Source organism: Cygnus atratus, chromosome 21 (assembly GCF_013377495.2).
Source record: "Cygnus atratus isolate AKBS03 ecotype Queensland, Australia chromosome 21, CAtr_DNAZoo_HiC_assembly, whole genome shotgun sequence".
NCBI lineage: Eukaryota > Metazoa > Chordata > Aves > Anseriformes > Anatidae > Cygnus > Cygnus atratus.
In genome coordinates, this window is record NC_066382.1 from 3,843,659 (window position 1) to 4,395,274 (window position 551,616).

At 47.0% G+C, this 551,616-nt stretch overlaps 7 protein-coding genes and 1 long non-coding RNA gene across 24 annotated transcripts; 3 read left to right on the forward strand and 5 right to left on the reverse strand.

Annotated features, from left to right (window-relative positions):
• Positions 1 to 92,980: 92,980 nt before the first annotated feature.
• RERE (arginine-glutamic acid dipeptide repeats) lies at positions 92,981 to 325,745 on the reverse strand. 5 transcript variants are annotated; one of them, XM_035557534.2, is made up of 22 exons: positions 325,446 to 325,745; positions 252,150 to 252,620; positions 234,363 to 234,433; positions 205,750 to 205,855; positions 204,194 to 204,290; positions 200,511 to 200,615; positions 184,982 to 185,030; positions 181,131 to 181,255; positions 180,317 to 180,416; positions 168,092 to 168,190; positions 143,188 to 143,268; positions 110,394 to 110,556; positions 108,167 to 108,259; positions 107,206 to 107,405; positions 105,888 to 106,049; positions 104,361 to 104,474; positions 102,341 to 103,725; positions 101,312 to 101,534; positions 99,437 to 100,157; positions 97,571 to 97,717; positions 97,135 to 97,315; positions 92,981 to 96,062 (listed from the first exon to the last, which is right to left on the reverse strand). In XM_035557534.2, the coding sequence occupies exons 2-22, from the start codon at positions 252,472 to 252,474 to the stop codon at positions 96,029 to 96,031; spliced, it is 4,581 nt and encodes a 1,526-aa protein (XP_035413427.1). In that variant the 5' UTR covers positions 252,475 to 252,620; positions 325,446 to 325,745; the 3' UTR covers positions 92,981 to 96,028. The 5 variants fall into 5 exon arrangements, with proteins under 5 accessions (XP_035413427.1, XP_035413428.1, XP_050570844.1 ...); XM_050714887.1 differs by having other exon boundaries at positions 92,986 to 96,062; positions 99,437 to 100,160; positions 325,446 to 325,709; XM_035557535.2 differs by lacking the exons at positions 200,511 to 200,615; positions 204,194 to 204,290; positions 205,750 to 205,855; ... (1 more) ...; positions 252,150 to 252,620; positions 325,446 to 325,745 and adding an exon at positions 194,221 to 194,397.
• Positions 325,746 to 339,992: 14,247 nt separating this feature from the next.
• On the reverse strand, positions 339,993 to 353,768 carry ENO1 (enolase 1). The gene is made up of 12 exons (XM_035557408.2): positions 353,686 to 353,768; positions 350,597 to 350,690; positions 348,350 to 348,445; positions 345,765 to 345,823; positions 344,792 to 344,861; positions 344,448 to 344,581; positions 344,076 to 344,298; positions 342,371 to 342,568; positions 341,934 to 342,135; positions 341,436 to 341,544; positions 340,948 to 341,006; positions 339,993 to 340,453 (listed from the first exon to the last, which is right to left on the reverse strand). The coding sequence occupies exons 2-12, from the start codon at positions 350,679 to 350,681 to the stop codon at positions 340,384 to 340,386; spliced, it is 1,305 nt and encodes a 434-aa protein (XP_035413301.1). The 5' UTR covers positions 350,682 to 350,690; positions 353,686 to 353,768; the 3' UTR covers positions 339,993 to 340,383.
• A 7,177-nt stretch (positions 353,769 to 360,945) lies between these two features.
• Positions 360,946 to 369,181, forward strand: CA6 (carbonic anhydrase 6). The gene is made up of 9 exons (XM_050714977.1): positions 360,946 to 361,036; positions 362,392 to 362,574; positions 365,628 to 365,776; positions 365,908 to 366,003; positions 366,191 to 366,257; positions 366,500 to 366,657; positions 367,526 to 367,649; positions 367,921 to 368,019; positions 368,494 to 369,181. The coding sequence occupies exons 1-9, from the start codon at positions 360,946 to 360,948 to the stop codon at positions 369,165 to 369,167; spliced, it is 1,641 nt and encodes a 546-aa protein (XP_050570934.1). The 3' UTR covers positions 369,168 to 369,181.
• Positions 369,182 to 369,230: 49 nt separating this feature from the next.
• On the reverse strand, positions 369,231 to 386,094 carry LOC118253250 (solute carrier family 2, facilitated glucose transporter member 5-like). 2 transcript variants are annotated; one of them, XM_035557407.2, is made up of 12 exons: positions 385,253 to 386,094; positions 378,727 to 378,825; positions 378,088 to 378,248; positions 377,463 to 377,587; positions 375,311 to 375,463; positions 375,098 to 375,223; positions 374,634 to 374,821; positions 374,145 to 374,255; positions 373,842 to 373,943; positions 373,368 to 373,443; positions 372,129 to 372,256; positions 369,231 to 371,478 (listed from the first exon to the last, which is right to left on the reverse strand). In XM_035557407.2, exons 1-12 carry the CDS (start codon positions 385,307 to 385,309, stop codon positions 371,242 to 371,244), a joined length of 1,563 nt encoding a protein of 520 aa, XP_035413300.1. In that variant the 5' UTR covers positions 385,310 to 386,094; the 3' UTR covers positions 369,231 to 371,241. The 2 variants fall into 2 exon arrangements, with proteins under 2 accessions (XP_035413300.1, XP_035413298.1); XM_035557405.2 differs by lacking the exon at positions 385,253 to 386,094 and adding an exon at positions 380,384 to 380,444.
• A 1,484-nt stretch (positions 386,095 to 387,578) lies between these two features.
• On the reverse strand, positions 387,579 to 401,402 carry GPR157 (G protein-coupled receptor 157). Of its 2 annotated transcripts, XM_035557410.2 has the most exons (7): positions 401,189 to 401,402; positions 400,304 to 400,351; positions 399,530 to 399,696; positions 393,310 to 393,523; positions 391,377 to 391,568; positions 390,642 to 390,905; positions 387,579 to 388,447 (listed from the first exon to the last, which is right to left on the reverse strand). In XM_035557410.2, exons 1-6 carry the CDS (start codon positions 401,219 to 401,221, stop codon positions 390,684 to 390,686), a joined length of 876 nt encoding a protein of 291 aa, XP_035413303.1. In that variant the 5' UTR covers positions 401,222 to 401,402; the 3' UTR covers positions 387,579 to 388,447; positions 390,642 to 390,683. The 2 variants fall into 2 exon arrangements, with proteins under 2 accessions (XP_035413303.1, XP_035413302.1); XM_035557409.1 differs by lacking the exons at positions 400,304 to 400,351; positions 401,189 to 401,402 and having other exon boundaries at positions 399,530 to 400,042.
• Positions 401,403 to 405,466: 4,064 nt separating this feature from the next.
• On the reverse strand, positions 405,467 to 415,587 carry LOC126913541 (uncharacterized). The gene is made up of 5 exons (XR_007709067.1): positions 415,450 to 415,587; positions 412,401 to 412,497; positions 407,095 to 407,193; positions 406,317 to 406,523; positions 405,467 to 405,906 (listed from the first exon to the last, which is right to left on the reverse strand). It is a non-coding gene; the product is annotated as an uncharacterized LOC126913541 (long non-coding RNA).
• A 23,829-nt stretch (positions 415,588 to 439,416) lies between these two features.
• H6PD (hexose-6-phosphate dehydrogenase/glucose 1-dehydrogenase) lies at positions 439,417 to 452,281 on the forward strand. Its single transcript, XM_035557740.2, has 6 exons — positions 439,417 to 439,504; positions 441,368 to 441,546; positions 442,708 to 443,364; positions 444,542 to 444,659; positions 446,294 to 446,563; positions 447,235 to 452,281. Exons 3-6 carry the CDS (start codon positions 442,738 to 442,740, stop codon positions 448,590 to 448,592), a joined length of 2,373 nt encoding a protein of 790 aa, XP_035413633.1. The 5' UTR covers positions 439,417 to 439,504; positions 441,368 to 441,546; positions 442,708 to 442,737; the 3' UTR covers positions 448,593 to 452,281.
• A 9,087-nt stretch (positions 452,282 to 461,368) lies between these two features.
• SPSB1 (splA/ryanodine receptor domain and SOCS box containing 1) lies at positions 461,369 to 500,701 on the forward strand. 11 transcript variants are annotated; one of them, XM_035557446.2, is made up of 5 exons: positions 486,128 to 486,569; positions 486,913 to 487,108; positions 487,855 to 488,210; positions 493,345 to 494,173; positions 498,569 to 500,701. In XM_035557446.2, exons 4-5 carry the CDS (start codon positions 493,480 to 493,482, stop codon positions 498,694 to 498,696), a joined length of 822 nt encoding a protein of 273 aa, XP_035413339.1. In that variant the 5' UTR covers positions 486,128 to 486,569; positions 486,913 to 487,108; positions 487,855 to 488,210; positions 493,345 to 493,479; the 3' UTR covers positions 498,697 to 500,701. The 11 variants fall into 11 exon arrangements, with proteins under 11 accessions (XP_035413332.1, XP_035413341.1, XP_035413334.1 ...); XM_035557448.2 differs by lacking the exons at positions 486,128 to 486,569; positions 486,913 to 487,108; positions 487,855 to 488,210 and adding exons at positions 461,384 to 461,508; positions 476,241 to 476,339; XM_035557441.2 differs by lacking the exons at positions 486,128 to 486,569; positions 486,913 to 487,108; positions 487,855 to 488,210 and adding exons at positions 461,401 to 461,508; positions 476,241 to 477,981.
• The last annotated feature ends 50,915 nt before the right edge of the window (positions 500,702 to 551,616 follow it).

The following is a 551,616-nucleotide window of genomic DNA, read 5'->3' on the forward strand; positions in this document are numbered from 1 at the left end:
TAGGGACATTATTCCCCCATTTCCAGCAGCAAGCAGCTCCCATTGACGCTGCTGGCAGTTATTCATGCTCAGCAGCAAAGGATCTGGGGACCATAACCTTGGGTGAAAGCTAGATTTGTAGCCTTGGTACAAGCAAACCAAAAGCCTTTCACTGAAGCCAAGAACTGAGGTTCATTATAGCTCAGAAGAAAAGTTAGACTCACTGCTCAGGGAGAAAGCCACGTTTCTCCCCCTGTGCAGGGATGCCTATCTTCTCGCCATGTGATGCCTTCTGTAAGCTCTTTTGGGGGCAGGGGTATAAATCATAATAGTCGTGGCATGGCAGATAAATCATAATAAAGAATAATGATATGTAATAAGGATGAATAATATTAAGAGGAGAACTGTGAGAGAGACAGAGAGCCTGCACGCATACATACACACAACTGTACAAACAAATACAGAAACGAAGGTTGTTTTACGGCATTTCAAAGTGAACATTTTTTTCTTAGTGGATGTTTTGCTGTCAACAGGTTGACCCCAGCTGCCTTTCACCACCTTCTTTCCCTCCTTTCCCTGCCCTGCTGCACATGGAAGGACAGTGAAAAAGCATGCACAGGTATTATACGACACAGAGGGTCATGAACTAACATCACAGAGGGAGCTGAAAAATACCCGGCTCCCAGGCTCCTCCGTCTGCCTGCACGCAAAGCTTTTTTCCCTCTGGTTTGGGTGGCATTATGTCACGTGAAGAAACCGAGGAGGAGGCATTAAGCAAACCACAACACACGGCTGTCCCTTGCCACTGACACTTCCAAACAACAGGATAACTCACTCGCCACGCCGCCACGACAGAGAGCAGGCTTTGAAGGGCGACAGATCCCAACCTGGTGGTGGGCTGCTTGGCTGTCGAGGCACGATACGGTTCCCTGAAGGCTAGAAGAAACTGGGGGAGATTTTCTGTTGCTTGACCAAGCAGAGCAAGACAGGGAACTCGGCAATACCCCACCCTGTGCTGCTGAGGAAAGAAAACTGGAGAAGAGACACAAATAGTGGGAGAAAGAGACCTCCAGGAACCTGTAACATCTGTAGCAAGAAAACAGGAAAAAATCCTCCGTGTCCAGCAGAATATCCCATTCTTCATGTAAAACCAATACATTTATACATAATGGAGACAGAAAGACAAGCCTATGTCTGTCTGCTGGGTTAGAAGCAAGGAAGGACGAGTAGGTAAAGACAGACAGAGACTGATACCGGGAGAGCTGTGTGTAGGAGTCTCTTTTTCTGACCTGTCTAAAGCACCTGGCAGACTGTTTGAGCCATTTGGAAAGTGGCAAGAAGAGCAGACAGTAGCACTAGGCATTACACTAGTTTTAATACCACGCAGAGTTTGATATACTTCCCAAATCCCAGGATTTATTAAGCATGGCTCTACTGCTCCCACGTCTAAAGCAATAAAGCTGAAAGTGTCAAAGAAACAGGTTCCTCGTTTCATCTCCTTTGTTCTCTGGGACCTTTTTTATTTTTAAATCTAAAGCTGTCAGACTTTAGGAGAGGGTGACAGTCTGCCACCCAGTTTGGGAGTTTTCTTCTCAGCCTTTTTTCATGCTGGCTGTACAGAAGTAACAAAAGCAAGCTGTCCTCTCAGACGAGGGGAACCCTTTGCCCCCACACCCTGCCCAACCTCCGACACTCCCAAGAACCACCGGTAACCTCTGTGCATTGCCGTGTTTTGTTTAACTGCATTTAAAACCAAAGGTGGGTAGAACTGGTTTGGTGAAAGTCTATAAAAGTCTGTAATTACAACAGCATGAATGAGCCTCATAAAAAGTGGGAGAAACCTGACACAAAGGAGAGGCTGGGAAGCCAGGTCCCCACACCGCAGGAAATCCAGACGCGGTGCTGTAACCCATCGGCGTCTGCTAACACACCCCAAGAAGCAGATAAAGCAGCACCACGAGAGGTTCTGCCTCCGCCTGGAAAACATCGGGCACGCTCGTCTGCCACTGCAAGTTCATGCTCAGGAGCTGGGGGGGAGCAATCGCAATTTCAGCATGAATTTAGAGCAGGTGGGAAGGAGTAGACTGGTCAGGCTGGAGAATCCAGGGCCTCTTTCGAATTCTCAGAATTAGGGGAACAACATGGCAAACCTACCCCTGCCTTCAGGGCGTCACCACGAAGGTGTGCGGCTCGGCCAGACGGTGAGAAAGAAGCTTGCTGCCCATCACCCAGGTCTTCAGCTCTCTAGAGGCAGGTGACACAAGTGGCAGTTCTGATTCCAACCTCTGCTAATTGCAGGACTGGACTTCGGGATCCAGATTTATTCTGTACGGGTGTGTTGGCCAGTTCACAGGGGAGGAGGGAAACAAGTATGTGTTAGAGACCTTCAGGGCCGGATGCTAAGATAAGAATAAAATCCTAATTTTCTAATGCTTATAGAGCACAGCAGTCTAACTTTTCCTTTCCAAATCCTTCTCCCTTTGCACATAGATTTGGATTTCTCAGTTCCCTGCAAAAACGAATTAATCTATTACCCACAGGTTAGCCTACGGCTGTTTTGTGTTTGGGTCAACAGATTCTCAAAGAGCCTGACGGTGAAAAAGAAACAAACCCAAAACCAGGGATAGCCGGATCGACGGCATTATCTGATCAGCCAAAAGAAACAGGGTGGATGGGTTGGCGTAACTTTTCGGAGCTGACTGAATTGGGGCTGCTGGTCAAGGAACAGCCAAAACGATTTGCTGGGCCCAGTTAGCCAGTTCCATCTCAGGCACAATGAAGCAGCCTTCCCAGTCACTGAATATTAGCAGCAAACAGTACAAGGAAAAGATTGCTTAGCCAGTTAAGTGTGTATTTAAAATGCAGATAGCCCACACTGAGATCCAAGAAAAAAATATATTTATCATTGTTATTAACAATAATAGAAATAAAGCCAGTTTTAATAGCATGCAGGGTTTGATGCATTTCCCAAATACAAGGATTTATTAGTTTAAAGCCTGGGTATTTATTTGTTTCTCTCTCTCCAGTCCTGCCCCTGCTTCCAACCGTCTTGAATTTTTAATGCACACTGTTTCTAATGTCAGCCGTTTTTCTTGTAAAGGTTTTTTGACATAACTTTATATTGCTACATCCTTTTGTTGTTGCCATTCCCCATCCTTGTTAGAGACTCCACTCCCCTAATGAAGCTCGTCTCCTGCCAGGATAATAAAAGAAAATAGATACAGGGCTGAAGAGAGCCAGTGAGAGGTGTGTGCATGTGTGTGTGTCTGATTAGAAGTAAGGGTGACACAAAATAAGTGCAGTAACAGCCTGTTCTCCGGGAACTCCCGAGGCTGTCCCCCAGATCTGCATGGCTTCTGTACATGGCTCTGTGCGTGTGTGCGTGCGTGTGGATGTATACACGCACAGTACACATCTCATTTCATAGACACACACCAACTATGTGGAAGGACGTGTTCAGGAAGATGTGCGCGGTAGGGGCCAGGAGCATGGGACTTCCAGTCAAATAAGAACACCAGGACTCAAAGCAGTCCAGTGGCTTCTCAGTCCCTAAATTTCTGGGATATCCTTTTTGTGTTTCGCAGCAACAAGCTGCTGATTAAGCTGCTGATTTGGTTGCTTTCTAGCCATTCTCTCTCTTTACTTTCTCCCCCCAGCCATCTTCACGAGTCTCTAATAAATTAGAAGGCACCTTACTCCTGTCACCAGTCGAAAGAACAGAACTCAGAACTATTTTCATAGCCCAGGAAATGCCAAAGATCTCTGCTATCCTGCCTGTAGCCCCCCTTCCCAGCACTGAACTTCCAGAAACACCAGTCTGCTACCGCCATGTACCTACCGGCCTCTTTTAAGCAGCAACAACCACTGCAAAAAACATATTGTGCTAAAGACAAGAACCGCCTCGACTCTTTAATGCCTTCCAGCCTTAGGAACAACCTCTTGTGCTCTTTCAGGGCAATTCACGGTCTCACTATAAGATAGAAAATAAGAAAAACAAAAAACAAACAAACAAACAAAGCCTCTATGATCCTCCTTTCTTTTCTGTCCATTGAGAATAAGAAACGTAATGTTTCTCTGACTTGATATAGGTCCTTGATAACTATGTGTCACAACTCCAGTGCAACATAGGTGGTCAGTGATTGCGCTTTATTACAGACTGACGAAGAAAATTGTTTAAATAAGTCTCCTGGGGATACGGAAAAAGAAAGTGGCAGAAACGGGAAGGTTGGAGGTGTTGTGTATAAGAAAAAAGAAGGACCTGGGTGTCACATCTTGTCTTCAATGTTAGTGCATGCTAAAGGCCATGCAAGGCCTCTCTGGCTAACATCACTTAACAAAAGAAACCTCCAAATTACTCTGAGAAGCTCACTCACTCACTACAGGTCAGTGTTAAATAGCCCAGACCTGTGAAATATCTGGGGGGAGAAAAAGAAAAAGAGAGAAATTTTAAAAAGGCAGTGAAAACCTAAGCTCCTTTACAAAAAGATCAACTGCCATTTCAAAATTTCCTCTTTTCTGTACTCCTGCCTGGTGCAGAATGCCAGCAGTATTATTCCTCTGTTTCCACAGTGGTGCTGCAAGCAGATGCTTTCCAGCGTTGGAGGCGCGGTATCCGTACACTCCACCTGCTGCTGTGAAGACACAGAGAGCCAGCTGTCTCCCCAAAGGTACTGGCAATCAGCTGGCAGGTTTCAGCTCAAGCCTCCAGTTTTCTAGCCCAACAGGCGCTGGGATGCAGCCATGCCGTCAGCACCGGAGAACTGCTAGCTGCTACTTCAGAAATAACACAACTCACGGAAACAGCAAAGCACGGAGGAGCCCACCTCCCTGTTCAGAAATGGGTTAGGTGCTTCGCAGCACAACTCTTATCCACAATGTCTGTAACAACACGGATGATGGGGCTGGCTATCAGCCCCTCTCCATAAAAGAAAGCACAGAGTGAACAGCAGTAATGGGTGAGCCATGGTACCTCTGTAGGAAATGCCTCCCTGCGTGGTGTTCAGTATCAATCAGATATTCGAAAAAGGGTCCAGAGATGCATATGCATGTACTTTGAGCACGCTGTTACAGATTACTAATCCTCTTGGATGCTTTGGAGAACCAGAACCTAGTAGACAAGTGCCACAATATTACCTTGGGAACTAGTTTAGAGCAAGCTCCAACAAACACAAAGACGACCGGGTTTCTAGTTGAAATAACAATGAGTAGAAGAATCTGTTTTGACTGTTTCCGTTGGGATACCCAGCTTTCAGACACAGCAGACAATTTAACGTGAGGAGAACCTCTACATATTTGTGGCTTTCAACATCTGAAATACTTACAGCTATCTATAGCTCTACTTAGCTGTCTGTAGCGCTGCTGTACACTTTTAAACTCTGGAAAGCTCCATCTACTTCTTCCTGACAAACCAATTCTGAAATTCAAAAAACAGAGTCATTCTGTCTAGGTTTGGTTTACGCTGAAATGCTTAATTGAAATTTCAGGTGGAAATGAATCCAGTCACCTCTCGTTCCCTAATGGATTTTGATCTACTCCCCCACACCGTGACAATTTCTGGCATGGTAAGTGATGTCTGTTTTAAAGAAGGCCATAATTATGAAGTCTACAGGGAACTGTAGGTCAAGACAGAGACGCAATGACATAGCTCTTACTAGACCAGAAAAGCAGGAGTGACTAGGACTACTGACAGGCTGTAGGAGCAATGACAGATCAGCAAGGAAAACACATGCAGCATGCAAGATCTGGCTCTGTTTACCCTCTACTATCATACCACCAACTTCTGGAAAGCTAGATTTCCTGACCTAGCCTTCCCTCTATAATTAAACTGCGCGCCTCTGCTGGATCGCCTCTCCATGGTACACACTGGAGCCGGGAGCAGTCACAACTCCCACGACGCCAGCTCACAAGAGACCAGCCTCCAGAAGGTCCCAGGTGCAACGATGCCTGAAAACTTTCTGGGGTTGCTGTCACACTGAAGAATGGCAAAAACACAAAGAGCAAAAGAACGTATTTGTGGTTGCTGATAATCTCTTGAGTCTATTGATAACCAGGACAGAATTGGCTTGGACACTGTGGTATTCCTGAAAGCTGAAATGCTGCATTGCCTTGGCGGCGGTTACAATCTATAATCCAAACCAATCCATCTACCTATTTTTCATCTGGCCTCATCTGTGTTATCCTCTCAAGCTTGGAAGCTAAATACACAAGCATTTCTCAGTGCCCACCCAACAGGCTTCTGTGTGGCATCAGAGCAGGTGAGGCTGTACAGCATCGCTGGTTCACCCCTTTCTCAGGGACATGGCCCTGAGCACAAGCTACGAGGTGAAGCCACAGAAGTGCCCGCTGCGTACTGTGGATCTCGCTCTGGGATCACAATGACCAACACAGGACAAAGCATTAGATCGTACCCTACAATCCCCAGTTAAGAACGCCATTCCCCCGGGGCCATCATTATACACTTCTGCGGAGCTGTGAGCCAGCGCTTGGGAGCATAACGAGCTTTACAGCAGCACCCTAGCACTCCAGACCTCTTCCAGGAGAAGTGGAAGCTACTTTGGTGCTGAATAACCCAGGTACTTCCTGAAGGCTTCAACAGGAATAATGGAGAAGCAGGGAGGCTTATCTAATCAACACAAATTACACAGACCCAGCACTGTGGCCAGTGTGCCTCAACCAGAAAGGAAGATAAAATCCCTGCCACACACAGCCTGCAAGTTACTGCCTGATGCACACCTCTTTTTTCGCACTGCGCCATACAAAACCATGGGCAACTGTTCTCAGAGATGGCAGGGCTCTAGATCTGTGTTCTTGTGAATAATGGAAATAAATGCAAACGTCAGAACAGACTCAGCTCATCAGTTTTCTTTCTCTCCTGACTTTGAACGGGAACCTTAAAGATATATACCACATATGCCTGAAACTTTGGGGATAGGGAGACTACAAGAGAATATGAAAACCGTAAGCAGGACCTATCTGGAGTCTAAAAAAGCACCTCTTCTTTCTAACAGAACTGCACATTTGCTACCTTTCTGGACAGCATCTAACACACCATCAGCTGATGCTGATAGTAAATCACAGTAAGAAATGCCCTCCGTGCCTTCCACATGGCAAGGTGCGTGTGAGCGTGCTCTTGAAAAGCTTTTTCACCATAAAAGTAAAAGACCTACTGAGACCGCCTCCAAATCCAAACCAATATGCCTGTCCTAAGGAAAGTTTTGACCAAGGAGAAGAAAGAGTCACGAAAACCACAATGAAATTAAGACAAAACTATTGGTTTTGCACAGACAGGCTCCAGTGATGGGTGGCAGTATGAAGCCAAGAAGAAAAAGAATGGGTCTTTCATGAAAATAGATGGATCACAGAAGGGGAAAGAGCTACATGACCAACAGTTCTGAAGGGAGGGAAGATGATATATTCCCCTTTGGCTGTCCTCAATAGACAATGGGACCAGCAGTGTTGTGATCTAAGAAAGACAATGGACACAACAGACAGAGCAACGGCTGCACTGTCTACAGACCAATTATTTAAATGGCTGAAATCCATATAATTTTTTGAGGGAATAATTCTTTTTTTTTTTTTTTTTCAAATGGACTTCCACCAGGAGGGCAAAAACCAGCCCTGCTGAAAATATCCCATTCACAGAGATGCTAAAAGATGCCCAGCAGGTTCACAGCCGCTGCATAGCACATCCCAGACATCTATGCTTTTAATGCTTAGGAGGTGAAGGCTGTGCTGTATTAATATGCAAAGTGTGCCTGCCTTCCCAATTAAATGGAAAATGCTATGATTAAAACCAGTCAGAAGATATTAGATGGATAGCGCTGAACTATGGGCTTTATTTCCTAGGCACAGAAGCCCCACAGGAGTGCTGATGGAGTACATGCTGGGGAGATTACCAAAGGCGAAACAGGGCTGGGAAAGGAAAAATGCTTGAATAACGACAAGGGGGAGAAAATGAGGAAGCTGTTTACAGGAGAGCTGAATTAACACAGTGCCTCATCCTGGTCTCTCAGACACGGCCCTCTGGGCCACACGTATCTGGAGGGAACCCGAGCACCACTGCTCCTAGAAGCCGAATCCTGGCACATTATTTGGAGGGGAGAAGACCTCAGAAGCTGAGTAAATCACAGCGTGAGGCCCAGAGAGCTTCACAGTTCGTAGCTGCACAGCCCTGAGGCAAAGCTGAGAGGGGACAGGCCTTCCCCGAGCCTGGCTTCCTTGTTAGCATCAGCACATCCTCCTCTATCACCTCACTGGGACAGCAGAAGAAAACACAGCGGAGCAGCGCAGCACACCAGATAATTCACAATTAAACCCATGAAGACGAGAAGATAAAACATGAACCATTAATAACTGACTGGAGAGTTCCCCTTTGCCTCGCTGGGGAGGGCTCGCTCTAAATCACCTGCGTGGCTTTAACCCTCCTGGCTGTGCTCTGTGTCTCAGCCCCAGGCCACGGAGCTGTTCCCCTCCTTACTCTACCTTCCTGCCTCTGAACGCTGCTGCTCCCTGTCACTGACGCGCTCTGGGCCCGTGTTTCATGACTTGCATTTAATTAACAGTGATGGCAAAGTCAGGTATATTTATGGGGACTTCTAATCCTCACACTTACAGTTTCAGTTGCTATGGGTTTCCTTCCAGAGTTGGCGCTTTCCTCCCCACCCCCACCACGTAACGTGCACCAGAATAAAGTCTAATAAATTCTGCTGTGTAATTGGCTGTATATTTTAGGAGTCCATCTATCCCAGCGCTATGAAAACAGAGGCCCTCAACAAAATACCATGAGGACAGAAAGCCCTAGAGAAGGGAGTCCAAAGTACTTTGTTTCCTCAGATGACTGCTGCTGAATTGTTACGGGGGCAAGGCTGGAATGCTGAGGAGCAGAGCCAGAGCTGGCAGCAGCTGACACACCACAGAACAGCACTCGGAGGGATGCAATTGCCAGAAACTGCACTTTTGTCCAAAGCTTTGCTACCTCAGAGCAACACAACTACCAGTGGGGCTACCTGGAGGCACTGCCTGCCTGCCCAGCGTGCAGCTGCAGTGAGGTGCAGGAGCCTGGAACACGTTAATGCAAGAGCTCTTCAGGTTCTAGTGGTGCTCTCACCTGCCAACACTCCAAGAACACTGAAAAGCCCAGGAAACTCTTTAAATGAGCCACTCCTACCACAGACTCTCCTGGAAAGCTTGGGAGAAGGTCTCCACGTTTTGAGGAATACAGAACTTCAGCTGCTCTTTAGGGAGAATTCTTGGCAGCAACAAGCCCTCAGAGAAGCCACACACAGGAAAGGGCACATTGCCTCCAGACCACCAGCTCGGCTTCAGCACAGGTTGGCAGAGCCACGTGTAACGGTGGTGCACGTTACTGACTTACCTGCTTCACAGCAGAGCGGGTTCTGACGGGTAGGATGCAAAGTACGACGGAGGTAGCTCTGTTCGGGGAAGCCTGCGCTGCTGTCTGCTAGACCCCTTTGGGAGATGCAGACAAAAGATCGGTTCAGCAAGTACAAGGGTATGAAATCATTATTTTCAACATGCGTATTATCTTATGGACTAACACATACGACAGGGGAGCATTAAAAAGGTGATGTCTACGTAAATGAAACACTGAGGATGAATGAGTGTTGTGTGATCTACTGGAGAAGTCCATCACAGGGCTTTCTTCTACAGTGATCTATCAAGAGAAAATGCACATGCAAACCTGTTCTAGCAGCATTTTGGAGGGCACGTTTGTATTGAGGAGAACAGAAGTTGTCCACAGCACTCGCACAGGGGCCTGCTGCACCACCCTGAACACGCTCAGCGCCCAGCAGGATTTCCCTCTTGTAATCTTTCTTCACACAAGGAAATTCTTCTGCATGACTACCCCCAACCTGACAGCAGCACAGCAAAGTCTCCCTGCATATCCAACTTCCCACCAACCCAAAGAAAATTCAAATCCCTCATTCTCTGCTGCATCCAAATAAAACACTGTATGACAAGAAGGAGGGGGAAACTAGATTTCCTCAAGACTGCTCGTTTAGGTAAAAAGAGAAAAAGACATAAGAAAAGAGGAAAGAATTCTATAAAGTTGGTACAAGTGCTCTCCTGCCCCCAGAAAACACACAGAATTATGGCCAAAATTGTGTGTCTGAACACCACTGCACAAACTCTTCTATTTTCCTATCCTTTCTCTATGATGGTGGAAGCTAACACCCCTTAATTCACAATTTTCCACATTCTATGTTTACGTCCAACATTAACGTTATTTAAACGTCACCTTATTTTTTTTCTCTCTCTCTCCTGCGAATTCCATGCTGGGTTTCTGATTTTTTTAAAGAATACTTTATTAAGAAAAGCTGACTGCACCTCCGCTCTGTCTGCTGGAACAGCGCTGACAAATAAAAAACCCACCTCACAGGAGACAGTTTTATTCTGTTGATCGGAAGTCTGCCAGCCCAATTTATGATTGGACATAAGATCTCCAAACTTGGATTTATGTGTTGCAGTATAACGACAGGTCAATGAGATTAAAAGTATGTTCATGAGAGAGCTGTAAGGCAATTTGAGTTTCATGGTTCTGTGGTGATTGGGCATTCAGTCTAAGAAAACCTGCATTAATAAAACACTCGCAGTCCCCGGGAACAATCTGCACATTATTCATTATTGCAGCCCGGCTGTGGTCACCTTCACCAACACCCCCTCGCCAATATAAAAAAAGAGAGAGGGAGAGCAACTCTCCCCCTCCTCCCTATTCAGATGAAGCCATCAGGGAGATAGGGCCGTTGATAACGAATGGGCTGGATTAACAATAGAAACACTTTTCTTCCTTATCATCTGGTTCACACAATCCAAACGGGAAGGGGGAATGGGAGGGGAGAGGAATGTCTAAGCACCACCGTAATTATAAGTCTGTACAGATGGCTGTTCCCCACCAACTGAAAAACACACGGGCCTAACACGGGCCAGCAGCCTCCAACGGCATATGGAGCAACTCCCTCGCCTTCAAGGGATGCTGCTTATGGAAGAAACCTCACCCTAAAAACCTTAAATATTGGGCTTAAATGAGGCCCAGCCAGGTCAGGCCGCTGTGGGTCATCTGAATCAGAGCAAACCCGCCTTGGCTGCAGAGCTGGGCCCCATGGCTGGGCTTGGGGCCGGGGCCAAAAAGCCCCGCGGGTCGGCACTGGGGTCGGGGCGGCAGGGCAGGGCTGCTCTGGCCCACGGCTGGGACGCAGCGAGTCCTGCAAACGTCAGGTTCGGGTTGAGATATCCCCCGGGGTTGGAACCCCGCCTGAGATACGGGTTCAGTGTGTTATCGAGATAACTTTCAAGTGAAGCTTAGATCTCGATCCAAAGCTACCTGTGGGCTCAAAGTTGTTTGCTTCTACCACTCCGGTTCGCTCTGCGCCTCCTGCAAATAGCAACTAGCTTGAGCCCAGATCACATTCCTCAGCTCGCTTTGGCATCACACCCAAGCTCCTCGTTCCTCCCACAGGAACACTGTGCCCCCTCCTTCGGGAGACACACAGAAGGGAGCCTGCAGCCAATCCAAAAGCCATCATCTCTCCTCTTTAAGAGGTTTTGTCTTCCGTCGGTGCCTCTTTTCTTCATTACCATCATATAAAGATTTTAATTCAGGAAAGATCACAGGATGTAATCATTTGCTGGTGGGGAAAATATTCCACGCTTTGTTTCCATATGGACTCTGTCTAAATAAACCCAACTCCTCATGCTCCTTTTACCAGGCAAGTCCGAGGCCCAAAGACTTGATTTTAGGAGGATTGAGGACCCACAACTCTGGTGTATTTTGGCAATTGCTGTCGATGCCCAGCACTGCTGAATGTTAAGCACTAATGCTGAAAAACTAGAGCAGGAGCATATGGAGCACAACACAAACAGCCCCGAGGACAGAGCGAGGATGTGAAGAAAGCAGCCTGAAAAGGGACAGGGCCAAGAGATGACGGAGAGCTGTTGTTTCCCCGTACGTTTCCATACACTGCTGTTTGACTCCCCCGGTCACCACGCGATGCGCTCCCAAGCCAGGGATCCCTACAAAGCTGCTTAGTGCCGAAGGGGCCAGCAAACATCTGTCGGGTAAGCCCATTTCTGATAGGCAATGAGATAGCGAGGCGTTTCTGTTTCGCCGTTTAATCTGTTCTGTTGTCAGGCATGGCGCCGGGCCAGGAAAAGTTCCCGTTGCCTCAGCTTCAGGGGTGGACTGGCTTCAGAATTTATACAAATAAAAGGAGAAACGAAAAGCGCCGGCAGCACCAATCTGATTACAGAGTCATTTATTTTCTGGTCGTTAATAATTTGTGCAATAAAAGATTGCGTGCCTTTCTGAGTTAGTAGGAGTTATTGGCACAAATTTCCCTCCACACTGGTGTGAGTCTGTGCTTGGAACATAAATTATTAGTTTCTTATCACACTCCTCCTCATTTTTCATGCTGCCATGGCTAGATCGCCAGAAGCCAGCCCCTCAGTCTCAGTCTTATTTTATGCTGCATGAGAAAGGCAGCAAAGATGGTTATTCCATCTTTTATTACACAAACTCGCTTTGGTATTGCCCCTCCTCCCAAACCCCCTCCGCACCTGGATACTGGAGGTGTGTGCACCACACTGTGTCTGCGCATATGCCAAAGTCTGCCAAGATATCAGGTACTCTGCCACTCGCCAGCTCCATTTCTAATGAAAGCACTGGTTTTTGACAACACCCAGAGCAAGGAAACACCAGGCTTGCACCACCCTGCCAGCGTCTATCAGGTACCTGGCTGGAATACCTGCAAGAAAGTCGTGTGTGTAAGCATCCTGCTATCCCTGTGCTTGCTCGGCACAGAGACGGTGAGGATAAAAGGAGCAGAAGTGATGCCAGCCTTGAAAGGACAGGAGGAAAGTACTGGCGCAGAATTGGATCCTGTGCACGATGGCCGTATCTTCAGCTGCAGGCTAGGAAGTTGCCTTGGACGTAGCTGAGGAAACATCAAAACATCCTTCTCGTTTCTCAGACACAGTGCTGAAATGCTCTTCAGCGATGCTAATTGCTTTGTTCAATACAGCAGCTCGCTTGTAAACCACTCCAAAATTCTTGGACCTTTCCATATGTCAGCCTCATGGTCTTCTCCATTCGACGGGTCTCTTTCAGTCGTGTCAGGAACATTTGCACCAACATCTGCACAACTTCAAAAGAAGTGCTGACAGATCCAGACGACGGAGCATGTCTGGCATCTACAACCCTACTTGCCAAGGGCTGCGCACACCAGAGCTCTACAGATAAGCGCAGTCAGGAGGCACAGGGCTAGCTTTGCCTTGTCTTCACTGCAGGACAACCACTCACCGACAGGGAGTGCTTTTCTCTGCAGCACCCATTCTAGAGTCACCTTTGTATCCACGTTGCTCTATCCTCTCCTTTAACACTCCACTGGCAAACCCGGCCACCGCTCACAGCCAGAGCCCTCTGCTCTCCCTCCCGGAGTCCTTCCAGGCTGCACACTTGCAGTGCCGAATCCCTGCTGCATCAACTGGGTTGTGCGAGGCAGGAGTGACCCCATGCACTGGAGGTGTCTGTTACAAAGCACACACGTGCAACAAGAGCTGCAGGTTGGGAAGTATTATTCAGCTCTACAGTGTTTTCTCCTGCTGCTAGGGCTAAGCACAAGCCGCCCTGTGGAGGCCTGGAGGTGCCCATCAATAACAGAATGATGTGACACGCTTAGGGCACCCCTGTGTACATACCTGTGTTACAAGGAACACGTGTTCCCCCATTGCAAGAGGATTTATATCGGGGCCTTGGGCAGGCGTAGCACACACTTAAGGGTGCGTTGTCAATTCGAGAGTGATTGACAGCCCGGTGCTTGGCACATCTCCGGTGATTATACTGCACTGGTGACTCACTGATCATTTCACAACCATGTTTATGTCTACAGGGCAACATCCAACATGTCCACAGTTCACGCCATGCTCCAAACCTTCACCCTGAATTCCTGTGATTTGCCGAAGCGCCGTCAGCAGGGCTCTGTGTCACTGGGTTAATCGCTGTCGGAACCAGAGCAGCCTTTTCCTCCACGGCACAGCCAGGATCTCACCTGCCACCAGCGTGTAACAGAGCTGCAGAGGAGCACACCATCCTCACCGAGCGTAGCAGGATGCCCACTGCATGGTAGTTTGGGAAGCCCGTGTGCTGCTGGACATCCTGTAGACCACTATCAAACTGAGGTGCTGCTGACACAAAACCCCAGCCCACCAGTGCTATCTCACCGAGTACCTGGGTTAGAAAACTCCTGCTCAGCCCCACCCAGGGTAAGCGAGCCTGTGTTGAAAATGTTAACGGGGAGGGACTATAGCTGCAGTCATGTTACGGCTGTAATGCACGTATTTAAAGCAAACAAACAAAAGAGAACGTACACAAAGGAATTGCATGTTTTATCACTTATCAGATCTGTCCCTAAAACAATTCTACATCAGGGATACCAGCACACAGAACCCCTTCAGAACAAAGATTTATAGATCATGGCAGCAACCTCTCAGGTCTATCACAGAAATGCACTAACGGACATAAAATATAATCTTTACATCAGCAAAAGCAATAATTTTGTACTGTGTACATTTTCCTGGTTACTGGACACAAATCCTGGGCTTCTCCCTGATTCTCTCCCCACCAGACTCACATATCCCATCACTGCTCTGCTTTGTTTCCTAGCTCCCAGTTTGCGTTTTCCAGTTTAAAGCTGCAGACTAGGCTAGAAAATCCATCTAGTTCCTTTGAAATCAAAGATTGGGATCATGACTGGAGGCAGGTACTGGAGAGATGAGTGAGCAGAAGGTTACTTGGATGCAGAAAGACCCAGAAATAAGGATGAAAGAAAGACACCGGGTTCAAAGCAGGATCAGCCAAGAGGGCACCTGAAACGAGGGCTTCTGATTCATTGCATTTAGAAGAAAGGGTGACTGTCCCTTTGGGACCTAAGGAACCAAAATGCTGAGGAATTTATTTAAGTCCTTGGGTCAGGAAAAGTCCTATCCTTGGAGAGGATATTGAAAGTACTTCATGGAAATCTCAGGCTTTGACCAGGCCCCCAGATTGTCTACCTTGTCTGGTCCAACAGAAGCCAGTCCCTGAGTGCTCCAACAAGCACATTTCGCTCCTTCTGTGACCAAGTGGTTTTCAGATATTTACCGCTCCTTTTTCCACCTCCCAGGAGAACTCCCTTTATCGCAACCCATTCCAAATCCGTTTTGCTGCCATCAACACCTGCAAAAGCCATGCTTTCTGTAAAAGACTTTGGCAGCCTGCCGCAGGCAGGACTTTATCAAAACGCTGTCTCCATGCTGCCTCGTGGAGGACCCACACCTGGCGACACTTCCACACTCCCCGATTCCCTGGTCACATCGCTCGCCGCGACGGCTGGCTGCCTACCACCTCCCATGCAAAAGATGAAACCAAACTGCAGAAGCGTGTGAAATTTCTGGTGACGCAATGACAAGATGTTGAGAGGAGGTTACAAAGGAACCTGTCCAGCAGTTTCCCTGGGTTTAAATACAACAGATACCTTAAGTGGTATTTGACTTCAGCACCCAGTTAAAACCAGGCTGACAATTCCTCAGCTGAGCAGTCTAGTTGCAAACCTTTCTCCAGCAAGCCACTGGAAGTCACAGCAAGTCACTGCATCATTCGCTCAAACTTCGCCAGCTTAATCAGAATAATAACAGAGAAATGGCCCCTGGAAGGCTAAATGCTATCAGCGTAGGTCCAGCCAGGAAGATAAATTGAGCAGTGCGCGTGGCTGAGACCCTTGAAAAGAAACAGCGCACTTCCTATTTTCACATCTTGGAATCCCAGCACTAGAGCAACACGGGCAGGAGTTCCTCAGTCACCCTCTTCCTAAGAGGTCAGCTCTTCAAGCAGCTGTCCTTCTCCAGATCCCTTTCTCTTCTTTTTTTTTCCAGCAAGCCATTGATTTATTTCATGGTGATTCTTTGCACAGCCATAGCAGCCATCACCCAAAGGTCGCAACGCGCTTGGCAAACATTCCTTTCGCAGCTTCCCGGTAGCACCAGGGGCTGCCAGAGAATCACCAAACATGGGCAAATATTAGTTCAATTCCTGATGTAGCAGCAACGCCAAATAAACCACGCTTCAGAAGCAGCATCCCCAAGTACTAAGAACTGCATGCAAACAACTTGCTGTTCAATATTCCTGAATATTTCAATACTTGGTTGAATTTCCACATCAATTTCCTATGAGTATATCTATTCTTTGCTTTTGCTTCAGACCCAATGGATATTTACTGCCTTACGCTTCTGTGCAGAAAGACTCAGAGATATCAACTTATTACCCTGGGCTCATCTGTGGAAAAATGAGGCACAGAGCAAGCATTTGGCGTTTCAGAATCAGGAGCCAGGAACAGCAGACAACTCTGTTCCCTCGTACACAGGCAGCGCCACATAACCAGACTGTGCTAAAACGGATGGTGCGTGTTACTACCTTGTAAGCATACAATAATTAATTTTCTTCCTTATATCTGATACTACTCAACTTCAGTATTTTTGGAAGGGAACTGTTTTCTCCATTTCTCCCACCCCTCCCAGTTTGAGCTCTCTACGTATCTCCCGAAAAATCTGCCATTGTGCACGCTCAGGCTGTACTGCACTTAATGAGGCACTTCAGGTTCAATGAGGTCCTTCATCTTTTCAGTTCTAGCTTTGTGCCTCTCCCTTCCAGGCATCTGAGCTGGCTCCTGCAGGATCTTCATTATGGTACTTCTTTCTCCCTAAGTTACAGCTCCCTGGTTCCCTCCGCCATGCCCAAGGCAGTGGCAGAGGGGTGAGGACCCGGCCGCTGTTCCCAGATCTGTCACCAAGTTGTTGTGACCTTGCCAGCAAGCTGGCACTTTTCAAATGTGGGTGCCTCAATGTTGGCACCTAACGCAACCTGATTCACCAAGGCGATAAGCATCCGCAGCTCTTATTAAAAAAGAGCAATAATTATGACAGCATCCGAAGCCTTGTACTTCTCTCTCCCCTTCCACTTTCACGTTTCATTAACCCCAAACCCGCGTCTCCCCCTTACGTTAACAGCCAAAGCTGATGCAAGCTTTATCTCCCAACCCAGTACAACCCATTCTCCCAGTTCTCCCAGCAGCTGAACTCAACTGGCGACAAAACCTTCACGTGTATGCCTGAAAAGGCCAAACACGAACCCCAGTTGCTGATACGCCCATGGTCCACACAGACCCACCGCCCCGCAACCCCTTCACCGTACGATGCCGCAGGAGGAAACAGAAACCATTGCAATTTTCCTCCTTGGGCTCCACAGCACTTTGAACACGCTCAGCACTGCAACCAGCGAGACTCATGCACACGTCTGGTCCAGGAGCTGTTGCATCTATCTGTGAGAACGTACCGGGCTGTTTAACTGCTCTTGCAACGTGAAGGATAAAAACTAAACCTTCCAAGGAAATCCTTTACATGCAGGCTCACGCAGCTGTAAGCCCCTCATAAAAGGCTTTCTTCTAATCGGTTTGGTTGCAAAGAAAGAAAAATAAATGTACCAAAAAACATGCCATAGACATGTGTCATGTCAAGGCGCGTGCTTGGCAGTGTGCATGAAGGCACATGGGGACAGGGCTTCATTAAACTGTGTGAGTATGGGCAGCACCAGAGGGACCTGGTGAATAATCTGTCTGGGAAATGGGCACAGCTGGGGACAGAGGCTTTCCCCCAGCCCTGGCATCACCAGGATCAGTTCATACCGATGGGGACAGGGATGGGAATGGGAACAGAGAAGAGGATGGGAACGGGAACAGGGACAGGGAAGGGGCTGGGAAGGGGAACAGGGATGGGAACAGGGACGAGGAGGTGGGACGGGGACGAGGGGGTCTTCTCCGCCTCCCCATCCCCTCCACCCCCCGTAGCCGCAGCTCCCACCCCACAGCCCCGGCGGCCGCCCCCAGCCGCGGCTCGGAGCCTCCGGCATCCGCGGGGCGGGGGCGGGAGGAAACCGAGATTAAAAAACCACAAAAAACCCCAAACCCCACGCGAGGACGGGGCCGAGCGGTGCCCTGGGAGCCCTGCCCGGGGCCGGCCCCAGCTGGCGCCGCCAGGTCCCAATTAACCGGGCGGCCCCGGCCGCTGCCTCCCCCGGGGCGCTGCGGCTCGGCACGGCTCGGCTCGGCTCGGCACGCCCCGCAGCCGCCTACGCGCTCCCCGGGCGGCCGGGGATGAGGGTTTCTTGTTTTCTTTCTTTTTTTTCCAGCAGGGCTGATAGCAGAGGAACGCGGAGGCGCGGCCGCACGCAGCCAGGCAGCCGCACAGCCACGGCTCCCGGGGGGGTCCCCGCCCTGCGGGGGGGGGGGGAACGATGAGCTCCGGGGGGCCACAGCCTCGGTGCGAGGAGAGCCGCAGCACGGGTGTCCTGCTGCAGTGCTCACCAACAATCCCCTAAAAGAGCGAAAATAAAACGCAGAAGTCGTGCGCGCAAATACAGCCAGCAGCAGCCCACCGAATGTAGGCACACCAGCGCACCGTTACTGGCCTTTTACACGTCCGCTGTGGTGCTTTTCTGAATGTTTTAGCGACGGACAGCTTCCACGCTGAGGTCTTTGTGTCTGTTTTGACCCTTGGACACCGGTGTTAGACAGGAAAAGTCTAAGTTACCGAGAGCCACGCTCCAGCGGAGGTGGTCTCCAAGCAGCAGCGGTGCAAGAAAGAGGCGAAGTCGCGCTCCAGGCCCCATCCCTTCGAGCTGTGTCTGCCAGAAAATCCTCCACACCTAGCGAGACTTTCCACGGAGGCAGGCTTCGGCTCTAAGCGAATCATTTCGAGATTCAATTTTCCCCCAGTCCGTCCTACAAAGCATGTTCTCAGCTGTAAATTACAGCCGTCCGTCCCAGGCCTCACCGCCACCCTGCAGAAGCTTTGCAGCACCAGATACAGCACAGCACAGCTCCAACTCCTCGCACCCCCTGCCCGTCTCCCTCTCAGCACGATGGATATTTAAGAGAAAGAGGTCTACAGGAGAAGAAACTGGGATGAGCACCTCATTCTCCTGCCCCCTCACATGGAGACGCATTTAGTTTCTGGGAGAGTGAGGAAGACGATGCAAGTTGTTTCCCCGTGCTTCTTTTTCCTTCCGTCAGCATTTCCCTCAACCAGGAGATCTGACACAACCCCACATCAGGCAGCTACTTTAAAAACTGCATTAGGACCAGGACCGCATTTTAATCACCACCATGCCTGACCCGACAGGTCTCGAAGGAGATGTCCTCCTTCTGGCTTTATTTTCAAACACTAAAAAAAACAAACCTTCCTATGTAAGATGAAGGGCTTTTTGTATTTCAACGAGACAGTTAAAAATCTCGCTCATTTATCATTATGGTCCCACTTTCAATTTTGCCTTCCTGGAAATCATTTTGGAATGGGAGAGACAGATTGTATCTGAAGCCATGACATTTCAGTGAAATGCCATCACTCCTCATCACTAGATGATGATGTTTTGCCCCATCTCATCAAGACATATCGAAGACTTTTTTTTCCTCTCTTGAGACGGCATTGATGAGAAAATTAAGCATAGCAATCTCTACAAATTATCGACAAGACTCAGCCTAATACCTATCCAAAAATGGGGCAAAACTTGCCATAGTTACCAAAGACCCTTTCTACCTGATACCGCACGGCTTGAGGATAGTAGCAGCGTGCCACCAGCGATGTTCAGCTCTAGCACAGAGGGACAGGACACCTACAGGAGCAGGGCCGTGTCCTCTTAACTACAGGAGGGCCCTCGACTGTTGTGTCCTTGTTCTGCAGAGCACAGGAACCAGCCGGTGTGGAAGGAGCTCTAACACGTGAAATATTTAACCTTAACTCCAAATACACAACCTGAGCTCAGACCGCTGCAAGTCGCCACTTCAGCAAAGACTTCAGAATAAAGCTAATTTTCAAAATCAGGTCTTTTTGGAGGATAAAAGCGAGATATTTTACATAGATTTTCAGAGCTGCAGAGCCTTTCCACAGGCTCCCATTACCTTCTACTGGGGTTACGAAGGTGTCTGGAGCAGGACCTGTAGGCTCTCCTTGTTTCCATGCCAACCACCACAAAAAACAGTTATTTCAGATACAGAATAGCTAATTTTCAAATGACAAAACTATCTGCCATTTAAATTATGTTTGCTACTCCTAAGTGGCCAAGGGGGCCCTAATCCATATCATGGACTAAATGCCTGCAATATTTTATTACTAAAATTTCAGCTGTTTTGGAATAATGGAAACAGGAGAAAGAGGCTTTGTGTTCATGCCTGCAGACCTGAGGCAGGCAAACTTTCCAGTAGAATCAGTGGTAATTTTACCTGAGTGCATCCCAGTGTAGGAACCTGTTGGCCAGGGACACGATGCTAGCCCTGCCAAAATAGGTGATGAAAAAAAATGGGAATGAGATAGTGGAGCATTTTAGTCATACTGCTGTGCAAGCAGGAGCCAGGAAGGAGTCCTGACAATGCAGATCTGGCAAAAGTCTCGCCGACTTCAATGAAAATCTTGCCTAAGGAGGGGTGGCAAATCTCACACCTCATCACGAAACTCACCTGCTCGGTACAAAGGGCCACATCCGTCACATCGGAGCCGAGACTCCTCTCGGCACTGATAGCACGCTGTTAGCACGCTCCTGGGGCAAGAAGCTGACCGGGAGAGGAAAATAATGCTACAACAAACGCACAGGATTCTGCTCCCCAGCGCATCCCACAGCTTTTCCAGAGGTGGCCCTAACACGGCAGTGAAGTGTTCCCCCAAACTCAGCCCTGTGCTGCACACCAAGTGTGCTCGTTGCAAATCAGCCCCTATATCCGACCCTTTCCTTTGCTGTCATAGTCCAGAAACACTGAAAACCAGAAGGTGAGAGCTAGGCTCATCTCTTAGCTCTGGTATGGCCTTTTCTCCAGCATACTGGTATCATATTCGGGAGAGAAGAATTTGACTTAATCAGAAAAGCTCTATGAGTGCAACCGTTAAAAAGATGCAGCTCTACACCGTCGTGATATGTGCTTCATCTTAGCACGGCTTAGAGAAATTATATGGTTTCAATTATAGTGGTATAGCCAGTGGAGTAAAACCCTCGAGTAAACAGGGTTCATTGCTGATCTAAAATGGAAATTAATTGTCTTAAAGGCATTTTTGTGGGCCCTCTGCAGACATGATTTTAACTAACACATAGGCCGTAGGTACAAAGAGCATTGCACTGCAGAAATTTCTGTTCGGGCCTTTGCATCATTTGTTCTTTCTTTCAGGTAACAAAACCCTGAGAAATGGACTTTTTTTTTTTTTAATTCCAGAAAAATGCAGGGATGAAGCTCCCACTGGGAGAAAAATGGCAGAGCTCGGAGCCCTCGTGAGCAATTGCTCACTGAGAAACTCTGCCAGAAATTGTAACTTGGGGGGGAGCGGGGGGTTGGAGGGGAGGCCGCGGAGCAGAAAAGATCCAAGGTAATGCGAGAAAGCAATCTCTTAAAAAAAAAGAGATGGGAAGGAAAGAGTTGCTCCCCAGATGAGCTTTGAATGCCAAGTTTCAGCAATTTTCAGTGCCACGCTACAAACCCTTGAAAAACGAGATTTAAGGCTGCTTATCAATTAGATGGGCTACCCATTGTGCTCGTAAGTTTTACAGAATTGCAAATGCTTCTCACCCTCTCCTTCTCCTGGAGTCAGGGGGGGAAAAACGAGGAAAATGGTGAGTTCCTTTCAGGGACGAGCTGCTCATTCCTGAGGCAGAAAGCCTGGAAGGCGCTGCGTAGACGCTAAATAAAATGCCGGTGGCGGCCCCACGGATTTGTTCCTAGGGTTAGCGCTCCGCCTGACCCTTCCCCATTCATCATACCAGTGCGGTCACTCATCCTGAATGACACAGCACGACACCACGTGAATTATCTCTGACCTTCAGGAGGAGCGGCTCCTCCAGATCAGGTTGAGGTCAGGAGGAGGGCAGGAGGGAGAAGTTTGTCCACCAGGGCTGGGGAGCAGCAGAAAGCCTCATCCTGCGGAGCACAGCGGCGACGTGTTCAGGGCACGGGCCTGTCTGCCCAGCCAGGTAACAGCTCTGTAATCTCAGCCATCGAGCCCAGGGGTGCTGCGTGAGGCAACGGTGTCTGTAGGATCGTGAGAAGCCCAGGTGAACTGCTTGGGGCAAGTCAGCTGTGGACACGGCCCGAATTCCTGTGCCCTGATCCAGGCTGATTGCACCACAGAAATCCCAACCAGGACGGGTGGCTGGGAACTGGGCGAGCCTGGTGGCTGCTGCTAACCGGTTGGCCACGATGCCAAGGAGCTAACGGATCGCTGGCGTTTCCATTAGTAGCACAGATTATTGGGTGTTTATCATGTGTCTAAAAGTTCTGCTTTGCTTATCGTGGAGGGATGAAGACTTGCCCCTAGATCACATCACTGCTCCAAGGAGTCCAGCTTTCATCCTGCAGGCGGTGCTGGGTGCTCCCAAAGGAAGGCAACGTCCTAAAGCTCATCCAATTTTGGGCCCCATCCTGAAATTCCTACATTCAAAATTTAGACAGTTTTTTCTGTGTTGAATACCAGATCTTGCCTATACAATATTATAAATATAAGCCAGGGAACAAATGTCCTTAAACGCTTGTAGCCATAGAGAATGACTTCGAACAGTGTAGCTTTAGGCATCTTTCACATACAGAAAATTGTATGATGAAATATGTACAAATAAATCTCCTCCTTTCAGATGTTCCTTATCTCATTTAATGCCCAGAATTTTTGGTATTATAGGCGTGCTTAATATGAAAGTAAATGAACCATGCCACAGCATTCTTTAATATCTCGAGTCTCGCAAACGCCTGTGGTTTACAAACAACTCCACCCAGATGAGACCAGAAAACTCAGTCAGCTAATCCCCGAATACAATTACCCATAACCCAACGCCGTCTGCGGGATAAGGGCCTAATAATTTAATCCAGCTAGGAATTACTAACGACTGATGCTCGTGAACACAAAGGGGCCATTCGTGTACAGAACTGCTAGGTGGATTGAGATTTGGAAATAAAATTGGGCGAGCGATTATTGTGTAATACTGATTAAAATTAAACAATGAATCTAATCACGTTTGAAGTTCAGGCAAAAGAATTTGCGATGTTCACATTAAAAGTTTGGCTTTTGGATTTATGGAGTTACATTCTTCCTCAGAAATGTGTTACTAAGTCACAAGAGTGCTCTGTGGCACTGATGGAGCAAATCGCAGGTCCCCTGGGTCCTGACCCTGTAAACACCGCCTGATGTGCACTTTCACTGAGGCCAGGGTCTGTAGAACAGGGCTCCCAAAGAAAGTTGCTGATTGTCTTATAAGTTCTTGATGCAGACTACCAGGAAACCAGAGAAGCTGCACTCCTTTAACACAGTGAACTAATCACATATTTCAGGGCTTACATCTGTCCAGCATTCATTCTTGGAAAATCCAAACTTAAAAATTAATGCTGCCTTTTTTTTTTTTTTAATGCCTTTCTCTTTAGAGGGGGTTATCTACTGCTCTCCAAACCACCGCCTCTTGCCAAGTTATTCTTTCATACTTGTCCAAGACCACAGCATCAATAAAAACTGAAATGACACTGCTCTCAAGTCATTATCTCTAGGGAGATTCCCTTGTCACCAAGACTAGGCACAAAAAAGCAGAAAATCAAGGCTCCAGGAAAATCTAACATGGCAGTTCTTACCCAACATTTACCCAGAATGTTTACTAAAGTGGTGTCTAAGGGAAGGCACGTTATTCTGCATGGGGCACTGGGGAGCTCTACACCGCCTGCATCCCCCAAATCAAACAAACCACAGAGGCTAGCAGAGAAGTTCCAAATATTTCCATCATTCAGCTGCAGCCTGAGAGGGTGTGAGCGCTCCCCAGGATTTTAATTTTTACTCTATTTTCACACAGGCAGAAAATGGAAATAAAGGAACTGCTCTATCTTTTTGGCAGGTGTTTCAGCTTTCTTTCCTGCACCCTGGCAATTAGTTTGCATTATTGCAACTCGGAATTGTAGGAAAAGCTCAGCTCCACCTGCAAGTCTCTGCTGATGAGGGGCGGGGAGGGAAGCTAAAGGAGAACTCGATGCTGGCAGCTGTTCCCCAAGGCCCTGTGCCTGGGGCTAGGCTCCACTCTAGTCTGGGCTGGATTCCCACGGCACCATACGTGTGGAAGAGGAGTTTCAGAGATGGTACCTCTGCCCTGCCCCCTGCACAGAAGCAGCAGGAAAAAAAAAGTTCTTTGCATCCATCTTCTTCCCTGTGCACCTGTACGGGGTTAAGCATATTCAAACCCACTGTCTCCTAATGTATTATGCAAGGACATGACCTTGCAGCTCGGGTACCATCATCAGCTGCTGTCCTAGGAGAATGTCTACATACTGATTCCCTGCAGATGAAGAAGGCAGACTATAGACGGGAGAGAAAAAAAAAAAAAAAGAAAAAAAAAGAAAAAACCCACAACTTTACAGGAAAGAGATGAGCATGTAGATTCCTTACCAGTAATTCTATTAGAGATTATTAAATCTACTACCCCTAAATAAGGTTGTTTTTTTTTTTTTCAGTAGTCTATCCCTCTTTTGCCTGTTTCCTCTGGGCAGGCACCAGCTCCAGGCTGCTTCATACATTATCTGAATCTATTTTCTTTTCAGCAAAGCAGACTCTCAAAAGTAGGCAAATTCCCAGCTTTCTGTTCTGTTGGCTGCAAAGATCAGAGCATGAACTGATCGTGATGTAGGAATCAGGAAGAGGCCTTGTGTTTCCATATATATAGTAATAAACATCCAATTGGGTGTGGAATATAACAGGAGAGACTGTGAGTTGGAGATACCACTAGAAAACAGGAGACAGGATTTATTGTAGATTAAATCTGTAATCCTTTACACAGGAAAAGTCTCTGCCCTTTTTTCAATAGTGACATTGCCCATCGCCTGGCACCTGTGTGCCAAATGAAACGACACATGAACCAAGGCCTTCCCACTCTCTGTTAGTCTACCTTCTGAGTTCACCAAGCATCTAGTTTTGGGTTTTCTGCACCCTTACACGCAATGGTGGTGCTCATGCAGGTAGAAGTTCCCTCTCAAGTCAATGGGATTTTGTGTGAGAGCAATTGCCCCACAGCATGCTGCTGTTGTGCCATCACCCTTTTCCTCAGGTTCTGCTGTGGGAGAAGCAATGTGGACGGGTTGAGGGCAACATCATGCTCAATAACAATGCCACAGCCAAGAGTTATCCACTACAACATCACCAAGAGGTAATTCTGAGAACTGTTAGTTTCAGCTTTGCCATCTGCCCTTCCAACAGGCAAACCAGTTTATGAGGAGACCACCAGTTATCCCATACACTGATGGGTGTCAGATCAATTTAAGGTGTGATTTTAAGCCACTGAAAAAGCTTGCCAGTTTTGAGCCAGAATTATTTTAGTTTATAGCAGAATTTCAAATGGAACTGAAAAAGGAAGTTGGCACACGCTCAGTTTCCAAATGGACTTTGTCTAATTCACTTAATCACTGACCCAATCGCAAAGGCAGAACAGTAGAGCACGTGCACAACTCAGCTGTTTCAGTGTAAAATGCAGTGGTTTAGCATAAACTGTCAGCGAAAACCAGTGTATCTCTGCCGACTGACACAAGATGATAGTTTATCATCTTTCAAATTCAAGATTTCTTCTCCTTCCATAATTATTCTTGTTAATGGTTACAGACACCTTTTCTCCTACGAAGTCACATAGCGGGAATTAATGTCAAAAATCAAAAGTCACATCAGCTAAAAATCCTGCAGCGAGATCTCAGCCTAGAGCAAGAATGGCTAACCATTTATAGACCCACGCACTCCAGCAATGTGCAGCTCAGCCCCTCGTACCCTTTTGGATCTAGGGCTAATAGGAACTGGAAACACAACCCAGCTGGACATTGTTTTTCTTTTCCCTAGTCGCAGTCCTATCCTCCTTTATACCAATGATTAGCAGTATGCAAAAGCTTCACCTGACAGTCTGTAAGATAAAGTACCTCACTATCCTGGGCATGCTTTTTGTTCCTTTTAACTGTACGTATTCAAAGGTATTAAAAAAAAAAGTATATAAAAAAAAAGAGGCAAAGTGCTATAAAAGAGCATTATACCTTCTGCTAGGCTCCTTTCTAGCTATATGGGCAGGGAGGTTGAACCTGGGAATCCTTTAGCCCCTAGCACTTGCTGAGGGACAAAAAAAGGTTTGTAAATTACACGGCATCTGTCTGATATAGATGCTTCATCCTCTTTTTTGCTACACCAACAGAAAAAAAAAAAAAAGAGTACATAGGAGTAGAGAGAAAACAAAAAGATGACTGCCCCATCTCCATCTTTACTCCAGAAGTTAATCAGCTGAGTGAAAGTCCTTCTCCCCCAAGGAAATGGAGTAACTGAATGTCATCTTCTTCCCCTTCTCAGGACAGGTGGCCTCCATTGTTCACATCAAAAGAGCAAGTAAGAAAATCTTCTAATCAATCAAAGAAGATGAGAAAGGAGAAGGTGAGTGACAGGAGGCTGGATGCACAACCAGTCTCTGAAAACTTTACTGTACCTAGGATCTGTTCATTCACCTGGGATAGACTGTACTTAGGATCCAAAATCAAACTCTCCACTTCTTTGCCTATATTCAGATTACTTCCCTATCCTTCTGCAGAAGTTCCATAAAATGTATAGTCCAAGACTGGCCTTGTATTTGGGATATACTTGATTTTATTGTCCTTTAATGCTTCTCCTACACTACCTTTCTCAATGCCTCATTTTCTGCAGGATGAAAATGCCAACACAAATTTGCAGAAAAAAAAAAAGTATTTTCTTAAATGAAATTGAATGGGTTCTGTCTCTCCAGCTATGTTCCTTCTGAGCAGCAGAGAGAGAGATCTTGCAGTTACCTAAGATAATGTGGTCACTGTTACGATGTTTTTTTTCCCCTCAGCTGCTATATTACGCTCAAAGAAAAACAATAGACTGTGCCTTTTTAACATTACAATAGGCATCAAATGGATGCCCTGGGAAGGCAAGTGGCTTGCAGAATGATTTTTTTTATTAGAACTTAGTCCACACAAGTGAGAGATGGAGCAGCTCCGTCCTGCAGACGTATAAAAAATAGCTGACCTGCTTCCAGGCAGTGCTGGGGTTGCCATGATGTGACCTGCTTTTCACATGCTTGAAGGTAGTTTTGAAGATGTCTTGTGATGCCACAGCAGTGCTTTTGTGGGCCTTCACAACATGAGATGGCTTACTAAATTTGGACAGAAAGCAAGTATAAAAATTACAGCCTTTGAGTGTGTAACACATGATGTCAGGAAGAAGGCTTTGACTCAGAACAGTCAACACGTCAACTTACAGCTAGATAAGAGGACCACAGGTATTATGGAAATACCAGCTGCCTGAAAAGAGGTGCACTTGCTAACAGGTCTATCAGAAGTAATGCCAGCCTTGCCTCCTTTTGCACACCCCATCCTCACCACAACAAAGAATATAAATGGAACATTGCTATACCTGTCACAGAAGAAGAGAGCGTGGAGCTGGGGACTCAGAACTGGGGTTAAATGTCAAGCTCCTCAAGGACACAGCAAGGATACGCCATCCCCATCAGTGTATAAGGGAGGAGGGAGGCAATGCAGGAGGAGAGGAAGGGGACAGGGAAGCAAATAAATAAGGACAATGCACAATTTATGAAGACAAGAAGGTAGTAAGTGCTATTCACCCAGAGTGTAAATTGGTATTGATGTCACAACACAGCCCAGCCAAAAAATAATGATGATGATAATTTAGGGCTTGCACTATATCTCACTCAAGCCACAGTCTCATCCAACAGTAACTCCCACCCTGCCGCCTTCTTCCCCTTCTCTATTCATTGGTGTCCTCCTAAATCAAATACACTCAATGTTGATTTGATTATGTTCCCTTATTTTATTTATCATCCATCGCTCACTCTTCCACTCTCCTCACAAGTTCTCAGTGGGCATCTCCGTCATTTTCTGGTGCCTGGCAGTACTCAGAGGAACCAGCCTGCCTTCAAAGGAATTAGAATCCTTAGGCCAGTAAGGATTCATGCATCCTTCCCAGCCCTCATCTGTCATCCTTTAATCTCGCCTGTTTTATGCTCCAGATCCTGGCTACCCAGTCCTGACTTCCCAGGTTTATAGCCCTGACTTACTTCCCTCCTGTAACATTTTACTGCTTGGTTATCGGCCCTTAGGGGCCTCATTTACACAAGCGCTGTTTTCGCTATAGTTAAGACTAATTCACTGGGTTACAGTTTGCTCTTGCATCCTACATTCTGTTCAGCTCCCAGTCTCCTCTCTCCTGCAGGGAGGCAAAGGATTTTTCCTGTCTAATGGACAGGAGATTTATTTTCCTTTTTTTAATTACGGTTATTAATCCCCTTTTGGGTGTTTCAAAGCCTGAATAAAATTCTCCTACACTGTATGGTGTGATTCTGCCTGGTTCTCTTCGACGCACACGTGCCCTCTGGGCTCTTCATAAGGTCTGCGGGACCTTGAGAAGGAGCCTTCATCTGGGGTCTGCTCCCCTCATCCAGGTCAACGTTACAGGCGAATGGCAGGCCACAGTCCTGGGAAAGCCTGGCCCTCTGTTTGCACCTCAGGTCTGGCTGATGATAAACCCCTCCTAGAATATGTTGGTGTGTGTTTTCCTCTTTTTTTTTCCTCTCTTCTTCTTCAATTTTCTCATTAGGTAAAGAAATACCTCTGTTGTCATTTATGTTCATTTCTTCACTAGGACGTTATATGGTTACTGTATGGTCATTAGATTTCTACCTTTCTAACAGACACACGTACAGATACAGAGAAGCATGCACACATATACATACATATTGGTGTGAGTGTATGGCTCATTTCAATAAATCTCCCTATCCGAGGCTCATTTTTCAGTGCTGCTTGCTTTCACAGCTCCAGCTGGGCCTGCAATTTATTTTGTTTATGGACCGATTTCATACAAAAGCAGACCACAGTCAATGCCCTTCTCTCACACTGACTCAGCCAAAACCACAGAATAACCACAGAAAGGCAGAGGACACAGCCAAAAGCCACCTGGTCAGCCTACCTGTGCCCCCAGGGCTGTACCTATCGTGCCTAAACCAGAGAAGACTGATGGCACGGTGTACAACAGGTCGGTGTGATCCATGGAAGCTGTGCGAGCCAGCGTACGTGTCCTGTCTGGGGCTGAATACCCAACATGAATTCAACTGCCTGAGCAAATTAAAGAGAAACTCTAAATTTAGAGTCACATCAGAACCTCCCACAAGCCAGGATCAAAAATCTGTTGAATTCTGTTTCAGATAATTGTTTAGCATCAGCTTAATTCCAAACGGCACAATAAAATTGTCAACTACATGAAAAAATGAAACATGAATTTGTAAATAATACTGTCCTTTGCTGTCCTCTCTTACTTTTACAGGATCAAAAGCTTATTGCCAACATTTTTTTTATTAGATTTCCCAACCTATTGTAAGAAATAAATAGATATTATCCCTACTTTATTGATAGATAAACTGTGGCACTCAGAAATTAAATGAGTTGCCTAAGGTTATACAATGAACAGTTTAGGAACCGGATCAATGGAGTCATTCTTTTCTTCTAATTTCTGTGTTTCTGAACGGCAAACCCTCCAGGGATTTGGCACACACTTGCGAAGTGATTTTCCAAAACTACCAATATTGGCATAACTCCATTCTTGTGGAAGCCAGGATGCCGTGCACAGAATTAGACCAGCTTATGATCTTAAGTGGCAACAAAGCTAGAGCAGCACCAACTGCAGTTCAAAAACTCACCCACGCGCAGAATCAATAGATCTCCAGAGGAACTTCTGACTACTAAGGGGTTGCACATAAATAATAATATTCCACAGCTGCAATCCTGTATTTTTTTCTTAATTTCCTTTGAACCACTGTGTATCAATAAAGTCAGATGCAAAAAATTCCCTTTTTAATAAACAGGGATGCACCTAAAGCACCACCTCACAACAGGTACATATATACCGTGTTCACATGACCCTCGAGAAGTGTGTGATTACCTTCCTCAGAGCTTTCCCTCTTTCTCCTCATTCTCCAAGTGCCCAGCATCCCCTCTCCCACCCTCAGAGACGCGCTCTGTGCTGCAAAGTTTATCCAATGGGGTTTGCCCACGTTCAGGTGAGAGGAAGGAAAAATCACAGGTCTGTTGCTGCACATCTACTTCCTGGCATGCCGCAACAACCCAGCACCAGTGCAGGAAAGGTCTTTGAGAGATAAGATGTGTGCTGCAGGATCCCCTGCAGGCCCAGCTGGTACACAATGAAGAACAATAAATCATCAATTCCTGCAAAACTCTCTTGTTTTAACCCACAGAAATCCACGTCTAACACATTTCGCAGATAAAAATGAAGGAACTTGAAACCTGACACATTTCTGTTCAGTGGGCAAAACTACTGCTCCAGTCTCCTTGCCCAAAACATCGTCAGGTGGGCTAGCAGCAACCACCCGTGGGGTCTGAAAACAGATCCCAGCTCTAAACTGGGCCCACCATTTACAGTACTGGTTTCAGCAGGCCCTGTATCCTGCCATCCAACCTATGGTCAGCAAGGGGCTGGCACAGACGCAGATATCACATGTAGAAGGAACCCCAGAAGGGCTATGCCCTCAGTCAGCACCCAAACCTGAATGTTTCACAGATTACCACTGAAAAAGCATAATGCTCCCCACTGTTCCCATATGTGCAAAATACTGCATCATTCACTTTACATCACTGTAGACTAAGATTGGTAAAACTCTCTCTCTCCCCCTCTCACCAGCAGACCCATTAACATGAGCTATAATTATTTCTCGGAATAAGGGATTCAATCTCCAGCTATGAGACTCTAAGTAAAAGCACAAATGACAGACACTGATCTCTTCAAGTTATAGAAGTAGTTTTTAGATAGTACACGGACCAGCTGGGCAGTTTTATCCAGAAAGTCCCCATCTCGTATCCGGAATGTGTGTGTCTCCCAGAACCCAAACTGACACCTGCAGTGCATGCAGCAGCATGCCCCTCTGTAAATGCTGTCACTGGCAGCACTTCCTAACTCCTTGCAATTCACGTGTAGCAGGTGTGGCTAGAAACTGTCTCCAGCATGAAGACTCTAGGGAGATCTGGAGAGAAGTGTTCAAAGGACAGCATATACGTTGCAGATGACATCCTAGATGGTTTTCAGGGGTACACATACAGGTCTGTGGACTCAAAGGTGGTGAAAAAGCACTTCCTACAAGCCTAGTAATCTCTTCTGTCACCCCATTTATTTGGAGGGAAGAAACCGCAATGTTCTAGCATTGCTGCTTCCAAGGAGAGAGTCTGAACCCCAAATGAGAAAGAAGTGTTGCGTACCTCACTTCTGTTGACGATCCCAGTGACTGTCAGCAATATAGAGGAGCTTTGCTTTGCACATTTTTGGTGCTCCCAGCTGGGGTTTTCCTCACACTGTGTTCAGTGAACCTAGAAGAATAAAGGGAAAACATAAATAAAAAGGTCCTCTTTGGAGGCAGTTGCTGAAGAGCAGTTACTAAATGGGAAGATGTCCAGAGATCCTTCCCCCTTGCAAACTGCAAGTGGTCACAATCTCATGGACTTTCAACAGTTGTTGCTCTTGCTCCAGTTTCTAGGTAGGAGAATGAAAGTAGCAGGGCTCTCCCCGACAGGAGGGGGTGAAAGGAAGGAAAGGAGAATTGAGATCAAGGAGCCATTCCTTCCCAGAAACTCTTCTACCCTTTCCACATGAGGAAAACTCCCTCACCTCTGCACTAACACACCACAATATATCAGTGGGCTGCATTTTTCCAAAAAAACCAAAGACCCAAGGCAGGAGATTGCAGGGGCCAGAATTCAGGGCAGATCTGCTCCAAGACTCATACATCTTAGCACCTTCTGCTCCCCTGATACTGTTGTGATCAGAAAAAAAAAAATCCACAGCTTTTCCTTCATGATTATTGATAAATTCTGATAAATTCTCACCCAAAGATCCTTGAAATTGGTATAATGATTTCTACTGCAAGATGAAGGCCACTCCAAACTCTCTTTCAGAGGACCTAAATCTAATGCAGCAGCCATGCCCTACTCTGAAAGGTTCTCCTATCATTCCATTCTCTAGTAACCAACAGCCCTGCCACCAAAATTCAGCCATTTTTCCCAGCAAGCCTGAGAAGTATTTCTTCACATTGCACAGGCTCCAAGGGGTTAAAAGCCACTGTGTCCAGGATACATTCTGCGCAACCCTTAATTTCTAAAGCACTACATTTTAAGCCATAAACCCGTGTCATTATTTACTTTCTTGAAGATAACACGGAGCCAGCTTCTCCCTGTCTCTCTTTCTCTGTCTGTTTTTGCTGCCTTTTGGAGGCATCCTTTGTGACTGCTGCATGGCTCAGTAATTCCCAAGTCAGTGCATATGTGGAAAATTGCTGTCAAACAATGGCCCAGGAGAGGGAAGGAGGAAAGCTCTGTTCACCCCCAGACTGGGCTTGCTCTCAGCTCCCCCTTCCCCACACCCAGCAGCCTCGGTGGTCACCTTCCCTGCTTCCCTGCGTCTCGTTTTGTGTGCCGAACAGAAGTGGTCACGCTCCACACCCCTTTGGGGGAAATGAAAGGGGGGCGTCGTGTGGCAGAGGGACTGGGGAGGGGGTCACAGGGGAACAGAATGAACTTGTTCTCAGAGAAGCATGGCGTCCAGACTGGCAGGTTTCTTTTATCCTGTTTCAGTTCAGTAAAAGCCTCAATTAACTCCACATTAATTATTAAATCAGAACAATGCGTCTCTGGGTTCCAACAGCTAAATTCTGTTACTGCTGTTTCTTTGGGGAGCTTGGCTAGTTTTACAACTTAGGACATAAATATCTTTCTTCAAGGAGTTTCTGGGCTGTTGTTTTTATTTTCCTCTCTGTGGGTGCATTTTTAATCACAGTATCTTATGCATGCACGGAGGGAAGCATTTCTGGGTCTGTTGTACTTTGAAAACGTTACATCTAACACACGCAGCTCTTACAGGCTCTGACAGGTGCTAGCAACACAACCGTGAGATTTCACCCCCAGAAAGGTCTCAAAAAAGAAGCTGGGAGTATTTGCACAGCCCCTCTAAGAGGGGCTGCTTCCTTGTAAAATGGAGAGGTGAGCTTCCAGGTACACATTGTTAATTCTACAGCTGCTCCCCACCCTTCTCCTCCATGGATAGTCCTAGTAATTTCCCCAGATAAGGCCAGCAAAATATTTGCCTTTTTCTTACCCCATTATTGCTAGATGCACACACTTACTGGATGTTCCGTTCTCAGCTCTTCACTGATAGAGCAAAGCCAGCCATCCCTATACCGTCGTTATCCCTTTTCCTGCCCCAGATATTTTGGTGACAAATGGCTTTCCTATAGGAAATGGTGTCCTGAAGTGCTGAAGGACACCTTGCTGGGAAGGTTCTCTCTGAGTTCCACCCATGAAGCTCTAGGACTTCCCAAGGTATGAATAGCTCCAGTGCTGCAAAATGCTTTTATTTCTTATGTGAATTTAATGTCTTTGGGAAAGAGCCAACCCGACAGAATTGAATGTAAAAGCTTTGTAGGTATCAAACGGGTGCAGCAAGACCTGGCAGAACATCTGCACATTGTCTGAACTGTAGGAAAAAGACTCCAGGGGTCAGAGGACCTTCATTTCCTGAACAGGGAAGTCTCCAGCTTTATGGATAAAGAAAGAAACGTCTCTCTCCTCCCATCCTTTTCTTCCTCTGGCAATTCTCTCCCTTTCTTTCCCCAGCTGAGAGCTTTTGCTACACTACTCATTGTGTGCAGAATGAAAGAAAGTGATTAGAAGCCCCTTGGGCCACATTCACAGCTGGAAGGAGGAGGAATGACTCCACAGGCTTCTCCCTCAGTTGTATGGGGCCCCCGATCTCTCAAGCACCTTGTCTGATGGAGAGGAGTGGCAGGGGAGAAGACAGCAAGGTCACCAGCAGTGCTACAGCACAGGGCAGAGAGCAGAAGGGAAGGGAGAGGAGATATTGGAAGAAGAGATGAAGCAAGGAAAAAAGGTTCTCAGCTGACACCAGCTTTCTCCTTTACACTGCCCCTCCTCTGCCACCTTTTTGGCCAAGGGAAAGACAGATTAAGGGTGCTCCCCGCTCCTTCCCTCCTCCCAGACAGGGTGAAGTCATTGAGCATACGGTAAATGTTTCAAATCTGCACTGAGCTATCTCTGATAAACTGATAAGAAGGACAGGAAAAAAACAGTGTCCAATCTGTGCCACCATGAGGAGAGCTTTGGTGCTGGGCAACGAATTAAACTCCTCATTATAATAACAGAAAACTGGAGAGCTCAGTGCGTTAAGAAATAAAAAAAAGTACAGAAAAAGACATAAAAAGATAAGTAAAATAAACAGGCAGCTCTGAGGGGGTCAGTCAGCCATCTTTTCTGTCTGCCTTCACTGCTTAGATTTCTTTTTCTGTTCAAACTGTGGGAGATGGCACAACTTCATGCTTGACCTGCAATACCACTGACAACATGTGATTTGTTTTGCCTTGTTGGAAAAGACTGCAATATTTGCTGTAGCAAACTTACTGTCTGTCAGCCCATGTGTCCTTCGGAGATGCCATTGACCACAGCAATCCAGAGCTTCTGGCAGAAATCGTGAGGGGGGAGGAAAAACCTAAAACAAATACATTTATATTAGATAAGTTGTTTCCACATCTTTCTAAAAAACAGAATGGGTTAGAACAGGGCCAGCAGTAAAGATTTTCTTGTAATCTCCCAAATGTTTCAAGATACTCTAGATGTCATTGCCTGCCTGCATGCATGCATGACTCGGTGTGAGCAGTGGATTTCCATCATGCTCAGAACCCTTCCAATCCTGCAGTTTTCAGGTGTAAGGTCACCTTGCAAGGCTGCTCCCTAGGAGCTGCGAACACAACCCTCTTGCTCAGAAGCATCCAATCTCTACAACCAGATCTAAGTTTCTAGGAGTACCTGTCTCAAAGATAAGCCTGGAAGACCATACCCAGGGCTCAGGGTCCAATTAAAAAAAAAAGGCAAAAAAGAAAGCACACTGTCAGAAGGATGTTTTGAGACTGCGTGAACTGTGTGGCACAACCAGCCACAAAAATGAGGCACTGGACAGAGCTGCAAGAAGCACGAATTCAATCCCTTTTTGCTACGCGCTCCCCTGTGCACCCCTACGGCAAGTTCTACGCTGTCTGATAAAAATCAAGCCGTTCATCCCCTGCGCTGCAGTTCTGCATTTGCAAAATCCACCTTTCAAAGAGTTTTTAAGATCTTGGATGAAAGCTGCTATTATGCCTCACAGATAATCAGGTAATCATTATTATTTATTACCAAGGGAGTTTCTGGAGAAGTTGCATGAAAGCAGAACAGCAAGCTTGACCTTATGTACTTAGATCTCAATCTGATTCAACAATCAGGCGCTCTTTATCATACAAACCTTTTGCTACCTCAGAAGTTCCTCAGTATAGGGGCCTGTTTGTTCTGCAGGAAGTTTGCAACACTTCAAAATGCCAAGACATAAAATTCTTCAATAAAATATTATCAATAATAATTATCAATAAACATGAAAAATATCAGCAAAGCTGCCTGCCTAAGGATAGCAAAATCCATACGTGATTGCCACTTTGGAAGGGAGTATCAGGGGCAAGTGGAGAAGTCTCTCTAAAACATTTAGCTATGTCTTATTTTAATGCCCACCTCCACTTGCATTTATGGAAGATGCATTTTATGGAGTTAAGTAACGCAAGCAAATAGAAGAAAAAATAAGAGCAAGGACAAAGAGGAAAAAATATGCCTACTGAGGTTGGTCTGCTTGAGGGAAAGTCCACACATTCACCCTGGAAAGTGGAAAATGTCCAATATAGAGCCCCACAATACTCCTGCTTACACTAGATTTATGTCAATGGAAATCCTCTGACACCAGTTGAATTGCTCTTCTGCACCAGCATGACAGCAGAATCAGGGCCAGGTTCTCTGCAGGGGGAGAAGAGAAAAGAAACAAGCTGAACGGTTTTCATTTGTATCTGTGCCTCACACTGTGCCCTATTTAAAGCAAGGCAGCACAGAACTGCTTCTCCCTTCTGTTAGCAGGGCCTAATAAGAGCAGTGAGAACTGTTCCCAGCTACGTCCTTCATCCGAGCATCTCAAAGCACAGGCACCTCTCAATCAAATATTCCTTCCTGCAAGGCAGGTAGGGATGGTTATCCTCACTCTGCAGGTGCACAAACTGAGGCCCATGGGGAGCTGGTGGAGAAGCTGGGAATACAGTCAAGAGACCCTGACTTCACAGGTCCGTGATACAACCTGCAGATAACTTTTTTTTACACCAGATAACCACTGTTTGCTAAGCCAAGAAGAGATGCTTTGCTGCCAGGTGTGAAAACCAGGGATCAACCATAAGATCAGGGCCTAAAATCACAGCCCCAAGGCCAGTCAGGCCGGTCGTTTTGTTCGCTGCTTTTACAGACAGCCCCATAATCTTACTTTAGGAACACCCAAGTACAAAAGGGAGCAACCACCCCACAGGCTGTAGACAAGAGGGAAACTCACACAGCGGGCCTGATCCAGAACTGCCTAGTGACAAAGGGACCATTTCACTGACCCCTGTGCATTTCCACAGGCTTCACCTCCCACAAAATGCCAGCGAGATGCTAGTGGAGCCCACCAGAAATGGACCCACGGGAGCAAGTAAAAGGTCCTGCTATCTTATCCTGCTCCAGGAATCCACTTTCGTATGAATAATTCTTTGTACTGCTAAGCAAACACGAGTGCCTGTGGTGCAGACTGAAGTTGGGCTGCTCCTAATCGAAAACAGCCAGCTTGCTTATTTCTGATTTTTTCCCCATTGTCTATTTGGGTGCTTATAAAAACCAAAGTTGGGAGCTGCACGGCTGTGGCCTCCTCACAGCGGCTGGCCTGCTTGTAAAGCCCCCCAGCAGCCAGCAAGGCACACCAGATCACCAGCTGCATGGCTCACGGAGAAAGCACCCCTTGGTGGGAAGGCCAGGCCAAGGTCTTGTGCCTGCAGCGCACAGAGGTGCTTCCCCAGGCTGCCTGCAAACAGGCCAGCAGGACAGGCTTTGATGCTCCACATGGGTGCTCTTCTTACCCTGCACTGGCTTCCAGCTCCCAGCTACCTGAGAAAGGGTAGATGTCATGAAAATAACCACCCGTTTGCTATACCAATAGCTAGCCTGGTTTTCCGCTGCTCACTTGGACAACCCTCGGCCCATCGTTAAGCAGAGTGGCCATTTAGCCGTAACAAGTACACTGTGTTGGAAAAGTTTCATAGGCTGAGGTTGGTTTCCTTCTATCATCTTTCTTCTCTCACCAAAGCCTTTTCAAGCCACAGAAAGAGTAAGAGAACCCCACCAAAAAAAAAAGAAAAGACTGATCAAGAAGCACAGCACCTCTTATCATGTACATACATCAAACTGATATCTCCTAAAGAAATAAACAAGGCCTAGAAGAGTTAAAAAAAGAACCCTTCTTTAAAGAACACTAAAAAAGTGTTCTAAAAAAGAACACTTCTTTAAATATATCTGTAATATAAGCCATGGGCTAAGCAGCAAAGGAAAGAAAGTCAACAGAAGCTAGGAAGAAGGGGGAAGGAGGCAGAACTGTTACTTTGCAAGGGATCATATAACGCCAGTTACCGATAAGGCATCAGGAAGGTGGTGCAGCAGCCGTGGAGCAGACCACAGGGAAATACCACCGTGCTGGTTGACAGGAATGCAGCTTCTGCTCAGAAATAGCAGACACCTCGTATGCATTTTCCCTCCCCAAAGCAGCTTTAGTTCCTCCTTTATTTTGGAGAAGCTGCTCTGAGCCCTGCTTCCTTCTGCCCATTGCCCTGCTCCATGCTCCTGATGCCCTGGTCCCAAACAGCAGGTCCCAACCCCACAGGAGCACGGTGGGGCAGACGCCCACCTTGCCCCACAGGGAGCAGGGACAGCCTTTACACAAGCACAGCCCATCTTCAAACTGGGCCATTGCCTGCGGGGCTGCGCTGCTGATCAGGGCCCCTCTGGTCCTGTTCCTCCTTTCTGTTCGGACCCCGACACGCTCAGCCACGTGTCACACTCCAAACATCACAGCTAGCCCCCTTTCTTACCAGCCCCATGCGTTACCAGGGGGTGTTGCTCAGTTCTGCTGGGTTTGTGAGGAGCAGAGATGTAAACCTTTAATGGGACACTACTGTAAGTGGGCAAAGCACCGCTATACTGCTGTCCTAAGAGTACTGAGCCATGTAAATTGCCACAAGACAGATTCTGCACGCTCCCAAATCTCAATTTTCCTGTAGAGGGACAGCAGAGCCAGACAGGTTACAGTGGAAAGCAATTAAAACCATCTGAACTTGAGCAATACTGGGCAGCTTGTACTTTTTTTATTCTTCCTTTTTTTTTTTTTTAAGCTGCTTACAATCCCAAATTTTTCTTTTATTTTCCTTTTTGGCACAGGACTGATTACATACCTAATGCCTGAAGAAAAGTGGGAATACTGAAGCATTAGGAATACCTAAATTTATGGCAGGATTAGCTGGAGTTATATCCTCCTTGACAAAAAAAATAAAATGAACATTCAAGAAGGACATTCCAACCCCATTATCTCCTACTCCTGCTGTAAAGAATGCAGAAATAAAGGATTGCACCAAAAAAAAGTTTATGACATTCATTTGAGATATCCCAGTCTGTTCCCAGCAATCACGATTTTTGCTGAATAATTCCACAGCAAAAAATATTTTCTACAAGAATTAAAGAAAAAATAATTATTTCTTCTCTTGCTTACATCGGTTCTGCATAAAACAATGTTAATGAAAGGAGAACCAAGCCCAAAGAAAATATTTGGTTAGATTTCAATCCACCGCCAAAGAAATTCACCGCTGAGCTTAGTGGAGTAGGGCTGGTGCTGGAAATACCTGCATCTTCCATGCGGCCATATCACTCAGGGCTCTGCTCAGATGTTGAAATGCTAATGAAATTAGCATTTCTGTGACCAGAACAAATGATTCAGGTGCTAATCCAGCACAGATTTCCTCGGGTGACCTGAGGCGTGTTTCAGTTTCCTTTCTCCCAAGCAGGGATAATAACAGCCCAACCTACACCTCGGATGGCTCCTGGGGAGACATATGGACAAAAGTTTGCCATGGACTCAGTGACAGAGCCAAGCAAGAACAATGGACAGAGCCTGGGGAAGGGAAAAGACAGGGAAGAATTAGGAGCCAAGTTTTATATGGGAACTGTAGGTTCCCAGCACCACAGAAAGCCACACACATGCTCAATAAAAGGATTTGCTCTTAGAATTAGATTTTTATTTTTTGAGTCTTTGCTCCTCCAGTGGCCTGGCCATTTTAAACACACAGATCTGGCGCTGTAGAGGAGCAGAGGTACCAGCAGCAGTGTTTTCCAGCGGTAAACGCTCACTCATTTCAAGCCCGTGTAACCGCATTAGAGAAACGCTGCCGGAGCAGAACAAGCCCTCTGCCTCCCCTCTTTCCTCCCGCTGGGCTCAAAGCTGGGGCAGGCAGGGGGGGGAATTCAAGGTTTCACCCCAGCCCCTCCTCGCTCTCCCCCCGGCGTGCAGCGGAGGCGTCGGGGACCCCCCCGGGCGGCCGCCCAAAGCTGGGAGAACCGCGGGGGCCTCCCACCGTGGCCGGCAGCCAAGGGCACGGCCGCGGAGCCGCCGGCGGCCCCAGACGGCGCGACGGGGCTGGCTTCCTGGAAGCGGCTGGGTGGCGGGTGGCCGCCGGCGGCCAGAGCCCCAAGGGTGGTGGGGAGGCTCCGCCGCCGCCACCCCGGGGGGCTGGGAGACCTACCGGTGGCTCTGCTGTCCCTTGTGCAGGGCTGGACCTTAGGGGGGGGGTTCAAACAGGAGGCAGAGGAGGCTCAGCTGGGGAGGTCGGCTTGGTTTTTTCCTAAGGGGATCGAGCACCTTTTGGCAGGGTCTCTGTTACCTGCCCTGGTGGCAACCCTGAGCAGAGAGCAGAGCTCCTTGGGTGTACCCAAATCAGCCCAGAAAGCCACCAGGGTGATGGGACAGGCGCTGGAGAGCCGTACCTGTGGGGTAGCCGTGCAGAGCTACATATGCTTGTGCTTCCTCCGCCACTGAACAGTGGGTTTTGCTGGGTCCGTCACAGGTTTGGTTATGCAGAGCTACCAGCAGTGTGCAGTTCGAGCCGCTGGAGGAACAGAGATCTGAGTCATGCGTTTGGCTCCTGGAGTGCACTGTGGGTCCCCTGCAGTACGCGGATAAGGCCGGAGCATCTCGGTACTCCTTAGTAGCAGCAGCCACCCTGAGCTGATGCATCTGGAGCAAAACTTCTCCAAAGGGTACTCGGCCCGATCGGGACACAGCCTGCAAATAACGAGATATGGAAATTACGTTTAGGGAGCTCCAGCCTCCCCAGTGGCTGCATTCTCCTCCCTCCCATTTTTCTTTTCAGCAAGCCAGCACAGTCCCTCCTTCATGATAAGAGAGAGATGATGGTGGAAAGCACTAGGGAAATTCATTCCTCCCTGTTTTTTAGGGAGATAAAGTTGATTTGTTGATATCTTTTTGTTTTTATTATTCCTCCAAAATGGCTTAAGATGTTTAACAATCTAGCTGTGAAATAATGAGGAAGAGGACAGTTTTTGTACTGAGCGTTGATAATGGTTGAAGAATTGTGTCTTAACGGAACTGTGTCTGCTCCAGCAGGTCAAATTTGAAGTGACAATTACTCCTTATTTTCAAAACTGAAAACAGAGCAGGTAGTTTCAACATTACATGAGGATGGTGCATGCAAAAAGAATCAGCAATGCTGCATATTTGAATCCTGTACCAGAAGGTTTTCTGTGAGGGGTCAAGACTATTCTCCACTATGAAATATTTATGTTCATCTTGTACCCTACAATCTCAAATCCCCAGGCCCTTTGATACAGGCTGCTTCCACCAAATTCATTCTCGGACATAAGGGACCTAATTTGTCCTTTAGTCAAACTCTAGTGAAAAGAATTGAGTTATGCTGGAGACATATTTATCATCTGAAATCTCTTGCCACCAGCATCTGAGCTGAACAATTACACTGTTAATAACTTGCACATAATAACTCAATATGCAGAAATTGAGCATTAATGTTTTTTCATCCCAACCTGCAAATTACCGTGTTATGCCTCTTGCATGGCATTTCCATAATCTTACACAATGCAACTTTTTCTCTTCTTTGTTACACGCTCCCTCTGCTGCCACTGATTTAGGCAGAGATTCACCAGGTATGACTCACTGATACAGATTGCAAAAAAGCATTCAGATGCTTCAGCTTTTAAACATGCCACTGATAAAAAATATTTTTGATTTCATTTTAACAGAAACTCTCTGCTGCCTCCTTTTCAAATGCTGGCTACTGCTGGTAATAACATAACAATCCAGATTGGAGATTACTTGAAAATTACAGGTTTGGATGATTAACTCCATTTCACTCAGAGATGTTACATACTGTAACGATCTAAAAAGAGATTGCTGTTGTGATTGGGTCAGTGCTCTTAGTTTTCCTACATACTTTGCATCTGCTTCTTTAAAAAGTTGTGGTTTACAAGGTAAATGACACGCACATATGTGACATCTGACCAACACCAAGGATTCGACTCTGGGAAACCACGAGCATAAAAATCAAGAGCTTTGGTAGCTGAGTGAAAAATGATTTGCTGAGGCTGAGAAACATGGAGCAGGTACGTGATGGGATAGGCAGGACACAGGAGAGTGGATATCTCATAGCAGGGCTAGGTGCAACCCGTTGGTGATGGTAATAACTTTCCCTCATCACTGTGACACAGAGCATAGCAGAAATTAAAGGGTCCCAGCCCCCATTGCCTCCCTATTAAATCTGTGCTCTTAAACACACACAGCCATATGGAACTCATTTCTTTACCTTCATATCACAGTAAAGCATTTTTTTTCTTTTTTATTCGTGACTAGTCACCATTGTCTGGTAGATTTAAGTTGTTGGTTTTTTTTGTTTTGTTTTGTTTTGTTTTTTAAATATGCAGCAACCTCAAAGTCCTGATGCAAGCGGAAATGACACGGTAGTTTCTAAGACATAACTTAGCAAGTAATAAAGATGGGCAACCTCCACCTTCACGAGCATGTGCTGAGATCCCAGTGACTTCAGCAGAGACCACTTACCTGTGTTTGAAAGACGGGCTTCATCTCGGTCATTAACTGAAACTGAAACAAAGATAAGAGGCATCAGGTTATTGTATATTTTCATAGCTGCAGCGGCACAAGCTGTGGAAGTCATTTATTAGATGCATATTAAATATGCATGACAGCAAAAAGAAAACATTGAACATGAATATAAATCCTTCTTCTATGCTAGACAGTCTTGTAGCTAAAGAACAAGCACTGAGATTAGCGTCTACAGGCTCGGTCACCGACTCCACCATCGACTCGCTGAGTCACGTTCATATTTCTGCGCCTCGCTTTCTCCCGCTGTGGGAACGACGATGAAGATTTACTGGAAGAGGTGAAGGAGCTTAGGTGCCTCCTTCAGCCCAGATGTCCCACCACGCTGGCAACGTGCAGGCTCTGGCAATTGGCCTTGGGGTGCTGCCTCTTGCCCGGGGGCTCCTGGAGCGGGGTGGCCACATGCTTGCAGGACCACGCGCACCCCCCAGCTGCAGCCCGGTGACACCGTCCCTCACCCACCCCGTGAGTCAGGCTGGAGGGGTCGACGTGCCCCACGGCACGGCCAACCAGGGTGGGTGGGGGTGCTCCCGCGCTCCTTGATGTGGTCACAGCTGCGCTGCATCTGCCCCTGCAACACCCTGACTCAAGATGACGCATCCGGGTCAGAGGAGAGGTCTGAAATGGTGAAGTCTACGGCTATTTCTTTTGGTGCCTTTCCCCTGAAAATTTTTATCAAAATCAACATGTTTCTGCAAACTCTTTCAGAAAATTTTTGACAGACTTGCACTTTCAGTTGATCATTTCACAATCAGCTTTACTCAGAGCCTCCAAGAACACCCAGCTTTGTATCTCCAACCCACTAGGCCATTAGTTTTGCATTTGAGTTCACCACAGGAGCAGTCCCCTTCACCGTTATGATTTACATATGCAGAAGAGTTAATTAATTTGTCAGATTGCCACTACCCATGTGGAATTTCTTGCTTTTATGTTTTAGTACCTTTCTCTTTCACCTTTGCAACTGTCATCTCTGGTCATTCCCGGCACGTTGTAAAGGGCTGCTGATGCTTCCCACACTCATTCTCCGGTAGTTTGGAGAATTGCAGCTGTGATGGAAAGCAATCCTAAATGGAAACGGACAGAAGGGAAGGGCATATCAGATCTAATTGAAAAAGCATACACACATATGCTTCAAGCAGACAAGGAGGTGATAAACCCCACCTATCTGTGGGTAAGCAAGGACTAAATTAAACCAAGAGGGAGAGAGAAAAAAGAGGGGAAAAAAACAACAAAAAAAACCCACAGACATTAACTTACTGTGAAGTTTGGTCCCCATCATGCCATCAGCTTTAGGAGCACTTGCCTTCCATCTGTGCCAGAAATATGCCGCACCTTCTGCCTCGCTTAGTATTTTTCATTCTAGAAAAATTAACAGAAAATAATAATAATAAAAACCCACTGTGGCTTTCTCAGCTCAGCTTCAAGGAATGGGATCCAGACAAACCGCTGGAGGGAAGGAAGGCTTTTGGATTCTGCATTTTATTTTATTAGGTGTAAGTGAGTTATTTTGATTATGTTGGCAAGAAGTGGGAAAAAAAGCCTTATATAGAAGCAGCTCTGTCCCCTTTCGACCCATTTCTCCTCGCACATGTGGACTCCCCAGCACCCACTGCCACATAACTTGGCCAGCAAAGGCTCACAGGCGCAAGCCTGCACTCATGCCTCTGCATTCTGCAATGTTTGACTGCTTCGAAGGGAGACAAATGCTTTCAATTGGATGGATTTTTTAGGGGGGGGGGGTTGTTTTTGTTTTTAATTTAAGCATGGAGGTAGGGAAGGAGCAACAACATGTGCAAAGCCCCCACAGTTTTTTCTCCCCAGCTTTGGTCATCGCACTCAGGAGATTTCCTATGAATGAGTGGCATTCTTTTCAAGCTGCCACGGAGCTCAACGCGTGTGGTGACAACGTGGCTATGTCGTGCTGCAGTGAAAATGATGGGCAGTATCCGCCAGGCACGGGGCCCCAGGGAAATCAGTGCTCCTTCCTGACATCTCATACCTGCCGCTGGCCAGGCGAAGGGGAGCTGGGGATCCGGGGGTTGATTCTTCCAGCTGTCACTGAACTTTTGTGTGAACCTTGAGTGAGTCATTTAGCTGCTCTGCTCGACAGTTTCCCGATCTGCAAAATATTTAGCAAGGACCTTGCCAGTTGGGACTCTACAACAACCATCGTATTTTACACTATGGCCAATCAGAGCTAAACGGAGGCACCAGGCATGAATGCTCCAGCTTAAAAATAAAGAAATAAATAAAAAGATATTGCTGCACCGTCTGTGCAAGGAGGGGGTAGTAGATACCTAAGATTTGGAGTGCGATGTTGGGACAATTCAGAATATTTCACATTCTTTAAGGCTGACATTTTTCACGGGGTGCAGGTCTCCGAGTGTGGCCGAGGGCCGGGCAGCACACTTTGCAAGCACACTTTGCAAGCCTCTGATGCCGAGTGAATATGTAAATGGGAAACACGAGAGGCAGACTCAAGGCCATTCAAAATTGCATTAAACTGTAACAATGCTCCAGCTGCCTGTGTAGCAACAGCGTCATCTTCCCGGGCACAGTCCCCGTGCCATGGTGTCTGTGTGGTCCAGAACGCCACCAGAGCCGTCACCTACCAGAGAAATCAGGGAAAGCTGAGAGCTGCGGGCTTCACGCTGCCAGGAGGGACCCAAAGCGTGCAACAGAGTTCAAATCTTTTCAAGCCTCATTTTTGCAAAGATTGTCTGGATTGCCTGCCTGGAAGGGGGGTCTTGTGTGCGTATCTGTGTGCATACACACACACACGCACGGAAAAGAGCAGTCAGAACGAGCATATTAAAATGGATATAAAAGCCAAGCACAGAGGCAAGTGTCTGGGGGTCCCTTCTTGCCAAGCTGAGCACCACAAGCACCGAACAAAGCAGGCAGAAATGTTTTTCTGTCTCCCCAGTCCGAAGGGGAGCCAGAGCAAGGGAAGGTGGGAGCCGTGGTGCTGGTCAGACGGGGCCTATTTTTAGCTCCATTTTTGCGTGTTCTTTTCTAACATGGTTTTAGAAGCATTTCCTACTAATGTGCTTACAGCCCCTCATTGCCCTCCTCCCCGTGCTCTGTGGCTCTGGGATCACCCGCTAGGCAGACCTCACATCCACGACGCCTCTCTCCTTTGCCTGACGGTGGCTGGGGAAGCAGGAAGAAGGACGAAACTTTTCCTAGAGTGAAGCCAACCCAAATAAAAACTGAGAAAGGACTTTACCAGCATCTGCCTCCTTTCTTGGCACCACAGGGACAACTTAGATGGCTTTGATACCATGCAGAGAGCCAGAAACGCCGTGTGCCACCACATTCCCTCCCCTCCCCGATACAAACCCTGGGAGAGGAACACAAAACTTGAGCCTACGGGTACGGATAAACACAGCTTAGAGGGAAGAATTCTTCCCGCAGAGCCCTTCACAGGCTCCCAGACACGTTAACCCAAAACCTAGCCCCGCTCCTGTTGAAATGACTAGCAAACCTGTGCTAAAGGTGGTATTGCACTGAGCAGCAGACCTGGAGCTCCCCGCAGAGCAAGGAGAGGAAGGTCAGGCTTTTCCTTGGCCACACTCAGGGGAGGCTGAGGAAGGAGCACAGAGCCTGACCGTGCGGTCTTCCCAAGACCCAGGGAAGAGAGCAAGCGGTCAGAGGGCGAAACGTGGCTGTGAAACGCGGCCCTGCAGCAGCTGTTCAGCACATCAGCTGTCGGGGCGCAGGCTCCTGTCCAAGAGCTTCCAGTCAGAATCCCAGTCCGGCCAGAGACAAACGTCGTGGGATGGGAGTCAGCCCTCGCAGGTCGTAAAGCGACGCAGAGATGTTGCCTCCCTTACCTGGGGACAGCCTGGGTGCAGCTGCGATGGAGAAGGGAGCAGGTTCTCAGCTCCCCTTGCTGGAGGGTGGAAAGGGCTGCAAGGGGGAGAACAGGAAGGCTGGAATACCTTCGGCTTCATGCGAGCCTGCCTACCCACAAAAGGAGGATTTAAGCATTGAGATAGTCCTGGCAGGTGGTCAGGCAGCGCTTTGTCTTCTCATGCAGCCCTCGTAACGGTGACAAGGTTTCCAGGGATGCTGGGACGTGATGGATACAGAGGACACCTGCACCGACTGGCTCTCACAGAGCGCCAGAGGCCTCCACGAGAGAGCAGAGGAGGCATCAGGGTAGGAGAAGAAAACCAACCTGCCCAATGTAAATACCACTGCATCTGCCGAGCTTGCATGCAGCTGTGCATGCGCTGTGGGAGCGAGCAGCCAGAAAAGCTGCACCCTGCTGCCTGAGGGCCCCGGGACTGACCTCTTACTGTGCTCGCGTGCTGCTTGAGCCCAAACACGTTTATTAACAGGGGCTGCAAATCCCAGGAGTGGAGCATTCAGCAACCCCCATCAAAGCCAGCAGGCCCCTCGGGGTGCGTGGCCCACTGCAGCTGAAATGCAACGCTGCATCTCACTTTCCCCGAGGTGAAAGAACAGGGCAATAACACAAGCGGTTCACACCTTCAGGCCATTTATAGAACAACCTTCCTGCTTTCAGGCCTGAGACCCGGTCAAATCTGAAGCAAACAGCTACTCCTTTCGCTGTCTGTAGCCAACAGAGCTCTCAGCCACCACGGGCCCTGCCTCCAACGCCTGAAGCTCAGATCTGAGCCCCGGCAGCAGCAGTGCCTCAGACTGCTCTCGTCTGTCGGGACAAGGATCAAAGGGCTCACTTGCTGCATGACCTACGGGGGCAAGGCACTTGACCTCCAGATGCAAGTCAGCCAACAGAGCTCGAGAAGCATTTGGGGGAAAAAAAAAAAAAAAGAAAAAAGAAAAAAAAAGTAGCATTGCAGAGGCATTTGGAAAACCAGATGTTGAGCTGGAGCGGCGTTCTCCAGGGGAGAGCACTGACCAGCGCTGGTGCGGTGCAGCTCCCTCGCTGAGCACAGCAGTGACGACAGTTCTCTGTACGGCCACTCGGCCCCATCCCACACTGGAAAAACACCTTTTTTTTTTTTTTCCTAACAGGTTCAACACCAGTTCAAGCACATGTGGTTTAAACCACATTCAGTAGCCTCTAAGTAGGCAAGGGTGAAAGCTAGCACTAAGCAAGCCTGAGCCAGTCCCGAGCACAGCACGCACGCCTGCTGTCAGCGAGAGGCAATTGCTCTGCTGCAGACCAAGCCCAGGAGATTTCTTTTCTTGATGCTTCTCTGTATTATGGAAATTAGCTACCTACTCACTAGGTATTTTACTGGAACCACGTTAACCACCAGACATTTCTTTTCAAGAGCAAGCACTTCTGTGAATGAGACATAGGAGATTACCGAGGGCTGCCCGCCCGGTGAGCGGGTGTGTGGGAAGGGGAGTACCCCTTTGTGCACGCTGCGTGTCACAAAGCAGACTCAACTGGGGAGAGGGGGTTGATAGGGCGAGGGAGAAGGCAGCGATGTGAAGGCTTTTCTCACCACTGCGGCAGGAAATGGAAACAGCGCTTTCTGGGCAGGAAGAACCAGAGCGATGGAGCTGCTGGCTGCACCCAGCCTGCAGCAGCAGGAGAGTCAAGCATGAAAAAGCTCCCCCCAGCCTCCTCGAGAGTCCTTGTGCTGCTACAGCAAGGGCTGTTTCTCTGCCTCTGATGTCTGCCCTGGAGGTATGGAGCCCAGTGGTTCTCTCAGAGCTGCTGCAGGCGGTGCTGGGCACACACCAGGGGGTACCACGCTGCTGGCAGTGCTCTCTGGCTGTGCCCACAGCCTGGGGCGGAGCACAGCAGGGTGGTCTGCACCCACTTCACTCTCCTGCAAAGCCTCTGCTCCTCCGCACGCAGACCAAGAGAAGGTCTAGAAATTCAGGTGGCAGGTTTCTCAGCTTACATTCTGAGTTGTTCCTGAAGGGCAAGTCACATCTCACCTCAGATTCACCGGGTTTCAGCTCAGCATTCGTGCTGTGGGTCCAGTGGGCCTTGCGTTTCTGCAGAGCCATTGGGGCAGCACATAAGGCTTCACAGCAGCACAAGCTAGGACTAACCCTGGGCGCAGCAAACACATCCATTTGCAGAGGGATACTGTGCGTTGTCAGCGTCATCAGCTGAAGGAGAAGAATTTTTGCACCAGAAAATACTCAGTGGGTTTGAATTGAGCTTGAGGCAACAGCGCAGGTGAAAGAAAAGCAGGGTGTAATTCCAGCAGAAAAAACAAACAAACATGAGCTAGGGCCTTAACAGAGCTCTGTTTGCACCTTCTCTGGCTAAAGGATGAGCGAGGAAGCCTCCACTTCATGGTACAGAGCCCACCTCCTTCCCTCCAAGACTTCCGATAAGGACGGGTTAAGGTGGAGATATTTATGAGCAGCCCTTTGTTTACGTTGTGATGTTTAATTTATGGGAGAGGTGCACACCTACAGTCCTGCTTGGAAATCTGAAGGAAGAAATAAATAAGTAATGGACGCACACCACCATTCCCCCAGACTTTTGAAGCAGAATTCAAAGAAGAGGCCTATCAAACAGAGCCCTGCTACCTCCTCACATTCAAGCCCTTCGCTCAAATGCCTTCCCGTCCTTTACCCAAATTTGTAGCTGCAGCAACAGAAAACACACAAAACCATACCACCATTCCAACAAAGGTCTGGGTCTGCCCTGAGTTTCATCTCCGTGGGCCCAGCAGCACTGAACATGGCCCAGAAGCTCCAGCCCGCAGCTCACCTGAAGGTCAGTAACAGTGCTTCTTCCACGCCTCTCCCAAATCAGCAAGTTAAATAATAAATGCCTTTCAGGCTCCCTTCTTCAGTCAAAACCAGAACGCACAGACAAACAAGTGGCATCCAGCCCCTTCTGGCAAGTAGACACATCCTTTTTATCGTAATGCCTGTGCCGTGCATGTTCACAAACGTCACTCCACTGGACTTGCTGCCTTCTTCTGAAACAACCACTGACAAAAATAATTTTGGAGCTTTGGCTTGACCAGGACTTCATTTCTTTATCCCTTACAGCACTGTTTCTCCTCTGCTTCTCAAACAAGCTTTTTACCAGTGCAAGGGCAAAACAGGGCCGCTCCAACCCCCCGTCAGACCCGTTAATGAACGAGCTGCCCGAGCACGTAACGCGGCCCGTATGCCCTCTGATATCACTTGTGCTCAGAAAGCTGAAACATGACCGTACAACCTACACCAGACAAAAGGACTGTGTGTATATTTGTTTGTGTGTTTGCTGGGTTTTGTTTATTTTATGTCCATACTCTTACCTTATTACTCATAGCCACGCTTGGGTACATTTTAATTAGCTTATTACTTTTTATCTCAAAAGACATGACTGAAAGAATAAAAATGCCTCAAAACATTCACAAGCTTTTCACCGTCTCCAATGATTAAACTCCACACTGCTCCAGCACCGGGAATTTTATCATGGTTATATTTCCTTTAGATTCATAGTTGCCTTGCAGATCTGATTAATTCTCTACCTTTCTTTCTGAGTATTCAGTGAATTGTTGCATGTCCACGTGCTCTGGATTCTTGCAGACACGTACTGATTTATTTTGATCCCTGCCACTTATTACAGAAAGAAAAAGCTTGGAGAAGTGAGAGGGCTAGTCAGCTGTCTGGATTGGTCCCCTGAAAAATTAGGACTAGAAGGAAAAAACAGCAAGTTATGAAAGACTGAAAGCAGAGAAAAGATGCAAAAAGAGTGACACCTGGAAAGAAATTCTTAACGTCAAACTAATTCATTCTGAAACAGCCAGTACCAAACAGCTTCTCAATACTTTCTCCTCTGCTATGCCTTTCTTTGAGTAGCTCCATGTACTGTTACTAACTTTCTCAAAGGAAGGTCAGGGGCTGGTCCTTCAGTTCGTAGCTCTTTGCAGCATCCTCCCAAGAAGCCCACGACTTACACCTACCTGGGACAGACGGACACAAGTTTATCCCAGCCCTGTAACGCGTACCATGGGGGACACAACCCAGGCTTGCACACAAATTTTTCTCATAGACCCTGATGAAACCTGATTTGTGATCTAACTTGTGAAGAATAGCCCAGAACGTCAGCAGCAGTTCCCTAATCCCACAGAGCCCACACGATAACCGTGCCCAAACGGCCACCCTGTGCCCAAACCCATGAGGACGAGGCATGTTGGTCCAGCAGGCTTGACAAGCCCCAGCCCTGGAAGCATCCTGACCCATCTGCCCCGGCCTTTTCACTTTGTTGGAGGGACCAATGGCAAAAGTAACGCGTGGTACCTTATGAATCAGCAGGGCTTGAAATGCAATCAGTGTGCACAGGCTGTCTAGCTTCCACTCTACCAAAACAGAAGGCTCAGCGAGAACAAAACCTACACTAAGTCAGAGGATGGCATCCTCACAGCAAGAGAGCTTGCGCTGAGGACCCAGCGGGATGGAGCAGTGGCCATGCCAAAAAAGCAAGGCGGGTGCTGGAGGACCACAAGCACCGAGGCTGCGCTCCCTGCAGAGAGCAGCGAGCAGGGCAGGCGGTCCCCGTGGGTACAGGGCACAGAGCGGGACAGGAGGCCACGACCTGAAGGTCGCCTCCGTTTGTGCAAGTCAGACGTTGGACTGCGACCCGTGGGGCTGGCTGGGGGCCCGTCGTACCTGGTATTAATGCTGCCACTGAAACTCCGACGTGTGGCAATGCTGGAGGGAGGTGAACGAACGCAGGAGACGCAGTGATATACCTGGAAAATACCCTTCCAGATGGGATCGCACAATGGGATATCAAACCCTTAGCCAAGCCGTCCAAGCAGGGGTGATTGTTTTTCATCAGCCTTTCTTTAGGCCCCCAAGAAGGCTTAAAAACAGAAAACAAAACACACAAAAACAAAAATAAAAAGAAACAGAACAAGAAAGGCATCAGCAACTACAAAAAAAAAAAAAAAGAAAAGAAAAGAAGGGTGGGGGAATCTACTCAGCATTGACAGCAGATATTCAATGCCGTTTGAACTTCATTGGTGGTATGGTCTCACATTTCCAAGGCTCTTGACACAGGCGTTGGCTCCAGGGGTGAGACCATCTGCATCTCTGTTTTGCTGGGATTGCTTCCATGCAGAGGGCCGGGAAAGGGAGATGGATTTCATCAGAACCGCCGTCTAAAACTCCCACCCTCTCTCCTGCCCCACCCTTTGCCAAGAGGGAGAGATGGGAGGGCTAATGCGATTTCTAATTCTAGCCCCATGTTGCTGCTTTCTAGTACCAGCCAGCAGATGCGTGCCAGCAGCGCTCAGACACAAACACCCTGCTCGGAGCAGGAGAAACCGCACTCACCGCGGCAGCCAACTCTCACCCTACCTCGCAGGGACATGGCAAAGGTGGGGAAATTCAGGATGAGGAAGATATAACGTGGATATCAGGAAGCGATTCCTAACACAAACAAACATTTAAATGAAGAAAAATCCCGCTTATCCATTATAGGCATGAAAGTTCACCGAGGTAAACGACTGCAGAACAAGCTGCAGTTGACAGCCTCAGCCGGGCGGGGAAAGCCCCCCGAAACATCCCTTCATGTCACAGCTATGGTTTAGTGCCTGTCAGCACCGTGTCACGTCAGCGTTCTTTGCTAACGCTGACCAGCAATTAGCCCAAACCACAAAGGCTGGATTTGAAGATGAATGCCCCCTAAGGAGATGCATTTCTGCGGGATTAGAGGCTGAGGGCCACGTTCCTCCTTCCTATCAACTCCGCAAGCAGATCGCGGTCTTTGTCCCCGTTTTAGAGATTAAGCAACACAGGCGGAGTTAAGAGAGGCCAGAGGAAAAGTTTGCAAAAGACATGGGGTCAGAGCTCCTAGCAGAGTGGCATTCATTTCATTGCAGTTGGCTTCTTGTCTCTGTCGGAGGGACACTTGTGGAGATCAGGAGCCCGCTGCATGGAGCGTGGCACCGTGATCCCGAGGCTGGCAGCGCACCGCCCTGCTTGCCATGCGAAAGCAGCTGTCCACATAAACAGAGCCATTAAATCCATCAGCTGCCTGGTGTCTGTCGCTGGGGTTACCTGCTCGGAGCGCTCACGAACAACCCGGTCACTTGTGAAGCAGCAGCACGTTGCCACCCCTGGAGCTGGCTTCACGTGGAAACGTAGCTCTTCGCTTCTACCCTCACCTGCCAGAGCATGGGTGCATTTGGGGTGCGAGCAATGGCAATTCGATGCCCTAACCTGCAGGAGTTGCTTTGGGAGCTCAGTCTGAAGCTCTGGCACCACTTCTCTTCATGAACCCGCACCATTCCTATTTCCCCGTGCCTCAGTTTCCCTGGAAAACTTCTGTTCCTTCACCTTTGAGGTCTCAGTTCAACGGGCTCCTTTCAGACCCTGTCTTCGCCCCGAAGGACAAAACATCACACGCCACATGTTTCCATCACCGCCTCAGCTGGCAAAGACAAACTGTTCTCCTGTTCCACTTGCACACGCAGGCTCCTGAAATCCCAGACCCCAGCCCTGGCCGCAGCCCGTCCCCTCATTTAGAGCTGGAACACGAGGTTATCTCTGTTACCTGCTGCAGTCGCATCTCACCCCCAGGACCTGCAGACCCTCCTGGCACTCCTCGCTGCTCCTAGCGGGTGGCTCAGGGAGCCCTACAGCTACCAGCGTGTCCATGGCTGCCTCCAGCTCGTCCCAGCGGCACCAGAGGAAGAGGATTAAAGCAGAGAGAAATGGCTCTTGGATCCTGACTGTGCCGCTGGTGTTCATCTCCTCCTGTGCCCCCCTGCTCCCGCAGCTCTCGCCGTGCCCCCCGAGCTACTCCCCGGAGCCTGCAGCAGCAGTGGTTGAACATTCAGGGGATGGGAGCTGCTTGTGCATTGCCGGGGTGGGAAATGGGAAGGGAGGCACAAGCTAACACGGGATTTACTGGGAAAAATTGCATTTTGCTTCACTGAAAAATATTGTTGCATGCCTAGAGCCAGAAGCTCTGCTCTATAGACATGCTAATTATCCAGGAGTCACTGGGGGGTGGTGCTAACGCCTGCCTCTCCTTTGGGGGAGCAAACAGACGGCTTTTTATTTGTGCCCCGGGTTTTTTCCCCTCTATCCTTCCCTTTTCGTTCTGGCTGGCGAAGCTGATCTGCCCAAACCTCCCTCTTGCCAGAGGAGCCGCACCAGCAGCCCTTTCCTCAAACACTCTGTGGGTGGAAAAGGCACAACTTGGTTCTGCCCCCAGGCAAAGCCCCCCAGCTCGCAGCACACAGTCTGGAGCCGCAGCAGCCGTGCCGACAGGACAGCGCTGCGGGCTCTCTCTGCTGTTAATGCACCGCGCGAGCCAAAACCCTCTGAGCACCAACCCGTCCAAACCCCGCACGCTCGCCCTCTCCCTCTCCAGCCCTCAAGGAAATCTGCCTCCCGCCTTGCACAAGCTCCCCCCAGGCCTGCCTTCATTCCCACGTTCGGGGCTCTTCCCACCTCTCTCCAAACGCGCCCCAGTCGCTCCTGGCAGACCCCACTCTGCAACCTTGCCACCACTGTTCTCCTTTCTCCGTCTTTTATTTCCATACGCCACGTCCCACAGACCTCTTTCTGTGCACCTTTTCACCCCCACACGTCGTTCAGACACCACTTTCCTCCTCGGGTTCGTATCCACCAGCCCCGCCATACCTTACCCACAACCCTTCCTGCCCATGCTCATTCCATCATCCTAACTAACAGCCTTCTCCCTCGTTCTTCCCTCTTTTCCCTCCCTAGCTGGCTGCCTTCCCCTGCATGTGCCTTATACAAACCCACACAACTTCCCACGTGTAGGGCTCAGGTCGTGGGGCCAAGCCGTCGCTGCCCCTACTGATCCAAACTCCGGGTACTGCGACACTTGCAGAAAAAGCGTATCACAGCTAAACAAGTCAGTCATTTTCCCAAATTCACCAAAGGCTACCGCTACGGGAGCAAGCTTCAGACCAGAAGTCTGAGTTTGGAGAGGGTAAGGAGAGGAGAGGGGAGGGAGGAAGGGAAGGGAGAAAAAAGTTGGAAGGAAAATAAGAAGTTGTCTTGAGGCCAGGCCCCAGACTGGGAACCAGAACCCCCCAGATTCTTCTCCCAGTATTGACATCAGCTCACTGCCAAGGCAAATCTCTTCCTTGTGCCCTGGTTTCCCCATTGAAAATGCCAATGATCATCACTGCTGCCTAAGGCAGAACACGAGTTAATACTTGGAGGTGCTCTAGGCCATTTTTCAAAATATTATTTGCAGTTTCTAGCCCTGATGCCTTTTGGGAAAATTAGGGCCAAGTAGCACATGGAAACTGGATATTCTCAAGAACTAAGACCAGCATCCCTGCTGCTTGGCTTGTCCTCTGTCTGACAGTCCTTGAGTGTGAGCACCTCCCTCGTGCACTGCCCCCTGACACTCAGAACAGGCAGCACATGCACAAAGCATCGCAGCTGAACCGGGTCTCCGAGGCTGTGCCCCAGTGCCTTTCATAATTGTCTGTTGGTTGAGCCCCTAAACCAAAACTTCACTTGCACGCTGACAAGACTGAACCAAACCAAAGCAGAGGAAGAGGAGGAGACCTTCTACCCAGGGACGCGGTGAGCACCACCCCAGCTGGAGGTTTTGTGGTAGCGCAGGGGGGACTTTCAGGAGGGGGTCTAATAAGAACTCTGACTCCCTTGCAAGAGGGGATTTACATTTTACAGAGTCAAAAGTAATGCCGCCCCCCTCCCAAATGCTCTTGCTCGCCCCACCACTGCAAACCACCCCACATAACCACGTTCTCATAACACAGAGCCAAGGTGCTGCTAATGGGAGAGGAACCAAGCACGGGGCACGCAGACGTAGCTCATCTCCGTGCATCAGAGGCTCAAGACTCATCTGAAGAGCCAGCATCCATGCCCACCTCTCAGCTGTAGGAGGAACGGTCTCTGGGCAGCCTCAGGAGGCAGAAGCAGAGGTGGAAGGCACGAGCCGTGCTGGCTCCTGGGATGCCCCCGGCCAGGCCCCTTTCACCGGGGTGGACAGGCCCAGGGAGAAGGGGAGGCCCACGACCTATTTCTGAGACCCTCAGAAAGTGGGAGAGAAGAGACAGCAGCACCTGACGGAGGGCAGCAGCACGCGGCAACGAAACAGAAAAAGAAAGGAGCTGAGCGAGACGTTTTGCTGGCTGCTGCCGATACCGGGGAGTCCTGCCCTACTCGATTTCATGTTCCACGCGCGGCCCCCAGCAGTCTCGGTTTCAGTCACAGGCTTTCCCCCTTTCCCCAGCCCACCCCAGGGTCCCAGCTGCGGCTGGGGGCGACCCGCACAAACAGGAGCCCGCCGCTCCCTGCCTCTGCCCGGAGCTCTCCTCCTTGACACGCATGTTCCGTTCGGAGAAACCCCCTCTCCCCTCCCACGCTCGCACCCGCGCCATCTGGTTACGGTTTGCACCATGACGCGCTTCCTCTGTGGTTTATTTGCTTTTTTTAGCCAAACCCGAGAGAGGGAGCAAAATACCCTGTTTGCTTTGGGGATGAACCACCCACCCCCCCGACGTATTTACTTTATTTGTTAGGGAGGCTTTGTGCGGTGGGCCGGGGGAAGGTTGGCTTTGGGGTTTGTTATTCTTTTTTCCCCCCCGTGAAGCTAATAACTGGCCTCTTGACGGCATCTGCTGTAGATTAGGAAAAGCTTTACGAGGCTGTTGATTTTGAAAAACATTGTCAGGTGATGATAAGGCAATGTGAGCTGGCGGTTTGAGTGGGAGGGAGGCCGGCGAGGGCACAGGCAGAGCACCTGGCACCCGCAGTCACTTGGAGCACGCTGTGCCTCAGTGCCCCCTGCTAAGGGCTGACTGGTGCCTGTCACCGCGGCGTGCCAGGCCTCTGTAAGGTGCTTCACACACAAAGGGATGCTAAGGATTTGTAGTGCTTACAACCCTGAATTAATTAGCAGGCACAGAAAATCAAAGACTCCCAGCTCCTCGGTGGTGCAGGCCAGTAATGCTCACGGATTGCAAGGCTGAAGGGCATCCTGAGGACTGCTTTCCCAGGCTGGCTTAGCATGAGCGACGACACTGACCCCACAGAGCTCCTCCCAAAGTGAGCAGAGCAGGAAAGAGGACCTAAACTTCCTAGCTCCCAGCCCCAAAAGCACGCTGCATTTTACAGCAGGCATGCAAACAGAAGCTTCGAGAGTTGTTTTGTCCCGGGCTTTGACAGCAGACTTGTGCAGCAGCTAAACGTTCCCACTCAGTTCATACTCCAAGTCTCTGCTCTTACACAGCCCGCTGTTTCTCCAGGAACAACACAGATGCTGTTGGCCTTCATCAAATATGTTTATGGCTTATGTAGTCGTTTGCTAAAAGCCTGCCTCTCCCATGGCTTACCCCACCTACACGAGGCCCTTATCGCAGGAAAGAGACTCCTCCTGCACGGATAAACCCTTACACAGCTCAGATGGCTCCTCCAGGAGTCCTCTCCACTTTCACGGGGTGGAAGCTGCTCCCACAGCCCGCTGTATTTCTGTGAAGGGACGCAGGAGCCTCACAGCATTCCCTAGCCCACCTTGTGACCGGCTTTGTTTCCAGCAGGCATTTCAAATTTTGCTTGGGTCATGGCCACTTTGCCAAGCGCGTGCATGTGCGTGCACAGCCCATTAATCCTCTTTACTCCGGGCTTGATTTAATTTATCATTAGGTTTGGATGAGTAACTTTATCCTGCAACACAATTCAAGGTGATAGATGAGACAACGAGCAGGTGAGAGCCCGGGCTTGACTTCCCCCCCTTGCTCCCCCTCCTGACAAAGTGCAGCCTGCCAGGTTGCACCAAGAGATCCACTGCTGCTCTCAAGTGGGGTTCCCCTGCGGGGAGCCACGGAGCAGCCATTTCAGTTGCCACCTCGCTAGCCAACAGGTAACAACACTACCAGAGGGCCAGCTTACCCACACACAAGCCAAAGGTGCCCTCGCTGCAGCAGATAATGGGGAAAAACGAGATGCTTCAGCCTCTCCAGCCTGCAGCAAGGTGGCTTGAATTGCCTTTCCAAATGCCCTTACAGCTGTCAGCATACCTTAGTTTTGTGGGGCCTTTCGGTTCACCCGTGCTTAAATACAGGAAAGCAGTCTGAACTCTAGGCACTCAGGCTTATGAGTGCATATCCGTAGTTTGACTTTAAAGGGGCTATTTATGAAAGGTATTAGAAACAAACAGAAGTTTGTGCATGAAAACTAGGCTGCTGTCTACACCCCCTGCTCTCCGTGCATCGTCAGCACAGAGCGGTGAGGCTGCTCCATTAATGCAGCATTGATCTCTCATTGCACATGGGAGGCAACGATTAAAAAAAAAAAAACACAAACAAAGCAAAAAAAATCCGTCCAAGCTCGCTGTGAAGCAAGAGGCTGGTGTGGGCAGGAACAATGCGAACACCAGGTCTGAAATTCTAAGATTCAGTAACCAACCCCCTTGCTCCCTCCTCTCGCCTTCTCCCCCAGAGAATTAAGATAGTAAACGATGGCACTGACAAAATGATGAAGTGGTCTCCCCTGAACAATGAGGCATTGTATTCGAGAGAAGTCAACATGAAACTGGAGTTGGCGCAGGCCCTGCCTGCTCAAAATGATCTGGCGCAGGAAGGAAGTCCTCCTCACCCCCCAGCACCGCGCGTTATCCTCACAGCACCCTAGCTCATCGATACCTCATCCCAGAGCGCTGCTTGGGCACAGCCTGGCTCAGGTGGCCTTAGGTTGCTTTCTGTGCTTCTTGCCACCTGTTCTCATCAACAAAAAAAAAATGAACCTCGTTCCTTCTAAGGAGATATGCTGCATCCAACGAGCAGTTAGCCAGGACCGTGCTGAAAGCAGTTGGTACTGTTTGATACCACGTATAGATGCCATTCATCAACCGGTTATCTCAGGCAGTCACTCGGTACGCTACCCCATGCAGGTGAGCCGTAGCAGGTGCTTATAATAGCAGCTAGTCCTGTAGTCTCTAGAGAGTGCTCATTCAAACCAAATTAACCAACCTGACTGCCCTCTACAACCTGAATGATATTCCAAGGAGAAAACATCGCCTCTGCAGCAAGACCCTATGTATTCTGGAATCAAAACGTCAATAATGATGCATTCAGCTTTTTTAAAACCCTTTTAAGGCCATGCCTTGGACCATGCATTTCAGTTACGGTTGCCAAAGGAGGTTGCCCTATTGCCTAACATTTAAAAGGTCTTGTTGGACTGCACACAGAGGTATCTGTGCCAGAGTGAACATGGACACTCCAAAATGCAAGTAGGGGTCCCTAAACACGTTCAGAGGCACTCTCATGTGTACTTAGGCACCCGATCATACACGCAGGGGTGAGTACACACACTTATATGTGATTGTACCAGACACACAGAGGTAAGGTAATACAGATGTGTGTAACACGCACACACAAATACACACCTTCAGAGAGCCACTCCCATTAACCTAGACATCCACATCCTCTCATTTGTTTTATGCTTCACAGCTTTTACGCCACAGAATTCTCGGTATGTTGTCATCCGACAGACATCTGCCTCTCAAAAGTCTGTTTGGGAGACAAGAATGATGGCAGTGAGTAAGTGACAGAGACATGCCTCGGTTGCAAAGCTCTTCTCAGATTCCCTCTACGCCCAACGCAGCACACAAACCTGTCCTAACCCAGCTCATGTCACGCCTCACATCCACAAGGCATGGGCAGTGAGACATTTATCTAACTCACCCACAGGCAGGCGAGTGCTGCCCCATTTTACAGGTGAGGAAACTGCTGCAAATAATTTTTAAAGGGTCTCCTCTAAGGTCAGACAGGGAACTGGTAGCACAGACAGCAACGTCACCCACAGCCTAAGCTTCAAACCCCTCTCCTCTGACCACACAGTAGGCTCTCCTCTCCCACCTACAGTGTCACACATTCACCACCGATCCTTTTCATGCATTTTTCAGAGGCAGCCAGACCCTCACACCTTTACTCTAGAAGCGTGTGCACCCATGCTCTTCCTTTGCCCCCACCCAGCGTTCAACCTTTAAGGCTTTATGGACACGGATAGGAGCACCGTCCCTGTCTGTGCCACGCTATGTAAACCCTAAATGCAGACAGCCCTTCAGCCTCACTGGGGATTACTGGTTATGCCCTGTGGCGTCCTCTGAAACCAAACTTACTTTGGGACCAGTGTGGCTGGCCCCATTCCTTACCCTGCAGTGCCCCTCATGGCCACCTTGGGAACGAGTAGTCACAAGTCAGAGTTGCACAAGCAAACCTGGGCTAGCTTATTTGTTCGAGACACCTTCCAAAATGCCATTCCTCCCACCACAAATGAGAACTACAAGATGAGAGATCTCACAGAGGAGACTCTCCCTCCCTTTACACTTAAACAAAACCCTGATACCAGGAGGTTTCCTGCCTCCCCTTCTCCAAGGCAATGGGATTTCTGCCTCCACGGACATAGGACTAGCCTACTTCATCGCTCCAAAGCATTCCAGTGTTTATTCACTAATAATCTTGTGAGGTCTGAAACTGGGAATTCCTGGTTTGGACAGCAGCAAATTCCACCTCTTGACCATCCAGACCCCATTTACAAAGCTTTCAGCATGCCCTATCCATAGCACCTGCTTCACGCCAGAGGTGGGGAAAGAGCAATGGCTCTGCTCCTGTTAAACACATTTTTCACAGAACATCTCATGCTTTTCACGCAACACTCACACAGAGGAGGCCTCTGATTCACCCAATTGGGTCTGAAATGAAAGGTAAGACAGGGTGTAGCCTTCTGGAGCGGGTCCATTGGATTAATAAAACAGCACAGGGAACGAATGAGTCCCTCTTCATGAATATATTCCGGCATACTTTCCCTTTTCCCTTTCTTCTACTGAAGCATATACTATCCTTTACTAAAACCTATTGTAATTCTCGGTGTCTCACACTTTTTGCTGCCAGCCCTGGTGATGCCTAGCAGCAGAGCCATCAGTACGCTCCGTGGTAGCTCTCTTGAGATGAAAGTTACAGGGAAGGGCAAGCTCTGAAGTCCTCAGACACTTCACTTGACCGACACAACACTAATTCTGCAGGAGCCTTACGTTTCATTGTGTGCCATTCTTGGATTCCCAATGCCAGAACCGAACACTTACCAGATCTCTACAAAGCCAATAAAGCAGGAGACCTTTCTGGGTTAAGGGACCCAGATTAGCGGTTGCACAGTTGAGGAACCAAGGTGCAAAGAGGCTTAGGGATGTTTCCTGAAAGGTACCTGGGGAGCTAAGCGTGTTGAAAATCATCAGGATCTGGTGATTGAATGAACACATCCCTGGCACAGAATGGGGAAAGGAAGGAGGAAGTCTTATAAAATGAGATATTATTGATAACACAATGCATAAAAAATGAGACATCATTTGTGTAGTGCAGATCTAGACAGCAACCTTTTTCTAAATAATTGGCTACCAGATAAAATGGCAGATAAAGATAAATTCTGGGCAAATACACGTCCACTTTGTAGCTCTCAGAACAGATGTTAGGGTGTAACATTAGGAGTAAATTAATGAGCTTCCTCTATGGCTTCCTCTCCTTTTCTGTTAAAAGACCTACAATGCCATGTGCCTTAGAGGGATGGCATGCAAATGGGTTCACATTTGCAAAGTGCTTTGAAGATAAAACAGAAGATTTACCCAAAACCTACTCGGAGGCAGAGAGAGGCATTACCAAAAACCTGACAAGACCACACAGCATGGCAGGCAGCCACTGCTACGGAGCAGTCATGGGAAAGCGGAGTCGGTGAGCAGTGGTGAGACGCTGAATGTTGGATCCTCAATGAGCAGCTTTCGGAGTTTCACCTTGGCAGACTTCACAAGAGGCAGGTAGGAAGACAAAACTCTCCTAGTCAAAACACACAGCGAGAGCTACTGAGCTGACACACAGCTCTGCCAGCTCCTGAGTGTTAAGGAGGTCCCGTAGGGAAGAAGAATATTTTGTTAGCAAAGGGAGAGGTGGCATAGACTTGGATGTGGCAAGGGAGAAAGGAGAGCCACAAAACAGTTAAAACACAAAGAACGTAAAGCAGGCAAGACCAGAGGAGAGCCCCAAGAGAAGAGCAGGAAATCCACAGACTGGGGAGTCCTGCTCAGAGAGGCAGAAAGATTCTCTCAGCAGTCATGTTGGCTGCAGGGCAGAGCGCCGTGCAGGCTGCAGGGTTCACACAGGGGAAGGGGTTAATGAGAACGGACGAGAGAACAGCACAGACAAAATCAGAAGTGACATTCTGGCCAGCGGAGCATCGCCAGGCTAGGGGAAAAGCCCAGAGAACTCACTTGCTTCTATTTTCTGTCCCGCCTGAGGATGAGCTCTGCGCTGAAACTTCACCTTTAATCTCCTTCCCGCGTTTGAACAGAGCCGGGATGCCACAGCGAGGGGTCATCTAAAAACCTTTGAATGAACCCACAGTTCTCAAGAGTTAACCGTCCGACACCCTGCACACAACAACTTGCAGCCGGTCATCCCGGGGATGCAGCTTTCAAGCCGATGCACCTGTCCACAGAAGAGAAAGCAGTGCTGCGTGTGGCTAAACCACCGGTAGGAAACGCTGGCTTCGGTCTCCAGCTCTCCCAGAGAATTCCTGGGTGACCTTCAGAGAGTCCCTAATTGCTCTCTGCCTCAGTTCTCCACCCGTAACAAAGAGATCATTAAATAGCCATGAAATCACAGTGAAAGTTAATTAATTCAGCATTCATGAGGTTCTGATACATTAAGGGGATCGCAGAGCACATCTGAATAGAAATCCCAGGGCTAGCCCCACGAGCTCTCCACCCGCACAGCACAAAGCACACCCCGAGCCCAGCTCCGTGCCCAGAAGCTGCACAGTCATGACTGTGGCCATCCGCCCAGGTTAACTAACCCTACTTTTCAGGTAATTAGGTAATTATCTGGGGTGGAGACTCTCTCTAGCAGGCTCCCTCTCTCTTCCAGGTCAGGATTAGCTCACTCAGAGGTGGGTCTCCCACCCACAGCACAGCAGCGACCATCGCACGGCGCATCCAGACCCGACCTTTCAGGTGTTCCCGCAGGAGCTGCCATGGAAGCGCTGGGCCACGCGTGACCAAGAAAGTCCTTGGTTGCTCTTCACAAACAGAAATCTGTGTGGTTTTATTTTCTGTTTCTGGTTGTTGTTATTCTGTTTGGTGCAGGCACTGGAGGGGCACACTTATCCCAGCCAACATAAATAAAAATAGGGGGAGATAAGACGCCAGGATTGTTTAGAAGGGAACGACTTACAGCTGTAGCAGCCACAGGGTTTCTTTATTTATTTAAGGTCCTTTTAGATCCTTAGTTGACTACCCAAAAGAAAAAGGAAGGAAGAAAGAAAATCCAAAACCATCACATTGATTGGTGAGCCAATTTGGGCACTGTGACAGAGCTTGAGCGAATGGGATTCAAGGCAGCTAGAATAAAATCAGGACAGTTCAGAAAATAAGTACAAAATTTCCTCAGCATCCTTGAGAAAGACAATTGCCCCTCTTAAGATACGGGCCACAGAATTCAATCCACACCACAAGTAGCTCAAATAGGAAATCGGAGTCAATAATAAGAAAATATTAGAAGAATATTCCTGAATGATTCTATGAAATACATCTAACAATACTCTCTTAAGCCAGAAGGATACATAAATAAGCGGCAAGAAGGATGTACGCATGATTATAAGCCCTCATTCCACTTAAAAGAAAGTAGTAGGAAAGTTAATTGTACGCCTTGTCTTTTCCTTCCCCATAGAGGACAATGGAGAGATTCCTATTCTGAGAGCCCTTCTCACAGGAAATCAGAACGTGGCCTTAGCAGACACCAAAATCTCCGAGGAGGAAGTTATGACCGAGCAGGGGAACTCACGGGCACTAAATCACCGGGGCCAGATGGTATTCAGCTGCAAGCTCAGAAGGGAATAAAGCCTCCAGTGATGGACTAGCGACACCGCTTCACAGTAACTGCTGCTGGAGGCTATAAAGTCAGTAAAGTGGTGCTGGTCTTTACAATCTCCCTGCATAGTCCCCAAATACCAGCCATTAAACCTCGCAAGGTTGACTTCGGTCGGCTTATTGGAAGTCTGTTTAAGGGTAAAACGGCACAACAGTCGGATAACCCCGTGCTGCTAGTTCAGCAAGACTTCTTTAAGGTAAACGGTTCACAGCCAGACAACGCGCTATTTAAAGTTCTTTATGAGTTGTATAAGTTCAGGAACTTCACCTTGGCCCTTTACAAAATGGTGAATTCAACTTCCATACGCAGCCAAAATAAAAGGGAGAATAGGAAGGGTGTGTTTTCAGTTAGCTTACGAGGTCGGGGTTATAGGAACGGAGTGAAAAGGACTGCCAAGGAACCTGACAGGTATTGGAGTAGGGCTGGCAAGGAGCAGCCCCCCAGACGATGCTAACGGTGCATGCCAGTCCCCGGTGGCAGTCAGGACAGGTTTGCATCCCTCCTTGCTTTCCTCCCACGGACAGAATTGTCCAGCTGGAAAGGAAAACAGCGGTGTGAGTTTCACCTTCCCCAGCAGCACTGCCAGAGCCCTGGGGAGAATACACCTCGGCTGCTGTCAACGCCTGCAATTTAATCCCACAGGTCTTCTGATATTTAGTGGGTTTTATGAAGCCTTCAGTCCCAGAGCCAAGCACTTATGTCCACGACCCATACCTTTAAAGGAGAATTCCTCTAGCCCTCGTGAGTTTTTAGAAAAATGTGAAAGGATAAAAATTAGAGCATCAAAACCAAGAAGTAAAACAACAAAACAAGGTACGAAAACTAACAGGAAATAGTGCCCCCACACACCTGTATTTGATTTTCCTGACTTTCATGCTAATCTCCAAGTTTTGGGTGCCTGACTCCTGAAAACTGGAGCACTTCCAGTTGATGGGGGGTTGGTGTTTTTTTGTTTTTTTTTCAGAAGGAAGTATTGACACTGCCCATCGACAGCTTCCCAGAGGGGTGCAGTGTCAAAGCATATTAGCCTACTGCAAATGAAAAACCAGATGCAAAGTCTGAGGCCTGGGAGCAGCAAAGCTTCAGCAGCGGCCCAAGCTTTCTGCATGCTAATTCAGTTTAGGGGAACACTCCGGCTCTTTGCTTTTCAGCAAACAGGTAGGACTTCTCCCCCCCAGCTCCTTGGAGGAGCAACTTAGAAATAAGCAGAGTATATAGAGTTTTGGTCCAGATTTACGAAGTTATTTAGAGGGCAAAAGGACTGAGAAACATGCTTCAAAAGGACTTAAGAAGAACATCTATAACGAACGAAGTGCCCAACTCCTTTTGGCTTTATAGGATGGTTAGGTGTATAGAAATACTTCCACGTACCTGGTCTATCTCTGGTGGGCAGCCATCCTTTCTCCCTGCACCAGAAACACATTTTTTAAGGATGCACTAAATGAATACAGCTTCTACGGGTCATTTCCTTATATTTGCTCTTCCATTCTGGCTGTGAGAACCAACTAAATCATTTCATTGCAGGGCAACCATCAGAAGGCACTGATCAACAGGACAGGGCAGGAAGATTTTAATGCAAAACAAAACATGGCTGCAAAGGCACCAACGCACCACGAGATGAAGATGGGCAGCAGGTGCTGTCACAGCCCGGGGCTGGAAACAGCACAGAGAGAGCCCAGGGAGAGGCTGGAGTGGCTCTGGAGGCACTAAGCACAGCTGGGGATGAAACCACCGAGCCCGAGGTCCTGCCTCGCACTGCACCCCGCAGGATAACCCACCTGAGCTCTGACGCAGCACGCGTCGTGCCCCGGGGATGGAGCAACCACGGCGACTGCCTGCCAGTGGGGAGCCTGCAGGAGCGGAGACAGCATTATTTTTCTGCCCAACAACACAGGTCTGGGTGGGCAGAGCATTGCCTTTGTCTTGGGTTCAGCTCTGAAGGAATAAAAAGGCAGGGCCGGGAGCTCTAACCACGGTGCTTTGTCTCGCACCGAGACAGAAGGAGCAGAAGTCTCCTGCACGCAGGGTGCCCCAGAGAGTTCCCGGGCTCTGGCTCTGCTGCTCGTGCATAGAGGGAGGCAGAGCTGGCAAGCCTTCCGGCAGAGCCTTGGCCCAGCTGCAGCACAGCAGCGACCTGCCCTTCCATCTGCTCGCTGCGAGCGTTTGCAAAGGACAGGCCAAAAATGCCAGCAGCTCCGGGAGCCGTTCCCCCGTGACTGGATAACACAACGCGGTATGATATAATACGGTAATAAAAACCCCAAGGAAAGTCTCCCAGGTAGATATCATCCCCTTCCGGAGACGGCTCCCCCCATGCCCCTGCACTCCTGTCCCCAGACTCGGATCCCTCCGTGCTTCGGGTGACAAGCAGCAGCGTTCCCACACCGACGCGTGCATGCACAGGACCTATTTCCCATGACCCGGCGCTGACAAGGAAGGAGGGCAGGGCAACATTTTGCCAAGGCTTGCTTCCCCCCTCGCTATGCCTCCCTCCTGCTCCCGTCCGTCCTCACGGTGATAGATGGCTATTGGTTCTGGCTTCATCCGACAGAGAAATCTGTCACCTCATGCCAGGGAGAGGTGACAGCAAATCCATCAGCGTGGAGACAGCAGGCGCTTGCGGATCGCTTTCAAGGCCACTGGGGGCTGGATTCTTCTTTGCCTCCCGCCTCTCCGGTTCCTCTGTCCCCCTCTTTTACACAAGTCTCAGTAAATCATCACAAACCCATTTGGCCCCTACTGCATATCCAAATGCCAACAGCTCTGAATTTGTGCTTTATCGTCTTGCTCTTGCAAAAAACAACTAGGCCTTCCACGAGAGTGGCTCACTAGAGGTTCCTTTTTGGCCCTTCTGATACCTCTAAAGCCTGGGTGCAAACTCAGGTGGTGTCCCTAGGGATTTTGCATGTATAATGGCACTGAGAGGAACCACAGAGGAACACACTCATCAAAACAGCAGCTTCCTATAAGGGATAGTCTCAAGAGTGGAATTGCAGAGGATGCAGTAAGGCAGGACACTGACAAACGAAACCACAGCTGACAAAGTAGGGCAAAATGTGCTCCGTTCTGTGCTTACTGCACACCAACCACCTTGCCCAGCCCTCTGAAATTAATATTAGACTCCTTGCAGGTGGGCTCTCTGCCAGCTGACATCCGGGCAGAGGGTGCCAGCCCCCCCCAAACCGATGCCCACCTCTCCCTTCACCTCTTTGTGCCTCCACCCCCCCAAGACAACAGCACTTATCTTCCTGGGAGCTCAAGGCGAGGCTTTACCCATTGATAAGCACAAGGCTGTTGGAGATCCTCCAACAACAGGCCCCAACGAAGCATCGTGCGCACAGACAAACGCTTTTCCTGCTGCTCCAATACACTAGGACGTGATTATTGTCCTTGTGCCAGCGCTACTTAGAGAGGGAGCCGGAGCCAGCCCTCCTCTTCCAGGGCTCGCCTGGCTCTCCAAAGCCCCTCGTACCTGGGGGTCTGAGCCTGTTTAGCATTCTCCGTTCCTGAGGGCAGCCAGGGGCATCAGCATAATGAACAGCAGCTTCTCCTCCCGCTCTGCCTCCGTGCAAAGGCACAAGGGGACATCCCGGTTGATTGTGAATTGCTTCTGACACGCGCGTTACACACGGGACGTGAAAAAGGCGGCGGTGTGCTGCCGGCAACGCCCCATTCCCCTGCGCCCCCTCCAACACACCTCATTGCCCCGTGGTGGTGGAGAAGGCAGGTGCCTGGGTCCCTGCACAGCCACCCCCCAAGGTGTGTGCAGCCGCACCAAGATCCCTGGTGACAAACTCCTGAACGCTACACGACGTAGTGCGCCGCAGGCTGCTCCAGCATCCCAAAACAACAGGCTGCCGCCACGCGAAAGCGGCTTTAAATTCCACCCGTGAGCCAGCAAAGTGAATTACGCGCTCAGAGCTGCACAAGTTTAAAAACAAAGTGGCCCTTAAAAAAAAAAAAAGCTGGAATTTTTCAGTGCCTTTTTTTACTTTTAAATAAATTTTGCTGCCCTCCGAACCGTGACACAAGACACCAAAATTGCTAAGGATATTAGAGAAATCATGCCCTGCGTTTCTGATGAGCAAAGCGCGAGGCTGCTGGCAAAGCAACTGCATGGTCCTAACGCCGCAGATGAGCCATGTCCTTCAATTTCTCACCATCCCCGATGACGGATCACATCCTCGTTATTTGCACCCCAGTTACACCAAGGAAGGAGCCACTAAGTGCGGATGCTCAAATTCTCAGATCCCCCCCCCCCGTGAAGGGGAGCTGGGCGACATTTGGGGGGTTGAGGCAGTTCGGGTTCGGGCTCTGCAGATCGCTCCCCTCGCAGTTCCCTGCCGGTGCTGGAAGCGAGGGAGGTCTGGCTGCCGGCAGTCAAACTGCAGCTGAGACCTACAGCGGGAGGAACCTGGGCACTGCACGAGGATAAAGGCTGGGGACAAGGGGCTGCCATGGCAGAACGGTGGCAGTAAAACAGAGAGACAAGCTTGGAAGGAGTCCCGCGCTCCGATGGAAGAGGGAAGGCAGCTGGGGAGGGGGGCGACAACCCGCCCGTCCCACCACAACGCAGTTAGGATCTCCTGAGCGCTCAAAGCCAGGGACTCCCGCTGCACTCAGACCCTTTGTGGCGGCAGAGCAGCGGGGCGAAGGCGTCCAAGCTGACTGCAAGTTTCCTGGCCGTGGCTCCCCGTCCATCGCGGGACGCGGCTGGGGAGAAACACACCTGGGTGGCGGCCAAAAGGAGCGCCTGGCCAGGACCCCGGGCTCGCAGCAAACGCCCTGCAGGTTCCAAGCGAGGGCCGGGACACACGGAGACCCTGCTGGACTCCAGACTGCCGAGTGCAGGATGATTTATGGCTCCTTGCAGATGGCATGTTCCAGCCAGAGGGCTTCAGACCAGAAAAATGAGCGCCTCCTGCTTCCTTAAAGGGGCAGCTCGGCTTCAGCGCTGCAAACTTACTGCAAAGTTAACTGCCTTGGCATTTTAATATTTTAAGTGCTGACCCCTCATTGATTGCGTTCAGCCTTTTAAATCTTTAATTTACTTATTTATTTGGGTTTTAAACCTTGCCTGCAATTGCAGCTAATTAAAAAGCTCATTAGTCGGCATCCTGAGCTGATTCCCTGGACTTTATGTACTGTACAGTATGCCTCCCGTGAGCTTAAACCATGGCTGGGACTGCCTGACTTGCTTCCTACCTCCCCAGCTTTATGAGGTGTTCCATATTTTGGAAGACTATTCCCCCTTCCCCTGATTTTTTTTTTAAACTACCACTCGCTGCAGCCTTCAGGAAACCCAGCAGCCGCTCTGGCTACACACGGTAGCTGCGCCACGAAGTTATTCACAGCTGCTCTTACCCCTGCGCAGAGCTCAGGCCTCCCCGTGCCTGCAAAAGGGGCATTACGTGCGGACACCAAAAATCCCGAACAGACGCGTTTCTGGCATCACACCCAGCGGTCGCCTTGCCCAAGCGTGCCGTTAACGCGTTCAACGGGAAATTCCATCCCTGTGAAAGGCAAACCCCAAGGGCTGAGGGCAGAGCTGGGCAAGACGGGCCCTGACCTCGCGCACCACGGGCACGGCCCCAGCCCCACGGCCAGAAACCTTGCCCCGCTGCCCAGCGGGGACCCGGGGAAGGACAGGACGCTTACCTGGCCCTGCCCTACAGCACCTTGCCTCCTGCAGACACACACGTTGACTTTCAGACACCTCTCCGTTCCGCTTACACGGCCGGGAACTGGCTATTCAGTTCACCTAGCAATTAGGCTGTACACCCGTGCTATTTATCGACCCACGGCGATTTATTGATGGTTCTGGCATGTCAGAGCCCCCCGATGGTTGGAGCCATCCAGGAAGGAGCAGGGCTCCTGCTCCCTGTATGGGCAGCAGGGCAAAGGACCAGAGCGCATCTGCTGGCGATGGGGTTTGGCATCAGCTCAGCCGTCATGTTTTCGTTTTACAAGGTCAAAACCAAAACCACCTCTGGTTTGGGTTTTGCATTCCTGCCTACAGAAACACGAGAGGATTTCAGACATCGCAACTCCCCTGCTTCCCCCTGCACACACCCCACATCCCCTGCCTTCCCAGCTCGCTGGCTTGTGACCGGCAGCGTTGAAATAACCCTCTCCTCCTCCCCTGATTCCTGTCTTGCTTCTACAACTGCTAAGAGAATGAAGTAAAAGCAGGTAGACCAAGGCCGCTCTCAGTCCCCTGCCGGCCTAGCACAGTCCAGCCCAGGACTGTGATGAGAAAGGCAAACACGGCTCTGTCCAGCTCATCCCAGACAGGCCAGAGTGAATTCAGAACAGGGTTTGGTTCTACAAAAGTCACGATCTACAAAGGCAATCCTAAATCCTAGAACATCCCTCACTTTCCTCATATGTCCTTGCTAACCCTACAACCCCCCCCCCATTTTGATGCACACCTGTAGGGCTGACTCCCCTTGGCCGCCTTTGCACTGCTGATGCTGCCCTGGACCAAGAACCAGCAGCGAGGAAGGGCTGCGAGAACCCAGGAATGAGTGAGGGAAGGTTACAGACACCCAGAAACCGAAGCGGATTCCCTGCAAGAAATCCAGGGGGTCCGTCAGGAGAGGAGGGGGGAAGCCGGGGTGGGAACAGCAGGAAGCGCGCATCGGGGCCGAGCTGTCTCGTCGGCCTGGAGGAGCCGGGGGAGCAGACCAGGTTGGAAGCATTTCAAAAGGTTCGTGTTTGGCGGAGCCGGCGGCTGGAACAGCAGCCGCCGTTACGGTCAGGACTGAGGTTGCTGGCAAAGCCCGCGGGCTGACTGGGGATAAAAGTGTCTCCAGTGCTCCTCTACGAGCTCCGTGGCCAGAGCCGCGCTGGTGAGCCCCCTGCTTCCCTCGGCACCAGGCAGCCCCTGCCCTGTTTTCCAGGAGAGAAAAAAAAAAACCCTGGAAACCCTTTCCTCCTGCAGAGGCACACACAGACCCCTCTGTCTGCGGCGGGCAGCAGCTTTCCAGCAGCTGCCTTCAGGGGACAAGCCCCTGCACACACGCAGCTCCGCCTCGTGTGCTTTATCGGCGTGTCAACTGGAGGTTACGCGTTGCTGCAGGCACCGCTGAGCCTGCTGAAGGCCAAAAGGGCCTCGGGTCCGTCCGCCCCCCTCCCCTTTCCCACCACGCTGCTTTCTTTGCTCCCTTTCCTTGCTGGAACAGAGCGGGCGAGCTGTTGTTGCCGGTCTGGCCGAGCGCGGTGCTTTTTGGCGGTCACGGGCCTTGGACCTCCGCCAAGGTCCGTCCCGGGGGACGTCGGGAGCGCTTTGAAAATTAAATCTCTCAAGAGCTCCCGGGGCTGCGAATGCCACGATGCTGCCTGACCTTGGGTTAAACTCGGCGGAAGAGGAGCAGAAGCGGCGGCGGCTGGCACGCTGCTGGCCTCAGATAACTCCCGGGAAGAGGAGCCCTGCAGGGAGTCGGGGAAGAGGCGGCGCAGAGCGGGAAGGCGAGCGGGGGGCTGCTGCCCCGCGGGGGGACTGCCGGGGGATGGAGCGCTCCCTGCCAGTGCCGGCGGGTTTTAGCTCCAGACGCTTCGATGCCTCCTGGGAGCAGCACGTAATGTTCTTGCCTGGGTTTGAAATGAGAGTCTGAGCAGCAAGAAAATGGCATCTCGGGGTAGCGCCGGAGCACTCCTCCGAGTGCTGGCCCTGCTCATTAAACACGAGCTTTTGGCAGTAAGGGTCCACCTCGCCACTGGCACACGAAGCTGCACCTCCTCCCTTTTCCAGCGTGCCCTGCGGCAAGGCTCAGCCCTCCGGGTATCTGTCCCTGCTGTATTCTCAGTCCCTGTATCCATCCCTGCTCTATTACCTTCTTCCCCATCCACGGTTATCTCCTGATATCCGGCAGAAACACCAGGGAGGCCTGATCCTGCGGTGCTTCCACATCCTCTAAGAGGAGAGCTCCTTCCTCTTGGGGACGGGGAGATCTAAACCAAACTCAGCACTTAAGGATGCTGCACTTGGGAGGCACCTTCCTTCAGGAGCTTTCCTGAGCAATGTGCGATAGCCCAGCCAGCGGGGAGGGCGAGCAGCACACGGCCTGGCGGCCTCAGGAGTCGGCTGGCTGCAGGGAGGCAGCGGGGAGGCTGCAGGTGCCTTTGTGCACGACTGTGCTTTGTCATGGAAATTCTGCAGGTCTCCAAGGTCTCCGCTGGAAATGCTACAGCTAATGAAACCTCTTCAGCTTCTCCCCTCACCGCGGGCTGCCCAAGATGGGGGGGGCACGAGAGGGATTGATGGATGGACCCCGGGAGATGCTTTGGGTTCAGGTCCACCTGCCCTCTCCAGTGCGGAGCGTGCTGGGCTGGGTGAGGCACGCACACGTCTCCTTGTGCTCTGCTGCAGAGCCTCTGCTCCAGCCACCCTCCCCGCAGCCCCGTGCCCCCCGGAGCTGGCTGATTATTTTTGTCTGGGGCCAGAGGCCTGGAGGCTTCTGAGCACCACGACATTTGTGCAGCATTTCCCCGACGCTCCCTCCCCTTTCGGTACCCCCCGGTGCAGTCCCAGAGAGACGATCCAGATGGAGCTGCCCAGCCGCCCTCTGATCGAGCCGGGGAGATTTGTAATTAGGACTCGGCGGCTATTATCCCGTGACAGCTGAGGGTGGTATCCAGGCAGCCCGGAGGCCGCGGGAGGAATGCGGGGGGTTTAGGGAAGGAGGGAAGATGCCGAGTGCTTTTCAACCGTGCCATATTGCGCCAGCCCCGGTGACAACATCCCACCTGCCAGGCCCGATTCCAAGGGCAGCGTCGGTGCAAAAGGGCAAGGACGGGGGAAGGAGCGGGGGGAGGACGGCGGGGGTGCTGGGGGGGGGGACAGAGAGCAGGGGAAGAGACGTGGAGGCCCAGCGGCGCAGCCAGGACGCCCTGCTGGAGCACGGGGGGAGCCGGGTCCGATTTCAGAGCTTGTCCCCAGGCCAGGGCCGCGGCGGCGCCATCCAGGCTTGGCATCCCGCGGCCCAAATTCCCCTGGGTGACACCCGGCTCTGGAGCGCAGCCACGGCGGCTGGGGCGGCCCGAGAGCGGAGCAGGTGTCACCGCGCTCCCCCACGCTCCCCGGGTTTGCTGCAATCACAGCCCACAGTCCTAAAACAGGGCCCTCCTGCTTGAAAAAGCCACGGCGCCTGGAGCTAGGGGCCCTTCCAAACGTCTGCTTTACTGCCAAGCCTTCGGAGAGGCTGAGAGGATCAGGCTCTCTCTCTCCTCAGCTCCTTTCTCGCTCGCTCTGTCTGCCGTTGCCAGAGCCGTGGCACCTCCGCCTGTCTCTTCTGCTCCAGTAATTCCCATGCCTGCCGGCACGCTGGGAGCAGCAAGGGCTGGAGCAGCAGAGGGCTGGCCGGGTCAGACCCAGCAGATCTGCGCGCACAGGGTGCAGACAGCTTGTGCCACGCACAAACCACGCCCCAGGACCTCGGGATCCGGCGTCTCCAGCTGGGAAGGGCAGTTTGCCTTCCACGGAAAGCCAGGACTCCCGATGCCCTGAGATGCTCCAGCCTTGCCCTTCTCGACTTTGCTCCACCACAGCACATCAGACCTCAAAACAAGCTCTAAATCTGTTAGACAAACTGTAAGGAAAAGTAAAGCCCAGCGCAAGCCATCTCGCAGACAGCCTTTATCGGCTAGGTATCAGCCCTGGGTGGCAGCAGAAAATTAACAGGGGCCAACAAGGGACATGAGCAAACAGTAAATCACCCCCCTAAACCAGGGTGCATGATCAGCAGCCATCTCCCCACGACACACGGCGTTGAGCTCAGCGACGTCCCAGCCAGCACGCTCGTTCCCCCCTTTTCCGACGCGGTTTGCATCGCTGCTGGCTCGAGCGCCCTACAACACGTTGTTCATTTCTGGCTGGAGACCTCTGCGCGGCTTCCCCTCCCGGCCCCGCAGATCAAACACGGGCAGGCTCTGCCCTCGGAGCAGAGCGAGCCAGGTTCAGAAGGGGCAGGGGAGAGGGAAGAAGAGGCCCAGGAGGAGGTTTCATGCCCCAAAGCATCTCCGCCAGCCCTCCCTGCACAGTGCTGCTGCCAAGGCCGGAGGAAGTGAGTCACGGCTGGGGCCGGGGGGGGGCTCGCAGCCCCCCTGGAAAGGCCCGGAGCAGCGGCCGGGCTCTGCCGAGGGATCAGCCAGCGTTCGGTTCCTGTTTGCATCCCAAGCGAATCATTCCCAACAGCTGTCGCCGTGCCTGGCTGCGCTGCTCATGTGCTTTCTATTAGCTGAGAAAACAAGCCGGGCTGCTGCCGAGCGTGGGGGAGTGCAAGGGGGGGAACCTGGGAAACCCGACGGCGCGTTAACCCCACGCACCAGGCGCTGCTTTCCCCGAGCGGGAGCAGCCACCAGGCACGGGGCACTCGGCCCCGCAGCCTGTCCCTCCACTCGGCTTCCCAAACGCGCCTTCGGAGGATGTCCTGCAGCCTGCCCGGCTCCCACACACGCGTGCCACGTTCCTCAAAAGCTCCAGCCCTCCGCCTGGCAGCGCCGGCTTGCCAAGAAGGATTTTGAGAGCGCGCGGAAGGCGCGACCCAGAGACGCCTCCCCGGCCAGGAGCTGCGGCTCCAACAGCCGGGGGAAGCACGGGGCAGGGCAGAGCGGGGTGTGAGGGCCTTCGGCAGCAAAGAGCCGCAGGAAAAAAGCCCAGGCCAAGCGGAAGGCAGGCCGCAGCCTCCCTGCGTGACCTCCTCCGTGCCTCAGTTTCCCCCCTTCCGCCCAGCAGGGGTGAGGGGAAGGCAGGGGGCTGGCAGGACCCTGTAGGCTCCTTGGTGTGCTGGGAGGAAAGGGGCTATAGACATGCAAAGCGTGGCTTTTAATTGAAAGAGCACAAAGAGAACGGCTCAGGCTTCGCTCCCCTCCCGCCCGGGTCACTCCCCTATGGGAAAAATGCTAGGGCTGTGCTTTCCACCTCAGCCAAAAATAATCAGCGAGCTGCAGGGGGCAGAGGGCCTGGGGAGGGAGGGAAAATTTCTCTTCCCAGGCTGCCAGAGCAGAGAGGCTGCAGCTCATAATGAGAAATGCATTCCTTCCCTCCCCGGTCCCTCTCCTGCAGCCACCTCGTCACAGAAAAGGCGTATGGGGCCAGCTCCAAAAGACGCAGGAGCGTGAAGCCTAATCCAGGGCTCCTCTGCTTCCCTGGGAGACACAGAGTCTGCGAACTAAAATAAGATGTTTGTGCAGTAATCCCGCTGCTGCTCTCGGATGGCCTCCAGCCCCCACCAGGCATAGCTTGGGGTGAATGGAAAATACCAAACTGTGCTGAATGGACAAAGGGACGTACGGCTACACGAAGGCGCTGGGCACCCATCCCCTTCCGACGCCTGAGCAGCGCCGTTGGCTCCTCAGCTATTGCAGGAGCCAGCCCAATTACTGCTCTCCTGGCTCTCAAAACCACTCCACGGGCTTCCAGTACACTGACCTAATAGACCTGAAGTAATAATTCAACAGCAGCGAAGTGTTTGTGAGGCTGAAATCCCATTTCTCAAAGAAACATGGCACTTGAGGGACTGAACAGCACTGACTTTTGATGATTTTTAAGCAAAATCTTCCAAAAGTGGAATTTAGCCACCTGAAAAAAAATCACTCCGTCTCACCTCTGCTCATTCATCCACCTTCAGAGCTGCACGCTGTACTACCATAAATAAACAAGCACTCTCCCCTGCAGCTCCGAAACACCTTCCCAAATTTGCTCTTACACCATTCCCTCCTCGTGCCTCTCTAGAGCATCCGTCCCTTGCCAGTGGTCACTATGGAGCTGCCCGGTGGGTGGCTCGGCATGGAGGTTTTTGGAGAGATACTCTGTAAAAAAAAAAAAAGCCTCAGACACTATTCAGCTCATTTTGATTAAATAAAACCGTTTGGTTTTAATCCAGCCACGGAGAAAAGGGAGTTATTCAGTTACGGCTTACAGCCTGGGCCTTTACCATATGATGGGTCTTTGTAACACCTGGGTCTCCGAGCTGTGTCGTGCGCTGCACGGGATGCTTTCCTGACTCCACGCCTCAAGCTCCTCACCTATTTACTGATAGGGGACAACAATACTTTGTCTTAGTAAAAAGAGCAGTAAGAGAATCGTTCTTGGAGATTTAAAATGGAATCACCATGCTTGGGAAGTGCTGAACGCCTCTGCCCTGATACGCCTGCACCCAAGGAATTTTACCTTCTGCTCTCTGGCCAGCTAGCGTCCCGCGCACATTCACAGCACAAACCTACCTGCGTTTGCTTTTGGATTTGACCCATGTACACTGAAACCAATGCCGAGTCTTAGCCCAGTATTCTACTGGAGCCCAGCACACTCTTTCTAGTAAGATCCAGACTAGAGAAGAGCGCAGAAGAGGCCTGCTAACACAGGCAATACAGGTCCTTGTTCAGTATTTACATGCCAGTCACAGCCAGGCAAAAATGAAATTCGCATTGGTTCCACCATCACCTACAGCTGGAAGCACGCCAAACCATTCTCCCATATTTTGTTTTACTGTGGGGAAAAAAGCCAAGAAAAAAAGCCTAAGTTATCAAAGCAGCCATATAGAACAGTGGGAAATGGAATAAAGGGAAAGCAGCAAACTGGTAACTAAACCCAACCCACAGCTCCACACGGGACAGCGGGGCACGTGCAGAACACTTCTCAGTGTCAATGCAAGCTTTTTCTCCAGTCTTAGGTAGGAACTCCTCATCCCACATGTGTCTGCTGAGCAGGGTGTGGGTAACAGACTGTCACGCTTATCGGTGCTGTAGATAACCTCGGGACGTACACAGGAGTTCATTCTCGACATGGTCTCTGTGCTTTCACTGCTAAACAGAACAAGTCTGTGTCCCAGGACAGCTGACGCGCGTGGCATGAAGCACACGGGTGCTTCCACCTCCCCTTTTCCAGGAGCTGGTGCTGGGGCTGCCACGGCCTATATCCTGCAGGAGCGCTGCGGTTTGCTTTCCCCAGGATCCTGTTGCCACCCCTTGTCTGCGATTGTTGTGTTTCAAACCACCACGCGCCCCCCTCCTCCCCGTCAGGAACTTGGCGTCTTTCCAGAGGACGCTCAGGAGAGACATACAGGTCAGAACGACCCTCCACCTTAAGCTCCCCAGCATCTTCTCCTCCGCTGGTCCTTTTCCACATCATTAGCTGCGGGGCTGTAGGATGCCAGGAGCAGAGGAAGGCTTCAGAGGGAGCTGGGGGCTAATTGACATGCCTTTCAGGCAGCAGCGGTGCCAGGAATCGAACCGCCGTCCCCGGGGAGTGGCGGCAGAGGCAGCAAAACCCTTCCTCGGTGGCAGCCGAGTTTTTCCATTTCCTTGGTTTCAAATCGTGCCTCTGTTCTCCCCGGTCTCTGCTGTGGCTCCAGCCGCGAATTCTAGGGAAGCCCAGCTGCCTCAGCAGGTACGGGCTCATTAATGAGCAATTAGCTCCTAGCCTAATTGGGCAGCAGAATGGCTAATGAGCCCAGCCATGGTTGTCTGTGCCCTCATTATCCTGTGCTCAGCCAGTGGTAATACTGAACTTCTGTCCCATTTCCGTCATGCCACGATCAGAGCACTGGCTGGAAGCTCAGATGTGCCAGCGCTCGCTGCCTTTTCGGGCTCCAAAGTCGATGGTTTGTCTTATCTGCTTCCTCTAGCATGCCTGGAAAGGCTCCTTTCGCCTCTGCACTGCACAGCCAGATCCTCCCGGCCTTGGCTGACTTCAAAAACCTGCCGAGTGAAAGAGCAGCTCTCTCTTCCGTGTGTTTTTGTTGTGAGGATAGATAGGTACCAATATAAAGTATCCGTATTCATGTACGTACCTACGTATATAAACATGCGTACAGGGCTGGGGCTTGTGAAAACGAACAAGGGCAGTGCTTACACGCCAAGGAACACAACCAGATAAAAGTGCTCCAGAGCAATGCAGAACACCAACACGCCTCACTTCAGCACGTATCGAGAGGTCTAAGCCAGGCACTCTTAGTACCAAGAGAGGAATCCTTGCCCCAACAATTATACAGTGTTCGAAGGAAGGTCGGCTTAGAATGAAAAAACAAAGATTCAGATTAAGGCACAAACCCTCAGGAGCCCCAAGAACTCCAAGCCGCAATGACACAGGCCTGTTTTGACTCGCTCTGCTTCAGATTCCAAGTCAGGGAGTCCCCAGCTGCTGGATTTTGCCCCAGAAATACCACGGCTATTTTCAATCATTTTAATCCTTGAAATTAACAGTAAGGGCAGAAGCAGAAAAATAAGTTCCTCTGTGACTTCAACGGCCACCGACTAGACTTCACTAGGGAGCTGGGAAATCGTCATGAAGTTGTCAGTCTCGGGTCTGAACAAACCAATTAACAAGAGCCCGCCCTCATACATCTCAAAGCAATCTACAGGAAAAAGACCATTGTGCAGCTACAGCAGTAGCTATGACAGTTCTTAACGGAGAAGCTCGGCATTTTGTGCCAGTTTAACACGATGCATGAAAGACGCGCTACCCAGTTAAATTGCAAAGCTCTCTGTCTGGCAGAGGAACGCATCTTCACCTCCCAGCACTTGGAACCAGAGGTCTCCTGCAAAAAGTGGCACGCGACCCTTCCTGACAGCAGAAAAGTCAAAATTTCCCTTTTCACGCCTTACCCAGCTGCTGGGTTTTGGCCGACCCAAGTCACATTGCTAGGCTGTGAAATATTTTATAGCACTACCTGCTGCAGCAATGAGCTGCGTTCCTTCTAGGATTGATTATTCCATCTTCCTGCTGTTCTTGATAAGGCTTTCCAGTGGCTGCTGATGGTTTTAAACATGGCTTCTTCTGCCTCCAGGGTACTTTCTTATATTAGATTATCTCAACATATCACACCCACTTTTTAGTCGCTTCGCTGCCTTCCTGTTAAGAGCCAAAATGATTTTTTAACTGCTCTTTTGCCCTAGAAGGACTCGTTTGACCTTGCTTTGCCCCACCTAGCGGTTCTCCTCCTAGGAGCTCCACGCAACCAGCCCGCACAAGAGATCCCACACCTCCAAACGGCCGCGCGCTACGACACCGTCCCACCTCAACGTCTCCACCTCCCACGGAGAGTTTCTCCTTCCCCTGAACCGCATGTTTTTAACCTACAGATTGAAAATCAAGACAAAGCTTTCCCCCTTCTCACCCTCTACTACGAATTCCTTACCAGGGCTTTTTCTGACGGTCCTGCATCAGTGGCCAGCCTGTCCACAACAAACCCGCTAGCACAGCAGCAGCTTTCAGCACAAAAGGCACGAGGGGCACCTGCCGCACCAGCGTTAGTGCTGCTGCCAGCACACACCACTCGGAGGCAAAACCAACCACTGAGGTTTTACACGTGGAGAGAGTGGGTTCCAAGGCCCCATTTTAACTAATGAGCTTTTCTTCAGGCCAAGCCTCCTCAACGTTTATGTACTCTTGCCCAAGCTACTAGAAAGCAAAGCAAAATCCAGCACATCTTTCATTTAGGACAGGCTGTTCTCGCCATGGCTTCCCAACGTTATGTCGAGCCCCACCAGATTTTTGCTCCATATCTCAGCGCATTTAAAAATCAGCAATTCAAGCTTCATGCTATTCACGAGTCTACAGACTAGGAAGGTGAAGCACTGAAAAAGACTGAGCAAGCAACGGTAGGAAAGCCTCCTCAGAAGAAACACGCTGTTCATTGAACCATTAACACCCCGTACAGGTATCCTTAACGGGCTAACTTAATGAATGGCACCAATGCCAAAACACAAGCCAGAGAGAAAAGATTCTCCTGTCTTTTCCCAAGCACGTGCTGAAATCCTTCTTTGCCATTGGGAAAAGAGCAGCACAGTCATGTGCATGGGATTGATTTCCCAGAAGCCCGTGTCTGCATATTTCCAGGCATTCCGCAGGGGCAGGCAGCGAGCATCGTACCGTGCGCATTTCTGACAGTCTCTCCTTTCACTGTGGGCTCCCCACAGTGTTTCTTTTTTTAAAAAAAAAAGCTTTTGCACAGCCCTGTTTGTATCTCCTGGCTCACCACCTCCTCTAGCTAATATTTTATTTATTGTATCTTGGTCTTAACAAGTGAGCTTCTTCCCCAATGGCTACTAATTAGATTGGGTGGCTCTCCAGAGATGGTGTGCACATGGATGCGGACAGAACACAGATGTGCTTTGCAATTCATAGGAAGCATTCAGCAGCCATACAGACTGACCAAGGACTGCAACACTTGGATATATTTCACCCCGCAAGTCCAGGCATCTGCAAGCAAAACTAATATTGCATTTCACTGAAATCAGGGGAGGGTAACTAAAGATTGGCGAGCCCTGGGTACTGATGAGGCAAAAGCAGCTCCAGTAAGAGACCTTCTAAAGGTAACTACTTCTCTTCCCCTCTCTCTGGCCTGTTCCAGAAAGCTGGTCACAGGCTCTGGGACGAAGCCTGTTGATCTCAAGGTCTCACCTCTGCCTTAGATGCAGTCAAGAAGCCCTCCTACCCAAAAAGGCAGACTTGGAATTTCATTTTCAGAGCAAATCCATGGTTGGCACTCTCCTTTTGCGTCTTCAAGACAAAAGAGAAGATGAGATAAAGCTGTGAATGTGGACTCGGTGGGACTTACAAGGAGTTAGATAGTGGTTGGGGGCCTGGCAGCAAAAGCGAAATGAAAGAGCATTTCTGGAAGGTAGAAAGATGGAACTGCAGTCCGAGGAGTTTTCTCCAGAAAATAAACTGCAAATCCTGTTCCCTGTACATATGAAATCACTATTAGTATTGGACCAGGGACATCAGAGGTAGCAGAAGGGACTTTCACGCTGAAAAAGGTACTTACAATACAGCAGATCTTAGACAAGTGAAAAATAAAGTTAATAAAGAGCTATATATTTAATCTAGTGAAATCAGCCACTACCCAGAATTAACAGCAGCCATTTCTCATCCATTGCAGCAGAAGGCAAGAATACTTTGGACAACTCCACGTATCAACACGGAAAGAGCAACTCAAAGGAGGCCCTTCTAAGCACGTTTTTTTATATACGGATACACCAGAAAGTAATGCGATGTAAGCAGGCTTGTTCCCAGGGAAACTATTAAAATCCAACCGCTACAAGTTCTGTGTAGGAGCCGGTAGCAAGTCAGGAGTTGCTCAAAGCAGGATTTAAACTTCTGACCTAGCAGCTCCGGGAAGGCGGAGGGGGGAAGGAAAACAGTAGAGGTGGATGGGGAGTAGGGGAGGTGGTCATTCATCTTGTCGTTCCTCCAGAGGCATTCAGAGTGACACGAGAGAGCTGCTCCCCACCAGCAATGCTGCAAAAGACGAGGAGCTGGGCAGGTGGGATGCGGGAGGGACTCCTGAGCAGACCCCACGGAGCGGTTCTTCGCTGGAAACAACAAGTGAGTCATCTGGGGGTCTGCCTCCAGTCAAATCTGCTTCTGCCACCAGAACAACCATGGGGTTGTTAAGGGGAGAAATAGAGGGAAACGTGCTCCTGTGTGCACGGCGGAATGGGGTGCTGTCACTTCCCTCCTCACCAAATATCATATTAAAAATAAAAGCTGAAAAGTCACCAGCTGGATGCCAGGCACATGCTGGGCAGCAGGCCAAGGGTCTCGCTCTTTCTCACTTGACAAATATAGATCCCAGGCACAGGAGATGCTAAATATCAAAGGGCACAGCTTAAGCTGCCCCGCATACTTGGCAGGGCTGATGGGCTGAGGGTTTACACCTGGCTGCGAGGAGGACAAGCAAGCCAAAGAAGGCTCTCAGCAACACACTGGTCCATTCCAAGCTCGCCCCCGGGGCCATCAGGTGGCTCACTTTTGGCCACTTTTCACCACTCACACCTGGCTGGGACTCAGGCAGTCGGACAGGCCACGCCAACGCACCCAGCAGCTCTGCAGCCTTCCCACTCCTTGCCCCAGGCCCGAGGACACCTTTGCAGAAGGACCCTGCACACAGATGGTTCTGCAACTGCAAAGCAGGCCCATGAGATCTCCTCCCACATCCCAGCACATACATTTTTATGCCTTCTGCTGAAGTTCTGGTATTCCGTGCTCACGCGATTCAGCCAGAATAAGTCACGGGTTTGAGCATTCCAGAAGCCAAGCAGGTGCAAACCACATGCATGCCAGGGATTGTCTGGGCCAGGCAGCGACAGAAACAAGGGATGAGTGACAAGGTCTCGGCTTCTCCACATCTGTCTGCGCCTTCCTCTCCTTCCGCCACGCTGATGAGTATCGCCAGAGCTACCTCCAGGGCTGTCAGTGCCCTCTGGCCACAAACCACATACAGGTGCAAGCAGAGGAGGTATAGACGTCCATCCCTCCCAAACTGCTGCAAAACACCCTGACCACTGCTCTAGAGGGGCTGTTTTTAGCAGGAACGTACTTCGAAATGGGGCAGGGGCTGCCTCCTTGATTTTGAGCCACAGAAGGCTAGAAGCAGCCAGAGCTGGTGACCAATTCCGGATCCTGCTGCGGAGTCCTAAACCTCACAGCAAGTTGCTCTAAGACCTAAGAGACACTCCTGGCACTCGATAGCTGGGTTAGTTTGCATCTCTAAGCACCTAAAACACCCAAATGCTTCTACACTCTTACACTATGCAAGGTATGAGTACGCACCAGACTGGTTGTAAAGCTGGCCTTAGCAGCTACAAAAACAGACACCGAGCACTTCAGACGAGGTTAGAGGCTCACTGGGCTCAGCTTCGAGTGCAGCTCAGCCGCAGAACATTTCACCTTGCCTTTGGGCTTGGAACATTTTTTTCCCTCCCTTCAGGGCGTGCTGATGGGTATTTCACTGAGGCAGCACAGGCTGCCTTTCTCCCCTTGGAAGGGAGGTTTGGGATGTGATTTCCCCGCGCCCTTCATCTCACAGGAGCCCCAGCAACAGCTCCAGCAGTGGCTGAAACAAAAACCAGCTGGAGCTTGCCTTTGCCTTCATGAGGCCCGTCAGTATTAAACAGCACTTGGGAGAGCGCGCTGCAGAAGATCCTGGAGAAACGCCCCAGAAATAAGTGCACGGGGAACCGTCACGAAACACTTCCATATGAAGAGCCAGGGCTGCAGACACCGCAGCGAACGACATCTACACAGACAAGTTGGAAGAAATTAAAAAGCCATCAGCCTCAAAGAATTGCGACACTGCTTGCAGAGGGTCAGCGCCCTGGTCTCCAGGAAAGGTGCCAAGCAGGTTGCAACAGCACTCCCCCGCCCGGGGGGACAGATCCTGCCCGCCTTGGAAACCCAGCATCAGACGCTGGCGAAAGCAGCGCAGCCCTCTGTCCGAATAAGCTGAGAGGTAGGACAATAAAAAGGGACAAAAGAAAATGCATTTCCATGCTCGGAACCACCACCCAGCCCACATCCCACGCACGTTTTGCTGGCAGGTTTACATGCCCAAGCAGCGCGGCACACAAACACACACAAATTCAGCACATAGATAAACACACACACGCTCCCCGCATTTATACAGAAACACAGACCACTGAGGGAGGCAGGAGCCGGGCGCCTGCTGTCAGCTCCCCATGCCTCGCCCGGGGACTTCCAGCAACGCTTGGGTGCTCCGAGCTCCTGCTCAATCCCCGATTGTTTTCTGAACGCTGACAAAGTGCTGCTGGTGTTCTCGGCACGGGCAAGGCACCGCTCCTACCCCCAAAGAGCTCGCCACCAGTAATTAGAGCTATTGCCTAACATCGCTAATTACCACCTTAATTAATTTACTTTGAATAATTCTTAGGTATTGTCAGCTCGCCACAATCTCTTCGCAATCTGTACATAAAGGAGAGCCACACAAGGTACTGCTGCCCGTTTCGTGTGCAGACACACAGGCATCGTCTGCAGCCAGAAAATTCGGTTACCAGCGCAAGCTGAGCTGACGCCACAGCCCGACCTCAGCACCACGCACGGAGCGGAGGCAGCAAAGACCTCGGGCTGTGATTTGCAACAAAATGCCCCAGGAGAGCTCCGTGGCTTCTGCGACCACATCGTGCCCTCAGATATTCTCGACTGTGGATGAGGATCAGCACGGCTCACGTTAGAGCAGGTGCCCACACCCCAAACTGAAACACTTGATCCTGTTAGAGGAGCGTGTCCTGGCTTCCAGCCTTGAGGGACGGCCAGCTCTTGGGGAGCTCTGCAACGTCGTCAGGTTCGGAGGGCAGGGAAGGAATGGGGGAGATGGCAGGAACTGTCCGAGCAGGCCCCTGCTATCATCTTCTGTCTTTTAAAATTGATTTTTCACTAAGTATCTGCTGTGCAGAAGTCAAGTCCTCTTCCCACCTGCCTGCCTGACTGCTTTTCTACCTCCTCGCACTGCAGCCCGCTGGCCTCTGCCTTCACTCCTTGGTATCTGCCGCCCAGAGACTTTCCGTGGAGGTGGACATGGACCCCAGCAGAAAACGTCGGAGCCACTGACGGGAGCAGCCAGCCCAGCAAACAAACGCCCTGTCTGATCAAACAGCCTCGGCGCCCTGACCTCCTTTACTGCCTCTTCGCCCTGCAGACGGCCGGGGAGGGAGCGCACACACTGCCCGCGTCAGGACCGCTGCGAGCAGCGCCTGCAGCCAGCCCCGCTCCCTGAGACGGCTCCAGACAAGCCCCGCGGTGGGCAGGCGCCACGTGTGGGATCAATAAGGTCAGGAGCATTTTACGCAGGGCATCCTTTACCGATACAATAAAGGCCGGTCCTTACCAGACCGGTACTGCCTGACGGGACCACTGATCACCGCAGCACACCTCAATGGCATTTATCTTCAGCAGCACCTGACAGCACGCCGCTCTGCCCTCCAGGCAAACACTGGCTCTCGAGGCTGTGACATTCAGAGCAAGGAAGCCAAAAAAGTCTAGAAGAAAACCCCTCCTGTCATCTCCCAGCTGCTGCGTGGTGTGGAAGAGGGCTGTTGCTAGCTGGGGTTGATATGTTAAATATTATTTCATGGCTTGTGTACTTTTCCAGTTCAAGAGTGAGTCCAGAGTAGAGGCCACCTAAAAGAAACAAATCCTCTCCGGGCAGCTGCCTCGTGTTTACATCCCCGTTTCCCTACAAGGGCATCAAAAGCACAGCTCGCAAAGAGGGAAACCAGGGCACCCGGAGGTGCTGGGACTCGTGTGGGGCCACACAGCTGGTCGAGAGTCCAGACGAGGAATCCGAGGCAGCTCTCTGCCACGCTGTAAATATGTACACACACAGAGCGACTCGCTTAAAGAAGGGTCTGTGTCTCCCAGCCTCTGACGGATAACAAGCACAGCAAAAGAACTGCTCTTCACAGACAAAGCCAAAAGGTGCACAGCAGCTTGCACGAGGACGGGAGTAAAAGCAGCAGCTGGGAAATTCGGGTGGCAGAAACTTGTTTTTGCAAAGCCAACGAACCCCGAGGAAAGCCACGGGCACGCAGTGCTGTGTGGCACAGGTGGTGCTGGACCTCACGGGCACGCCGCAGTGTTGGTGGAGGGCTTGCTTTCTGCCCATGACTCTGGTCCAGCAGTTGCTGTGAGATCCTCAAGTTTTCCTGGAAGCACTCGAGGGCTGAAATCCTTTTCCCGAGCATCTGCTGCCATCCGGTGGCAAGCGCTGCAAAGGCACCCGTGGCTGAGAAACATCCCCGGTGGCAACCTGCAGCCTGGCCAGGGCCGTGGGAGCTCAGCCAGAACGCGAAGCAGGCACTCGCCCCCAAATCCATCGCCCCCAGTCCTTCAGGCCGCCCTCCCAGGGAGCTTCCCCACCCCAGGCCAGCGCTCCAGCGGCCACCCGCATCCCCACCGCCCAGCTGGGCACTGCAAGGCATGCCAGGGACGGCGGCCAACTGCTCGTGTTTTCTTATTTGCCATCTTGTAAACAAAAAACAGCCAGCCGAGAGCCCCCGGGGGCCCAGGCAGAAACAGCCGAGGCCCCCGTCATCCGGGAGTCCTGCATGACTCCGAGCTGAGGCTGGCACCCGCAGAAATGCACAGGGCCCTGCAGCAGGCAGGAACGCTGCTCGGCGCCACGCGAGGCTGGCGATAAAGAAGGAAGCAGCCACCACATACCTAGAGGCTCCGAGGGGCAGAGCCAGGGGCCTGCAAGTTGCTGCTCCTCGGGCAGTAAGACGAGCCAGCCATCTGCTTAGGAGACAGACCTTATGCGCTGCAACGGCTTCGACACAACAAGGAATAACCAAATCTCCGCTTCCCCAAGGCTGCAGCAAGGGAAGCAAGGCAAGCTCATCCTCTGGAGCGTCCCAGTGTTCAGAGCTAGCACACCACTGGGCACGGCAGCACACGACAGGGCAAGCAGCGGCTGTCTCACAGGGATTACACACGCAGGCAGAATATCGCAAGCGCTGCTCACAATTACTCCAAGGAAATCTAGCCCTACAACGGCCTCTCTCTTACTGTGTGGTGGTGTAACTACCAGCTCTCGACGCACCACTTCAAAAAGCTGCCTCTGCTCCAAACCATAACTTGTCAGGAGCACTAGGGAAGACCAACGCCTTACTTTACTGCCGGCTCCAGGGCCTCAGGGACCAGACCCACACCACGTAAGTACAGGCACTTATTAGCAGATTAGAAGATGTAAGCAACCCCAGCAACCTATGCTCAAACCCTATCTAGTAATACTTTCTGACTGCAATCATGAATTCTTCTGCAGCCATTAGGATTCAAGGGTCTCCAAAGCTAAGTCCACTTGCATCCATGTTGCGCAAGTATTAGAAATCCATCTGTTCAACACTCTTATGAAAGAGCAAAACACGACTTGTAGCAAGTCAGTATCTCCCTCTCTGTTTTATCAGAGGGACACCGAGACACAGCGTACCACCGCTGGGATGTGTGGCAGAGCCAAACAGAAGCTGGGCAGGCTGGGCAAACCACGGGCCCAGGCCCTGCGGAGCAGATGCATCTTTCAACGGGCTGTTAAGTAATTTGGCACAAATGCCAAAATGCAGTTTGAGAAATTGCAGCCTGGAGTTGCAGAGGGGACCAGGGTGACTGGGAGCCCCTGGCAGAGCAGGTTGCCTCACCGTCAGCACCTGCGTGTGCCCGTTAGCCTCCTGCTGTCAGAACAGCACGGTGAGGTTACCTCAAACTGAAGTCCAAGCCAAAGGACACTGAAATGCCACGCATAGAAGGCACCGCTTGTATGGCTGCTGGCAGGTAACACACACACAATTCACACTCTGCTGTGGAACATGAAATACATAGAGAAAGAGTTTTGTTCTCTGCTTTGGTCTGGCACCTCTTTACCTGCTTTCCCTTTAAGCCAGGACAGGAGTGGGTATGCTGGAGAATTTCAAGCTGACTTTGCCCAAGACGGTCAGCTACAAGCAGACGCTGCTTCACGGTAAGACTGAGTGGCTCAGAAAATCCTCCCGTCCATGCTGGGACTCCGCTGAACTCCCTTCCTCAACCCAAAACCCAAAGCAGATGAGACTGCCCCTGCCCCAGTGCCCACAGAGGAGCACAGGGGCATTCGTGTCCTGGTTATGCCCAGCGCCCGTTGCCCCATGTCCTGTTAGTTCCTACCGTCTGCACTCAGGAGTCCGAGCAGAGCCCTCCCCGAACTGCACGGAGCCTTACACGATTTCTTTTCCCTTTCCTTTATGCTCCCTGATTCTCATTCCATTTGAGCCACCTGCTTAAAAAACAAATGTGGTCCTATCACCCCAGAACAATACATTTCAAATAAGCATATAAAAGACCATTTCTTGACATGAATAAATTGATTGGGACCATTACCTTGTAGCCACTTCCCCCAGAAAAAGCCTCTTAAAGGCAGCCTGAGGCAGGGAAGCAGCATTTACATTTAGATGAAGGTGTTTCTGTCACAGTGTCTCCCCCAACAGCTCCTGGCCCCAGGTATTGTCTCCACAAGAAATTAGTAAAGCCAGGCAGCTCTGCTTTAAACAACACCTAAGGAAAAGGAAAGAAAATATTGCTACAGCCCCGCTGCATGCACACTGTGCCTATAGTCACACCGTCTGTAGCAAAGCAATGGCAACAGGGGAAAGGACAGTGGTATCATCACTTCAGGGAGCAGCAAGGATCTTACATCTTGAAACTGACTTTTCCAGCACAAACTCTGTTAAAATGCCCTGCATTAGGCGTACTGAGCAGTTAGCGAGGCTGCTATCGCCAGGCTCAGAACCGCCCCCTTACACGCTGGCAGTGGACTAGATTCAATGCTGCTGTAAAACACCGTAGCACCACCACAAATTTACACCGTGTAGGCTTAACCTCCAGCCCTTCCTCAGTTCATTACACTCTAAGTCTTCAGGACACCTGACAAATGAAATGCAGGGTACGTGGCTTCAATACTGATGGCGAGGGAGTGCTTTGCATAGGTACCTGTTTTTAGGGGCTTTTTATCCCGGGGAGCACAGATCCCACAAGGATTTTCACTGCCCTCAGCATCCCCAACTAGAGAAATCTCAGTGAGCAATAACCAACCTGCGTTTTTTTGCTGCTGTCACTGAGAGGCTTGTTTATGATTGAAATTTGTCTCATAACACAATAGTTGAAAGAGTAAAAGCAATGGATTCAGGTATTACCAATAAAATTATGCTTTACTGTCTTACCTATCAGAAAGAAATAAATATTTTGCAATCAGCTAGCTTCATTCCAGTACAGCTATTTCCACAGTTGGAAACTGAACCGCTAGAACTACACCAAGGAAGAAAAGGAATTATTTTCACCTCCCTAATCAATACCACCTACAGTAAAACCCAGCACAGGCCAGGCTTTAATGCAGCAGTTTGACAGATGAAGGACAGACATAGATTACAAACCCTCTACGTGCCAAAAAAGTAGATCGAAAGGGGCAAGAAACTGAATAAACCCAATAGTTTCAACGTGATGAAGAGATAAGCCACAGATTCTGAGACAGGATATAGTCAGGATTATTTAAGTATTGTCATCTGCATGAATCAGTACTTGCAGCTCGGTGCCATCCTAGGGACTGAAGCCTCTGCTCAGATTCCAAGTCTGAGGTCAACTCAGAACAAGTTTCAGCCTACACAAATGCAGACAGAGCTTCCCCTATGTGCTGAGGTAGCCACAGACAAACCTGTCTGCTCTCCTGCTGGCATGCCTGCACCTGGAGGGTCCCTGCACGTCAGCACCAAACGTGCACGTAATGGAACATTTAATTAAACGTTGTTTCATTTCGAGTGGGGAGACACTTCACAGTGGCCCTGTGTCAGCCCTAGCATTTTACAAACCCTTTCAGTTCTGTAGCACAAGGCACTTGCACACTCCTCAAACTGTGACAGCAGTTGCAAACGCGCATCTGCTTATCCTACGAGACCAGCACTATATTCGTTTTCTCCTCTCGAGAACTAATATGGTAGCGCTCGGAGCTGAACTAAAGATGTGCCAAGCGAGAAATGTACTGGCACCAAACCACAGTGCGTTATAGGGATCTGCATATGGGCTGCAGAGAAACCCTTCAAAAATACCCAAGGTATAGCTCTGCAGGCTGTCACAACACTTGCCACTCTCCAGCCTTCCTTCTGACATGCTCCTCAAGCTCATCGCCCTGCCTGACACATCAGCTAGAAGGGAGATTTCCCTGTCCCCCAGTACACATCTTTGGTGGCCACATACCTACGCAGTGTCAATAAATCCAAACTGTGACCCTCACTTCACCTTATGTTTCCACTCCCTCAAAGAATGGCTAGAGGAACATTTGCAACATGAAAACGCCTCACTGGAGACACACTGGATACGGTGCCATTTTGTGCACTACAAGATTTAAGGCTGAGTGGACCCTTTCACAGGTTAAAATAAGAGCACCTGGAGAACTCCCGTATTTCAAAATGGACACTTTCCCTGTTAAATTCCCTTTGTTAATCCTCTCCCCCCCACTTCCAATAAATTGTCACAGTGACAAACAAAAACCTCACTATTACGAAGTGCTGAAGCTCACTGGAGCTTCTGGGAGAAACCAAGTAGCATGTTCCTTTACTCCTTTGCTACCGAGCATCCTCTTGTGTTTCATAAAATATTGTTATTGATATCCATTTTATTTGCTACTGCAGAAAAAGCATTAAGTGGTGAAGAAGACTGGAGAGAAGCCAAAAGAAGCATAAAACAATGATGGTTAAATGACAATAAAACAATCCAACACAGAGGGAGGAAAACCCCTTATGTAGCTGTGGCTGCGTGTTTTGAAGGCGTACATTCAACCAAGTTACTAGGCCGTTAATACTAGATTCCTTTACTTGTAATTGCCTAGACTTTGTAATTAGGGTTCATTCAAACAGGCTGCAACACCAGAAAAAAATCCATCTAGCAGATCCGATTAATAGCCTGTTTCAGGAAAACCAAGTCCCCAGGCAAAGTGAAATGCAGCTCCACTGACATCATGCACAGCTATTTTCCAAGGCCAGTGCATCAATTTACTCCGTAATTTCTCTCCCGTACACATGTTCCCTGGTGCAGGAACTCAGCCTTGGAGCTATAGCAAGGGACAAGAGTGTTTATAAGCTAAGTGAGTTCTTTGCAGAGCCTGGTTCCTCCTGGTGACATTGCCACAGGTAAAAACATTGGACAAATATTTAAAGAGCTAGCAAATAATGAGAAAAAACTGCAATATGGGATTTCAGAAGCTAGAAAGACCCAACAAAGTCATTCAGAGTAAAAGAATGGAAATAAGATGCAAAAATAAATCTTTTTCTGGGTCTTTCACTTTTACAACTGTACTTCTGAGTTATGCTAAGAGTTTATGCAGGGAACTTGTGGAAGGAGGATGGCGATTAGGAACAGGGCAGGGAGGAAGGACATTTTTTTACATATATAGAAATAGCTGATTTTGCAGGGGAAAGTTACTGCTTCTAGAGAGATGAGCATTTGTAAAGAACAAAAAATAGCCCAGGTAAGCTGTCCACTTGGAATGTACGGTTTGCATTACGTTTGTTTTCACCTGTTGCTCCAGTTTGTTTTTGCAAAGTCAACACCCTTAAGAAAAATCACGGATAATTATCTTGCATTAAAGGGCGAAACAACAGAACAGTCATTTGTAAAAAACAAACAAACAAACAAACAAACAAAAAGACAAAAAAAAACAACAAAAAAAAACACCAGCAAAACTTTCTCAAGCTTACCTCACACATGTGGAGAGCAAGGCAGGAGAAACATCCAAGATGGCGACGGAGGTGACTGGGACATCTGGAGGGGTGCCTGTCACAGCAACACGGCCTGGACTGAGCTCACAGAACAAGCCAAGGGGCTGCTGCCTCAGGGAAAAAGGGGACACTACCTGGGGAGCCTGGGGGGGACCCAGCTCCAGGCTGAGGGACACTGCCAGGGGGGCACAGGGGCACCACCAGGAGGGTCACGGGGCGACAGATTTCCCTCAGGCTCTCACTTCCCTCCACAGGCAGCCAGCCAGCGTTGCCCTCAGGAAAGAGGCTGGGCCTTCAGGCTCCCTCCACCACCTTTCTGTCACCCTTCTCCCTGCCACAGCAAGGCACAGCTCCTACCTGCACACCACCATGCTGAGGCCTCGCAGCTCCTTCTGGAACCTTCCGGGCCCAGGCCCAGGTGTGGCTCATCAGGTCCTCACAGCCTGCATGGCCCCAGCTGCGAGCAGGGCATCACCCTGTGAGGAAAAATCCCCTCCCCAGCCCCCAAAGTGTCCCACCTGGCGTAGATACAGCTCCCAAAATACCACTTCTATGCCACCCATGCTGTGCCCCAGTTCAGACCTCTAAGCACAAAGAGCTTTAGGGCCCAGGCAAAAGTCCTTCTAGGTGCAGGGCTGGGAATAACAAGTTCAGTTTAATATTTGGGCATAAACCAGGCTTAGTCTCAGGCTTTGAGAGGAGACAGGCAAATAAGCTCACTGCTCCACCACTGAGGGTGGGACGTGCCACAGGACAGGCGAGTGTGCCTTCCTCAGCCATTTTGATGACTGTAAACAAACTTTTTCAAACATTCAATGCATTCATTTCTGCCATCATCAAAAGTAAAGGAAAACTGAGAACTTAATCACTTGCCTAGAGTGCAGATTTTGCTGCTGTTTACTAGAGTGATTATAGCAAACCAAATATTTAATAGTGCATACACATGTAAAAAGCTGTTCTGCTTTCCCTCCCCTTGCTCTCCTTTCCGCCTCCTGCTACTACTGCCTAAAACAAATTCACTTCAACATCTTCAGGGACCAAACCCAATGCACAGAAACTCCTACAAAGAACAGAAATCTCACGCCAGGCAACACAAGCTACCTTTTTTCCCATGTTCAAAGAACAGAACAATCAAATTCCCAAACAAAACACCAGGCTTCACCTTTTCTCCTCAGACCTAAACGAATATATGTTATAAAAAGCTACCCACAGCCTAGACAGGACTGAAACCTCGCTGCCCATGTTACTCTTTACAGTTGACATGCCATTAGAATGAAGTCTGGTAATGTACCTGTAACACAGCCACGTGATGGACGGCTCTCTAGCCTTCAGCCTTGTAACGCCAAGGCATCATTAACACAAGACCAACACTGCAATAGGAACTATATCATTCAATTTATGCAGTAATAAAAATCCTCTTTGGCCTTGTCCCTGTAGGGTTCAACGTTTCAAGTCTGGAAACTCAACAACCTGTAGCAAGGGAGGGCAGCCTCAGCCCATTCAAGTTCTATGTTAACTACAAGAAATTAAAAAAAGAAATAAATAAAATATGTCAAAATAAATACCATGGCACATGTTCAAGCCAGGCTTAGAGAAAGCACTTTCAGAAGCTATTTCCAGTAGACAGAATTGACCTTCCCCTTACAAAATGCCACAGGGTATAAATAGAGCAGACTCTTGAAATATGCAGCTCCAAACTCCTTTGCAATTTGTCTGCAACTGCTCCGTCTGCTCCAAGCACGCTCAAACAACAGGGCTCTCTTTTCTTACCACACTGAGAACACTCATTAAATTGAACTGGAGTCAGGACACCTCACTATTTCTGAAAAATCATTTATCAAATACAAAGGAGGAACAGATCCAGAACGCAGCCTTACTGTCTCCCTTTTGACCAAACATTTATTCTGTAAAGATACTCACCACCTCTCTCTGCAGCAGCACGACGTTTTCCTAAGCTTTGGAGACACCGATTATCACGAACTGCAAATACGGAACACCCAAACAGCTAGCTCATACAAACACATTATAATCCTTGATAGACAGAGGGCAGGGAGCCATTACAAACGTACACAAACACAGAAGTGTATGCAATTTGAAAGCAAATTTTAGCTTTTCAGCAAGCAATGAATAGACAATGAGTTATTGTGCACCCTCCTCTCCACAATTATCATCGCTTTGGAATGCATCTCTCACGAGCCCGGTATCAGTCATATTCAAGAAGACTTCACTGGCACAAAGTAACATCTCTTAGAAAATAAGAGGCACGAAAAATTTCAGCTACTGGATCATCTATAGCATACTATTAATTTAATTTGAAGGTTAACCCTCGTGAGTCATCAAGACTCATTTTCCCTTGTATGTTTTCCAACACCTTTGGTTCATAAGCAAAATTAAAGGAAAATGACAGCATCTACGCTGTTTCAATAGAATAGAATTGAGGGAACTGTCCTGCTTTTCTACTCTTCACTGGTTGATGCAGTGAGAGCTTCTCCACACACTTCATTTTAACTACTTGTTTGTGCTCAAACAGATCAGTGGCTACAACACATTACCATTGTACACAGAAACCCCCTGAAGTCATGACAACCAAAACATCCTTACACATTCATTCTTTTCAATTTGACTTCTCAACTTAAGGGAAAAAAATGCTGAAGTTGCACAGTATGGCCCTAGAGCATAAATGAGCCTCGGGTAGGCAAAATACATTCCAAAGGTGGACATGATGTTGGTGTTCTGTGTATTGTATATTAAAAATGAAATAACCTCACGGAAGGAAAAGTAAAGCCAAGAAAGAGACAAGACAAGCTTTGAAACTGAGAAGATGGCCGTGCCAGCATCCCATATTGCCCCAGATGAAAATACTCTTTTCCCACTAACAACAATCAACAGACACATTTCGCTTGCAGGCAAAACCTGGCTGCTGTAGTGTAGCTTGGTTTTATTTATGTCCACAAATATTTCAAAAAAATTACAAAATACTCAAATGGAGAGAACACAGAAGTCACGATTTCTGGGTTTCTACTCTGTTTACACTGTGTTATCCCATGGCAAACTACTCATATATACATTAAGCTTCAAGATATATATAAATGTAGCAGTCAGAATGTACACTCTGCTTTAACGGTGCAGTGAAACAAGCTCAACCATGACGACATAGAACAAGAGAGACGTTTCAAAAACACTAAAGCAAAATTAAAAAATAAACTTTTAAAACTGAGGAAAAACAAGAGAGATTTCTTAAAGAAAATCAAAAGGTCTGGGTTGTTTTTAACAGGGCATCGAACAGCAAGATGGCTTCAAAAGCCACTGCAAGTAAAGCTGTAGTTAATCACAGGTCTAAAATGGAAGAATTTCAGTGCTTATTGGCTGAATGATGCAAAAAAAATTCCCCAAAATATCAAAATATTTATCTGGAAACAAATAAGCGAGATTGATGAATAGCTTTTGAACTCAGATTGCAAAGCAACGCTTCGTTTGGAAAAAAAAATACAGAGAGAGGAGGGAGCAGTAGAAGGAATTAGCAAATTTTTCTTAAGAATAACTGTAGCTAAAAATAACAGCAGAAGAAAAGATTTGGAAGAAATGGCTGTATGCCCCCAACCTCCCAAATTCCACACAGTAAAAACAGGGAGGGGAGAATTATCTGAAGTATGCCTAATTGGCCCTTTAAAATCAACCAAGGCATGCTGCTGTCTGCTGAGCAAACCCATCTTACCGGCTGCTCCTCTTAGCAAAAGTTAAAAACGTTATTCAAAAGACAACTAGTTCCTAATTGACCTGATCACTGCAGACACAAACTAAAGGCATTCACTGAAGAAAACTTCACCATCCTTGGCTCTAGACTGACCTCATGGCTTCCTTATGTCAGAAATACTAGCTGTTCCTGCTAACGCCTTCAGAGAGTTCACACATAGCAGGTGGAACTGATTAAATGCTACTGCAGTTCCTGAGCACTGAGAAATCTGGAATGGAGAAAACAAAGGTCAGCGTCAATGGAAAAAATCCTCCTCTCCCTCTCTCATATACTCTCGATTTAAAATGGGCTTAGAACACCCTGATGCAAGGTTTTAATTCGTAAATTGATGTTACTGTAATGCCCAACAATAACCTTTGGGCACTAACACCAGGTCTGGATCGAGACCCATGCAGTGGACAAAGCACTGTGCGTGCCATGCCTTCCATTAGAGCGTATGATTAACTACAATTTTATCAAACATGGCTCAGTACAGTCCTATGACACAACCATCACATTTAACAGTCTACGACGGCAGAGATAGAGTGCTCATGAGTTGAGAGAGGGAATGGGGGAAGTTATGCACCAGCAGAAAACATGGCCAACAGATTCAGATGTCCATTGGTTGCATCACCCTCTGCTCTGGAGAAAAAAAAAAAGAGTGGCAAAACAGTAAAAACCAACCAAACAAAACCAAACAAAACCTTTCTGCCTAGACAGTAAGCAGAGCTGTCTCCAGAATAATGCTAACTGGCCTTCTGTGTGCTCCTCTCCTTTCACCACCTACATGGGAACTAGCCAACAGGAGTTATTCTGCATGGACCCATAGGGTTGGGAGTCAGTAAATGTTACTGTCCATGTTTTTGATTAATTTTCATTAATAAGTTCCTGAGATACAGAAAACTGGCGGCAGTTAAAAAGTTTTTGCTTACAAAAAAACAAAATTTCAACAGTCAGAGAAATGCAGACTGGTCTCTGCAAAACAACTTTAAGAACACTGAGTTGCCCAGTCCTCTTTTCTTAAGAGTATATCAAACACAAGAGGCCAGAAAGAGCAAATCCTCCAAAAATATGCACATGCATACAAAATTCTGGCTGTACTAGTTTGTGCCATGGAGCATTTTAAAAAAGATTTTAGAACAGATTATTTCTTTGAACTTTTGCTTATCCTATAAGGGATAATCTAAAACCAATGTAGTTAGACTACGTGTCAAAAAGGTAATAGGAAAGCGGTTTATTATGGCCACACTGAAAATTAACCCTTGAAGTAGGCATCAAAAGGGTAAGCTGGTTCCAAGGGACACCTGTACTGCTGAGAAACCCAACTCAACAGAAACCATCTGCAAAACAGAGAGATGTAACACTAACAAAAACAAAAAACAAAAACCAAGAACAGAAACAGTCATTTGCAACATTATCCCTGCAACTCCCTTTAATGCTTATTGTTGATAGCAAACCAAATTTCAAGCTTTTACCCATTTGAAATTATTGATACCCATCACTCCCTTTAATTAAAGGGATAACTATATATATTTTTTTATTAAAAAATCAACTCTGTATTCTGTCAATACCAGGTAGGAATTCACAACTTGTGATGTTACTGAAAATCAAGATAAACGTTTCTGGAGTTTTGTTTTGTTTTGTTTCTCCCCTCTACCCAAAAAAGTTATTTACAGACTTAAAAAGCCATGCTGCAGAACTGAGCTCTCTTTAAAATTATGAAGATTTCCTACAATGTATTAAAATAAAAGTAGATTTTTATTATTATAGCACTTGGATTCAGAGCTTGTTATGTCACCTACTTGCAATCCTTGTTTTTTTTTAAAATAGCTATAGATGCATTGAGTGTCTCTTCACGCACAGTGACTTGTGTTGTGAACCTGATTCTAGCACCTACTCAAAACAAACTAGTAAGAAAAAAACCAAGATTGCAGGAAGTTCTCTGAATATTCCACACAGTCCTGTATTTTCAATAGGCTTCTGAATACGTTGTCATGCAGGGAGACCCACACCAGTCTTGAGAAATCTTCTCTACAAATGAATGCTATGCTGATAAGTCTCTACTTGTTGGGCGGTTGTTTCTGCTTTAAATATATAAAGAAATCTTTATAAGATATTCTTTTCCTTTTGTAGCTCTTATTGTATGTAAAAATGTTCCACTCCTTCCCAAGGACTGGGGTTTCCATAGCCAGCATTACAAATAAATAATTTATTACAACTGTTTGTCGCCTTCTTTCTTCAGTCGACTGAAAAAGAAAGAAAACTCATTTTAACAAACGAAGGAGGTGTCATGACACTTCAGTGACAGCTTGTCTTCCTGCTAACCTCACCTGGGTGCCCTGAAGGGAACAGAGGTTGCAAGAGGACTTCTGAGCTTTCAGCACAAAATGAGAACCGCTGTAACAGCAGCGATAACACTGTCTGCTGTGGGAGGAAGCGATGACCTTTCGCTACCGAAGTGCTCCTTACATGTGAGCCAGATCACTAGTGCCAGCTCATCAAGCTTTGGCTTTATCTGCAGTTGCAAGTGAAATGTCAGTCAGCTTCAGGCAGGCTGGCTGCCCCCACGGCACAAGGCCAGCAGGTAATTTTGGAGAGCAGAAGCAAGGACGGAAACATCAGAGCGAGGCAGTGCAAGGCAGGTATTTAATACGCTGTTTCCTATATATCCTTACAGCCCACAGACATGCGGAATGACCTTTGCTGGGTGCTGAAGGCTTTTTCTTCTTAGCTGACATATCATTCAGTGGCCATTGCCCACCAGGAAATACGGTGGTGTCAGATAAGGCAGGCCAAGAGAACCACTCTGCTATCAACACTATGTAGCATTCTAGGTAGAAAGTACTCGCGTGATTCACCTAGGCATTCTCAGCTGTTAATTCAGGATTTTATTCACAGATTTCAATCTCCTTTTGCCTTTAGTCATTTCTTAAAATTTACAGATTTACGGAATTCCTCACTGCTTCTCAATCATAAAACTTTTACGCACCTTCCTCCTGCACTGCTCTCAAGAAGAGACAGCAATGTAGAGGCAGCAATCATACTAAAACCACTTGGAGGTAATCCTGCAATAAACGACTCAACTGCTCAAGTACTATGCCAATAATGTGGGCCTAGCTTTCAATCTGCCCTGTCATCTGTGCCCAAATTAGGTTTTACTGCAGCTTCACCATCCTCCCCGCGTGCCTCAGGACAATACCTCAGCACACAGTAAGAAAAGAAGTAATTCAGGAAAAAAAGAAAAAGAAGGAATGTGGAGAAATGTGAAGGAAGCCGTAGCACCTCTTAGTCTCCAAAAGCCTTTGTGGCACCTCTCACCTGTAATAATCTTCCTGACTTGGTAGATGACCACCGTGCATGTGAGGATGCCCGTGCAACCACTGCTGCTCCATTGCCAGTCTTTGCAGCTCTGCTGACTGGGCGTGCATGGCCTGCAGTTGGTGGGCTGCTGACATCGGAGGTGGAATGGCACCAGGCAGATCTCGTGGGTAAGGGGTACCTGAAACAGAGACAGCTGCATCATTTCCAACATTTTTTTTAATTTTTTTTTTGCTATGAGGTCTGCAGAGCTGTCCCACAAAGCCACCCTCTCCCCCCAAACCAACACACCAAAACAAAACCCAACTTCAGCTGTATCTGAGGTTACAGCTCAACTCCACCAACTCCCCCTCCCAGGAAACGCTAAGACCCAGAGGAAAAGATGACAGGTCAGATCAAAGGGCAGCCTCCAAGAAGGACCATAAAATGCTCTCACCAAAGACTGGATGTCGGAGCATTTCATGCTCATGAGGTGGCTGCCCTAGCAATGGGTTGGGGATGGTCCCAGGTGGGTAGGGAAAGCGTGCCAAATGGGGTCCAGCTGCTAAAGGATCCACCAGCGGGTGAACAGGTCCTGCTGAACCTTTAGAAGAAGCAAAGAAAGAAAGCAATCAACTGCTTGGGGAAGCAACACTCACTGTTGGGAGATCAAAAGCCCTGTTACCACTTGAGCTGGATCAGCATTTGGCCTAATTGGCGTGTAATTACCAGGAGTTTAGCTCCATCCAATTCGAAACCCACTTTTCTATCTTTAAGTGTTTGAAGTGACATCTGCTTGCCAAACAGTCTTAATTGTCAAAGCAACAACACAAGGCTTTCAATTTCAACAACAACAAAAAGAAATCCACCAAGTGACAGGGAAAAATCAAACAGAAAAACCATCTAAGCTCTCACTTTCAGACATTGCTTCTGCTGTCCCCATACACACTGCAGCAGTGGTTGTGATGAGACCTGCTCTGACTAACAGAGGCAAATTGAGATGTTGCAGTGAAATCTGTTCAATACTGAAGACTTAAAAAAGTCTGCTCTTGCTTTATTTGGTCTTGCAAGATCTCTCCCCTGTACATTTTTTTTAAATTGCTTACCATAATTACATTTTCCCCATATGTTCAGAGTGTGCTGGTCCTTGGCTAACACCTTAGGCTGACTATGTCTCTGAAAAAACAATCTGCTCTTCAGTCTTTACCTCTCAGCCCCTTGTTCTCCTCTCTACCTACCACTGGATTGTTTCAGAACAAATAACTGGGCAATACCTAGACCTACCTGCAGAGCAGCATTAAATGACTTACCCAACAACAGGATCCTTCCAGAGATACGATCTATGACAAATTTCTTCTTCTATCAAGGGGGTATAGAAACCTGCCTGAAACTGTGCCAGTCCATAATTTGCACAGGCCCAACCAAAGTCCACAGCTGATGGCTTTAAGAAGGCTGATCCTCACAGCTATCATCTCCCACCTGTAACCCTCCCACCACTTCATCTCACAAGACACCGCTGATTGCCTTGCTGTACAACTCAGGTTCTGCACCAGCACTCAAATTCCTTCCCTACTCCAAAAAGCAGACATCCCAGCCATGTTCAATGCATATGCTCCAAGGCAAAGCATGCTGTATTTATTGCACAGACAGTACGTTTGTACCCAGCTGCACCAGGAGCTGCACTCTGAGTACTTGGACTTCCTTCATTTTCTTACTTGGCTGCTACTGCACCTGATGTCTTGCTTGCTATGTTCTCTCCAGTCTACTACCAGAAAACCAGAAAAATTCTGCTTAGTGCCAGACGTGCTCAGAGGAATAACCATGTAGCTTACTTTAGAAATGAACAAGGCACCAATTCATTTTTGACACCATTAAACACCTTGGGAAAAACTTCTCTACACGTAAGTATGCACTGTAACTAAAAGATGCCAACCCATAAATTTAGATGGTTCTTCTGAAAATTGTGACAGGCAATTTCAAATTAACTAAGGCTACGTGGTTGGCATGTCAAACGCCCAGAGATGAAGTCTCTTCTCACTGTGTTTTTAAAAGCTCCTAAACACCAAACCTTTTACAGTGGCAGTGCAGAGTCTCCATGAAGACCACTGTACCATTACCATCAGTAACTTTATCATTGTGTTATCGTCCTGCACCCTTCCAAAAAACCAACGGTTTGCATTTCAGGTATTAGAACCTTAGACTGTTCAAAAGTCACGTCATATCGAAAAATAAAATAAAAAGAGATTTTGTTACAAGGAATTCCAGCTCTACTGCTCACGAGAGGTTCCCTAGGAACCTGCTCAGCCCGGGTCCCGGGGCTCACCTTGATGTAAAGGATCCTGCTGATGTAGGTGTAAATGCGAATGTATGTGTGAGTGTTGGTGATGGTGAGGCGTAACGTTGAACATCTGGAGCCGTGCCAATGGGTCATTTGTCAGCGATGCCATCCGCTCGGCGTGTATTCTCTCTGCTGCTAGTCTGTCAGGGTAGCTCATTTCAGGCCGTAACTGCGGGCCTGCCAGTGCAAGTCTCTCTCTTTCCAGCGGGTTCAAACCCGGGTGGAAGGAAGCAAACGGGTGAGGTCCTGCCGTTGGGGGAATAGTCAGTGCACCATGCCTGGCAAAATGCTCCATGGGGTTAGTTGCTGGGTGCAGCGCGTCGAGCTCTGGGGGCTTCACCTCAAAGCCAGGTTTCATCCTCTCTCTCAACTCCCTTTCCCGGATTTCTCGCTCCCGGATCTCCCGCTCTCGCAGCTCTCGTTCCCGGATGGTGGGGTCCACGTTGTAGAGGCCAGGCATGTGGTAGGCCAAAAGCGGATCGGTGGGGTTCAGGGGGACAAAGAAGGGGTGATTACGGTTTGTTGGTGACATGACGTGAGGACGGGCGTATTCGCTCAGTGTTCGTAAAGCAGGTGTATCTGGACCGATGTATGGTGGCACGGCAGCGATGGTCGTCGGTGGAGGTTCAAATGAAGGTCTCATATGTGCTGGCCCACTGAGCTGAGACTCCCCAAGACGGCCTTCATGGGAAGAGCTGGACACCTTCTGCTGATTTTTAAAAAAAGAGATTTTTAGTTCAACACACCGGGCTTAAGAACACAAGCATGCACTTCCCTTGTTGTGCTTCAAGCTCCAGGAGGGGCTAAGTTCAGCCTGCTGAGCCTTCTGACTCCTGTTACGTGTGCTCACTCCCCTGTGGTTTGGAGAAGAAATGGATTCTGTCCAGCCTGTAAGGCCATAAGATAGCTACTTTGGAGTGGCAGCCTCAAAGCTCACTAACTGCCTTACAGTTAGCAGAGAAGCAGCTCAACGGTACATGTCACAGCTTTGGGCAAAGGCTGCCTGCTGCGTGGCACTGCACACGGCCTGTCTTGTTTGCAGCGTGTTCTTCCTCTGCTCTCCAGACCCACTTGTATCCCAAAACTTACTAAACCCAAGGAAACTCATCTCCACGATGTGCAGCACAACAAATTCCACTCCTTCTACAGGAATTCCTCTGCATCCTGCTCTCCCCACATGTACAAGGGCAGCACAGCACCTCTGCGGAGGGCAATAAGCACAGTTTACCCCTGCGGCCGTCCAAGGATCTGTATCCCCTAAATAAAGCCAGGTTCCCATACGTGACATATCCCTTAATGGACAGATGCTACATCCTCACTTTTACGATTCTACAGAGACACACAGCTATGATTCAGATCTCTGAAAAGCACTTGGGAAGATTGCAGCACCTTGTTTTTCAGCATCAGTAATGCATTACCAACCTCCCAATTCTGCGGGCCCAGATGTAATCATTCCTTTCCAACAGGCCACAAAAAAAAGAAGGATTAGCTGCACTGGCTTTTTATACCGAGACTGGAGTTTGGGTCTTCCCAGGATAAAGAAGTGATGTGCCTTTAATCAAGTTTACTTCAAATTTAAAAAGCTTTCAGATCCCTTTTCAGCAGACAGCAATCTTGTGCCTGCACTGCAAAGGTAGCGGAAGTTACACAAAAGAATTCATTATATCTGCACATGTGGAGGGCTTGCTTTTTGTATCCCAACTCGCACTGCAAGTGATGCAGACGCTTGGCCCAGCTATAACCAGCTGCACTGGCTTCCCGCACGCCAAGAATGGATGGGGAGTAGAAACTCACCATTTCCGTTAAAGAGATCAGATGCCACCACGCCAACCCTCTCCAACAGCTACCAAATAAACTCACCGCAGCTCTTTCTGCTTCTCTTTCTCGCTCTCGCTCTCTCTCTCTTTCCTTCTCCTTTTCTTTCTCTCTTTCCCGTTCTTCTCTCGCTTTCTGCTCTGCTTCCCTTTTGGCCTTTTCAATGGCCTCTTCTCGCTTCTTGGCCAGTTTGGATCCTGCCAGAGGCATGAAGTACAAATCTGTTCTTGAGCATGAGTTGTAGCCACGGTCCAGGTGCTTATAGAACCTGAGAGAAACAAAACAGGAAGAGTTTAACTCTGGCAAGGGTAGAAGAATCTCAGGTTTAAGAGCTTTATGTCACAGAGGGGAAAAAAGTTATCACCCTATGCTTACAAGAGCACTACCTGAAAGCCACGACAGAAATTAACTGTACTATATTACTACATAGACAGAGTATAAAGCCCCTCTCACAAGTACAACCTGTGTTACCCTGTCTGAACACGCTGGCTGAAGCAGCACCTTTCCAGAAAAACAGCAAAATCACGCTCAAAACAAGGGCTACCAAGATGCACATGTAAAATACACTCAACTCTCACAGCAGCTCATTTCTCACACGCATTTAAAATGTTTCTCCCACAGCGTAAATAGCCAAGATTTTGGTTGATTTCCAATAAAAAACTGATCAGCAAACCAAAGGACAACAACTAGTAGACAAAGGAGAATTTAACCATGCAAAATCTCCCCTCACGCAACTCAGGAAGCGTTATTGCAAAAAATACGCATGGGAGGCAGGAAGGTTGGTGTATCTGAATCCTCTGATCTTAGCTATCTTTGGGAAGGGTGGCAGGGAACACAGTCACTGCTTAATGCAGAGTCTGTACAGTAGAAGGAAGCCTTTAAAAAACTATTTTGTTGCCCAAAAGGAAGGCAATTAAATGTGGGGTCTGCTTCCAAGTCAAGGTTAGTGATACCTGAACTTCACTGGAACACCAAGCAAGAGAAACATGGATGTACAAGGACCCAAAAGCATATGTACAAGGAAAGACGGCGCATTAAGGAAGGAATTAAGAAGGTTGCTGACAACCTCCATACCTGGCCGACTGACTGGCGTGACTCGGTGTATCCACCACGGTAGGCTCTGGTGATGGACTGCGGGGTGGAGGAGGAGGGCTCTCCGGTTCCTCAGCCTCATCTGGGACTTCTTCCTTGATCTGAATGGGTGGCAGCGTGCAGGATGTCACCACTGGCACGTTTCCACTAGAAGCTGCTGACGTGGAGATGGAAGTCTGCAGCGGGATGCCGGGCACAGCAGGCGGCGTGGAGGTGGAGGGGCAAGACGGAGGGGTGATGGAAGGCGGGCCCCCGGGGACAAACGGGTGCTGAGAAAAGGGCGGCTGGGAAGATACCTGGTGGAGTCCGGAGGGGGGGTGGCTGGCAGATGGGGGAAGGCTCTGACTCTGTGTCAGGACAGGAGGCTGGGCTTGTGACGACTGCAGCGGCTGGCTCTGAGGCATCAGCTGCAACGGCGGAGGGTGTGCGGATGGAGGGTGATGAGTTGAGAGGGAGCTGAGGGGTTTCAGAGCAGGTGGCGGAGGCAAGTTGGAGTTCATGGAGAACGGAGAAGGGCCGGAGAGATGAGGGGGGTGCTTGTGAGACGGAGGAGTGGGAAGCTGAGGGATTGGGGTGGTAGGGGGAGGCTTGATGTGAGGCATGGCCATGGGGGCAGGGGGCAGCGGCTGCTCCCGCGGAGGCTGAGCCTGCTGCAGCGGGGTCGCGGCCGGCAGGGCGGGCTGCGCCACCTGGACCTGGAGAGCGGAGTGCGAGTGAGACGGCGCTTGGGTCTGGAGGGGAACCTGAGACTGCGACGACTGAGTGGAGAGCGAAAACGGCTGGGGAGGCACGGGATGAGGCAGGAGGGGCTGTGCCTGCAGGCTGTGAGGGGTGGGCTGCGCCTGACCGTGGAGCGGCGGCTGCGAGTGGGGCTGTGAGGAGGCAGGAGGAGGCTGGCTCTGAGACACGCTCAAAGGCTGCAGGGGCGGGTGGGGTGACGGCAGTCTCTGCGGGTGCAAAGCGGGGGCTTGCTGGATGTGAGAATGAGGAGGTGGCGGTGCGGGGGCCTGGGGCTGGCTGGGGGGCTGGGATGCCAACGGCGAGACCTGCGGCGGAGCTGCAGCAGCACTCGAGGCTGCTGGCAGCGCTGCTGGTAGCTGGGCTGATATCGGTGGCGTGGGAGGAGGAGCCTGGCCAGAGCTGCTCTGTGCCTGGAGCACTTGGGGCTGTGCCTGCAGCACTTGCTGCTGAGCGGATGAATCCGAGTCGCTCTCATTGTCTTGAGGGCTGGGGATGCTGGGTGACGTGCTCCGGTTGTCCTGGTCAATGTCCTTGGGATCGCTGCTCCCCTCGTCATTGACGCTGCGGCTGTCAGAGCTCTCGCCTTCGCCCTCGCCCTCCGAGGGAGAGTTTGGCCGGCTGATCTCCTGCAGGAGAGAGGGAAGAGAGACCAGCGTGCATGAGAAAGCTGCACACAGAGCACAACCAGCCTGTGATCTATGCTAAAGAGCAAGTACCACCCTTGGAATCTCACAGGACTTAAAGCAGCAGAGGCAATGCCACTACAGTACTCTGTCAGGTCTGGGCTCCCCGGCACAGGAGAGAGATGGACAGACTGGAGCGTGTGGACATACTCCTATCCATGGAGTGAACCTTGTCAGATAAGTGTTGAAAAGGCAACCTAAAAGTAATTCAGCTGAGCACTGATACCATTAAATTAAAAGAACTCCAGTGCTCGTTTTTCTAACTCATCACAGAAGAGGCAAAGACAAATGCCAATTAAAAAACAACAACTGAGGGGTGTGTGTGTAGAAATAAACCACCTATGTGCCTATATGGCTGATCCTAAAACAAACAAAGACTCCTGAACTTACCCTGTGTTGTTCCACAGTTTTCCAGCAGAAGGAACACGTTACAATACGGGTTGCTTTCCAGTCACAGATTAAGTTAAAATTTGCTGTGGCTTAAATTGATTTTGTGCTTTTGGTTTGTTGGTGGCTTTGCACTCCCTCCCACTCTGAAACTGTTCCCCAAAGTGAAAATACTCTTCTGTGGGACTCACTTGAGTTTTGGATTTTTTGGCACTGGACCTGTCCGGCTCCTCTGTGTCAGACGCTGCCTTCTCCCGCTGCCTCTTGGAATTCTTGAGGGGAGAAGATACCTCTTCCTTGATTTTCTGCCACAAATGAAGCAGAACAGAGCAGTTACCAGTAATGGAAGTGCAAAAGTAAACTGAATGCAAGCCAGCGCTATCATGGTTAGTACAAATCAATGCGAAGGGCTCCTAGGGAGCAGAACTGATCAGAAGTTGGGATTGTCAGTATGTGACACCAACCTAACACATGCACCTCTGTCCAATTACGGGCTGCAGGGGAAGCTGTCCTGGAGCTGCTGCTGCTGCATTCCCTCATCTGCCAGCAGCAGCTCCCAGTAGCCCTTCACCTACATTATGCTCTAACCACTCCCTCTGGAGGTCAAACTTAAGCCAGGACTCAAAACAAGGCTACAATTTCACTTCTGCAGGCAGAAACAGTTTGGGCTGCAGACATTTCTGACACAAACTAGCAGGAACAAGTAACACGTAAAGCATTCCTCGTCACACTGCTGCTGTCTCAAGCTTCGAGTGAGAAGGAATATTTTTTTAAACAAAACAGTTGTCTTTCCACCTTTAGCTTTGCAGAATCGAGTCCATCAAGAACTTGTATCAGATAAACTAGCCCAGTATACTGTAGAGGAGACCAACACCAGCAGTTAACAGAGGATGGAGCAAGAATTTCTGCAGCAGACAGGCACCAGATAAGCCTCTTTCTACTAAATGAGGGTCTTTACTCCTGATATTCTGAGAGGTTTAACCCCCCAGCACAGGGCTACCAGGGAGTATCTATTACAAGATTCCTGCCTTCTTTAATGGCCTGGGATGCGTTTACACACCTTGCAATTACCTAACCTTCCTTCATATTTGCTAAGTTCTCAGTATTGTCAAGTGACAACTTGCCCAACACTCCTCTTTTTTTTTTAAACAAATATTTAACTTGCTACTTTTTAATTTACAGTGCTTAATGCAAGCTTCCCTCTTCATCTAGCTGCGTTTCTTCAGTACTCCCTCGGAAAGGCACTTATTGAAAGAGACTGAACTGTCAGCCTGCTCTGAAAATCAAGCAAATTGCATACAGAAAAACAGTACCAGAAGTAGTCTCAATTACTACATATTCATATTCCTTTATAAATAAAGATTAAGTACTGCTTAAAAAAACACAAAACTGTCTACTTGTCTCAGATATAGCACTTCTGATCTGTATTACCTCCATGAGCCTAATGCTTGCATTTGCATCTGAAAATGAAGGATTAGTTTATCATGAGAGCAGTAAGGTTACGTGGGGATACTTCAACAGCTTTTATCGCTACACATCCATAAGCACAGGAACAAAGCATCAGTCAGATGTACCATTACATCTTTTGCTTATGTACAGAAGTAGGAATTTCTAGGTCACTGACAGATTCCCTGGCCTCCTAGAATCTGCATCGTATTTAGCCAGTTGAAGGGGCCTCAGGTGTCCGGTCCTAACGCAAAAGAAGGGGGAAATTTTACCTTGGTGGACTTCTTCACCGAATCTGCTTTGCTGTCATTACTGGAGGTGCTGGCAGCGCTAGGAGAGTTGCGGCCACTGGAGCGGATGTCTTCATTAATAGGTGAGGCTCTACCATCAGGGCTGGCTGGCTGCTTTTTACGACCACTACGTAGTGTAGACATCTATTTGTGTAACAAGAATAAAAGTTTATCCAAGATAACACTTGCCAACTTCTTATTTTTTCCTGTCTTACAGAAAGGACACAGATGGAGCACTCCTGGTAAGAACTTGAAAGATGACAAACCAAGAGCAGTGAACCTTTCTACAGTTTTTCGCTGAAAGTTCATCTGGGCTTAAAAGTAGAAGAGGCAAATCCTTAATATGCCTCCACTAAGACATTAAATGCTGGTTATTTTATTTAGTAGTGTCTGCTAGAAACGAGAACAGTCTAGAGATGTTCCCACAGATGCTGCTGTTTGCATGCTAAATTTTCTTCATAAAATGTGCACACAGGTTTGTAAGTGTGCATACACACACAGGATGAGGTGGGAGGTGACCCTGATGTTCCATAAAAGAAGTCCATCTGTTGGCATTCAAACAGCCAAGACCAGTTGCTAAAACCAACTTAGTTTCGCTTTGCCCCTGCTATGCAATGGACCTGTCAGGTCCATAGGAATCACAGGTGAGTATGTTCCAGTAATTAACGCTGTTTCCCTCCCAGTGTAGCAGTTCTTTGGATGACAGGCTACCATAAAACCAATGAAGCCAACCTTACCTGATCGTGTAGCCTCTCAAGGTATTTAGAAGCAATGGTCATATCAGCAAGACCAGAACAATGGAGAGGGGAGGGCAAGGAACAAAAGCCATCACCACAAACCCAAAGCAAACATTAAATTAGCCAGAGTTGCCATCCAAGTTCTCACAAGTGACTTGCACACAGGAAGGATCTTGGCATTTCACAGCGAGTAAAACCGCTGTGAGAGCACAATAACCACAGGAGCCAACATCAGCTTTTTGCAGGCAACTGACCAGCTCCAGTGGGACCACATGAATAGCACTGAAGTTTTTTAAGCTCTTCCTTTAAAATAAGCCCAAGGGTTTACCTCTGACAGGACCCAGCTGGAAGGGTAAACTAGTACAAAATCTGTAATGAAAGCCTTGGCCTCATCCTGTGAGCAAATCCCACCCTCACATACACAAACCCAGCAGCAGGCATGTGCCATGGCAAACAGGCACAAAAGAGGAAACAAGGGTCATTTCAGACCACCTTCCTCCAGCTAACACCCCCTCTTTACAGAAGAAGCTGAAATGCGAAGGAACCAAGAGTGTTAAGCCTACCGAGCCTCGACTCCGCCTTGTCCTCATGCTATGCTTTCCACTAAGTCCATCATCTTCCTCTTTGACAGGCTTAAACATAAAGGGTGGAGGGTCTACGGGTTTCTCAATAGGTGGCAGCTCTCCGTATTTTTTGAAGTGAATGCGACAATCGGTACACAGTAAGATGTTTTCTCGACCGCCGTGGTGCCAGTCCTTGGAGGCTTGGGACAGGAAAAGCGACAGATTAGATATACGCAATCTACTAGATATTTAGCACAAGCAAATTACATTATTTGAAGGAAAAAAAGAGAAGAGAAAAAAAGGCACACAACAACTAGAAAAGTATCTGCTTTTCTACAGGCAGCTACGTCCTGGAAACCTCCAGTAAACTTTGTCCTGTTGCAGGCTTAGCCTGTCTTCCAGCACAGATCTCCTTCAGTGCTCCATCTAAATACTATTTGTTTACTTAAGCAACTGCAGCTTTGAAAATAACAAAGAGAAGTCTCATCTGCTCTACCTGGGAACTAACAGGCAGCTACTATTCTCCAAAGCTGTGGCTTCTGAAAGAGAACTGAGCTGCGAACTTCTCGCTTCCTTCCCTTACACTGGGGCTTTCACCACGCCATGCGTGTGCCCAAACATCAGGAATACTTACAGGAATGAAGCTACTGCAGAGGAGCACTGGTGCAGTGTTATTAACTTTTGTATGTGACACTCACAGTTCAATGTCGATTTGCTATATCACAAATGGATTATATAGTAGTAGATTTTACTGTCAAAATGGCTACTTCCCAAGACTCTCCTCTGTCACTGCAATAGTAAATCATGATTAACTCTGCTATGAATGCTGCCTATTTTAGCTGATTCAACCCCATTTTTTGAACTTCTGTACATGCACAAGAACAGCTCTGGCTTGGATGAACCTGGGTTAGATGGGCAGTAGCAGAGGGGAGGGAAATAGAGCTATGAGTCAGGTGCATACTGGTTGTGAAGCAGTGGCGGCAGGCGTAGCCCTTCAGCTCCTGCTCGCTGTCCTCGCTGTCAAAGTCATCTTCGCTGGCTGAGCTCAAGTCCACTGAGTAAGTAAATAAAAAGGGGAGAAGAGGGAAAAAGATTCAGCATGATCTTCTGTTTCTGCCTACCTGGCTGAAATAACCATTAATAAAATGACAGTTCTTGCATAAAGTCTGTGACTTCCTACAAGCGTCCTGCCTTGAATGACCATCCTATCGGATTCTGCAAACTAACAAGGCCAGGGCTGGTCAGCCTACAGATTAAAAAGGCATTCCAGGAACGCACCAAAGGATACAATTCACAGAACTTTTGATTCACTATATGATACTTTTCCAATTAAGTTGTTCAAATACTGTTTGTGCTGCTGGGGGAAGCTGTGTTCTTAAAGCACAGTTTATGAGAGAAAGGAGGTTTGCACCTAAAACCAGTCAAATTTACAACCACACAATATTCTATATCTAAGTCATAGCTTATTAGATTTCTTGGACAGAGACTGTGGTTGCCTTTCTGTTTTTTATTTTGTTTTTAAACTTCAACTTCTAAATCAGATGGGGACTGCTGTTGTACTCTCTTACACAGCAGCTATATTTAACCCAAGAACTCGATGTGTTTAGTGCGTGGATGAGATGATGCTTGCATATAACGTACCAGTTTGCAAAACATATTGTGATTCCTTTGGATGAGAGGTACCATAAGGATACTACCAGCTTTCCAATTCTTACTGCAAGCCTCCTTGAGAGTTGTAACGAGTGGCAAAATTACATTTCAAGAATGTCGTGTTTTGAAGAAGTGGAGAATATGGCCAGGGCCACCTTCCTTTGTGGCAAGCAGCATACAACATGTTATCTGACTACAATGCTGTGAGCTAAAAAGCATCACCTAAACCACTGAAAATCTGCAGTCACCACAAAAACTGTACCCTTCCTCATCTTCTAAAACAACTCGCAACGAAATCCTTCCTTACTGAGAGTGCTGCCTTTTTCTAGCCACTTGCTATAAATTCATAATGTAATGGATCTATAATTTCTCACAAGTACAAAACCCTGTCTAGGATATCATTCTGATGTGTGGCTTCTTTTGTTCGCATCTTTAATTAGGAATGAAGTCCTTGATGCAAGAATAGTGTTTTTCCAAAGGTTTTGAGAGGATATTTTGTCATACACGCACATTACAGGGAGTTATAGTACTTGCCACCAGTGCTTGTCATCAACTCATTACCCTTCTAATCAACGCAAGGTCCATTTAATAACAGCAGCTGCTGGCACTACCACAATTTCTACATTCACTCTCACAGGTGTTTAAACCTTGACTCCAAAATTAGCATCAGGCTGGAACTTGGTTTCTGTTACTAAATTCACTTTTATTCTCATTCTGCAGTCAGCTGCATACGGATGGGACCTTTCAGCCTCATGAAGTGCTGAATGTCTTGGATTGAGCTGGTAAGAGTCAAGATTCGCACTTGTGTGCACAGAAAGCAGCAATAAATCCTATCACCTTCAGCACAGAGCAGCTAATAGCTGTCTCTTACTACCTCACTACTACCCTCTCCACAATTCTCTGTCCTGCCTTACTCACCACATCCTCTGCCTCCCCATATTAATTAGACTGGGCCAACTCCAGACTTCCAGATAGTCCCTGTTCTTTAGAAGGTGCTGGGTTTAGTTCACAGAAAGCCTTAGAAATCAAGAGCTAACCTCACCCTTTTACATAAGGGTATAGGTTGATATATCCATATGGACATTACTAATCATAATCCTCTGCAACACAGCACATTTCACCGGTTTGGGTAATTATTCTTTGTTTAGAACCTTCTGTTTCAATCAAGGCCGAAGTACTTCTCAGACACATTACGATACAGGAGTGCTGACTGCAGCAGAGACCACGATGAAGCAGAAGGTACGGGTCACCAGGTAAGGATGAAAAGGGATAGGACTTCCTTCTTTTTACATTTTCTCATTCCCATTACTCTAATAGGCCTGGAGAAGGTGCAACACAAAGCCAAGACAATTCAATACACAGCACTTGCTGATCAAAGCCGCCTACCACATTCCAGCATAATCGTATAGGAACAGGAGACAGCAGCTGCCTGAACTCCATTTCCTTGCTGCGTTCACTCGAAGGTACAGCACCATTACATTGCTGTTGCTCCCTGCATCTAAACAAAGATGAATGCATTGCTTTTAGCTTCCACTTACAGAATTCGCTGGAGGGGGGCCTGGAGGGAGTGTTGACTGGAGTGGAAGCAGTTCGAGTTTTAATTCTCCGAAACACAGCCTGTCTTCGATGCCTACGGTGGGCTCGAGAACTTGCTGCTTCAGGGGTTTTCTTCCAATAGTAATAGAAGGTGATTAGTTCTCCCTGCAAATACAGAAGGAATATGTTAGAGGGGCATGCAAGCCTGACTTGTCAGCTTTTTTCCTTCCTTTCGCTCTATGGACGTGCACGTGTAGTTTTGTATTTCATGATGCATTTCATCCAGACAAAAGAATTCTTTAGATCCAACAGAAAACCTCTCGATGTTTTTTGCTTGCTTTTGGCAGGGAAGGAACAGAAGTAAGCAAGTACCTCCTCACCCCCCTCTACCTCCTCCTCCTTTACTAGAAAAGACAGGGTGCTGGTCCAGGTCTCCAGCCTGCCCTGGATGCTGCTGGCACTGCTGGGCTCAGCAGTTCAGAAGGGGGTGCCCTTGCTTTGCTGCAGCATCCTGCACACACGGGAGGCTCTGCGTCCACACCGGTACCATCCTTCAGTAGCTGTCAGAACAAAACCCTGATAACTACTACGAATTCCCTGGTATTTACAGAAAGAGTAAGGATTGATGCAAACAGACACGGCCATTTTGCCAACCTACATCCTGCATACAGGTATTTTAACAGATTGCTGCTTAAGGAGCTGAAAGTTAGAATAAAAACACGTTCAACAGAAGTCTGTAACCATAACACTCAACCATACCACAGCAAATCGTGTTTTAATTTGAATATATATGCCCACATCTAAATTAATTAAGCAGTTAAAAGAGCTCACCTAGAGAAATGAGTGATAATTCCATAGCATAATGAACCTGGCTTACATTCAAAAACTGGAGCGGCTGCCATTCAAACTAGCGGATGCAATGCCGAACTAAAGAACAGCATGTGGTTTTAATCTCTTTTCTCTTACTTTGAAACCCCATCATTTCCTGGCGACTTGTCTGCCTCTAAGGTAAAAAGGTGTTGTTTCTTTCAAGTCGCAAGAGGAAATGGAGAAGTTCTAACCAGCCCCTTGAAAATCAACATCAGAACAAACATACCTGAATTGCCCACAAAAAGGGTGCCTTTGAACTGCATTTTATGTGATCTAATAACATAACCTCAGCCTGCTCTCTGTGGGGAAATCCTGCAGCCTTTACTCTGGGCAGATCACTCAAGTTGACTCTAATAAAGACACACCCTTAATCCAAACTCTCCCAAGGGCCTCAAACAAGCAATTACAGCCATAACTAACATCTGTAACACCGAAACACTTGTAAGACAAAAGGAGGATGTTGTTCTAGACGTTAACTGCTGACATTTGAGACACTTAAAGAGTTTTATCAATGCCTAATTTAAAAATAGAAGCACCAGGAAAGAACACAACCGCAGTTCTGATTTCTGGTGACAGGCAGAGAGATGCACTTTTAATCTGCTCCGCCACAGACCGGGACTGATGCTGCTGCTCTCCACTGCAGACCCTGAGTGATATTCACACCAAATCCTACCCAGAGTGGTGCTTGGCGGGGAGGAGTAAGTGATGAAAACAAATCGTTACACCCAGTTCTACACTCTGAAGGACAAAAACCCTAACGAAAAAATCCATCTTTTTCTGAAGATACTCTAAAACCGAGGAGGGAAATGGGTACAGGCTGCAGATGTTCAAAGGCTCCAGCTGGTGACGAGCACTCAAGCCATGGCAGATCGAGGAGGAACGCAGAGTCCTGACACACAGCACCGTGCTGTGCTGCTGCGTGCTCAGCCCCGTGTGTTTGCTTTAGAAATGCCATTTTGCTTCATTAAGAGTGGGCTCAAAGTCCACCAGCACAACTGTTTGTCAAACTGAGGCGACGACCTGTGCCGGGAGGCAGGCGGAGCTCTGCAGAAAAGCTCACGCGGTGATTTTCGGCGGTAGAAAGTCTCTTGGAAACGACTGCAGCCGGTTTATCCATCCATCCATTTCTATCAAATCTCAGGTGTCAGCACCAAGGAACAAGTCAGTAAATCCCCTGTCTGTATGTCAGTGAATTAACGTGTCCTCTGACATATGGCAACGGCAGAGTGCAAGCCAATCTGTTTTCTTCCCATCATAAAATAGGAAATGGGAACCTACTGGAGCTCTATTTACACATCGCAAACCCATCAGGTCCCAAGGGGAGTTTAACAACTTACGCATGCGCTGCATCATAAAACAAGCTTTAAAAAAAAAAAGAGAAAAAGAAATTGTGTATATTTATGAAAAATGCTAGTTTCATCATCACAACACTTTTCTCCCCTGAGACCCTCTCAAAACTGCACTCACAACCACGCCAATAAAGCTGAAACAAAAGTTGAATTCAACAATTAATTTTGCTACATCTAAGAAATCTGGACCCGCTAAATGACCAGAGAATATTTAATTTATCAGACTGCTGCAGCAACGTGAGTCAGTGAATGACTCAACTTTCTGACAAAGCCGGAGGAAGAGAAGCCAAAGAGGAAGCACAGAGAGAAAATGGCAGAGTGATACACACAGGGCAGATGTGCTACGCTGAAAAAACTCCACGCCAGCTCTTCTTAGCTGCCTGGCTATCTGGTACTATATTGTCTACCTACGGGATTAAAGGCTGGAGTGGAGCGAGCCTGGAAGGATTAGAAACGCGTCCTGGTGACTGCATGGGTGGCAGCAGCTCAGCACAAAGGGCTGTGTCGGGAGAGCTTTGGTTCTCCAAACAGGGAGGAAAACAGCTTCCAGCTTCGCTGCAAGGGAAGTCAAATGAACGTTAATCAAACATGCAGAGCGTGCACCGCCCGAAACCCATCGCACATAAATTCAGGGAACAAAAGCTGCTGCAGAAATCAATAGCCTACTGAAACATTAACACAGGCGAGCATTGATCAAAAGGCCCTTTTACAAAAGGCAGCCTTGCAAATTAGCTGCTGTTTTTGCTTGCAAGCAAACAGAGGAGCATAAACGCTGCTGACATGAATGGCCTGTAATGATCATTTGGCTCCTGGCGAGCTCCCCTCACCTCTCCGCGAGGTCTCGCGGCCGACACGTTCAGCACCTCGCAGTGTGCTAAAACCACATGAGGTAAAGTGCACCAAACCATCTCTGCTGCACCAGTACGTCTGCCTGACTTGCCCCCCATTTCCAAATTCTGGAGAGAGATTAAGGAAGGGAGGAGACCACCAAGACTGCTACCTGTGGTGAGGTCTCTTGGCTGATGGAGGAGGAGGAACACGACTTGCACGGGAGGTTGGGGAGGGCTGCACCCGCTGCTCAAAGCAGCGACCCTGAGGGTCATCCCCTGGCCCATTCCAGCAGCCTGAAGGGCGCAGACTGGCCAGAGGAGACCGCTTTTGCAAGAAGGACCGTTTGATTGCTTCCAGTGCCCTCTTCTCCTGCCTGCAAACAATACGTGCCCCTGCTGCATCAAGCTCTGGGACCAACAGCACACTAAAGCAACCCTCAACACAGGTGTAAGTGAGCAACACCAGCGCTCACCTAAGTGCCCTTCAGAGCACCCCCAAACCTTTCCTCCAGCAACGCTCCCGGTGTTGGTGCTGAGACACAAGGGCTCTGCAGGAAGGGGTCCCGTGTCCTGGTATCCCTTCTAGGTACTGATCCGGTATCCAGAAGGAAAACCACCACCAGGTGCCCTGTTAGCCTGCTTCAGCACCACTCCTCAGACGAGCAGCTCCGCGACCTTTCCAGCCAACACTACTCCATTTTTTGGCTTTGAGGTCTGACTGAATGTCCCAAGTGGTTTATTGAACCCACATAAAGCAACGTGGGAAGCCTCACTCAGGACTTTATCACTACCTTCCCCCCAGGACGGCCACTCTCCCGCTCCCGAAGGCTCCCGACAGAGGGGATATGCTCCCCGCCAGGTTCAGCTTTCATCAATTTTGAAACCCATCAGGAGCTCACAGCTCCTCAGATCTCCTGCCTTCTCCTGCCAAGGCCATTCCACCCCACGTTGTAGGTACACAGAAGAAAGTCATGCTTCATCTCCTTTCACATCTGTGCTGGGGATTATATTTAAAGAGAAAGGAACGGTTCAGATCCACTCCGGCAGCGGCACAGCTTCCTCTGCAGTCCGGCACTGGAGCCAGGGTTAATTCCTTGGCACGGGGGCACCCTTCTGACCTCTCCCACCAGTTTCATCCCCTGCCCTCACCTTGCTAAACTGTTCAGCAGCTCAGCCCAGCTCTGCAGCCACGTTGCAGGACACCAGGGCAGCCCTTGTTAACTCTTCCCCACCTTTCACAAACTGCCAGCAGGCAGAGTGCGGCCTGCCCTGCTTTCTCACTTCTTATCAGCAGTTTTCAAATGTAAAATACACAGTACAAGCTGTGCCCTGTGTTTGTGTTTAGTCTTGCCTTAGGTAAACAAAGGATTAACACTGTGTGCTCACTGCTGCTGTGAGAGGCCCCGGCAGCCCCGCTGCAGCAGCCTGCTCCTACGGAGAGATCGGAGCGATCGCAGGAACGCATCAACTTACCTTCAAGTATCTGTTATGGTAGAACAGAGTGAGCAAACATAATAATTGCTGGTTAATTTCCCCAGAGCCTAGCACTGTTAGGAGGAGAAAAAAAAATCGGGGGGGGGGTATAGCTTGACTGTAATTAAACAGAAGAGGTAAACAACAACTCCTTTCAGTGGCCCTACCGGCAGGCACGGCAGAGCAGAGGGGAACAGATTGTCCAGCTGGGGTCTTAATGAATTCCCCATCTTCCTGGAATGCAGCGAGATTTTATTCACTCAGGCCACTTCAACGCAGGTCCCGTGGTGAAAAGAGTCTCCAGCACCTTCCTCGTGCAGTGAGCCCCCCGGGCTTGACCAGCGCTGGTGAGGGCATCTGCTCAAGTGTCTGTGTGCCAGGGGGCAAATCGAGACGGGGGCAAATCAAGACAAGGGGCTACCCATGCCCAAATCTGCGAAATGGCAGCTTCCTAGCAGGCACCTGCAGCCCAGCCCAGCGTCCTGCTGCTTCCTGAACGCTGACACAGCCCAGGAGGGATCGGTCCCACCATCACACACATCTCCGTGCCCCAAAGCTGCGAGGATTAGAGGAGCTCGAGTACAGAAAAACTGCAGCAGGGACGAGGAAGCGCACCGCCGAGGTGCAGTTCAGAAGGGTCGAACCTCGGCGTTTTTACAGCTGTGCGTTCGGTCTGGGTGCCTCTGTCAGCTGTGACAAATGGGTTTGCATATGTTCTAATTAAGCAATAAGTCTCAGCAGCTTGTTCAGTAGCACTGATTAATGCCCACCTTCGGTGCACAGGAGCGCTGCATCATCTGAAACATTACTGAATTTTAAGAGGGACTTTTAAAACCCAAGCAGTATTTTACTGACGCTACAAAGCACGTATTAAAAATCGCGTGGTGCTTTCGAAGGAACATCCCGCAGGTCTCGGTTCTCTTGCACATTTTGAAAGCCTCGGTATTTTATCTGCAGCTTGGTGTTTTATCTTTTGGACGGCAACGCAGCTGGCTCTGCTTGGTCTCTGCTAAGAGCTCTACCTACAGTTTTAGGAGAAGATCGGCTGTCCTAATAATCTGTTTCTTATTCTGCAAACAGCAAGATAAGCTCCTTCGGTTCATTTTGGATTTCAAACTCTTGACAAAACTGGCTAAGTGGGAAGCAGCAGAGGATATCGGTGTATAAGAAACCCAGGATAAGTCTTTGGGATTTTTTGCCAAACTGTCAATTCACCCCAAATAGAGGAACAGCCACAGACTTCCTTGGGAACCCAGCTGAGACTCCATCTGTAGCTTCTGGGTTTCATTTTGTTGTGGAAAAAACCTGCAATCCTATACAGCTTTGTGCTTTCTAATTGTTCCTGCTAGCTGAGCACTGCTACCTTGCTTAGTCCTCTACAGACTGGGAACAGAAAGAGCTTCCATCTCCCACAAATTTGGCTTTTCTTCAGGCAGCTGACGCAGGCCTACGACACAACAGGGCACTGCAGCACTGTGCCGCTCCTGGTAGTGCTGAAACATGTTTCAACCTCAACATTTCACTCCAGAGTTCCCAAAACAGCCAAGAGACTAAAATAATTTCGTTTTTCATGTTACCTAAACACACAGAAATTCTCCCAAGAGAATATACTTCCCCTCATTAACAGATTATAATTAAAAAAAAAAAAAAGTCAGGATAACAGGAGAGGGCAAACTAAACCCAACCCCTACAATAAAATTATGCACGGGAATGGACAAAGAGTAATTGAAGCGAAAGTAGAAAGGAGGCAGTGAACAGGGACTGCAAATTAGGGAAAAGCAACGGAAAGAAATACACCTGGTAGGATGTAAATAATCTCTCATTGGAAAACAGAAACAAACAGCATTTATCTTCAGTAACACAGCAAGACTCCAGCAGTGTAGAGCATCCTCCCTTCGGTGACAAACCAACGAAGTACCTGCAAATTACATCTCAGCACACCCTTTGGTAGCATAGGGTAAGCAAACAAAGAGACAGAAGATTAATAAACGGGCCAAGATCAATCCTTTGTGGGAAGTACAACCGATCAGGCCTCATGCCACATGAAGAGTCCAGTAGTGACCGTCGGGCTCCAAAGTCTTTCAAAACCCAAAACCAGGCTAATTGGGCTAAATTCATCCTTACGAAGCACAGTCCTGGCAGGCTGCTCCTCCAGAGCTCAGCTTTCCTCCTGTCCTCACTACAAGCTGCCTTTTCTTTCCATCTGGTATTCCTACCCCTTGATTGTTGTTTTGGCAAACCCCAGAGAAACCTAAATGTTACTGTCCAAAGCCTGAAAAAAACGTCGGTGCCACAACTCTGTGCCACATCTAACTCGCAGTTTTCACGTAGCTCATTTGCTAACTTTTCCCAGTGTTTGCAATTAAGGTTGTACATACCAGCAGGAAATACAATAATTAGCATATTAAGGAACGTACCCTTGCTACCTGTTCTAGGCGACCAATTCTCTTTTTTTAGGGCTTTAAGTACCAGCTTTAACAGTTCTGCAAAACCAAGTGCAGAGCAAGCCGGTGCATTGTTTTAAACCTCAGCTGCAGGCGAAAGCTGCTGACCCTCTCCAGCTGTACATCAAGCCAGAATGAAAAGAAAGCTTTTGCAATTACAGCTTCTTCCTCCAGAGACTCCTCTTTGTTAATCAACAGAGTCCCTAATCCCCAGAGGAGCTCGCAGGCTGCTGACTGCATCCATTACTAATTATTAGATCCTCTCTGCGATAGCGTCAGCTACAGCCCTCCAGGACCGCGTAGCTGCTGCCAGCGTCACCAGGTATGCTCTGGAGCTTGATCAATTAAGAGGTTATCAAAACAGTGAAAAAGTTAAGCACCTGCTTGCCTTAAACATATCTGTCGAGGATTTGCTTTCTACTCAGCACCCCTTTGCGGTTCCTAACACCAAAGTTTCTGGAAGTCCTCGTTGGTTTGACCACTTTGAGCTCCAGCCATTCCATTTCTGCCCCTCCTCTCCTCACCGACCCCATCCCTCGCGTTTCCCCACGCAGCACCAAGGGTGTCCCATCCTGCAGAGCCCATTTTCCCCTAGCAAATGCAAATATTATTATTTTTTCCCTTTTTCCCTACCCTGATGCTCAAAGCGCCACCCCTAACAACTGTACCCGGGCCAGGTGAACTATGTCCAGCACAGTTCCAAGGAACAGGGATGAGTTGCTTTTGCAAAGCAAAGGTGGGAGAAGTTCCTATTTTCTTGAGCCAGCAATTTTCTTTCCATCTTTCAACCGACAAAGCCCAGAGCCCAGGGCCCAGGGCTGTCCCAAGCGGCACCTTGCCCTGCTTAGCCAGAAGCCCTCAATATCACTGCTTGCACCATCAGGAGGGTAGGAGAAACACCCAGATGAATTAAACACAGGGTATTCGGAAAAGCTTTTGGAGCAGAGCTTACCATAGGTCCTGTATTTCCCCTTCATGCACTTTTCCAGCCCTACTGACCTCGAAAAGCTGACAGTACAACACAAGGAATGGGTTTCCTCGGTGAAGGTGCCAGGCACCGATACGTCAACCCTTTACCTGGCCTTTCTTTTCCCACCAGCTCAATAATTACGTTGCGTGGTTGTGTGCTGCTAGGCTTCAGGTGTTGGACGAAAACCACCTCTCCTCGATGCCTCTAACACTTCACATTTCCACCATCTCAAGCAAAGGGACCGGTGGTGCTTCACGTGGCTGCGCACAGGGGGGAGAACAAGCGCGCATAAGCAAGCCATAAAGCTGTTAAAACGGCCACACTCCATCCCGTAAACATTTTTCTATTTATCTGCCCTTCATTACATGCACAATCTTATTATCTCTGCACATCCTCAAAGCGACAGCCGTCAGGGTCACCCTATAAAATATACATCGGCAATGTTACATTTAATGACTGGAGCGAGGAGAGAAATGAAGGATGGGAGGGGAGGAATACTGCAGGATGGTTTAAAGGGATCATCAGTTATATCTATGCATTTCCTGAGGTGATAATTGAATGACAGTGGCCGGAGGGAAATCCATTTTTGAGCTTAGGAAAAAGACTGTTAAGAAAAAATGCTTTTGTACTGGCAGCACGTAATGGCTGCCGGAGAGTGAAAAAGGTTCCTCCGACCACAGCGGTGCTGCTGGTTTATGGCTTCTGTGTGGGCTGAAAATTATCAGGCACAACGAGCTATTCAAAGCAACCCCAAAATACAGACAGACGTGGGTAATTTTATCTCAAACCAGACTGCTTTCTGTTGTGGTTCACGTGTCAACTTCCATTAATTCAAACCAAAGATCAATTTGCAAATGGGCGTACACGCGTGTAAAGTGACAGCCAAAATGAAGGGACAGCAGCAGTTTGAAATTCCTTAATTTTCTTTTAGCAAAGTATTATAAAAAATAACTGTAATACTCAGCCAAGAACTCAATCCTCCTGCATCTCAGAGAGGTATTCACGTGCTATTTTCGTGTCTTTTTTATTATAATTATTACATCATGACGATTGTACCAACAGAACCAAGCCATGCCATGATTTTTAGCTCTACTCCTTCTGGTGGTTGACTACTTCAGAGCGACTACCACAAATGTGTGTCTAAAAGCAAACCACTCCCAGCTAATTGTCCCCTCTGATCAATACCCTGCATTACTGCAACACCCCACTGGATGCCTCAGGCTCACCGGAGCACTGCTGCCACAGCCCAAGGGCCACCAGAAAATATTGGGTTTGGGCTGCTTGGAACAAGAAAGGTTTTCTCTCACTAGAATACAGGGGAGGGGCACTAAAACCCCACACCCTCGTTAGCTGAAGCAGACACGTGTTCCATAATCAAACAAATTCCTCTCGTGGTCAGCTGGATATTTACACTGAGGTAAGCTGGATGTCATTTTACTCATCTAAAAAGATGGCTCTAAATGGAGAAGTGCTTACATCTCGGTGCAAGTTCCTGGCTCGCCTCACCTGAGGAGCCCCTGGAGCCCAGGCCACATCCCAAGGAAGTTCCAGCTGCCTGCCAGTCCTCACCAGTTTGTCCATGAGCTTTTCAGGCTGAATGGGTGATGTTGCTCAGCACTTTCGGGGCACCCTGGATGGTCTGGAGAGTAAACTTCAGTCCCTGTGGGTTCCCTGCAGCTTCTCCGTACGAGTCAAGACGGGTGAGCCCGATGACTTCTTATGGTCCCCAAGGACTGGCCCCTTGGTCACAGCTGGTACCTCCAGGCCTCCTGTGCCTTCCCTGGGTTAATTCACAACTACCAGGCTTAGAAACCAGACTGCCTCTATTCCACACTCTGTGACCAGACTCCGACACCACTCAGGTGCGGTGCTTCCCCATGATGTAGACAGTTTTTCCCCTTATTTCTCTAGAGAACGTGTTTTTTGCCTCCAGGTAGAGATCACAGATCACTTGCACTGCCAGCCCCACTGCTCCCTTGGGCAGGCAGCGGTCACTGACAAGACATGAACCAGAAAAGCAAGGAAACAAAACCATCCAAAGCAAAAAAAAAAAAAAAAAAAAAGGGAATTCTGAACGTTTGGTGAGATTTTCCTGCTTTAATACTGCAAGAAGAGCTGAACGGTAAATAAAGCATGAGCCACTTGTGTTTCGAATGTCCCACTCCGTAATTCTGCTTTCATTTAAATACAGAAATAAGAACCAAAGGCCCACTTGGTTCTGAGGTTCCCCAGCAAGGCAACCCCGCCGCAGCAGCATGGTTTCAGAGGCTGATGTGTCTGCACGCTGACCTGCATTCCACATCTCCATGTAACAGATGTTTTAGGTTTCCCAAACACATCTGTGATGAATCACACAAGGCTTGGCTTGTCAAACGTGAGCGTTATCTCCACTGACATACAGCTTCCTCCCTTTGCAGCTCGTGACCCATAGGGGAGCTGCTGAGTTTGGACGGTTTATTGAAGTCGTATTTAAACCGACGGCACTCAGAAAATACCAAAAAATGACACAGGAGGCAACAAATTACACAAAATAATCCTGCCCGCTAATGAGGAAAGTGTATATGCAATCACCTGGGAACAGAAGAATGTGCCTGCCCTTTTTTCCTGCAGCTATCCTCACGACGGGCTAGTCCACGGTGAGAACTGCCAGAGCCCCGCTTCCAGGCTGCAGACAGCCCAAATCTGACCTCTTAATAAAAACCTCTGTTGCAGGATGCCCGACGCCTGACCAAGCCAGGCAGAGGAACACAGCCACCCCTTTTACACCTAGAAAGCATCAAATAAAGTAGCCCAGACCACCAAGCCTATCACCAAAAACTTTATCCCAGCACAGCGGTGTGAGACGGGCAGGTTCCTGCCCTCCTCTTCGGGCTGAGCCAGGACAAAAGTACCAAACTTCTTGCAAACAAAAGCTCTCTCAGACAGACATCCCTGTCGTTAAGCCGTGATTTTAAGCAGACTTGGTTTCTCTTGGATCTGATCCCTGAACAGCTGTTTTCCTTTTACTGCTCTCAAAGAACGTTTCTCTGAATCAGTAGATTTTCTAGATTAAGTGCGGAGGGCTGGGGGGTACTCCAAGCGTTTTCCTGTTTATCAGAGCGATATGTGAGGAGATGAATCTTGAGGCAGGACATCAAACACGCGCACACAAAAAGGGCTGCCACATAAGCAGCTTATCTCTCAGTTATTGTTGCTCCTTCCAGTCTCAAATTCTTTCTTTCAAGAAAAAAAAATCCTTAGCAAGCAAAACTTAACTAAAAGACAATGGTAAGAGCTGTAAAGCAATATTAAAAAGACCAATTCATTGCAGCTTACTATAATGCCTATGCAGCGAGCTCAACAGTGAAAGAAATTGCTAATTCCTAACAGTTCTGCTCTGCCCCGCTGTCTCCAGCGAGCATTAAGTCTTGCCGCTCCCTTGGAAAGTGAATTTGATCCCGACTTCACAACTAGGGATAAGAAAAAAGATCAAAACCCCAAAGCCATTAATTTGTGGTATGACTTAGGGCTCTGACTCATGCGGTCTTGCAAATCACGCTACAGTGAGTCCAGAGCTGAGATGTGGCTGCTGCTGCCAGTCCTGTCCTCCCTGCGCAGGGCCAGAGCCCACCCACACAACTCCACGGAGCGTGCCGGCCCAAAACCTCACTCCTTTCAGCTCAGTCGTGCTGAAACAGCGGGCTCCTTTTACGTTGCTGCCATCTCCGCTGCAGGGATGCTCTCCTCCGAGAGAACTGGGGGTGCAGGACAGAAAAGAATTACACTGGAACAAGTTAGTTGAGGCAATGATTTTCATCAACCCCCGAATTAACTGCCATCAGAACCAGGAATAAAAGCCAAGATTCCCACCACCAGGCAGGCTCATCTTCTGACGGCTGTTCCTCAGATTTCAGGTTCTGACCCCGTGGCTGCCACAGAGCAGCTGCAGCGTTGGAAGAGGCACCTTCACGCCGCTGGCTCTGCACAAGACATGTTCCAGAGAACTGCGGCTCCGCGCGCAGGTGGCCCCCTGGGAGATGGCGTGGCCCCAAAAATCCTCCGCTACGGCACTCGGGCTGCGCCAACACACCTCAGGAACCCCAAGAGGCCCTGATCAGGCATCCCAAACGCGCCGAGCGTTTCGCCATTTGTTCCCTGCTAATGTGTCTAACAGGCACAGCGTGGCGATGCTCGCCACTAGGCAGCGTGAGTGATCAGTTTAATTAGCGGCTTGTGTTCACACAGCAACCGAGGTGTCAGGAACCAGAGGAGAAGCACTTATAATTGAGAACTTCAAAAGAACAACAGCAACAAAGAGGTTATAACAATACCTGCCGGCCTCCTTCGAGAAAATGAAGCCTACTGGAATATATTGGTTCTTAAGCACACTCTAGAAGGATACTCGACTGGTAACTGGTAAGCTCTGGCCACGAAGTTTCCCAAATTGCTGGAATTTGATTTGTTGTAAGTTTATCAAAAGGCAAACTATACACTATACCGTTAAAAAAAAAAAACACCACCAACAAACAACACCCCCACACACTACAGAAGCATTCTACATTTCCAACAAGCGCTGGCACTTGGTACACGTACCCTTAATTACAAGGTGCCACACAAGAGGCTCCACTTAAAGGCATGTTAGCATTTCCATCATCAGTCTGAAAAGCATCACAGACAGAATTTAGAAACACCCGAAGAGAAGTACCAAGGTGGCAGCAGCAAGAACTGCTGTACTGAACCTGGTGGTAGCTGGGCTAGCTTGACAATTAGTTTCCCCCAGAAGAATGGAAGAACAGACTTCTCCCCCCAAAACGAAACCCATGGCTCTAGACACAGCATTCAAAGCAATGTCACCTCCTATGTGACTGAGCTGCATTGCATTCTGCATTTGGTTTATGCGCGTTGAGCATTGGGTTTATGACAGCCAAATATTACACTATAAAAAAATCCTTCAGGAAGAGAAGAGACCCAGCGACACAGCGCAGTGCCAAAAAAGCTGCTGGTGGATGTTGAGTGTGCTGACTCCACCGCACGTGCGAGCTGGACGAGGGGAAAGCCGAGCGGCTCCATGTTGGGGACACGTTCCCATCTCTCCTTCCAGCTGGGGACGATTTCCCTTTGTGAAGCAAGGCTGGTATTTAGCGGCGCTTGGGCTCGGGGCCAAGCTCAGCAAACGACCACATGTATTGCACAAGCTAACGCTTCCTGCAGACACCAAACACTTGCAACTTCTGCACAGGGTTTCCCTGCACGCTGCCCCTTCGCATGCAGCCCGCGGTGGGAAGGCCACGCTGCCATCACGTGGCAAAGCAGCCTGGCAACCCTCTGGCTCTTACCTTGTTCTTTTTTTCTTTCCCTGGCCTCTCTGGTGCTTACAAAGCCTCTCCTGCAGCCAAACTTTGGAACAATCTCTCAAAATCTTGAGTGCTTGATTTTCAACAGCACGGTTATGGGATAGGCTGAGATCTCCCATTTTACAGAAGTTGGGGAGAGCCCCAAAAGAGAAGGCGCACAGAAGGACGAGATGAAGTCAGTTCTCCCTTCACAGGGCTTGTCAAACCATCCTTCTGCTTTGCCTTTCGTCCCTCCCTGCAATCCCTCTTGCATCAGAAGGGGAGGGATGCCTGCCAGGGGCAGTGGCTGCACGACGAGGAGCCTGCAGGTCTCCTTGGCAGGGTCTGGGTGATGAGGGAACACAGATGAAGAGATGCTACCCAGCCTGTTTAAGTACCGCTGCTGTAACCCGCTGCTCCTGTCAACTCCTCAGCAGCGCAAGATCAAAGCGGCGTGTCAGAGGAAATCTCACTGGCATGGCACTCACAGAATTTACTTGCTGGGCAATGTTGACAGGTAGTATTTGCTAGGAAGGAGAAGCACAGCTCTGCTCGACACAGGGAACTCGTCTGGTCTGAGTGCTCTGGTGTCCAAAGGGAGTGAAGCAGCTGGGATAAAGCACCGATCTTACTCTCATAAAACCTGCTTTAACTTAGACTAATACTGATTTCCTAAGACAGAAAACTGAATTTCAGCCAAAGGACGCAAAGAAAAACATTTTACACGTGCCCACGTTAGACCTCCACGTTCTTCAGACCACCACGTCCGCAGCGTTTTATCTCCCAGCTTCAAAAAGAAATCTTTTAACAAGCTTCCTTCACCTGTAAGTGACAGTCAAAGAAAACAGTGAGGTGTGAGGGTTTTCCTGCTGCAGTAGGTAGCTGCTTTCGAGGGAGGTTACAAACAGGCTTCGCTGAGACGCACTCGGTCGCTTTGGTCTGGCAGGCACGAAGGAGAAGTACTTTCCAAAGCGATGTGTTAGAGGAAGGTTCTTGGTGGTTGACATCTCCGCAGCCTCTCTAAATGCAGAATCCCTGTGTTTTCCATATGAAATATTCAATAGTCTAAGAATGCTCTCAGCTTTATGTGCAATTAATTAGGAGCAAATCACAGCAGTGACAGCCATCTCAGCTCTTAAATGCATCTGCTGCTTCAAACAATTCATCACCTCAAGTTATTCGACGGCAACGTTATTACCTCCCAACAGCCTTTCTGTTCAGCTTAACTCTTCCCTACCTGTTTGTCCAGTTCTGGGGTTGGCAGCATCCTGCTCTACCAACTGCAACCAGGTTTGGGACAATTCTAACAGAAAACCACACACTTGAGGTGCGAGCTCCTTTCTGATTATGAGTGTGTTCAACCACCCAGCCAGCTGACACAAGTAGCGCAGCAATCTTGCAATAACTGAGATTTGAGACATCATCCAACTCTGGAAAAGACATCATGGAGACCACAAGCGCTGTTTTCTCAGTTAAAAACCACTTTACCATGCTGGATCTAATGACATACATTAAGAGCGTGTTTTGAGTTTCTCGAGCATCATTTTGTAAGTCATCCCTCATCACTCCAACTCTCATTTCTCCCCCACATTAAACTAATCACAATAACACCCCGAAGTCTTATTGTTTATTTTTGGTCCATCCTTGCAGGCACTGCTTGTAAAATAGCAGCATGATTTCTCCACCTATCTGTACGTTCCTATTGCCTAGGTGTCAGCTGAAGTCCCTGCCTGGGCTTCGGGCCGTTCCCGTAGGTGTGAGCCCAGCGAGGATTCCCCAGGACTCCACGCTGCTGCAGCTCGCTGCTACCAACAGCAGGACAAGAAGCGGTGTCTTCAGGTGTGAATAAAACAAAAGCAGCAAATTAAGACAAATACAGATGTTGTTTTCGTGCAAATGGTGCTAACGATAAAAACGAGAGAAAATACAGAAAACGAAGCACTGTAAAAACGGAATCACTTACTGGATTTTTCTGTGGCGGTTTCACAGCAGTGCTATTAGCATCTCTTTAAAACATTTCATGAATCTTTCATGCACAAACACACACAAGAGGCCCAACGAACACCTGACATTTAACTCAGGCGTGTAAGGATTTTTACATTGCTTATTTTATACCATGTAAAAATAACAGCAAGCGCTCAGCGTCCGAGAACGCCAAGCTGTAAGCAGCAGGTGACCGCTACACGCTCATGTCTCCAGAGCAGGCGAGGGGCTCAGCAGCAGTAAGATTTGCAATTCTTCCAGCCCTCCAGTTCAAATTCGACCTGCAGCACTGGCGACAGTAACCAAACACCCGGCAGCATTCCCAAGAAGCCAACAAGCATCTTGAGGGATCAGAATATTTGAAGGAGTCTGAGTCTACTCCCCACCCTTTGGCACGCAGGACGCACAAAACACTGTGAGAGAAAAATAACCAGAGATTGATCTGGACTTTGTGTGAGCTCTGAGCTGCTTCAGGTTCCCCTCTCTGCAGGGCGATGAGGGGCAGCAACACAGCAAAGCTCCAGCCTCCTGTGAAAGGGGTGACTGCGACCTAGACTTGGAGCTAGAGAAGTCCTAAAGCAGAAAAAATAAATGAGCAGGAGCAAAGAAACACCCTCTGCCAATTCCATGCTCCCGAAAAGCCCAGGCAAGCAAACAAATATCCACATTTGAAGACACAAATAACCAATTAATCCTGTTAATTGCCTGTCCAGAGCTCCTTATGAAATTGCACACCCACAGCAGGCCACGGTGGGAACCACTGACCATCCCTTTCAGGAGCTTTCGTTTCCACCCAGCACCACGTATTTATTTATACGCCGTGCCAGCTAAGAGGTCCTCTGACAGAGGATGAGGAGGCAGGAACGAATTATGCTCAGCATTTGTTCAGCCAGCACCAGGGCAAACATCTGCTGCAAGGCTGCGGTGGAAATGTTTCTATCAGCTCAGCCATCTTGTCTGGGAAATTACAAACCCTGGAGGGATGTTTGCTATTAAAGTTTCAGCCGCTCGCAAAGCAGCCTTCTGACTGATGCAAGTGACACAGAATAATGCTGCTGGTATGAATATAATGCAGCACTTCAACTGGCCTCCTCCAGCATTTCTATTTCACAAGGACCCACACAACAATTTCCAGCTGGCGTGGCCTGAAAGTATGCACTGCACAGGGTCTGATAAACACACTGTTTTTGTTTTCCATTTCGTGTGCTTCAGAAAGGCACCATTAACCTGTGAAAACTGAAAAACAAACAAACAAAAATCCCTTCCTAAATAACCCTCCTAAATAATTTTTCTGTGCAGGGTGGAGAGAGCTTGGAAGACCTCACTTATTGTTCAATACAGAGAAACTTCTCAGAAAGGGAACACTTCTCTGTTTGGCACTACTGGATAAACACACTAACCTGGTGCTCTGCACTCAAAGGAAGTTTTCAAGACTTTGCCACAGCCCAACACATCTGCCCATGCACATCAGTAATCCATCTTTTGCCCTCTCTATTATCACAATAGCTTTTTTACGTTTTAATAGCATGCCAAGCTTTTCAAGGACTGCTCACTTCACCAGGTAATACCCTTAAGCAAATTGTTATCTTCAATAGCAACACCACAAATAAGGATCTGAACCAAGGCAGGTTTGCCTATAAAGAGATAGAAAGAGAAGGAGAATCACAGCACAGGACTCTCGGGGCACAAGCCAGAGCAAACCCAACTGCCGCGTAACCCCGAGATAATTGCCTCCATACTTTTAGCATTAAAAGCAGCGCCCTTCCGGATAAAAGGAACTGGGCTGCCCGTAGCGCATTAGGGTATTTAGGGTATAAACTCCAAGAGGCTGACATTAGCTGTGAATTACCTTTGAAAACGACCTTTCAGGAGCAGCAGTGCTGTTGCAAGGCTGCGAGACCCTTTGTGTTTGGAACCTCCGCCCGAACGTCCGCTTGTAGTTTCACGAGGCTCAGGCGATGGATTTGGAGCGATGGGCTTTTCATGCATTTTGACTGTTGTTATAATTTTGTTTTGTGGGAGTTTTGATTTTGCTTGTTGTTGTTTAAAACCACCAAAGCAGCTTTCTCGCACTGCTCTTGTTCTTTCCAATCAACCCTTCGTAGCCTCCCAGGGCGAGGGAACCGGAGAACACACCGATAATGTACCGGCCACGTCCAAGTACAGTCACTTTATCCTGGAACGAGGTTAATGCTTTCTAATAAAATCACACTGTTGCTGTACAAGCGTGCTAGCCAATTTTCCTATGTGGACAAGCTGAGAGTGAGACCACACTGCTTAAAAGCACAATTCATTGCAATTTTAATGCTGCAAAGAGACAACCATGCATATCACTGCTTTCCAGTGGAGAATGGACATGCACTGGTACGAGCAGTGCCAAAAATTAGGAGTAACATGAAACACAGACCTCTCCCCCAACCCCAAGTCATTAACTGGATGGTAGTGTTGTATCCTAGGAGATGGGCTTGTTAACATTAATTCAGTTTTCGAAGGGTAAGCAACTGTATTATCAGATACTTGAGCCCCACCAGCTCTAACTATCCCACGTGGCAGCCAGTGCTGCTGGTCTAGGGAGGAAAAAGTGAGAGAGCTTGGAAACCAAGTGACCTGACCTTCTTGTCTTCTTCTTAAGTTAGTGTAACAAGACACAGCAACAGAAAGAGCCAGGAGGCTTTCAGTAGCATAGTTAGCCTTGGACTCCTGAGTAGCCAAGAGGGAGGAAGCTTTATTACAGTATTTCTGGACCATGTTGATCAGTAATACGTCCATTTATACGGTCATTTTGTGTGACTCTTACCTGCGAGGACTCAGCAAACAAGAGGGCAGCCGCAGGAGGGACAACATCCAGGCTGCTGCCTGAACTAGGACATCCTCCGGGTACTGTGCTTATGGATGTCTGCGTATTTTCATTTACCATGAGAGAAGACAGCCAACACAACAAAGAATTGTATCTAGCAATGCAGAAAAATATCAATCTCCTTTCTGGCTTTAGATGGAGGCGCTAGCTTCAAAAAAAAAAAAAGTTATTTTCTGTACAGGCACAGAGACTTCTGAGGATATTTGAATTATTGAATAGATTAAATGTGGGAAAAGGCTAAAGCATTGCAAGATCCAGCCTAAGTTACTCGTTATGATCGATGTTACAGTCCCACCTGTTCTATACCCATTGCTCTGGAAATTAAAAACAAAAAAACCAGCAGCAAAGCCTAACAAACCCACAATTAACGTCCTTACAGTCACTCCGAGCAGATTACCTTGAGTGCAGGAACACCCATACGGAGAGCTCGACTAGGCACAAATTCCCACAGCAAACTTTCAAATTCAGATTTCCAAAAAGTATCTGAGGGCTTGGTCGTGTAACACCAAATTCAACCAATGGCTTCTTACACTGGCTGTGTGTATTCACGTGGGTTATTTTCTTCCCCAAAAGCACTAAAGGCCTTCATTTGCATTCCCTCTGCAGAAGAAAGCTGCTGCTGGCCCAACAGACACCCTCCCTTCCCAGCAGAGCTGCGAGGCAGCGAGCAGCAGGACAGGTTTTCCATGACTCACGTTTCCCTAACTCATCACACGCATGCTACCGCGCAGCAGTCTCCTAACTGAAACCACTCCAATTGTCAAATACGCGAACAAAGCCTTTTCTGTGGTTCCCCAGCCGCTTCTCAGCGGGGTTCGCTCACTCACTAGGCTCAGAGAAACCTGCGCCACCCGCGGGGACCCAGGGCAGGTGCACAGCCCGCAAGGACCCTGCACCGAGCTGCTCTCCTTCAGAAGGCCTGGGCAGAGAAGGACGAGCTTCCTACAAAAGAGCTTTTAAGGATTTAATTAAGGGATGGGTGTGCGTTGGTTCTGTTTGTAAAAGATGTGGGTACCTGCAACTGATTTTCTCGGTGTCTGCGTCGCAGAGGGCGCGCACCCCGTGGCTAACGGATCCCATGTGGAGCTGGGCAGCAGAGCTGCCAGGAACCCTGCAGCCTTCGAGCAGGCAACGTCAGCTTTAATTACGGCAGAGATGAGGCAAAATAAGGCAGAGGCAAGAAAGCCTTGGCAGCATCTAACTTAACTTTCCCGCTGCCCTTCAACAAGAACTCTTCTAATGAGACAAAATGCAAAGCCCCACTATGAACTGCAGATGAAAGCGACCTTGGGGAGTGAGGGAGAGGAGGAATAAAAGCAGATGGGGGCTCTCGGGATGGTCGGTACCTCGGAAGCCAGCTGAACTCAGCCCCATCCTTCCACTTGCTGACCTGGACAGGTCTCACGGCAGTGCCAGAGCAAAGCACACCCACCAACAGCCGTCTATCCAGCCACCAGCTTCCTGCTCACTGTTTTTCCCCTGCACAGCTCCATCTGTAAAGACCCTGACAGATGTTCATCCAATTACAGGAGCTACCTCTTCTCATTAGCCTTGCTTTTGCCAACGGAGTGCTACAGCTACAGGGAAGTTGCAAAGGCTGGAGGGTGATGAGCAGGCTGTTTGGGAGGGAGGTTACACAATGGGCTCTTTTCAGCGAGGGAGAAAAGACGATGTGTTCCTGGAGAGACAATGAAGCAAGAATACCCAAAAATCAGCAGTCCAAAGAACTTCTTACTCCTAAGATAAGAAGTCCCAGCTAGCCTGGTTTTTCCTCCTGTTTTAACGTGACCTTTATGGAACGACGAAGCAGGACTGAGCAGTACGCCAGAAAGGCTGTTTATCTACAGCCTGCAGGATCCCAGCCACGTCTTCAGCTGCGAGGTGACAACTAGAGAAATCAAACACGACGTGAAGCCCAAAGTTTGAAAAGTTCCCTATCTCTTCTATGTAAGTTGACTTGAAAAGGTTAAAGCTGTGCTTCAGTAACTCAAAAGAACAAAAAGTTAACGCTGGCTTGGCAAAGACGGAAATATATAAATATATGAGAAGTATTCAGTGGGAGTTTACGTAAATTTGTTGCACACTATTTAATTGCTGGAGCAATGAAAACTTGTACAAGCACAATTTCTAAATGTCAGCATGGTGGTTTTTTTTTGAAGAGCGATGACTCAAGATTGTGTAAACACGGGATAAGCACTAGGAAAGAGTAAATGGAGGAGGAGGGAAAATGGTAGGGCAATTTTCACTTAAATGCTTAACAACCCCGTTCATTTGTCTTCGGCAGCACTATCGATACGCTCCAAGGAAAAACATTCAGAAGTCACCGTGGGGCAAGTGGGGTCGTTCATAATGACCATGACCAGCAGCTTATAATAATCTCCATCTCCCTACAGTAGATACACAACTATTAAATAAAACTTGCCAAAATTAAACGCATTTTTCCCAAATATATTTTGGACAGCTACAGGTTAAAACTCTCTGGTTGTTCAAACCTAACCAAGACTTCAGCTTCTTCCTTTTCATCCTTTAGCTGAAAACCATTTGTAGCATTTCTGAAAGGCTTACAAGTGTAAGAAACATACAGATTTCTCAGAAACAAAAACATTACTAACCTTACAAGAATATAAATAATGGAAGGACAGAGAGGAGACCTGTGTGCCCACGGTGAGCAGACAAGTTCTTTTTAGAAGCTCTTATGCTCACAACAAAAGACTGTTCTAAAGCCAGGCAACAAAAATCCATCACATCAAATAGCACAGAATAAGAACATGAGCTGGAATTGTTAAATCAATACAACTTTAACACAGCATTGAAGGTGGAAGGCCTTTGTCCATGTCACTTCATCATAACAAGGTGAAAGTCCAGATACGCAACCCACAGAGTTATTCTACCTGCTGGATCTGATGCAACAGTGGGGACTGGGATGAATGCGCTTTTCCACATGCTCTTTGAGCATCCAGAGCATGCACGGTTTATGGCTCATTTTTAATCACACCTGAACCTGCAAATTATTAAATTCTGCAGAACAAAACCAGGGTCAAAACCAAGAGACTCACTTTTGCAAATTACGTTCTTCCAGTATCTAAGACATTATACACTGCAACTTTTCTGCTCTAGGATGGCAAAAGGAAACCTAAGCAGAAAGCCTAGTCCTCGCTGACATCCAGGTTGCAGAGAAGTCAAGCTCCAGTGAAATACAACGATCGAATGCAAAGGATGCTGCACAGGCAAGAAAGCTGCACCCCAAGCAAGAGCACAATCTCTGATGGGGTAATGATGCTTACAGGACGCACCCTCTCCTCCAGAGGCAACACACGCTGTGCATTTGGGGCTTTCAAAATTAATAAGCGCGCATTTACAATGGCAAAACCTCCCTCTCCTTATCTTGGGCTGCTCAATTGAGAAGCATCACCCCCGAGTATCAAAACTATTGGTGGGCAAAACCTGTAACAAGACAGGCCAACATTAAGGTACAAAGACAATCACAAAGAAAGCAATGCACTAAAATAAGCACAAGTTCGTCTTGCATTAAAGCACTGGCAGGGCTGGGAGTGATTCCAGAATGCAAGATTTAATTGTTGTTGGTGTATGGAATATCTGCACTGTATTTTCTCCTCGAGTGCCCCACAGTCCTCACCAGGTTGTTCCCAGCTCCCTGTGCTACGTGGTCCAGCTGCAGTGACTCCAAGATCACGATAGCCAAGCATGCCCTGGCTTAGGAAAGCCAAGCAACGCAGTTAGCCCCGCACATTTTCTGAATTCATTATCAACACTAAAGGCCTAAAAGAGACTTCAGGGAAGAAAAAGGAATGTACGAAAAGCAGCAGCGGTAGGGCTGCAGGAACAAGAAAAAGAAAAGGGTTGGTTTTACAGTTTAATGGGTTTTCTGTTTTGTGTTTGGCGGTTTGTATTTTTGGGGGTTGGCATGATGTATTTCTGCAGTTCCCTCCTACGGGCAATTCAGGTAATGAAAGATTCAGGCTTTGGCAAGGATCGCTTTCTGAGCCATAAAGAAAAAGAAAAGAAAAAAAAGAACCGTAATTAAGCTTACCGGAAACAAAGCTAATCAAACTCGAACAGTAACAAAGAGCAACACAAACACATTGACTGTATCACATCTTTCTCGCTGGCCAAAAGCCCAGAGTTTTCATTCCCCCCCGAATTTCACAATAGCGCTAACAAGCCCCAGCCCGGGGCGCCCAGCTCCTCTACAGACTAGGTTTGTGTGAGGTCAGCTTTTCAGAAGGTCAAAAACGCAGCATGTGGAAAGTGTTAAGACTTTTATGTAGTAGAGGAGGTTCTTAAAACTACTACTGTTCGACTCAGAAATCTTGGAGCTTCACAGATCATTAGAGGTTTCTGAACCACAGAGAGAAGGGCAGAGTTAGCAAAATAAATCAGGAGTTCCTGTGGGACGTGCTAGTGCTTACACAACAAGAGGCACCAGGCACAAAGCAGGCTCAAGAATTAAACAACAGGGAGGACTTCTCAAATTGCATGAGGAACGAGCTGGTTTCTAACCTGGAATGCACTCTCCCTTTCTTTAAGGGCTAGGATCTAGAGACATCGTACGAAATAATTCAGCCTGTGTCAGGCAAATTCGGAGGCAGGGAAAAAGGCGCACAGAGAGGATGTCTGGGGGAGGGAGGAGAGGACTGAGACAAACTGTTCCATCCAGCGAGAGCGATGCGGCTCGTCACGGCAGCCCGAGTACTTCTCAGCACCTCCTGAACGGCAGATTTCTCTTACTGCTGCACAGGAATTTGGGAGCGTAAAAGAAACAGCATTCCCTGCCAATTTTCGATTTTTCGGGTGACCAGAACCAGTAAGGACTTCCCAACCGTCAGTACCGTCAGCATGTTCGATTTCGTCATTAATCTCAGGGCACTTGGTCCATTTCTGAAGACCCCAAGTTCTTAAACCCCGTGATTACATGGGAACCCCCTCGCCCACTTACATCTCCTGCAAGTTTCTAACTTCATGTTTGCGAAGAAAAGAGGAATTGAAAACTTTCATCTCGACAGATACAACCCAGAAGGAACTCCCTCCGACATTCTAAGATTTTTTAACATACGGGATGTAAAAAGAAAAAGGCTTTCTGTGGAAGCCGCTTTGGCTACTCGATGTCTGATGGCACACCGTGGCTGGGGTCAGATTTGCAGCCCTCCTCCCACCCTGCAGACCGAGCTGACCACCTGGCAGAACACACTGCTTCCCTCAGGGACACGCTGCCGGGACAAAACCAGGTGTTTACCTAAAAGAATAACACCATCACCCCTAAGAACCAGTAGTGGTCTGGGGGCCTGATAAGCATTTTTCTTTCAGAAATATGAAGGGGAAATGGCAATACATGGGATTTCAGCTTCTGATGTTAAGTGACCTGTTATCGTCCCAGACCGCCTTAGTCTCCCCTGCACCACAGCCCCTTGAAACAAAAGCCACTATACTTAACTCCCTGTTCTCAGTTTATTCTACAATCTGTATAATTCCAGGGAGTTTTCCTTGGCAAGGAAAAAAACAAAAACCCCAGCAATCCAGCAATCAAGCACTGCTTCTTTTTTACAGCTGGCTTGAAACAAAACTGACAAAATGAGTGCATCTGTCTGCCCAAGTTATTGTTGTCTTGCTCTCAGTACAGTTATAGCAGCATATTACAGGATATTTACGACTGAATAATGTATTTGGGGGCTGATTTTACGCCAAGAGAACACCAGATACATACAGTTCTTACAGTGCCATCTGGGGCAGGAAGCAACGATTAAGGCCGATGATCTGTTGTATAAGGGGAAAGCGAATTTCATGCCCAGCGGGACAGGCAACACCTGATGGCTTCTTCTGGTGCAATTGTTTGCCCCCAGAGGTTTGCGTGTGCTGTGTTGAGCCAAGCATCCTGGTCCACAACTTTCTGGGTGCCCACGTTAAGGAACCGCCAGCGGCGTTGCACCACCAGCAGCTCCACATTGCCTCGACTCCCCTGTAAGCACGAACCTCACAGCAGGTCAAAACTACTCACATTTGCTTACTTCTTGAGCTGGAACATTCAAAGAAAACTGCTGCAATACCTTTTGAAACGGTAATCTGTCCCTCAGATGGTGAACACACACTTGAGACAACACCTGGGTAGCTCTTCCAAAAACCCTGAGCTAGGTGGGTGTCACCCCGTTATGTCAGCTACAATCTGATTTCTGCTCCCTTGTTCATCAATGGCATATTAGGAATTAAACTTTGTTATCCCTAACTAGGATAAGAAGGCAATGAGGGTGACAAGGAGGAAAAACTCAAGTTGCAAGACAGAGAGCTTGTTCCTCAAACATAAGCAAGGCACCACTCTGGCAAAAATTGTCCTCGAGCAGTCTGCACTGGCCTCCAGCAGAAAATAAGGATAAAATTTGGTCCAAATACGCAAATACACAAACCCCAATTTCACAAAGGCCATATACTTTTAAGTTTAAACACGCAAGTTGAACTAGCTGTAAAAACTGCTTGGGTTTCATTGCAGTTTGTCAACAAACCAGACCTGAGTAATTACCATAAAACTTACCGTTTTTCAACCCAACTCCACATCTTCCGTTACTGGAAGCCCCTTCTAAAAATTCCTGCGTCTGCTCCATACAGGATTTTTTTTTTACAAGTTAGCTTAGATAAGACAAAGGGCCTACCCAGCACCAGGCAGATATCATCTGCAGCACCAATACAATGCTATTCCAACTTGAGGCCCACATTGTGTTCTCCCCTTCAGGGCTTTTTTTCCCCCCAAAAAATGGACAATATCATCTTAGAATACCACATTAATGCTTAAAAATCTAACTTGCCATAAAACAAAGCCACTGAGCCATCTACATCTTCCAGTGACTAAATCAAGTACTTATAGGACACAATTTGTTCAACACCACTTTTATACCAATAATACAGTATAAATATAAATGGTATAAATAGTATTAAGGACATCAGGGCATATTTTCCTGCTTTGCCACAGATGTGTTCTGTTTCCCTGAGCAGGTCACTAGGTTGGCTTCTGCCTCAGCTCTTCACCTGCAAAAACCCAACAGCGCTGCCTTTTAGGTGCAAGACTAAAGATCCTGAGATCCTTAGGTGTCACTTGGGGGTATATAAAGCTAGCACCCCAAGAGGATACTTCTAGAATCTTTCTCTACCAAGCCATTTCAAAAATCAGACACTGGGCAGGATTATACAAATCTCTTCCTGTAGTTACCCAAATTTTGTAACACTAACACTGTTCTAGGACAGGATGTTCCACAAATATCACTGTTGTTTCAAATGACTTGTCTATTTTTGCCCTTCTGACAGCCATCTCGAAGTTTTAGTATCTTCAGTCACTACCTGGATGGGAAACAAACAAGAGTTTGTTTGGTGCACAGCATCCGTGGAAAAGAATCTTGCCAGGATGAAAGACTCCATCCTGAAAATAAACAGTACAATTTCTCAAACAGATACCTATTTTATGTATCTGAGATTCACAGGACCTTAGGATTGATGTCTGCAGATTTGATGCAATCTGACAACTGCTGAAAAAGAAGAAAAACCAACACCTTTCCTCGCAGGGAAAGAAAAATGCAGAATAAAAAGTACACGGTTGTTGATGAACAGAAACAGCATCGATAAAAAAAAAAAAGAGAATTCACAGTAAGAAAATAAACAAAACAATAAAATGCCTTACTTTGGTGAATTATAAACAGAAGGTAAGGAAAATGTGGTGTAACAGGATTACAAAGAGTCACGGAAGCATTGTTCTCTCTCACTTGTGGAGAGAAAGACTCGGACAATATTGTATCAATTTCCCAACTAATCTTGGTTTAGATCTTCAAATACATACTTTTCCCTACAAAGCAGAAATTGTCCTTTTTGGCTCTCTGACAGAACACAATGCAATTGCTTAATGGCCTTCTTTTGCTTGCAACAATATTTTACCTCCACCTACCTCTAAACCTTCAGAGAAAAATAAACAATGGGTTTCAATCTTGTAAAGTAAAATAAAAAAAAAAACAGAGTGAAAACAGAGTTGATTTATTATCCATACTAAATGCAATTCTAGAGTCCAGTTGGCACAGTGAATGCACCTTCTATTTTTATGCTCTTCACCTACAAAGGTTTCTTAGTGAGAAACACAAATAAGCAGCTCAGTTTCTGAGCTGATGACGCTGTAAATTACCTTCACAGCACAAAAGTAAAACGCAATAGAAAATGAAGAAAGCGAGCTTAAGAGATTTAAACCAAAAAAAAAACAAAGCACAGCAGGTACTTTCTATCTCTGGCTTTCCTTGCTGTGAAATTGAGAGCCACAGAGGTATGCAAAAGGGTTTGGGGGCTTTGGAAGATGGAACCCCAGTCCGTGATCGGTGGCCCTGGGTGAGCAGGCAGCAGTCGATGTAAGAAGGCAGCTCACAGTGCAAGGGTTTAGAGAGAAGCAAGATACTCCAGGATATGCTATGTTTAAAGAAGAAACTTGTGAGGAGGAAAGAAAAGGGACAGCAACATGTAAACCACGGGGTAGGAACCACCGCCTGCCCAAAGCACGCAGCTGGCAGCTCTACTCACCTCCGAGACCGAGATCAGCTCTGGAGATGAAGACAACACGGTGTACACCCAAGGTAAACCGCAACTTCACGTCTCTTTAGGACCTTTAGAAACCTTCAGTTTTATTATCCAATAAAATGATGACATTTGCAATAGGTTTAACAGTTAAACTTACAGAAACGAGCCGAATCGCACTGAGCACACACCCCCAGCGCCCCTCAGATGGTCTGGTCATTGTGAACAGCTTTAGGCTCGGCGCCACTTAAATCTAGGAATACCTCCATCTGAGCTCAGCTTCTCAGAAAATCAGCTTTTTCAGCATTTCATAAAATTCTCTGGCTTGCTTATTCTGCTCCTGGTGAGAAGCATGAACTGGATTACTGTATGCCTCCTCGGTACCCTGCTTTATCTTAAAGCCAAACATTCCCGTTTAGAGTCCCCCCCTCAATCAGCTCAGCTAGTCACTCATAAAAAAAAAAAGGGCAAAAAAATAAAAATGGCAACATGTTCCCTACAGAAGTTTGTTATGCAAACGACCCGATGGTTTCACTTAGACAGGAAAAGCAACCAACCGATGCCCCGGCCTGCTTTCAGAGCTGGCTGAGGCCCAGTAGGATATCTGCTGTGACTAAAGAAAAAAAATGTCCTAGGCTATCGTTCTTAAAATGTGAAGCCCATTCCCTGTTTTACCAAGAACAAAACCCTCCGAGTGTAACAGCCATGCGATGGAAGCACTAGCAGCAGCGAGCAGAGCTGAAATGAAAAGAAGCAGTGGCTGTTTATGTTGGCAGTCACTTCAAACCCTAATGGAAAATTTCAGCTCTGCCTGCATCGAGGCTACAGCAAGTTATTAAGGAAAAAAGTTCAGCTTTCAAACAGAAAAGGCTTGCGTAGCTCGTCCCTTTCTGAACGCTCCTGCAGCAAAGACAAGTCAGGAAATAATAGGGCTGGACCACGCAGTGTATTAATATGCTCTCATTAGGGAAATACACCATCAAACAAAACCTAGTTCTTCTGGGAAGGGAGAGCAGCGATAACGCCCGGGCTGCAGCCACAATCCAATTCAGCTACTGGTAAAAGTAAGTTACACCACTATGTGTAAATATTAAAAAGTCAATGTAGGGCTAACTAATCACTTTCTACTAAGGGACCTAAAGATATTCACCTAATTATCCCCCTCTTTATCAAAGGAAAGCTGCGATTTGAGCAATTATGCTGCCGGAGAATGGTTGCCACCCGCGTGCCCCGGGGCATTTTGCACTAGCGCTGCCGGGCTGTTTGCTGACCCGACCAGCACAGCACAGAGCCGCGATGGTCGGAGGACAAACACCTTGCCAGGCTCCACATATGGCAACCGCCGTGACCTTTCAGCCACCGCACATTTGTGCTATATTTAAGAGCTACTCAGGAAGCCAATATTGTGTATTATGTAACACAAGATTAAGCATTAATGAGGCAAGAATAAAATTGTTTATCTAAACTCCAATCTAAAATTAAACAGAAGTTTATGCTGAAAGCTCACATTGCACTCGTGTTGTCTCCTAACATTAACAGAGGACAGCTTATTTAGTCTCAGGGATAAATCCCAAACAGCATTCAGTTGGGCAGGAAGATTTTTACTACCATAACAGAGAATATTTTTCCTAAAGAAGAAATCGGTGCACGTTTAGTCTGTAGGCACATGAGAAAGCACCCTGCAGGTATTTTGATCTAAGGGAGGCAAGTTGATATTCATTACTTTTATTTACACTGTGTTTTAAAGCTAAATACGGAAGCATCCACCCAGAGGTAAGACCTTCAGATCACACTCTGCTGTCTCTTGCCAAGCAGCCAAACCAAAAATCATACACAGCAGAGATGCCTATGTGCTTAACAGAGAAATTCAAAACAAAATTAGACCAAAGCCTGCAAGTCTCCACAAAGGTTCACTGTTCTGTTTTTAGACTTCTCCCTCAGCAAGCAGCTCCACAAGGCTCACCAGGGGAAGAGACAAGCAGACAATTAGACCACAGCCACAATCCCTGTACCATAAACTCCTCTGATGAATGCAGGAGGAGTCATTCGAGAACCTCAAAGCATTCAGGGAGGTGTCAGCCCCACTTTTAAAAACAGGCAGAAGAGGTAATAAGTACTTGGGCCTAGTCCCATGGAAGATATTTCCAAAGCCTGAATTCAACTGCAGCAAATGTGGTGGCCAGTGACTAACACGTGTTATTACGCTTAAGCCTAAGCAGACCTACCAGCAGGAAATTCACATACGTCCCCTCCGCTCCTAGTGGCCAACATGTTGGAGTTCTGCTGGTCAGACAACACATTTAATACAAAGAGGGCTGTGGGAGCTCCAGTGGCAGAAGACCCAGCTCTGAATGCGAGCAAGCTGACACCGTGATGTGGTGTCCTCCTCCTGGACCTGTGTTTCTATTTACCTTCTGCACATCACTGACATATAGCTAAGCTATTTACAAGAACACAGAAAATCATGCCCTGATCTTGTAGGCATTTAAGTCCATTTATCACGTGCCCATCAGTGCTGGTACTTTTGAAACTCTCCAATTCAAGTAGCTCAGCGTAATCACCTGAAGAATTCGGAGTGGGAATCATTAACGCTTTGAGAATCCTGTATATCACCAAGTTTTAGCAAATTAACCCAAAACAGGAAGAAAAAAGCACTGACAAAGCCAAATCAGATAATTACGAAACCTTGCTGCTAGCTGTTTATCTTGCATCTCACAACACAGGAATTTAAATGGAAGTTATTCACGAAAACTGGTCATGTCACAAAGATGTCTCTAAAAGTTCGCCTCTAAAAGTTCATGGCTTACCATAGGGAAGAATCCAAAATGTAAGCATGACCCAAAGGACACAAGAGTACTTCCCAAACTGGGCGACAAGAGAGAGCTACTCAAGAGGAAGAGGAAAGGAAGGACACGAGAGAACGGAGGGACAGATACATACAGTTGAGCGGAAACCCATGGAAGTTTCAGAAGCTTTATTTAAGCCCATCTACATGGAGGCAATTTTTCTCCAGAGCATCACACGGTTAACGCTGATCCAGCCTTAAAGCCACTGGCTTTCCTTAATCAACCTCAGCACTCCCATTTCAGCAGGGGGCATGCTCAGATAAGAGCTGGTTTAGTTCCCGTGTCTCTTGCTCATAAAAGCCTGAAGAGAAAGAATGCTACAGCTATTTACGCTCGTGCCCACTGGGAACCTCTCTTAGACATAATTGCTTTGAAATAAACTGGATGAGGGAAGACCTAAACAAAAATACTGCTTTGATATGAAGTCAATATTTTCTTTCATAAAGATCTTTTCTGGCTGGTTATTCATTCAGAAGTAACTACGTTAAAAACGTTGAAAAAAACGTGTTACATTAGTTAAAACATTCACTGAGGAGCACAGGGGTTTCTTAACAGCTCACATGAACTGCGGAGAGAGAAAAAAAGCAAAGGCACAACTCAAATAGGGCATTTCTTAACGTGCTTGTGAAAACTTCCTACAGTATGGCTCAATTCTCACCTCTCCATGGCCACTGTACACCTTCCAATATTATAAAAGAAAGTGTCACATAAACCTCTAATTTCTGACTTCCTTTACAGTAGCATCAGCTCGATTTAATATAAAATAGGCCTAGTCTTCACAGTAATTTGGTATTTCTATTGTATTACTTATCTTCCACCGCTGCAATGTTCCAACTGCAGGGCTTAAGGAGGCATTAGGAGTTCTTTCCCGGAGAAAGCAGCCTAAGTATCTAGAAAAGGCATGCATTATACAAAAAGCAAGAAAATAAGGAGATTTAACTTTAAGTGGGTTTTCCAGAGAAGAAAAAAGCCTGCCTCCCCTCGCCACAGACTTCAGCGACTGGTTAGGTAAACTCCTAATAAATAAGAAGTGTGTAGGCTGTACTGACCTATAACCTGGTTTCCATTTAGGGCACGTCACTTCAAGAATGTCCCTGTCTCATTTTCAAGCAGCTTTTGCAGGACTTGGGAGTTGCTGTAGTTCCCTCGTGTGCCTATAAAGGCTTTTAGAGTTCTACCTCATGTTAATATGGTGGCTAAACAGGAAAATAAGGCCTGTTTTCTAGCATTTCTGGAATTGCTAGGGGGTTACTTCACATCGCAATAGAAGAATGACAAGCAAAGTCTCTGAAATTATTCTAGTGACCTAAAAATACACAAATTAATTCCAGAACCTTGTAATTTGCAATATTCCTCATACCACTCTAAGAAGGAAAAGCAAAACTGGATAGTCAGATACTATTTACTACAGCCTTTATCCTGTGGGTCTTACTACAGCAAAACTGCTGCAAATTTTGTCTGAAAACAGAGTGGAATTAAAAGAGAGCAGAAGGGAGACCTGTGGGCAAAAATAGGAAACAGAGATTAAACAATCTGTTGTCGGTCAAAGGTTACTTGTAGATCAGTTACCACTAGAGGCTAAAACAGCCTGCTCAAAACCACGAACACACGGCTTCCAGTTGCTCAAACTTAGTAGTTAGTCTTCCCGACAGTAAAAATTTAGACCTAATGAAACAAAAATCTAACACTTGCACAATAATAGCCTGTATCAAATTTCACACCACTTGCAAACCTTTTACAGAGCCTTCGGCCTGATATCCAAACGCAAACAGCAGAAGTCAAGTAGCAGAAAAAGGGTCAGGCACATGCCCCCAGCTCTCAGGTCTTTAGTTTTTCTTTTCTCCTGCAAACTCTTTTTCTCTAGCACAAAGAGACATGTTTTATTTAAAGCTGTATTTCATACTCACTGTAATTCAAACTTTAAAAGAGTACTTTTGCCGCTTGGTAACTTCACTATCACCAGAATGCATTCTAAAGTAAACACAAATTTGTCCTAAATCCATTGCTAGGAGTTGCTCTAAAGCAGAGAGGAAAGGGCTGCTGAAGCTGACTATGTGCTGCTAGGAGCACATTATTTCAGCATTCCTTCTAAGCTGCCATCTTTCCAGCACTGGGCCTTCATGCCTCAAAATCCAACTAAATACCAAAGCAAGGTCTACCTACACTTGCTCGGTAACTAAGTTTTCCTGTCGTTCTCAGTGCAATCGGTGAACAGAGATGCTGGCTGAGGCACCCCAGGAATCGCTTCACCCTCCCCTTCCTATTTGACTCACACACTTATTAGCTATTTACTGATGAAAGACTGATATCACACGGTCACGTCACAAGAACATCTCAGAAGGGGAGAAAGGAAACATCTTACAGTACGCAGGTTTTACACGTTGTAAAATATTTTCACAGCAGTGCTCCTCCTTTTATCCAAGTTCCACACAAACAAACAAAAAGTCTAAACAACCTCTTCTTGGTTATGCTTTAAATAAATATTTTCAGAACCATTAATGCAAGCACACTGAAAATGCTAAAAAACAGTTACTCTGCCTCACTTTTCATGGGGTTATCCCCCTTCTAAATTCAGAACAAACAGGAATGCTGCTTTCTAAAACCGTCCTCCCAGCAGTTAAATGACACCTGCAGAATGGAAACCGAAGCTTCTAGAGAGGCTCGGCAATTAGGACTAATGGAAAACTAACTAGATTCCCAAGGCTTCCCAACCCTTCTTTCCTTTGAAGAAGTCAACCACTCCTCCCTGCCCGCCCTCCTCCTAAGCACTTGCCAGGGTTTTTAACAGAATTTGACAGTTAGGCAGCCTGATGAAGTTCAGATCGATTCAGAAACTGAAGTTCCACCTCTGCTGTCCGCACGCTTCAGGAAGCGAAGAGTTAAAAACGCCACCACGGATGGTGCAGGTCGGAGAGCAGCGGCACACACCTCCTCCTTCTTCCACGTTCAATTAGATTCTGTTTTGTTTTCGGCTTTCTTTAATTACCCGCTGCCATTCGAGCCCAACTTGGTGACATAAATGTATTATCCCATCGCAATGTCAGAATTTAGAATTTGATTTAGCCCCCCAGAAATACACTTCATCCAACCTTAATGACTTGGTCCAGCAACGACGCCGATTTTATGTAACAGCTTTCACGCTAAGACCTAAAAACCGCACTAAAAATTACAGCCACCTTTTCCAGCTGTACGTTTTCTCTTGCATTAATCCGAAAGGGATCAAATTCGGGGTGAAAAGGAAACAGCTCTGCAAGATCAAACACTGAAGCAGCAGGAGAAAAAGCAAATTACATAAAGTCCGAATGTACTCACAGTCTCCTTATTCGGAAGCAACTCCTTTCGGATCCTGAAGAAGTTCTTGCCGTACTGCCTCAACCCCTTAATAAAACGTTTCTGCGATAAAAGATAACAAAAATAGCATGTCAGCAGAGAGGAAAACAAAAAGATCTCGGTAATCAGCACAACTGCCAAACTGTTCAGAGCGCAAGGACTGCCGATGGAAGGAAACGTACACGTACGCAGCGACGGAGCAGGCAGAAAAGGCTTCGAAAAGCCCCCGAAAAAGAGAAAAAAAATCAAGCCAGATCCCTTCCTATGTCAAACTTCCAGCGTTTGAAGCTTTAGAAGAAGAAAGTCAGTACCGCAGCCGCTCCTTCTCCGCGACGGCCGCAATCTTCTGCCGCGCGTCCCTCAGCGCTGCTGCCCGACCGGGAGGAAGGCGGCGGAGGGGAGGAGGAGGAGGAGGAAGAGGAGGATGAGGAGGAGGAGGCTCCGCAGGAGGTGCCGGGGGGCTCAACACCTTCCCCCCGGCTTCGCCCTTCCTGACGCCCGCTCCCGGAGAAGCTCTCCCCGGCGGCTCGGCCGCTTCCCTCCGCCGGCTCCGCAGCCGCTGAGGTGGGCCGGGAGGCTCTGCGGGGAAGCTCCGGGGTCCTCCCGGGACTCGACCCCGGCTCCGGGGGCCGCTGGCAGCGGGGAGAAGGGCGGCGGGAGCCGGGCGGAGCGGCGCGGATCAGCCGCCGGGAGCTGAGGCGAGCCGGGGGCCGGGCGGGAGGCGGCGGCCGCCCAGCGTGTGATGGCGGCGGGGCTGGGCGCCGCGGGCGCGCCGCAAAAGGCGGCCTGGATCGCCCCACACGCACACAACCCCACAAAACACAACCCCACAAAACCCCCCCGGAGCCCCCGGCTGCCCCCCGCGGCTGTCCCCCCCTTCCCGGCACGGCGGCGGGGAGACGAAGGCCCGAGCCCCCAGGGCACGAACCGAGCGCTGCCTGTGAGGGAAGGGGAGCAGGGCACGAAGGAGAGGAGCAGCAGCAGCTCCCCCAGTACAAATGCACGCAGCAGGCTGGCTTAATGCCTTCTGGGCTAGGTCTTCTTGCAAACACCGACGTGGAGGGAGGTGGGCAAGGGTTAGGGGCTTCCACACTGTGTGGTGGCCAGGGAATTTGAGGAAGGGCAATCAGTTTTCTGCTACACCAGCACTCTGCATGCCCCACAAGTGCTCACCACAACATCGAGCCTCCGGCAGATCACTGGGCATACCTGCTCCCACCCGAGGGGATCTTTCATAGAATCATAGAACCATTGCCTCACCTCACCCCGAGGGTTCCCATGGAGACAGCTGGGGGCCCAGGGACATGAACAAACACCCCCTGGTCCATGCTTTGAGATCTCAACCCTATGGGGTTCAAACCTACACCCACTCCCCCTAAATCAGGGTACCCAGCACACAGGAGTCGACAGGAGTTGAGTTCAGCACCTGGGGCACTTGGGATCCCACAGCCGGCCCCTTGGATTAACGGCATGGTCCCAGCCCTGCACACCCAAAGATCACCAGATACCAAGCTGCCCACAGCCTGTGCGCTGATTCGCATGCATACCTCTGGCTGTTTACCATGTGAATGGCGAGGAATTTTCATTACACCGAGGCGGGGGGACACCATGTACACACCTTTGCCACCTTGTGTTTCTGGGCTAGAAAAGACAGCAGTGGCACCATCCTCCTTCAGCCAGCCCCGGCATCCCGAAAGAGCAGTACCATTCCTGTCTACAGCTTATGGCAAAGAATGAAAACCAACTACACGCAGGAGGATTTAAGAGCAGCCAATCCAAAGGGAGCTTGGACTGTTCACACCACTGCCTCCTGGGCGCTATCAGCAGTACGGCACTTCTGTGGCATCAGCTAACAGCATATGGGAGAACTTGACATGAAATGCTGGGGGGGGAAGGAGGAGAAATCAGAGCTGTGACACTCCAGCCATGGGTGAAAGGCACGGGGAACAGGAGAGTACAACGTGGTCCCCATAAAGAGGAAAGGCCTGGTTTCCTATTCCTCATTTTACCTAACACTACGGTGTACCTGAATTCTCAGGGGAGAAGTCTATTTATCTTCTTCAGAAGGTTTCTAACCAAACTCTTACATTTGCTTCATGTTCTTATTCAACTATTAAAAACTAAAGCAAACAAAACCAACCAAACAAACCAACCAGCTATGACAAACTGTTTTCCATTTGACTCAGGAGACGTCAAAAATCCCTACCGGGAACATCAGCCTAGCAGAGCCTGTCTGAGGGAGCCTGAAATGCCGCCCCAGGTTTCCAAACGTGACTGAAGGCCGTCCTTCTGGCGCTCCAAAACCCCGGGCAATTATGCTTCCACCTTTATCAGTGTCATATAAAATGAGCACCAGGCCACAGAGGCAGTGCAAGAAGCTATAAAATAGTTGTGTCTACTCAAAGGCACGAGACAGCCACTCTTCTCAACAACCACACATAAAAAGCAGTTCAATAAACTTAGATAGAAAATCTGAAACTTAAGGCTTGGGTTTTTGTGGTTTTGTTTTTTTTTTTAAAACGTTTTCTCTTCCACATTTTCCTTCCCGTTCTTCCATTAATTCAGGCATTACGTTCAGCTCTTGCTCAGCCCGCAACAAAACCAGCTACCGCTTTTCTCCAAGTCCAGCACAAGAGACCTCTCCTAAATGCATTTAAATATTGAGAACCAAATAGTCACACACCAAATCAGAAGCGACCTGTTGTTCTTCTGTCATAAAACAGGCTGCCTAACACAGTTTGAATTCTCTCTCCTCTGCACAAATGACATGCAACAAATTTTATGGCTGCATTTTAACCATGCAGGAGACATGGCACTCACAGAAGGTATCAGCAAACGACAGCCGACGAATTAAAGTAGCCTCGCAGTACAATGAGCCTTAAACCCATGGATGCATGAGAACGGAGCTCTGGAAAAAAAACCAAGTGGCTCTAGAGCACAATGGTTTGAAAATCCAAATTCTGTATTTTGAAAAATTAAGATAAACATTCCAATTTTACCACTTAAGTAATGTTTTAAAGTTAGACATATGACAGGACTGTCACCATTATTGTTTGTACTGTCACCGAAGACAAACTGTAACACAGCTGACAAAAATACTACGGGTAATTATTGTTGTGAAGCAGCATTAGGAAATCCCATGGCTTGCTAGGTCAGTCAATATTGACAGTCAGAGATATTTTATGAAGTGGTTACCATGGCTATTGACCAGCCAGAACACAAGATCTCCTAATGCCATTTTATAATTTGAGCTTCCCCAGTAAAATTTATTAGGTTCTACAGTATCCTGCTCCAATGTGTAAACAGGGAGCTATAAATAACCAAGGAAGAACAAGGAACAAGCACGTTAATGTTTGCACATGTGTTCCTTGCAGGTCCCATATTTTATCCCGAGAAACAAATATCATGACAAGATACACAAAGCCATTATGTTCTGACTAACAGAGCTCAGATGGCATGTTTATCAATGTGATGATAATGCCATTGCAAAGCTGTAGTTAAGGTTATGCATCAGGGTTTCTATTATCAAGAGACTACAGCTTGGCAGGAAAAATTTGCTGCTGCATGCTGAAATTCAGCACCCCAAGTTTTAACTGGGAACTGAGGCTCCCAGTTTACTTTTCATCTTGTTTACTGCACAAATCGAAGATACGGCTAGCTCTAAAAGCACACAAGAATAACATCTAGTAAAAAATAACCTGTTTAATCAATTTAAGAATTTCAAACGGAAACCTCACGGGCTTCAGAAAGGCAGGACGAGTGATAAAACTGCAAATTTGTAACTCCTACTAATATGTCTCTTCTGAGGTGATGCTTCAATCGGGTTTAGATCAAATGTATTTTCTTTAAGAGAAGCCATGTGTTATTTCTTTCCCTTCCCACGACTCCCACCTGGTTAATTAATGAAAAACATGTTGTAATGCAATACATTTGCAAACACACAAATACAGAGGCTTTTCTGTTCCTTCTTAATCCAAGGAATAAGGATTTTTCCTCAATTTTTCTAAAAAAAAAAAAAATCCCCTCTTTAGACCATGCCCAAGAACAACAAGTTCTTCTCTCAAACATTTCCTTAAATTATGAGTGTATAAAAAAAGGGAAGTTAGAGTGGAAAATACTGTATGATTTTTTTCCAATACAGATTTTATGATCATGAAAGCAATAGGTACAGTGCACGTTTTGAAAGGCCTGAGATTTGCTAGGCAGATGCCAGCTGAAGTTGTCACCATCTTCCACGTTTAATGCACCTTATTAAGTTTTATAGTAAATGTGCTAAGAAGATTTACAGGGCTTTAATAGTTAACAGCAAATAAACACTAAATGCGTAAAAGCATCTTTATTTCTTAAATTTCACAGGATGAAAAATTATGGTAGTTATTCTGGAAAGAAAATGAGATTTGGTTGTATCTGCAAAACTCTTAAATGTTCAGCACATTTATAGATCGCCCCAAACAATTTTTAGCATGCAGACATAGTATACGCACATTGGCTGGATTTCAGCACGCAGAGTACATTTTATTAAAAGCTTGGCTGGTTTTTAACATTATATTTCGCTTATGTGTGTACAGTGCAAATAAAGGCATTTGCTGATAAGGTTAAATGATACATACTGTCCTCCAGGAACAGAAGTATCCTGACAGTTGCCTTAAGACAAGGAGACAGGTTAACCTGAAGACGCCAGGTATCTCCTACAGAACATAACTTCCCTTATTCACAGTTATTGTCCCACCAAATTACACCTGGCTATAGCAGAAAATGATGCTAATATTTACTGTATCATTACCTCAGAGGAGTTGTGTATGCTCAGTAGCAGATAGGACCAAGTACTGCTCAGCAAGTGATTCCAGCAAGAACCAAAAAAGGTGTTTTATGTTACAGGGAACGCAGCCTGGCACCTGGCAGCTGCACGATGGTGAAGCAGACAGAGAGATGGACAGACATTGTCTGGTCACTGAGTCAAACACTTCCATAGCACAACACTAAGAGACTCAAATCCCACCACACGAAGAGGACAGAAAGCTACAGAAGAAAAGAGGGAGAAAAAAAATTTCTAGAGTCACAGGAGAGGGCTGGAGGGAGACTCCAGAGGAATTTCTCAGCCTAAGGACGCCCATCCTTGGGCCACGAAGGGGACTGGTCCCGAGGTAAGAGGATATTGTAAGTTACAACAGTAGAGTACGGAACGAGCATCATGACCCAGCAAAGCTCACCCGAAACCTCTAAAATCAGTCTGCTGGGAAAGGAACTGTCAAGAAAAATCTATATTCAGGCCTCTACTATGTTCCTTTAATATGGCCTGCTGCTGGGAGAACAGGATATGCTTCAACCTCATCTGAACTTCCTTTGTTTTATTGTTTCCTGTCACTACCGTAACTCTGCTTTATGTTTTTTAAATTTAATTTTGAAGTAGCCAGCAATTTTACTGTTCGCAGCAGCACGAGTATCCAGTGCTCGTTACATCAGTTAACAGCAAGCTTGCAAAAATCACCCAGCTGGCAAACTTGTTTAATGTGGAGGCTCCATAAGCCTTCCCTAAGCATCTCTGCATGCCGCTGCCCTGGCCTCAGCGTTGGAGACACCACATCGGAGAGGTGCGAGCACATCTCATGCACGTAAGTGGAAGCTGTAGTAAATCTTTGGAGAAATATCTGCGCCTCTACTGCTTGCTTAGGGCCATCTGCCTTTAGCCTACAGCATGTCTCAGGTTGGGGATAGGACTGCTCTGTCCCACCTCCACCACAGCACTTCTCTGTCCCCTGCAGCACGCAGGGCCGTCACTGACCCGCACGTTTGAGTCTTCTCCCAAGGAGACTGCACTATGGCAGAGGTCGTGATTACAGGGCCTCATTGTTCTTCCCTAACACAATCAAAGGTCGGAGAAATTGCTCACAGGGTGGTTCCAGCAACTGCTTGAAGAGGTCTGCAACCCTGTGCTGTAGTGAGATGGCCTGTGCTCCATGACTGTTGTACACACAAGCACTTCCCGGATCCATCTGGCCTGCAGAAGGTCGTGGAGCAGCGGTGCAGCGATGCTTCACCCTACTTCTGAGCAGCAGCGCACAGCGGCAGCGAAGCACTAGCACTCATACCTGCCAGCCAGCCCCTCAATGCCAGCTGCCGTTGCTCGATCACCAACTACACGCCTTGAAATGACACGTTTTGGGAGAAGTGGTGGTTGTTGTTGGGGGGTTTTGTTGTTTGCTTTTTTAATGTGCCCCTTCCGTGACTCTGAACAGGTAAATGCTTCGTAAATTGGGACACAAATGTGCTTCCAGACTGCCAGGCCAAGAGGGAAGGCACGTGCAGGTGATTGCTCTGCACAGAAGCGCTGGAAGAGGAGAATCTTCCATGTCTGTGGGTGGGTATGGGTACTTTTTGTTGTTGTTAAAAGCATCCTTTACCTCCAAAATATACGTGATTATTTTCTTCATTATGCAGATTGCAACCTCAGTTCACAATACATACTAAAACCAAATTCACCCTTAATAGATAACAGCCTGCTTATTTTTCTTGTGTATTTGTTACAATTAATCTTTTTTTCTTTTCTCCAGGCAAAATTCTCCTTTGAGTTTCATATTCTGAATATCAAGTTCTTTTTTCACCAAGGCCTTTAACTCAAAGATAATATGGAAAAAAAAAAAAAAAACACAACATTTTAATGGTGTTCATTAGATACCCATCTATATTTAAGGGAACCAACATTCTCATAGGATTTTCAAAGCAGCTCTTCAGAGTGCATTGCTGGTCATCTAAATGCCATAAACCCATACACCCCCAGGCGATATGCCTGTAAGATCACCTGTCCTTTACGAGCTGAAAAAGACAAGAAATGTATCAGCGGCAAGACCTAAAAGGTGCTGAGCAATTAGCTTTCCCTCCCGCTGGGGTCACTTTGTATTCCTGCAAAATCACACCCTGCACCTCAACCTGAGCACGAGGGGCTCAGCACCGAAGCCTCGCAGCGATGCGGAGGCGCACAGCACCACCAGAGCCCGTTCCGGATACCCAGAGCCGCGCACACAGACGGAGAGTCATTAAGCAGCCTCCCCCAAGGGAATGCCAAAAGATCCTGAAATGATAATGATCCCCCTGCCATGGTGCTGCACTGGTAGCTTTTGTTTTGAACAATAGATCTCCCATGATACCTCTCGCTCACTGAAAATACTGGTATTAAGTGAGCATGAGCACAGCTGTGTGTAAATTACATATATAAACAGATTAGATTTGTATATTTATACTGGATGCAAACACATTAATAGCACATTTGCATACACAGTTGGCTAAATGAGACTGCATGCAGAGCAGGATTACTGGTTACAAACACATTTATTTAGAATTTTCAATAACGTATTTATGCTGCCATTCCAGAGGTCAGAGTGGATTCATCATCCCTTCTCTCCTCTCTCCCTTCTTACGACAATGCGAAAACGCTCTCGCCGTGGTGCCAGCAGCATGCCTTTGACCCTGAACCATACCTGGTCTGGGAAAAGGGCTCCCAAGCTAGTTGCAGGAACAGCCCGGGTGCTCACTTCAAGGTTTCCCAAATTCATTTATATTTATTTTATCAGGGATGATGCTTTAAGGGGTAAGAGTTCTAAATCGCAGCACAGTGCGAACTACAGCCCAATTGCCAGTTTCTCCATCTCTTCTTTCCTTTCTCAGCTTCATGCCAAGGATCAATGCAGAAACCTGCATCAAAGGCAGCGCGCTATCGAAGGTGACACAACAGCTCCCAGGCGTTTCCAGAGCCGGGGCAGAAATCAACCATTCCTTCACCCCGGGCTCCAAGCTGTCAGGATGCTGCTAACCTCACGCTCTAACCCCTGCTTTCTTTCACCATCTGTATTGCAACAGAGCTATTTTTGTAGAGAGACAGATTTCAGATTCACCCAAAGCAGTTCGCAAGGCTTTTATTTGCTGGTGAATGTTGTACCTGTTTCTGGGCGAGAGCCTAGATGAGAGGAAAGAAAACAGACAGAAAATAAAAATCAATTACCCCTAAATGAGGAGCATTCGGTTTTGCTCCGAGCGCGGCCTCCTTGTTTATCAGGTCTGGGTGTTTCACCACACGTCCCCAGACGACGCTCCCATGATGCTGGAAGCTCATGGCCCTACCAACACCTCTCCCCGTGCCAGAACGTGGCCAGATCCGACCGCGATCGCTGCAGCCCGAGCCAGGGGAAGTCGGTTGTCAGAGCCGAGCGGTGCCGCCGCCCCACCACAGGATCGCAAAATCAGAATCAAAAGGCTATTGTAATGAACACACGCTTCCTGCTCGGTCGCTAATTGTTGAAGAGCTGCGGGGAGGCTGCAATCACACGGCGTATGGCAACAGAAACGCGATCCAGTAAACGAGATAAAGTCAACAGCGCGCCAAGAAACCTGATCTAAGGACAGCCTGCAGTGGCACATCAGATGCTGGTGCACAGATCAAAAAAGGGCTGGATATTAAAGCAGCAGCAGGAGGAAAAAAAGAAAACTGACTTTACTTTTCCCGAGCTCTAGAAAGGGTATTTGATAAACAGCTTCGCCTCGCTGGCAATGCAATTCCTGGATTATCTCAAGCGTTAGGATCCACGGCGGTGCCTGCGACACGTCCGACAGCAAGGCGAGCTGCAGGCACACACGAGAACTGGGTTGAGGGCAGTTCCTTTCACAGCTCACCCCCAGTAAAGCCAGGATGGGGGACAAGATATGGTGTCCCCCATACCCTGGGCAGGCCACAGAACCCCGGCAGCATCACGTCCCACTGAGGGCAGAGTTTCCCCACAGCAGCAAATCTGAGCCGGCCATCAGCTGCGAGCGCCCAGGCCCATGGTATGCACACATTGCAGGCATTTCCCCATGCTACTAAACATAGTCATTTCCATCAGCAAGGAACTGGGTAGGCCAGCTTGCCCACATTTGTATTTAAATGCCCGTGGCAGGCCTTCTGCTGGCAGACACCCACCTGCCCGGCACGATGCCGGCTCCAGACCTGTGCAGCTCTCTGGGACCCACAAAGCCTCCCGCAGCCTCCGTCATCTCCACCCAACTATTTCTCTCTGCACATGTCCATGAACCAGGCTTCTGAGCCCAGCCCTTTCTGTGGGCTTAAAAAAAAACAAAGAAACCACCAAAGCTCGCTATCCATTCCTGGCACCTGAACTTTGTCGTCTCCTGCAATCAACAGTTTCTCACCACCGCAAACAAAGCTGAAAGATTTCAGTGCGTTTTCACCTGATTTTTTTTTAGAGGCATTTGCAGAGTTTAAGAGAAAAAAGGTCTGGCACATTTGTGACCCAGAAAAACAAAACAATTTGCTGCTGCCAAGAGACAACATCGAGCTTTTGATTTTACTTCAGATTATCTTTTTCTATACACAGATTCACTTCTGATTATTTTGAACTGCTGTTAAAAAGTTAGCATACAAAAAAAGTCTTCTGGTAGATCGAAACTAAACAGCAAGTAAAAAAAAGTTGGACAATAACTCTTTCCAAGGACACACTTCCTTTCCCTTATGACATCTGAAAGGATCTCCCTTTAACATGGAGAAGTAGCAGAAATTCAGCTCTTAAATTGCAAATTTCCAGGCGTAAAAAGCTACTTGCTTTTTGTTTCTTAGACTAATGCTCACCCAGAATTGGTGAAAAACACTTAAATCTAAAATTAACAGTTCAATTATTATTTTTTTTAACAGGATGAAAATAGTTGAAATAGAGAATCCAAAAGCATACACAAAATAATACGTATAAGCAACAGGCGCAACATGAAAGAAAATGCAAAAGCCGCCCTTACATGGAACATAAAGTGCCCTACTACACAACATTTCCTCATGCATCGGTTCAGAATACTAACCTTCCCTGCCTCCCATTCTCCACACCTCAAACACCCATACCAAAACCCACAACGCCAGTACGTTTTCAAGCTGTGAATATTTCCTTGAGTAACGCCAACACCGGGATGCACACCGCCATCCACGGGGCTGAAGACGTTGCGTTTCGTCACCTTTATTAGGCAGAAACGAGCCCAGAAGAAAACACCATATATTAGCTTCCTTCTGAATTTCATTCTCCTCTTAGTGTTTTTCTTACCGTGACGTTTACAGAGCTCGGAACACTGTAGGGAACACCTCGCTGCTCCCACAGAGCAGATCTCCGTGAAGTTATCAATAGTAAAATTCCGGCTGTAGGCACGGGGTGAGCACAGACACGCACCCGTCCCAGCCCGGAGCTGCCGCTCAGCACGATCAGACCACCAGGTAATAACTAACCTGAGGCTTAGCATAAGATAAGCCTCCAACTTGAGCTTTCTACTTAAACACCCAAACATTTCCTTCGTTTTTTTCCCCCAGAAAAGACTTATCTTTGTGTTACGTGGATCATACGGAGTTGCAAAAATACATGTCAATTTGCTCAAGTTTAACACCATTATGCAAGCCCAAAGTTCTCCTCTTTCAGTGCCATTTTTTGTCCTTTCACTCGATTTGTAACACTGCAGACAAAAAGCTGCACTCAGACTACTTGAAATGTACTGTACGATCCTTTCAAGACCCGAACGCTGTATTTCTAGTGGAAGTTCCCTATTGCGGAAATATTGTTCCTCTGGGATTTCAGCCATTATTGTCAATTATTCTGGAGGCTGTATTTCTGCCGTCAAACAGTGACTTGCTGCAAATGACAGAAGGAAATGAACAAAACCACTTCAAGAGCTCCCATGCTTTAGAGCAACGAACAGATCCGAGAATAATGAGACAAAATGGTGGCAAGAATCCCCAAGGAAATTATCCATATAGAGAGGCAAATATTTCTGCAGGTGACTCCGCCGAGTAAATAATTAAACAGCGGGGCTGTTTGCAGTTACAGTGCCCACGTTTGAGTTCAAGCACCAAGATAAAAATCCTAGTTTGTGACCCTTACTAAAAAGGCATAAAACAACCGCTACAAGCTTCCTCAACGTGTCTCAGGATTCACCTGCCACTCTGCAGCGTAGTGAACAGATACCTGAGACAGCACATCTGGATTTAAGAAATACTAGCAGTGACAAAATAAATTCCAAGCTAAGAGACTTAGGCTCTGCGTGAGACCTGTATCAAGCAGAAAGCAAGCTCTATCCTGTAAGGCAGGAGTTCTCCATCCTGCTGAAGTGTTCACAACAAAAAGGGGGTGTTCTGATGGTTCAAGAATTTCTAACCTTGCAGTTAGAGAAATGAAAGTTTAGTAGACAGCTTCCATTTCCACCTAGTATGACACAGTATCAGAAAGCCTTCGACACTTGAGACCGACACGAGCACATGCACAACACTCCAGATCTCCTACAGCCCTTCAGAAAGCCATCTTCAGTGCCACACTGCCCAAGGTTGCCACCCGTTTTTGAACCATTTTTTGGTTTGCTGACCATCACCAGTGCTTTTATTATATCAAAGCCCTGCCAGTCAAAAAAAAGTTAGCGATGAGAAATCCCTGAGCTGTCCCCACCAAGAGACAGCAGACAGCATGTCAGCAAGCCCCTCGGCTCCCTTGGCAGAGCTGGAACGGTGCCGCTCACTGTGCAGCTCGTGCCCGAGCACCAAAATCTGCAAGCAGAGTGCTTAAGGCAGAGTGGATACGCCGTCAGCTGAGCTGGCTGATAATTATCAGCTCTGATTTTTTTTTCCCCCCTTTAAAACTAATTTCTACTGCGCGAGGTTTCGGTTCCTTGCAAGCTCCCGTGACACGGGGACCCACGCTACAACCTGCATTGTTCAATTATCCGCTGCTTTTTTGTCCCGCGAACGTAAGATCACAGCGAGTGACTGATGCACTTCCGCAACGCCGCCATCCAATTACCGAGGAAGACGTTGGCTCATACGGTGATCTTGGCAGCAACGCATAAAAGTAGCTTTAAAAAGAAGCAGATGATTCATAAGTTCCCTTTTCTTTTGTGTAAGGGCCTCTGAATCAAAACATCTAGTCAAGGGGCGGGGGGGGGAGAGGGTGCCAAATATGAAAAAGTGAGCCATGAATAGAAGAGGGGGAAAAAAAGAATCGGAAACGAAGGCCCAGAAATGCACGTATAACAAAGGAGAACGGTGGCAAAGGGAATGTGAAAGGTGCGTATTCGGGGAAGAAGTGGTGCTGAGACCTTGAAATCACCTCCCCAGACCTACAGACCCAGACAGTGTCCTCCGTAAAAGGTAAACTCCTTTGTAAAATAAGCACCCTGATAAACCAGAGGTGCCTTCTTTTGCATTCTCCAATTTGTAAGAACTGGAATGGTTGATCTGAGTGCTTGAAATTACTCCAATCCAGGCAAGAAAAATATGCTGGGATGCTTATTTGGGTCCTCTAAATGCATAAGCCCCTGTCTGACCCATCTCCCCATATAGCCTATGAGCTGTATAAATCTGAGAGGATAATATGAATAGGGAGGGTAAGGGAGAAGAGGAAGGGCACGAAGAAAAAAAAAAAACAAGAAAGAAAACGTGGTGGATCGTGCACAAGTGGATAGGGGAGCGAGCGAGATATCGGAGGGCAGTAAAAGCTGAAGCAAAACCACAAACCCAGGAGCGATGTGCACTTTGTATCTTCAAAACCACAGCACACGAAAGCACAAAAGCAGCATCAGACACGGAGCACCAAGTGGTTGTTTTTGATTGCACCCTGAGCAGCACGGCAGAGCCTTTACACAACCCCGAGCGAGGAGGAAGGAAGAGCAGACCCAACCGCACGCCCCTTCCAGCGGAGCTCTGCAGCAGCTCAGCTTATTTACAGGCTGTCCTGGGGAGCTTCCTCTGTGCTGACAACAAACTTTTCAAAAAAGATTGAAAGCCGAGCTGCTTGGCTGCTACAAAACAGGAAACAGGATCCTTCCAAGGCGGCATCTGCACTCCCAAACCCATGGGATCCCCCCCCCGGGTTGCCCCAAGCCCCCCAATTTGCCCCACACACCGCGCAGAGTCCCCAGCTCCCGCAGGCTCCCCAGCACTGGCAGGCACTCAGCATCTCGCTGGATCGAGTCCTTATTTGCTGTCACATTCTTTTTATGGCAGCATAATCATCAGCTTTACTGGCGCTGTTACCCTTCTAACTAATTAGGAATCTTGGATGGATGCAGAAAATGATTAATATTTAGTCGCTCCGCGTCTACTACAGAAGCAGCCTATTATCAAACAAGTGACACCTCCACAAACTTAAATTAAATAATGGCTCCCATAGAGGGTTCGGAGCTGCTGACAGAATGGCAAGTGATTTAAGTAACATAAAGCTGAGCAACTGGTGATGGATCACAGTTTTCTCTCTCGCTCTGTTACAGCCTGTAATAGAACAAATGATCATTTTTCAGCCTAATTGAATATGGCCGCCCCGCTTGTGCACAAAAGGAGACAAAGCTATATAATTTGCTTCATTAAAATGCATTTTTATGTCATCTGAAAGATTAAAAAAAATCAGCGCTGTTGATAGGGAAGATTAGAAAAATAAAATTTATCATGCAAACAGAACTTGCAAATGAGGTGTAGCTTGGCATTCAGACTGCTTACGCTTGTGCAGGAAAGATAAGTCCTGAGCACTAAAGCACACAGAGCATCCATGTTGTGACAGTAATCAGAGTTTCTTAAATAAGAACTATGTCGCTATACCAATTCAAAGAGGAATTCTGTCATTTTCTGCTGTAACATCCCCTGGTCCATAGTAAATAAGTCTCAGATGAGCTGTCAGGCAGGATCACAGCAAATCCAGTGGCATTTGAAAAAGTTACTTTTGTTTTGTCTTGGTTTTTCTCCTCATAGCTATTAGAAAAATCAAAAACCTGTTCAAAATGAGCTTTTACTGACATTAAAATCAAAACTCTAAGAGTGCTTTATTTCCAAAATAACCTTAATTATACTACAACTCCCATTTTGCAGATGCCACCATCGTTTGGTTCGCTATCACTCTCCTTCTGTGAAGCCCTCTGCCATGGAGCTCAAGTTGGCTGTCGCTGAGGTTCACCTGGATGCCAAGTCCCCAGCATCCCGGGCAGTGCTTCTGCTGTTCCCCCACTACAATTTCTGAAGATGGTTTATTTATCTACAGGTGCCTAAACCAGTAAGGGTTCAGCCTCAGACTCCCATTCCTTAGCTGGAGCTGCCAGCCTCCCCGGCATCACGCCGCTCCATCTGGGTTATGGATTGCAATCCTGAAAACGTGTTTCTTCTCCATCCATCAGGCTTAAGCAGTTCAACAGCGCTACCCTACCCTTTGCTGCCCAAACAATCTAAAATATTGAATTACCACTTGCAAGGCAGCAAAACAGATAGCTTTTATTTCCTACGCCTGTAGCTCATGATGGCTCTCGCTGGCAGCACGGCCCAACCAAGGTTCCTCTACAAAAAGAAACTCTGAGTTCGGTAAAAGCCTGGCAATTTCTTGAGACCATGAGACCCTCACCTCACTAGAGAAAACAAACAACATGGACAAACTGGAATAAATATTCCCAGAAATGCAAAGAGGGCATGGAACATCCTTTTGCAAGGACAGCATTCCTTGGGTACAATGGCAAAGACAAAGGAACTGTGCCTGAAATCTTCTGCACCCTTTACACGGAGAAGCACCACCTCGGACACAGCAAGCTGAAGAGCTTTTCATGTGGTGCGAGTCACGGCTAAGACTACGTTCCCAGGTCTCAACAGGAAAAGGCTAGCAGAAAAAAATAATACAATTTCCCATGGTTTAGGTAGCAACCAACGCAAAACAGGGGCTTGCTGTAGCAAGTAACCCATTCCTGGGCTCCGAGCATTGACTGCAGTAACTCTGACGTGGGTAACTATGCACTTTGTACCTGTATCAACTTAGACTAAGCCAAAATTACTTGGAAAGATGATGGGCATTTCTATTGTACACTTGACACGGAAAACAACACAGCACTTCACCATTACTTATTACTATATTAAAATTGCACTTTTAGGTATTATGGAGATAGGGATTCTTTAGACTGATGTGAATTCCTTAATTCCTGCAAGACAGATAAACTCCAACTACTGAAACATGCCGGGGCAACTGACAACATCTGAAATCAAACCAAGAACTGTGGATGTCACTCCCAGTCCATGTGGATGTCCCCCTTCTAGACCATTAGGAAAGGTAAAATTTAAATCACACTCTTTAGAGCATTTCCAAAACAATCAAACAAAAATCTTCTGAAAACAGAGAGCTAAACGCTATTGTATTTAAATTTAAGAACTGTTTTCAAGACCATGAAAATCCTCACGCAATCCTAGACTTTGGGTCAATGTACATCAAGGAATGCAAGCCAGAAAACCTATGGAAGGCCATTTACTAAATTTGTGTTCAGAAGGGGAAGCAAACTGTGACAAGTACCCTATGAAATTTATCAGACTCAGAAGTCCACCATACTATTAACAAATATGGATCTTTAAAAAACTTTGAATTTGGGAATTAAACATGTACAAAAACGGAGAGTAAATAGGTCAGTGAAATGTAAGCAAGAGAGCTTTGATACATGGTATCCTTTCAAAATTAAATTAAAAAAATTAAGAAACCGATGGGAGGGTTAGTGTTACCATGATTACAACATGAACGCTTGCAATTGCTCCTTAGGTCCTGCTCGCTGTGACAAAAGCATTAACCCTAAAAGCTGCCATAATTAGGACAATCCCTGCGCTCGCCTGATGCTCCTACTGTTAATGCCGTGACTCAGTTTCCTTTTGGAGAGAAACGGGACAGAAGATATTATATTTAAATCAGATTCCAGATCTCTTAGCAGACAAAAATCTGAATTAGATGTCTGAGCAGTGCAGACAGTCACTGTGCCCCTGCCCAGAACATCATCTGACAGTGAGAGGAGGAAGACGACGAGCCCGTGCATCGTATGGGTGCGCTGGGCTGATTTTCTTCCCCTGCCCAAGGCTGGGTGAGTGCCCTTTGTTTCAGCCGCAACGCTGCCGAGCTGCACAGCTCGTGCTGCTATACATAGCACTTGTACGGTACGCGCGGACGTTAAACCCGACTCCGGCTCTGTTGCTAAGAAACTACGAAGGACAGCTTTTTTGGCGCTCTTCATTTATAAAATAACCACTCTGCCCGATGGGAGAACAGACGCAATCTCTCAAGTCCCCCAGTGTCTTGTTCTCGTTTTGAAATGAACACGGAAAGATGATCGAGAACGCTACGAAGTGTAAGCGATCTCCATTTTTAAGACGCCCTTGAAAATGAGATGAAAAACATGGTTTCAACAATCAACTGCTAGAGTATTTATTAATCTTCCAGGCAGCAGATTCCTTCCCTCTGGCAACAGCGAACTGTGCTTCTGTCTCCCTATTACAAAGCTATTTTTTTAAGGAAACAAAACCAAAGCCCAACTTGTGAAAGCACCTACAAATTATTTAGTTTATAGAGGAGTTCAGCTCAGAGTTTAGCTTCCTGGCCCCACGCAGAAATAGCCCTCTGAGCCGTGGCAACTGGCCAGTGTAAATATTTGTTGTATTATTTTGGGGGATCAGCAATATGGTAAGTACTTAATAGATAAAAATATTCCACATGAAGGCAGAAAGACGATGAATCAAGAAACATATGGCAGTTAAACAAAGCAAACAAAAACTATAATGATATTGTTAAGAAAAGGCTAACTTATCTGGCAGCTGTGGAAAGATCAAGATTAACGAAAGCAGTGAAATCACCCATTTTGAAGCCAAGGTCACTGACAGGATTTATAGATTTATCCCTGAAGGCAGCCTTTGCTGAACATGAAATGCTGAAATAATTTTTTTTTGAATCTACCCCCACCCCATTTGGGCTATCTCATTTGCTGGAGGCTTTTAAAATTCATTCCTCTTCACAGCTGGTTAAACAATGGAATCTTTCTGCAAACTAAAAGGACAAAATTGATTGCCCTACACAAACTTTTCTGCACGTATAATTGATTTTTAATTCACTGTCTCATTTCCAAAAGGACTTGACGATAAACTCAGTGCTGTATGTGCAATATTGATCCCTTTAACAAGGGCTTGGATCAAAGACTGATGCAAGTTAATCACAACCCAGAAGATGGATATCTTTTGTCTAAAAAGCTGTGTTTAAGCTAAATTCACCTTTCCTAGCCAGATTATACATTATATTTTCTGGCTGTATTACACCTCATAACTTCATGTATCTGTCAACTGCTAAGTAACTGGAGTTTTATGCAACTCTTAAATAATTGATTTTTGTTTTTTTCCTCCCAAGCAGACGAGTCTCATCCTTCATCAGTTACTTTTTACCAGAAGGACTGATGGTTTTTTTTTTTACAGCCTAAGTTCTTAGAATATGCCACAGTCGGGACTGTACATTCCCACCTTTATTCTTAAACTAAAACTTGATTTATTCTTATTAAAATAGAGGACTTACTAGACCATGGCTTGTTTTTCTTTCAATCCTCAGTTAATTTTCAGCTGTTTTTGACTAACGCACTTGCAAACAGCATCGGACGGCTTAATTTCTGAAGTCCAGAAAACATTAACAGGAACTGGTACTCTGCTAAGAAGCTGTAATGTTTACTTTTTATGGATAAAAAATTAAAACCAAGCAGCAAGTGATATCTTAACCTTCTAAGCCCACTCAATTACTCAAACGCAGCCTCGCAATGCCAGCCTCCTTTTCAAATATCCCTTGATGATTTTTTTTCCCTTCTCACCGTTCAAGAGGCTCTGTTTCAATTTTGCTATGAATCACATTTTCTATAGCTGCCATATAAACAGTAAATAAAATTCATGGTATTTTTGCCCCAGTAAGCAGCTCTGTCTTCCAGCATAACTGAAAAGGCTGGCTTCAAAGGACTGAGCAATGAAAACAATGTTTTCATGAGCAGATATTCCGAAAAGGGCAGATGAGAGACATTTGAAGATGATTCCAGGCAGAAAAGCCAGGCAAATAAGTACGTGTGTTTCGCATAAGTAATTTCTTGACCAGCTACACTGGATTACAAACACTGGTAAACACGTTAGGGAATTAGTTTGCTGTATCTTGTCATTTTTGGCAGACAGATCTCCACTTGTATTTTATGACAAATGAGCTTTAAGCTGAAGCCAGGTGTGGATATTTTAAAATTTATGAACTTGTAAATCCATGTACATGGCCAATTAAGGTTTATCGCCAGCAAGGATTAACTATCCCTGCACATAAATTTAAGAGGTTGTTTGAATCTAGGTTGTTTACCTCAACTACTCTACATCAAAAGCAATGTAAAATATTTAAAGGGCAGCATATTTCATGATAAAAGCTAGTTATCAAGGATGTCACAGTGTGTCATCAGCAATTCTGCATGGAGATGCACGAGTAAAACCTCCTTCCTAAGGAACATTTTACATTTTCTTCTTGAGAATTTTAACATCTCTTGAAAGATGGGACAAATGGGAGGAGAAAAAGGAGGAAGAGTCCAAGAAATAATGCGGAAACTACTGCTTCACCCTGATTCTCTTAACTTTGGAAGGCAGCCCTGAATTTTAGAGGTGGTTCAATTAGCCTCACCAATGTTCTTCATAATCAACATCTGAATGCTAATTAGGAGCACAATTCCATGCAGCAAAAGCCTCCCTGTGCAATAAACTGCAACACAGCAGCAGTGAACTCTGCCTTCAGCAAGCATGCATAAATAAACAGAATTAATAACTACCCAAGTGTGGACGGGTGACTTAATCTGTTTCGATTAGATGCAGCTCTGCCTGAGGCCTTTGTGTTATTTAAAATGTGTTCATCATGTTTAATTAAAAACCTAATAAACTAGAGGTTCTCTTTTAGTTCTGATTTGTATTTCTCTCTCCTGTAAGCTGTATTGATTTTGGTGGTACTTTCGATAAAAAGACAAAAAAAGCATGTACTGAATAGAGACCAAAAAAAGAGAACTGTTCTGCGAAGAACAGCTAGAACTGGACTATTTCCTTCACTGTTCCCAATACGTTGGGCAAGCCGGAATTGAAAACTATTTCATTAAATTAAAACTTCAGATGAACATTGTATCTGTTGTAAATGACAGTCATTTGATAGGTTATTTATCTGAAATGGAAGTGTGCAGATACAGCTCATTTTGGGACCAGGAGCAAGCGTAAGCTCAGAATTGTTCTGAACATCACTGAAATTATAAAAGCTGCTTTCAGAGCACGTCTCGTCCCAAGAGAATGGAAATCCCATTAGGACAATTTATCTTGGGAAACATTTCCACTGAAACCACAGCAGAAAATGGGGCTGTTTCAAGTCAAACTAAACTGAAAGCAGCTCAAGATCATTGCTCTGGGTCTGGCACATGGGGAAAGCGAAGCGGCACGTCCTCAAGACAGGCTCCAGAGTTCAAATACAGGTGCTCACAAACGGGGTTAGTTGCAGTCATTCCCAACAGACAAAAAGCTCTAAGTCAGTATGTTTCAAAATACAATTTCAACGTAATTTTTGAAATATTTCCATCTGGAGAAGGTTAATTGACCAGCACCACCCCATCCCTAATAGAGATCACTGATTGTTGCGTCAAAACTGCCCGTACTGTCAGAGACGCAAAGAGCCACTTTTAGAGGTGGCCAGGAGATGCAGAACAGACTACTTCTCTTCCCCTCCAACAATCCTGGCTGAGCTCCAGCAAAGCATTTTTGTTGTCTCAGTGCACTGAAAGGCAAACACTACGTCCCGCCCATGCCACAGCCCATGGCTGCACGCAGGATGAGCAGACCGGAGCGTCACAGAGCCCACGTGCTACCAGGTCCTGGGGACTAGAGAAGACAGCTGAAGAAAATGAAGGGAAATGAGGTTACTCTAACCTCGCACTGGTGAAGGACATCGGCCTGTCAAGTGCACGAGGGGTGAGGTTGGTCCCCCTGCCCCAGAATCATGCCATTCACATCAGGCATGGCATTCATGGTCAAAACAACCTGCTCTGTCCTAACAGCACGCTGCGTGGCTTCTTCCCAAACCAAGCATCCACCTGGAACCTCACTGCTGCTTTCTGGCTGGCCCTGCAGCCCAGCTCTAACAAGCACGATCCCACCAGGTGATGCTGCACAACGTTGGTCTGCGGGGTGCTTGCTTGGAAAGCGCTTCGATGCGGCGTTCTGCACCACAACTGCTCGATGAATTTGTCTGCAGGAGTAAATTTGTCAGCATGGCAAGAGAAACCAAGCCCTGCTCACCAAGTCACGCTGGAGATTGATGCTGTCAGGTGGAGCAGCAGCCTTTATAAACAGGAAGCAGCTGCTCTTAGAGCTGCCTCTAGATGCATCAGTGAAGGAGCTGCTTCAGCTGGTTTTATTAGGCAGTAGGGAAGACTGTGGTTTTCAGTGTGCCCCCGAATATACGTACTGGAATGAGAAAGGTTTAAAAATAGCCATGGGTTTAGAAACACCAGGGAGACAGCAAACCTCCATCTTCATATTTACAGAGCCTTCCGTTTAATTCAATCAGTGGTAAATTTTATCCTCTATTTAATTTGATCTAAACCTCTGTAACCACTTCATCAGTAGTAAAAATAACCTCCATCCTTTATTTTAATCAGTTCTGATCACTGCAAGGCAACTCCTACCGGATAGATCAGTCACAGGCAGCAAAGTGCTTTTAATTAACAAAAAAGGCTTAATCTTTGGGCAACGGATAGTCTTCAGAAAGAGTTAAATGCTAACTACAATAAATTTGAGCTATTCACACAGCATCAGATCAAAAATCCTCCTGAAAACTGCAGAGACCTGTGCTGGACAAAGCCTGGCTATCATAGACACAGAGGAAGGAACTACAGTAACCACCCCAGCACAGTAGAAACTCACTCAAAACACTCACGCAAGTAACACACCAACCAACTCGGAGGATTTTTGACCTAAGGAAGCACAGCATTTGAAGACTGACTTTTGGACCGAGCCAGTTGTTTCCCTCCATCAGTGTGCCCACACTTCCCCTTCGGTTGCTTTTGCCACCTGCTAACCTGACATTGCCCCGGTGCTCCTTTCCCTCTGCCCGGCCATACACCTCACCTCTTCTTACAACAAAGCTTTTCAGACACTGACCTTACAGGGCTGGCAGAAAATTAACTCATAACAACAAAAGGGGGAATGTGTTGTTGTGGGGTCTACAAGGGGGAAGGAGAATATTATAGGATCAGAATCGCAGGAGCGGAAAAAAACGAGACAAGGGAAGCTGTGACTTAGTTTTATTAATTATTTTCTGGTTGTGGTCCTGGCCAACCTGCTCTAGGTGGCCCTGCTTGGGCAGGGGTTGGACCAGGTGGTCCCAGAGGTGCCTCCAGCCTCAGCCATTCTGGGATGGAGCTGGTCATTTACAGAGCCTTTCCCAGTTCAGGAGGTTAACTTGGCAGAGCTTAGTGCCTAGTGTGGCACCTGCCTATTCATACGAATTATAAAAATAACTCAGTAGGTATTTGCTGGGCTGCAAGAGGAGATGAAGCCCAGCACAAACAGGGACATGGTTTGGACCCAGGTCTTCCACCTCCCTCACTAGTGCCACTCTCAGGTCACCAGCCCCACATCACCAGAGGCTCCCTCCTTCTCATTGCTTCCCATCACGACATGGGGGGGACACACTTAACACTAAGGTTTTCCCTGAAATTTAATTATTTTGGCCAGATTTGGGGTTTGACACAGTCTCTTCCTCTGAAAAACACTTGGCTGTGGAGCTCCCGTGCAGCTGCAGCACCCTACGTATGGCGCAGGAGGAGTTTGCTGCAGGTTTGCAGAGCCAACGAGAAGGAAACTTGCCTTGCAAGCCCCAGAAAGGCTCAGGAGTGCAGTGCAGCTGCTTTAATCTGGAGTTTTCTACAAACTGCCGGAGACGAACAAGCTATGAAGTTCTGCAGGTGGAGCTTAGCTGTCTATAAATAAGAGCACAGTTTGATCTTTGGCTCTGCCGAGGCTGGAGGGCTGCCAAGTGTTTCTGGAAACTTGGATGGAACAGAACAGGAACAAATATGATAAAACGAGCTGAGACTGACAATGATTTATAGAGTTAACGATCATTAGTCTGCACTCACAGGGGCTGTACTTTTGGAGTAATGTTTCACTTTTCAGTAAATTTTGCTTTTTCTTGCTCGCAAGGCTCTGTTCTCTACCATTTAACACGGACTGCTGATCAAAAACCCTGAGCTGCAGCAGCTCTGGCATTCTCAGCATAGTGCAGCTGATGGAAAAAACAAGGAGAGTGAAAAAAACACCCTCGGCACAGAAGAAGAGGAGTTGGCAGCGTTCAATTTAACCATTCTACAGAAAGAATGTAGGCAGAGAAAACGGAGGTAATGACAGCGCGAGGACAAACACAGCGAGCACAAGGCACTTGAAGCATTTGTTCCAACAGCCAGCGCCCCAAACCAAATGCCCTTTTGTGACGAGATCGCTGAAAACCTTATTAGGAAAGCATGTTCTAGGCTTTTTACTCACCCTCTACTCGCCTTGCTGCTGTGCTAGCACACACTCTTCTTCCACCCTACCACTTCAGGCACCCTCCTTACCACAAAGGTTCTTTGTTGGGCTTCTGAATAAAGCCGACTTGAACACAGGTTTACACAGCCTGGCCTGCCCTAATCTAGCTCTTGCACAAGGGTATGTATGAGGAGAGAGCAAGTACACACAATTCATTGGAATAAATCCTTGAAAGGCTTTCAGATAAACTAGAGCTAAAAAAAAGTCTCTCCAGCCACTGTCTGAATAATTAAAAAGTGTTAAGAGCCCATAAAAACACCACCTATTACCAGCTCTATTTTACAGCACCAATGCCAGCTTAATTACTTAACAAAAGAACACAAATTGTATTTTTATTTATGTTTCCAAATGTACTTTTACTCTACCAATTAACTACCTTAAAAGTTCATTCATTAAAAAAAAAAAAACAGCAATCCACAAAACTTTGCTCATCTCTTTTACGTGAACCATGTTGTCTTGCCCCGAATCAGATGTTTCATTTAGACACCTGGTAGGTACACGTGACGAGTTGAATTTCTACTTCCATTTAGACCATATTTATTAACATACATGAGAGAAGCAGCTTTTTGGACAGTGAAAGGTAAAAACCACAAGCGAGTCTGAGGTTCTTCTTCGATAAATATTTTATCATAGCTAAATTTCAGCCATCTGATTTTCTATTTTAGTGCGCACCACCACCTAATTATTGAGCTAGGAAATAACCTTTTTCCATTTTCACCAACCCAGACATGCCTAGTCAGCTTGCTAAGGAGGCACCATCTTCTTACACATTACATCTCACATAAATCTATTTTGTTAAGTGCATTTAACAGCAGCATTAAAATGCAAAATATTTTTAGGACTTAATCCAAGTGAACTCGTTCAGCACTTCTCTTCTCCCACATAGCGAAAATGCACAAGTGTCTCCCTGTTTGCAGTCAAGTACTTCTGTGTGAGCTCAAGCTGCAAGGTCTGACAAACAAAGGGTTGTAACAACAGCATTTGGTTTCCACATGCTGCCAGAAAATGCAACTTTTGTGCTGAATGCAACAAATATTGCTATTTATTCAGGAAGAATAAGAATCTGCTTGTTTACTAGCTGTCAGCAAATTAAGAATCTAGAGTTTGCTCCCAACTTCGTGTGATTTATAACCCTACAAAACACTTTAATAAGCACAGTTGCATTATGTCATACACATAAAAATTAAGCCAGCAGCAATCTCACAATTGCAGCAATTAAACTGCAGAACAAACAAACCACAAGGAGAAACCTTTGCCTTTTTAATTTTTGCACAGATATCATCTCCCCCAAATCCTGCAAGAAGACACCGGAATACAAAATGTGGTCCATTTGACTGGGAATGTGGAGTGCTTTCCCAGCACCTTCTCTGGCAATTAGAGCTTTTCTGAAGAGGTGTCTTTCTCAGGTCAGAAGTCCCCCCCCCCCCCCCCCCCATCAGACTGCAGAATCTTTTAATAGGCTAATACTTACTCTTTTAGTAGGCTAATATCAATAGCAGAAATTTCCATCTGAAGCCATATAGACCAAAAACCTCAACCTCTGGCTGAAGGAAGGAATGACATGCTGACATGTTCCTTCACCTCTGGCACTACAGCCCCAACCAGATACCCTAGAGCTCTGTAACTACCTGCACACACCAGAGAAATCACCGTGCTGGTTCCTCCTTACGCTGTGCATGTGGATGAGGCTTGCAGAGTACCAGGATGTTAAACTGTATGGACCCAAATCCAAGTTCCATAACAGCGAGGACATGATGCTGTGCTGTATATTTACTGTACGCCCCACATTCATCATGCCCATACATTATTTTGGGAGCTTTGTTTAAGATGGATGCGCTGTTTTCAGCACGGTTTTGGAGCCTGACGAGTCCTGCATACTTGAGCATGCATGCAGATGGTGTGGCTAAATCCCAGCTTCCCTATTATCCCCTTTTGGTCTGCTCTTTGTCAAAGACTCATCCATCAAGAACAATGCCAGCAAGCAATTTCTAATATCCCGTATGAAGGGAAAAAGAGACTTAAAACTCGGTTTAGGAAAAAACACTGCTATCTAGCTTCCCATTAGCCAACTTGTGCTGACGCTGGGAGCCTCCTCCTACACCAGCAGGTACAAATCCAGGACAATACTTCATGTGCCTTTTTACATCTTGTCCTACTCCAATTAATGGATGGGGCCAGCCTGCCTGGAGGTGAAAGTGGAAGTGAAATTTAGAGCCCAGAGGTTTTCCAGCTGTTCATCTGCTCTACGGAGTCCTCCCAACAACAGTCACTTGATCCTCTCCTCTCATTCTGTGTTAGAAAAATAGCCTAATAAAGTTCTGTACCCTGAATGAGAGTCCACTAACTCAGGAGTGTGCAAAGATGTATCCTGTGCAATAAATTATTTGCGTCTTTTCTTTCCCATAAAAATAACCTCTTTAGGAAAAAAATAAAATGAATGAGAGAAGCAACATGAACTATAAGGCTCAAGGGAATAATTCATTTCCCTACCACTTCATCTTCAGTCCAACACTTCTCAATCAGCTTGGGCACAGGCTTCTTCACCAACCGCTGCAGGGCTTTTCCAGCATCATAGTTACTTTCGTGTAGCTAAAAAATAAAGAAGACAAATAGAACATTCAATGGAATTAGCAGTGATCCGATATTGGAGAAAAAACTAAAGGGGGCCACATGAGATGCTCTACACCTAATTATTTCTACTGTTGAAATATGAAGTGAAATTTAAACAACCTGAAGGTAATTGGAATTTTATTAGTAGCAGAGACAGCATTAAAACAAGTATGGTTTTCCCCCTCCTTCCTGGATTTCTCCCAGATGATGTTTGAGGCCATAAAGCACTGAATATTTTTGGTTATATTTTAAAAATACATCTTTTACATTATAAACTCCAAGGAAATTTTTAAAAAGCTCCAAAGCATTTTTCAAACAAGTTGTATTTTACACAGCAATATTTTGTTCCAATTAGTATAGCCAACCAGAAAAACCTAACATACAGGAGCGATTATAAGCTATGGGATGTCAGATTTACCACCCAGAAATTTCTTTTTACAGGATTCTTACTGCATTGCAAAGATCAACGTGTTATTGAAAAACAAATATGGAAAAGAAACACAAAGCCTCTGCAGATAACTAGAGGAGTACATAAAGGCAAGTAGGAACGACTACATTGACATTACTGTTTCAGATGGTCACAGCCTACACCGTACCTGATTTTCTACCATAAAAGTAGGTAAGTATATGATCAAAAGCTGTCTGAAGTAGACATTTGAATCAGGGTGAGGTAGAAAAACAACTACACTGAGAAAAACATTCAGCAACGAGCCCAGGAGAATCTCCAGCTCTTAACTCTTGATAGAAAACATTTAGCACGCTGTAGATTTATCGCCTGTCCTATCTTCAAAGTACAGTGGGATTTTAAGAACTGGAGGACTAGTCAGGAGCCTGCTCTATATCTTCGGAAAGTGATCTAAAAGAAAAAGACACATTGCTGGGGTGACAGAACTGAATTATCTTCCCATACCCAGAAGGGAGAAGGATTTGCATGCAGACTTCCCTGCACAGACAAGAGCGAGTTTGCTAAACAAGGTGCTACGGACACCACAGCTATTGACTAACATCACAGATTTTTATAGATCCTAAAAATTTTCTTTATAATAGCAATAACCAAACTGTAATTCCATACATTATCGCCTGCTTTTCCTTCCTGCCCTGAACGTATCCCAAGCTCTCTGCATCCCACCCTCTAGAAGCATCTGTGCTGCCAGCCCTACGTCCCATCCCTCTCCAAAAATATTTCAATGAGTACTCCAATTCTTGAACTTGTCCCAGTCTGCAGAACTGAACAGGGATGAAGATACAATTACTGCACAGCAACAAGGTATTAACTACTTTGTCTCTATTAATATGGTTATACCAAACCTGATTATAGGAGGATGGGAAAAAAATCTCATTTTTCTTATGTCAAAAGTGAAATTATTTCTGTGAACGATAGGGCAGAACATTCAACAGGTCTGCAAGGGCCACTGCAGACCGTGGTGAAGGCTGGCAAGGCGGAAGTGGAGCCTTGCACCACCAGCAGGGCTCATGCAGCTGTGAGAACAACGCACATCTGTATGGCCCTCACTTTTACGTCCTGGCTTTTGTCGACTCGGGCCTTTGCAGGTTTTAAATAGCTGGTGAATCTGTACACAAACTGCTTTTTTTTTTTTTTTTTTTTTTTTAATAAAACATGGCTCGCTTTTTCAATAATATTGTAAGTGGGTAGGAAATGTCCCAGGACAGAGTGCCGAGCTCACACAAGGCACCATGGTCCATCATACAGAGGCACTTCACAAAATGGTGGAATTGGGGTACCATGTATCACAGCATGCAATCTTCCCAATTATTTTATTAACATCGCAGCTTTCTGGTCATGGATGCCACAGAACAGACTGTGACAGCCTGCAAAGCCCATCCATCTGCAGTGCAGAGCATGCTAGGAATTACTTTCCTTTGTGAGGTCCCCAAACATACTGAAAGTAACAGCTAATTTATTCTATTTACTGGTGAAATTTCAGTTCCAAGTAATTTGAAGCCTCCTTTGTAACACCTGAATAGCTGAGTTTCCAGAAAACAATTTGATAAACAATCGCTATTGAACACCTGGGAGGTCCAAAACCACCGAGGACTGAAGTTAGCTGTGAAAGCCCAAGTGCACAGCCCTCTAGAGCTGCGCTGCGTACCTCCTTGCTGGTGGGCACAGAGACGTCATCGGCTGTGTTAGAATAGAAATTAGCACGTTACAGGTAACACTTGGTACAAATTGTCTCGAATCTTCCAGGAACAGTAGGAGCAGGCCTTGAACTGATGAAGGTGCTCTTCTACCTCTTGCCCCAAGTCACTGGGGCATCCAGGATTTGTTTGTGTTCGACGGACGTCTTTTAAAGAAAGTTAAGGACTTCTAAGAAGAAAAGGTCACTGCTGAACAAAGACCTCTGATCAGAGCCTGGGATGGAGATTTAGAACAATCACCAGCGTTGCCTTAATCGCATGCCTGAACATTTTTTCCCTTACCACCAGCTGAAGTAACAATCGTGTACAGGGTGTTACTGCAATAAAGCAAGTGCTTGGCTAATATAATGGGAACAAGAAAGAAAACTCTAAGCCAGGACCATTTTCTATTCAGCTTTCTACGTGGTGCCTACAAGAGAGTTACAGAGACTGTGTGCAGTAACTACAACTATCTGGACCTTCACTGAGCAACCAGCTTGCAAAAAGTCATCTCCTCCCCATCTCCTGTCCCAACTCCCATCTCCGCAGGCTGCTGCAAAGGACGCATTAACACGTCAGGGCCATCACAGCACCTCACACTGCTCTAAGTCAGCACGATGCATCACCCGAGATGACTTCATAGGAATCACTGCTTCCAAACGCCTCGCCACAGGTGAAATTTCCTGACATAGAGCAGAGCATCAGCTTACAAACCAGCTCACAAACCAGCCTTGTTGCCCACGTCAGTGCCAGCTCCCAGGACTGCAGCTCCACGCAGGAGGAGCAGTGCTCTCAGCCCACCTCCCACAAGCCAAACGATAAGAGCCGAAAGGCAGACTTGCAGTGCCAGTGCTCAGTGCCAACACTCAAACAACGCGACTGCCTTTAAACAGCTTTCGTAACTTGTTTTTTTTAAGCCTCCTCTGGTATGCAATACCTACTTAAAGGCAGGAAAATAAGATGTCTTTTCTACTGGGCACACAGAGGTTTTTCTCCTTGTTTGCTCTCCAGAACTGGGAACACATCCATCTTCAAGTAAAAAGGACTGTTTGTTTTGCCAGCTCACCTTGCAAATGCTTTTTTCTGTGTGTGCTACCACCTAAAAGATTTTTCATTTTGGAAATTTGACAGCGTGAAGAGAATAGAGCTTCTGTTCCTTCTCCCTCCTTGCTCCCTCCCAAAACACGCAGCCATGCCAAAGCCCCTTTGTAAGGTGGAGGGAACCTGTATTTTGCCTCAAGGAACAACAAGTGTTGTTTTTTTCCCCTGGCTGCCCTATTGCCCAAACCTCTCAGTCTGCAGATAATCAGACAGAGAAAGAAAGGACTGGGCTAACAGGCGACTCTGCCGGTTACCGAAAAATTTCCATGTTTCCAGGCTGCCAGAACTGCCCCAAACCTCCACCAGATGATAGGAGCAGTAGCTTCTGACCAAGTGGTTACATTCAAACCACAAAACCCATGAGCACAGACAGAAGGAAGAAGTCATGTAAGAGAAAACAAACAGAAGTGAAAACAAGAGAACTTGTCCGGGTTTGGAGTCTCCTGAAAAACGTGACTTTGATCAAGGGACAAAATGCTTTTCTAAGTGCCAGGAGCAGGATAATGCAGCAAAAGGAAAAATGTATTTGTGTGTAAGTGCCCAAGTTCAATCTGCTTCTTTCAATCTGGCTGATGGATCATTCTCTGCTTATTGCTTTTGGTCATTTAATATATATAAGCACTTTATTGGCAAGCAACTTGAACATATAAATAATAGCTAATGATGACTGCCTACGGTTTAATTAACTTCTGGTTGAACTTTTCAAGGTATTGCTATAAACACCAGATTACCGTCCTGTCACCTAGAGAATTATTGTTTTTAACATTAACATCTAAATTTTGAACTGCTGTGACATAACGTGTAAGTACGTTTGTCGCAGTTGTTTGCAAACTTGGAATCAGAAAATAAAGCAACTTCTGCATCACTGGGCCGGATTTTAGATTAAAGAAGAATTCTCAATATGCACGTATCCAAAAAGCTCATTTATATTACAACAGTCATTAAACAACTCTAGATCACAGGAAAGCCTTATTAGCATAAAGTCTGCACATTACCACAAGGTTTCAAGTTTCCACCACAGCTTCTCAGCCGAGCTGCCATTTTCTGTCTGCGTGATGTTGCAAATAAATTCTCCTTTTGGCATGGCTCAGCTGTCAGGCACCTCTGCTCAGTAATGAACCCATGAATTACATCTTGCAGCTCTGACATCCCTGGTCTCGCTCATCAAAATATTGTTCTTCAACTGTAATTTATAACTTAATTTAAATGTCCCTTTTACCGTGACCTTTTTCGATCAGACCGGCATTGCATCTGGCAGCTTCTCCTTCAGCGAGGTATCCTTTTGCAATTACAGTCATTACGATCCCCGCTGAAAAGCCTGGCTGAGTTAGGCTGCATTCACGCTACAGTATTAAATAATTGCAGCTCATTAAGAACGCTGCTAGAGTCCAGAGTCCTTTTCTCCGAGGAAAAATTGCAACCGCACTGTAACAGAGCATTGCTCAACTGCTTTGAAACCTACCCAGAAAAGCCAATAAAAGCAGAAGGGATTTTCAGCCAGGCTGTGCTTTCGTGGGGACGCGGACGTGTCCGGCGTCCGTAGGACAGCGCTGGGAGCCGGGAGTCCTCCAGGTCAAGTGCTGGCTCTTCCCCTGAACCACCGCCGGTCAGGGACACATCATGTCACTCGTCAGGGCACAGAGATAGAGAGCCTGCCCTGCCAAACACGAGGTAAATACCACCGCTACTGCGAGAGCGTTTTAAGCCTCGAGTAATACAGCGGAGTCAAAAGACATTTTTCACTGCTGTCAAGCGGGATGCTGCGGTGAATTGTAAAAGAGGCTGGAATTTGCCTGGTACCGCACAGAAAAGGTTTACATAACACCCCCATTTAAGCTCTATTTATTGTAATCTACGCAGGCCTAAGAACACTGATTATTAGCAAGGGATTTGCTCCTCTCACTGAAGCCGACAACGGTCGAGATAGACAACGGCTCTGTAAAACTGCAGCCTGCTTAACAAGGTAGAAAATAGAGAGGAGGGAAAAGAAGACAAGGAAAATGAAAAGAGGAGAGAGAATTACTGCCACGTGGCTCGAGTAGCTAGTTCTGGTGGCATAATTACGCTAATCCAGATAGCTAATTTAATATGAAATGTAATTCAGCCGGCTGCTTTTGGGAGCGCAGCCGAGCGGTTTCAGTTTGAAGCAAGCACTCGTGGCAGCCCCGGCCGGTCGCTAGCAGGGGGACTTGTCTCTGCTGCTGTGCAAGTGGAACATGCTCCCCAGCAAACACTGCACTAGGTGAAAGAGCAAAGCCTATTTCCAAATGTGTAGCCTTCTTTAAAATGCTCGTCCTCCGAAATGGCAAGGTCTGATTTTTATCAGCCATGCCCAGTGCCCAACAAGAGGCTGGCCCCAAATGCTCCTTAATGCCATGGATCCACCCCCGTTTTTTTTAAATTTTAACTCCTCCCCACCTGCTGCACACACACTGAACAATCTGGATCAGAGAAAAAAACACTGCCCTTTTGGACAAGGAAACTATTTTGCTGGGCTCCCTCTGGTGCCCAAGGACAACAAAACCTTGAAGCAATCAAGAACCCAAGCTATCCAACAAAAAGCCTCTGCCTGACAGCCCTTTTTTTTTTTTTTTTTTTTTTTTTTTTGCCAACGAGCTCGCTGGTGAGCGTTGATTTATAACTAGTTGTCTAACAGCTTGGCCTGCAACAAAATTTGAAACTAACAAAAAAAGTTCAGGAGGTGACAGAAATCAATACAGCTGCTTCAGAGGAAAATTATTGCTAGCTCTGGTTTTTAAATATCTGATTTGTGGCATCTGTCAGCTTGGAAAATACAGAAATCAGCCCTCGCTACTTTGGAAAAAAAAATTAAAAATGCAGCAACTTCCATCTCTTACCCCTCGTTCTCATCTATTTTAAGCTTCTATATAGCTCTAATTGCTACAGAGTGATCTAGATGCTAATGATGCAGATTAAAAAGCCAGATGCTTGTGTTGCATCCCCTTGTCACACTGGGTACTGCCAGGCCACCGTGAACAGCTCAAGGCACAGATGCAAAATGCAGAACAGCAGAGGGAGCTCCTTGGGGCAGCTCCTTCCTGGGTCAGCACAACAGCATTGCTAGCACTGCACAAGGGCAAGACCCTGCAAGTTACCCACAGAAGTAGCAACATTAAATGCAAGAGCATTTTAAAGAATTCTTTCCAAAAGTTGAATATTTTATATATTCCAGAACGATTTCTGGAAGTACTTCTGGAAGTACCCATGGCAGTCATTTTCACAGCCCTTTCAGTAGTTTCTTTTGAAAGATCTCCTGACTCATCTTACAAATAAAGCACAGAAGTTTTTTTTTCCCCCTAAGAGCAAGGATAAGGATGAGTGAAAATTCAAAGTGGCAAAACTGTCTCATAGACTTGAAGTGGCTTCATTCTCCAACACGCCCAGGCAGACAGCGATGGCCCCTGAAGTGCTGTGCTACCTCATTTGAACCATGAGAGTAGCTGTTAATGAAGACTCATCCAAAAGGAAAACTAGTAATAATAAGAAATGCTAACATATATTTAAATAATTTTTAATGCTTTCAACCCTGTCTGTAGTTAATGAACAAGAAAATCTTGTCCAAGGGCAAGTTAAAACAGGGAGTAATTTGTCTGGGTGACATGTTACTTCGAACTGAATTTCCTTAAACTGATATTACGCTGTCACATTTGTCACTCATAATGACATGCTCCCGCGTAACAGTGTGTTACGAGAAGTCAGAACAACGCTACTAGTAAGGAGAGATTTGTACAGTATTAGCATATGACTTTCCTCTTCCTTCCGTGCAGCAGTATGCTAGCTTAGGCGGTATTATCTTCTGTTGTAGCATCAAATGCTTCCTTTGATGGTTCAGATCTGCAGGATCTTCCAATTCCTGTAACACCTCAACACATTAAGACATTTAAAAGTCATTTCTTCCAGCCTTTGGATACCTCCATCCTAGGTACGACAACCCAATAGCCTTGCTAGTTGTTGCTTACTCATCTAGGGAAGATGAAGCCATGATTTCGGGAAGATGAAGCCATGATTTCGGGAAGATGAAGCCATGATTTCAGTGCAGGTCTGACATTACCCTTGTGGTGAGATGAGGACAGGGGAAGAAATCCCTAGCAACTCCTCCTTCCTACACACAGCTCCGCCTCAATGAGCTTCTGCAAAACTTCCCATAGAGCTCCCTGGGACACCAGCCACTCTCACACATTCTTCTAATGATGTTCTTTAACCTGTTCTTTAATGCCTCACATGATGTGAGAGTTGTAAAAGCAAAACCCAACGTCATTTCTGCTTCTGAGGCCCTTTTATAGGAATATTTAAACTTCTATTACTTTTTTTCTTAAGGCAATACAAAATCACATGGGAAAACCTTACCCTGAGTTGTCTGACATGGCAAGCCACAGTACAATAACCTGCTTAAATGTTTTGACACTGTTTGCTAGCTGAAGAAAGGACAAGAAGGACATTCTCCATAACCAAACACAGGGTCGTGCCTCCAAAGAGTTCTCAGTCCCACAATGAAGAAATACCCAAGTGCTGAGTTTCCTAAGAGGAGTTCTGCATAACATGATGACAGATTTGGAACCTCTACAGCTATACAGGAGGACAAGGACACACACGTAGGAATATAAATGCAGTTTCACCTGCTTGTCTGAACACACACCAATTTGACCCTGCCACATTTCAGCGCAGGATTTATTGTCATCTGCAAACCAGAACTCTTCACCCCCGGCTCCACATATGTATTACAGATGGGCCAGGCTACACACCAATGCACGTGTTACAAAGAAATTTATCCACAAGTAAAACTTACTGGCACCACAACTGGCCGTTTTTAAAAATCATTCCATGGGATTTTTTCCTTCCTTCTATGGAATAGAAGAAAGCAGCGTGTCAGATGCTTTCCCACACTGAACATGTCATTAGAGCAGGCAATGAGCTTGCAAATAAAGAATGGTGAGCAAAATAAGACAGTTAATTAAGCTGGCCTGACTTGGAAAGGGAATGATTTCTAAGGATTTCCAAATTTCAATTAGCTTGGGACAGGCAAAAAAATATTGGCTAATTAAGTCCTGACCCTCCTGCACGATTTTCAAACTAAGGATCTCCACAGATATCCTGTGCATATAGTCTTTTTGGAGGCTTTTTGGTGGTTTTGTGATTATTAAGAAGCAAAGCCTATCCACACTCAAAGCCCAGAAGGGCTAAAGAAGGCAAAGTGCATTGCTACAGAGGATTAATTACAAAAACCGGCTAACTACGTTGGCTCTCCGAAGGCAGTAATGTTGTCCACAGTGACCCAAAACAAGGTTTGGGACTAACTCAAATTAACATTTCTATTTCCCTTTACACTTAGAAGGGTTCTGACTTGAAGCGATGTGATTCTGCAGCTCACAAGGTAAGAGGAACTGAGTAGCTATAAAAGAAATTGTTTCCATCACCTACCATTTCACCAGTCAAATGGCTTCACACACTCTAGTTCACTTCTGAAACTGGTAAACCAAAAGCCTACTAAATATCATAGAATCATAGAATATCCGAGTTGGAAGGGACCCAGAAATATGCATATTTTCACTTTACGTGACCAATATTTTAAAGGTCTAATGCAATTTTAAGGGCTACAACTACAAACGTGGCACAAAATCTCAAGAGCCCAACCAAGGAGCAGGAGTTGAGGTGTACCTGGAACAGTAAGTGAATGATCACCTCAAGGAGCTGATATATGTGTTGCATTGGGCCTTCCATGATCTTCATTTCTATCTGCTGTAAGTAACAATAAATCATTTGGGGGCTGCAGCATCTGTTATTACATAAATAAAGCACTACCAAAGGAGCTTGTCAAGACTGATTTATATGAAGTGCTGCTCTGAAGTTTATTGGGTTTCCATAATAAGAAATCATACCGTATCAATTCTCTTCCATTAATTTTCTGGGTTACATACCATAATTTCTAAACAAAAACACAACTCAGGGCAGGGTAATGTTCTCAGAATTTATTTATCAGATAAACCTGATATCTGTTTTAAATACACCGTGAACAGAAAGATTAAGAAGAGCACCTTTTGTCAGGACAACAAATCACCCATCTAAACCGTTAAATTAGTCAAAAAGGGTAGGTTCAGAAATAAGTAACTTTCTTAAAACATCCTGCCTGAGCGAACTGTTGTTCATAAGAAAACATTTCTCTAGAAAAAATTCAAAGTGAGCAAGGCAAGTATTTCCACTGCTTTCTAAAAGTTGAGATCCCCAATTGCAGCGCACAGAGAGCTTTGCAGCATTAATAAAATAAACATCAAAGAAGCCTAAGGACTTTTCTGTTCAGGTCAAACCTTCCAGATGGTACGTCCAAGAACATTCAACACTCCACATTCAGGAGCTCTGCTCAGTGGTAACTACTCGGTATCAATACAGGGAGAAAAAGTAGCCTAGAGGGGAACAGAGAGGACGTGAACCACCAAACTTCCAAGAGAAACTTGGAAGAAGAAGGCAAGGTTAACACGAGCTGACTGTAAGAACACCAGTTGCTGTTACACATTAAGATCTGATACGTGGCGGGAGCCATGACAACAACAGTTAGAAGTATTTTTGACACAAAAACAATCCAGCTTCTTCAATGGGTTGCATTAAGAGTTTGCATAGTGCTTTTACTTCACAAGTGTGAAAACCTCCCCCATTCAGAAAATGAATCAGCGCCTATTTTCTAAAATAGATGTGCACCAGAAATACAAAAAGAATCGGAAGAACAGAAAAACGTATCAGGATGAAGCAAGGTCTTGGATGCGAGAAGCCTACAAGTGCAACTACAGGCTCCATAAACTCCCAAGGGATTAAAGGGGCTAATTAAAGTCGATAGCAAAGCAGTGAAATTAAATGAATTTTCTGCAGTAGTCTTTTATTATAGATGACAAGAGGAAAGAAATTCCAATTCCAAAAGCTCTTTGATGATTGCTGGTCTTAGCAGAGATTTGAGTCTCTAGGAAGGATGTCAGGGAACAACTTAGAATACTCCAGAGTGGTAAGACACCAGAACCAGATGGCATTCATCCCAAGGGAAAGGAAGGAAATAACACGTAAAACAGATGAGAAACCGAAGCGGATGCGCAATACAGACTTAACTGCAATTCTTCAACAGCATAAAAATCTTTAACATGCTGGTTTGTCTTAAGTAAAGGGAGCAAAGGAGTAAGATTTATGTATTCATCTCGGTTCTGAAGTGTGCTGCGAAGCTAACTGAGAAATAACACTTGACTTTGCAGATCTGGAAGTGAGAACTAGCATTTAATTTGGGTACAAAATTTCATCTTGGATTTCAGCTGGTTAAACATGTGAGTGTATTGACTTTATCTCAATCATTTTGCAGAATGAAAGTGCTATTGCCATTTATTTTATAAATACTATAGGGGCATATTTTAGGTCTTAATCCCATTCTACTCCTGTGCTGCAGGAAACCAGACAAAAACTGATGCACTCCTTGGAAGGCGTGTAATCAGGCAGAAATGGAAACAAAAACAAAAGGCAAGTGCTTTTGGTAAACTAATCTCACATCAGTAATGATTTTCCCATTAAGAATACAAGAATTTTAACTTTAGTGTGGATATTGAGTTATATATACCTAATCACAGACTGGACCCATTACAAACTGGTCTATAGCTTGCAGAGACCTTCTTTTAATGTTCTGAAGCATTTAAAAGTTTCCTGCAATGAGATGATTTACTGAGAGTAAAGAATCAGTAAACGATATTTAATAGATGTGATTAATTTGATAAGGTCAGTTCCTCTCACTTTAATAAAACCAAAGACCAACATGCCTACAGTACTACCTCTAAACAGATAACCCGCTCTTTGTTGCGATAATCATCACTTAGCTCCTGAACTCAACTGTTCAAGCCCCTGAGATATGTTTTATGCATAAAAGGTGGCTTAAAAAGAGGCAGAACAAAAACTGTTAGTACGGTCAGCAGATCTGTCCCTGTATTTTTTCAGTGTAGCAGATGACCATTTATACTTAATTCCTTTTATTATATTTCAGGAAGGAAACAACAAAGATGCAAAGGTCAGTTTACAGTCACTACCACCACAACTCCCCAGAAGCTGCACACAGGGCTCTGGGGAATACAAAGCCAAGAGATTTCACTCTGCTACTGAGAAAGACGGGATGACAGACAGGTTGTTTCAGCTTGAGCCTTAAATTACCATTCCATGTATCATGATTTACTGGTGTTAGTGACCCCCACCCTTCCCAAAACAGTTACGGTGGCTGCGCTGCAAGCATGTGAACATCTGAACAGACACTCACATCTATATAACCACTCGGTAACACTTTATTTACACACATTATGTTTACACAAGAGAACTGCACATACACGCAGCCAAATACTAATAATGAAGACTGAATTACATGTGGGAAAACTTCAGATGGTCATTACCACATACAGAACACTATATATAGAAGGAAAACTCAGTGCCCTGAGATGAAATAATGATTGCTTTCCTACACGCAGTAGCTAGCTGGACTGAATGAAACCACCTGTGGCCAGGGCAGGTGTCAGCTGGGTGAGCAACCCTTCTAAGCTGGTGGGCTTGACCTGAGCAGCTTGCTACACTGAATGTTCACACATGCTCAAATCTTAAAGGCATCACCCAAAAGTTTGTCATTAAATTTGTAATGAACTTAGAGTGAACAGTGCACGTTTAGGTCTTTGAAACCTAGGTGGTCTTTGAAGCAAAGTTGTTATAGACTAGGCTACAGACTTACTCATGGTGTCATCCCAAAATCAGTTTTACCTCCTAAATATTTTATGCATTTCTGGTTTAAAGCAGCCAAGAATTAAATGTAACGAGTTCATCCATACAGCAGCTCTGTATACTTACTGTATTGAGTGCATTAAGTGTAGTGTCATCACGGGAGGCTGCAACACAACCGTCTTCTGTGGATCCTCCATCACACATGCCTGCAAAAGCTGCCATGCTCCTTTAGAGTTTGAGGGGAAAAAAGTTTAAATCCTTCAGCTTCTGTTTGATGCACACATCATGCAATACAGAAATAGTACATTTACACCTTAAATAATGAATTTCAGGGCCTTGCAAAACTGCAGAAATAAGTAAAATGAGGCACCACATGAACACTGCCATTTTCTACAGACCTGTATCACCTCGGCATATGAAATAACTCCAATGTAAAGTGGATTGTATTAATTAAAAATCTGCACTGCGGTAGTACCATAGCGTGATTGGGACTATGGGAGATGTAACCTACAGGCACAAGGGCACAGTCTTGCCAGAGACAGCAAACTTGTTATTGCAAATTTAGTTTAATTATGTTACAAAGCTGGCTTAAACTGCAGATTCCCAACATCTCTGAATTGTTGCAAGCTAGAATTAATTCATTTACTCACATTCTGAATTATGAGGCCACTAGTGTAAAAGCCTGATATTTCTTTATCTAATTAATCTAGCAAGCATACTAAAATTCTGTATATAACTGAAAAATGATTGTGCTCGCCCAGCATCATCAAACCAGCGCATCCGTGTATCGGACTAAAGGTCTCAGTTTACCCAGCTGACTGCCATGTTAAACCAAAAAAAATACTAAAGGAGTGACCATAGCCAGCTGTTGCACAAGGGGGAAGCCCACATGTCCGCTAGGGCACTCTAAAGATGTGGGGAGTGTCCTGGCTGTAATTACCTTGCTGCCCGGAGGTACATGAGTAAGTCACAGTCGTTGACCCCCGGCATCCACACAAGCTCTTCATGCTGTGTCACCGTGTCACCATCTGGGGAAGGAAATGGCTGCAGATCAGGAAGCTTAGCCTAGGAAAAAAAAAAAAAAAAAGAAGAGTTCGTACGGACATTGGAGTTGTCAATGTTCGGAGGATGCACAAGCATTACTAGTACCAAAGTCTGCAAGCTCTCTGGAATAATCCCAACTCATAGATGGAAGATGTTCATGCAACAGATGACGAAGAGATTAGATCCACATTTTTGAAGTTTATGGAGAAACTGAGTCATGAAGATCTATCCACTTTATCCATCAGTCCTTTTAAAAGGGCAGTTCATTGTCTGCCAGTCACGCGGGATTAAGACCACTTCCCAGTCCACCAGCGTGAAGCCCTTCTACATTTATACCATGTGCAATCCTGCCTGCAGAAATGCCAGTGTGGAATTAAGCCATTTTGAACCACACATATAGTCCTCACCTATACTAAAATCAAATACTGCTGGACAATCTACTGTGAAAGATAGATTTCATTTGTCAAAAAGATGCTGTTACAACTCCTGCTTGCCAGGCTAAAACATACTGCTATAACGATAAAAGACAACAAGAATATGGCTAGCATGTGTTTTATTTTGATACCTCAGTAAAAAAAAAATTATACATTTGACATAAAGTTTTAACAAAATCCTCTGTAAATTATTAAGAATCCAAAGAGAAAAAGAAATTTCCTGAAAGTGAGATAGCTCAGTGAAATGAACCCTGCCTCTAACGAAGCATTGCACTGGATCCAGAGACCCAATTAGCATCTTTAGTCATCTACTGCAATGGGATGAGATAGCTGAGAGCCTCTTCGGAAACAGCTTTTAAGCCCTATAATTACCTCCTATACTTACAACGCTAAACATATTTGAGAGGCAACGTTTATACATAACCAGTAATTACAAGTCGCAGGTTCAGATGTCTTTCATGTTCTGCTCTTTAATCTGTACTTTGTTTTACTTCTTCCCTGGGAAAGCGGCTCTGTCATTGAGCTTCTCTTCGGGAAAAGGATAAGCAAGCATCACACCACGAGGACATCGATTTCTGTGCGAGCTCTGCATGCTAGCAACCTCCTTCTAGCAGCCAAGGGGCTTTCACAACTGATGCTCAGCCTTGCGTGCCCCAGGAACAAGCTCAGCATTACTTGAGTTACTCCTAAGAGCAACTTCCTCTTGAACACCTCTGGTCAGCTGCTAGCCAGAAGTTTCCAGAGGAGAACATTTAGCAGAGGCCTGCTATCCCTCTCCTCTTCTATACATGAACTTTGATAATTGCAATTCTCCAAAGCATTTAGCTCCACTCACATCCCTACTCCCTGTTACGACACAAGCAGTACTTTGACATCTGCATACAAAAAAAAAACAGCAGTCCTGTACCCTCTGCAACATATAATTTAAGGAAAAGGAAGGCAGCAGAAATCATCAGAAAACACCAGTGGGACCTCAGGGTAGTTAAGGGTGTGTTTCTGGATTCTCGTGCATATAACTCATTCTCAGGAAGGCAAAAGCGTGCCCATACCCGGAGCTAACAGAGCTGTGCGTAGAGGGGGCTGTTCACACACCTCCCATTGAATGAATGAGACTGCAACACAACGCGGCAAAAATCTTCAATATGACTTCGTACCTCAGCCAAAGCCTGCAATCCACCATTCGTACCTCGTAAGATTAAACCTTACACTAATTAACAGGATGAGAATACATCTTGTCGGAGGTGACACTAGCCAGAACCACAGATGCTCGGCATAGAATAAAAGAACTGTGCAACTTTAAAACACTGAACTAGTGAGCCAGCAAAAATTAGCAGTGTTCGGTAACTGTGGACCTTCCTTCCTTCTATTTTTCTCCATCCATACTTGCACCTGGCAATTATATCTTCCAGCACAGCTGATTACTACCTGCCAAAACATTACATGACAATTTGAAATGAAGGTTGTTTTGGAAGTATCATTTACAGTGCTCTTATTATGACTAACAGAAAGAATAATACAGGTTTAATTGACAAGAACTCTTTTCCCCTCAATACAAAGCATCCTCGAGGACTAAATTATACAAACGTTGACTATCACCAGTTGTTAAACAAGACTGAAAAAGGAGTCTGAATGAATATTTATCACGTGGATGCAAAAAATCCAGTGGTGGGACGGTACAAAGGCAGCCCCACAGGCAGAGGAGACTGCTCCCAGTGACAGGCCTGGCCTTACAAGCCAGCTATCCACCAAAGATCCACCAGAACAGTTGTTAATGCTGTAAAAGCAGATTATTTCCCAAGCTCATGAAAGACAGAAGGAATATCTTCTACTTCCCACTACTTGAACACATTCGGTATGATTTCTCAAATTTTAACAGCCCAAATGAATTAAGGCACTGATTTTAAGACCTTGCAATTCTTTTTACTTCTCAGAGACAAACAAACAACATTGCTGAGCTCTCCCATCTTTAAAATTGAAGCTTATCCTCTCTTTACAGCATCAGGAAGTTTGTTTTTTTTTTTTTTAATTACATTAAAAACTTCCTGGGAAATACAAATAAAATACTATGCCATGACTTCTATAGTGTATAGATGTAAGAGATATATTTCAATAATAATAATATTTCAATAATAATTCTCCAGCATTACCGTGCCTCCCATTCAAAAAGATTTAAGCTGTTCTGTGTCAAAATTATGCAGGACAAAAGGGCGAGGACCAGCTAGCCTCTTCCTGACAGTAGGAGACTACACGTCATGGTTCTGTTAAAACATGGCAGGGCACAAAGAGGGCATTTAGAAAAAGGTCCATCCCTAGCAGCTGCCAAAATTGCTCTAATTACAAACACTGCTTTCATTTTAAGACAAGTGACGAACGAGTAAATACACAACGGCCCCACTGACTCTTACGCTCAAGTGCCACCGTTGCCCAAACTCTGTTTAACATGTAAAAATATGAAGACAGCATGTACAGGCTGCAAATGAAAGCGTGGGTCAAGGAGGAAATGCAGAGCCACAGACGTGACACCACAAAGAGCACAGTCACAAATGGAAGAGGGAAAACAAATTCACAGCAAATTCCGAATTGGCGACAGCCGTAACAACAGCCACACTCAAACGCGCCATGTCCTGGATTAAGAGATGAACACGTGCATAAAAATACAGGTGTATCTCAACATACTTGCTGTTCAGGAAAATCTTTTGCAGGTTTAAAGTTCCCCTACCTTCTAAGTTTGTCATCTTTTTCTTGGAAACCTGCTGCCTTTTTACTCCTAAGAGAACTCCATTTTGTTCAAACATATTGATTAATGAAAAGGACTTCAAATGCCATAAGTAACATACTACCAGCTTGACAATTTTACCATAAAAAGGGAAGTTAAAACATCTACTTTGACTATAACTGGAAAACAATACCAAACTAGGTTTTTTGTTTTGTTTTGTTTTGATATAGTCAATTAACATACTGTTTGGTAAAAATCAGCTGAGAACGCATTCATTTTTAACTCCAGAATGTGCCCAACAACAGCTGGGGTTTTATCCTCCTTAATTTCCAGTAGTTATTCAGATTCCTTCAATCCAATTCTAGAATCGATCCAATAGCACTTTCACTAGTAAAAATCATTCAAATATCAACATTTGACACATTAATCTCATTAACTAAGCTAAGGAGTTCTAGGGAACTCGTGATTACTCTCAAATTCACAGTATTTGAGCAATTTGAGCAGTATTTGATACAATTTTAAATAAGTGTCCTCTGAACAGATCAAATGCCAAGAACCACGTCCTCTAGCTATTAAAGTACAAACAGAATCCCTTACCTGATGACTGGGTCCAACTCTGATTTCACCTTGGGTACTGTTTAGCCTCCTAATATAAAAAGAAAAACCAGTAATGAGAACGAAGTATGATTAATGAAACTCAGGCTTACGGTCTGCATTTTTTGTCATTGTATTTGCAATGCAAATGGAAGAGAAGCAAAAATTATTTCAAAAAAAAAAAAGTAATACTCAGGATATTACAGGCCACACTGCAAATGATAAAAACCAATGGGACAAGTCTGGAAGGTTTTAGTCACACTGTTGGAGCCAAGAGTAATTCCCTAGTGTGATCTGAAGTCACAGCAGCAGGAAGCACCAGGCAGCTGATGAAGGGATGCACATCGTGCTCTTTTTGAAGCTTAGATGCCACGCAATATAGAAATAACGCTGGCTTCTAATCGAGATCCTTTAAAAGCCCTTTTACAGTTCTCTACAGCTCTGAACTGCTCAGTGCTTGAGTCAGCCAGCTCTAAAGCCTGCTCTGCAGAGCATCGCCTTCCAGCGAGCATCCATCTGACTTTTACGAGGGCGATGATCCATTAATTGCTTATTTCAACACCAGATCTAAAATAATGCACGCAACACACAAAGCGCTAAGCTACAGAAAAATACGAGGGAAATAACACGTTCCTTATGGACACCTTGATGGGCATTTTCATTTGGAAAAAGAAAATATTTTAAAGAAAAAATATTCGTGTTATTAATGTTTGAACAGAGAGCCTCGTGTTACCAGAATCTGCAGCAATAATGCCATTTCTTCCAGGCTATCTGACATGGCTAAAGCTATTTTTCCTATGAGATTTTGACTAACCAAGGATAAATAAAGCTTCTTTATCACTAACGCCTGCCCTTTGACCCTTTTTCTTTATAAAAAGAATTACCATATAATCAGCGAGGCACACCAACAAAATTATTTACTGGAATACTCCCTTCCCAGTGGCTATTTTAAGCCATGGCACTCGTTTGCTGCCATCTCCTTCCTCACCCAGCTCTTGGCAAGAGCCACCTCACCAGTCCACAACGGCATCTGTGCCTCAGCACCAGTACTCGGGGTACTGAACACAGCTACCGCCAAGAAAGCTCCATCACCCTCCAAGATGCCCGTAAAATAAGTATTAAGGACCAGAACCAAACCCGAAGAAATTTAGTGTCAAGACCAACATTGTTCTTTGCCTCCAGGTTGCGTGTATTTAGACATCTTCCATTTAAGAGTATTAACCCACTGGCAAGGAAGAAGGTATGCAGAAGCCTAAAAACTATCCATCTGGCACAGCAAACTTGAGTTCATCTTGCAATTTGCTGTTTTAGGAATAACGACATCATTTGACAAGCAAGCTGCTGCCCTGCAGGATTTCATATTCGCCCCGCTACGCTCATGGTGATTGCAAGCCATCAAGAAAACCACATTTCTTTAAAACATAGAAAGTAGAACCACCACCAGAAACTGCCAGCCCTGTGCCAAGCTACCAAGCAAAGCAGCGAGTGTCATCACAAAATAAAACCAGCGGATTTTCTGACATGACCATTTGCATATCTTTATGAACATTTTCATCTCAACACATCAAACTACGTTGCAAATGTTTATTAAACTGAACTTGACCGTGCTGAGCATTGTGAAATTTTATTCACAAGTGGGGAAACTGCAGCAGCAGATCTGAACGGACCTTAGCCAAGGCAAGGTGACAGTGGGGCCTGTCAGACAGTACTCCAAACAGGTTCTGTGATACCCAGGCTGATGTCCCGATGCCTACACAACGCCGCCTTCCTGGGAAGCCGATCTACGCTGCAGCTGCACGTGCCAAACTCTCCCGAAAGGGAGAACGTGTCAAAGTCCTTTCCTCTCATGGATGCTTCTGCAAGTCGAGCTGACACCATCCTCTGGCTTCCAGGTTATGCAGAGAAATGACTCAACCAGAAACCCCATTTTGTACCTACAACTAAGTTATAAATGAAATACTCTGATGCACGTACTTTTTTTTTTTTATTTTTTTTTTTACAGCTACAGGGTGTCAGGATTTGTCCCTGTAAGGAACAAAGGGGAAGCTGCCACGAAAATGCTGACGCTCTTCCTCGATTCCCAGAATCCATTTTACAGCCGTGCACCTCTCTACTAGTCAGTGCAAGTCACACCTGAAACATGTCCATGCAGCTACAATGCCTCGCATGAGCCAAGCTCTGCACAAATCAGTTGGGTGTTTTACCAGAAAGGTAAAACCACTTTCTGGGTAGGGAGGGGAAAAAAAAAAAATCTAAATATTCCCTGACTTCCATTTCCTTCATTTGCATCACACTGAATATGAATAACAAAGGATTTGAGAATCAAGACCGCACATGCTGTAGCATCCTGTTAGTAGCTGTGAAGATAAAAGCAAAACCTTGGATGGGACCCGTGCTCGTAACGGCGTTGGTGCAGAGTTCGCTGGGAAAACTCGTGGCTGTCCGACCGCGATTCTTCACGTGCAGGTAACGTGTCAGGAGAGAAACAGTTGGGTGTGCCTTTTTATCACTTGTTTCAAATTTCCCGATTATATTCCTGCCCCAAAGTTGCCCCCCAAGGTATGGACCGAGCTGCTGTGCAGGGAGCTCGCTTGGACCACGCTGCCCCGCGCTTCCCGAGGGCACGGAGCCAATGGCTCGGCAAGTGCGCGCGACCTGCAGAGCGCTGTGCAGGCAGCTTCCACCTCCCCAGGAATGGGTTTGCAAATGGGAAGAAATTTCTCCCTCTGGAAACTAAAACGCGCCGTAGACTTGGAAGCTAAATTATCTTGCTGGCGCGCAATTACGAGAATAATGGAGAGGCGCCCCGTGTTTATTCGGCGGGGAAGAAAAAAGAGTACCCAACGCCGAGTATGAAATCTGACACAAAAGGAACGGATGTAACAAAGCAGTATCCATGGCAACAACAACTTAATATTTCAGTCCTCTTCAGCTGCAGTGGATTAAATATAATGACAAGATGTTCCCTTTGAAAAGTAACCTGCTGCCATGGCAACGTTGTGCTCTGCAAAGTAAACAGGGGCTGCTCGGAGAGGAGATGGAAGCCTGCGACTGCATATCAAGAAGGCGAGGAGCCTCCGGAGCAGAGCAGCGGGGCAAAGCTCAGAGATGCTGAGCTCAGGAATGCTTGAGCCTGATCCGAAGCATCGGGGGAGGATGGCAGTTCGAGGCAAAAAGAAGTGCTGCTGAGAGATGGTGGTTCAGAGGTGAGGAAGGGAAAAGAACAGGAGGCAGCACAGGGTGGTGCAGGGCTTTCATTTACCGGTTGCAGAAAGGAGGAGGACAGGAGGCTGCCAACACCAGCTCCTGTGTGGCTTCCAGGAGAGAAGCAAGCTTAGCCCCCCGTTAGTCACCCGCCTTCCTGCCTGTGCCAGGCATCGCTTGCACCGGAGCTGGCTCAGCCCCTGCTCCCGACAGGCAAGGGAGAGGGACTGAGCTACCATGAAACACTTGAGGTTGGCTCTGAGACGACTCAGGATCAGGATCTGCAGCACCAACTGCTCTCACGCTGTCCCCAGAACCGTGCTGAATTCCAGGCTGGAAATTGCCAGCAAAGCTCTGCAGAGTTCAGAGGTGGTATAGATGTGTTTGCAGACCTGTGTGCAGTGCCTCTCTGCACCGTCCTACCTTTGTGCTGCCCCTGACGTGGCTCCAGGGCAGCCCTTGAAGCCAGCAGGCTCGGTGACAGCTCCTGTGGGGAAGGCAGGCTTCTGAAAGGCAGCAGGCAGGGGGTGTGCTGAAGGTGGACCTGCCAGGTCAGGGATCAAGCGCACAAGGTGCAACCTCCGAAATTGAGATACTGCTTCTTTCATGCTTCCCTTTTTTTAAACCACCGAAGTTCAGCAAGACACAAACTATGCAGTAATTGCACGGTTTTGATGCTGAGAAACAGGCCTGAGACGGGGTGAGAGAGGTGGTACTGCCGCAGAGCCACACCAAACCATCTGCAGTCCTCCCCCGGACCTCTCCAGCTGCTTTCACCCGCTCATGGTCCACGGCTCAGCTGCACTTTGCTGCGGCCACCACGCACTCACTGCTCCTCGCCACGCACTGTGCTTCCACTGCCTCTCTGAAACGCCTGCCACCAGCCAGCCACAGCTCAGAGAAGGTGAAAACAGCTTGATATTACTGTTATTTAAAAAAATAAAGTAAAAATCAGCCCAAACTGCACATGTAGGACAGCATTCTGTGCTACCTGTTCAACCACTCTTGGCATAACCATTCCCGATTCTGTATACGAGGTGATCTGTAATTAAGCTAGAGGGATGCTTCAGCAGAAGGCTGTTTATAAACAAGCAGAAATGCTCAGCCACAAATGACCTCCCAAGAAGTTTTTCCCATCCTCTTTGCAGCAGGAAAAACAGCTTAAAAGTAGGATATGCAGATTTTTTTTGTTGGCTTGTGTGGTCTTTTTTTTTTTTAAAGAATACAAATAATTAGCACTAACTACTGAATCTTAGGAGATTTTGGTTTAGTTATTAAGCTCAGCAAAAAAAAATACGTTCTAAAATTCAGAGCCAGATTAGATTACATCTATTTCAGACAGATTAATTATAAATTGCAATCACACACTTCACACTGATGTAACCAAAAAGTCACTGGCAAGATAACCAGTTACATAAACTCAAGTGAGACACAAGAAGGCAATTCCTGGATATTTGTGGTTTCTGTAGAGTAAGTAAAAGTTTGAAGTCATTACGAAAGTCTTAAGGTTTTTTTTGTTTGTTTGTTTGTTTAAATACTTTTAAACAAATGCTCCTATACACCAGATGAAAAAAAATAGTCTTCAGAAGCAGTTTTAAAAACATCTGGCAAGGATCATTCTGCTCCATCTCTAGGGGGACAAAACCAGAGAGAAGGAAGTTACTGCAGGCCAACTTCAGCTGGTTATAAAAGAGCTTAGCGGGGCTTGCAAGGCTGCCTGGCATCCCACTGAAGAGCCCACTCGGCTGGACGTTGTTTCATTTTATTCTGTGCATCCCCACGACAAAACTGAGCTCGCCTTGCCACGCTCCTCCCTCACACAGCAGCACGCAGGCTCTGTCTTTAAAGACACAGAGCTCACCAACATTTGCTTCTCTGCAGCACTAAACCACTCTAACATCTCAGCACAGCGATGCAAAGCAGAAATCAGAGCTGCGTCGTGTTTGTGGGCAGCATCTCACAGCCCTCTTCCTGCTTTCCTGGGCACCTGCGCACGGCCCCTGAGCCGCACGGATCCTCGCTCTGACTCAGACGGGCTCCTCCACCAGCTACGTGTTCACGCCACGCGGTGAAAATACACATGGAACAACCAAGTTCGCGACATTCACACGTTAACCAAAGAACCACAAACCTGTAAGTTGGATGCCTGAGAATAACAGGGGTGGCTTTTTCTTTCCTCCTTCTAAACAAGCAGCAATTCCTGCTTAAAGATTAGGCACATGATTTTGCCCTCATTACACAGGTGCACAATATCTCAACCTGTAAATTAAACAGCTCGCTAACTTGTCCCAACAATTACTTCCTACCATCAGAAATCTGACCTGAAGTTACACAACATGTGCCCAGCTTGCACCTGTGTCTTAACGCAGTTTTATCAAGATTTAAAAATCCCTTTTCTAGATATCTTAGTGCTCAAAAGATATTCTTGTTAGCACTCAGCCTCTAGTAAGCATAAGTTTCCTTTATAACCTATTGTACAGTAATGGGTTATAATAAAAAAATGCAGAAGCAATTTTGTGTTCTGAGTGAAAAAAATTAAACCTGTATTTCTGCCAAATAAACTCATGTGGGAACATCTCTCGAGATTGCTTAATCTAAAGCAGGAATGAATCAACGTGTCCCAACATTTCCATCCCCAGCACAAGCTCCAACCTGCCGGCTGACTGCAGAGGCAGACCTGAAGAAAGCAGAGGACTGGGCTTTCTGCATCCACGCTGCTGTTTGAGGAAGGAAGTACTTGCAGAAGTCTGAGTCAGACAGGGAAAGCTTTTTCAAGATAATGTTATTTTTGCAATGGGTTTCAATTTGAGAAGTGAGACTACGCGCTCCTCCCAACTCTTCTCCTCTGCTGAGAAGGCACGATGGAAGCAATCGGGGCAGAGCCACTGTGACAACGCGTTCTTGCAAGGACACGAGCATTCTCTCCATCGAGGGGTTACCTGCGTGGGTAACACTGTACTTTGAGCACAGAGCCAAAAGAATGAGTTCGTAGAAACCCCTGCATGATCCGAGGTTCTCTTTTAGCTGGTCTGTATGAGATTTCTAAAATTTCATTTCTAAAATTTTGGTTTGTTTTCATGATTTCTAAAACCTCATGCAGAGTTCTGAGTCACCAGAATGTTACTGGCTTACAAGCAACACTTACGCAGAACAAATAAGTATGTAAATGAGTTCAACATCAAATCACGTTGCTTGCAGTGTTTACCTTGAAAGGTTTCTAAAATGGCAGGGCAATACCTTTGCACTTCCCACACCAAATAATTGCCATTGGATCATGCTAAATACCGCATCAGCATCACCCCTGCAGCACAGCCAGTGTATTTGCAGGACAGTGGGACCAGGCAGCAATCTGCCCGTTTAATTTCTTTCCATGAAGCTTCACCGAGGCCAGACCTACTGCTCAGTCTCTCAGCTTGCTGGGAAACACCAAGGTCCAGCTTCTTTGCACAGCAGACACACAAGGAAGCAACAGCACAGGTTAAAGTTGCTGAACATGAAGAATGCAAAGCACAAAGCAAGCTCGAAGATAGCTCTAATTCTGCCTTGCTGACCTGGAAATACAAAGCTCTAATTAAAACAAATCACAGCCTAGAGAACTGGGAGGAAGGGGGGAGAGATCATCTTACTGATCTACAGCCTTGAAAGAAGCAAAAATGAAGCCAGAAAAAAAGAATTCAGGCTATCAAGTACTCAGCCAGCATTTCTTCATCCGAAGGACAGAATACAAGCACTTCCCCTCATAAATTTACATCTTTGACCAGGGTGCGGTGAAAGAGCTGCAGCTCCAAGCAGCTCCCATCACCAGGCTCCCAGCTGGAGAAAATCCTTTGGGCACCCGCAGCCCGAAAATTCACCCTGAGCAGGAGCTGCAGGGCAATCCCACACGCTGAGCAAGGACAGGGGTCTCTGCAGCTCACTGAATACCTTGCCAGCACCACTGGTAACTTAGGTAGAAGTAGGCTGCCTGCTAGTTTTCGGTGGTGGTGTTTTTTTTAACCCAAGTACGCCCTCGCACAGCCCCGCACAACAGGCACACACCTAAGGAGCTGCTTTGACTCCCCGCTTGCTGACCAGCCCCACAAGTGGCACAACTGCTGGAAGACATTTGTGTTGAAGCACGTGGAAAGGAAAGGAAAAACCGAGATCTGAGAAACGCCAAAGATCTGCAGCAAGCAGAGCACAAGGAAAAAAACACCTCTATACATTCACTGGGGGCAGGGACCTCCCGATTCCACACCAACCCAGCGCTGACACCAGGGGTACCGTTCAGCGGGGAGCTCCGGGAGTTGACACAGCCAAGGCTGCATCCACAAGCTCTCCTGTGCAAGTGATTAAGCAAAGGACACCGCATTTGGCCTATCGTTCCAACAGGATTTGCTTTGCCAAATGCAATACTTGGGTTTGACAAACACATTTCGTAACAACCTGGGGGTGTTTCCAGTTTTGCCCACCTGTGCCAATTTAACTTCACCTCATACTCATCAAAAATAAGAGTGACCAAATTTTCTTTTCAAGTTACAAGGGGCATTTTTTCCTTCACATCCTTTTTAAACGTGTGCACAAACGATAGCTGAGGACCAGCACTAAGCAGACTGCTTTGTACGCCCCCCCTTACACATTCACTCCTGCTTGTAAGTGAACGAATAAGATGTTAAAGACATCAGTTCTCATAGCCCCGTGTTCCTGCACAGCAGCAGCATGTTCCCGTATGCACTCCAGCAGCTCCTTTATTAGGAATAAGAATGCTTCCCAGCCTCGGCCTATGGAGACAGCACTTAACTACCAAGCGATTCAGCCAGACAAGTTTAGGGGCACTGGGCACGACTTCGCTCCAACCACTGCCAAAACTCAGCAGCGACCCACGCTGGACAAGCGTCCTGGATCTTTAGGCTCTCTACATACAAATGGAAAAGGGAACGCTATTTCAGGTACCGACACAGCACTGATGTGGGTGCAATTAAGCAGCCTGGTTCATCACCCGCTCTGACGAGGGCAGGAGGGGAAGCCCGGTGACACACACCGCGCGGGTGAAGCGGCAACAGGTCCACCGTGGCTGTTCGGTTGCGGAGATGTCACCGCGCTCAGCAGGGACCAGCCTGACACCTCTGGATGTGCTCCCGTACCAGGAGAACAAGCCCCCTGCCCCAAGCACCCCGTGGGGCAGGTTACGGCATCCCATCATACACAAGGCCGGGGCAGGGGAACGCACTGCGGAGTCGAGTTGGCTCCCACTCATTAACAACGCCCAGCCCTCTCCAACCAAGATACTCAGCAGCAACAAGTCACTGCCGGCTGTAGCTAGCCCACAAGGACCTCGGGCCAGCCGCAGCCGTGCTATCGTTACACAACACAGAGTCCTCATCCTGCTCAGCAGCGGGCTAAAAACATTTTAGCATGCCATCTCGCTGGCCTGGTAAGGCAGCTGTGGCTGCAGCTTCCCCAGCTGCCCTGTGAGAAGCCTCTCCAGGCATAGATGCACAAGTCCTATTTGCATGCAACTGACAAGCAAGGAGAACTATGCTGGCTACCTGGATTTTTAATTCTTCAGGAAAAAACGACTGTTTGGTGCCCCTCAGCCGTGCCCAGAACCACACACCCATGACCAGCCGGGCTCTGAGCCTCCCAAAGCGTTCCCTGCACCGGCTGCTGCGGGCCCAAGCGCTCCCCGGCAGCTGCTTCGGTAACGCTGCATCCTGCAGGCTGCTTCTGCAGCTCCCTCCAGCCCTGCCACAAGGTTGGCATGCAGACAGCACGACCGAAATCAAAACTGCACCACGAAGGGAGGGGAAAAAAATAAAAATAAAACCGTCAGCCCGGAGAGCTTCAGCGTTTTGCCACATGCACCCCTGAGCCAGCGGATCCCCTGCTCAGCGCCCTCATGCACCGCACGAACAGCTGCGCAGCGAAGCCGGTGGGATTACAGGGTCCTGGGGAACATGCACGAGCAATGACATGATTTCATAAACATTGCAGAAGTCACAAACAACAGCAAAAAAAATCATCGTTTGCTTAGGGGAGGCCAGAGCGATGCAGCCTACCTGCAGGGGCTGAATGGATCATCCATGACTATGACAGGCTCTGGTGGGCTTAGCTGTATTCCCGAACCCCCTAGTCAAGAGCTCAAACTCTGCCTTTTCCACTCTACCAACTCAAAATGGAGGCACATGCAGGCTGAGAGACCTCAGCGAGCTTTCACTGAGCTTGTGCTATGACCTAAGCCTGCACGCAGAACGCAGAAACTTCGCCCTCGGACTGCCAGGACTGAGCATGTGCTGTGACCCTCCCTCGGCCGCACGCCGCCTCCCCACGCAAGCAGGCTCGAGCCCGCTGGTTCCGTAAACACGGCGCGGGGACGGGCGCCGCTGCGGCTCCCGCCAGCCAAGCTAGCGTGCAGGGAAGTGGGGCCTTCGCCAGGGGCTCTGGGACAGCCAACGCGGCCGCGCCGCCGCTCCTCCGAGCCCTCCTCCGAGCCGCAGACGCACGGTGCAAAAGCTCTCTGGTTTTAACCCTGAGTTTGCAATCGGCGTCTCAAGAAGTAACGCCGACTACAAGGCTCGGAGGGTTTCGCAGATGCGAAGTGACGGGGAGCTCGGTGTTTTGATGTCCCGGTGGGTTTGCAGGGAAGGGGAGCAGCACCCAGCGGTTTTCCTCGCCTCCACCCGGCCGGAGCGGGTGCGGATCAGCAGCGCCGCGGCACCGCCACGGTGAAGGCAGGGGAGGCCAAACCCACCTGGCTTGTCACATCCTGCACCTTGGGCGTTGCTGTTTATTAGTGCCACTTTCTGCCAAATTCATAGCTGTGCGTTTTTGAGTAACATCCCTGTGCCTTGCAGCATAAAGCGCTTCCCTTAGGACCCCTGCGGCTATTTCGGAGCAGATGCCTGCATTCACTGCAAGGCTACAAGGGCCCAAAAAGTTTCTTATACTTCGAATTTTAAAAAACTAACAAAGGCTAAGCAGAACAGACCAGGCCACAGAACAATCCCAAATTCTCTCTCTCAGGTAGCGATCCAGTGAGAAAGTGTTACCCTAACACAGGCGGACACCCTTCAAACCATCCCAGTGCCACTCTCAAGGATTCCCATTGCCCACCGCATGCCCCCAGCCCCTCCTGGGAGCCTTCAATGACAGTCAGGCTCCTTCCTGGGGCCTGCAAACATAATTTAAACATCAGCATCGCAAGTGTTTCAGCTACCGAGGCTCTGCTGAAACCATCTGATGCTACCAAAGCTCATTCATCAGCCCTTTAAAGGAGCTGTTCCCCGATACATAGGGAAGAGGGACCTGGCTCATTTTTTTTTCTGCCAAAAAAAAAAAGATTTAAAATTTCCTGTAGTTTTTAAATATTAAGCAAGACCATTTATTTCTAACTTCTGGAAACACAATTAGGTTTCATAAGCTGCTTTAAAAAAAAGCACAACATTCTACTAACACACTTCTGTTATAGAAATATTACCGAACTCTAGATGCAAGAGAGGAGGGCAACGAATTCATGAGACTGTCTGATCAAGTTTTACCCAATTACCACCTCGGAAAAACCCAAAAGGTTTTGCACAGCCTTTACCAGCTGACCACTTTTCAGTAAGAACGCTCATCTGTACAAAAGTATTCGGCCTTCATTTTGACTACAGCTGAAATGCACTTGGGGATTCATTTCGTCTTGTTCCAGATCACTTTTTGTTTTCTTGAGGTCACAACACACACCTGAGAAGACCACCTCAGCTTTTGCTACCCTCCAGTTCAGGGGTAAGTCGAAATATGGACGCACAGGAATCATGTGCTGCCAGTGACATCAGTAAGTGTGACAGCAGCCAAAAGCACAACCCAAGGAAGGCACGCAGTGATTTACCTACATGCAGTTCTTGAGGGTCCTGTGTCTGTTTAAGAGGACTCCACCGCCAGGCACTTCTACAGCTGACTGTACCCACCAGCATGATGCAAGGGAGCTCAGCACCTCCCTCATTCTGTCCTGGGTCTATTACACAAGGCTGGCATGAAACAACTTGGCCCTAATTTCTTAAGACATATAGAAGGCATCTGTTCCCTGCACACAGAGCCCCCCATTTTATATATCTTCCTGACAGTATTTAAAATTGCTAACCCCTTTCATTTTTTTAATGGGACTTATGATATGCTGCAGGAATTGTCTTTCTTAAATAAACCATGACCCAAACTGCCATAATGTCCTACCAAGTATAAGCATAATGGGAACTCATTTAAGGCTCTGCTTCGAGACATAAGGGTACATTTCAATGATTATTTCTCCCTCTATCACTGCCCTAGGTGCTGTAACGTGCACAGAACCAGAATATTTTGACTGCTGAAAAGTACCAAGGGAAAAGGATCCAATGGAAAAATAGAGCTCTGCAGTCCTGCCCAGACTCTGTTCACATTTTGGTTGTAGGTATCAATTTCTTAATTATATTCATTTTTCTAAAAGAGAATTTCAGGAGGAAGTTTTGCAAACCCTACTAACACACAACTCCACCGTGGCTTCTTGACTTGCTAACATACACTGTTCGTACCTGTTCCTAGACCTACATGAATGGTGTTTGTAGAAAAATATCTGATTATTTCTAGTTCCAAGCAAAATTCGGGAGCATTCAAATCCATGTCTATTTAAGGATGCCCATGTCAGACGAAGCTCGTAACATGTTCATTCACTCCCGAATGCAGCTGACGGCCTGCCACAGGCCAGCATGCCACAAGAGCGGAACGAATGCTGGCAGGTGGCATGCTTCTACCCGTGAGCCAGAAAGCTCAGAGCTGCTCCTCTCAGTCCATTCGGGATGTCGCAGTACAAAAGGAAGACGAGAAAAAGTTCCTGCCAGCATCTGCACCCTCTGGCACTACACTAGGACAAGAACCCGTGACTGTAGCGAAGGAGGGGGATAAGATGTGAGCTGGTAAAAGGCAGCTCCGAGGTCAGGAGGCAGCGACCGTGCTCCAGAGCCTTGCTGCTCTCTTTCAACAGGCAGAGCTCATTTCTGACTCAGAAGCCAAAACCAACAGCTTGCAAGCTGCTGTGGTTACTGGTTTTCTGATGTGATACATAGGACTGTTGTCTTTTGGCCATGAATGCCTCTCAACGGCAACGCTATATGCCTCAAAATGCTTCTAAACCCACCTGAGCTCCCCGACACAAAGGGCCAGCTCTGCTACCTCCCCAGCCTGCAGGCCAAGCATCCAAGCCCTGATCAAGTAAAGGGGAGGTTCAGAAAGAACAGCTGGCGTTCATTTTTGTCCATCATCCTGTTTTCAAAACCAGAAAAGGAAAATACACATAGAAGAGTAATGACATAAACATACCTCTTGCTAAGTTATCGATAACTTTAATTCCCCCCCAACCTAGCTTTAGGTGTCTACACTGCATTATTGCTCTCCATATTCCAAGGTATGTTTGTACAAGGGTGGGAAACCAGAAGTAAGACATTAATAAAAACTTCTTCTCAGCCAAATCGAATATAACCTCCACCACCACTAAAAATAACACATCAATTATGGAATATAATTATTACAATGCTAAGAAACCTAAGAAACCATTTCTTCTCTGACGAAGTATTGGTCTCCTCCTGCCATTTGGAGAACCAGAAGTTTTGTGGGATTCCCTGTTTGTGGAATAAGCCATTGTCAGATTTACAGGTCCCTGCACTCAGCTCCCTTCTCCAATATACCCCTCACCCAGCAAACACTAATTATTTTTAACGTACTCATCATAAAATGAGTATTCTTTCTCAGCTGGCTACACGTGTTCGGTGGATATATTCCACATTCTGGAGACCCAGGAACTATTTCCATCCTGCTTACTAGCTTGAGTAACACTCAATTCAAGGTGACAACGCTCAGTGTCTAGCTTGAAGATTGTTTTTTTTATGTTCATCTATCAGATTTTTCGCACTGATGCAATAATTACTGAAATGTAGCATGCAATCTTTCCCCAAAATCCATAAAACAAAACCAGCTTCACATACACTGTGAAGACCAAAGTTAACCCAAAGCACACAGGTCGTACAGACGCCTCCGGACCGCGGAACCGTCACCAACAGGATCACGGCAGATATTTCCTGGGCTAAACCCGCAGTCAACAAGCTTTCAAACAGAAAATAAAGGACAAAGCATGCTCTCCTTTACGCTCCCAGAACAAAGGGACCTCCTTCATTACACATGCACCACACCAGGGTTTGAGGATTTGGTTTTATTTGTTTAAACAGAACCCAGGAAAACTGAAAATGGTTGGATTCCCAACACACTAAGCTGCATTTGAGAGTCCTGGCAAAGCACATGAGCATCTTGCAGTGAACACAAATTAAAAGCACTCAAATAGAAATACATCTTTGTAGGCGCAATGCACAGCTCAAGGCTGTTTGCTCCAAGAACAAATCCTACCCCACATTTCTACAGGCCAACTGAGGGGGTCCGAGGCAATACTCAGACCCGTACCTATAACATAGGATTGTAAACCTTAAACATTTTCCATCCTTTCTACGTGAAACAAAACACTAAACTACAAAGTCAGATCAAGTTCAAGACAAACTTTAGTTTTTATAGGCAAGCCATTAGCAGGTCATCCTGAAACGTGGTACAATACTTTTACTTCCAAAAGCCAAATAAATCTTAAGTAGGGAGTCTAGGAAGCAAGCATTGCAATGCAGTAGCAAACACACAGGTCATCATTAACCAAGCAGCCTAAGCTCGGGTCCTTTTTCAAAACCTACTCTACTCAAGACAAAACAAGAGCTAAAAATCAAGAAAATGTGGCTGTAACCAACTGAAGAAAAGCCTACGTTTTGAGAGCTGGCTACTCTGAGCAATTAGCTGATCACTCAGTGCTGTGCTTTGTCATTTCATTGATCTTTTCAGGCTCAGTCACTTTCTAGTAGCCAGGAGAATTAACAGCTACTTCTACACAAAATGCTGGTTTAAAAGTGCCAACAACTCCAGCATAAATGGCATTTCACAAAGAAGTCGTTCATTAAAAAGCAACTTGAACAGCGGTACAAAGAGTTCATTTAATATTCTCTCAAAATCCAAATGCATCAGAGAAAAGTGACGAAGTTAAAACAGGGGTCAGGTGTGATGCTGAGTATCAGAGAGCCAAACTTCATCTGTGCCTCACCTGGTTGGACTGCTCCAGGAAAACACAGATGTTGTTAAAAAAACACTTAAACATAATGTATTTTCAAATATTATAGGATTTCGTGGTATTTGTTTCCCCCCAGAGCTCAGCAGCATGCACTAGCAAGATTGCCTCCTAGACAATCCTAGGAACCTATGCTGACATAACTTGCTATCGATGTAGTCTGAATCAATTAAAAGAGTTTACTTAAATCCAATATCCTGTCTCAAACATACGGACATGTAAAACACTTCAGAATAAGGTACAGGAAACCTCAGAACCAAGCAATTACATATGCCCACACAGCTTCTTCCCAACTGCAAGCAGTTAGTGGTTGCCTATGCCCTGAAGCATGAAGATTTATATCTGTATTAAAAACTGTGAATCTCCAATGTAACAATTAATATAGTTATTATTTGTATGCCTATCTAATCCCCACTTAAAATAACACTAGTTCAACAGTATCTCTATAAATCAAAGGTCCACAAGCTAATTACATTTTCTCTATTGAAGGAAACAATTCTGCATTCAGCCACAGTCCTTGCTGAGCCCTATTCAGCTTTTACTCGAGTGCTCACAGAACTACGCCCCTAGACAGCAAACTCTTCAGGACAGTATTTGTAAGGCTTCTTCTCTGTGTTTATAGAGCTACATAAATGAAAAAGTTGGCATCTGGACTTGAAAAATAATGAAGGTAGTCTAGTATCAGCTGAGTTTGCACTGCAGAGCTGATTGAAGACTGGTGTGGGCATTTACACATGAGAACATGAACTTCCACACTTAAAAGTTTTCAATACTATTTCTTAACTGTCAAAGTTTTGACATCATTTACTAGAAGATGTGTACGTATTTTACGAAGTATTTTCCAAGGTGTGCATTTAATCAATGACACCCCTAAGAATCCCTGCTAATGCCTGTAACTCCTAAAACAAAAAAAAAAAAAAAAATCACATCTTGAAATATGTGTTTTGAAACAGTAAGCTATTTACCCAGAAATGCAACTGAATATCATGACCTGCTGCAGAATTGTCATCTCTTTCTCCTGTATATACACTTTGTGGGAACTGGTAGCTTCTCCTTCAGATTCCCTTCCACCCCGCCTTCTTATCAGCATCCATACTTGATTTTAGCTTTTCTTCCCTTCCAAAGTTTTTCTGTTTCTACAGGCTCAAATATTTCATAAAGGTTGTCTTTAAAAGTCGCTTCGCTTACCTTGTCTCTGGATTATAGCCCAGTATGTAGAAAAATGAATCCACTCGAGCTTTAAACTCTCTAGCAGCAAATATGTCAGAGAAATGGGAGATATTACACTTCCCTCTGAAAGAAAGGAAAAATGGTATTAGAATTCTATCCCGAATAACAGCTATTTTAATTAAACACCATTGCAACCTGTTTATAAAACAGAGATCCTTATGTTCTTGTAAGCGTATAAAATGTCATAAATACAAGCCTGTTCTAACAAACATCCATATAGATTCTTCCCATGGTAGCAAGGGAAGAAGATACAGCTACAGTGTCTCAGATTATATTCTACAGACATTCATTAATTCTTATTCAGCCAGCACACAGTCCCGAGGAGCCCCAAATTAATCAGGTAGACTAACAAACAGTATCTGCCCTAGAATCCTGAAAATGTCTTTTTTTCCAAGGTTTATACAATTTACAGCTTTTTTACAGTTAAAGCTTTAAGGAAACTTCAAAAAATTCTACTATTTATTTTACTTGGGAAGCCAGCTTTTTACTTATAAAGCTATACAAAACTGTAGTTTAGAAAGTTTTGATGCTTTCAAATACAGAAAACAAAGCCATGCTATGCCTTAAGCTAGACTACAGTCCTAATGACGTAAGTTCCAAACATGGAACAGCAAATACGAGTTTCTTCCTTCTACTTGGTTTTCTATAATACATGAAACACTTACAAAATGAGAGAGAGAGAGAGAGAGAGAAAGAGAGAGAGAATAGGAATTTATTAGCTTGTTCTGGAACAGACCGCTAATAATTCTTTTTTAATATAGCATAATAGAGACATTATCCTTGAGGTTGAGCATGAATATTAGCTGCAAGAAGTTGCATCTGACTTCCACAAGGGTTTGCTGGGCTGTCGGGATGCAACAGCTGCCCACGTTCTGTCACCCAACACACTGCAATTCACTGTAGCCAAGTAAACCAGATCAGAGGAGAGCAGAAACAAATGTGCACAAGCCCAAGAGCTTGTGCTTTTTATCTGAACTTGATTCAGTGCAATAAAGTACAAGATTTTGTTCTGTTTGAGCATGTCAAGCTTTCTGGTATTAATACAGATAGCATCTTTTTCACCTGTATTTACTGGATAGTGTTTGCAATTATACATAAGCTGTTGTGGGGCTTATTAAACATTGTAAAAAGGTTTGCCTCTCTTGGTTATACCTGAAAAATGCTACGGCCACCAACACAAGGTGAATATTTATTTTACCCGTAATAATAGTGGATCTGTTTGCCTACTCTTCTCAACAGAGAAGCATATTTCAGTACTGTATATGTGAAAACCTGCCCTAGAAGGTTGGTCAAGATGCTAAGCTTGCTTCCCTTCCTAACCTTTGGAAAAGCTTCCCATCAGCAGTGGCTAAGGACAGCTTGGCTCCACATCATGAGCCCTTGTGCACATCATCACCTACTGCAAGGGAGGGAAAGGCACTAGGAGGACCGGTAAGGTGAGCAAATTGCTGTCCATTGTAAGACCAAATCGATCTGGCTATCCTGAGAGCTGGGGCTGCATAACTGCCCCTGTGATTGCCTAATTCCCAGCCAGTTGCCTTCCTGGCAAACAGAAGAGCAACACACCGAATTGTACACAGGTCACACCAGGTTGGAATGGGACATTAACAAGGTCTGTAATTGAGACCTCACACAGGGAAATCCTGAAAAACAAACTTATTTGCTAGTGTTATTTTCCCTTGGTGTCCTAAACCTAGCTTCCTAGTTTGCTCACTTCGAAAGAGAAGGGATATTTGTTTTGATAGTTCACATGAAATTCTCATTTTAGAAGAATGCTGGGGTAAAAAGATTTAGCTTCCTTCCAATAATTCATCTGACAGTCAGTAACAACTCTTGTCCAGGTAAGCTTGTACTAGCTATTTTCATGAAAGCAATACACAGCTTTTCAGAAAAATAGCACTAGAGGTTACTACAAAGCTTCACCATGTAGGTAAAAAGGCCGTAACTTTTATTACACATTTCCACAGGAATCCACAAGTATCCTCACGTTACTTTTTTCCACTGGTTAGAGCAGAAGATTGGAAGTTACAGTCACTGGTTTTATTTCCTAGTTTGTCATCAACTCATTGTGTGACCAAAGCCATTTGTTTGCAGAGGGCAAAGAAATAATCTCATTTTATAGGAAATTAGAATTTCAAGTTAACCTTTCTTTCAGGCATCACAATGTATTTTGCCTACTGCGTGTTCTCAGACTGGAAGAACACCACATACAGTTACCCTTATGTCTTGTACACTAAAAATTACTTAGCAGCATTAATCACAATTTGCTAAAAACATGAAGCAAAATGAAATCTTTATCCTGCAAAAGTGCATCCTCCCAATTATCAGCATCTTTAGATACCATATAGAAGCCTGTAAGAATTATCCAAAGTATGAAAAATCCAAAAAAGTGAAACCTTATGTCAAAAAAGAAAAATAAAATGAGTCATCTGAGAGGTGCCTATAGTATGCATTTCCAAACAAAAAAGAGAGATAAAACCAAAGAAAGGTTGAGAAAGTGACCAGGTTAGGATGTCAGCAGCCTCCACTCCTTTTAGAAGGGAAGAAGAGAATGTTATTTTTCAAGTCTGCTTGGTACGTGCAAATTTCCATTTGAATCTTTTCTTTAAGAAAGAGAACATAAAATATTCCCATGAAAATTCCACACCCAGAGTTCAAATTCCCCCCGTTTAAGAGGACAATTAGATTTCAGAGTGGTTCCATCAGGCCAGCCCACCTCCGTTAGCTTGTTCCTTAACGCTGGCTACCTTCTGTAACAGAAAAAAGGGCGCTGTGGAATTTCACAGGATTACAGTACACCACTGGAATTTTTCAAGTTTATCACAAACCCTCTAATATGCAAATCAAAGACTTTTTTCCCACCCTTGTAACAGAAGTGGCAGCTAGTTTGTCTTCGAGTGGCTTCAGCAAAGTGACTCTGAACAAAGAAAACGTCTCCAGATGGTTCTGGCGAAACACCATCTGAGCATTATTAGCGGGGAGATTATTCAATTCGCATTTTGACAATCTCCTCGCATGTATGGCATATTGAAAACCTGCTAAAAATAATGCCTCGCTGTACCTATTTTAAAACATGAAGTCACGGTGCATCCCCTCTGCCTGGCCAAAGGTTAGCAACTACAGTTAAGACCTTAGCGGGCAAAGAGAGCGGCAGCCCCCAGGGAAGGGCAGATAGTCCAGAGAACAATACGGGGAGCCCATTACCTCCTGTCTGCACAGCCAGCTTTTAATGGAGCTCTCAGCTGAGCTTCAACAATGACAAGTGCCTCAGAGCAAAGTCTTTAATGCAATTTTATCAGGGCTGCATACTAACAGTCACTTTGCAAAGAGACACTATTGTTAATGGCAAAATCAAACACAGAGGAGGGAAGGGTAGTATTTCTGCAGGAACTAGCAATAATCTAAATTGGCAATGATGGGAAACAATATCTTCTGAGCAACATTGATTAACTGAGATTAAAATGAGATTGCAGAATTACAGCTCCTTTTTGAACGAGAACAGATAACACAAGTTAATTACTGCAGGAGGCGAGGAGAAAGCTGAGCAGTATGCTAATGATCCCCAACAAAACCAGAGAAAAGGCACCTCGCTCTGTTCTCATCCATCTCAGAGACGCTGCACCACATCCTCTGGAGCTTACCTGAGGGCAGCAGCGTGGTAAGTGTCGACATAATCTGAAATGAAGAGCTCTCGATTCTTGATAACTGGGTCTGTAATAACAAGCTCTCGTCCAGAGTCTGCCAGAAAGCAAAAACACAAAACCCCACCAACATGTTAGCTGCAGTCTGAAAGCATCCTCCTTTGCCATTTTGCAGGTATTTCTTACAGGTCGAAGTGGAAGGACGTTTCTCAAACACGCATTGCTCAGCGTTACAATGGCAAATGCTCAAATTGCTTACGTGGCCCGTAAGGTATGGAAACAACGTGGTTATTTCCCATAATTTTTACATGGGAATTCGCCTGCCGTATCTGAAGGCAAGGTGCCTTAGGGGCACTGGATGGCACCTTATGCACTGACCAGTAAACTTCCAGTCCTACATGGGAAGAGTTTAGCGAATTTATCACTGACTTTTGGTTTCTGGGTTAAGGTTCTGGTTTGCATATTTTATTCCCAATCTTCAACTAAATCTTGACAGCACTGCTTAGCGCTCTGCCAGAGAAATACTAGCATTCATGGTCAAATAAAGAAAATTAGTTCTCAGCATTAAATAAAAACTAGAAGACAACTTTTTTCCATTACTTCCTTAATGATACCCTTGACAAAGGCACAAAAATATTTTTCCTCATCTACAAGGGCACCACATAAAAAAGCAGCCACGTTATCAATAGATGTGCACTTTTTGACATCGTGCCTATAACGTATTTATTAATAGTCTCAAATAAATTAGCGACATGTTATTTCTGTGCAGCTTTTGCTAAAGACACAGGCAAAACGTCCATCATGTCTCGGAAAACAAGACTGTATGCCCAGCTTTGTACTGTCATGCACCAAAAAACTGCTGTGTTGCATATGTTAAGCATCAACTTTTGCCATCGCAGTTCACCTTTGAGCATCTTCAGAATCTTAACAGTTGCCTCAAGGAAATTCCCCAATAACAGAAGAAAAGTTATGTCTCCCCTATAGGCAGGAGATAAATGACACTGGAATATGTACTTAAGTTTCCTCCTCTGATGCTATTAAACCCAAGACTACGCTTTTTTTTTTTTTTTTAAAGAGAAAAGGGGGAAACTCAGCTAAAGTGCTTCAGTTACATCACTTACTGCAATATTAATGAAAATGAGCATTCATACGTGCAAGGTAAAGCTTCAAAAAGAGTTCTCATGACAGTACAGCAGAATCAAGAAAAGAGATTCACAATTTCTTTACACAACTTGTCTCCAGATGGTTAGGTATTAGTACACTGTCCAGAAGGGCTACAAAGATTTCAACGTTATTTTTCTTTTCTGTTTTCTCTAAGACATTAGTATAATACCACACAGATTTAAATCATACCTGAAACACATCTGATAATAGCTATGGTTACAGGACAGACTGGTTAGGACAAAGCAAACACTATCATCCATCTTCTGACGCGTTGTTCTCAGCAACAGTCCTTGCTTCACAACCCTACGCGCGAGTTCTTGCTTTCTGGGCTGTTAAAACTTAAAATTCAGAGTACAAGTAAAGAAGGCCTTCCTCTAGAGAGCCTAACTTACCATTCTCATTGTGTCTGTCCTGAACCAAATGCTGATAGACTGAATCTGGGACTTCAGACTGGCGATAGTACCATTTGACATTCATAAGGAGATGGTCCCGTTTACTCTGAAAAAGAAGGTCTAAAGGCATTACTAAAAAGGAAATCAGACCACAGCTGACACAGTCTTCCACAGTACAAAATCACAGAAGAAAATGTGAGGTGAGACCCAGAAGGGAGGAAAGCAGATTTCTGTGGCAATGAACCAAGGGCAGCGTGCTAATGAGACAGACTGACTTTCAACCTTAGAGACAACAGCGATCTACTCCGTTTTCATGCAGCTCTATCCCTGTACCTGACCAGCAAATATAAGGGATTCATTCACAAAAAAACAACCAAGAAAAGAAGAGGAAGGGATCAAAAAAGGACTGGAATTTTTGGCTTCATGCAGCACAATTTTAGTTGGCTAACTTCTACATATAAAACGAATTTACTGCCAAACACAGGAAAAAGAACACCAACACCAGCATAATTCAATGTCATCACTCCTAACCGTTGTAACCAGCAGAAACCAAGGACAGATGGTTTCAGACACAATTGTTAAAGTTCCTTATTACGCTCTCTTTTACAAAAGAGGAGGATGCTGCACTTCAATCCCAGTAATTACAGGCTCTGACTGCTTACATACCCCTCCAAGCCAACAGCAAGATTTACACAAACCTATCTCCCTCAAGGGCTCCTCCTCTATTTGAAAACCCAGCTACCGGTTTGTTGTTCTTAGAAGGAAACCAGAACATAAATACCACTTGAAAATAATTTTTAGATCAAGTTATTACAGAATCTGCTTTGGTTTATCTTTGAAACTTGTGGTAGTTGACTCTTCCTCCTACCCACACACTCAGAGTTCCTCTGATTCTTCCCCCAAGAATGGGAGGAAGGCCGAAAGGGAAACGAGCATTCCTTCGGAGTGACGCAACTGCCAGCACCACTGGGCTTCTGGGCCATGGTCCTCTGCATCCTTCTAAGATCAGCCTTAACGCTCCCATTCAACAGTTAAATCACAGGTTATTGGACCAGAGAGCTCTTATCGTCTCTTCTGACCACATCAGTCTGGTTATTACAACAATTTCCACCATTTACGCTCAGTAGAAAACATGAAAATCCTCCCATTAAAGGCAGTTCTTGAAGCCTTTGACTAAAACCACACGTAATACCACAAAAAAACTGCTAGTGGCAGCATTGTGCCAGAAAAAAGTTTCCTAACTAACCCAGCACGACCACATGTGCTGTGCACAGAACGCCTCAAAAACCACTCCAGACCACACTGAGCATATTTGCACTGTAGGGAAGAAACACCATTTTCTTTTTTTTCTTTTATTTTTTTTAAATAACACATTTGCAGTTAAAGATGACAAACCTGTCTAATGCATGGAAGAAATCAACTGGGCAAGTCTGGGAGGTAACAAGGATTTGTGCTGCCTGCTGTACGAGAAGGCGGCTGCTGAACGTGGGTCTGTGCATCACCACCTCTACGAACAGCCTCCGAATTCTGAAGGCAAAAAAAAAATTCCAAGTGGATGTTTTGTTACCCTCTTGCTAAGAGTTCATAAATTGCATTAGTGCTAACGAGGACTGCGTGTTACAAAGACAGGAAGCATTATCTCAGCATTAGCTTTGCTCTGCAAATTCTCTTTGTGTTTCCTAGCTGAGGAAGAGCACCCAAAGTGTGCTACACAAAGCCACGGGAGCACTCACCAGGCATCACTTCGGGGCTCTAAAAGCACCCAGTTGGGTGCGTGGGGACAGCTTGCAACAAGCACCAAGAGCTAAAGCTTTGGTCCTCTTGGACAGCACAACACTCCAAGGAGCACGGTAAAGGGGAACTAAGTGTCTGTGTGTAAGCAGCCATGAAGAAGGAAGACAACCAATTACATTACTTCATTTTTGCGGTGGTGTTTTTGAATGGGAAATCTTCAGAGGAGAGAAGAGAAGGACCAGAGCTCTACACTGCACTCTGGCAGAGACAGCACGTACTCATGGTTATCTACAAACTGAATCACCACAAGCCTGAGCAACCACCGGCACGCAACAGGAGAGATGTGAGCTGAGGGAAAGAAGACACCACCACATCCTGGCCAACAAGAGCTGGTCATGAAGAGAACAAAGGTAGAGAGTAGTGAATGAATGGCTTCAGCGTCTGATGTACCCTTAGGGTGATTCTGCTACAAGAGAATGGTTTGGGGGAAAAAAAAACAGAAGAGTGACAATGTCGTGTGAAGGCACATCCTTCACTTACAATATGTGAGAACACGTTACAGCAAAGGGAAGGAGCGAGGGAGGGATCAAAACTGTCGGATGCTTTCATCATCTTGACATCCCGTACACAGCTACGAGATGGGAGGTCACGGCTTTAGTTTGGATTAGGCCAAGGCTGTAAAGGAGATGGCGCTGCAATCACTCAACTTCCCTGTCTTGGTTTCTTGGTACGTCACAGAAGAGCACAGGGCTCTGAGCAGCTCGGGGATGAGGCTACGGCCAGCACTTACAAAGCATCCCAATAAACTCAAAGAAAAGAAACGCGTGGCTGAAGCAGGCTTCTCCACTCGTTGCCACAAGGCCCACCTCGTTCTCTCCCCTCTTCCCACGAGACCCTCCCAGTTTGTCATCAACACAAAGAGAAAAGGGTTTGGTGGCTGCTGAAGACACTGGTCATTGTATGTAGCAACTTCCTATGCTGGTAACTTATCAAATATAAAGTTTGTGAAGCAGGTGTTTTAATGAAGTACAAGTTACAAGGAAAGATGGACATGGCCCATCCACATGTGCACACGTTAAATTATCAGATTAAAAACTATCAGATTAATACCCTTCGAAACAGAAGGCAGCACGCCCCACAGCGCTGGCTGCTTCTCACCATCTCCATCACCAATGGCACATGTACGGCACACACCTGGCAGCAGCACAAACACCACCTGCAACTGAGGTGTGCAAGGAACCCTTTGGCTTTTTTAAAAACAAAAATCTCTAGACTGACAGAACTAAAAATACGCTGCCAAAGCAACACGCTGCTCTTTGTGCTCTGCTGGTATCAGTTGGGGCAGCTGGGTGGTGAGGCTTTTTGTTTTTGTTGGGTTTTTCATTTGATTTGTTTGGGGCAGTTCGTTATGCAATCAAAGCTCCTTCCTAAATACCTCTTTTTACCATGATTGCTGCTTTTTGTCCAATTAATTTGAAAGCTTCATTTTGAGAAGTATTTTCTCTACTATCCGCCATGCACGATTGTGGGTTTTTAACCCAAACTTTCAATTTTCCTAAAAACGCAGAACGTCTGTCAGAATCTTGTGCTTCACATTTACATCCTTCCTTGCATTCCTAGACATGCTATTTTGTCAGCCAACTCTCTAAATATGTATGTCATTTACAGAGCAACTATCCTCAGAGGTGTCAGGACGCCAACTTCTGTGATAGACTAGTTATTTTAGAGCGACACGAACACAAAAGAGCAAGTGTCCTCTAGTTTATAAAGTGTTACTATATTTTTTTTTAACACCATTACACGCGGAGACTGCAGATAGTCGCATGTCAAATTCAGACTTGCAGAAATCACAGAAATGACAAGTGCTTTAAAAGTGTCTTTCAGCTCTAAATAGATCCCTGGTGCTACAAAACTCCATTCTCCCCATAAATAAAAACACTGTCTGTCGCTGCAGCGCTCACGAAGTACTCTTTTGGAGGGGTGGTTGATGCTCTTGCCCCCCCCACCCCAACACTTTTTTTATTTTACGGCATGAACCAGTTTTGGACATTCAACTAGATAAAACCTGTAAATGGATTAAAGCATCCCAGTCCGCCGACACCTGGCCACCCATTTCAAAATGAACCTCTTTAAAAGGAAGGGGGGAAAATTAAAAGGAAGTGGGGGGGGAAAGTCCTGCGGGTTCTCTTCCAAGCTACCTCTGTACAGCGTTTTTGACAACTCCAAGGTGCCAATTTCCTTCTAAAGCACTGGAAAACAGAGCTACTGCACATTACGATTCCCCTCTGAAGAGCTTGCCCGTTCTCTTCCCAGGGTTATGACTAACCACATCGTGCACATGGTCACAGATGTCCTGCAGATTCTCGCAGAGGGATTTCAGCAGCATCCTTCATTACTCGCCCTATTTAGATCCCCTGTTCAATCACAGCTAGCTGGGGAAGCAACGCACCAAATGCTGGCGATAACAGATGGGCACGCTGGAGTGGGCGAACGGTGGCTGCTTCAAAGAAGCAAACAGCAAAATGGAAACACAGAAAAGAACATCTTTCCTTGCAAACGTGTTTTCAACAATGAATTTTTTTAATCAGAAAAAAATTATTTTTTCCCTATCAGAAAAAAAATGGTGTGATTAATTCTAAGCTACCGGGGCTCTTTGCATTATTTTAATAGATGTTACATATTTTAACAGTGACTCCACTGCTCAAAATAAATGCCTCACACGCACAGAAACTCCAGCCCCACAAAGCCAGTTCAAATGGAGATATTTCATTTTTAACGCTACAAATTAACCTACTCCTTTGGGACAGCATTTGTCCTCCCCAAAAAATTATTTTCCTGCATGCAAACAGCCCTAATGACGCTCCGTGACACTGCAGCAACCTGCCTCCAATGCCAGCAGTAATGTGACTTGCTCCGGTTATCGATCCTCCCAGCCTTCCCTGCTGAATTGCTACCTGTATTTCTACCACTCACTCACTCCTGACATTTATTATCGGGGTGGGGAGGGGATCAAGAGCAGCCACACAAGATCCCCCGGGAAATAAAACGCGAGGGGACACCCGTGAGACCATTTGGAAAACAGGAGCCACAGCAACACAGCAAGGGTCGGTTCTTCCACTTCGCTGCAGCACATGTAATTTCATGCTCTCAGGATATCTTCTTCTGGGCTGCTTTCTAATTAAATAAGAAGAAATCTGAACAGCTGTCGAAGCCAAGGAAATCCAGCTTGGAAATGCAGAGGTCGTTACTACAACCGAATGTTATTTTTGCAGCCTGATTATTTCATTTAGCTGCATGCATATTAACAGCTATCTGAAGTACTTCTTGCGAACGGGAGCACTGTCCAAGAGTGAGAGCCATCGACGTGCAGCAGGAAACCCAAACGTGGCACAAGAGCAGGGCGATGTGTTCTTTAATCCCCTCCAACACAAGGAGCCGAGGAGGCAGCCCCGCTCGGCTCCTGCCCTCTTAACCCGGACCGACACAAAGCCCGCAACCTTTCCACCCGTTAGTGTTATCTAATGACTGTTCCAGCTACAAGAGCTTTTCTAATAGAAACATGCCTTGATGGCTTATCTCGGCGCACAAGGCAGGCCACAAAGCACCCTCGGCTTGATTGAGCGCAGTAATGGCAGGCAGGAAATGAGAAGGCTTGGTTAAGCCGCGGATAATCGATCAGTGTATTCAGTCAAGTGTGAGCTGAGCTGGGAATAAGCTGCCTGGGGTATCAAATACTGCTGTTTCCAGGGTAAAGTCCCATTTCTGTGATCTATGTAGGAGAAAGAATAATTTATTGACAAAACAATATAGGATTTTTTTTCACCGTGTCTTGCTCTTGACATTTTGCGATTGTTTACAGCAGGAATTTCTCTTGTGCCCCTTTTCTTCACACGTTGAACGGATGAAATGGCTTCTGGGATTCACGAAGTCACCTCCGTGTGCTGGAAATTAATTCAACCTCATGTACAAATAACTCTGGGATGTAGAACAGGGTTCTGGCTCGCCTTCCCCTGAACTGCCCGCCCGCACCCCTGTGCCTTCGGGGACGCGCCGCTCCCGGGGGCTCTGCAAGGAGCGCAGTGCCTGGGCTCCGAGCTGCTCTGCTTCCCCCAGAACATTATTTCTTCTTCAACATTTGAGGCAGAACTGTTTGCAAACACGCTAAGTGGTACAGCCAGGTTATTTGCAGACAGTTGCTTCCTGCAGACGGAGAAGGGAAAGGCAGGAAGTCCTACAAACACACCTGTAAGTCAGCCCCACGCACCCACGTGCGAGTACGAAGCCGCCATCTGCCTGCCTGCACCTTTTAGCACTTGCCCGGCACAGACCTTCCTCTGCAAGGCCCTAAAACACAACTCCTTACTGCACGGTTGTGTTTTGTGCGCCGAGGGGAGATGGATACGTCGCCAGGAACTCCAAATCCAGCTACCGAGGCTGAAGCCGAAGCCTTTTTAAAAACACCAGGTGATGTGTTACTTAGCCGCATGTTAATTCACGGGAGCTGCCATATGTTGTCTCCTAGCGTGGGCGGTTTGGCATTAGAGTTGCTAGACGGTCTTAGAAAAAAAGCTAGACTTGAGATCAGAAGAGGCACGCTATCGAATCCTGCTGTAATACCACCTTAGGGACACAACGGGTTCTGGTGCGATGGCTTTTACAGTCACAGGGCAGCAACACCAGGGCACGTATGGCCCAGTAAGACGAGGAAGATCCACCAGAAATAGCCCACCAACAGCACTAGGGGTTGGCATTGGCCTTAGCGAATTAAGGCTGCCTCGGAAGGATGTAGGTCAGCACGGGATTTTGTTGTGCTCCAGCTAGATGTGCTTTTAAGACAAAAGCTCAACAAACTGAGCTGAATGCATTTCCTCTTCCCTCTCCTGTCTGCTCCTCACAGCCCTGCCCCCCAAAAAAAATTCCTACAAAAATCAATACAGAATAAGAGTTACCAACCAACTCTTGCTTCTTTTTTTAGTGCCACTCATAAGTCTTCCCTTCCCCCACACTCTCTGCTTTCCAGATGCCCAAAACATCCAGAAATATTTCAGCCCAAACCAACCCCGGTCACCCCAGAGCTGATATGCCGTTAATTCAAACCAAAAGGCGACCCGCACCACTCCACCCCGGGGCTCGGCTGCGTCGGGAGGCTCCCCCCGTGCAGTCGGCTCGCCTCCTGCAGGCATCAGCTATGTGCTCACAGCCTGGATATGACCCTAGCTGGGAGATGGGGCACATTGGAGATGCTCTACATGGCCAAAAAGCGCTGCAGAGGAGCAGGGTCAAGAAGGGAGGAGAAGGGTCAAGAAGGAGGCAAGCTGGGCTCTCCAATAGCCAGACCTCAGAGAGGATAACCCCCGCTACCACGCCGGCTCCAGAAGCTGGCTGCAGACCTGCAGAACATGCTCTTTCAGTCCCTCCATCCCGCTTTCTGCTCATTCTTTTCTCACTCTTGAGATCCACATCCTCTCGTCATCTGCTTCCAAGCGAGCCGCAGAGGGGTGCGTGTCGGCAGCTCCCCCCGACACAGAGAGGCCAACATTGCTCGTGCTGAATGCCAGTGACAGGCTATCAATCTGTGGGTTAGGCACCATATGAAAGGGAAACACGAGGAACAAATGAACATACCACGAGGCAAGGAGCCCTTCCTCGCCAGGACCTCAGCCCCAGAGAACAGCTGTTAGAAGCCGCTTGCCACAAGCCACCAAGTTACGCCTGCCTGCACCTGGGAAAAAAAATCTAGAAAGCAACTGAGACATTGTACGCTGAAATGGCATTTTAAGGTTTTACTTGAAATGTTTTTAAAGAACAGGTAACTATCTGAAGTCTTGTCTTTGTACCATATTTCTTAATGGCATAGGGCCATTAAAACATAGCACAAAGCCCCCTGCTGCCTGCTGAGCCTGAAGAACGGACAACCACAGCTCCTTGTTCCCTATGTCCTTGCGATCCCACTCCCCAGCAAACCAACACCATCCTCCCTGAGATTATATACAAGGCCAGCTGGGACCAAGAGAGAAATGACTCTATGCAGTCTTTCCCCAAGTTATTGGTGTTTTCAACCCAAATTCCTGAGCCAATTTCTTCCTCACCTACGACACTCAAAGTGAATCCCACATTCCCTGCTTGTAGCTGGTGGCAGAAACGGAGGACCTAAGCCACCTAAACCTCACAATACATCAAATATCGGAGATTAAACATATATTCAGTCACAGGCCTTCTGCAGTTGAACCACCCAGAAAGCTGAACTGAACCCAGCCTCATCCAGGTTTTCAAGGAGAAAAAAAGGACGTGACTTACTTTAGGTAATGACCACAAGAGATTTGTGCATTTAAAACAAACGGCAGTATTTCTACCATAAACTTTTTAGCTTTACTAGAAACAAAGCTGCTTTCTGTGGCAAGACCCAGCAAGTTCCCTGTTTACATATAAATGAAGCGCACCTAAGCACACCACCACCCTTATAACTCCTCTGCAATTCTAACTGACACAAGATAATCTCATCTCATGGAAAAAAAAAGCAGTTATGCTTTAAAACCGACTTGCTTAAAATCAAACTATCATAAGATCTTTGACGAAGGTTCTGGGTCATTGCTTACTATCTCATTTAAGCCCTCTGTGGTATCTTTCTGCTCCGTTTCCCTTTTATGTTCTTTGAATCCCATCTGCAGTTCACGGTGTCAGAGTAACCGCAGCGCCTCGGCGCACAACTCCCACGAGCAAGCCTGCTTCAGCATAGCTGCTGGGGCTGGAAGGCGGCGTGCCCACCCACCTCACCCCCTTTAGAAAACCCTCTTGGGTTCACAAACCTTCCCCTCCATGCCAAATGCTCCTTTTCGGGGAAAACAAGCAACCACCCGTGCTGCTCCTGTGAGTCCCAGCCAGCCTGGGACGCAGGAGCTGTGCCGAAGAACTCGGCGATGCCCAAGGCACGGCGTGCCTGCACCCAGCCACCACCAAAGCGATGGAGATATCCCCTCTCCACCACCATTTCTACTGGTAGCATGGCAGCCCCATACATAAAACATTTGGCAGGATGGCTGCGACCCCCCTGAACACGCTGCCTGACAGCACGGCTGGTGCTGCGCCACGCAGACACATCGTACATCAAACGCACCCCGCGTCAAGCATAATAAGGCAACAGCTACCTAACAACTAATGGTATTACAGATGCATTTAGCTAATCATTGAATATATGCTCTGGTAATTAAATTCCATTAAGGGTTGTTTTTTTTTTTTTTGGAGCATTAGCCTAAAGAGGAGCAATGGTGAAACGAAGCCACCGTTCAGACCACGCCTGACACTTGCCATGAAGTGTCACTGATAGCACACAGCGCACATCGAACTGCTCAACACCACCAGCAGCAGCATCCGTCCCTTTTCCTAAAACAAGCTGCACGCAGCAGTGGGGCCGTTTGATGTCATCATACACAGCTTAAACAGATTTCTCACCTTTTAAATACCAAGGGGCCGTGTTTTGTTGAACATCTCACTAAGGGGGCTGCCTTTAACGAAGAGATACCGAGAGCTGGGAGGATAAAACAATCAGCAGACAGTTTACTCTGCAAACCCAGCACGGGGCTGGAAGGGTCACCAGGCTGGTAAAATATCACCTCGTCGTCTGGGGAACGTTATGCCAGAGGAAGAATTAAAGCACCCCCGCAAACTGGCCCACTTGGGTTGCAGGCTGGGTTTTAAAAGGATAGAAAAGACAGCAGAAGAGACTGAGCACCAAATTACTGTGGCTTGACTACTTGAGCACACAATCAAACGCTGTTACTGTGAGAAAGCCAAGCGTACCTGGAAGATAAATAGCTGGAAGGTAAATGTTTCCTCGGGCAGCTTCTCAGAGGATGTAACATTTGCCTGCGAAACGCTCGCTTACCGGAATGTTTGCATCCTCTAGGAAACGGCAGCCAACACGTGCTGCTAGAGAAAAAGCTAACATCTTAAACCAGAAAAAAAAAATGTTTTCCACTCATCTCATAGAACAGCGCTCAGGGATTGGCTGCTAAACACGGCCGTGGCACAGCCTTATTAAAAACCACGCTGTCAGGAATTATCGTGAAAGAAACCAGAGCAGCAAGTCAAGGCAACAGAGGAGCAGCCTTAAAAATATTCAAGTTGTAGAAAACAGGACTGTAGCTTACTACACAGGGGTTGTAATACAGAGAGTTGCTGTCTCCACCGTCTCAGTACCTAGCATTAGCAACACTGGATGTGATTTTTTTTTCTTTGTATTTATATGTAAATCAGCACTAAATAAATATACCCCAACCCAGGCCCACAGGCTGCAATCTCATCTAAACCGAGAGATTGGAAAGATGTCCTCCATTCATCTGGAAATAGCCCGATATTGAAAATGCTGAAGTCACAAATAACTACACTGGAGAACAAAACGGATGTGTTTACCCGCTATAAAGGGAAAAGGCTCAAAGGAGAATTTAGGAGGGGGATACAAAGGAGAAAACCCTCCCGCCGGTGCTGGAAGTCATGGGCGACCAGACAGAGGACCGAGATGAAGCACAAGACAGGAGTCATCTGAAACAAAAGCGCACAATTCTTTTTAAACATACGCTACACATAGCAGGGACACCAGCAGCACCCCCATTTGAGTTACGACTGGAGCGAACGCAGCCAGGCACTCTGCAAATCTAGGGCTAATCGTTTGTCTTGGGCAGTACCACGCTCACAGCACTACGGCGTGACTAAATGAAGCTGCTAATAGCTGCCTTTTTCAAGCAGTCCCGGCATTACGTCAGAAGGAAAATGCTTTGGGAGCAACAAGTTCCATAAATACAGTCCTCCTATAGAATTCCCATTAATTTACTTCGTTACCGGAGACACTGGAAGGAGCCCATCTCTGCCGAATGCAAACGTTCAACTCAGAAGTCAGCGTGTACTGGTGGTACTGGATGTTTGCACCTGCCCCATTTTTTCTGGGCACAAGGCTTAATATGAAGGATGTCATCCTAGCCAATTTCTTTTAAAAGACAGTGAAAGCAACAGGCCACCTGATAACGGATTCTGTATGCAACCATTACCTGTAACTGCAGAACCTGGCAGAGTACCTTACAAGGAGAAGAAAGGCACAAAAACAAAACACCCTAACCAAGTGTTACTGAAACTTAAGGAAATTTGTGCAAAACCTTGTTTGACTGTTTTAGCGATAGCTTATTTAGATTACTCTCGTTATTTAGATAACTTTCCTTTTATCAAACACAACTTTCTCAGCCTGACTTGCAAAATTGTTTTGAGAAATCCCCATCAGCTTAGTTCTTCAAATAGCTTAAGATTATATAGCACAACTTGCCACTCTCCCCCTCTTTGAGGCATACATTAGAGGGCAGAGCCTCCTTAAAATCAATATTGAATCATATGTTTGAGAAGCTCGGGCACTTTCCTCCAGTTTTGGCCACAGCACCTCGCCGTTCGCCTGCCCAGGCTGACACAAGGCACGTGTTGCACGCTCTAACACTTGGAGAGCTGTAGGAATGCTGCGAGGAACAGAAGGAAGAAGAGCCCCGGCTCACCGGGAGCCTGACCCCAAAGGTGTGCAGCCACCTGAGCACTCCTTACCTTCGAAGGGAAATCAAATATTCATGCCCTAGCACCAGCTACCCCGCGACGAGCCATTTCCCAGCACTTACATTACTGTGAGCTATAGCACTTGTCCTCCAAGCGATTCGCGATGAGTACAGTAATAAATGAATCTTTAATATGATGCAATATTAGCTCAAATTTAAATATTTACGATGCCGTTAGCATATTTCAAATGCAGACATGCTCCAGCTACTCCCTCAGCTGCTCATTTTCCTGGTCCGCCACCGCCCGTCCAGAAAGATGCTCTGTGGGCTCAGACAAGCACACACAAACCACTTTTGAAATCGGTATACAATTTTCACAGATTTCCTTACAATTTGCTTTAACTAAAGCAGGGAAACACTCAATCACAGTCTACACAGGCCATAATAATATCCTTTGATCATGAGCACAGCGCAGGGAACAAGAATTCTTATGTTTATGAGCAATTTTGCAATACAAATATGCAAAACACCACAACACATCGGGACTAGAAAACCAACGCCTTGAAATAATAGCTTCCTTTTTTTGAAAGCCTATTTCTCAATCTTTTCAGCAACAGACGCTCTGAAAAGCATCCGAGGGAATGCCTTTCTGGGGGTTTCTCGCTATGCATTGCACTCGCTGTGCCATATTATACATTATGCACCTTCTTTCTGTCTCACCAGGTCCTAAGGTTCAAACATATCAAAGCACCTAAAGGACCTAATTGCCTCTTTTTTCTTTTTTTCTTCCTTTTTTTTTTCCTTTAAACATGAAGAATATGAAAGCAGATACTGAAGCTGGTCCTTGTTAGCAGGCCCATTTTCATCTCTTTAAACTCAAAGAGAGTAATTCCCTTGAAAATTGTCACAGCATTTTGGCAATCCATAAAGAGGAAGTTCAACAGCCTTAGGTCACTAATCATAACTACAGCAGATACAGAGCATAAATTATGTCTTAATATTTCACAGTCGTGAATCATGTATATTCTTTTATCTTAATTACTTGATTCTTTCTATAAATCAAATATTCCAGACATGTTTGCAGCCAGTAGGGTGTAAACAGCTGCGGTTCCCTTCTTGAAAGCATTCATGTTCCATCTCCCTTCCTTTCTGCAAGGTTTTGTGCAAGCCTCATCTTAACCATTCCCTCCCATTTTCTTTTATGGATAGATAAAGTGACAAACGCCCAAGTGCCACCTTTATTGCTGCTCCTGTTGCACAGTAAAAAAAAGCCTGGTGAAGTGTCAAGTGGCCTTCCTCTAATCAAGAATCCTTCCCATACATGAAAGCATGGCCTGTACAGATGATACAGATCAAGTTGCAAATGTTTTATGCAACAGACAGAGCTACTCTGGCACTTCTCAGACACTCCGAGCGTTTCACCAAGATGCACTTTACACTATCTCATACGCACGGGATACACGCACACCTCCCAGGCTATTTCACTGCAAAGCAGTAGCCAGCTTTCCCAGCAAAGTGAGGATACAGAGCACAAAGGGCCAAGTGCAAGCACTGTGGGGTTAGGTGTGTGAAGCAAGTCCATCCGAATCACGTCCACTGGAATTCTCAGCTGCAAGCCACTGCAGAAGGGATGAATCATTTTCCCCTCACAGCCATCATCAGCATGAGACATGGCCAGCAACAGCACCTTTAGAATTCAGCGTTGTAAGGAACTAAATTTGTTATTTGACCTGCCAAAACCCTCACGCTGGCTGTGACTAGTAATGAATCCACTTCATGCACATCTTAACTCTAAAAGAGAACAGCACCGCACAGATAGTTAGCTACAAAATTTGCAAGAGCAAGACCCAAGCGTTCAACAGCCCTTGGGATAGGCCTGATAGAAAAGGAAAGGGATTTGTAAACAGAACAGCCTTCCTTACAGCCAGTCAAACCTCATTTACAGTGTATGTCCCCGCGAAGATCCCATGTGCACCCTAAGATTCGGGCATTTCCTCTACCGAGGGTTTTGCCCTGAAGCTCCAACTCTCATCTTGTCCTTAGAGCTCCCAGAGTTTCTGAAGACCTCCAGGACATTCGACTGAACTTAGGGTGCTTCTTTCACCTCTCTCCCTCCTTCAGACACCTCTAACAAGTTCACTGACCTAAGGAAGGAAAAGTTAAGCAGAGCCAGGAAGATTCACATATTCAGACAACTGCAAGACAGGTTAAGAAAATCACAGAACGCGTACTGATAACAAGAGAGAAACTGCCAACGTCTTGTCCCAGCTGCGTGTAAACAGTCCGGTGCTAAGGAGATGGGTTTGACAACAGAAAGCATTTGGAAAGACAAGATGAATCCTTCCAATCTTGGCACCCGTAATTAGGCTTTGTACCCCTTTTTAAGCATGCTTTTTAAGGTGGTCTCTTGTAATGGTTTAATTGCGTCACTCAGTAGATCATTTTATTGTAGAAATTCAGTAGAAAAACGAGCTGTATATCATGCCTAACGCGCTCTTGTCTAGAGACTGCTGCGAAGGCATTGCCACCGTTTAATTCAGTAACAAAGCCAAGGAGTGCTCCCATCTCAAGAAACTCACTGCAAATCACGGTGGCAGGAGCAGACACCACGTCAGGAAGCCCGATCCAGTGCCTGCAGGAGCTCCCAAGTCCTCCCTCATCGCCTCCACCTCAGGAGAATTTCAACTGCTGAAAAACAACTTTCAGAGCATCACTCGTAGAGCTCCTAGTGCCAGAACCTTACCTCTGGGGATCCTTGCATTTAGATGGATTTCTGCTTTATGTTTGGTGCTGTAATTACAAGCAGCATTTTGCTGCTAAAAAAAAAAGTTTTACAAATAAAAGGAAAGCACAGTTCTGTACAGCATCCCTGAGTTGGATCAACAGTACCTACAGATGCGTGGACATTTTACAGAACACCACAGGTAATGGATTTTCCAAAAGGAAAAAGATCTCAAATAAAATTGAAGGTTGGCTCAGCATAAAACTTGTTTTTAATAATTTTGTGTTGCTTTTAACCTTAAGATGTGCCAAGAAACAAGGCCCTAAAAGGAATAAGCCAAGAAAACCCTACCAACAACCAGAAGTTCTGCTTAGAAAGCCGAGGAGGATACTTATGCACTACTAATTTAATTAAAGAGTTATTTTCCTTTTAAATACCCTCTAATGGCCCAAAATGAACGCAGGCTGATTTAAAATCAATCATTTTAATCAAAATTACAAGTTCAAATTCTCCATGGATTGGCGTTCAGCGACTACAGAGTCAAAAACGCACATCCCTGCTCCCTCCTCGCTCCGAGTCCCAAGCCGGGAGAAGAACGGGGTTATCTCATTTATGCAACACACCAGAGTCTCAGGCTGGCGCCGCCAGGCAGGCGGCCAGCCCCCAAGCCCCATTTACGCCTCCGAACAAGCCCTGAGCAGCACGCAGACCTCACGCCTGCCTTCTGGGCAGGATTTGCAGAAGACCTGAAGCTCTGTCAGACCATCACCAGGTGCAGCTGATCCTCAGCATCCCCCTAGGGGGCTCAGCCCCTGCCCTACAGGACCACTCCATCGCCTCTCCTGCTGCTTGGGCACTGTGCGCATCCCAGGCGCGCTCAGAGCATCTCCTGCATTTCTCTTCCACATACCACTATTTCTGCACCTCTCACCCGCAGCCAGGCCGGTTTTAGAAGAGCCATCTTCCCTGGAAATTTGTTTTATCTGCACTACATCACCACCCCGTGACACGGCGTGGCATGCCAGCCTGAGATGTACAGAGGAGAGCCCAAATAATCACCACCTTCACGGCCATACGTGCAAGGGAGGTCACCCAGAACTGGAGATGAACATGTGTGCCAGTAACCTTGGGGCTTTCAGTCCAAGTCCTGAATATCAGGAAATGGCCATGGAAGAGGGAAGGAGGAGCCCAGCCAAGCTGATGTGGGGCAGGGGAGGCCGAGCAGTGGCTTCTGACAACGCTCGTGTCTCTGCATGGGTTCAGGTGGAGAGATTTCTCCGCCAAGACCACCGATGCTTGCCACCTCACCCTGTCAGCCACGCACTGTTGGAAACAACTGCAAATGTAGAGCAGTTAGGACAAAACCTTTAATTAGGCAGCATCAGTGATGTTTCTGTGACGAAACCCCACTGCAACTCCATCGTGCTTCCCCCAGAGTAGCTGGAAAAAAAGGAAAAGGTTTATTTTACATCGTGCATGATTCTTTTCTGCCCACGGCTTATGTCCGAGCATACTTATAGGACTTCTTAGCTTAGAAAGATCCCTGTGCTTCCTGACCACAGCTACGGGGACAGTTTTCACAGCTGGGACAAGACCAAGCAGGGTGGTACCTCTCCATCCATGTCAGGGTCAGCAGCTGCTGGTGGGACCTTCTTCACATGCTCTATCCCTGCAGGCTACGCCGAGCGTGTTCAGAGCCTCGCTGCTGCCTGTAGGAGCAGAGCGAAGCAGGCCAGAGGTGGCCCTACCCCAGCAAAAGGCAGGCAAGCAAACGGGGAGGGATGGGCCACGCTACGATTTAGTGATCGTAACGACATTTCACTTTCCTTAAGGAAAACCATTTTGAAAGTGGGAAAACAAATTTCCTTAATGAATTATCTCCACCGGCTTATGAAGCATAACAATGTATCTTTGGAGACTTAGCACAGACGCAAGAAATCTGACAGTGCTCAAGTACCCCCAGATGACCAGAGAGAAAATTTCAACTTCAATAATCCTAAAGGTCAGAAGCATTATTAAACATGACAGATGCCCTCACTATTCAACACCAGAGGACATGGCTAAATCTGTTCCAGCTCCATTTTCTCTTGCTACATGTAAAGCAGCAAATGTACCATTTAATGCATATTTTAAAAAACTAGAAATAATATTTTTTCTTCTGTTTCCAAGATGACAGCTACTGATTTATTTAGCAGTCAATTATCTCAACCCCAGGTGCCGGAAAGAGCCAGGTTTACTTTGCTAAAAGGAAACAAGACAATACAAAAGCAAAAAAAATTAAAAGGTGCTAAAGACTGCACTGCCATGACAAATGCCTTAAAAATCTAAAAATATGGGTGAATCAAATGTACAGAAGGATGCAAGTGGTTCCTGTATCTCCAGTCAAGCCCCTGCCATTGTACTACGTCCACAGAAGTTCCCACGTACAAATTATCAGCCACATATATCCCTCTTGGTGAGGCACAATGTGAAAAGCAATCCTGATTACATACCACCACAAGCGGTATATTCTTGTTTTCCCCATTTGCAGAATATCTGCTTTTGTCCTTGGCTTGCGGACAGGAACAGGGGTGGGGAGAGCATTAATGGGATTTGTTTCAATTGCTCCTTCCTCCTTTCTTTCTTTTTTAAATTAGGAAAAAATAACACAATAGCAATTCTGCAAAAAACGAGCCTGGGATTTCACAGCGTCCTATTTTTGTCCCCGCAATTCTCAGAATTCCCTTTCCTGTTTTACACACGAGTTGGCTCTCAAAAGCAAACAGCTTCACAAGGAAAGGGAGCGATTCACTGATCTAAATCAAGCTGACAAGCATCAGCAGCTCCTTGGAAAGCACTGCCTGCCATGGTCTCTTTTGGGGGACACGTAAGGCGTGCATGCAGACCAGCCTGGTGCCAGCAGTGCAGGACGAGCAAAGGGCTCCGCTGCCCCAGGAAGGGCTTCAGCAGCCTCACACAGGAGGCAGTGAAGGGCTCCCAGAGCCTCCGCTGGGTGAATCCCCGCCAGCCCGCGGACAGGCGGCCGCTTCCCAGGTGGCAGGAAGCCAGCTCTGCAAACTCCGGTCGCTCCAAATGCCCAGCACTGCAAAACAAACGGGGCGATTGCATGGAAAAATTAAATTGTGGAGTGTTCTGTGGGGTGTCTGCTCCCTTCTTTCCCCCAGATGTAACCCATAAATCATACGGTCTGGGCTTCGGTTGTACAAATCTAGGGCACATGGAGGAAGAGCTGGATTCGAGCCCTAAAATGATGTACATATCGTCCTAACTCCCAGCTGTTTAATCCCTGTTCTTAACAATGCTGCCATCTGTTTTAAACCCCCAAATACGAACGTTGTCTCCGTCTGCAGAAGGCGAGGCGCTATTGTGACACCTCAGCTCCATACAGCTTCGGTTGGTCGCACCGCTGCGTTACGCTGTGAAAGCTACTCAGAAAAAACAAACCAAAGAAAGCCCACAGAAATCCTGAACGCTCTTTACTTGACAAAATAATGTCACGGATGAAGTTACGGATCTCTGCCAGCGCCGGCCAGGTCTGAATGCACCTCCACGCAGCCCTGCGTGCCCTGGGTGTGTGAGATACGCTGCGCTGGCTGCTTCGGGCTTGATGCTTTTTGTCCCTGCCTTCAGAAGAAATACGACAAAATTAGACGAATATTGCTTTATTTTACACCAAGTTGAGCCTAACAACTCCAACACCCAGGTTAACGCAGAAATCCAGAGCAGCCTCAGTCCTCTCTCTACAACTGTGATCTCTCATCTGAAAGACATTCCACATCGCTTGCTAATTTAACACACCAAAGGCAAGCAAATCAATTCAGCGCTTGCAGAGCAGCCTGTTAGCACAGAAGGATTTTTTTTGTTCCACGTACGTGCGAAGCCCTAACCCCACCGCGCACCACAGCTTCATGTCTGCGTGAAAACTCAAAGTGTCATCTGGGCAGAAGGAAATCACAAATCTATCGAGGAGCCTTGTGAAAGGGAAGGGAATTATCAACATGGATTCATATGCATCTGGAATGATTTTAATACAAAATGCGCCCGGCAAATCTCCCTGCGCTGCTGACAAATCACCAGCTGAGGTAAATCCCAGATAATGAAACATTGTAAGAAAGGCTCTATTTAATAATTTAGCCCCTGTCAAGGAGTTTGTATTGATTCTTGTTTTCAGCACAGGGAGAGAATGTTATCTTCAGCCTTACAGCTCGATGACAGCATCAGTGAATTTAATCACTGTGCAGCTCCTGCCATGCAATCCTTAAACTGTCACCTCTGATTCTTCATCATCCCTGCCACTTCCCTCCAAACCCCTCTCTGCCCACATTTTCATACTAATCCCCTGCCCCACGCGTGCCCCACCGTAATCACAGCGGCATTTCAATCTGCTTCGCATTAGACCTAACAGCCAATCTCATTTGCAGGCTAAATTTTTGATTTTAAATAATTCAGCGCTCCTTCAAACGTCTCATTCGTCTCCCTCTTATTAGCGAGTCAGCTCGGGATGCTAATGGCCAACGGAGCTGGGTTGAAGGCAGCCTTGTGCGATCGCAGGACGGCGGCGGCTTGAGCAAAGGGTTGGAGCAGAAAGGAAATCTTTCAGCCTTCCTTGGCCGCAAAGGGGAGACGAAGCTGGAGAAGCCAGGATCTCTATTAATCAGCATTTTTTCCACACCAAAATGGAAAGGTCAAGCTGCCTCGTAACCAGCCAGGAAAAATTAGCCACAAATTAATTCAGCTGCAGTTCAGGAACAGAACATCAATTCATCTACAAACAGAACGAGGCTTTTAAATACATAAATGCTTGTGGCTACAGAAACCTCACCCAGAGATTTGCATTCAAAAGCATCGGCTCCTATAAAAGCGCAGGGAATAGCAGATCCTCGTTTTCACATGTTTCCTAAAACACGAGGCTGCATGCAGGAAGAATACAAAGGAGAGGAAGCATGCGCTGCATAATTTAGAAAAACAGATCTCTTAATTTTTCCCCCCTAATTCCCAGGGAGATGCAATGCTTTCCATTTTATAACCCTTTGGATCACAGTAAAATGATCCCACAGGCCCTCCCAGACAAGGTCACCATACACAGATTTTCTATTACAGGGCACTAGCGGCATTTCACAACTGTCTTTTTATGCACTTCTGCCTTTCCATCCAGACTATAAATTGTTACAAGGCCCTGGGGCAATCCAGCTGTATACTCCATTCAAATCAGGCTTCAAGGAGAAAGCACCACAGTCAAGATGCTTCAATCAAGTAAACATACAGGCACAAAGGGCAACTGCATCACAACTAATAATGTTTTCTTTTATAGGGCAAATGCACCGTTTTTCTGTTTTAAAAGCACCGCAAGTTTCTCTCTGATGCTCAGATTCAAAGTGTAGCCCATTAGCATTTTAAATGTGACACCAAATTAAGTCAAAACGCGATAAATCAGAGGCATGCTGCTAGAATCCATTTGCTGCTTGGGTTCTCCCTCTGAGGGAAAAAAGGAAAACCTTAAAAAGGAAATCTGGACTCATTTATCAAACGCTGGAAATTCATATCAATAAAGGTTTAAATGGGACAGGATTAGAAGGCAGATTTCTTATTACCACTGCTGGAGGCAAGGTGTGTTTTATTTGCACACGTTCGCGTGGATCACGGGCAGTGAGCTCGCTGGGAACACCAACAGCCACGCGGCGGTGCCGGCTGGCAGCGACCACCCTCTGGTATTTCTGGTTGTTTACCCAACTTCTCGCCTCACCTCCAACTGTTATTGCAGAGAAAAAGCACAAACTACTCGCCTGTCAGATCCACTTTCCCCTTCTTTTTGGATGTGGATGTCTTCCCTTTCAACTTAGAAAGTAAGCTGCAATTGCCTTTGTTTCAGTGAATTAAATTATAATCAGAACACTTGTAAATATAATGTCCTGTGATTACCAGTGTTCTTACTGGGGGAAGTTAAAATTGAGGCAGTTCCTCATTCTGTTTTGCTTCTTTCTCCTGAAATACTAGTATTCAGTCATCTCATTTCACCGGTGATCTTGACACACAGAAGAGCATTTCCAGCATCCAACGCTCCTTGCCTGACTCGATTTCAGTACAGACGTAGTAATCAAAGCTGGGTACACACGCTTTTAGGTGCATCACATAATTAAAGCATTCATATTTTAAATGCACCTACCACTGTTGTGTCGTATTTAAGCCAACAGCTGGTTATTTGGGAACGAAGGCATCTCCTAACCCAGAACCACCTCGTCTTTTGGCCATAACCCACTGGAGCAGCTTTGACGCCCCGCTGAGCGGGTGGCTCACACCACTGGGCAGATGGAGAGCTTGGCGCAAGACACCCGCACCTCTGCTCCTCCACACACAGCACCAAACGTTTGCTTTGGAAGTTCTGCTGGGCTCGAAAGCAAAACTCCTGTGGGATTTCTCACTCTCGTAACCTCCCAGCGCTCTCCCTAAAGCAGGCTAGTTCATGTAACTGGGAGGGAGGTTTGCTACGACATGGTTACCTAACGAAGAGCCGGGCACAAGATCCTTGGCTCTACAACGGCAGAGGTTTCCGCCTCAAGTAAAACAACTCCTTGAGAATTTCTAAAATGCCTCCTCCTGCCTCTCTGGCAGACCCACTGGACACAAAGGGCAAATTACTGCCGCTGGCCAGCCCTGCCAGCATATCCTGGGCACCAGTCCTGCAGCCAGCCCGAACATCCTCGCTACTGGAAGCCACTCGCTTTCTGGAAGGGGAAAACAAAGCCAGTACCTCTCCTCTTCCCCTAAACTCTTGAGAGAATAGAGGAAACTGCTGCTGCTCGTACTGCTGAAGGCAAGCCATCTGCATGCCCACTGATACTCGCCGGATTGATTTCTGCCTTTACCAAGACTCGCTTCCGGAAGCAATCCTTTCAGCAGCAGCAGAGCTGGGTTCTTACCTTTCATCAACCTCAAATTACTGATTTCCTTTGCCTTTCCTGCAAGCCACTGATCCGTACCGAAACAAAGCTTTACTTTTCTAGAGATTCTGCACCAGTTACAAGCTGCTGGCTAGCACCACGCATCGCCTCCTCCCTTCAGTCGGCAGGGTTGGACGGAGCATCCTTCCAGCTCACCGAGGTCCTAGTGCTGAGCATCAAAAGCCATCTCAATGACCACCGTGCACGCATATTAATTGAGTGGCTACATATTAATTGGATTTTCTTCCGCAAGTCAGTCATCTAGGTTTTAGTCTTGTATTCATATCATCTGGAAGTAATCACAATCAACATTTTAATTAAGATAAAGGGAATAGACTGAATTTTAGGATTTGTTACCATTAACAAAGATTAAAAGAAACTTCACTTTAGAAAGATTATAACACAAAGAAGAAAACCATTAAATACTATTTCATTAAAAACTACAACTATGAAGCTATATCCTCAATCTGTCGAGAAGCCAAACCCATTTCGTCAAATGGCCTTACCCAAAGGGAATTCAGGGAGAAAGTCTATTTTCAAAACGTAGCCTTTAATTAAAAAAGAAAAACATCTTTAAAGGCCATGGTGGGGGAGTAGGGGGTGAAGAAGCCAAAAATATTGGTGCGCGAAAGAGAAATATGAGTGCCTGAGCAGATCCTTAGCTATGTGCACAAGGAATTCAAGATAATGTTCTTCTGCCAGAAACTTGGAACAAGGAGATCAAATGGATCTGGGCCAGGTCTGACTTGCTCTTGGCAGAGCTTAGACTTCAATTCCCGGACCACAATAGTATTAAGATCTTTTATAGGATAAGTAACTGAAATCAGGCTTAAATCTGAAGGACTACATGAAGTGACTGAAGAGACTGTATCAATTTTGGAAAATTAGCATTTGTGGGACGAAGGAACATTTGACTCCCAGCTACTTATTTCAGAACCACTGAAGTTCAAAACCTTAGGGTCTGAAGACAAATCATCTCTCTTCACTTACTCTGCATTACCAACTAACATACAACCCAGTTGTTATTCTGCTGTCTGTATATTTGTAAAACCAAAGCATGTTTAAGAAATTGTCTGAGAAGGCTGTAGATTATTATTATTATTTTTAATATTTTTGACCTGTGCCAAATTAAACCAAACAAGAAGTATGCTGGAAGAGAGAGCATCTTCCCCTTATCCACGCCCTTTCATAACTTTGTGATGACCAGAAAATTTGTGTTTATGACAGCAATGGGCTGCTTTTGAAACAGCTGCATCATTAGGATTTCAGCGGTACTATTGCAGAGTTCAGTCAAAAGCAGCAGGCTGCTGTACAGGGGACATCTCAACACACAGCCTCGATTGTGGTTTTCACACAGAAGGAAAAACTCATCAGTAAAACATGGGGGAAAGATGTCTTAAAACACGCACCTCAGCATTAATTGCTTCTATTTTATTGACCTGCACATGTAACTTAAGCTCCAAGCTGTACGACTGTTCTAAAACAAAAAATCGGTAAACGAACCCTGAATTAAATGCTAATAGATCCTTTTCTTTTTTATACTGTGCTACCTTGCAACACTTTCCTCCTTAGAGCTGTCCAAATTACGTCAGTGATGCATTAAAGCCACACTCCCGTGCCCTTTTTCAAGCTGTATCCACGCAGTCCAGCTTTCCAGTTGTACTTTGCTGTTTCTCATGAAAAATATCTGCAAAGTAACTGACGCCATAAGATGGCCAAGAGAAGCTTAACAGTAAAAGGATACGGGAGTGTTTCCCAAGGAAGGAATTAATGGTAAGAGAGGTTAAGATGGTGTTTCACATCAATAATTGCACAAAATAACCCAATCAGTAGAGAGGGAAAAACACTGACGACTTATTTTGGTTTAAGTACAGTCAACCATCTCATACTTTTTGACGGACTAAGGAAATTCCAGTTTTAAAACTTAAGTTCAATCACTCAACAGGGATGAACCAAAGCAAACGAGAAGCATTTATACCATATCACCTCCTTTGGCGCAACCTGACACCCCATCACGTTCTCCAAGGAAAGGAGGCAAAAGCTGTGTTTTAAGAGTCAATACCTCCAAGTACAGTAAATGGGAAATTGAGGGGGGAAAAAATACATCAGTAGATTTCCAAAGATCTTGCTCCTCCTAACATTTATCCGCAGCACAGTCCTGGGTGAGCGGCGCGGGTGCTGTGGCACAGCGCAGCATCCGTCACAAAGACGGCTCACGTTCTCTCTAAGCACCCCACATCTTTTTGCTTTGGAGAGTGTGTCTGCTCCAGTGCCGCGTAATTTGTATTTAAGCAACTTGGCTCTGTAAGGAGCTGAAAAAAATCGTCCTTGTCCAAGCAAGACAAGACTCACAGGAAACACTTTCTGTTCCTCTATCAAGGCTCTTCCACCACCTCCTGCTGTTTCCCTTCAACAAAACCGTTAACCAACCAGGTTACTGAATGCTACTGCAGAAATCAAGCCTTCTAGTGAAAGCACGATGCTACGCTCAGGTTTTTAAGTGAAAACACACGTTCCTAGCACACGAGGTCTGTTGTCATCGGTGCACAACACCCATGCCAAACACGCACCTGAATATTTCCAGGATGAAACTTAAATCACATTGTAACCAGTGCTACCTTATCAAAGCTGTATTAACAAGAAAAAAAAGGCCATTAGTGAAGACATCTGGTAGAGTTAAAAAAAAGTTCAAGTAATGGCACTGTCTGGAAACCTGTGGCTGTTTTGTTTCTTGCAGCAGCCCCATTACTGCACTGTATTAGATCTGCGCGTCTCTGGAATTTAATAGATCTCTGCACAGAGGAAGCTTTGCCAACTAGATCTGGTTCAGATCAGGCTACAGTGGGTTTGGCAGCGCTCTCCGCCTCTGAAGAGCAATCAATAAAATTACCTTCATGCTAAGTTCTGCTGCCTGCCAGATTTACAGACTTCCTATAGCATACCTTTCAAGAACAGCCGAGATGGTTTGTCACAGGGCTACCAATCACCCTTACGTTTACATCCCCATGCCTCCATCAGCACCTGATAGATAGCGGTAATCAGTCCCAGGGATGCTGTCACACCGAACGAACATAACGAGGAAGTTTGTCGAAGTTAATGCCGTCGCTAAAATTCGCTATCAATTCAACAGACCCCAGCTAGTGACAACCGAAGATGGAGAAATTGGAGCAAAAATCTCAATTATGCGAAGACAAAACAGATTAGAAGACAAAGGAAAATATGAGCTATGAAAACAGATTTTACTTTATTTATCGAATGGAGTAAGGAAACACACAGGGTTCAATAGGAACCAGACCAATCCTACTCTTCTAATTTGTCAAAAATGGAGCGAGACAAATCTCCGCATGTTTTCCCTGCTATCCCTTCCCCCCTCCATCCCGATGTCCTACCAACTTTTGAAGCTAAAAGGCTCCTACAATGGACAGCTGGTTTTTGAACTCAGCACTCAGATCTCAGCATGCTGCCAGCAGCTGAAACGTGCAAGTGAGTTTTCACTCCCTCCCAGCTCCTGCATGCCATCAGCTTTTTAAAGCAATGCTCAGACAGATAAAAATAACAGGAGAGATCCAAGACATCGTGCCTTAAAAACACTTACCTCACTCGTGACTCCCAACCCTTTGCTGGGGTCCTAAACAAGCACTGCATTTGCTTGGATCCTAAAATAATACCCCACTAGAAAGGAACTGTATCTATTTAGAAGAGGAGCTTTTCAGAGCAATTGTTGTTTTGTGGCCAGACCAAGTACAAGTGCATTTGTACTTGCCGTGGCATCTTCCACTGCAAAAGGCACAAATGAAAGCTTCCCTAAAAACACACCAGTTTGTACCCTGCAGTATCTTTCATATCATATGCCACTCTAAACAACTAAGGGACCTGAAAATTTGACTAGTTTCTTTAAAATGCACCAGTAAAATGAGTTCCAGTTACGTGGCAATGCTACAAGTGGCGCACAGTGCTGTAGCAAAACATCAGGGAATTGCCAGCGGCTACTGAAGTACTTTCCATTCTTATTAACCATACCACCACCAGTAACAAGCCCTCCTGCCTGCATTAACTGCATTTCTCAATCTCAGCCCCGTGACTCCCACCCAGGCAGGGTGCTCGGGAGCTGTCCCTGCAGCCGCTGACGCCTGCCCCACGTCTGAGCTCCATGGAAGCTGTGAGCAACCAGTGGGTCTGCAAACCATCCTTACGAAACGTCTTACTGGGAGCGTTCACGCTGAGCCACAAGGTCCATGCCTGGTCCAAGCCTCTGCAAGCACTACAAAATCAGAGGGGGAAGAAGTGAAGGAACAGGCGATATCTTCTTCTGCCTTCATCTTTGCTCCCCAGCAGTGCTCCCTGGAGTTCCCCAGGCTTCAAATCAACTCCTTTTCAGCGTGACACCAGAGTATTTACAGCACGCCTTAAAAGCATGCCAAGAAGTTCTCCTAGCAGAGCAGATCTGCTATCAGACCTGGTGTTAGGCAACTCCCCAGGAACACAGGAGACAATGAACGCATTGTCCAAGTGCTTGCAATGACGTTCATCCCACACGGAAACCTGCCTGACGGAGCTCCTGCAGCACTGGCAGCCCAGAAGGGACACAGCAATTACTTACAGTGCCACTTTTGCTGACAGCTTCCCTAAGACAACACTTCTAGTTAATTGTATTTTACTTCTCAATTCCACCCAGCTGTTTATACGAATCCCAGCAAGCTGGAAGGAGCCCAGGAACAGAACTGGGGAAGACAAAGGAGGATAAATGTTACCCCTGACAGCTCCTAACCCGGTTAAGCCAAGCTGATCAAATCACTGAACTTCTTCCCACACACAAACCACTTGATTTCCTGACTCAGGAGACAGACCTACAAGACTTGCTTTGGTCCTCCGGTTGTCCCCAACGAGTTTGGGAACCAAATCTGCTGCTCCTCGTCCCAGCCCCGGCTTATCTTAAAACAAGAGCCATTAACTCAAAGGGAACGACCAACCTCGGCAGCATCACAGCTCTGCTTCACGCAAAGCTGCACGGAGCAACAAAAAGCAGGACGGCAGTAGAGACAGCTGACAAATAGCAGTAAGTAAAAAGTAAAGCTTCATCATGAGGATTTTATGGCCACTGGTGGAGCGCAATCGTTCTTCAGGAAAGCAAAAGAACTGCTCCTCTAGTATCAGTTTTAGTAGGCTGGATTCACCTTAATGTCAAGAGAAACCAGGGATGGAAGTGTGAACTAATGCACGAAAAGTAAGCCATTGTACCTGCAATAACTGCTGGAACTGCACAGAGCACATCAGAAAACCAGTTACTAGCTCCTCGGTGCCACCAGATCTAGCCACTGGAATACAAGCTGCTCCGACATTTGTAGCATCTGCACTTGTAACTTGAGGTTGTACTGCTCCACAAGTAATTTCTTCCCCATTTTCTTAAATCACTCTGCTATTTGTAAAAGTGAAGCAGGCAAAACAGCTCTTAAAAGAGATGCGCTTTCTAATACAACTAATAACGTGAGAAGGAACAAGCCCATTCAGAGGCAATATAGCATTATTTCAGTATCTCCTTCTGCTTCCTTTGCCTGCTTCGACCTGTTTGTCAAATGTAGGAAGCTTAAACGCTATGTAGGCGTCATAAAACCAGTTCCTAGCTCTGCAATAAACTTAAACTCATCCAACTATGATTTAAGGTCTTACTGGAAAGAGCAACTTGAACTCCAATTTACTTGAACACAGCTGAACAGCACTCGAGCCTCTTCTCAGGACTGACCCTTTTTACCCTGCAAGAAACTGTGCGTATATATCAGACAGCAGTTGTCATCTCAACTCCTCCCTACACCTTTTTAGCGGTTAAAAATAAAAATAAAACTCCACTTTTGTGTCTGAACTGCACCTAGAGCACTGGGAAGTGTAGGCTAAGACTCATATGTGCAGCCCAAACCTTGTATTTATGATAACCAAAATGATAATGTACTTAATTAGTAGGCGACATTTCAAAGCTGTTGACTTTTTCTTCCCTGCTTCACTTGACATGTTCAGCTGAAGGCAAAACAAGACTGCTTTCCTGTTGGTATCTGGCACTAGGAGAGGAGAAATCAAGTGTCCTTTCCACTGTACATCTTTCCTTTCCCCGGCAGAAAAATCAACAGTGACAAATGCACTGAAAATTCATCTTTGCAAGCATAATCAACATCAAAGGTGGTTTTTTTTTTTTTTGGTTCTGTCATCTCTACAAGTTCCTTTTATGCATTATGTCAGCAAGAAAAATCCAGCAGAAAAAAAAATAAAGACCTCAGAGCAGGCAAAAGTAAACACAAAGCAATGGTACTATTTCCATTTCAAAATACAGAAAATTGCCAGCAACACTGATGTCATATCCTTTGCACATTGAAAACATGAGAAAAGAGAAACCCCGCTATTTATTTTTTTTTTAAAGGCACTAAAACATCATGCAATGCCCTTCCCACAGAGTTTTGCAGTAAGCTTTAACACGTTGCATTAGACCAATGCTGACAAGAGAAGCTTCAGCTGTTGGTGCTGTTAATGCCCTGGGCAAGCACTGCAGCTCAGCAGGACCTGCCCCGAATGGCAACTAGCACCTTGGAATTCCTTTCAAACACAAAAGCACCAGCTGATGGGCAAGAGCAGTACAGTGTTCTAACAACTGAGGCTACATTAACTAAAAAGCCAACATCTCCTTAAAAAACGAGAGGGAGGGAGAGCAGAGAGACATGCACAGGAGGGAGCCCCCAAGTGCCAACCAGTAGCAAGGACATCAACACCGAAGAAAGCCTACGTGTTCTGCTCCACTGTGGTTTCACAAAAAATCAACTTCTAAGGACTGAAATGGAAAATCTGAGTAAGAAAGCCTGGAAGAAGCTGAATTCTGAAGAGAACAGATAGTAGACGAGCTACACCTGTAACTACACATGGATATCTACACTGCTACCCATGGATAGCACGACAGCTTACTACGTATTCCGGGCTCCCCACAAGATGAGCAGTAGGTTGCTTTTATCCAACACCCTGCTCCAGCAGGGCACAGGGCCAAAGGAAGCAGAGGGGCCACGCCTGTCCAACAGGTGGTGGCTTCCTGCTCGGCACCCCAAGCAAGGGCTTCTCTGTGCAGCTCCTGCACACCAAGAAGGAAACGTTTCATGTTTTAATGTACGGATTGGGATAGAAAGGGGCAAACCGCAACTCCAACTCTTTGTTCTGGCACAGGTCCCCAGCTTTCTGCTTTCAAAAGAAGAAAGCACTACATGGTTCTTAAACCTTATGTTATTTCTCATTAACGGACACTGTCACACTGGCCTAGCACCGCTTTGCATCTCCACACAGTCCGTCGATGAGCTGAGATGAACCAGAAGCCAGCCCCCAAGCTTTGCTACCCCAGGTGGGCTATCTGACCTACAGCCAGGGCAAACTGCCCAGGAAAAAACATGAGCTCGGAGCCCCAGCTCGCCAAAAGCGCACCCCACTCCAAGCTCATTTCCCTGGGGATTTATAACAAAGCAGCCCGCAATTCCAGCTCTACAGCCTAGTCAATCAACTACATCTAAACAAGCACAGATCTCGGTCTTAGCAGCAAAACTCCCGCTATTTCAGAAGCTAGGAGGACTACTCGGGAGCTACGGGAAGAGATGCAGGCTCAGAAACATTGCCATCTCACTGGAGAACGGGGCGGGGAAAAGGAGAAGGAGGAGATGTGAAAATTTTTCTTACCAGTTTGAAGTCTTGAATGCTGCAGATGAAATACGGCGTATTCGGCCGGCGACTTTCAATATATACGCAATCTTTAAAAAACAAGATTTTAAAATAATGGAAATTAACTTCTGTGCCTCAAAGACTGACCATAAAAACAGGATAAATTAAAAACAGCCTGTGCTTAGAAAGAGCCACCATTTCATTTGCATACCATGTAATTTATTCCAAGTGTCATCTAAAAATAGCAACTAGATGCTTTATGATGATAAATAAGGGAATTAGCAGCATAAAATAATTTTGATTTGAATAGACATTTTGCTGGAAAAACAAAGGAAGTCATAGCAGCCCACTGTGAAAGCAGTTAATAGAACGACCAGGTCACAACCTATGAACCAGATCAAAATAAGACAGGAAACTAATCAAATCTTTTGTGGTTAAGTTGGTATTAGGAACCTAGCACTAACATATTTTCTCTTCTAATTGTAAAGAAAACCAAGGCAACCAATCACAGATGAAATACAGCAAACTAAATTAGATTTACCACAGGGAAGAGCTGTGCTTTCTCAAATTACATTTGACATGACAGAGACAGAGTAATTATTTTGGTTTGCTTTTGACAACTGGACTCTACGAGGTTGCTGTAAAATAAGGTTTGTTGTATTAAAAACAGTCTCGGCAATAATTGCAACAAAAGCAGTGCCTCGGAATAAAATTACAGCACGATGGGGAGGAACTGCCTGATTAACGATGATACCCCTAGAAATCACCAAGTCCACACACAGCTTGCTAGAAGGCAGAGAGGCTGCTCCCAAAGCCAAGCAGGTATTTAAGGGACAATCATTGTGTTCTCCTGTTATTTTCAGAGAGCTAACTTCTGTTCAAAGAGAGAAGACACAAAGAACACCAGATATTCTGCGAACGATTCTCCATGAACCTACCCACAATTTCTAAAAAAAAAAAAAGAAAGTCAGGTTTTTGTAAGGCACGTTCAAAACACAACTGAAGCCCTGCTTCCTGCCTTGGAAAACCCCGAAGCTACTCAAAACAAGCAGTTTCTAGTTCTTACGCTCCTCGAAGAACACTCCTAAGGATGCAGCATCATTTGTATTTCACCCCCCGTTTTCGGGGATGTTTTTGTTGTTGTTTTGTTGTTGGTTTTGGTGTTTTTTGGGGCAAAGCAAGGAGATGAAGCTTGGAGTTACCCTCCAATACCTCACACCGTAACCAGAAGACGTTTGTTCCCATCTCAGTGGTGAGACCAGAAGGAGAAAAGCAGGCAATAATTCCAGCTTTCTTATCAATCACTTAAAATCAAACTGAAATCATTTCTTTTCCTTCATCCTCATTTTCTATACCTCTACCTTCCTGAGTACTGTTCCAGATCGTCTCCAGGAATTTGCCAGTTGGCCTGCACTGCCTGGATTGCCCCGTGTCAGCAGGACGTCAAGGCATTTTCACCCAGGTCTCTAAAAACGAACCCAAAACTTCCCAGAAGCATTACACCTGGAAGCCAGGCATGCCGTGTTTCAAATCCAAACCGTTCACTTCCATCATCATTATAGACGCTACCCACCAAATTAACACTTCCTTTAATTGCAAAGCCATGCAATCAGAGCAGCAGTAAGTCTTTTCCCTGTAGATCAGAAAATAACCCGTACGTACAGCCTCAATTCAAGTCTGCTGGTGAGGACAGCTGAAGTTGCACGCTCAGTGGCAGCAATTCGAAGACAAAGGTATTTCTCAATTTTACCGACCGGTGTTTCAATCTAGACTGGAAAAGATGCTGGTCTTCAGGAGGTTACAAATCAGGTTGGTGCCAGAGCACGTAAGTATCAAAGTCAGGCAGAAGGTCACCCTGACTCCTGCAGAAAGGAGCTCTCCAGCTGACAAGCACAGCTCGCCGCGGCCCACGTCCCCAGAGAATATGAGAGCTGGCAAACAGCTAAAAGCAATCACTTCAACTGTCACCAGAGCCTTGCTAGGAGAGCTCAAGTAGCATGGGCTTTTAAAAGAGAAACAGGAAAAGGTTACCCAGACCCTCCTCCTCTTCAAAAGAAAATCCGTTTAGCACAGCTGCTACTTAGTGGTGAACACATTGGGCAATTCCTTGAATTAAAAAACCTAAACCCATGGAGCACAGGTTCACGCAACGGATCACAGGGGTGTCTCATGAGTGCATACAGTTGTTGCGAACTGAGGGCGAAGTGACAGCACAGGGAGCTCCTGGGACAGCACCTTCCTCCTCCTCATCGTCATCCCTGCCTTGTCCAGGGACAGCACCTTCCTCCTCCTCCGTGCCCCTGCCCTGTCACAGCCCAAGTGGCCGCCTCCTGCCGGTTTGTCCCGCAGCCACAGCGACCACCCAAGCGATGCCCAAAAAGCCGAGGGTCAGATTTCCACTTATGCCATTCGTTATAAAACGGGCTCCTCCACCCAAACAGCCCCCATCCATCACAAAATGCGCTGCTAATCGCTTCACAACAGCATTTGTGAGGTCCAACAAGCCTGACAAAATGGATTTAAGCTGGAAATACATTGCTTATTTCATTGCAGGAATCAAAGACCCAGGATTAGAATGTGTCGGTTACAGTCCATATGGGGCCTGGCCTGTTTTGGGAACTTCTGTGTGGCTCTTTTGAGCACAAAAATGCCAACAAAATGAAGAATTCTGCTTCAACGTGGCTGTCACCTGCTTACCAGGTGGCAACCCGATGGGAACTTAACCCCAACTGCATTTGGAGGCAATGCTGACAGGCAGAAGGATAACACAACCGACTGCAGAGTGAAACAATCAGCACCAGAAACGCAGCTGCTTGGAAAAAAATGCATTTTAAGCATTAAAGAAGGTTAAGTTTTAGAGCAAAGAATTCTGGCAGTAAAAGGAGATGGCAGGAAAGGGTTCAGGGAAGAGTTAACTCATGCAGAATTTATTGTGAGTCCTTTACACCACCACCACTGGAGCAGAGGAGGAGACACAGTCAGGAGAACACAATGCGAGAGCAACCCAAGGATTTACTGAATTAACCTCTATTAATTACGGGGTCCCAGGAAACTATGCTAGACAGCAAGGCTACGCAGGTACCCACAGAAGCAGCATCAGTTTAAAGTTTTCTGCTGCTTGTTTTTCGTATCGGTGATGTGACAAACCAAATGCCTTGCAGCAAGAGGCTCAAAAGAATTCTGATGGCTGTGAACCACACCACGATGTTTTCTCTTTTTTAATAAGAAAATTATTACAAGCATTCCTATATAACAACCCCCGGTATCTCTGTAGAATTACGCCGAATTACTTCCATTCAGATCGAGCCCAATTTGCCTCTCCCAAATGACCGATTTCAAATTCCACATTTCCTAGCTCGGATCGCAGCAGCTGTCGCAACAGCATGCATATGTGCATTTTAAAAGCTTGAAATAGCATATATGTAATCAACCATCAACACCAGAAGAACTGTAATCTACTCAGCTTGTAACTCATACAGTACTTCTCACCCCAAATCCTCAAAATCCTACAGAATTTGTCAGTGACTCTCTTGGGAGGTAAGCACCAAACGCATCCTCCTTGCCTCTTCACCTTGATGGGCGTGCTTCAGCGTAGTTACTCAGCAGCCACAGCACCTGAGCCATATGAAACCCATGTTTTCCTGACCTTTTTTCCTGTTACCCTGGGTTTCCTTGCCCAATCTTTCCATTTTGACAGCCCTCTGCTCACTCCAACCAGCTGCTCAGGGTCCTGGCTGGTGCAGTTACCTGCTGGAACGGGTTCTCACCCACGCGGGAGAAATTTTTCAGGATGCTCAGGGGAGTCTGGATAAAAAGCTACAAGATTTCAGATACAGGGACCAACTTTAGCAATTCTCTTCCCTTAATGCCTCAGTTCCTCAAGCCTCCCTGTCTGGGTGCTCTCAGGCAGCACGCTGAACAAACGGCTGAGCATCCGCCTGAAACAGTGCAGACAAAAGCAAAGAAACGGAATCTGGCAGCTACCATGGATATAGCAAACACGTCGACTCGCTGGTTTGTTGCGGCAGGGAAAGGCACACCTGGCTGCCTGCCAACGCAAAAAACAAAGATGACATCCAGTTAAGGCGACTGCAAAGCAATGGAGGCCGAAGAGATAAGAAAACAAGTTAATTCGGGTGCAAGGAAATGCCAAGAGAGATAGAAACTGGAAAACCGCCAGAAGGAGGAACAGTTATGGATGCAGCCACATTAGCCGCTCAAAACTCACCTTAAAAAGCAATTACTTCATTTACCAGAGATCCTAAACGCAAATACATCATCTTGAAGAACAGCTACGTGGACCCAGGTGACAAAACACAACTGTGCATTGTTTTCCAAATGCAAACCTACACTGATACGGCTTATGCCCACGAAAAAAAAGGAAGGTGAGTCTACAGGAGTGGCTACTGGAATGTGCTGTTGCACCCTTTTTTTCCCCTGATCACATACTTGTGCAACATTTCAGCTGTATGTGGCTGCAGAGAGCTTTTGCATAGACTTTGACAACTTCAGTCGATTTCTCAGCGCTGTTGTGCGGGCTGCTCTGCCTCTGAGCATCTACCGCCACTTCATGCCGACTGCAGAAGATGCCCCATCCCTCAGAAAGAAACAGCTTAAAAAAAAAAAGAAATCCCAAAATAAAGATGCTCCTCACACAGACAAGTTTACTTGCTTCTGAATTTTTACTGCTTAGCAGTTTTATGTAGCTTGAGTGACACGTACTCCGTGTGCTAAATGGAAAGCTGAAGCCCGAGGCTGTTTGTCAGCCTAAAACACGATGGACCTAAATGCGCTCTCCCTTCAGACAGCCCAAAGAAATTCTGGGCAGTTGTTTCTACATCTATTATTCCTGAAAGGAAACCACAGCACAGGTGTGTTTCAGCCATCTACTTGCTCCTGCAATATTAACATTCACTCCTACCACCAGTCAATCCTCTCCACTTCAAAAAGCCCAACGAAACCCAGACTGACTAGAAATGCTTTTCTGTACGTTTCTTAACTTAAACACAGTTCAGTGCCACATCCACGCAAGTGGACCTTCCCTTCCCGGTCATTTGCTCTTTCCTACCCCGTTACAGCTCCATCAACCGCTGCCACCGTCTGTGCTGGCTGCTTCGCCTCTGCAAGGACTCCTTCAGCAGTGAACGTGGGGACGTGGCTTGCTGGGCACGGCTCAGGAACCTCCAGCGAGGCACTCACACCACTGGCACGAGTGGAACAACACCCACGGCCACTCGGCACCACTGGGGACAGCGTCCCCTGCGACTGGGGAACAGATCCTACGTACCCTACATCAGCACCACCGTGCGACAAGGAAATTGCTGCAAGGTAAGCTACATGATCAGCTACAGAAAGCAAAAAAACGTTGCTCTGAACATCAGCAGAGCAGGTGCAGGACAGGTTACCTGCTTGTGCTGAAGGTCTATCAGCATCCTGCGCTGATGAGTAAGTAGGGGAAGCGTGAGGCCAGCAGGCACCCGGGGAACGGGCTGTGCTACAAACCCACACGCTGCCTTCCTCCACAGCAAGTAACAGCTTCCAAAGCCTCCTCAGCACCAACCTGTTGCACCACAGAGCTTGCTGATAACCCAAACTCTCCAATGTGGAAAAAAACAATGAAAAACCCAGCTTCCCATAACCTTCACCGCTCTAACGGCAATATAAAGAAATCTACGTTCCCCGCACACACTCACTGCATTCTCCACCCCGAGTACGTTCGCTTTCTTTCCTACTCATGTAAAACGTTCCCCTGGAGTCCAAGTATTTCTAGGGCACATGGCAGGGAGCCACAGCTTCTTCAGGCTTTGATGCTCACCACAAGTGCCCTGGTTTGAAGGGTTACATCAGCATGCCCACACGGAGAGCTGCTTTTAAAATCAGAGCTCACACACACGGGCTTCAAGATCTTTTGGTAAAACAAGCCACGACCTCACCGAGCACACGAACCTTCGTCAGCTTAAAGAAAGCAGTTTATTTGGTAACCGTCTTCCCCATTAATCCTTTGGGGTTTTAGCTAATGAGTCAACACTTGCACCACCCAAGCAATAAGGCCTCGGGCGCTCTGCACAGTGCTCGCTTCCAAGACGTTCCTTGAAAGCCACTCACAAGGAGCTGCTTCAGGGCCCAGCTGCAAGCAACCAGCGGTTCAGCACATTTCCCAGTTTTGACATCCCAGTACCTTACATTCTCTCCCTCGTTTTCTTTTTATTCGGATATTCTACATCAGAGTTAGATGTCCTGACAAATGGTATGCCTGCCGGACGTGCAAATGGTCACTTCTGAACGAGTCAGGTACAGCAGTGAAATGAGGACAGGGCTCAGCAGATGGCGAGTTCAAACAGCTCGCGCACAATTCCTGCGCTGTCGCAGCCAAGCAGGCTCATGTAGCCAGTAGTATTGCCGGCTCCTATTCGGCCAGTGTGCTAAAACCATGCTCTGTGAATGTGTACCCTGCCTGTTCCACATCCAGTGCTTCTACCTTAATGTAGAGATAGGCAGGATAGCCTTTTTCTTTTTTTTTTTTTTTTTTTTTTTAAACAAGCACTTATCCCACTTCCTTTAAATCTACAGATTCAGGTGCATGCAGCAGAAATCCCTGTGATGCATCTGAGAAACTAAAGGAAAGTGTCCAGGCAAGCCCTGTGCTTGCTCCACCACTACCAGCCCGGGTTAAAAAAATAGAAAAAGGAAAGCCATCATCGAGATGGTCCCCAACCCTTTGGGAGACAAATACGTAAAAGGTATTTACATCCCATAATAGAGGTGCCTGAAACAGAGAGCTCAGCTGCCCTCGCCCCTAGTGAGGAGTGGTTCCACCCCAATGGTTCCCCCAAATTCTCTGCCGCAGCCAGACCCAGTGTCACAGTACTTACCTGCCCCAACCCTCCACCGCCACCCAGAAAGTTAAATAAATGCAATTAAGAGAAGGACATTAGCAGACACAGGTCATTAACAGCCAAGTGCTACCTTAGACGGGCTCAGAATAACAATTCTCAACATTCAGTGAGCTCTCAGCGCTGAGATCTGAATTTGCCGGTGTTCCAGAAACCAAACCCCAAACCCCTGCAAAGGAAGGTGAGCGCTGGAAGCAGACCTCTAACCCCAGCAACACATCAGGCACGGTGCTTTAATACCAGACTTGAACACGAGGAGGAGTGCATCGGGACCCCTAGATGTGTGGATTTACCTAGCAAAATATTCCTGCTGGCAGGTAGGGAGCTGTGCCGTTACCTCTTCCCCCTCCACGGCTGACAACAAATTGCTGGGCTGATCTGTCGGTGTCACTGCCTGCTGAGCAGATTTCAAGCAACGCTGCTGGCTCCTTGTCAGGAAACAATGTGCTCGAGCCCTGTTCTGCAATAAATGGTTCAAGCAATTTACTGTGTTCATTTGAAACTCACAGGAGTATTCCCGATGCCTGGACTGTAGTTCTTATTTGGCAAATGATTTTATTATAAACTGGTATCATAGCGAATCCATTTTCTTTAAAGGGTTTCTGCTGCTGTTTAATGGACTGTCAGTATAATTTAGATTTCATCTATTTAAACTCATTCAAGCCTAGCTCCTGATTGTACAATAAATGGAACATATTTCTATTCAACAAAATTAATGACAGTTAATTGTAGTCTGCAGCTCCCAATTTTATAAAAGCAACTGTTCTGCAGCTCAGGCACCAAGCTCCAGCATTTCCCACACCAATTATTTTTCCACACTTGCCACGCACGCCCACGACACCGTGCACAGCCTCCTCCTGCAAGATGCGTGCTGCTGCTGCCAAAACACGCCACAACAGAAGGGCTCAGCCCTTCGTTGGAGGGGCTCGGCCACTAATTCATTGTAGGAGATCCTCCTGTCTTAGAGTAGGTTTTCTTTTTCAATTAAATACGTTGAAAGAAAGAATGGTGGCATAATAGTGCAGGCCACTAAAAAAGAAAAGTAATTTCCGAAACACCCATTCAGCCTAAGAGCTGCTTCTTTAGCAGCAGATAAAGGTTTACTGCTCACATCCCATTTAAAACACTCTTCTGCTCTGAGCACTTTTGATAATGACACAATATTTGCTCCTAACACTTCTCGCTGCTGTCTTCCAAATGCCTACCTGGCCACACCTGTCTTGCAGCCCCGACTGGATGCATGTCAACAACTCCTCACGGCCACCTATTTATAAAGCACTGTGCAAGACAAAACACGAGCAGCACCACAAATGGACCACACAGCTACGTGACTCCAGTTTTTATTTCTATTTTTTTCAGACATCCTCATTTGTTTCCAATTCAAATCCTCAGTGTGCAACATACACCACACTCCTAAGGAAGAATGATCGCCATGGAGGATCTCTCCGAGACCTGAGATGCAAGCATTGAATAACACAAAACCAACACAGACGTTAAGGTCTCCCCAGACCACCCGACCGATGTCCGCAACATCCCAGGGCTCAGCACGCAACTGCCTGATGGGCACAAAAACCTCCAGAGGTTTGGGGACAGAGGCTCTGTATCACAGATGCGGGCTGGGATGCTCTCGTGCCCCTTCCACTCCCTCGTCTCCAAGCCCTCTTGACATGGCTCTGAGCTCAAGAAGTTGTTCTGCTGGACCCTGCATAATTATAACCCTGCTCTTACGTGCTAAGCAAGCACACCAAGACGGCTTGGAAGAGAAAACCCACCTATTCCCATGCCTGCCACAAACACTAACTGGTCGCTTAACTTCTCCCCCTTAGCCACCCTTTTGCTAATTACAGCCCAACGCACTACACCACCTCACAAAGATACCTACGGGCTTTATTCGTGCAACCCTCAACTGGAAAAAAAATACAGCCCTTATCACTTCCCTAGCACTGGCCCAACAGTTTGTCTTCCCAAACAAACGGGCAGAAAGTAATCCATTTTATGAGCTGCTGGTGCAGCCCTGAGCAGTAAAACCTGTGCCAAGTAGAGGTGCCATGTGGGTGCAGGTATTCTCACATCATTCTGTGTTCAAAGCCCCGCAGTCCCTTGCCTCAGAGCCTGCTGCGATGCACACGCTGACAGCCAGGTGAGGAAGCTTCAGTGACGTGCTCCCTGTTGGCTGCTAACCTGATGCTCAGCTACCTGCTTTTTATTTTTATTTTTTTTTTTTAAATCGAGACTGGCAGCACTGAAAAAGACATCTGTATTTAAAAAACAATCAAATAACACGTTTTCTGAAATTATTCTCCTATTGTTTAAATTTGTGAACCGCTCCGAGATGCCTTTAACAGAATAAATTAGTGCAGCAGCTGTAAGGCCGATCCTACAGCAGAAGTGTATTCACGTTGTGTCGACATGGTGATGTTACATTTTCTTCCTTCGTTTTAAAGCAAAATAATTAAGCTAGTATGCTAGACAGCTGCTTCAACAAGAAATGCCCACTTCAGGGAGAAAAAAAAAAGATTTCCTTGCTATTAAGGAAAGAAGAGTACAATTACCACAGTAAAAACACAAGCATAACTTCATTTTAAACCAAAGAAAATGAAAATCATGTCTACATTTAGGTATATTCCTTTCCTAAGCAAACAATGCAAATAAAATGTCTAAGCAACCTTCTGCTTGCAGTATGAAGCAAGCTGCATCGCTCCCAGCACAGACATTACGAGGAGCATTAGGAGCACACCTGGCACAGGTATTGCCACTGGAGCTGGTCACGCTCTTATTATTTATCCGGTGGTCAACAGGATACGTGGCAACTTCCACCGGTCAAAAGTAGGAAACGCAGCTGGTAAATTAATACAGTAGAAGTTCAAACTCATAAGTGAAATACATTGAGGACAGGCCATGAGCAATTACTGCAGCCACAGACTCACTTTCCCTCCCTGAAAACCACGACTTCAAGGAATCCCTTCCCTGAGTCCAACTTCCCCCTGTTGCTTCCCACGCCGTGTTTTTATTTCCAGATTGCCATTTGCCTAACTTCAGAACGGCACGCTGCCTTCCCCTAAAGCCTTCCTCTACGGTCAGTCGCCATCCTCCCACACTCCCCCTCTGCAAAAATAATTCCCTAAGCCAGCCTGCAGAACTTCTTGGATCCGTGTCCCACAATTACCTACGGTAATTAAAGCACAAGCTTTCATTAGAGCAGCAGTGGCAGACACAAATAACCACCTTACCAGCAAGGCCGTCAAGGGAAGTTCCTCCTCCACTCCGCGACAGCTCCGCGGCACCCCTGCTTTACCAAACTGGTTTAGTTTTCATTACAAGCTCCTCAGGGAGCACGTTACGGAGATTGCCGCACACGGCACACGTTGCAATGAGCTCACGTGTTACCTTGGATAATATTTCATTCGAGGAGTCAATGGTGATACCGGAGCAGACAAGAACACAGTAACAGTGTCTTACTATTCAGTTCGGCTTGTTTTCTGCTAACAGCCTGTATATAAAAGAATTAGTTAAAAGCAATTAAGTAGCAAACATTTTGCCACGTAAGCCTAATTATTTTCTAGGAATACTAATATTCACCTACTCTATCTTTAAAGAACTTCTTTTTGGAAAATAAAATCTCAAATTTTGAGAATGAAAACAAATTATAGCTGCTGTTATAAATAAAAAGAACCCAGTAGTGAAAAACAAGAACAGCACAAGTTTCAGCTGCACGTGGAAACTGTTCTCTATGGATTTCAACTTCAAAAGAAAAAGTTCCTGTGATGCTTTTACACACTTTGTTAACCCTCCTGATGTTTTATGTCTGACCAACTACTACTCCAAGTCTTTGCTCTAGTTTTTCTGTCTTTTAACTATTGCTGCATTTGTTTCCACTAAAACAGCAAAGACAATCTCTTCTTCTAGCAGGTTGTTAGGAGCTTTCTACATCACCATTGCCACATGCAGCAAGGTTGCAAACACAGCGGCACCAGTGTGCAAAACAAGGGAACTCTTCTAAGCACGTTAAGCAGCGCGGCTCTTCAGGTTATTCCTATTCCCAGCAGCTCAAAGTCTGCCACCAAATACCTGGTTATTTCGGTGCTCTAGCTTCGTCACAATAACAGATTTGCAAACGAGGAGGGAAATACGTTGTGCACCGTGCCAGAATACAGTCTCACTTTAGCTCCAAAGCTTCCGAGGCAAGCAGATGGTGGCAAAGGCGCTGAGCACGCACGCAGGCGTTCAGCAGCACACCTCCATGCAAACCAGGCCAATCCACGCAACAGACAGGAACGCAGGCTGCTCACAGACCTCCCAAAATCACAACGCACAGCTGAACCAAGTACTTCCATTCTATTTCTTCCTTCTGTCCTAGTATGAAACTCAGATTTTTAAAATTTCCCAGAATTCCTTTTTTTCCAGCATTTTAGCAGATCTAAAAAAACTCGCCAGAACTTCAAGGTTGATAGCAAATACATAATTCATACATGCATTTGTGTATTTTAATTCTGGCGTGCCCGCCTCCCTCAGCTGGTGAAGCTGTCAGAATAAATAGAAGGCAGCATCTGGAAGGCTGACAAACGCATGAGTCAATGTCAAATAGAAGCCAATCACTGTCAGGGAGCGAGCCAAATGCCTGCACTGCAATTCCACTGACGTTCTCCAACCCAAATACCAACGTACCACTTAAAACAAAAGTGCTTCCTCCCTCTGTTTACTTGGTTAGCTTTTTTGTTCCGTTTTTATAAAGATGCTGGGGGTTTTCCAGATGAAAACAGCTGTGTCAGCAGTTTGCTCGGTTGCAGTTGTGCTTCCTGAACAGCTCTCGGGACAGAAATCCAACAGAACTGGTGACATCAAGCCACACCTCCAGAACAGTCGGTACTCAAGTTGTATTTTCTGGTAGCTGTATCTCATTTTCAGTCCAGTAACAGCGATTTTGCATACCTTAATGAAAACAGAAGAAGTCCGATAGCTTTCCCGGGGATTGTCCGCACCATCTCCAAGACACGTTCCCTTTGTGTGTGTGCTGGGCCAGGTATGCCAGGATCCACTTAATGCTACTTTAGGGGAGAGAAGGAGCTGCACTGCCATTGCACTGCACACCACCCAGAGCAGCAGCAGCAGCTGGTTTTTAGATCTCAAAGACAGCTCACCGTTTTCTTACCGTAAGATGAAGATCTCAGTATCAGTATCAGAAGAAATAGGGAGCTAAATCAGTCTTCCTGCTCTCCTGTGGCTTCCCTCTGGCAACACCTGCACTACCAGGGCACAAGGCAAGCCAGGTAAGGAGCAGTAGGATGGCACAACTATTATCACTGCTAACAGTCCTAGGACTGTTCCCAAACGTTAGACTGCACCCACCTAGAAACATCCAGACATCTCCTTAGAGCAGCTCAGAAAAGCTATCCCAGACAAAAGGAGAATATCTAGCCTGCTTCTACTTCACCCTTCCAAATACAACAGGATATTTGAGAAGGACATGGTAACTACCTACCATCCTCAGCAGGCAAAAGGAAGCACTTCAGGGTCCTTTGCTTCAATTCATTTTTACACAAAGGTAGGAAGTGCTCAGTGTTTAGACAGGCACTTCCCAAAACCAAAGCACAGAACCCGGGCACTGTCACAGCAGCAACACTCGCAGGTTTTTAAGACGCTTTCTGCTCATTAACAGAGGCCAACATACTGCTGTCCTTTGCGATTTATGGAAATCAAAAACCTCCTGACTACTGAAGCCATTTAAAAGACTAAATGAATGCTGAAACCCGTGATACTGCATTATGGCTACGCTGAGCTGCCGAGCTGCATATTCGAACTGGACCTAAGAGCAGATGCCTGACTACAGCCAGCCCATGTGGAGAAGCATATGGCCAAACCCCAGATGGATGATACGAAGGCATAATATCCTGAGACAGAAGTCTCTTGTCCTTCTTGGAAGCTAATGAAGACAGCGAGGTGTGCCTGGTGTGTCTGCCCTCGCACAGCATCGCTGCCTGTCCCACTCCCAGCGCCTCCAGCCCAGCTTTGTGTCCACCTCTCACCACCTAGGGCAGAGGCTCTCGCCTAACTCCTTGCAAAGCCCTTTGCCGGAGGGCTAGAAAAAGATAAAAATCCTCTCGTGCACTCTCCCAGCAGAGGCATTTCACCTCCCCTCACCTGGCACTGACTCCTCTTGCTGATGTGCTGTTTATATATCTACTGATGTCACTGTAGAGACAGAGCTGCAGAAATCCTTTTAATCCCTGCAGATCCTTTTAAATGTTTCTACGTAGGCAGAGCAAACAGCGCTGTCCTCATCCCCAGGTGACAGAGCAAGTCAGCTTTTTTCCAAATCAACTTCGACTTCCATCCAGCTGAGTTTTCCAGTCCAGGGGCCATCACAGCAGCGTGCTCAGCAGCACCATGACCCCAGAACCGAGCTCTGGGGATCTTCCATGGCTCTGACACAGCCAGGCCCCTTCCTGACTGAACAGGGACAGGGACCACATAACTTCCTCCCCCCAGGAAGGCACGCAAGAGATGGGAGAACAAAAAGGAAGGGGGCAATGAAAGCAGCCACAGAACCAGCTGGTCTTTTGATGCGGATTTTCTTGCTATGTCTGTTTTCTGAAACGTTAACCCATTTACTTCACAAGGACAATTTATTGGAAATTGAAAAGAAAATGCCTATGTTTAAAAACGAGCTGAAGATAAATGATAAACACCTCTGCACACCAGGGTCCTTATAAGACTAAGCATGCTGTTGCCTTGCGTAAGAAGGAGGAAAAAAGGTTCCCAAGAACAGCAGCACCTCTGCGCTTTTGTCCTTCCATTCCTGGGCAGCATCACGGAAGTTACTGCCCCTGCTATTTGTTTTCCAGCACACAGCTCCCTCTCCCAGCCAGCCAACTCAGTCCCTCAACCAGCTATCAAACGCAGGGTCTCCAGGAAATCCACTCTCAGATGTGTGGAGCAGCAGGGCTCCTGGGAAAAGCCTGGACAGTTGTTCTACGAGCTCCTCCGCCGCCGAAGTCCAGTGCGATAGGTTGGCAGCCGTTAGAGGCACTTCAGTATGTTCTTCTATACAGCAAATCCTACAGAGACCAACTGCCTAACCCAAACAACAGATGTAGTTATAAGGTCTGATTTGCACAGCAGAGTAGCAAAGTATTCAAATTTGCTTACAGGCTGCCAATCACGTTCAGGGAACTGCAGAAAACCCTACACAACAAAACCACACAGCCCTGGAGTACACCCACACAGCCAGCAGCCATGTGTTCCCCACGCGGCGTGCGGATACGAGCTGCATGGGAAAGCAAGCCTTTCGAACCACGCCGTAGTTTGGCGAAAGCTGGGAGCATCAGGGGGAGTCAATCCGCACTAGAAATTGAAGGAATTTCAGTATTAGGTAATCTCAAAGGAGGAAAAAAAAAATCTGCCTTGATGCAACGATCCTATACTATCATGACCTCATGCTAAAGAAACCTACAAGCAAATGTGAACGCACATTGTGCAAAGAAGTCATTTATCATAACCATTTTGATAATAAGAACTGTGAGACAAAATTGAAAACAGAATGGACATGAAAGCAACTGGAAGGGAAGCTGTCAAAATGGAGAGGACAGATGGGGAAGTGGGCCAAGAGGTTTTAGCTCTGTGTGCTTTCCAACGCGGTCGAGAAGATTAATTGCAGAGCGTTGTCTCGGAGCTCTACCCAGATTTAAATTAAATGCATGGTTTAAAGCTCCACATACATTCATTATATCTACGTAAATTAATAGGAACAGTATTTATACAGGAACAATACAGCATAACCTTTCATTTGAGAGAAATCCAAGGATCTCGCCTATCTATTTATTTACAGTTACTGTTACTCAAATAAGTGCTGAGCTTAGCACAAAGAAAATCCAGTCTTGGATTAAGTGCTGCACGGCAATGGGACAGAGAGGAAGATTTTAACCAAGAACTTCACAGAAAGAAAATGCAGACCTTTAACATCCATCCATATCAGATAAAAGTATTTAACAGACAGAATCAGACAAATGGAAAGGATTTCCTTTCCTTAAGGCCTAAGAGATGTGAGCTGAAGACAGCTATCCGTTCTGCGCACGCCTTCAACTTTCATCTTTCTAATCCTTGCTGGGCGAGTCTCATTAATTTAAACTCTTAATCCCTCTTAAAATTTCTGTAATTTATACCCTTAGCTACAAATAAATCTCCCTATATCTAACCTAGCCAAAAGACAGAAGTTAACATTTTCTTCTGCGATACGTACTGTAATTCCTTTAGAACACATTATGCACCGAAGCGTGAATTCGAGAGCTCACGCCTGTTAAGAAATAACGTTTTCAATTAAAAACAAAGTACTAAAAAAATTAAGCCAGTCAATTAAGTTCTCATCTAGGCTCCCATCCCTCCAACAATTAGCTAACCAAGAATACATGTTCTCATTGCTCTCTGCAGTTTAAGACAAGAGACAGGTGCAAGGATTTTTTTTTAAAGCACAAAAAGCAAGCAGAGCTGAAATTTTGATGGTACATCTCATGCTAGTCCCTACCAAAACCCATAAAATTCAGTAAGCAGATTTTTAAGTGACAGGTATAAAACCTCTCCAATTAGTGCTTCTGTGGCTTTCCTTGCCCTTCACTCGATACGCACAGACGTAGATACAACCACCTTTGTTGTTTCGCTTGAAAAACCAGAGCTGAAGACGGGCAAGGAAGAGGCAGCTGCCTGTGGCCAGCACTACCCTCAGTCGAGACTGGGCAGCCCAGCTCCCAAACTCGTTCCCAGACCCTACAGCCCCCTCCTGACCCCACCAAGCAGCGCTGATATATGGACACATGCTTCCCCAAGCAGCCAGTTCCCTCAGTTTTGGGTCTGCCACAGCCACAAGAAAGCTTTGAGAGGAGGCTGCTCTCCCTCAGCATCACCCACACGTGCTCCTCGCAGCCTAAGGAGGCCCGAGAGATGCTTGGCCAGTGCTCAGCAGCTCCTGCTGCAGCAGGATGTGAAGTTTCACCTTGCTCTGCAGTGCTTAAATGGAGCCCCCCGGAGCAGGATCACTGGAGAGCAGAAGTTGTGAGCCGCTGCTGGAGCTCCTGCCACCACCGTCTGTGCGTAAAGCCTTCTCTCCTGAATGCAATCTCTCATGGGGAGATAAATCACGGTTGCTGAAGCTCTCCCCGTGCTAGCAGCATTTATCAACTCCTTTGTCAACTCTCTGGCAAAGGTGCAGGTTCTGGATAAAGCCCCAGGAGTGACTCCTGCTGCTCTGCAAACCTACCTCTACCCAGGTGCCGCTACACCACCGCTACTCCAAGCACCGCAGCTATGGGAGAAAAAAGCCAATTCCTCCCCATTCTGCTCCAGAAGGAACTTGAGACCACAGTGATTTTCCATCTTAATTTTCAGCCAAGTCTTTCTGCAGTGGAAGCCAGTGTATCGCATTGTACTGCTGGGCCCACACAACAGCTGTTCCTAACATATTCCTATTTTTCATCTCCTGACACTGGCAGTAAGATTGCTCCAAATCTGATCCTTAGGCAGGCTCCCTGTTGCTGCTGCTCAAGCAACTAATATTAACTCAGCTACAAGTCCTGAACACGAGGAAAATGCCGCCTCAAACCGTTCAAAAGATCCACCTGAGGCGTTTCAATAGGTGAGCTGATGTGACAAACACCTGTCCTTCTGTGTGAAAGCAGACTACACCTTCTGCCCAGGAGAACAAGGATGGAGCAGCATTATTTCAGCCCAGCCTGGATACATACCACCCAGCTGCAGCTGCCCACACGTACAAGTAGCATTTTAGAGAACCTACACCTGGAGAGAGCATTTACAACATTTACATCTGCACCAACACAATGAAATTTTAGTACTTGAGACATGCAGCACCTCAAAGAAAATCAGACAAGATTTTACCTCTTTAGTTTCCATGGTTTTTATTTGGAATTCATCTGTTTCGTTTCAGCAACGTTACTATACCACAGTGATCATTTACAAAAAAGTAATATAGAACTACCAGAGTCCCTAAGCCAGTGCTTTGAACAGCGACGGCAAAGAAAACTATGCCTTGTGGTGGAACAAACAACTGCAATTAACTCCGTTCAGATACAGCATAAACAAACCTAGAAATTTCTACACAAGAATAAAGACTACAGCCAGCTGAATCATCTCTGCAATTTTCAAGTACAACTTCATTTTGAGGAAGGAGTTAGCTGGCAGCAGCTGCAGGTCAGACCTTGAAACCTTACACAAGACTAAAAACCTTATGTGAACTTTGCAGTAATTAAGTGGCACGTCCGAGACGCCCAGAGGACACCGCAAGCTTCTGCTTCTGTCCTCAAAAGACCCAGATACTTGCTGACACCAACCCTGCTGGTTCTGACCAACACATAAGCTGCTGGGCACAGGCGTTAGCTGGCTGTTGGGGGTCAGGGGGGATTAACGAGATGCCAGGTATCTTAAGTCACCTGATTCACATTGCACAAGGAGAAGACAGGAGAGGAGCTCTGCAAATAAATCAGATTTACAGAATAACTGATCAGAAAGGTGGGAAGATAAATCTACATGCCACCGAGTCTAATCTCTAGCAGAGATCAGGTCTAGTTGCAAATTCAGACCAAGCTGCTCAGAGCTTTGCCCAGCTTCATTTTGGAATTAATTGTTGGACACAGATCCCATACAACACACAGATAACGAATAGAAAGAAAAAAGGGCAGCTCATTTTTAAAGAAGGACCTAAGTTCATTCCAATAAATGGGATTTTACACACACGAAGTTTTGCATGTGTATCCACATTTGTCTCCGACGGAAGTGGGGCAGCCTGCCCCCAGTACAATCCCAACTTAGATTAACAGCTAGCACACCGCACTGTCTGCTGAAGCCAGCTAACTGGTAGCTCAGCTGCACAGTTACTTTCAAAAGGAAACGTAACGTAGGAGTTTCTTACCTCCGGGCCTGTATACAACGTCATCCTCGGTGATGAAAGACGTTATTTCACCGTTGTCGGTTCTCTCGTATCGGGACTTCTTCTTGGGTGGTTTCTTCTTGCTTTTCTTCGTGGACTCCTCCGTGGTGGCGCTGTTGTTGTCGTTGTCCTCGTCTTCGCTGTGGTCGCTCTCTGCATAATTCTTGGCACCTCCTTCCAACGTACAGCTCCGCCGAGGACGCGAGTTCTCACTCTCCCTCACCTTGTCTCTCTTGTCTCGCTCCTTGTCCCGGTCTCTATCCCTGTCCTTCTCTTTGTCTTTGTCTTTTTCTTTGTCCGCTGTCATGATTCGCCACGTGCCTTCTTCTGTCCTCTCACGGCTGGGCCTCCGTGAAAGGTAGACAGTGAGCCTGGGCTTCAGTCTTCTGAATTTCTCACTCAAATCCAGGAAAAATTCAACCACTCCAACAACCCCAGCGTTTTAAAAAGGTTCTTGAAGGAGGAAGGGGGAGGAAAGAGGGGAAAAAAGCCCATGTTAATACTCAACATACTTTTAATTTCTGAAAATAAAAATTAAAACACAGAAAACCCCACATCCTAAAGCAATTTAGCAGGGAAAACACCAGACTGCAAAATACAAGACAGCCCTTCTGAAGCATATGCAGAAACGATAGCTTGATAGCTCCAAATAATTTACAGAAACTTCACAAGTTACCTCCACCCTCAAAAAGATCTCCCGGCTTCTTAGAAATTTACAAGTTCTTTTGTTCCCTCCAGAAAGATAATCATTTCCTTCAGAGCCGGCACAAGCAGCTAGGAAGTCCTCCCTCAACCCCAGATGCTTTTCCAAAAACAGCGTTAACCTGTAATCCAGAGATTACAGCAATGAATGAAATGGAAATAAATCACCCAGCAGTTACAAATGCACTCACAAAATTTGTTTTTCCGCATATCAAAGACAACTTTCATGCTTGCTTTACCAATGACAGAGCACACGGAGGTAGATTTTATAACCCATCAACTTTGCACATTCAGTTTCCTGCTGGAGAACAGAATGGGAAGAGATAATCCTGTGCTTTTACCTCTTTGATCGTTTAATCAATACTCGTAATGTCAACTGCATTATTTTTGCCTTCAATGCAAGTTTTAAAAAATTGGACTTGCTGTTGCAAGAGCATTTGCAAGCTTAGACGTGTGGGCCAGGATCCCCGAACCACAGCCCAGTGCCCCGAACAGCTGCCTGCCCATCTCCCTGCCCCAGCACCCTGGACCGAGCCCCCAAGAGACCCCCCTGTTGAGGCCAAACAAAAAGGTTCAAAAGCACCAGCCCCATTTTTCTTTTGGCTCAAAAGGGAGTTTCCTTAAAATGTCCTTTTGGTGCTCGGATCAAGCTGATCTGGACTGACAGGCTGCATGCTGCATCTTTGCGCGCCAGCCAGCAGCACAAACATTTTGGGAACCTTTTCCAGCAAGGTCTCTAACAGGTAAGAGATCGATTTGGCCTAAATCAATTCAGAGTAAGAACTGGGCAACCCATCACTCGGCTTTCAGCAGGAGAAAAAATAAATTAAGTATGACCAAAGAGAGAAGTACTCTATAAATAGTTCTTTGTCCCCCCTCACTTCCACTCCCTCTTTTTTTTTTTTTAAACCCTAAAACCCTGGCAGGGCTTGCAGGAAGCCAGTCACACACCCCTTCAGAAAAGACGTTGGATATCCCGATATTCTAGAATAGAACAAAGCTCTATCTTGTAGCTATGTTTTCCAAGAGACCCCATTACTATTTACTGATGAGATGCTTGAAGGAGTACAGGCCAGAATCATTAGGATAATTCAGGCCCATCTTACACCATGGATTCTACACCATGAGTAAAAACACTATATATGAGGCCTCTGAATTCATGTACAGAAGTACAAACCCCATTTCACTGCCAATGTGCAACTTTGCAGGAACCTGAACGAGCTCTTGTAACTGGAAATGACTCCACTGGACAGAACGCTAGAGCACTTCCCAGCACAGAAGTCAGGGACCTAAGGAGGTTGAATGCTCATCCATTAAGTATTTGAAACCACATTCCAGAAGAAAAAGACTACTTTGATTTTTAATAAGTCAGCCGAGAAGTCAGTGAACCTGTGTATTTGAAATTTCCTTCGGTGCTACCCAAATCCCAGGCTACGATATATTCCTGTCCCTGCTGACTCCTACCTCCAGCAATGGCAATAGCCAGAGAGACAAATTGCTTCTGCTGACACAGCTCGGGCTGGGGCTCAAATCTCTCAGGCATTTCCCGAACGAACCAATCATCCAGGTAAGAAATGATTCTATTTTCTTTCCTCCTCATAGCAGCTGCCATCGTCCCGATAACACACAAGGGGAGCCCACTGCGGCTCCAGGAGAGAAGCCCACAATGAACCTGTCAATTGCCGGAGAAGCTGCAGATAATAGTGATAGCGCCGGTCTACAGGGACGCAATAAGAAGTGCCTTAAATTTCTAGAGGCTACGAAATTCCCCAATAGCAAGCGTATTTTTTTCCCCTGTTGTAGATACAACAAAATTCACTTTAGAGAGTAAATAAATATTGTGAATGAAAGCTAATTACTTCCCCGAGGCAATCTAAAATTACAAGTAGTGTTATCTCAACCTATGTACACGAGATCTTTGTGCGGTCTGTAGAGCCTAGGAACTGAAGACTACAAGATACACCTATTAGGTTATTTCAGTGACCTCCGCGGACGGATAAGATGCAGCCACTTACAGCCACTCTCAGATACTTGCTCCAATTCCCAAAGACTCCATTTGTGAGTTAGGCAGAAAAATCTTCAGAGAATCTGAAGCCTAACAGGAAGTTCTCCTTTGCAGAGCTGTTCCCATCGCCTCTCATCTATCTTGCGGTATATCACTGCTGTCTCCTGTTTAACATGTAACATTCTAGTTTTGGTAATTTTGGAGAACTTGAGAGAAAGAAGCCAAGGAGCTAGTCCTTGTGTTTTGTGTTCAGTGAAATCAAGAACAAAAGTAAAATAAAGCTGATGGTAACTGACAGACAATTCACCCGTGTTAATTTTACCCGCATCTTGAACATCCTGAGGTCCTTCTTGCTTTACGTCTCGAGGAACCAGAAGTAGCGGTGTGAAGGATTTGGGAAAAGCAGACAACTTCCCTGCAAGCTGCCCCTGCCAGCCTCGGCTCTAGAAGAAAATTTTAAGCAAACCTCTGTACAGGAGCAGAGTCCAACCATGTGCCAACACGCCCCGACTGCACCCTGAGCTGCGTCTGGCTGGCAGGCAAATCACTTCCAGAAATAACACACCAAGTGCACTTCCCCTTGCTCTTCTCCCCATCTTCAGCATCACTTTTTGTGGGCATAGGTGAAGGCAAGCTGCTGGCAGGAGGAACAGCCCTGCACAACGCGCCAGGCCAAGTGCCACGGAGAAGCCTCCGGTGCCAGGGGTCAGAGGCGGCGGGGGGATGATTTCCAGCTCCCACCAGTAAAGGCGGGAACAAAGCGACGTGCAGCAGTTAACAGCTCTCCACATAGACTTCCGTCCTTGCTGTTTCTCTCAGATTAAATTCTAAGTACTTCAGTGTTTTTATTACTAGTCCAATTACCATGCTTTGGGTTTTTTTTTTTTTTTTTTTTTTTTTTTCTGCACAACCAAGTTCTGCACGGAAGAGTGACACCGAATACACAGACCAAACACCATGCTTGAGAAATCTCATCACAAGCATGGCTCAACTTCCCTACAGAAATAGTCTAGGAAATGCGATATACTTCATTAAAAAACCTCCATTTTCAAAAACATTACAGGATTAAACCACCGTCATCGTGGAACAGCGACTATTTTTGTCTCTCTAAGAAGAGAGCAGCCATCGAACCCTAGGAGCAGTTGCACAACCACTAGGAAAACCTCCAGCACGTAGCAGGACTGCCAGAAGAGCAAAAAAAACTGTTTTAGCAGCAACCACTAATTAAGTCATCGTTACCACACCAGCATTCAATAATTTATCATTTAAACAATGACCCGAACATGCTTTAAAGATTTCTGGACATATTTTGCCTCCTTGGTGACACGCATCATTTCCCACTCCTACCTGCCCACTTTTTATCCACTAACCCCAGGCCCGAAAACACCAACCTGGCGGACAGAAGCAGGCATCAATACGGAGATCTCCGCATTTAAAAGCTATCCTGCTGCCTGATCACCCCTACCCAAACTGTAAATGCTGTGCATGCTTACCTGCTGGCTCAGCATCCTTCAGAAATCACACACGCTGGGGAGGGTTGAGGACTTTTATCCTTCTATGCATAATTATACACGAATGAGATGGAGCCCATAAAACTAACGCTGTTACAAAAAACTAGGAAAATATTTTGAGCCTTGCTTTTTGTTTTCTAAAGTAAACTGGGACAATACATCACGTATACTGCCAAATACAGTAATTACACAGATGTTTAAATCCGGATCAGGCCATTAGAAGGAAATACATCGAGAATCTCAGTGGTTCTTGGCAAGTTCGGTAGCTTGGGTTTGCAGTAATTTTACTCCTTGGCAGCTCTTTGTTCGCACTGTACCAAACAACCACCAAAGTAGCTGCTGCTGTCATCGTGCTGCAGAAAAAAAATCAGATTACAGCCCCACAGGTTGAAGATTATTAACTGCCTTTGATACTGGTTTACTGCTTCATCCATAGGGAATTTCTTAGAGATAAATCTTGAAGGAAAGAAATAATTTACCTTAGAGGAACATTCACTTCTCAGTGGCTGAGACTGGTATACAAAGGAATGGCAGAACAGCCCTGGCCCCTCAGTTAATACAGTAAAACCTCAGGAAATAACGTTAGCCTCACTGCAATCACACTGTACTTTAATATATTTTTTAAATAATCTTGAGATTCATTCATTTATCCAAATTTATTATGTATGCCATGGGATAACCATCTCCATCTAGTATGCCATCAGTTGTTTCACAAAAGAAAAAGCTCTCCTAATCTGTTCTACATTTACAGAAGATGCCGCATGACAAGCAACAGCATATAAGCATTTAAGAGCAATGACAAGAGAAATAAGAAGCAAGTCCTAAAGTAGAGGAAACCCTTCCTAACAGCTCGTTTCTCTGATTCCAGTTATTAAATAATGTCCAACTGACAACTCATTCAAGATACCATCAAGCTTAGAGAGTGTCATTTCCATAAAATATCTGTGCAAGAACAACCACGATAAGCACTCAAGCACTACTGGAGAATTTTATTTCCTTGTTTCCTTCTGGCAGCAATGCCCCTAACTCCTTACTGCTCTTTGGTTCAGGTACCATAAAGCACACGAGAAACGCTTGGAAAATACAACAAAACGCAAGCAGAACGCACGCATTCAGGCCAATCTAAAAACTAATAAGATGAAGAGGGGGAAATTCTTTGAGAGCTCACAAGTCATTACTGTGCAGCAAGTCTTAAAACTCCTTGTCCTGAAAGAACTTCTTCCACCAGAAAGAGAAGCTGTTTCAATGCGCAGTGCCTTCCTTCCTCCACAAAGTGTCCGGGCTCCATTTAACACAACCCTGACCCAGCCTACACCTGAACCCAAACATTAAAGGTCCTTGTTATCTTCAACTGCTCAGAAGTCAAACACATGCCAGAAGTGTGTTTGCAGAGCCATTTGCTGCAGCTTTGTGCTCTCTGCTCTCCAGCAGCAATGCAGACACCCACAATTTCAGACCCTGACTGTTAAGATGTGCAGTCCTCCAGAAACGAACACAGAAACCAGGATGCTGGTAGGAGACAGGAGCTTTACGGGGGCCAGACACGATGAGGGAAGGTGGCAGTAAGCACCCCAAGCCCAGAAAAGTCCAAAAGCAGCTGCTTCAGCAAGTCGCAGCGCTTCCCCTACGGCATTTTGCTACTTGGTTTGGTACCCCAAACACTTTTTCGGTAGAAAAGGTGTTTAACACCACGCTGGTTTTTCAGACCAGTTAAAATTGTTCCAAGTCTCCAGGATGACTCCTCTGCCTGCACGAGTTCAAGAGCAAGGCTGCAGTGCAGAGGTGGGGAGAACTGCACCACCGTTGTCGTCATTTCAATGTATTTGAAGGCTGACCTGAATACTCACAGCATAGGAGGAAGAGCTTCAATTCCTATCCTGAGCATAAACTAACAGATTTGGAACTTTACAAGGGAGGACAGATGTGTCTCAGAAAGTCTCCTTTAGCTCTAGCAGAATCCAGAAGCAAACTGGATGGAAGCGTTTCCCGCTCTGGCCAGCGTGCCAAGCTTGTGGCTCTACAGAGCCAAGACACAACATAAATAGTACCAAAGTCAGTGGGTGTGCACTCACACTATACAAACACACAAACTGAATGAAAGTTATTGCCAGAGAATCTTACAGGAAGTCAAGCAGGCCCGATTTAGCCTTCATTTAAAGATCTCAAGTGCAGTTTTAATTTTCGCGTGACCACTACCACAAATGCACCCGGTCGAGTTTTTCCAGCATTTTACATCTTTCTAATCCAAGCTCCACTATCTGTCAAGATACAAATGCCTCCACGTCCTCCCACCCGAGCCAGGACAGCACTGCCCCCAAGAACTGAATTATCCCAGCCAGATCTGCAGCCACCCACTACAGGCAGCTCTACACACCTGGAGACCACTGCCAGAGCAACGGGCATACGTAGCACCTCTTTGCACGTTAATACCACTTAAGAGGTTTAAATACTTAAAGAGTCAGGTTTTAAAGATAATGTGAAAGCAAGCCCAACAGAAACGCTGTGAGAGTGAAATAAAAAGGCAACGGAGTACGCAGGGTAAGGAAAACCATGGAGGAGAACTCCTCTTCTTTAAGGCAGCCAGACAGATCAGTCTTTTAACAAGATTTGTTTGGTCATGTGTTGGCGGTCTTAACAAACACAACAGGACCATTCTTCTGGAAGCCTTCAGTCTCATACTGCAAGATAAAAAGGCACTGTGTTCAGCAAATGCCAGATTAAAGGAACTATGTGCTGCAATCGCTGGAACGAGAGCTCCTTCCACGGACTTGTTCGGATTTTCTTCAAGGAAGAATTTTTCAGGTTTATACACTTTTTTTGGTGCAAAGGACTAAATAAATAAGAATCAGCCCACAAAGACTCCCCCGTACATTCAGTAGGTTTGAAGGACTGCTTTAAGAAAAATCTTCAGGATCATTTGTGAAAAGGGAGCCTGACGAGGCAGCACTGGGAAAAGGAAATCTCAGCTGCAACAGCCAAACCAAGCACCCACAGTCACCTATATACAGCTCAAACTTCAAGATCCCACCTTTGGTGATAAAGCTAATTAACTGCATGGGCTCAACCTCCCCGTGGAAGCACACAAGTTTAACCTTTAAGCTCCAGAAAAGGCCAAGCACATCTGTTATCAACTTTCTCCCGCATTCTTCCCCTATCTTCTATTTGCTGTTGAAAATAGGAGTTGCAGACATGGAGGTGACAAAGTATTTTAAGAGTTCATTCCAGATACCCCTCAGAACAAGCATTCCCCCACCCTCACGATCTTTTGTAAGCTCAAGTTGGAGAGCCAGAGCCAGCAGCCCTGTGACAACACCGCACGGGTTGCGAACTCAAGTCAAACTCAATGAGAGGCCAGCATAGGAAGGAGAGAAGGAAAAAAAAAGATGCAGCAAGCTCTCTACCATTATAACCACGCAGCATTTTATGGAGGTTTTCCAGAGAGGTTTTCCCCAAAGATACTTGCCCCAAGTCTTGTAATGCAGATCCCGCTGAGTTTACCTACAGTACTTCCCGTCAGCTGCCACATCCCGAGCCCAAACACAGATAGGCTGCCAAAAAAAATTGAGAGTCAAGCAGTCCTTACTACTGCTGCACTAGCTGTTGTGCTGGTGTAATACCGCTGCTCTGTTAACCCTTTACTATGAGGCTCAACATTTCTTCTGTTCCTGATAATTACACCTGAAAAATTGAAACATGAAAGCTTGAGAGGGATCGAGTTGAGAAAAGGTTATTTCACTAAAAATTCTTCTGGCATGGTGCACAGTGACTTTTTTTTTAACCAGTATTTTGAGAAAACAATCTGGAAGCAGTTTCAAAAGATGTTAAGGAAGACCCGGTTATTAAAGTAAACACAGCCGCGTCACTTCCAGTCCTATTCTAACATCAAATCAAAAAAGAAAAATCCAAGCAACTCAGACAGCCCTGAACCAGCAGAACTCTTCCTGGCTGATGTTACTGAAAGTAAAACAATGTTTAGATAGCTAACATCTGTCCGGCTACCCCAAGCAGCAGCAGCACCTGCAGCAGACCTACCTTCTGTAGAACATGCAAGGCAGAGCCCTCGTCATCTATATTCTGTGAGCCAGGTGAGAAATCTCTTGGGTACAGCTATGCAGGCTTCTTCTATGCCTCTGACAACCTCCACATTACCAATTCCATTTCTGTAATAATTCCAGCACGGCTACAGACCACACAGAGAAGTCAGACTGAACCTAGCCCACAGGGAACATGTTTCTCCACCCCAGCACCCCAAGTGCGACACGTCAATGGTACAACCCTAGCTTGCCCTGCTCTGCCAGAAAGGGCACAGAAAAGCACAAAACACTGCTAACCACAGGGATGGTCAGGTTTTTGGTGCCCCCACCACATACCTTGTGCTCCAAGGCCCTCTCCTCCAAGGACCCTGCCAACGCCGCTGCCTTACCAGCTTTACAGTGGGGTGGGTGACGAGGGGTCCGCTGCCCGCTCCCGAATGCCCATGGGACCAGCCTGCACCCTCCTGCCTGGAAGCAAGTCTGCTACAGGCCTTTTCAGGAGCTCTTCCGAGTCTTTCTCCAATGAATGATACGCCTCTTATCAGTTGTCTTCCCTATCTCCTTCACTGCGCTTTGAGTTTACAATACAAACACAGCTCTGGAACACTTTGGCCAGGAATGGTCATTATGAGTTACATATTTACAGTTCAGAGCCCTTGTAAGTGCATGCAATTAAAAGCGTGTTTGTTCACTTTGAACTGCTCGCCACTAATCATCCCCAAATGGCCGCGGAAGCCAGCGTGCAGAGAAACAAACCGGCACTGCCTTCAGTGGCAGCTCGTGGCTGAGCAGCAGTCGCCACTGGAGGAAGGGCAGAAACCCAAGGTGCTCCTCACCGCAGGCAACGGCCTCATTTCCCCCCTCGCTATTCGCCAGACTTGACCTGCGAAAAGGAGAACAAAAGCTCTCTGAAGGCGTCTCTGAGCTGTGCCTTCCATCGGCTGTGCCCACAGCTTTGAGATCAGAGGCTGTGCAGCGCCACGCTGCAGCGCTCCCCCCGCACACCCCACCTCACACCGACACGACCGAGGTTCTGCAGCATCGTCCCGAGATCCAGGGCGAGGGGCTGTGTGACGGGCGAGTTACAGCTTAGGTAAGAGCCCAGGTCCCTGTCTTCTCAACACGACTGCTGAAGCTCCAAAACTTAAAGGAATGGGAGGAAAAAAAGAAGGAAGAGTGAAGGAGATTCTTCCCAAAAACAAAGCAAGATCTCACGCGACTAGCACGTTAGTTCTCTATTTAGCAACAGAAAGCGATAGTCTACTCTACATAGCTTCAGACTCACGCTTGCAGAGGAGGAACACATTTCACTTCATTTAACTCAAGAACATTTCAGGTACCTTAAAACCCCCTTGCAGAAAACGGCCAGCATCCCCTGGCAACTTCGAGGCTTTTTAAAGGCTGGAGCAGTGAAGGTTTAGGAGAGGAAAGGGAAATTTCACTTTGTGATTCTAAATGGCACAGGACAGGCAGAACAGTTATCTACCTGCAAGAGGTCCTGAATTCAGTGAGGAGTAAGAGCAACATTTTTATAAGACAGTCAGCTTTGACCACAGAGGCGGACTGAAGGACCAGGGGGAAATATAATAATACTCAGGGGGTAAGTCACTGCTCCTACCTCCCCAGCTGCTGTCCCATATTCACAACAGCCGACTGAGAAAGGCCTTCCGAAAACATTGACAGTTTTACACATAGGCTTCCATGAAAGTAATGCAATTCCACATAATTCCGGGGAGAAATGCAATTCCTTTAAGAGCAGCAACCTCAAATCGATAGCGTTAGAAAGTTTCTGTACTCCCAATAACATCTCGCAGGCTCAGATAAATGAGCTCTACTTTCTACCCTCTTTAATTTAGGGCTGTTCAGCTGCCTGCAGACCCCACACTGTGAGAGGCTGCCACCAGTGAAAAGCTCGGCCCGCGATGTTAAAACCGCTGAAGTGAGCCCCCCAGCATCTACCCCCGGTCACCTCACACCCACAGCAAGCAGCAGCAGAGCTGAGCAGACGGGTGAACCCTCGGGTGCCAAAATCCGGGTCCCAGCCCTCTGCATTGATCCACTCTACCAAGCCGTGACGCTCAGAACTCCTCTGGTGATTCAAAAAGGTGCTGGAATGGGTTCTACAGCTGTAATGCATGGCAATAAACAATGATCAACAGACAGTAAATACAGAGCCATGTATCGCTTCCCTTTCTCCAAAGTCATCCAGGCTAATGTAAATGATTATTACAATATAGGTCTGAGTAATGCAAAGTAGTAGTCCCATAACATCATTAAAAAAATAGGACTTCTTAAAGTGTTCCTACAATACAACGTGCTCCCTCACTTTAAAGGGCTGTTCAGGGGAGAAAAGGCCCAGGGGACCTGTAAAGAGCTACTGCTGTAACAAGAACTATTATCCAGGGAACGCAGTGTCGTCTGGAGCCAAGAAAACATCTGCATTGTAAGGCTGCTTAACAATATTTTTAAAGAGTTGAAAAGAATTTGCTGCGAAGCAGAGCAGATTTGGGGGAACATTCTGGTTTTATCAGCCACAGTTGCTCTACTTGCCTTCCAGCAACCAAGCCAGAAGTGGGTTTGTAGAATAACCAGCCAGCCAGCAAAACATAAACTAAAAGAGACAAAAAGTGGGACCAGGGTGGCAAACCTGGACCAGAAGCAGCAGCAGCAGCCACCTGCCATCACGTCACACTAGCCATGGGATCGAGCCATGCACCAAGAAGTACACCACGCCTCCTCCTGATAAATCATCGCGTACTGTAGGAAAATTAAATTGATGAGAGGTTTTGGAACAAGATGACAGATTCTCAGAAGGAAAAAGAAGGGCAGAACTTGAATGCCATTCATATGGATTCCTTGTGAGGCAACTCAGAACAAAAAAAAAAAAAAAAAAGAGATCTCTAGTCTGTTTACTACTATAGGTAAAATACAAGCACTTACAAATGCTGTAAATTCAGAGCAGGGAAGCAGCAAGACAGAAATCAAAGCATACAGAGAAATTCCTGGCACGCAACAGCAACACTGAAGAACACTTCCATGAAGTGGAATCACACCCCCATTTTACAATAGCTCTAATTTTAGAAGGAACACGTGACTGTCGGAGTTGCCAGTACATCACACACCTCTGCCTTCCTGCAAAGTCATTTCTTTTAAGAAAAATATGATGGCACGATACTGAAAACATTCACTGGGGTGTACAGATTTGAGTGAGACCATAACAACAAAGGTAACTGCACGTAGATCTCTACATACCCCAAACTAATTAACTTAAATTTCCATCCTGGTTTTTATTTTGGTACCTTCCTCCCTGACAATTTGGTAGATACATGTTCCAGTGTTGCATTCTCACCATACACCGCCCTGCCTCTTCTCCATGGGATCCTTCTCCCCTCTCCAAACCTCTGCCCTTCCCCAAGCCTTTCATCTTCTAAAAAGCCTCCAGAATATCTTCATTTAAACCACTCAAACTAAAACTAGAGCAGGTTATTTTTGGAAAAACCTTTCTTTGAGCGGCGATCAAAGGCAAAAATTGTGGTCTCGGGCCACATTAGCTGTTTCACTGCACTCCACACAACTGCTTAGCTGAATTACTCAAAATGGAAGAGTAACTGCAGGGTGGGCTGACTGACCGGACGTTTCCACTGAATCGCGGCCGTAATTAAAGCGATTTCCATCTAAAGAAAGCAGCACCCTGAGAGCTGCAGAGACCATCTAAAGGACTAAATAAAGCCCCACCAAATTCCACAACACTGGAATTGCAGGGAAATTCTGCTCTTTCCATCTAAAACAAGGGGGAAAATTGTACAAAGTTATCGCAAAGAGCAATAAACATTAGCAGGCCACGTGTTTGGTTGCCCACTGTTTTAAAACACTTTTACATAGGCATCTAGACAAACGAGCTTTCTGTCAAGAAAAACTGTCTTTCATTTCAGACAGTCTCATTTTCTCTGAGCAGCAGCTTATTGTGCTTAATGACAGCACAGACATCCGAATTTTCTTCCCGACAAAGCCTCTCCTCCCAGCACAGACGCACTGTTGTAATCAGGAGCTTAAGAGTGCTTATTCGCGTGTGAAATGCAGGCTTGATCTCTGCCTCGTGTTAGAGGCTGCCTCCAGCAAACGGTCAGCATATTCCTCATAATTTCGTAATACTTAACAACTGTAATGTATTAAATTACATCTCACTTCCTTTAGTGCATTTACGGAACACGGTAACAAACGCTTAGTATTTAAAGTAGTAAAACCTTCCTAGCGGAAGCGTGACCTTCGATCTCCGCTCGCGGACTCCACGAGCAGGTTCTGCTACGAGGCAGCAGCAACAGCACCCCAGGAGCAAACAGCACGGCGTGCAAGAGCGAACAAGGGCAAGCACAGACAGTTGGGAGACGGGTGGGCTGTTTAAATACAGGCTCACCTGCAGTAAGCCAGTGCAACAGCTCATTAGCGTGGGATATGGAAAGGTAAAGATCTCAAACCACGTGTTAAAAGCTATTTGCCAAGGGGGTCTGTGTCTCAGAGGTCATATGGTAGAGTTTTAAGCGATAAAGAACCAAAGCTGTCCATGTTGGCATCTGACTTCCAGCACAGCTGCACCCCAAAACCTTGCAGACATCCCTAAAGACGGCCAGCTGAGCTTGCCCCAGCTCACACCCAGCCCTGGCAGATCTGCAGTAGCCTCTGGTGCAGACTATACCCCGGAGACCCAGAAAAACAAAGCATACACCCACCTCCTCCCCTCAACTGCATCTCTACCATTTAAAACACAAACCCTACACTGCCTGTGCCTACAGGTCTATCACAGCAAACGTTGTCAGTACCCCAAGTCCCTGACTTTATCTTCTTGCCTCTTCAAACAGTAAGAACTCGAATCACCCCTTAATATTAAGACACGATTCCCTTGTTCAACATTTAATGTACAATTGTAATGATTTCATTTTAATCAAAGGGCCAGCCTCCTCCCACACCGCCATCAGCCAAGGCTGAACGTGTAGGACAGTAATGGCAGTGACCAGCTACTTATGAAATAGTCCATCGCAAAGCTTTAACACAAGACAGGAACCACACAAATCCCACAGACGATCTCAACTAACAGCAAGGAAAATTAACACATGTAGGTTGTCTGAACACAGGGCCATCAGGTAGAACAGATCAACAAAGACCATTGTCTGTAGTCATTTTTGGATGTTAAGTTAAGAAGGAGCAGTGCTTCCTCCAGCACCAGCAGCTCCTGCTTCAACTGCCCTCGCACAGCCGGCAGCTCCAGCCACCAACATGCAGGCACAATGGAGAAGGAGAATCCACTACTGACACCACAACTACACATTATTTTTGTCTTCTTCAGACAGACCACAGTAAGATTGTTTTTAGTTATATCCACCAAATACCAGAAATTACACAAGCAGGATATTCGAAAGGTCAGCCAACTTCTGAACCTGCTTTTCCAAAGCGTTTCAAAGATTAGTTCTCTGAATTCGGCATGCTCCAGAGACAGCAGCAGGCAGCAATACCTTATGGACCTATAGCCTGCAGTAAATGAACTGATTATGAGTCAATTATTGAATTTTTTTTTAAAACCTTTCAAATTCTCTATTAGGTATTTTCTACCCAGCAGCAACTTCATTGCTACGGAGCAGCATCCATTCTCATCTGCATTTAGTTTAACAAAGGGGCTGCTAAAACAGCCACCGAGCTCATTTCACCCCCGAAAACCACAGTAAGGGATCAGCAGCACTCCTGCAGTTGCTGGCTCCTCCTTTCAGTATTTCTCACCAGCATCACCCCGCTGCGGTGCAGACAGTGAAAACGCAGGTGCGCACAGGACCCCACAATGCCCACGCTGTCTCTGGTGAGGTTGGGCAAGGCTGAGCCCGACGTGCAGGTGCAGCAGCAGCTACCACCTGCACCGCCACGCGCTTCTCGGCACGTCCACGCAGGCAAACCCAGGCTGTTTGTAGACCACGTTCAGCAGCCCGGAGAGCTCCGACCTACCGCTGCTCCTGCCGGTTTCGCACTGCACATCACTACCAGGTTTCTATTTACTCAACAGCATCCGATACGACTTCTCACCCTGCAAGCTCGCAGGTGGTTTTTCTCTCAAGTCTTACTCACATTTCTGGAAGTCAGTGAGCGAGCTTGTCTGCTCCCCCTCCCCGCTTCAAACCTCCGCCTTTATGTATATATAGCATCAAATGCAACAGAAAAATTCACTCTCTCTGTAACCCTGTTACTGCTCCTGGGCAATTGGATTTCTCCTTAGGTCCGAAGCACCACACGTTCAGTGCGATGCATTATGGTTCAAATTAACAGCAGCCTCCCCTTGCTGCACGAAGGATTGCATCAGCAGTCTGCTGGCCACCGCTAATAAATCCACTTGAAACGCAGTTCATAACTGGCTGCATCTTTCATGAGAAAAGGATGAAAATATTAAGAAACACTCCGAGTGATTAGCCTGCTTCTAATCTAAAACAAGAGGAAGTGTTTTCAGGCTGCGTGAAATAACTTCTGACTTTGGTCATGCTTTAGACATTAATTTCTACTTCCAGTACTCTCAGTGCAGACTCTTAACTATTGTATGACTGAAGTGATGGCATCTAATGTAACAGGATGAGGCAATATAGTTGGATTAATGTATTTAGGTCTGATCCTGTAAGCTGCTGAGCACAGTGATTTGCAAAATTAGACCATAAACCATTAAGTGTAGAATAACTGAAGCAAACCCTTATTAAGCCACACAAGAATTTGTTGGCCTCGTTCACGTTACACATTACCACCACATCTCATCATTTGCCACCACCAGCAGTCGGGAGATGGCAGATAACACCCTCCCTAAATCTGGAGATACTCATCCTTCGCATACTGAACAACCGTCTCACGAAAGTAAGAGTCCAGAAACACTGAAAGAGAGGAACGAGGATGTGAAAATTAAAAAACTCCATAATTATATACTAACACCATGACATGTAAATCAAGACCACACAAGCCATGCATCATACCGAAAATACTTGCAAAACAGAGGTTGGTTTTTTCCCCCTCCAAACAAATAGGTATGAAATTCCCAACTCTATTTTCAGGGTGAAGTTTTAAGGTTAGACACCATTAACAGCTCCAAAACAACATCAGGTTAAACTGTCCATCTGCAGCCTGTGCTGGACAGGACGCTAGGCTGAGCAGAGCGCCCTAAGCTGCTCACAGCAGTGTTTAATCCATCTGTGACCAGGGCATGCTTTTTTAGACCTTCTTTATTCCACAGTAACAAACCAGGAGCACCATATTCTCCTTGTTCTTCCAAACAAAAACTTGGTGATCCTTTGTTGTACCGTCCTTGGTTCCCAAATCACAGTACGTATTACAAACGTTACAAAACCAAGTTTTATTTGTGACAGCCGACCTTGGAGGACTTGCACCTCTGAAGCTTCCATCACTCAGTGCAGCTGAGCAGCCAGCAGCCCGACAAGCAGGAGCTCAGAAACCATCTTCCACGTCCCAAAGCGCTCTCCTGCAACACCGACCTAGCCAGGAGCTGGCTTCAGAGCCACACTTACAGAACGCTGCAGAAGCGGTCGCACCAAGCGCCAGCAATTGGGACCCAATTAAATCCATCCAGCACCTCGGGGATCAGCCTGTTTTCTCCAGCAGTCCTGCAGCCTCTCCCAGGGGATAACACATACAGCTTAGGTGAGATTTATTACCTGCCAACTAGCTCCCAACACGCACTGAATTATCGTCTGGCCTGTGAATCAGAATGAGTCCTGGTACTAGCAGGCATTTCAAGAACTCTTCTGCACCTATTCTGAATAAAGAATCCGAAACGAGTTTTTGTGGACAGCATTTTGGCCTATCAGTGCATTCGATGCTAAGAAAGAGCAAGAGAAACTCCTACAGAAGGACGTTCATCAAGCCCTCACCCAAGGGGGAAGTGAAAACCTTTTCAGGATTTTACAGTGGCGCCGTGCATATTTCTCTTTCTTCCTTACCTCCTGGATGGGTATAACTCAATGGTATAACTTAAGGTAACTATTAAGGTATAACTTAATTCATGCTGTTCAGAGTTTTAAAAGCTCCAGAAAGGACTGGCTTTTTGGGGAAAATAAAAACCATGTACTCTCTCCCAAAACAAAACAAAAAAACAAGGCAAGAACTCAGAGGAAAGAACACTATAAATTCCAGACAGAACTGTTTTCCTCGCATATTGAGACCTATGTTTCGATATAAAAATCGACTGAAGAAATCACATGCACAATTTAGGCTGTAAGAGACAGGAAAAGGTTTTAAACACGATAACCATGGGGAAAGTTCCTCTTACTCATCATCTATCCACACAGGACTCCATCGCTTGTTTATCAGCTTAAGAAAAGCAGATAACATACTGCACAACTTCCACGGAAGATACTCAAACCAATCTGGAGCTACCAGCACATTTCAAACACACAGAGTGCATTACAAATTCAGTTTTGAAGCAAATGACACCAGTGGTTATGAAGCATGCCTGGCCTGGTTGGAGGCCCCTCGAACTCAGATATCCGTGACAGCAATGCAGCAACCACATTGCAGAATCTCACGTTTAATATTTTCAAGGGGTATTTCAGCCGCATCAGCGGTCTCCAGGAACCTTCATAAAGATGTAAGAGCACAGGAAAAGGTAGCCTTGTGTCTGGCGTGCTCTTCAGTTATTCAGCTGCCAGCTGAAGTGTTCTGAAGCAGCCCGGTAAGGACTTCATTTTTCAAGTTCAATAAAAGCGTGCGACAGAAGCCTAAGATATCAATTTAGCTTAAAGTCATGGCGCTGTGCTATCAGAGAGCCCTCGTGCACCGTTTTGGACACGCTGCGGCACCTGCACGATGCTGAGATCCAGCAGGATGCTCCTGTGACCACCACAGTGCCCAGGAACCTGAGGTCAGCACCAAATCGCCCCACAGCGCTGCACAGGTCGCATGGAAAGGAAAACGGCCTCAGGATTCCATTAACCTGACAGACAGCGTTTGTAAGTTGTCCCCAACAACTCCCTCTATTGAAATGAGCAGAGAGATAAGTACCGAGCAAAGGTTCTGCTGTCAGAAGTGTTGTAGTGCTCTTGAAATTCTAATCCACTGCCGAATTCCCACACGAGCATAAATATAACTATCTTGTTCCTTCACCTCTGGCATCTCAGATACTACAGCATGTCTTCAGAAGGAAACCGCTCAGCCCTAAGCATGGATTCCATAAAACATTATGACAAAGTATAACTTTATATAGCAGCATTTGGAAAAAAAAAAAGTCAAACTCGGTAAGCTAAACATACATCCCTACACTGTTCTGATTTACGTCGCTGTCTCCACGTTTTAAAACCCACACCGGGACTGCTTTTACCAACCCCGTAGAGGTCACACATCTTTCTAGGGGAAACTTCACATCCTCCCGGCCCCCAGATACAGGCTCTGGACCAGCAGGCAGGGGAACAGTGTGCAGGAAGTTACTGCTGGCACCTGCCCACCCTCGTTACCACCCTGGGGGAAGACAACCCCAAGCGGTGCCAGTACTCAGGGTGTGCTGTTAGATGCCAGGAAATCAGCAGCAGCCCCACGTGGAGCTGAACCGGCCCCCTGGCAAGGAGGGGACTGGTAAAAGGTGCACAGGCAACACACGCAATCCCATGGTAAGTCATTCCTAGCTGTGCCTTAGAGATCACAGCTCTGCCTATTTCAACATTGACAATATTTTAGTCATAAATTCTGTTGCTCAAAGCTGCCAGTTTCATTTGTGCACAAGTCACATTAGGCTACGTTTTAAAAAATCTGAAAAATTCAGATTGATATTGGAGCATTTGATCACAGGCTACCTAAATCATAAACAGAGCATCACAAAGGCTTCCTTCCAACCCCCACCTCTCCCTAGGTCGGGGCTGCAGGGCAATGCCCCACCACCAGCTGCCGGAGCTCTGCTCGGTCGCACCCACCAGCTCCACGCATGAAAGGCCTCTTTCAATTCCGACCAGGACGCAATTCGTATTCCCTTAGCAACAGTGGCACGTACTACTGTAAAGAGAACAGACCCAAGGTGAAATATTATCAAGAACTGAGAAACCTCACAGAAACCTACACAAACAGATGGCATAATTTGTTTTTTTAAATGCTATTTAGCATTTACAGCTGGAAGTGACAAATATCTAACGTGCTTTGAATATGTAAATTATAAGAACAACACAAAAGAGGACAATGCAATTCCTTTTAAAGACAGGCAGTCATAATGTTGAAACAGACTGCAACCAATTTTCATACACTATTCATAATTACTTTATTACACTGTGAAAGGGTAATCAGTTTCCAAATGATCTAATAACCTTGGGCTGCTCTTAACTCTTTTATATCAGTCTTAACTACAAACAGGCTGGGTCTCCAGCTTGAAGTCAATTACAATACTCGAATATTAAGCACACGGGTTTGACGTGTTCCTCCTCACACCCGCTCCGCCAAGCCAGCATACGAGATTACCTGGGAGCATTCCGTTAATAAGCAGCAACTGCTACAGCAAAAAAAATCCGTTCCCAGCTCTGATCTCAAAGGAATAGCTTGATTATCAGGAAAGGGAAATCTGATTTTTGGCTCCTTTGTTAGATTTCAATAGGAAACTGAGCAAATACACCATGTTTTGAGTGCCTGCAAAAAGCCAATTCTACAGGGGGCTGTTACCACATCCCATAAGGATGGGGGCTTTATTTTCTTCCAAGTGCCCGAGCTGAACCGAGTCGTGCTCTGGCTCAGTCATTTCCATATCATCTTGCAATTTAACCACCTGCTGAGGCCACTTTTAGTCACCAGCCACTGACTAAACCCCAGAAACTGCACGACACGGAAAGATGCAATGAGCTGAGCTCCCGGGTCCAACCCGTGCTCGGGTTTAAACGCCTCCCCCCCGCCGGGTGCCTTCCCAAGCCACGCACCCCAGGGAGGGAAGCTGGCAGGAGCAAAAGGCTGTGAACTTCCCAAGGTCAGCGGAAGTAACAGATCGGCTCTGCCCGAGGTAAATATATTAATTTTGCAGACGATAAGATTAGGAGGCTGAAACCTCCACAGTCAGGAAGGAGAGAACCTAGAGCTACACCACCAGTGTTACATTTCTGAACTTTTTACTGCTTTTTACTACCTAGATGGATGAGGAATGACAGAGCTATGGATTAAAACATCCAGTGCAATGGCTACACTCTGCACTTTCGCCAGTTCCCAACAACTATCAAAACACAGAGGCCCTGACCTCCTGAAACAAGATTAGCACGCACAAAACCTGACATTCACACCATGAAAGGCTTGAAATTTTAACCATATACACAGAACGGAAGTTTGTCAGACCCCAGAGGCTACAGAAACAGTTACTGCCTATTAACAGAATCTCAGCTTTATCTCAAAAGCAAGTCATTTTGATCTCTCGAAACAAGCAAGTTCACAAAGAAAACATTGCCAAAACCAAAGCATCTTCGGTTTTGAATGTTTTGAGAAAATTCAAATCAGCACCTAAGAAAAAAAACGCATTGCTTGTACAGAACTGGTGCTACAGATGCAACAGTGCAGCTATGCCAAGTTTGGGTGGGTTTAACGAAAGGTCTACCTATCAAACAGCTTTTCAGTGAAGTTATTTTAAAATAACTTTAAAATAAACTAGAAAACCTGCATATATTTAACTAGGAACAAATATTACTGCATTCCAGGATTGCTATTCCACACTTGCTATTACTCAATCAAGCCAAGTCTCTTTCAAAATTTGCTGTTACTTCCCCAAGAGCAAGCGTACAGCTCCGCTGTCCGTACGGCCTTTACAGCCACCATTAATTTCATGCTTTTGCTAACATCAGGGAAAGCCAGAGCTGCAAACCCACCACCACAGAAAAACCACGTGGTTATAAGAAAACTTACACATCGCAATCAAATATTATTTATTGCGGTAGCCGAGTGTTTATCCAATCACTACGGCCTTTTCTTGGCAAAACTTGACCAAAACCGTTTCCTAAAGAAGGCCAGCTTGTTTTAATCATTTACATTTTTCACCGCTATTTGTTCTCACTTTGCATCCAAAGGTCACAACTCAAACCGCCACCCCAGGCTAACTTTGGAATAAATATTATTTTTGTCCTTTCTTCTGGAAAGGGTTTCACCTTTGTTAGGAAAGTTTAAGTATAAAAAACACATTTCCCTTTGATCCTTTTCAAGATGTTTCTTGACATTTTTCATAAACAGAGCTAACTAGCTTATAGGAAGTTTTTCCTGGGTCCTATTCCTCCATTGCCTAACTCAGCGTGTTACACCGACGTGGGCTGTTGCTTTCTTTACCAGTGGCTGACAAATTACTCTGAGGCCTACCCAGCTCAGTTTTGGGCATCTTCTTGCTCAGTTTTGGGCATCTTCACTGCACCAAACACTGCGTGCAGCCCAGTGAGACGTGGGCTCGGGGACCCGCACAACCTCTGCTCCTGCACCAGAGCCGCTCTCGCTGCGCCCTTGGAGCAAACACTTGCAGAGCCACACACCGTGCTCTGCCAGACTGACAGACAACCTGAAACAGACCCATGCAACTGAACATTAGAGATTCACATCAGATTATCGGGAAGCCTTCTAATTTAGGAACAGTGATTATGATAGCATCTCTTATTTACACTTTAAATGAAAAAAAAAAAGGCAATTCAATGTTCCTACAGTCATTTACCGATCTGAGCCTTACCCCACCGGTTGTACGCAGTTTCTGCTCCCTAACACCAAGGAAGCGGTGCCAGTTCTACCTGCTCCTCTGGAGCTCCTCGCTAGGAGCCAAGGAAGCCGAGTCCCTGCAACCCTCACACACCTAAAAGAGAATTGTCTGGCGCACTTGTACCTTAGCTCCTGAGCTGCTTCTGCTTTCTGCAGAGTGTATTCAACTCAACTAGAATTATTACTTAACCAAACCATGGTGGGTCAAAACCACGTCCCACTTACAATCTAAGTATCCTGCTGTGGGGCTGAGCATAACAATGACCACCAGAGAAATCAGGCCAACAGCTGGGACTGTAACAACTCCAGCCGTCGTGTTTTAATCCACTCGTCTGTCACAGGCTGGGCTAATGCTGCAAAGGAATATCCTTAATTTGAAAACCCCTTGGGGGAAAACAGCACTGAATGCATGATGATCATCTCAACACGGCACCTATTTCTGCACCCTCTGTCTTCATGATTGTTTTGGTGTTTTGAAACCAGCGAGTGGATGTCAGGTGTACATTGGCAGTGTGTACCAACAAATGTCAGAACTACTGGTTTTCAGTGTTTTACAAGCTGATTTTACTCCTCATTCAGTAAACAGAGCATTAGCACAACTTCTCTGTACCTGCTGAAAGTCCCAGAACCAAGACCGCTCAGCTTATACACTCTGACCTAACATCCAGGGGCAAACCCATAAAGCTCCCTGCTTTTTACAGAGCCAAACAGATCTCTGAAAGAGACCTTTCCTAAAAAGCTGCAGCACCCTGTGACCAAGATGAAACAAAGTTGCTCGAACAGGGCTTTTTGTACCCATAAACCTCAACCACATCTAACCTAAGCAGCTCATCTAGGCCATCAACACCGGCTGGCTGGACTACAGGCTGTGTGTCAGGCTGGATTTGCAGTCAGAGCCAGGGTAACTCCACAGTCTGCAGAGGTCTAAACTGCAGCAGTAGGACACTAATCTCAGGTGCCAAAGGGGACTGGCTTTGTTTCTATTGTGTTTTTTTTTCCAGATGGAGAGCACAGCAACCCTTTAAGTGCTTCACCTCCATGGAGGTCACTTCCCATGGCAGCGACTCGCAGTACTAACCCCAAGAAACCCGTGCTGGCCCTGCGAGATGACGGTCAGCACTGCCCCCGGCCACGCGATGGGCTGAGGAAGGTCACGCTACCTAACCACAAGGAGGTTTAGCATTAGTTTAATAATAAATAGCTTGTTTTCCTTTCCCTACATGCAAAAATCAAAACAAAAGCCCTCTCACAGATGAGCTATTACCCACTCCCATCAGGAAACAAAAGCCCCATCTCGTCACAGCTACATAAATAAAAGAAAGCCAAAGAGGGGTTGGGAGATGCACCAAGAGACCCTGCAACCTGTAGTAAAACTGCCGACAGACACCGCTTTGTGACAGAACAGCTGTGTACAGCATTATGGTAATTAAAATTAAAGGCTCATCCACTTAACATACAAGCAATTCCCTGAACCTCACTGACAAAGCAAAGGAACCATTTCCTCGCGGAGGCACAATCACGCACAACTTGAACAAGTTGCCTGCTTCTAGCAAAGGCCGCAGCACAAAGGAGATAGAAAGCACTTGAGAAACAGCCAGGGCTATTTTAAGTAAAACAAAGCACTATCAACTATAAAACACACAAAGGAAGCGGTAGGATAGATTACGTCAGTCCTCGCCTCAATTCATAAATCCTGACCGCAAAACAAGACAAAATCTTAACTGCCTTTCTCTGGAAACCTGCTTAGGAAGAATACACACGGTTTAAGTCCTAAAATACGCTATTGACCACCGCTCGCTGATGCATCACTTTCAAACAGCCACAGGGGGGGAAAAATGGTGTAATCCTAGTCCATTCTACCCTGCAGCAAGATCAAATCGCACTTGGAGAAGTGCCTGCCAAGCACCAGCCTGCCAGAGCACAACAAGCGCTCAAGTGCTCCACACTCAAAACCACCTTTCACTGCTCCCAGAGATCTTTATAAAAATAGCTTAAACACTACTAAATTACCGGGTTGGAAAAACAAATAAAAGCATTTAAACGCTGCTCCCACACAATTCTCAACTTGCTGTTAAGCATCTAAAATGTCTGTCTTGTGATATTTACTAGGCACTATAAGTACTCAAAAATGCAATCGCCTGTAAGAACAAAAACTGACAAAAATGCAGAGTTGGTTGCGCGTCTGGAACTAATTGCCTGCAGATTAATGGCTTTACATTGGAATAGTGTTCCTCTGTCTGTAGGGCTTTAAATCCTGTTTACTTTCAACTTGGAGTTCCCAGAAGAACCATACTGGTGGAGCACGGAACATTTCAGGCTGCACCACGCCGCCTCTCTCTTCTCAACTTTCCTCTTTTTCACGCCGAATGCTGATTTTGAGCTTCTCCTCGCCCGGTGGCGCTTCCAGACACGTAAAGGAGGCTGGGAGGAGGCCGATGGGTCTCCAGAGGAGCCCAGACCCAGCCACGCAGAGCGGGACCGGCCGCTGCCACGCAGGGTACCCACCATGGCCTCGCAGCACCTCAAAGCACCGGTGGAGGAGTCACAGCCTGCGCTGAAGCCCTCGCTGATGGGCAGGCACTCCGTGGGGTGAGCTATCTGTCCGGATGAGCCGAATGTGATTATTTATCTTCTTACCGCGTCTGCTCAAAGTAAAAATTAAGCGTAGTACATCTGTTCAGCCTGTTTATATTTAGGGCACAGAAGCAAAGCGTTTGTTATGGAGAGCTGCCCTGTGTCCGAACGCATCCCCAACTCCTCCGGCCTGCCTCACCTACCGATTTGGTACAACTTTTTCTGGAGCAGGCAAGAAAACACCCCCAAATCCCAAACCAGTAACAACAAAAGCACCAAAACCCACATGAAAACTACCTAGAGGAAAACGAGACCAGGAGCAGGGGCCAGCTCTCGGGCCAGGTGCGCTGGCAGCGAGGACGTGAGCTGGGCGAACCCCCCCGAGCAGCACTCGGGGCACAGCCGCCCCCAGCCCCTCACTCACCTCAGCGGCGGGGTCGAGACGAAGAAGAGGAGGAGGAGGCGGCAGCGGCGGCAGCGAGGAGCAGCAGCAGCTGGCAAACAAAAGGAGGCCCCCTCCTCCTCGCCGCCCAGCTGCGGGGCCGGGGCTCGGAGCGAGGAGCGGCGCCCCCCGGGCCCCCCGCCGGGTCCCCCCCTTCCTTCCCTCAGCCGCCCCCTCACGGCGCTGCCGCCGCCGCCGCCACCGGGCCCGGCCCCCGCTCGGCGGCAGCAGGAGGCGGGCACGGCCCCGGCAGGCGGAGCGGGGGAAAACCCGGCGCGGAGCCCGGCCCGAGGCCACCCGGCGGGGCCCCGGGGATGGAGGAGGCGGCAGGGAGCCGGGGGAAGCGAGGGGATGGGGGGTAGAGGGGGCTGAGGGGGGTAATGGAGGGCTAGGAGGGTGTGGTGGGGTGGGGTGTACAGGGGGGCTGGGGGGAGTTAATGGGGAGGTCTAAGGGGGGGTCTAGGAGGAGCCAGGAGGGTGTAGTAGGGGTCTAAGGAGGTGTAGGGGGGTCAGGAGGGAGCCTAAGAGGGTCGGGGGGAGCCTAAGGGGACGGTCTAAGTGGAATTAGGGGGCATAAGAGGTTGTAGTGGGGGTCTGGAGGGGGCTAAGGGGGCCTAGGAGGTTGTAGGAGGGGTCTGGGGGGAGCCTAGGGGGCCACAGGGTGTACAGTGTGGGTCTAAGGGGGAGTAGGAGAGTGTAGTGGAGGTCTGGGAGGGGACGAAGTGGGGGTCTGGGGGGGGGGGGGGGGTCCAGAGGGGTCCCCCAACAAGCAGAGGTGCCTCGCCCAGGCCCCCCTCACACAGGTTTGCTGGAGCAGTGAGCCGTTTTCCTGAGGAGCCTTCCTCCCTCCAGCCCTCCCCGCTCCCCAGCAGCGAGAGGAATTCGTCTGCTCAGCAAAACCTCTTCCTTTTAATTGTACTTAATCGGCCATATTTTATTTTTTTTTTTAATAACGGGTATTTACCTCTAGCCGCGTGTCTGCCCGCGGATGTGGAGGCTGCCTGAATGACACCAAGGAGCACACACGGTTTAGAGCAAAGCTTTGCTATTTCCATCGCAGAGTAAAATGCAAAACAAGCCATCGATGTGATTTATTACCTAAGGGTAATGAATGAACGAGGGCACGCTGCTGCCCTGCCGAGCGCATCCGCTTCCCAGTCCCGCAGTAGTATTTTAACTTACAGAAAGGGAGAACCAAGGTTCACAGAACCACTTAATTTGAGCAACACCCTCAAGTACTGTCTGCTAAGTGATTTTTTTCCTGATGCTGTTTGTTATTTGTAGCTGTGTGTTTCCCCTCCCTTTATCCATAGGTATGCCTCCTGTTTTGTACAAGGAGTCCTTCAGGAGACAAAGGTCCAGCTTCAAAATTATGCTGTACTTTCTGGAAATAGCTACCTAAAACCACTAACACAGCTGAAGCACAAGTAGCTGATTAATTCTAATGCCCTTGCCACCTTGCAAGACTGCTGTGATCGATACAAATTGAAAATGGTGTGCAGCACCAGCTCTGCTCCCGCAATATCCATTGTACAACAGCTTCTCAGCTGGAGCCTGTGCTGGAAAGGCGAGCGGCTTCAAAATAAGCCTCATAACCAAGTAGCTGTGTGATAGCTCCAAACCTGCCAGAGCTGAAATTCAATCCTCAAGTCAGCACAAAGCAACCACTGCATTTATCCTCACTTCAATTTTCTAATCAAATATGGCCTGACATCTGGCAAGCCATGGAAAAGAACTTACTGCTCCAGTGTGCATTTGAGGAAGTATTTACTTCCAATGACTTCCAAGAGCTTTCCAGCAGTAAGTTCATTCAGGCCAAGTTCCATGTATTTAAAAAAAAAAAAATACTGTTTGATGGGATTTGTTCAAAAATACGTTATCACTTTAGGACAGAGTTCCCTGCCACTTCGAACTGCTAATCCTAGAAGTCAGTGTATTTTGGTAAAGTGCACTCAAATTAAAGAAATATGAATCTGTAGAATTTTTTATATCCCATTACAATTAAAGTTGTTCAACAGTGCAAAGTGCAATAACATCCAGCAGTCTGAGCACAGCAGGACTGGATTCGAGCCTCAGACACTGCCTCACAAAGCCAGGGCAAACCAACGTCAGGGTTTGGCAGCGTGGTAGATGGCAGTGCAGCCATCTGAGGTCCCACCTGGTTTTGTACAGCACATCTGAGATCCTTGAATGAACACAACAGCTCCGGCATTCAATCACTGACATCAGAAGCAACTCAACGTTCACTAATTGGCTTTCCTGCGAGATATGTAGATCTGCCCCCGTTTTACAGAGTTAAATTCAAAAAAACCCATGCACTGAGCGCAGCCTCCAGCTCCATTTTGCAATGGAGACTTTTCATCTTTCCTTTTGAAAATGGATTATAAAAGATGAAACTCTCTTCTTGGTCATTAAATACACCTTTGCTAGTCACAGCGTTATAAACTCACAAAAGCATTTCTTTTATCGTCAGCGCTAATAGCACACATGTCTGAGAAAGGGACGAGCCCTGAGTTAGGCGCGCGCACAACCCATCCCAACTACTCACACAAAAACCATCCCAGCTAGTCACACGAAGACCTAGAGCGGGCTCAATCGGAGCTTCACCCAAAGGCAGATTCAGAACGAGCGCTAGCAGCACATCACGCTCGGCATGTGCTGGTTATTTGGGTGCACACAGAGCGTGGCAGTTCCAGCCCGTTTCTCACTGCCACGGTGAGCAGGTAATGAGAGGAGACAGGGGATGTGCAATCAGGGGAGCTCCGTACGCCACGGGCCTCGACGTGTGGCCCAGGAGTTGCCATCAAGTCCATTACGGGCACTAGTTACACAGGGCACCTGGAAGTGAGGATAATCAACAATAAAAGCTGAAAGTGCGGAAAAAAATAAGGTTTTGACTCGCTGTCAGTAACTCTTGACACTGCTTAAAAGCACGTACACACACACACCTCTCCCTACGCAAAGAGCTGGGAAGCACCCATTAACTTCCAGTTTGCTGTTTCAGGGCTTCCCGTGAATAATCTAACGCTTTGTACACCGTACCTACGCACGTCAGCTTAAGAAAGATTGAGCACCGAGAAGTGACAGCGCATCCTCAAAGGACTGCAAAGCGTGGTGCTTTCTAGACATGCCACCCGCAGCGCAATCGCTCATAGCTTCTCACAAGTTCTACCAAATCTGAAGACTGTCACATACAGATACACTAAGCTGAAGACTAGTACACTGATATAACTCCCTCCAAGCCACAGGATCTATCCACCAGCAGCATTCTCCGCTCCCTCCAACAGGATCAGCCATTAAGCACACAAATATTTCACCCACGAGACAAACTGCTCCGAAGGAGCAGACCGAGGTCTACCAGATATGTATACACTGGAAATACAGGCTAACTGTAAACAGACTTAATGAGATTAGACAGATTAAACAGGCAATTTATTTCTTATTTTTTAAGACAACCAAGACAAAGAGGTCTCGTCCCACAAACACTTGAGAGCAGCTCAGAGTTACCACCCGGTTAACCTCTGCCAAAGCAGACTCAAGCACACTGCCCGCCTTACACAAACCATAGCCAAGACGTAAAATGCCTTAAATTCACTTTTAAGAACACATGGAGACATGATTACGACAAGTGCTTTCTAAAAGCTAATATAGCATTGCCTGCCTAAGCTGGGAAGTGTAACACATTAAACCCCTGCTAAGCCGAACCTATTTTTAAAAGGGGATTTAACACTGTTCTCATGGAAATCAGGCTCTCCCTTCGGATTTGGCAATGGGGTGGGGAGAAGAGGAAGGGAATAGGTTCAAGAACCAGCTAACAGCTTCATAGTGTCACAACTCCGCTTTGCTTTTCTGTCACTAATTCCAGTCCTCATCAAAAGTTTCCAGACTGTCACTGACAGTGCATTCATTCCCAGCCAAGACAGCAATGGCATCTCACAGAAATAAGCAGCCTGAAGCAGACAATTTAAACTCCCGAGGCCTGTGAGTACACCTGAACACCCCACAGGAAACATCGATCAAGTCCTAAGCACCTTCGTGCCCCAGCTCTGATTCAGCTACAGCTCATTCCTCAATGAGATGGGGGCACTCATCTGCACTCCTGAAAAGCCATCTCTAAGAGGAAATTCAGTGTAATATTACTATTGCTTCAACATAATCAAAAGGGCATTTCATTCTGTAATCCAAGCCTAAGGAGAATGTAAACTCTGCCGAGTTAAACACAATTAGAGTCTTGCCCACTTCCTCTCCCACAAGTTTACATGTACAGCATGCGATAGTCCTAACAAACCAGAAGATGAAGAATTATTTTAATTTGCTGTGTAACTGCTGAAATTTGAATCAATCTTTTTTTGCCTCTTCTAAATCCCCCAAACGGAATCTGTACTCTTTATGGGCCATGGAACTTCAGAGCGTTCAGGAGGTTTTTTTTTGTAGGTTGTGGCTTAAGCCTGTAGGTATAGGGCATCTAACCTGGATCCCGCTGAAGCGAACTGCCTCTCTATCACGTGTTTTATGGCTCAACAACTAGGATTTCTTTTCCGTACTTACGCAGCATTCAGATTGATATTTCATACGACCTCAAGTCACATCTCAAGCCCTTACAAAGTCAGTGTCAAAATCCAACCTCACCTCAACGCTCTGGAGGAGGACCCCCCAAGCACAGCGAGGGCTGAGGAACCCCAACCCCAACTCCAACCCCTCCAACCACCCCAACGCCTGGCCCCCAGAATTCCAGTACTGCCCTTGCTGTAACTGTCACCAGCAGCCACGTCATCCGTCCCCTTCTGCACCCCAGACAGGGTGCCCGGAATCAGCTGACGCCTTTGGGCCACAATTCTCTTGATGTCAAGAGCAAAGCACAAGCGCAGACAAAATCCTCTGAAGAACAAGAAATAAATTAGCCCTCAAAACCTGTGCACTGGCAGTACTTACTGCTTGTTATTAGGCAAAAATCACAAGTCGCCTCGGGTTCTTTCTCAGCACATCCAGAATCTGTGAGGCAGCCAAGAAATTACTGTTGGTACAGTCAGTGCATCACCTCAGCTGCAGAATGGTGATAGAGACTTCAAGGACATACAGAAAGTCCTGCATAACTCCATTCTACACGCCTGAAAAAAATCTGCTGGGTTATTTTTATACACCATCTTGGATGCATGCAGCATTTCTGTCACAGTAGGGAAGAGAGAAAACAAAAGTTGCTCCCCCAGGGAGCTGTGAAGACTGCTAAAGCAATTTCACATGCTGGAAATCTCAGCATTTCACAGAAAGGCCCAGCTGAAGAAGTGTCGAGGAAAAAAAAAAAGAAAAAATAAACAGTTGTTGTGGAGCCCACTAGGAGCTCTTTGCGATCTCAAGTCTCCACACAATTAAGTGAGTGATCACAACAGTGTCAGCCCATGCCCTCCTCCCTGTTCTCCCCTTTCAAATGCTGAGGACTCGGTTCACCAGCTACATCAACGCTGGAAGCCAGACAGCAGGTGGAGAGCGGATCCTTCCCTTGGCTCAGCACTGCCGGGTCCGCACCTGGAGCACTGGGTCTGGTTCAGGACCATCAGAGAGAGATGGGGGGCTGCTGAGCCTGAAGAGACGGCTCAGGGCAGTGTCATCAGTGCCTATGAATACCTGAAGGGAAGGTACAAGGAGGCAACGGGCACATGCTGGAGCACAGGAGGCTCCCCCCAGACACCAGGGAACACTGCTTCACTGTACAGGCCCCCAGAGGGGCTGTGGAGTCTCGTCCCTCCTGATTCTGTGGCTTCCGCGTGCCTAACGAAGAGAGAAAATGAAGATGAGGATGAGGCAGAGGAGGGGGACAGCGTTCTCTCTTTACAGGTGAAGCTTAACTCAAGGACGGCGCTCCAAAGGAGCTGCACCTCCGAGAGGAGGAAATTCCACCAGGACGGCATGCTTGCTTTGGGAAGAGCCGAGTGAAAAATGAAAAAAGGTCATATGGATGAACGAGTTGAGGAACCCAGCGACTTGGCAGGATGTTTACAATAAAAGCTTTTATGTACTTAGATAAGTATGTAAGTACAAAACGTAATAAGTTCAGCTGGGATACTGCGACCACGCTGCTAAGGAGCAAGCAGCGAGACAAGTAACTTGAAACCCAGCTACGGCTTTCACATCAGGAAATCGAAACAAACCAGGCAAGGCAGAAAGTTAAGCAGAAAAGGAGAGTGTCTGCTAATCACAGAAATCACGTTTTCCAGTATTTTTTCTCTACTCTGTTTTCTCTTATTCTTTATAACCAATAGTTTATTTTTTTTTTGTTAGGGGAGAGGAGGGGTGCAGAAAATCCCTGTCCTGAAAACCTCCAAGTTACAGACTAATGTAAGGTAAACCAAGAATATTAAAGCTAATGCCATTACTGTCTGCCAGCTTGCAGTACACATACAGCAATACATCAACCTGTTCAGCAACTCTTTGAATTTAACTACAAAATGATATACAATGTAGTTTAGAGGATATCTTAAAATAACGAGAACAAAAGGTATTTGTCAAGAAAGGGCCGTATGCAAAAGGAAAAATTAACATATGAAAATTTAAGAAATGGATCAACAAAGCAGGAAAACATTTATTCTCAGCTGTACGTAAAACCAAAGAAAATAAAACCCTCAGCAGGTAGAAGTAGTACTGTTTTTTATACAAAAACCTGTGGTGGGGGCTGTGAGGCTAAAGAGAAACAGGGAAGGAAGAAGTAAGCAAACATCTTTTTCAACTCTATCAAAGCAGTTGTAAAACAATGGAAGCTTGCCCGTTCTTCCCTCCAGTTTCAACTAAAAGTAACTTTGGGAATGGAAAATTTGATACCTCTATCAACAGGCCGTGGTATGTTTAAACTATTATAATATAAAGCATGCTTATACTCACAAGCTAAAGGAAATGACTGCCAAATGCTTCCTTTACAATCTCTCCAGAATAAGACAGATTCTTTACCAAGAGATTTTCTCAACACCCCAAGTACAGCAGACACTGAGCTAACCGACACGTAAAGTTTGCTGTGGATTTACGGTCTTTTATTGAAGTCACAGTGGAGATAGAAAACGTGACTACGGCTCTCAACGTTTTTTGTATAATAATCACTTTCACATTCAAAAGCTTCAGAAAATTCAATAGGCCTTTTTCCCCCCTCCAAGTGACAATAACCACAGGATGTGACCATAGCTATAATAATCTTTCCCTCCAGACGGTCAGATAAGCTCTAAAAACAGGAAGTTTCTACTATAATCTTGAAAATATGTTAGCAGTTTGGAACCACATGACTCCAGCTCCATTAGATGGAGAAGAAACACTTGATTTCCCAAACCTATGGGAGAAGATACCAAGTAGGGAACTGATCCAGGCACCTCGCCCCTCCAAAATCCCCCGTAACATGGAATGATGAGAAGGGACTGAGTTTATTCCCCTTTTCTATTCCCTTTACAAACTCATTTACAAGAGCAAACAAAGACAACTTCTGTCTCATAGGAAGCAATATTATTTTGGTTGAAAATCAATTCTTTTCCCAACCACATGCCCATCCAATTGCTAAGAGCATTAAAAAAATTATACTGGGGTAAGAACTGCAACCCAGTGTTAGCACGCGTCCATCTTCTCCACGCGACCGTTTGCTATCCTAGGAAATGAGACCTTTTGTCCCACTGAGAAAGGTCTCCCTCCACTTTGCAAGACTTGATGAAGACCAATTTAAAGCCGTACTGCTTAGAGAGGAACGTGAGCTGCCTTACAGCACACGAATTCAATAAGCAGCTTGCCGCACTCAGCTCGTTTTGATTTGTTTTTCAAACAGAGCAGGATTAGCTGAAGGAGGAACACCTCTCCTGCAGCAGCCTTCAGCCACCTACACAGAGGCTTCAAGCGAACAAAGCGGAGCAGCAGATTTTTTGATAGCCTTTATCAGCCAATTAACAGCCAAAAGGGCCTTTCAAAATTATTCTCACAATATTTCCCATACCATAGATGAAGAGGTGGCAACGAGTTAAGCGTGCTTTACACTAACTTGTTAAACACCCTCCCCTGAAAATAACAGGGCCTGCTGGAAATTTTAATGTAAATCAGTTCTGGGCTACTTGTCAAAACAAGGCACGTTTTCCTACCGGGATTTAACACAAATCACACAAGGGCTTAAAAAATCCCATTCACATGACTGGATTCTGACTTGAACTTCCTTCAAGCAAAAGCACACCGGTCGTGGCCCCCCGGCACCCTTGGTTTTTCCTGTGCAGGGCAGCTCCTCCAGAAACACCCACATCAGGCTCATTTCAAGGAAGGCTCTCAAGGCAACACGCCAGCTTTTCCCTGCTGCTGTGCTTTCAATGGCCCAGAATTAACGAAGAGTTTAACAGAAGAGGCATCCCAGGTCTCCTGTTTTGGGGTCTCTTCATACAGCATGGAAAGACATCACAGAAGCCAAGACTAAAAAGCTTGAAAGATGTAATCCCGAGACTTGGGCAAACAAATAATTTCAAGGCAAGTTGGTAAGACAGATACAAGTGAGAGCTATCTACATAATTTCTTCAAAGTACTTGCAGAAAACTGCAAACATCAAAGTACGCTTCCCTCCCCCTCCAAATTGTGTTCCAAAAATGACAGCTTTGATGAAATCAACTGCATGCAGATCGCAAATCAAACCCTAACCGAAACACATGCATATGTACCTATCAAAGGACACTTCCAAAAAACAAACATTCACTTAAGAAAATATTTACATGTTCTACATTAAATTTACATGAACAGCTAACGTTTCTGGACAAAAGGAATGCAAGAGTTTCACGCGATGTGAGGCGGGCTTCCCATGTAACAATAAATAAGTGGCTTTAGAGCCACTGCATAGAAACATAAGAAACCTTCAACAAAGAGGGCCCAGAAGTAATCCAGGAGCATTTTTTTTTTTTTAAATCAGCTCATCACCAGCATGGTCAAGCTGCAGCATGCCACCTAGTGTCAGACTCCTAAAACAAATGGTATTTGAAACCAAACAAAAACGCTGCAAATTCAAGTAAGCCACAAAGACCATGTCCAGACTTGATTTTGCAGTTGTAAATTTTAAGCCTTCAGTTTTCCCCTTGGCTGCTGACAGCAGCCCAACTGCAAGCACAAAGAAAAAACAGCGCATGAATGTAAGCAACACCACTGGAAGTTAAAATACGTGGTTTCCACTCCAGCTAACAACTCAATTCATCCCGACATGAACTAAAGGGCAACAAAAAAAGCGTGTGAAGCACATGAAAATCCAGAGGAGCACAGGCAGGTCCTCTAACATAGCACGTATCGCATGTCAAAGGTGTTCTTTCTTCAGCCTCTGAGCTATAATTTCATTCTCTTCTGAACATAACATCTAGTCTTTGATTAGGGTAGCGATAGGGACTGCTGAATTTTAATGCTTGTGTTTTATCAGTAACAAGGATACACGTACACCTCACGCGTTCATTAATAATCCATTAAGACAACTGGCATTAAAGCTTGGCAAGCAACTTCCTCATGAAATAAAGTTTATTTCTTTACTCTAAGATCTGAATGTGCCAAAGGTGGCATATCAAGATGTGAAAGCATAATTTAAAGGTTACACTTGCTATTTCAGTTTCCCTAAAGAATCATTAAGCAGAACATACACCCGGTTATCCATCCCTTCCCGCTTTATAACCTCCAGTCATCGTTCCAGCGTGAAAGCGCTCAAGCCACGTGTGAAAAGGGTCACGCTGCTGTTTCATTTCCACGAGGATGCCAGTGTATAGCAGCACGAGGCATGGCTGGAAAGGGTATTCAACAGGGAATTATCAGAAGTGAGCAGAAAACCATCAACTAAAGTTTAGAGGAGAGGGAACCAGAGAGCTAGGCTACAATCTGAGCCTCTATTTGCAGTCTCAGTGGTAAAGCACAGTTGTTAGCAGTGGTTAAATATTAACAGCGAAAGCAATTTCAAGAAAGCAAAATGCAAGTTTACTCCCTAGCCTCCCCTTACAGGTGTGTAGGAATAGCTGCTTCGTCCATTACCCAATTTACAGGGTCACAAGACAGCAAAAGCAGAACATTTTAAATTCCACCCCCAACACTATCCGGATTTTTTTCCAAAGGAGCGGACGACAAAACATACTGTTGTCACTTACACTGTTCCTCTTCCCCTTGCTTCTTCCTTCTCAAGAAAATCTGTACTTTGGGATACCAATAACCAGATATGCCATAAATTGGTTTTGTTCACTGATGCCTGCTTATTTAAATGGGGTCAAGAGCAAGCCTGAGTGTCCTGTTGGACTCAGGCCCTGGAATGAACTCACCGAGTGCCTTTCATGGCACCAAGAAACCAATAGTTATTTCTCAGTTTTGTCAGTTTATTCAAAGACCAGAGATATAAGCAGCTGGATGGGGTTGTTAAAAAGACATGGAAATCCAGTAGCTCCTAAGAATATCACACTATCTATTTCAAATTAAACCTTTTCCAGTCTTCCTTCCATTAATCTACCTTAAGGCATGAAGTGCCGTGCTTTGCTCTTTAGTTTCCGAGCTTGGGTGGTGGCGGTTTTTCTTTTTTCTTCCTTTTTCTCTTTCTAAAGTAACCTTTAAGATTGCTCTCTGTTGATTAAACCATTTTCATGCTTCAATGAGTTTGATTCCTATTAGTTCAGACTGCAGAGAGCACATTGATTTTTACTATAGTCAGGATCAAGAGAAGTAACAGCTTTGCAAATTAAGCAACTGCTCACCACGTTAACTAGAAAAATACATCCCCGGCAACAACATGCAAGTGTCCAAAGCACTCTTCTATACCAACAAAAGCTAACAAACATGCTTATAATAACTTTAACCTTCGCACTTGAGAAGGAAGGAAAGCTCCTCGCATTACAGACTCTTCAGCTCCTGTTAGCTCTGCTGATAAGGAGCTGTAACACTTAGAAAGGCTCAAAATTAAAGACGGCTCGTCTTCCAGCTCTGAATTACCATCATTATACCACACAAATCACCACGTTGGGCTTCAGTCTACTAAAATAGAAATCACAACCAGAAACACTCTAGTAGGCTGCTTTTTCTTCTCCTCTTAAATGAGCCTTTTATACCAAACAAACCTAAACAGTTCTTGCATTACAGCCTTTCACAGAGTTGCACTGTAAATCAAATATTTTATTCCACAGCCCGCAGCTATTCCCACATTTAATAACTGACATGGGAGACAGGTTTTAATCTTCCATCAGCCTGAAACAATTACTATGCTCATAACCACACAAGTTGGAAGCAAAATTACCAGTTTTGTATACCTGAATGTATATTCAGGGGAGCCATTTTTTCCTTTCCATAGGAAACAGGTGAAGCACACTGAGAACGTGAAAATACAGGACGGCCAACCACCTCGCTCCCTAATTCCAAGCTATCAGGACTTCCTGTTAAGGAGCAAGAGAAACACATCATTCTTGCCACAGAGCAACAAAGGGAAAGCAATGTGAACAGACAGCACATTTGCAATGTAAATATTCTCCAGCCAAGAACCTGAACTACAACCTGATATAAGGCCTGAAATTAGAGAGTGATTCACACATATATTTAGTTATTAGAGAAAATGCTCAGAGAAGATCTGCTGAAAAGCTACCTGCTACCTGGAAGTATGTGCTATATTATGTAATTATTGCCAACATTATGTTTTCAGTTTTTAAAATACTTCTCAGGAGTTCAACTTTTAATTTAGGAAGTTACTCTAAAAGTCAGAGCCGTAACTGAGAATAGCAACGCAGATTCTCTCTGAAATGCCACAGCACTTTCAATACTTGGCCTCGGTCACGTACAGCGGGCCCGTGGATATACATTCCTCAGCAACTGCCAAAACCGAAAGGAAATTGAGATGGAAGCTGCTGCCCTACAACTAAGGGCATTCACATTCACAACTTCAGGCTTTGCAAGCTTCAGGTAGGAAGCAACCTCCCAAGAACAGTTACTGAATTGTTTCGGGAAGGATTGCAAGACTACGGAAATAAAAAGAAAAAAAATATTACAGGGGCAGTTATAAGCAGCAGAAAAAAATCCCTACATGATATCTCAGTGTGGGATTTGCACATAGCATGTTTTATTACCAGTTATTATTAGTTGTTAAAAAGGAATATTAAAAATCACAGCAGGTCAAACCACCTCTTCTTGCTTTTTGAATATCTCGAGGCAAAAATGCAGTATTTTACCTCCTGACCAAGGCAGGGAAAAAAACGCCGTCAAGTTGGAACCATCCATCCTTTTATTTATGCTCTATAAAGGCCTGAAAAGCTACTTCAAACATCCCAATGATTTAAGTCAGCACGACAGCGATGGGCAGGATGCTGGAGCTCACTGTGCCTTGGAAGCCTTGAGGAGGAATCCCCCAGAGCTGAGCAATTCAGATGCATCGGCCTCTCTAAGTCTCCAGCCCAAGCCAATACTCACGCTTCCAGCACGCCGAGATGTCACGCGGTGGTGCGGAGAAAGACAAAAGGGAAGCACGGCGATTTTTATTGCTTTTTTCAGTGAAATGTGGTCTTGGCACATTGGAAGGACGGAGAGCACTGCTGATTCCGAGCGCCCTCTGGAGTCGGCTCCTCCTTAGTGACAGCAAGTCACCAACACCATCCTCATTGGCTTCCGGAATTCACACCCCAATAACTAACCACGGGTTTCTAAAAATTGGTAAGGCTTTTTTTTTTTTTTTTTTTTTTTTTTACACAACGGCTGATAACAGCCATTAAACACAATCATTTTTCAGATGTCATGGGACACGCACTATTTACTAAACTTACCTAAAGCATATACATCACTTAGGTACCCACCACCGCTCCAGGTGGAAGGGAGGTGAGCGAAGCAGCACGGACAGAGGGTGTCTCATTGCATTCAGCACTTTTTGCAATTTTGAACGACCTTTTGAAATTGTTTTGTCACCTTTGAGCAGGTTTTTAGTAGTTCTGCGGGCATTATTCAGTCTGCTCTTGTTCAATATTATACCTCCATGCTGTTGTTTAACCCCCACAATCATTCCACCCCTTTCCCAGAGGCAATAATCCCTCCAATTGTTTTTACGTCACCAGGCATGCACGTGGCTTTGTTTTTAAGCCATAACTTCACTTACAAGTTTTCCCATTCCTATGAAAATACATCTGACATCCCCACAAGCTGTATGCACTGTGAAGCGGGTCTGAAGCAGAAAGAATTTAAATGAAACTGGCTGAAGAGGAAATAAAGACTCCTTTCCTGCTCACTAGAAAGCCAGAGCCAAACATCAATAAGTTTGAAACATGCCCTGATCTAACCAGCGGATACAGACAGCAGCGAACACAGCGATGCACAGGGACGCTGAGGTCTGGATGCCTCTTACAGAGCTCAGAAAGACGCTCAGAAACCCAAACCACCACGGGGCTGAGCTGTGCACGCTGACACTTCTCATTAACACAATTATCAACCACCTTCTGCCGTTTGGCAATAAGACGTAACTGAACTTCCTAAGTTTAATTTATGAAAGAGTGGTGCTTTTACAACACAGGAAATCTTTTTGAAGAGTACAATGTCCACTGGAAGGATGCTCTGCCTGTAAAATTTTACAGTTTTCCTTGTAACGAGCATTTAGAAGAGCTTCTGGTCTAAATATTGCTCAACAACAGACACCGAGCAGCGAAGCTTCTCACTCAGCATGCACGTACGCTTGCACCTTGTCTTCCACCCATTACTGGTGTTTGGATTAAGCATTTTCTCCCCAGCAAAAGCCGTTACTTTTCCTCTGGAATACCAACGCCCAGGAGAATGCTTGGGATGCATAAAGCAGAGACCAGTGTAACAAAGCCTTCTAGTGCTAACCAAACTCCAAAATCATCGCAGCTGACACGTCTCATTTCCAAATGCCCCTCTCAAACTGCCCCTCTGAACTGCTCAGCGTATACAGGGTGACCACATCACAACAGCCTGCCCAGCCCAGCTCCCAGAGATGCCTTCCGCTACCAGAGGACTTGCGACTACTTCCCCTTCTGACAATTTTTCAGCTATGAAAATTTAACGGATAGGGAAAAGGACTGGCAAAGCTAAGAACTGCACTGCGCTGCACTCAAGTCAATTTCGTCATTGGGAAGCCTGTCACAGACCAGGAAAAGCTTAACCAAGGTTTTTTTCTTAGGTTGGAGTTAGCACCTCCCTTCTTTTATTGCGTGCCCCACTGTTGTGGGAACAAAGTTGTGGTGTGTTGGGGGTTGGTTTGGGGTTTTGTGTGTTTTTAAACACAACAGAAACGTCTCCCCCATCCACATACGCACAGCCCAGAATAAATTCTATATTCATGTCATAACAAAATTCCTATCAACAACATAATTCATATTAATGAAAGCTACCAACATACTTTACTAAAACAATGTTGAATTTTTCATGTCACATGCATATTTGTTTCCTGCATTTCTATAGCTCATCTAAATAATTGTTCATGTTTGCAGACAAACACATCATCTTATCTACTGACAGGCACAAAAAAACTTAACAAAAAGAAGCGTCTTACAAAGGAACACAGCCTAACACATGCCCCTTTCAGAACAAATTCCAATAAGCTAACTATTTGATGTGGTTAACTCTTAGAACTACCTTAAGCATAAATCAATCCTGGAGAACACAACTGTTTTTAGGACTCACTTTTCATCGCTTAAAGAGGCATGGCTTTTTCCATCCAGATAAGCCTTTTACCAAAAATACATAATGACATGAGCTACTAATTTTGATGCCCCAAAGCACTGAAGAATTCATAGAAGGGTGTATACTTCCTAACATGAGTTTCTTACCTGGAACTTCAAGGAAAAGAGCATCGCGATCCCTTTTCCTAGGTATGAACCCTTTTGAAAGAAGGCATGCAGGAACACTCTGCATGTACTTCTGGATCTTGTTTCTTCTGGCTCTCAGGTGACTCCTGCCTACCCTTTAAAGACCTAAGCAGCATTAAATCTTTTGATTTTATCAAGTGATGCAGGTGTCCATGTCAGAACGGTTCTTTCTCAGATAGGAAAGCTCAATAGATATGCTACCATTCCCTCAATTAATAGCAAGAAATAGATCCTCTCATTACTGGCCCCATACTGTTGGCAGCTCTGGCTGCCTCCTTCATCGTGAAGCGAATAAAGCTATTAGGTATTTAGGAGAACATGAAAATGCCAGCAAAAAAATCTCCCCCCAAAAATCTGCTATCAGCACACTGATAGGACAAAGTAAGATGCTACCTCCAATTAACATACAAAGCTATTCAAAAAACTGCTGCTTCTCTGTCACTTGGAAAGATAGCTAACTAGCTCACGTTGAATAAAGATGACATTTTGTTTTCAAAGACTTCACGTGTCGCGACCTAATGAAGTGAGCAGGGAAGCTGCTATTGCTCCGATTTACTCCATCAGCCTGACTGTGGAGCGAAGGAGCCATTCTTGCTCTGCTTAACATTGGTCACATCTGTGAGATTACCTCTCACTCATAAGAGCTGGAGTTTTTAATTACTATTTTTAAGTGAAAGATTCTAATGCGTAGGACGTCAGTTACTTAATTAAAAATCCACTTGGTTATTAAACTACTATTAGAAAGCCCAATTGAATCTCAAATGAGTATAAGTTATTGTTGTGTGAAATACATCATTAAATCCTTGCTCATTGATTCTAAGGATTTGCTTAAAGCAGGTACATGCAAATGATAACGCTGATACAAGAAAGGAGCTATGCAGAGAGCATCTAATAAGCAACTATTAATCAATGCACAATTATTAGTGTCTTATTGCATGCAAATCTGAGCCCAGGGTAGCGGGGGAACACGACAAAACAAAACAGGCTGCAGAATGTAATAATGCCTTTTTGTTTTAATGCTACAAATTAAGCTGTTACTGCTAGACACTCAACTGATGACTGAGGATAGCGAGCAAGCTACACAATGCAAGCAATTTCTAGGGAGCTCCAAAAGTAATCTCAGTTCATAACCACAGTTCATAACCCCCCACTCCATTCTTCAGGCCGAGCACCACATTTTCTCCGACAGAGAAGCAGGTAAACACGCAAGGTCATGCTCTTGAGCTTTACTCACATATCTCATACAGCAGACATATCTTCTGTTTCAGAAAATCTATGATTATCCTTCTAATCTTTCTTTGAAGAGGATATTCATCCTTCATCTAAGGGGATTCAGAAAGATCTCTTGAAGACCCTGCTTTTGGACACAGGCAGTAAGTGTAAGAACTCTAAGGGCTGTAAGAATTCAAGGCTATCTTCAAACGACCATTTCCTTTAAAACAAATCACAGGAGAAACGAGGAGTTAAAACAAGGTTTTTTGAACAAGCTCAACAAAGCCAAAGAGGCAGAAGAAAATGGTTTGTCTCTCCCACACACGCAGTCATTGCCAGGAAAACAAACGGGGGGATTTTCTCCCTTCCCCAACAGGAAGATAGAGAAGCAGCCTGCAGAAAGGATATAATAGACTTCCATCACAGGTAATCTTCCCTAGAACTACTAGTTGGAAGAGAAGCGTTCAAAAGTAGCAGCTGCTCCTGCCACTGCCTAAGAAATGCAAGTCCAAATCAACTTCACAGCCACCTCGTCGCTAACAAAACTGGGCTAAGCTACTTGGAGTGCAAGACACATCACTCCAAAACCCTAAGGTGTTTTGTGCAATCTGAAGAGGACTCTGTCTTCCTTCAGAACTCTACACGCATCTTTTTTCTTGGTTTTGATCAAGATAATCAAAATAGCAAGTGCCTGATATGTTTCTTACGAGCAGGACCGTGCTACTCAGCGGGCAACCATGATATACAACAAAAGCAGTTTCTTTACGCTGGTTAAAGCTAAGTTCCCAAGCTTATTATTTAATACCATCATTCTGAATGTCATCTCTACCAATATTCTGATGGAAACAAGTGCCAGACTACCTAACACATTTCCGGATTAATCATTTCGTTTCTAAATAATCTGGCTTTTGAGCCACGACAACTGTAAAACGAGCTTTAAGATCTAAATTAAATGTCATTTACAGCTAACATACCTACTGGACTTCCTGTTCACAGCTCCAAACTTGTGCACACACAAGATTTGCAATTTTATAATAGTCGTTAGCACAAGAAGTGATTGAGAGCTTGTGACCAGTGGCTAACAATAGTATCTATTGAAAGAGACACATCTAGAGTCTTAAATAACTACAAATCTTTAATACATCTCTCAGTACTGATTTCTTTCTCAAAAAGGATCAATAGTCTGGCCACAGTTTTTAGCATAAAGCTTTTTTCTATTATTATTATTTTCCTATAGAGCCACTACTGTTCTGGTTCTGAAAATAAGCAAACCAGCACACAGATAAACACACAGTACCTGCAATTCAAATGTAATCCTGGTAGCTTCCCCCTCTTTTGCGAGAGAGCCTTTCCCAGACCTCGTTTTTCCCTTTCACCTGACCAAAAGTGAACAGTTAAGGCAAGCCATTTACAGCCAGGAAGACTAAGACTTATCACACGTTATTTTTAACTAGCTACACTGAAATTAAAGATGTATTCAGAAATTCCGCCACAGCTTTCAGCAGCAACATTTATGCCTCCCACAGCTGAAGTCTGTGCATCTTCTCCCTCCTTCATATTAATGTGTTTATCCAACCATAATTCCATTAGCATTATGTAACAGACAATCTTCTTAGGCATTTCATCACTATCTCGCACCAAAACCAGCCCACTGCACACATACGCTCTGCCTGTAAAACTGCTGCCTTTCTGGACTTTGCTGACCTACAAAAAAAATGTAGGGTGTAGAACTAAACCGACACCTCCCCTTCGAAGCAGATCTGCCCATATTTTCAGCCGAACCTTCAAAAAAACAGAACCGCAGGCTCACTGGCCAGTACAATCTTTTTTCCCAAGCACACTCAGGGCATACCAACGTAAAGCCGTGACAGCCGTGCTTGGTCCTTTACAGAGAAAAAAGGATCTAAAAAATACTTAGTGTTTGTCAACTGTCCACCTCTCCCGCATGCTGCACAGTAAATACTATTTGCAGTTGTCTGTAATTTGACATTAATTCCTTAATCTTCTTAAGTCAAGACAAGCTTGTGGATCATTATGAGGTTATTTAGAAGAGCACATTTGAAGTATTACATGGTACATATTATGAAGAAATTAAGTTAACTCAAGTTCCGTATTTTGTCATTCATATACCTGAAAAATAAATCAACCATCTTCGGAGAGCAATGAAGAGATACACTATGAACTGTTGCTGCTATGTAATCCTCTTTCCTGTGCTGCAGTATCCGCTAACAAGATTGTGTGGCTTTCACATTGGATCAGCAAGATTGTGACCTCTACTGACAGTTATTATAACTAATATTAATGCTGGAGCGCTGGCCAGTGCAACAATCCTCCGCATTTATGCTCTGCAGTACAGATACCATGCAGATTAGCTTCCCCTGCCTGTCACTGCTCGTTTCTTGCTTGCATCAAAAAGTACATGAATCAAGCCCAGCAATTATTTACATTGCCTGGACAACAGCAGCAAACTACACCACAAGCTGCCTTCACCAAACAAACCCTTACTTCAGGGGTCCTGCTGTGCTGCACCTCCTTTAGAGGACAGAGCAAACAAGGTTTTGGAGTCACTGTGCAGTTTCTTCAAGATACTGACGGGGATTTCTGTAATTCTGAGCATAACGTGAGCGCTTCTGATTAAGTCATTTCTCTTCAAATACACACCAATAGAGGAGGAAATTCCCTCTAGCTAAAACAATTCAGCAGTGGGTGGCTGGCACGAGCATGAGAGCATTACCCTTCTTGAACTCAAAGCTAAAAATACATACACCTATACACACACACACACACACACACAGGAAAACAGGAATAAAACTGCACTTACATACAGAATGCAAAGTAAATTTGATTTACACCTTGATTTACAAGAACTTCGGCATTAAGAAATATGGTTTGGACTTGTCAGCCCTCAGATGTAAGACGACAGAGGAGACGAGCCATTCGCTTCAGGAACCTGAAGGAGGTTTTGTAAAAAGTTAGAAGCACACCTCATTGCCACTGGCAGAAGGCAAAATGATAATTTTCTCATGTAGGGAAGCAGAGAAAGGAACGGAGCCAAAACAGATTAGAACGTTTGGCTTATCTGTATGGACAAATCATTTGGAATAACACTGCAACAGCATGGGATTAAAAAGAAATAAGAAGGAATACCCAGTTAACCTGATCTACTTCTGGGTGCATTAGGTTAACAGCACACAAAGCGCCCTTCACAGAAGTACACACCATAATAGTGCAATCTAACCCCCCCGGGTTTACCTCACTGGAGCTTTCCCAGGAAACAAATTCTTAACCGCTTGAGCAAGAAGAGGGAAAGCAAGGCACCCCACTGGCCTGATCACTCAGCCAAACGAAGCTCAAAAGCTGGCAGTGGTCAACGGGCTGCTTTATTTAGTCAATGAAACTGCCTCTAAATACATCCACGCCTCTTCCCAAGACCTAAAAGCCAACCCACCCTATCTCAGACACCTATCTTCAGGCAACTGTTCTGCTCCGAAGTGTTTGCACTTCTGAAATCCCCCACCCGACTCCCCAAATGAAAAACCACCGGAGTCAGAATCAGCACAGCCTGGTAACTGGCCTTCTCCATCCTGCGCGCAGTCCTTCCCTTCTGACATACAAAGGTCTTCAGCTGTGCCAACAGGCAATTGATGCTCTTACCGGAATTTTAGTTGCTTTAGTTGGAAGTCAAGGGTTTTTGCCTGTAAAAGCAAGTTCAGAAATAGCTTTAAAAAATTACTGAGGCAGAGTCAGCTGCTGAACTGACTTGCCCTGAGATTCTCACTCTACACTCATGAAAGAGAGTGACCTAAACCAGATGTGGAAGCAGAGAGAGAGAAAAAACATAGCAGGCTAAAATGCTTCCTCCAAAATAGCTTCAGCATTCCCAAATGACATCCAAGATAAAGAAAACTCACTAGCTGGCACAGGACACAATGTTTAAAATCTAATTTGCATGCAAGAGTCTAAAGCTATGAGGATTAAAGTTACTTTGCTTGAGTCTAATTTTAAGCAATTTTGCACTGTGCTCATATTTCCAGAGCAAGCTTCATTCTGATGCAAATTTGAGTATTTCACTTGTTCACACACTAACTGCTGAAACTAGTTGATGTTGAAATCCAACTGACCAGCCCTAACCAACAGGATGTGAACCAGCAGCTACATTTATCAACAGAATACTTTTTGCTGGGTTTACAATCACAATGCATTTTGTAATTAAATTGCTAATGTTGCAGAACCCAATTTTAGTCAAATATACATGTAATTACATTAATCAATTACCCTGGAATTGCATTTCACAATTTAATTTTTGACTCGCAAGGCTTAGCTGCGTGAATTTGAAAATCTGATACTCCCTGGCTTTGGTTCCTGGAAGGAGAAAAAATAAAAATCAATAGCACTACGAAACAGTCTGAATTATTTTAAATATCAGTGTGTTTTCAAATTAAAGCCTACCTGGAAAACACAACAAGGCAACTGAAAGTGATTCTACCATGACACTGAAGCAGCAAGTCGGCCTCAAAATGGGAGGCCAGTAGGAGAGCTGAGCACAGGACGAGACTTTCAGCGTGGGATGCTTTACCCATCATAATGGGGCAGAATTTGTGCGACCGGCCATGGTGTGAACAGCTTGAAAGGGCAAAAGCATAAAATCCTACTAGTCTGAGAACTCTGCTGAAGGAAAGTGAGCTTTCCGCCTCTGAAAGGTTTCTTCCCAAATAATTACTGTAATTTCCAGGAGAGAGAAACCAAAAAAAAACAAAGGAAATACAATATCAGAAATTTCGATTTGCATTTTGTGCTCATCTGGTGAAAAGAATGACATTTCGGTGCTTTTTCCCTCAAAGCACCAAGAGGAAGACCATACAGTGAGGAACACCTTGCTTCAGGATTTTGGCCTAACAGGCTCAGGACAGATTGACGGTTTAAAAACACCACACACTCACACCTCAAAATCTGTGCTAAATTGGACTTGTTGTTCTCACGGAAAACTGAACCAAAGGCAAACACCCAGCCTGGCACTGATTACGAGCTGCTTCTCCGTAATATGTAATTAGATATACAGCTTCATTTTCACTAACAAGGCAGAGCTGTATCCATGAAGCAAGGAGCTTCAAATTTGCCAGACCTCCCCATGCTGACAAGTAAGCCAGGGGGTTCGTATCACTGTTTTCCTTCTAAAAATACAGATGCAGAATATCCCCTTACCATCAGTTGTCTGCCATTTCCCCAGGAGAGTCATCAACACACCGGTACTGCACGACTACAAACTTACACCAAAGGGAGAATTATCCCAGTCACATCTGAACAACTACTTCTGGTGAGTTAGAGCCTGGCACAAAACGAAGCCAGAAGAAGTCCCTGAATTTCTGCCATTCTTAAAGATGCATTGTTCAAGCGGATTCCATTACATGTGTGAGATGTTTGGTGCACGCCAACAGGATTTTATTTTAGGCAAGCAGCAGGATCCAGTTCAGGAACAGGTACTGCTCAGCCATCGTAGCCTTGGTCTGCTGCACAGGGCTTCCCAAAATACTACTGGAACCTTTTAAAGCTGATTCCCTAAAAACCATAGGTCATCATGCCTTCAGCTGTGGTAACCTGCAAACCTGTCAGCCCTCACATTCCTAACATCTACATCTCTGCCTTCTCATATTCTGGGGGTTGCTCACACAGCTTCAGTTTAGCAAACAAACGTCCGCTGGCAAGAGCACAGCTGCTATCACGTTTTATTGCCACAGATTGTTTTAAAACATCGAGGTACCTACGCAAATAAGAGGCTTGAACTGCAAGCCTCTTCCAGCAATTGCAGGCAGAATTTTCTTTGTATCAGCTGCAGACACACAGTGGTGTTATGCACAGAATTGCAGGATAGTGTTTTCATCTACCATGACAGCTGAGGTTGTGTAGATACCAAATACACTGTAAATGTAGCAAGTATTTCTTTTAATAAACTGCCACGGAAAGAGTATGAAAAAAAATGATTCAAGCTGAGGACGTATTGATGGGTACAAAATCCTTCAGGCATTATGCAGCTCACACAAGCCCATGGATCAGTATTATTGCAGCAACCAGTACCCGTCAAAGCCAATTACCCCAGGGACTTCCCTGTGTGAGGACTGGGCTCTGTAGCAGCCTTCTGTAACTGTCAGAGGCTGCACGCACCGCAGAGGAGGGAGTGCTGAAAATCTGTCACAGCCAATTACTGCCAATGTTTTATTTATGTCAGGATGCACCTGATCAGTGAACAATAAAGCCATTTTATAAAAGGCGATTACAAAAGCAGAAAGCAAAATGGCAACAACTGGTAGGAAAATTTCGTTTCCAGATAAACACGGCACGTACGCTCGCCACATAGGAACACGTGCAATAAATTCTAGATGCTGAAGCAGTACACACGCAGGTTTTAAAGCCTTTGACTCAAAACGAAGACTGCTTTTCTCTAATGCCCTGACAAAAAGCTGGTTTGCTTTAACTGGTTTCAGAGACAGGAAGATGCACGTCAGTCTGCTGAAATGGACTGAGGGATGGCAGGAAACCAGAAAGGGGAAAGAAGAAAAAACACTGACACGATGTGGGGATAAGTCCACAGAACATCGTCTCTGTGCAGCGTCAGCCTGTATTTCAATTGCCCAACTTGACTGACAGCAGAAAAAAGGGTTATTTACATGAAAAACAGAAGTCCAAAATAAGACTCCAGCTGATCTACAGCCCATTTTTTCTGCATCTTCCAGGACTTGAGAACCTTCTTTGTGTTCATTTGTCTTTAACTTGGAATATACGACATGGATTTTAAAGCAAACAAAAATATTTCACAAATTCCACCTCTGACTTCGAAGCAATCCGAGTTTACATCTCTACAACACTTCCAGTGAACTTGCCAGTTTATAAACAGAACAGAGCAGCAGAACAGACTAGCTCTGGTTTCGGTAGCTTTCTACTATTCAGAAAATGGTACCATATGCGTGAAGAGATATATAGGACTTTCCATGTGTACCAACAAAAAAGCAGTATTTTATTCAGATTAGCATCATTGCTTTTGCTCCTTCTGATGCAAGGCTGCTCTTTCAGTTACCTTACAGAAGGGGAGAGGAGTATTTCCACTTCCTCGGTTTAAACTTCTTAATATTTCTGCAATCAAGAGATCTGCATTTTCAATTCTGCCCGAAATTAACCTCTACCTTTTACCACTTGGAGAATACTTCACAGTTAATAAAAACTTCTGTCACCATCGATGGATTCAGCCTGCCTCAGTTCCTGGAAGAACGACATGGGAAACTTCCAAGCTTGGGAAGATGATGATCTAAAATGCCAAGAACTGAGAGCTCCAGCTCAATCAAGTTCCCCTCTTGCGTTATCCAGAAGCCAGAGTTTTTCTTAGAAAGAGCCTTTCTTCCAAACAACTACAAGCAGACTTACTAGATATGGAACTATTTCGTAAGCTCGTGGACAGCTAAAATTGATGTCACTTACTATGAAGAGCTAACATGGTGCTGGCTAGCGCTTCTCCTGGATTTTATAGGCAGTACCAGATCAGTCTACGGCTTTAAAATAACTTTGACCCAGAAATGTACATAATTAAACAAAATTGTGACAGCCCAAAGAGACAGCTGCACATCGTGGCGCTCAGAACAGCCCAAGAACACAGCTGGCCATCTCCCCCTATCTCAACAGCCGTCCTGAAGATAGATAGAAAGATGAAGAAAGATGGATATTTCACAGCTATGACCCAAAAAATCAAGATTACACGTACCACCTTTAACGGTATCAACACAGACAATACACAATAGTATGTGGGTACGGCCGTCCCTGGGAGCAGACTGGAAAGAGCGCAAGTAAAAGGCATTTCAGACCTGAACTAAAGTATGAAAGGAATGGCTGCGAGGTGCCAAGCTGAGTACCAGGGACTTGGAGTCCCCCTCCCCTTCACATACATAGTGTGCAATACTTCTCAAATGGTCTTTTGTTCGCAGGTCAGACCCTGTGCAAGTACAGCTGCAGGATAAGGCGGCATTTAAGCACAAAAACATACCCTCTATGTAGAGGCGTGTGCATACTTGGGTATAATATATTTTATTTTTTACAAAATCATCTGTCCTGTAGCTATTAGAAGGAGATGCATAGCTTACTGTTTTAATAGAGCTAAGTGAAAGAAGATCAATATTATTTTAATTTTTAAAGGTCTGTTTATGAAATGCAATCATCCTTCATTAAAAATGCAAGCTGTGCTTCACAAGAGGTTAGTGTAAATGATTCATAGTTTGATATCTCTCCAGTATAATCATCCTCTCTCGGGAGGGCCCATCAGATGCTTCAACGCACCACTCAGGCTGCTATTATTAAAAAAGCTTGCCTGTGACAAAAACTAATACATTTTTTTTTTTAAATCTTGTCCCACATATTCTTAGTGCCCGTTACCTACACATGTCCCACGTCTCTATTACCAGATGGCTGCCTATTTGCTTGTGTTCTGTGGTTGAAAAGGAACAATCGATGCAGCCACAGCTCTCCTTTTACTACCTTTGAAATACCCAAACAAACAGAAAACTCACCGCAATAAAAAAGCCCCTACACACACATCGCATATAGGAAACGTATTTTGTTTAAAAAAATTATTAAAAACACCCCAAAACCACACAACCACACTCCACCCTCAGTCCGGTTAAAAAAGAAAAATCAAATAGTTCAAATTCACTTACCTAGCTTGAAATTTCAGTAGGGTTTCTGCCTTTGCTTAGAATAAAAAGAAAATCTGCCTTCAACATTGGACTTCAGTAGGTCCTAAAGAATGAGATCTTTAAAGTCAAAGCCAGGCAGCATTAAATGCGAGACCCTTCTATTTAAAAACGCTAATTGCGGCTAACCATTTCAAAATAGCAGCATCTGGCTAATTATAACATGAGGTTTTAACTAATAAATTTTTAAATTATTAAACTCCAGTGTTCAATTTCCTCCTTCGCATGGAGGAAACACCATTACATTATAACAATTACAAACACTATGGATAGACCAGTTACAAAAATACTCCAGTCACAGAAATCCCCTTCAAAAAGCTCACCAGCTGCTACAGTAAAGCAGAGAATATAATGCTTACATTACAATCATGGCTATAGAAGAAGTGTCCTTATGGTCTATTATACACAGATGCATAAAGCCTTTATCTGGCTAACAGATATTTCACCTTGCTATCTGCTCATGCATAACACACGGCAGCTCTGTTTGTGCCCATTACAAGACTATCAGCCAATAATTTTCATCTTTATTCTTTTCTCTCCAAAAGCACATCTGAGTTTAATATAACTGTGCTACCCTCACCCAGCATATTTATGGATGTGATGCTGGAAATATATTTAATCAAGGCTATATTACACACTGTAGTGTCTACACTCCTCAAGTTCCCCGGAGAAGACATTTGGTTTAGGCTTTAATACCTGACAGGGACACCCCCCCCCCCCCTTAAAAAAAATAAAAATAAATAAAAAATAGAAATATAGCCAGTTCTGACAGAATATTTTACAATGGAGTTGCAGAGTATATGCATTCAATCGCTCCATTTCCCAGAAGATTCATTACAGTTACATTAGAAAGTCAAATCAGGCAATTCTGCAGTCTGGTGAAAGCTAGCATATGAAAGCAGGTTAATACAAAAGAATTTCATTTTAAATAGAGGACATTTAGGACTTTTAAAAGCAACATTACGATAAAAAATTTCAGGGTGTTTGTTCTGGCTTTAGAGCATGCTTTTCAAGCCTTTTTTCAATGATGCAGCTGATTTTCTAAGGAAGGAGGGAGGGGATGTTAGATCTCCAAGGTTTTCCATCTTAATTACCCTGCTGCTTACCCTGCTGCTTCCACACGGAGCTAAGAACCACGCTGCAGATGCACTTCACTCAACAGCCACAGCGTAGTTGGTACCAGCTCCTAGGAGTACGAACTCTACGTGCACGAGTTCAGCAGTTAGAGTCTGTGTATTACACACCAACAAATCGTTGCGGACCACACTTAAGGCAAAGATATTATTAATTACAAAACACAACCCAGCTCAAGTCTTCTTATAAAGAGAATTATTACATCTAATTCTTACCATTTCTAAGTTAGCTGCATTCCACCAAATAAAATGGACAGAGGTAGTGTAATTGCTTATTAAACTATTAAGACAAGAACTGATTGACATGAAGGAACCAAAAATCCTTGATCAAAGCAGTATTAACTTAGGAGTATCAGCTTATCTGAAGGAAGCCAACTAATTTTAGAACAACTTATTATAAGCAAGGCACCTCCTGCAAATACACGTGAACGGACACACAGGCCACACAAGCACAGTTACAATCAATGCAAGAAAAAAAATTGAAAAAAAATGAAAACCACAGAACGCAAAGAGCAGTTGTCAATGGTGCCAGCTTTGGCAGCATTACAGATGGACTTCATGCACCCCTGCTTATGCTTAATTTAATATAAACCTAAACGCAGTCAAAACATCTGGTGCATTATTGATGGTTATCATGATAAACGAAGTTTGACATTTCCCAGGAACACGTTAAATATCCTATTTATACTCCCTATTTACAAAGTGGAAGACCTACATTTGTTGCTGATTTTCACATCTCTTTTGAATACATGCATTGGGTGGCTGAGATCTGTTGAAGATGCAGGAACACGTAGCAGGAACTCTCATTGCTAAACAGACAGAACACAAAAGAAATCCATGCAGCCTTTACGTATGGGGCAGAGGGAAGCAGTGGGACAGCTTTCCATTTCTTCCCCTCTTGCTCACCAGCTACAAGCCATTACATTCACATCACTAAAAGGTGGAGGGAGGCACCTTGATATTTCATCAAAGAGCTGGAACTCTTACGGGAGAGATTAGATGGCAAGACAGATGCGTTTCTTTCTTTCTCATACTCAATTTCAGTAACAGTCTCTTCAGGAAAAAGAAAATATTTTTTTTTATTTATTTTTTGAAGTCCTGACTTTTTTCCCCTTTACTTTCTCTTTGCAGTACTGTAGAAAACCTGTAAGCTAGGTTACCAAGACAGAAGCAAGACAAGCTTTCACTCGAGGTTAACTCAGTAATATTATTTGTATGCACCTGATTAGGTCTGCTACATTCACCATCTCCTAAGCCATTCTGAGGAAAACTAGAATCTCCGAAGAACTCAGAGCCCAGCACACACACTTATTATTGTCTTAACCTGAGAAGAATCAAGACTCAGGAGTTTTCATACCCACCTGCACTGAATCCCAACAGAAGCAAGATCCCATCAGCTCCTGCAGCAGCCCACCAGAGGACAAGCTGTGGATGGTCCCTGCCCTCCTACAGCCAAGGGAGCTGACCTTGCTCAGCTGACTGCTACCACTGAGCTGCTGGTACAACCAGCATTTGATGTACAACTGGTAGCATTTGATGTCAGCCACGTTCCTGTACAGTACAAGGCAGATATCCCTGATCTGGTGAATGAATTTCACCATGGAAGAGGCCAGGAAGCCTTTCCCAACATCTGCTGGCAAGGACAAGTACAGCCCCACAGACCACAGGCTTCCTCCATCCTATCACAATAGCATTGGGGTTAGTTGAGAAAATGGAATTTAAGATAATTTTTATTGTGATTTGCCCCGTTTGAAGGGCAGAGTTCACAAGCAGAACAAATACTGATATAAGGCCAGGCAATTCCTAAACAAAGATTAGATAATGACCTCCCACCTCTGTTACAGCAGCCTTTACCCAGCCTTTTTACGTCTCTGCAAGACAAAGCTGTACATCAGGCATAAATACACTGCAGTCAAACCAAGAGCCATGTTTCCCTTCAATTTCACACATCTTGACTCAAGAGCTGTACAAAAAGTTATTAAAATTAATGCATCAAACTATCATAACTCTGTCTTTTTTATTACCGGTAATATTCCTTCTAAAATATTAGTCTGCTTGGCTGAACCAGCATGTCTTTTTGAAAGTTGTCTTTGAAGATCAGAATCTCTTTAGCATAAAAAGTGAAACATGCAATCATGTTAATTTGACAAGGTAAAAGGGGGAAAAAAAATCACTTCAGCTTCGTATTTCTGGAACTCAACCTACTCTATTAATTTAAGAAAATGCTTTTTTTTTCCCAGCTCCCAATACAGTAATGGGAGTGTGGAAGTAACGAAGGCTTTTACTACTCAAAGCATTTTAAAAAGAGCAGAAAACAGTATCAAACTTGGCAAGTGATGTAAGTAAACACTTCCCATCTTTACCTCAAGAATGTTAGTTGGTTAGGATAAATTGCTACAGCACGCAATTCTTAGTAGTCCAGCGAGTACTCATTTTTCCTTTTTCCATAAAACACACACGTATATGAAAGGTGGGGGGTGACAGCGTACACACGTGTTTTACAAGCAAGAAACAGCTGGAACATCCCACTCCTTCCACAGTTTGAGTCACGTGCCTACCAGTATAACCATCTCATCCAGAACTGTTCTGTCAAAAGTACAGAACCGAACATCCACGCATCCCAAGTTTCTGTACTAAACGAAACCCTCAAGAGCTTCATAAACTGCCAGAAATATCAGTTTTCCAATATTTAAAACCTGTTTACAATAATGCCTCATGCATGTGAACGTTGTTCTGCTCAATCATTTGTTCTTGTTTCATCTGCTTTGCGCCAGGAGACGCCAGGTACTGCACTTGGAAGACCTGGAGCAACCCTTTTCTTGCTAGTTGCTTGCTAGTCCCATGCACCGCTGTGTTTTAGGTGATCCAAGTTACCATTTCTCTTCCTGAATATTTACGGACCCCTCTGCACTTGGCCACGGGTTCCAGACTGCAGGGGGCCAGCCCAGTACAGCTGCCATTATGATGAACACATTGATAATTGCACACTTGTCCAACCCAAGCACCAAAATCCAAGAACAAGACAGATGACGGTACACAATATCTGTACGAAGTTCTACTTTGCAGAGGTAATCCCTTTAAAACCAGAAATTCTACCCCTACGCATACGTTAAGCTTTCTTCAGGGCAAACATCCACATTTCACAGCCGTTCAGAGACGCACCACGTCTGAAATCACAAAATAAATAAATGAACAGGAATTCCGTGATTACCATGACTCCTGACTCCCCAATGCTTCTTCAAACGCTACATACTCAACCCTCTGACAAAAGGAACCACTTACAGAAGTGGTGACTAACCTCCTTTTCATAATTGCTCACTCCATTTTTAAAAGCGCGTTCCTCTCCCTTACAGTTATAGAATTATTTCAAAAGCATGAACCCATTAAACATTTCCTTCAGTCTGCCCTCAACAATAGCCTCGAGAGATACAAGTCCTCATTCGTTTCCACCGAGGCCCCATTGATGCTGCTGTCAGGCTGTGACCATTTTCTCCTTGCGATGCTCCAGAACAGAGCATTCCATCATGGAGCTGGCACCACGCGCAGCGGCTTCGCATTTATTTCCTTCCCTGCTTCTTTAGAGACTTGTTCGCTTCCAACACCACACCACCCTCCTCTATCCCAGCGAATTTGGGGGATGCTCTTCCCTACCACATGTGGGGTTTCACATTATCCAGTAAGAGCACCTGAGAAACCAGGAAACCTTAAGCCAGCTGGAGATAACAAGCCACCCTTACAGAAAGTGCCCTGTGCACCACGCAAATGTTTGTGGTCCTTTAGAAAAAGATGGTCAGAAGACTTATTGCTGGCAATTGTATAAATGTGAAAGTCTCCAGGCACGAAGTCTGGCTGTCACTACAAAACCTGCTAAGTTTCACAGGAATTACCCAGTACTTCCAACACCTCCACAGTTTTAAAAGTTGTTGCTCTTTGCATTAAGAACTGCTAGCTGTGTTACCATGTTATAACTGCGGATTAGTGCATAATTATTGCAGTCTCAACCAAGATTAGACCTAGGCGAAGGGAAAAAAGCATGTGCACGGTTTTTAACTCTAACAGGGACTAACAGCAGTGCACAAGATGACCACACCACAGGAATCACTGACGTCAGTGTCCCACCACTGGGCCAAAACCAATGGACAAAGGCACAGAACTCCTCAAGCCAGGAGTTCTCAGTACGCTTTTACAAGCGGCCGGTTTCAGTTCAGAGTAAGGCCACTTGCTTTTATATCATGAGCCCCATTCAAACCTATCACAGGGACACAAGACAGTACTGTTAAAATGCTCACAAGCCTTCCACTTGCATCCCTCAAAGGGGTGTGTGGGAGGCCAGCCAACACACACTAGGCTGCATTGCAGCCATTTCCTACAGTGCAATTCAAGAGATAATGGTATCAAAACACAACTGAAGAGAGGACCAGATGGGTACTTTTTTTTTTTTTTAAATAAGTGTTCCATCTTCCAGGCCCACTAATGTAATTAGAACTTTTAAGGCAACATAGCTATCTCAAAATTTGCTTTAAGAGACAGTCAATCTGTAATCACAGTCATCAGGCCAGTCCTTTCACTTTAAAAAGGCATCTTTTAATTCATTTTCCTTAGGCAAACTGTCTCTTTTTTCCAGATCTCTAATTATTCTAATAAGGAAATTTCTTTGGCTGGTTGGGAATTACACACACACACGTGCGTATATACAAACAATCTTCTATGTACTCACCAAATATTCAAATAGCAGGCAACTCATCTATTCACATTTAATATAACCCTACCTATTACACACCTAATGATCAAGATATTTGCTCAAACTAACTTTGTGCAGGATTAAAAAGGGCATTCGATCAATTCATATTCATGAAACAGGACCTATCGCATTTTCAAAGGAGCACGGATTACACTGCAAGAAGCCCTGACCTTTCGACAACACAGAACAACTCCTAAACTGCTCTGAGTTCTGCCAGCAGGCTTAAATATAGACCTTCACAAGTGAGTTTTGCTCTCAAACAACACTACATCAGTGAAAAAGTTAAAGTTCTCAAAACCCCAAAGTACATGACAAAAATATAACTCAGTTTCTACTCAATAGTTGACCACCCAGAAGTATTTGCCCATCTTTCCATACCACCAACTAACAAAAAACTAGGTAGACAGATGGGGAAGCTTGCATCAAATCAAACCCAAGAAAAACTATTGATATTTTTTATACAAGCTGCTTGCAGAACAGCAAACAAACTAAGCAGAAAGATCAACAGCCACAAATCAGAGCAGCCCTCCCTGCTGAGCGGCTTTTCAGCGCTCGACACTGAAGTTCAAGCTCTATTACTAGGTTCCACAATAAACAAGGAATTTATTTTGGAACTATGGCCTTACATGGAAACAATGTCACTATTGCTGCAGGTATTTAAATCTGCATCCCACCTCTCCTTTGTGCACTCTAGCCAGGTAGATAAACCACTCTAAAAAAAAAAAAAGAATGAAGTTCTCCAGCATTGATCTTGATTTGGCCTCTATCTATCCAGCAAAGCTTAAAGGCACTCGAGCAAACCCTAACTGCAGCTGAGTTCTCCAATACCCACTTTCCCCACCGCAAGATACAAAGTGAGCAGAACAACAAGGTAGAAAGGGAGAAATGTTTCACAACAGACCAAATATCTCCTATCATTCAATTCACTGCTGTCTCTGAGTCACAGTAAGCTACAACGCACACAGAACGAGCAACCTTCTGTGCATCTTAAACCTTGAACCTTGACTATTCGCTGAGAGACAAAGCTGCAAAAACACAACTATGCATACATCCAAGAGAGCAAACACCACACCAGAAGAGAAAACGCTGAGCTTTCAGTTGTCATCTTAGCGTGTCTGTTTTAACCTGGGGTTGACAACAAGCATTAGGTTTGCTACAGCATTTTCTACAAAAATAAAAAGTAAGGCAATATAACTCAGACCAAGAAAACGGTTTTCTGGGGTTATTTTTGGTCAGCACAGACCAGTCCTAAAACACATTTCCTACTGATTTAATTCTACTGCAAGAAGAACTCAAGAACTTCAGAACTTAGCAGAAAAAAAGTATTTTATATACAAAAACTAGAGTTTATGGCTGGACCTAATCTCACTGTGAGCGATGCTCCAACTCCCCCTTCGGTGAGTGCTGCACAGGGCCACCTTCAGCCCACTGAAAAGCCTCTGTTAAGGAATGTAAAATTTCAGCTTCTTGGATCACGAGGCAAGAGCGTTTACTGAATGCACTCCATAAATACACGTTAGCGCCTAGGTGCGAGATATTTGGGGATGGCCGAGCTCATTCCAAGAGCTGCACAAAGCTGCTTGGTCTCAGAAGCCAACAGTGACGAAGTACAAACCCTCCGTCACCTCGCCACCACGGCCAGGCACTGCCTGCACGCTGCCATCGGAGCAGACGGATTTTCTGTAGTCAGCTGCTCATTGTCCTACTGAATTCAAATGTTTCCAGTCCTAGCAGGATATTCTGACAGCCTTATAAATCTCCTCTTAACCTCTCTACTTTCCTAATCCTCAGGAGAAAGTATAAGAACATGTTTTTTTAGTATCCTGAGCCGTTTCAGTGGTATATAACTCACATTTGAGAGCTAACATATGGTTCAAACAAGCATCAGACTGTTACATGCTTCTCATACCAGCCCTGATAATCCCTGGGTTCCCAACATCTGTCTTTCATTTGTGATGTAATTACACATTTACTTTCCATTTTACTAGATTAATTTCATATATTGTTTACTTGATCCTAGGTATGGTTTTGCTGCAGCCAAGGGACGTCACGCTCCTTATCAAAGATTTCATTTGAGCCTCTGAACTTGCACAGTGCTCTTGTTCACGGACTCACCCATTTATAGAAGAAAACTGCTCACACATTTTTCGCCTACCTAAACCACAAACTCTTAATATTCCATAAAAATCTACACACAAAAATATCTACGTATAGAAGCTCGAACAGTTCTATAAAAAACTTTTTAAAACTGCAGAAGTTTTAAGAGTGTACTGGAGGATGAAGAATAGGAAGAGGTATCAATTTTTAATCTGCTGCTAAAAGTTTAGCATCAGCGCTGCATCAGGGCAGCATAATGTTGCAGCCTCTTCCATTTTCATGTTCCTACATTAAGAAAACAGATTTTCCTTTTGCATTATGTATTAAATATAGTACATATTTCAGAATCTCAGAAAATAATCTCTAAGCCTTGCTAAACCTTTATAATTGAAAAATCACATTGAACATTTTACAGGCTGGAAATTCATGATATACTCAAGCCAAAAGACAGCTGATGCTAATTTTTTATATTCCCTTCTGATATATGCCTCTTCTCAAACTTGCTCCATTTGGAAAACGGAATGATCAATACAATCGATACGCCTAAATTAAAGCACGCTTGCGGTCTTCATGTTTGAGTAAAGAAAGTTCACATTTTCCATCCACACAAATTCCTGTACAGAGGAAATGGCCACCACGTGGTGACTAGCTAGCATGTGTATACGTATATATATATCCCAGCTGTAAGAACAAGGGAAAAAAGTTATGGTTCTAAACACGGTGACACATTCATCAGAAGTTCTGTAGCGAAAGCCTGGTTTTCGAAGGGTTTTGTTTTTTAAACTGACAGGAATTGTGTTTTCACAGCTCAAAGCAGAAGACTACGAATGATCACTGCCTTACGAAGTTTCCAAAGTAAGGCCACACACATCTCACTCAATACATGGCCTCTAAATACGGCCACAACACAAACCAGCAGTCTCTAAATTCAGTCAGCCCAGCACATGGTTAAGCAGACAAGAAACTGCAGCCATCTTCATGGGACAAATAGGAGATCAGATGAAGATGAACTGGATGTACTGCTAACAGAATACACTTTTAGAAACCTAATATTAAGATTAGAATTCCTGATCATTGTAAATGTCTCCAACTTTGAGATAAGTGTATTAGCACGTGGAAGAGCTAGTGCTGATGTCCAGTTTCAAAATCATCATCATTTTGAAGCAGCAGGCCTACAGCTAGCAGCTCACACTGCTGGCATGAGCAGTGATGCACTGACTCCAATCTACCCATGCACAGCTAGGCCTGCCTTCGCCCCCACAAACCCAAAGAGCTACAAGGGGAGTTCTAACTCAAAAGGGGAGGTTTTTTGTTTTAAGATACACAGAGCAGAACAGTGCAATGCATTTCTGTAGCATCACAGAACGCAGAGGAACCTGATTTTGAGATAGCCATTAACAACTTGCTCGACACCAAAATTCATCTCGTACATTACCTTTGTGTGTGTGTGTAATCAGAGGCTATCAAACTTAGTTAGATCATCTCCCCTATTTTTTTTCCTTGTTGTAGCTAAAAACATGCGACTGTAGCTAGAAGTTCTACAACCTGCCTGGTATTCATTATTAAAAGCTAAACAGATGTTCACTCACACTAACATCCCTGTTTGTCTAGCATCTAGGAGCTGTTTATATCGGCACAGAATGGATGCCTTTTACTTCTACTGCTTTAGGATGAACCAGAAACCGTAACAATGAAAGGCATTCAAGCACAGCAAAACTTGTTAATGCGTTTTGATAACAGCAGAGGCACCCACTGCATTCATTATTATTGCCGCAACGCATTTCACAGTTAATACTAAACAGATCTAGATGCGTACAATCATACTAAGCATCCTAGTTCAACACATTATCTAAGCACAGGATTCCTTCTGCCTTCCCTATATTGACTGACCCAAGCAGCAAGGATTTACAAGCCCGCTATAATTGAAGCGATCTTCTCCAGAACATGCTCATTAGTTCTTTATGACCATTTGTGCCCTCCATGCTTTAAGCAGGGCAAGGTTTCCTATTCTTTAATAAAATACTTTCCTGATCACGCCATTAAGACTATCACCGCAAAGCAACTGTACGGAAACACCAAAAACAAGCACATTTTCCCCCTCAATTTTTCTAAGCATCACATAAAAAAATGAAATAGACAATCACTCCAGAAACACAGCTCTCTTTTCTCAGCTACAGTAGACTTAAAATTCAGACGCTTGCATTTTACTCGTCTGCCATTACTGGCAAATTAAAGTTAAGAACAAATACTGCGTAGGCAACAAATAATTCGACTAGCATGCCAACAATCACTTTAATCTCTTCCACTTAACCACTGATGAACCTTTTATGAACATAATCTTCTCGAAGGTAACTGGTAATACAAGATAATCCCAGTACAAGTTTAATTAAAAATACAAACTACATATAGCTCCATGCTTACCAACTCTTTCATGCTGAAAAGGCAAGAGCAGCTATTATTAATAGCTCTGTTAATCTGGCAAACTGAAGTGCACAGAAACGCGGTAAAGAAGCATGCAAAAGACCATTTCACACTGAAAAATTAGTTTCCACAAATTATCATTTGCCTTAACTTGAGCACTAGAGAAACTATTTTTAAATTGCTGAATTGAAGTACGCTTACAGAGTTATAGATCCCAGTCTTTTAAGGAAAATCCACTACCAGATTATTCATTGTTACAGGCCACCATGGAATTAACAGGGGGAGGGGGGAAAGCAATTTTCCTTCCCAAGAAGCATAGAATTTGAGCTGTCAGACCCAAGTCAGCATAGATTTCATTCGAGTTTTGAATGCCAAGAACCTTATTTGACCAGACATAAAATGCATTTGCTATTTTTAAACACACCTCATGCAATCGTTTAACCAGAGCCCTGTAATTCAAGGGGAGCTCTTTTCACATTAAAAACCTAATCAGAAGACAGGTCCATACGGTTTTGTTGAAGTGTTGGTTCTTTTCCATAAATACACAACGCTCCCCTAGTAATTATCGCCACACTTCAATCGGGGTTTAGAAGAAGGTAAAACAAAGCCAAGATTTCAGCCTAGCATCTTACGTGGTGCTGGCAATCGAGCCTCTCACTGGTACCCAAGGGGCACCCAACTGAATCCCAAACCCGATATAAATTTCTCATCTCAAAGATTTCAGCTAATTCTTAGCTTCTTCATTATTTAAAATCACAACAGAAATACTCTTGAACACAAAAGTAAAAATATCTATACTGAACAAACCTAACACAGAGAGTAACGTCACACGTAGGTGAGCGGTGACGTTCATGTTGAGAAGCATGCTGCCCAAACCACCAAGTTTTTCGTACAACCTCCTTTTGGATTAGACTGTGCCCTGACAAAAGGCACTGCATGGGCTCTTGTCACACTGAGAAAACAGCGAGAAATCCCATGCTGAAGAAAAAAATGTATGTACACAAGCTAGCAAAATTAAACCTTGTGATCTAAAGCAGACTTCAAGTGTTTCATCTGTGACATTTCACTGAGAATTAAATGCATAGCAAATATTTTTCCCCTCCTACACGAGATCATCAAGTTTCAGACACAAGTTACCAATACAGAGAAATGTGGGCACCAGTGCTGTCAAAAAAAGCAAACCTTACTGAAAGGCTCTGCCTTTTCAGGAATATAGTCAACAAATGATAACAGACAAGTGTAACTGGGATGGATACACAGCTCCTGAAGGGCTTGGGAGGGGTGCTGTAGCTGGTAGGAAGTTCTTCACACATTGCACTGCAATAGCCCATCTCAGCTATCACTCCTCTTAAATGATTTGCTCCATTTCATTGCCCAGTGCTACCCCCTAATGTCAGGCATTTTGCACACCCTTATCTCTAAGCAGTTTCGCACTAATGTGAAAACCTCCAATACAAGCTTCTGCAATGTTCAGTCCCCAGAGAAGCAGAGGTTTGTTTTGATACCAGTGGTTTAAAAAAAAAAAAAAAAGGAATATAATTGTACTGTGCTATAGAGACAGCACTTATAGCCCACCCTGACAGCCAATTTATCTACAGTCCAAATTCATAGGTAATCAAATCAGTAGAGCAAGCATATCAGCCACATGCCACGCTCTGCAAGCTCTTTCTGACAAACACTTTTAGCATCTGCAGTCCTTTGAAACAGAAGACATTTTTCCACGGCTCCAGGAATCAGACTGTGCTATGGATCACTGGCCCCTGAAGTCCCATTTCGCCAGGCAGGAACTGATGATCCTGAGAATTGTTAGCATCAAGGAACTAAGCGGACAACGATCTCAAAGGGACGTGTAAGTGACACTAGCCAGAGAGGTCTTCTCACAGAAACCCATTACTTTCTCCATTTCAAATACCTTTTATACGAAGATGTTTGCCTGAACACAACCGCTGGAGGGGAAGAAGCAGTCCTTCCCCCAAGGCCTCTCGACAGCCGGTCCGTAAGTTGTTCAGGTGCCTCAGCTCGGACCTGTGGCTCTTCCCAGTGCCACGTTTGTTGATCGACTCTCCTTGCCCTGCATAATTCTTACAGAGTAAAGCAATTTGGATGCAAAATACATACAGTAGTTGGGGGTGTAGGACAAGTTTTTACTGATACAGAGAGCCTCATGTGTCCAGACCCCACCACACGTTCAGGGTAAATTCTGATGCTTTCGAGGAAACCTCTGTTAAAGCTTAAAAAAAAAGTCTAGACCCAAAGCCTTCTACTGCTACATTTACATCAGTAGAGAAGAAAGCAAACAGCAGAGTATCAAACAACAGGGGGCTCAGCCAAGCTGATCTGTTAAATATTATTTTCCTCAATGACATAATTTGATATATTTGAGATTAAGATTTTGTGATGATTTCTTAAAAGACAGATTTGAAATGGACCGCAGCCAGTACCAAAGGAACACAATGAGGACAAAGGCAACACACTGGCTTATCAATTATCTTCAACCCTTGCTGCCATTCAAATCCTTCCCTTTTTTTTTTTTTAAAGCATGTCAAGAATGGAGCAGCTAAAAGCAAGATTCCAAGGGAGATAATTTTAATGGGCAACTAGCTGCACTGAAATGCATCAACGAAGATGACTTTCAGTGGTCCTTCTCTCGCTATTACACAACAAACTAGGAAGCTCTCAGAGTCTTCAGATCTTGTACGGGCAATACACGGCAGCAACGGCTGCAAAGCAACAACCCTGAATGGAATTGCAAGTTACAGGAAAACCCTCAAGTTTCATAAAGTCTTCTGGAAAAAAACCGAACAGAGAGAAAGCAAATAAAAGCCAATAACACCCCCACCCCCCCAAAAAAAAAAATCACTGTAAAGTAAGCACAGAAAAAAATACAGCTAAGACATAGTACAAGCCAGGCACAGCAGAGTAAAGAAAAAAAGGTTAAATGAAATCAAACAGCTCTTTAGTTACAGCATAAAGTTTAGACAGGAAAGCATCAGACCAAGTCCAAGTACAAAAGGAAACTAAGGGCTCTGCTGCCACAGCCAAGTGGTAGTTTTAAGGCATCTTGTCAAGTCTGGTGTCATTCTGTATTGTTGTAGTACAGAACACAAACACAATGGACATCATCTTCCTTTTCTTTCAGTGGACACTAGCAGAGAAAAACCACATTCGACAGCTCATGCCTACGCATGCCTAATACTTTCAGAAAATGAGGGAAAGAGAAAGAAACCCTCTCCCCATCCCTCAGACTTGCTCCATGATAACTGCTTGTATGGCATCGAGTTTTCTTTTAACGAGTATTTCATGTTTAGTTGTCACCAGCTGATCACAACCACCACCTCTTCTCCTAAGCACAGACTGGAGAGAAAGGCTACATGAGCTGAAGGCCACACACCCAGCCACGCAGAGAACAGGCCTGGCTGCACCTCAGGCAGAACGCTGCCCAGATCACAGAAGGGTCTGTTTTGTGCACTGCTAGCATCTCGCCTTCTTCAGTCTCCTCTCTGGAGCCCTTCCCTCCTCTTCACCTTCCCCATCAAAAAGGGCTAGAGAATGAGAATTTCAGGCTTTTCCACACACCCACTGAACCACATACTGATTTTAAAGAACCACATTTAAATGAGATTGAGCTTGCCTTCCTACTAAACTCGTTTCGAAAAAACATCTTCATCAAAAGCAAACGTACGTAGAGAACAACCTCCTGGCTTTCCTTCGCTTACTAATGGGTGACTTCACCTCTTTCCATCTCAGAAAACTCATCCAACATTTATATCTCCACCTCTGTACACCTGAAAGCAAAATCCCAATTTCATATGCTTGAAGGAGGTGGAGGGAATGTTACTCAGAACGTATTTCCAGTATTGATTCAGAACGAGCAAAGAGTCAATTAGCAACAAGAGGGAGACTAAGGAGAGGAGCTCCCCATTAGTAATACCTGAGAGACATCCTGCTCTTACAAAGCACCAAGGCCTGTATTTTCTGCTAAAAACCCAAATAAATAAGCCAGGGAGTATGAAGTTACAGTAATCCATACAAAGCTTATTTTAAATGCCAACTTTATCAGGAAAAGATTTGTGGTATAAAACACTTCTGAGAGCCTCAGCTAGAAATTTTAAAACAATTAAAATCTGGCAGCTAGCAGAACAGTCATTTATAAACCAGGGAGAATAACTTCCCTTCAAGAAGAGAGAACCAGGTGTTTTCTTCAGCTGCTGTTATCAGGAGATCCTCCACTGCTTTGAAACAGACAAGTATCAGTAGGTAACAATGATGCACCAAGATGCAACAAATGCAAGAAAACGTAACTCCCTGCATATTTCATCATTTCAAAGCTTTCTAGTCCTAAAAAAAACTATATACCATAGGCAGAAAGCTAAAGGTTTGCCACAGCACAGATTTGCTTGTTACTGAAATATCAAGCCAAGCCTTTTTCTACTGCTCAGCATCTCTAAAACCTCCTGGTAACACCGACCGTGTATCATCACACCTATTTCAGAAGCAGAAAATAAAAACAAGCGCTGTGAGTTGAGCTCAAGGTCACGCAACAAGTTATTCGAAGTGCCAGGAGCACAACCCAAATACTGCAATACCAACACCATCTAAATCCTTCCTGTGGATTAACAACGTGCAATCTTCCCAGCCTCTCTCGCTGTCTACTTGCAGCACGGCCATTTACCATCTCCAGGAATTAAATATGTGACCTTATTAAAATATCTGTGGAATTTAATACAGGAAGCACGTTAAATTTCCAACAGGATGTTACAAACAAGAGGCCTCATTCATTAACAAGCCCTCCCAGCCTGTCTTTCTATTTCCAACACGTGTACTAGGGCCTCAGAAAAATCCTAGCAAGGAAAAATGTGAATATAATTTATCAGGACTCAGAAGGCTTCACTATACATACACAAAAGTAATTACCTTCCACATAATACTTCCTAAACTTGTACTTTGGGACAAAAAGCTATGCAAGTAGTTATTTGATGAATAATTAGGAAAGAGAACAGGGCTCTCATGAATTGCAGTAAGCCTGCGTGGAGAGCAGCGACATACAATGCGAGTACAAGTGGAGCCAGTTCCATTTGTTTCGTATATTACAGACGTGGAAAGAGAGGCATGCCGTTAGACAATAAAATTCAACAATAAAAGACTAAGTCTATTCAACACAAGGAGAAGTAGGAAATAAGAATCAAATGGACTTTTTCCAAGCAGAAAAATGAGCAGATACGCTGCTCACAGAGCTGCACCTAACAACGCCAGCCGCCGAAGGTAGCAGTAACAGTAACTCAGACGCATGGAAAAGGAGCGTCCTCAAACACACTAACGGCCAAAAAACACTAACAGCAGCTAGAATCCCAAAGTCCACAGCATGGAAATTGGCATAATTATGAAAGAATAAAAGCCATAAAAACAAATATATTGCAAACCATACCAATTGCTAATGGACGTTTGGTATCCAGCAAAGTGTCACTGGTTCTAGCTCCTCCCTATGCATTTCTACCATTAAAAAAGTTGATTTGCCACTACTAGCAGCTCGCACTCCTACAGGGCCTCAAAGCTTGGATGAAAGCATTTGAACAGCAGCCACAAGCGTTTCAGCAGGTCGGAAGAGGACCTGGATGCTGCCTAGCTTCTCTTTCAAGAGCATACGGTAGCAGTTGACTAGCCCTCTTCTAATCCCAACATTATTCAGACCATCATCCAGAAGCACGCGTTGCAGAATCCCCCCTACACCACGACACCGTGTATGAACAAAAGCCCTAAATCCATATTCCCTTTATTCAGACATTATGCTGTTTTATTTTCCTCTGTGGCTTAGGAGAACCACTTGCATTACCGCACCCCACCCACATTTCTTCCTTCAGTGGGTTATCCACATTTTGTCCTTCTCTCTCAATCGCTTTGATTTAGAGCTTAACCTCTGGAACAATATCCTGCTCTAGCTTTGGCCAGCCAACACGAGATCAGCCATAAACCGTGTCTCTACTGTCATCATCTGAAAGCCTTCCAGAGCTTCTGCACAGGGTTCAGTTGAATCAATCAGGGAATATAAAATTTACCATGGAAACTGCTCTGAAGAACAAGAAGGGAGAAGATTACCTTGATTAACCACAGACACCAGGGTCAAATCACAGCAAGTTATCAAAAAAATGGGTTTTACTTCACTAAACACTTGACCATTTCGATTTTGTTTCCAGTAACATCAAATAAACTTGTGTGTGATAATAAGTCTGTAGCTGGAGTCTCAAGAAACAAAATACATCAAAAATTAAAAGCACAGCTCAAAACAGCCCTAAGGTAAGCCGTTTAATCCCCTGATGGCACTTACTAGCTGGGCATTCGACTCTCAGAAATCTTCAGGAGTACAGGTACCTTTAAGTTCATCTTTTATTGAGTAAAGTTTCTCATCTTAAAGGTTCGTGTTAGAGGGCAAGCACCATAATTCAATGGTCAAAGGCAGGTCTATTAAGCTTTGTGAAGTGAAAATGAATGACCTTGGAGACATAAATTAGATTTCTGCATCTCTCTCCCAGTTTGTAAAAATGAGGATTAAGTGTTTAAGTTTCCTGCACCGACCTCATTAGAAGATCTCTAATGGAGGCACAGCATTCATTTTTACGTAAGATGTATCATTCTGGCACAGAGACACGTACCAGAAGAGTTGGTGGCTGAACTACTGTCGGGCGTGTTTTGTTCCCCTTAAAAACCTGTCACCTTTCCCCCATTTTAAAATGAACTAATAATAAGGAGAGAGGCAAAGCTTTCTTTTGCAGAATCTTGTCAGATATTGAGCTTTAACCAGGTAAATTTTAAGCAACTTCACCCACCTAAATTCTCCTATGAAGCAGAAGTTCATGCTAAAGTTCTAAATTACATTAAATTATGATCCCAGTGAAGCTGATGCACCTGAACAAGGAGTGAAGTATCTGCTTTAAGGCTACTGTAGACAGAAAATCAACAGAAGAATTATAAAGCAACACGGGGAGAATTGCAAGAAACAGGTTAAGCCATCGTTGCGGGTGAGAACCTTCCAAAGAACAGATGAGCACCATTATTTCAAACAAACAAGAAAACCCCACACACAGCAGAAAAGCTTAACAGAAAAGCAGTTCAGTTCAACTCCAAGCTCCCCAAGCTCTGAGCCACTCTTCAGTCAGAGATGTGGGAAAAAGTCGTAACTGTGCACGTCCACGCTATCACCATGAAACATTTGCTCTGCAGAACCTTCTCACACGCCCAGAATTCTGAATTCTAAGCAAAGCTGAAGGCCCTGGCTGCCTATGCTCCAGGATTTTCTTTTTCGTGGGGCAGAGTGTCTTGAAGAAACACAGCCCTTATGGCACTTTAAATTCTATGATGTGCTGTCGCTTTCTTCTTTCACATTCATGCCATTTTTCATGTTAACATGCGTGAATGGATGAAGACTCCGAAATCAAGGAAGAAATAAAGAGGTGTTTTCACAACGACACCATGTATTCCAGTCCCTCGTGGTTGCTGGTGTTAGCAGGTTAATGTCACACAAACTTTTTTTTGAAGATTCAAAATTCCTAAATATTTACTAATGTTGACATCCAGCGCTAATCTTCTGATATCTCAATATACTATAACACGTAGTTAATAAATAACTGAACTTGCCATCCCTCTTCAAACCAGGGAATAAGCTGGTTGCCTAAAACGCTGAGCTTCTTACAGGGACTATCAGACAGGTCCAATGGCCTATTCCACCACGCCAGTATTCCCAAGCCTACCTCATCCCACTTTATATTGAGGCACAGCCACGTAGCTATCAGAAGTATTGAGGTTTAAAACAGGGTATATGTAGTCTTACAAGCTCCTGCTAGACTGCAGCGATTTCACAGGCAGCACTGAAGTGACCGATCTCTGGCATCGCAGGTCTGCCTCAACGCCTCCAGCAGCGGCTCGAACACTACGAGGTTACCAGCCACAACACATCGCAGCTCTCCCGCAGCCTACACACGCTTTGAACAGTTTCTCACTTAAAGGAACTTAAAACTTCTCTCCTCTAGAGCTTCTATTGCCAAAACGACAATCATCTTTTGTTAGGATACTACCCAAAACAAGATAACGTGGCAATTCACGTAGCACGTAGGTGGTTACGTGTGAGTAGTATGACACAGACTGCTGACTCAAGGCATAAAGGCACAGCTGAGGTCCCACGGGTCACAGCCACTCTGTGCTAAGTGCCCACAGCCATTTACTGAAGGAAAGAAGTAAACAGGGCTGCCTGAAGTTACCTGTCCTTCAGGGAAAGATAAATGGCACCTCACGGATGCTGCCGTTAAGAGCCAAGGCTTGCTGTAGAGCTGCTAACATTCATTAAGTTCCACCACAACTTATTCTGCGCGAGCTCCTTAATGAGCCCTTACCAGGTCTTGGGCACAAATAGACACAGGTTAAATGTACAGCATGCATGATCATCAGTCCCACCAGGCAGAGATTCCTTCCATCCATTCCCCTACACACATTCAGACTGCCAGGACTCCATGTACAGAAATCCGTCTGTAGGATCAAGAGCTCAATGCATAATATCTGCTTAAGAATTTTATTAAACATCACTTACAAGATAACCGAGATCAAACAGGATCTAGCAACTCTTCATTTTTCTGTCCCCTCAGCTGCATCAGGCTCACAGTAAGTCATTTGTTGGAGAGTTGGTGTAAAAACACACCCAGAGCCACGTCAAACCAAACAAAAGCTTGCTTTTCTGAGATTTTAACAGTGATTTCTCACTAATAAGAAATTCTGCTCCCTATCATTTCCATTATTTTTTAGAGTAATATAACATGAACGTTCCCCCCACGTATCTCAATTAACATTTGTACGAGATGCCTGCTCCCAGACCTGCTGCTCACTAAGAATACTTCCATCTGCAGGAAGATGGGCCAAAGTGCCCAAGAACTTGGCTGTTTCCACCCCAAAATGGTTGACTATCAGAAAAGATGAGCGTAAATGAGAAACTGCCATGGACAGAAATATTTATGAGCATGAGGTGAGACAACTTCCTTTCTCTTTCTTTAACCTGGTCCCTTGGAGGAAAAAAGCCTCCATAATCCCCTCATTTCCTCCCCCTCTTCAAGCCCTTACCCTCCCGTTCCGCGCAAGTAACTTTTGTGCACAATAAATTTCGACCAAGCCTGCCATGACAGTCATCCCAGCAATAACCGACATTCCTCAAAGTTTTGTGCAAACCAGCAAATTGATAGGGAAAAAAAAATCTCTAATTACATCCCTGCTAAGGCATGGCCCGGACTGAACCCGGCATTTTAAGCTTCACTACTCAGTACATGGCACATCGAGGCCGTTGGCCCCTTCAGCTGTTATGAAGGACGGGGAGAGAGAAGAAGGAACTGGTGATGGAGGGGGCAAGCCTCAGGACTTGCAAGCTCTGCCTCCTAAGAAGAATTACTAGGACATGAGCATCATTAGTACTGCCGGTCAGGGAAATAAATTTACACTGCAACCTTCGTTGCACGCGCTAGAAACACCACATCACAGCCACAATTGTGAAAGAAATCTCACAAGTAGTTGAAACAGGCCGAAACTGACTCAGTATCGGGGATAAATACCACCACAGTAACAGGTTTTTTAAAATAGACTCAAGTAGAATACTTAAACTAAGACCTCAGAATTAACAAGCCCTCATTTTCTTCCATTTACCTTCAGTTTTCCAACAGTTAACTAACCTCTCATTCATGCTCTGTAGGAACAAAAGACAACATTACCTGGTTTTCAGTAACTCACTTGTAAAGTTCACTTTTGAATTTAACAAATGCATGCACTACTTACGTTGCTCTAAATTCTGAGCAAAGTGCAGCTCTGAAAATAAAGGTGCCAAAAATCCTTCATGCATACGTTTCAGAGAAGCACCACCAGCGCTGATACAGTGCATTTCACGCACGCTTTTCTAAGAATTCCCCCCAAAAAGGGCCATCGCTGTCCCCGTTAGGCACAGAGAGAAAACTGATGTTTGCACCCACGCGAGTTTCACTTTTCCCCAGGTCAGCGCACTATTCTGGATGCTCAGTGAACTCACTACACAGACATTTGTATCAAAAAAAAAAACTACTGAAATGGGAATAGTCAGCTAATATTTCCATCTGTTTGTTTTTTCAGTTACTTACAGCAATTCTCTGCCTCAGTAGACTCTGAAATCAAAAGGAGCCAGCGCAGTATTCATATCTTGTTTGCTCCTTTGTTCATACATCAGGCCCTCTGAAAAGAGCAGTTGGGCACAGCTACCAGCGTTATAAAAGCTTGTGTAAAATGCTGCTGGCAGCCCAACAGAAAGGGCACAATACTGCCTTGTGGCTCCTGCTCCCCAACGCCTCCCATCGCCCCACGAAGGGGCTACATTTCCTTCCTACCAGCATCACCTCCAAAGCCCACGTAACCACAAGCAGACCTCCTCGTGATGCCTTCTGCACCAGCGCCAGCCTCACGTATTTTCCTACTGCCCTGGTGCAACAGACCAACGCCACATTAGTGGGACACAAGGCTCGTTTCAAGCAGCTCTGAACACACACGCGCACTAAACAAACAGATCTCAGATGAACTGTTTGTGCTCTGTTTGAATTACAAGATAGTTTGGTGTTGATGTTTTGTTTTGATTTATACATGCCTTCTTTTGAGCCTATTGATTTAAATCTCAGCTGCCGTCAGATACCACTTACCCCTTTTAAGTCAAGAAAGATGATTTGTGTGGACTTGATGCAACTGAACCAATTACAATACATTTCCATAGCAGAACCGGAGTGAAAAATAGCTGAAATTTAAAAATAGCCAGCCTAACCAGGCCGCCAGCCTAATAAATAAATAAAAATGGACATCACAAAGTTAGGGAACTGTCTTTTTTTTTTTTTTCAGATGTGTGTAGTTGCTCACTCGTGTCAGTATAACATCCTAAATGTTTCCCAATCATCCTTATTTCTTATAAATTAGAAATTAACTACAAATCCAGCACCGCATTCACATACCAACACCACGGAGCACAGCGTGTCACTGAGGCTTACAGTGTCCTTAAACATGGCAGGTAATGAAATCAAAGCTACCCTCAGGCAATCTTAATGTATGAACAGCTCTGCTGAGAAGATAACACGGGTTCTGCTGTGCTATTACACAGCCAGTAACACGGGCTTGCAAAATTCTATATGCTCATGGCACATTTTTCCCCCTCCCACTCCCAAAAGTAAAATAACTTCTTTATGGGCACACCAACCACCCAGTATGGCTAGGACAGAGAGACGCATTTTGTGGCTATGACTGTAAGTTTACAAATAGCACGTTATTTAAAATACCAGTTAGTAAAATAGCAACAGCAGAATATCATTTTTCTCACCTAAGCTGTAATCAGCATCAAGAATTAAACATAGCACAGCTCTTCGCAACCGTGACTGTTGTTGATTATTAGCCCCGTGCTGCGGCAGCACAGAGCCTCTACCCACAACTCCACCAGAGAGACTTCTGCATGCATACAAAAAACCCCACTACGGTAAAATGAACTCCCAGATTCAAAGAAATCACCATTTTTTAAACCCAGCTACATAATTACTGCTTAAGGCAGGTCTGTCTCTCCCAGCTCCGCTCACCTTTTCTGCCCGAGAAACGCATGCCATTTCGCATAGGGCTATCAAGGGCTTTGTCCAGACGGAGAGTTATCCCCCTCTCGGTCGCTCCAGAGCATAAATCCACATGCCAAAGGAATCATAAAGCCGGAGAGGCAACACAAGTATGCCACTGGACCTCTCCCTGAGCTCAAGCCATAGCATCCGCACAGACAATGACCTACAATCACACTGTAGCCACAACCAAAGCTACGTGAGTGGTACAACAATAAAAAGAAGTGCCCTCAATCCAGGGGCAAGCAGCACGCTGTATTTGGGTAGGGAAGCAGAAGAAAGAAGCCGTTTACCCCAGTCAGACAACAAAGCCTGCTAAAGAGTCAGAAACAACTTAGAAGCTTCACCATTCAGTCAATGCTCCATTGAACTATGACAGTCGCTGCTGCCTACTCTCAGTACACTTTTTCCAAGGGATCTAACACACTGGCATCTATTCCTCACACCCACATGCTATTTCTTTCCCTCTTCTGCATGCCTCGATATCATCAGCCAGTTAAAGTTATCGGGAAGCCGGGGGAGGCTTTACATGAGGCTTGATAACATGATCTGTGGAGCAGCTCAAGCCCTCGCGCAGCAGTCGCTTTTCACAGCTTCAGTACACACCGTAATTGTTTTTGTTTTTACAGATGCTGCTGTAAAAACAGAAGTCATTAAATGATCATCAAGAAAGGAAACTATGTCTACACTGAAATCACCTTCCAGGCTCTGTACGCTCCCTTTTGCTTTCATCATCCCAACGCATTTCTCCAAAGCCTTCTCCCCTTGGCAGCAGTCTCCCTTTACACGTGCCCCCAGACCAAACATCCCAAAGCCAACACACAAACCTCACGAGGAGGGATTTTTATTGCAGGCTAGCTGGGCTTTTCACCGGGGGTGGGGGGAGAAGGCAGAACATGAAAGAAAGTTGAGAGGGGTTCAAAAGAGCGTGCTTCAGAGTCTCACCTCATGTGCTCCCTCTTTCTTTATACGTTCACTTACAGAGAAAGAAGCCGAGCCAGCGCTGGGAGGGGAGGAGGGAAGAACGTACAGAATGTTTTGGCATCCTTTAGCTTCTGATTTACTATTTTGGCTTTCTGCGAGGTTACCAAAAGGCCACTCCGGAGAAGGAGGAAAGGTAGAAAATGCCTCCCATTCTCTGCCTTTCACTGCCCAAGGAAAAAGAGACCGTGTTTGCGTGAGAGCAGAGTCCCAAACACGGCAGAGTATACGGCAAAGAACAATGAGCTCGCAAGCCTGGGCATTGTGTGCATCCACCTCCCTCTCTCCCCTCCAGACCTCATCAACCAACAAGATGGATCTCCCCAATCGCCACTCATCCAAACCAGGCCACCGAACCCAGCCCCGGTTCCTAATTTTACAGGACGAGCTCAGGGAGGAAAGCCAAGATAAGATGCGTTTACCAGAAGTGCTTTTATTATCACAGAGATGCTGCCACCCCCCGCAGCCACCATGGATTTCTCAATTCTAAGGGAGCAGCGTACACAAAACAAATGTTTGCCTGGTAATACTAGGGCTACAAAAAACACCGTACATCACCCATTAATCTGAATATTTGGCATACGCCTTTTACAATACGTACTCCTTTTGACACAGTGTTTGTTTTCATCTGGTTAAAAATTTGCATTTAAGAGGGGGCATACTACGGGAATTGTGTCACTTCAGGTTTGTTCCGAGAGAGCCATAATTCTTACCGAATTATAGCATTAAGGACTGCTGAATGAGGCTTCTCGTTTCAGTTACACCCCTGCGCACGCAAAATAACACCTTTCCTTTCAGTAACTGGTCAGCGAAACTCATGAGTAAACAGACCTCAGACCGTAGCCCGCTGACTGCATAAAAATATTCCGAGCTCCTCGCCCCCAAGAACATCGCCGCTTCCAGGAAAAACTCCGCATAAGAAGTCAGTAAATCAAAAATAACTGCAGCCAGCGTGCGAAAATAAGTCTGAGGGGAAAGCCGCTCCAACAATGAATCACATTGTTTTCTTCCCAGCGATTTCTTGAGCAGCCAGTTTCGGCGGCGACACCTCGACCGCTGCCTGCCTCCCACCACTTCTCCGATCGCGAGCGTCTCCTTTCACACTTGAGAAACGAAAAAAAAAAAAAATAAAGGGAAGAAAAGGCTTCCCCACGGCACCGGGGATGTTGTGACGGGGTCGGGGTGCGCGGTGCCCCCGCTCCGTGGCTCCGCACCTACCCCCCGAGGCAGTTTCCTTTGTGTACCCGGGCGGGCTCAGCGCTCCCTGCCCTCCTTCTCCAGCCACAGCTCTCTCAGCGCCCTTCCTCCACTCGCTGGCAAACCAAAATACGGGCTCAGCGTGCGGACGGAGAGCAAATAATAATTAAAATAAGGGCAAAAAGCGGCCGAGCGGAGCCTCTCCCCCCCCACACGACCCCCGGCTTTACAGCCCCACCGTCCCCCCCCCCGCTCCCCGGGGGGTTCCGCTGTCGGCTTGTCGCGACATATCGCGGCCAAGCAGGGCGGGAAGGGCCTCGCCCCCTCCCCCTCATTCCCCCGGGCTCCCCCCCGTACCTCGGCGGCGCTCACAGCATCCGCGGCGGCTCCGTTCTCGCAGCCGGGACAAAGCGGCGGCGGGGAGCGGCTCCCCTCGGGCTGCCTGGCGGCGGAGATCCCCTCGCGGTGCCTCAGCGGCGGCCCAGGGGCATGGCGGCGGCGGCGGCGGCGGCGGGGAGGGGAAGGAGCGGGGCCGGGGGCTGTGGGGCGCAGCGGCCGGGCGCTGCCTCCTCCCTGCCCTCACACACACACACACGGAGCACGCAGCGAGCGGGCACCCAGCAACGCAGCCAGGCCGGAGCCGCCGCCTGCCAGTATCCGGCGCGCCGATTGGAGGAGGAGCCGCGCCCCGTGACCCGGCAGGAGGCCGAGACCAATGGGAGGAGCGGATGGAAGTGATTTAAAAGAAGAAGGGGAAGGCGGAGCGGGGGGGACGGGCGGGGTTGGGCAAGGCCCGGCCCGCCTGAGGGGGGGGCGGCACAAAAAGCGCCCGGCTCCGGGGCGCCCCGCTGCGACCCCGGGCCCTGAGGGGACTCCCCCCCGCCCCTCTGGGGTCTGCGGGGCCCGGCCCCGCCGCAGCAGCCCCTGGGGGTGGCTCCAGATGATGCCGCGGGGGAGCTGCCATTGGGTGTCCCCTCGGGGGGCAGCGGTGGGCAGAGGATTTGGGGGAGCCCCCACCCATCTTGGAGCCCCCCCAGGCCACCCTGGAGCCCCCCACCCGTTCTGAATCCACCCGCCCCCCCTGGAGCCCCCCAGCCACCCAGGCCACGGTGCCCTCCCACAGCCCTTCCGCCGCGTTTTGTTCTCATCAATAAATAAACGTTTATCAGCATCACCACATAAACGCGTTTCAAGTCTTCTCAGTAGGCGCTAAAGCGATGCGGAGCAAAATTTTACAGCTCTGCCTTTGTCTGCGCCGAGGCTCCGGCACCTCAGAGCTCTCAGGCCACGGTGCTCACGTCGAGCCGCTGGGCTGGCGCAGAAAGTTGGGATTATGTGTAAGTGCAAGGCTAGATAAAAAGCTGAGGCTGCTGCTTATCGCTCGGTGCGGTGAGGATGTTGTCACAACAGCAGAATTCCCAATTACTGGGTGGCAATTAATAAAGCGCTAGGTCACTTAGGAGCTTTTCAAGCTCCTTCAGCCCTGAGCTATCACGCAGTTACGAAAGATAGCACGGAGGTACCTGCGCCATAAATAGAGCAAACTTGTTATTTAACCTTAACCTTAGCTTTCATCTGCAGAACACGGGCCAGCAAAATAAATCACATGGCCGTAAAGAAAGTCACACATTCTTCCTGGGGATCTGAGAAATTTCGTGTGGAATTACATCTCCTTTTTGAAAAAGCACTAGGAGCTGTCAGGACGGATTTTGCCCTCAATTACACTTGTGTAACCCCAACTGTTTGCTGTCTCTATAAACTGCCTTCATGGCTGATTCCAGCGGTATCGCAGGAGATACATTTGAGGCTGTTAACATTATTGCCTTTAGCAGAGGGAAGTGGGAACTGTTTTCACTGAAGAGAAAGGCACACACAAGGAGATTTGAGGTCTGCACATCAGAGGAATTTAGTTCTTTACCCTGAGCATGCAGGACAAATTTATCCCTAGCATAACTTCAGGGACATTATCACCAGAGGTTGAGACACAGAGTTGATTGTGTTCTAATAACTAATTTAGATAAGCGTCTAAAAATGCACATCAGTTAAATGTCTGACACAGCCATTTTGGAGGCTATACTTTAGCTGTCCTTGATAGAGTGTGATTCCATCTCTCCTATTTTCTCTGCTAATTACAATTTCACGTTCCTCAGTCTCTGGATGTATGCCTTAAAAACTGTACAAATTGCCACAACGCGGGCGTGCCTTCAGCTTTCTCCGGTCTCCATCTCTGTGATAGCAAAAATTCTCCACAGCAGCCCCCTCTGTCTCTCCCTCTCCCCTTCCGCTAACCTCCACGTCACCCCACGAGCATTAGAAGCATTTATTCGCAACGTTTTGATGCTGTATTTTGTCATTAACAAAAAACAAGTCCATTTGTGGGGGATTTCCTCTTACGCCATGTAACTAACATCTATATACCTCCTGAAATCTGCACAGCCGGTTGAAGTGCAGAAGCAGGTGATTACTCACAGCCAGTGACAGCAGGCAGCCCCACATCCTCATACCACGCACAAGTGATCCAATTATAAGTTTGCTTCTTAACCATAGGATTGTTGCAGGAATAGCACTTGAAGCGTTTTCTTTGGCAGAGAGGCAGCCCTCCCTGTGGACAATAATAAACAAAGCCACAGACCTTGTCCTGTAATCTTCTACCAGCTAAAGTAGCATGAGGTTGAGTCAACACAGGGGAGATCAAGGAAGACCCAAAAGCTGCAGCGAGAGATCATTGTCCCCCTATCTGGGGACTGCAGACATTCACGGTTCACATCCTGCTGGAGGGAGAGGGACGATGAAATGACTGGGCATGTTCTACAAGTAAAATATTTTATATGCATATGGATTGTCTACTTGATATCCTAGCAGGTCTTTAGCAAGGCATTTTCTGACATGCTTGTGATGTTTCGTGTGTCTGTCCCCCAGCCTTCCTGGGAGGTACAGGAGTGCTGATGCAGAGGAAGGCTAATTGGCTAAATCCACAGAGAGACTTAAATTCCAACGTGCTACAGAAGGTACCTACACAGAAAATGTTAATCCTCAAAATCCTGTTCCTTACCCCTGGACATTTCCAAAGATCTGATGCAGCAACATTTCTGCTGAGTACTCTGGATCCGAAACACTGCTTCTGCAGCCAACTGGAAATGTTTCTGTCTTGGCCACAGGCAGGGTCACAGCACAGCCCCATCACTATTCCCAAAACGATGGCAGGGCCGCATGTCCCCGCTGCACACACAGGGATCCATCCACGCAGCCGCCGCGTTGTGGAGGTCATTTAGCCAAAAGCACACTTCTAGGTGTGCCAGGAGAAGGCTGCAGTGTGCCTTGGGGTTGGCAGAAAATAAATAGTGTTGCTCCTTCCTCATCTGCTGCTTTCCCATCTTCCACGCTCCCACAGACCTGTCCCAATCCATCCTGCCAGCTCCCCTTCGGGCCTCTCAATGCGGAGTCGTGCTCCACCGGTCATGCCTTCGGCTTCTACTGAGGCAAAGGCACGGTAGAAACTACAGATGTTTAGCATTGTCATTCTTATGTTATGGAAAAAACCATGCTCTGCTTTGTCTGTTACTTTTCCATGATCCTAAACAAACATCTTCTTCATTAGGAAAGAAAAATAAAAAAGAGCCAGTGGCAAAATACCTCTTCGCAAAGGGGCAGAAAGCAGGCACTGATGCAAAAGGAAAATCACTTTCAGACAAAATAGGTCATCAATGCGTGAAGAGTTAAAGTGTTTCATGACAATTTTGCTGCCAAATCCAGATAACATTCATGTGGGTGGAGAGAAGTATCTGTAGTGCAGCCAGCAAACCTTAGAAACACTCTGGAAGGGAATAAATACATTTACATAATAATGATGTGAAGCATTTCTGGATTTATTAGGGTGATGCAAGAAGAACTCTTACTCTGGGTAAAGGAGGATTCCACAGACACTTTTGTCTCCTTTCAGATGCTGACCTGTTTCCTGCGTGTGCATAAAACCTTTCTGACACTTCCCTTTTGCTGCAAAGTTTACTGTCAGTGTATTACAGAGAGTTTGAACTTATCTGTTCAGTCAGTAGCCACAGAGGTTTATTACATGGATAATTGACTTAGTTCTGGCCTGGATTGTTTTTTCTTTGCAGTTTTAGATAACATTTCTTTCCTTCTCCCTTTTTTAGTCTTGCATCTGTTATATGTGATATATATTTAACTTTTTAAAAGTATCTCTTTACATGTGTGTTCTAACGTGGCTCTTTTAAAAAAAAAAAAAAACTATTTGCCAACTGAATGAAACAAAAATCTATGAGAAAAAAAATCTCCGACTAGGACCAATCAAGTCAAAAAAATACCAATCCTGAGAAATCTGTCACCACCCTTTCAACCCAGCCAGTTAAAACAAGTGGGAGAGGAGATTTTTTTTTTTATTCCACAGTCATGAAATTACAAACCAGTCCTTGACCGTGACAGATGAGTCAGGTTCTAACCTCAGCAATGCAGTAAAAACCCAGCTCTAATGAAACAGGCGAATGTCAATACAGCGATTAACTTGGAAGATAATATTCTGAGAGGCTTTCACAGATGACCTAACTCCACTTGCAAAACAGGATTAGATTCTTTCTTTCCCTTTTGTAATATCTGAAAACCTGCCCTTTAAATGAAAACTATTTGCTTTGGGGCTTTTTCTGTTTTGTTTTGTTTACTGTAGAAATCTCAGGAATTTCAGATCCCATTTTCATTTATATTAGCAGAGAACTTTTAGGAAGCCTCGTAGTGCTCGAAGGGTGGATGGGTGGGAACCCCTTCCAAGCAGTTACCTCTACTTAAAACTGCCTGCATGGGTTGCAATGAAAGCAGAAGCAAAGTAAATGAGATTTAAATCAATCTGAGCACATTCCCACACATTTGAACACATATAAAATTCCAGCAGCTCAGCAACATCTGTTAAAAGGAATCATTTTATTCATTAATCTGATAAAACTTTATAGAAATGGGTTGTGACTGTCAGTGTTTGCAGTTTGTGGGAGGGAGCGATATGTGCGCAGCCTGTGCCAGCTATCTTCTGTCCCCTGGGTACAAGCTCTTTGGGGCAGGAACTATAGCTCCAATTCAGAAAAAAAAAAAAACCGCTGAATATGGATGAACTGCTGAATCGGGGTCTGTGTCCTGCGCGGCCTTTGTTGAAGCACTTACTACTGTAACAACTGACAAAGTGTTTCCAAAATATTTGCCTGTTAGAAAAATAAAGAATTGAAAACAAACCACTCAAACTCCGTGCTTCCCACTGAGCTCTCCTCGCGTGCCTTTGAAGCCGGCACTCCGTACCACTCCTTGCTGGCCAACCCAGGTCTGTTTCCTAAGCGTCTCTACCCTCATGGATGCCTGAGCCAGAGGATGCATTTGGAAGGGCTGGAGAAGCGAGTGGCCACACGCCGCTGGGGACCACGGGGAGGATGCTCTTGGTGCCTTCAGGGACACTGGAAGAGAAGGAAGCTGCCAGTCAATTATCACAGCAGCAAATCGTTCCCCCCGCAGATCACAGCCGCGGTGGCACGCAGCACGTTCCCAGCCTGCATCCACCTTGGTGGCTTCTTTCCGATTCTTTAACACCAGGCTCTTAAGCCTCCCCTGAACACCTTTCCTGTGATCGACAAAAAGCACCCTGTCTGTATCTCTGCACGTGGCTCAGTCGCTGTGTCTTTGCTGTGAAGTTTTGGAAGCGTTGATAGCACACACGACTCTGAAACGTCTGGTTTTAAATATTCTGAAACATCCCAGAAATGTTAAGTGTTATAAATTAGTTTCCTCGGGGAACAAAATATATATATATATTTCTTTTTATCTGTTAAAGCTTTTCCATTTCCCTGACTCAGACCATTTCCTGGTGGGTTCTGCATAATGAATATTAGCAGAGGTTGGCTTACCACAGTGTCTGGTGAGACTCATTTATCAAAGCCCAGGATGTGCGCCATGCAAAGGGGAAAAAATCCCATTGAAAACGAACAAAAAAAAATTCAGCCCTAACAATCTCTCCTCTCATTTTTGTACACTTGGGCATGTTCCAGTGCATGCAGCGAGAAGACAAAATGGCCATCTGCAGAACATGGGATGTATCTAACGAGAGATTTGTACACCTTGAAAGTCACCGGTGCCGGAGCTGCGGATGACTAATGGCAGCCTTTCCTCCGGAGCAGGATTAATCGCGTCGCCCCTCGGGGCTTGTTGCTGTGTCCTCCTTACACCTGGGGACAGTTACAGGGCAATCTGTTCCATGATTTAATGCTTTTACAAAACCTGGTAAATAAAGGAAATATAACAAACTTACTCTTCACACCGAAGATCTTTTAAATAGCATCCCACCCTGGAAGCGGTCCTTTCAAGCAGAATGCTGCAAAAAGGATCCTAAATAGGATCCACAAAAAAGGATCCACAAATCAGGCTTGGGCATGTTTAGATCCACTTCTCCAGCCCCAGGCAGGAAAGACAGAGGCATACTCGCCCTCTTCTTTCCACCAGGAAAGTGCCCGTTTGGCACAAGGTCAGCACAACGGGACCACAGGCAAAGGGGGAACCCCGGGGAGCCGTGGTGCAGACACCTCTGTGCCTCTAAAAAACCCTCAGAGCCAGGGCAGGGAGGGAGGAAGGGTCCACAAAGCTGCTCGATGCCTCCGCATCCCGAGGCTTTCTGTTTGTTCAAAGGTTTGCTCCGATATTTTTGAGCCATCCTCTACCGCTGATGTGGAACACCTCATCCGTGCCCTCCCTGCGTTTCCACTATAAATTCGCTGCTTCTCCTTCAGTGCAGAAAGTAGTAAACGGATTTACAAGCTTCTCTTCTTGTCCTCAGCCACTGACTTCACTTTGAACTGTTATAAATGGCCAAAGCGTGCGAGGCAGAGGGAGATGGATTGATTTCAGATTTGCATTTTCGCCCTTCCCTCTGCAGACGCGCTCCTCCAGGAGGAGGCTCCGGCTCTCGCCTCCCCGTTGTGGCTGCTCCTTCCCTGGCGTTGCGGGGCCGTTACCTTTGATGGCACGTTTCAATGTGCTTTTCTAAAGGCAGAGAAAAAAATAGTGACGGAAACGGGAAAATTTCCATTTCAAGCACCGTTCCTGCTTCCACCCCCTTTTCCCCTCAGCATTCGATGTCTTCAAAGCGCTGCAGAAAATGGAGGAACGAATCCTGCCCGGCTCGCTGCTCCGTGGTGCCCACCCGGGACAGGTGAGCGATGGGGAGGTGATAAACCCGAGGTCCCAGCACAGGTCCATGAGGATCAGCACCCACGTGGGAATGCAGCCCTGCTCTCAACATCCACCTTTACCCCGTGCCACCGGACAAGAGGCTGCCAGGTTTTGTTAATTAATAAAGAAGTCGCCTTCCTATGGACAGGCACCTCTCCTGCTCAGGCTGGAGATGGGTTCAGGCTGCAGGTACCTCGCACCACCCGCTCTCCGGGTTTTGATGCAACAGTGCACTTTTTAGCCCCAAATTCAGCTGTTCTCACTGCCAGTGGCTTTATAGCCCGAAGAGAAGCCACAATGTGCATCTTTCAGTCACTGCTTATTGCAGCAGACAGGAGCAGAACCTGACAGCAAAGCACAAACCCCCCAGGCAAGGACTTATCTGAGGAATTGCAGCAAAAGGGACCGGTCTTTGCAGCCTAGGAGCTTTTCTTCCCCGGCTGGTGTTCGCAGACCCGCATCAATGAGACAAATTAAAACTAAAATAGCGTGGAGGTAGGAGCGCAGCCTGGAACCTGCCTCCACAAGAGGCTCTGCTCAGTGAGCAGGATTTGTCACCTACCCACCAAGGCACTGGCTTGGGAGCTTTGGCACACACTGCTTTTTGTTTGGTATCTGTTTGGTTTTGCACAAAACTCACAATAATGCCAACCTTGCCCCGTGTGCAGTAGGCTTCTGACACAGAAATCCCCAGCACATTGTGCAGGACCAAGGCAGGGCTGCGTTTGCACATCCTCCAGGCACCGCCTCAGACACCGCCGGGACTCTGGTCACAGTGAGAAGGAAGAAAAAGGCGACACAAATGTCTCAACTGCATCTTGGTTTAATATCCGCATAGTCAGCTGAATAAGCAGCGTCAGCCCTCATTTTTCAGCACCTGCTTAATGCGATATATATTATTCAAGACCCTTCTGCAAAGTTTCGGGGAGATAGGACAAGCACGTACAACGAGGCACGGATGATGCCCACAGCCAGCAGCCGAGGCACATCGGCACCTGGACGTACGAAGTTCTCCGTGCCCTTTGCTTCGAGTAATTTAGCTGCTGCAGGCCCTTGGTGCCTCGCTGAGCGACGCTGTTCATGGGCATGTTGTAAGCAAAGCAGGAGTCAGCTGGTGGGTTTGGATGAGCTGTAGGCTTAAAACCCATCATAAAACACACACTATGGAAAAGAGACCCAACAACAGGGGTGTGAGTGGGTTTTGTGGGCTGAGGGCGTCAGGCAACTCCTGTGCTGCAGTTAAGTGCACACAAAATCCCCGTTCCTGTCCCTCTGCCCATGCACGTCTTGTTCTGGGTCACCCTGAAACCAAGACATTCAGCAATGTGGAACATCAGCAAAGAAAATGTTTTGTCTGGCAGGAAGTGTTTGGTTTCCTTGTTAGTTTGTTTTGAAAGCTTTCTTAAGGAGTTTTCAAAAGCAACATCCCTTCAAAATAAACAAAGTTAGGGCAAGCGTTTTGTTCTCAAAAGGCTGAAACAAAACACACCAGCACGGAAATAATATTTTGAGCTCAAAGCATTTTTGCCAAGTTCGTAACCAGTTCCAGGTGGGCAGAGAGGAGCTCTGCCATCCGCCGCTGCCGGTAGGAGCTGAGCCGCCCAAAGGGCAGCAGCGGGCAGGGAAGGAGCCCTTGCTCCCCAAAAGCCCCTCTCTGGGCAGCACAGAGTGACACGGGGTGACACAGCCCTCGTGGGGCAGAGACACCATGCAGAGCCCTCGTCTTCTTGTGAAAGGCACCAGCCCGGGTGCTCCCGTGGGTGCTGTCAGCGGGCAGGCTGCATCCCCACTGTGGGACTCCCCAGCCTCTTTGGGTGGCTGGGATGTAACGAGGTGTGTCTCGTTTTCTTCCCCGTACCTTCAGCCCGTAAATGCCAACCTGGATCATTAAATGAGTTTCTAGACAGAGCTGAACCTGTGCATTGTATTAGAGGCAGGAGATTTTCCCCACAGGCACACTACAAAAATGAGTCCGGCACGAGGAGGTGACCAGGACCTGGTGCTTTCCTTCCTTGCAGTCCCCACTTGCTCAGAGAGGAGCGCGGGCAGGAAGGCTCCTCGCATTTTGTTCTCACAGCCACCCCCAGCTTGCCTCTACAAGGAAATCATTCTGCCCAGCGATACAAAGAGAGCAGTGACGAACGCTTCGGAGGGAGCGGTGGGACCGAGCCGGTGCCTGGCACGGTTCTTTAAACCCTGCTGTGAAAGGGAGCACGAGGCTGCAGCCCGAGCTGCTGCTGCAGGGCAGGCAGGGCTGGCCGGCTGCCCACTGGGATCCTCTCCCCGCATCCACCAGCCGCCCACGACCGGCATGCAGGGTGAGCCGAACACCCTCCTGAAGGGGAAAAAGTGGCCGCTGTGCTCCCATCACCTGCTCCTGCTGCTCCTTCGCGCTGCAGCGGGGCTTCTCCCGCAGCCGCCGGCTGGCAAGGATGCTGAAACGCGTCTCTGTGGCTGCTGACACACATCTCTGTGCCTGCGAGCTCCTGCAGCTCCTGCACGCAGCCAGAAAGACGTGGCAGGGCTGGCCGAGGTCCCTTAATGGGGACACCGGAGGGCACGGCGCAGGCAGCGCTTGCCACAGGCTCCCCTGGTATGCTCGGGCTGCAGCTGGATGTACAGGATGAGACAGGGACAGCATTGCGTGAGGGCCCGCCAGGTGCAAGCAGCAAGCAAAAAAAAAAAAAAAACATTCACCCATGCTAGAGGTGGTAAAATCACAGTGAGTCTCAGGATTTCACTGAGCCAAGCAGCTCCTGCGGGGAGCGAGATCGATGCGCTGCTCAATTGCAGTTTTGTTTCTTTTTGAAATCAATTGTCTGGGAGGAAAATCTCTCTGACATTTTGGAATGGCACAAAAATTGGGGAGTAAAAGTGACTGGGATGAAGCAGGGGCACTGGGCAATCCAGAGCATCACCCCGGCCAGCACCATGTCCTTGGGCCCCGAGGAAATGCTTGAAGCTGCAACAGGGAAGGGTCAGGCTGGGCGTTATGGAACGGTTCCTCACCCAGGGGATGGCTGGGCACCAGCACTGGCTCCCCAGGGCAGTGGGCACAGCACCGAGCCTGCCAGAGTTCAAGAAGCCTTTGTACAACGCTCTCAGATACATGGTCTGATTTTTTGGCTGGTGCTTTAGGGACGCAGGAGTTGGACTTGATGAGCTTTGTGCGTCCCTTCCATATTCTGTGATTTTGTGTGTCATGGACATGTGTAAAGCCAGTGACATCCCCTGCTGTCCCCACCAGGCAGGGGATCGGGCAGTCAGCACCCAGCAGCAGCTGCACCAGAAGCGACGCTGTGATTTCTGGATGAATTTAGATGCTGAGCAGGAGCAGGAAGGTTACAGCAGCGCTGCTGGGCCTGACGCTGGTGCTGCAGCTGGCAGGTAGGGCCCTGTTCTGACGCTACAAAACTGGAAAATCAGTAACCAGAGGAGCAGAAGCCATGCCTGGCTCTAACAGCTTCTATTTCTGAGCGTTGTGCTGGCTCCCTAGAGGGGCTAATGTCTAGGGAGAAAGCCAACCCTTAACGCATTTGGCCTCTCGACAATTAAGAGCAGGATGGCACCGTTCCCTCCTGCCCAAACGAGCTCTTTGAGATGGGGCCAGTACAAGAGCCAAAAGTCAAGATATTGGTGGGAAACGAACACTAAGAGCAGGCTGGGCTACAGGGCCAAGCAGCTACCTCCAGGAACCTGGAAACAGAGCCAGCGGGTAACGGGAGAGCTCTCCCTCTCCAGTCCTTTGCATCACTCCATTATGTATCCTGTTACCTGAATAGCTCCCCGAAGTGCCACCTGCCTCTCCTCTCTGCTCATCAGTCATCTCCTCTGCCTGCTTCTCGCTTCAGCTCTGCTTTTAAGGCTGCCTGCTATTCTCAGAATAGCCTCCCAATCCATGTTTGCTAAGCTGACACCTCCTTCTACTCCAAAGAGTGCCAGCCCTGCAAATTATTACAGTAATAAAGACACTGGCTGTGCTACATTTGCACTCCGGTATAAAGCACAGCCTTTCGAGCAGCAGCTCCGTGGGGACAGCGCAGAGAGGTGAGGAGCTGTGCAGCAGGACTCGAGCCCTGATTAAGGAGCAGACACAGCTCTCCGCCTCTCCAGCGCCGTGGGTTTAGGTTTTGATTTTCTGCAATCACATCGTGTTCCCTGTTCGTTTATTCCCCTCACTCCAAACGCGCACACGAAATTACTGATCGTTCCCGTTCCTCTAACGCACTTTACATTCTTATCTACAAACCAGGGCCCCGCATTTCAGCACTTACCTATTCCAGTCTCTTTTCTTCCTTTGCGAGGAACTCCTTTCAACACTGCAGCCTCATTAGGTGGAGCCTGAATTGTCTGCAGCTGGAAGCACCTCTCTGATCTGGCCCAAATACTCTCTATGATTTCACTCGAAAGCTTTACATAGCTCTGGTTTGATGGGACGGGGTGAGCACAGCCCCTGACACCGTGGGACGGTGTTGCTGGTGCAGGCAGGCACGTACAACTCGACAGCATCTGACTGAACAGCTTCTGGCTTCAGAACCTGACTGATTTTCTTCTAACCTTGCCATTTTACGTGCAAATTTTGTGAGTCTATAACTGTACCCGTAGCAGCTCTCCATCACACACCGACAACAAGGTGTGAATGATAATGAATTATTATTACCTGGGCTTCGCTAACAGAAGGCTTTTTGTCAGAGCTGGGACCAACCTATTCACCTGTAGAGAGGATTCCAGCTCGGTGAACTCCCTCTCTTTTTCCCCCCAGTTTGTAACCTCACACCAGGACACCAGTCCTGGTGCCAGCCCCTGCTGGTGCACGGCCCCGTGTCACAGCCAGGCAGGGCTTTGTCACCTTAGAGCGGCCGGTGATCTGCTTTCCAGCTCCTTCCTGCGCTTCTTCTGCTTACTAAAAGAAAATCTCCAGGTGTGAACACAGACTTACCCGCCCAGGTAAGGTGGGTTGAGAATTCAGCCTTCACTTGCTGAAGCACCACGTGAAAACCAACCGTGGCTCTTGCTTCCTGACACAGTTCTGCTAAAAAAAAGCTTTCCAAACCATTTTGCATACATTACAGGCCTGCCTCTTTGACAGAAGAAAAATCCCTTGATAGGATTTGTGTGTAATTAGCTGGTTTATTCATTTAACAGGTCTAATTCAGAGATCAGCTATGTGTGAAAAGTGCACCAGGTTTCAAATCTGCACGGAGTGCAACCAGCTTACGCCAATGCCTCATGAAAGGACAAATTTGTGCAAGAGGAAGCATTTACCACGCGCTGAGTTGGGGCTGGTAAATTTGGTATTTATAGCAAAGCTCTTCTTAAGAAGGGCTTGACAGAGGAGATAAATCTCATAAGGAGCAGCAGTTGCCAGCTGCCCAACAAAGCAGGAATGGTTTCATTGCACCAGTTATTGTCTTTACAGGGAGGTTTGTTCCAGCAGCCAGCTGTGCCTGCATTTACTTTCAGACCCCATCTGCTGAGCTGGCTGCAGGGCCGGGGAGCCGAAGCCACGCCTGGGGGCTGAATTCACCTCACCCCGACGGGTGCTGGTCCATTTTGGTCCATTTGGATGCTGCAAAACACAGCGCTGGCTCCAAACAAACACAGCCTGGGCCGGGGGAGTTCCACATAACTCCACTGAATGCCCGTGTATGAAGAGGGCCGTGGGCCACTGTCCCTGAGATTGGCTTTAGCCTTTTGCACAGGGGCTACTCGCATCAGAAATACACTGCGGCATATATGACCTGTTATTTTCCTCCCTCTGTAGATCCAGTTAGAGCAGATGCCAAAACCTCTCTGCCCCTGTGAGGGGTGTTTGGCAGTCTGGGTGATGCACTTTCCCCAGTCTTTTTATGAGACGAGGTATTATAGAAATGCCAACAACAGCTGAGCCTTTCTAGTTCAAACACATCCATCAAGGGAGACCACAGAAGCCAGGCGTCCCCGTGAACAGGGCCCTGTGTGCTGAAGCCTTTCACAGCTATTGCTCATGCTAGCATGAGGCAGCCCCAGCACCTCCCAGGGGCTCACAGCCTCTCTTGTGGCTTCACTCCTCCCAGGGCACGATCCCACCTCAACCTCCGACGCACAGATTTATTTAGGGATACAACTCAGTCCTCACGCTACTCTGTTATAGCATTATATTTTTTAAATAGGGACTTTTGAAGTAAAGTTTTTTTTTTTTCAGTCTAAAACTGAAGATTTTATTAAAATCCAATTTTTAAAGCACACCCTGCAGCATCACCGGCTTTAATTTCCTGCTTACTGATTTTAGACCATAGCAGATACAAAATCGATTTACAATGCAAGGAACCATTGCAACACAGGCAACAGCCACAGCGGGGCACTGCTGTGCTCCTCACACTACAAATTTCCAGCCATGGGTATTTTAATCTCCTGGAATCGAACGACTAGCAGAACAGCCACTGAAGTGAATCAGGAATTCATCTTTTTCTCACAAAGCAGCCATTACGGGGGAAAAAAACCATAAGCAGTAGGAATTGGCTTAAACCACCCCTCCCTCAATTGTGCAATAATTCGTTTTTCCCTGCTTGGCAAGCATCTAACATCACGCCTCTGCTCCCTTTTAGATGATGCTGCTCTGACAGCAACCCCACAGTGCTGGAGGCAGAACCCTGAACGTGGCTCCTGCTGGTCCCCAGGCCAAGGCGTTCTTCTTTCCTCACCTTCAAGAGCATCAGCACTGACCAGGAACGAGCTGCTTTGCACTTACTGCCTTCCCTTCCTAGCAGAGCTGCAACCTGAACAGAATAAAGGCTTTTGGAAAAACAAGTATTTGCTCATATGCCTTTTGTTTATGGCCATCTGTTCTCACACAGCTGGAAAGCCCCTGAAGTCTCTTCTTCCCCCTCTGTGAAATACAGTACCTGGTTACTAATAGGGCAAAAATTAAGTGCAGCTATCAGAGCAACTTTCAATTACACCTTGTATTAGAGTGCTATTAGTGATGATAAAACAAACACAGCAGTTTTTAATTACGGTTTTGGTTTTAATTCAATATGGCATCCCACTCGTACCAGGGTTCCCTGCGCTGTTACATAAAAGTCTCTGAAAAATATCACAACCTCCTAGAATCGCTGTTACAACAGATTGCAGGGGCTTCCCCTGAGTTTCCTCTTCCGAGCACAAGGGTTTGGGAGCAGTACTGTCCCACAGCTCACATCCTGTTGAAGTACACCATATAGCAGCAGCAGATCAAGATGGAGGCTGCAAATTACCTTCAAGATGGTTAACTGTCAGCTTCTTGCTATACACCAAGGCCAGCACTGTCCCCCCCCCCCGCCCCAGTAATGCTATAGAGACAGAGCAGACATCTGCAATGGTCTACGATAAACATTGATCACAGCACTCGCCCAGACACAGCTTACCTTTGCTGAATTAAGGAGGCCCTGAGCTTCTCTCTTCCCTCAGGGATTGTAACTGATCTCATAGTTCAAAACCTATGTCTCATCCCAGCTTCACACAAACAAAACATCCTTGAAGGCCACTTTTTGATTGCAGGCACATACTTACAGCTAATTATTTGTGTATTTGTCACAAAGCAATTTAAGTCCACCCCCAAACCACAGTGATTAGTCCAACTCTCACTCTGCTGCCTGAAACAGGACACGCTTATGCAGACACAGGTACCCCTCCTCCTCACTCTCCCCCAAAGCAACTCAAAGCCACACTTCGTTGGGTTGTTTGATGCTTTTTATTTATCACATGTAAAAACACTACTATCTCTGTTTGTAGGTACCTCTTGCTGTCCTGCAAGTCAAACAGCTCCAAACATCAAAGACCAGACAGGCAGAGAAGGGAATTGCTTATGCCCAGTGTCAACGGGTCATGGTTCCGGAGCATGTTTAACACAAAACCTCACTGGGATTGTTCCACAAAAGCAGATTGTTACAAGTAACAGATCAGAGCTGGTGGAAACACTAGGTGAAGGAGTCATCTAGGGAGGGAGAGGACCTGCAAACTCGTCTTTTTCCTTCAGCTGCCCTCATCTTTCTAATACAGGAATTGTGATCTAAGTAGGTGACTAGTGCTTTAAACCAGAACAGGGGTGTCAGATCCACGCAGCTTAGTTGATACGAGGGTTCCTGAAGTTTCTTCCAGCAAAGCGGGCCTTGCTGCCAAGCTCCTCTTCAATTCTGAAGACAAAGGAAGAAAATGCTGAGTGAGCAGAACTGCATTGGCACAGCCACTGACCTTACACCAAACCACCTGACCTAACAGGTACTGAGGGTACCATCAGGGTCACCAGTCAGTTTCCCCAAGCAACTTGAACGGTCGCATATTTAGCTGCCCTGGTCAGTAACCCTCATCTTACCCAACTCTGCTCAAACATTTGAAATGCTTGCCCAAGGCAACTGCATCATGCAGTCAGAAGGACAACTTCACAGAGACAACGTCACTGAACACTGTGTGAGGCTCCCCTTTTGTGTCTCCATTATGACCATAACCCCTTCAACTCATTCATCCCACTGCCAGCTCTGCAAGCAGGGCACCAGCCCAAAAGCATTTCTACTAGCGTCAGTTTGTCCTTAAGCTGCACAGAAGAGCAAGCTGTGCCCTGAATGCATTAGTGGAGCATCCATTTTATGTCAGACCCAGCCTGTATCCCTTTTCCCATCTCAAGTCTCACCTCAGCAGCTGGTTGTACTTGGCTAGGCGCTCAGATCGGCAGGGGGCACCAGTTTTGATCTGGAAGGGAAATCAGAAGGCTGGTCAGGAACTATAGCAGAAGTAAGGCCATGAATGCAACTACAAAACTACTCTATTTGGAGTAATAAGCGCAATTACAAGCTTGACTTCAGCACCAAGCTTTGAATACCCGTACACTCAAACATGATAGTGCTCAGGAGCAATAAGGAATGTTCACTTTGGAACAGCTTCCGTATCAAATCCTGACATACCCAATGGAGTTCACTTTCAGAAGTTTAATTGATGGCTAAAGGTGAGTTTACACAAGATAACATGCTCCCATGTCACAGTCCCATTAGACAGATCAGCTTCCTGTACGTACGAGCAGGAAGCCTTCATGCCTTAAGTCACAGCAGACCCCACCTGCTATGCCTCATGGCACTGTCTAATCAGACAAGGAAGCAAACTACAGCAGGTACAGACACCAACCTGACCAGTGCAGAGACCGACCACCAGGTCAGCAATGAAGGTATCTTCTGTTTCTCCAGAGCGGTGACTCACCATCACGCCCCAGCCATTGGACTGGGCAAGCTTGCAGCTGGAAGAGAGACAGGCAAAGCGTCACACCACCCTATTTGCATTACGACCTTCGCTCTAATGCTGCTGCCAAGTGCCAGGTCTTCTCTGCTTTGGCAAGACAGAACTGCCCTTTGGTATGTCAGGGCTAGGATCACGTGAAAACAGTGATAACAAGCTGCTTTTACGCATGCTTATGCAGTGTTCGATGCGCCTATATGACTTCAAGGCCATGAAGGTACAGGTTTGCTTGCCAATAGCCTGTGAGTTAACTTTTAGTCCCCTCACAAATGTCCAATCAGATTTCTATTGCACTGTTCTCTATGTTCATCCCCCTCAATTACACAGTCCCGCTCTCATGCACTAAAGGATCCCCCTCCGTGACATGGCTAAGAAGGGAGAACAACTTACGCTTGTAGGGACTCTGTTACAGATCCGATCTGGTTGACCTTGAGGAGGAGGCAGTTGCAGGATTTCTCCTCCACAGCCTTGGCAATACGCTTCGGGTTGGTCACAGTCAGATCATCACCAACCACTTGGATGCCAACGCTGCCAGTGAACTTCTTCCAGGCAGCCCAGTCATCCTGGTCAAATGGATCCTCGATGGACACCACTGGAGGAAGACAGAAGGAGATTTAACAAAATACCACCATGAAAGTTCAGGCCTGCAGCACATTGCTAACCCTGCTTTCAAACAAGCATTACCCACCCCAAAAAACGTAGCTACAACTCCTAGAAAGCTGGTTTGTTCTGCTTGTGACCTGCAGACAAGGGAGGCTGCATCCTAACTTTTTTCAATCAACCCCTATTTCTCCACAACTTTTTTGCTTCCTTGTTGAAGGACTTACCTGGGTAGTTCTTCACAAAGCCCTTGTACAGGTCAGCCAGCTGGTCAGGAGAAATGTATCTGCTGGGATCATCGGGGGATTTGAAGTCCAGGTCGTACTTTCCATCACGGTAGAACTCTGAGGCAGCCACATCCATGCCAATGACAACCTTGTCAGAGTAGCCAGCCTTACCGATGGCAGTCTTCAGCAGCTCCAGGGCTGAAACACAGTTAGGCACCGGTGAGTTCCTGCTGAACACCTCAACACGAAGCTAATCAGTTGCCAACAACAGTACATTCACTTGGCCAGGGATCTCCATTACCCCCTATAGGAAGCCCAAAGGCCACACAAAATGTTAACGCTCCAGCTTCTGTACTAATTTAAACAGTCTACTACTTCAATACTGCTTTTGGATTGTAATACCCCTGAGACACCTCTACGGCATTTCTGATCTCTTCAGGCAGGACTACAGGTCAGCCAGCAAGCTTGAGACAAGGTGATACTACAGCTTCTTGCTGCTTTATGAACACGGGCAGGAAAGTGACCACACATGAATCCCTTTCAGCTCCAGATCAGGTGCTGACCATGACAGAAGTGAGCACCCAAATCCTGACATGCAATGAGATACAACCTGCTACTGCACGGGGCACCCTCTCTTTGCCTCTCCCTGTTCTCCTCTTGCACATTTATTTAGAGAAGAGGGAATTTAACTACTCAGTAGGAGTCTTGGGATATTACCCACTATGCTACTGTTTGGCAGAGTCCGAACAAGGAAACTCGGTACGTTCACTGCCAGGAAGACTCCCTCAAGCATCCTTGACTCCAAGCCAACCAGCCAGGTCAGCCAGGCTATTTACAGTAGGAAGCTTACATAAAGTGTTTTTTAAAGATGCTCGTGTTGTACAAACTGCAAGAGCAGCTGCTACCAACAACGCAGATTCCTTGGACTGTAATAGTCACCCAAGGTCATCTCCGTTGATGTCTCAGGGTACAGACCTAGCAAAATCTGCATTTAACCGTGCGATACAGGGAACACGTGGATTTCCACTGCTGGCTCATTATCGGAAAAGATATTAGCCTCAGTATCAGAAAAGGCAGCTACAGTTCAGAGGCCAACTTCAACAATACTGTAACTAGCTACTTTCAAGGATGCAAGCAACTTGAGTTTAGCACTGTACTGGCTTATTACCAGCTCCATTTCTGCACAAAAAGGCCATAAAACAGCCCTTCTGGGTACACATCATTTTTGTAGGAACAAGCATTTCACTTCCCACAAGACAGACTGTGCCCCCCCCTTCCCCTGCAGCCTTCTGAACAGAACTGTTGGGCTGTGCAGACAGCAACTGCCTCTGTGTCCCAGGTTGGCCCACACGCACTCCCACACATCAGCAGGCACAGTTCAAACTGTTTTCCTCCTTTGTCAGCAGAAAAATAAGTCCACTAAACTTCGACCGCTGACTTCTAGGAAGCCCAAGATGCACAGACATGCCCAGACCACCCCTTTAACTGGCAGGTGGTAAGATTCCCTCAGAGTGGTACAGAAGCAAAGTACTGATGAGGCACTGAAGTGAAAGCTATCCTGTCAAGCTACATAAATTGATTTCAAGGAGAGTAGCTCTACACTGCACCGCATCACAACAGGATCTTAGAAAGCTTGTCAGGACAGAAGCAGAGCAAAGAAACAGGCGATCAGTTATACCTCCCACCCCACCAAGCTTATTTTTACCTTCTTTATTTTCAAGGATGTTGGGGGCAAAGCCACCCTCGTCACCCACGTTGGTTGCATCCTTCCCATACTTCTCCTTGATGACGTTCTTTAGGTTGTGATAGACCTCTGCACCAATGCGCATCGCCTCCTTGAAGCTGTCAGCACCCACAGGGAGGATCATGAACTCCTGCATAGCCAGCTTATTGCCAGCATGGGAGCCGCCGTTGATCACGTTGAAAGCCTTGGAGTAACCAGAAAGAGAAGTGCTTCAGTGTAGGTGGACAACAGCAAGAGACGCTCCACTATCAAGAAAGCTTGATCCAAGACCAGGAGACATTGTGAAGCACCTGGCCGGATCAAGCCTTTAGCTAGCCTTATCAGGAGACTTACAGGAACAGGCAGGATGACTTCTGGGTTTCCAGCGAGGTCAGCAATGTGACGGTACAAGGGGACGCCCTTCTCAGCAGCACCAGCTTTGCATACAGCCAGAGATACACCCAAGATGGCATTGGCACCAAATTTAGCTGAAATAGGAACAAATTGTTTACAGAAATGCTGAATTTTCCTGCAGAGATTCAGCAGTACCAGCACTATTATGGTCTCAGTTACGTAAGCGCACAGCCTAAGCCGTGCACTGCACACTGTTTGCAGTACACCGTTTCTGATAAGGTAAACAAGCCTTCTGCAAAAACAACCTTTATCTCTTCGTGCCTACCACAACAGAGCCCACTTACATTTGTTCTCCGATCCATCCATGTCCAGCATCAGTTTGTCAATCTTTTCTTGCTCCACTACATTGACGTTCTGCAGAGAAAGAAGCAAAACGTTGATGAAGCAAAACATGGCTCTAAGAACTCTCACCTACCCACTGCATCTTTATTTCGCTGGCAGGCACCAGGAATTGCTTAAATGCAACTCAACTACCCAACAGCAGAGCGGACTACTTCTGGCCATTACCAAACAGCAGCATCTTCTGGTCACTTCCCCAAGGCTGACATAAGTTGGGCACGCCAAAAGCTTGTTTTGTTCTTCAGACAGAAGACATTCGGACAGAGCTGTAAGGCTGCCACGTCCTTTAGCTCCCTGACTACGGGGCCAGTTACACTGCTCTCGGCCTGACATGGAAGAAAGCTCCAATTTACGCCCTCTGCTCCTTCACTTCAAGCTTAAAGACAACCAGCATGCTCAGATCACAAACCCATTTATAGCTCAGCACACAACGTTTGCAATAATGGCTAAGAATGTGCCATCACTTTAGGTATTATCACTGCCTTGCCCCATCCTTTCTAGTGCTCAGTGCCCACAAATGGCATAGGAATCTCACTCAAGCCAACTTCCCTAATATTCCCCTAAGATTCCCCCCAGATTAGCCAGCCTGGAAAAAACCCAGTCCCCCCCTACCATTCAGCCACCCTTTTAAGCATAAGGCAGCTTGCATCTTAGCTGCACTCCACTGAGGTTCCCAGGTGCTTAAGTGTTGCTGCACACAGCAACACTAGGCTGCTGGAGACTGTTTTGATTAAGTGTTAGATACGCAGTCATTAAGGGAAGCAATTACTGTAAGTCAGTTTGTTCTCATGCACTCCGGTACGCATGCTAGCATCCCCCACGTAACACGGTTCCTGTAACTGTCTCTAGAGACAAACATCAGCTAGGATGCACTGGACTGGCATTAGCCGATGTTAGCAGAAGACAGATCACTCCTACCTTGCTAATCAGTGCGGGTGCAATTGTTTTATTGACGTGCTCAACAGCTTTTGAGACACCTGGAAGGAACAAGCAAATCAGACACTGGTCAACCACACTTGTTACGCAGGCATTAGTAGATGATCTCAGTAACAATAAAATCTCAAAAATACCACCTCATGCTATTCAAACCCCAATCCAACCTGAGCTTACTGCTAGATCTGAACACTTACAGACCCTGTCCCAACTGAGTGGAAGTCGCATGAAATAAGCATCATCTAGGAATGCCTGCTGCAATGTTAGTTTGCAAGACCATGCACTGGAGAACTTTGTCCAAGTGACAAGGTTGCACTGAAAGCACATCCATTACCTGTGTACACAATGCTGTCGCCAGGAACTCGTTAACATATTTAACAGCTCTGGATACACCTGACAGAAGCGAAATGGACAAGAGAATCAAGGAAGAGATGAAGGCTCACAGCCAAAGACAAAATCAGTCATGCAAAGACAAGAAAAGGACACAAGTAGGGCAACAGACCTACGGGTTAGCAAGTGTCTGATACTGAGCTGTAGACCAGAAACAAAAGGGTTCAAAGGGTAGAGAAAAACTCTGCAGCTGCCAGCCAGGCTGTGTTTGTTCTTTCCACCCTGGTTTCATGCTGCAAAACTGTGGACCCAAACCTTTAGTGGCTGAATAAATAAAGGTTTTAGGATATGCTACTCCCATCTGCTCATAGGATGGATGAGTAGGGGGAAAGAAAAAGGTTTCCCTGCTAGTTAAGCATGCCACAGCTCTGGCATTTCGCTACGCTGTCATTCTGTAACGCTACTAAAGCATCACCTTAGAGTATGTTTTACACTCAATATAGTGCAGAAAGCCTACGCACTGCCCCTGTACCTGGATGCATGCATTCAGGTTGAATGTTGCCTCACATAGGGAAAAGCATGTGAACACAGCGCCCTTTTTAATCTGTGTGGCCCACCACCAGGTAAACCAGGAGCTGCACTAAGAACTTGCTTCTTCCCCATCAGCAGAGGCCATCATTAGACAGCTACACCGTTAGCCTCAGGAATGCTGTCATCCCTGCAGAGCTTTTAAACATCTCCCAAGACCCATCTCCCAACATCTCTTCAAAACCTGGTGAATGCTAATTAAGTGCACCCTGAGCCACATTAATTGCCTTTCAAATAGTCTAAGTCAGCAGATTTAAATTACAAAAGTCCTTCCAGCTATCTGCAACTCATCCCATGCAGTGATTTTCTTGACTCATGTTATTTGCTGGGTGATAAAAACCTTCAGCTGTAATAGCCTGTTGCAGAAGCTTAGACTACTGTCCGGTTAACTGCCTACAGGATCAGACTTCACAGGTCTAAGCACACAAACCTATTTAGCACACAGAGGTAAGAACGCTTTTACTCTTCTCAAGGAAAAGTGCCCTAAGCGGATAGCCTAAGATCTTCTGTTCTTTGGGATACCGAGTAATCTGAGGTTTATTTTGTATCGAAGTAATAACCACTGTGAATTTTCTCAGACACGGCTTTGCACGTTCAGTTCAGCAGCTATCCACTCTGACCACTTTCTCAATAGGCACAAAATATTTCAGCTTCCTTTCGTCTGACCGACAAAAGTTTGGAGTACTGACAAAATTGCTTCTCTCAGCTGAAAGGTGAATTGATTGCGCATACTTGGAAAGCGCCACCAGTGGTTTTACAGCACCAAGTTAAAAAGCTCTTGGACCTATTGTCCAAGCTCCCAGAGTAGTTTTAACAATTGCTACTAGGGTGTTTATTAGTTAATGGCATCTTGTATGCAACTATTCATTTTCTTCCATGCTTGTTTCCAAGCCAGTCTCATGACTACTGCCAAGTTGCCTTTCAGGACTTAGAATCAGTCCACAGACAATTAAGATAGTATGCCACTAACACAAACTTACGTATTAGGACCATCTGCAATGAAAGACAAAGATCAAGTGCCTTTAGCTACAATGCAGCCTGAAATGAAAGCATTTCAGTGACTGCTACTAGGGTAGTTGCATGTTACCTGTGGTCAGCAGCTGGCATAAACCTCGAGCTCAGGACTTAACATGCTGTGAGCTGAGGAGCGTACAGTGCCACAGCAGATGCACTTAATAGTTCTTGGACAGATTTGGGCTACAAAGAGATCTTGTGACTAGCTGCAGCATCACCAAGCCTTTTGGAACAGGTAGTTCAGATGCTCTTAGGACACTCTACTCTCACATGCACCATGTACAGGGCAACAGAAGTAGAATAACAAAGTGTTTCAGCACACTGTACTAGGCCAGGGTCAGCCAGCTGGCGTGCCTGAGCCCCGCATACAACGCAATGCTGGAGGCAGTCCCTCTCCTCGGTGTCCCTTGGAAAACCCAGCAGGGTGCTGCACCTCTACCACCACACAGCTTACACGTGGGTACGGCACTACCATTTCACTGTTCACCTTCATCCCTTCTGTTTAATTGCCACACCTTGTACAGACTACAGGAGGCAGTAAAAAAAAGCCCATGTCTCCTCTAACGCTGTCTAACTAGCATAGCCACCTGCAGCGACACAGCCACTGTAAGAAGCCAGGCACCAAATTTCAGGTTTACCTTTCCCCATGTAGCGTGTCTTGTCATTGTCACGAAGTTCCAGAGCTTCATAAATTCCAGTTGAGGCACCGCTGGGAACAGCAGCTCTGAACAGACCTGTTTAAACAGAAAAAGAATTCTCTTAGTGCATTCTAACCTGCAAAGCATTCCCCACTCACACAACCCCAGCTTACCACATACTTCCACCCCTAGAGATGGGAGAGGTAAGCTCTAAACCAAACCTCTGGTCACTTAGTGACCCTGAGCGAGCTGTTTGCTCCATTACAGTGTCACCAACACAGCAGCATCTCCCTACAGCAGGTTTTGACTCGCTCACAAGAATATGCCTCTCTTCCAATCCGTATTTCAAGTGTAAGCTTGGAAAGCCATCCGTTCTCCTTCCTAAAAGGTAGCTTTATTCAGTGCATCTGCTTTTCAGCCCCATTTATCTAGCAGGTGAGCTTCTAGGCTCTTGTAAGGTAAAGGCACACAAGGGACAACTCAGAGGCCTGTTTCGTCCATCCGAGCTCTGAGCCCTTCAGACAGCCCATTTTTCCAGCCAAGGGTGCTGAACTTTAAGAACCAATTGGTACGCTGCCTGTGGTTCAGGATGCCAACTTCAATCTCCAGCCTTTCCCTTATCCCACGACAGCGAAGAGCTTAGTGGGGGCAATCTCATTAAATGACTGCATTAATCTTTTGAGGCAGAAAGATCAGCTATTTAGTTAGCATATTACAGCTATTGTGTGTGCTCATTCCACCAAACCACACTGGTATGTGTTTGTACAATGCCTTTGTCAGGTCCCATCAGATATGGGATGAACAACTAACAAAAACCAAAGGAAAGTCCTACAAAAATTAGAAATATAAAATGTTACACGGGAAAACCCAATTAGACAAGTTGTTCAGTCATGCCTGATTACCTATGCAGAGAAGAAACCCTTACCCAGGATTCAGCTCTGCAGCAGAGGACTGTTTCATTACACAAAGCGACCGCTTGAGAAATTCAACTTCCTCAAGTGCAGTCATACAGGGTTTCGTGATCACAGAAAAACTAAGTCCATTAGCAGTTACTTAAGAACAGGAACCAAGGCCTTGTTAACCCCGAGTATGCCAGTGCTATCCCAGTTTGAGCTCAGGACAAGGGAACGAAGGCAGGTTGCACTGTTCGGATTAATACTTTTACAGTTTAGACTGCAAAAAGCAGACAGACACAGACACAGATTTCTAGGTTGGAAGAGACCTCAAGATCATCGAGTCCAACCTCCGACCTAACACTAAGTACTCCACTAAACCATATCGCTAAGCTCTACATCTAAACGTCTTTTAAAGACCTCCAGGGATGGCGACTCCACCACCTCCTTGGGCAGCCCGTTCCAATGCTTAATAACCCTTTCGGTAAAGAAGTACTTCCTAACATCCAACCTAAACCTCCCCTGGCGCAACTTTCGCCCATTCCCCCTCGTCCTGTCACCAGGCACGTGGGAGAACAGACCAACCCCCACCTCACTACAGCCTCCTTTAAGGTAACTGTAGAGAGCGATAAGGTCGCCCCTGAGCCTCCTCTTCTCCAGGCTGAACAAGCCCAGCTCCCTCAGCCGCTCCTCGTAAGACTTGTTCTCCAGACCCCTCACCAGCTTGGTCGCCCTTCTCTGGACTCGCTCGAGCACGTCCATGTCCTTCCTGTAGCGAGGGGCCCAAAACTGAACACAGTACTCGAGGTGCGGCCTCACCAGAGCCGAGTACAGGGGCACAATCACTTCCCTAGACCTGCTGGCCACACTGCTTCTTATACAGGCCAGGATGCTGTTGGCCTTCTTGGCCACCTGAGCACACTGCTGGCTCATATTCAGCCGACTATCAACCAATACTCCCAGGTCCTTCTCGGCCAGGCAGCTTTCCAACCACTCATCTCCCAGCCTGTAGCGCTGCTTGGGGTTGTTGCGCCCCAGGTGCAGGACCCGGCACTTGGCCTTGTTGAACTTCATGCAGTTGACCTCAGCCCATCGCTCCAGCCTATCCAGATCCTCCTGCAGAGCCTTCCTGCCCTCGAGCAGATCGACACACGCACTTAGCTTGGTGTCATCTGCAAACTTACTGAGGGTGCACTGGACGCCCTCATCCAGATCATCGATAAAGATATTAAAGAGGACCTGCCCCAGTACCGAGCCCTGGGGGGCTGCACACTTAAAAATCATTCCATTGTAAAACTGCCTCTCCAGTTCTATCTGAAACAGAAACCAAAACGATTTAGAGCTAAGGACTCACCTTTGTTGGTGTAGAGGTCTACCTCTACGGTGGGATTCCCACGGGAATCAAAGATTTCACGGGCATGGATCTTGAGAATGGACATCTTGAACACCTGAAAAAGAGTGCAGTGTTAGTTTATATTCTGCAGCATCATCTGTAGTTATGAGAACAGGTCAGAAACTTCACTTCACACTATTTCAAGTAAGAAAGCTTTTAATACTTGATTGGAGTCTCACATTAGGAGGACAGGAACCTCAACCTGGGCAGGAAGAGCCATCAAAAAGCAGAAGCCTTGTTTCCAGAGTCTTAAAGGAATGCCACCGCTTACCATATAAAAGCCGCCAAGTAATCCAAATACAGGAAATTTCTGCAGCTAGTTAGAATTCTTTCTGATAAAAGACTCGAGGGCAACAGTTCTTAGTATGCACAGCAGCTGTTCAGAGCCGAATGTAACCTATCTTGAAATAGCAACAGACCGCCACAGCTCTAACTAAGCAGTAAGTTATGCCCTTTCTTGAGAAGAACATCTACAGGAATAGCCTTTCCTCTTAAAGAGAGGAAAAAGTCACCACAGCGCTTTGAATGCTGCCCTCCCTCCCCCCCACCTATATATTTTTACTTAATAAAAGCGCAGTAAGGAATGCCTTACGTAAGCTCAGCTACATTTTAAAAATCAAGTCAGACAAATGCCTGTAAGCCATGGACTAGCACCAAACTAGTTCATCCGCAGAGAAGCGAGCTCAGCCTCAGAAGCAGAACCATCTGGAAGCTGGCTTCTGGCAAGCCCGTGTGGGTGGAAACCCTGCATACGGGAACTGTCACGAATCACTCATTACTGAGAAGTTCCGATGAGAGCCTCTCAGAAACCCTGCTGCTTGCACAGGGGCAGCTTCCTACCCTCATTCCTGCTGCACTGCAAAGTCCTCTCCCCACGTTAAAGGCACGGGCAGCCATTTGTTCGCCCCCTTGGATTCAAAGCGCCCCTTCCAGCTGCCGTGCCTCTTCACAGCAGATCACGCAAGGCAGTCCAGGTATTTCAGGTATCATCTGCTTTACTGTAAGACCCACGTGCTGACAGATGATACGACTGCCACAAGAAGCAGAGCAAGCTAGTTCAATCTGGCCTCCGTGCTGCTGCTGCTTTAATTGGGGAATACGCAAGCTCGCAATAAATCCCTGCAACTCCCCCATTATCAGTCCCATCCACGCAGACATCTCTGCACTTGCTCCAAGCAACACCCAATATGAACAGCCTGCATTTATCTGAAGAGGGCTTTCACAGCTTTTTAGGCTGGCACTTACACCTTACTTTCCTTTTCAGAGCCACAGATTTGCTACAAAGCATGAGCTGCACTACTCTGAGAGCACAGGCAGCTCCCTAGGAAGGCTTAGCACAACGCAGTAATGTTTCCTCACCTTCATACAGGGGTCACTCCAGCAGCACACACTGCTGGAGCTCCCATCCGTACCCCAGGTCTGACACTACCCAAGTGTCCTTGACAAACGACCTCCCCAGCAGTCCCTCCCTTTTCTTTACAGGGAGGCACTTCACAGCACCACACTGTTCCAGAAATTCCTCACACTTTTTTTGGCTCATTTTGCAAGCCCCCTCCCTTCTGTGTTCAAGAAACAGTATTCCCACTGAGTTATTCCTAAACCTGATGGCGTTTAGCTCCTCGCAGGCTGAGCGAGGAGTGTTCTGCCTCCCTCTCTGCAGACAACTCAGCTCTAAAGTGAGAGCTGCCCCTGCACAGGTCTGGCTGTGGAAGTGCTAACTGCACACGAGCTTGAAAAGAGCTCATCAGTAGCACTGCCTGCCCCAGACCTTTGTACTTTGTGATGGAGCAAGCCAAACACAAGCAAATACCAGTGGGGTATTTTATGCACGTACTGCCTCAAACCCTGTTTTGTGCTACAGTCTGCTGGCAAGGTCAGTGTCTCCTTTTGGGTGAGGAGCCACGCACACCGGCTCCCTGCCCTTCCCAAGGGCGTCCACGTTGTTACCTACTGCAAGGGTAAGCTACAGCCCACAGCACCACTCCCAAATCTGAGAACTGCCTTCGCTATCAGCTCGGGTCCAAGAAACCCGCTCCTACCTGATGCTGTGCTCCGCACAGGGAACGCAGCACTAGCGATGCAAAAGCTGATCTCAAAGGAGGTATTTTGCAGCCACACTTCTCTTAGCCATGCGTTAAGAGGGTTGGAATAGAGAATAAAAACCAGCAGTAGTTTGGCCAGAAAGAACTACCCTGGTTAGTTGAGAGGTCTTATTACCCAACTGCCACATGGCTTTCACACAGCTAGCAGCGATATGCTGTAAGACTAAGTCTCGTACCATTACCATGCTGGAAAAATAACCTCAGACCTCGACTTCACTGCATCAGCTCCTAACGTAGTGCAGTAGCACACCTAAAAACCAGGCACGTGTGGACCACCAGAGGCACCTCCTGCTCTCCCCCTCGGTGCTCCACGTGGTGTTAACTCACGCCCGTGCCCTGCAGCACGAAGCAAGGGCAGCAAGGCGTGTGAGACAAGCCCGGGGCGCGCTGCGCCACTTTCCCTCTCCTTCTCCAGCAAGATGGAGGAGGCCTCGCACCGCCTCGCCTCCGCCCGGGGCTCGGATGACCAACTCCGCCGCTTCCTGCCAGGCTCCCGAGCCCCAGCCCTGTGACTCAGCAGCGTGTAACGGCACGGCGGGGCACCCAGAGCCTCCACGCGGCCCCACACGAGGCCAGCCCCCTAAAAATCCATTTTTCCCCCGCTTCACCCCGCTGAGGTGCGCACTGAGCCACGGGGGGCTGCTCCCCGCCCGCTCTCCCTCAATAAAACCACAATTTAACCCCGCCGGGGGACCGAGAGCACCCAGCTCCCAGCGCTGACCCCCAACACCCAACATTTCCCCCCCCGAAGCTGACGGACGCCGCCCGCTGCCGCCGCGGGGAAGGCCCGAACCCGGCCCGGCGGCTGTGTAACGATACAAACACCCACGTTAAACCCTGCCCAGGTCCCGCCGCGCTGCCCGAGCCCCCACAAGACCGGGGACCCCCTGAGAGGGAGCGGGGGGGGGGGGGGGTGGTCCCGTGAGGTGCTGCCACCGCCGCACTCACCCCACACCCTTTCCGCTCCGCCGTTGACTGGGAAGGGACCGTTGCTTCGCCGCCCGCTTATATACTCCCCGTGCCACTGCTCCTCCCTCCCCTCGCCTCCCATTGGCCAGTTTTGCCGCCCACCCGTTTCTTATTGGCCACCGCGCCGCCGAGCCGCTCGCCCATTGGTTGGCACCGCCTCGCGCCAGCGGCGGCGCCGGGCGCGTGCGCTACGTGCCGCGGACGGATGGAAAATCCCGCGGCGAGGGGGGCGGGGCCGCGCGGAGCGAACCACTGAGGGCTGGGGGGAGGGGGGAAGGGGGAAGCGCGGAGCAAACCACGCGGGGCTGCGGGGGGGGAACGGCGGGAGCCCCGGTTTCGGGGCGAGACCCCGGGGTTTTGGTGTCCTCCTGTAGGAGAGCCTTGCAGGTCAGCCACAGGGTTTTTCTGGTTGTTCGGGCGTGCAAGGCAAGGGATTCCTTCCCTTTCTTTGCAGCTTTGCAGCAAGGAGCAGCAAAGAGCAAAAAAGCAGCAAAAAAAGCAAAAGCAGCAAAATGTAAAAAAAAGCAGAAAAAAAAGAAAAGCAGCAAAAAGCAAAAAATAAGCAAAAAAGGCAAAAGCAGCAAAATGAAAAAAAAAAAAGAAAAAAAACCAAAGCAGCAAGCAGCAGCACGTGGTGGACACGGGGAGGGCTGGGCAGAAGGGAATTTTTATTAGGGTACGATCAGTCACACGTACAATAAAATTTTATTGGGTTTTTAAGTGAACGCCCTTCAGATTTCCGGGGGGAAGCGGTGGCAGGAGCACGGATGCCACCGGTACCACTCCTCGGGTACCAGCTCTGAACAAAAGCTTTTCAGCCCAGCTCTGCACAAGGGAACTGGTGCCCCAAGGCACGTGCTTGAACACCACGTTGCATCTAAAATACATATAAATAAAAAAATCGGAGCTCAGCAGCTGGCCTCAACGTTATTTTCCCAAACGGGTGCTGCGATGCATGCTCCTGAAAAGCTCCAATCCCTCCACGGGTGATCTGCAAAGAAAAAAGCATCAGATTATTCACTGATAATTATTTAGGCTGCTGCGTTGCAGTGAGGTGTTAACTTGCTTTATAGGTAAATCTTTCTTTGGGGTGCCGATCCCCCAAACCTGCGTGTTATTGCCTTTGTGTTGGGGGTCATGGCGGCGGCAACTGACCACCCCGAGGCCTTATCCTGCCTGGTGCTGGGTGCAGGAGGGTAGAAGTCCTTGCAAAAAAAGCTCCTGAGTGGCTTTGTAAAAGTGCCTTGAAAATCATGCTGAGTGTTGTAATAGAGCTGGAGCATAGGGAATCCTAATCCTAAAAGCAAGGGAAATTCATCATTGCAGTAGTTGAGCCTGACAGCGGAGCATGGCAGGGGCTCTCTGGAAGTAAAAACATATAGCAGGAGAGGTCGTGATTAGCCTGGGGCACGCAGAAAAGCAAACCCTCCAGCACCCCCTGTGCACCCAAACCCTGCCAGAAGACAGAGCTCTGCCACTCGTCCTGTGGCCAGGCTCTTCTTTCCTTGCAAATGCAAAACCCGTGCAAAGCAGGCAAATTGACCCCAGCAGCGTGCAAGCAACAAGCTTAGCACAGCATCCCCTTTGTGCAGTAGCTGGAGGCGGCACTGGCCTGGCACTGTTCAGATGTTGGTATAGCCTTCCCCGGGTCAGCAGATTTTTTCAAGTTGTTCTGTGCCACAAGGAATCAAACAGAAGTCCGAGCTGGTATGAAGAGTGCCCCTGCTCACTCGTGTGTCTTTTCATCCTCTCTTTCTTTAAAGAAAGAGTTGAGCATCCCTGAGGCTATGAGATATCTGGCTGGCACGAGTTCCTGTGGGAGTCTGGGCTTGTTACCAGTTAATCAAATACTCAAATATAATTTTTGGCAGGGGGGCATGTGGCTAATGGGGCAGACACTGGGAACAGAGAGTTTCAGGAAGCATAAAGCCGCTGCAGCTGTAATCCGGTTTGACAGCCCAGAGAGCCACACAAACACATCGGTGCAGCACGCTGATGGAGCAGCTGGAGAAAAAAACCACGGACACGGCTCTGACTTATGGGCACCCCCAGCCAGCAGCAGAAAGCAAAGCCCACCTTCCATTGCAAGGCCTGCTCGTGCCCTGTGCTTTGCTGGTCATGGTAAAATTAAAAGTGTGCTCCATGCAGCTCGTTTCATTGCTTGCAATAACTCATGAGCAGTGTGAAGCTGCTGGTTCAAACCACCAAGGATGCCAGGGGAGCAGAGCCTCTGCAGATCAGGACTTGTTCACCAGGGCATTAAAACACCTAAAAACCACGGAGCAGAGCAGGCTGCCTTCCAGGGCGTGCGCTTTTGTTCTGTGCATGCATTTCCTTAAGGCTGCAGGGATTTCTCTTCCTTCCCCAGAGCACAGCTGAAGAGCAAGTGTCTGGTGCTGGCTGCGCACCACCCACCTCTGCTCAGTCCCGCAGCTCCTGCAAGCCAGCCTTTTCCACGGGTTCCTTATTTCCACGGGTTTCCTCCGAAAAGCAGTCCTGGGCACGAGTGGCCTCGTGACGGAGGCTTCTGACCGCGGCGAGGGCTCTGGGGAAGGTCGGAGGCAGGAGACATTCCCACTTCTCCCCGTGGGCTCTGCAGGTCCTGGTGGCTTTGAGGAACGGTCCTTGGAAAGGTAACGGCAGAGTCTGACTAATGCTGTCTCTGGGCACCTATTACAATTGTTGCATGCCTTCGTAGGATGTTCTCTTCCAGGCAATCAAAACTTCCTCTGATTTTCCAAGCTTCTCAGCCCCCTTTTGTCTTGCGGCCTCTGTGTGATTGAACACCACAGATTTTAGGCATGGGAATAATGAAATGAGTGGAGTTGACAGACCTGATGGCTTTCTCAAAGCTTGTAGCTTCCTCCTCTTCTCCTAATTCTCCCGTCTGGTTAGTGTCCTGGAAACTATCTAAACCATCTGCCTTTAGAAAGGCAGGTTCTCCAACCCAAGCTGGCCTCAGGCATGGGTCTGTGTACCTGGTGGTCTCTTGAAGGGTGCCTGGCAACTGTGCAGTCCCAAGGAGGTGTCACGGCTGCTGAAGGTACGGGTAGTGTTAGACTGACTACCCGTGTCTGGGGAGGGGATGCTGTGGGCACTGGGTTGTGTGGAGCTGTGTAACGTGGCGTGGAGCCATCATCAGCCCCCACGAGTGCACAGGAGTGTGTCAGGCACGTAATGCTCTGAACAGATTATATTTAAAATACAACATCACTCTACAACAACCATGACAACATCAAAAAAAACCAAACATATAGAATGGCTGAAACAGGGAAAATACATACTGTTTTTTAACTACTGTAGATGCCGACCTGCCTGTAAACCACCACATCCACTTCCCGGTGGTGGTAGAGGTTTATTTGGATGTGGACCAGCACGCGAGGCAGGGTGCTGCTACCAAAGAGTGCCTTTCGCAACAGCTACCGTGATCCGAGGGGAAACCGAAAGCTTTTAATGCAGCTGGATATTAATTGCCAAGCTCTGTGGCCACTGCTGCTCGCCCAAACCACGAAGTAACCCCCCTTCGTGGAGGCCTGTGGGCCTCGCGGTGCCTCCGTGCCGAGCAGGCCTCACCCCCTCACTTGGACACATTGCTAGCAGGGCGAGCGGTCAGTCAGCCATCCAGAAATTACGTTTGGTATTTAGGGGGGTTGAGAATAGAAACCAAAAAACAGGGGTGAAACAAATAATGACTCGTTTGTTTTCTTAACGAGTGAATAAGACTTATGCAAAGCACGAGGGTTATCAAGCAGGCTTCTCTTGCCGCAGAACAGGTACGGCACAGACAGCAGGGTTTTATATTTCCTTCTTGTTGTCTTCCTGCCCTAAAAATCAACTTTGTTCTCGTGGGAAACACTTTCAGCTCCTACTCCTGCCCCCTGCGGTGCATGTGGTCTTGCTGTTGCTGAGCATCCCTGCACGACTGATCTCAATGATACCCATACAACATGCAGCAGCTACATCAAGGCTGCTTCTCTGCAGGGGCTGGAAAGGAAGCTTAAGGCGATGAATTCATACGTAGACACACAACTTGTCCTCCCGGATCCTATACCCTATGGCATATGGAGTAGCTGCAGCCATAACTCCCACCAAAAACAAGCTCCCATGGGCTGGAAGCATTGGTTGTTGCTCACATGGAGCAGTTTGGACAGCAGCAATTGTGCACCTCCGAGTCCCTCTGCAGATGCACTCTGCCCTCCCACCTGTGCCTCTGGGCAGGCAGCACGCTGAGCAAGCCTGAAACGCACTCACCGCTGTGACTAAGCCTCTGTTGGAGACTTCATGCCCACAGTTCCTCCCCGTTAACGTGAAGCTGTGGAAAACCCCTCTCTTGGTCTGTTTCTTTCTTTTCTCCTGGAACAGACAGACGTTTGCCAGCTTCCGTGTGCTGCTCCATGGGGGAGCCCCAGCTCCCCGTTCTCACCCGTTGGTTCTCTAGTTTCCTCTATCTCCCTGTTCACCTATCACAGCAACAGCAATCCCAGTTAACCACCGGAGTCCCTTTACTCAGAGGACATCATTACAGTCCTGTTTCTCTGATTTCACCCCTGTACTTCATAACCCAAATCCACATCCATGCTGCCTTCCTTACCTCTCACATCTACCAACAAAAGCTTCCCATACCTTCAGAAAATCCCCCTGAAGCCTTTTCCTTTAGCCAGGCTCTGATGAAACATCTCCAGACCAGCTCTGGTTCCTCCCATACAGCTCCCCAACCCCTGACCACAGCCATTCTGCCCTGGGGAGGATAAGCACAGCCCTCAGCTGTGCCCTCACCATCAGAGGCCAAATGAGCTGCAGCTTCCTGATAGCCCCACCACAGCTGGTGCTGAGGGTCCTGCACTCAGGCCTTAGGGTGGGCTCATCCCCCCCACGGAGAGCTGGCCAGCTGATTTCCATGCTTCGTTATTGCTTATGGATAGAGTGATGTTTCCCCTTCTCGCGTGTGCTGTTGGCATCACTACGTTCATCTGCCCCGCTGAGCCGTGCAGGGTTAACGAATTAATGTTTGCACAGCCCTTTGAAGACGTGAAGGGGCTCTGTTTTTCTTGCTATGCAGGATAGGTTCTGCACCAAACCCCACTGTATTGTGTTTGGCCGCTGGATGTCACAGCTGCTCAACGCACCGTGCAGCAGAAAGGAGGAAGGAAAAGTGCTTGCACAGCGATGGGCAGCGGCCGCCTTGCCAGAGCTGCTCCATGGAGAGTGCTTTTTTGTTAAGGGGCTCGGGGTCTTTGCGAGTGTCTACACCACACTAATATTGATTTCCAGAGAGACCGAGCAGCAAACGTGCTTCCTCTGCATGGTATAACATCAGGAAATCAGGAGCACAGCCAGTGTTTTTAAGGAAGGAGGTGCAGATACGTATAAAATATTAATAACGCAGCGTCTCTGAAGATGAGCAGGCATTTGCACACACTGCCAAGCTGTCTTGTCACCGAATGGTTCCTTCTTTATCCCACCCTCAGCACCTTTGTGTGCCTTGCTGGAGGCCTGACGCTGACTCCATCGGGCTGTGCCACGGGCCCTGGTGCGATGGAAACGCTCCTGCCAGCACCCTTCAGGCCCGTGCCCAGGTCACGTCCCTGCCTGCCTCCCACTAAAGGCAGGGGGAAGATACAACACTGGACACTGAAAAGGAGAAAGTATTTCAAGATAACACAAAGACTACAGCTAAGAGTAATTTGGTGAACAAAAGAAAATTTAGGCTGAATGAACTGCAGGTAGTGCCGAGAGCTGTTAGGCCATGAAATGGAGACCTCTCTGCTCTTCAAGTGACAGACCCCACTTTGAGGAGCTCAGGTGGGGACCTCTGGCCACCTCAAAGCCCGTTTCTGTCACAGAGCTTCAGCAGAAGCAGCCAGCGTGCCTGGATGGATGCTGGAGAAAGGCAGGTTTCACCAAGCACACCAAAATGTTGTACAAGAGGAACGAGGCCTTGAGGGAGCGTGTGGAGAAAAGGGATCCTGGCTTTTCTGCCTCCGACTCCCGCGATGCCTAATCTGAGATAACAGAGATGTGGTGTGGGGATGTGCTGAGCACCCGCAGCCCCTGCTGATGTCAAGTGAAATGTCCTAATTGCAGCGTGTCGCAAAGGCTCCATTAAAAATTAATTCATTGCCATCTCCATCTCGCTGGCACCAGCACGCTATCAGGAGGATTTTATTTCAACCCCTTAGCACAGGCTGCTGTGATTGAAGTGCAGGCAAGGGACAAAGCCTGTCCCCAATGCCACCCATGCAGGCAGGGTGACAGGCGGCTGCAGGGGCCACCATCGGTTCCTGATGCCTGTTCACACCCTTGTGTGCTGCTGTCTGGAATCCGTGTGCGCAAACAGCTCTAAACCCCCAAAATTTCTCCCTCAGCTAATTTCAAGGCTTATTTACCCAACTGGATCCACACGGATTATGGAGTGCATTGCAGGGCATGTTTGGTTAGCTCAGTCCTGCCACAGTTCAGTGCAGCTGTCAGGATAAATGACTTCTTCGGGGAAGAGAAGGAGAAATATGCATTTGCTTAATTAACTCAATATTACAGCAGTTCCCAAACATTAAACACACACTGCACAAAACAACAAACCAGGAAAGGCCTTCTAAGGCTGGTATTTCTTGGCCAATTCATAGGTTGGGACACATTTTCAAGGAAATCAAGCGTCTGATGATGTATAGAGCAGCTACAAAAACCCACGAGAGCCTTCAGACATCTGACACCTCTTAGCTCTGAAGTGAATTCCTGTAAGTTTTCTAAAAATCAGGGCTTCAGGATCTTGCATCCTGCCTGCGTCTTTCAGCAGAGTAAATAGCTTTTCAGAGCTCTGATTTTTCCAAAGGTTTCAAATCTCACACCCAAACCCAGGTTTTCAGAGATGAGGGAAGGTGTTGAAAGCAAAACACCTGAAATCCTAGACCAGTGGGTGTGGAGCTTCTTGAAATCTGGCCTCAGAAGCCTGACTTTCAAAGGAGCCAAGTGTCTACAGTTCTGACTTCTAATAAGACTGGGAAAGCTCAGCACTTCGGAAAACTGGTCCCTAAACACTGTGTGCCTTGGCTCATTTGTGCATAGAGCAGAGCGCCCACACAAAATATCCCTGTGGCATTGTTAGCTATAGCTTTTGATGGGTGAAGAGCAGGGCAGGATGGGTGCTGGAGAGACCAGACCAAGAGAAAATTGGTATTCATGCCTCCTGAGGGTTTTTAAAGAAATGTGCTCCCTGCTTTGGTCCTGCAGGTGCAGCGAGAGATGCGCGTCCTGGCTGCCCCATTGCGCCTGCTGCTGCTGCTGCTGCTGCTGCAGCTGAGCTGCTCTCACACCGTGCACTGGACATACAAAGGTAACAAAAATGAGGCTGCTTTGGGACTGCTGCTGCCTGCCAAGTTGCTGAGACGTTCGCATTCTTTCCGTGCTGCAGAGGCAACACTCAGCTGGACGCTGCTTTTGTTAGTGAGAGGTCTCCACCGAGCAGCTAATTTATTCCCCTTTATTGATGGCTGCGTATCTTGGAAATGGTTTTCCCCAATGCCACCCCTTTGTGCTCCCCTGTGCAGTGAGGACACATTGTCAGGGCTGGCAGACCCAAAAGGTTTGAACAATGGAGAAAATCTTTGCAATGTCTTAGAATAAAAGCTGCCCTTTGGATGATCCTGAAAGGAAAACCTTTAAATACTGCTTGTCCATTATTTTATTGTCGCATCCTATTCAGAACAGGTCACAAAAAAAGTGCTCATCTATGTATTTATAGATCTCATGAAACTTTATTTGATTTGTAATTGTTTCAGGAGTTGTTTGCAGAACTTGCTGAAGTAAATGGCAGTCCTTTTACACTCTTCAGTGGGCTGGAACTCTGGCTGAAGGAAAGGCTGTTGCTGAGTGGATGCAATCCTGCAATTAGCCCACCAAGCTGTTTGCAGAACTCCTTGCTGGATTTCCTTCTGCCTCGCCTAAGCCCTCCATATTTAATCAATGTCAGGAAACAAAATTCCTGCAAACTTTCATTTCTTAAATAAAATAAAAAGAATTGGCAAATGGTAACAAATCCCCAGCTGTGGCTGTGATTATAGTAATTAGAAAATTAGGGGGCTGATGAAATAGCTTTGATCTACTTTCTTTTTAAAACACTCACCTCTCCTTCCAAACCATCTCTGCAGGGTTTGCACTCAGCAAGTGCAACAGTCACGTGCTGGTTATTCCTCAGCTCTAGCTTTGTTTGTCTCAGGCAGACAAGTCTCCGTTGATCAATATATTGCAGTTTGAGGGGAATGTAAAAAGAAGAAAAGGTTTCCATAGTGACTGTCAGTCACAGCCATGGCAGAGATGGCATCAAAATTTCTACTTAGCCTTAAAGTTGTAAATATAGCACTAGGGAGAGTGCAAATAGCCTTGATGGGTTCAAGCAGCAATTAGCAGTTTCAGGAGCACTCAGACCTCTGCAGGAAAGATTCAAATTGGGGTTAAGTGGTTTAAAGCCATTGGAAAAAGGACAGTATCCAGCATGCCAGGTGTCCTCTGCATTTGCTTCCTCCACAGACAGGCACAGGAGGTGAATGCAGTGGGCTATTACTGCAATGCAGGTCTCATGTTTTGCAGCACAGTTGTCCTGCAGACAAAATAATGTGTATTTTCTGACTGCTGAGCTAGCAGCAGCTCCCGCCCCATCCTAATGACCTGGTTTGCTTCTCCTCCGCACAGAGGGCGAGCTGGATGAAGAGCACTGGGGGCAGCACTTTGCTGCCTGCGCTGGCAAGCGCCAGTCCCCCATTGACATCCAGAGGAAAAAAGTGGTGCACAACCCCCAGCTGCTGCAGCTGGAGCTGAGTGGCTACGATGAGCCCTTGCAGGGGGACTTCACGATGACCAACAACGGCCATTCAGGTAAGGCTGGGGGGAGCCTGCTCATCTCCTGCCTAAAAAGAGGAGCTCGTTGCTGGCAAAGGAGCAGACATACAGCTCATACAGCCCCCTTCAGCCCCATTTTGCAGGCTTCAGTGGTCCCTGACCCACGGCACGGTGCATGCACCATCCTTGCTCATGCAGCATCAGGACCCCACGCACTGCTGCCATGACCATGGGCGATGCTGGCAGCAAAGCCAAGCCTCACATTTTTGAAGTGCAGACGTTGGTAATGGTAGGTCTGGCCTGAAACCCCAGCCTTTTGTCCATGCCTCTTTGTTAGCACCCTGCACCAACCCACAGTGCATTCAGTGGAGTAATAAAAACCTGAGAGCATCCTGCTTTTAAGCTGTAAAGCAGGCTGTGGTCTGTCTTCTGGAGGGTTTGTCTGGGCAGCGCAGCATGTACTCATTACCGGAGTACAAAGGAGACTTTATGAGTTCAGATATGTATTTTCCCAGCACACGCAGGGTACAGGAATACCTCCCACGTGTCCATCTCTGCACTCTGCCATTATCACATACCCCTCCACCAAGTCAAGGCCAGTGCCACCAGTGGGGGTGAATGAGCCAGCATTGCCTTAGGGGTAGAAAGTTTTTTTCTTCCCTGGCTGAGCAGTTGCCCTGAGAGGATGTCAAACTCATGCCATGGCAGGAATAGATTATTGGGTTTAGCTGATTGAAATGCTGTTCACAGACAATGTCCTTTTTACTTTCCGAACTTGACACACTTTGCTTTGCCATCTCACTTCATTCTGCTCTCCTGGTTGTTCTATTTTCCCCAATCACACAGAAAGGCTTTTCAGAAACCCATATGTAAACCAGAAAAATAAGAATTAGTTACATTTCTGCAAGATATTTTCTCTGTTAGACATTGAAAAGGGATGAAAGGCAGCAGGAGCATGACAGATTGGCTCCTTTTTCAGCGTACTTGACGACTGCAGGACTGTAGGAGCAAGTGACGTTTGAGGCATATTGACTCGTCTCTGCATTCACAAAATGCATCTTTTGCCCCTGTGCAGTGAGAACCAGAAGTGATGGGATGGGAGAACTGTAGCTCAGTAGTGAGCTGGCAGCCGATGGTTGGTTAGCTGTAGTCACACAAGGCAGAGGATGAGCCCTCCTTACAGCCCTCAGGAAGGAAAGCTGAAGCACAGCCCGAGTTAAACGCCTTGCCTTTGGCTGCACAGCCTCAGAGCAAGGCTTCTCCTTTAGGAGGTCCTGGATGCTCCTGCTGCAGTGTAATTCATTATCTAAATAATTCATCAGCTGGTGCTGCTGGGATAATGCTTGTAGACTACAGATGAGCAGCAAGAGAAGAATTTCCCAATAACTGCTGCAGGGGGATGAGTATTTTCAGGGCATTTGGAACACGAAGAGCCTGGTTGCTCTCTAATCCCCCACACCAGTCCTTTCGTCTCTCTGCAGCAGAGAGAAAAGAATATAGAGCAACAAATAGGAACTGAAGCGATGAGAAACATGCTGTCTTCAGAGAGAGAGTGCTGTGATTGTATTTCTAAAAATCATCATGAATAAGCACTCCTGTTTGTCCCCCACGTAAGCCTGACGTTCAGCTGGAAGCTGTCATATCAGCGCTGCCACCCCGACAGCCTGCACACCAATTCCTGCAGGTTTAGCTTTCATGTCTCTGCACGTGTGCCTTTCCCTATTCTCTTGTCAACATCAAAACAGCCATGCTCTAACGCGGGGCATTTTAATAAAGCACAAAGGCAAAACGACAGCCTGCATTCACAGCTCCTGCAAAGACAGGCGCAGTTTTCCCACTGATTTCAGGGGGCTGGCACAGGGTGCCAATACCCCACGAGGAAAATCTCCCACTGCGCCACATCTAAAGGAGGTTAGCCTATGTGAAAGGCACAGCAAATGGATTAATCCACAGGGATCTCTGCTCGGGCTCTCATGTGCTGAAGAACAAGTTTCTCACCTAAGAAACCAGCCGTGCTTTTGGCACCTGATGTACAGCCTCCATTAACTCCTTACCTCAACCCCTTGGAGGCCAGAGGTGGGAGAAGACCCCGGCCCCGTGTGCTGTTGTTCCCTTGCAGAATCCACGTTGTGGGGCCACAAGGCAGGTCCAGTCAGAGCAGTAACTCTCTCCCCCTTTACATGGAGATCCAGGGCAAGAAGCAGAAAGAAGCTGGGCTGTTAGCAGCAAAGCAATTACACAAAATGCCTTTCGGAAGATTTAACCTTCCTCTAGACTCAGAACACACCTCGCTGGCTGTGTTTTGCAGAAGGTAGAGGCCATAATGAGGTACTTGAGGCAAATAATCCTAATTATGGAAGGCAGTCAGCAGGGATCTTACATAAAAAGTAAGGTAGGTGTTTATTTCCCACTGTAGATGCTTTGGGATATCACAAGGAAACATGTTCTCATCTTGTCTGGCTGTCAACACTTTACAAACAAAAGAAACTCTCTCCTCTAACCCAAGCTCTGACTAATGAATCACACACGGTGCTACCTTTAGCAATGAGAGTTGCTATTTTATTTTCCAACATGCTCTGGGCTTTCACTAGGATGAAGCAATTCTCCATTTTAAGCCCTAAATTCAGTATATTTACTACCCTAATATATAATCTGTGGCAGTACACCAGCAGGAGGACCCACGTTTCATTGCCCTGGTGTGAATGCTACCAGCAAAGCGAGACAAAGGGCTCTGTCTCTCAGCCCCCCCAGCACAAACGCAGCCATTTCAGATTCGCAGGGCTCTGGCCCAGCACGCCCATCCCTAGCAGCCACAGAGCCCAGAACATGGAAAATAATGGTGAAGAGTTAGGTGAGGCTAGTCACTTCGTTATTTCTGACCCCCTCCTTTCCTCCCTGGAAATAATGAGATGAACAAATGCATGCAGAGCCCTGCAAGATGTGATGTGCCGTGCCAGGCACAAGCATTAAACCATTTTTATTGGTGCCTAAGGAAAAAGCCAGAGCTGCCCAGCTGGGAAAAACGCTACAGACAGTGCTAGCACAATCAGCTCTGCACTCACTGCTGTCTCCAATCCTGCTTTTTTCAGTCCAGATCGATTTGCCACCCACCCTGCGCATCGCCCGAGGGCTCCCAGGCCTCTACACGGCAGTGCAGATGCATCTGCACTGGGGGGGCCTGGACCTGGAGACCAGCGGCTCTGAGCACACACTGGACGGGATGAGATACGTCGCAGAGGTACCTGCGAAGGCGGGCTGGAGGGAGGAAGGGGGACTCTGCCTTCAGCTGGAATTAAGTCCTTTAGGGTGCTGAGGGTGTGGAAGGCACTTGTCACCTGTCGCTCAATGGCCCTGTCTCTCTCCTGGCAGCTGCACATTGTCCATTACAACTCTGCCGAGTACTCGAGCTTTGAAGATGCCAAAGACAAGCCGAATGGACTGGCTGTGCTTGCATTCTTGTATGCGGTAGGTTTTACCTCTGAGCAAGGCCAGTGTGTGGTCAGTTTGTCCCACAGCCATGTTCTGGTCCCCTCTAGGGCTGCACGTCCACAGCCTACAGGATAACAAGGCTCAGTCAGTCCCCAGGCTGACCAGTGCTACAGAAGGACAGGCAGGTCACCGACCTTTTTTCTACTCTCTATGCTGTGTTTAGGAGGGACACTTTGAAAATACGTACTACAGTGAATTCATTTCCAAACTGGCAAAGATCAAGTTTGCAGGTAAGTCCTGGGGATGCTTTTCTCCACCCTTGATCGTCCCAAAACCTGTATGCATGTCCTGGGTCTGGGTTCAGCCTTTTTGCCACTGCTTTGCTTGCAGCTACGTGGCCAGGCATCCTCAGCTACTCACATCATGCTGTCCCTGCCTGTACAGCAGCAGCTCCCAGGGCAGGGTGGTGTGCAGGACGCCCCTTCTCTTTGGTCACCGTGAGCTGTTAACACTGCCTCTGTTTCTTTTTGAGGTCAATCAACAAAGCTCACTTCTCTGGACGTCCAAGCCATGCTGCCAGAAAACCTCTCGCACTTCTACAGGTACCAGGGCTCGCTCACCACCCCACCCTGCTCTGAGAGCGTGACCTGGACCATCTTCGACTCTCCCATTGTCCTGTCGCACATGCAGGTATGCATGTGGTGGCTCTTCACCAGCCACAGCAGCTTCTTTCCTTCACGCTGTCCTTCCACACCCATTTCCTTTTCCATTCTCCAGTGATTTGGAGAACAGCCCGGCAGAACAGCTACCAGGGCATTTCTCAGACAGACACCAGAGCTCTGGCAAGCAATAACAAAGCTCTCTGCTCAGTTAAACTCAACCATACAGAAGCACTACATAAAGAAAAAGAGACCAGCCAGAGTCAATAACACAAAAACTACCACAAAGAGAGAGTCAAGAAGAAGAAGAAGAAAAAAAAAAAGACACAAAAGAGCCATTCATAGTGTTGAAATCATTACAGAATATTTGGCAGATTTTTAGAAAAGTGGTTTGAGGGTTGTTTTTTTCTTTTTTCTGTTTGGCTGCATGGCAGAAGGCTCAGCCATGTTCCATAACACTAGTAAAATGAGCTTACCGGTGATTCTTGCAGAGCAGTTCATCTTCCATAACCAAAAAGAACCACGAACTTTCCTTCCATGAGAACACGGTCAAGTGCAGGTTACAGCAGTACAGGATCACCGTGCTTGCATTGGAAAAAAAAGTATACTTTTTGGTGGGGAAGGCACTAGTGGGCGCTTGTGAGAAAGCAGCAAGCCACAGAAGACTTGCATCTATGCATATCAGGGGGTCAGAGTTAAAATAACGTCCTTCAGGCAAAAATATCTTCACCATGACTTAGCTGATAAGAGCCTCGACAGGCTCTTCCCTTCCCTTGCTAATGCTCAGCGAGACACCCTGCAGGGTCCCCCTGTCACAAGCTGCTGGGTTTAACCCCGAGCACTTCTAGGCCAAAGTGCTGACCCTGCTGCCCTCCCTAACACGGCTGCGTTGCTCGCAGATCAGCCTCCTGGAGAACACCTTGCTGGACTGGCACAACCAGACGCTGCGCAACGACTACCGGCACGCTCAGCCCCTGCACGGCCGGCTGGTGGAGGCCTCCTTCCGAGCCAAACCCACCCCAGGTAACGGGGGGCAGCAGGCAGGACCCCCAAACCTTCCCCAGGGGGCAAGAGATCTGTATCCTGCCAACACATCCTGCTTCTCATGGAGCACGGTGGCTGTAGGTCATGCACCAGCACACAACCAGTGCACACAACCAGTGTGTCGGTGTACTGAGATACACCACGTTTTAAAACAAAGCTTTTACCCCAAACCTCCTACAAACCAGAAAGCAGGGGAGCTGCCACGTGCAGGTCCTGGCCTTCGGTAAGTCCAGCTGTCTGATTGCTCTAGAACAATGCCAGCCAGAAGAGCTCAGCCTCAGACTGGAACAGATCCAGACGCAGCTCCAGGACATGAAGAAAGAGTTGCTGAATGGAGTGAGCCACGTGGGTAAGAAAAACGTCTATTCCCAGGTCCAGCTTACCTTCCAAGGATGAAGAGCCCATGCCTGCTGTTCTCCATGGCCTAAATCATTAACAGGTTTGGTGCTGATACATACAAGTAGAATTTTGTTCCATATCAAGGCCAATTGGAGAAGTTCCATGAGCTACAATATCATTACATCCAGCCCAAATCTAGTTACTCTCACAGCAACCGCAGCTTTGTCCTGCAACATGTAAGCACGTTTTTAAAAACAGGGAGGATTTCAAGCTCACTGTTCCCCCAGGATAAGTGTCTCCATTTTACAAAAGACGAGAAAAAAGAAAGGGGGGAAAAAGTGGTTTTCCCAAAACAGTTTGGTGTGGGAGCTGAGCTTTTCATCATTTCAAGCCCCTCTGTTCTTGGTACAACGTGCCAGTAACAGTGGCTTGAGACAGCCAAAGCTGCTACAGCCCTGCCAGCTCCCATGAGTGCACTCTGTAGGGTTTGGGCTGATTTATAAACAAGTAAAAAACGTAACAGCTGGCTTTTTGGTTATTTCAGGTATTAAATCCAGCTCTTTCCCGGCTTTCTACTTCCCCGTGGAAAACATCGAGAGCTTTGTGACTGTTCATCCCCTCCACGATATGTCTCTCCAAGCCTTCACCTTATGCTTCTGGACAAAAGCCCAGCACGCTGGCAGTCAGACCGTTCTTTCCTACTCCACGCAGGAGAGGGATAATGAGCTAGTGCTGACCGTGGGCACAGATGTGGGGCTGTGGATAGGAGGCCACTTCATCAGCTTCCCCCTGTACCACAAGGCACAGGACTGGCTGCACTTCTGCGTGACGTGGGCCTCCCAGTCTGGAATGGCAAATTTATGGCTCAATGGAGCTGCCGGTAAAGCAAAGAGCATCCAGAAAGGGTACATGAGCCAGGCTGGAGGGACGCTTGTCCTTGGGAAAGACAGAGACACTCTTCTCGGGGCCTTCTCCAATGGATTTGCAGGGTGGATGACGCACGTGAACCTGTGGAGCCAAGTCCTCAGTCCCGCAGACATTCGGGCGCTTGCGCTGTGCAGAGCAGGGCACCCCAAGGGAGATATCATAGCATGGGGAGAAACCTCCATGACCCTCTTGGGAGGGGTGGTTCTGGAGTCTGACACCAGCTGTCAGTGACCCCCCCCACACCCCCTTTTTAAAAAACAAACAAACAAAAGAATCCAAACCACTTTCTGGGGAAAATGAGAAAGGAACTTTGCTCCATTTATTGTTTTAGATTGCTTTTTTCTCCTGCTTGCTATAGGTTCACTAGGCACCTTGCTTAGTTTTTCCAAGTAGGCATATAGGGGCAAAGCCTCTATCAATCGGTCGGATAGAGGCAAAAAACAGAGAACAACTCAGCGCAGTCCAATGCCTTGCATCTTCACATCCCTCCTAGGAGTTTGGTTTAGGTCCCCATACGCAGACTTTCTTCTCATATGCCAAAGTGCCACTCTTTGGTTAAAAGAACCCCTTTCTCAGGTAAAACTATTCTCACATCCTTCACCTCACCTCCATGTCTCGCCATCTTCCCTGCACGCATCCTTTATTCCTATTTTCACCATCAAATCACCACCCCTTCCGCTGCAGATGTATCAGACAGTAAAGGGTACACAAAGGACAGCGCAGCTCCTACGCAGTCGTTGCGCTTTGCTCAGTGACGTGTCCTTGCTGTAAATGGATGGTGAGACTGAGCGTGGAAGCAGCTTCTTTTTTGACACGTACACATCACAAGACAAGACTGAGGGCATGTAGGACACTCGTCTCCTGGGGTTAAAGACGTACGTCATGTGAAGGACTATCGCCAGCATCAACACCAAGTCCGTGCCAGGCTGCTGAACAATTCTGCTTTTTTCCATACGGAGGGCAGCAACCTTGCACAACAATCGTGTGAATTTCCACATGTTAAGTTATGCAGCAATTAACCCTTAAACCCCTTAAATAAACACCTTAAGAAATCCTCCATTTTTATCAGCGTGCAATTTGCTTTCTTCTGTGGGCCAGCACCAGTCCTTCAGACTCAGCTTTTTGCAAACCATTTTAGCCTTCAGGTGGAGCTGTGCTCTTAAGAAAAACAACAGAAAGAAACCAGTAGTAGGACCAAGTTCTAAACCCTCTGAAGACTTCTTCAAGAAGGTTCAGGTACCCGAGAGATAAATTTTTTGGAGAACTAACTTTAGCTTCTCGCATTGAGTTGCTTAAAGACAGGTTTGGCCTTAAAGACAGGCTTGGAAGCAGACCCTGCCCTACAGTCATTGCACAGGCCTCCATCGGCCTGAGTCTGACCCCAGGAGCACAGCACCGAGGTTCTCACTGAGCTCAGGACCACCTCTGGGGAGTGAACAAGGTGCACCTGGCTCATGCATACAGAGCATGGATCTGGGGGTTATTAAAAGATTGAGAGAGGGACTGCCACCCTTGGGCAACTGAAGTGTAAGCACCAGAGAGTGAAGTAAGCTATTTCCAAAGACTGGAGTGCCGCTGGAACAAATGGCTATCAACCATCCGTGAATAAGCATCAGACTGCTGGAGGACTCCTAACCTCAAGAATAAGGCTCTGGAAGGACTCATCAGCAACAGCTGAGGGCTGAGATGTGAGGGAGAGTCTGGTGAGCAGGGCGGGGGTGAGATTGAGTGATGTGTATTTCCACTTTTACGGTCCTTTGAAGCACACAGAAGGACAGTAGGGGACAGAATAAACACTGCTATCAACCCATCTAACAAGGCATCTCAGCACAACTGCTTCTCTCCACTCAGAGAACACCAAGCACCGAAGAGCTGCCATCACTCATGCTGGACCCTCAGCTACGTTAAAGAGGGATATGGTGCACTCCTTGCACGTGACTGACCAAAACCCAGCCCAGGTGCTGGTTTGTGTCAGCTGAGATGTGTCAGGACGTGAGGGACATGCATCACACTGTGACATCAGTTCCTTGATGGCAGGAACTGAGCTGGCTGTGGGCATTGCCCTTTCCTTGTGACAAATAACCAGGAATGGGGAATTTTCCTCAGCAGTGCTGGGCCGTGAAGCAGAGCGGTCCTGCTAATCACTCACAATGAGAACACTCTTAAGACACAATAATGGCTTATTTAGAAACTCTTGCTGTGGGAAGTGTGCAGAAAGTCTGGATGAAAGATCAATATCAAGTCACGTTCTCCCACTGAGCAGATCCTGAAAAGTGCCTGGGCCAGGCCAAACGTTAGTTTGTGTTCACAGATCGCTGTTGGAGATTTCTTTCTTCTTCTCTGCCTGCCCAGCTGGGATAGTGTGGATATCCATGAGCTCTTCTTTCTCTGTCTGAATCTCCACCTTGTTCCTCTTGGCCATGATCCTGTTGATTTCCATGAAGGTTTTGTTCTTCGTCTCAGGAACAACAAAGAAGATGTAAACCATGGTGACGAGGCATATGGCACAGAAAATGAGGAAGCTGTAGGCTCCCAGTCCAGCCTGGAGCAAGAAAAGAAGAGTGAGCAAAGACCAGGGCAATACCCCAGATGTATACATTATATGATTTGGACATGCTGAACCCTATATCATCCATGAAAGGTGACCACAGTGGTGTGCACGTACTTTAAGTTGAGCAATTGGAAGCCAGGGGTGGTTCTAGATTCTGTCTTCTGATATCACCACCATGGATTTAATGGAAAAGGTGCATGAGGGTCTGTTACACAAGTCAAAGTAAACTCACCAGCTCCCCCTGCTCAGGCTAAACTCTATCAATTTATGGGTCACTACTACTTGGGATCAGTTTGAACTGGTGACCTGTCAGTCAAAAGCTGAAGTTGGCTCCCTGAGACATCCACCCCACTATGGAAGATGGGGAATTTGCTGTCTTTTCTATGGTCCTGAATTGAGAATCAGACGTTCATATGGAAAAATAACTTTATTTTAAAGTATTGCACAACAGACGTGATCAAAGAACTGCTGATTAACATCAGTTTGTTGCCCTTTATCTGTAATATCTGTAATCCTGCTTGCAGGTACTGGCAACCAACCTGTGCAGGTACAGTGACCAGGCTTAAAAAGGCTCTCTGTAGGAACACAGGGGTGAAGATACTAATTTTAAGCTGAAGGCCTGCCCCATCCCCTGCTCTTACCTCCATGTAGAGGAACAAGAGCCCCACGGCAAAGTTGCACAGCCAGTGCACAGACCCACCGACCATGAAGGCAGCAGGCCGGGACGACTGCAGGAACATCTCGGTGATCATCACAAAGGGGATCGGGCCTGGAAGAGAGTCACACATTTGTAAACCCCAAAGGCAATCCCTCACTCTGAATTCCTAGATTACATCGCTTATTTCAGTAGCTTACTAAACAACTTGTGTTTAGAAATGTCTGATAAATCCAAGAGGGAAATGAAACAAAAACCTGGGCAACTGACTGACTTGCCTAAGCTCACACACAGCAATCAGCCTTTTCTCTCTCCTATGGCTGTACTTTAACCACGAAAAGATTGTCAAGACTGATAAATGTGAAATGCATCTCCAGAGAGCATCCTACAAGCAGCATCTAAGCAAAGCATTGCGTCTTAAAAATAGAAAAAAAACACAACATATGCAGGTGCTGGGAAAACAGGTGCTGGTGGACCAAGCCACCAGGCTCCTTCACAGCACTGCCCCCTCTGTGAGGTGATGAAGCAGATACAGAAAACATTATCACAACAGGGGTCAGGCCACATTTCCAGCTGGCCTGGTGTTCTCCCTCCAGCAACATCCCTCCTGTGGGCACTTCAGTCTGCCTGACGGCATACATGGAGAAAAGAGAGGTTAAATGTAATTCCATCTGCCACTGAAACCTCGACAGGAGTCTCAAAACTGCATTGCTGCATCCACCGAGGATCTGGCCAGGCTTTCCACACTAAGCAGGCAATTCGATCGCTCTAAGAAGCTGCCGGGTCAGGCAACAGCCTTTCCAATATCCTCATCTACCTGCAATACCAACTCCTGTCTGCAAAGTGATCTGTAGTGCCACACGTGTACTTCGAGTTGCTCCTAATTTGATTTGTTGCCCACAAATGCAAGCATGCAGAATCTCTGCCCAGCCGCCAGGGCTCAGCATCTCAGCACAGTTTTGCTCCAGGTCTTACCGGGTGCATCCCAGGTATGATGAGCACAATCGTGCTTTTGTTTTTTTCTCTTGAAAGCTGGATGCTCCCCTGCCCGTGGACAGGGCCCACTGGATCATAAATCTAGCTGACAGTCAGCAAGGTGCATGGCTGCACAGGGGAAATGCAATCTCCTTGGATCAGGCCCACAAAGCTTTTGATGAGAAGTTCAGCATAATACTTGGCTTTACCCAGCTTGCGGAGGAGACTGGACAAAATTGTGTGTACTTACTGGCTCCAATAGCATGTCCGATGATGTAAAGAATGACACACACTATGCTGAGGTAAGACATCCAGGAGACAGTGTTCTGTAAAGAATTTAATCACAGGTTAGAGCTGGGTTCTGCCTGGAAGTCAGCAACACACTCAAGGCACTATTCACAGTGAGATTTGAGGGATTTTCTAAAGTGTCCTCCTCTGTTCCCAGCTACATCCAGGCAGATGTACCTAGCCACATAGCACGTAGTCTGTGTAGAATATTTGTTTCCAACAAATGGGTGCAACAGGTACGAACACAACGTGCTGGGAGAGGTATCCAGCCAAGCAGGACTGTAGCTCTTGCTCGGTTTACTTTAGGTAGATCTTCAAGTACTGAGATCTTCCGTACTGCCCCCCTCCCAGAGTGCAGAAACCAGTTCAAAACACACCAAGGGCCTGTTCCCCAGAAAGTCCCTGGCCAGGCCCACCGAGCCACCCAGCCACACACCTGGAGGTTGAGGGCCAAGGTCAGCACCGCACAGGAGCCACAGCACAAGCCAAAGCCAGCGAGGAGCAGGATTCTCCTCCCTAAGGACTCCACGATGAAAACCTGAAAGAGACAGAAGGGGGTGAGAGACCAGATCCCCGGGGCACAGCACTTCATTCCAGCAAATTCTATTAAAGTGGTATTTAGCAAGGGACAGTGCAGAACATGTACTGCACAAAGCATCTCGCGGTGCAAGTGACAACCTGGGTCACACGTAGTGAGAACAGACAAGTGAGAACTCAAAGAGCCCCAAAAGCAACTTACAGCGAGGCAAGTCATGACGACGTTGATGGCACCTATCGACACGGTGACATACTGCACGTTACTGGTTTCCACACCTGCTGACTGGAAGATCCTGTCCGCGTAGTAGAAGACCTGCAGCAAAACCACAGCTGTGTTTATATGTGGCCAAAGGCAGAGCACAGGAACCCCATTTTGGCTGCTTCTACCTCCTGGAACTGGTGCACAGGAACTCCCACATTATTTCAGTACTGAAGATGTTGGTGTTTAGATCCAGGCACATGCATCTTACTCCAAAAATGTCCAAACCATTCTTGCAGGATGCTGGACTCTGGACCATGTGCGTACTTGGTTTGGTACTGGCCAGGGTGAACTTCCCATAACATCTTACAGAACCAATGTCCCTGATGAAGGGAGACTCGTGTCTCCCAGATTCTAGCTCCCATGTCAGTGCTGTCCCACATCATCCATGCCCCATCCCGTTACTGCTCACCCCACTGCCTTCCCACTCACAGCGTTAACCCCCGAGAGCTGCTGGCCCATCATCATGACGACAATAGAGATGAGCTGCCACCGCAAGCCCCTGAAGGTGCAGAGGGTGAGTACAGACAGCTGTCCTTCTTCCTTTTCTGACTGGTCTTCTAGGCGCATTTCTTCTATCTCATCATCCACATCATCCCAGCCTCTCAGTCTCTGCAGAGCTAGTTGGGAGAGGAAGGTGAGTTACGGACCCCAGAAAGCTCTCCTGCTTCCAAGCAAGATACAACACCATGCAAACCATGGGCAGTAGCAGTGCTCCCAGGATGGGAAGTCAGGGATTCACACAAGCAGAGAAAGGAGCAAGAATCCCATCCACCAGCAACATGTCAGTGAATAATTTCACACGCTCTTGCTTCATTGTTGGCTGCTGCCAGCCACATCCCACATCCAGACCTATCCCATTCCACCTCCCCTTCCAGGAAAGGATGGTGCTATACCTTGTCGTGCTTGCTCTTCATTGCCCTTCTGTATCAGCAGATATCTGGGACTTTCAGGGAAAAATGGCAATGTGAGGAGCTGAATTACTGATGGGATCCCAGTGAGCCCCAGCAGCACAGGCCAGCCTGCAACAAAGGTGACAAGATGATGATGACTGGGAGAGATCTTTCCCCAGCGGAGCCCACAGAAAACTTCCCATGCCAGGGCTTTACCTTCAACATTCCCAAGGATGATGTTGAGACCAAGGATCTGAGCTATGAGGATCCCAATGGTGATGAAAAGCTGGGGCACTACCCCAATAGCACCTCTCAGATTTTTGGGGGCCATTTCTCCCAGGAACATGGGAACCACGTTGGAGGCCAGACCTGGTAGTTAGAGACCAATATTAGTCATGCAGCTGCCCGACCTCAGCACACTGAGCAAAGTGTTTTTAGGAGCCTGAGAAGGCTGGCAGGAGCTCGCCTGCAGAGCTGGCAGACCATTTGTGGGCCCTCAGTGTCCATTCTTCACCTTCCTCAAAGCAGCTCCCTCCCAACACGGCGTGCAAAGGACTTCCATAGAAGACATACAAAGAAACTGTGTGTGCTGCTTCCCATTTGGAAACAAAGTCAAAAGGTAAGGGAGGAATTTCTACTTCCTTTCAGTAAGAAATCAGTACTCAAACAAGCTGATGCAAGGGTAGAGGGATGGGACTCTCACTTGCTCCTAGAAATTCACTGCTCCATTAATCGCTCTGTAACAGTTTGCAGAGAGCATTGATGGGCTGAGATTTCTCTTACAGGTAGCATGTTGGAGTATTTTTATTTTACCAGCACACTGAGGACCGGTTGTTTTATGGAACACAGCACTGTTAGCTGCAGTAACCCCTGCAAGCTGCCAGTTCCCATGCTTAGGCTGTAAATCTTGGCATGCAAACCCCAAACTCCAGAAGTCAAATGACCAAACCACTCTTATCTTACATTGCTAACAAAGTTCCTAGCATTCACACCCTTCGGGTTATAAAGGAGATCAAGATGTTATCTGAAGGCTAAAAGGCATAGAAAGAAATATTAACGCAGGTAGAAAACATCGTAAAACTGACTTCACGAAATGTAGTGTTTGATGTTGGCACTACAACCATCCTTTTAAATTCCCTAAAAAAATAAAATAAAACACGCTAGCAGTGACTTGTAGTCTGGTGCATTCAACTAATGGTGGCTTTCTAAGTGTTCAGACCTATGCTGATCAAGCCCTGCCGCAGAGGGGCTCCCGATGGTGCTCCCAGCACCAGAGCTGCACCTTTTGCTGGGAGGAACCGTGCCTGGATCCTGACAGAGCCCGAAGCTTGCTTGGTTCAGCAGCTTCCCTTCCCTCTCCATATGCATCCTCCACAGTGCAAGGCTGCAAAGCACAGGTCAGGACAGCCAGTCCTAACTCTTCTGTCAGCAATAAACAGCTGAAAGGAGGGATCCCTCTTTGCAGATCCCTCTGTAGCAACTCGGAAAAGCAATGCTAAAAGCAGCTGTCAGGCTTACGAGAGCGAAAAGTCAAAACAAAACCAACCAGACCAGACATTTCCTGCCTTACCTCACCGGTTGCAATCGCGTGTTATAGATAGCATTGTTTTCCTGTGCCAGTTTGTTTTCTCACTTTATCCACACAGGATATCCGAACTCACTAATAAATCATGGAGCACGTCAGTCTCGCTAAGCCAAAGCCAATTACTCGGGTCTGAATGTTGTCAGGACACTTATCAGCCTGCCTTGGCAGGAGCCCAGCACAGCAGTGTGTGGGGCACCAGCCCTTCGGCACTTCTTTGGTCCACGTTACTGCAGCTCCAGCACCTCACAGCCCTCCTCTTGGCTCCCCAGAAGCCTTGCAGTAAATCTTGTGGCCCTGCACCCTTTACCCTCCCCCAAATATTTCTTTTCTCCTGCAGGAAGGACAACCAGTTCCAGGAATGGATCTGGCATTGTCTTCAATGACTTGGGCTTGGAAGGATTACTCTGTTTTCTATTATGTTTGAAGAGAAAAAAAGTGCCAGCCTATCTGCTTTAAGATGTCTGGGAAAACATTATCAGCAGCAGGTTTCCTGGCTGATGGTGCCCTGGAGCCAAGCAGACGCTGACTGTGGAGAGCAGCTGCAGCTACAGACACCTCCTCTGTGCAGCCCAAACCCCAGTCCCACTGCCCTTGCCTATTAGAGATCTCTGCAACTTCTGCAACATGCAGATGAGAACCATTATTCAAGCAAGTACAGAACTGCTATGCAACTGTATGGCTAAAATATGCTACCTGTGAAGACATCTGTTGGGAAAAAACCCTTTACATAGCCAAGAATATCGTATTTGTTGCTCTCCTTTCACTGTCCAACCTCTCACTTACCAGCATAAATCCCCATGATAACACGTGAAAGGATGATTACTTCAAAGGTTTTCGCTATCTCTGAGGTTCCCATAAGGACTGCAGCAACAATGGAGAAGAGGTTGTTTATCAGCAGGGTGCCCTTTCTGCAAAGTCATGGAGACAGAGACAGAAATCAGTTTATTTTTCTATGGAAGCTGCTGGGCCAATAGCAGATAGACCCTCCCCTGGGTTACGCTGCCCAAAACTCAAAGGACTTGCCATCCTAAAGAGTAGGCAAGGGGAAAATGGGGATTGTCTCATTTTCCCTGCAGGGCATGAAGAGCGAGCTCAGGAAACCTGAGCAGCCGGGGCTGGACTTGCACCCAGCTGCACCCAGCTCCCAGGGCTTTCCCTGTGGCTGTCCACCTGGCTCAGGTCCCAGCGTGGCCTTGACCATCCCAAAACCATATCAGTTCTTCTACACGTGAGACAGCACGTTCCCAAGCTGCTAATCACCAGCCCATCTGCTTTAGGACCGGAGTGGCGTGATGCAGCTGAGCTTCTGATGAGCTCAGCAAGCTGGCGTGACCGGTGAGACGAGCCTTATCTGAACCCAGCGCGCTGCCCGAGGAGAACGTTCCCGTTCCCCAGCTCCGTCACGTACCGGCCGCAGTTGTTGACCAGAGGCCCCACCATGAGGGACCCGAAGAAGCCACCCAGAGGGTACATGGACACGGTGAGAGACCAGAGCAGCGTCTGGAAGCTCTCGTCCATAAAGACCCCATGCCTGTCTGTGTACGTTTTGTTGTAGAAGTCTTGCATGTACTGGAACGAAATACAGAGCATATTTAGCAGTATGCAAAACATCCATGTTGTAAAAGCACAGATCAATCAATGTCAAACAATCAATGCCATAAAACCTTAAACAAATGTCTTGATAAAACCAGAAAGGCTGAGCTGGAAAACAAATGCAAGAGAGTGTTGCAACGGAGAAGCCTGGATTAGATAAAAGTTAATGCAAGTTATCCTGCCTTATTAGATTTTAGACAAATTAACCTGCCTGATTGGATTTGTCTGCTTCCTAGAAGGGAAGACATTCCTCGTGCCCCATCACTGCTGGGCACGGATCCCTACCAGCCATGTTACAGCCTTAACACACCCACTTCCACATGGTTCAACGTGTGGAGAAGTGTGAGCACCTTAGACATTGGGCATTTGCCCACAAAACACCTGTAATCTAGTTCCTCTTCCACTTTGCTGTTTATAAACCTTCTCCTAGGTCATGGTCCACAGTCCAACCTACCGGGGCTGGAGAATTGATCACAGACACGTTGTAGCCGTACTGGAAAGATGATCCGAAGGCAGAGATCAGTGTTACCAGCGCAAGTGAAAGTGTCATTTTCTGCAGAGAGACACGAGAACACACAAACAGCACCTCAGAATCAGGTTTGGCTTTCAGGCATAAACGTCCCTCTGTAAACATACAGCAATACCTTCAGACCTGTCTTCTGTGTTTTTGGCTTCGTGTTACCATACAAAGAAAGCCCAATGGGTTGTTTTTGTTATAACTCGCTTTGTTCTGCTTGATTTGCACAGTCATTACAGTAATTCATTCTACCGCTCTTTCCCAGCATTGATGGATCATTTGGATAATAAATAATTTTGACGTTATCGTGCTTAAAATACCACCCCGCAGGGAAAAAAAGAAATTGCATGCAATTATTCTTGTTTGCAACATGCAAATTGGTTAGTGACATAAAGCAGGATGCTGGCTCAGGAAAGCTTTAAAAAGGTGGGGTTTCGCATGAAGTGGCAAAAATCCCTTTCCTAGTCATTTGCTCTGCTTTCACACGCTGGATTGCTCTGCCTCCCATGTTTCAGGATTGAGCTGGTTATCCAGCCGCCACTGAAGCCAATGACAACTTGGCCAAGTAGCTCGGTGAGGGCTTGGCAGCCAAACAGAAGGGCGAAATCGCCACCCCAAGCAGAACTGCACACCAGCCACGCCTGTAGACACACAGTCCTCAGGGTTACAAGCCGTGCGAGCTTCCTGCAGCAATTTAGTTGTAATTCCATCCTCGGGCTGGAGCTGGCCCTACTTTATTGACTAAGCTGTTTTTTTTTCATTTTATAGCTCACTAACGTGTCTCATATCTGCTGCAGCAATAAAACTGCTTTTCGTTCAGACACATACCATTTTCTGGCAACATTTGCAGGTTTTTAAATGTCCCAGCACTCAGCCCGGCTCCCACATGGGGGATCTGACATGGCTCTAACCATGACAGCTATGTCCAAATAGCTGCCGGTACTCCTTATAGCCCCCAAATTCTCCAGAAGCTCTAGCAGCTCCCCTGCAGAGATCTGCATGTTAAGGGACTGCAGGAGACTGAAATTCAAGTCAGGATCAGGAGAAAGCTGAGGCTTCCAGCAACACTTTCTAGTACCAGACTGTTGACACTCTTGCAACAGCAATGAAAAGCAGACTGCCTTGCTGTCGTTAAACAAATCCCCAGAGGTTGGAAGAGCCACTGGTGTTAATTATACACATGCAGCACTTTTAGGAAAGCCCCTGGCACGCAGGAGCACCGTGTTGTGCAAGAACCCACAGACACGCTGCTGTGGGAGGCAGCCCTACGCAGAAACATCCGCAGCCTGAAAGTGATTGGAAAGTAGGATAGAAAACTTGCAAAAGTAGGACAGAAAAGTTGCACACAGAAAGGGAATTTCACCCCAAAGTTGCACAGCAGGTCAGCTGCAAGGAGCAAGTCAGGGGAGCAGTGCTACACTGCAGACAAACTGGGTTCGGGAACATAAACATCCCTGCTCGCCCTATGAGACCAGCTGCGGATATGTAGCCCAGTAGATCCCGGTCTTCTCCTTCCACCACAAACCCTCACTTCTCCAAACCCGTTCTGCATCTCCAGGGAAGGCAGCAGTGGAAGCAGAGTCCGCTCACTTACCCCCTTCGAGCCTCCCTCCGAGTCGGAGCTCTCCTGCTTATCTTTGCTCGGCTCCATGTTGGGCTTTGAACCACAGATGCTGAGTACGGACTTTTATAGTCAAAACAGATGACACAGGGGATGGAAACGCCCTGCTTGGACAGAAAATCCCTCCCGTGACTTTCAAGGAAGTATCCAATCCACGGCCAGCAACATCAGCCCAAGTCCAAGCTGACTGCTGGGTTTCCAATCCTGCGCGTCTCCTTTTTGTCTCCTCTCCCTTCCCTCGTTCAAGTCTGTCACCACTCTCAGGTGTTCCTGTGCCAGCTCCAGACTCAAAATAGAGCCCAGCTACAGGGGAAACATCCTCATCTGCCCAATGAGGAGGAGCAGGCTTATCGCCAAAGCTGCTAGAGGAGCTGTTCGCTGCAGCGCAGGTATGTGGAACAGATGGGGCTGTGGCAGGAGAGCCGCTGCTGCTCCACGCTACAGCTCCAGCACAGTTGTAGCCGCACCACTGCCTGGTGACCACCGCGTTCCGTAAAAAAGAAAATCGGTGTTCCATGGGAGCAGGGCCCCCAGAGAGGGCTTTTGCCATAGGACAGTGATAAACCTGGACTGCACGAGCCCTCCTGCAGCCGCTATTGCACATCTACCCCTGAGCAGAAACACCATGCCTGGTCCCACCTCACCCAGCCCAGCTCCCTCGGGGCACTCCTGCAGGTTGCAGGATCTTGTTTTTCGGGTTTATTTCTGACTGTGCACAGAACATGCTGTTTGTACAGCAAAGCATATCAGTTTTCTTTCTACACACAAGGTGTACACGCTGCCGGCTTAGTATTAACCACCTACACGAGGAGGCTACTTCGAACAGCACAGGACTTAATTAATGATTAACTACAGTTTCTATAGTTGATCAGCAAAATGCAAAGTTCACAGATACCCCTGGCAGCCAGAGCAACTGGAACCAAACTGCACTGTTATTGGTCTGGCTGTCTTCAGCACCCAGCTTAAAAAAAATAATGCATCTCTTGAGTCAATGGTGTTCATGCGACCTGCATGCATGCCTCGGGTGGCTGCAGCCTCCCTCCTGTGCAGTGAAGTCATCACACACAGAACCTACACTCAGCATTTTTTTTCTCTTTTGTGTGTCCTTGAATGTGTTTTTGCACCCATTAGTAATTTTTCCCAGGAAGAAGTTTTGCAGGACAAAGACCATTCGATAGAAATAGAACAGCAAGGTGACAGCTGCTGATAGATTTTGCTTTTTCCACATCCTCCCCCCCAAACCTCAGGGGATCTTTTGCTTTCAAAATCCCTTTGTTATTATTTACTCTGAAATTCTTCCCAATTAATCTAAGTCATGCCCTCAAAGAAAGTAAATGCAGTAAGAGCTTAACCACCAAAAGCCAAGTGCTTCACAAGCAGTTCTATCAAATGCCTTTAGTGTTGGTCATCCTATAACACTGACAGGTAAAATTCACTGAAGTAATCCAATTTATGAGCCACAATGCAAATAATATTTAAAAAATAAAAATAAATCAGGGAGAAACAAGGATTGAAGCAGAGATGGGAAAAGATACCTTCAGCAACTGATTAATGCAGAGACCAGAAGGGAGAGCAGGAATGGATTCAGAGAGAAAAATGCTGCAGGTTCTTGTTGAGCATCACAAGAACCTGCAGCTCACATCCACCTCCGCCAGAGGAATCCTGGTCAGGACCAAAAATAGAACACCTTTAAGGAACACCTTTAAGCATGCGATTTTAAAAGTGCTAACACTGCTCACTGAGCCAGAGTGAGCATAATAAAGCACCGCAGTGAATAACATCAAGGTTGGCCAGGGCTGGTAATTGCTTTGGCTCATTAGAGAACAAGATGAGAGAAAACATTGAAGAATTCCACATTAAAACCTGGATTTGTGGGCACTGTGTATATGAGAGGAGAGCACAAAGGCTTCTTCTCCACATTACTGGATCACACAGGAGGTCCCTATGGGAAGGATGTCTGCCCTGACAGGCTCACACAGACGTCCTGTTTTTGCAGTTACACCAAGTTATGTGGATGCCACCAGGTGTACTGCCCTTCCTCGAGCCCAGAAGCTTTGTCTTCCAGGAGCTCCGCACCCAGCAAGGCAGCCAGGGCAATGCGCGCTCAGTGAGGGCTACGAACAATGCCAGGCACTGACATTAGGAACATTCAGTTTTACACAAACCTTGACTGATACCAGTTAAAATCACACATAGTCGTTATAAAAACAGAACAACCCATTACCACTGAACAGTGGCTGAATAGTACTGGCTGCTATTTACATGTATTATTTCATATTTTTTTGCTGGGGCAAGAGAAATCAAAGGCAGCTAAACACATACTTTTTTTTTTTTCCCTCTCCCCATGGCCAAAAGAGCAGATTTAAGGTTCTTCCTGTTCAGCTTTATTTCTGACAGTGTACAGAACATATCATTTTTACAGCAAATCATATTAGTTTTCTTTCCACACATGGTGTACCATGCTGCCAGCTAAGTATTAACCACCTACACGAGGAGGCTACTTCGAACAGCACAGGACTTAGTTAACAATTAACTACAATTCCTAGAGTTTATCAGCAAAATGCAAAGTTCACAGATACCTCTGGCAGCAAGAACAACTAGAACGAAACCACATTGTTATTGGTCTGTCTTCAGCACCCAGCTTAAAAAAATGCATCTCTTGAGTCAGAGGTGTTCACGCGACCTGCATGCATGCCTCAAGTGGCCACAGCCTCCCTCCTGTGTGGTGAAGTCATCCTATGCTCAGCATTTTGTTGGTTTTTTTTTAGTCCTTGAATGTCTTTCACTTTTTTTATATGAGGTGTTGTAAAAGATGAGATGAATCAGAGCAGAAAGTGCTGGTCAGGAATGGTCCAGCTGCTCAGATGATGCTGGTCAGGTTCCCACTGTGGGCTTCCACAACTACTTGCTACAGCTACTTATGTGAAAGCTACGATGCTGTTGGCAGCAGGAATTGATCTGTGTAGCCATTTGCAGGGGCGGACACACTAACTAGGTGCCAGCTCAAACTGCAAGCACAGCTTGCAAAGCCTGTCATAAGACAAATTGGCAAGAGAGCCTGCCCTAAATATAGGAAGGGGAACAGAGCCCTGCTGCTTCAGGGCAGTGCAACTTGGTCCCTAGTCTTGTCATTTGTCCCTTCCTGGATTTGGTGTAAGCCAACAACCTCAAAGACACTGTTTGCTTGGATATCGTGACAAATTGGAACCTACAGGACTCACACAACCCACTCAGTAGTTTTCTTGTGGAAACTATTTCAGTGGCTCACACCCCGTTCTCCCAAAAGGTTGCTCCTGCATCATGGCCCTACCTATCCCTTGGGGTCTTAACTGAACAGAGATGCAAACCAGAATATTCATTAGCTCAAAAACCCTCACCCTACCTCAGCATTCCCGTTGAGGGATTGCAGCTAGCTGGCATCAACAGAGGCACTTGGAGCTAACTCAGCTTTTCATGTTGCCTTCAAAACCCTTCAAAGTACCCCAAAATAAATGGGACAGATTATAGCTCACTCATAGATCTTGGGTCAGAAGAGGGAAAAAGCTTCATACGTGACTTGCTCTGCCCCACAGGTGGGGAATTCTGAAGGACAAGCTTCTCATGAAAAATCCCTGCTTTTTAAAGCCAGTGTCATTCTTCCGGGAGCTCTTGGCAGGCAGGCAGCCACTCCAATATTCAGTAATCATAAGAAAGAAGACATCTGTCACGGTTTATAAACTCTTTCCCCGAGTTTGAAGAAATAACCTTGTTATAGACAGAAATCAAACAGGACACATATTTGCCATCAGAAATCCTCCATCAGAGAACAAATATTTGCTTATGACAGTAGAACACTTTGAATATTTGCCAATCACAGCAAGAGTCTGGCAACAACCTCCCTAAGGTGGTAATTGGCCCTGAGCTTGAGAGATATCAATGAAGGAAGACAGGATTTTGAACAAACTTCTCCTTGAACTTTCGCAGTAATTGCAGGGGAATAACTATTGCCTCCAATTGCTCAGATCCCGTTGGACTTGAGCAAAGAGCAGAGCCAACTTCACAGGAATTTTACAGGCACTTTTCTCATTTCAGCTGCAGCACATATTAAGCTTCTTACATCTGCTAGAGCACGGAGTGCGTTTGCCTGGAGGCATTAACCCAGCTTTGTTATCTTCTCTCCTCTGCACTTGTCCACTGCACGATGAGTTCCCATGCAAGCATAATTTAGAGGTGAGGCTTTGTTTCCAGGAGAGTAAATCTGCTGGAGACAGATGCAGCTGAGAGCATCAGCAGCGAGCAGTGGAAAAGCTGTGGTTAGGTTAGGGGCTGACGGTGATGCTGGTGGCAATGCCTGCAGTGAGGAGACTCATTAGCAGACACCCCGCAGCACAACACATCCAGGGACTGACACTGGCAGCCTTTTCACCTGCAACTTGGGAAGGAACTGCATGTGTAGCAAGGCTAAATCGATATCAAATGCAGCCCTGAGCTACCACTGGTGAGACCGTAATTTAGGTAACAAGTGATTTGCCTGCAAACGAGATGTATAAAGGCACTGCTTTATTAGCTGCATCAATGGCTTCCAGGCAATTAAGCAAGAGGCAGACATGGCAGCCTGAATGCCTACCCAGAGTAGAGGGGGGTGCTGGATTAAACAGGCACATCTTGCAGATAAACAGTGACACCCAAGAAGCTCTACTACTCAGAGGTCATCAAGACCCTGGTTTTGCTGCACAAAGGCAATACTGGGTAGCATCCTTCTTCCTTTTCCATAGCTACTGTCAAAGACCATCCCAGAAAAGCTGCAGTCACACACACATCCCCCAAATAAGCACAGAGGAGCAGGCAGGTCTGTAAACTTACCATATCACGCCCTGATAAGTTGGGCTGGGAACTGTCCAGTCCCTTCTCCATTGGCATGGTTGTGTGATGCAGCAGATGCTTCGGGAAGCGCTGGAATGCTCGGACATTAAAGCTCCATCTGCACTTTGTTCAGAAGAAGCACCCGACCATTCAAAATACCCACACTGCCCTCTTGGACCTCAGTGGGTTCACTTTTCCATCCAGAAGTACTGACTATGCCAGCCAAGACCTGCCTTTTGCCAGCTCATGCCACCCTGCATCCTTTTCTGTGGTTCCCTCTGGGTTTGCACGGGCTACAAGACTTGGGGAATTCAGCACAGCACAAGAGACATTCTTGCTGCTTCTGAGTAGCAGAAGTGATTTGTACAATACAAATGTTCGGTTTGGCAGCATTAGAGCACTCTGGTCTCATCTCCAGAACAGTTCTTCCTCTTGAGGAGAGGAGATAGCAGTGACACAGCCAGAAATTAGTTTTCCAAGCTCTTCTGCTTTCAGCAACAAGAGGATTCATCCTCTTCTTGCAAGCAGATGGTTCGTGAAACCCACAAGCTCCACGTTTCACAAAGTAAAAGACTGCCTAAATCCTCCCACACTACAGAGCTCTGGCTCACTCCTGGAGCCAGGGATCACCTTGCACTGATAGACTCAAGTCTCGTGAAAAGAAGAAAAATAAAAGGAGGAATGGTATTTTGCAATGACCAAACCAGTATCAGCAGATGAATGTAACGGTGAGTGGTGAATTCACGAAGTTCTAACTCACTCCTGCCTCGGGAAACAGGGTGGGCAAGCACCCTGCAGCCACTACAGCCTTTTGCTCTTTATTGCCCTCATTTCAAAGCTTGCTCTCTCATTCCATCCGATTTGTCCCTGCATCCCACGCCTGCCTCCTCCACACAGACCACTCTCCTCCACTCTGAGGGTTCATTGCAGGCTAGTTCTTTTCTAACCAGTTAGTCTTAACATTTTGTTAAGAGCTTTTTGTCCTCCCCTTCCAACCACCTCAAGTCACTTTCATCTTTCCTGCCTGGTTGCCCTTCAGCTCTGTCGGTCTAACAAGCTCTGCTCTTTGCAGCCCCAACTTTTCTTTCTTCCCCTCCTCTGGCTCCCCTCTTACAGTCCATAACAGGCAGCCAACACCCTCCCCACAGCTCCTTCCATCTTGATATCCTTCGAACCTCTGTGAGCTTCAAAGACCCCCCAGGATGGTTGCTGGAAGCCAGCACACAGCTCCTGCCCTTCATTCTGCCACAACCCCAGCTCCATGCACTGGAGCACACTGAGCACAGGAGCTCCAAGGGGCAAAAAAGACATTGTAGTATATAGGATAAACTAAAAGACAACCCTTGACATACAAGATAACTTTTTTTTCAAAGGCTTGTAATGCAGACACAAGGCAGGGCACTGATGCAAACCCCCCTGACAGAGCAACCAAAATACCTCAAGGGGCTTTCAGTCACTTCTAACACTGCAGAACAAACACCTTTCCCTCTGCTTGCTCTCTGCAGCATCCAGGCTCATTTCCTTGCCTGCGGTGCAGCTGGCCTCCAGCAGAGGACATTTTAGGATCAACCACTTAAATACGGGGCACAGTTATAAGCCACAGAAAAGCAGATATCTCACATGGGAAGCCTTGTGCAATCAGTAACAGACACTGTTGCTCAATCAGTTCTGAATATAGCCATGGGCCAGCACCACTCCTTGCTCCAGGGCCCCGGCTGCTTCTAGCCCTATAAAATGGCCAAAGTTTTAATCTGAGTAAAGTTCATTCACAGCTGTGAATGCACGGCATCTTACACAGCACTACTCTGTTGTCACCCTGCCCATTTTTTCCATAAAGACTTGAATTTTCTCTATTTGGGCAAGTCCTGGGAAAGCTCCAGCTCTGCCCAGCATTAGTACCACCTACCTTACAGCGTGGCCTCATCTGGAGAAAATTCAATTGGTAATCTCATGATTAGGTAACATTTGTAATCTCACACAGCTGAGGCACCACAGTCCATAAGGTCAACAGAACCTATGAGAAACAAGCCCCACACACTGTTCTTTTCACAGATCATAGCAATGGGCCAGGGAGAACTGGACATAATAATGCAAACCGGTGAACAGATTTGCTCAAACTCATCAAAAGTTTACATTTCTATATATATAAAATGATAGGAAGAGATACTAATCTACGTATCAGTAGAAGAGATTTGTCTTCTGGCACATGCCTTGGCCAGTCTTTACGCCAGACACACAAGAAACCTGAAAACTGACCTCGCAACAGTTCCCCATCCAAATTCTTCAAGGCGCCAATGGGCCCATCACAACATGCTTGAACAACATCTCGGTAAAGAAACTGAACTTTATTTTGTAGAAGTCGGAGAAAATATTAAAAAAACACAAGCAAGTGAGGAGCTGTAAATAAATTAACACAGTATCTCCAACCAACAAACTGTCCCCTCCCCAGCCCTGATACAACACTCCCGGGACAAACACTCCCAGGACAGGGGCAGGCCGTGGGCTGTGCTTTGGCAGAGGCTGGCTGGAGGCCAGCACGAGGCCAGCACGTGCCAGGCACCCTCCTGTGGACGGTGAGGGCCGCCCTTGCTGAAGGCCGGGCTGGTGAGCCCAGGTGCCCCTCAGCACCAGGAGTCTGCGGAGTTGAGATATCCCCAGGAGGCAATAAGCATGCAGCCACCACGCACCCTGATGGTGATGATGACCCCTGACCACCAAGGAGGAATAAAACGTGAAGAGGAACCATCCATCGCCACCAAACAAGTGTGTCTGCACACTGTTGTCCGTATTCAAGTGAAGAACGGGAGCCAGGCCAGAGCTCCCCGGGAGGCCTCACACCTCAGGACTGAAACCCATGCCCAGGACAGTCCTATCCAGCAGCTACTAAAGTTTCCCTATCCCCGTATTTGTTGACCCCAGAACTCACAACAACATCTTTGCCCTGTCAGACAGAAAAGCAAAACCCCAAACAATTTTAAAATTTATGGTGGAAGGAGAGGAGAAGGAGGGAAGAAACCCAGGAGGCTGGAGTGCAGCCAAACAGTATCTTCCAGAAGGTCCTGAGCAAAGTTCATGACCACCGCAGCTGGGATCTGCACGCCCAGGACTGGGACATCTTCATTTTCCTCGGCCACTGCAGCGGTGCTTCTCCCCAGCCTTTAGCTCCCTCTGTGGGACTCTGGGATGATCCTGCACCTGCACAACATGAAGCACAGTTAAAATCCCAAACCGTCCCCTCTTCCTGCACCAGGGCGCACGGACTTGCTCTGGGACAGGACAAGAGGCCTGCTGAAGCCTGAGCTGCAGGGGGCATCACCCTGCAGAAGCTGAAAAGAGGCATGGGGGGAAAACAGGCTCAGAATCCAACTGCTCCAGCACATGCCTGACAGGGAAGACTTCAGACATCTTCACAGACAGCTGATGCTGCAGGGAGCACTGTGCTCCTGCACTTCATGCCAGAGACTGAAGGGGACCTGCCAGGAGCAGCCACACATTTCTGCAGCCCGTCACAGACCCTTCCTCTCCCATTATCCCATCCCTGCTTCTATTTAGGCTGTGATCAGCTGCAGCGTTAGAAACCAAAGACAATTCTAGGAACTTCTCTGTTGGCTGTTTTTACTTCCCTGGCCTTGCCTTCATGAAGGCTTCTGTCATCAGAGATTTTTCCACTTGTATCAGCACAGGTGCTGTTGCCAATAGCTGATCTTCACGAACCAGCACGCTTCCCTGAACCCCAAGGAACAAGGAATGTTATTCTGTAAAGCTGCACATTGTTCCAAAAGCGTTTCTCAGCACTCTGCTGTTATGGAAAAAGGGAAATTGAGAATAAGGAGTCTATTTTGATTTTGTTTGCTTTGCTTTCCCCTGCTCCTTTAGCCAAGTTGGTGACAATTCTACTGTCTCTTCAGGGCTGGCTCTAAAAAAATGAACACAGCACAATTCTAAGTCTTGTAACATTTAAGATTTACTATCCTGCCTTTCTGCAAGAACAGTTTTTAATATAGCTCCTCTTTTAAAGCCACATGGGGTTAACACAAGGTTGAGCTACCAAGGTTGCTACTTAGCTGTTAGAAGTTTTAAAAGAGAAAAAAAAAAACAACTTCTGAAAGCAGGCAAAACTTCTTGAAGTCATCTATACCAGAGATAAAAGATGCTTGCATCTATCCTTCAAAGGCTCTGGGGATGCTAAAGAACTGAGCCCCTTTCCAGCCCCATGAAATGGGTTAATGAGCCCTTGAGGACTCCACCTTCCCAAGCCTACACAGCTCTTGTACAAGAGGGCTTAGATGTATTAATATCTTAATAAAGTTATTCCCTGAAGTGAAGACTTGGCATTAAGAGGACTTGCCTCTGCCTAGTCCCATGAGGTCACCGTACCATGCAGTTTGTTCTGCGTGTTGTTAAGGTGACTAAAATTAAAGTAGTATGAGCAGGTTTGGAACAGCTGGGTGCCTGGAGCAGTGGGAACCTGACAGCTGCCCTCTCTCCCCAAGCAATTCCTGAGCCTTCTCCTCTTTCTGCAAAAGCTTGTTATACAGATTAAAAAGAATTGTTTATTGATTTAAAAAAATCTGCCCTTTTTTTTTTTTTTCCCCTTCAGGCTTTGTGGTCTGGGAGGACCAAACCAGAAGTACGTGAGAGAGGTACAAAGACCTGCAGTACATCCCCCTAAGCCTCCTCTCCAAGCTGTTCAGCCCCTGCTGCAGCCCGCGCCCCAGAGCAGCTCGCTGCCTTCCAGGCTTGGCCCTTTCACTCAGCATGGCCTGCAGGCTAAGCACAACTGTGGGAGGACACGGGGCTTCATACCCTTCCTGGAGAGACTGCAGTTCCCAGCACATTTACATTTACCTAAGCTGCCAGGACAGCTGGGCTTGGACTACCTTTAGCTACACAAGAGCGCTATCAGAATCTGCCTCAGGCAGAAGCCCACACAGAGCCCCAGCCCCAGGGGCTCCTGCATGGATTAAATCCAAAACTCCTGCATGTTCTGCAATTATCACTCATTAAGTCAAGCCCAAGGAATCAAGGCACACAGATGAAATCAGGTACATCATCCAGTGTCAAACCTTGTACCTGAAGCCACAAAGAACTGATGCTACGCTTGGGCTCCTGCAGATTTCCTACATAAACCTGCATGAGTCACCAACCCCCAGGCGCCTGTTGTGATAAATGGCAGCAGGGGCTGCATTACGATACGAGGAACACTTTGGGCACTAAATGCATCTGAACTGTGCAGTACCGAAGAGATGTACATGTCATCCCTGCAGTCAGACAGGGAATGCACGCAGCAGGAGCAGAACCCTACCCCACAGGGGAGCCCTTCCACCCCAGCCCTCCCCAGCTGCAGCTCCCCAGTTCTGGCAGTGGGTCACGAAGCCAGGCAGTTTACCCAGAGAGATGAAGTCAGTGCAGAGCCGTGGGCAGCGCAGGCTCAGGTGCTGGAAAGCAGAGGTTTCGTCCGCTCAGGGTCTGGCACGTTCTCGCTCTCAGCGGGGTCTGGGCACTGCCGGTTGCTGCTTGACCTTGGTGAAGGCCAACCCGAGTCATCATAGCGGCAACAGCACAGAGAGGAAAGCAGCCGAGCCCGGACCACGCGCGTACAGAGGACAAACATAATGCAGTTGGCACCTCCTTGGAACGTGTTACCGATCCCCTGCAAGGGGGCAAGAAAGGAATTAACCAGTGCTGTTTGTACCAACACCCCCACACCCAAACCAGCAAACGTCAAGTCAGACCAGCTCTAGTGCTGTCAGCAACTCCCACCTAAGTGAGGAAAACAGAGGAAAAAACAGTCTCACACCCCAAAACGGCACAGGCTGCTGTTGTGCCACTCCTGCAGCCTGGTCTGGGTGTGGAGCAGGCTGACCCTGCTCCAGGACAGGCACCCAGCTTCTCCTACAAGCAGCTTGCCTATAGCCAGCACTCCCACTGCAGTTATTTTCAGTGTCCGCTAGATGATGCTGGAACAGCACTGCTGAGCATCCCAGGGAGCTGATGCTCTTGCAAGGCGCATGTGTTGTGCCAGCCTGAGCTGCATCCTGGCACAGAAAGTGATGTTGAGAGCAACAAGGCTCCATCTCCCTTCCAGACCTTCCTTCTAACGCACTGCCTGGCCAATACTTACATGCAGGACAACCAGGACTGAGTTTTGCACTACAGGGGAGTTGCAGAGTGTCAGAATGAATCGCACAGTGCTCCAGATGCGGAGGATGATGAAGATGACAGGGATGAGAATCAGCTTTTTATCTGCTATGGAAGTCCGGGGCTGAAGCGGTGTTCTTGAGAGAATGGGGCGATACTCTGAGAGCGCTGCGTGCTTCCATGGAGATGGAGGAGAGACAAAAATGTGAACAAAAAGGCTACACACTCCGGACATTGAGCTCTAGGGATTCTTTCCAAAGCCAACCCAGTTTTTGCATCCTGTGGGCAGTTGATGGACACAGTTACACAGCACTGGTCTTGAGACACATTCTGCCCTCACTATTGCAAACATTCCTGCTAAAGCCAAGGAGTTGCAAATAAAGGAGATCCAGCCCTTCTTAGAGCTTTATTATGCCCTACATAGCTGGGTCAGACAAACAAATCACTGCTGCAGGAACCTGCTCTCCCGGTGCCTGGCTGGGCACTTTTACAGATCCAGCAATCCCACCAGCCTCCAGCAGTCCCTGAGAGGGACCTGGTGCTTGATTTCTGACAGTATACTGTTAACAACGGGCTTCCATAGGTTTAACAAGCCGGCAAGCCTCTGTAACACTACAGGCAGAAAAAAGTTTCTGGGATCTATGCCCTGGATAAGGGCAGTTGGAGGTACAAGGCCCCGGGACCTTTCCATGCTGGAAGCTGCTGGATGGACGCAGCATCCTGGATGGGGGAGAGCAGGTCACCACAACCCATGGAGCACCTGTGGGGACAGCATGATCATGAATACCAGGATGGCAATATAGGTGAAGAGATTAAAACTCAGGACAGCTGACCTGCTGAAAACTATTTCTCCTGCCATCAGGGCTACTGAGCACACACAGCTTTCATGCAGTGTCTTCCTGTGCTCTGGTACTCCCAGCCCTGACTCCTCAGCTCTCATTTAGAAAGACCCTCGCATGCACCCAGCCCCACGTGCTGCTCCTCTGACCCTGCTACGAGCATCGAGTGGCTCTCAGCAGGACGGGAGAGCAGAGCAGCCACGTGTCCCTGGCAGAGCAGGAGGGCGATCAGCTTTCCAGGCAGTCACGTAGCTATCTTCAACAGCTGCTGGAACATTGAGTCCTGTCTGCCTTGTGTCCGTAGTGGTGACAGGCACGAGCAAACCCTTCCCGGCTTCCCTTCCCCGGGTCCCTTGGGACTTGTACGGACTGTGCTGTTTTTCCAGCTCATCTGGGGAAACCCTGCCCTCACCAGAGTTGTGTTTATCCACTACTACTACTGCCATAGCTTCACCACAGCAAGCAGGTGCGCATGGCAACACTTTCCAGAAGGACATTTATCCGGATTTCTTTTTCTAATACAACTAACTAGGTGTTGTTCTTTCTGCCAATCTCATAACTTAGATTTCATTTCTATTATGCAAGTACTGTCCAATACGTCTGGATTCTTTGTGTTCACCATAAACAGCAGCAAAGAAACCTCTGAAGCCTGCAAGTACAAATGGGACTCAGACACAAGCTGTCATTAGCGATCCTAAAATGACTGTGGTTAGGTAAGTCAGATCAGAGGCCAAATTCAGGCTTGGTACAAGCGGAACTGTATGGATGACTGATAAAAGCTGAATTTTGTCCTTCACACACTGTCTCAATTCCTAGTGCAGGACTCACATTTCATCTCGTAACCCCTTAAGTTTTCAAGAGGCTTTTACATTCTTCTGGTGCTAAGTCATTGTGCAATGATGCTACGGGCTGCTGACTCAGCGGTACTGCTTCTCCCAGCAGTTGGACGTATTTCAGCAGTTTATGAAGCAATTCCTGCCTGTGTAGCTGCTAATACACAGCGAAATCTTCAGAGAGTGGGAGGATACAATCACACAGCAAGCCTGTAATGTGATCTGAAAGCAGCAAAGTACTCACCGCTCTGTTAATGTGCTTCTTGATGAGGATGTAGAGCACCGGCAAAGTCACATAGGCCAGGATCTCCCAAACTTTCCCCGTTAGCAGCATCCACAAGACCCGATCCTCTGCATCCAAGTTGACCCAGCACCAGCCCACAGAAACATTGGAGGCATCGTAGCCAATCTTCTTCAGAGCAACAGCCGCAACCGTAATGCAAAGGGGGACTCCCCAGCTGAGGAAAGAACAAAAGAAGCAAGTTTAAGCTGAGAACACGCTCAGTTTAGTCCCCCCAACTCCCTGGGAGAAACGTGTGACAGATGAAGGGATCTTTCATTACACAGGATGCCAATTCCTCCTGCAGGATGCCAGCATTCCTGCACCAGGCCTAAGGGAAGCGGCTGTGACAAGCAGGCCTCTGACAGCACCCAGTGGGGAACACAAACCCATGCAGACCCCACTTCAATTCCCAGGGATCCACTCTAGGAACTTGGGATCTCAGGCCTGGAGGACACACAAAGGACAGACAGATAATGATACGCCAACCTGAGCACAGAACTGGAACCTGGCCTGCACACCTAACAGGAGAGGTCCAGGATTTGGCAGGCCACAGCACAGTACAACGTGCCCATCCTGCAGGAACCTGCCATTCGAGGGCAGGCTGGCCCGTTCACAGCTTTCAAAACACACGCAGCCAAACCCTCACACTGATTCCTACGTGACACTTTGCACAGGTGACACAAAGAAATCCACAATTTCATTGCATCATTTCTGTTTTTGCAGTTGATGGTGGTGCTAGTAGTAGTGGTGGTTTGCTTTTTTTGTTGTTTAGATGGAGACGTAGTCAATATTTGGGGAGCAAGAGTCATTTCTCAAGGACCAAGGGAAAGTTTCTTCCCAAGGAAAAGCACTGGTGGTAACAGCATTAAAACTGGGGTAGCAAAGAGGAGCCAGTTTCACATCATTTGGAGCTGTGTTTTGACTTCAGCTTCTGTCCTGCAGCAGAGGCATATATAGGGAAGCACCTAGCAGAAAAATAACTGCGGTGACACACGTGGACTAAGTCGCTCAGCAGCTCGGGCTGCCCACAAAAAGCCATGAGCAAGAACTGAAAGATTCCCCCAACCCAGATGTAAAAACACCCAGCCCCTTCCCGTTGGCTGTGAATACCCAGGACTTCACAGAGCTGCCCCAGCCCACAATGTACAGCTCACACGTCACTCTGTGGCTGAAACACTGGAGCTAAACACATCACCTGCCCTTCCCACATTCACCCTCAGAAAATGTTTCTGAGGAAGCTTACAAGGGACAGTTCCTCTAAAAATGTCAAATGCCTCAGAGAGCTGAGATTGAGTTTCCAGCGTGAACGCCCTGCTCTCTCCAGATGCAAAGAAAACAAAGCTGCTACTGTACCGGTCTCATCACCTTCCTGATTCATACTTATATTGCTGGTGGCCTGGAGGAGCTGCAGAGAACTTGGACAGGATCATGCTCCTAACATCAGTTACACATACACAAAACGAATGTAAATGGAAGGGTATAAGAAATTTGGAGTCAAATTTTCAGCTTTTTTACTTGGAACATCCTGTTGCCCTCTTCTGTTCAGAATGGCTAGTGCTAACCCAAGCTGGTGGTGGTGTTTAAGGGCAGTTCTGCTGCAGGGAGTCCTCCTTGTGCTGTTATCAGAGCCTTCTGAACACACACCAGGCATAACCACCACCATGAAAATTCCTACTACGCCTCTCAAAGCCTTCTTATTCTGGTAAAAATGGTGAAGTGGCCCAAGAACAAGGATTCTAGGCTCACAGGTTCACATTTCAATGCCTGGAAGAACTGACCACTAAGGTAAGGATAAGCACTCAGGAGAACTGGCCCTTCCTTAAGGAACCATATTAAAGGACATAAGCACAAATGAGTCCAGCACCAGGACAAAGGAAATGTATTAAGAAACTAATTTGCCTAAATAATGATCTCCACAGTGACCTGAAACTGAAAGAGAATGATACGAGAAGATCAAACTGGGTCAAATTACTAGTTATAAATATAAAAGAACAGTGTGAGGACATACAGCCACACAAGGAGAGGCTACAGTATGAAGTAACAGCTCACTAGCAAGGGACTAAAAAAAAAAGAAATCTTCAAGTACCTAACCAATAAAGGAAAGAATGGGGAAGAAGACTGCCACACATCAGGAGCTTAATTTATGCTTCAGTTTTCACAGAAAGAGTGTATTGCGATCAGAAGGTTATCACAACTAACATTAAGCACAAAGGATTACAAACCCAAAGTGAAATTGGAAAGAATCTAGAAAATAATCAGACATTTCAAGGAACTTCATCAGTTCCAGCTTATTTGAAAATGTTTTAGAAAAGGGGAAAGGAGAACTGAGACTCATGATTAAATTATTTTTTAAGAACCCCTAGAGAACAGATTACCAAGGACTGGAAAATACCAATGCTTCATACTTATCTAGAAGAGCCAGAAAATAATACATTATATACACCCAAAGCAAGTTTGAAGACTGGAATAAAAGGGATCCAAGACAGCATGAAGAGGCAGAAATTTTCCTTTGAGCCCCACAGTGTAATTATGTAGGTTGGGCCTCTCAGATCTAAATGCCATCAGTGCAGGAGATAAAAGGAGGCAATCCCATCCCTCAGGCAGATACAACCGTACTTATTTCCCTAATAGAGCACCCAGCAATCTATTAATACAAATTTATCCAATCCAGCACGTCACTCCAGATTAACACAAGCGCTGCATTTATATGAGGACTCATGAGCAAGGACTCATGCTGTGCTGGTTTTCTTGTCCTCAGTGTGCCTGAGGTCGGATTGCTTACTTTGATTTACTCTGGACAGGTGCTTCCTCCCCCACTGGCTCCTGCAAGCAGGGAAGATTTGCAGTTGTTGGCCTGCACAGGTCAGACAAGCAGCCATCCTACAAGCCAACCGGCAGGTGCTTCCTGATGGGAACTGGAATTTTTACTCTTCAAGAGAAATATCAGGCTTCTGGAGATCCAAGCCAGCTTGAAAGAGTTTCAAGCACATGCCATAAGCAGAACTCCAGACCAAATCTACTCCCAGTTTAATTTCTGCATTTTCTTACCCAAACATTAACTGAGTCTGCAGTACCCAAGCACCAAGCTGCTGGTACCACACAGAGATTCCTCCCAGAGAATTTAAAAGCTGAGACACCAGCAGCCAGGTCGTTTCCCTTGGCTTGGCCTGACCTACAGCCTTTTCTGAACAGAGAGGTAAAGCTACAGCAACATCCAAGAGATCCCTGCACCTCACAGGCAAGGCTTAGGGACTTCGACTGTCCAGTTCTGAAGTGCATCACTGGCACAGTCGTGACAGTACAGATGTACTTGAGTCTCAGATGTACAATACAATAAATAGTACATGAAAGGGTCTCAAGTATTCCATATATATGCTTATATTCCATATATATATATATGCTTATAAACATCTGCACAGCCTTTCGTGAAATGCAAACACTTCAGAGGTCAACATCAACCACTATCAAATACAAAGCAAGAAGCAATCCCTTGGTGGGATCTGGCCCACTTCTTGCCCTGAGTTTGGATCAGCTGCTCTCAGAGCAAAGAAGCCATTGCCTGACCAAATGATGCTTGACATTTAGAAACCCAGAACAAGTGAGGTAGCCTGGAAACTTACACTACCAATGCCAGAACTTGCAGCTTACAAGTACTACAAATATTTTCAAAGCTAGCTGCAAGCTTGTTTTCAAAGCTCATCTGAGCTCAACAAACATTTAGAAACAAACCAGGGCCCGCAGTTGCCCAGTCTAGCTCTAAAAGAGGTGCATGTGTTACCATGACTCAACTTGATGAGGAACAAACCCGTTCATCAGGTTTCATCCCCTGCAATGTCCTGATTTCCCTAAAAACAAAATTCCAGGTAGTAACTTCCAACATAGGCTTAGCCAGCTCTGCTCAGCTAAGGAACAGAGTCTCTGGTTATGCTCAATGTTAAAGGAGTATGCGTTGCTACAAACACTCGCCCCAGATGAGCAGCTGCTTGAGAGGGCTGGAAAACTCGTGCACGACCAAACCCCGTCCTGCCTTCCATCCCTGCCAGACGCACATCTCAGCACAGCTCTTCGCATGGCAGTCACTGCATGACCGCGTCAGCAACCTGTGAAGTGATAAAAGGAGAAAAAAGAAGCCCCAGGTTCTTGCCTAGACAAAAACACATAAACTTATCTCTAAATCCTTAGAGCATTACCTGTCTTTTGCCTCCTTTTATTTTGCCCCTGGCTGCTCTCCCTCACCCATCCCCTGCAGCTAACGCACACACTGGAATCTTTCCATACTAGTTGCAAAAATTCCTACATGTATGGCACAAGATTTTTCTGGCCAAAGCACAGCAGACAGCCAGGACTCTGAAGCACTGAAAAGTGTTGAGGGGGGAGCCCCTGCCAAGCACAAGGTCCAGAACTTGTGCTTATGATGGAGTTCTCAGGTAGCAACAGAAATGCAGGGAAGGAGGATGTGTCAGGAGGGGCTGGGCAGAGGACAGGTCCTCACTTGTTCTCCCTGCTTTGCACACAGGTTGTAAAGCAAGAAGATGCTTTGAGCACAGAATGGGAGTCACCACTTATGAAGCAGAACCTGGAAATAGGACTTAGATGAAAGCTATCTACACTGCCCTTTAAACAGGGCAAGCAGAGCTGAGCAACACCTAGAGCAGAAGATCGCATTTGATTTTGACTGCAGAGCCCTGAAAATAAACCTAGCAAATTCACCCGGAGGAAGTTGAGTTTGAACACTCCCTTCCTCTCTCGCAACGCCACAGTGCTCTCGGGATTTGACTGCTGTGAAGGAGCGCACAGATTAGGGCCAGCAGCAGTTCGCTGAGCTTCCTTCTGCACCCTGTATCTGATGAGGCTGAGCAGCATTAAACCAGGCAGAGATGTTTAAGTACAGACCAAGCTCACGCTCAGAGCAATTAGCAGACAGGGAAATTACAAGTGGGGCAGGTTTGCAGCAGCTCTTTGACGCAGCCTGATGCAAACAGCATGCCCGTGAAGAAGTCAGGCTCCTTGTCTCTGTTCCCTCAGCCCCATGCAGCTCTTCACCAGCAATTCCTCTTCTCCACAAGTCACCCAGAGCAACATCATCCTCAACTGAAAGGAAAAAAAGAAAACAAGCTGCCTCCTGTCTCATTGCATTTCACTTCATCTCCTGCACCCAGTGCTGGTGCAGCCAGCCACATGTGCAGGCGCCTCAGGCTTGCTCGCAGGCAGACCTACCTGGCCATCAAGCAGCAATTAAAAGAGATGGGGCAGGATTCCTGTCCTCCCTGATTCCCTCTTAACCTTAATGTCTTTCACTGCCCCATCTTCACTTAGCTCTAATTCAATCATCTCCCAAGTCACGCTGTTGACAATAAGAGGTGACAAATATTTCACTGAGAAACAGACCAAATAAAAACCATTCCTTTGCTTGCCCTGATGCTTTTTTTTTTTTTTTTTTTTTTTTTAAGAAATCATTCCTCATATAATTTAGTGCAAAAGCCTGGCAGCCCAGAGCACTAAGGGATCACTGTTTTGCTCGGTGTGGAGGTAGCACATGATCACACAAGCTCAAATTGCATAATGAAGGCTTTTACTAAACATGATGTGGAAAATCAGCTCACTAACCAACAGCAACCAAGACATCGAGCTACACTGTGGGCTGCTTTGTCTTGCTTTCAATCAAACATGCCAAAACAACCTTCAGAGCGCTTTTCTCGCAGCCTCCTCACTTGTGGTCTGGGTTCCCCTAGGAGCGCTGGGTTACAGCAACCTGCTAAGAAAGTGTAGGACAAACAGACCCGACTGACACGGGAAATCCGGGAAACGGATCCCAAACGCGGGAGCTTGGGCAGCAGCAGGCAGGGAGTGCAAACACAAGTTTCGGGTTATTATTGCTAGGATATCAGAGCAGGCTGCGGAGGGGGAGAAGCCACGATTTTGAGTCACCGGCACATTTTTTTTTGCAACTTAAGCAATCTGTTTTAACTTTTCCACGTCTCTATTTCTTCTCAAGGGCGCGGCGGGGGGGGGGGAAAACAAGCAAGGCTGGTTAGTCCCAAAGCAGCAAAACCCCTGGTCACAAGGAACTCGAGAAGGGCACGGCATCCCCAAGGAGCGAGCGGGCACCGTGAGCGCAGCGTGCTGCACGCGGGGCACCCACGGGCTCCGCGCCTCGCCGGGGGTGGCCGGCAGCACCCACCTCACCGCGTGGAAGCAGCAGAGCAAGCCGGCCCCCGTGGACGAGCCCCTCACGATGGTGAGGTAGAGGTAGAGGGCAATGGCCATGGTCCAGAAGAAGGAGCTGGTGTTGGAGAAGGTGGACAGGGCGCCCTGCAGCACGCAGTCCCACGACGTCCTGTCGAAGTCCTGCAGCACCCCGTAGAAGTAGGAGAGGGCTGAGAGGAGGTCGGCCAAGGAGAGGTAGAGCAGGAGCTGCCTGGGACGCGTCCGCAGCTCCGGCCACAGGGCGTGGGTGCAGAGCAGGAGGCTGGAGCCCAGGCAGGACAGCAGGCAGGAGGCCAGCACCACCGCCCGCTCCGCCGCGTACAGTTCCGTGGGGGGCAGCGGCCGGGGCATTGCGGGGAGCCAGGCGAACACCCAGCCGGCGAAGGGTCGGAGGGGAAGGGAAGGGATGGGAAAAGAAGGGAAGGGAAGGGCCGGGAGCGGCGGAGCTCCCTCCGCAGCCCCGCTGCCGCCGCCCCGCCCCGGACACCCCGGCGGCGCCCCCCCAGCCCGCAGCCGGCTCTGCTCGCAGGGAGAGGCGCACAGCTGCCGGCAGGGAAGGGGAAGGGCCGGCTCGATGCCCTTCAATTTATTTTCTCTAAATATTTTTTTTTTATTTTAAACTGTCGTCCCGAAGCCATGCTTGCTTCCTTTCCTCTGCAAACAGCAAGCGCAGCTTGCCCGCAGCCCAGGCAGAGCCCCCCAAACTCAGCGGGAACCCCCCGACCCCTTTTGCTTTCCCCATCTTTACCTTTTCTTCGCTCCACAACACCCTCGACTCACACCGTACCTTGTGGACCTGCAAGGCAGACACCCCTAAGCAGGCACTAAAATGGGGTTCACTACCACGTTAAGCACATCTCATATTTCTGTCGTTAATAAGCTGTGTCCTTGTTCGCTTTGCTGATACTTCCTTGGCTTCCCCGCAGGTAACTCGTATCTCTCAGCTTTGAGTCTGGTACTGATGTGCTCAGTTTCCAGTGGAGTTTGTTGTTGGTTCAGGTGTCTCATTCCCTAAAACAGCTTAATCCTTCCCCCAGCAGGAGCAACAGAGGATGCCAGCTGAGCTCAGATTTTAGCAAGGTTTATCTGACCCACAAAACCAGGTGCCTTATCCCGCACCTCACCTTCTCCTAGGAACCTGAAGCCATCCAACACACCCCAGAAACCCCATTTCTAACAGAAACGTCTTCTATTTGCACAGTGCTTTTTGCCACAACGCTGTTTCAGTTTTACATCCCCATCTTCCAAATGGAGAAGGGGGTCCTCAACATTTTAAATCACGTATTTTTGCCACCTTACACTAAGACCACACTGGTTTACAACCAAGTTTTTCAGGATAACCAGTACTTAACTCTATTTTTTTCCCACTATTACTATTTTACTGCAAACCATCTCGAAGCTGCTTCTGCTGTGCTGTCCAAACCCATCCCTTCTGCCCCAGATCCACATCCAAGTACAAGCCACACCAGCACTTTCCAAGAAGTTACTGGATGGAATTTCAGCACATTTTAAAATTCAATTTGCTGATTCTCCTGCAATATACAGGCTTGGCATACTTCTTGGTCACCTTGATGCATCTGTCATTTGCCCTGTGTTAAAAGTCACCGTTTAGAAACAAGATCTTTCTACGTACCTTTTTGACCTTTGACACTGAGTTAACTTCCATCAAGCAGGCTTCTACATTTAGAAGTACATTTAGAAGTTTATTGTGGAGCCTGATGCCTTCTGTATGTTCTTTATAGGAAAAGGAAGCTGCAGCAACTTGTGTTTCCCCTGCACACAATCTGACACTAATAGCACTAACTAATCATTATTCCAGGCCTGCTTTAGCCACCATCTGACCTTCCAAAAAAAAAAATTATTTTTTTTTTGGTCAAGACTGCATTCCCAGTGCTCGCTCTTCTGTTCTTGGCTTCTTCCTTGTTCCTTGGTTTCCCTTCCCCCACTTTTATAGCACAAAAGAAAGGAGACAGGCTCACCCACCTAGCACAAACATCCGGACAAACCACTTCATCTCCAGCCCTGGATCCTGAAAGTTGCTTTTTGGGAGGGAGGGAGGGTGTGTGTGTGACTGATGTAGCTCTACAATACAGCTCAATTCTGAAGCCTTGCAAGACAATTTATTTCCACAGCTTATGGCCTGACTTAAACTCGTTTAGAATTGGATAGCAGGGAACACCTGACTTGCAACCACAAGTTAGTAGAGCTGCAAATTTTGGTGTTGTCCAGTTTTACAGAGATATATTTTGCCCTTGGCAATCAGAAAGTAATAGGACAGGCACAGGATCTCTTCCTGCTTCCCGAAAATAGGAGTATGGTTAATTTGCACACACAAGTCATCATTCAGCAGCAGGGCATGCAGAGATAATGCTGCATAACCGAGTAATAAAAGGCAGATAACTTCAAGACTTTCACTACCTTCTATTTTTTGACTTCTGCATGTGCAAGGCATCCATCCACCGCCAGCATCTCTGTGGCATTCCTGTAATCTTGGTGTCGTTACCTTTAATCGCAGGGCAGCGGTGCAGCTGTCTGCCTGTCAGTCTCAGGGAATCCGCAGCTGTCCAGAGAACAGAAAGATTTGCAAACTGCCTAAAAATACACGACAATTCTAAGAAAGTATTGTGTGTAGCTCACAGCAGGGAGAAGTCAAAGTCACAGGGTGGTGAAGTAATCTGCTACTTGGTGGAAGGACAATTCCTTTTTTTTTTTTTTTAGCTACTTAGAAAGCTTTCTGACACACAGGCTGCCCCCCGCATCTTATAAAACATCAATTGAGCTGTAACGACAAATTCACTTCCACTAACCAAGACGTAGTGTACTGACATTTGCAAAAAAGGCTTCAACAAGATTTTAGTTTTTGTTTTAACTTTGCCTTTGCAGCTGGCCAGGAAGCTGGGCTGAGGCATAGTCCTCTATTAACTGGGAACCTGTTTTATGCCTCAGGGTTTTTAAGTGATTACTAGGGGCTGAGACCCCCCAGCCCTTCTTGCATATCACAACCACGATGCTGGCATAGTACTTCATAACTCTCAATTTTGTGCCAGAGCAGTGAGACAGCTTTTGGCAGAAACAAGGAGATGTCATGGAAAAGGTACCTGCACACAAGTCCTGCTCTCATTCCTTCCTGCTCCTCTGGTGGGCTCGGAAGCCAGCTCTGGGTTCACCAAGGGGAGAGAAGAGTCTGAATTGCTCCCCAACCATTCAGACACCACCACATCACAGCTTCAGCACGGCAAGAGACTGACACCAGGTATAGCTGTGCGTTTCCAACACCCAGACAAGAAAATCCAAACTCCCTTCCCCACCTTTGCATTCATTACAACAGAGAACTGGCTGCTGACACCCAGGCAGCCCCGCCACCCACAAGAGGTCACTGCTGGTCCAGGCAGAGAAGTTTTCCTATCGCCACTGCCCCGATCTAACAGATGGCTGCATGCTGATCCCCCCATGGCTGCAGCTCTGGGGCTCCAGCCCCAGCAGGCTGCCACCTGCACCCCAAAAACAGCCCTGCAGCTGGGATAGGAGATAGCAAGGAGGAGCGTGCACACAACTGCTGAAACAGGGCACACCTGTTACCCACCCACATCATGCTGTACTGGGTCTAACCAGCAACCCCATGGCTTTCCTTTCCTTTCATCGGGGAGAGATGCTTAGTCATTTCTAGCAGTTTTCCACTTGCATTAAAAACGCGTAGTCAGGCTGCGGAGACCGCACAAGAATTCGAGCCAACAACCCACAAAAAAAAGCCACCAGAAGCAAGGAGAATGTAATGCAGACAGAATGGAATTAGTTACACTGCTGGAATCCAGCCAGCACAATCAATGAATTGTGTTCCCAGCGTTGGGATAGTTTTTTTCATTTCAAATTTAAATTAGGAGATTAATATGGGATGTTCCTTCATGCTGTGGTTGCACAGATTAAAATAAAGGTGTTAATATTATACGTTCACAGTTGAACAGTATGCTGCAAACAATACTACATTTAAGATCTGGTCTAAGAAAAATGTAGGGACTGCATCTCTTACAGTTAGTAACAGGAAAATAGGCCAAATAATTGTATTTTGGGGTGCAGCTTTTACACTGTACTTTGCAACACAAAGCTCTGCCTACATCCCACAGTTTTAACGCAGATGAGACAGGAACATAAAAGCTAATAATGAGACCCCTCGAGCAGGAGAAGTCATGAAGTTTGCTGGCTTCCCTGGTCACTGAGCCAGAAACCTCACGTTTTCACACAAGTCATTTGAAACAGATGAAGTGCAAAGCAGCAGAGACAATTCTCCTTCCTGGAAAGGGTGTAACAGAGCCCAAGAGATTAATTCTTTCATTGATATGAGGACACTTAACCCCTAATGTCCAGAAACCAAAGATCACCCTGAAAACGTGCAGTAAAACACCATGCCATACACTTCACCCTCCCTCAGTGAGTACAGACAAAATGTCTGCATTTAAACAATTCACAAATTCTCTCTCCACGTGCAGATGCTGACTGCTCAGGTCCCAGCAGACTTGTGCACAGCTACTACAATTTGCCCAACCAAGGGGTCAGCCATGGCCACATCCCCACTGGTATCACTTGGCGTTGCATTGTTTGCATCATATGGTTCCTTCCCAGGTAGCAAAGAGCACATTTAACAGAACTATTTGAAATACAAGGCCCACATTTTCTGACAATCACTGCTACCCATCCTGGTTTTAGCACTGGCACACCAAGGTTATATACAGAACATTGCAATAGACAGGAATTCAAGCCCGCTGACTTCATTAACACAAGTGAAGTTGCTCAGGAATTATATGGTGAGACAGGTCGAGGCCCATGTATTTGACCCAGCCACATTCCAGCCACTCATTGCATCACTCCCACCCAGCCAACACCCAGCTCAGACAATAAGGAGCAGTGACACTTTGGGACAGGGCACTTGAGCAGGGTACTGAGAGGAACTCTTTGCAGCAACCTTCATTGCAATCCTTCAGTACTTTTTTTTTTTTTTTTAAGCTGCCCTTATTACCTGTAATGAGTTAAGTTAAAAAGCAAAACAACCCTCTTATTCTCCCAAAAATCCTAGGACTGATGGCTACCTTTGCTCTATGAAGAATAAACCTAGAAGTGAAAAGCCATCAAAAGTAGTAGTTTATCAGGAAAGCTGATGTACTTGCTCAAAACATTTGTCTCATGACAAATACCCTACAAAGGCCTGAGATGAAGTTTCAGAAGACTTGCAACGGAAGGATACTCTGCTCCCTTCTGGCCATCCATTATCTTCTGAGTGCAGAGCTTTGCCAGACAGTTCATAGATTTTCATAACCCCCTGCAACCAGTGCAATTATGTTTCTGTCTGGAAAAAAAGAAGGTATACAGAAGCGTGGGCAAAGTCAGTGTTTTAAGAAGGGTTGTAGTTGCGATGCCCCTGGATCACGACACTCAGGCAAGTCAGTGAGGGCCACAGAGCATAAAACAAAGCCAACCTAATTTAATCAAAACTAATGAAAGCTTATCCTCTACATGAATACAGGAATTTTAAAACAAGGTTTGGGTGAGGTCTTTCCCTCTTCCAAGGTGGATGTGCTCTTACATTCCCTTCTACAGAACTGATCAGATATCCTTGACTCGCTTCCCCTCCGCCCCCCCCCCCCAAATCCTCCTTCTCTCCCTCCTACTCAGAGGATGCAAGATCAAATGTCTCATTGCATCATTAAAACCTAATTAACTCTTCCCCAGAAAGATCAGCTACATTTCTGGGCTCCTGAATGCATGTACTTGCAACACAGCTGCCGACCAGCAGCCAGGAGAGAGTGACGACAGGTGAGTTTTCCCCATGCTGGGCTTAAAGCCAGCTTGTCATTACTCAGATGAGTTCTTCCTATAAGCAGGCTCTTCTCCCAGTACCTAATGTTGTATTTCTGCAGCATTACTAATGACAGTTGGAATTTTATTTAAAGAAAATACATGTGGAAAGGACAAAGGAAGAAAAAAGCAACTTGCAACGTGTTCATCTTCTTTTCTTCATCTCATCTCTGATGCAGTCACCACATTAAGCATCCCGCAGCATTTTTCATGTTAGCTCTTTGCTCCATCAGGCAACCCAAGCTCCAATGCAACACAGTACATCTGGGCAGCATCCCAGCCTGGATCCCCATCCACCTCGCAAGCCAGGGAGATATGAAGCAGGCCCAACAATGTGTAGCACTTCTAGGGCAGTATACTTGCTGATTGCTTCCTTAACTATTGCTCACAACAACCAGCTAAGACACTGCCAAAGAAACACTCACAGCTGGCATCACACAAGGAGAGAAGTTAGGGTGGGCTGTTCCGTCTCCTCCTTTCTTCTCATTCACAGAAGGCAAGAGTCTGGGGACAAACAAGGAGTCAATGAAGTAACTGCAGCAGTACTAAAGGAAACAGCTCTCCAGGGAGAAGAGTCTCAAAGCCATGAATTGACAGATACCCTGTTCTTTAACCACAGTCTTGATTAAAACCTCTAAGCATTACAAATATTAACAAGATAAACCCAGCTTACGTGTCTGCATTCCTTATCTCAAATAGTTCCCAAGTTTCACACAACACTGTTCAGGCAAGACAATGGGCCACTAGAGTGTTTCCAGATGCTTAATAGTTTAGGGACACAGGACTGCTTAGACTCTAGGTGGGTTCACCTGAATGCACAGCTCTGCTCTTAGGTCATGCATGGTATTAGGGGAAGAATTCCCTGGAGAAACAACCATCTGCAAAACAAAAGAAAAAAGGGAACCAATACTCACTTGTATTAAAGCCATTTGACTTTCCTATTATACATGTGGAACAGCCTGAGATGCACCAGACCTGGTGTTATCTAGCATTCCTGCAGTCCTCAGTTCCTGGAAACATGTGAACATGTTGGAAGGCTGCCTTCAGGGCAAAGCAATTCCTCAACTCTTGCATCATAGCCTCAAAAGCAGGTTATTACTCCTAGGGTCTCTTGTGCAACACTGCAATATAAAGGTAAAGCATGCTGCATGACTAGAAGCTCACTGGCTTTCATCAGCCTCTAACATGGTCCAAGACATCTAAGCCTTCCCTCCTTCCTAATGTATCTGGTTAGGAACACCAGAAATTCAAACAAGACAGGTTTGTGTTTGGATAGCAAGATAGAGCACCAAGAAACTAAATTCTGTCTTGTTCTCATTTCATCTTCCAACAGCTATCACAAAGCTGCCGTCTTGCAAAGGAAGGCAGCATCAGCTGAAAGGCAAGGATCAGAAATGCCTACAAGTGAGAAACAGACGTTAAAACCCTGAACTCCTGGCTATTGCTGAGTCTTCAGAATGTCCAGAATTTGCAGTACATGGTCTTCCAGGAAAGCATACAGTAACTCAGGACAGACCAGTTGGGTTTATTGCAAGAGTCGCTGCATGAAGTTCAGTGGCTTCTGTTGTACAATACAGCAGTGGAGGTAACGGAGAGCTCAAGCCCTCTATATGCTATCAGAGATGACCGACAAAGGTGAAATGAAGTGCAGTAACTGCACACCAAACGCCACGGCAGAGAACAGATACCCACCAGGCATCATGATAACAGAACAAGGACTCCGTTCCCTGCTTCCCAGGAGATGGCAACGATTAATTAACAAATCACTTCTTGACTGTAAACCTTTTAACCCTGAGGAAAAAAGCAAACAATTCTAAAACATCAAAATCAAGAGTTGACAGCAGTCCCTACCTTCTTGCCCTGAAAACGCATCCGTCCCACTCTGGAACTAGCTATCTTGTTTAAACAATAACCTAATCGTCCCTCCAACATTTCCCACCAGGATCAAAACAAACCAGACTATCTCAAAGGCAATTACCAGGTCAGGGACAAGCACAGCTACAGGAGACCAAAGCAATCAGGTACAGAAGAGGAAGATAACACATCTCATCCTCCTCCGGGGAGAAATGAGACTGCAGAATTACCTGATCCGGGGACTGTAAAACCCTTTTCAGCCGCTAAAAATTAAGCGCAACAGGGCCAGTGAAAGATGCTTTGGGGCCAGCATCTTAGATACAAATTTCTCAGGTCTAACCCACTGAGTCCTGCTCCTGGCACCCAGAGATCTCAGCCTGGGGTTGTCCTGCTATCTCCAGCTTCTCCTAAGGGGTTTTTCCCTTTAGAGAAGATAACACAAGACCTGTTTCAGTTCACAGTGATCTCACTGTCACCATGCGGGTGACAAAGCAGCAAGAAATGAGTTTGGTGGATCACATAACAGTACACGGAGTTAGCCCACACAGAAAGCTCTGCTATAAAAACAAGCTGATGGGTGGGGAGGACAGAAATTCCCCCCTGTTACGGAAATACTGCATTCCAAGAAAGGTAAAGAGTCCTGTCAGGTAAGATCTGCAGAAATCATTGTCATCACTGAACTATGTGATACCATAAGCTGCATTTCACCAGGCACATTTATTTCACGTTCACTCCCAGCATTGTCATCCTCCTTTTGTCAAGGGGAGTTTTAAGCAGCAACTGACCCGCTCACAAGCCTTGAGCTACTACTTGAAGAATTACACAAGGTTTCTCTGAAGTTTGAAACCCCTCCTGCTGGCAGCTTGATGCAAGGAGATCCTATCACTGGGGGATTCGAGTGCTTCCTGTTTTAAGGCAAAGCACAGCTGAAGCTTCGTCTGCGAAATTGGTGGGTGAAACCCAGCAACAGGAAAAAAAAAAAAAAAGATTAAATGACAGTTTCCAAACTTCGAAACGATTTAGGTTAGAAGACACTCCTGGATATCAGCCAGTTCAGCTGCCTATTTAAAGAAAGCCTAAGTTAAAACTAGATCAGGATGCTCACTTTTGTGCAGGCTCTTCTAATCAACCTTGCCCATTTCTACACCACAGAATCAGAAGTTATGTCTAGCTGAGTCTGCTCTGCTTACTAGGGTGAACTGGCATGCCAGAGAAAAATCTTAAAGCTATATATAAAGCACTATAGCAGTGGCTGCAGAACAAGAACAATTTCTCTCCTTTCTCCCAAAGCTGTTTGGATTTCTTATTACGAATCTTCAGGTACGGGAGGAACTATCTTGCTTCTCTAAGTAGTTTTCCTGACTTGTAACCTAAAGGTTTTCCCTTTTTAAGATAACACATTTGATAAATTCAGTCTGATTTGTGTCCTACAATATGCAGATCCTGGCTTTTGGGTTAGTGTCAAATTTTCCAAACTACTGTTGATTATCTTATCTCCTACTGCAACACCTGGGGTATGCCAACAAGTTGGCCAGAAAAGGGTTCTAGACGGAGTCCCCACAATGCTTATTCAGCATTATCATATATTTCTTGTCACTTCCTTCTCCTCCCATCCTCAAACACCCCATAGGAAGCTAATCTCCCAAGTTCAAAAACTGCTTAACAGCCACCATTTGACTTTAATAAAAAAAAAAAAAAGCACAGAGCAAAAACTTTCCTTATGAAATGCACTGATAGGACCCTAGGTAGGAGAGAGATTTACCGACTCCTTGCAGTTCTGCAGTAGGTGGTCCAGCTGGCAGTGGCACACACAGTCCATCTGAGCTCCCGAGTGACTCCAGCTTCCCGATGCCGGGGCTGGTACACCGCAAGCACGGTGAGCACGGGTCCCAGGGAGGTGCGAGCACCTGCTTCATAATTCTGACTCGCTGCAAACTCCGACTGTTCCGGCTTTCTGATATAGCTGCGACTCCACCCCACCTCCTGCCACCACTCCTGCAGGCCAGCCTCGCTGCTAATAAAGACATGGGACAATACCTCTGCAGTGAGTCACGAGCTGTCTGAAAGAAAGCAGAACTAAGGGAAAAAGAAGAGGCAAACACTACCAGCTCCTTTCTGTAAAACACAGTAGGACAGGCAAAAATTGCACAAGATAGGTAAGCAGCAGATAAAGTGACAGGAATAAAGTAGTCCGAGCCTGCTGCATGCCTGACCCTCCTAATTTCAGCTCAGAGGAACAGTTTTTGGGGTTGCAGGCTTGGCCTTACTGCAGATGACAAGTGGAAAAGCAGTAGCTTTGTAGCCCCAGGATCACGTTGCAGACAGAAGCCAGATCTGCTCTCAGCATCTCCTTTCCACAAACCTCTCTGCACTCCAAGAAGTGCGAAAACTCTCACATATAGCAGGGAAAATTGAGGCAGCAGTCCAGGTTATTACATTACCAAGACCTACAGGACAGCTGCGTCTGTCGGCCAAAATCACCTCATCCATCACGAAATACAGACACAAATGCTGTAAAACAGTGCAGTTAAGGATAGTCTGAAGAAAATCTAGTAGTAACCATCTCCTCCCACACATTACGAAACATGACATCTAAAATCTACCACATCTCACCCAAATGAATCTTTATTTGCAGTTCTCACCGGGCCGGGCTAATCCCACTGGCTCATGCAATATTAAACCTTCACATCAAAACAAGATAAAGCCATGGAATTAACACATACCTCACTTACTGAACTTTTCTACATAATGTGCAGTGGAACCCCTCTCACCCTATCCACACACAATACCGTAGACTTGTGCCTTCCTTCACAACAGAGGCAAACAATTCATTCTTTGCTTAAAGACAGACCTTATAGCAGCCTTCTGGTACCTAAAGGGGGCCTACAAGGAAGTTGGAGAGTGACCCTTTATCAGGGAGTGTCGTGACGGGGCAAAGGGTAACAGTTTTAATCTCAAAACAGGTAAGTTTAGATTAAATATTAGGAAGAAATTATTCACTCAGAGGGTGGTGAAGTGCTAGAACAGGTTACCCAGAGAAGCTGTGGGTGCCCCATCCCTGGCAGTGCCCAAGGCCAGGCTGGACGGGGCTTTGAGGAACCTGGTTTAGTTGGAGGGGTCCCTGCCCATGGCAGGGGGTTGGGACTGGATGGGCTTTACGGTTCCTTCCAAGCCAAACCACTCTGTGATTCATTACAGCTTCCCTTTGATTTCAATCTTTACATGAAGCAAAAAAGCTCAATGATTTCTGCCTTCTAGTATATCCTGTTCTTCCCCCCGCAAATAACGTTTAATGAAGCTTTCATTACCTTTTTTCCCCACCTCCTCTTTCCCAAACAAGCTCAGAGATGAGCAACAGCCACATCTTAGCTTTGACTGCAAGCTCTTCAAAGCAGTCCAGCCTCACCGGTCAGAAGAGCAGCTAGCAATTGTTACCAGAAGAGCAGATGCACCTTCATGTTTCACTCATTAAACTTTCTGCATATTATCTGACTGCTTTCCTTTAAACAATGCTCCCCCCAAAGCTTATCTAACTTAAACAAAACCCTTACAAATTGAACCTCATCACCCAAAGGCTTAAGCAGAAGCACTGTTAACGGCAGAAGTGTTCTGTTAAACCTGCTCTGCAGTCATTTGTCAAATGCAATTAACATCCCTGTCTAGCATCTTCGAGAAGGGCTTTAGGAAGTTGTCATTCTGGAGCTTACACAAACAGTTCACAGCTCTGCTAGCAGCTGTGTCAGCTCCCACATCTACATGAGCCGCATTAATCTCTGTGGAGACATGTCACAGAAGGTGTTCGATGGTGACTTGGACAAAATAGCTCTGTCCAACACTGCCATAGCTCCTGGAAGCGAGTTTATTACTTTCCCTAACTGGCTCCATTCTGCAGCAGCTAAGCATAGCAGGCTGTTCAGGGGTCTTGCTGATTCAGTACCGCAGGAGAAACCTGGGCAGAGTCCAGTGCACCGCAGCTCTCAGGACTGTACACCACACCTAAGCATGTATGCATGAGTCATTAACCAAGCAGTGCACAAACATTAGCCATAGATCATAAACCTGGAGTCAACAGCCATCTGCAGCCCCATGTCTACCCCAGCACTGCCACTCAAAAAAGCCTGTGGCTTTACAGCCCAGATGGGCCTGGGAAAGACGAGGTTATTGAACCCAAGAACTTCCTGACCTGCCCCTCCTCTGCAATTCAATCTGCTGGGACAGAGGGGACACTGCCAGCATGATTCATAGCAGATTTTACTGTCGCAGCAGTTCTGCCTTTCTTGCTTGTTAAGCTCCTCCTCTATCAGGATTTTGAGGGATCTTTAAAGAAACTCCTTCTGGACTTGCCTTTTTACTTTCTTCAGGTCTAGGCAGAGATTTGCGTATCTTTGCCTCAGGGCAAGATGCTGAGTGTCAGAACAGGGTCTGCTGCCCGCACTGCTTCTCACCTTGCCCGGCCACATTAGGAAAATTCAGATTTTGATGAGCATGGCCAGTCAGCTGCTCACCACAACAGCCAGAGGACTCCAGAAGAGTCCCATGCGCTGGCTGCTGCTGCCATCATCCTCTGTGCTGAGAGGTGCTCCCCACGCACCGCCAAAGCATGGGGGGCAGAGGGGAGGAAGATGTGAATTTCAGGATTATATTCAGCACATTTTCTGGCCCTCCCATCTGCACAAGCAGATGAGATGCATGCTGACACCAAGGCTGGTGAAAGGGCAGTTACCTTCAGCATGCTCCCCAGCAGCACATCCTCCCGCCCCACATTTCCTCCACCCAGGGCTTAAAGGCACTGAAGCAGTGCCAGACACTGCTCCTGCATCGAGCTTCGTCCTCAGGTGGCTTCTGAGATAAATATAGCCTGCATTTAGCAGCACTTGGCATGGACTATCTGGAATTAACACAGTTGCACTAAAGACCATCATCCCTTATAAGACGCATGTCAATCACAAATGCACTGCAATGTTCTGTGCAAGGTATGAGTCTTGCATCTCAGCTGCTTCCCTTGTAAAGGAAATAACACCAGACACATATCACTAACAGAGAACACCTACAGAAAGGCTCCAGTGAAAGATTCAGACTCACTTTTCAGCAATATATTGTTGTTATTGTTGTTCAGCAGCAAAATTGCGTACAATAATTCTTACCAAAGCCTTCTCTTGTTATCTGGGTAAAGGAATCTTGTTTCAGGCAGAAAATGGCTTCAGATGGACTGGGCTTAGTTTTGATGTCTGGTCACTGCTCCTACAACGCATTCAAACACAAATAGAAAAAAGCACATAAACTGAAGGCTGGGATTAGAGCCCCACAGTCGTGTAAGCCCCTTCAGCTGAGTCCCTTTGGAAACAAACAATGGCTCGTGTGTTATTAATTTGTTTCCAGTAAGAGATGGTCTGTACCAGTCACTGGAAGATTACTGGTATTCTACCTTCCACATGCAAGGAAACACTGATGTGCCTATATAATGGACTAGCAAGTTTCTTCATATACTCAAAAAGATCCCCAGTCACACACGGAATTCTGCTGAGAAGTCTTCTCCACCCAGCTGTAGAGAGCATATAGAAATAACCTTGTTTTAATATAAAGGACGGTTGAAATCTCACCAAGAAAGCAGTTTTATTTCTCATTTAACCAATGCCAGAGTGAGTGCAAGGAAAAGATTTTTCAAAAATCTATACTAAAGCAAATTCTCTAGTTCCCCCATGCTTCAAAACAAGAAAATATGTGCTGTGTTTCTGGCCTGGCCTGTTGACATCCCATTCTCTTCTCATTGACAGTATGATCCTGTCATTTGCATTACAAGCTTGTCCATCCTCCATGATACAAAAGAGTTCGAAACAGAACAGAGTACTAGAGAACACAACTGGTCAGTTAGCAGCAATAGACAATTCATAAGCTATTGTTTCCAAATGAGTTTTATCAGAATAGGTAAGGAGAGATTTTTCATAGTTTCAAACTCCCTACATAAAGCCTATCTGTAGTTCTGTGTCTACATAGACATTTTTGTCAGACTAAGTGAAGAATGGTAAAGAGTCCCACAAACCCACAAAACTAGTTCTAGAGAATCTCCATCTGAAGTCAAAAGGACAAAGCAATAAGCATCCCTCGCATTTCTCCATCGAAGTCAGTGCAGTTTCCCAGGCAGTGCTTTTAACCTCATGTTACTGCTCCAACATCATTCATCCCTCAATTGTTTTTTTTCCTTGGTGCCTCAGCTTTCTGAAGCTACTTGAAATAAGTGAACCAGCTTTCTCTTGCTGACAAGTCACTGAAATGACTAGAGTGCAGTGTGGCCACTAGAGCTGTCTGCACTCAGCATCCTTGGGTCAGGTGCAGAGGCAGCAAGTGGCCGAGAGAAAAGGAGCCTCCTAGTATTATTATATTAGGAGCCTAAGAGTCCTTTACCACTGCCCCATTTGGGATTTAGGCTGAGTAGGTCAATTCACAAAGCCAACACAGTTTCACAGTGCATGTGGCTTTGCTAAGCTTGAAGCAGAGCCCTAGATTCCCCCCTCCCGAGATATATTATACTGCTCAACTACAAGCTCCTCAAGAAACAAGAGAGCTGCATGGATTATGTATCACCAACATCCCCACCAGTACTGCCAGTGTCAGAGGGTTACAAGGACCATTCTGAAGCTCCCTGCAGTTCCCTGCCTGCGTATGTTAGTCTGCACGCAAACTAACTTTGCTGGGATGATTCATTTTTAACATTACTGGTTGCCAATGTAAGAAGCAGAGCAGTCACTAGAAAAGAATGGCAATCATAACCAAATATTACGTGTTTACTTTCAGGTCCTGAAAAATAATCCTTACCTCTAGTCTACTTAGGAAAAAAATTAAAAAGCACCTAACATAAAAGTTTTGAAGTCAATAATCACCCTCAGTAACACTCTCCCTCAGTAAGTAGAAACTCCAAAACACTGGCATTTACAGCATAAAATATCAAAACAGACTGTAAGTACGTATGAGGGGCTAAGTCATTTACAAATTAATAAATTTTATATCATAGATGAAAAAGGTAAGCATGATCCTGTCTTCAAAATACAGAGGAAAACTTCACACCCATCCACCCCACCTAAGGTGCCCCTGACAGGCAGAAGGGGAAAACACCAACCCCTGGAGCCCAGGTCTGGGCTGGTGCAGACGGGTGTACTTTGAATTAGCTCTAATGGACTGGTACTGGCTTACCTCTGATCTGAAATGACTCCGTGTCTTCTTCAACTCTTATGTGAGCTAGCACTTTCAGACATGCATTCACCTCCCATGTAACATAATCGCTACCTGGATACTGGACAACACCCTGGCAGTTCACACAGACACCTGAAACCTCACGGTAAGCAGGTGAGGGATGCGCAGGGCACCCAGGCACAGGTACAGCCCAGCTTCACTTTGTCAGTGTTCAGGAGGCGTGAACAGGGAGAAACAAAATTAGACAGCAGAACGGAGCTTTCTTCCCCCACATATTTATCCTTTCCGTTACAAAATGAATGGAGACAACCTTTTGAGCCAGGTAACAGCACTGGAAATAGGACGGAGAGGACAGTTTGTGCTAAGTGGAAGGGACACAGCTGCCAGCACCTTGCAGACAGCAAAAATCACTTGCAGAAAGCACTCAGCTTCCTTGTTCCCCCATGTAAGTGCTGGGCAAACCACAGGCAGCTCAAGCAGCTCGTCCCCCACAAACTCAGCTACCTTGCCACCTGGATGCAGAGGCCAGGCAACTTCCCAGACCCCCTGCTTGCTCATGCCTCACGTCCAGTCCTCTGCGTGCTATGGAGCATCCTCAGCTTCCCCTGCACAGCCGCAGCACGCAGGCAGCGCGAGCACACGGCTGCTTTTTGGGGTGCTGGATCTTCCTGTGGGATCCCTCAGACCCCAGGCACTCACCAGCATCCCCAGCTCCAACCTACATGCCTGCAGGAAGGAAGGGGGCTACGGAAGGGGAAACGGGAGAAGTTAAAGGAAACACCCCCACACCCCGATAACAAAGCAGCGAGGGCATTTCCTAAAAGTGCTCCCGTGTAGCCCGAGGACCTCTGGACACTGAACTCAGGTTATTTTTGCACAGACCACCACCACCACCTCCCCACCACCCCACACAGCCACAGGCAGGCTGCACACAACAGCAGGCAGCCAGCACCGGAGGACAGACAGACAGACACAATGCACAAACAGACATGGGGCTGCGCTCACCTGAGGAAAGGAGACGGTCAGGAGGGCAGAGATGTAGCAGGGCACTGCTCTCCGGGCCTGCTGCAAGCTTTGGGGGCAGATCCGTGATCTAGGATCCTGTAATCACACAGCTAGAGGCAGGCTCAGGCCTGGACAAGCCCAGACAAGCCCCAAGGAAGCCTCTCCCCGAGCCTGCCCAGCCTCAGCAGCCCCACACGCTGCGGCAGGGCTCCGTGGGACCAGGTGGGGCCTGGATCCCCCATCGCAGCATCGTCCATCGCCGCCAACACGGATCGTGCCCGTCGGCAGCGCTGCGAGGGCTGCATTTCATCTCTCTCTGGCGGAAGCCCACGTGAGGAAGAACGCAGGATTTCTCCGGGATTCTCCCTGGCAAAGGAATGTAACCCACAACTTCAGTCACGTCGGAGGCTCCAGCGTTTGGGGAAAAAATACTGAGATGCGTGCTGCGGCAGTGACACCAGAAAGTCAGGTCTGAAGCACGCAAACCCAGCTGTCGGGGTCTGGAGGCTTTCCTCATGCCAGCCCACCCACCCCAAAATGTGTCCCCTCACCCCCAGCACCGATTTGGGCACCAGCAGGGAGGCTGTGGAAGGAGGCCTGGGTACCTTGCTCCCTCTCCAGAGAAGCCTGTGCTGTGCACACACCTAATTAATAACGAGCCCTTCAGAGACAACTGCAGCAGCCTCCTCCCCTCTCACATCATGCAGATTTTTTTATTTTTTTTTTTTTAAAAACTCTCCTTCGTATCAGTGGGTGATCACATTTACTTTTCTGTATTAGTAAAGCTGCAGGGCCAGATCCTGACTTCAGGGCAGCACAAGCCCAGGAAGGCAGCAGGGCTGCTGCGAGCGACTCCGTCACTTATTCCCACCTTACTCGAACTACCAAGGTGAGCACTCTCAAATAAGAAACAACTGAACAGCCTCTTTTCCTTAGAAGGTGAGAGAGGAGAGCTCTTTGCAGCCCAGGAAATAACATTGCTTTTCCACCCACCACCCCTCACAACCACAGCTTTATTCTTCTGCAGAGGGAGACCTTCAGCATGATTTTCCAGGGAGGCTAATAAATCTCCATGCAACACATAATAGCTTTACCAAGATGTATATAACTATATATTGAAAAGAACACTACCTTGTTGATTTTATCCTACTAAACACTGCTCAGAGGCACTCACATTCTCCCACTTCCTGATATTCAGAGCGATACAAAGGTGGGCTCATTTAGTACAATTTAGCAATATTTCAAGTCTCCAGTCAAAGATTCCCCCCCAGCCACATCCTATAAAAATAGTTCAACTCCCTCAGCTGTAACTCACTGAGACAGAGCTACTGGAAACAAAAATCAAATTAGAAAGAGCTCAGTCACTAGAAATACAGTTTATAATATGATATACAGTATAAAAAATAGGTATAAGTGGAAATTGTAATTAGAGGGTCTGGAGAAATTCACCTTCAACATACATTCTAGGTCAAAGAAAATGACAGGAGCAAGAAGGATGTTTTATGAGTCTATAAACGCTACCAAGATGAAGAAGGGAATTGTTCAGCTTTCAAAGAGAAAAGCCAGGCCACAAAGAACAGATCTAATAAGTCAAAGCACTAGGGTGACAAGACAGACTTGGAAAGGGAGATGAGCAGGGGGGAAAAAAACATTTCATGACCACAAAAAAGAAAGAAGTCTTAAAAGGCCACACAATTACTGTGCTCACTATAACATTAGTGGAGCTTCTTGGTTTGGAGAAGTGTTTTGAACACTAAAAACATAGAACTATTTTAGATTTAAGATGATCTAGGGGAATTTCAGTGTCTGACCCAGCTGGGATATAACTTTGATACCCAAGTGATGCCTACAGAGATCACTCATGATGCAAATTTGATTGTAATTAGATCTAATGACAAATGGAGCAATTATCTCTGAGATGTGTCATGCAGCCATTTGAACTCTGAGCTTTTGTCAGGAAACTCAAAATTTGCTGTAGTTTTGAAGAAGCTGTAGACATGATTGTAGTTGCTCAAAAAAATGCAAAGGCTTGGAGATCTCAGAAGCATTCAGAGAAACAGTGTGCAGTGTCCTTAGCAAGCTAAACTAAAACTTCATCAAGCTTAAGTGAGCTACTACTTCCCCAACACTAGAGAATACAGTGCTGCCCAGCCTCCTTGCCTGTATCTGAAAGTTAGGAAAAACGTTGGGAAGTTGCCTACTCTGAGAACAGAAGCAGGAATAAAGTTTAGAAAACAGGCTGCAGCCTGGACATTTACTACTGTCCTTTAGATTCATCTGTCTCCTCTTAGCTGGAGTGACAAGGATGGGAAAACACTTCTGTTCTGGGTGCAGGAAAAAGGATGGATGTAGAAGGAAAAGGAGGCTTCTGCCTGGATTACCAGAGATAACCAGTGTCTCATTTTTACCAAGGCTATGGTTTGCCAAAGCATGAAAAATCTGTCATTATTTGCTGGCATATTCACAAACAGCAATTGACTGTATCCCCAACTTAGGAAGTGCTACAAACTCCTAAGCTTCCACCAGATATCAAGGGCCCCCACTCAGCAAGAGAGCCCAGCCAGGGCTGGCTTTGATAACCCAACCAACCAAAGGTTTAAAGAAGGGAGCAATAACTAGGAAGATGAAAAGTGGCCTAAGGGAGCCGTGCTGCGTAGAGACAGCCTGGACGAATTTCTACCCTTGTGTGCATGAAGTGACTTTTCCCCATTCATTCTGTGCTCTGGATCCCCCCATCCCTTCAGAGCAGCCGTACACCCCTGCAGCACAACGCACAGCTGTTCGCCTGACTCGGGACACTCCCCAGCATGCAGGCTGCAGCTCGAGAGGAGCATCCCCAGGTGCACGTCTGTGGCTGTGCCAGCTCCACACTGCACATCAGTTCCTTTGGGTTGGTCTTATGGTAACACCACAGGTTAGGGCAGGCCTGGAAATTCTCTCTAAACATGAGGTTTGAGCCAAATGCTTAAGATTTGGCAAGCACAGGTGGGTATTCCTCTGACATACCCCAAGGAGATTAACGGCTGTAAATACACACCTATTCACAACTACTGCAGGGACAAGGGAATTCTGGGCACTGCCCAGACAGTTGAGACTTGATAGTTGAATGGAAAAATTAAACTGAGCAACCTCATTAAAGGGCTCATATCTGGAAGCCAACAATCCAAGGCTTCCCACAGGCATGCTGGCACCATGACTGAACAGTTTTTGAAGACAGACTGGCACCCTGCCACACAAGGGGCAACTGCTGCCTCTACATCACGTGAGCCGTCACCACTTCAGAACCATGATTACACCTAAAGTTCATTAAGGATGGGTCTCGCTGATGAAAGCTCTCCAGAGCACAGGAAAAGCAACTAACAGCTGAGCTATTCTTGCTGCAGTTTCAGCCCTGCTTACTCTTGTTGAGAGTTCAGGGCTCTTCTGACACTTGGGGAGCACTTGAGGACATCCCACTGACAGTGCCCTTATTGCCAAACCAAGCTACCTTCAGACATAACTGGATTACAGCACAGGACCCTCTTCCCAGTGAGAAGCACTGGACGCTGCTGCAGCCACCAGCTGAAGGCCAACTCCAAAGATCCAGCTTAAACTAAACAGAAAATTTAACAGGACATTAGGGACTGAAATTCAGTAATGGGGGGCTTATTTTTATCTTCAAATCAAGGTGTTTCACCTTTCTGGCATTCTGGTTCAGCCCAGCAAGCTATTAGAGTAACTGAATGAATTATTGCTGCTCAGTGGTCAGATTACCTCAGTGGATCCCTTCCATCCTCAAACTCCAGGGAACTATGATCTGAACGTGGATTTGTTTAAACTCATATTTTGCCTTCAGTTATCCTTGGTCACAGTATCATGCATTAATTAAAAACTGGTATTGTGTACAGACATTGGCAATAGGTTTTAACGCCAGGTGAGAAAAATATACATGTACAGGGAAGTTACTTACCCTCTCTGCTGAGTGCCAGCTTGTTGATCTCCATCCTACATCCGAGACATCATAGTGCACTATATTACCACTTCACCTACCAAGGGTAAAACAATATCATCAGATAGTGTGGAGGATTACAGCAATTTCAGTGTATCCTTTAAAGTCCCAACCACTCCCCATCCATTCCCACCAACAGTACCACTATGGAGACAGATCCACAGACACTGATGCAAATTGTCTGTCGCAAGTCACTAATATGTGATTTCTCTCCCCTTAAATAAACATCACTAACATATAGGTGGCAAATTCCTTGAGAAAGAGATAAAAGAATCCAGAGAAGGAGATAAAAGAATCCAGACTTTCCCCAGATTATGTGTTTCCAGGTCTCCTTTGCAAGAGCAGCTGAGCAGTGCGGGCAAGTGCAGCTGTCCACTTGTGCCAAGCAGAGAGACCAGCTTCCTTAATTGCAGCAGAGGCTTGGGAATGGACATAAATACTCTATATACAGCAGCATTTATTGTATTCACAGCTGTATTTGTTATATAAAGAGTTTGTGCCTACTCAACAAGCCCTTTGGCCTTATCTCATGAGCATTTCCCAGAGGCTAAGTGAAACACGGCTAAGCATAGCCAGAGGTCTTCATACAAACCTGACAAACCTCAATAACCTGTTTTACATCTTCCTTTGGGGAAATAGCTTGGTTGGAGCCTAAGTCAGGAACCTTCAGCAGCAAGTAAGTGTGGAAGGCATCTAACTAGAGTCATATATTTGAACAAGTTCCCTCAGCTTAGCTCGCCACGCTTCAGAGCTGCATTAGCTGCCTGTGAGCACGGGCTCCAAGCCTGCATTCACAGGAGTTACCAATGAGTGTCAGCTCGGAGAGGGAGTGCTAGCCTGAGTCAGGTGCCTCTTATTTGCCATAGTCTGCAAGTACAAAGGCACTTTTCATCTACCATCTGAACTTGAAGCGAGACAACTAGAGTCTAAGCATGTCATTACTTCACTCTTGCAGTGATCTCACTGCTAAAGTTATTACCTAGGCAGCTAGATGGATAAGGGCTGGTGACTAAGACACATTAACCACCTGGAACTTGAACACAAGCCAAAGCAGCTCTCAGGCTGCCAGAGCAATGCAAGCCGTCATGGACTCAGTGTCTTGAAAACTCAGACGTCCAGCTCTCCTCAGCTCCTTTGCAGATAACTTCTCCGTAAGCTGTCTTCTAGTAAGGCTGCCACAGATGCACACGCCTGTATATGCATACTTTGTAGAGGCTAATTATAGCTAATGAGATGGGGACAAAGTCCCTTCAGTTGCATAGGCATAAATCCAGAGCGAAGTGAGTGGCATCAGTGAGCATGCTGCCACTCAGCAAGTGTGCTGCAGGCACAGCCTCCACCACTACCCTTGAAACACTGCAAATGTGAAGTCTACTTTAAGCTGAGGAAACATTTAGTAACCCTTTCAATCTACAAAGAGCATCTGTTGGGGATGTTAGAGGTCTGTTCAAAGTGAAGCTATCTGCTACACTGCAGCACAAAGCTAAGCTAGCATAGCAGAAAAAGCATGGGGGTAGCACAACGATCGGTTCTACTTAGACCATCACATCTCCTGCAAGCTTAAAGAAACCTTTCCCACAAGCCATCACATATACTTCCCATCCCCATACCTTTATACCTTTTTGCAGAATGACAGCTAAAAAAAACAAAAACAAAAACAAACAAAAAAAACCAAACACTACAGAAACTACATTCAGGATTAGGAAGATCTGGGTCCTTCCTGTGGCTGCAAAATTGCTAATTCAGATTTACAGTATGAATAACTGCATGGAAAAAACAATAGTTTAGCAACCCAATCACTGCTTACAGGTGCAGAGACGGAAAAGAGGATAAAGTAGGTGACCAGAGACTGCATTTTACAAGGGTCTGGAGATAAAGCAAGGCTGGGAGAACTTGGTGCAGTTTAAGGAACACTTAGAAGTCTCCAGAGGGGATCACATGTACCTACAGACTGGATACATTCCCATGTCCTGTGCATAAAAACACATTCTTATTTGCCATTCATTGAAGAATGGAGTGGAAAACAAACCAGATGAAAAGCCTGGAGAGCTAACAGTGAGTCTGACATAAGAAGCAAACACCTCAGTCAGCTGGTTACTGAGTGGAGAAGGGCAGCCCCTAAAGAAGTCAGTTCTCTGCTTTTCCCCCTTCTAGCACTCAGGCCATCCCTGCTTTTCTGTCACCCTGAGAGCATCACATCCAGCCACAGTTTTGCTGTAAGTTTTAAGTTCACGTTCCAGGTCTCTGCAAGTTTTAGCTGTATACCAACAGACAAAAACATGCCAGCAACTGTCGAGTTCTCAGTACTTTCAGGGCTAGTAAGTATTTTCTTAAAAGACTAAGTTATGCAGAAAACGAACACAACTTCCAGCTACTGCCCTGGAACAAAGCCATCATGAAACAACTTAAGTCTTCAGAGCAGAGGAGAAAAGTCACATAGAACAAATACACCTGCTAACTCTGGGTTTTCTCTTGCCTCACATTTAAGGAGAAAGTAACTAAACAAGCTGCTGGAGCTCTGGCAAGAAGAACAGAAAAGCCATGGGGAGGCAGGAGCCTGCAGAGCTCAGCGAGCCTTCCCAACCCCTGCGTGGCTGGCAGAGTGTCCTGGCTGGCAGCACTCTGGCTGTGCTCATGGTTCCACAATTGCCAGAGGCGCTGGGTTTGAAGGGACGAGCAGCCAATGAAGGTGGTGGAGAGAGATATATCTATAGATATCTCAGTATTCATTTGTGCAGGCATATTTTGCCTAAGAGGGGAGAAATATAATATTTGAGATTTCTTTTTGAATAAACACCTCGCAGATAGTCTAATACCAACCACCACTGCAAGCCACGTGCCAATTAGCCTTCCCCATCATTGTGCAGCAGCTCAGGTCCATTCCAGCCATGCACTGTCTCATTATATAGCTAAAAACCTGTTTAGACATCACCAGGAGCACCATCTCCCAGAAGCTTCTGGTCTCCAAGGATGCCGGTAAACTCTCTCCCAGCACATTTTGTAGGTAATTAGGCCTCGCAACAGCCTGTGAACATTTCCCTTTTTTGACAGAAACAGGAAACGGAGGCAGAGCGATTAGCAGAAGGAACTGTACTAATTCAAGCACAGAGCAAGGGATGAAGTTCTGGGCCACTGAGCATTCCCAGTGACGACTGAAGCATCTGACCTCTCAAGCTCCCCATCCACCCTGACAGTCTCATTGGCCTTGCTCAGACATGTACCAGCTGCAAGATAAGCATTTTCCTCTAAGATTTTTTCTCTCCCTCCTGAACTAAAGCAAGGACACACACACACACCAGCTCGCCATATGCTGCACATGGCAAGGCATGCAGAAATAAGTGCCAGGTGCAGGTACGCCTCAACACACTGACATGGTTTGCATCTTCCCTGTTAGAAAGGACTTGTACCAGATGGACTGAGACACTGAAGCTCCCAGCCAGGCAAAAGACCAGTGTTGAAGCACTTTGACATATTCTACTTTTCTGCAATGCAAAATCCTGTCCCTGCAGACTCAGAAGAGAGAGCTACAAAGGACGCAGCCACGTTACTCCTCTGAGAAGCAGACACCTCTTCAAACAGCCTCTAATCTCCTCCAGGACCATCTCCCCTCCCCAGTGTTGCACCCACGCACAAGGGCAGTGCCTGGATGGCTCAGGGATCCTGCACGATAGCTGATGGAGCAAATGAAGAGCAGCAAGCCAGGGTCGCAGCAATAGAATAAAAAAAAAAAAAGCAGGGTGCCAAAAGGCAGAATTTTGTCCCAAAGTCATGAGAGCAGAGTTGCAAGAAACTTAAGTTATTCGATCAGCTCCCTTGGACAGGGTTAGAGCTAACTGCAGGCTGCTGAGTTCATTAGTATTTCCACCACTTTCTCAGTGTACACATCGATATCTGACTTACCTCCCTCAGAAAAGGAGGAGAGTAGGGTCTCCATCAATCTCCTGCGTGCCTTTGCCTCTTAAAGAGATGGAAGATGCTTCCAAATTCACTCATTCAATTAATCTTTCCAAAGGCACAGACCAAGCCTGAGCTTTTGCTCTGTCAAACATCCTACAGGGACTGAATTAAGAGCAGTAGCTGAGGTGAAGGACGGAGCTTGCTGGTAGGATTAGCCGGAGCAATTACAGGTAGCAAATCCCTGCTATTCAAAGGCTTTATCGTTAAGCAGCAAGAGAAATGCCTTTCTCAGTGAGTGATTTTTTTTTTTTTTAATTAGACGAAGGCTGACTGAGCACAGAGCAGCTGATGGCTGCATGCCTGTGACTCGGTGTGCTGCTGCCTCCCTCTGCCGGGGGACAGGCAGCCAGCAGCCCCCGAGGTGTCACCACGTCCTGGGGACACGGCGCCCTGCCCTCCTCCAGCAATGTCCTCCAGCAGGGTCCCTGCAGGCACCAGGGGCACAGGGCTGCAGCAGGATGGGTGCAGATGCAAAAGTCCTTCAGAGGCAGCGGGGAGAAGCTCACCACTTCTTTCCTACCAGTACACAGGTAGAGACAACGGGTCACTTATCCCACGCAGTTCAACAGTGAGCATTTTGCCATCAGTTTTTCTTTTCTCCCCCTTTTTAAGATAACCAGATCGCAGGTATTAATTCTTTTCTTGCGTGCCTCAGAACTGTAGAGCCAATGAAGCTTCCAGCCAGGAAGGGTCCAGTTCAGGTGCCTGGCACACAGAGCTGCTTAAGGAGGGAAGCCCATGCAGCAGCAGCAAGGATCTGCCTTCGCACACAGGGAACAAACAGCACAGGGTCAGCGGTGAGAACAGACAGCTCTTCAGCCTCGCCACACTTCCTCTATCGCTGCTGCAGCCCTGTGATTCCTCTTGACACAACTGCCACAGAAGAAATGCTTTTCCTAATCAATCCTGCTCCAAATTCCCCTCCCATTCCTGCCGAGTGAAAAGCAGCTCTGAACAGCTGACATTCAGACAGCACTGCACACAGCAGTCATCGAGACCAGAACTGCAGCAAAGCTTTGGAAAGCATGCAAGCAGAGGTCTCCCCATCCTCCTGGCTGCTACTGCAGCCCCTCAGGACATAAAGAGCCCTCCTTTAAATCAAGCTGCACAGGCACACGAATGCCAATGCCACGTTCACAGTTCAAGTGGCTGTTTTTAGATATCGTGCCATGCAAGTTGTTTAGACAACAAACACACCAACACTGCCAGTAACCGCGCTCTGCATTAATAGCTTTGTTACCAGAAGCACTCATCACATGTAAAGCTGAGTAAGTGTCTTAAAATAAAGAGCCTGAAAATAAACATCAGCTAAGCGTTAATATCGTGAATGCTACCTACCAGCAGAAATACATTCATCCTGTGATGTGTTCCACTCGGGTGTTGTACAGGAACAGTCAGAATTAACAAAATTTACCACTGCAAGTTTTCTCACAGCTAAAGTCTCCTCCAAGCTTTGGTTTTCCCATGACAAAAAGTTTACTTGTGTCACCAGAAACTCCACACAAGGTCATCTAAGCAAACATCCCCCCGCCTCTACCATATTATGAGCATAGTATAAGGAGTTAAGCCCTTACCACACTCTCTTGCAACTCCTTCCAGAGCAAGGTGGCCAAACACTGCTCAGTTAGCAGGTTATGCTGCCGAGGGGTCCAGCGTGGAAGCAGCACTGTAGGATATCTCACATCTCCTTCAGGAGCACTTCAGAGCCCTTGTCAGACAGCAGCCAGCCAACAGAGCATTGGGGTCTTCTTCCACCCTTGGGTTGCTGCTCCGGGTGCAGTTCTCCTAAGAGGGGCAGAACAGATCATCTGGTAGCATGGCCTGCAGGCTCCCACCTCCCCTGCAGCAGCCATATATTTGTTGGGGTGGGGGGGTGGGGTGTCTGAAAAAAGCTATTACCACTTGAAGAGATTCAATCCCTAGCAGATAAGACGCATGAATTGCCATTTATCTTCCTGTTTGTCTCGGTGCAGTCCAGACACCCTGCGCATGCTGCAGCAACACTAGTCCAAATATCACCTGCACTGCATCAGCAGTTATCCGTTCCCCTGCTCCACACTCATTCTCCATCAGCACTGCTGCTACGTAACGCGCCACATCCGTCACTTCAGTCCCCAGAACCTTGTAACATCCTGGCTCAGGCAGTCGCGGAGCAGATGCTGCAGTGGTGGCTCGTCACCCAAGTTCAGTTCACCTACTGGAGCCTTGCTGCTTCCTCATCCCGGCTGTTACCCGAATTGTTAAAATAAAACCCCTAGGACATGCCTACAGGCAGGACCATCCCTCGTTGCAATTGAAGGACATCCAGGGAAAGGACACTGCATCCTGCTCAGACACAGGGCAACGGACTTGGCCAACTCAATTGCTAAATGACTGCGAGGGGAGCAGAGGACAGGGGTTGGCTGTCACAGTGCTGGCAGCAGCATCTTTCAGTCCTCCCACCCCCCCTTCCCTGCAATGTCCTTCGCTGAAGAGTTTTCAGATAGGGCTTTTGCTGCAGTGCATCAAAGAGCGGGTGACTTGCCAGCAAACCACCAAGTGCTCCCTCCTCTCCGCTTCTCCCCCAGCTACCCAGGGCCCTGGAGCTGATCCTCAGTAATTGGAGACTGACAGACTGCCTCGCCTGTCCATAGGACCGAGCCTCCAAGGAGGAGCTGGTCTCAATTGCACCACCCCTCCTTTAAACCAGGTGTACACAAGGATCCTGCTCAGTTTTACCCTCGGTATGCCGTAACCTCATTTACGCAGCTTCTCTGCAGAGCACTTTTGCCCTGAGGGATGCTGATTTTACTGGCTCTGTAAGAAGGCCTCAAGCTAGGAGCATGTCCTGTTATGCACCCCGAGGTCCATCCCCTCAAGGCTGTGACCCGCTGTTCTAACTTACAAGCCTGTCCACAGCCCAGGTTAATCCAGAGAGAGGTCTCAGTGCCCAGCCTCCTCCTGCCCTCCAGCTCAAGGACATTTGCTCCAAGCCCCTCTTTGCCTGGAGCCACGCAAACGTTGCTCTGAAGCACAGCAAGCACTCTCAAGCTCCTCCAGAAACTGCTCAAAGGAGACACAGGCTCATGCTGCATGCCCTGCCGCTGACAGCACTGCTGCGGTAGCACAGCAGTGACTTCTACCAAAAAAAGTGTGTTCATCACTATGTGTAAAGTTGCAGTCGGGCATCCCCTGGGAGCAGGGATGCGTGAGGAAGCATTTCTGGGCCTGGGAGCTCCACAGGAGCCAAAGCAGCACTTTGGGGACGACCCCAACCAGGAACTTTCCCCCTGTTCTGACAGTGACCTTCAAAGCTGAAGATGTCTCTCCACTTAATCCCCCCCTTTTAATCAAAGTGTATTTAATCAGCTGACTCCCCATCTTTTAACAAAGGTATTGACAAGTTATGACTGGTGCTAAATTACAATCCATGTATTTTAGGCCTCAAATTTTTCACCAACAATTCAAGGTCAGCAGCTCATTCAATGCCAATTCCATGCTTCTCTTGAATATAATATGCTCTCAACTGAGTTTTATGGGGCAGGGACCTTATTTTTTTCCACAGGATTCAATACAAACACTGCTGAGCCAAATGAAGGGCATCTTCAGTAAGTACAACCTTTCTCGATTTTGATCTTAATACAAGAACAGAGTACTTTCTGTTCATCACACGTAAGCTTTTAAGATGAGGTAAGCTTTGCCCTCAGTTTATAAACAGTTACTTGCAGCAGAATATTGATGCAAATTAAAACCCATTTAGGTTTGCCAAATTTCAGTTCTTGCTCACTCAGCAGCAGGGACTCTTCCTTCTCAAAAGATCAGTTGTCTGAGAAGCAGGGGAAAGGCACAAGGAGGGCAGCCGAATGGCAAGCCTGCTGCAGCTCTGATCTCGTAGCATAATTAGAAATTCGAAGGGTTTAGCTGGAAAAATTGCATCTTAAGGACATTTATGCCCAGGCACAGAAGTAGAGGAAAAACCATTAAGATTCCTGGCACATGGGAATTCTTGTGTTCACATGTCAGATGGGGATGGGCAGAAAGCAATTTACAGCAGCTGGTAAGGCTTTTTAATACACTGGTGCATCACATTGCACAACAGAGACAGCCAACACTTCCCTCCGCCCCCTGCATTCCCCATCGCTCCGGGTTCTGCAGTGCAAGAGCCAACTGGAAGAATCTGCAGAGGTTTTGCAAGCAGCAGCCTCTCTCCCTTGCCCCACTCCAAGCCTTTCAGGTCAGTGGGAAAATGGGCAGAAGAGCAAAGTGCTTGACACAGTTATTTGGGAAGGGCAAGTGTATCTCCCATATTCCTCACCGAAACCAGCATTACCAGTGGCTCTCCAGTTGGGGTCCGGTAGCAATTATTAAATCCCCCTTAGTAAAATACAGCGGGCCCTTCCTCACAACACTTCAGTTTCTTCGCTCCAACCCAGACCTCTTGGAAGGCAATAATTTACAGCAAGTTTGCTGCAGTGCCACATAATACCCGGGAAGTATATCATTAATTAGGGGGCCCGGGGGAAGAAGCACATACAGCTTGGAAATAAGCAACATTTGTCCTATACTGCATTTAACTTAATGGCACCATCAAGAGTGAGAGTTAAAATGTAGACATTTCCAATTATTTAAATGATGTGTGCTTTCTGCAGTGGGGCACCGCTCAGAACCCATGACCTTCTCCTCCAAAAATACCTGCTGTCATTTGACTCAGTCTTTAACTATTGTGATACCAGCCACTGCAAATAGATAATGGGGAATCGGTATCCACAAGCAAACCATCATTTAAGTCCCGCTCATTAAGCATGTAGTAGAGCAGAGCAATCCGATGCTCCAGTAGCAAAGCTGGCCTTAACCACAAAGAATTTGGTATGACATCTTTATGCAAGCTCATGAGCCCTAGGAGCAAGCACTGGGAATAATCTTCCTTACATTTTATAATGCCAGTACTTTCTCAAAACACTTTATGCTCCTATAAAGACACCTCTAGCAGTGGCAAATACCCCAGGCAGCCCAAAATGTGAAAACCCATTCCAGCATCAACATGGCAGTCAAAAAAATAGAGCTGCTTTCCAGAAGAGAGACCAGCATTAAAGGAGGAAAGCAACCAAAGCAGTCTTTCACTAGCTGCAGCTGAGTTCAGATTTCCAGAAGCACAATCTAGACACTGAGTCAGGCTCTTCACTACATTGACTTGTTATAGTCATTTTTTTTAGGTATCTATCCTGTGCTATGCCCATAGCAACCCAGCATAAGTCTAGGGTGGTGCTCGAGGTGCTGTGAGCTCCAGATAAGACTTACTGTGTGCTGAGGATCCCTCCCCAGGTGTGTAAAGCAAAAGCTGCTGGAGCAGCATAGGACGTAGTAGGACAGAGCATCAAGCACATCCCCCTTCCTTTCCCCTCCTCTTGGTTCATCTTTTGCAACTTCTCCTCCCATTGCTCAGCACTGAAGGTTCTTTGCCCTTAACTTACTTTTGGCAGTATGCAATCAGTTACACTTCACCTGAATAGAAGCACCAGTAGGATGGCACTTCAGAACAGGGACTCCTACTTGAAAGGCACAAGCCTCAATTTGGCTCATTTTTGTCCCCTATGATCACTCTTATTTTCTATATCTGGTACAGTTATCGTGCCAAGTTTGCAAGGAATCAATGCAAGCCCTTCCAATAGGCTCTTGTGCCTATTGGAGTCTTTCTTGACTTCCAGAAAGCCAAACTCCAGAAAATTTAGCTGCGTGCCTGCAGTTCTCATGCTTTTGTCACTTGTACCAACTCTGGTGAAGCCAGTTCTCCTGTTCAGTTCCAGAGCACTTCACTGTTTTTTAAGCAGCAGTTTTAAAGGCAGAGAATGATTTGATTTTTTGCCATATGCCCTCACAGTGCCCATATTTTGGAACACCCCACCAGTCGTTATCCCTTGGCAATTTACACCAAGCCTGATGTTAGCTCAGCTATTTTGGTTTTGGTCCCGTTCTACCAATTTGAGTGGTCCTTTATAAATGCCAAACTTATGCATAAGTACTTCGAAAACGACGTGAAGTCTCTTTGCTCATTAATGTGATGACATAAGGAAAATAAGTAACAGCCTTAGCAGGGTGCAAAAAGTCCCTGCATCGCAGCCATTTGAGGCTTTCAGTTACTTTAGAGCTTGATTTACATCATGCAAAGTTAAAGGCTTGGTCCTTACGTCATCTGTGACTCTTCTTGGGTCTTCAGGACCGAGGCCAGAGAGCTCTGACAGAAGATCTGCAGGTTTCATTGAATATAAAAAAGCCTCTGCAGCTGAGGGTGGCGAGGGGCTCGCCTCTACCACCACCTTGCGTTGCTTGACCTTGAGAGATCGAGCTCTGGTCCCAGCTTCCCTCCTCTGCGACGAGGGCAACGCTCACCTTTCCTACTGATCTGGCTGACTTTTCCCAGTCCTTGTGCAAGCACAAGATAAAAAACCCACCCCAGTTATAGATCTAATCAACATAAACATACACGACTACTCAAACAGAACCGCAGACACCAGTAATTGCCTCTGCCCCAGTGGGGACAAGAACACCCCTCCTGTTGTCAGGAGACATCACTAAAAAAAAGGGGAAGTCAAATATTTGGCCATTCCAGACCCAGCTAATGTCATCCAGCGGCAGCAAGGATCTGACTCGGGCTGAGCAGCTCCCCCCCAATGCGGGGCACGAGCTGAAATCCGGACCTACAGGGACTTCAGCCCCGCTGACTTCACTGCTATTTCAACAGATTCAGCAATTGCACAAACTGCAGTTTTTCCCCCTTGCCCCATTCATTCATTCAGTTACCAAGCCTGCGGAGCGGGCAGGAAGGCACATTTCGGTTAAGAACGTGTGTTTTTATACAAGGAAAACCCAAGTTGCCACCAAACGTTTGCATCCAGGTGAACTTTTGTGCTTCACGGCTGCACAATCACAGCCCGCACCGCTAACAAGCGGCGTTGGGGCCTCCAAAAAATAAAAGTAAAAAAATAAAAACACAAGTTCTGCTCGGGTAGGGAGAGTAAAGGCTGCACTGAGCCTCCCCCGTCGGACTCCGGGAGGCCGTGGGAAGGCGATAGCGCCCGCGGGCTCGGGAGCGCGCATCCCGGGGGCGCGCAGGGGGAGCTGGGGGGGGAGGCTGCGGGGAGGCGAGGCCCGAGCTCGGACACCCCCAAAACCCCCCCAGGAGGCCGGGGGAGGCCCCGTTGAGGGCGGGGAGGCCGCTGTCGAGGCCGGGCTCCGCAGGAGGCTAAAAGCGGAGAGCGCAGCGCCCTTAAAGCCGCAGGGTTTCATTTCTCCGCCGGCCTCCCCGGGAGGCTCCCCCAAAGGTCCGGGGGGGTGACGGTGGGGTGCTGGGGGGGTTTGGGGAGCGCTGAGAGGGGTGGGAGGTGCTGGAGGGGGGGCTGCAGAAGTTTCCCTTGCCGAGGCACTGCACCAGCAGCAGCAGCAGCAGGTCGACGCGTCCTGATGCGCTCCTGCAAAGGCTCTGCAGCTCAGCACAGGGCTCGGACTGCAGCACAACTGCACCAGCCCGGCGGCACGAGAGCCCTGCACCTGCCTGGAACAGCTTTCAGAAGAGAGGATGCAAAAACGCAGCTCCCGACGAGTCATTTCAGGGGGGTCGGTCTGCCTTTTTTGCCCCCCACCCCCCCCCCTTCTCGTTATCATTTAAAAAAACAGATCAAAAAAGACTTGGTTCTGATTCAGCCTCCCTCATGCAGGTCCCAGGGAGAATTAAAAACGCAGAAAGGACACAAACTGGATGAAGTTTAATTAGCAAATCACCCACCAGAAGTTGGACTTCTTTTCATCTTTTATCAATTATAAAAGACAGCCCTGCGGGGGGGTGGGGGGTGGGGGGCGGAAAGGACCACAGCCTCCCTTTAAAATGCCTCCTTCCTAAAAAAGCATGCAGAGAACAAGCTTCCATTAAAGCAGGCTAGGAAACCCTCCCTCCCTCAGAAGTTGCCTCTCTTACCCCAAATCCACTCTGCAGAGCGCTGCTTGCTCAGAGATGAAGTGCTGCCTGGAGCAGCAAAAGTTGCAGACTGCTTCTCCTGCGCGGGAGGCAGGACCTGGCATAAGTAGTGTCAGACGGGTCCTTGCGCTGAAGTGATGCCGGGGGAGCCCAGAGCTGCTCAGACAGGCAGGGAAAAAAAGGGGGGGGGGGGGATGGGGAGATCAAAAATCTTAAATCCCTGACACTGCAAGAACCCTGATCCTATAGGATCGTGTCTAAAAAGCAAGCGCTCGCTCTCGGTGCAGCCTTGTTTCCCGACAAGGTGGAGGCTGAGCCGTTTGATTGCCTGCTGGGTTTTCTCACCTGGTGATGTTGCTCTTAGCAAGGGAAGAAATGAAAAGCAAGTCAGACATCTGCAGAAGCCTCTCTAACAGGCTCTGCTCCCACCTAAGCCAGCCTAAATTTGGGGGGGCAGGCTGGAACTTGCTCACAAGTCAGCACGCCTGCTCAGGCGAACACAAGCTGGAGAGATGCAGGGAGAACACACCTGAACTGGGATCAGTAAGGACAGGAGATGTCAAAACACAGGGAGAAATCTCACTCTCCGTGGTATTGCATTGGAAAAAAGCACACACCTTACACAAACGTCAAACTAGTCTGATTTTCTTCCTGAGACACAGGACAGTGCAAAGCCTGATCCGAAGACCTACCGCTAACTTCAGCAAAGCCACGCTGCCTTCAGCTAGCTCAGGCCCAGGAAAGGTTTTTACCCTGTGTACAAGAGGCATTTAATTCCTGCCTCTTACTGCTTTGACAGATTGCAGTTCCTCCCTCAACTACTCCCCTGATGAAGCCAGCAGAGGGGTACATCCAATGGAGCTGTGCAGACCCCTGCTTCACAGCGGATCCAGCCCCCTGTTTTCATTGCAGAGACTCAATGAGTTGCAGAGACAAGACGCACTGCTCCATTCTCCTCTGTTGCTTGGATGGGAAAGTCAGCCCTGTAGCTCAAAAGAAACAGTGTCCAGAGAAGAGACTTCACTTTGCATCCTGGAGGTACCAGTTACAGTGATTTCTGGTTCTGCTATTCCAGGCTCCAGTGTGTAGTGAGACAGAGAAAATCCAAACTCGAGGTTATTGCAGGATTTTGCTGGGGGACACAACTAAACCAGGCGGCGTTTGTAATACGTGGGCACGAGCCCTACAGCAAGCTGGCCCTGGAACCAACAGTTGCAGACTGATAGTTTTGAAACATGTTAATTTTTCATCCACATACTCCAATGTACCATAGCAGAATGCCAAGTGTACATCAGGGTCAAACTAAATATATTGTTGCCTTTTGATACCACCCTTGAAAGCTTTTGGATCAAGTTTTCAGATACGCTGATTATTTGCATCCAAAAGAGTCCTGGCACTGACAGAAAAGCCTTTCCCTTCCCTTTCACCATCACTGCTCTTCCATTTGGAGATTAGTTTTGGACTGGGCCACTTACACCTGCCTATCAGTTGCATAACCCAAAAGCACAGGGTACCTGTGCTTTGCCAGGTGAGACGTACTGCATGCAGAGGGAGATTTGCATCCAGCACGCTAGGAGTCATTGAGCCCTAGGATTCAGGGGACTGGGTCCCATTCCACTTCTTATACTGCCAGCATAAAGCAACATGCTCAGTTCTCCAGGGTTTACAGCAGAAGGGCAAAGAGACAAAGCTGGGTACTCAGCCTGGTATTTGTAGTTACTTATGCCTTGCTATCAGTATTTACTACTGCATGGCAGAGTTGGCATTAACAGGGAGGAGATCCTGAGTGTAAAGAAGCCCAAGGAAGGCCTTCAGAGAGACCCAAGGGAAAGCTAAAACCAGCAGCAAGAGCCTCCCCTGACTGTCCAACTCTTTTACTGAAATTTTACATGGCACTGCCAAGGCTTTGAAAGTATTGATTTACTGAAGCATTTCACAATACTTCAAGGCCACTCACTCTGCAAGCCAGAAACACATAGTTAATCTGTAGCGGATAAGATGAGAGAAAGCACAGCTCTAATGAAATAAAGCTCCAATTGCAAGATGCCAAGGAATGCACCAAACAGCATACATCATCCCAAACCCTGCACCAATTTTCTGCTGCAACACAGCCCATTAATAGAACCATGGTTGTGCATTTTGGTGCATTTCACTTCGGTACGGGAGGACAAAGATGTCATAACCAAGAAGGATTTCGCTGTTAAACTTTATCAATCCTAATCTACTCTTAATGTTGCATTCAGATAAGAGCATAGGGGTATCTTTTAGACTTGCTTTCCCATGCAGCTTTCAGATACTCAGAGACAACCTTTGGCTTTCCTCAGCCGTATTCCTGCAGCTCAGCTGTTCTGAGTACAGCAGTGCTGGGCTGATCAGCATTTTGACATGCAGTGCAGCACAGCTCCCCTGCTGTACTGTACTGTCAGATGCTGCCTGGGCCACTACTTGTATTAGACCATAAAAGTAGTTCATAGATAGCAGGGTTTTCTTGCCTTGATTAAACTGCTTCCAAAGCCTCCTGGATGGGAGAAATATCCCTCCTGCTATGGTTAGGCCTGTGTCACTCAGTAAGAAATCGATACCAGAGGGGACACTGGTATAAGCGTTGGGCTGTGCTAAGCTCTGCCTAGACTAGGAAGCCTCCATGCAGATAGAGGTTTCTTCTCATAAGAGATGAGCTACTTTTATAATACTCCTTTTGCGATTTTTTTTTAACCTGACACAGTGTTGAATACTAATTAGTCAGGAAACTGATTACCAGCACAATTATATCCATTACTGATTTCAGAAGGTCAGTGTCTAAGTCTTTATCAACCATTCAATATTTACTTCCGTTACCTTAACTATTAAACCCTAACCAAGTACATTTTGGGGATCTTTGGCAGCCCAGCGATTACAGTGCTCTCTATGTGCCAGTCATCTGTCCGTGTTTTACATCACAAGCCACAAAGTGTCATTTCTCTGCCACTCAGCCCTGACGAGTCTGGAGAACACCAGCAGACAGCGGACAAAGCATTGCCACAGCACAGCCAGGTCTTCAGATGTTCGGAGTTTCAGGAAGCACCCCAGAAGCTCTCAGGGACAGCAGACACCTAGTACTTCTTTCTGAAGTATTTTCACCCATTAGGATACAGACCCAAAACCACTAGGGCTCTGAATCACAAGGAAAGATGTTTACTCTTACCACCTAGCACAGAAAGGAGGGAATCATTTCATCAGTAAGCTTCCTTTGTTCATTTTAGCAGACAGACTTTCGTCCATCTTCACCTTTGATGCCTGCAACAATAGGAATCTGTAGTGATTGTAAGATATTTTTGGGGACTCAGATAGCAGATTGAAAGGCAGTCCTTTAGTTAAAGCACAAACACATCCTTGGGAGCCACGGAGGAAGTTGTCTACTGCTGAAAGCTCTAAGTGAAACTGCCTCACTTCCTCTGTCCGCATGCACAAGAGGAAGTTAATACTCGCCTACGTTACAATGAAAAAAAAAATGTTTGGGCTATAAATTCAGATCTCCATTTCCCTCCTCATTTAGCTCAAGACCAAACATGGGACTGAAGGCAGCTTGTCCCAGCGCAGGGATTCCTGGGGAAGCTGCCAGCACTTTTTCATCTGATGGCCAAGGTGATGAGAGCGTCACTTTGTCAGAACAAAAGGCAGCAAGTAGGCACAGCTTGACTGATCGATCGGCTCGGTTCCAACTCACTTAGAGCATTTGGTGGAGATGAGCTCTCCCCATCCCCACCCCTGACTCTTTTCCCCTTGCCATGGCTGCTGTGGAGCACTCCTATTGCAGTTGTGCCATGGCTGCTGAGGGATGCAGACCGCATCTTCGCTGCAGCAGTGCTGCATCGCTGCCGGAGGACTCGCCAGTCTCTGTGACAGAGGCTTACAGAGGGGCATTAAATCGTATTTTATCCCCACGGCTGCTCGGGGACAGCAGCAGCGAGGTAATTGCATTAGCTAGTAATGCCATTTACTCAAGCCTCACAGCAAGTCAGCAGTGTTAAGGCACTTCCCTGCCCCACTCAAGCAGCACACCTGTGAGCCATACACTGGACCTGATTTCTATGGCTTAAAAGCCACAGTTAAAAAAGGAAAGCAGACAAGCAATAGAAACAGGAGCTTTTAGGAGGCAGTGTTACTCTAATGCTCTTTCACCTTGGAGTGTCTCAGCTTTATTTGATTATAAGCTCTTTAGGAGCCAAGCTCTCCAGGCAGGACACCAGAGCAGTGAGGCCTTTGGGAACATCACCTGCCCTCACTGCAACGGGGCTCCTGGGAGCAGCGCTAGAGCAGCCCTCCAGCCTCTCAGCATAGCTTTGATTAATATCAAACATTTCCATCCAAACTTCTTCTTAAAGCAGAATTTGGGGATTTCTCTTTCTCAGGGATATCCAAGGCTTTAAGTCAGCACATTTAATCACACGCCAACTCCAAGAGCAAGTGCAGCGCCAGGACTCGTGAAGCAGGGAAGTCACTGACCTGCCCCTGTAGCCATAACAAACCTCTTTTTTCTTACTCTTTCCCACACCAGTTAGGGAACTGCTGTTATGATTTTTACCTTAAATCTGGTTTTCCAGAAGCCAGTTTAATTTTATTTTCTAATAAGAACCCCAGCTGCTATACAACTGTTCTTTATTGCTTTACAGCAGCAGTTAACCGCCTTTCTCAAAATCATAGGATCTCGATGGTCCAGAACTTCTGAGCTTTCCTGAAGCTTAGCACCCCCAGCCCAAAGGGGGATGAAGCTGCATCAGGCTCTGCAGCAGCATGACCAAGCAGGGCTCCTGGCTTGGGAAGAAGAACCGATGGAGGATAAAGCATCCACAGAAATTACTCAATCATTTATAGCCATATCAGTAGGTCAGTAGCAGTAGGCATCTTTGCAGAAGTTAATCAATGGGGCAAATTTCAAGTCTATTTCCAGACGACAGCACCAGGTTTACAAAGCTTTACAAAGCAGTACCCACGCCACGCTAGACCAGGTTTGCTTCTCTGCATCCTGAAACTGGCCTGTGAACACCAAAAGGCAAAGTCCCAGTATATCAAACTCTCATTTTAAATTATTTTCCCTGCTCCTAAATAAAAAGCCACTTTCAAATGCTATACCAAAACACAGCCTTTACCTATAGCGCATAGGTACGACCTTCTCAACTAAAAGGCCACTCCTTTCAGCTTAATGGTTCCTCCTCCACAACACCTCCTTCCCTACAGAACTGTTATTTGCTTGTACAACATCCGGCTCCTTAATACTTCATCCCTTGCTAACAACCTTTTATTCCTTTATTGGCATCACATGTCTCAGCTGTCACACTGGACCTACTTCCCTTCAGGGAGCATGCAGCTGAGCACATCTGAAAAGGCACTGACAAAAGCACACTTTTTCTGACAAAAGTACATTCTGATCCAAACCATCATCCTGATAAAATCTTCCTTGCCCCAAATTATGAGATGTTAGAGCTCCTTAACGAAACAGCTGAGATATTTTTAACGTGGTCAAAAAACCTATTTTATCTTGCCCTCCAGCTCAGAAATAGCTTCGCCATTTTTTTTTTCAGATTTAACAAAAAAAAAAAAAAAGTGGCTGTATAAAGCAGACCCCCCATATACAATTTCAGCTTCAATACTTAAAGTTTGTCATCATGTAACTAGTTAGAGACAGGGTCTCTCAACAGAGGATGTTAAACAACTGTCACTACTCCCAACTTCCAGCTCTATCTATAATAACAGGCTCAAGTGACCAAGGCCTCAGCTGTTCATCTCATTCAGTGTGCCAGAAACATGCAGCAGGGAGATTTACACTTCAATCATTTCTGCCAGAGTACGTAGCAACCCCTCTTTATTCTTCCAGGGCAGAAAGCAGACTGTAAAGGGGACTCCCATTTGCCTCTTCCCACCATCTGCTATACCCAGGTTCAGATTAGCTTCTGCAAGCTAAGTAAGCTTTGTCGTCAGGCCATCGATGGGTTAAACACACAGCTATGGGATATAGCACTGATTCCCCTAAGCTTCTTGCTAAATGCTCCGTGTAGTAACATTGCACAAAGTGGTAAGGGGAGATCTCTGGAGCTGGATTATTTTGTCTAGCTGGCTCTTTCGGATGAGTTATTTACCCCCTCACCAAGTTTAATTTGTGAAATTTCACCACTTGAGTTATGCCTGTGATCCACCCTCTGCTGGGTTTCAGAAATAGGGCCACCGCTAGAGGCATTCAGGCTCTACCCAGTCCAAAGCTGCATCAGTGATGTGGAGGGAATCATAAAGAAATACACAACATGAAGCAGGGCAGACTGCTGTCCCCCTCATCCACAATTCGGACCTGCATCTTACAGACAAACCTAGGTGCTAACTCTGTCACTCCAACACCTTTGCAATACTATAAAGGGTCTTTATGGGATCGGGCATGCATGCAGAAGGATGGACAAACCTCCAGAACACGAGGATAAAGAAGGCTATGGCACCAAGAAGTTATAATGTAAGCATGATTCAGAGTTGTATCACAAATAGAAAGCAAGGTTTGCCTTATATGTAACACAATTGCCAGATTGTTGGCCTGAGCAGCAACATATTCAAGATCTGTTCTCAGTTCTGCCAATGTGACTATGTTTCCCCACCTGTAAATTAGTTGTGGTAAAGTGTGTCTACTTGCATAACATAATTTGAGACCTTTGAGTGAAAAAGGCAATAGGAAAATTTGTGTGCTCAGTGGAGCCAACTAGGGAAATGATCTCTACAACATCGTTCACCCACGTGGATCTGAAGACAACAGCTGAGCTCCAGTGCAAGCTTTGCATTGCACCAGGACAGTTTATAAGAGCTCTCTGCTGTGTGACCCATTGGATGGGGCATTTCACAGAATCATTAATCATAGAATCATTAGGGTTGGGAAAGACCTCCAAGAGCATCGAGTGTGCAGAGTTTTGCTCCTCTTCGCTTGCCTCTCCTCCTTCCCAAAACCTGATGTGTCCAAAAGCACGGCCAAGCTGAGCTGCAATGTACCCCAGGAGGTCCACAACAGACTTTGTTCAGAAAACACGGGACTGGAGGTGTGGGTGCACTTGTGGTTAGAAGGAGGGACACTGCAGTCACGAGCGTTTCAGGACACAAAGTAATGTAGTCTTTAGGTAAACATGTGTCTGGCAGTGTGTTCAGGTGGCCAAGAAGGCCAACGGCACCGTGGCTGGTATCAGGAATAGTTCAGCCAACAGGAGCAGGGAGGTGATCATCCCCCTGTACTCAGCTCTGGTGAGGCTGCACCTCGAGTACTGTGTTCAGCTTTGGGCCCCTCACTACAAGAAGGACATTGAGGCCCTGGAGCGTGTCCAGAGAAGGGCTACGAGGCTGATGAAGGGCCTGGGACACAAGTCCTGTGAGGAGTGGCTGAGGGCACTGGGGGTGTTTGGTCTGGAGAAGAGGAGGCTCAGGGCAGACCTCATTGCTCTCTGCAACTGCCTGAAAGGAAGGTGTGGGGAGCTGGGGGTCGGCCTCTTCTCACAGGTAACTAGTGATAGGACTAGAGGGAATGGCCTCAAGTTGCAGCAGGGGAGGTTTAGGTTAGAAGCGAGGAGACATTTCTTCTCAGAAAGAGCAGTCAGGCGTTGGGACAGGTTGCCCAGGGAGGTGGTGGAGTCACCGAACCTGGGGGTGTTCAAGGAAAGGTTGGACGTGGTGTTTGGGGATATGGTTTAGTGGGTGACAGGGGTTGTAGGGTGATGGTTGGACCAGATGATCTTGGAGGCCTTTTCTAACCTTAATGACTTTAGGATTCTATTGTATGAAATCCAGATACATGTAGGTATGCATACGCATGTAACTAGACCGGCCAGCACAACTGGAGAAAACAGAGGAGTTTTCCTTTGGTTCCTGAGGCTCCCGCCCTCAGTAAAAGCCCTGGTCTCAGGGTGCGTCAGGAACCTCTCCAGGGATCGCCTGCACCCCCAAAACCCTCTCTAGGCCCCCAACCCCCCCCCCCCCGCACCCCGACCCCTCTCGGCGCCACGATTTCCCTCCCTCCCTCGCGATACAACGCGGGCGAGAGCGTCCGCCAACCACAAGCTCCGGGGGCGGCTCCGAGGCGGGGCGCTGTGCCGGGCCCGCCCGCAGCCGCTTTGCCGCCGCCGCCGCCGGGCCCCGTTCGCTGCCCGGGTGGGGGGCGGGAGGTGAGTGGGGGGCGGCCCCGGGGGGGCGGCCCCGGCGGGGGGGTGGGGGCGGCAACAGGCGGCGCTTGCTGGGCTTCCCCGGGCACCGGGGGGGCCTCGGTGTTGTTACCGGGTTGGATCCACCCTCCGGTACCGGAGGGAGCCCTCCGCTGGCTAGGGGGTGGGCTGCGAGCCTGGCTCCGACGCCCCCCCAGCCCCCCCCCCCCCCCCGTGTCCCTCTCCCCCTCAGTGTAACCCCTCCGGACCCGGGGTTGTGGATGTGGGGTGCCCCAAAAAGCACGGGGGTGACAGCGGGGGGCGAGCCTGGGGCTGGCAGCGGGGTTGTAGGGTCACTGGGTGGACTGGAGACCCCCCCCGTGGGGCTCGGGGTGCCCGTGCCCCCGTACCCCAAGGTCTCACATCCCCGGGGGGAGCACCCCGGTGCTGCCCCCCATAACCACTACCACCGTCAGGTCCCCGGTAAGGTGCCGAGGAGGTCCCCAGATTTGGTTGTGCATCTCTTGTTATTTTTTTTTTTAATAAGGGGTGGAGGGGGGGGGGGCGTGCAGCAGGACCAAAAAAAGAGCTTTTCCCCTTTTCCGTGCAGCAGGGGCTGAAAGTTGCTCCTGGCCAGCTGCAGGGGATGCCCTGGGTGAAGCTCTCCCCGTGTTTGGTAGGAACGGGGAAAGCTGATGGAGTTCTCTTTGGTTGGGAAACTTGTAAAGAATAATCCTTTTTAATAGGAATCCTGGTGATTAGGGGCTATAAGAGCGGCAAACAAACAGCCCTGGCTTTGCTGTGCTTCTCCTGGGCACTCTGTTTTGCAACTGGGAGCGTTGTGAAACCAGTTTCGAGTTGGCTTGGAAATGCGTGTGACTGTAGCTGAGTTTGCCAGCAAGCCGCTTGGCTAATTCACTCATTTCCTTGGTTAGGTAGAAAAGAACGGCCCGCCCAAATCCTTCCCTGCCCTGGGAGGCTCCTGCTCTCAGCTGGGGTCTCTGCAGCATCTTGGTACCTGCAGCCCCCCGTGCCCAGCGGGCAGCGTGCCCAACCTCCCGGGTTCCTGGAACAAAGGTTGCTTAAGCAAGTGTAAATATTACCTTATTATGCTGAGAAAGTGTCATCTGCGCCGTAGTGCCACAGTGGGGGAAAGAAAACCAAACCTGTGCTTGAGATGATAATTATTTCTAGTGCGGGTAAAACTTGGGAGCCCCGCTGCTGCTCCTGTGCAATTGCCAGTGCTTTTTTCTGGGTTTGGTAAGTGGGTACTTGGAGGTTAAATAAAGTAAGGAGGCAGGGAGGGGAGGCAGACACAGCAGAGGGCTGGGCAGAGATGAGCATTACATTGACCAGCTGCAATATGGAGCTTTGCGGTGGATCCTGGAGTCTCCTGAGAGGGTGATGTGCCCTGTGGGAGCACCAAGGCCCTCTCACCCAACAGCAGGGCAGGGCGAGCTGCAGGTGTGCGCAGGTGTTGTGGCATCATCCCTATCCCCGTGCAGGAAAAGGGGAAGGAAAAGGCAGGGAGCACCAGTGCAAACCAGCCTTTAAGAGCTGCAGCACGCAAGCGCCATCCTGCTGCCCTAGGGGGCTCATTAAAACCACCCCCTGCTCACTGTAGGCTTGGGAAGCTGGGGACTGGGGTCAGGGCTGCTGCGAGGGACGTGCACCAGGGTCTTGGTGGCCAAACTCCATCGCGGAGCTGCGCTGACGTGCGTGGCAGAGGAGTCAGGAGTTGCCACAAAGCGCCCACGTTTTGCCTGCTCGCAAACAGCAGCCAGAACTTTTAGCACAGGCAGTATGGATGGGCCGAGAGCCGGGATGTTGCTGGCACAGGCAGTCATTTTTTCTCTGCTGTTATTTGGTCTTTCCTCTCATTTACAGAAAGGGAACAACCTGCCTTATCTTGGTTGCAAAATCTTGCTCACCTGACCATTGATCAGCGACTCTGCAGTGTGCTCAGTCACAGGAGAAGAGAGATCTGAACCCAGGGGGCTGTGAAGAAGACAACTTTCCAGCTACTTTCGCCTCTGCAGCTTTTGTAAAGCTTCTGTGTTACTTAGGTGAGTGCTGGGGAGAGAAATGTACGAGTTACTACAACCAGTTCAAGCTGCAGGTAGGGAGAGATGTTCAGGAGTTCCTTGTTTTTAGTTATCTTCATCCTTTAGCTGGTTTAGATTCACTGTTTATGATGGAGTAGTGACTTTTTGGGAGCTTTCCAGTGGGAGAACCAGTCAGAGCTCAGGCAGCACCCTTTCTCCATTCTAGAGATTCTGGATTATTTTTCGTGATCTAAGATCTTTGTCCTGTTTCTAGATATAAGAACCAGGTGTGTTATTACTCTTAAAAACAGCCTTCTTTCAGATTAGCGAAACAAGGCTAAATAAGAACAAGGAGAGGGTTTTTTTGGCTAAGGAGACCAGCTGTTGCTGGCTGCAGCAGTGAGTGGGTGCCCCCACGCTCTCCTCACTGATGGAAAGCTGCAGTCGGCAGAGCACAAGCCCCGCATTGTCTCCTGGCCGCGTACACAACCATCATGAGACAGCATCTCGACTGGCTTATGTCTGGATTTGATTTTAAGGACTAAACTTCTTCTTCCCCTGTGTTGTTTTATCAGACCATTTGTCTCCCGGTAGCTTGTTAGAACCTAATTCAGCTGTGTTCACGAGAGTGGTGGTGCACACGAGTCATTAAAGTGCAGTGTATTAAAGAAGAGCCTGTGAGCTGAAACTGCCAGTGGTCGTGCTTGTCTCTGAGCTGCTGTGACAATATTGACATGAAGCAGTGCCAAGACAGCATAATACCACTTGAGCAAAGTCCCAAACGGGAGGTTGCTGAAAGCAGCAGCCTGAATTTGCCAGCACGTGTTCGATTGTAGCCAGCTCTGAAATTTGCATTAAAATGGATTTCAGTTTCACAATCTAAAGACATTGACATCCCCTCATTAACTCAGCCTTGGGAGCAATTCCTGTGCTACTGAAAGACCTTACGCGAGCTGTCTTCCAGTTCCTGTTTTGCACAAGGCAGCTGCAGTCTTCTCCAGAAAGAGAAGCCCTAGTTCCTACCATGACTCAAATCATGGAGGGTAGAGGGATCGTGGTTGGATGGAGGATCCAGGCAGAAATCTCAGGTTTGAGTCATGGCAGAGCAGGCACCTTGGGCTGTGTTTTGCAGTGTTACTACATGGATTGACAGATTTTCTTTCTTAATCCTGCCTTCTGTAGTGTTCCTGGGTCTGCCTCCTCTCTCCCAAGATGCTGAGAAGAGTCCTGTGTACCATGTTGTTCATGGGAGCCTTGCCATCACCAGCTGAGATGTCCCAGGGCCACATCTCCGTGGTCTTGCTGGGAGCCACAGGTGACTTGGCCAAGAAGTATTTGTGGCAGGGCCTATTCCAGCTCTACATGGACCAAGTGAGCAGTGGCCACAGCTTCACTTTCCACGGGGCTGCACTGACAGCTCTGGAACCAGGGCAGAAGCTGATGTTTGACGTGCTGAAGAAGCTGGCCTGTCCCCGAGATGAGGCTCCAGACAGGTGTGCTGTGCTGAAGGACCAATTCTTGAAGCTGAGCCAATACCACCAGCTGAAGACCGCCGAGAACTATACTGTGCTCAACAGGGAGATTGAGGTGCTGCTTCGCCAGGAGGGCCTGAAGGAGGCTGGAAGAATCTTCTACTTCTCGGTACCACCGTTTGCCTACACGGAGATCGCCCGCCACATCAACAGCAGCTGCAGACCCCCTCCGGGTGCCTGGCTGCGTGTTGTGCTGGAGAAACCTTTTGGCCACGACCTGGAGTCGGCCCAGCAGCTGGCCGCAGAGCTGACGAGCTTCTTCAGGGAAGAGGAGATGTACCGGGTGGACCACTACCTGGGCAAGCAGGTAAGCAGCTTGCAGTGCGCAGCCTCCTGCCAGGTTGAGGGACTCGGTGGCTGGGAGAGCGCTGGGTGTCAGCCCTGCATCTGACGCGGGTGTTGTTCCCAAATCCGGGCAGTGCTCCTGGTTATGTCCCAAGCCTCCATTTGCTTACGGGGCCCTTGTGCTGTTCATGCCCTGTGCTGTGCTGGTGTCCATCCTCTTGCAGAGCAGGGGAGATGTGCAGCTGGACCTTCTCCTGCTGGTGACGAGGGTCCCCTCTCTCGAGGGAAGCCAGGGTGTAGGGGTGAGTGGTGTGCTTGCACGAGGGAGAGGTGCAGATTCATCTGGTCTTCCTGCCAAGGTCAGGGGTCTGATTTCGCTGAGTAAGCAATGCCCTTTCCCTCTCACCGTTCTCCCCTCTCATTACACGCAGGCCTTTCTGCTAGCAGTGGCTTCTAGAAGCGGTTTTCAATGTGATACGATACAGAGCTGATGAGAAGTTAGATTTGTGGGATGCTGGGGAGAAGGTTTCCTCCTGCCCTGCACTGCAGGCAGGGTGTGGGGCCTGGCTGCTGCAGGGGCAGCTCGGGACATGCAGCAGCTGCATTGTCCCAGAGGGAATGCATTCAAGGACGTGCCGTCCTTGCCTTAGAGCAATGTAATACCACATTTTGAGAGCAGCCTGTTCCAGCCATGGCACCGTGGCCAGGTTTTACTCAGAAAGGTGCATGTCCAGCTGTAAGGAGAGCGTCTCTGCCAAGAGGGGGGGATTTCTTCCTTGCCTTTTTTCCCTCCCCAAAAGCAGATGGCTTTAGTAGTGTAAGCATCTGATCTGATCTGTTTAAGCACTTCAGAGCTGTATGTTAATCCCAGGACGGTCTGACTCAGACCTTTGTCTTTTGAGGGACATAAACTAAGTGCCTTGTAGTTTGCATTTCAGCCTTTTTCATATGAAACCTCAAAGTGCTTCAGCAAGGCCTTTAATGTACAGTCAGTGGAGACTCCACTGTGTATCATAACGGGCTCTTGCAGATTTTTCTCTTCTCTTACCCACTCTGCTCTCTGCTATGTGGCATGCCTGCTAGCACTCCAGTGTGGCCACTCGCTGGCCACATCCCAGTGCTGGAGGGGGAAGTGAGGAGAAGATACCATAGAAATATGGTGAGGTTTTTCTTGGATCTTTTGAACTTTCCCTTCACAGGCTGTAGCCCATATCCTGCCTTTTCGAGACCAGAACCAGCAGTTTCTGGATCCAATCTGGAACCGACATCATGTGGAAAGAGTGGAGATTGTCCTGAAGGAGACTGTGGATGCTAAAGGTTGGTGAAGCAAGTGTACAGAACTGGGGTGAATAGGTGAGAGGGAGAACTGGCAGGCTTAGTAATTATGAGGAAGTGGCCCTTGAGCCGGTGCTGGTGTGGAAACAAAAAAGTGCAAGTGGATGGTATGCTGCTCCCTGGAAATGGAGAGGGACTGTCTTATGCTTCCCATGCTGGGTACTGAATCACCTTCCAGGTAGTGTTACTGCTTCCAAGAAAAGATTCCCATTGGATTCAACTGGGAGTGGGGGTAGAAGCCCCACCTTTTTCTGCTATAGAGCTTTGGAGGCATTTCGTTAAGCTTTTTGAAGTTCAGAGATGCCAGGTCTTGGTAAGAGGCACTGCATTTGGAGTTGGTGCAGTCTAAGGCCACCTCGCTTCAGTGCTGTGACAATCTGGCCATTTTATTGGAGTCCCCTTCTTATTCCTGTCCTGTTAGCTACCAAGCTTGCAATGAGTATACACTGCGGTATTCTTTGGAAGATGCTCTTGTATCTTTTGCTTGGACATTACTCAAACTGGCCAGTCAGTGTCTGTCCAGGTACCCAGGTGAGTCTGTGTTGGCCAGTTTCATTCCCTTCCTCTCAGTACTAAAAGCCTTGCAGAGAGAAAAATCCAAGCCCAGAGTTGCTAGCATGGGTCTCCTGCTGAAGGACACGGCTGCAATCTCTCCCTGCAATGCTGCAGCATCCGCTCTGCAGTGCTCAGCATAAAGCACTTGGGCTGGACTGCCACCCGCAGCACTTCTCGGGATGTCAGGCGCCCTCAGTTCTGCAACATCAGGGCTGCTGCTCCACTCCCTTAACCTCCTCTTCTCCCTCCCTCCCACTCCCGCCCCCAGCTACCACAAACTCAATTAATGCAATTTTACCAAGCTTTTTGTAATTCTTGGTTTGGCAGCCCAGACCTCAGCTGGACCTGATTTTGGGAGAGGGAGTTACTGCAGAGAGGTCTGGGGAGAACGGTGCTGTCTGCGCATAATCCCAGCTGCTCCCTGTGCCCTCCCCTCTCTGAAAAACTTTGTCATTTTTCATTTGACATCTTCCTTCCCCTGTGCGGCTTCAGCTGCAGCCTGGCTCCCAGCAAGTCTGCAGCATTGATTACACTAATGAATGTGCCTTTGGATTAGAGCAAAGGAGATAAATGTATCAATCAATAGGGGAAGCCTACGGCCATGATGTAGTCTGCAGTGTGCAGCCTGCTGCTGCTGGACTACGGAAAGGCATCTGTTAGAGTCACTTTCTTAATAAGTGGATTGTCCACCTCCCACACACACACCCCTGCGTGAGAAGTCAGGCAAGCAGAGCAGCAGGGCTCTGTGCACAAAATTTTGTCTCTCAAGGGCATGGCCCAGCCAGAGCCTCCCAAGGACAGAAAACTGGGGGAAAAGAGGCAGAGAAGAGCAGTGCTTGCTGCCGGGGCTAAGTGTTGATTTTAGGAGCAGAGACATTTCAGAAGCCCTTCTGGAGGGAGGGGAGAGGCTTGATAGGTTCACAGTAACCGTTGGGCCAGGAGAAGGGAAGAGCAGTGCAAACCAATTTGGTCTTCTTGGCACATGCGTTACACAAGCAGAAGACAGGGCTGCAAGGACACCACATCAGTTTATCAGTCTCTCACCTCCTCTTTGTCTGCAGGCCGCACCAGCTTCTACGAGCAGTACGGAGTCATCCGGGATGTGCTGCAGAACCACCTCACTGAGGCCCTGATGTTCCTGACCATGGAGCTCCCAGCCAACCTGAGCAGGACCGAAGAAGTCTTGCGGTGCAAGCTGCAGGCCCTCCGGTCCTTGCAGGGCCTGGAGAAACACAGTGCTGTGTTGGGTCAGTATCAGGCATATGCCAGCCACGTGCAGGAGGAACTGAAGAAGGGACAGGACTACGTCAGCACGACACCAACCTTCGCAGGTGAGATTTTGGGTCTGGGCCCTGGTGAGGGGGAGTAGCCTACAGCCAAGGAGAGCACGAGATGGGAGTCCTCACGCCGTGATGCTGGACGTCACTGCTGACACAGGGATGTTTCCAGGCATCCATCAGCATGGTAGCTGGGAGCTGTAACAAAATAATACTGGTGTCATGTCTGGTAATTAATGATCCTATAGATGGAAAGCGTTGCATAAGATTTAAGCCCCATTATTCTTGCTAAGGCCTGTGCACTATTTTCAGGAGTGGCCTGTAAACTCCTTCACCTTTTCATAAAGTTGAGTTGCTCTCTGTATCTGGAGGATAAAGCATGGGGAGTTCTCTGTGGTTGATAGATGACAAGGCGATCTCTGGCTCTGCTGTGTTTTCTGAACATCAAAGGTTTTGTCTGAATGATATTCATGCTTAGAAACTGGTTTCTTGTGAGAAGAAAGGCGGTTAAGCAAGCAGGATACCTGGGAGGAAGCACAGCAGGGTAGCTAAAGAGCAGTTAGTCCTGTGCTGTCATGAAAGAGCAAAATGTGGAGCAAGAGACACAGCGAATGTCAAGATTTCTGAAGAACGAGAGTGATGGCTAGATGACAGTTCCCCTCAAGTCTGCTTGCTGTTCAGGCTCCAGGTTGAATTTGGTAGCCGAGATCACTTTGTCGTTTCAGGTGTGCTTGTTCAGAGTGACAGCCTACGTTGGGAAGGGGTCCCTTTCCTCCTCACTTCTGGAAAAGCCCTGGATGAACGGGTAGGTTACGTCCGTGTTCTCTTCAAGAACCGGGCCTACTGCACACAGAGCGAGACACTGCGGGATGCAGGGCACAGCCAGTGTAAAGCCAAGCAGATCATCTTCTACATTGGACATGGCGCACTCAACACCCCTGCAGTGCTTGTGAGCAGGAACCTTTTCAGGCCTGTCATGCCAAAAAGCAGTTGGAGAGAAGTTGTGGGTCAGCCAGACCTGCATGTTTTTGGACAACCGCTGTCTGATTACTATGTGTACAGCCCTGTGAAGGAGAGAGATGCTTATTCTGTCCTTATTTCCAACATATACCATGGCAGGAAGGACTTCTTCATCACCACTGAGAACTTGCTGGCCTCCTGGGCCTTCTGGACACCGCTGCTCAACAGCATTTCTCACCAGCCCCCACGCCTCTACCCTGGTGGGGTGGAGAACCAGAACCTCTTGGACTTTGAAATGGTGAGCGGGGAGCTGGTGTTCACAGCAGCAGAGCCGGTGGAACTGCTGAACCCCGACAGGTCGATGCCAAGTGATTTCAAGACAATCCAGTCCAAATTTCGGCAAAGCCCCCTGGTGTCAGCGTGGTCTGAGGACCTGATTTCCCAGCTGGCTTCTGATGTTGAGAAGGCAGCAAACAGGGCTGTGGCAGGCTTTGGGCAGTTCCACCTGGCCCTGTCCGGTGGCTCAAGCCCCGTGGCCCTATTCCAGCGGCTGGCAAGACACCATTATGCCTTCCCGTGGAGGCACACCCACATCTGGCTGGTGGATGAGCGGTGCGTCCCGCTCACTGACCCGGAGTCCAACTTCTTCAACCTGCACAACCACCTCCTGCAGAGCATCAGGGTGCCCTACTTCAACGTCCACCCCATGCCCGTGCACCTGAACCAGCGGCTCTGTGTGGAAGAGGATGGAGGCACGGAGCTGTATGCCAAGGAGATCGTGGCCCTGGTGGCCAATTCCAGCTTTGACCTGGTGCTGCTGGGGCTGGGCACTGACGGGCACACCGCCTCGCTCTTCCCGGACTCTGAAAACGGCCTGGAAGGGACTCGGGCCGTGGTGCTGACCGAAAGTCCCGTCAAACCTCACCAAAGGATGAGCTTCAGCCTATTCCTCATCAACAAGGCCAGGCAGGTGTTTGTGCTGGTTGTGGGGAAGGGCAAGCACGATATCACCACCCAGATCAGCAGGGTGGGCCGTCAGCCAAGGAAGTGGCCTATTTCAGGTGTCAGCCCCAGCTCTGGCCAGCTGGTGTGGTATGTGGATTATGAAGCTCTGCTTGGGTGATGTCCTCCGTGTCCCTCCTCCCTCGTCTGCCTGGATTTTCCTACACAATGTCCATGTTTTCCTGTTACCAGCAGCAGCTTCATCTCTGACGGGCTCCTGTAACCTTCTGGGAAACGGGTGGCCTGTGGTGCCTCTGACACTTGAGCTCGGCTCAGTGTGCAGAGCTAAGCAGGAGCCCAGGCAGCATTGCTGGCTCTGCCAGACTCTGACTGTGGCTTTGGACATGTTACCTCACCTTGAAGTGCCTCAGTTTCCCCTCTCAGGACTTTATGGTTATTAATGTTGAACTACCTCGCAGGCACAATGGGAGACTTGTTAAATTAAGTACCTGCCATTTTTTTTGTTGTTTTTTGATTCTCAGGTTTGAAGACAGTAATGACATCTCCGTCCTCTGCCCGGCTCTGCCTGGGACACTCATGGCCTCGGCAAAATGAGTCTCATGTGCACGTGGGTCTGCAGTCTTGTCCGTGCAGCCTGTTGTGCTGTCAGCCAGCCACTGGCCTTGGCTGGGCTCTCTTGGAGCTTTTGTGGCTTGTGGCCCCTAAATGCTGACACCAATTTGTGAGCTCGCTGTAGTCCTGGGTCTTCACCAATTGCCAAGCAGCAGGGGCTGAGTCTATACACAGTAATTTGCTGCTTTCCTTAAGTGGATAGCTGGTATCATGGGGGATGGAGAAGGAAACCACACTGCTTTTTAGGCTGTTAGAATAATGGGGGCAGGCTGAGGAACATGGCAGTTCACAAAGCTGTTAGTTGCCTGCAGTGCAATAATTACTGAGGGAAAAGCTTGTTGTTCAGGGTAGTTGTTTGTGTTTAGCCAGCAAAGGAATGGTCTTTTCCTTAATTGTCCTCTGTCTTTGTTTCATTCTCTGAAACAATTTTTCTCTGTCCACAGAATTGAAGCTTGCAGTGCCATTCAGAGGCTTATAAAATTTCTGAGGGAAGCAGCTTTAAAAACTACCCATGTGTCCCTTGTTACAGCACACATTAAGGTAGTTATGGTGTTTGGGGATGGTGGTCTTGGGGTTTCAGCTCAAGGACGCTGACTTACAAGGAGAGGGAATTTTCTCCGAACATCTATTTTGGGCACACAGAACTAACATGCTGCATCTCTGTGTAGACAGGACAAGGTTAAGTGATTATAGAAATGTGTAGTGCAGCTGCTCATGGGAAGGAGGGTTGGAGACATCCAGTCCTACCTAGAGACCGTGCTCTTTTCGTCCTAATTTTTACTTTCCCAGAATGCTGCCACAAACAAAGGCTGTCTCTGCTTTCATGATATACCCAAGTACTCCGTGACCTTCTCTAATGGGTAAGTTGCTGCAGCATGCCAGAGTGCAGCTTGTAGAAAGGAAATCAAGATGGGAGGACGTGGGCTGATGATCCATGTGGAGGCTTGGAGACAAACTTGCTCACACGGAGTGGCCCCACGAAGAAGCTGGAGCTTGGATGTGGTCCTGGCTCCCAGCAGCAAGGATGCGGCATAGGAGCAGAGGCCACTTCCAAAGGGATCTTTGCCTTCCTCCTGTGAATGCTGGATTTGCTTCCACAGAGAAGGAGCTGCTGGATGGGTTGGGGGTGACTCAGGGACTGAGATGCTGACACGAGGTGGCGCCCCGACCCCAAGGAGCAGCAGTAAGCTGTGTGGTCTGGGGTGGCGCCAGGCCTGGCCGCCCTTCCAGGCCCCTGAGGTAAAGTAGGGTCCTCAGGAGCTGGGCCCGCGGGCCTGGTGACCCTTCAGGGACCTGCAAGTCTGCAGGATGGGGAAGGAAGGGGACTTTGCTTTAGACAGCTGGGCATTGGCCTCAAATCTCCCACACAGGGGATCTGCTGAATCCTAGTGATGAGGATGGAAATCAAGGTGCAAATAGCTGCTGTGGCCTGGCAGCACGTGAAGCAAGGCGGACAGGTCCATCCAACCTGTGCTCCTCCCAGGTTCTCAAGACCTTGCCTTTCAGTTTAATGCAGAGAAATCAGAATTTTTATTTGCTACTAATTGCGCAGATAAAAGTGCAGTGAGCAAGCCCCAGAGAGCCTGCTACTTGTCAGCAGTCCCTAGGAAAGCAGGGCCAGGGAGATACAAGCTGACAGAAGCTACGGGCAGCAGGAAAAGGGCAGGTTCTCAGGGACTAGCTGCGATTTCTGGCAGCCCCCAGCCCCACAAGGTTCAGATGGTCTAGCAAAACTGCATTTTGCATACTGTATCTGACTAAGCTGAGCTGAGTTGCACTGATGCACATCGCTTTGCATGGGAAGAAATGGGACTTGTGGTGGTGTAGCTGCCGCAAAAGCTCACATAGAGAAGAGGCACGAGTGCCTGAACCGGTTATCCATTTTTACGTGTGTGCTTATGAATAAGTTCATTGCTGCCTGTTTCTCAGTTGCAGGCAGGCTTAATTACCAGCACAAACACCCAAGGGTGAAAATAAATAGCAGGGGAAGAAGGTGGCATGGGAAAGCAGGAGGAAGGCGAGCCCTGCAGGCTCCTTGGAGCAGGACTTGCTGGATAAGTGGAGTCTGGAATAAGAGCACGTGCCTGAGGAGTTAACTGCAATAACTCTTCTGGAATAACTCTTTTTGTAGACGAGTGCTAGCAGACACTGGCTCCAAAATATACCACAGTGGCTGAAACAGCTGTGCAGAGGAAGATGTTTTAGGTCTGGTATGTCCATAAATTTAAACAGCATTTTTCTTCTTTAAACAAAAGTAGCCATGTAAACTTCAATCTGGTTCTTGGGTGTTTGGGGTGAGGGAACAAGTTTTAAGGAAAAACTGACCTACGTGAGAATAAGCTTATTGTTACACATGACAGCTTGTTCCTACCTTACAGATAACTGTGGCATTGGTATTTTCTTGTTTCTGCACACTGTTTTTAATAATTGTCCAGCACCTTTTGAAATAAACACTTTTTTTTTTTTTTAGAAGGGGGTTGTTTGCACTCTTAAATAAGCTTTTTCTTTTTTCCTCAGAGAGCAGCTGTTCTTTACAGCAAAAAAAAGGGTTCGTTTGGGAAGTCTCTAATAGATCACCCCCAAATTCATCCTGGATTTTATGAAAACCCAGTTAAAACGTACATGTTTTCCTCATTGAACATAGCTGACTGGGTTGTTTGTGTTTTTCTAGCACTGTATATTTATTCTTTTTTCCTCAGACATTCCTTTTAAACTCTTTAATACTTAGCACTTGCCAAATGAGAAATAACTATTTTGTAATGTATAAAAATTGTGACTGGTACAGGGAGAGACTGCGGATGGGAAGAAGGGTGAAATTATTAACAAATCTGTTGGAGAAGAATGGTAGAAATCCACTGGGCTGTAGGCCAGGGAAGCAGTGCTATTTTTATTTTCTAAAAGCTATTAATAGGAGATGTGCACCTTCTTGAGAGCTTGAGTATTAACCTTTCTTTGCAGAAGCAAGTCCATGGAGTAACTACTTATTGTTTGTTTCCCATAAGTGATTATTGATAACAAATTTATTTTATTTTTTTTGAAATGGCAAATAATTTCTTCATTGCATTCCTGTAATTCAATGGTGTGATATTTACTGTTTTACAGAAAACTAACACTGGAATTCACTTTTTCTCACTTTTATAAATCGAGCTGTAAAATCTTATTTTTCCATGAGTAAATTTTGTGATTCCTTTTGTTTTGTGTAATGAATAGAGAATTATATTTATAAAAATATTTTTTAACAATAGTGTGTTGTAATTTCTTTCAAAGATTGGTGGTTATTCTGTGGGTTTGTTCCCCCCCGCTTCCTTTGGGTGAGTGAAGCTCTAGGGGTACAAAGATGACCATGTTGAATTTTCTGTAGTTTAAAACCAGGAGCCTAAAATGTTTATTCGTACTGGTCACTGAGTCTTTTTGGTGTGTGCATCACCTGAACACCAGGGCTTTTCAGAGCAGCCAAAGCCCTTTCCAGGTGGAATCGCCTAGCACAATGCTGGGTGCTGGAATGGCCGCCCCGAGGGGTGCTGGAATGGCCGCCCCGAGGGCGCCTTGGGGAAGTCTCCGTTGCATTTCCGTAGATACTATCACCGTAGTACAGAGCTGCTTAATAACATAAACCTTGTAAAGCCATAGTTTTAACTAATCGACTCAAGATCTGCCAGCTGCAGTGATGCTGCTGAACTCCAGCACGATGCTGGCGTCACAGGCGGGGCCACGTCTCCTGTTTGGCCAGATCCATCCCACTCCCCAGGGAAAGGAAATCTCACCTCGCGCCACCCCGACACAAAACATGCGGGCACAGTGTGTGCCCTGGGCAAGGGAAGCTAGCAATTCTGTCCCACTGCCCTGGGGCAGTAGGTGAGGCCTCATTCCCCTTCCCTGACAAGAGGATTTAAATGAGATGTTTTCCTGCTGATGCACAAAGGCTCCTTCCTCCGACTGCATTTGAAATGTGCTGCTGTTTGCAGACTCCTGTGGGTTTTCAGTGGAGTCTCTGGGCTGCTAACGTAGCAGGATTTCTGAAGCACCAAGCCATGGGGGTGTTTTCATTGTCCAAATCCTCTCCAGTGCTCTCAGGGATATCTGGGTGCATTGCTATGGCATATGCATGGTGCTGCGAGATGTTCTTAGGGAGTGATGATGAACTGCCTAAGCAGCCCATGCATTTGGAGATGATGTGCAGGTGAGGAGGCTTACCAGTCATGTCATAGGGCTGTGACAATGTTTTCCTACCCAGGTCAGAAATGCTTTAATTCTAGTTTAGAGAAAGTTTTGTTCTAGTTCAGAGATCCGTGCACGTCACTGAAGAGAGAGACTCACAGAGCAGTTACAGCGTCACTGAATCCTCCCCAGACACAGTGAGCAGGGGCAGGGGTTTTAATGCTTTTCAAAACAAAATTTTTGGTGCTGTGCTTGACTTCTCCTTTGGCCGCAGTTAAAGGCAACCCTTAGAAGGATTTGTGCCTGCCTTAGCAGGGACTTGTTTTATTGCCTTCCTTACACCAAACAGGTGACCTTAAAAGGGGCAGTAAGGGAGATGGTGGGGAGTGAAAAACAGTACATTTCAGGAGGCAGAGCAATCCTGAGGCAAGCTGCCTTGTGAGATGTCTGTGGGTAATGTGAATCGATGCAGCTCGCTCCAGCCGCTCCCCTGCAGAGGGCTGGCACGCCGTCCTGTAGCAATGCAGCACTGGGCTCTCCCGCAAGCATTGCTGCAGACTGCGCCCGGCCGTGCCCTCACGCTGCTCCCTGCGGCGGGACACGCTGGCTCTGTTTGACAAATTGCTCTACCGAGAGGAATTTCCCGCAGAAACTATGTCCTGGTGGCGCTCCGAGCAGACATCGCCTCATTTTTTCCTTAAACAGGGCTCCCTTTTTGTATAGGCATCTCCTTATCCACAAAACAATCTGGGGCTTGTGTGAATGGTGTTTGGCTCTGAGCGGTGTTGCTGAAATGAGACCTGCGCACACAGAGACAAACTGTCGAGCAGGTTCTCTTCGGTGGATCCCAGCCTATTTTTAACAGGGTTCGGGCAATTTTTTTTTTGTACATTGCTTTTCTTACATCGGGCATATTTTACGAGCTGACGCAGTACTGTGTGCTTGAAGATTTGGGGAAGCTCCCCCCTGCTGCCTGCAGAAAGGAAAAGGATTGTGAGATGGAGGGGATGTGGGAGGTCAGATTTATGTCCCTTGCTGAGCCAGGGGCCATGGACATGGGGGACTGGGGCTGCAGCTGGCACCACGCAGCTTACCTTCCCTGAAGGAGGGAAACGTGGGGTCAGATGCTAGGGAAAAGGGCAGCAGGCATGCAGGGAGAGGGAGGAAATACGAGGACGAGCCCCAGTGCTCTCAGTCTGCCTGGGGCGTGCGCATCCCACCTGGGATTGTGCCTGCGGAATGGAGCTGATGTTAAGCAGCTTGAGCTGGGAAAAACAAAAAGCAAAAAGGAAGGAAAAACCGTAGGTGACTAGGATTCTCGTGACTGCGTGGCTCCCGCGTGGTCCCGCTGGTCCACGGTTGGCAGCGGGGAGCCGCCGCGGGCAGCGCTCTGCCCTGACTCACTGCGGGTGAGTCACCTCGCTTGCCCGAGTTCCCCTTCCCTCTCGCTGTGCAGCAGTAGTAAATCAGCTGCCCCGTGGGGATACGAGATGTTTGGAAGAGGCTGGAGGAAGGCTGCTGGAGGAACGGAGAGCTGACAGGGTCCCTGTTGTGCGTGTCGAGTCACTTTCATCAAATAATATCAGGCAGAGTACTTGCCAGGGAGCAGCAGCAGTCAAAATCTTTTCAGCACGAAGCCAGGGCCTGTCCTCATCGCTATTATCTGCTGCAAGCAGATGCTGCCTGGCATCGCCTTTCCCAACAGCAGCATGACCGAAGCGTCTGACAAACAAACCACCCACATGCTGCAGTGTTTTGACTTGCAGGAGGATATTTCTGTGGATGCTTTTCTTGAGCTTCCCTCTGGAAGCATGTAGGTGTTGGAAAAAAAAAAAAAAAACAAAGAAGGGTGCTTTGGAGGTAAGCGTGCCAGCAGCAGAGGGTGCTGCTCGCTCAGGCTGCGGAGCTGCAGGCACTGGGGCTCCAGCCTTGGAGCTGCTGCAGGGCACAAGCACCCAGAGGAGACCTCTGAGCTGGGGCACAGCCAGCTCTGGCAGCCTGCTCACCCCCCAAGCTGCTCCACAGCTCCTGCTCCTCTCTTATCCCAGGTGCTTCCAGTTTTGGTTTGTGGCTCCCTTTCTTTTCCCCATCAAATTGGCTAGGCACTAATTTTTCTGCTTCCCCGCTCCCACTGGCTTCTTGTGCACGGGCTCTGGCCGTGCGCTCGGCCTCCCACATGCAGGAGGCTGCAGCGCAATAAGCAGAAGGAGCGCTATGCTGTGCCCTTTTTACTGCTAGCAGTTGTGTCAGCCCATGAAGTTCCTGTGATTTTGGGAGCGAGCTCGGGGCACGTGTTCTCATTAAGAGGTAGAGCCACGTCTGTAGGACAGGTACCCCAGAGCCAGGCAGCCAGCTGCTGTTGTAAGGGTTGCTCCAAATAAAACTGGAGATTTGGAGAACTGGGATGTTTGCAGAGCATCTTCTGCAGCCAAGTGCTCCAGAGCGGTACGTATCCTGTTCTTTAAGGCAGGTACTTCGCACCCAGCACCCTGCGCTGAAGCTGAAAGGCGGAGGGGCAGTGACAGGAGACATCACAGCAGGCCCCTGCTCACCCAGTGAACATGAAACACTCTGTAGGCTTTCTGCAAAATACCTGGATTCTGGTTTGTTTTTGAGAAAGGGTTTCCTTTCTTTCCACAGCCTCATTTATTTGTGTTATAGTGGGCAAAGTGTTGTGTTGACTGAGATATGCACTCACAAAAAGAGATTAATGAAAAGGAAGATAACTTTTTTTTTTTTTTCTTCTGTAAAAGGGCCCCTTGGGGATGCCTCTTTTTCCTTCCTCCATCCCACTCTTTTACTCCTTTTTCCACCGCACTGAGCCATCTTCCAGCTGAGGAGGGCCCGTTGATTGTCCTCTCAGCAGGCTTGGCAGGATTTCTACCTCATGGGGTTGCTGTTTTCACAGTCTCCTCTGTTCTGCAGCACACTGGGTTACTTTGGCTTTGTTGCTGTACATTACAGACACTCATTGTTCCCTATCTGTCACATTGTCTCCCTTAATTCCCACAGGCAGAGCCTGCATGCAGCACGTACATGTTTCCGGGCAGTGTTTAGTCTCTCTCTGTCTCTCCAGGGCACAGAAAGCTGCATATTTGCTGCCTGCCTGTCTTTATACTCACCCCAAAATGCAAAGCAATTGGATCCCCTTTTTTTGATGCAGTTTGCCAGCCTGCTGCTGCAAGGTTAATATCAGTCAGGCATAAAGCATGCCTACAAAGCCCGCACCAGCCCGGGTCTGTGCTCTTAAGAAGGATTTTGATGCTTAACTTCAGACCTTCAAAGGGTTCCCTTTACTGGGAGGCGGATGCTCGCCCACTTCCAGACCCCATGGCTAACCTACGACACTGAAGGCTGAGCACCAAAAAGGAGACACGCCAAGTCATGTCTTCCCCCCACCTCCCCTTTAAATAATCTTAGCATAAATTCACAGGGATGAGAGCTGGGAAAGTCTCTTCTAATCCAGACTTCATCCCCAGTTAGTTTTCCAAACAAGCTTAGAGGGATTCCATTTGCAGGCCATAAACACCAGCGTTTGTCAGCTACCCCCCTCCGCCACTGTTTGCACTGCTGTTTGAAACATAGAGGGTATTCAAAGCAAGCACGCGAAGATTAGCAATTCCTGCTTCTTAAGGAAGCAGGAGTCAAATATTAAGGAAATAAAGGGAGACAAGATTCTGCAGGAGCTGTGATCTCATCTGGCCAGGAGCCACCGCATAGCTGAAAAGTTCTGCTTCAGCACTTGTCACATCTGGTTTCCTCCGACCTCCCTGCTGCCGTTATCCCCCTTCACCACCCTACCTACCCTTCCTTCTTTAAAGGACAGGGATCTCTGTTAGGGCAGGAAACCTTTGCACAAGCGAATGTAAGACTGTGAGATAGCCCTCAGACAAACATCAAGCTGGCAGTGGCAAGGTGCTCGGGGAGGGGTAATGCCCCTTTGGGGTCATCTGCCCCGCATCTTAAAATAGCACGTCGGCTCTTCTTGCCAGCAGTCAGGGGACATCCTCACTTGCTGAGGGTAAAGCCGCAGTGTGGGCTGTCAAATCTGACTCTTTTCGGTGCCGAGATGTGTTTCAAACAAGATTTCTTGGAAAGCCACCTTCTCCTTTGATTTGTCCACAGGATTTACGTGATGCTGGTGCTAACAGGCTGTACTTCCACAGTGATTCAGCGGAGTGGACACAGCAGCTTTGGGTAAACTAAAACTGGCTTCTATTTACAGGATGGGTCAATAAAGGATCCGTGCAGCCATATGGCACTTGTAAACCTGCTGTTTTGCCAAGCTTCGATGTGGTTGCCTCAGTATGAACGGGAGATGAACTTAAGCAGTGTTAGCTGTGGAACAAAATACGCTGTTGCCATGGGTTTGTTCTCATGCGCTTGTGTCCATAATTGGAAGTCACATAAAGAAAAGAGGATAAGATAATCCTGAGCAAAGCAGCACTCACCGCCTTGGAAGTGACAAGATGATTGCTTCCCGTGGGAGAGGAGCTGCAGACTCACCTGGAAGGGCAGCTTAGTTTTTCTCCCCTTGGTTTAACATTCCTCTTGGGAAAAGGGCCTAAATTGCTGCAATATTTCCTTTTCAGGCTCGCTCTGGTGTCTGGAGGAGGCTGTCTGCTGAGGCCTGGATGGGTTAACGGGTATTACAAAACCAGCCCGAGTCCCAGGAGAGCTGTCTCCCATTCCTTAGGCTGTCACAGGTCCCCTGCCTGTGACCTTGGACAAGTCGCCTCTCAGTTCGAAAACAATAATACTCCTCTACTTGCGAGGGATGTAATGTGCTCTTGGCAAGATAAGTGAGTGCATAATGCACCACATTTTTTTTTCTGAAGATATTTAAAGAAGTTTCACATGGAGTGCAGAGCCATACTGTAATCTCACAGTTGGAAAAAGCAATTGTCCGAGGTCACTGAAAGCCAGTGGACTAAGCAGAATGGGCCCGGCCCTGCCATGCCTGTCCCTTTTTGGTTGATACTGGCCTATGTTTTATGGGCAGCTTTAATAATTTAAGCCTTAGATGCCTTAGAAGACCTTGCTTTTCGTGCAACACTGAGATACTTTTGCCCTTTGAAAAACGCTTGGACACCCAAAATCCCAGTTGGGTTTTTTTTTTGACATTTCAAACACAAAACTCGCTGTCTGTGAGGAAGAGGTGGAGTGAAATCACATTGTGCCTTTTCCAGCTCATCCGATCCCGATCTCTTCCTGCAGAAGAAATGTATGACAGCTCATAGATCCTTCCTTTTTGTCCTGAGTAGCCCTGTATGGATTTAGCTGAACGTAATTGTTCCCACCTCAGCTACTACGAGAAGCTGGCCCAGATTTTAGCTCCTTCAGGCTTCTTTCTCTCCACCCTGAACACGGAAAGGTTAGGGGAGCCGACAACCCGGCTGAAGGAATCATGTCACACCTAATGCTTTTCTCCTCGCTCTCCGCTTTTCCTTCTGCCTTGGCAGGGGCCTAACCTTTCTTACTTCGCTTTCACCATTTGGGCCTCGAGAAACCGATACGCGTGGTGCTGGGAGGCAGCTAGCGCCGCTGCGGTGGAGTCAGCGCAGCAGCTGAATTCACAGGCAGACTACAGCCTGCTGCGTTTCCTGTACAGTTCTCAGACCTCATTAACATCTTTCTTGGACTCAGTGATGACATGTCTGTGCTGCTGCAGAAGGTGCTCATGCTGTGCTGACCATTTAATATGCCCTGGGGAGCTGCGGCGAGGTGGGCCAAGGAGAACCTGCTTTCAGAGTCACCACGAGCAAGATCTTGGGCTCCCCTCAAGACCTTGGCCCCAGCCTTTGCTCTGTTATCCCCTGGAGCACAGCAGATGGGCAGGAAAGGTCTTGGGGCAAGAGGAAATTTCCCCATCCACATGTCTAGGCATCAAGAGTCACTGTCAGCCAGCTAATTAGCAACTGCCTTCCTAGATGACGAATCCACCTTAGCCTTTGCCCCACTTCCACCAGTCAGGTTCTCACATTACAGCAGCCTCCCACCTTGGCAGTAAGGAAACAAAGCCTTCAAAGTAGGTGTACTTTAGTAGGTGTAGTAGATTGATTTACCTTAGGGGAGAATCTGGCCCACAGAGCTCTGATTCTGAGGAACTTTGGAGTTTCCCTAGACAACACTCCAGTTTGTCTTGCTCTCCATTTTATGCCTAGGCGATACATTCCTCTAACATTTTTGGCACAGCCAGAGGAGATAGGAGAGGCTTCTAAACAGTGGTGATAACTGGGAAAACTCTCCACAGACAGGGATGGATGCACAAAGAAAGCTGCAGGTGTGACCACAGAAACCACCGGAGCCAGTTTGCAGCATCAAAATCCTTCCTCTGCACACTCCAAGAAATATTTACAGGGTCTGCGGTGAGTACAGGCCCAACTGCCAGAGATCAGGACAGTAACCTGGAGGAAAAGGGGGAGATTTGCACAATACACTTGGGGGACCATTGCTCAGTAACTTCTGCTGAATTTATTGGAGAAAATTGACTGAAATGGCAGCAGGCATAGGTCAAAGCAAAACAGTTTTGAAAAAGCTACTCAAACACCTATCTGTTTACCAGGAAACTTCTCCCATTTCTATCTTGCAGGGTGTGAAAGGGCCTATTTGTGCTGTATCTACCAGCTCCCTGGTGTTTCTGGTCAGCTGGAGTAATAAATTTAATGCAATGTGAATGTGTTATTTAATGAACCACAATAGCTGGCACAGAGCGACAATTCCCCAAGGAGTTCAAAATATGCTTAACAAATTAGTGCCTCCATCCTGCAATGACACGAATGCACACATGAACTACTTCCCCTGCGTGCATTGCCCCATGGAGCACAACGGGATTATTTCCTTGCAATGGCAGGGGTGTTTTTGACTGCATGGCCAGAAAGGGGTGAGGAGGGGGTTGTTCAGCAAGTTACCACACCTCGGCCTTTGCATTGCAAGGTCCTAGGGAAGATGCAGCCTTATTTCTCCTGACAGTTTGGTGGGTTCAGCACCGTTCCCGACGCCATTATAGGTCACTGAATGCCCTGCTGTGAGCACCTTACTGAAGAAGGAAGCTAGCAGTGGGGAGCATACAGTCCCTGGGGCCATGCAATTTCATCTCCACCCATCTGCAGCTACTCGATCTCTTCCTCGTAAGCACTGCTGTTATGTTGCAAGTTGTGCATCGATGCATGGCCCCCAAGATGTGGCAAAAAGCCTGCAGCCTCCCCAGAGATCCAGCACCTCTGTACACCTGGGAATCACCTTCCTCACCGCTCACCTCCTGCAGCCCCTAAGAAGGAGCACGGCAAGGGAAAGAGCGGCTCATTATCCTGATTAGAAGGTAGGGAAGGAGGACACACTTGCACATTTACGGTTAAACCTTGAATTAAGGCCCTGTGCTGCAGAGGAGCTCCAGCAGAGATGAAAGCAAAGCCCTCTGGAAGCAGGGACATACAAATGAGGACGCACAAATGAACCCCGCTCCCTTTTTCAGGTGTGCCCCAAGACCACTAGTGATGAGAAGTGGCCAAGGCCCATTGTTCATGTCCAATCCCCCAGACAATAACCTCGGTCACTGGCAGGGGCACTCGGTGTGTCCCGGCTCGGATGCCACAATGCCGCCCCCCAAATCATTCTCGCCGCTTCCTGCAGCTCTCGGGTGGTCCCTGGAGCTCTCGCCTAATTTGCACCGAGTCACCAGCGTGTAGCTGCCAGCTGTATTGCTACACACTCTTTTTGTCTGGGAATACCGAAAATGAATCATCTCAAAGGGACATCGCTGACTCAAATTTGTCCCAAAACTCGCTTTGTGCACAAAGTCTCCAACGAACAGAGTTGTGCGTTGCGAAGAGACCCAACGGGGTTGTACTTCCTTGATTTACTTCTGTAAACAAATCGATCAGTTTTTTTTTTAAAAAAAACACAGCAGACACGCGTTGCCCGAAGCCTTTGCCATGCAAATATTACAGCTCGGCGTCAACCGAGGCCCGAACCCCCCTCAGAGAGCCGCCGGTCTCCTTCCTGCCCGCCGAGAGGCCGCCGCCTCGCCGCGCCCAGGCCCGGGGACTCCTCACGGGCCCGCAGCCGGCCGGAGCCAGGCCCGGGGCCGGGCCCAAGCGGACCCCGGGGGCCGGTCCCGGGGCCGGGGCGGTCTCGGGGCGGATCGGGGCGGGCTGCGGGCGTTATTTGTGCCATGTGACGGCGGGAGGAGCCGCGGCTGCAGCCTGCCCGCAGCCCGCCCAGCCACGGGCGCTGCGCGGCGCGGCCCCGGGAGCAGGCTCCGGCGGGACCCGGCGCGGCCGCTGCCATGGGGCGGCCTGCGGACGGTAGGAGCCGGCGGCGGTGGGGGGGGGTTTCTTCCCTGGGGTGGCGGCCACCGGGCTGCCGAGGCCTCTCCCCCGCTTCCTTCCCCTCCTTCCCCTTCCCATCCCTCGCAGCGGGGCGCTGCTCCCCGCTCCCCGGCCAGCGCGGGCTGTGTGGAACCGGTGCCAGCTTCCCGAAAGATAAAATAAGAATTAAAAAAAAAAAAAAAAAAAAAAAGCAAGCGCTGGGCTCAAGCCCGGCTTTGTGACCCGGAGGTGCAGCCGGGGGTGGAGGCGATGAGCGAGGCTCAGCTCGGTAAGGAGGTCGGGTTGTTTGCTCGGTGGTTGCGGTGCTGCTTTGGTGGTCTCTGGAGCACGGGCCTAATGGATATCGGCCTTTATCCTACATAAACCCGTGCCAATGTGATAGGAGCCTGTGTAATCCTCCATCCGAAGTGCCGAGCGTTGCTCGAAGAACAACAGAAGCATGCTGTCTGCTCCCGCTGCTACAGGATGGACGTGGGCAGTCAGCGCGGCTGGTGAGCGGCGGTGGCCATGCCTGAGCAGAAATCTATGAAGTGAGCCATTGCTCAAGATAAGGAAGTTTACAAAATGATTATAAAGATGGAAGTTGCTGCGTTGGAGATAGATTGGCTTTTCTTTTCCTGATAGCGATGCAGGAAGAGTTTATGACCTTTTTGTCCCAGAAGCAATCTTTCCTCAGCAAGAGATCTGGATGGGGTCAAAGTACCTATCTCAGCCTAGGAAGAAGGCAATTTCTGTGGTGAGTTGATAGGGAAGCTACTGGGAGCGTGGTGGGGCTGTGCTACTGTTTACCAAGTGAATGGCAGCACTGAGAGGCACTTCACTGGCTTCTGGAGGAGCCCTCCCCGGCCAACCGGCTGCTGGTGCGCCCGTCTCCTCCCTGCTCTGTCAGTGTGCCTGGCCTCCAGCCCTGTCATGGCTCTGGGGCGTTGTGATGATGGTTTCGTAAAGCTGTAATTTATTCTTCCCCCCCCACCCTTAGTTCTGCTGAAGACAAGGGATGAACTTGAGCAGTCCTCTGGGGGGCATTGTGTTGTTGCAGTACATCAGCAGCAGGCTTTTGCAGCCGCTCTCCGGCTGGGGAGGTTGCTGAATCGCACTATAATGTGACTGAAGTTTGTTTGTAAACTTACGTTAGAGATGTGGTTTTGTGTTCCAGGAACTGGCTAGCTGAGATGTGCTGTGTCTGTGTGGAGTCAGATCGCTGCAGCTGGGTCCGGGATGTGGAAAATGTGCTCGGCTTGCTGCTCTCTTGTCTCGCCCTGGCCTCCTGTGTTTCCTTTCCTCAAAGTGAAAGCAGTCTGCAAGGGCTGCTTGTCTCCTCGAGTCCCTCTTGTGAGGGATAATTAAATTCATGAAGTCACCTGAATTATAAATCTGTAGATAGTGAGCCAGTCTGCATGCTATGCCAATCTTTGTGGTCTGAGTGCAGACTGCTGACGGTTAGTCTTCACATTTCAGTGTTTCTGAAGATCATAAGATGTGGAAGAGAGCATGCCCGGTGGCTGAGGTTTGTCTCTGTCAGATTTTGTGGCTGGTGCCACTGAATATGCTGGAACTGGCACCTTATAGCCAGTACAGACTGGCCGGCTCTGATACACCCGTGTGAGGTTGTACTTACAGTTTTGGGTGGAAGTGTACATGTACTGACTTAGTCTGGAGTCAGGGCTTGTGCCGACAAGGGGAGTGAGGATTAACTGGTGTTGGCAGGGAGCATCAATGAGATGACATCAGCTGGGATGTACAGTGATGCTCCACTGGCACAGCTTATCTTGCCGTCCTATGCAGGGAGGCTTCTGTTACCTAGTAGAGTGATGGTAGCATTACAGCAGTAAAGAAACATCTTGTAGACCTGTGTGAATTATACTAACGAGGCCTGTCATGGTACGAGTTGCCTGAACCTTGACCGTGCTAAAGGCTGGTATATGTGGCTAGCTGTGAAACCTGCTGCCCTGCTCCTCTGCGTTTGCAGGCATGTGACACGAGCTAGCAAACTAATCTGCTAGTACAAGATAGGAGTTAGACATCAGTTGCTTCCAGGCAAAGCTGTGTAATGCCTGCAGAATAAAAGTGAGTAAGTGTCTGAGAACCAAGGTTACTGAACTGTGGTCGCTGGATGCTTTGCTGGTGGTCACCATCGATTGGGTTGATGTCAAGGTGTTGACTCACTTCCAGTCACTACACAGCTCTGGGCAACAAAGATCTTCCCTTGAGTTACTCTTCCATGTGAGTAATTGCTACAGCTGCCTCTGTTTCAATAAATAACTGCTGGGGTGGAGGGGAGGGGAGTGCAGTTGTCCTTGGCAGAGATGGGGTATGTGTTACAGGAGATGGCCAAACACTTGGTGAAGTGCAAGTCTGAGGAAAGCCTAGCTTCAAAGTCCTGGTTTCCAAGCTCGTGGGTGCAGGCTGGGGAGACCGCGGTTAACAGGGTTTCCTCATGGACTACTAAAGCAGTGTCACCTTTTTTAAAAAAGAAAAAAAGGGGAAGGGGCATAGATTCACTAGCAGCTCTGCACCACTTAAATCTTGTAGGTTTAGGAGCTCCTGAGCTACAGTAAGTCGGCCTGCTGAGTTGATCGGGAAACTTTCTTCCCCCTGATCATACTGCTGGGTGGAGAAGGGTTATCCAGCACTCTTGTTGGGCAGCTGAGTATGATAGGAGACTGAAGGAAATTCACTCTTGTGAGTTTCCCTCCCAAGGGATGCCCTTGTGAGAGAATTAGTGAGTTGTAAAGCTTAAGTAGACTGTATTAAAGCTCAAAACAGGACAGGAAGCTTGGGGGCTTGCTTTTTAAAAACAAAGTGAAGTCCTGTCAAGTCTAGATGAGAGGTGCAGCAGTGATCTTCAGAGCTTCAGTCTGTCCTAGTGCTGTGTTGGGCCAAAAAAGAACACCTGTTTCTGGCTTATGGGTAAAGGGTGGCTTTCAGCAGTTGAGCTTGTTGATTTGTTCTCGGCACTCCCAGGCTGGGAGCTATTGACTTTCTGTTTAGTAAATGCACATACCTGTCTAGTGCTGTGGACTGTTTATTGTGGCTCAGGGGAAAAAGTGTTGTAACATTTGGGAGGCAACAGAACTGCTTGGTATTGCTGCAGCATCCAAGAAAAAAGCTTTAAAAACAAGCACAAATATTGAGACATCTGAAATTACTTCTGACTCAAGCTGTTCAGGTTATTGACAGCTGTGCGTGTCGGACTAGGCACGCCTTTTTCTTAGACTAGGGGATCAAAGGGGGCGTGGATCAACTCTAAATCAAGCGGAGTCTGCTCCTGTTCAGTCACCCACTGAACTTAGTCCTTGTCCATGTGGATTCTCAAACATGAGATCCTAATGGCTTGCAGATCTTTTTGCAGAACTAAAACTTGCACACATGTCCAGTGACAGGGGAGATGCTGGCTGCTTTGCCCAGGCTGCAGCTGATAGTTTCAGAGCTCTTCTGACTTCCACTTTGGCAACTGCCAGACTTTGCTTAGAGAAGTGTGAGAAGTGCCTGGCTCGGATGGGTTTGTGCTGTCTGCTCAGCGTGCTGTTGATTTATTTGAACTCTTGATACACAAGTGCTGTGTTTTGGGTGGGATTGAGGATTGGGAATAGCTTTAGAAAAAGAGGAGATAAATCCAGCTAAGGATTCTTGCTTACTTCCCTGGGTACAGTATAACTCTTCCCTTCTTGCTGGTCTGGGGATATGGGTATGAACCATCCATGTCTGCTGTTTCTGAGCTTCACAAAACCACATTTCAAGTGGTTAAAGTACCTCAGCTCTGAAAAGACACGCAGCTAGTGATACGGCTTCTGAGCTAGTTCAGAGTTGATCTAACATCTTGAAGTCTAATGTTTCCTTTCTGCAGTCACCTGTGTTACTGCTAGGAAAAATCCCCTCCATTCTCTGGAGCCTGCTCTTGCCTCTAGGCCTGTGCCTGTGTGGAGCGTGGCTTCTGGAAACGGGGCCAGTCACCCAGCGAAAACCCTTCTAGTCCAGCAGAGCAAGGGGAAACTCAGGGATGCTTGCAGTGATGTGTGATGGAGATGTAGCCTCGTTATATACACATGGCTTTGCACCTGGGAGGAGCGTAAACCAAGCTGTCTGAAGGCTACGCGCGTGCTACTGGAAAGCAGGATGTCTGGCGTGGTGCGTACCACGGGGAGAACTCACCCCATGTTCTTGTATGTCTGCTGCTGCTTTTGCTGGCCTCGTAGCTGGGAGGTCAAGAACAGTGCTACCTGCTCCGGTCCTACCCTCCCCCCAAAGGACAGGCTGCAGCACTGGGCTTCTGCTGTGTCTCTGCAGAAACAGCTTCACATAAATGTCACAGGGAAGGTGCTTGAGAGCAAGCGGATGGGTGTCTGTCAGTCTCGCTGTTTCGCTGACCTTGTTCTGTCCAGGTTGTCTTTCCTGACAAACTCGCAGTGCTGTAGTAAACGCTGATGCATGTGTTGGTGAGGTGTTTGCTTAGCAATTCTTTCCTGGCTTAGTTAAAGGCATTGATATTCTTGGTGGCAGTGAAACCTTGCTGCTGGTCAGTGATTGGAATAACTGAGTGCTGAAGCGCCAACGAATCCCTGTGTGTCTTACAGGCAAGGCCTGACTTCCCTCCCTTGCAGTCAGTCCAGCTGGATGCCGCTTGTCCTCCTTAAAATGCGAAGGCGTCTTCATGTCAACCAAAGCATTTGTTGCAGATGCATCCCATTATTGGGGATTTAAAAGCCAGGGACTCTGAGTACTGGCTTCTTAGCTAGTCACTAAACAATCCGTCCCCATCCCCCTGAAACAAGGCTGCAGCGGGAGCTTGAAACAAACCTGCTCTGAGCTCTGGAAGCAGGCAGAGCTTTGATCCCGGAGAGGCTCAGGAGTGACTGGTGCTCTGGAGCTGCCCATCTGGGAACAGCGTGTGGCTGAGGCATGTTTTTGTACTGAGATTGTGGTTTAAATTTTAATTCTGGGCGTTAATTGGGTATGGGAGCTACTCTTTGGCAGCTGTGGGTGACACAAGCTGCCTCAACTCTTTTGTGTAGCATTTCGGGGATGGAAATGCAGGCAGACTCTCCCTGATAAGATTGGTGTGGTGTGAGCTGGATGCTGTCGCGGTGTCCAACCCCCTTGGGGGGTGAACAAGGATCCTGCAGGACATCAGCTGAGCTGGATAACGTCCTGCTCTCGAGTTGTGACTGAGTAAAATTGTCCTAGTGCAGGCAGCCTTTGCAGGTGCCCCTTCTTTGGGCAGAGTATGGAGAGAAGAGCGGTTTCTTAGCCTGTTCATTGTTTGTGCTCTGGGCATGGACCACTGGTACGAGCAGCTGCAGGCCGGTGAGATGGGTCTTGGTGCTATTACATGACTGCTGGGGACAGCCTTCAGTTGCGTGCTGCCCTGCCTGGGATCCAGAGCTTTCCAGCTGGTGCTCGTAGCAGTCTGACAGGGTTACGTGTGCCCCAGGGAGTGTGGTTTAGAGGGATGAGCGCAGGGCTGCGAGCCAGGGACAGCTGTGGGCTAATCCTTTCTATACGTCTGGCTTGATGTGTGGCCTTGCTTCAGTCACTGAATGTTTGGCTTGAGGGTTCTTTAGAAAGGGAGAAAAAGTAACCTTTTTCTTACATGATTACCTTTGGCAGGGATGGCTGCTAATACCAGGTTTTATTTAATGGTTTCTACCCCGTGGCTTATGCAAGCGGTTGGTATTGGGTGGAATTACGATGCTGGGGTGGGGAAGGTGGGAAATGTCTTCCTTATCCACAGTGCAGAAGTGCCCCAGCTGGGAGCAGGGCGCTTAGCGTGCTGCAGGCTTTCTGTTCATCCCCTGATGGCGGGGCCTTGCCTCCCTTCTGTTTTTCTGTGTTGTGTTTAAGCAGGGTTGAACTTCAGCTTTAAGGAAGATTTTTGGATGAACATCTGACCTTACTAGAACAGTCACCTCTCCTTGCCTTACCTATCCTTAACCCTGGAGTCTTTTTCTCTAATGCTTGTCTACTTCTGGCTCTGCTGGTTTTTCTCTGCTAGGAAATGTGAAGACCGACTTCGAACCAGAGCAGTGCTACTACTGTATAACACTAAAGCTCTTAACCTGCAAAACTTCCCCTGGGAGCTGGAAGCTTTTTACTCTTACAGAAAGGAAAACACACAAACATCTGCCTGATTTCAAAGTGAGAGCAACAACTCTTGACATAAGAGCTTGGGGGCAGAAGGTGGTAATGTCTGAATGTGGGGTTACCAAACATGGGCTTTTTCCTTTTAGCCTGGGAGGGGAATTTGATGAAGCTTGTAAGTTGGAGCAGCTGTGTAGATGTTAGGTTCAAACTGCTTTCTTTGGATAGCTGGTATGTTATCATGTCAGGAATCTGTCCTGAGGAGATCCCGGATGGGGCCTTGACACCATAAATGTACAAAGGCACTCGGTTGCACAAAAACTACAGAAACAACTTAGTTCTAAAGAACGTGAGCCACTGATGGTAAACAGCCAAGAAAAGCAAGCAAGGGCTAAGGCCAAGCTGTTCTCTACATGAGCAGGCTACATTGGTCTCAGATGTTTAGAAATCCTTAGTTTAAGCTTTTGGCAACTTCACTGTGGACAACTTCTGGTTTGAATGGCCTGTTGGAAGTTAAACTCTACATTAAGCAGGGATGTGAAAAATGCCTGGATTCCAGCTATGGTGTCCTGAGGCTTGAAGGAAGTCCTGGAGTTTGCCCAAGCGCAGTTCTTTCCTAGACACCCTAATTCATCGTCGCGTTGGGCTTCAGGAGCCCCGGGTTGGTAGGGATGTAGCCTGGTGAGCTGTGCTGCAGGGAAGCAAGCAAAGCTTCTTAGTGAAGGCAACGATAACCCTTGAAATGCTTCCAGTCTTGGCCCATAGAGGAATCGGGACGCTGGGTATGTGGTATGGAGGGGCTGGTGCTGTGTTGTCAGCAGTTCTGCCTGGGGCTGTCTTTGATGGCCAATTTTCCATAGCTATTTAAAGACCAAACATGTCATCTTATTGAACCTGGGTGACAAGGGAGGGATTGCCTTGTCCCATTTCAATGCCAGGGCACTGGTGCATTTGGGACTTGAAGTTTCGGGTGGTGCCCATGTCAATAATTCCCTGTAACTTAAGCTGAACTTCGACAGTTAGCACTGATGCACTAGCTCTGTGTGGCAGTTCCTAGAAGAAACCTGCTGGCATTTCAGCTGAAAGGAGGTTTGGGGTCTGTATGAATACAGAAAGCACCTGGCTTATCAATGTGAGGCTCGCTTGTACAGGCACGGAGTATAGCTGTCTGTTCTGGGGTTACGTGATGGGCAGGAGCCGCTGCAGGTTGATGTGTGCTGCTCTTACCGACGGCTTGCTGTCACAGCTCCGTGGTCATGACTTGAGGGCTTGGCTTCCTCTCCTGATGTCCCACGCAGTCTCACTACTAATGGGCCGGGGTTTTCCATGCGGCGTGTTGTGCACTTCCAGCTGGAACAAAATGGAGCTGGGGGGTGGGAGTGAATCAACCTAATGAATGTTTCTTTTCTGTGAGCCAGCGCGTTGCTTTCCTCCCTACTACATAGCAGCTTTCTTGGAGTGCCGTGTCCCTCTTGCAACAAGGATCAGACAGACATTTATAAGTGGTTTCAGCCTCAGACTTGGCTCTGGGATTGATTCAGGCACATGCACCTCTTAGATCTTGCTAGCATAGCTTAGCTTGCAGCCGAGGAGGAAAAGGGCAGAAGGGCTGCACACATGGCACTGATTCCGGCAGGATATTGCTGTAAGGTTAGGTATGTGGCACGCTGTCTTGCCAATGTTCAGCTGCTGCTTGCATTTGTACAAGTTAAAAAGGGGCTGTTAATCTGATGGGTAGTGGCTGCGAGTGTGGGGAACGGTGAAAAGCCAGGGGAGCAGAGGCAGAGCAACAGCGTGGTGTGCTACTGGTTGTCCAGGCTGTGGGCTTGACTTGCTGTATGTTGGCGTTTGGGAGAAAAAAGGGACAAAGTTTGTATCTTATGTTTATTAAAATGAGTGTACTTCAGTGGCTGAGGATCATCCTGGAATCTGGAGACGCTGTGTTCTTGGTACGTGCCTCAGTTTATCAGCTTCAAGATACTTCGCAGCACGCTGGTCCTTGAGTGTAGTTAAACTTCCTGACCTGTTTGCAAGAAGCAGGCGTCGGAGGAACGGAGCTCCCCTGGAAAGTTGATTCTGCATACTTCCACAGCCGAATCTCTCCGGTCTTACTGAGGTACTGAGGTTCCTCACGTGCTTCTGGTCCCCTGGGGATCAGAGGATGAAAGATGTTGCCTTCCGGAGAGACTTGTGGAGGAGCAGGTCGTATGTGCCCACACAGGCCTGGATCTGCACTTCTGGCATGAATCACATCAAAACTCCAGGCTTGATAGCTGAGAAATCGGGCTGGTGCCCAGCTTGTGGACCCTGAACTGGATCTGCAAGAGGCACAGCTCTGTGTCAACACGTTAAATGGGAGGGGACACCTGACTAGAGTGAGCCTGGAAGGGGCCGTAACCCACATCTGCAAGCAGGCTGCGGTTGTGCAACTCCCCTCGTGCTTGTTCCACAGCCAGGGCAGCGCTGCTCCGCGGCGGGAGGCTTGCCAAGTGTGCTGTGCCTCTCCTGGGTGGCAGAGAGGCCCAGATGTTTACCTGCAAGGAATTCAAGTGAATCTGCGGGGTTAGCAAGGTTGTTGGTCTCAGAAGAGAATTTCGCTGCTAGGTATACTTGTGTAGTCGCTTGGTGGTGCTTTCTAGAAGGGGTTTCTGCTCTTCAGGAATTGATTTAGTGGTGACTTGTGATGTGCCTTCAGCCTTTGCCCTTTGCTGTAGGGATGCAGTTGTCAGTATCCAGTGTTTTCTTCCCAGCCAGATGGCTCTGGGTAGAAGAGCTCAGCTTGCTGCTGTGGGCGCTGTCGTATGGCAGCACGCTGCCATGGGGGTGAACAGAACTTCTGTTGACCGGTGGGACATGTGCAATGCCCCTCAACTAAGCTTAGCAGGTAGAAACAGGTTTGGGCTTTGTGCCAGGGCGGCGGCGTGGCTTCTGGTAGGCATCTAGGAACACGCAAGAGCAAAGTGTATGGCTTAAGCTCAGCTGAACTGTGTTTTTGTGGGATAAGCGCTACAGCACTCTTCTGCGAAATGGGAGCAGGATGACTGGCAATCGTTTCGCTATTGCTGGGAAGACACAGAATTGAAGGGCTCTTAGTTGTAAGTGGGAGTGGGAAGAGGCTTCTTGATGCAGGTGAGACCTCAGGGGGCACTGGATGTGCTGTAGACCATCTATTAAGACAGATGGCAAATACCCCTGCGTGTTTGAGGTCGGAGAATTGCTGTCAATCTAACCGTCATTAAGGTGTACGGGAAGGACAGTTTCGTACCCCAGTACATGTCTGAGTGCATTGCTCCAAACGTTACCAGCATTAGGCTCTCTTCAGACCTTCACCAAAAAAAGACAGCCAGTCCCTGGTCCGGACTGCTCTTGAAAGAGCTCTTGGCCTCGCGGGGATCCTCGTTCCAAGGTGCCAAACAGCACAGCAGGAGGCCCACCACTGGCTTTACTGAGACAGCCTTTGTGCTAACGAAGCTCTCCATACCCTGTTAAGCTCGTTTCGGCATATCTCAGCCCCCCACAAAGCAAGCTGGTCCTGGAGGTCCTGTCTGACCCATGGCTGTGCTGCTGAATGGGCATCGAGTGGAAGTTGTCGTTGTCCCCGAGTGGACAAAGCCAGTGGCCCAGCAGGTGGCAGTGGTGAAAGAAGTGGCTTTGCAGGTGGCTGAATGTCACCCTGTTTGTCTGCAAGCCTGACAGGGCAGCTGGGCGGTCTGGTTAGTACGTGCCTGCATGCATTTAGCTGGGGTTTCCGTAGCCAGCGATTTCGAGCTGTAGGACGGTATCACCAGAGCAGTGGGGTTATCTGCAGGGGATGGCTGGGAGGTGAATTCAGCTCATGGTCTCGCTGAGCATAGGAAGTGGTGGTGAGTGTAACAAACTGATTGTAGAAATGAAGCTGCAAGGTGAGCTTGGTCTGGTGGGAGGCTTTTAAGGCAAAACGCTGGGTGTGGTGGCTGTAGTTGAATTTCTAAGCTTTGGATATCCTAGAGAGCACGCATTTATTCCATGTTTGGGTGGCTGTGGTGCACTGAACAGTGGGTGGCAGTGGCCACCGTATTACTCTTAAATTGGTGCTTGTGCACAGCAAATCAAGGCGAAGCTGTAGGAGCCATCCAGGCTCCTTAAAAGGATCAAGGACTTCAGTGGCAGCTGAAGAACAGGTGAACATGCTTGCTGAGGCTGGTCAGCCTCTGCCAAAAGACGAGCTTAGATGTTGAAGGGATCTAGCAGCTAATACAACGGTTTGTCTCTAGAATTCCGAGTTGCTAAACTCTGAAAATGCAAGGCAGCCTCTCTTTTTCTGCTTGTTCCTAGGTATGCTGCATCTTGAGAACAGATCTCTTGATTGTTCCTGTAAGGTTTCTTCCTCTCTATATATACTTCTTAAGCTCTTTTAATGTGCTTCAAACTTGGTTTCCTAATTGGAAACTTTCCATTGATGTCATGGGAGCTTTCTGTGGCCCACATCAAATAGTTCGGTTCACCAGGAATTAAGTGACTGTACAAATGTTTATATTAAACACTTATTTAGAAGGCATGCTGATTTATGAGGACCTATGATGACTTTGGTATGTTGGAAGGATAGGTTGACTGTGCGGGCTTTTGTGTTGCCTTTGAACTATAAAAGTTCTGGCAGCTGTTTAATGCCCAGATAAGACAACTCAGGCGTGCTTACATCTAATCAACCTGCCCCATCACCGGCTCCTGTGCTGTTTCCTATCTCTGGCACTGGAGAGGCTTTTTTTGAATGGTTAACCTTAATGGAAAGGGCTCAGACAGCCATGTCTGGAATAGTCCGAGCAGAAAGCTAGCTTAATTGCAGGTACTGGAATTTCTGTTTTTGAGAGGAAATCCACAGTTTAGTCTGCTGAGAAGCCCTAGGGAGGGAAGGAAGAGATGGTGAACATGTGTGATCTCCAGACTGCTTACTCAGGCTTCTGTGGTGGGGTCAGGGTGCTTGGAAGCTGGAAACAAAGGATAAATACTGTCTTAGCGTCCCCCCTGACCAGACCTCAGATGCTGAAGAGTGGCCACCTGTGTTCTTCCCTGGAGGAGATTGTGAGGGTCTTTCCTTTAGATTAGGAAGAAGCACAGAGGTGCTTGGGGTGTTAGGGAACTTTCCTGAAATGTTTATGTGCTGGTAGCTACCTTCTTAGCAGTAGATTGTCTTAGCATCTACCTAACAAAACCTGTAACATGTCCATCAGTCAGCTTTGCAAGACTTGCTGGACTTCATTGCCACATGTTCTCCCTGTCGAATGAGCAAGTCCAGTCTGTGCTTCTGAGATGGGCTTTATGGAAAACTTCCCCTTCTTCCCCAAACTCTGCCCTTCCCTTTGCAGAGGGCAGAATACCTTTAAAAACCTTCACGTTTGTACGTAAATTACACGAAGAGTGAGGCTTGATGCGTGGTTTTAATATCTGGAATTGAGCTCAGTGGTGGGCAGAGTCTTCTCAGGGTTGTTGCTGGGCCATGAAAACAGGGTAGCTGCTTCCTGCCTGAAGGAGGAGATTACATTCCCTTTACATGAACTTTCTTTAAGGTATCTTCTGTGAAACTGATACTGTAAGAGTTGTCATGGCTGCTAATTGCAGCCTTTACGTGTTCCAGTGTCATGTTTGATGTAACCGTTGATGATGCTGAGCTAGGAGGTTTTTTTTGGAAAAGGATGATTTAGGAGATCTGTTCTTGTGGCTGGGGCTGAAGATGGACTGCTCTGTACAGGGCTTCATCTTGTGAGTCTGGGTGACGAAACTAAAATGGCCCAGAGTAAAAATTTTCATCTCTTTTCAGATATTATCTTAAAGGGTGACATTTAAAGCTGTTCGTAATCAAAAAGCCTGTCCAAATCTCTCTTCAGACAACGTATGTGTCTCTGTAGTAATATATCCTCTGTATGGTTCAGAGCATGAGTGCTTAACCAGTTGTTCCAGTTGCATGTGGTGAAGCAACTGGTGTGGACTGTTAGTTCATGCCTGCTTTTACCCACGGAGAGGTACTACCACTGCGTAAGCCAGCAGCGTTGGACCTACTCACATGGATTTGCTTCACTGCTTCAATATAAGTGATCAAGGTGCAGCTTAATGTTGGCACGGAGGTGATGAGGAAGCTATTTAAAATATGACTTGATTTACGGAGCCTGAGCAAGTCGAACTGTTTAGGAATGCATTTCGGAGTGTGGCCCAGTAAGACAAATTAAGGGACAAATTCCACTGTAGGCTACTGTGGACGCTAACCAGAAGAGAAGCAACTGTGTGGTGTTGTAGGTACATGTTGCTAGTTTTGACAAAAAAAAAAAAAGGCAATTTGTTGTTTACCATGACTGTTATTTCCAGGAAAAAGTTGTTCTTGGATATCTGGCCACCCTATGGTGCAGATGTCCTCTGAAGGCAGCATTTGTGTTCCTGCAGCCACCGTTTGCACCATGTGCTTTATTCCATTTCAGTTTAGTTCTCTGCTTTCACAATGTGCTTTATTCCGTTTCACTTTGGTTCTCTGCTTTCAGATCGGACTTGTCTAGTTCCAGTCACACAGGGACAAATCTTCAGGCAGCCAGGCTAGAAGAGCTTTCGAAAGTTGCTCTATTACGTGAGGCCTTTCGCAATTCAGAGTGATGTAAAACGCCAGATGAAGCTTTTGGTAACCCTGCTTATCTCAAACACCCATAGCAATTTCCAAGGACCCTTTCAGGTAATGGTGAAAGCAAAACATTGCATCATGTTGAGACCGTGCCCAGCTGCAGCCTTCATTCAGATGTGCGGTGTCTCTCTTCCTAATTATAATTGACCGGGGACATACCATATTTAAACACAGAGTCCAACCATGTCATTAAATTTTTTTGGCTAATGACAAGGCAGAAATCTAGCGAGGCATCATCCCAGAGTGCTCTGCTGTGGGGAGTTGCTGTGTCTGTTCCAGTAAAGCTGGCAGTGTGAGCTGCCTCTTGTGTAATCCGTCTGCCAGGAATATCCTCTTAGTTCAGCACTTTACGGAGAGCTGCTGTGGGATGGCTTTTGCTTGTGTGTACGGTTGTCTTCCTGAGCATGCCGCTGGAGTGGTTTGCTAAATGTTGACAAATGTCTCAGCACTAGCTTGTTGCATATTTATCTGGCTATCTCTTTGAATTTCTGCTCACATAACCCCTGTTTGAGCTGCATAGCTCCTGGCAGCTGCTTCGGGAACGAGGTGAACGCATCTTTCTAGAGACTGGCAGTGAGTTGGGTCAGGCTGAGTGCACTGTGTTGGCTTCTCTTGGCCTGATAGTTTCAAGCAATTTAAAGGTTAGGTAAAAGGTTTCCATGTTAGCTGTAAGCTGATCAGGGAACGGATAAAGATCCATCCTTTCCTTGCAGAAATCCTGAGCTGAAGTAAAACAAGTGTGTGCACGTGGTAGGCAGTGTAGGTAGCCAAAGCACACACGCAGCACTTAGATTCTGCAGCCTGTGTGTTGGCTCTGCATTTCATAGATAGCTTTAATAAGTGAAGCTTTTTGCTACAAAACAGCAGAGGGAAGAAGGCAGCAAACAGTCCTTTCCCACCCAAAACCTCAGGATGGCGGATCAAAGTGGCTCTCAGGAAGGCTGAGTCTGCGTAAGATGTTTGGAGGGACTTGTCTCAGAGGTACTGAGAAGATGACAGAAGAGCAAAGATGCTTGTATGTTCCTCTCGCTATTTAGATGGTGTGAGCAGAACACAAGTCCTCTCTGTCAGGTTTCTTTCCAGTGGAAGCCCATACAACACAGCATGGCTTTACAGCATGGAAAAACACGAGGAAGAAAAGGCTGCCATCCCCTGCCCTGCTGCATGAAGTGCCAATAAATCCAATTAAAGCTTGTGGAGATGCAGAGCACAGTTGACATGCCCTTGATGCACTTCTGTGACAACCCTCAGTGCCTCTGTGTTGCCGTACAGGACTGGACTTGAGCACAATGTCTAAAAATTTGTATTATATAACAAGCTCATGACGATCCTGACTTGACTCTCTGCAAGGAACAGACCGTTCTAGGCAGACAAGAAATGCCAAGGCTTTTTTCCTTTCTCTACTGGCTGGCTTGCAGACCATTTATGCCAAAACATTCGGGAGGCGTTCTGCCATGGTGTGACTCTGCTTCCTTTCTGCCGAGGGAGATCCCTAGGAAACTGCTTTCCCTCTGGAGGCTTGGAGGGGAAGAGGGAACTGAGGGCTGTGACGGGGATGTTGTGGACTTGAGCAAGCCAAGGTGCTTGATTACACGGGGTAGCGAGTTTGGGTTTGTCTGGGCTCTTTGCATCAACTGGCTGTTGCAGCAGTTGGAGACGAAAATTTGCATCTTCCGGCTATGCTGCTGGATTTGGGAAGGGTTTTTCCATAGTTTTTATTATGTTTTACGGCTTGTTGTTGTTCCCAGATCAAACTTGAATAGAAAACATAAGACTGCTGCCAGCTTTCTGTCACAGACACCTTTTATCTTACATTCATCTCTTCCAAGCAGATGCTGCTTTCATTTATTCGACTTTCTTGCTACAAGACTGAAATTAACAGCCCTCTGATGCAGGGGGGAAAAAAACCTGTATTTCAAAGCAAAGTACCTAGTGAACTTTAATAAAACTGTTTCTATTTTGAAGGTAATTCTGCATTCCTTTGAAACAGATCTGGGAGCTGGAAGCTCCTGAACCCTGTCTGCTCAGCGTGCGGATCCCTCCTTGCCTGGGAACACCGGTGACCCTCCTGTTTGGGAGGGAGGCGCAGGTGAAGCTGAGCTCCTTGGGATGAGGCCGTGCCTGGGGAAGAGCTGATGGGATGCGGAGTGCTCTTCCCCACATTGTTTTGCTCCCGGCTGCTGACAAGCTGCAGTGCGTGGCTGCTGTCACAAGGTTGCCAACCACGTAGCTGAAGGTAGAGCACAGCAGGGGGAAGGAGCAGAGGAGAACACAAGTCTGCAGACCCTTCTTGTGGTAGGGAAGCAATTCGTAGCCTCTAGCGAGACAGCCTTCTTCCCAGTCCACCCTGCCCTCCCTAGCCTTCCTGCCTTCAAAGACTTGCATTGAGCGTGAGGTTTGTGTGAACATCCAGCTTCGGGCTTTCATCTTTTCCACTTAAAAAGATGAGCTCTGTTCCTGTAAGGTGGAGCACTTCCTAAAGGGTGGCGTGGCTAAGCTGTGTGCTTTGGGAGCATTGTTTCCAAGGGGCACGTTGGCCCCGCACAGGGAGGGTGCTGGTGGGTAAGGCTGAGCCGCAGCATTGCTCATGGAGCCGGTGACTCTGGGAAACGGAGAACTCCTAAATTTAAGTCTGGATGGCTTGGCTAGCAGTCAGGACACAAGAAAAGATGTTTCTGATGTCATTTACCATGTTGTAAGAGCTATCTGATGCAGCAGAGGCACATCTAATATACAGGTTATGGTTTCAAGACTGAATTTGAGAGTAGAGGCTGGAGAAAATACCTCCTAGAAAACAGCAGAAGTCAGGCATTTTTGGAGATGAATTGTAAAATTAACTTTTCCCAAGTGATTATGCTTTTTGTCTGCCTGGACCAAAAAAGCTTTTTTGCAGATACAGGTGCTGATGGTATTGAAGAATTTGATGGGCTTTCAGGTTAGGAAGCCTCAACTTGATTTAAAGAACCTGTGATAACTTGTGTGAACTCTTGCTTTGGATGCACATGCAGGGGTGTTGACTTCTGAAAACATCCTTTTGCTAAGTGAACAGAACAGTTTTCTAAACAGTATAAAAAATCACTTCCTCAGTGACTCAACTGTCTCCTCTTGTGAGGTTTGTCTTCAACAGTGATACCCTCAGTCTCCACACACCTCAGGACAGGAAAGACCTGAATTTATAGCTTGAGTAAGCTGTGAAAGATCTACAGGGTCTTTATACATCAGGATGTACCTTCATTCTTCTTTTTCAACACTCAGCAAGCCCAGGGTAAAGGAATCTGGGTAAATACTATGGAAGGCTGCGTTTTTTTTTTCTCCATGTGGCAAGGTAAGACAAAGACCTGTGAACTCTTTAAATCTCTGCTTAAATTGCTTAATGATTCACTGTCAATTAAAGGCTGTACTACACGTACTTGTTCACGACCAGAGGATTAACGCGAAGTTCAGCATGAAACTGGCTGATTGAACTGGAAAGACCTGAACAGGGAAGAGGATGTATAGCTCGAAGTGTAAGGAAGAGTTTTCTTCATCATGAAGAGAGTCAAACATTGGAGCTGGTTGCCCAGAGGCTGGGCAGTCTCTAGTTTTGAAGGCTGACCACAGTAAACTGGATAAAGCTCTGATCGTGCTTGGAGGAGGAGATGGGACTGGAGACCTCCTGAGGTCCTGAAATAAGTTTGCGGAGGCCTCTCGCTGGGTGATACCACTGGAAGAAAGTTAACTTTTGGAAGTGGGTAGGCTCTTTTCTTAGTTGACAGACAAGGCTTGTATGTACAGCCAGGCTGTAACCTGGGGGTTTTGATTGTTTATTTCCTGGGGAAGTTGGTCTGAGAACCTCTTACCATACGTTTCTGTCCTATAAATCACACTGAGATACAGATGAGTTACTTTTTTTTCAAATCTCAGCATCGCCACTGCCATTTCTAAACTCTGATTTAAAATATGTATGAAAAGCTTTCTTCCAGTCTTCTCTTAATGTCACAAGTAAGGTACAAAACTTGCTGATTTCACTTCCTAACTACTGGTATTGCTGCACACATAGTGGTGGGCCCTTTCTGCTTGACAGTAGTGTTGTTCCCTTTGGAGCAGGCTGTCCTTGGAAGGATAGCAGTGTTTCTAGGCTCTCAAAACAGCCACAAGCTTGCTGTTTCTCCCTCTGAGTCCATCTATAGTGTCAGGAGGATTTCTATAGTCATCATGTAGGGTTTGCATTGTCACTGCAAGTGTTGGTGCAGTGCTGTGTCTCAGACTCCTTTAGAAGCTCACTGCAGTGCTGTGGGCTGAACAATGCAGCCAGCTCTTACCAGCTGTTCTGTCACCTCGGGAATGCTGGAAAAATATGGTACGAGAGGCAGAACAGATCCTTAGGGAGATGCTTTCTACTCAGTATAGTAGAAAAAGCTCCTGTTTCTTGAATCCAGAGGATGACAGATCTGAATTGCAGGATACAGCAGAGATTAATGTCAGGTGTGCCTTTGGAAGGCATTTCTTCTCCCAAGCAATCCTGCTCAAGGGCTTAACAGCTGTCCTGTCTGCCTTGCGGGTTTCTTACATGACGTTAAACAAGATAATGTGAAATGACTGCTGCTAAACTGCAGGGCTTCTTGGCTGGTTACTTGGTTTGACTGTGACCTTGTGACTATCAGAGGTGAGAGGAGCATGGCTAGCTTCAGCCCGTGACCTGCTGGTGAGAGAAAGGATGGAAGAGAAGCTGCTCCGCGTGCTGAGGCAGGCTGCTGGTGCAATGTACTGCTGGCTGCAGTTTGAGCTGGGTAAAGGAAGGAGTTTGGGGAGAAGTTGTGCTCATTGCACTGCATCCTCTCTCTGCCTTCCTTTTACTTAAAGCTCTGTGGATGATGTTGTGCTGTAGCGCTGGTCACTTGTAAAAGGATGCAGGCAGTAGCTGTGCAGAGATCCTTCATTGTGTATGGTAGTCTCAGTTACAGAACCTCATTCTTGCGTTTTCGTTGTTATGGTGTCTGATAGGGTTAGAAAAACTCTGAAACTTCTGAAAAACTTGTGAAATCCTCAGTCAGAAAGCCCACTACAGACTGAATGCAGACTGGAAAAGGGAGGAAAACAGGGACGAACTTGGAAGTAGGCTGCTGAATGTGAAGAAAGATGTCAGCTGTGTTGGTGAGGATGGTAATGCAAAGAAACTGAAGCTGGAAGAGAAGGAAAATCTAACTGCCTTCATTGTCAGGGATAAAGCAGGTTTTGGTGAGGAGGAGCAGAATGCTGTCCTGCTGGGTATCGTGTGCTGAGCCTTGGAGTTTTGTCTGTAGTGTAGGCAGTTTAGGGCATCCTCTGTGCTCCTGTTTGCCTTCACTTCTAGCCCTACCTCTCTCCCTGTGATGCGGTAGGTGTGCCCTTCTGCTCACTCAGCACTTTCTCCTGCTGGTTACCTGGTAGGTTGGTAGCAGCATCGCTGCCCATCCATGGGGAAGAAAAGCAAGCGAGGAAGTGCTGTGCTGAGGCTCCCCAGGCTGTGCTGCAATGACACGGGGGTGGAATGTGACTTCAGTTTCTCACCAGAAGGAGCTGGCTTTGCTGCTCCTGGATGTGCTGCTCTGTCCCTGTAATTTTACAGAGGACAACATTCTGTTTTTGGTGCCATAGAAGTTCAATGCTTTGCTCAGAGGGAGCAGAGATCCACTCTTGTAATGGACCGAGGTTTTGTTACTGGCGCGTGGCCCAGATTTCAGCTTGTTCCGTACTGCTGCTCATCAGCACCAGACACTTGCACAACTTCCCCTTTGGCATAGATGTATTTGATGTAGATATGTGTACTGAAGCTTCAGACAAAATAAACCTACTTGAGGGCAGCAGGCTGAGTAATCTAGTGCTTGGCAGCTGCTCTGCTGTGGGGATTTTCGCTTTGCTGTTAGCAGTGCTTGTGACATCTTTAAATGAAAAGAGGAAGGAGGAGGCTGTAGCTGGGCAGCCCTCATTAAAATAGCTTAAACTGCAAATGGTTTTCCTGAGGAAAGAGATCCTGCTGGATTCTGTATGTCTGCAGACAGAATAAATGGTATTGCTTTTACGAGCAGGGGCTGATATCCTAATAACCTGCTGTGTACCTTACATTTTGAAGTCACTTCCTTGAGAAAATGCTGCTCTTGAGGTCTGGGATACCTAAGTCTATGTGATGCTAATACAGTAAGAGCTCAGTTCCTGTCCTTGTGCAGGTATGGTACTTGGTGAGTACTAGGCAACTTCCATCAGCTCTTGCTGGGCTCCCGGTGTATAGGGAGGTGTTGTGCTTTGCCTTGTGCTGCCCACTGAAAGCAGCGCAGCAGCTATCCTGGAAGAGAAGACTTCTTCCAACTGCAGGAGGTGCTGGTCTAGACCATGGGTTTACTCTTCAGCCTGACTGACAAGCCCAAGCAAGATAGCAATCATGTTGCTCCCTTCATTCCAAACACAGCATATTTGAGAGAGGCTTTCTAAAAATCTGTCCAGGCTGAGGATAGCTAAAATGGGAGGCTCTAGCTCTGGACTGGGAGTGGGTAGCACAAGATGCAGCTGTGGGAAGTCTTTGTTCTTCCCAGCTGTCACCTAGGAAGGAGACAGATGGGGAGCTCTGATAGGTGATGGCTGAGAACTCTAACATGGATTTCTTCTAACACAGCGGCTGCTGCTAGCATTAAACCACGGTGATTCATTGTTAACTCATATCAGAGGGGAAGGAGTGCTTTGTTACCAAAACCTTTTTCCTGATGGCTTGTTTTGTCCACTCTTGCAGTCTTAGCCAAAAAGAGCTTCCAAGACAGGAACAGAAACTCTGGGCAGAGGTAGAAACAAGCTTCATTCTTGCTGCTCACTGCTGTCTTCCACATCTACTGATTACAAGGCAACACTAATGAATAAAGCTACTTGGATGTGAGGGCTGGACGGTGTGCTAGGTAAAGTGCAAATTAGTAAATGAGGAAATAACTGAAAGAATAGAGCCCTTGTATAAGAGGGTGGCTCATTATGGATTATGTAGCATTTAATGCAAATAGCTTTGGGCATAAACACTGACATTTAAAACTTCTGGTGGCCTAATTGTGGAGGGAATGCCTTTCTAAATGCAGCTTGTCGTGGGATGTTCCAGCTTCAGTGCTGGAGGGAAGGAGGGAGAAACATGAGGCTGATGTGGCAACTTGGCCAGGTGCTGACTCTTTAATACCAGTGCTAAAAAAAAAAAAACTATACAGTTTTACTCCATCTATGGAATGGCTTCTGGAGAGTAGTGCCAGCCAAAATACTGTTGCTTGCTTTGTCCCCTCTTTTGAGCTGGGACAAAGGCTTGCAGCGCCAGGCCGTGAACCAGCCTGGGGAGCAGCACCTTCCTGGATGGGTTCCCAGTTCAGTCTTAGCGTGCTCGCATTGACGCTTGTGCAAGCAGGGTGAGGAATGGGATGGGAAGGGCTGGAGGAGAGGAACTGACTAATGCAGCACTGCTCGTTGTGGCTTTCAGTGCACTGGAATGACCTGTGACTGGACGACAATCCTCTGGTCCATTAGTAACTACAGTGAAGGTATGTGGGTATTCCCGCTTCCCTTTTTGTAATCCCAGTTCAGACTGGCTTTCAACAAAGGCTCCAGAGTAGCTGACCAACCTAGTCAGTTTGAAACCCTTTTGAAAGGGAAACTGAAGCATTGCAGTGTTGTAACTCAGCCTTGTCAGGGCAGGTACCTTCGAGTCCTCTGTCCTTCCTGTTCATTTCCCTGACTCTGCTCAGGCTGTCCTTTGTCTATACCTCTAACTCACATTTTGAGGTGTGGTCTAAATGGCTTACTCTTCTCGTGACTTTCTGTGAAGATGGTCTGAAAAGAGCTCTGGAAGACACCGGCACTTCTTCCTGTGTAGCCTTTTAATCTACAGGTCCTGAGGAGCTCATCAGAGATGCTTCCCTGCTGGTTGCGTTAGCACTTGGAGCTTCCACTTGTCGTAGAGTTTCTAAGATCTTTGCAGAGCTCAAGTCAGCCCCTTGCCCTGAAGGAGCCCTTACGTGAGGGCAGTGCTATATGGTACCTGAGCAGAAGCCTCAGTATAATCCTTGGTTATAGAAAACTTTTTAGAAACTGGGCTGATTAACTTGTGTGGCAGTAGAAAAGCAGCACGGAGGTGGCTGCTAAAGGACGGGGAAGCTGTAAGACAAGCACTGTTCGTGTGCTTGGTGGTTAGTCCCACAAACTAGTCTTTCAAGTGCAGCTTGTTTGTTAAACTGGGGGTTCTGTGTTTGCAGCGTGCCAAGTGGAGACTTCAGCCTTGCTGGGATGGGAGGCATTCTCTGGCAACACCACTAGTTGACGTGCCAAATCTCAGTAACATAAGGAAAGGGCAATTGAGGCGGTCAGACAGGTTCAAAAGTCTACAAAAGGTGATACACGGGGCAAGGTGGAAAAGTTGCATGTGGCCTGCCTTCCTGCTCCCTGTATGACTTATTTCTGTAGTCTGCAGGCAGAGCAGAGCTGTCCCCTGAGACCATGTGAAGAAATCATAATGGTGAAAAGCCTGTGCCTCTTGCAGCTGACTTCTCCTGTTGGGATCTATGCTAGCGTAGTTTTTCTCCTTGAAATAAGCTCTCCCAAGACTCCAGGACATCAGTGCCTTTTGCTTAAGGCAGAGACTTCATTCAATCAACCTGGAAACAGCTTCCAAATGGCCTTAATTTCAATATAAGCAAACCCTATCCCCAGAAAATGTGTTACTGACACAAGCAATGAGGAGAAGAATCACTTGTCGGATGCTTCGAGACTGGAAATGGTACCAGGAGCTTAAAAAAGTGACTTTACCAAATGTGACCGGTGAGACTGCAACCTGGTATGCAGCAAGTATGTCTCGCTTGGTCTGGAAAGCATTTGAGCCAGTGCTTCTGTGTCCTCTAAATAGGTATCTGCGTGCTGAAGCACGTGGAGGACTTGTTGTGCTGGCGGAGCGTGTTGTAGCTGGAGCACTGTAGCCTCCCATAAGTTGCTCAAACAAGTGTCTCAGTGCATCGGCTGGAAACAGCTTGCTCTGCAGAATGACCGTGCTGATGACTAACGTCTGCAGAGCGCTTTGAGCAGGAGTAGGGCTGTAGATAAAAGTACAGCAACTGCACTAACTCGGTTTCTATCTGCAGTAGCTGCATTGCTTTGTAACCTCGCTGCAGTGTTTCCTTGCCCTTCCCTCAGAGGAAGAAGGGAGTTGTCTGGGTCTTTCTTCCTACTGCTATAAAACCATATACAGGTCCTGTCTTGGCTCAGGCACAACTGCCAAGGCACAGCTTCTTTCTATTTCCTCCAAAAGAATCTATCTGGAGCGCAGAGCTGTGGCTCAAAGCTGAACTCCCCGCATCTGATCTTCATCAGCTACAGCATGTCCCCACTCCAGCCTGTCCACAACCTCTGTGTTGGAAAATCAAGGAGTGTCTGCAATCCATTCGTATGTATTGCGAACTGGAGCCACGGGGAGAATATAGCTGGGCTGGTGTCTGAGCATGCGGCAGTCTGTCCTGTGGCACCAAGCACGATGCAGATGCCGAGTTCCACCTGGCGCTGGAGTTGATCAAATCAGTTCCCTAGGCTTGTAGCAGTTGCCAGGAAATAACTTGCTAGAAACTATAGTTCAGTTGCTTCTGGAAAATAGCATTTTGCCAGTTGGCTACGAAGTGCTATTCTAGACCAGCAGGATGTTGGAGAAGAGCAAAGGGGAGAGGTGTAAGGAAGGTCACTGCTGCAGCTGCAGATGTGGGACATGGGAAGGGACGCTGGCTATGTTTCTCAGCCCTTGGCTAAGATGCGGAGCTGTCAGTTGTGTGGGATGGTAAACTTGGGACTATCCTGCCTTTGGGGAAAGAGCTTTAGTCGCTAGCTCTCTGGCCTGTTTGTTCAGCCCCGCTCACTGTGGCTTCTCTCAGGCCCCAGGGTGAACTTAACCGTACTCCTTGTGCCATCCGATGCCGCTTGCCCTGCTGTGCAGGTACTGATGTGCCTCTGTGGCAGTGCTCCGTAGTGGTAAGGATCTGGTTGGAGTCAGGCTTTCTGTTGTACAAGGAGCATGCAGGGAAACCACAGCGAATTGCTCAACTCCTTTTCACATCTGTCTGTTACACCACCAATAAATGAACCACTTCTAGCCAGAGTCTCGCTGTCCTGAGTTGAGCAGTGTTTGCTGTGTAACAGCCCTGGTCTGTGAGTAAGAGCGGAAAGGAAATGGAGACATCGCAGGGCAAGGAGATGAGAAGCAGTGGTGTCTGCAAGGCAGAGGTCCGAAGCCAGCTGTAGAACTGGTTTAAGCTACGCGTCCTTCTGATCCTGCTGGGATACTGAGGGCAATGCATCCTTGAAGCAGCTTCAGGAAAAACTACAAAAGAATTGCTTGAGAGTATTAGAGTGAGTAGCCTCTCTATAGGAAGATGGGCTAACAGCTCTCATGCCAAAAATGTATCGTCTTGCAGGGACTGAGAGCCTCTTAGAGCTGATCCCAGCCTCTGTGGGTACAGATTACGGTGCTCGGGCTGGCTTCCTCTACTTGAGAGGGAGGCAGGGAAACAGAGGTCCTGACGAGATGCCTTGCTACCACTTGTCCTTTCAGGAAGGGAAGTCTCCAGCCCAATGTGTGTTATGAAACAAGGCTGTCTGCAGTCCGTGGGGTAAGCTCAGGCGCGTGGGCTGGATGAAAGGTCATGGATTGTGCTGGTGGACAGGCCCTTATGTCAGTGTGGCGCACTGATCTTAGTGCTGCGCCTGTGAGTACACGTTAGTCGTAAGTGGGAGAGGCTGGGGAAGAACACGTGCTGTTGTGGTTTTGAAGGCTTGTGAAGGACGAGCCTGTCCCTAAGCACAGGGCTCGAGTGCAAGGGAGAGCTTAGCACTGCAAATCTCATCTGTTTTAGGGCTTGATGCCCACCAAAGATGGCATTGCCGGAGCACATAGGTGCAGTCTACTTCTGAGAAGCTATTTTAAACACCAAGCATGGTATCTCTTCAAGGCTCTTTAACTTGCATTAACTGGCATTTGTGCATTCTCTGGGAGCTACCTTAAACAGAGCTGCAAAGAATCTAATGACCTTTCTGACATATCCCCTGAACTTCCTTTGCAAGGGAAATCTGCTTGAGTTCACTTTTTCATTTCAAGAAAATCTTAGTTTTTGTGTAACCAAAATTGCCATTTGTAACCAAGTAACCAATCTTCAATAGCAGAAAGTCTCTGGCAAGAGCTGCAGGACTCTTCCTGCCCGGGTTCCTTCCATTATTGCAAATACTTTGCAGAGCTACCTCTCCTGCTGCTGAGAAGCCCTTTCTGCTAGGATATGCAGCACTGCACTTAGCGGGAGCAGGCTAGGTAGGGGGACAGAGGAGACTTGTTCATGTTGGTTTCTAGTCGGTGGCTTACTTGAGGATGGGTTGTTCCAGGTTTTAGGGTTGTTCCAGATTTAGCTTACTCGGATGTGCCGACTTCTGAGTAACTTCAGTGTTGCGCTGGAGAACCAGCCCCTCCATTCAGCGTGTAAGAAGGCATACTGTCCTCATTGCACTGCCTTTCAACACTGCAAAAATAGCTGGAAAATTCTTCAGAAGCCTCCTTATCCCAAGGAGAGGTTCGTTAGAGTATTGTATTCGTATGGACAAGCTGGTTCAGTGGCTACAAATCCCAGCAATATTGTACAGTGGCAAGTTCTTGGCTTCCTTAAAAGCCTCTCCTGGGTTGTCTCAGGGTGGACGCGCTTATGCCAGCTGCCTAACGTATAGGAGAGCAAAGCTCTTGGTATCTAAGACCGTGAAACTTGCTGCTTAGGAGAACGAGGCTGTTGGCTTAGCAAGGTGGTTTGTTAGCTTTGTAGCCTGAGGAGGTCACTGCCAAACACTAAAATTCTTGTTCTCCCCATCCCCGACATGCTTGTGCAGTTCATGTCAGGGGCCTCCTCCTGCTCAAGGATGTTCCTTTCTGCTCGTTGCTGGGACACGTGCCATCTGAAATGTTCTCGCCCTACCTCTGATGATCTCAGTGACTGCGGTTTCACTTTCTGCGGAGGCCACGCAGCCCTGCCAGCAGCAAAACCTGCTGAGCCAAGCTGCTGCTGCTCCTCGCTAGGTGGGGCTGGGGAAGCTGCCCCCGTGGCACTGCGGCACCCTTCTGCATGTAGAGTGAGATAGCAAGGAGGCTCTCCAGTGCTGCCAAAACCAATGCTATGTAATAAATGTTGCCTGCCCAGCCCTGATCTAAGAACAATTGCACAATTGCAACACTCCGAAACCAGCTCTAGCCACGTTTGGTGCGATCGTTCCTGTCATCTGCTTCGTAGCTGCTCATTCTCTGCTAATGCAGCGCTTGGGAACTTCAGAGTAGGTAAGCTTACTCCCCCTGCAAGGCTTTGCTCAGTATTTAATGGGGTGGGAAGGGTGTTAAAGCTAGAGTGCTGGTGAAATGGTTGCACCAGGGCTGGATGAGGGGATGCCACAGCCTTGCTGTGATCACCTCCTGCAGGAGGCAGAAATGCACGCTGCAAGTGAAGCACTACAATTTTGATGCTAAGAATTAAGGCTAAATAGAACAGGGGGTCCTGATTCTCTGGGACTAAGGCTTGGATGCTGTTTACACTTGAGGCTTGCAAGTTCCTTTCTGCCCCGTGCTTTTAGGATGGTTTTGTAGCATCGATGTTCATTCTTTGCTTTTTCGCTTGGTTTTACAGAAGGCCTGTGTGATCAAGGGATCTGCTCTTAAAAGTGAGGAGAAACTCACTGTGTGTTGAAACATCAAACTGTGGTGTTGAAGCAGATTCTAGAGTTCCCGTCAAAGAAAGGGGGTAGCTCTGTGTGAAGGGCCTTCGGGGGTTGTGTACAAAACTAGCATGTGAGGTACCTGCGAGCACCTTGCACATTCTCCAGGTAAGCTGCTGCCAGCCAACTAATACAAGTAGCAGTAGTGCAGCTCCTGTCAGTTTAGCTGCTTTATCTACTAGCTTGTAGGATGAACATTGAGCCTAAGAATTTTACCAAGTTTACTTAATGTTCTTCTATTAAAATCATGGAAACCTGAGCAAAAGTACATGTGCTTTTTCTGTGTCTCATTTACTAGAGCTGTGTACTTTAGTTCAGCTTTCTAAAGGAGTAAGCAAGTAAATGTGTAGAATATTTTCTGTCGTTACCCTGAGGTTTTCCAGATGGGAAATCTGTAGGGTATGGCTTTGATTCACTGTCTGCGGAGTATGCTGTGTGTGTTTGAAGGCTTGGACTCTTATCTATAGAAGTAGCCTTACAAATATGGGGGGGAAACGTAAGCCACAGTAAACTAGAAGAAATAGGCTTGAAGCAAGACTGGATGGGAGATCAAGGAGTTTCAGGGCTTCCATGTAATTGTGTAACTGATGTCCCAGACAGGTGTTCTGGAGATGTTGAGCTGCAGAGCAAGGGAAGACTGGTGAGGAGCTAAGTGATTTTTGCAGTCACATTCACAAAACTCTTTGTAACTGACTGAAGTGCTTCTGGTCCTTCCTTCTGGTAAAGCTTGTAACCGAAGGAGAATGACTTGCCAGTACTTGACCTAATGAAAACATCTGTTTTCAGTGGCTGAGTGCCTCACAGGTGCATGCATTTTCCAGTAAGTGTTCTTTGCTTTTCATTGTTTTGGATAGGCTGCTCCTAGAACTCGATGCCCTTTGCGTTTTGGGTTGAGCCATCCGTGCTGTGCAGAGGCTTCGGCAGTGCTCTGGCAGCTCAGGAGCTGGCTCGGGGGATGTTAAAGGAACCAGCAGTGACTTTCTGCATGGCTGCTACAAATGCTTTGCCTTGTGTGGAGACATAATTGGGGCTTTGAGGGCTCTCGCTGCTGTGCAAGCTGCTTCCAAATGGAGCTGAAAATCTGTACAGAGCCTGTTAAAATTCCTGTGTCACTTTGAGACGGAGCTACCTGACACAACCTCCCGCCGTGTGAAAAAACTTGCATGGGAACAGCTCTTTGGCTTCAGATGAAACAATGAGGGCTTCTTGGGTGAGTGTTCCTTGGCTTGCATACGCTGCATTGATAGCTGGGATTGCATTTGTGTGCTCAGATGAGGTGAACGGGTTTGAATGCTGGCATAGATAAGAATGAGGCGAATTGTCTTGGAATAATAGCGTTTTAGATTTGGGTGACTTTTTAAGCCTATCTGTGTGAGCCAAGGCACTGCTTAGCCTAATGCATGCAAGGTGTTCCCCAGGTTCTGGGTGACAGGAGGGAAGTGACTGAAACCAAATTCTAGTTACTTGATTCACACCAGGAAACAAAATATCCTGCTGGGGGTAGTCCAGGCTGCTGTCTGCGTGGCATCGGCCTGCGTGGGTTCTTGGTTGTGTTCTGACAGGTTGGCTACGAGCTGAAGGCGCCACGGGCACAGGATGGTCCTGCTCAGTTTTACACAGCATGGTGGTGAACTAAATTATAGTGACTGCTTCAGGAGAGGGCTGTGATAGGCAAATGATGTTCCTAAATAGAAGTTGGAAACCAACTCTGCTCTGACTGCTGTACACATTCTTTTCTTTGCAAAGCCTTGTTTAAAAAGGAAAAAAAAAGCTGTCTTCTTCCATTTAGCAGCTGGAACTTTGACACCATCCATTGAAATGTCTTTGCTATCTCCTCCTACCTTGATCTATTTCCGTCAGGCAGTAGTTTTGAAGGCTGGCATTTCTTTCTAGTATGGCAAATCTCCTTGCTTTGAACAGTTAAACCGAGGGGAGGTCTAACTCCCTGAAAATGACAGTGAGCGTTTTGCTCTGAGACACGCTTACAACTTTGTTCTGAAGCTTTTAAGTCTAGAAATTACCAATAAAAACAGCAAATAGCATGGGAGCAAAATGGAGCATTATGTTGATAAAGTAAAGCAGTATTCCAGCAAGCCTGAGCTGTTGATGCAATAGGTAAAAGCACTTCTACCGCTTGTACTTAATCCTCTAACTTCTCAAAGGTTTTGGAGTAGCTGGCTCCCTAGCGTATCCTTTCATTTATGGCTGTCTGCATCTCATAAAGCTATCCAGAGCATTAATTTGTTCGTTTAGGAGAGTAAGCTTCTCGCTCTGTCCCGCTGAAGGGAAAGTGTCTGTATTGTCTTGTGCATGGCAAAGCTTTTTTAAAAGGTGCGTAATTGTACCTCCTGATTGTAGGGCGAGGTGCTACTCTGCAGTTTTAGACCAGGCAAGGGACAGTGGAGCCAGCTCTGAGTTGAAATCGCTGCCTTGCCCTAATAACGAGCCATGTTGTGCTTGAATCTTGGCATATGGTGCTCAGTGTCTGACCTGCTCTCAGTCTAATTGACCCTTTTGTTGCAATCTTTTTCCCCTTTATTTCTGTTTATTCTGGCTATAGTCCTTCATCTTATGGTATTAGTCTGCCTGGGGAAAGAGTCACAACTAAGGCAAGTGGCGACTGGTGCTTGTGTTGAGGAAAGGCTGCTTGCTTTGTGGAGCAGGCAGTGAGACAGTATCCTACCAAATGTTTCAGAAGTTCCTGTCTTGAACTGTGGTGATTCCCTTTCTGGTGAAGAAAGGGAGAAGAAAAAGCTTCTAGATAAAAGCTGACGTTGGCAGGAGGGAAAGTTACAATGAACGAGGCGTTGTTTTGCTAATGGGGAGCGCAGAGTTGTGTTCCTACTTCTCTCAAGCATTGCACTTGAGAACAGTCTGCATCAGTACTCCTGCAGTCTGGCAGGCTGCTTTGTTTTGGTTGTTGCTTCCTATGCAGTGTTCTCACATGTACTGTACAGCTCTCAGGAAATCTGCCTCTCTCCCTCCTGCCAATGTTTTGTTCCTTTATCCTAATCAATGTTCCAACAGCTGAACTCGCCTGTAGGCTTCCAAGTGCGCTGTAGCCAGTGCCTCGTTGACAGCCCTTGTCCATGTGCCATAAGCCTTGGGAATGCCAGGTAGCTCATCTGGTGCTTTCTGCAGAGCAACACAGCTCAGCCTCAGCAGCCTGATGGTCCTACTCCCAGCCTGAGCAAGTGACTTGCACTGAGACGTTTTAAAATCCTACCTTCCAGCCAGCATTAATGTGCATCTCCCAGGAAAGGGAAGGCTCCTGCTGGAGCAACTTGAGAAATCTCATCCTAACAGAGCTGGTGTCGGCTTTGTGAGCGCTGAAGGCCTCCGTTTCATACCTCAGGCGTGAGGGTTTGAAGATGGGAGAGTGGGGACCACTGGGAAAAACTGCTGTTAAATCCTCAAATAACTCCATGTGGTACATGTGCTGAGTTTAAGTATTGCCAGGCAGCTCCCCGGGTGAGTTTGCGTGACTTGTGATGTTGTGACAATGCGGGTGCTTTTACACCAGCAGCCCGGCTTCTGCCTGTAGCAGCTTGCTCTTGGGATCCCTTGGTTTGATGCTGCAGGCTCCCAGGGTGAGAGAGGCTTTGGCTTTGGAGGCTGGGAGAGCCTCTGCCACCGAGGCACTTGGTCCCAAGTGCCTGTGCTAGGTGGTGGTGGCACTCTGAGCTTTGGGGCAGAAATAAATAACACAGGTATTGTGCCAGGGCGTGCTGGCACCCAGTCACTGCCATTGCTCAAGTTGTTGTGTGGCTTCTTGCCGCTTCTCAGCTGTTGACTCGCTGGCTTCAATAACAGAGGACTTGTTTTGATGCTGTGGATGGTATGTGCTTAACATATACGCTTTTCAGTCATCTTGTCAGCTTGTAACGTGATTGAATCTCATTTAAATGGTATTTGTTTAATGAGCCTTCTGTCCTTCCGTGCCATACGTCCGAGGTCCCTAAATGCTTAGGAAATAGCCATCCTGCTGCTTAGTAATGTGCGCTGGGATGTGACTCTTAAAGAATGTCAAGGATTTTTCCCTTCTGCACTTAACAAATAAAAAAAGGGGGCAAGAAAAGGAGTCATCTCTTAAGAACTACCAGATTCCAGCTGAGTGTTCCCATGGCATACCATGGAGTAGGAATAAGTTGTAGGGAAGCTGGTGAATTGACCTGTAACCCAGGACATACGCGAACCTTCCCTGTCACCTTCTAGCTGAAGCCTTGCTGCTAATGTCCAGTAACCTTATTTTTAAACCAGACCTGATTCATGCTCATTTTCTATGCCAGATGAGGTCCTGGTTGTGAGTAAGTGTTGTGACTGTAGCTGGCAGGAGCCCCGACTGATTGCCTCACTTCAGGAAATGTTAAAATAACACTTTTTTTCTTAGAAAGCCAGTTCACTCCCCTCCCACTTTTAATTCTCCTAATAGCTGCCCCCAGTTTGGCAGCTGCCTTACAGAGGGTTGTTTGTGTTGCTGAGCGAGAGCAGAGCCACTTCGGTGGATGTGGAGCTGGAGGAGAGGCGCACACAGCAAGCTCGTCTCTTCAGGCAAGCTGGCTTCAACTTTTTAGAGGGTTCTCTGAAATTTGGAAGGAAAACTGCTAAACGGAGAAGAATCTCACTCCTCCCCCTGGACTCTGCATCTGAAGCTGGGAATTTTTTCCTCTTGGAGAAGAGGAGCTGCCCCAGCTGAAGCTGCTCACTTGAGCCGAGCCATCTGGGAGGTGTAGCCGCTCTCCGGACGGCAGCGATCCCCTGCAGCCCGTAGTGCCAACGGGTGTCTGCTGGGGCTGGACCCAGCCGCTTTATCTGCTGTTCCTGACTTGCACAGTCAGGCCTTCAGGGTACTTTCCAGAGCTGGAGAGGGGCTGAGCTATGTCCTGAAACCTGTGTCGATGGCTGCTGGCTGCCTTGCCAGCTGATCGGGGAAGGTCTGTAAGGCTCCAGGTGGAGCAGCTTTCATCTTACTGCCTGGTTCCTACCTTGCTTGATCACTGCTGGGGGGAGATGGCTTGTGCTCAGTGCTGTTTCTGTTTCTCTCTTGGAACTGTTTAAACGTTGAGGGAAGCAAACTATTTATGGCTGGATAATGCCACCAGGCAACCCCTGGGTGTGCGTGTCTCTGTGGTATGCGGCCTTTACTCCAGGGGATGCTTGCATTGAAGGGGGTTCTCCAAGAACTCCTACAGCTGTCTGCCAAAAAAAGGCTACAGGTCAGGCTTCCTCATCTAAGGTCTGATCTGGGAGCCCTGTGGAGGAAGCACTCAAGTACCAGCTAGGAGAACACCGAGTGTTCACCTAGCATGTTTGTGAATAAGCTGTTTTGAACCCTGGAAAAATATTGCAGGTACCGGGCTTGTTTGCAGTGTCTGCTCTGCTTGCCAGCCTGTGATCCTCTCCCTGAAACGGAACACAAATATTGCCCTCCTGAAATGCAGCCTGCTCTCCTTTCCCTGGAATGGAGCTATACTTACGAATGCTTTGCATCCCTCTATAGCAGCAGAGGGAGAAGTTAATTCAGTAGTGCCGCCCTTTCCTGTAGGGATAGCTCAGATTAGAGCTTTGCACAGCAGCTCTCTGTACAAACCAAGCCTTTGCTACCGGTCAGCTGCTACAGGGCCCAAACCTGCTAATCGTGGTGTGTTTTAAAATTCACTGAAGCTGTTTGGACTCTTTCTGGGTATTAAAAATGCCTCGTGTGTTTTGGCTCCTTGGTGGATAGCTGTACAGATGGCCTTGGCTGGAGAACCCCAAGGTGGGTGGAAGGAGCTGGAGTAACGAACACCGGTGATCAGCCTGGGCCTTCTCTGGGTGGGTGTCCTGCTCAGCCTGGTCTTGTGGCACCACGTAGAGCTGGTAGGCTGGGCAAAGATAGTCCTGGAGCACTGAAATCTCAGGCATTATTACTGTGTACTGAGTCTTCTGTGTAGAAGAAACCGTTGTCAATTTATCCAGCCTGACTTAGATGTTGTCCATGATTCAAGGCAAACGACAGCTGGAGTCAGTCTGACCACGGACCAGCTCTCAGGGTTTAGTAGTGCAGTAATAAGGGACAGTGCCTTGCAAAGAGGTGAGCTCTGGCCGGATCCACACCTTCTTTAGACAAGAGGAGGAATTTGAGTGCCTCTCTGAAGAGGACAGACTCAGTACCTGTCTGTTTGATCTATATGCTCTCTCTGCTGTGCAGGGTACGCTGTATAGGTGGCATGCATTCCCCGTGCTGGTGGAAAGGAAGGATGAATTGTCAAGATAAATGGATTGAAACTGCTCTGTAAATGTTGCATACAAGGCTGTATGTGGTAATGTTTAACTTGTCTCCTGTTTTTCTTTCCATCCATTAGGCAATACTGACTAGTGTACATCTCGACAAGGTCTCCAAGCAACACTTCCTGTAGGGCTGAATGACAGCAGAAGCAGCCGGGCAAATTGATGAGCTTGCTTTGGGAGCCTACAAGTAGGCAAAACCAGAACGCACGATGGGTCAGAAGGTCACAGGTGGGATAAAGACTGTGGATATGAGGGACCCGGTATACAGGCCTTTGAAACAGGAGCTCCAGGGACTTGACTACAGCAAACCCACACGTCTGGACTTGCTGCTGGACATGCCTCCGGTGTCGTACGAAGTCCAGCTACTGCATTCGTGGAACAACGACGATCGCTCGCTGAATGTATTCGTGAAGGAGGATGACAAACTGATATTTCACCGGCATCCGGTGGCTCAGAGCACAGACGCTATCAGAGGCAAAGTGGGATACACGCGAGGACTGCACGTGTGGCAGATCACGTGGGCGATGCGGCAGCGAGGCACGCATGCTGTGGTAGGGGTGGCAACAGCAGACGCCCCTCTGCACTCCGTAGGGTACACCACGCTCGTAGGAAATAACCATGAGTCGTGGGGATGGGACCTCGGGCGCAACAGATTGTACCACGACGGCAAGAACCAGCCAAGTAAAACCTACCCTGCCTTCCTAGAACCAGATGAAACTTTCATTGTGCCGGATTCCTTCCTGGTGGTTCTGGACATGGACGATGGGACGCTGAGCTTCATTGTGGATGGGCAGTACATGGGTGTTGCCTTTCGGGGACTCAAAGGGAAAAAGCTGTACCCCGTGGTGAGCGCAGTGTGGGGACACTGTGAAATACGGATGCGCTACTTGAATGGACTCGACCGTGAGTATAGCTCTATTTGTTTTAGCAGCACAAATAAAAATCTGCGTGCCGCTTACGTGCGGGCTTAGTACACCATCCTGGAGGGTTTTCACTTTCCTGAAGAGGTGAGGATTTCGTGGCAGCAGTGGGATGTAGAGAAATCTCTGAATCCTTAGTGGCAATTAAAACAGCTTGTCTGGCTGGGTAACGTGTTGTTAATAAGGTGCTGCAGGGAGCAAGTGAAGTCTGGGGAGGCATAGTGGGAGAAGGAGGTGCCAGTCTGTCTGGAGCAATGACAAGCCTTCCTATACGGCCTTCCTATACTGCTACCAAGGTCTCAGCAGGAATGGCCTTTTTGGCCAGTTGTTCTTTGCAGTGTAATCCTGGTGCCTTCTGCAGGGAACAGTCCCTGAGGGACAATCACCTTCCTGCAGTGCCTGATGAAGGGACTTGTTAAAATCCCCTGCAGGAAGGAGTGCGAAGAGCTGTCCCTCTCTGAGGAAAGGGGAATGTCCTATCTTTGAAGAAAGTAGCTTGCTTTGTTTCTCTCAGGGCAGGCTGTGCTGATTTTCAGTGTGGGGCTGGGTATTGCAGCCAGCCCAACTTGCATGCCAGGCCTTTTACTAATAGGGACCTCAATCCCTAGCTAAGCTTAGTAATAAGTTTGGCTGTCCAAATGTGCTAAAGTCTTATCTCTCGTAGTCAGAGGTTCCCACTGGGCCAGACTGTGACTCAGTCCTCTGGGTAGGGTGGAGGAGAGAGGTGAAGGAAGTGGATTAATATCTGGATTTATGTTACTGAAATAAATTTGGCAATATTGATATGAAAAGGGTAGTGTTTCCCCTGCATTCCAGAACGGTGTCTGCCCAAAGGCTGTAGCATACTAGGCTTTTATTTGTGCTTAGAACATGTTTGTTATGACGCTGGGCCAGCCGTGTCAAACCCCTGGCACTGGTGATGTGAGGTATGGAAAGCAGCACTGGCACCTGAAAACTGAGCTGTCAGAACAACCAGGAGAGCCTTGTGAGGGGATAGGTGTAAAATCCACAAGTGCTTTGAGAAATATACCTCAATTTGGCAAGACAGGTATCTATACCAATGCTTGCAGACCTGATGTGTCTTGTGTTCGTGCGGGCAGAAAGCAAGGCATGCTGCTCAGAGCAGAGGGAAAGGGCCAGATAGCATCTCCTGCTGCTTAAGCACCTCTGGTGAACTCCTCTCTTATTCACTGGGTTCATAGGCAACCAATGACACTTCCGAGGAAGCTTCTTTTAGGTTAGAGAAGTCCTGCTTGACTTTGGAAGCAAACACCTGCGTACAACAGGGGCTTCCCAGTGCATTAATAAAGCCTGAGACATGCTGGACCCAGGTGAAAGTCTGCAGAACAACTGCTTGCTGCCTGTTATTGAAAAACAGTTACTGGATTCTTCAGCTCTTGATTCTTTAAACTGGTTTAGAAATGAGGCTGATTGGATGGTCTGGGTGTTCAGCTTATTCTGTCATGGAGTGTGACTAAATTCTTTGCAAAGCAGGTGATCTATCCACTGAGACAGTTGCCTCATAACCTATTTCTATCGTGAGCCACAACATAATTGATCTTTTTCAAGGGAATGCTTAGCTCAGAAAAAATAAGCTGGGGACTGTCCCTCAAGCGGTGTGTTACTCAGACAGTAGCGCCACTATTTTCTTTGCAGCTGGCAAGCATTTCAGTGGCTGCTGAGGCACGATCTCAGCGCTCAGCATAGGTGTATTCCTGTAACTATCCTGGTTTTTCCTATAGTCAGCCTTCTTCCCATCAGCTTTTTAGCAGATGAGCTCAGAGCAGGAAAGGCTGAATAACCCTGGAGAATCGAAATCTTTTGAAGTGAGAGCTTTTGGCAAAGCATTTTCTCACCAACAGAGGGGAACCGAGCTTATCCTGCCACAACAGCTTATAGAATGGCAGCGGCTCCAGCAACCAGGTTTTTGGAAGGGTCAAGGCCAAAGCTTGCAGCTCCCTTCAGAGCCAGCGAGTCTGTGGAGCTGTCTGCACAGAACTGCTCTTAGCAGGGAAACAGCCACCTCCTGTATTGGATTTGGTTGTAGCGTGCTCTCAGCATAGGAGTGAATCATGGGCATGAGGCCAGGAATGACAGGACGCTATTTTGGCACGGACAGAAAGAAGGTGTCTGGCTCTAACCCCTTCTGAGCATTCAATAGCAGCACTGTGTCCAGTGATTGTAGTGCTTGTGAATGGAAGGAGGTCAGATGCGTGTGCTTTCTCTTCTGGTCTATCTTTAGTAAGAGGGGGTTATCAGGGCAGAATAGCTGAGGACAAAGTTCTGCTCTGTGGGAAGAAGATCCTCTCGGCTTTTAAGGCCATTAAATCAGAATATATTATGTTAATGCTAGAGGCTTTGGAAGCCCAGGCCCCTCGTCCTCTGGCTAGACAATACCTCTGCCCAAGCTATCTCCATATGGAGCAAGAGGAGTTGGGACAGACTTGGAATACAGCACGCTTGTACCCCAGAGAGGGTACAAACTTTTGTGTAAGCTACGTTGGGAAGCGCCAGAGGAGTGCTGCCAGTAATAGGTTTCTCCAGTCGTATCGCAGCCAGAGCCAAGACGTGCAGTCCTGCTGTACAGAGATCTGTCCCTGCAGGAGAGGCAGCGTGGATCCTGAAGTAGGTCATGAGCAGCAAGATGGGCAGTGCTGGGGGTATGAGCAACCCTGGGGCTGCTTTCTGGCACAGGACATGGTGACAAATGGTAGGAACAGCACTGCCCTGACAGCTGTTTGGTTGTTCTCCACCCATCTCTCCCCGTGGAAGAGGTGTAGTTAGAGGTGTGATGCCTCAGTAACGATGCTCGAAGCAGTTCTCCGAAGTTCTGGTGCTAGAAAAACATTCCACTGCAGCTTCCCCTGCAGCAGGTAATAGCTTGGGATGCTTAGCAGGGATTGATGGGGGGGGAAATAAGGCATTAGTTCAGCTCTGGCTACTAACTTGAGGAGGAGACGGACCAATTAGAGTGCAATTTCTGACTGTTACCAACCAAGTCTCTACAGCTAACAAACTCTCCTTCCCAGCCTTTTTGCCAAAAAACAGATAAACTGCTTTCTCTGCTTTTCATTAGAGACGTTTTTTACGTGGACTGTTACTGTTTCCAAGGTAGAATCAGGAGTGGCCTGAGCAGAGATGACTGACCTCTTCTGTCTGAGCTTTTCAATGTTAGCTGTTATCTTTGAACTTGGAAGGAAGGGATTTGTGTCCACCTATTGATGGAGAGGCTTCTGGTAAGAAATACAGTAACATGATCGTGCTTAGAAATTAAGCTTTCCCAGTCTCTCAGCTGTTTAAAACAGCTGTATGAACAATCAGATTAATTTGGCTTGTAGCAGTGGAAGCTAGAGCTGTTGGCATCTATCAGAGTTCCTGAAAACTGCAGCTTCTCAGCCAAGCTCTTCTGTTTTTGGGGATGTTTTTAGGTGTCTGTGTTCAGCCTGAGATGTCTCTAAAGAAAGCTTTCTAATGGTGCGTGCTGAGCATCCAGATTATTAGAAGGATGTCTGGTTACCTACTGAATTTGGGATGCCTTTGTTTTAGCTGTCTCTTTGGGGCAGAGGAACCCCTTGGGCTTGTGCAGGTGAGCTTGGAGAGACTCAGCAACAGGAGCCGTGAGAAACTAATCTGTGTTCCTTCTGTGCAGCTGTGATGTGCTCGCCTTGGCTTTGACCTCAGTCCCCTGTATGCTGTCAATGACTGTTCAGCATCAAAGGTCCCCGTATGCCTTGCCTGAAAAAACTAGTATCTTGTTCCTTGTTTGTAAGTACAAGGTGCAAAAATAGCAGAAGACGTGTATTTTTCCCAGGTTTGTAATGTAGGAAGAAATCCTCTGATGGGAAATGTCACAATATGAGTAGTGACACAAAGCTTTGACAGATGGCTTTGCTTTTTTCATGAGAAGTAGCGGCAGAAATGAAAGGGGTGACAGTTCTGTTTCTAGTGGATAAAAACAAATCAGAGTACTTTCTGGGTGCCCATACCATATGATGCTACCAAACTGTCTGCTGCTGTCTCTTACTTCAATAAATCTCTTCCAAAGGTTTTTGGATAGTGCAGCGAGAGGCACAAGCTAGAAGACGTGTTCTTACTTGAATGTTGTTGCAGAGAAGAAACTTCTTTTAGGGATTTTAGTCTCTCTTCCTTCACACGCAACTTTTTAACTTAAGTAACTTCCACAGAAATGTCGTGCCCTGCCCATGTATTTGAGCTGAAGCTGCTGACTTGTGGATGCTGAATGGTTTGGGTTTTGTGAACAAGCCAGGCATCCACTTTTCTTGCTCAATCTCTTTTTCTGGGGGATTTCTAGAACAAACAAGATGAATGTGTAGCTTGTGGCTTGGGATGTTAACGTCTTGGCTCTCTCTCTTTCCAGCTGAACCACTGCCTCTGATGGACTTGTGTCGGCGAGCTGTGAGGCTTGCTCTGGGCAAGGAAAGACTGAATGAGATCCCTACGCTGCCACTGCCAGCTTCCCTCAAGAGTTACCTGCTCTACCAATGACCTTCATGTTCCAGGATCGAGAGTTGGAACCAAGGCAAAATATCCGGAGCTGACCCACTAGGAGATGGGTTTGCCACCCTTGTGTCATCGCTACTGTTGGAACTCCTTGGCCAAAGTACTTCTGTCACTGATACAGCCTCCATGTGCCCTTACTGGCAAGCTCTCAAGTAGTCCTTGTTTCAGAACCGAGTGTTTTTGTTCTTTGGAAGTCACTTCCCCTGCACACTTTAAGGAGGAAAAAAAAAAAAAGGAACACTTAGAAGCTCTGTTCCTCCCTGCTTCTCCTGATAAAAGGCTGTCCTGCATCCTTTGGGTTGTAGAGCCTGGGAGCAAGCTCTCCTGTACCAGCTGAAGGGAAGAACATAGTTTAGGGGAAGGGAAGGCACTAGGAGTGGTCATCTTAAGACCAGGTGCTAAGAACAGAAAGGCATGGGGTGGCCAGCAGAGTTGGGAAGAGTCTGGAATACCAAGAGGAATTCATTGCTGAGTTTTGAAAACCAAAAAAAACCCAAACCCTGAAACACCAAAACCAAGAACCCTTCCACCAGGACACTTAAATTGGAGGAGGTGGTTATGTTGCTGATATCTGTCTCTCTGCTAGGACTCCTTACCATGTTTCATAGACAGTAAACCTTGCTTTCTTGTTTATCACCATCACACTCGGTTCTCCTGTTCCATTCTGTCCTGCCTCCTCTTAGTGGGTGTGACTCGGTTGGTTGAACAGTCACCCCACGTCTTCATCTGCCCTCTTCCTCTTGACTTAAAACTGTAGGTTTTAGTCTGGGACTGAAGGGTTTCTTGCTGATGTAAGGACAGGGAAGGGACAAACTTCTGCAATAAAGTCCCTGGTGAGACAGACTGGATGTCCTCAGACTTGTTACTCAGCTGTAGGTCCTGCCATCTTAGGTCTGCTTTCTGTATAGCCTGTTCCACGTTAAGGTTTTAGAGAAACACAGTAATTCTCTAAGGGCTCTTCCAGGGAATTCTCTTCTTGAATAAGCTGCTTAGTCACCCAAACCAGGCTTTGTTCTGCCATAGACCATCAGCATAATCTCTGTTTAGCGATGCAGCTGAATAGTTCTGTCTGTTGCTTGGGGGTGAGAAGTTGTCCCAGGGAAGGTGGTGGCAGTGTAGCTGCGGAAGTGCCATAAGCAGACCAGAAATCCAGAAGGTGGTTGCTGCAGAATGTAACTTGAGAGACTTCACCAGAGCCCAACGGGGTTGATCTTCAAGCACAGCAAGAAAATAAACCTCTCCAGAGCTGGGGGGTTGGCAGGGGAGAACTGCAATAAACAGGACAAGCAATTCAGGCAAAATCAGCACATCCCAAATAGATTCTTGCCTCAGTAGCCAAGTAAAGAGGATGACACTCCTTTACTAGCAGGAGCTGCTCTCTTGACCTCTCCACAGGTTACTATGCTGCCTTTCTGGGGTTATTTTGCACATTTCTTTGTCTTGAAAAAATGTTTGTGTGGTTGGTTTTTTTTTGCTCTTGAGTTATTCCTTCAGTTCTGTGTAGGTACAAATGAGTTTAGTTGTTGAAAATGTTAATATATATATTTGTGGTGTATGTATAAGAACATGTTTTAAACAGCTGCTGTAGGGTACCTTTTTAAAAATAAACTACTTACATAGTATATTTTTTAAAGCACAGAATTGGTGCCAAGACTGGGTGGGGTATGATGTGCCCCTTTCTTTTTTAATCTAATATTGTATGATTTTTTTAACATAGAGGTTTGTACTAGTTTCTGTTACAGGGTGGGACACAAATTGCACAAAAAATAGTGTGTATGGAGCCCTACTTGGTTGCCTTCGACTAGAACCAGTGTCTTCCTTAACTCCAGGGAAGCCTGTGTTCTCCTCACTTCTAACGCTCTTCATGCTCCCTTGTCTCCATCTCTTCTCACTTCCCCAGTACATTTTGTACAGTTTTAAAACTCTCACTTCCTATTTTATGGCTGTAGATAATACTTGGTAACCTAATAAACTTTATTAAATATTGCTTGATGCTGAGTTTTATTTGCGTGACATGATGAGAATTTTCCATATCTAGCTTCCGCGTGAAGGCTGAGCGTACTTCCAGGAACTCAACCCAAGTAGGTAAAGCAAGGGCTGTTGGGACCTTGCTTCGAAGAATAAAAATTTAAAGCTGGCACCTAAAAGCCGTGTGTAGGTGGAGGGCGAGCTGCAGCTATTGGTAGGCTGTTGGAACCTGTGATTTTGTACATCTGCCATTCATGCCTAAAGATAGCTATTCCTGGTAGAGCTGAATTAAATCTGTTAAGTCAAAGGAGGAAGCTAAAGCTGCCTTGAATTACAACTCATACAACTTGTTCTACACAACTCGTTACACTATACTATTGTTTCTTCAAGTAGATTCAATAGACCAGGGCTTTACCTATCTTTCTAAAATTGATATGTTGGGGAGGTTTGCAAGCATCTCCTAGATTACAGTAGACAAACCTTTTTCTTCCAGAAAAGCATCTTGTGAAAACCAAAAACAAGGCTCCAACCTACCACTTCGTGTTGACACCTGACTTTCTGTCCTTCTTAGGTAAAGAGGTGACAGACAGAAGAAAGCAAAATGAAATGGTAGGGGCTAAAGGAACCCCTGGCCATAGCACAGTGCACTAAGCACAGAAGGGGCTGTAGCAGGCCAAGCTGAGTGGTGGAAATCATTTCTGTATCACGTGCTTGGAAAAATGTCTGATTTCCATGTGTTCTGAACAACTCCATCACCAGCTTGATTTAGCTCGTCACTGAATGTGGGTTTTCAGTCACTCCCTACCTCCTGCTCTGCTTCTGAGGCTTCTGAGAGCTCTATTTGCACAAGAGGCTTTGTTCCTGGGTTGCGAGGAGATGCGGATTGCCTTTTGTGGAGTACAGACTTTCTTGCTTGCTGGTGTAGTGCCTTCAGTCTCCTCTGCTTCCCGCCTGTGTGACAAAGCGGTGCTCTCAAATGCTATCAGCAGGTAGGTTAAGGTTCCCCAAAGTGACCAGGTGCTTTTGCCAGTTATGACAGAGGCTTTACTTCTGCCTCCTGGCCACATACTTCTGTCTTTCCTGCAGCTACCGCCTTGTGCGTGAAAAGCAAATCACTTCATCAGTTCACGTAGACACTACAAAATGTGAGGCTCAACCGAAGCTCAGAGGTATGCTTATGAACTACCTTATAAGGGTACTGGGTGAGGAGAACTTTTTTCTTTAAAAAAAAAAAGAAAAGGCAAGTGCTTTCTTTCCTTGTCCAATCACAGCAAAGATTTTTTTTTGAATTTTGGAAGGCTTCATCCTGTTTGTTTTCCCACGTGTAGAAGACGACTCTGTACATCTGAAGCTGAGCAGTCTGTGTGTTTAGTTATCAGCACGGTTGTGTTCTGCTGCAGCAGGTTTTGGGGCTGGGAGTGAAACTTATTTCTTGCCAGCTTCGGAGGGAAGGCTGCCCCTGCCTTGCTGGGAGTGGGGCTGGAGAGGTGCTGGGAGCACAGCGGGCTGGGGAGGGCCCACAAGGTGGGGCGGGTGCAGAAGACTGAGAAATTAGTTCATGCTCTGCTCCAGACACCCAAACAGGCTTGTGTTCCAGCTGCATGGAATATTTGAAATAAATGACCTGCTCGGGGCTGGGAGTTCGCCGTGTTTATGTACGGTGCCATGGCGACGGCGGAGGAAGTCATGGGATGGGGATCAGAGCTGGTGGAATCAACAAATGATATCACAGATTAGCAAGGCCTAATGAATCAGTGGCTGCTTCCCCTGCTCTTGCCTGCTTTCAGGCACAGGCATGTGGCAGGCAGACCGGCTCCTTTTTCCGAGCAGCGTTGAAAATTACAAGCCCTGCTCGTACCACGGCCGCCTTGAAAGCCAACGCTCTTACGCTGGCCGGCATCTCTCATCTTCCTGCTGTTGCTGGCGCAGCATGTTCGTGCACGTGGGACTGCTCTGCCCCATTTTACAGGAGGCTCCTGGCCTTTGTAGTTTGCTGTTGCCTTGCTGGTGAGACAGAAGTGCTGCGACAAACCTGCAGAGAACCTGGTGTCCTGATGCTCCGTGGGCATAGCTTTTGGGTTTTCCTGAGATTTGAGGCTTTGGTAAAAGTGCTCCGAGTCGAAAGGAAAGTGTGAAGAGGGGAAGCTTTCACTGGATGCCTTTAGCAGCTGATTAGGAAGTCTGTCATTCCTTTAGCAGTCTCGTCGAAATTCCTTGCAAAAGGAAAGCCCGTCTTGGGTGCAGGTTACACTCTCGTGCAGCACGTTGGTGCCGGCATTCCTGCTGTGGGTCTTGACCAAAGCTATGACAACGTCAACGAGACAGAAAAACCTGAGAAGGGGGAGGACAGTTGTTGATTCTCGCCTTTGTCTGCAGCACTGGCACGTTGCTGATGAAATGATTTCTCTCAGCGCAAGCAACCTCCCCAACTGGGTGCAGCCATCGGTCTGTACCTGTCCCGTTCTTACCCCAAATTTTTCAAGGCTGTCATCCCATTCCCTATGCCTGAGATGTACAAACTAGAAGGATTTGTGTTATACTTTCAAGAACCTACTTTGGCAGTTGTGCTTTCTTGCCTGATTAAGTTAAGACAATCATGAAAAACATTTGCTAGCGCGCTCCCCCCTCCTCGCCCATATGCTTCCTATGCAGAGCTAATGCTGTTGATCTCATGCCAAAGACTAAGTTGCATTTGACTGGAGAGGGAAATACGTAGTGATTTATTTAGCAAGGTTTATTAAAATTAAAAACCTAACCCAAAGCGCAGCCTTTCTTGGCATACAAAGCAGTGCTGAAGGGAGCAAAATTCATTCAGCGCTTGCACAAAGCACATTGGAGCATTGATCCTGTCCTTGCACATGTTTTGATTTGAGACTATTGCAGGCTTGTCTGCCCTTCAGACAGAGAACTATTTGAAGCAGCTGCCAGATGTTTTGTCTGACTTGTGTTTTACAACTTGCTTACTGCTTAGCAATGCTCTTCCCACCGGGCGTCCAAGCTGCCCTTGTGCATTCTGTTCCTGTGGCATCTCCGTGCCGGTTTCCTGCCCTTAGCCCCGGTCACATACGCACGTAGCGCAGGGGAGATGCAAGCCTGCGGGTTTTATTCAAAGGCTCGGTGTTGCACGTCTGCTGCCCAATCTGCTGGCCTCATCTGGGACCTTTTCTGGGACTAGCACAGAGCAGCCACATTCCTCTGCTCACATGTTGCCGCAGCGTACAGAAGTTGAGGTGGTTTGCAGGCTCCTAAAAAAGCAGCGATGGCCACACAAACAGCCCTCTGAATTTCAGCATCCTAAATAACCCAACGCTAACCAGCCACGCTGCACGGCTTGGGAGGCCTTTTTGACTGGCTGTAACTTAGCTGAGCTATAAACTGTTTTTTTCCACTATGAGTAAAATGGACAACGATTCCCAAACGCGGCGAAGCAGGGCAAAGCCCTCTGTGTTTTTTTCAGGGCTGTGACAGATGTGAGTCAAGTGAAGGATGCACCAGCCCAGGAGGGATGCCTCACATTTCCCTGGTGTTCAACCTGCTCCAGCAGCGTGCTGTTCATGTCAAGTGGCTCAGCTGGGAGCAGTCCCAAGCGCCTGCAGGTTTAGGAGCACACATCCCTGGCTTTCTGTGTTTCTGCACCACGCACATGTTCCTCCAGACCCTCACAGGCACGAGGACAGTATCTTAAGGCCTTGTCAAATGGGTTTAACCTGCAGTTTCTCACTTTGCTCAGAGTTGCAGCTTTTAGGAGTCGGGGGCTTCTTAGGCACTTAGCCCTGTGCTTTCCTCTAACATCTTGTATGGTTGCTCTGCCGTCTTCCCTTACGGCCCAGGGAAGCCTTGTGGTGCATGGTACTTCGGGGCCACAGGCCAAGACGCTAATTCTGGATAACCTCCTAGGTTGTCCTCGGGGGTTCCAGCACACCTATTCTTACAGGCATCTGTCCATTTCCCCTCTCACAACCTCTTACAAAGCCATTAACCATTATTTAGAAGGGCCTAGCTGAATTTTACTGTCCGAACCCTGCATAAGAAAACATGCTCCCCAGCTTATTACTTTGCAGGGCACACAGGCAGTCAAGAAACACCTGCCTAAACTGGCATCTGGCCAGGACACAGGTGTTGCCTTTTTTTTTTTTTTTTTTTCCCCTTTCCATTTATGACAAAATACTGTGGGTTTCCCACATCAGGCTCTGAAAAACCTTGCTCGCATACTTTCCCCAGAGCAGGCGCCTTTGGGAGCTCAGGACTTCCTTGCAGGCTGAGCAAGCGATTCACTGACCTGAAAGGTAAAGTGCCACCTACTGAATCAATAACTTAATTTCCTGCCACATGCTGGATGTTTCCTTTGGAAGAGGACCACCTAATATCGATAGGGTCTGTACCTACTTAATTTGAGGTCCAGCACAGGGGGACTTGAGGAGTAGCAGCTGTTCCTCCTGAATACAACCTGTATTTTTCAAACTGTCTAGACACCTGGGTGGGTTGCACACATTAGCAGCAGAGCTAGTTAATCATGTCAACCTTTTTCTTTCTATAGAGGCCCTTTTTTGTTTTGTTTTGTTTAATGAGCTATAGAGAAACCCAGGGGAAGACAGTGACTCCCGCAGACAAGTGGGGAAATCTGATCGCTACGGCTGAGATTTTGACATTCTTCATTCTCACCTGGTGTAGACAGTGCCCAGATTTCAGGATTTCAGAAATTATTAGCTGTCGTGTTTGATAACGATACTCTGACACAGTAAACCCTTAAAACAGGAAGATGTATTGATGCCTGATGTGGGCTCTGTGAAATGCTGTTAAATGAGAAGATGAATGAAATGGTGCAGCACAATAGGAAATTACAGCAATGAAAATGAAATTTAGAGAATGCTAAAAATGAAGTTTTTAATTGATTTAGTAAAGAAAAGCTAGAAGGGTGAGCACTCTGAGTCTTTATGAAGCATCCTTCTTAGATAAATATAGGTTTTCAATTGTTCTTAGCTGTTCTCACAAATGCCAAGTATCTATTCCAAAGTGAAGTGCAGTGTGATAAGATCCTCTATCAGAAAGAAAGGAAGGTGACTCTCCATACACAATCTGACACTTCTATTTGTGTTAAAAATAGGAAAAAAAAAAGCAAATAAATCTAGAGATTAAATGGGAGATAGACATTTCTGGATACCCACTCTCAGCAGATGCATCCTGGAGTTAGGACACCTCATGAGATGGGCGTGCAGATCCACAGGCAAGCAATGCCCTAGAGGATGCCTAACATTCAGAGCAAGAGACCCGTGAAACACAGGTCTGTCTTTTCTTGTTTTTATGCCTGTGTTTGCTAAATATGTTTCAAACTTTGTAATCAAGACTGTGACCCTGGCCTTAACTAGAATGTTTTGCTCTTTAAGGTTGCCTGGCACTAGCACTGATCTCAATTGCATTTCAATAAGCACAAGACATGGATGCTTCTCTACCCAGAATAAATGCAAATTAAGTAATATTATGGTCATACAGATAGGATGCCTGCAACCTAAATGAGCATGAGAATCCCTGGGCAAGCTATGGGACATTTCCCAGAAAGTTTAACTTGAGTCTAGGAGAATCAGGCTTCAGCATTAAATACTCTCTCCCCAGATGAGTGTTAAATTGTCCTTTCTGGAAGAGGTGAATACTGAAAGAGCAGGTCCAACTTCAGAAAATAAAACGAGGCAAGAAGAGTCTTGGTCAGGAAAAGCCTATGACACGTTAACCTGTTACCAGATGCATTTGGCAAAGGTCCAGGCTCACCCTTGGGAAATGAAAAGGGGAAAATATTTGGCCTAAGGGCTGGTTCAGTGCTCATGGGCCCAGCTACTTGATGAGGGTAGGTGTAAGCTGGCAACTGGAACTAAACCTGTGACCTTGTAGGATCTGTGGAGTGGCAGCCTGGGTACCTGATCAATGGTTATGGTGGCTTTCTTTGGTTGTTTTCCCAGCGGTCAGCTGCTCCACACGGTGCTAGAAATAGAGTGAGAGATGCAGCACGCTGCAGACTGCTCGGAGTTTCTAAAGCCTCTCAGATATCTTCCTTGCCAAGTTCTCTTGGAGGGAGATTGTGTAATCAAAGCGGGTTGCATGTAAAAACACACTTGTGTATGTCCAGGCATGCAGGGAATTGCCAAAGTGGACAGACTGTCCTACTTGTGCCTGCCAGAAAAGTTGTGTTTTGTCCAGCGGAAAAGAAAACATCCTTTTCTCTCTGCGCTTTGGAATTTGCCTCTTCAGACTCTGATCTCATTAGCAGCGTTTCCATACTATGACAAGTTTGGTCATCTTGGGCCAGGACCATGGTCCAGCAAATTGAGTCCTGCAACAGTAGCCAAAACTCAACTGTTCTCCACCAAATGTGGCCCTCTCGGTAATGTGGCAGATGCTTCAAGATTGCAGGGGGCATGCAAAAAGAGAGGGAGCAGATGAGTATTTTGTAATATGCGTGGGCTCTTGTGCTAGTTGTTTCTTTGCACTATAAAATGCAGTCTCTGCCTCTACGCAGAGTAAACAATATTACAGGGTAGTTTAGTTTCATGACTAACTAGTTTAATCGGTGGATTTTATAACTCCAAGTATGTGAGCTCTGTGTCACAGCTGGAAACCAAGCACGTGCCCCAGCTGTGCTCTGTAACCATCTTCCCTTGCAGGCTGTGCCATATATCTGAAGGGGCTGATTTTTCAAGAACCTGGCACCTGAATAGAGTGATGTTTTTGCTGTGTCTTGATTTAAGCCCTAAGCCTAAAGATTTTTGTTTCCCTCTTTACTGCATGCATTGGATTAAAATGGAGGATTTCCTTGGATTGCATTTAAAACTGAGGCTACCAACATTAATTGGTAGTTTGCTAAAAATGCCTGCTGCTCTGCATTCGTGCCAGAATGGCTGCATGAGAAAAAAACACATTAGACACTAGTGAAGCAAAATAAAAGGTCTTAGCTCTTGTTTTCAACTTCAGGATCACAGAACCCAGAGTTGCTTCTCCCCTCGTAGACCCCTGAGCCAAAATACCTTCAAACTGCTCAGAACTTCTGCCAGTCCTCCCTAGCCCAACTCTTACCCGTGCCAATGCTGCACAAAGACAGCCCATGCCCAGCCTGGTACCGCTGTGCTGTCCTGTAGCTGCTGCCTTATTGACTGAGCTGTCCCCGCGTAGTATGAGCAATATCACACTTCTCTAGCCAAGCAGTTATGCACGAGGTCTAACGGCTCACTTAAATTAATATGAACTTTATGCCTCAACAAGGAGCCAGTGGCTCTTTGTAAAAGGGGGAGGTCCCACACCTTAGAGCAGTTGGTCTTTAAAGTTCACCAGCTGCTGTGTAGAATTACAGGGTGACTCGACCAAACTCCTTTACACACTCCCCTGGGTTATGGCGCACTGCTCATTCAAGGGAAGGGAGCAGATGGAGCCCAGAAGTTTGTTTTGCTCTTTTCCTGCTCAGCTCCATGTCTGGAAACCTCCTAAAGTCTGTCAACTGGCAGTGAAAAATGAGTGCGGTGTGAAGGCCAAACAGATGAGGTGGTCTGCAACGCAGCCATGGCGAACGCAGTAGGCACTGATCGCGACCTGGCGCAGCCTCCCCAGCAGCGGAAGGACAGCTATCCACCCTCCTGCTGTTACTTTTGTGCTGCAAGCAGAAACAAAAACATTGTCAGCGCTGTCAACATGGCATTTTGCTGCAATTGTGACCGCCCCAGAGTCTCTCTGCATGAACGTATAGCAGCTCCCAGGTCCCAGGGTTGTCTTGGGTGGGTAAGAGCTGCCCGTCCAAACCCTCTTTTCAGTTGGGTGACTGGTTTGCTTGGAAGATTCCTTGTTGGGGGCTTGTTTAAAGCAACCAAACAAAGGTGGGAGGAGAAAAAAAAAAAAAAAAAAAAAAAGGAAATGCTTTCCTAAAACCAAATTGTTTTGTTTTGTTTTTTTGGAGGGGGGTGCATCTGGGAGAGGGAAGTTGTTTTGTTTTGTTTTCTGAGAAAACATCACCACAGCCAAGACAAATGAAGATGCCTGCTCTAGATCTTGTTACCTTTGGTCTCTCTGGGCCTCGTGTCAGTTCCCAGATTATTTTTACGAACTGTTTAATCTCATGGCTTTTATTTCCCCTGTAAATAAATGGTATTTCAAATTCCAGGACAGCTTCAGATACTAATACCAGCTGTCTAGACAAAGAGCAGCCCACGGACATGATCATAAATAAAAATAGTCTTGGGGCTTTGGGGTTTTTTCTTCCTTCTCTTAACAAACTAGCTTGCAGACACGGCGTAAAAGGAGAGGCTGGCTGTGTGAAGGCAGACACAGCACTGTTCTCACCTCCCTGGCCATCTCTTGGAGGGGGTTGGTGTTGGCTGGGGCTATGCCAAGGGGTGCCTGGCGTCTCAGAAGTGTTCTGTATCTCTAGATGTAAATAGTTTCCACGTAAGGAAGCAGGGGCTGGAGCTCACAGTCACACAGCACAGCTCCCAGGTTTCACAGGGGAGCACTGGAGATGTTTTCATGCCTATACAGGTCCTCAGTTGGCTTGTCCTGCAGGAAGGGGAAGGTTTCTTTCAGCTTCTGTTCGTTACAGCTGTGCAGAGCCCCTGTGCAGCATGCTCCAGAGCCCACCAGCCCCAAGCTTTGGGAGGATGCAAGAGAGAACAGTGTGCTAAGACCCACATTTATTAATTGTGAAAATCAACAGCCTTTATAACATGTGGACATGTAGCTCAGATCATCAAGGGAAATGATGCATTTCTCCCTTTTTGTCAGCCTTTTCCGTGTGCCCGCAGACCTCTATTCATCCTACTGAGCAGTATTAATTGCCAGCAGCTTCTTTCATGGAGTTTTTCAAAGCAGGTTGCGGTCAGTGAATAATTATTCTCCAGATTTACTGTCCAGTCTCACAAGATTGTTACTAAGATCTGTCTTTCATGGAGCAGGAAAACTGTGGAAGAGAACAAATTCACTGACTAATCTAAACAAAATCTCAGAGTCTGTGACGGAGAGATGAGTATGTCCAAAGAATTCTGGACTGCTCTCCCTTTGCAGAGATGATCTCTCTGACATCAATAGTTGTCTTGTTAAATTTCCTCTTCTGACACTATTAAGGAGGAGTTGACACCCACTTACCTAAGCATGCACTGATCTTTTTTCTAGTGGCTGAGCTGTTGCCAAAGTGCACCCTGGGCTGAAGAAACAGATCATTTATCCCTGCAGCGCTGCTGCAGCTGTTAATAACATTCCTTCACATGCTCCTAGGACGCCCTGCCTATGGCTTCTCTGCGGGCCACACACAGCCTGTCACAGATGGATGGGGACATGCGCATGCCCAGTCAGCTTTTAGGTGCTTGGCCTACCTTCTTATTACCAAAATGCATAAGAAAGGAAGGAGGAGGGAAAGGAGGGGACTTTTAAGAATGGAGATGCACTAGCAGAACTGCCTGATGGCCTGTTGGCCTGTACTGCACTTGCTGCCACACGCCAGTGTTGCCAGTATCTTGTTGCAGAAGAAAATCCCGGTTTTTTCCTCTTAATTGTAGGAATTCTATTTTTAGGAAAAGGCAAACATTTGGAGCTGTCCCCATGTGTCCCACTTTTTGTGTGTTACCTGCTAGGAAGCCTTGGTAAATGTATCCCGGAGGGATCAGGCAGGGCTTTGGTACAGCAATGACTCTTGCGCTGCTAGGAATGGATCAAAGCAAAAAACATGTTCTCGGGACATCTGATGTGAGAGTTCAGTGTTAACAGTCAACAGGAGCGCTGCCTGGAACAAAGATGCAGAGCTGGCAAGAGCTAAGCCCGTAGAAGAACATGCTACATAAATATTATCACAGAACAGTCATCTACAGTAACAGCTCCCACTGAAGCGCTGCCTGCACATTTAAGAATGACAGCACTTAAAAAGAACAAGGAAAAAGAAACCAGGAGTACGCATGTCCTGATTATGGGAAATTCAAGGTGAAAACTCTAAGTTTCAAGTAGCAAACCCAGATTCCTGGCAAGAAAACAGCTATGTATGTGACATATCTTTTACAAGCATACATACATGTTCACTCTCAGCTGTTCAACATTAAGAAATTATGTTCTCTAGCTGCTTGGCAACAGCTGATTTATGTTCTTTGTTTCAAAGTGTGGAGATATGCATAAGGCTATGGGTGAGAAGTGGTCACTCCATTAAGGTCCTTATCTTTTTTTTACTTGGCTCTACTTTCTCGAAGTTATACACAAGGCTCAGTAGTGACCACCCACGCTTCCTTGCAGAAGGTATCGGCTCTAATGCCACGCAGAACTGCTCTCTCAGAGTTGGAAGGATCCTGCCCACCTGCTTATATTTCTCCTTGACAATCCTGGACACTGCTTATGCCTCATGAAGGTCTCTCTGCAGCAGCTGCGACACACAGCTACCAGCTTTGTGGCAGAGACCAGTCTAACCCCCAGCCCAAATCCTGAAATCACACCACGAGAGGTGCACAGAACTGATTCCCTTTCCATCTGCTCAAACAGGAGAGCTTCACTTCTGTCTGTATGATTAAGGGAATGAAAAACACAACATTGCGTGTTTCTTCGACATGTTTCAGTAGCACCTGCAGCACCTCCCCGTGCTGGGCTCTGTGCCCTAAGCAATTACCTTTACTTCATGTGAAGGGGGTAGAACTGGAAGGGAATAAAAATGCAATTGCCACAAAAGAAGTATAATTAGCTGTGAATTCTACATATTTCTACACCTTTCTGATCATTGTCAACAGACTTGTCAGTCATATCTAAAATAATCCCTCATCTTCCAGATAAACACACTGTGCAAGTAGGTATTACATAAGCATTGAAAATAACTGCTCACTTGCTCCCCCCAAACCTCTGAACTTCTATTACAATACAAAGAAAGCAATCATGTCCGAACTGTCAGTAGTATCTCCTTCTACCCAAAAGTTTCATGGAAACATTTATTAATTGAAAGAACAAACATTCCTAAGACAGTGATGGCTGTATCCACTGAGAATTATCTTGCTGTTTGCACCCCAGTCTTACTGATGGGGGCAGAAACAGCCAGATGTCCAGGTGGATTCACACTGTCACGGTCACAGCTGAGCCATAAGCAGCCCATGAAACGAACAGCCTAGCTGCAGGCAGTCTTTGTAGCATAGAAAATGGCTGTGAAGAGCAGATACCCCTGGGGAACAGGACAATATCTTTATCTGAAGAAGGATCTTTACAGATTTTCACAGCAGAAAGCATTACACAGCTCGTCAGGACCCCAAGCAGCACTTTTTTCCAGGGACCTGACCAGAGCTTCCTAAAAGGCCTCCTGCAGCAGGAATAGCAGAACAGAAACCATTTTAAGGGAACATCCATCATTGTCCTCACACCCAGTAATGACTCATATGGCCTTTGCTAAATTGTGTAGAAGGGATGGAATTTATTGCTTGACTCTGGAAGACCGGACGACTGAAGGGAGACCAGGCTAGGAGCCAGAGTGGCATCCGCTTGGAAACTGCTGTGCTCTGAAGTAGACAAGATACTTGTGCGTAGCACACATTCTCCTCTGATCTGAAATAGTAGTTGTCCTTTATAAAAACCAGATGAACAAAGCTACGGTCAAGGGCCTGTGCACTCACATAAACAAGAGATGAATGATGTACAACAGGGCCTAGGTACCAGGAAAATAAGGACTTGCCTTTCAACTGTAAGGACCATTTTAATTTGGAATGGGTTTATGCTAAATCCTTTTGATGTCAGTGGCAAAGCTTGATTTAGTGATCCCGGTCTTGGCCTTTCTTTGGCCTTAGCTCCAGAGCACGGTACATTTGGATTTTTTATATTCTTCGATTTAGACACTCACATAAGTGACCTCTTTAAAGAACACCTGCGTTAACTTTGTCTGTTGTTATCACCAGTTTCAAGCCAGTGTCCCTGAAGGGAGAGTATGGGCAGAAAAAAAGGAGGAGAATCACAAAGCTTAAAAAACTTTCAGTGGTTTGCTTTTCTCTTGGCAAACATATGGGCAGTTATATAGTACAGGGAAAAAAAAAAAAAAAAAAAAGGTTAAAATGTCCATGTTCTCTTCTGTTTATATCTGAAGAATCATGCTCACACAATTGTATTGAACATGGATATTATTTCAAAAGAAGCAAAGTGATACTGTTTGATGGTTCCTGGCCAAAAACAAATTCAAAACTTGCATTTTGTGGGAAATGTCAACATTTCAACATTTTTTCCAATACTGCCGTTTTTAAGAAATCCCCAAATTCCTGCTCCCGACCAGCCTTTCTGGCCAGCAGTATTAGACACAATGCCAAAACCCAGCAGAAAGAGTGTCTTTTAACAGTGTATGCACACTATGTTTACAAAACCTGCACTCTGTTTTTAGTTGACTCTTCAAGAGGATCTACAACTTCCTCAGCATTTCATTTCCAAAGGTTCTCCACAGGCTTGGGGTATTCCAAGCTGGCTGTGGGCCAAAGCAACCATCAATCAACCATGACAAGAAGTTCCCTTCTCCTCTGTGTTTCTTGCCCATGACAGCATTTTGGGGAGCATAATGTTGTCATTGTATGTACACTGCTGGTCTCTGCAGGGTCCTTTCTTCGGGGCTATGATCCCAAGGAGTTTTTTTAAACAACCGTTCTATGGAAAAGGCTTACATACTCCATGTGTACCCATGGAGCCTGCTCTGGCTCTGCTTAGGGAAGTGGTGCTGTGATGTGAGGGCAGTGATGGACATGACAGGGAACTACTTTTTAGCATCATTTTGCTGATGGCCTTTACTAGGATGCAAAATCCAGGTCTAGAGCTTTGCTCTGAACTGGACTGTCCTATGGATAAACCCTGGAATTTATGTGAGAAGACTTGGAAGGGATGTTTACACTGGAGTTGCTGGAGGTGGGGCAGGGAAAAGATTTGGACTTCTTTTTCCACCTATAGAAAAGGCATGGAAGGCCTTGGTATTTCTTGCTTCCTTGTAGGTAATTGTCAGGCCCTCAGCCTTTCCAGAAGGTGCCGGTAGGTAGTGCAAAAGGTATGGTAGAGAGGAAGACAGGGGTATTTCTGTGGGCTGGTCTGGTTTTTAGACCATTACTACAGGGCAACATCTGGCTGGTAAACCCACAAAGCAGATTTCTGTAGGCCAGGAAAGAATGCATAAGTAATGAAATACGTGTCCTACCATGGGATGTGAAGCTTCTGCCAAAAAGTGCCTGTCTCAGGGCTGCCGGGTGCTTCCTCCTCCAGGCATCAGATGAGATCTGCTGATTTTCCTCTAGGAAGGTGAGGCGAGACTGGCCAGGAAGCTGGTGCCATTACAGCTGTCTCAGGAATTTCCCCATTCCCTGAGCAGCCAGGGCAGAGGAATGGGGAAGGGAGGGGGAATGGGCAGATGGATTTTCCAGGTAACACCTGGTGAAAGAGGGACGACAGAGTCTCACTCAGAACAATGAGTTTGTTTTGTGCTGCTTGTCAGGAACTGACCTCTTTCCCCTCTCATCCTCTGAGCAAGTGATCCTCGGGGTCCTTGTTTTCTGTCTGCCCTCCCTCCCTGAGATGACTCTTTCCTCTCACTCGAAGCAGTGACGCACACGGTGTTCATCAGGTCTCCCTGACGTCAACACCTCTAGGCTAGGTCCTTGCTGGTGTCTCTTTGGGTGTTGAAAGACCGTGAGGGTGCACTCTGGTTGCATAGGCCAGGTTAGAGTAACTTCTCTCTTAAAACTAGTGCTCCAGCTGCCTCCTCTTGCAGACAACCCAAGGTTTTGGGCAGATATGGTGGCTATGTGAGGGCAGACAAATTCCTCCTGAGCACTTTCTGCAGGGCATGCGCACTTGGCAGGTCAATTGTCGCTGTTGCTGCAGCAAGGAGAGGAGGTGCAACACTTGCTTGGGTTCTGGAGAAGGAAAATGCAAGTGCAAGCCTGGCGGGGAGGATACAGCTGCATCCTCTTGAGTGTACAGGCTGTAGCGGATACGGCCCTCCCTGTCACGGACCTGTTGCTGTTCCACTGGCTGCTTTCTCCGGAAGCCGTAGCTGTGATACACCCACTAGGAATGAATGTTCCTCACAGCCTCTGTAATCAGAATATGATCTGAACCCACAGTAACAGCATGTCCCCTACCCACAGCCCCTGCGCTGAAATCCCAGACAAAGCAATAAAGCGTGGGTAGATGGAAGGGAGCATGACAAGGACAGGCCTCAGGCCCTGCTGTTCGGACATATGGTTCTGAGAAAGGTCCCGTTGCTGTGTCTACCATTGTGGCATCCACCACACGTCTGCCTCCAGCCTCACAGCATGGATGTGTCTGCTGGGTCCCACAGAGCACGCAACAGCAGTCTATCACTGCTGTGGGATTTCAGTCTGTCAGGTTGGGATCCTACAGGCCAGTCTGCTGGCTGCTAGCCTGGGCTGTTGGATTAAAGCTGCAGTAGCACTCCATTTCATGAGTCCTACCAACATAGTAGCCAGTGCCACATCAACATGATGTTGTTACACCCCGTAGATGTGCCAAAGGGACCAAGTCCAGAGTCTCAGTGCTGCTCTTCACAGCTTGGTGACATCGGCCACCACAGCACGGCTGTGTGGGCAGCATGCCCTCAAGGGAAGGGCTGATGTGGTACTCACCTCCTCACATCCTCCATCATCCGAGTAGCTCCCTCCTGCTCTCACAGCCTTCTTGACAGGCCCTGCTCGTCTCTGCCAGCTGCCTGAGGGAGAAGGACATTTCCCTGCCCGTCCACAACTGCAGCCTGGTGCTGCCGCCATGCTGGGTCCCCTCAGAGGCCCACCCTGGCCACTGAGGGCTGGGGGAACCATGCCCAGCACAGATGGGTGAGGGGCTGTAGACAAGGTGGGCAAACCCCTGTGCTCGCCTTTCCCATAGCATGGGAGATGGGTATGTTCAAAAAGAAGGTGTGTGGGTTTAGCTGTGAGGCTAAATCACCGCTGGAGTAGCTTCCTGGTGGCCCCCTCAAAGAGAGGTCTAAGGGAGAGGTGCAGGTTCAGCCTGCATTGTGTGAGGGCAGGCAAGACGCCTCCATGGTCCCTGCTGGTCAAAGTGCCTGGACATGGCTTCACAAATCATCAGCCTCCTCCCGAAAACTCCTTGCTTTCACACTGTGACTGACAGGCCACTCTGTGCAGCATATCTGCCATGGCTTTCCAGCCCAGGGCTGGCCACTGCTGGGAGCAGATAGAGCTGAGGGCCACCACAACCTGGCACTTGCCAAACCTTCCTTTTCTTGGCCAGTCACATAATTGCCATGAAATTTCATACACCTGGTGGCCTGCAGCCGTGAGAGGCCCCAGGTGGGGTCAGTGGGAGGATATGTAGATAAAGCTGCCTTGTAAATCATAGGTGCTAGAGATTGTGCTTTCACACATTGCAGTACAGTTTGTCAGGTAAGTTGTGAGGGTCTTTGTTACAGGGAGGGGCAACACCAGCCTAAGCACCTGTACTACAGTATGCTTTATTCTGCTTTACAGTAAAGATACAAAAAGAATGAAAATGAAGAGAGGAGGAGGAGGAAAAAAAAATGACTCATCACAATGTCTGTAAAAGCAAAGATTTGCTTCTTGTTCTCTGTGCAGAAAAACAACCCTGAGAATGCCAACAGTAGCCAAAGTGAGAGCTGTTTCACGGTCCTGTTGTGCTTCCTGGTGTTGTGTGTCAGCAGTTCCCACTACGGAGGCAGGAGAATGGGGTACACCTGCCTCTGGGCACTGCTGCAAGGAAGTGACTTGAGCTTTCAACTGTTCTTCATGGCTGAGACCCGCCAGCACAGCCTCTTCGTGGAAATTCTCCTGGGAAGAGGCCTGAAAGGTAGTTTTCAAATTTTATAGTAACTGAAATCACAAAGAAGGGAAAGGGGCTTTTCATTTTCTGTATTTTACTTTTTTTTTTTTTTGGGGGGGGAAACTTGGCTTGGTTCTAATTAGGTGATGCAAATTCTTCAGATGAACTCTGGGTCTGAGGGGGATATAAGGTTTTACAGAGCCCGGCGTGAGGTTGTGTGTTTTGCACCTTGTCTCCTAGCAGCAAAAACCACATGGATGTGAGAGGCTGTTTTATGATCCGCCAGGGCTGTTGTTGGACAGGCTACAGTGAGCAGAGTTATTCCAACCGCATTGGAATTACTGCTCCTTCCCTCCCTCCCTCCTTCTCCCTCTCCCCCCTTCACCTTCATTTTCTTTTTCTTTTTCTTTTTTTTTTGTCACCAGGCAAGTGTGAGAGAGGATGGATGCTTTCACCCTCCTTGTGCCAGAACTCTCTCACTTGGCATCTGTTTTCTTCTCATCTCCCTTGCAAACCCTCTTCCCTTGCTAGCTAGGATTTCACCAGGAATTTCTAAAGAGGCAGTGAACTATGCTGGTTACTCTTTCATTTGCTCATCTCTTCAGTGTTTCAATAAAAAAAACAAAAACCAAACCAAAACAACTGTGTGCTCATGCTGTGCAGCAACTTCCGTCAGAGGATTTCTAAGCAGCTTGGCAAACATTAATGAGTTCAGCCTCACAGTGTCCATGTGTAGGAGGCAAGGGCTGTCATCTCTGTTTCACAGCTGGGGAAACTGAGGTGCGGAGAAGCAAAAACATTTGCCTGGGCACACAGCATCTCAATTCTACCCTGATCTGGGCTGACTCCCTTCCTGGTGCTTTAACCTGCTCACATTCATTCTGTTTTTACACCCACCCCTCCCTCTTATACTCAGACTGCAACTCTTCCTGTCACTCAGTCTGGTGGCTTTACAAGTTGTGATTGCAGAAATAACATCTTCCCATCCCCTCTCTGCTATCCCACTCTCAGCCAGTCCTGGGGAGACCTACTCACTGGACTACCTTACTATTTCCTTTTTGATGGAAAGGAGCTTTGTAACTGCCACTTCCTGAGAGACTAGTTCAGATCTTCATCAGAGCATCACAAGAGTCCTCTGGTATGTTTGTTTCACACCACTCTCCATACAGCGCCTTTGCTCTCCTATTTTCTGCTTGCTAGGCCCACGCAGAAGAACTACTTATTGGCAGATGATCTCACGTTTAGCACCAGTTCTGGTAGAGCCGTTCAGTGTAAGGGCAGTACTGAATTTTCCCCCTGGCCTTGGAAATATCACCTGCTCAGTCATTTCAGCTCACCTGCAGTTCAGTCCAAAGAAAAATGAAAGAACTGTGAGTGTTTCCATGAGCTTTAGAGGGCTTTGGGTCATAATCCAAACCTCATACTGAAAGATTGCAGAGACTCTTGAGTAAGAACCTTTCCTGTCCTTCCCTTCAATTCATGGGCCTTCACAACACAGATAATTCCCAGATTCTTCACTCTTTTGCAAAACATAGAGGAGAAAATTCCCAGCACAGGAAATGCAATTGCTGCGCAACTTCCTCTCCATGGAATGCTTTTGACCTGTTGGATCAGCTGCCACCCACGGTGCTGCAGAAGACTGAAATAATGACTCATGGCAGAAGGGAGCAGAAAGCCAGAGGCATGGACCAGGGGGTGGATTCCTGATTAAAGATGAGACACTGAGATAGGGCACTGGCTCCAGACAATTAGAAATGCAGATGCAGAACACAAATCATGGTTATGAATGAAGAGCTGATAGCATCAGCTGTGAAATACGGATGTCCCTCTAAAGACTATGTGTGACCCAGAAGAGCAGTGATGAAACGTGTTGATTGCAGAGAGAGTCATTTTCATAACTTTTACCACCTTGTTTGTTTTAGCTAGGATTTAGGCCCTTTGACCATCTGTCTGCCCAAGCAACTACTAGCCCATTGCAAATGAGTCTAACAGAGAGCAAGAGGTTGCTAAGTCATCCAATTCTTGCAAGTTTCATTGAAATGTCCTGGTCAAGGACAGAGATCCCTTTTGTGAAAGTCTCTACTGGGAAGAAGTTAATTCGGTTCTCACCAGAAACCCAAGGATTCAGATTTTACCTCAACACAGGAAGAGCTGCACTTCAGTAGACATGAGAGAATCCAATCACGAGACACATCCACAAGAAACCAGGCTTCAATTAGTTCCTCTGCTAGTACAGATATGTCTAGCTGTAGTACAGGATCTTTCACGCCTGGTTTCTGTAAATACAAGGAATGGCTTGCTGCTTATTATATAGAGAAATAGATTTGACTTCTAGGCTAACACACATATCAGTTGGCTGTTAGGTCTCAGCGTGGCATTCTTTGTGTCTGTATGAATCCTGGAGCAGGAAAAAAAAAAAAAAAACAAAAAAAAACAGAAATCAGCTTCTGTCCTTCCTGCCCTTCAGGAGGGGAAACTCTGCATTGCCCGTGCCTTGCTGTAAGTGGAGACAGGCTGCTCATGGAAAGAAAATCTGTTCTGAGATGAAACCATCTGGCTCAGCTCAGTCCTATCCAGCTCAGGCTGGGATTTACACAAGTTGTTATCAGAACTCTCTTGAGTGCTTGTGTCTTCTGCCAAGGGTACCACCAAGCTTTTATTTGTAGTGAGGACTTTATCCACAATGTACGCAACCAGGCAGGGGTGGGAAGGGCTTGACTGATAGTGGTGATGGCTGATTGTAACAACAGCTACGTCCCATTATCAGTAAACTCAAGGCTAAGCTACAACATAACAATCTCTTTCTCAACATTAAATACATGTGGCCTGGAGATACCCTGTTCAGTCCTAGATACAAAGGATATGAGGGTGATGAGGGCTGTCTGTAGAATGAGCTCTTTCCTTAGCTTGTTAGAAGGTTTTGGACCAGAGAAAACATTTTCATCTGTAAATGTCCTGAATGATAGGGTTTTCAGCTCTGCCCCAGGCTAATTTCTGAACAGTGACAATACCGCTTGCATAGAGGGGCTCCTTGTCTCATTGGATCACCCCCCTGTTTGCTAATGGCACGGAATTTGACCAGGATTTATTTGCTGCTGCTGGAGGAAATGTCTATTATGGGCTTTTTTCCCTGCACAGCCAGTTTACTATGTGTGAGACAAGTCAGGTGACAAGTCAGCCAGAGTGGGAGGTTTCCAAAAGACACAGACCCCCAAAAATGTGCCTGTTTTGCTTGTGACCATGAGGATACGCGATTCAACATGTTAGGGGACTGTGACCCAAAGCACTATCTAGGGATATTTTGATTGCAGTGCTGCTCTTGTGCATGCTGGTACAAAGCTGCTGGTTCCTTCCTGGTAATTACAGAAGTACAACTGGCTTTTTTTGGGGGTATGAATAAATCACCAGGGAAGTGAGCTGAGTGATGGAGAGAATCAGCAGAGTTCAAACCCCTACATCTGCTCCTTGTTTTCTGCCAGGGTAAGACCGCTGGATGTACATATGATACCTGTACATAGCTGGTGGCCAAATGCCACCCAAGCTAAAGATCAGAGGCAGAAAAATCAGCTCTGCTTAAAGAGAGAAGGACGAGCATGGAAAATCCCCCTAATTATTGCAAATTGCAGCCAAAACCACTTGAAAGCAGAACAGTTTATACTGGTTAGGCAGACTTCGTAGGTTGAAAATGTCACGTTTAATTAGCAAATCACTTTCTCAGAGTCATACAGACAGAGTGGTATAAAACACAACACACGGCCACAGCAAGAGGTGTAAGTCAAGGTTCCTGGAACCAAGCTTGGATGTGCAGGAACCTCAGTGAAGTTATGTTGTCTTAGGGGCCCTGTAGCAGCTGGTGCTCTAGATTTGGGCAGAAAAGAGACTAGCAAGAGTAGAGGTGACACTGGAAATGTCAGGGGAGCATAACTGGTTTGTCTGTAGGAACTTATCTAGCTCTGGGTCCTTATGGAAAGCCAGCTGGCTAAATTTATAGTGAACAGACATCCACCACCCTTCTCTGACCACATCCTCCCTTCTTGGGACAGTCCCCCACTGGAGATAATCTAGGGTTTGTACTAGAAATTATTCTTAGAACCGCGAATTTGTTCTTGTAGACAGGCTTCCTATGCTTGAACTAAGTGATAGCCGGGCTGGGGTACAGCTATCCCTTGTTCTTTTTTAGATGAGGTTGTCTCTGCGCTTAGGCGTACACATTGCTCTGGAGCAGAATATGTTTCCAGAGGGACAAGCAGCCATGGTTCCTGGTGTAAGAGAGGGCATAAAGTGTGATCAAATCCAACTGCAGGGTATGTCTGTCTGCTGACATCGGTGGATCGATACCACAGATGGAGCTGATCCAGCTCCTTGGACAGCTTCATCTCAGCATCACTGAAGTGATTTACGCTCATTTATGCAGTGATTTATACTAACAGCTGGATTCATTTTTTACTGCCCTGCACCCTTGGTTTTGTTCTTCCTTGCCTCTATTTCCCACTTCATCCTCCTCCTCCCAGTGAAGGTCTCCCCTCTGCCCTCCTCTCTGCCTCCTCTTTTTTTCCATTGCACACAGGGAGGACAACATCCTCCTGCAGCCACTTTGAAGGGCTCAGTCTGTGCTGGAAGCAGCAGGGGCCAGACAGGTCACTGCTTCAGTCCTGCCCTGGCGCTCAGCAGACAGCATTGTGCGAGTGGTGCAGCCCACATGGCTTTGTGGAGACACCAGAAATGCGTTGTAACTAATCAGCATTACACCACAGTTAAATAAAAGGCAAGGAGATGGAGACAGTGTCCTGTGTAAGGAAGGGAAAAAATGGCCACGAGCTCCCTGAGGCCCTAATCTGCACGGAGAAATGCTGTTATAATATTCTACAGCGCCTTTTACCCCCAGGTATTGCACGTATTTTCAGTAAGACCATTATTGCTGCTCTCTCTTAGCAGTTTGTATACGTTCAAGCCCATCTTACACACTCTGCCTACTCAGTAGTGGCCAAAATACCCAAAGTAGCTTGTTTGCATTGCTTTCCGTGCTCTGCCTGCTTACAATTTCTTTTCAGTATTAGAGACAGTTGTATTTATTTTCTGTGTTTGGTTCATGTGCAGCCAGTTACGGAGAAGCAATGGGAAGAAATGTAACCCAATATATGGGTGTTTGTTGAGCACACCAACGTGCTGTGCCTGACACTGTATATCCTGCTAGTTTCTGGAGTGCTCCATAGCACGGGATGTAGTGCCAGGAGAAAGCCTCCCGGCTGTTTAAAGAAACGCATCCTCACTGCTCTACACTGCACCAAAGCAGATGCACTTCTATTTTCTGTCACTGAAAAATAGTGCCTGCGTTCACCTGCATCACACAAGGGAGCAAAAACATTTGTGTGTAGTAAAACAAGACAGAAAGGAGCTTGCTGGGGAGGGAGCAGGAGTGATCTCAATTCCTGTACTGCCAGGAATATTTCATTTGTGTGTGAGGGGGGTATCACTTCTGTGTGAAATCCATTGGCCACCCACAAAGGCAAAGCCCAAAAGGCACCTTTCTGTTACATAATGTCTTTAAATCCTCCCAGTTCCTCGGAGTAAAGAGCCAATGTGAGGCTTGCCATCACCATCTTCTGTGCTAGCGTTCTCTAGCAGCGAGCATGGGGCTGGCCAGCTGGTAGAGCTGCCAGACACATTATATCCGCAGCTATTACGCAGTGTTGGCACCCACAGCGGATACTAGCAAACAGGGCTGGTGTCCATTCCTGGCACTTCCTGGATTGTGTGGGAGAGTTTTCCGTAACTTACTGTCAGGGAAGAATATGCTCGTTAATTGCTACAAATGCAGATAGAGCCCTGTGCTGCCTTTTCTGATTTCATAGCATCCTGCATGTCTGGCATCTGAATCTCCTCTGTGCTCTGCTCTAACTAGGCAGGGAGGACTCAGACCAGAAGTGTGGCTCTCCAGACTGTCAGGCTCTGATTTTACCCCCACCACAACACCTGGACAGATTCTTTGAGCCCAGTGAGCCTCCATGTAGCCATTGTAAAAATCCTGTGATCCGTGATCTCTCTTTGCTAGCAAATTAGAAATGTTTCCTCCTGATTCCACCATATCATCACCTGGTATAGGCTCACCATTTGTCACTGTCCAGACTGGTCACACAAACTGAAGAACAAGAATAAAAAGGCTATGCAGATCCTATATTAATGTTCCCTGTTGGCCTTACTTAGCCCATGCTTCCTTAGGAGGATTAGGAAGAGCGGTAGGTGGTGCTTAACAAGCGGAATTTTTCTACAGCTCCCTTTGTTCCGTCCTCTTTACTTGTTGGAAATAGACTGTATTTTATTCTTCTCCTTGCTGTACTTAAATAGTAGTTTTTAAAGGAATCCATCCAAAAGACAATTTCCAGTCCAAACTCCCACTGATGTCAAGGAAGAGTTTCTGTAATTTCAGAAGGAGAAAGTAGCCGATGGAATTAACTGTAGCTATAGCAGACACTTTGCTTCATATTTTCCTGCTGAAAATGGTTAATTTTGATTACGGGGTCAACCTTTGCTTTTGCAAAAAGTGTAGAATGACCTTATTACTGTCCATTACAGAACTACTCTGGTATACACCTGCAAGAGAGTGTTTATCTGATCTCATTTGTTCCCAGTGATGTCCGTACTTGCCCATTTATCCCCACTCTTTCAGAAAGCTGCTGTGCACAGCTCCTCACACAGTGCATACAGAAGGAATTGCCATATTACAACCTCAAATGCAATACAGTAACTGCTTTACTTTGCTCCTGCAGAAAGATATAAACTATTTTCTGCCATAGGTTTTTTAAAACTAGTCCAAAGTACACCTTCATTTTTTTCTAATACCATGCCCAAGTATCTTAGATTTTGAGGGAGAAACAGCTTTCTCAGTGCTAGCATCCTCAAGCTGAGCCCAGCAGAAACAAAACCTCTCATTTTGCGATAAACCTTGGGTTTGGCCGGGCCATCTGCTGTCAGGTGATGCTGTGGATGATCAGCCACAGAGTCGGGGCAGTTTCCAGTAAACACAGTTTCAGTCTCTCACATATGAGCTCTAGACTAACCACAACCACAGGCAGTGGCAACTGTGGCAGCGGCGGACAGGAAGCAAGGAACATCTGGCCTTTGACTTCCTTTAAAGAGATTTGGGTTTAGGTTGTTTTCTTTTTTTTCTCCCTCTCTGTTGGCTTTCGTTGCTGTTCAGTAGGACCCGGAGGCAGACAGGATTTGAAACCACATACCTCGAGGTGCCAGAGGAGACAGACACTGGGGTTAGCACAGTGTCTGCTGCGCCTTCATGAAGCCGTCATTGAGAAAGGGAGGGCTGACTCGTGGCGTGACCTTGTGAAGGTCATCCTCACATACTGCTTCACCTTCTCCCCAGCTAACGGAGCTCATTTCTGTGCCATTTCCATTAGCCTCTGCTCCCCAGATTGAACACGCTCTCACTGACACAATAACAGCTCCGTTCACAACATGATTTTTGGGCAATTAGGAATTTGCCTGGGCAGGATGTCACCTAGCCAAATGAGTCTCTGTCTGAAAAGCGTTCTGTTTTGTTTTGTTTTGGCTTCCTGGCTGGTGGAGTTGTGGTTTGTTTACTTATTTGTATACATTTTTTGCCTTTTATTCTAAGAAGAAGTGTTTGAAGTACAGGATCCTTTAGAAAGAATGAAGTCTAGTAAGCACGTTAGGAACAGAGCTCACACTGAGGCTGAACTAGGCTGGCTCACTAGCTGCAACTTTTAACGCTTACTGAACAGTTCGGGAGCAGACACCCAAGGATGTCAGTATCATTGCCTGCTACAGAAGTAGGGAAACTGAGGCACGGATCAGTGAATTGACTCATTGAACAGCAGCCAAAAGGACAGCGTGGAGTAAGGAACAGAGCCACAGACTCTTGAATTCCAGCCCAGAGCTCTCTTCACAGGGACACGGTGCTTCTGGGTTTGGGTGTTGCCTAGATTTTATGTTACCCTGTCTGCACAGGAAGCAGTTTACTCAAGTCATGAATAAACGTGAAAAGTGCTCAGAGTTTGATTTTTCTGTTTTCTTTTTAAACGACAGTCTCCCAAAATAAATGTTCCCTTGAGTCAGTTCAAGTTCTGGTAGGAAGAGTTTCCACAGAGAAAGGACCTTTACCATTAGAAGTGTACAAATGGGTGAGTCAAAATTTAAAAAAATAAAAATAAAATAGCCCCGTGATGGTATAAGTTGCTATATTAGGAACTCTTGCAATTGAATCTTCTGCTCAGTGACTTCTGAGAATAGCTGGTACAGATACTTCAGGGGAAAACAGCACATTGTCCTCCCTTCCGTCTGCCCCTCGGTCTCCATAAAATGCAATTATGTAATGCTAATTTCTCTGTAATATCAGCTGAGTCCTTGGAACCAGCACCGTTACCCTCCCAGCTTTTTCTTTTCTTCCTTAAAATGACCTAATCTCAATTTCAGTTTCCCGGCCCCATGGGCTGTGACAAAGGGGCTACTTGACACACGTGCAGCACTGCCCTTTCCTCGATAGATTCACCGATAGTTCTGATATATGTTACCCAGCCCGGGGGAGTTTGTCTGGGGGCAGTTCAGCCTTGTGACTTGCCATCCCTTATTCATTTCTCTCTACTCTGACTCACTACTATGACCTGACTGTAGATTCTTTACTGAACACGGTGCTTTAATTACCTTAATTACTGTCACAAGAGCAGCACTGGTTAGAAATCTTCCTGTTTTATGGCAGAATGCACTTTCCAAACCGTAGTGTCCGGACAGGAGAGGATCCTGATGGGTGGTGTCATCCCTGTAGTGAGTATCTGTGCATCTCGCACCCTGCCACGCTGAGGTAAAGAAAGAGAATGGGAACAGGAAAGGAAGAGAACTTGGAAAGAGAGGTGTTAATACCCTGCGGTGCAGACACCTTTAGGAAGGGAGGAGAGAGTGAGACAGACCAAGAGTGGGAAATGCAGTTTCCTGATGGAAGAATGTTGGCTGACACATCTGCTGTGAGTAACACAGATTCAGCGACCCCAGTCTGATAGCTATTTATAACTTCTCAACAATGATTTCCTTATCACGAGGCCACGGTCAGTGTCTGCACACCAAGCGGGGGGAGAAACCAGGTCAGAAGTTGTGTTTTTGCAACAAGAATAAGCAAATTGCCAAGAACTCTCCTCTCTTCTCCTTTGCAAGTGAGGCCGTGGTCCAGCCGAATAAATACACTCAGAATCACAGAGAGGACCCTCATGGTACCCACATAGCGTGCAGATCAAAGGAATGAAATGCAAGCTATCATGGCTCTTCACCAAAGCACACGGATCCACGACTGCACCTTCTGGGAAGCTGTCCCTAATTACGGGAGCAGAGCACGAGGTGATAAGGTAGCCAGCGAATATCTCAGTAGGACATTGCTGTTCTGTCATATATGGTTTGACATTCACAAGGGCTGCCTAAATAGATAAATGATCCACAGTGTTGAAAGCAAGTTGTCCTTGCTTTACAGTGCCATTTACTGTCTATCTATGGAATCAGACAACCTTTAGCACTGAAAATGAGCAATGTACAAAGCATTGACGTAAAATTCCTAGGAAGATTACAGGAGACAAAAGGGGTTGTGTAAAGCAATTAGCTCTGTCTTCCTTGTGTGCATGTATTAATTTCTCAGGAATCTTTAAAAACAGAAAGTGTGTTGGATCTAGATGCTTTGTATCATTTCCTTTCTACCCAATCCTAAGAATTTCCTAGCAATATTTGCATGCTGCTAAAGTGGTGCTGCTTTATGTGACAGCCTTATGTAAACGTGACATTTCCTCCTTGTTCCTGAGGTACACCTTACACCTGAGTTACTCCTCCAAGGTGCTGTGACGTCGATGTACGTTAGTACAATGCCCTGGAAGTTCCTGATTGTGAAACAAGTGGAATGTACTTAGAAACCTGAAAACTGCTGTGCAATTATCCATGTAGGCTCTACTTTGCTGTTAGCTATTTACATCTATATAGAGATCAAGACCCACCTGTGGTGGTGAGGTTGTGTGAAAGGTCATAAAAAAGGGTTGTGGTAACAGGTGTTGAGATCCAGTGGATATTGAAGTCTAGCTTCAGAGGTAGTGACCAACGGCAATCTTCTAAAGAAAGACCAGGGCAAGGCACGCAATGTAACATGCTAATCCTTTCCTGCAAAGCATTAGCTGCTTCCTAACTCATATATATTTGGAGCTGTTGATCTGCTGTGTAATAAATCTACTGATGGCAACAGTTAAGCAAGAGTCTTCCCTAGCCCAGCTCTCAGGACAGTAGCATGCAGAGGGGAGGAATCTGCTCTCTGGCAGGCAAGGGAGAAATGCAGTGAGAATCACAACACCCAGCATCACTCTGAATTTGCTGTATTTTGAGTCAGAAAAAAATCCGAAGCTAGAATTGCAGATTTTTTTGTTTTTGTCATTTTTATTTCTCTGCTCCACTATTAATGAAATGGGCACGCTAAGAAACTGATGTCTTTACATTAAATGACCAGTGAGGTTGAGTGGAAAAAACTTCACGTCCTCTGCTTGGTTGGTTCTGAGAAGAGGCAAAGGTTCTGGGTCAGCCAAAATGCTGTTGGCAGCTTTGTAGCACTGGAAATGCCGGGGCTGTTTCCACCCCGAGAGGAACAAAAGTTGGGTTTGGTCCGTCACTATTTACCTCATGGATGATGTGATTCCATCAGCTCGGCTGGAGCCATAGCAGAGGAGCTGAGATCCTGCACAGCATGCAGACCGGCCGCGGTGCCACCCATTCCTGCAGTGTCCCACTGCTTCTTTAACCATTTGTAGCTTGCTTTGGGTAGCTGCTCTGGTGTAAATAACACCTTGGCAGGTGTTATTTATCTAAATTGTCACAGGATCCAGAGTGCTCCTCTTGCTCATGGCTAAGGGTGGCTGTTGAAGGTAGGGATGGGTGCACGTGTTCTTGATTAACCTCTGTCTCCTTCTGTCACAGTTTGAGAAGATGGGTTTGGATTCACCGGGGTTTGTTCTCAAGGAAGAATGAAAAAGGGAGGTGAAAAGAAAGGAAAGGAAAAGAAATGAAAATGACAAGTTAAAAGAGAGAAGTCCTACAGCAAAGAACTGAAGTAAAGGCCTCAGTCAAGCTTTGCCAGCCCAGAATGGGTAAGAGATGGCTGCAAATCTCCTCTCCGGGCTCTCTCTTTCCCAGCACCAGCTCCATGCCTGTGAGCTTGCTCACTCCCAGTCCTTGAGTGGCTGCTGCTGTGGGAGGGGAAGGTGTTTTTATTATTAAGCCACACGGCTCTGCTTGTATGGCAAGAGAATGACTCAAAAATGCCTTGGAAGCTGTGGTGAGGGTGATGACATCAGTGGGCAAGTGCGTCACTGCAGTGATCTCAGTGGGCTCGTTAAAAGATAAATCTTCATAATAAGACAGGGAATACAATGATACAGATCTCCAGCAGGGAGCCTGGGGAAGCGCGAGGGCTTTGGGAAGGGATGAAGGGAAAGCATGCGTGGGTACAGCGAGGTTCTGGCTCTGGTGCCCTTGGGCAAGCGTGGGCCACACCTTTAGGCATTTCCCTCACCTGAGCTGAGGGACTGGTGCCAGGGAGGGATGGCCCTCCAGGGAGATCTCATTCCTCTCCAGGTAACAGCGGGCCACTGCAGGAGATGGTGGAAGGGCATTATATAGCCCTGAGAGAGCCGGGTGTGTCACTGATATTCCTGGAAGGGGAATAAGGGAAACCTGAGCACAGCTGCGGGGAACCTGGAGAGTTCAGTGCAGAGCTCTCTGAAATCTAGCTGAACATGGCATCGTGGTCTTGCTGCAGCTGCTAGGACTGTCACCTGCCACCTCCCTGCAAAGCGGCTGGATGCTTTTGTCATCTTTAAAGCCTTGAGGCCAGCTGCTGTCCTGCTGCTCAGGGAGCTGGAAGGAGCAGTGGGGGGAAAACCTCAGCCCTCAGAGTTTCAGGTTTTGATGAGTGCCTCTTCTGCTCACCAGGAAGGAGTCTTGGGGATTGGTAGAACTGAACACAAGCCTTGGGCATTGCATATACAGGCTTCCTCAGCTTGTCCTGGGTGCCTGTCATTTCTCCTCCTCATTTCCACGTACTCATGCTTGGGTTTCGCAGGTCTCTTGGGCCTGCAGGAAAGGGCTGTGGGGAGGAAGCCAGACGTTAGTGGTTTAGGGCACCCCATCCGGTCCTCTCTGCAGAAACAAAGGAGACGTACAGAGAGAGAAACAAGGCCCAGACGTGTCAGATGCACTGCAGCTGGTTGTACAGGGCAGCGTGGGAACACTGCTGCTGCACCCTAACTGCACATCAAAGTGGGAGTCTGCCTTTTGCCCATTCTTTTTCTACACAATCGCTGCTAGGTTACTGGCTCTTTTAAGATGCCCTTCCCACTTCCCTTCCTGGTTGGAAGGGGAAGAAGCCTTTGAAGGCTGCTTTAGTGTCCAAGATCCTCTCTCTTCCCCTGATTTCCTATAATACGTCTCTCACTTTATCCAAGTCCGTGGAGGCCTGAATTGTGTTCATATAGCTGTGGTCTGCATTCATCAAGGAGCTTAGGTGCTCTCAGCTCTACCTGTTTATCAACTTGCCCAGTTTGCTGGACAGAGAAAATGTGTTTAGCATGCTGTCAGACTTCCCAGACCTTTTTACACTGAGCTGTTCATTTGGTATTGATGGCAGAGTGGAAGCAGCATAGAAGCAAGTGTCCATTACTCGGGGTTTCCAGAGAAAACTTGGGCCGAAGGATGCCCAAGTTATAGAGAAAGGGAGAGACCAGAGCCAGCTGTCTGGCTGGAAAGTTTGTGTAATGGACACCTGGAGGAAGGCTGCTGCAGCTTTGCCATCATATCCTTTATGCCACTGTTCTTTAACTGTCTGCCTCCTGGCTTTCAGAGGACCCTCTATCCCTGAACTGTGAGAGGAGTCAAAGCTACAGGCTGGTCTAGAGGGAAATCACCTTTCTAGCAGGACTGCCTGCTTCTCCCAGATGTGCAGCCTCTAGAGGTAAAGTACAACATTCACACAGTTATCTTCCCCTCCTCACTGCTGTGAGGGAAGGAAACCACGAAGGAGAGAACCTTAGCAGGAACTTTCACTGGCTATCCACGTAGCCCTACTGCTTTGTATTTCTGGGTGCCACTGAGCTCCACCCTGATGGTGAAAAACTGAGTAGACAAAGATCACTGTGGGATGACATGTTCATTTCCTTGGCATTACACTCAATCATCCAGCAGGTTACTGTGGGTGCAGGGGTGAGGGTGAGATTGGAACATGGAATTTTTGAGGGTGACTGAAAATCAGGTACTCTGAGAAATAGATTGGTTTTAGTCCTTTTAGTCCTAATTTAGTCCATTTAGTCCTCTTTAAAAATAAAAGCAAAAGTGTGGGTTAGCTTTTTTAGCTAGCTGACGCCTAGAGATATTACAATGAGCAATGTGCCTTGCTTGTTGGAATATTTCCCTGTCTGCCCCCTCCTTGCTTGTTTTCTCTCTGCAACTTCAGAGATGCATATTCAGCTCCTTTCACCTTCACAGATGTTACGTCTGACCTTAGACAAACGCCCTTTCTCTCTACACATGCCAAGGGACAATGCAGTGTCCCACCTCATAGAGGCACTACAAATATAATGCTCTTATAGTACTTGGACACTCAGCTGCTATGGTATTGCAGGCCACTTCAGTTTCTTAGACAGTTTTAAGCTATTTTTGCAATGAAGGAAATGAAAATAGAGCAGGACTAGAGTACAGCTCTAGCTGAACCCAGAAGTGAATCCAAAAAGAAACAGGAAAAAGAGGTTTTAGAAATTACGGAAATAGAAAAATCTATTTCAACCTGCTATTTAACATGCCTGGTGCAGGCAAAAACCCATTGTTAGTTCAGCTGAACAAAGAGCTGCTGAAGCCCAGAACCAGCAGAGGATGGAGAAAGCAGCAATTGCATTTGGAGGTTGCAGAGATACAGGGACACTGGAGAGAGCAAACGGAATTCCAGAGATTTTTCACGTGCAAATGGATATTTCCTTTGAGAGTCTCTAGACTAAATAATACTCCTTGTGTCTCAATGGACAATATATCCTGCTGACCTGGCAGCATCCTCTCAGTCCAGCACAAACCAAGAAATGCCCTGCAGCTGCTTGAGAAGGATAGAAAAGGGGAAGGGGAGGAAGAAGAGGGGGCATGAGGAAGATTGATCTCCTTTATTATTTCTCCCTGCCTCTGTCTCTCTCACACATTTTTTTCTTTCCTATTTTTCATGCCTGCAAAGTTTCAGCACTTTGGTTGATGTTATGCTAGAAGTCAAAAAAGCAATGATCTGTGCCACACAGATGGTCGGCCCAGATAAAGGCAACAGCACTTTCTGGCCTTCACGTGTAAAAGTGCAGATGGGTTGTAGCTTCTCTGAGATGCTCAGATGTTTGCATCTGCTTAAAGCTTTGCAGTGCTGGAAACTGGACACATTGAACACAGTGGGCTCATTCTCTCCCCTACCTGATGATAGTATTGTACAAACACACAACAAATTGCTGATTTAGAGTGGGGGAAATATTCACAAATACATCTGGCCTCATAGATGCAGATGAAATAAGATCTGGAGCTGTAAGATGGGGTTTTAGTTTTAGACAGTATGTAAAATGTCATCCAAGCTGATGAATTTAAGTCATACACCAGTATTTTTTAACCTGAAACCCATAAATCTGCTATCTACTTCTGAGGCATCTGCCAATTTAGCTAAGAAGAAAAGTTAACAGTTAGAAGGATTACTTTTCACTTGTCAGGAGACAGCATTTCCACTGGGAAATTTTTAGGGCATCCTTAAATCAAAAAAAAAGTCGAAATGACTGATCTTCTGTTTATTTATTGATGTATTCATTTTAATCATCTGCTCTGTAATAAGCAAGTAAGAAAAAAATCTCCCATCCTTCCTTTCTGATTGTCTTCCCTTTTCTTTCTTTCACCAGTGATTGAATATAACTAGGAGAAATGTCTCTCTTTGTTAGTCTACCTATCCCATCATAAAAGATTCAACCACAATGAGTTGTTTCATGTTCACAGTCAGGCAACAAAAGTCTGTCCTGATTCCCTTTTCCTTCAGGGATTGCTGTGGCCTTTGTGAGTTAGACAGGAGCTGGGCTGTACAGCACAGAGCCAGCCTGTGGAGTCAACCAGGCTTTAGCTTGCTGCTTCCTAAGGTCATGGTCCAGTGAGTTTTCACATGGGTCTGGCCAATGTTGGCACAAAATATATTTACAGCCAGTGCCCTGATGTGATATGTGATCCTTTCATCTGTCATTCAACCGTCACATAACAGCCCCATAATATGCCAAGAGCAATCCTATCCTCCAAATAAAACACAGAAGTGGGAAGGATTTCATGCAGCGTCCCTTGCACAGGTACAGGTAATCTGGCTGTAAGGTTTCACTGTCCTGTAGCCAAAAAGACATGTTACTACTCACACATTGCATGGTGAGAGACGTTGGTTTTGCTTGTGACACTGTCTTGTGACAGAGGCTACTGCTGCAGCTGTATCAGCTTGGCTTTAACAGGCAGCTAATGCCTGTTTGTTCTTCCTTTCCAGCGTCTTACAGCATTCCCTGCACCCGTGCCTCAGTCTGCCTTGCCAGCCCAAGTCCAGCCTCAGCTTGGATCTGTCTGTGCTAGTGAAGGTGAGTCTGTGATGTTTCGGGCCTCTTGCACTCAATGGTGCATTGAAGCACATCAGGAAAGGATAAGGTCAGGTATTTCCTTTGGGCTGGGTGCCCGGTAGCTTTGGAGCAGGAGAGGAAGAGAGTTTCCAAGGCCCCTTCAGAAAGCAGGGCCAGTGCTGCTCTGGCATGGCAGGAGGAGAGAGTTCCCCTGCCAAGTCCCCTCTGGAACCCTGATCAAACACATTGGGGCACCCCTTTGTGCTAACAGATGAAACTGCTCCTCTCATGAACTTGGGTGCTCAATGCCAAGTTTAGATACAGTCTAGACGCAGTGGTGTATTTATAACCTTGGCACATGACGTGGCAGGCAGTGGGGTATAAACAGCATTCAGACACGATGAGAAGCAAAGTTATTTATACATCAGCGTGCTGAATGTAGGGTACCACAGACCCAAGGGCAGAGGTCACAACTGACTGGAGATAGGAAGAAGTTGTCCGAACGGTGGGAGTAGTGTTTTTGCGAATGGTACATAACAGGAGTTGAGATTGCTGTCTAACCCCATACAATTACTCTAGCAAGGCACAGACTGACTACAGCTCACTGATGACTTTGAGCTGCAGTAGGTTTTTCTTAAAGAATAAATCCTGTTGCTGTAAGAGATTAAAAGAATGAGGAACAGCTGAATGGCTCAGCCAGCGCCTGAGATTTAGGCAAATATCCATTCAATCACAACAGCAAGAATGTCCATATTCAGCAGGTAATACTCACAAGGATACTCTACTGATAGCTTGACCCTGTCCAGTGAATTGAGTGACAGCAGCTCTCTCACAAGCCTAAGAACTGGCAAATTCATAACAGTATCAGAACTCGGAATCTGTATTGCATCTGGAATACCGAAGCACCTAAAGCCTGTAGGTTGCTCAGGCTTTGAGGAAGTTGTTATGAACATACAACCCTAGCAGCCCCTTGCAATTACTTCAATTTCATGCCTCATAGATCCAGTCCACTGTTAAGCGAGGTTTGAGTGACGTTGCCCTGAGCTGACAATGTCACCTAAAGATCTAATTGAGGAGACAGAAGAGTGACAGAATGATGTGTTCCAGAATTCTGGTCTATTTATGTATAAAATTGATTGACTGCAGGGTTAATATCTATGGACCTCTTTGAGCTCTTGGTCTGAAATGGGATGGAAGCACATTGTGTTATTATTTGCCTGGGAGTCTGAGCTTTCAGCCAGCTCTCTGGCTTCCTTTGAAAACTGTACCCTTACAGCAAGTTCATAATATGATTTTGATTCCAGCTTGGCCGTGATGCAGGAATCAGATAGGGGTTTAACTCTTACACACTTCACCAGACAGCAGCTCTCTTATGTTACCGTACTGTGGCCCAGTCATGTCTGGTGGCTCTTCATGAACCAAACCTCTTAGAACATGGAGACCTCATGAGACAGGCTGGCTGAGAGAGCCAGGCAAAGTGACAGGATCAATGTCAACAGGGTGAAGGAAGTCTCCATGTCAAGTCTTCCTCGGGTACTGCCCTTCAGGGAAAGGAGTGTCGCATCAAGAGCTGGACATGACTGTTCTTCCCTCTTCTTTCTTCGTCTTGTTACAGAGGGTTTTAGGTTACTGCCTCGAGGTGGGGGGAACCGGTTCTGCAGGGGATGGTAGGGGAGCAGAAAGGGAAGAGTGAGGTTGGACTCATGTGGCAATAAATATCCATCTGTGTCCTTTGTGTGACTTGCATGTCATGAGACACCTCAACCTTCCATCCCGGAAAGAAATTTTTACAGACATAATTGGCTTTAATAATAGCTTGCACAAACACAGTACTTTCCCCTGAGAATTCCACGCACTGGACAAACATCTGTCGAGTCCTCCAAACCTCTGCCCTTGACACAGAGATGTCACTGTCACTCATAGGTGTAGATGGATTATCCAAGCAGAAAGTATACTGCCCAAATGTTAGCTCAACCTAGAAGTCAGAGAAAGGTCAAAGGACTGAATCCTTAGTGCTTTTGCTAGGAGAATGTCCCTTCTCCCCAGCACGCTTTTAAGGAGGCTGTTTTCCTAATCCATGAGATTAGCCTTACTCAGTTTCTCTCTAGCTATAAACTTGGGCCTCTGATTCTCTGCAGTCCAACACAGGTAAAGTGGGGGGCAAACACCTCCTACTTACAGCTGTAGTTTTGTCTGGTGACTTTGCAAGGGTCCACAGCAAGAGACCATCTTCCATTATGTGCAGTGGAAGGAGGTTCAGCAAGACAAAATTCTCCTGTGTTGCAAGAACATGCCATCTCCCTGTGCTGAGTCCCATTTCACACTGGTACACACGCCAGGGCCCTCTGCTTTTCAGTGTCTGCTGCTTTCTCTGCAATGCGAAGGGGGGACTCAGCAGAGACTGGTTCCTATCTCCTGTCCATCTGACCTGTGGGAAATGTCAGCCCAGGCAACTGAACCGCATTTAGACAGAGAAAGAAGTGGGTAGTGCAGTGAGCCACAGCATTATCTCAGTGGGCCAAATCCCTCATCTGAGAGCCATAAATGCAGCTGTGAGGGGGAGGTGTCAGCGTGGGGGTGCTGAATCATCGCATCCCAGAATAAGCCTTTGAGAGGTCACCTAGTTTATTCTCCTGCACGAAGAGGGGAACAACTACATCAGCACCCTTCCTGGCAGCTTGTGTGCTGCACCCTCCCAAGCTGCAAAGAACCAAAGACTCTCCTTTCTGTTGCTCGCCCCCCTTCTTGGGTTACTACTGAGCACATGGGACAAACATCACATGAATGCCCCACGCTACACCTTATCTGTGTGCCATGTGGGCAAACAGCGCTCCCAACAGACAGCAGGACTGCCAATTAGTCCCTGAAAAATCCCTGGTAATGCATTGGAAACAGTGAACCTTTTACAAACCTCAGGAAGATAAAGTGAGCATGTTCCCATCCAGGGGAGCACTGCAGCTCCTTTGCTTTTATGCCATAACACATCTAGCTGGCCTCTTGCGTGGACCCAAGCAAAATCAACTTGTACCTTGCCACACCAGAGGGTTCTCCATGCTGCTGCATGGAGATGGCAATGGAGTTGTTTTAGCCATGAGAGATGGTCTTTTGGTTATCATCAGAAGGACATAGGAGCAGATTCTTCCCTGCCATGATGCATAGAGAAGGTTGTGGGAGACTTAATTTATTTTTTGGCCCCAGCAAATGAGTTTTCTGACAACGCTGGCTCCTTTTGCATTATTAAGCTGCAAATATTCCAGAAGTCTTTTCTCAATGCTTCTCTTGCTTGCAAGGGGGAAGAAAAGGCAAAGACACGCATGAGAAATCTCCTCTTTCATGGAAAATCACAGTAGATACTGGTACTTTGCTCCCCCCACTGTAACAGTGCCCAGACAACTTGCGTGACCACTCTGAGGTTAGTCTTAAAAAGCAAAGAAAAATCTGAAGCAAACTTAAGTTGCAGTTGTGCTGGCAAAAATCACTCAGCTCTTCAGTAATCTGAAATCTGCTCCCATTCATGGAGTTAAACATTCCCTCATAGCAAGGCTCCCAGCAGGGGGACAGTAAAATGAATTGAATAACAGTTCAAAAACAATATATTTTGGAACCCCACCATCATCTCACGGTATTTAAAGCTATCGAAGAATTCCCAGGGATTGCTTTGCCAGTGCCTGACTGGGAACAAGCATCCAAGCAGCGATTATTTCTGGTGGGGAAAGATTTCCATCTATTCAGTACAAGAAGCCTCACCTTGGATTCCTGTGTACTTTTCTTCAAAATAGCTGATGGGAGCTTTTGATGCCCAGAAGGCGTGAGATCTGGCACATATCAGACGTGATCTGGTGCAGAAGTGCTACCACACTTAAAGTCTCAGGTCTCAGTGTAGCTGGGTGGTAAATCCTCATCTTGTACATCTGCACTGGAGTCTGTAGGGTGCCAAGAAGGAATGTTCTGAGTTTCTCAGGGACTGATCCCTCACTTACTGATTTGGGGAGCAGGGGAGGAGGAATAGGAAAGGAAAGAAAAGAAGTTCTTTGGGGTGCTGGAAGTGCACAGCCAGCACTTAACTAAACTGCAACAGCACGCTTGGGCAGGAAGCATGTCTGTTTGCAGACACAAGCTAAAGTGTGAGCTACAGTGCAACTGCTGCCACGGAGATAACACACACACAAAAACATACCTCTGTGGATTTATGAGCATGGAGGAATTGAAACTGCTAAAATGGCTTTGGTTTCCCTGTTTGGCCTGTTCCCTGCCCCCCATTCCAGCAAGGACTGGCAACACCAGGGGCACAGCACTTAAGAGCCTCCTGCATGCTGTTGCTTGTAACCTGATTGCTCTTTGCTTCCTTGTGCACTCAGCTAGAAACACATGCAAGGCCCCAGCACTTCAAGTCCTGTTCACCCTCATTTGCTCATAATGTTCAAAGCAACATGTGGATGTGTTTATTTCATTTCCTGATAGCAGGTTGAGCTTGCGACACTACAAGAGCTGTGTTTTGACTAGGAAACTGAGCACATTTGATACGAAGGCTGTAGAAGGGACATCAGCCTTGGCGTTACCTACTTTACGTAGAGGATGTTCCTTGTGGCTTCAGTGAGTGAGCTGCCTGCGTTAGCAGTACCGGATTGCTGAGTGCCTGCCACGGTCTTCATTCCAGCTTCTTAACCCCTCGCATGGTCTGAAAGGCTGTGTGTTTGAGTTCACCCACCTCAATTCAGGCTGTGGCTCAGGAGGACAGAGTACGTACTGCAGGATTATACATTCGGCTGTAAGTAATACTAGCGTATGTCAAAGGACGTGTACTTTCTAGAGGATATGTCGTGGGGGCTGCCTTTGCAGGTAGGAGAGAGGTAGCAATGGGAGCGGCATGAGCTGGGCTGGGTTTGCCTCGTGGACTTGCATGTGTTTGGAGATCCTGAAGGGTGTGGGGGGTGCTGTGGGTTTTGTGTCAGGCGCTGTGCGCTGAATGAGGTGCCTGCCCAGGAATCTGGCTGGGGATGTTTCTCCTCCAAGCTCTCCAATGTTTTGGGATGTCCTGGGGAGGCTGCAGAGCTCATTTCCTCTGTGCCTGGCACTAAGTCTGCTTCCCAGCTCTCCAGCAGCCACGCGAAGCTGCAGGGAGGCCATGAGGTGAGGCATGTTTGAGCTGTTACCTGGGCAACAGCTAAACATTGACTTCAAATAATAATTGCAAAATAACTTAGCGTCAGGGAGATGAGGCAGGGGAAAGGGGGCTGCCACTGCCCATTGTCCCAGGGAGCCCCATAAAATCCTCAGTGAAAAGCTACTTGTACAAGCCAAATTGGCTGAAGCTCAACCTGCGCTCAGAGCTCTTGACAAACTACACCCAGGCAGAGGCACCGTGGTGCCCTGGGCCTTTCAGATGGCCTCCTGCTTCATCACACCCAGCCACCTGCTACTGCCTGCCACCTCTTGGAGTTATCTGTGCTCTTAACCAGGTTCTGGATGGCTCCGTTAAACATATACAAGGGGAAAGCTTTGCACGCAGACTGCTTCCCAAGTGTCCTGGTGGTGGTACAGTCTCCTGGCACGCTGCTTACAGTCTCTGAGCAGTAATCTGGGTGCCTTGCACCCAAGAGCTTTGCTAGACTTTAGTCAATGACAGGTTACTTTTTGAGTTCAGCCTTGAAACTAACAGCAAAAGAAATGGAAAGCTCTAGGGCAAGTTGCAACTCTGCCACGTTGGTCCAGGATTGTGGTCAGGTAGGTGGGTCTGAATGCTAGTAACTGGGGACAGAGGATGGCCTTCTGCGTGAAAATAGCCTGGGTACAACATGCATGGCTCAGCCATGGCTTGCGTCTTGCTTTGCTGTGACAAGTTTGGCTCAGAGGAGAAGCAGAAGGCAGCCTCTGGATTTTTAGATGCTGGAGAAATGGGAGGGAGAAGGAAAGAGCAGGAGGCTGTGGAGAAATGGCAGCCTTTCTTCCTTATCTTCTGTGTCCGTGCTCCTGGATAAGAGGGGTTGACACTTTCTGCAGCTCTGCCTTCCTTGCCCAGGTGATGATCTGTGGTGAGCTCTCGTAGAGTTCGTTAGATGCACAGGATGCAACAGGTACTGCTGGGATCGTGGCTGCAATTTGCCCTGCATGTCTGGACTGTGCTCACTGAAGGCATTACACACAAGCCAAACAGCAAATCCAAGGCAGAGATCGTCCTGTTTGTCTGGTTGTGTAGCACATAATACGCTGAGGATCCAGGTCCCTGACTAGGCCTGTAGGCACAATAGCAATGTCATGGTGAAATAAGTTGTTCTGCACAGGGTGTATAGAAATCACATCACAGACTTGCTCCTAAGCACCCAGCCATTCTGCATCACAGACATGTTACAGCACAGGACGTTTGTATTTGTTTGCTGCTCCTAGATTTACTGGAAAATGCCTAGACCAGAGTAGATTGTATAATATATGGTCATTAAAAATTACCAGCACTGTTCTTTCTCTACAGTAAAGCTGGCCCTGGTGCAGCAGGGACTTGCTTCCAGACAGATGGAGCTGTTGCATTAGGTAGTCATGGGAGGGATGGGATTGTGTTTGACAAGCAGCATGAGGTCACTTTCTTTCAGTCCCCTTTGGGTGGGATATATCAACAGGCTGCCATTTGCCTTGAACGCAGTGACTAATTTCTTTTTTAAATCTGCTTATGCTGCTGCCCCTTCCCTGTTAACTCATTCTCATCCTTTGCCTTTCCTCATGGTTTCAGTCAGAGACAAGAAAAGCACGAACTACATCAAATGATAACGTTTGGCACGGGGTCACAGTTTGCCAGTGGGCATGTTCCTCACAGCAGCCAGCACACCATGAGATCAGGCAGTGCCTCACCCTGCAGTCAGCAGCTTGCCAGCTCCTCCAGGCACCTCTTCCCAGCTATAAAACAGGAATAATTATCCTTCTTTTACTTGCCTCATCCCCTTGGACTGTGAACCATGTAGGTCATGGGCTGGGTGCCAGAAGGGTACCCTGCACCATGGGATCAAAATTGCAGTGGCAACCTGAGGATCAGATAAAAAGTTATGACAGCTGTGGTGGCATCTAGAGCCTCTCCAGCATTTCCCTTATGGATTGGCTTGACCAGCACAATAGAAAAAAAGCGTATGGGCTGAAGGACCACATCTGGAAGTGACATGAGTTTCAAGAAAAGCCTAGAGAACTTCCCAGTTTGCCAGCAGGTCCAGGTGCAGAATCCATTTACGGCAAGGTCTAAAGTTAAAAAATGTGTAAGTGGTTCTGAGGGGAAACACCAGCAGATTGCTACCTGCTAGGCCAGGAAAAGCTGAGTGTTAGGGTGGTAGCTTGCACAGTGTAGTGGACAGATGATTTGGTCTGGATACCCATGCCAAAGCCAGAATGACAACCATCAGTGCTGGGAGAAGTGGAAAATGCAACAGCCATTGTATAGTGAGCTGCTAAAGCACATTCCCTCCACCCGCATCCAGCCTTGATCTGAACTGTAGTTTTCTGCGTGGCTCTTACAGACACACAGAGTCATCCCCAGGTTTGTTGCACGCCAAACAGCCATGGTAACAAACCCCAGCTCTCATCCCAGGAGGGCTGGAGCTGAGGTCTGACACAGTCCAGGGCTGATGGTGTAGCTCACCAGCAGGTTGGAGAAGATGGGTATCAGCTGGTGTGGGTCCCCACCCAGTGAGGTGGAGGACACTGGGATAAACCTGACCCAGACTTCTGACTCTGAACAAGATGTTCTCACTGGAGCTTGTCCTACCAGATGTTAAAAAAACAGCAACTTACATTTCTGTGTAAATCAGGCAGGTGTTTTCATTCCCTCTCTGTTTGGATGGCTCCTGGAATTACACTGGATCATTGTTTCTGGTGAGGAGTGCTTGGGGTGGAGGTGGGAAGAGTGGAATGAAACCTGGCTGATCTTGGAAGTTGTTTGCTGCCTGTGACTTCTCTTGTTAGCAAGGAAAGCCTCCCTGCAAGCCTCCATGCTAGCAGTGACAGCATTGCACCCCCTCGAGAGCTTCAGAGGGCTCTGGGACCCTATGGAGCATGGGGATCTTGAGCTGCACGTTTCTCTAGTGGGTTCCTCTCTAACTTCTCTTTAACAGCAAAATTCTCATAGCTAGAAATGTTGGATGTAAACCGTCAGCATCTTTGTTTATCCAACTCCGCTGAAAGTAATGAATAGCATTTATACAGCACTGTGGATGTTCAGGTTCTGTTCAGGCATTAGAGACCTACCCAGAATGTCTACTTAAATAAGTCAGCAGATTCCAGGAGAGAAGTAAATTCTCTGCTGCTCTCTGCCAAAAATCTTGGTGGCTGCTGCATCACCTGGGGAGATGAATGCCTGCAAAGCGCTGTGAGTACCCTGAGCATAGGGGTGGTTTGTGGAAGACCCTGGCTAACCCCCTCTGTGTTCTGTAGGAACCTTCCACAACATCGCTCCAGTGACAGATCTGCGTGCCTGGGGACCTTCCTGCTGGCTCCATGGGGTTTACCCTAGTGGCTGAGAAGTCCCAGCAGCTCTGCCCAAGTGAGTGCCTTTCCCCTGCACTACGCAAAGACTGCTGAGGATGCTGGTGCAGGGACAGTGGTCCCCAAGCAGGAGGAATTAGAGAAATGCAGATGGCAGAGAGATGTTGGATTCCTCTATGTTTTGATTACTCACCAGAAGAGAATGCCGTGCTGTAGGCATAGGCACAAGGTGTCAGTAGGAAGTGTGCAGGGAAGGGGGGAGCCTCTCCCACCAAGAATATGTGCTTTGTACCCTACACTTCTCTGCTTTTCAGCCAGCCAGTAAAATGAAAAACATGTGAGGGGTGGAGCAGGAGGGCAGGGATTTATGGGTTGTTTTATAGGAGATGATATAAAATGCTTTTATTTCAAGTTCTCTATTCTATTCATTTCCTCTCTCCTTCCCTTGCTTTTTTCGTAACCACATGCAGGAGAGAAGCTTGATCCAGGCTCTCTGCAGCCCCAGCATAAATCTACGTACAGAACCCCTGTGGTCCGTGGCAGCCCACCCCTTCCACTGCCATGCATTTATCTTGTCTTATCAGCAAAGAGATATGGAACCAGGTGAGGTCTCTATACTGTGGATGCTTCAGCCTGTGCTAGCTCACCGGCTCTTCCAACATCAATGCAGAAGTGTGGAGTTATATTAATGGTGTACGCCACTTTCTTTGTAAATAGCTATCCTTCTGCAAAAGCACACAGGTTGGGAGGAGAGTGGGAAGCTGCAGAGCATTAATGAAACCATCTCTCATCAAGTAAAACCAGCCTAGCCACACAACAAGATTACAAAGAGACAAAAAGGAAAAAGCACACTAAAATAGCAATAAAATAGCCATGGTTGCAATTAAACACACAAACACAACACCTGTACACACTCCAGGAGTATTAAAGAGCTCCTTTAGAGTAGGAAGAGAGGCAGCAGGCCACATTGCAGGAGGATTTACATTCCAGGCTGGTGGTCCCAGCAGAGCAAAAGCTCTAAAGTCTTGCAGCATCACATACGACAGTGAAACCTCTGATAGAGAGCAGAGCCCCGTCTCACAGAGGGTCCTGGTTGTACTTGAAGATTAGCAGGTTGGTTGTGTAAACAGGGACTAATGAGACTGAGGAAGCTTATTACAGCAATGACACTGATGTAGCCCTTCAGCATCAGGAAAAAAGCAAAGGACTGAGCCCTGAAATCTCCTTGACCTCTATATTCTTCCTGTGTTTGGTCTCAGGAGAAATCCTGAGATATTTCAGGGCATTGCAATGTAGAAATCTCCCCCCTCCCCCCCCCCCCCCACCTCCTTGTTCTCAGGGGGATTTCTGGAAGGATCTGCTGATCAACAGTGTCAAATTTATGGGAAAAGAGGCAGGGCTAATAAAGCTGTAACAATAGGACACCCAGTCCTTGCGGCGTTTATTGCGGTATCTTAAGATTCATGTTGGCTCGTTGCTTTTGTATCCAGATTGAAACATTGCAGAGCTTATTTAAATGAAAATCCTCATCCACTGAATAAAAGTACAAATGCAGGAAACCATATGTTTGAATCATAGCAATTATTGCTCTTGTTTCTATAAAACTTAATCCTAGTCTTGGGCTATTAGACCAAGCATTTTTTGAGCCATGTTGGACAAAAAGGTTTACTGAGCTAAATTTAGAGGTCACCAGATCTTTGACGTTGTAGCTGGAGCCTCATTAATTTCAGGGGATCTGTGCACAGACTTGATGGCAGAATCAGGATGTCAGGGAGGAGTTATAGGAAGCAGTCCTGGAATAACATAAGGAACCTTGTATGGTAAGGCATGGAAAATGTTTGTTTGCAACCATGTTGCTTAATTCTGGAGTGAGGACAGCAAAATCAAGAGACAGGAAAGGTTGGAAAGGATCATATAAAGTTAAGCTAATGATAATAAAATAGCATATGTGCAACATAATAAATCTGATGGGATGGGCAGCCATTTTGCTAAGCACTTTCTGCTGAAGTTAGCTAATAGAACAGCAGAGTGTTCAGTCACTGAGGTCATCTCCTCTGTGCATTCCACCCTTACTTAAATTAATTTTTCCTCTTATAAGAAACCTTTTTATTTTTAAGGGAAAGATTCAATCGAGTAATGATGTGCAAATCCAGGGAGGTGGGAGGTATTGTTGAGAAGAAGCATATTTCATTGCATTCTTATAATTATTTTGTTAGTTAAATTCCAGAGAAGCACAGACACAGGGGAAAAAAAAATACATATGTATATATATTCAGATCGCTGTCACATTGGAAAATTTCCTCCACATTGTTTCTGATATAATTCCACTTGGAGAATGGAGAGAGCGTGTAGGTGATGCAGTCCATAAACATCATATTGTGGTTTAAATTGGAAGCAACTCCAGTTGCTCTGTGTGATGCTTATGTTGTTCCCTTGCATTACAGCATCATCTGAAGGCCCCAGCAAGGACGTTGTCCCCACTCGCTAAGCTCTGGAGAGACTCAGCACCCACTCCAAAGAGATTACACCCTGAGTAGACATCATGCTTGGAATATTCCAGGTTTCCAGAAAGTCAGTGGGACATTGGGAATGGCACAAACATTTTATGAGACCCCAGGTCATTATGCAGGCCATGGTCTAATCACATTGTCTAATGCCAGTGCTTTTCTAACCCAAAGTGTAGTGAATTGAGGTACTCAGGTGAATTTACAGCTAAAAATGGCACTGGGTACATTGTCTGTATATGTCTGTATATTGGCTGCCTAGTTGCTCTTCTACAGCTGTCCCGTGTCTGCTAAGTCACATATTTCACTGGATCTTATTTAATTGTAGAGTGCTCAGCTTTGATAATGGTTTCTTTGTACTTGGGATGGACAAAAAACTGAAAACCCAGAGAGAAGGAAAGAGGCGAAAAAAAGATGGAGCAGAAAGGAGGATGTAGGGTTTATTTGAACATACATGCTGTCCTCAGGGAGGCAGAAGAATCTGCCTCTAGCAAATTCCATAGAGGGGTTGAGCTGTGGCCTCTGAACTCAGTCCTCAGCTCCATGAAAGTTCAAGGGCATTTCATTTCTCTACTGCTCCATTGCTTGCAGGTGTAACATCATGGATGCACCTTAAGGCTTCAGAACTTGAGACCAGGGAATGGACTAGCACGCTGGAACCCTAATAGCTTAATATGAGTCCAACTCTAACAATTTAACTGGGATGGGAAGGTAAAGAGAGAAACGTTGCGTGGAAGATGCTGGGTATGGTTAGTGACGCTCATGTTTTGCTGTGCTGGAGCTGGAAAGTTCCTCTCAGACTGGCGTGTTGCCCTGGGAGGGTGGGAAGCACTGAACTGGAGCCCTGTACCTTTTAAGTCCCCCACCCAGCCCACTCCCCATTCATGAGATGTTTGATCACTGAGCTCACTCCTGAATGGGGTCCAGGTAGCTCCTCAGTGTTTCAGCTGCTTGTCCTGGAGCCCTGGATCCCAGGCTCTCCTCCCATATGTTTCCTATTAGCCCTCGTGTTGCCTGCAGAGAAGCTGGCTATGGGGATGAAGGGAAGCGGGTTCCTGAATAGGGATGGTGCTCCTCTTTTCCATCCCTCCCCTTGTCATTTCCTGGAAATTGGGTTTACTACCTTTATTTGGCTGTGTTGGCTATGTTTGCACTGAACCACCATGGGTGGAAGAACTCTGCTCACCCGCCGCACTTCTGTAATGCTGGCTCTTGGGAAAAGGCACTTGTGGGCTCCTGGTATTCCTCACAGTTTCATTCATCCTTTAGATGGAAAGCTACCGAGGTGTCGCAGCGTTATGCTACAGGTCATCCTTGCCCACAGCATAAACATAGCTACAAGACAGCAGGATTTCCGTATGCTGACAGCAGACATGGAGATGTTCTTCCCGCAGTCAATGGCTGGCAGCTCTCGGTCAGTGCTGAGCCAGGCTGTACACGGGCAGTGTTTTCACTCTGCAATAACCCAGGGCTCTCGGCGCCCTCAGTCACTCCTTCCGACCAATTGCAGCTCCTATTCTTCCCGAGACAAAAACAAAAGACTGTAAATTCTTGGCTTCGGTGGCATCCTCTTACCACAAGCTCCTAAATCCAGTTCCATGTCAGCGTGGAAAAAAATGTTTTCTTTTGTCAGTTTTAATTTTACCCAGTTTCTCATTCTCTTGAGCGCTCTTCTTGTTCCTGTGCTGACAGCCTGCCGCTCCTGGTGTTGGGTCAGCCCTGCAGTGGTTGCACGACGCGGCATTTAAAATGGTAGCAGATGCCTGAAGTCTGTCTGTCCTCAAGGTCCTGAAAGTGGAACGGAGCCCGTTTCAGCAATGACAAGATGTTTAGTAACAGTGGCCAAGTCTTGTAACAACCCAGGCCCTCTGTTCGTAGCGTCTGAGCAGAGCCGACTGGGAGGCACACATGTTGTGGCAGACAACTGCTGACCTCTGGGCAAGCCGGTCTCTGCCTGGCCTCACATCTGCTTGCTCATTTTGTGCTGGCTGCCTTGGTGTTTTAGCTTTCCCCGTGTAAAGCAGAGGGAGTCAATGATCACGCACTGCACGATGCAACAGGTAGAAGGAATTCAAGTTGTGCGTGTACACTCAGGGCCTTTAGGCTCGTAGGTTAATCACTCAAAGTACTCTCAACAAGGTTTTGCTGGCAGAATAGCCAGGTGAAGTGTCTCCTCGCTATGTTTATAAAAACATACATCCTGCATGCTCCTAAATCCTTGGACTTTGGATCCGCTTTTAGGCATATGCTTCTCCCAAGGCCCCGCTCAAAATACGAGCAATGACCTCAGCCATTCCCAGGGCAGCTGAGCAATATTAGTATCTTCATTACCACCAGAATTATGGCTTTGATGGTGCTCCTGGCGGGGATGCACTTTGGAAAAGAGAACAGAGCTTCAGATATGTATCCACCTCCTGATAGACACCCACTTACTGCACAATTCCAGATTCCTTTCACCAGGTGCTTTGGCTGCTTTCAGTTCAGACATTCAGGATCTTCAGGGAAGAAACATAATTCCTCATGATCTTGCTCGACTCTGTTGCTGGTTTTGATCTGAATGCCAGAAAATAGCTGAGTTGCAGGCATGTATCTGTGGCATTGGACTATTTTAGCAATGTTTCAACTAGCTGAGGACTTGAGACAAAACTGTTACAGAAATGTCTGACCCAGCTCCAGCTGCAGTCAGTGGAAAAAGAGTAACTGACTTCAGTGGGAGCTGGATTAGGACCTAAAACAGTGAGCGCAGTGGTGCTGCGGTGTCTTTCATCTCAAAACTGCTGGGTAAAATCCAGACTAGGCTGGTAATGGTTGGGAAGCTGCCAGCTGCTAATGATGTGGAACAAGTTGGTGAGTCCTTGCTCCAGTTTGTAGGAAGCCACCAGACAAAACAAGTCCCATGAACAGCCAGCTCGACCCTTTCCTGGTTGGGTTCGTGCTGTACTGGCAAGTGAGTACTTCAGGAACTTCCCCTGATGTGGCTCCTGTGGTGTCTGATCTGCGGAGGCCACAGTGCTTCTGTGCACATTTATCCTCGTGAAATTCCCTAGAAATACTCTACATGCTATAAAAACAGTGTCTGGAACATAGTGCTTTTCCTAGATCTGGCCCACTCTCCTGCTGCTTTGATGCAGTCATAGCATAACCACAAGACCTGTCTTCCTCTTTGATTTCTCTGCCTGTAGCTGCAGCTCCTGGAGTGAATACCTGCACTCTGCAGTGTTCTTTCAGGTCCCATAGGTGAAGCGCTCTGTGTGATGGAAGAGCAGACACCTGTTAGTGTGTCTCTAAGAGCTCAAAGAGCTCTTAGAGCTCTCTAAGAGCTCAAATTCAATGGGTGGCTAAACCAAGAAAGAGAATGTCTTCTTAACAATATCCTAGAGGGTGCGAAACAGTGTGAGATATTGGACAACATGCACAAACCAAGCAATACTTTTGTCATTTTCAGAGCTATACAGGAAAACGATGATGGAGAAGGAGAGCCAGCTCCTGTGCACACCATCGGTACAGCTGTTGAGGCAAGCAGATGCAAGCCAACATACCTCTCATTCCACCTAGCAAAGGAAAATGAAAGTAAAGGTGATGGCAGCCAGGAAGCAGGTAATATTTTTGCTGTCCAGGTCAAAACAGCAAGGTGCTCAGACAGTATTTATGGCTCTCTTTTCTAGGGCTTCAGAAAAAGTTATGGCCACCTGAGCTTTTTAGGACTGATTTCCCCTTTGAGATGTGTTTCATGGACAGGAACAAGAGCCACAAGACAGGGTGTCTTCAAAGTGTCCAGAGAGGATGATAGGCATATATAGGCAAAACTGGAGGTGCAGGCAGAGAAAACGCACAGGATCTGTTAAAGATCAGCCTTATATGCCTAACTTCTCACTGCCCTAAGGTGGCTCTGCTTCTAACATTGGTCTTACAGTGCTCTCTGCTGGGGAATGAGAACTAGAGGAAAGCACAGCTGCAATTATTCTTTAATCCAGAAGGTAGACAAGCATTCCAGGGTAAGGAATGATGTACAAATTTAGCTTATATGTTGCTCCAGGAAATGTATACCTCCTCTGGCCTACTAGCATAAATTCGGCTGAACTGTGCTCCAGGAATAAGTTTCTAGCCAATGCAGAAATACACGACAGAAATGTCTGGAGCCTCATGTGCTCAATACAGCTTCCAGTAACATGTAGCTGTTAAGTTGGGTGGCAATGGTCCCCAGGTAAACAGGCTTCACTTGCAGCTTTGCACACATTCAAGCCGCTCAGTCAAGGCACCTAGCCAGAACTGTATTAACAGACTCCTTAATGAGCTTGGCAAGACAATTAGATTAGTGTCTTTTACTGCTTCCACTTTGCTGCTGGCAATGGTAAATAAGGTAAGAGTGAATTTCACAAAGACAGTTTACCACCGAGTAAAATGGAAAACCATAAGCTGTTGTTCACCTAGATAGACTAGCAAAGGCCCTGCTAAATTCGGATTTGGTGATGGAAGAATACTTTTACCACCATAATTTATATCATTTTCAGAAGCTGATAATGATGTCCTGGTAGAAAAAAAAAATAAATAAATAAAAATCTGTGCTCCGAAATGGTACTTCCACCAGGGGGCTCTGTGAACACATCTGTATTTCAAAAAATGCCTCTACAGTAGACCATCAGGTGAAAAAACAGTTTTAATCAAAATACTGGATCCAACCAGTATGGCATTACAGGGGAGGTGCTGGTCTCATCCCTCTGATGACCAGCAATACAGAGCCTGAGGGAATGGCATGAAGCTGCGGCAGGGGTGGTCCGGGTTGGATGGTAGGAAAAGATTATTTACCAAGTAGGTGGTTGGGAACGGGAACAGACTCCCCGGGGACATGGTCACAGCACTGAGCCTGTTGGAGTTCAAGAAATATTTGGGCAATGCTCTGAGAAGTATGATTTGCTATTTGGGTGGTCCTGCGGGGAACAAGGAGTTGGACTCCTTGTGGGTCCCTTCCAACTTGGGATATTCTATGATTATGATTCTGTGTTTGTGTAGAGTCCTCCTATTTAATTACTATTCATTAGAGGCAGTGTTGTCCATATATAGCCTTGCCTGTAATTGCTTTACTGTCTTTGTAAGAACTCCCAGTACCTTGTAACTTGCTACTAAAGATTCTTAGTGGGGATAAATTTGGGATATGTGTTCGCATACCTAATAGCAAATAGAGAACTAAGCAGAAAGTGCTAACCTAGGGAAGTGTTCACTGGTAGATGGTCTTGGTACTTGCCTAAAACACCCTATGTGAGCTGCTGAAATGTGTTAAACTAAGCTGGAATCTAGACACCTACGTTGCTGTGCTGGGCGATAGAGACAATGGCCGAGGAGCCAACTCGTAGTCAGTTCTGCTGCTCCAGGAGGCAGATGTCCCTTACATTGCTTCTACATGAATTATGAGAGCTCAAGTACCAAGCGTCAAAGGCTGCTGTATGTCTCTGGCAGTATGAAAGGGCATAAAATGAGGGAAGATGGCTCTGTAAGAGCTGAGTAACTAAAGAAGGCTTTCTAGACCTGATAAATTTCACATAGCAGGCAGACAGGGAAGCACTGCGCTGCTGGCTGCCCTGGATATTTTCTATAGCTGCTCGTCTTTGCATTTATAAGGGTCCATGGGATGCAGAGCATACATTGGACCAAATGTTATGAACAGTATAATGTTTGCTGACTTTCATGTATCCCACCTCAGCCTCACTCACACAGAAACAGAGGAAATGGAAATGAGGCCCTACAGCTTTAATGTTGAGAGGAGTGACCTGACCTCCCTCCTGCATGCGTGACCCCACCATGCCAGCCAGTGAACTGCCTCGAAATGGCTGCATTTAAAAACAGCTCAGCTCTGGCCACATCCTTGCCCAGGTCTCAGGGCACAGGCAGCCCTGCTAGAAACCCTTGTCCAGAGGGTTTTCTGGGAAGCTGGTCGATGAGTGGCTGTCTAGAGCCTACGCCTCCCGCACACCCCCTGCGTGGGCTGCCGCCCAAGACAAGAGCCCTGACGCTTCCCTCCGGTCTGGCAGCTGCTCCTGCTCTTGTCTGGCCTTTTGCCTTGCAGACAAGCCCACTGCCCAGTTACCAAGTGACAGCTGCAAGAGATTCCTTGGTGTGCGCAGCATAAGGGCAGGGAAAGAGCAAGGGAACAGCAATAGAACAAAACAAGCTGAGGGAAAGGGCACCCGTCCCACGTGCGCATTCTGCAGGATCAGCTTCCCCCACTTCTCTGTGACCCTAAAACAGCTGACCAAGACCTTTCCTACACCTCATTCACTGTTGTTCATTAAGAGCAATTTCTCCCTTCTCCCCTCTGCCTGAAGTAGATTTTTTTCTGTCACTCAGGTCCTGCATCCTGGTTCCATGCTGTAAGAGACTGCCTGGCACCTCCCCAGGCTTAACCAACCCATTTGACCTAGGAAATGTTTTCCTGAATTTGCTGGTGGGTTAGAAATAACCTCCTGCCACCTCACAGCTACCCACAGACAAGTGTTTGTACATGTGCTGTGAGAAGGGCTGGTTTGTTTCTGTGGGACTGGGAGCATGAAACTGGGGCTGAAAACCGGTTTTGTTGTGGGGAGAGCTCTTGTGGTTGGGCATGTAGGAAAATGCTTGGCCAAGCTCTACCCCTGTATGTGTATGTAAGCATAAGTGCTTTGTGTGCATGAATAGGAAAGGCTGGTGCTCCTGCCTTTGTGCATTTGTAGTTTGTAGATGTAAAGAACACTGGGCCCAGCTTTCACTGGTATATACGTGTGCTTATGCGAACCCTTATCTACTTGCATGTGAATGTGCACCACTTGCATTTTGCAGGAATTCTTAGCAAAGGAGTCCTTACAGCCAGTTCTGGTCATGTTGATGTTATCAGGTGCCTAGGTGTGCTTTCTCAATCCATATACCTACCCGGATGCTTTTGTCATTGTGATAAGGTCAGTGGTTTTATTGGCTGGGAAGAGACACTACAAACAAGGTGGGCCTCCAAATATCACATGGTGGCTGAATCACTACCACCAGCAAACAAAAGAGAGGTGTTAAAAGAGTCATCTGACTTCCAATAACCCTGCAAAGGGTACCAGCTCTCTTCTGAGTCATCTACTCTCCAGATCTTTCTATTCTTTGATTAATTTTCATGATCTGTTGGGATTACACTTGAGAGAAAGCTCTTCAGTTACCATCCCATTATCCCATTTCACAGGACCAGTTTCCTCTCTATATTAACAGCTACCAAATCCATGTCACTGTGTGGATCTCTGGTGTAAATTCTACATCATTACAAAGAGTAACTTTACAGAATCTTGATGACAGCTTGGGATCCTTGGGATTCTGGCTTGCATGGGAACCAGGTGGCCAGAGCTGTAACATTGCCTCAGATCCTATTTGCACTTAATGCTGTATTCGTTCCTTAGTCTCAACAAATGCTGTAGACTAGGGATCCCATCATCCCTGTCTGCTAGACTGATTCTGCTTCAGTAAATCATTACCCTCCAGCCACCACACAAGATCTCTTAAAGGTAAACGTTCTTTATAGCGCCTTGGGGTTCATCATCAGCACCTCAAAACCAGAAAGGTCTAGGACAGTTCTTTCAAGACTGAGGATCCAAGAAGGCCCACACCAACAGCACTGCCCCCAGTGTGGACCCAGGTACTGCTTCACTTCTTGGTTTTAACCCTTAAGCCATGTTTTCCTCCAAGTACGCTGAAGCCTAAGCTCTGGGAGTGTGCACACCCAGCCTTCAAACCACAGCTTCCAACAGTTTGAGGACTGGGAATTTTGGCCTGTGCCATATGGGAGGCATGAGGTTCATGTCTGGATCTGAATTCAAACTAGGAGGCTGTTCGTTCAAGCCCGTTGTCATGATAATAGAAAACTTGTGTATATGGAAAATGTGCAGACCAAGGGTCTTTTTGTACATGTTAATCTTTTCCCCAGGATTTTAGCTTTAATGTAAAAAGCCAGACATTCCTAAAAGTCCTGGCTGTGAAATTAATCCACAGCATATAAATTGATGGCATCTATCCTACAGATGAGTGTAAATCATTGCACTGGGCCAAAGGTCTTCCACTGACTTTAGGGGAGTGCAAATTTTAAAAGCTTGATGTCATGTGCCCCTTAAATATAAAGCCTGCTAAAGCTCAGTGTCGAGCCACCTCTCAGAAACACCCAGCGGATCACTTGCCCAGCACTGCAAGCATCTGAGCTTTCCTCCAGGCCATTCAAAGGTCTGGAGGAAAGCTGCAGGTTTTGAATACACTAACAGAGCTTTTATTTTTTGTGTGTCTACTGAAATAACTGGGGTGTTTCCTCAGTTCCTGGTATTAACACAAAACCAAAAGAGCTTCCCCCTCTACTCAGCCCTGGTGAGGCCACACCTGGAGTTTTGTGGCCAGTTCTGGGCTCCCCAGTCCAAGAGGGACATGGAGCTCCTGGAGTGAGTCCAGCAGAAGGCTAATAAGAGGATTAGAGGGCTGGAGCACCTGTTGTACAAGGACAGGCTGAGAGAGCTGAGCCTGTTTAGCTTGGAGAAGAGAAGGCTGAGAGGGGATCTTAGCAATGTGTATAAATAATTTAAGGGAGCGTGTCA

What these genes read in the sequence shown, in the direction of transcription:
- RERE (XM_050714887.1), bottom strand. Translation starts at nt 252,474, where the DNA reads ATGACAGCGGACAAAGAAAAAGACAAAGACAAAGAGAAGGACAGGGAT. An exon ending in TGCTTCCGAATAAGGAGACT is followed by an intron (nt 110,557 to 143,187) that starts GTGAGTACATTC and finishes CTGTATTTGCAG; the next exon opens with GGAGAACTAATCACCTTCTA. An exon ending in CCAAAAAATCCAAAACTCAA is followed by an intron (nt 103,726 to 104,360) that starts GTGAGTCCCACA and finishes TCTCTCCTGCAG; the next exon opens with GAGATCAGCCGGCCAAACTC.
- ENO1 (XM_035557408.2), bottom strand. Translation starts at nt 350,681, where the DNA reads ATGTCCATTCTCAAGATCCATGCCCGTGAAATCTTTGATTCCCGTGGG. An exon ending in AGACCTCTACACCAACAAAG is followed by an intron (nt 348,446 to 350,596) that starts GTGAGTCCTTAG and finishes CTGTTTAAACAG; the next exon opens with GTCTGTTCAGAGCTGCTGTT. An exon ending in GACACGCTACATGGGGAAAG is followed by an intron (nt 345,824 to 348,349) that starts GTAAACCTGAAA and finishes TGTTCCTTCCAG; the next exon opens with GTGTCTCAAAAGCTGTTGAG.
- CA6 (XM_050714977.1), top strand. Translation starts at nt 360,946, where the DNA reads ATGCGCGTCCTGGCTGCCCCATTGCGCCTGCTGCTGCTGCTGCTGCTG. An exon ending in TTGTCCTGTCGCACATGCAG is followed by an intron (nt 366,658 to 367,525) that starts GTATGCATGTGG and finishes CGTTGCTCGCAG; the next exon opens with ATCAGCCTCCTGGAGAACAC. An exon ending in GAATGGAGTGAGCCACGTGG is followed by an intron (nt 368,020 to 368,493) that starts GTAAGAAAAACG and finishes TGCACTCTGTAG; the next exon opens with GGTTTGGGCTGATTTATAAA.
- LOC118253250 (XM_035557407.2), bottom strand. Translation starts at nt 385,309, where the DNA reads ATGCCAATGGAGAAGGGACTGGACAGTTCCCAGCCCAACTTATCAGGG. An exon ending in TGAAGAGCAAGCACGACAAG is followed by an intron (nt 374,822 to 375,097) that starts GTATAGCACCAT and finishes TCTCCCAACTAG; the next exon opens with CTCTGCAGAGACTGAGAGGC. An exon ending in TCTTGTTCCTCTACATGGAG is followed by an intron (nt 371,479 to 372,128) that starts GTAAGAGCAGGG and finishes TTCTTGCTCCAG; the next exon opens with GCTGGACTGGGAGCCTACAG.
- GPR157 (XM_035557409.1), bottom strand. Translation starts at nt 399,906, where the DNA reads ATGCCCCGGCCGCTGCCCCCCACGGAACTGTACGCGGCGGAGCGGGCG. An exon ending in TGCTGCTTCCACGCGGTGAG is followed by an intron (nt 393,524 to 399,529) that starts GTGGGTGCTGCC and finishes TTCTTTCCTCAG; the next exon opens with CTGGGGAGTCCCCCTTTGCA. An exon ending in AGAAGCACATTAACAGAGCG is followed by an intron (nt 391,569 to 393,309) that starts GTGAGTACTTTG and finishes TCTCCATGGAAG; the next exon opens with CACGCAGCGCTCTCAGAGTA.
- H6PD (XM_035557740.2), top strand. Translation starts at nt 442,738, where the DNA reads ATGCTGAGAAGAGTCCTGTGTACCATGTTGTTCATGGGAGCCTTGCCA. An exon ending in ACCACTACCTGGGCAAGCAG is followed by an intron (nt 443,365 to 444,541) that starts GTAAGCAGCTTG and finishes TTCCCTTCACAG; the next exon opens with GCTGTAGCCCATATCCTGCC. An exon ending in GGAGACTGTGGATGCTAAAG is followed by an intron (nt 444,660 to 446,293) that starts GTTGGTGAAGCA and finishes CTTTGTCTGCAG; the next exon opens with GCCGCACCAGCTTCTACGAG.
- SPSB1 (XM_035557439.2), top strand. Translation starts at nt 493,480, where the DNA reads ATGGGTCAGAAGGTCACAGGTGGGATAAAGACTGTGGATATGAGGGAC. An exon ending in CTACTTGAATGGACTCGACC is followed by an intron (nt 494,174 to 498,568) that starts GTGAGTATAGCT and finishes CTCTCTTTCCAG; the next exon opens with CTGAACCACTGCCTCTGATG.